This window comes from Cygnus olor, chromosome 20 (assembly GCF_009769625.2).
Source record: "Cygnus olor isolate bCygOlo1 chromosome 20, bCygOlo1.pri.v2, whole genome shotgun sequence".
NCBI classification, from domain to species: Eukaryota; Metazoa; Chordata; class Aves; order Anseriformes; family Anatidae; genus Cygnus; species Cygnus olor.
Window position 1 is genome coordinate 6,870,389 of NC_049188.1, and position 547,789 is coordinate 7,418,177.

General features: G+C 53.4%; 29 protein-coding genes, 2 long non-coding RNA genes and 2 other non-coding genes across 85 annotated transcripts in view; 14 read left to right on the forward strand and 19 right to left on the reverse strand.

Annotated features, from left to right (window-relative positions):
* Positions 1–933: 933 nt before the first annotated feature.
* Positions 934–8,327, reverse strand: SDF2 (stromal cell derived factor 2). 2 transcript variants are annotated; one of them, XM_040532500.1, is made up of 4 exons: positions 8,203–8,327; positions 2,415–2,814; positions 2,100–2,296; positions 934–1,353 (listed from the first exon to the last, which is right to left on the reverse strand). In XM_040532500.1, the coding sequence occupies exons 1-4, from the start codon at positions 8,227–8,229 to the stop codon at positions 1,066–1,068; spliced, it is 912 nt and encodes a 303-aa protein (XP_040388434.1). In that variant the 5' UTR covers positions 8,230–8,327; the 3' UTR covers positions 934–1,065. The 2 variants fall into 2 exon arrangements, with proteins under 2 accessions (XP_040388434.1, XP_040388433.1); XM_040532499.1 differs by having other exon boundaries at positions 2,403–2,814.
* SUPT6H (SPT6 homolog, histone chaperone and transcription elongation factor) lies at positions 8,203–31,474 on the forward strand. Its single transcript, XM_040532498.1, has 36 exons — positions 8,203–8,336; positions 8,814–8,972; positions 9,158–9,228; positions 9,691–9,886; positions 10,583–10,667; positions 11,045–11,318; positions 12,596–12,697; positions 13,181–13,297; positions 13,842–13,931; positions 14,288–14,430; positions 14,696–14,847; positions 15,370–15,468; positions 15,639–15,768; positions 15,876–16,026; positions 16,429–16,583; positions 17,173–17,368; positions 17,711–17,850; positions 17,929–18,046; positions 18,688–18,764; positions 18,956–19,091; positions 19,479–19,616; positions 19,959–20,126; positions 20,656–20,783; positions 21,878–22,085; positions 22,548–22,695; positions 22,956–23,098; positions 23,873–24,013; positions 25,095–25,290; positions 25,425–25,663; positions 25,917–26,030; positions 26,565–26,689; positions 26,939–27,051; positions 27,450–27,527; positions 27,614–27,780; positions 29,102–29,289; positions 29,477–31,474. Exons 1-36 carry the CDS (start codon positions 8,228–8,230, stop codon positions 29,661–29,663), a joined length of 5,181 nt encoding a protein of 1,726 aa, XP_040388432.1. The 5' UTR covers positions 8,203–8,227; the 3' UTR covers positions 29,664–31,474.
* A 1,229-nt stretch (positions 31,475–32,703) lies between these two features.
* Positions 32,704–34,378, reverse strand: PROCA1 (protein interacting with cyclin A1). The gene is made up of 4 exons (XM_040532530.1): positions 34,180–34,378; positions 33,517–33,649; positions 33,285–33,419; positions 32,704–33,200 (listed from the first exon to the last, which is right to left on the reverse strand). Exons 1-4 carry the CDS (start codon positions 34,361–34,363, stop codon positions 32,774–32,776), a joined length of 879 nt encoding a protein of 292 aa, XP_040388464.1. The 5' UTR covers positions 34,364–34,378; the 3' UTR covers positions 32,704–32,773.
* A 1,271-nt stretch (positions 34,379–35,649) lies between these two features.
* On the forward strand, positions 35,650–36,958 carry LOC121057878 (adenine phosphoribosyltransferase-like). Of its 2 annotated transcripts, none has more exons than XM_040532587.1 (6): positions 35,650–35,742; positions 35,871–36,028; positions 36,144–36,237; positions 36,316–36,462; positions 36,552–36,647; positions 36,722–36,958. In XM_040532587.1, exons 2-6 carry the CDS (start codon positions 35,906–35,908, stop codon positions 36,847–36,849), a joined length of 588 nt encoding a protein of 195 aa, XP_040388521.1. In that variant the 5' UTR covers positions 35,650–35,742; positions 35,871–35,905; the 3' UTR covers positions 36,850–36,958. The 2 variants fall into 2 exon arrangements, with proteins under 2 accessions (XP_040388521.1, XP_040388522.1); XM_040532588.1 differs by having other exon boundaries at positions 35,731–35,742; positions 35,888–36,028.
* A 13-nt stretch (positions 36,959–36,971) lies between these two features.
* Positions 36,972–40,128, reverse strand: RAB34 (RAB34, member RAS oncogene family). 2 transcript variants are annotated; one of them, XM_040532584.1, is made up of 11 exons: positions 39,995–40,128; positions 39,073–39,197; positions 38,891–38,982; positions 38,459–38,524; positions 38,233–38,334; positions 38,062–38,126; positions 37,923–37,974; positions 37,704–37,785; positions 37,521–37,611; positions 37,324–37,431; positions 36,972–37,243 (listed from the first exon to the last, which is right to left on the reverse strand). In XM_040532584.1, exons 2-11 carry the CDS (start codon positions 39,124–39,126, stop codon positions 37,176–37,178), a joined length of 780 nt encoding a protein of 259 aa, XP_040388518.1. In that variant the 5' UTR covers positions 39,127–39,197; positions 39,995–40,128; the 3' UTR covers positions 36,972–37,175. The 2 variants fall into 2 exon arrangements, with proteins under 2 accessions (XP_040388518.1, XP_040388520.1); XM_040532586.1 differs by having other exon boundaries at positions 39,073–39,198; positions 40,003–40,105.
* Positions 40,129–40,275: 147 nt separating this feature from the next.
* On the forward strand, positions 40,276–42,648 carry RPL23A (ribosomal protein L23a). Its single transcript, XM_040532589.1, has 5 exons — positions 40,276–40,434; positions 40,785–40,965; positions 41,256–41,432; positions 41,839–41,908; positions 42,586–42,648. Exons 1-5 carry the CDS (start codon positions 40,410–40,412, stop codon positions 42,598–42,600), a joined length of 468 nt encoding a protein of 155 aa, XP_040388523.1. The 5' UTR covers positions 40,276–40,409; the 3' UTR covers positions 42,601–42,648.
* On the forward strand, positions 41,098–41,172 carry LOC121058115. The gene has a single exon (XR_005814081.1). It is a non-coding gene; the product is annotated as a small nucleolar RNA Z17 (small nucleolar RNA).
* Positions 41,698–41,764, forward strand: LOC121058114. The gene has a single exon (XR_005814080.1). It is a non-coding gene; the product is annotated as a small nucleolar RNA SNORD42 (small nucleolar RNA).
* Positions 42,649–45,977: 3,329 nt separating the features above from the next.
* TLCD1 (TLC domain containing 1) lies at positions 45,978–48,083 on the reverse strand. Its single transcript, XM_040532663.1, has 4 exons — positions 47,844–48,083; positions 47,500–47,582; positions 47,118–47,200; positions 45,978–46,690 (listed from the first exon to the last, which is right to left on the reverse strand). The coding sequence occupies exons 1-4, from the start codon at positions 48,038–48,040 to the stop codon at positions 46,304–46,306; spliced, it is 750 nt and encodes a 249-aa protein (XP_040388597.1). The 5' UTR covers positions 48,041–48,083; the 3' UTR covers positions 45,978–46,303.
* A 1,895-nt stretch (positions 48,084–49,978) lies between these two features.
* On the forward strand, positions 49,979–60,606 carry NEK8 (NIMA related kinase 8). 3 transcript variants are annotated; one of them, XM_040532575.1, is made up of 15 exons: positions 50,010–50,141; positions 50,490–50,695; positions 51,722–51,954; positions 52,681–52,812; positions 53,004–53,212; positions 53,586–53,665; positions 54,124–54,305; positions 54,514–54,664; positions 55,730–55,806; positions 56,989–57,106; positions 57,405–57,555; positions 57,790–57,953; positions 58,170–58,328; positions 58,495–58,653; positions 60,087–60,606. In XM_040532575.1, the coding sequence occupies exons 1-15, from the start codon at positions 50,095–50,097 to the stop codon at positions 60,113–60,115; spliced, it is 2,097 nt and encodes a 698-aa protein (XP_040388509.1). In that variant the 5' UTR covers positions 50,010–50,094; the 3' UTR covers positions 60,116–60,606. The 3 variants fall into 3 exon arrangements, 2 of the variants coding, with proteins under 2 accessions (XP_040388508.1, XP_040388509.1); XM_040532574.1 differs by having other exon boundaries at positions 49,988–50,141; positions 58,170–58,653; XR_005813995.1 differs by lacking the exons at positions 58,495–58,653; positions 60,087–60,606 and having other exon boundaries at positions 49,979–50,141; positions 56,989–57,215; positions 58,170–58,188.
* Positions 60,607–64,777: 4,171 nt separating this feature from the next.
* TRAF4 (TNF receptor associated factor 4) lies at positions 64,778–69,844 on the forward strand. The gene is made up of 7 exons (XM_040532719.1): positions 64,778–64,923; positions 66,971–67,022; positions 67,349–67,453; positions 67,535–67,696; positions 67,912–68,073; positions 68,149–68,304; positions 68,763–69,844. Exons 1-7 carry the CDS (start codon positions 64,781–64,783, stop codon positions 69,393–69,395), a joined length of 1,413 nt encoding a protein of 470 aa, XP_040388653.1. The 5' UTR covers positions 64,778–64,780; the 3' UTR covers positions 69,396–69,844.
* Positions 69,845–72,073: 2,229 nt separating this feature from the next.
* Positions 72,074–110,689, reverse strand: FAM222B (family with sequence similarity 222 member B). 6 transcript variants are annotated; one of them, XR_005813946.1, is made up of 4 exons: positions 85,725–85,880; positions 84,556–84,683; positions 74,764–79,319; positions 72,074–74,036 (listed from the first exon to the last, which is right to left on the reverse strand). XR_005813946.1 is itself a non-coding variant. In XM_040532382.1 (4 exons), exons 3-4 carry the CDS (start codon positions 84,635–84,637, stop codon positions 77,734–77,736), a joined length of 1,668 nt encoding a protein of 555 aa, XP_040388316.1. In that variant the 5' UTR covers positions 84,638–84,683; positions 84,908–84,912; positions 92,254–92,264; the 3' UTR covers positions 72,074–77,733. The 6 variants fall into 6 exon arrangements, 5 of the variants coding, with proteins under 5 accessions (XP_040388316.1, XP_040388317.1, XP_040388319.1 ...); XM_040532382.1 differs by lacking the exon at positions 85,725–85,880 and adding exons at positions 84,908–84,912; positions 92,254–92,264 and having other exon boundaries at positions 72,074–79,319; XM_040532383.1 differs by lacking the exon at positions 85,725–85,880 and adding an exon at positions 110,610–110,689 and having other exon boundaries at positions 72,074–79,319.
* On the forward strand, positions 86,029–98,965 carry LOC121057767. The gene is made up of 2 exons (XR_005813947.1): positions 86,029–94,027; positions 94,122–98,965. It is a non-coding gene; the product is annotated as an uncharacterized LOC121057767 (long non-coding RNA).
* Positions 110,690–110,924: 235 nt separating the features above from the next.
* ERAL1 (Era like 12S mitochondrial rRNA chaperone 1) lies at positions 110,925–117,293 on the reverse strand. 2 transcript variants are annotated; one of them, XM_040532558.1, is made up of 11 exons: positions 117,168–117,293; positions 116,778–116,930; positions 116,570–116,697; positions 116,401–116,478; positions 116,183–116,229; positions 115,766–115,827; positions 115,196–115,308; positions 114,437–114,826; positions 113,805–113,954; positions 113,449–113,529; positions 110,925–111,165 (listed from the first exon to the last, which is right to left on the reverse strand). In XM_040532558.1, the coding sequence occupies exons 1-11, from the start codon at positions 117,244–117,246 to the stop codon at positions 111,085–111,087; spliced, it is 1,362 nt and encodes a 453-aa protein (XP_040388492.1). In that variant the 5' UTR covers positions 117,247–117,293; the 3' UTR covers positions 110,925–111,084. The 2 variants fall into 2 exon arrangements, with proteins under 2 accessions (XP_040388492.1, XP_040388491.1); XM_040532557.1 differs by lacking the exon at positions 110,925–111,165 and adding an exon at positions 112,829–113,144 and having other exon boundaries at positions 117,168–117,292.
* A 3,679-nt stretch (positions 117,294–120,972) lies between these two features.
* On the reverse strand, positions 120,973–140,351 carry FLOT2 (flotillin 2). Of its 5 annotated transcripts, none has more exons than XM_040533103.1 (11): positions 140,234–140,335; positions 133,513–133,594; positions 129,279–129,369; positions 125,263–125,386; positions 124,695–124,813; positions 124,207–124,320; positions 123,993–124,112; positions 123,360–123,574; positions 122,992–123,175; positions 122,712–122,861; positions 120,973–122,553 (listed from the first exon to the last, which is right to left on the reverse strand). In XM_040533103.1, the coding sequence occupies exons 1-11, from the start codon at positions 140,280–140,282 to the stop codon at positions 122,515–122,517; spliced, it is 1,287 nt and encodes a 428-aa protein (XP_040389037.1). In that variant the 5' UTR covers positions 140,283–140,335; the 3' UTR covers positions 120,973–122,514. The 5 variants fall into 5 exon arrangements, with proteins under 5 accessions (XP_040389037.1, XP_040389038.1, XP_040389040.1 ...); XM_040533104.1 differs by lacking the exon at positions 129,279–129,369 and adding an exon at positions 131,117–131,207 and having other exon boundaries at positions 140,234–140,323; XM_040533106.1 differs by lacking the exon at positions 129,279–129,369 and having other exon boundaries at positions 140,234–140,351.
* A 1,022-nt stretch (positions 140,352–141,373) lies between these two features.
* DHRS13 (dehydrogenase/reductase 13) lies at positions 141,374–144,513 on the reverse strand. Its single transcript, XM_040533107.1, has 5 exons — positions 144,313–144,513; positions 144,104–144,222; positions 142,643–142,766; positions 142,243–142,554; positions 141,374–141,687 (listed from the first exon to the last, which is right to left on the reverse strand). The coding sequence occupies exons 1-5, from the start codon at positions 144,437–144,439 to the stop codon at positions 141,425–141,427; spliced, it is 945 nt and encodes a 314-aa protein (XP_040389041.1). The 5' UTR covers positions 144,440–144,513; the 3' UTR covers positions 141,374–141,424.
* Positions 144,514–144,830: 317 nt separating this feature from the next.
* PHF12 (PHD finger protein 12) lies at positions 144,831–176,412 on the reverse strand. Of its 2 annotated transcripts, XM_040533108.1 has the most exons (15): positions 175,904–176,412; positions 175,245–175,426; positions 161,347–161,419; positions 159,425–159,812; positions 158,757–158,877; positions 157,461–157,593; positions 156,600–156,764; positions 155,769–155,930; positions 153,880–154,696; positions 151,783–151,905; positions 150,254–150,397; positions 148,583–148,681; positions 147,990–148,072; positions 146,268–146,406; positions 144,831–145,993 (listed from the first exon to the last, which is right to left on the reverse strand). In XM_040533108.1, the coding sequence occupies exons 1-15, from the start codon at positions 175,967–175,969 to the stop codon at positions 145,659–145,661; spliced, it is 3,030 nt and encodes a 1,009-aa protein (XP_040389042.1). In that variant the 5' UTR covers positions 175,970–176,412; the 3' UTR covers positions 144,831–145,658. The 2 variants fall into 2 exon arrangements, with proteins under 2 accessions (XP_040389042.1, XP_040389043.1); XM_040533109.1 differs by lacking the exon at positions 151,783–151,905.
* Positions 176,413–177,810: 1,398 nt separating this feature from the next.
* Positions 177,811–191,843, reverse strand: SEZ6 (seizure related 6 homolog). 2 transcript variants are annotated; one of them, XM_040533110.1, is made up of 17 exons: positions 184,782–185,086; positions 183,697–184,260; positions 183,493–183,626; positions 182,646–182,838; positions 182,158–182,343; positions 181,920–182,088; positions 181,296–181,462; positions 181,011–181,205; positions 180,561–180,699; positions 180,281–180,477; positions 180,019–180,213; positions 179,740–179,931; positions 179,465–179,662; positions 179,322–179,360; positions 179,072–179,192; positions 178,866–178,968; positions 177,811–177,949 (listed from the first exon to the last, which is right to left on the reverse strand). In XM_040533110.1, the coding sequence occupies exons 1-17, from the start codon at positions 184,933–184,935 to the stop codon at positions 177,920–177,922; spliced, it is 2,976 nt and encodes a 991-aa protein (XP_040389044.1). In that variant the 5' UTR covers positions 184,936–185,086; the 3' UTR covers positions 177,811–177,919. The 2 variants fall into 2 exon arrangements, with proteins under 2 accessions (XP_040389044.1, XP_040389045.1); XM_040533111.1 differs by lacking the exon at positions 184,782–185,086 and adding an exon at positions 191,761–191,843 and having other exon boundaries at positions 177,855–177,965.
* A 3,211-nt stretch (positions 191,844–195,054) lies between these two features.
* Positions 195,055–198,178, forward strand: PIPOX (pipecolic acid and sarcosine oxidase). 2 transcript variants are annotated; one of them, XM_040532919.1, is made up of 8 exons: positions 195,055–195,374; positions 195,796–195,944; positions 196,169–196,370; positions 196,452–196,634; positions 196,699–196,851; positions 196,922–197,080; positions 197,198–197,273; positions 197,354–198,178. In XM_040532919.1, the coding sequence occupies exons 1-8, from the start codon at positions 195,243–195,245 to the stop codon at positions 197,482–197,484; spliced, it is 1,185 nt and encodes a 394-aa protein (XP_040388853.1). In that variant the 5' UTR covers positions 195,055–195,242; the 3' UTR covers positions 197,485–198,178. The 2 variants fall into 2 exon arrangements, with proteins under 2 accessions (XP_040388853.1, XP_040388851.1); XM_040532917.1 differs by having other exon boundaries at positions 196,169–196,634.
* Positions 198,179–199,188: 1,010 nt separating this feature from the next.
* MYO18A (myosin XVIIIA) lies at positions 199,189–231,216 on the reverse strand. The gene is given in 44 exon segments (XM_040532912.1): positions 199,189–199,324; positions 200,248–201,435; positions 202,359–202,481; positions 204,672–204,811; positions 204,911–205,096; positions 205,902–206,039; positions 206,212–206,295; positions 206,369–206,485; positions 206,693–206,806; positions 206,900–207,046; positions 207,126–207,230; positions 207,548–207,658; positions 207,986–208,186; positions 208,264–208,387; positions 209,418–209,572; positions 209,665–209,792; positions 209,888–209,999; positions 210,079–210,198; positions 210,285–210,374; positions 211,260–211,403; positions 211,873–212,001; positions 212,295–212,360; positions 212,442–212,551; positions 213,408–213,582; positions 213,584–213,649; positions 213,787–213,973; positions 214,054–214,213; positions 214,299–214,440; positions 215,247–215,333; positions 215,812–216,004; positions 216,097–216,187; positions 216,268–216,441; positions 216,966–216,977; positions 217,951–217,971; positions 218,326–218,470; positions 218,668–218,731; positions 218,812–218,912; positions 219,420–219,562; positions 219,714–219,924; positions 220,037–220,213; positions 220,289–220,398; positions 220,469–220,556; positions 221,923–221,958; positions 230,133–231,216. Coding segments are annotated over 43 exon segments (7,221 nt in total). The 5' UTR covers positions 231,147–231,216; the 3' UTR covers positions 199,189–199,324; positions 200,248–200,255.
* NUFIP2 (nuclear FMR1 interacting protein 2) lies at positions 231,135–265,569 on the reverse strand. 4 transcript variants are annotated; one of them, XM_040532915.1, is made up of 5 exons: positions 265,170–265,559; positions 260,870–262,576; positions 254,274–254,306; positions 253,623–253,677; positions 231,135–231,224 (listed from the first exon to the last, which is right to left on the reverse strand). In XM_040532915.1, exons 1-4 carry the CDS (start codon positions 265,333–265,335, stop codon positions 253,625–253,627), a joined length of 1,959 nt encoding a protein of 652 aa, XP_040388849.1. In that variant the 5' UTR covers positions 265,336–265,559; the 3' UTR covers positions 231,135–231,224; positions 253,623–253,624. The 4 variants fall into 4 exon arrangements, with proteins under 4 accessions (XP_040388849.1, XP_040388848.1, XP_040388847.1 ...); XM_040532914.1 differs by lacking the exon at positions 231,135–231,224 and adding an exon at positions 244,852–253,033; XM_040532913.1 differs by lacking the exon at positions 231,135–231,224 and having other exon boundaries at positions 244,852–253,677; positions 265,170–265,569.
* Positions 239,412–244,367, forward strand: CRYBA1 (crystallin beta A1). The gene is made up of 6 exons (XM_040532920.1): positions 239,412–239,599; positions 240,242–240,306; positions 241,167–241,285; positions 242,952–243,093; positions 243,727–243,869; positions 244,036–244,367. The coding sequence occupies exons 1-6, from the start codon at positions 239,569–239,571 to the stop codon at positions 244,181–244,183; spliced, it is 648 nt and encodes a 215-aa protein (XP_040388854.1). The 5' UTR covers positions 239,412–239,568; the 3' UTR covers positions 244,184–244,367.
* Positions 265,570–266,984: 1,415 nt separating the features above from the next.
* Positions 266,985–287,453, reverse strand: LOC121058000. Of its 7 annotated transcripts, XR_005814054.1 has the most exons (6): positions 287,380–287,450; positions 286,661–286,752; positions 285,493–285,661; positions 271,432–276,454; positions 268,964–269,077; positions 266,985–267,250 (listed from the first exon to the last, which is right to left on the reverse strand). It is a non-coding gene; the product is annotated as an uncharacterized LOC121058000 (long non-coding RNA). The 7 variants fall into 7 exon arrangements; XR_005814053.1 differs by lacking the exon at positions 271,432–276,454 and having other exon boundaries at positions 267,030–267,250; XR_005814057.1 differs by lacking the exons at positions 268,964–269,077; positions 271,432–276,454 and having other exon boundaries at positions 267,030–267,250.
* Positions 287,454–287,846: 393 nt separating this feature from the next.
* On the forward strand, positions 287,847–357,860 carry TAOK1 (TAO kinase 1). 6 transcript variants are annotated; one of them, XM_040533071.1, is made up of 21 exons: positions 287,847–288,159; positions 288,685–288,721; positions 317,283–317,509; positions 321,634–321,705; positions 324,632–324,733; positions 326,387–326,432; positions 327,329–327,425; positions 328,197–328,310; positions 329,122–329,213; positions 331,757–331,850; positions 333,302–333,383; positions 335,370–335,537; positions 336,426–336,629; positions 337,860–337,994; positions 338,576–338,812; positions 339,584–339,712; positions 341,217–341,420; positions 341,891–342,130; positions 345,772–345,984; positions 347,061–347,243; positions 351,097–357,860. In XM_040533071.1, the coding sequence occupies exons 3-21, from the start codon at positions 317,378–317,380 to the stop codon at positions 351,556–351,558; spliced, it is 3,006 nt and encodes a 1,001-aa protein (XP_040389005.1). In that variant the 5' UTR covers positions 287,847–288,159; positions 288,685–288,721; positions 317,283–317,377; the 3' UTR covers positions 351,559–357,860. The 6 variants fall into 6 exon arrangements, with proteins under 6 accessions (XP_040389005.1, XP_040389003.1, XP_040389008.1 ...); XM_040533074.1 differs by lacking the exons at positions 287,847–288,159; positions 288,685–288,721 and adding exons at positions 295,708–295,834; positions 296,093–296,235; XM_040533069.1 differs by lacking the exon at positions 288,685–288,721.
* A 1,472-nt stretch (positions 357,861–359,332) lies between these two features.
* ABHD15 (abhydrolase domain containing 15) lies at positions 359,333–362,949 on the reverse strand. Its single transcript, XM_040533080.1, has 2 exons — positions 361,939–362,949; positions 359,333–360,871 (listed from the first exon to the last, which is right to left on the reverse strand). Exons 1-2 carry the CDS (start codon positions 362,778–362,780, stop codon positions 360,394–360,396), a joined length of 1,320 nt encoding a protein of 439 aa, XP_040389014.1. The 5' UTR covers positions 362,781–362,949; the 3' UTR covers positions 359,333–360,393.
* Positions 362,950–363,038: 89 nt separating this feature from the next.
* On the reverse strand, positions 363,039–371,643 carry GIT1 (GIT ArfGAP 1). Of its 4 annotated transcripts, XM_040533075.1 has the most exons (21): positions 371,486–371,643; positions 368,546–368,679; positions 368,351–368,463; positions 368,150–368,255; positions 367,969–368,055; positions 367,707–367,837; positions 367,512–367,606; positions 367,376–367,418; positions 367,123–367,149; positions 366,799–366,847; positions 366,632–366,704; positions 365,850–365,947; positions 365,519–365,758; positions 365,278–365,430; positions 364,955–365,182; positions 364,761–364,814; positions 364,411–364,497; positions 364,243–364,316; positions 363,973–364,155; positions 363,832–363,895; positions 363,039–363,759 (listed from the first exon to the last, which is right to left on the reverse strand). In XM_040533075.1, exons 1-21 carry the CDS (start codon positions 371,535–371,537, stop codon positions 363,547–363,549), a joined length of 2,304 nt encoding a protein of 767 aa, XP_040389009.1. In that variant the 5' UTR covers positions 371,538–371,643; the 3' UTR covers positions 363,039–363,546. The 4 variants fall into 4 exon arrangements, with proteins under 4 accessions (XP_040389009.1, XP_040389010.1, XP_040389011.1 ...); XM_040533076.1 differs by lacking the exon at positions 367,123–367,149; XM_040533077.1 differs by lacking the exon at positions 364,761–364,814.
* On the reverse strand, positions 371,540–373,388 carry LOC121058017 (serine/threonine-protein kinase prpf4B-like). Its single transcript, XM_040532935.1, has 3 exons — positions 372,623–373,388; positions 371,848–372,407; positions 371,540–371,570 (listed from the first exon to the last, which is right to left on the reverse strand). Exons 1-3 carry the CDS (start codon positions 372,833–372,835, stop codon positions 371,540–371,542), a joined length of 804 nt encoding a protein of 267 aa, XP_040388869.1. The 5' UTR covers positions 372,836–373,388.
* Positions 373,389–374,578: 1,190 nt separating this feature from the next.
* On the forward strand, positions 374,579–381,954 carry ANKRD13B (ankyrin repeat domain 13B). Of its 5 annotated transcripts, none has more exons than XM_040532591.1 (15): positions 374,579–374,783; positions 378,173–378,308; positions 378,439–378,563; positions 378,650–378,695; positions 378,844–379,029; positions 379,105–379,294; positions 379,525–379,591; positions 379,680–379,761; positions 379,828–379,892; positions 379,983–380,113; positions 380,221–380,378; positions 380,518–380,670; positions 380,761–380,921; positions 381,425–381,505; positions 381,657–381,952. In XM_040532591.1, exons 1-15 carry the CDS (start codon positions 374,673–374,675, stop codon positions 381,882–381,884), a joined length of 1,920 nt encoding a protein of 639 aa, XP_040388525.1. In that variant the 5' UTR covers positions 374,579–374,672; the 3' UTR covers positions 381,885–381,952. The 5 variants fall into 5 exon arrangements, with proteins under 5 accessions (XP_040388525.1, XP_040388526.1, XP_040388527.1 ...); XM_040532592.1 differs by having other exon boundaries at positions 381,425–381,501; positions 381,657–381,951; XM_040532593.1 differs by having other exon boundaries at positions 378,886–379,029; positions 381,657–381,949.
* Positions 381,955–383,286: 1,332 nt separating this feature from the next.
* Positions 383,287–389,324, reverse strand: CORO6 (coronin 6). Of its 4 annotated transcripts, XM_040532599.1 has the most exons (12): positions 389,183–389,324; positions 386,977–387,176; positions 386,260–386,382; positions 385,692–385,821; positions 385,400–385,581; positions 385,124–385,243; positions 384,762–384,881; positions 384,315–384,419; positions 384,079–384,224; positions 383,957–384,014; positions 383,638–383,868; positions 383,287–383,476 (listed from the first exon to the last, which is right to left on the reverse strand). In XM_040532599.1, exons 2-12 carry the CDS (start codon positions 387,172–387,174, stop codon positions 383,354–383,356), a joined length of 1,536 nt encoding a protein of 511 aa, XP_040388533.1. In that variant the 5' UTR covers positions 387,175–387,176; positions 389,183–389,324; the 3' UTR covers positions 383,287–383,353. The 4 variants fall into 4 exon arrangements, with proteins under 4 accessions (XP_040388533.1, XP_040388531.1, XP_040388530.1 ...); XM_040532597.1 differs by lacking the exon at positions 385,124–385,243; XM_040532596.1 differs by lacking the exon at positions 384,762–384,881.
* A 1,284-nt stretch (positions 389,325–390,608) lies between these two features.
* Positions 390,609–483,042, reverse strand: SSH2 (slingshot protein phosphatase 2). Of its 3 annotated transcripts, none has more exons than XM_040533163.1 (15): positions 482,816–483,042; positions 450,534–450,577; positions 424,513–424,616; positions 419,858–419,922; positions 415,602–415,723; positions 413,172–413,240; positions 412,322–412,387; positions 410,942–411,136; positions 409,007–409,100; positions 408,755–408,883; positions 406,183–406,229; positions 404,832–404,978; positions 402,855–403,055; positions 397,725–398,568; positions 390,609–396,471 (listed from the first exon to the last, which is right to left on the reverse strand). In XM_040533163.1, exons 1-15 carry the CDS (start codon positions 482,876–482,878, stop codon positions 394,522–394,524), a joined length of 4,140 nt encoding a protein of 1,379 aa, XP_040389097.1. In that variant the 5' UTR covers positions 482,879–483,042; the 3' UTR covers positions 390,609–394,521. The 3 variants fall into 3 exon arrangements, with proteins under 3 accessions (XP_040389097.1, XP_040389099.1, XP_040389098.1); XM_040533165.1 differs by lacking the exon at positions 482,816–483,042 and adding an exon at positions 470,486–470,512; XM_040533164.1 differs by lacking the exons at positions 450,534–450,577; positions 482,816–483,042 and adding an exon at positions 438,916–439,097.
* A 135-nt stretch (positions 483,043–483,177) lies between these two features.
* EFCAB5 (EF-hand calcium binding domain 5) lies at positions 483,178–522,254 on the forward strand. 7 transcript variants are annotated; one of them, XM_040533167.1, is made up of 25 exons: positions 483,178–483,289; positions 483,656–483,719; positions 487,569–487,644; positions 487,746–487,918; positions 490,960–491,535; positions 494,614–494,770; positions 495,391–495,454; positions 497,298–497,368; positions 500,733–500,888; positions 504,816–504,915; positions 505,564–505,847; positions 506,298–506,436; positions 507,627–507,695; positions 507,837–507,929; positions 508,355–508,569; positions 509,828–509,984; positions 513,291–513,580; positions 514,449–514,621; positions 515,353–515,581; positions 516,337–516,489; positions 517,715–517,818; positions 518,650–518,903; positions 519,719–519,945; positions 520,574–520,670; positions 521,962–522,254. In XM_040533167.1, the coding sequence occupies exons 5-25, from the start codon at positions 490,970–490,972 to the stop codon at positions 522,102–522,104; spliced, it is 3,741 nt and encodes a 1,246-aa protein (XP_040389101.1). In that variant the 5' UTR covers positions 483,178–483,289; positions 483,656–483,719; positions 487,569–487,644; positions 487,746–487,918; positions 490,960–490,969; the 3' UTR covers positions 522,105–522,254. The 7 variants fall into 7 exon arrangements, with proteins under 7 accessions (XP_040389101.1, XP_040389106.1, XP_040389100.1 ...); XM_040533166.1 differs by adding an exon at positions 488,003–488,052 and having other exon boundaries at positions 483,190–483,719; XM_040533168.1 differs by adding an exon at positions 485,181–485,407 and having other exon boundaries at positions 483,192–483,719.
* A 477-nt stretch (positions 522,255–522,731) lies between these two features.
* Positions 522,732–538,876, forward strand: NSRP1 (nuclear speckle splicing regulatory protein 1). Of its 2 annotated transcripts, none has more exons than XM_040532692.1 (7): positions 522,732–523,006; positions 523,829–523,916; positions 531,469–531,525; positions 533,183–533,314; positions 534,275–534,482; positions 535,130–535,238; positions 537,194–538,876. In XM_040532692.1, the coding sequence occupies exons 1-7, from the start codon at positions 522,987–522,989 to the stop codon at positions 538,227–538,229; spliced, it is 1,650 nt and encodes a 549-aa protein (XP_040388626.1). In that variant the 5' UTR covers positions 522,732–522,986; the 3' UTR covers positions 538,230–538,876. The 2 variants fall into 2 exon arrangements, with proteins under 2 accessions (XP_040388626.1, XP_040388627.1); XM_040532693.1 differs by lacking the exon at positions 522,732–523,006 and adding an exon at positions 523,482–523,605.
* A 2,665-nt stretch (positions 538,877–541,541) lies between these two features.
* SLC6A4 (solute carrier family 6 member 4) overlaps positions 541,542–547,789 on the reverse strand; it is a 23,042-nt gene continuing 16,794 nt past the window's right edge. For both annotated transcript variants that reach the window (XM_040532691.1, XM_040532690.1), the window contains exons 11-14: positions 547,724–547,789; positions 547,260–547,360; positions 544,727–544,894; positions 541,542–543,975 (exon numbers count right to left, since the gene is read on the reverse strand). The exon at positions 547,724–547,789 is cut by the window's right edge and continues 34 nt beyond it. In XM_040532691.1, coding sequence (XP_040388625.1) covers positions 543,901–543,975; positions 544,727–544,894; positions 547,260–547,360; positions 547,724–547,789 — 410 coding nt within the window. In that variant the 3' untranslated portion in view covers positions 541,542–543,900. The remainder of the gene's footprint in view (positions 543,976–544,726; positions 544,895–547,259; positions 547,361–547,723) is intronic.

Below are 547,789 nucleotides of genomic sequence, written 5' to 3' on the forward strand. Positions count from 1 at the left end.
CCCCCTTTTCCCCCAGTCCCTCCCCCTTTTCTCCCCTGGTCCCCCCTTTTTTCCCCCGGTTCCTCCCAGTTCCTCCCAGTTCCCCCCCGTCCTCCCCGCGCTCAGGAAGCGGCACGCCGCGGGCACACGGCTCCTTTCTGGCCCCCGGCCCAGCAGCGGGGCACGGGGAGAGGAATCGGGGGGCAGAGGAGGGGGCTCGGCTCCGGTGAGGCCGGGAAGTGGGGGTTATAGGGGCAGGGAGCATGGGATGGCTCTGGACGGATTTGGGGTGCTGGGGTACGGTTTGAGTTGGATTTAGGGTGCTGGGATCCAGTTTGAGTCGGATTTGGGGCACCAGGATCCAATTTGAATTGGATTTGGGGCACCGGAATCCGATTTGGATCTGGTTTGGGGCACCAGGATCCGGTTTGAGTCTGGTTTGGGGCACCAGGATCCGGTTTGAGTCAGATTTAGGGTGCCAGGATCCAGTTTGCATCCAATCTGGACTCCGGGAGCTGATCCGAGTTGGATTTGCGGCACTGGGTTCTGTGTTGTGTCTGGGGCACTGGGATCTGATTTAAGTTGAATTTGGGGCTCTGTGATCTGATTTGAACTGGATGTGGGTTTTTTTGATCTGCTTCAGGTTGGATGTGGGCCACTGGGATCTGCCTCAAGTCAGATTCCAGCCACGGAGCTCCGCTTCCCGGAGCTCCGCTTCATGTATGATGTGGACTTTGGGATCTGGACTTCGTGTCGGAACAACTTCGTGTCAAATTCGTTCAGGACACAGGGATCTGTTTTGTGTTGGATTTGGGACGCTGGGATCAGTTTGGGGCTGGATTTGGGATCTGTTTCACGTTGGGTTCACGCTGCGGGGATCTGCTTTGTATTGAATGCCAGACGCTGAGCCCCGCTTTGTGTTAAACTGGGAGTAACGGACTTATTAACTCTGTGTTAAATTCAGAATAATGGAATTATTGACTCTGCGTTGCATTTGGGACGTCGGGCTCCACCTTTTGGTGCGTGCCAGACCCGGGCGGGGACCGGGGGCCGTCCCCTGGGCCAAACGCGTCAGTTCTGCGTCCGTCACAGCTCGGCGTGGTACTGCTCCGCTTTGAAAACCTCGGCGGGCTGCACGAAGATGCCCTCCGTGACCTTCCAGTAGTTGTGCTGGCTGGAGGCGGCCATGCCGTGCACCTCCTTCTGCCCGTTGATGGGCCGCCCGTACTGCTCGCCCGTCACCGACAGGAAGACGTCGGTGGAGGCGTGCTGGAAGCGCACCTCGCTGTCCCGCGCCCAGTAGGTCCCGCTGCACACCACCGTCCAGTCGTCCAGGTAGTCGCCCTCGCCGTCCTCCCCGAAGGCGCTCACCTCCTGCGGCGGGCGGCAGCGTCACCGCGGGCCCGGTTATGCGGGGAGAGGGTGAAGGGGGGGAAAGGGAGCTCCTTTTGGGGGGGCTCAGGGCTTTGCGGCACGGTGGGGAGGGGCAAATAGGGGTGCTGGAGGGGCAGCACGTGCGGGGATGGCTCTCCAGGGGCGTGAGGGCTTATGGAGCGCAGGTTTTGGGTGCTGGCTCGTTAGCGCCCTCCTCGTTACCCAGAGCAAAAGCTCGGGTGCCCCAGGGCTCGCAGGGGACACGGCAAAGCTCGGGTGCCCCAGGGGATGCAGCTCGCTGTGGTGGGAACGGCCCCGCTGGCTGCTGGGTGGGGGGCTGGTATGAAATGGGGGGGGGGGGGGGGCAGAGAATAGGGTTGGGGCTGAGAATGGGGCTGGGGGGGATAACGGGGCAAGGGAAAAACGGGGCTGGGGGGGACAAGGGGATAACGGGGCGAGGGAAAAACGGGGCTGGGGGGGACAAGGGGATAACGGGGCGAGGGAAAAAACGGGGCTGGGGGGGACAAGGGGATAACGGGGCGAGGGAAAAACGGGGCTGGGGGGGACTGGGGGGCTTGGCAGGGGCTGGGGGACAACGTGGGGCTGGGAAGGATGGGGCAGCAACACCGGGGAGCCGGTGGGGACCCTATAGGGACCCGGTGAGGATCCGGTGGGGTCCGGGGCCGGTCCTAGGGAACAAGAGGGGCCCGGGCAGGGTTAAGATCCACAAGGGCCGTGCCCGGTACCTGGTTCCCGGAGAGCGGGGAGGCGAAGCGGTGGCTGTGGAGGTTGCGGCCGGTGCCCAGGTGGGTGAGGCGGATGGCCTGCCCGCACCGCACCGGCCGGCCCCGCTCGCACACGGCCGCCGTGCGGCCCCGCACCCGCCAGTAGCTGTTGCCGTCGTCCGCCGCCGCCACGCCGGTCACCGACTGCTGCCCGCTGCCTGCGGGAGACAAAAACAAACGAATAAATGAATAGGCGGATGAATAAATAAGTAAATAACGTCCCGCACGGGGGGGGGGGGGGGGGGCGGGGCGCGCGGCCGGTACCGGGGCCGTTACCGGAGCCGTAGCGGACGTCGTGCGAGTGCAGGCGCACGTTGTGCCGCACGTTGAGCAGCTTCACCACCGAGCCGCACGTAACGGGGCCCGGCCCGCCCCCTCCTCCTCCTCCTCCTCCTCCTCCGTTAACCGCCGCGCCCAGCGCCAGCACCAGCGCCACGATCGGGAGCGGGGCCGACACCGGGAGCGGGCCCCTGCCCCCAGCCGCCGCCACCGCCACCTCCACCTCCGGTCCCATCCCGCCGCCGACCGGAAGCGGAAGTGGCGCCGCTCCGCCCGCCCGGAGGTCGCAACTCGTCTGCTCCGCCCCCCGCCGCCGCCGCTGCCGCCGCCGCCGCCGCCGCGGCCTCCATTTTCCCTCAGCGCCCCGGGGGAGGCCGCGCCGGGCCCAGCGGTGCCGGTGGGTGCCAGGAGGGGCCGGGAGGGGCCCGGACGGCTCCGGGGGGGTTGCGGGGGGTGGGCGGCGGGGCTCGGCAGGGCCTAGGGGTCGGTTGGAGGCCTCTACCGGGGCCTCGGCCCGGGCTGGGCGGCCGTGGGGTGCGGGGGGGGGTGAGGCCCGGTGGGTCTGTGAGGGAGGGACGGGGAGGGCCTGAGGGGGGTGGGGAGGCCGCGGGGGCCTCGGGGGCCTCGGGGATCGTGGGCCCGGTTGCGGGGTGAAGGCCGCGGCCGTGGGCTGGGCGCTGGTTTGGGGTGGGGGGGGCGTTCCGGTGGTTCCCCGGTGGTGCTCCCGGTGTGGGGGCAGGGGCTGGGCGGCTCCTCCGTGCTGCTCATCCCCACCCTAGGGTGAAGGCCTCAGGGTGTGGGTGGGGTCTGGGGATGGCGCCCCCCTGTTCCCCTCCCCCCCCCCCCCCCCAGTCCCAGGCACCCCCCCAGCCCAGCTGCTGTGGGGTGGAGGCGGTGGGACCCCCCCCACACACACACACCCCTGGGGGTCCCCACCCGTGGGGACAGCCACCAGCAGGACAGCAAGGCCTCGGGGCTGCCATCTGTCCCGGGGAGGGCACCCTGCCGCCGTCCCCCTCCCCGTCATCGCGACGTCGAAGCCCCCCCCCTCAGCTCCGCGGGGGTGAGTTCGGGTTTGTAAACGGCTGCCGAGGGCCCCCCCCCCGAAAAATCTTGGGGGGGGGGGGGGGCGGCAGCAGCACGGGCAGGCCCTGTTTGGAGTTCCCGGTCGATTTAAAAAGCGGCACGCGAAAGGTGGGAGCGAACGGCTGGTGGTCACAGCGGGGGGAGGTGGCTGTGGAGGTTCGCAGTCGCCTGCGTTCTGCTTCCGTCGGTGCTTGTTTTGTTTTGTTTTGTTTTGTTTTTCTGGGTATGACGATACGGAGAAGGAAAGGAAGCGATGACTTTAGATGCCCAAATGATTTAAGCTGGCTAAACCCGACTGGGGGAGGCCGCGGAGAGCCCGGGTGCTGCTGAGCGCTCGTGTGGTGCGCGAGAGGCGGTGGCCGGGGGTGTAACAGAGGCCCCAAGCGCTGCAGCGGCTGAGTCCGCGTCAACTTTCACTGCTCAGGGAAGAGCTGCTAGAGCCTCAGCGCTAACTTCTTTTAAAGCACTGCTTCGACACCCCGTCGCGGTCCGAAACGGATAGTTTGGAACCGTTTAAAAGCGGAGGACGGAGCAGAAAACATCGCTCCGCTGCTGCGGAAACCAGTGGTGAGCCCGCCGCAGAGGGGGGGAACGCGGAGGAGCGGGCTCCAGGCGAGCCCAGCCCGCGGTGCCTCACCCCGGGGCGGGGGGGGGGGGGGGGGACGCGTGCCGCCGGGAGATCCCACCCAGGTGCCTGACGGCAGGGGCAGGTCAGGGAAAGCGAGGAGGGCAGATCCATTTTCTGGTCCTCACAGGAAATTGCGACGCGGCAGGTCTGAAGTAACGAGGCGGAAGCGCTCGCCCGACGCCGCTAAGCCGTGGCGCTCGCCGCCACAGGATGTTCTGCGGCCCCGTAGCATCGGGGGAGGTGGGAGCGGCGGGACCGGCGGCGGCGGCGTTAGGACTCGGGAAGCGGGTACGGGACTGCCCGAGCTGCCGGGGCTCTCACCGACCTGCCTCCGGCCGGGCTGGGCTGAATGCCGCGGGTCTGTTCCTCGTTTTGCTCCCGTGCTCCGTCGCACGCCTCCCAGGGAGGAAGGGGGGACGGCTCTTTTAGGTCCCGACTTCAAAAGTCGGTAAGCCAGCTGTGAAACCTGAATGCTGCGCGTGTTACTGGTGCCGTGGTGGGGCGGGCGGGCCCGGCGGAGGTCAGCCCTGCAGGAGTCCCTGCCTGCCCCAAGGAGTGGCTCTCAGGGAGAGCGCGCGGCTGATGAGATGCCTGCAAGGGGTCAAATACGGCGTTTTTATTTAAAAAAAAAAAAAAAGAAATTGGATCCTTGTAAGAGCTTGGAGCGGCGACGTTACCTTTGCCCTTGGCTGGGGTTTTTCCTCACGAGCCGTTTGTCACAGTCCTACTCCCGTGGACGTACCCTCACCGCGCTAGCGTTCATTTCACGAGCGTTTCATTGACAAAACGAGTAGATTGGGCTTCCTTAGGCTCCGCATTTGAATCGAGTCAAGTTTCCTGGCCTTCGTGTTGTCACAGAGCTTTCTGAACCTTCTCCAATTTAGCCGTTTTGTCTTTGAAATGAGAGCTGGACAGAACTGTTCGGTGACGGCTTTGGCAGAGGTGCGTCCGTGGACCTGTGTGACCCTCGGGGAGCTGTGAGCTGAACCGGGAAGCGGCAGAGGTTAAAACAATCTCTGTCCAAAAACAAAAAAAAAAAAACAAAAGAAAACCAACAGAATTAGCGTGGTCGCGTAGCTGCTGCCGCGAAGGACAGGGAGCAGTCGGGGTTGTTGCTTCCCTCCCGCACCCCTGCTGTTGCAAAGTGTGCTGCAGCTCCGGCCTGAGCCTCGGGTAGGGAGTTTCTCCTGCTTTCTGCGTTGCCGCTGATATTCTGGGACTGCTCCGAGGGACGGGGTCCAGCAGGATCTGCCGAACGTGTCTCGCGGCGGGACGCTAGAGGGGGAGATGCCTCCGGTTCCCCTCATCCCACAGCCGCTCCCGGTGCCAGCCCTGCCCCCGCCCCGCAGGCGCGCTCCGTGCCGCGGCTCCCGACGCTCCGCAGCTGCTGCTCGCGGCGCGTTTGAATTCCCAAACTTAATGAGTTTGAATTCCCAACCGTAACGAGTTACCTTTGGCTGCCCGGGATACGCCAAGAGCCAGCGCTGCGACCTCGTCGTGCTGAGCCGCCAGCGGATATCTGGGTGCGCGGCCGAGGCCTCGCAGGTAGGCGAGCACCTGGCTCCGTCGGCGTCCCCTCGCCGAAGCAGGGAGGTCCCCGCCGTGCCTGCGGCGCCCAGCCCGACGTGAGCAGGGACCTGTGCCCTGCGTACCGACAGCAGGGAGAGCTGTCTGCTCGGCGTCGCTCCGCTTAAAAGGGGCTCGTGGACTCTGGAAGGTCGCCGTCGTGCCCTCGAGCTGAGCAAAGTGCAGGCAGGCCCCGGCGTGGAGCGGGGCTCGGGTAACCGCACGGCCCCGGGCTGCTCTGGGGTGGAGGCAGCGCTCGAGGCGCTGGGCTCGGCGGGGAGGCGCCTCCACGTCCCCCCCCCCGCTGCCCCCACCGTGCTGCCCGCGTCCTTGGCGGTGTCATTTCAGACAAATGCCCCTGCCAAGGGGGAAGGGGGGTGAGGCGCCGTCGGTACGTGTCTGCCTCGACGCCTCCGTGCTAAAAGCCGCCTTTAATTCCACCCGCCGTGCCGAGTGACCCCGTCCCGGGGGGGGCCGTTTCGCCGGAGCCCGAAGCACCCAGCGCTTGTGGGTGGCTGGCTTTAAGGAACCTGCTCGGCTGGCTCCTTAAACGAGACGGGCTACCCGAGCGATGGGTCGCCGCTCCTCGTGTCTGGACCGATTTCGCTTGACGCGAGCTGAAATCGCCAGGAGACGGCGGAACGAGTGGTAAGGAAGAAAGGTGGAACTGCGAGGGAAACGCCTCGCCGGCAGAGAGCACGCGGTGCTGCGCTGGGGGGGGGCGGGGGGTTCCGTCCTGGATGGTTTGGGTGTCCGTCGCGGGCAGAAGGACGCTCGTTAGGCTGGGAAATGCTGTGGAAGTCGCTCTGGCTCGGCGGTTACGTGTGTAATACGCCCCGGTGGAGAGAGGAGAACGGGTGAGAAGGCGTGGAAGCCACGCGATGCTCGGGCGGAGGCTGGCAAGCAAAGCAGCTCCTGTTCTCTGCGGGCCGTCGCTTCAAAATGCGGGGAAAGGACACGTTTAACCGGCGCCTGCCTCGCCCTCTGACGCCTCGTTTCGGAGAGGGATGCGTTTGGGGACGGGGATCAGCCCGTACCCGCGGCAGGACAGCGATGCGCGGTCTGGGAGCGGGGCGGCAGCCTCGGCCCGCTGCGATTTGTCCCCGTCTGGAGCATGGTAAGGAGGTGCCGGCCGCAGCCCCGGCGTCCTCGGCCAAGGAGTGTGAGCTGCTACCTGCTCCTGTCTGAAAACTCACAGAGGTTTTCCCTTGTCTTTCTCGTGGGTTTCCTTTAATGAGACGGGGCCAACGTATTCCTTTGCAGCTATTAATATTTTAAGACAAAATATTCTCCAAGATCTGCCTTCTTCCGCTCCTTTTTTTGGTTTTTTTTTTTTCCTAAGTGAGAAGCGAGTCCCTGTTTTTCTCGAAGTTGCCGCGTTTGTGCTCCGGCTGTGGGCAGAACAAGAAGCCCTGCACACGAGACGTGGCACGGCAAAGCCTCGGTCGGGTGGGGAGATGGTTATTGCCGCATTTGGAGGCACGGTCAGGTATCGCTCCCCATCATGTAGGGTTGGGTTTTGTTTTTTTTTTGTCGTGTTGCATCAGAAGTTATTTACCGCGAAGGTTGTGGCTTTAGACCTGATACCTCCTCGGAGCTTCGCTTTGTACCAAAGGCTGCTGCTTCTTCCTGGGCTGCCTCTGTCACCTGCACAGCCGCGTGGGGAATCGGTTAGGTTTTTCTTTACAGCCGACTTCGGAAGCTTCTGTTGTTTTGGCCTGTTTAAAAAGGAACCAAAAAAAAAAAAAAATCCTTTGAAAATTAGAGCGGGCTTACAACCACAGGAAGTGCCGGGCTCAAGGAGACAGGGCTGAAGCCGTGTTAGGATGGACAAACACTTTCCTTCGTGCCAGCCCTGGTTTATACTGCTTCCGGAACCCCCCCCCGGGGAAGAACGTCAAACAAAAGGTTCTGGGTACGGAAGTGACCCCGCTGCTGCAGTCTCTCCTTACCTCCCGGTCTCTCCCCCTCGGCACCCGACGTGGGGCGTCCTGGGCCAGCCGTGGCTCCGTCCACACGGTGCTGAGCTGGGCAGCGCCCTCCGGGGTGCCGTTTGCTCTGCGGGGCTCCCCGGCTCTCGGCGGAGCCTCGCTCCGCACTCAGCCAAGGCCACTTTGGGGATCACCCTGGCTTCATTAAGCGAGCGAGGATTAATCACGTCAAGGTCCTAATTGGTCTGACGGTGCGCCTGACCCGGCGCTGCCTCAGGGACGGCGTAGGGTCGCTCTCCTGGCCGTGAGAGGATGGACGGGGTTGAAGGGCTGCGGCTACGTGTGCTGGTCCAGAGCCCGGCTGTGCAGCGAGCGCGGCCGCGACGGTCGTGTCCTGCTCGCTGAGACGCAGCCCGACAGGAGCCGACAGCGCGGGGCTGCTGGCTTCGCTTGGCTGATCTCTGGTGACAGGGACGTTCAGGCACGGGGGGGCTCTGGGCAATTCGGGACCTGGAGAGACGATTTGAAACCCTTTTGCCTGAGTTGACGTGATGGATGTGTCCTCTCTCCCCAGCTCCTGCGCGTGAGACGCCGCAGCCATGTCTGACTTCGTAGAAAGCGAGGCAGAGGAGTCGGAGGAGGAGTACAACCAGGACGGGGAGGTTGTTCCCAGAGTAACCAAGAAATTTGTAGAGGAAGATGAGGACGGTGAGTCTTCCTGTCTGCGCCGAGGAGGCTGAATTGTCTGTGTGCCTCGCAGCTCTGTTTTTACGTCTCCTCGCTCTGTGGATGCGGCAGTAACCGTGCGGCAACAGCGTGGCCGTCTGTAGGCGATATTCTCAGCTGTTTAAGCGCTTCCCTTCCTCAAAGCGCTAAGATGGCTTTTATATTTGGCGATAGGAAGTACATTGCTTCGCCCCCGTGGGATGCGCGGTTTTTTAGTAAACAGTAAAAGCGCGGGAATTCTCCCAGCGTGACCGCTCCGCCTGTTCCCTCTGCAGAGAGGGCGTGAAAGGAGAAATGGGGCTCTGGCGTGAGCACCTGGCCGGGTTCTGTGTCAGTAAAAGCGTTCAGTAAAGGCTCCCTGCGCAGATAGTGCGACGGAAAATGTTTGTACAGAGCCGAGCAAGAGCCTTGGAGATAAGCCTTAGACACTTACGCGGTGGTTATTGTTCTCCACCCTAGATGAGGAAGAGGAGGAGGAAAATCTGGATGATCAGGATGAGCAAGGGAACCTGAAAGGATTCATTAATGATGATGACGATGAGGAGGAGGAAGAGGAGGAAGAAGCCAGTGACTCTGGAGACTCTGAAGACGATGTTGGCCACAAAAAGAGAAAGCGCAGTAAGTTGTGGGGTGGCTGTTAGCGGGCCACGGTGTTAACTCTCGCACTGCCCTGCTGGAGAGCAGAGCTCTCCCTCTGCCCTCGCTGTCGGCGTGGCCTGGGTGAGCTGTACCCTCCTTACTGCCTCGTCCGTTCCCGCAGCAGTAAAGGGAGACTGTAACTCGCCTCTGCTTTCTTCTGTTAGCTTTTGATGACCGCCTGGAGGACGACGATTTCGACCTCATCGAAGAGAACCTGGGCGTTAAAGTCAAACGAGTGAGTTGTTTCCGCGCTGTTGCTAACGGCGTGGTGCGTCCTGGCACAGAGGGCGGGCCCCTGCGTGGAGTGAGCGAGCGGCGCCTCCAGTCTGCTGCTTTCCTTGAAAAGGAAGAGCTGAGCGCTTGAAGGAAGCGCGCACTCTCCTTTGCCAAGGCGGCCGGGCACTGGCTCCTAGGGTTTGCCAAACGCTTTGTGCTTGTTTGTAACGTCTGCTGTGCTCCTCCCCTCCCACCTCTGCAACGCAGGTTCAGAAGAGCCCGTCTTCCGGGGACTTTTTCCTGTGTGGAAAAGTTACCTGCAGCACGGCTCCTCGGGAGCCAGGGAAGCCTGGGCTGGGCTCCATCCTGCTCCCCCTCCAGAGGGAGCAGAGGAAGTGCAGTTCTGGCCGGGCAGAGATGACGCGGAGCGTGAGCGTCTGTGCCAGGAGGCGTGTGCGCTAACAGGACTTCTTGCTTGCAGCAAAAATTCAGGCGCGTGCGGAAAATGTCCGATGATGAGGATGATGAAGAGGAGGACTATGGGAAGGAAGAGCATGAGAAGGAAGCCATTGCTGAGGAAATCTTTCAGGATGGCGAAGGCGAGGAGGGAGGGGAAGCTGTTGAAGCTCCTGTTGCTCCACCAGAAGAAGAGGAGGAGGAGGAGGAAGATGAATCTGGTGAGTATGGATGGCCTGTTGCATCTGAAGTTTGTCGTAGGGCTAAAGCACAGGAACCAAGTTAAGACTTCCACTGATCTACAGTTAACCAAAAGCTGGAGCCCTGTTGTGGTCAAGCTCTCGTTGGTCTGGTTAGTGCTGTCTTTAGAATTAAACGTTTCTGGGTAGCAGATTTAGTTTGTCTGCTTTGTCCAGAAGCATGTTGCATACCCTGAGGTGTTGAATGTCTGCTCTGAGCTCCCTTCAACATGAAAACGCTTCAAACAAAGAAAGTGGAGGCACGGTTTAGCACTTAGTAGCACTGTGCATGCCTGCCCTACTTGTGCTCTCGGGCATTAGTATGGCACCAGCAGTGGTGATGGGCTAAAAGAGTTGCAAAGATTCTTTCTGTCTAGGATCCAAAGCAGGAAGGCTTTTTTTTCTGAGAGCATTTTCTGTGCACTGAGCTGCAGATAGCTACCAGACGGCTTTTCCTGGGTTTAAAAGTTCGTTCTAGCTTGTAATTGTGGTTCAGGCTCCCGGAATTTCTGCGGCTGGTGAAGGAGATGCTGTGGGTAGCTGTGCAGACTGGCAGCAGGCAGCAGCCTAAGCCTGTGGTGGAGGCGCACAGCTGCACTGGCTGAGCTGAGCTTTGCCAGAGGTACTGGCCAAGCGTGCGTGTGTGCGCTGACTGCTAAAATGGTTCTCCGTGTCCAGACATCGATGACTTCATCGTCGATGACGATGGACAACCTCTGAAGAAGCCCAAATGGCGAAAGAAGCTCCCTGGATACACCGATGCGTAAGTATTGATTGGAAATTGGCCCGGAGCCTTAGAAACGGTGCTCAGATTACTTGACTCTTGCAGCTGCAATGTGATTCAGCTTGTGGTTGGATACTGCTGGTCTCCTTCCCCAAAGGAACGTGGTGAATTTAAACACGGGGCTTTTGGGCAGACATTTAAGAAGTCACAGACTTCTTCCTTTCTTCCCTAGATTTCGTTATGGGAATGCCAAAACCAGTCCCTTAAGAGAAGTATTTGCATGTACAGCTCAAATATCTGTGCACCTATCCAGTTTTTTAGCTGAGATGCAAAACCAAAGGTTAAACTTAGGTGCTGTGGCCAGAACGATGTTTTTAACTGCATCGTGGGGCTGAAGGATAGTTTTTGCCTTCCAGTGCCTTGCAGGAAGCCCAGGAAATCTTCGGTGTGGACTTCGACTATGATGAGTTTGAGAAGTACAACGAGTACGATGAAGAGATGGAGGAGGAATATGAATACGAGGATGAAGAGGCTGAAGGGGAGACCCGCGTCCGACCCAAAAAGACCGCCAAGAAGCGCGTCAGTCGCCGTAGCATCTTTGAGATGTACGAGCCCAGTGAGCTGGAGAGCAGTCACCTAACAGACCAGGACAACGAGATACGCGTGACAGACATGCCTGAGAGGTTCCAGGTGAGGGAGGAGGGAACGGGTGTACAACCAGAAAGCGTTTCGGTGCCCGCTGAGTACAGCAGGCCTGGGACCTGCAGGCCAGCTTTCTCACCCGGCTGCTGCCTGGATTTTGGTATCTCCTTTCCCTGTTTGCCTATCCCACCTTAAATGTGCGGGCTGAAGCTCCACATTCCAACATAACAGTGAAACTGAGTTGTTCTGCCTGTGTAAACCCGGAGGGGGTTTAGCGCTGGTCATAGTTTCGCTCTGGCCACTGGGTGCCAGTGTTGCTCTCCTGGGTGCGGTGCAGGGCGTGTGCTCTGCTGAGATGCCCTTTCTGTTTGGTGCTGTTAGTAACCCCGTGAGCTGTACCTCTATAACAAGGGGACGCTGCGGTGCCGGAGGCTTGCTGGGGCTTTCCACCCTACAGCTGTGCCAGCCGACACAACTGTTCCTTGCAAGGCGTTTCTGTAACCCGCTTTAAATAATCTGAGTGACTGCGATTTATACTGCTGTCCGTGTGGAGTCCCGTTTGTGCTGCTAGGAATCGTTCTGTTATCTCATATTTTTCACTTAATTTTGCCTCTTATTCAGGTTTTCCCTGGACAGTCAGTGTCCTTTGATCTCCCTTTAGTGTATGTTAATACAGTTCTGCGCAGAAGCTTGTTACCTGCCTTTGTGAAATGTGATGTCTGAAGCTGCCAATTTTTCAAAGGACCCTTTTTTTCCGTGCCAGCGTGTACAGCACGAGGGAGTGCTGTGTGTAATGTCTTCTGGCCACAAGTGGCTCGTTCAGATGTCTTCTCGTAGTCATAGATGTCGGTGATGGTTAGAGCAGGCTCCACCTGAAAGAGAAGTGGCTGGCCTAAATGCCCAGAGAGGGTTTGGAGCTGTTTTATGTTCTGTTATTCTGTGGCTGCAGCAAGAAAAGTGATAACAAGGTTGGAGCAGGGGCAGACTGGAACAGAGGATGTAACTTCAAGGGACTTGGGAGTCCTGTAGGAAGCACAGGTACCCTGAATCCTTCATCACAGAAGGCTACGCACCTTTGCAGGCTTTTCCACACGTCTTTGACAGACCTGTTGGCTTTTTTACCTACTGGAAGGCTGATGCAGATTTGCTGTTTGCTCAGATGACGGTGTTGAAGAGCTGTCCTTAGCATAGCCCTGTGGGTGTGGCAGCTACTGAGACCCCACGGCAATCTGCAGCTCAAAACAGTTGTTTCCAGGCTTCCTAAAAACGCTGCAGTGAGCCCTGGTGCTGTACGTGCCTCTGCTAATCCTGTTGTCTTTTCACAGTTGCGATCCATCCCAGTAAAGAGTGCTGAAGATGACGAGCTGGAGGAAGAAGCTGACTGGATTTACAGGAATGCATTTGCAACACCCACCATCTCCTTGCAGGTAAAGGGCTATGCCTGGGACTTCTGTCCTAAGATGGCTGGTGACTTGAAGGTGCTATAGATTTCTAGCCTGGAGACGTTCCAAGAGTTTGCTTAGAGAAACATCGTGCCCAGGATACTTTTGTATTTCTCTGGTTTTGAGTGGGTCGCTTAACACACACGTCTTCATTTCCACGTTGATAAAAACAGGACAAAAAGCAGCACAGAGATGTTGCGAGAATAATTGTCATAAAAGACTGAACGATCTCTGAGCCACTGTGCGCTTAGGGGTAAACTAATATTAGCTGCCATCTGCTTTTAACGATGGGTTACATTGGCCAGATGCTGCTTCTGTGTTTTCCTTTAAGCCAGTCATGCTTTTCTGTGGTCTAAAATCGCAGCATGTAGCTAAGCCTGTATTTCCAGCTAACAGAGGGATCACCATTTTCCAGCCTTAGCTTGGACTGCTCTTTTAAGCACCATAATGTGTTGCTTATCCTTTTAGGAAAGTTCTGACTACCTTGATCGTGGACAAGCCGCCAGCAGCTTCAGCCGCAAGGGGCCCAGCACCATCCAGAAGATTAAAGAAGCCCTGAATTTCATGAGAAATCAACACTTTGAGGTACCTCGTAACTCAGCTTCATTTTCGAGGCAAAGCCTGAGTCACCGCCTCCTTATCCAGGCAGGATTAGTCAAGGGGTTGCTGGAGGTATTTAGGGTAACAAAGTAGTCGGGTCTGAGGTGCCATACCTGGTTGCCTGTCCTGTGACAAAACGGTGCTTCTCTGCAAAGTGCAGCTCATCTCGTGTGAGATGGGACAGCAGAGGTTTTAAGGCCTGTTTGATGGGGCTGCTATTGCCCTGTTTGCCTGATCGTGGACAAATTGATAAATGAGGTGGAGGAATTCCAGAGTCTCTTGAACCTTACGTGGTCCGTTCAACCTGTCTTCTCAGGTGTTACCTGATGTCACAGAAGCTCTTTGGTGCATGTGATGCATTCTTTGGTGGAACAGTCTCGAGTTGCGTTGCGACTCGGTACATCTCCCACACTGCTGCCCCATCAGCTTGTTCTCCCCCGTGGGACAGGAGCAATCTCTGGACTCCTGGCTGCCAGGAGCAGCGCACTCTCCTTTTGCTCGGTGTTGACGAGTCCCATTTCTGACCTAGGTCCCATTCATCGCCTTCTACAGAAAGGAGTACGTAGAGCCAGAGCTGCACATCAACGACCTGTGGAGAGTCTGGCAGTGGGATGAGAAGGTGAGGGGTGTTTTCATTACTTATTATCCTTATTATACTTATTATTATTTACTATATCTTCCCACCTAGCTGGAGACCTTCTTTTTTTTTTTTTTAATCACTTTGCATCTCTGCTATCATGTGATATTAAAGGATTATCTGACAAAAGAGGGTGCAAAAAATAGTCCTCTCCCTTCACCAAGATCCTTTTGTGTAGTGACCTTTCCTGCAAGGAGTGCAAGTTCCTTTTCTGCTGTAGAGAAAATATCCTGAGATCCTGGGAGTGCCTCTCTAGGAGCCCCTGTTTGGGAAGGGAGGAGATAAACGTGATGCACAGCTACAGTGCATTTCACTGGAGATTTCTGTTTTCTTGTTAGTGGACCCAGCTGAAGATCCGCAAGCAGAACCTGACACGTCTGTTTGAGAAGATGCAAGCCTACCAGTATGAGCAAATATCTGCTGACCCGGACAAGCCTTTGGCTGATGGAATAAGGGCCCTTGATACTACTGACATGGAGAGGTATGGTGCCGTGACGTTTTTGAATTCGTTCCAACATGACTTAAAATGTGTACCAACCTATCTGTACAACACCGGCCCTCTGGCCATTGCGCTACGTTGATTTTAGCCTCACCACAAAGCCAGCAAAGAGAAATATTTAAAACTCCTTCAGAAGATGAGCCCAAGCACTCCTTCTGCCTGACCTGTCCCAGAGCAGGTTCCGTGAGCGCTCTGCCCACAGCTCTGCTGTGAGCAGGATGTAACATGCTGGCTTTGCGTGTCCTAGGCTGAAGGATGTGCAGTCCATGGACGAGCTGAAGGACGTGTATAATCACTTCCTGCTGTACTATGGGCGAGACATCCCCAAGATGCAGAATGCTGCAAAGGCTGCTCGAAAGAAGCAAAAGCGTATCCGAGAGGATGGTGAAGAGGAAGAAGGTTTGTCCCCAAACTTGATAAGTCTCCTAATCCCGGGCTGGTTCAAAATCCTGGTTCAAAAGAGTAGTCAGAAAGTTTGTTGAAAAGCCTTTGTGTGTGCACAGACCATCTCTGCGGTTCCCTTCCATCTCAGGTTAGTCCCAGGTCTTCCAGACATCTCTAAAAATGCTTAAAATCTGTCATACAGGATGTTATTTTTCCAAGGGACAGAATATCAACCCTCATGATGGGGTAGAAGCAAAGATCCAACTACCCTGACGTGTGTTTTAGCATGCAACCCAGAGATACTGCTGTTAAAATCATGCAAAAGAGAGAAATTGACGAAAAGCTAGCGTTTTTCAGGGTGTTTGTCTGACGCTGAATAATTTTAAGGCTACTGTGACCTTTCAGTTGTGTTCGTAGGATTTAGGGGCTGTGTTGCACAGTGTAGATTGTGTTTGTCCCCTTTGCTGTGCTGCTGACACACTGCAGCTGACAGTATGCCTCTGTAAAGAGGCCTTGCTAAACGTACGCTTCCCGCAGGTGAAGGAGAGGATGCTGAAGATGATGAGCAGAAAGGGCCTGAGCTGAAGCAGGCTTCCCGTCGGGATATGTACACCATCTGTCAAACAGCTGGGCTGGGTAAGGGCTCTGCTCTGTCATGCTGAGCTCGTAGTGTGTTGTGGCCTAGCCTGCATGCTTTTCTGGGCTGTGTGGCTTACTTGGAGGAGGAGGACTGGTAACTTTGCTCAGTATAGTCTCCAGTATCCTTCTCATCATTTTTGTGATTTTTTTTGTTTCCCCCCCCCCAGACAGCCTGGCTAAAAAGTTTGGTCTGACACCCGAGCAGTTCGGAGAGAATCTCCGAGACAGTTACCAGCGGCACGAGACGGAGCAGTTCCCTGCAGAGCCCCTGGAGCTGGCCAAGGACTACGTGTGTAGGTCAGTGTGTGGGGATCCTCGCTGAGGGCCTGCGGGTGAAGCAGGAGAGAGGATCTTGGCACGTTCTCAAGTCTCAATGCTTAATGTTGCTTTTTTTTTCCTTTTAGTCAGTTCCCAAGTCCAGAAGCTGTGCTGGAAGGAGCCCGGTACATGGTGGCTTTGCAGATAGCCAGAGAGCCTTTGGTCAGGCAGGTCCTGAGACAGACTTTCCAAGAAAGAGCTAAAATCAACATTTCACCAACCAAAAAGGGGAAGAAGGTAAGGAAGGAAGCTCTGACTCTGTGGGTCAATTCGGGGAGGGATCTAAATAATACACAAATGTTCGTTTTGCATGTGGAAGCTTCTCCCATGTCAGTGGCAACTCTGAATAAATCTTAGAGCAGTGTGTGAGCTGGGCTGTTGGAGAGGCCAGCTCAGCAGCATGCTGCATTTTTAGTTACAGCATTTCATCAGACCTGATTCTTACCGTTGAGATGTTGCCTTCAGTTGTTGGAACAGTCTGTTTCTCGAGCTGGGAACAGATTCCACTGTGTCGTGCTGGGGAAGGAAACGTAAACTGGCAGGCGTAGGGGCGACGGGGTATTTAATGAAAACCAGTGTACGGTAGGGTCACTCCTTGTGAATGCCCTGCCTGCGTACTGACTCTCTCCTCTCTCCCAGGATATTGATGAAGCCCACTATGCCTATTCCTTTAAATACTTGAAGAACAAGCCTGTGAAGGAGCTGCGAGATGACCAGTTCCTGAAAATGAGCCTGGCGGAGGATGAGGCGCTGCTGACTATAGACATCAGCATTGACATGAAAGGAGTGGAGGGGTGAGTCCTCGCTGGTTGAGCCTTGGCAGAGCTCATTCATCGGGTGCTGCTGTGCTGTTAGAGCTCCTCTGTAACCCAGACTGCTCCTGGAGGTCGTGGTCTGGTGGTTTCCTGTGCCTTAATGATAAGCAGCCTCAGGGGGCTCGCTTTTATCATCGTCTTACTGAAAACTTTAGAAGACATCTGGCTTATTCATTTGAAAGCAAATTCTAAAGCCTTTAGGCTTTTTGTGAAAGGCAGTGCTTGTTTCCAAATCGCCCTTGCTGTGTGGCTCCTTGGTTTCTTCCCTGCACATCTGAGCAGCCGCACTGTGCAATAAGGTAAGGGTGTGCTGCAGTGGCTGTGGGCTCCCCTGTGTCAGTCCTCTCTGTGCTGCCAGCAGAACATTCAGCTGTGATCCGTCTAGCAGCGTGGCTCTTGCAGCTAAAGGAGTCTTGGATGGGAGGATTGGCTCTTTGTACTTACCAGGTAGCTTCCTCAATCAGAGTTGCTACTGCCACGTCCCTGCCTGTGCAAGAATCTGACAGTGGTGGCGTCAATGCAGGTGTTTGGAGCCTGTCTATATCTCCCCCTCTCATTTTTTTTGCAGTTACGGTAGCGACCAGACATACTTTGAGGAAATCAAACAGTTCTACTATCGGGATGAGTTCAGCCACCAGGTGCAGGAGTGGAATCGGCAGCGTACTATGGCCATTGAGCGGTCCCTCAACCAGTTCCTCTACGTGCAGATGGCTAAAGAGTTGAAGAACAAGCTGTTGGTGGAGGCCAAGGAGTATGTCCTCAAGGTGAGGTGGGGGACAGATGAGTTCGAGTCAGAGCTGGGGTTAACAAATGCTAAAAGTCCTGCAGCCTGCTGAGGATGGCTGCTCACAGGCCATATACAGGCACTTGGGAAGGAGGAGGGGACAGTGAGAGGTCTGAGTCAGGTTTTAAAGACAGAGAGTAAAGCAGATGTTTCAGTGGGAGGAAAAATGGGCTTTGTGTTTCTGGATACCTGGTCCTAATCCTGGCAGACTCTTCTGTCCTGCTGCCCTGAGCAATCCCTGACCTTCCCTCTGGAGAAGGGCTATACCAGAGCACCTGCAGTGGATTTTCTCACTCGTGTCTCTCCTTCTCCGTTCTGCTAGGCTTGCAGCCGCAAGCTGTACAACTGGCTAAAAGTAGCTTCGTACCGTCCTGATCAGCAAGTGGAGGAAGATGATGATTTCATGGACGAAAACCAAGGGAAGGGGATTCGGGTGCTAGGCATTGCCTTCTCCTCAGCCAGGTAGGAGGAGAGGAATTGGCTCTGGATCCGTGTTCAGCTTTAGCTGTCCTCTGTCTCTGAGTGATCTTTGTTTTGCAGGGACCACCCCGTGTTCTGCGCCCTTGTTAATGGAGAGGGTGAGGTTACAGACTTCCTCCGATTGCCACATTTCACAAAGAGAAGGAATGCCTGGCGTGAGGAAGAGAGAGAAAAGAAGGTGAGCCTTGGCACAGCTCGTATCTTGAGACTAGTGCCTTCAGGTTGCTTTTGGTACTGGGTGACGCGCTGTGGGCTGGTGAGGAATAACCAGTCTGAAGACAGCACAGGCTTTGTCACTCTTGCATGCAAGAATTCTGCCTTTTTTTTTCCACCCTGTAATTATCCAGCTGGAGAGGCTTTCAGTTAGATTGCAGTTCGCTCCTGCTGCTCCTCCTACAGGGAGTGACAGGACCTTGCCATTCTTGAGTTCTGTCGGTTGGGGTTTGTGAGCTTCTGTGGTTACACAGCTACAGCAGTCTTCTCCCCTTTCCCTGATCACGCTGTAATAGTGAAAGGCTGCAGGACCTACTGGAGCTTGAGACAGGCTTTTAACTTCCATTCCCTGCTTGTACTGCTATCCTGAAACACAGAAGCATGACAGCATCACTCTCTCCTCTGCACAGCTTTCATGTTTGTCCTTGCAGTTGTCTGCAGAGCCTCTGGAGAAGGTATTTATCTAGATCCATGTCGTGGTGACAGATCAAGGTAGCAGTGAGGGAGGATTTTCCCTGTGAAATAGGAACCCAAGACTAGTAGCTGATTCAATGCAGAAACTCTCCAGCTTTTCTACTCTGACCTGTCTCGCCTTTTGCTTTCCAGGCACAGGATATTGAAACCTTGAAAAAATTTCTTTTGAACAAGAAGCCTCACGTGGTGACAATCGCAGGCGAGAACAGGTCAGAGCAAGTGTCTTTGTGTTCCTTCCACTTCCAGGTCTCTTTGCAGTCCTTTCCTTGTGCTCCTTCATGTGTCATTGTTTGTACAGTTAGCAGGAGGAGGAGCAGGCAGCCCCCAAAACAGTTTTTGAGTATGTAGCAAAGTGCAGTCTTGCATTCTCCCCTCAATACCCTCGGCCATCTCTCCCTAGGGATGCTCAGATGCTGATGGAGGATGTAAAGAGAATTGTTCATGAGCTGGATCAGGGGCAGCAGCTGTCCTCTATAGGAGTGGAGCTGGTGGACAATGAACTGGCCATCCTCTACATGAACAGCAAGAAGTCTGAGGTGAGCCTTCTGTTATTCTAGACACCTCTTACTCAGGCTGTCTCGGCCTCTGTTTATTGTGCTGGCCCAGCCTTGTGTCATCCACTGCCTCATGCGATCCATCTAGAAAGTGACATGCTGATCCCTGGGTTAAGGCAAAGCATCTTGTTTAGGTTTCCCTGAAGAAATTGGCACCAGCAGATGTACAAAGTAGATGTCGGTGCATTCTGAAATCAATTTTGTTCAGCTGAGTGGATGGGTTTGTTTCATTCCTAGTTACAGCATCATTCCTGTGGGTCTTTGATCTCAGTTTTCTTTGCCTGAGCACCAAATGCTTCCTGTGTTCCAGTTCTTGTCTGACGACTTGGCATGTTGTGCTACAAAATGTGATTCTCTGGCCTCTTGCAGAATGAGTTCCGGGATTACCCACCTCTGCTGCGTCAAGCAGTCTCCCTTGCTCGTCGCATTCAGGATCCTCTCATAGAGTTTGCCCAGGTCTGCAGCTCTGATGAGGATATTCTCTGCCTGAAACTCCACCCTCTGCAGGTAAGGTTTTCTTGTAGGATTCTTGGCTAGGGGGGATCCATCTCTGGGAGGGGAAAAAAAAAAAGTGGCCTGGGAGACCTGGGACTGTTTTCTGTCAAGGAAAAGTATCCCAAGTTGAACTGGTGCAAGTTCTGCCTGTTCTGTGCCACGTTCAGGCTACACAGCACCTTTTTTTCTGCCTTCTTTAGCTCATCTGCCTCCTGCCTTTAGGCTCTTCCCAGGGGTAACTCTGAGGTGCGGTACAGCACCTGAGAGCCAGTCTACTGCGGTTGGCCCCGCTTGCTTTATGGCAAAGCGTTGCACACACCCCCTTGCGAGGCTAACGCCTCTCCCTTCTGTCAGGAGCACGTGGTGAAGGAGGAACTGCTGAATGCCCTCTACTGCGAATTCATAAACCGTGTGAACGAGGTGGGAGTGGATGTCAATCGGGCAATTGCTCACCCTCACAGCCAGGCTTTGCTGCAGTATGTGTGTGGCCTGGGACCACGCAAAGGCACTCATCTGCTAAAGGTAAGGAGGCTTCTGTCTCTGCCTACAAAAACAAAGCAGCCCGAACAGCGTGCGAGTTGGCCTGATGGCAGTGCTGCGACGAGCTGAGTCAGAGTTCTGCGTGCCAGATGCAGCTGACAGCTCCGTCGACGGGTTTTCAAATGTGTTACCTCACTGCGCCTAACCCCGAAGCTGTTTGGGGACTTGTGTCCGTCACAGACCCACGCAACTCAGCGGATCTGTCAGTACTAGCTAGCTCCTGAACTCACAGGAGCGGATGCACTGTCACAGTATCAGGACGCCTCCATACTGCAGAAAACGCAAGGCAAAAAGCCAACGCTTTTCCTGCGAGCTGGAGCTGTTCCACGGGGAGTCATCTCCCTTCGTGCAGTGTTGAGACACAGGCAGAGGGCAACGGTTAATGATTTGTGATGGTCTCGGTTATGTCAGATGCTTTGAATACCGCGCTGTCCAGTGTGAATCCTCTGCTTTTCCTGGGAAATCCTCGGGTTTGAACAGTAAAACTTAACGCTCTTTCCTCTTTCTCCAGATCTTAAAACAAAACAACACACGCCTGGAGAACAGGACCCAGCTGGTTACGATGTGTCACATGGGACCCAAGGTGTTTATCAACTGTGCTGGCTTCATCAAAATTGACACAGCGTCGCTGGGCGATAGGTGGGTGTTGGGTTGTGTTCAGTGCTGCACAGGCTGTGAAGTTAAATGTGTCACAGGCTGAAACAGTCTCGTTCTGTGGAGTCCATGTCCCTAGGAGTTTCTGTGTGGCCCCTCTGATCTCCGGCCAAGTTCAGGTATTGCTGGTTATTAATCTGATTCTTAAGGGTAGCTAAACGTGTCCAGCAATGTGAGCTGCGGAACATTAATTATATAGCTTGCTATGGTGTGAAAGACCCTTTTGTGGTCAAGAGGAACTAGACTAAAACCAGTTGTTCCTTAACTTTCCGTAGTCCTTGTGCATGTCCGTCAGTGACCCGTATGCACTTCTGTTTGGTTTCTGCCTAGTCCTACCAACAGTATTTTATTTTTCTGAAGTTTGAGAATAGAGGCATAAATCAGCAATTCAGCTTCCTCATAGCAGTACTGGTAAATTTGTAGAGCATTAGGTTACTGGTAATTGAACGAGAGCTGTGTGTTTGGAGGACAGTGATAACCCGTTTTCTAAGTCTTCAGCTGCCAGCTTTGTGCAGAAGAGTCACTTGTTGGGAACGTGTTTTTTCTAGGGCTGCCACAGTATTTTTTTTTTTTTTTTTGCCTTTGAAAAGCAGTCTGAGCAAGGACACCTGGCTGAATCCTTACGCTGAGTGATCCAGCCCTCCTAGGTGCTTGGATCTTGCAGGAAGCAAGTCCCGGAGGTGCAAGGGCAAAGCAAAGACTTCTCCAAACTGGATGCAGGTGGCTGCACCACCAGTTGGCAGTGTTTAACTTGTATAAGGAAGGAAACTTATGGAGCTATGCGCTCGTACCGCGCCTATAGCACACTGAGTCATCGAGCCTACGTAGCATCCCAAAGCCTGGCTATGACCTTGAGGCGCAGGAGCTGCGGTCTGGAATTTGCCTTGGGTCCCACTGATTTATCAAGGAAGAATTCTTTGTGTCCTGTTTAAAGTAGTTTGTTCCTTTGGGGTCAGTGGTGGCAAAGCAGCCACGCAGCCAACAGTGATGGTCAATAACGTGATTCGTGTTAGGCTGAAGGAGCTGACTCTGGAACCCTGCAGAGTCCTTATCTGAACACGTCTCTGGTTGTATTTCAGTACTGATTCCTACATCGAAGTCCTAGATGGTTCCAGAGTCCATCCTGAAACCTACGAATGGGCAAGAAAAATGGCAGTAGATGCCTTAGAATATGATGAGTCAGCTGAGGATGCTAATCCTGCAGGAGCTCTAGAGGAGATCTTAGAAAACCCCGAGCGACTGAAAGACCTGGATCTTGATGCCTTTGCTGAAGAACTGGAAAGACAGGTGTGCTGGGGATTGCTGGTGCTGAGAAACAGGGGAAGCTGTGCTGTCCAGCTCAGTTTCTTAGGTTTTGTAGCTGGTGACCTTCGTCCTTTTTAGGAGATGAGCATTTATCTGTTGCCATTTTAAAATTTATAAACAGCTGTAACAAGTATTTGGTGTCTGACAATGGCGTGTAGTAAATGCTTACAGAAAGTATGCCTGGGGAAGGGAAGATAGAGTAATTGGGCTGGTTTTGTCCCCACTGAACTTATTTTTTTTCTGAATTTAGTAATAATTTTGACCTCCTCAACATACTGTGACTAAGTCCTACAGTTTGATGATACACTGTGCAGTCCTCTTTTTTTTTTTTTTTCTAAATTTGGTGTTTGATAACTTCTGTGAATTATTTCGTAACTTATACTGGATTCCCTTTTCACCTCCTTCCTGCCACTTATGGCTTTATAACCCTTGAATACCACACAGGGCTACGGTGACAAGCATATCACTTTGTATGACATTCGAGCTGAACTGAGCTGCAGGTACAAGGACCTGAGAACACCATACCGTTCTCCAAACACAGAAGAGGTCTTCAACATGCTGACCAAAGAAACTCCAGAGACTTTTTATATAGGTATGTCCATGTTCACTAAGAGGGCTCTGATGATTGTTGCCATCCTAAGTTGATTTAAGATGTGTAGAGGTGGGGCAAAGGGATGTTGCTGAGGGTGACGTCAGGACAATGCTGAGGTTACATGTGTGTGAAGCAGCTTTTCGTGTACCTGGGAAGTCTCCTAACGCCTTCGTACACATCTGCCTTAGATCAAAGTAACTGTCTGGCCCTGCAGTTGGCTTTCAGTTCTCCGTTCTCTCTTTTCTCTCATCACACCACAGGTAAAATGATCATCTGCAACGTGACCGGGATAGCCCACAGGCGACCACAAGGAGAAAGCTATGACCAGGCAATACGGAACGACGAAACTGGCCTATGGCAGTGTCCTTTCTGTCAGCAGGATAACTTTCCAGAGCTCAGTGAGGTAGGGCTGCTTCTCTCGCTGGCCCTGCCTTTGACAGGAGTGCCTCAGCAGACTTGAGCATTTTGTAGGGGTGCAGTAGCCAAGGGCTCTTGAGAAACAAGGTAACAGAGCCAAGATTATGTCTGCGGTGCCCCAGGACCCCAACCTGAATGTGACCTTTGATTGCAAATATAAAATGTTCCAGTTTTGACTAATTGCCTCAGTATGGATTTGACGGGTCCTTTATGGATCTTAGTGAATTGAACTAGGAGTGAAATGGATTTGGGGATAAGCTGGCCAGTTCTTTGCAAATACATAAAGCAGGCTTGTTTGTGGTCTAGGATTGTGTTTTACGCAGAGAAGCTGCCAGTGACATGGAGAACAGAAGTTTGTTCTGCCACCTTCACAATTTTAAGAACTTATCTGGACTCCCTGCTGCTTAATGCAGCTGTACTTTAGGTCTCTCTTCCAAACATTTGAATTCCAGCATTGGTAATCAGTGACTTTAAAGTCCTATAGTGTTCGTTAGAAACCAGCCCTAGCTGCAGGCTTCTGTTCAGGGTCTAAAAATATTCTGGCCTTCCTGGTTGCAAAGCCCCATCAGTTCTGCTCAGTTTAGGTAGGAAGACCGTGTTACTGGGTAGCTTTCATTGAAGTCTTCTGTCCTCTGCCCTTCCACACGTCTGTGCTGGCTGTGCCTGTTTGCTGACACAGCTTTTAGACTTGTGTGAGTGTGAGCTGCCCGGGTTATTGTGTTTCCATGCTGACTGACTTTTTATCTTTGCCTTGCTCCAGGTTTGGAATCACTTTGACAGCGGTTCCTGCCCAGGTCAGGCCATTGGAGTGAAGACACGTCTGGATAACGGCGTTGCTGGCTTCATCCCAACAAAATTTCTTAGTGATAAGGTGGTCAAACGGCCAGAAGAAAGGGTGAAGGTATGAAAGCAGTGAATTTTCACATACGCTGCAAGAACTAGAAGAGCGTGGAGTCAATGGCAATAATTCAGAGTTTGGTTAATGCTGTTCCCTAAATGGTTTCTCAAACCTTACTTTTCATTGAAGGACTTTAAATCAGCAGCAAGTTCAGGTTCTGGTTAGCGTCCCTGTCCCACAGTGCAAATCTCTCTTGGCAGCTGGTAGAAACCATGTTAATCAGTTAACATGTTGTACTGTGGGAGAATTTATTATAGTCTGGGTTTGGGAGACCAGAAGGCATTCTAATGCAGAGCTGCCCTTTGTTTCCGGCTTTCTAAAGAGTTCACAGAACTGCTGTTAGTTAGATATGCGGGGTCTGTTTCCCTCTCTTGTAACTTTTTCTTCTTTCGCAATTCATTTGTGGAGGTCGTCAGAGTTACTGGTCTTGTTCAGGACAGGGACTGGGGTTCTGAAAGAAACAGAATCACGTATTTCTATCACATGATAAAATAGGTTTAACATCTTTGCCATCTTCTTGGACGCCCTGACAGTCCATGCAGGTGATGGATAATCCTGTAAGCACGGAGATCTCTTAGCAGCTTTTTAAAGAGACATTGTTGACTTCAGCACGGTTAACTGGAGTAAGACATTGCAGTTTTTGTGGCGGGATTTTCCGTTTCCCATTTAAGTAGGGTAGTCTTTTGGGTGTCTTCCAGCCTGTTTCTGAACAGACATAACTGCTTTCTTGTGCATCATGAAGTCCGGTTTTGCTGCTCCCATTGTTAAAGATACCTGAAATAGCAAAATTCATTGTCCTCAGCTTCCAGACATGCAGTGTTCAGTGTGACGTGGGGTGTAGATATTAGGTGCTAGAGAACTGCCAGCAAAAAATGTCTTTAATCTCTTTTGATTCTAGTCTTGGGGATCAGGTGTTTTTCAATTCGTATCGAAGGATCACTTTTAAAGGTGGTATCAGTCTGAAATATGCGAGGTGACTTGTACTTCATTGGCAGCACGGCCCCGCACAGACTGCTCTGTAACGCAGGGTGCCTGGCGTATCAGCCACGCCTGCTGACCAGCTGTGCATGACCCTCTCCTGCAGGTGGGAATGACTGTTCACTGCAGGATTATGAAGATCGACATTGAGAAGTTCAGTGCAGATCTGACCTGCAGGACTTCTGACTTGGTGGATAAGAACAACGAGTGGAAACTGCCTAAAGACACCTACTATGACTTTGACTCTGAGGCAGCAGATCACAAACAGGAAGAAGACCTGAAAAGAAAGCAGCAGCGAACAAGTGAGTCTGTCCTTTTTCTCTCCCCTGTGACACCAGCCTTCCCAGGGTGCTTTAGGAGAATAAGCACAATTAGATGTGCGCTTGGAATAAAGCAGTTCCTCTTGGAAGCCTAAATACTCCTCTTTGTCCCCTAGCGTACATCAAGAGAGTAATTGCTCACCCGTCATTCCACAACATTAGCTTCAAGCAAGCTGAGAAGATGATGGAGACCATGGACCAAGGGGACGTGATTATTCGGCCAAGCAGCAAAGGGGAGAACCACCTTACTGTCACCTGGAAGGTGAACGATGGGATTTACCAGCACGTGGATGTCCGAGAAGAGGGCAAGGAGAACGCTTTCAGTCTGGGCTCCACGCTTTGGATTAACACAGAGGTAAGAGCCCTGCAGAGCATGCCTGGGAAGGATTTGGTGTGGCAGAAGTACCTCCTTGGCAGGAACAGGTTGGCACAGCTTTTCTGTCCTTGCAGCTGCGTTCAGACTATTGCAATGGACGTTACTCTCCTTCTTAGACACTTTTCACTCAAAGCATCCAGCCTTGTTGTGCAGGATGACCAATAGCTGTATGCTAGGATCAGAGTTCCTCATCACGCACCCTAAATACCTCTTTAAATGTGTTTGTCCAAAGGAGTTTGAAGACCTGGATGAAATTGTCGCTCGCTATGTCCAGCCTATGGCTTCTTTTGCCAGAGACCTGTTGAATCACAAATACTATCAGGATTGCAACGGTGGAGACAAGAAGGTGAGCCCGTCCCAGGCTGCGGTAGCTTGTGTGGGAGATAAATAGTTTTCTTTGTCCCAGGGCAGATCTTAAACTCTTTGAGTCTAGCGTGAGCTGCTCTGATCTTCCTGAGCTCTGATCTTCCTTGTCGCTTGGGGCTTGGCAGTCACTTTCCAGCTCTAGGTTTCAGGGAGATTGTCTAGGAGCAATGGAGTCAGGATGGGTTCCTGCACTGGGAGTGTGGAGGAGCACCTACAGTGCTGTGCCAGAGCCCAGACAGTAAATGTCACTGGAGAGAGTGCTTCTCTCTGCAGATTTGTGATCAGAACCAGTAATATGCGTTGCCTGGGCTAAGCCTCCCAGGCTGTGGTTTGTCTGCTCACAGAAACCTGCTCAGAAACAGTGCTGTTGGTGGTCCTTGTCGGATTGCTGGCATCAGGGCTGGGGAGAAAACGGACTGAAAACAGCATGGAGGGAGATATCTGCAGGTTCTCTGTGTCGCTAAAAATGTAGGCTCTGCTTGAGCATTTCTTTTTCTCTTCCTTTCTCTATTAGAAGCTGGAAGAGCTGCTGATAAAGACCAAGAAAGAGAAGCCAACATTTATTCCCTACTTTATCAGTGCCTGTAAAGATCTACCTGGCAAATTCCTCTTGGGATATCAGCCTCGAGGCAAACCAAGGTAAATGAGAGGCAAGCCCAGCAGCTGGAGCTGAGTACTGCCAGTACCACACCTGGCCTTACTGCTGCCAGTTTCTCTTCCAGTTCTTTCAGTCTCACTGTAAGTCAGCCTTCACCAGAGTTTGTAGGCCTTCCCTGTCATGCCTGTTCCTATTGTTGCCTGTTAGCACGAGGGTGCTGTATGGAGGCAGGTATCTGAAGCAGCCTGTGATCTCTTGTGCTCTCCTGCATTCACTGCTCCTCCTCACAGGATAGAGTATGTGACGGTCACACCAGAAGGGTTCCGCTACCGGGGCCAGATCTTCCCTACCGTGAACGGACTCTTCCGATGGTTTAAGGATCATTATCAGGACCCTGTTCCAGGTGAGCATCCCAAAACCTGTGTCTCGGCTTTCTGTTTCGTGGGTGTCACGTCGTAGGGGCAATTCTGTGTTCTTTGTCCCTGAAATGTGTTCTAGGATTTTCTATACCTGGAAGGTTTCAAAGCGGTGCTCAAGTTTTTGTATTCCATGGACCTGTTAAGAGCACTCCTAAGAATTAATCTTTTGGCCACGTGGGCCATGCAGCAAAGGAATTGCCCCTTTCCCCTCCTTTAGCCTCTCCCACTATACAATCCTGCACACGCCATGTCCTGGTAAAACTGCACCTTGCCAATACAAGTGTTTCCAACATTATATTTTTTTTTCAAATCACGAGTTCCAGACCAATAGCTGCTCTTCTGGGAGAACTAACCCATCCCCCTTGGCTTCTATTTTACACAGGTATTACCCCCAGCAGTAGCAGTCGGACCAGGACTCCAGCCTCCATTAACGCTACTCCAGCTAACATTAACCTGGCAGGTCAGTGCAGGCTTCTCCTGGTGGAACTGGGGTGCGAGGTCCTCCTCCAGGCTCTGCGCTGTCTAACACGATGGTCCTTCTTGCAGACCTGACCCGTGCAGTGAACGCCCTCCCGCAGAACATGACCTCCCAGATGTTCAGTGCCATCGCTGCCGTGACGGGCCAGGGGCAGAACCCAAATGCCACCCCTGCGCAGTGGGCATCCAGTCAGTATGGCTACGGGGGCAGCGGAGGTGGCAGCAGCGCGTACCATGTAGGTGTCACTTCTAAGCCTTGGGGACGAGGTGCTGCGTGGCTTCTTCCCACCGCTAGAAACCATCCCGTGGGGATTCTGCTGGGCTGAGGGGTTGCTCCTTGCCAGAGATCCTAGCTGCACCCATACTTCTGCAGAGGGGAGCCTGACAGGGTTCTTGGACCAGATCTCTTCCTCCCCTGGCTGAGGAAATGAGGCGTGTAACCCAGTCCTGCTCTGGAGAGAGTTGAAACAAATAGCAAACTGGCCAGGCCCCCAAGGAATGTGGCAGGGTAGAGAGAAGGGATCCAGCGGTGAAGGCACACAACCTTGTGATTGTGCCCCTGAATCGCCAACGTGAGCTGCCAGAGGAAGAGATTAGCTGGGAAACTATGCGCTGAGTTTGCAGGGCTTTTCAGCTCAGCGTGCTAATCTCCAAGCTGCACCGGCAGGCGAACACCTCAGCCTGACCGAATACCCAGGGGCTTTGCAGGGAGTTGAACAGTTTCAGCTCGTGCTGAAGCCTTTCCTCACGCACGCTGGTGCCTGCCTCCCCCCGGCACACACTGCCAGCTCCCTGGCTGACCCTGATGCTAAATCCAGCTGCGGAAGGACTGAGTTGTCTGGGTACAAGAAACACGCCCTGCCATTAGATCTGATGAAGAGGCGCTGCAAGACAAGGCTTGCAGGGAGGAGAGATTCTCTTCTGGACCACCTTGGGAGGCTTTCATGGAGTTTTGCAAAACAAGTGTTGAGCTGGGGATAGGCAGGGACTGTGGATAACCCAATGTGTTAAGCACCAAGACAATCTGAAGGAAAAAGGAGATGAACAGGCAAAAAGACTAAGCAAACAGTGAGCCAGCCAGCTTGGGATCTGGGAGGGAGCCATCTCGGGAGCTGCCTTCTCTGCAACCCACTAGGGCAGAAAAATAAGGGCAAGTTCATCTGTTCTTCATGTCCACCGTAGGATGTTTCTGGATCTCTGGTGCCCATCTCGCTTGTGGTCCTTACCTTTGTTTGCTTTGAACATCTCCCCTTGTACCCTGTGTGGGATGAACAAAGAAGGGTGGCTATTTTATGGCTGGAGGCTCTGGGGGAGGAAGAAGCAGGACCCAGAAATGTCCTGTGCTCAGCAGGGTGCTGCTCCTTCTGCCCTGCCGCCCCCCATTCCCTAGGCTGTGATCTCTGTGAACCTCTTGTTGCTCAGATGAGGGGCTCCAGCAGGCCTGGGAGCGTGCAGCAGCTTCCCTGGCGAGCAGGGCGGTGCAGAGCACGCCAAACCTCTGCCTCGCAGCCTGGCAGGGTTTACCCGCTGTCCTCTAACAGCCTCTGCTTCCTGCAGGTCTTCACGACTCCAGCACAGCAACCAGTGGCCACCCCTCTGATGACCCCCAGTTACTCCTACACTACCCCCAGCCAGCCGATCACGACCCCCCAGTACCAGCTGCAGGCCAACACCACACCCCAGTCCACCCAGTCCCAGACACAGTCGCAGCCATCGTCCAGCTCCAGGCAGAGGCAGCAGCCAAAGTGAGTGGCGCCGGGTGCACGCATCTGCCTGCGTCACCTGCTGGTTGCTTTTGTGGATTTCCATGGAAGCAGCACGGTGGGGTTGTCTCAAATCCTCCCGCGTGGGATCTTTTGGAGAGGGAGGGCAGGGAAAGCTACTCTGGGCTTGCTTTCTGGCACGTCACACCTCCTGATTCTGTCGTTACAGGACCAACAGTCACGCTGCGATCGACTGGGGGAAGATGGCCGAGCAGTGGCTCCAGGAGAAGGAGGCTGAACGGAGGAAACAGAAGCAGAGGTTGACTCCTCGCCCGTCCCCCAGCCCCATGATCGAGAGCACGCCCATGTCCATCGCCGGGGACGCCACGCCGCTGCTCGACGAGATGGACCGATAGGCTGTGCTGGACCTGGTCCGTGACCTCCGCTCCCTTCTCTCGGAAAGGGAAGGGAGAGCGAACAGTTGAAAACAACTTCCCTTCCCTTAGCCACGTAACTCCTGTTTTATACGTCATGAGATGGTGGGAAATGACTCTTGGTGATGTGCACCTGAGCGAACGAATAGACTTGGCAGGGCTGGTCTAAATATATATATACTATATATATATAAATATATCATAGGAAAGGACAACTGCAGTGGCCTCTGCGTTCCAGGTCCCTGGTTCACCACTTGGAAGCTCGGCAGAGCAGTTACAAGGTCAAATGAGTCCATCCTTTTACGCGCACAGCAGTCTGCTTTCACAGCGAAGACCAGGAAGCAAACGTAGCTGAAACTGCAGACCACTGGCCTGGAGTGAGCCTGTTTTCTTTGGATTCTCCCAAACCCTGACTGTCGGCTCTCCTCGTCCAGAGCGCGCGAAGCAAAGTCACTGGGGTTGTGACAAGCTAACCAGGGTTCTCAAAAGGTTTCTGTTGTTTGTTCGCTCCGTGGTTTCACGTGTTAACAGGCTCCGCAGTCTGTGTCAACCCCCAGGCGTGTTCGTAGGGGTCTCGCGCAGCAGCTCTGGGGGTAGGGGTCTTGCCAGAGAGAAACGCAGCTGTTGTACCAAAAGGTTGCTCTCCTCTGGCTTCTTTTGGATCAATATTTATTTAGTTTTTTGGGTTGTTTTGTTTTGTTTTGTTTTTAAATCAGACTGCGAAGCGAAACCCCAGGCACCAGCAGCTTTCCCAAGCATGGGCCAGACACTCGGGCTGAAACGCCGCGAGAGCAGCCGCTCGTATGGCGGAGGGGGACGTAAAGCAGCTGAGCGCATGGCATCCTCCTCCGCGTCAGCTTAACCCTGCCCACTTGTAACCAAAAGGGGTGAATAAATAGTGTTTCTACTGAACGCTACTCGAGAGGTTTTCTGTCTGCACCCCGCGCTGCCTGCCTGCCCTCTCCTCTCAGCCCCGGGTTGGCCGCAGGAGCAGAGTTCAGCGCTGAAAGCCGCTGCTCCTTCCTCCTTTGTTGCTTGGAGTTGCCTTCTGTGTGCCGAAACTTTCACGGAGAAGCTGGTTTCTGTTGAGCTGATTAAAAAAAAAAAAATGATTTGTTTTGATGTATTGTGTAGAGACATCATGCACGCGTACCGGCACCTCGCAAGGCCCGCACGTCTCTCACTGGCTGGGGGAGGTACCGGGGGCCTGGGAGGGGGCAGATGATGCGGATGACTCCTGTTATAACTTCTGTCACGTCAGGAACTGCCAGCGCTGAGAGGCATTTCTGAACTGGAAAGTTTCTGCTGCACACACTTTCCCCTCTCCTCCTTTGTTCGTAGGGATTTTCTATGGAAGCAGGGTCTTTGTTCCTCCGAGTGCTCCTGGTTAGCCGCCTCTTCGCTAAGAAATGAGCAAGAACAGCAGCTCCGGATAAACAAAGGTCTTTTTTGCATGTAAATGCTCCTGAAGAATGGCAGCAACGCAGGAGAACAAAGCAAAGCAGTTTCCAGAGAGAAATGCAGGTCCTGGCTTCCACGCCATCTCCTCTGGGGTGCTGGGGGCTGACACGGCCATGTCCCTCCTGCAGCCGCAGGCCGGGATGGGGCCGTGCCGGGGTGGCTTGCAGGTGTACTAACCTTGTGCTATTTTTTTATTTTATTAAATGCTACGATGGGAGTTTTACCAAGGATGTCTCTGACCCGTACCGGGGGGCTACTTGTGCATTGTCGGCTCCTTTTCAGCTTTGTTTTTAGTTTCCCCATACCGTCAATAAAAATTCTACTTTTGGGAAGCTGCCTGTAAGCTGTCTGTGTTTCAGCACTGGTGCTGCGCTTGCCCCAAGGGCTTGGCACCCGTGAGCGGTGCTGCTCGAGGGCGCGATGACTTGGTGCAGCCTCAGTGTTTCCTCCGTGGGCTCTCGTGCTCCTTTCAGTTCAGGGACGTGGGATCGCATCCGCTCCTCGGGCGCCTCTCCGGGAGCGGCGGGGTTGGTGCGGGGCAGCGCTGCCCTCCTGCTGGACCCGTGTCCTGTCCCCGAGCACTGCCCTCAATTCAGGCACCCCCTTACCAGCAGGGGAACGAGTCGGGCTGCCCGAGCAGCCTGCGATTGCTGGCTGTGCCTCTGCCTTTGTCCCAGGGCTGGAAAAGCTTCTGTTGTCGCACACCCCAGAGCTCCTGCAGTGTGTGAAGTCTCCGGGGAAGGACGGGGACCCCTCTCCTCCCCGAGCAGCCCACCCCGGCTCCAGCTCCCCGTGCGGCGATGCTGCGAGCTGGCCACTGCTTCGCCTCCCCAGTGGGGCGGCAGAGGTGGCATCGTCTGCACTGAGCACGTCTGCCCCTGGTCCCCGTGTTGTGTTTTGGGGTGGGAGAGGGGCTGCTCGGCCCCATGCAGCTGCTTTCAGCCCCACAGCTGGCTGTGGTGCGTGTGACCAGCACCGCCTGTGAGCTGCCCTGCTCCCGGAGGCAGGGGCCAAGCCGGCGGTGCGTGGGGTGAGCTGCTGGTGGGGCTGGAAAAGGAGGTGCTGGTGCTGAGCACCTCGCTCCCAGCCTGGGAAAAGGGGGGTCAGAGCTGGGGCGGTGCCGTTCGGTCATTGCTGCTCCCGGGAAATAACACCCCGGGGAGCTGGAGCTCAACCAGCTGTAGCAGGGCTCCCAAACCCCAGCCCTGCAAAACGGGGGCTGTGCCCTGTGCTGAAATGGGGACAGGAGCTGGTGTCCTCCCTCACCAGGGACGTGACTTCACCATCCTCAGGAACGTGAAATGAGCCTCCACGAGTGCTGGGGAGTACCTCAAGCCCCTTCAGACCTTTTCTTTTTTGCACAACCCTGCAGACCCTCGGGTTTTCCCTTTCTCTGGGGCCCTGTGGGGCCATGCATGGGGACCAGCAAAGTGCCCCCAGGTAGGTCAGGCGGCAAGGCCCCATTCCCACCCTCCCCAGCCCATCAGCGGGCTTAACCCGAGGCTTTCCCCCGTGGCACTGCCCCCGGCGTGCTCCTTCCTCCCTGCTCCACACAGCTCCATCTGCTCGACGCCCTACTTTATTAACACAGCGAGGACCCGCGCGGGGAGCCAGGTCCGCGGCAGCGGGGCTCACGCAGCCTCCGGCTCAGCTTTGCTTTTCAGCCTCTTCTTTCTGTTTCTCTCCTTCCTCCTCCTCCTCTTCCTGCTGCCGCTGGCCGCTTCCCCCCGGTCCGGCAGCGGGTCCTGCGCCCCCGAGCCCGGCTGGGCGCCGGGAGGAGTGTGGGTGGCGGGCGCATCGTGGCTCAGCTCCCCGAGTTCGGCAGGGCTTTTCTTCTTCAGCCCCTTCCCCTTCTTTTTCTTATCCTTCATCCCTTTCCTCTCTTTGGCGGCGGGCAGCAGGCGGGCATGGCGCTGCGCCGGGACCTCTCCTCCTCCCCAAGGGGGGCTCAGGGCATCCCCCCCCAGCCACGCCGCCCTGTCGATGAGCTCCCCGCCGAACTCGTACAGCACCGGCTCCCTGGGCACCGCCACGGCCACCGTGTTGTACGCCTTGCACCTGCGGGGAGCGGGGACGGCGTGGGTCAGGGATGGGGGCAGCAGCAGCGGGGCCGGACCCGGGGTGGGGGGTGGGGACACTCACCAGACGTAGAGGTAGGGCTCCACGCACTCCTCCTTGTAGGCGAACTCGAAGCAGGGCACCCGGATGACGTTGAAGAAAGCCTGGCCCACCACGCGCGAGGCCGTGTCGTTCACCTGCTGCAGGCACTCCTTCAACCTGCGGGACGGAACCGGGTGAGGGGGGGGTGGCCAGGCTGGGACCCCCCCCCCCCCCCCAAATACACACACACCCCTGGGGACCCGGGGGTGTTCACCTGCGGTCGCAGTCGCAGTGGCTGATGGTGTGCCAGCGCAGGTTGCGGTAGCCGTAGCGGGCGGTGAAGGGGTGGATGACGTGCTGGCAGTGGTCATGGTCCCGGCAGCACCGGTCGGTGTCCCGGTGCTCCCCTGCGGGCACGGCACGGGGTGCAGGCAGGGCCGCGGGCAGCGCGGGGGGGTCTGGGTGCAGCTGGGGTGGGGCTGGGTCGGGTTGGGATTGGGGCTGGGGCGAGGATTGGGATGGGAACTGGGAGGGACAGGGCTGGGACTGGGATGGGACTGGGATGGGGATTGGGGCTGGACCAGCACCACAGTGGGGATGAGATTGGGAGCAGGATGGACTGGGTTGGACTGGGACCAGTCTGGGGATCAGGACGGGATGAGCACCAGGATGGGGACCAGAGGAGGGACTGGGTATGGACTGCTTTGGACCAGCACTGGGACGGGGACGGGACCAGCACCTGGGGACCAGAATGGCAGCGGGATGGACCAGGATGGACTGGGACCATTCTGGGGGGGTGGATCAGGCCACTGGGATGGGGACTGGGACGGAGCAGCCCTGGGATGGGGCAAACTGGTGGACCAGCACCAGCCCTGGGATGGGGACGGGCAGGGTGCAGACGAGCTGAGGGACAGGGACGGGCTCCTTCGCTCCTTACCCAGCTGCTCGTAGGCATCCGCGTTGCTCCCAGCTCCGCACCACAGCGTCCCGGGGTAGGTGAGCCCGCGGCGGGCTCGGGGTCGCCCCGGGGGGGCCGCTCCGGGGCTCGGGGCTGCTCCGGGGGCGACCACCAGCAGCAGCAGCAGGAGGAGGAGGCGGAGGAGCGGCCGCGGGGCGCACATGGCACCGCGGGGCCCGCACCGCGGAGGGGCCGCCTTATAGCGGGGCTCGGCACGGCACGGCCCGCCCACCGCGGGGCGGCACGGCTCGGCACGGCACGGCTCGGGTCGGATCGGATCGGCACGGCTCGGCACGGCTTGGCATGGTGCAGCTTGGCTTGGCATTGCTTGGCACAGTTTGGCATGGCATGGCACGGCACGGCGTGGCTCGGCACGGCTTGGATCGGCACAGCTCGGCACGGCTTGGCATGGTGCAGCTTGGCGTGGCATTGCTTGGCACAGTTTGGCATGGCATGGCACGGCACGGCGTGGCTCGGCACAGCTTGGATCGGCACGGCTCGGCACGGTGTGGTATGGCAAGGTGCAGCTCGGCACAGCACTGCTTGGCACAGCTGGGTGTGGCACGGCACGGCACAGCACGGCATGGCATGGCACAGCTCGGCATGGCATGGCATGGTGGAGCTCGATATGGCATTGCTTGGCACAGCGTGGCACAGCGTGGCACAGCATGGCATGGCACGGCATGGCACGGTGCAGCTCAGCATGGCATTGCTTGGCACAGCTCAGCGTGGCACGGCATGGCTCGGCATGGCACGGCATTGCATGTCCCAGTTGGCACGGCACAACTCGGCTCCGCGCGGTGCAGCCTGTGCCAGTACAGCCAGTGGGGTGATGCTCTGGTCCTAACTCACAAGGTGCCAGCGCTCGCAGCCCCAGCCACGCTCCCCCGTGGCCACGACGGACGCGAGGAGCTGCGGCACCCACCGGGGCCGTGCCGTGGGACAGGACACAGATGGGGGCGACGCAGCTCCCAGCTGCCCCACGGAGCTTTCCCTGGGGCCCGTGCTCAGCCAGGGCCGGCAGCTCGCAGCCAGGCTGCCAGGGCTCGTCGCCCCTCGCAGGCTCCCCTTTGCCAAAGCCCATTTGCAGTCAGGACGCGGAGCCTGGCCGGTGGAGCCAGCGCTTGGCGGGGCAGGACGGCGCCCGAGGCCCCAGCGGGGACGTGCGCGGCCTCGAGAAGTCCCCACGCTGGCCGAGACCCCCAAAGGCTGCACCCTGAGCACGGCTCTGCCGTGTCCAAACCTCACACTCACGGGATGCTCTGCACACCCGCACCCATCCCTGGCACCTCTGGGTGCTGGGGACACGCTCGCAGGGGTGTGACACCCCCCCCCCCCCCCCCCCAGTGCTCCCTGCCACCCCCGGTGGGGGCACGTCACCGCCATGGCTCCTGCCTGGCACCAGCCCAGGTCCCCGCTGGCCGAGGGTGCTGGCAGGGGGCCCAGCACCACGGGGCTGCCCCTGCTCAGCTGTCGCTGTCTGTGACTGTACTGGGTCCCCATGACAGTCCCGCTCCGCTCGTCCTCGCCGCCGGCACCCAGGTACGGAGCCCGACGCAGGGCCGTGGGGTGTGCACGGGGAAATTGGGGTGTGCACGGGGAAGTCGGGGTGCCCCGAGCCACGGGGTGCCCTGAGGGGTCTGGGGTCTCACCCCCTTGCACGCCCGCAGCCCCCCCGTGCTCGCAGCGCCTGTGGTCCCCGTGCATGGACCTGAGCCACGTCCCCGCCGCCCGCGAGAAGGGCTGGTACCTGGCGCTGATGGCCCCCAACACCAAAGGTCCCAACTACGCCTGGCTGGACCCGTCCCGGCTCTACTGCCACCCGCAAGTACCCAGCGCCTGGGCAGGGGGCACCCGGGGGGGGGGTTGGCATGCGGGTGGGCTTTGGGTCCAGGGGGTGTGGGCACCCTTAGGGGCACCCAGCACCTCCGCTGCCTCCCCAGGGCTTGCAGGACTGCGTGGCTGACCTGCTGCAGCCCTTCCAGGGGGACCCCATCGACCTGGTGGCCGGCATCGATGCCATGGGCTTCATCCTGGGTGAGGGGCGATGCGGGTGAGCCCGGGGTCCCCAAACCTTGTCCCCACGGGGGCTGACAGCGCCGCGGCCGCCCCCAGGTGCTGCCGTGGCCACCGCGCTACACAAGGGCTTCCTGGCCATCCGTAAAGCCGGGCACCTCTGCGTGGAGACGTTGTCGGAGCCCTACACCGACTACTCAGGCCGAGAGAAGGTGATGGAGGTCCGCACCGACACCGTCTCGCCGGGTGAGCCCACGGGGCGCTCCCGCCACGGCGGGCTGCCGGCGCGGGCACCGTGCACCGCGCGCTCGGACGCAGCCTCTGCCCCTCCCTAGGTCTGCGCGTCCTCCTCGTGGACCAGTGGGTGGAAACCGGGGGCACCATGCGAGCGGCCATCCGGCTGGTGGAGCGGCTGGGGGGGGTCGTGGCAGGTAGGAGGGGGCGCCCCGGGGTGCGCCCGTGGGGGCGGCGGCGGCCGGCGCTGAGCCCCCGCCGTGTCCCGCAGGCGTCGCGGCCGTCTGCATCGAGGACAGCGAGGGCGCGCGGTGGATCCGGGAGCGCTACAAGTGCGCCCACTGCGTGCCCCCCCGCCTGCAGCCACGCTTCGACCGCCACCAGACGGGCTGGGAATGATGCTGGGTCCGGCACCGTGCACCCCGAGTTTGGGGCGTTTTCTGCCCGGTTTGGGTTTTTGGCGTAACAACTCCTCCAGCACCGTGCCGCTGGCTCTGCCTCCTGCCCGCCAGCCCGACGCCTTTTTTAAAAAGCATAAAAAAAAACATTTTATTAAAACAAAGGGAAGGCTGGGGGCGTCTCCCCCTGAGTGGGTTTGCATAGCTAAGGGGGCCGCGGGTGCCCCTGCCCAGCCCCGGCCGCAGGGACGGCTCCTCGGGGCGGCCGGGGCCGCTGCTCTTTGGTACGGAGACACGGGCGTTACGGGGGGGCACGGGGCTGCCCCCTCACTGGCAGCACTTGGGCTTCTTGCGGGGCGCCGACTGGTACAGGTCGCTCTCGTTGCTGCTGATGCCTGGAGGGAAAAAGGGTGGGTGGGGGGTGGGGGGCGGCGGGGGGCACCCGGGGGGGGGGGCGGCAGCCGGGGGTACTCACGCACGGTGTCGCCGATCCTGCGGGCGCTGCCGCGCTCCAGCTCCGCCAGCACGCTGCTCTCGAAGGTCAGCGCCGCCACGCGGAAGAAGAAATCCCGCACGTTCTCCCCTGCCCCACGGGATAAGACCCCTGAGCCCCTTGTCCTGCCGGGGGGGGGGGGGAGGCACCTGAACCCCCACCCCCTGGCCGGGACCCACCGGTGAGCGAGGACACGGCCCAGAACTCCGCCTGCATCTCCTGGGCCACCTTGAGAGCATCCTTCTCCATCAGGCTGTACTGCGCCGGCGTCTGCCAAAAGGGGGGGGTGGGAGGGTGCTGGGGACGGCCCCCGCGCAGCGGGGGGGGGGCCCACGGGGGGGGGGGGGGGGGGACACACTCACGCTCAGGTCCTTCTTGGAGCCCACCAGGAAGAGGATGACGTTGGATGGGTCGTTCTCCTTCAGGGCGTCAGCCAGCCACTGCCTGCGGGGCCGCCGTCACCGGCCGAGCGCTGCCCTCTTGCTCGCGCGCCGGCGGTCGTGACGGCCCCGTGCCCCCCCCCCCCCTCCAGCCCCCCCCCCCCCCCCACGTCCCCGTCCCCTTGGCCGGGTGTCACTTACCGCGTGTGCTCCAGGGACGCCACGTCGTTAACGTCGAAGACGATGACGATGGCTGGGGGGGAGGAGAGGTGAGATGGGGACGGGGACGGCCGGCGGGGACGGGACACGGGGTGGGGGGGTGGGGGGTGGGGGGTCTCACCTTGCGCTCCCCGGTAGTAGGTGGAGGCGATGCACTTGAAGCGCTCCTGGCCGGCTGTGTCCCAGCTGGAGGGGGGGGGGGGCAGGAGGTCAGGGGGGGCAGCGGGAGCCTCGGGGCGGGGGGGGGGGGGGGGGGGGGGGGGGGATGCGCACGGGGCTGGCGCCAACTCACAGCTGCAGGCTGAAGGGCACCCCCAGCACCTCGAAGCGCTCCATCTCGAAATCCACCCCGATGGTCGCCTTGTAGTTCTTGTCGAAGGTGTCCTTGCAGAAGCTTGGGGGGGGGGGCAGGAGACGAGTGTCAGCCCCCGGGGAGGGCGGGGGGGGGGGGGGGGGCTCTTCCCACTGTGCCCCCCCCCCCCCCCAGAAGCGCCTCCTGCGGGGCGGGGGCCCGTTACCGGTTGATCAGGCAGGTCTTCCCCACCGACAGGTCCCCCACCACGATGATCTTGGAGATCTTGAACCTGCGGGGCAGAGGGGAGCACAGCCACTGCGGGGGGGCACCCAGTACCGCCCCCCCCCCCCCCCCCCCTCCTGCCAGCCATTTTGGGAAGCCCCCGAACCCCCCGGCAGCACCGTGCCCCCCGCGCCCCCATCGCCCCCGTTCCCCCCCCGCCCTCATTTCCCACCACCACCAGCAGCCGCAGCCCAGCCCGGACCCCCGCCCGCCCCCCCCCCCCCCCCCGCTGCATTCCTGCGCCGTGACGCAGCCGGGCAGCGCTGGCAGCCACGCGGCGCCTTCCCGCTGTGGGGACACGCCGGAGACCCCCCCCCCAGTTCGGGGGGGACACCCCCGTGCCCCCCTCCCGGGGGCGGGGGGGGGTCCTCACCCCACGGTGCCCGTCTGCTGCTCCTGGCAGGCGCTGGCCACGCTGGGGTGGAAAGCGGGGCGGGCGTGCAGGGCGGCCTCCTTCCGAAAACACTGCCACGGGGGGGGGGGACAAAGGGGACCCCGGTGAGGTTGCGGGGCTCATGGAGGCCACCCCCGGGCCGCCGTCCCCTCCCCGGTCACCTGCGGCAAGTCGGCGATGACCCTGTCCCTGCGGACGGGGGCCAGCACGTTCATGGTCCCCTGGGGCCACCGGGGTGGGTTCGGCGGCCGGACGGAGCGGGGACGGGCTGAGGGCCGCCGAGAGGCCTGGGGAGAGATGGAGCAGGGGGCGGCGCTGCGCCCGTGTCCCCAGACTCTCTTTTCCTCGTGTCCCCAAGTCCCGATTTCCCGGGGTCCCCAAGTCATCCTGTCCCCAAGTCCCCAAGTCCCACCGTCCCTGCGCCCCCAACTCCTGCTGTCCCCATGTCCCCAAGTCCTGTTCTCCCTGGGTCCCCAAGTCATCCTGTCCCCAAGTCCCCAAGTCCTGCCATCATTGCGTCCCCAAGTCCTGCTGTCCCCAGGTCCTCAACTCCTGCTGTCCCCGTGTCCCCAAATCTCACTTGTCCCCCAGTCCCTCATGTCCTCACGTCCCCCATTCCCCCGCCTCATGTCCCCATGTCCCCTGGTCCCCCTGTCCCCGTGTCCCCCGGTCCCAATATCCCCCAGTCCCCAAGTCCCGCTGTCCCCATGTCCCCCCTGTCCCCCGGTCCCCATGTCCCCGTCCCCCGTCCCCGCTGCCCGTGCATCCCTTGGGCATCCTCAGTCCCCGTGTCCCCGTGTCCCCACCCGAAGCACCCCGGCACAGCCCGTCCCCGTGTCCCTTGGTCCCGGTTACCTCCCCCCGTCCCCCCGGTGCCCCCCCCCCCCGCTGTCCCCATGTCCCCGTGTCCCCCCCGGTGCCCCCCCGGTGTCCCCTCACCCCGGGGTGCCACCACCCCCGTCCCCGTGTCCCCGGTGCCTGGCTGTCCCCGTGTCCCCGCCACCCCCACACCCCCGTGTCCTCCCCCCGGTGCCCCCCCCCCCCTTCCCCGGTGTCCCCTCCCGGTGCTCCCCTCCCCGTTACCCCGTTACCGCGCCCCTCCCGCCGCCGCTCGCGGTGCTCGGCGCTGCACCCTCGGCGCCCTGGCCCCTCCCTCGGGCCTTTCGGGGCGGGGAGGGGCCCGCACTCCGGTTCCCGCCGGGCCGGGCCCTGCCGCCGCCGCCCGCACCCCCGGGACCCCCGGGACCCACCCCCCCCAGCGGGGCGCACCCCGGCCCTCCCCACCCGGTGACTACGGGGAGGGGAGCGGGACTACAACCCCCATGATGCCCCGCGGGGCGACGGGGCGATCTGCGCATGCGCTCAAGAGTCGGCCCCCCGAGACTACACTTCCCGGCGAGCCTCGCGGCGAGAGGGGCAGGGAGATCTCGCGCGATTTGGGGCTATAAGCCCGTGCGGCGCGGGGCGGGCGGCCCCTTTCGGCTTCCGGCCGCCCAAGATGGCGCCCAAGGCGAAGAAGGAGGGTGAGGGCGGGCGGCCACGAGGGGCTGGCGGCGTCAAGGCGGCGCGTTCGGCCCCCCGCCGGGTGCGGGGAGTGCCCGGGGCTCGGCCCCAGGGGGCTGAGGGGTTCCGGGGGGCCGCGGTGCGGTGCCGGGCCGCGGGCACGTGGAGGGGGTGGGAGCGGCCTGCAGCGGGAGGCCCGGGCCTGAGGGGAGCTGAGCCCCGTTGGGGGTGTGGGGGAGGCGCTGGGGGCTTGAGGGAGGCCCCTGGAGGAGCTCTGCTGGTGGGGGTGCCCCCCAGGGAGGTCACGCTCCCTCGGGGAGCCTCCTGGGCCCGCAGGCCCTTGTTGGTGCTGACCGAGGTGTTGTCACAGCCGTGCCTCCGAAGACAGAGGCGAAAGCCAAGGCGCTGAAGGCCAAGAAGGCCGTCCTGAAGGGGGTCCACAGCCACAAGAAGAAGAAGATCCGCACGTCGCCCACCTTCCGGAGGCCCAAGACCCTGCGCCTGAGGCGGCAGCCCAAGTATCCGCGGAAGAGTGCCCCACGGAGAAACAAGTACGTGTGGGGTGCGGCTGCCACAGCGGCTGTGGGGCGGGGATGGTCCCTTCTGTGGGAGCCTGGGCCCCACTGGGGTCCGAGGGTGGGACTTGGCCACTGTGCTGCTCTTGGGGCTGAGCCCTGTGTTGGGGTGCAGGTGATGATTTCAAGCGACCAAAGCCTGAGAGTTTGTGATTAAAACTTTTTTTTGGTACCTGATGCACCCCAAACTTGGCGTTTGAAAGCTTCTGAAGTGTAGGTACAGCTCCTGCCATCCTTTTGCTAACCCAAGGGCCTTTCTCCTGCAGGCTTGACCATTACGCCATTATCAAGTTCCCTTTGACAACAGAATCGGCGATGAAGAAGATAGAGGACAACAACACTCTGGTTTTCATCGTCGATGTCAAGGCAAACAAGCACCAGATCAAGCAGGCAGTGAAGAAGCTGTATGACATCGACGTGGCCAAAGTCAACACGTTGATCAGGTAAGAGGGGGAGAACAGGTCACTGGTGGGTGTCTGGTACTTCAGGTGCTCAGTGTGGCTTTCAGCAGAAAGCTTGGACACGTGTGAGTTTCAGCAGTGCTGCGGGGGCTCTCAGGAAGCGTGGAATTAAGTTCGGTCGCGTTTTCAGTGCTAAAACGTCGATAAAAGCCACTTTTGACTGAGCACATCTTGGTGGAAGTGTGAAATGGTGCTAGGCCAGGAAGCTGGCTTCAGCAGGGAGCTCTTCTAATGCTGAGGGAGTTCTGTGCAGATGATGTGAACGTGTTTTACCCCTGAGTGAAGTGATGTTTCCAAAGGAACCACTGATGCACATACCCTAGCGGGAGCGCGGAGTAGGTGCGAGGAGCGGCGTGCCTCTGTGCTGATGTCTCCTTTTCCACTCTAGGCCTGACGGGGAGAAAAAGGCTTATGTCCGACTGGCTCCAGATTACGATGCGCTGGATGTAGCCAACAAGGTGAGAAGTCTTGGAAACTTGTCAAGCTTCTATTTACTCTCTCATATTTTCTACGCCTGGTTGTTCTTCGTGGTGTACACGTGAGATGCTTGCGCTTGAAGCACGCTGGTGCTGCTGCAGCCTCCTTGTAGTTAAGCAGGATCTGAGGGTGTTCGTAAGCAGGAACGCTTACTGGTCATAAAATTCACCGAGTTCTGTGGGGGAGTTACTGAGAGCTGCAGTTCTTGCCCTCCTCCAGGGAGGGGCTCCACGCCACAAGTCCGCAGGAGCTCTGAAGTGTGGGAGGGGACGCAGGAAGCGCGTTGGAAGCGGTGTTTGTCTCGACGGTGTTCTCAGCCAGCAGCGCGGGCAGCTCCCTCAGGGGAAAACGGTGCCAAAGGCACTGCTGGGGCCTGGCTGAAAGGGATTGCACTGTGCAGGTGGCTGTCCTGCTGGAAAGGGCTGGGGGTTTTGTCCTTGATGGGGCTGCGGGGAGCAGGAGGCGGTGGTGGTGGGGAGTAGCACGGGGATCCTGGTGGAGTAGGTGTGTGTAATGGTGATGGGAGGCACTTGGGCGAGTCTGGGAGGAAGAAACCCGTCCTTGGAGAGCAGGAATCCTGGGGAGATGTGTGGTGGCGGTGTCTGGTGGAGGCTCTGCCTCTTTGCCGTCTGTTTTAACCCGTTTTGCTTCTTCGCAGATTGGAATCATCTAAACTGCATCAAGGACTGTACAGACAGGACAATAAACCCCGTAAAACCACTGAGGGACTCCTGTGTTTTGTGACTGCGCAGCCCACGCCAAAGAGCCTGCAGGAAGCTGCCGGGGCTCCGTTTTTAGCAAACGGGGTTCCTGCCTGCCTGCCGTAGCCTGGCAGCAGCCAGCTGCCCTGTGGGAGGCTCTCGGGGGGCGCAGTGCCGTCCCACGTCTGGCACCTCGCTGCTGGGGCGTCCTGCGTGGCTGACCTGGTCTCTCTGCGGGTAAACCCCAGTGAGGTGATGCTCTCCTGATGCAGATACCCGGCTACACGAGCGTGCTGGTTTTGTCGCACTGTTATTAGTAAATGTTTGTGGTGGCTCTTCCCGGTGTCCTACATAACTTCTGTGTGGGGTGTACCACCAGCTAACGAGCACCAGGAGGCCGGTACTAACAGCAGCAAAAACGTCTTCATGGCTCAGGTCGGGTACGAGCTGGGTGCCGTGCCATTTTCCGCCTCTTACAACTATTTGCTTAGGCTGCAGGCTTTGATGAAGCCCTCAAGCTAACGCAATAGCAGGCACTCGTTTTTTTTTCTGGCACGGTCCACGCTCCCCTTGTTGCAGCATGGGAGTTGTAGCCTGGTTTCCCTGACGCCGTTCCTGTTGCCCCCGGTCTGTGATCCTCACCAGGGCTGTTTCCAAACTCCAGCTGCTGCTGCCGTTTGGGCAGTCCCGTTTCCACAACTTTTTTGGACGAAACCAGCTTTTTGGAGTGCTTGGAGAGCCCTGAGAATGCGGAGCACTCGGTGAGCAGGAAATGGAGGTGGAGTACCGATAAGCCCTTAGAGAGAACTGGCGCTAAGTGCGGTGCGCGTTGCTGAGGAAAGTGGTGAAGGCTGTGGCCAAATATTGATCGGAGCAATCGAGCTCAGGCGGTGGGACACCGAGTTCCCTTCGAGCCTCTTGCAGGGGGTGCTGGGGTCCTTGGGCACATGTAAAAAAGGCGGTGAGCGGGGAGGGGGGGCTCCCCCCCAATTGCTGCTGCTGCTTTTGGGCTGTGGGTAAAGATTTTTGTGGTTTGAGCTTCTGTTGGCTCGAGATTCCCTTCACAAGGTGCGAGGCTTCGGACCGCTACGAGCTCCCCTGCTGTGGGATGGCTCCAAGGAATTGGGGGGAGAGCCTGCGGACCAGCTGTGAGCTTCCACCAGCTGCAGGACGCTTCACGAGGGCAGTGTGGAGATCCTGTAGGGTGGTTCAGGGAGGGTGGGAGGCTGAGGCAGCGCTGTGGGAGAGGCTGGAGGCAATCTTTGGGTTGGGGGAGGCGGGTGATGATGCTCCCTGCCCGCAGCACGAGCACCAGGTGTGGGTGAGGAACCTCGAGGGCAGAGCGCTGCTTCCCTGCGTGCCGCTCCCTTCCGCGGGCACTGCGGGGCTGCTCTGCCACCCTTGGTGCAGGCCAGGAACAGCCTCTGACCCCTCAGCCTGCCCAGGTCAGGGGCTCAAAATTGAGCGCAGGGGCTGTTGGCAAGGTGTGAGGAGCCAGGTGAGGCTGAACAGGGATCGGGGCAGCAGCCTTCCCTGTGACATCCACTGCTGGGAGCCTGGTGATGCAGGGACCCAGGACAGGCCTGGGACAAACCTGCTCTCTCCTGCAGCTGCGCCTGATGCTCGTGAGGGCGAGGACACCTCACCAAACCTTCCCTCGGCTCTGGAGCACTCTGGGAAGGGAACAAGCAGCAGCGAGGGCTCTGGGGGTATTCACCAAGCCCTGTGCCCTGTTCTTAACTGAGCTGCGGCCACCCCAAAAACGCTTTGGGGATGGAGGAGCTCCTCTCCTCGCCAAGCCCGCGCCGCTGGGAGAGCCCTGATGCGGAGCGAGGAGCAGGTACGTGCCGCAGCCCTCCCCAGTGACGTGGAGGCTGGGCTGGGAAGGGATTTCACATCAGCATGACTTGCAGTCTGCCCTGACCCTGCCTTCAACTTCTCCCGATGGCTGCTGCAGGCTGGCACTCGGCGTGCACCTTCCCTGTGCCTGCCTCCTGCTCCGGGCTGGCAGCCGGCCCGACCCGCGGCTGCTGGGAGGTGCTGCGGGTGGAAACTGGGGGGCAGCCGGGGGCCCTGCTGGGGTAACTGGGTTGATGCCTGACCCCTCCGTGACGTAGGAGGGTGGTGGGAGCACGGCCTGGTCCCCTGGGGCTGCGTGTGCTCCGTGCTGGGAAAGGAGAGACCAGGGGAGAGGTGATGGGGAGGAGGGAAAATGGAGTTTGGGGACTCATTGTGTGGGGTATTGGCAGGTGGAGGTGGTGCTGAGGCCGTGGGGCTTCAGCTGCAGCTGGGAGGATGCGGTGTAACATCAGGACAGCTCCTGGTGGTAAGGCTGGGGCCTGCTGGGGCAGGAGGAGAGCCGGCGGCTCGGCTTGGGGGCTGCTTACTGCTGCCCTGGCACCGAGCGAGGAGGGGGCGAGGCGGCTGCTGCGGGGCTGGAGGAGATCCCTGCCCACACACGGCCCCCAGTATTGCTTCTCCATTTCAACTTCTGCCAACACGCGGCCCCCCGCACCAGCTGTGGGGTCCGGGAGCCCTGGCAGGATCCAGCACCACAGGCAAGCCGCTTCCCCTCGATCGTCATTTGACCTGCAGCCCCGTGTCTGCCTGAGCTGCTGTTTTAGGACCGATCCTGCCCCGGAGCAGGGGGCTGGGCAGGAATCCCTCTAAGCCCCACTGCTCGTAGCCAGTGCGGGGTGATCCCGGAGCCGTCATGTCAGCAGCGTTTGCCTTCCCACTGCTCCCGTGCCCCACAGGACCGGCTGGGCCAGCTCCGGCCCTGTTTCCCCCCTCCTTGGGGGAGCTGCACCCCGGATCTGAGGGGGGGGCTGCTGGAGGCAGCGGGGCTGGAGCCGCACGGTGCTGGCGGAGGCAGCCCCGGGGGGATTGAGCAGGCAGCGATGTTCCAGGAAGAGCCCGTGGCCTCACTCGGCCTTCCCATGCCAGCTCCGCTTCACGTGGCTGCCGGGTGAGTCACGGCTCCATGCCGCCAGGCCCAGGCGGTTCAGGGACCGCAGCAGGGCTCAGCCCCTCTCCTGCCGCCTTCCCCCCCCATCCCTGCGCAGCCCTTGGGGTGCGGGAGCTCACGCACGGGGGGGGGTCTGTGGAGGGGGGAGAAAGAAAAAAACACGAGTGGAAGGCGAGGGAGAGCTGGAGCCTTGCTCTGTCAGCACCGTGCTGGGACCCGGCGGGCTGGATGCGTCCCCCGGGGGTCCCTGGCACGGCGCGAGCTGCGGGATGGTGCCGGCTCCCTGCCCTCCCCTGGGAGCGGGGGGGCACATCCTTTCCCATGCCCTCATCCCTCCTCCTCCTAACACCACAGAAAAAGCCAGCCCGGGCACGCCGCGGCAGCAGTGAACAGACCGATTTAATGCACAGAGCACCCAGCACCACGGCGGGAGGGCCGCGGCCCTTCCCTCCCAGCCCTCTCTCAGGCCATCAGCTGCGCCACGCAGCCGCCCCTGGCCGCGCTGGCGCCGAAGCCAGCTCGGGCTGCTCCTCCCCAGGCTGTGCCCCCGGCTTCGGCGGCATCCCCACGGCTCGGCGAGGCTGTCGGGCTGGTCCAGCAGGGTAGCAGCGGCTTGCAGGCAGCAGAGCGGGTGAACGCAGGGCCCGTGGCCGGGGGAGCGAGCCCTAAGGCACATCAAGAGCAGGTACGGAGAGAGCCCGGGGTTCTCAGTCTATGAGGAACTTCTCCCCGTCCACGTCCCTCCCCTTGCGCAGGGAAGGGCAGAAGTCGGAGCGCAGGAGGCGGGAGAAGTACATGAGGATCATGGCGTCGAGCAGCAGCAGGTTGGCCGTCAGGAAGGCGCCCTGGCCCTGCACCTCCACGTGGCGTAGGAAGTACCAGGTGAGGTAGGCCTGGGGCGCCAGGCGGAAGGCGAAGTATATCACCAGGTTGACGTACTTGTTGGCCTGGTAGAGCGCCGGCGAAGGCACGTTGCTCATCTTGAGCAGCATGCGGGCGGTGAGGAAGATGTTGCTCACCTCCACCAGCAGCAGCAGCATCGCCGCCACCAGGAAGCGGCCCGTGATGATGAGCGAGATGAAGGCAGAGATGGCCTGGGAGAAGGGGACGGGGGTCAGGTCCCAGCCTGGGCACAGCCCCGCGGGACGCGAGCGCTTCCCCACCAGGCTCTGGGCGTACCCTAGGTGGGAGCACTCAGCACCGCTCCCCTTTAGCAGATCCCCTCCTGGAGACCCCGAAACCCCGCGGGCGCCCGATCCAAGGGGTGGATCTCGGTCCCCAGTGCCAGCTTCCCCAAGACCAAGCCGTGCCCCTCTGCCAGGGAGCAGCAGCCTGTCTGGCTCCCGGCGCCGGGAGCCGCCGCTGGCAGCCGTCCTGCCCCGCCGGGCGCCCTGGCCTCCTGGATGCGCAACCTACCTGGCAGCCAGGGCGAGGCACAGGGAAGGGCTGCGGCTCGCCTCGCCGCACAGCCCCAGGGGCGCGGCAGCCCCCCAAGGTGGTTCATCCCCTCCCCGTGCTCACCATGGCGTGGTGCACCAGGTACTCCCAGGACGAGCGGGACTGGTGGTTGAAGATGATGTCGAGGCTGTCGTGGATGAAGTAGCCTGCGGAACGAGGGAGAGCATGGGGGGGTTCGGCTTGCGTGCCGTCACCCCGCTGCGGGAAAGGAGGTGCTGGAGGGGTTCGGGGTGCCCAGCAGTGGGGACGGGGAGGGCGGCATGCCCGTGCTCTGGGTAGGGAGCCCCGTGGTGGAGCCGTGCCCTGGGGCGCTGGCGCCATGCAGGCGGCTTGCTGCTGACGAAGCGGGAGGTGGGGGGGGTCCCTGAGCTGGGTGGGTGCAGTCCCATGGGACGGCCGTGTCCCGGCCATGTCCCAAACGTGTCCTGGCCATGCGGCCGCTTACCTGAGGAGAAGCAGACGAGCAGGTGCCCTGAGACGCTGTAGCCGTCCTGGATGTCGGAGAGCAGCTCCGGGGACTGCCAGAGGCTGGGGGGGGGGGGGAGCAGAAAAACGGGGAGAAATGGGGTGAGCGCGGCGGGTACGGCCCCGGGACCCCAAACCTGCTGCGATGCCGGGACGAACCGGGGCTTCCCGTGCTCGGGGGGGGGGGGGGTCCGGCTACCGAGGGGAAACCTACTCGAGGGCGGGCGGGCGGGCGGGCGAGAAGACGAGGTTTCCCCACCGCACAGCCGGCCGTGTGTCCCCCCCCCCCCCGGTACCCCCCCCCTCCCCTTCCCATCCCGGTACCTAAACAGGGCCCAGAGCCCGGCCAGCACGGAGTGCGCGAAGGAGACGAGGAGGTTCCCCCAGCGCCAGACCCTGCCGGGGCGGCTCCGCACGGCTGCGGGCCGGGGCAGGGCCAGGGCGGCCCTGCGCAGCCCCCCGAACAGCGCCACGCTGCCGCCCACCAGCGCCGCCGACGGCGCCCGCCACCCGGGGCCCATCGCGCTCCGCTCCCGCGCCGCGGGGCGCGCGCTGGCGCGGGCTGCCGGCCGGGGGCGGGGCCGGGGGGCGGGGCTTTTCCCGAACGGCCACGCCCCTCAGCCCGTCCTGGCGCCAGCTCGTGGCGGGACGTGCGGCTGCGCTGGGAGGGCGGGGGGGGGGGGGGGGGGGGGGTCGGGTGTTGGGCGGGGTGTGTACGGGATGGGCTTTGCACACGTGTGTGTGTGTGTGTGTGCGTGTGTTGGGCGTTGCGTGGCCGTGCTGGGCATCGCACACGTGTGTGCATGCATCAGCCATTGCACATCCATGCTGGGCGTTGCACACGTGTGTGGATGTGTGTTGCACGTCCATGCTGGGCATCGCACATCCATGCTAAGCATTGCACACGTGTGTGTGTGTGTGTGCATGTATTGGGCATTGCATGTCCATGCTGGGATTGCACATCTGTGCTGGACATTGCACACGTGTGTCTGTGCATCGGTTATTGCATGTCCGTGCCAGGCATTGCACGTGTGTGTGCATGCATTGCCCATTGCATGTCTATGTTGGGCATTGCACACGTGTGTCTGTGCATTGGTTATTGCATGTCTGTGCCAAACATTGCACACGTGTGTGCATGCATCGGCCATTGCACATCTATGCTGGGCATTGCACGTGTGTGTGCATACGTTGGCCATTGCATGTTCATGTTGTGCATTGCGTGTATGTGTGCACATCAGCCATTCCATGTCTGTGCTGGGCATTGCACGTGTGTGTGTGTGCATCAGCCATTGCATGTCTCTGCAAGCATTGCACGTCCCTGCTGGGCATTGCATGTATTGCCTGTGTGCATGCATGTATTGGCCATTGCACGTCCATGTTGTGCATTGCACATCTGTGTGTGTGTGCATCAGCCTTTCCATGACCATGCTGGGCATTGCACATTTGTGTACATTGGCCTTTGCAAGCTGGGTATTGCACATCTGTGTGTGTGCATTGGCCTTTCCATGGCCCATATCCATGCTGTGCATTGCACGTGTGTGCATGTATCAGCCATTCTGTGTCCATGCTGGGCATCGCACGTGTGTGTGTGTATGCATCAGCCATTAAATGTCTGATGAAGAGAAGGCTCCAGGGAGGCCTCATTGCAGCCTTTCAATACCTAAAGAGGTCTTATAAAAAAGACGGAGGAGGACTCTCTGCTCAGGTAGATGATGACAGGGCAAGGGAATGGCGTTAAACTCCATGAGAACAGATTCAGACTAGCCATTAGGAGGAAATTCCTCACGGTGAGGGCGGCGAGGCCTGGCGCAGGCTGCCCAGAGGAGCTGTGGCTGCCCCATCCCTGAGGTGCCCAAGGCCAGGCCGGACGGGACCTTGGGCACCCTGACGTGGTGGGGGGCGCCCTGCCCACGGCGGGGGGCTGGGGCTGGGGGGGGGGGCTTTGAGGCCCCTTCCGTGCGCACCAGGCGTCGTCCATCCACAGGGCGTTACACATCTGTCCCAGGCACTGTTTGCGTGTCCCAGAGCCCCCCTCCCCCCCCCCCCCCCCCCCGGTGTCCCAGCGCTGTCACCTCGCCCCCAGCCACCCCTGGCCTCTTCAGGGGGGCTTTGGGGACCCCCCCCCGCCTCCATCTCGCCGTGCTGGGTGTCGCTAGATGGCAGCACGGCCACACGGCATGGCCTGGGGGAGGGGGGGGGCAGTGCCACCGCTGTCCCCGTGCCCCTCTTTGGGGCAGGGGCGCCCCCCCCCCCCGGCTGCAGGGCGAGGACCCCCCCCCGGTGCCAGAGACCCCCCCCCAGGGCCGGCCGAGGGGGGTCCCGGGGGGGAAAAGCTGGCTTGGGGCGGCGGCAGGGAGGGGATGGGGGCACCGGACACCCGGGAGGGGACACCCCGGTGGGGTGGGGGGCGGTGAGGAGCCGCCGGGGGCGTTCCGTGGCCATATAACGGCCCTACAACGAAGTGGGGGGATGGAACGGGCGCGGCCCGGGGAGTTTTGTCCGCCCGCGGCCACCGTAGGGGAACCCGGAAGTGTCTCCATGGAAACGGGAGGGGCCTGGGCCTGCAGGGGGAGCGATGGAGAAATACGAACGGATCCGGGTGGTGGGGAGAGGGGCCTTCGGGTGAGGGGGGACGGCTGGCGGCTGAGGGGGGCTCCGGGCGGAGCGGGGGGCTCCGGGGGTGGGGGTGAGGGGGGGCGGCAGGCCGCTGGCACCGCGGGGTGGCAGGCCGCAGGCCTCGTTACCATGGCAACAAGGCTCCGGGCCCCGTTGCCATGGCAGCGCGGGGTGAGTGTGGCACGGGGGGGGGGGCTGACCCTGGCTGTTGCCATGGTAACGGGAGGGGGGGGGACGTGCCCCCCCCCCCCCGGGATGGGGAAGGGGTTGCCATGCAGTCCCCGTTGCCACGGCAACGCGGCAGAGCAGGCCCCGCGTGTCACCCAAGGGCGCCCCGTCCCTGTGTCCCCGCAGCATCGTCCACCTGTGCCTGCGCAAGGCCGACCAGAAGCTGGTCATCCTGAAGCAGATCCCCGTGGAGCAGATGAGCAAGGACGAGCGGCTGGCGGCGCAGAACGAGTGCCAGGTGCTCAAGCTGCTCAGCCACCCCAACGTCATCGAGTACTACGAGAACTTCCTGGAGGACAAGGCCCTCATGATCGCCATGGAGTACGCCCCAGGTGGGCCCCGCTCGCCCCTTGAGCGGCTCCAGGGGACGCCGAGCATCCAGCTCGCCTTGGGTCCACCTGCCGTGGCCTCACGTTGTCCTCCAGAACCCCCCCAGGACTACAAACGAGGCCTTCTAGAGCAGATACGGCTGTTATATATTTTTCCCGAGAAGCATCTGTGGGTCCTGGTGGGCGCCAAGCTGACCAAGAGCCAAGTGGCTGAGCGCTGGCACAGGTTGCCCAGAGAGGTGCTGGAGTCGCCCTCCCTGGAGATCCTCGGAAGCCATCTGGTCGTGGGCCTGGGCAATCGTCTCTAGCTGGCCCTGCCTGAGCAGGGGGTGGACATGAGGACCTCCGTAGGTCCCTGCCAACCCCCAGCCACTCTGTGTTTCTGTGCTTACACGCCTTATGCCTGCTACTCCTAACAGATACAAAGAGATTTCTGACACCCCTGCCGATGATAAGCGTTCCACCATCTGCCCCGGGTTTGGGTTTCACTTGTGTTTCCCTTTGTCAGCTCTTGGCCACGCTGTTGGTCCCACAGATCTGTGTGGGAAGATGTGATTTCTAACGAGACTTGCCGTGGAGCATAAGATTAACTCAACATTTGCATGAGTTTGTTAAAGGTTTCGCAGGAAACCTGAATCGAGACCTCCCCTTCTTGATAGGGGCCTCTCAGTGCCACGTGGCCTCTTGGACTGCAAGAATTTTCGTCTGCAGAACAGGCTTATCTTGTTCTGCCATCGAGGTTTGTGTCCTGACAGGGCTCCAGGAGCTGTAATTTTCGCGTTCCTTTTTCCTGCTGCCTTTGACAGGATGTCAACAGCGACTTCTCTCCCGCTGTTTCTTCATCCCACCAACTGTGCTGCCATTGTTCTCCGCACGGTCTCGGGAGCACGGAGAGAACGTGCCACATGTCCCACCAGGACGTGTTCTTTCCCATGTGCTTGCCTCGTTAAGATGCTGTGCCTAAATCCCCCGATTTTTAGGCTGGGCTCGTGCTGCCCTGTGCTGACAGCCCTTGGTTGGCCTTTGCAGGGGGCACGCTGGCGGAGTTTATTCACAAGCGCTGCAACTCCTTGCTGGATGAGGACACCATCCTGCACTTCTTCGTGCAGATCCTCCTGGCTCTTCACCACGTGCACACCAAGCAGATCCTGCACCGCGACCTGAAGACGCAGAACATCCTCTTGGACAAGCACCGCATGATTGTCAAGATCGGGGACTTCGGCATCTCCAAAATCCTGAGCAGCAAGAGCAAAGCCTACACGGTGGGTGGCCTGGCCTCGCAGGGGAGCTGCTTACCGCCACGGCGGCAGGCTGGAAACGCTGGGCTTGGCTCGCGACGGTCTTTGGGAAGCTGCTGTAGGAGTAAGGTTGGAGGTAGGATACCTGCAGTAGGTCACACAACTCCTTGGAGTTTGTACAGGCTGATAGCTTTGTGCCCGGATTTGTTGTGGTTCTGTAGGCTGCAGAAAAGTGAGAAAGAGCTGCTTGCCTGAGCCTGGGAGAGGAGAGGATGGGGTGTCTGAGCCCTCTGGTGAGGGTCAGTTGAGCTCCTCCTGTTGCCGCTCGAAGGGATGGTGTTTGCAGGCTCATCAGACACACACCTGGCAACTGAATTCCTGCCAGTGCCCGTCTGTCCTGCCTTGCCTTAATCTCCTCTCTGTGTTTGAGATTTTGGTATCGTTCCCTACCTGGTCAAACCTGGCTGGCCGTTTATATCATGCTCATTGCTCTGGGCTTCGATTCTCTCAAGTGAATAGGAGCAAAATTAGAAGTAATCTCTGTATGTGCAAGGGGGGCCTCCAGGAAGGCAAATCCTCATATTTTTTTACTGAGATTGTCAGCCAGACATTGACACCGGGGAACAAACACCCAGCTCCCCTAAGCTTTGGTGCTCTGGCCAGTCAGTGCCCTGGGCTGTAAACCAAGCTCTTCTCTTTCCGCCTTCCTGCCTTTCACAGCATCGCTGTAGATTTCTCCATCCCTTTCAGGTTGTGGGAACTCCGTGCTACATCTCCCCAGAGCTCTGCGAAGGGAAGCCTTACAACCAGAAGAGCGATATCTGGGCTTTGGGCTGTGTGCTGTACGAACTTGCCAGCCTCAAGAGAGCGTTTGAAGCTGCGGTAAGACAGATAGGGTTCACATGCGGTGCAGGGAGCCGTGGTCACTTACAGAGGTGAAAATGCGTGCTTGGTTCACTCTCCTCACTGCGCCTGGCGGTGGGAAGGCAGAGGGCAGTGCTGAGAGCATCTTACGCCTTGGCCTCGCCTCTGCCTGCCCAGCCACTGTACGTCTCTCTCTCGTTTTCTCTCAGAATCTCCCTGCCTTAGTGTTGAAGATCATGAGCGGGACGTTTGCCCCAATATCGGATAGGTACAGCCCCGACCTGCGCCAGCTCATCCTCAGCATGCTGAACCTGGACCCTTCCAAGCGGCCCCAGCTGAATGAGATCATGGCCCAGGCCATCTGCATCCGCCCCCTCCTCAACCTCTACACCGACGTGGGCAGCGTTAAAATGAGAAGGCAAGTGGTCCTGCCACGTCTGCGTCCCTCGGGAGCGGCAGCCACAGCTCACAACACGTCAGACCAGCTCACTGTCTGTGGTACAAGCTCCACAAAGAGCTGTCCCCATGCCGTTCTGCTGCGGTACCCAACGTGCAGCTGCTGCAGGCCCTGTGGCTTGTGGCCGCAGCAGGTGTGGGCTTGTCATGGCAGTAGCAGAGAGCTGGGAGCTCGGGGGGAAGCGCATTGACACTGACTTCCCTTTCTCAGGTGGCTTAAAGCACCTGCCGAGGCAGTTCTGTGAGCTAGTCAGCTGTGGCTTCTGCTGTAGGTCTGCCCAGAACTTGTGTGGTGGCGCTGAGCTGGCGGTAAGGACTGGCTTTTGGTTTGGCAGGCCTGAAAAGCCCTTGGCTCCGGTTCCAACAGTGACCCACGGCCGGACGGGGGGACGAGTGAGCAGCGCCAGGCCGAGGGGTGAGTCCCGGCATGGGGCTTTCAAAAAAAACCCTCTTACTTGGGTGTCAGGGGGTCAGAGAGGCACTCGAACCTCAGGAGAGAGGACAGTAGGAAACATCACCTCCTCTGAGCCCTGATTCAAGTTTCTGCAGCTTCTGCTGTAAAGGCTGGACCCAGCCGTCGGGGTGCTAAAGGAGGAAGTCCCGACGCAGGGCAGTGCAGCTGGCACTGGCAACAATTAGTGAGAGCTGTCGTGCTGCTGCTTCCCTCGTTTCTGGGATAAAACACAAGGAGCTGTTCCCCTGTGTTTCCTCAGCCCTGGCAGCGAGCTCCTTGCCAGCGTTGGACCAAAGCACTGAGCTGCTCTGGTGCTGCTGGCAGGCAGCTGTGGGGGCACCGAGGCTGGCTGGGGTGCTTCTCCTCCTGTGGGAGGAGAGGAAGGAGCCTTAACTCGATGGTTTCTGTCTGACCCGCAGGCGTTCGAGGTGGCTCAGCCAGGACGGGAATCCCTCCTCCCCTGTCGTCCATCTACACCTGGGGGAGCGGCATCACCACCCCGCTCCGCCTGCCCATGCTCAACACCGAAGTGGTGCAGGTGTCTGCTGGCAGGACGCAGAAGGCCGGGGTCACCAAATCGGGGCGCCTCATCATGTGGGAGGTGAGCCGCGGGGAACCTGGGGCGGGCGGTGGCCACGGAGGGCTCAGAGGTGCGGTTTCTGAGGAGGAGAAACTTCCCCTCACCGCACGGATCCTGGCCCTGCGTCCCCCAGACCACAGTCTAGTGCAGGACGTGGATGTCACTGTGGGAAGGGGCCCGACTTGATTCTCCTACCCATCTCTTGGTGCACGTGGCTTCTCCTCTCCAGGCTCCCCCGATGGGTGCTGCGGGAGGCCCCTCTCTGCCAGGAGCCACCGAGCAGCTGCAGCCTCAGTTTGTGTCCCGTTTTCTGGAGGGCCAGTCTGGCGTGACCATCAAACACGTGTCCTGCGGCGATCTCTTCACTGCCTGTCTCACAGGTGAGCTGCTGCCGTGCGCCTTTGCCTGGACGAGTCCCGGGACTGCCTGGTTTGGTGCCTGGATGAGTCCCAGATGAGTCCCAGCCTGGTTTGGTGCTGGCTTACAAACGCAGGGTGACGGCCTGGGCTACCTGCTCGGAGCAGAACCGGGAGATGCACTGGGCTGGGATGAAATGAAGGGCTCTGTGGCATGCCGTGTAGCATCAGGTGGGGGCAGGCATGAATCGCAGGACCTCACGTGATGTGACGCTAGTCAACCGGGTCCCAAAGGTCCGTCTGGTATGGGGAAGGCAATAAATGCATTCAGTTTGTCGTCCTGCCTGCAGCGGTGTCACCTGAAGCCAGAAATGGCCCGAGCAGTGGGGCCTGGAGCGTGAGGAATGTCTGGGAAGTTCAGCCATTCTCTGTCACGTACTGTGCGAGTGTGACATGGACACAGGCGCTGACTGGCACTGCAACAAGAAGTCAGCACGAAGGGTTCCTGTGAGCTCCTGGGGGACTGATTGCCCTCAGCTGCAGGAAGGCAGGGTCTGACGCCCCGTTAAAGCGGGCCACGAGGCTTTCTGGTTGGGAGGAGAGCATGCGCACCAGCCTGAGGCCATGCCTGGGGAGCAAAGCCCTCCCCGGGGGTCCTTTGGGAGCCCCGTTTGCCCTTCTGCTGGGGGTCAGGGCAGTAGATGACAGATATGCAACTGGCAAACTCCGTGAGCGTGTGTTTGTCCTCCCTCCCCGTGGCGTTTTCCTGCCACCGCTCTGCTGGGCGGCTGCTCGGCGAGCAGCTCTGTGTATTTAACACCTTGACAGGCCGTGGAGCTAGCAGCTCCTGCGTACACAGCTGCAATAACGTTATCTCGGTGCTCCCCTATCATCCGATGTTTGTTTGGCGAGCTGCTGCGGCGCATCGAGGCTGCTGCTGCTCTCTGGAAGCTTGCCGAAGGCCGCGGGGGGCCCCCCAGCACGTTATGAGTCACAGCGGGTCCGAGCAGAGCCAGTCCCCGCGGGCCGCGTGTGCGCCTCGCAGGGCGTCCCGTGTACCTCTCACGCCACTTCTTTCTGCCTTCCCAGACCGGGGGATAATCATGACTTTCGGCAGCGGCAGCAACGGCTGTTTGGGGCACGGAAACTTCACGGACGTCAGCCAGGTTTGTTGCGGAGGTGCCGGGCACGCTGCTCCCCCAGGGCAGGGGACGGATTGCGCTCTCTCCGCCACGTGAGACACGCGGCTCATCCCAGCTCCAGGGGTGTGCATCCCAGGCGTGCTCTGGCATCCGCAACCCTCCCCCTCCTCTCCTCGTCGCTGCGGGTTTTAAAAGGCCCAACCTGCCTCTCTCTTTCTCTCCAGCTCCCCCCCCCCCCCCTACACAATGATCCCTTTGAGCGCGGGGGAAGTCAAGAGCTGCCTTGTGGTTGCTGTTGGCAGGCGCCCAGCTTGGAGCCTGCCTCCAATCACACACCTGCCTGCTTCACTCTTGGCCTGCAGCTGCCAGGGTTCACTGCGAAAAGTTATTTTTCAAAAGAGCCAGTATTTAAAGAAGAGCTGTGTGTTTCCGATTGGCTCCGAGCGCCGGGGCTGAGGGGCTCTTGTTCCCTTCCAGCTTCTTCCTTGCCTGCCCTCGGATGTGGCAGCAGCCGATGGCTTCCAGCCGAGCCCGGGGACTGGTGCCATTTGTCTCTCTGGTCAGCTGGCTCATTTGTGCCTCGCTCCGTCCGGAGCTGAGCTGCTCGGTGTTTTATTGCTGGGGGGAGACCAAGTGGGAGCAGCAGCCAGCTCCCAGCAAATGGTGCTTTTCACTTCAGGCACATAATGAGAACGAGGCTTGCTGCGGCGAGGTGTCAGATCTAACAGCAGGTCACAGCAGGGGCTGGACGAACCGTGGAGATCCCGGTCTCCCCACGCCCTAACGAATACGTGGCGACGGCTCACGGCTCCTCTGCACGAGAGCCTTTCAGCCAACGCATCCTGCACCAAGCCCCTGCCTGCTCAGAGCGTGCGTTAACAGCCCCTGGCACTCCCCGCACGGGCAGGGGGGCGAATCCCAGCCCTTCGGCTGAACCTCTTCCCCCTCCAAACCGTTGTGCTGGCTGCTTTCTTCCGCCCCAGAGATGTTTGCATTATCTTCTGCGCTGCGTGCACGTAGTCTCTTAAAACCCTTTGAAGGCTGTTTGGAACCAAAAAAAGAAAAAATTCTCCGGTGTTTGTGTTGGATGAAAACTGGGATGCTGCCAGCGCTGCGCTGGGGCTGGGGGGGGCAGGGTGGGAGGGATGGGAGCAGCCGGGCGGGCTGGGAGGTCTCGGCTGACGGCTGCTGCTCTTCCCTTGCCAGCCCAAGATCGTGGAGGCCCTGCTGGGCTACGAGATGGTGCAGGTGGCCTGTGGCGCGTCCCACGTCCTGGCAGTTTCCAACGAACGGGAAGTGTTTGCCTGGGGCAGGGGGGATAATGGTAAGAAGAGCTCTGCTGAGCCAAACGGGGCTCGTGCTTTCCGTTGCCTGCTCCCACTCCCCTCGCTGGCCCTGCTCGCCTGCGGTCCGCTCCAGATGTGCCAGGCGAGGTGGGTGTGGACGAGTCGCAGCCGCCTCACTGCGCACCAGGGCCCCCGTGCTCGGGGTTTCACTGCCTTTCGTGGTGATGGGTCCCAGGCTGGGCTCTTGCGGGCAGCCCCGTCGATGCAGTGGCTCGTGGGGGTGTGCTCAGTTTGTGCGTTGCCGTCAGCTGTGTCCTGCTTTGTTCCTCCTGCCAGGTCGGCTTGGGCTGGGCACCCTGGAGTGCCACAACTCCCCCCAGCAGGTAGCAGTCCCACCAGAGCACGAGGCTCAGCGGGTTATCTGTGGCATCGATTCCTCCATGGTCCTCACAGTGAAGAACCAGATTCTTGCTTGCGGGAGCAACAGGTAGGGGAAGTGAGGGTCTGAGAGACCTCAGGGCCTGCCTTACAGCTTCCTCAGGCCCTTGTTGTGTCCGTCATGAAGATGGAGCAAGGGTCTCCAGAAGACATCTCCGTGTGATGCTGCTCCCCAGCGTCTCGCTGCTGGGGGTGCAGTTATGCTATAGGGCAGGATTTGACGCTGGGGTGTCTGTGCCGGGCTGGATCCAGCCAGCTCTGAGCTGCCCTTTCTTCTTCGCAGGTGTAACAAGCTGGGCCTGGACCAGATCAGATCAGTGGAAGAACCTTCCCCAGAGGACCAGGTGGAAGAGGCCACTGTGTTCACGTGTGCCCAGTCAGCCCCCTTGAACCAAGAGCCGATTGTGTGTGCCGACATCGGTACGGCGCACTCCGCTGCGGTCACAGGTGAGGCGTGTGTGCCCAGACCCCGGAGAGGGGGCTGCGTTTCCTCTCTCTTCCTCCTGCCTCCCTTTCTTGTAGGTAGAAGCCTAAAAGAGGCTCAAGAGACACCCTGCTCCCAGTGCTGGAGCTCTGTGGAGTAGGATGCTCAGCGTGGTAGAGAGCAAAGGGGTTCTGTGCATCCTCGGGTGACACCCGTTTGTTTCTCCTGTCTCTTGTCAGCTTCTGGCCAGTGTTACACCTTTGGGAGCAACCAGCACGGGCAGCTGGGCACCAGCTCGTGCCGCAACAGTCGCGTGCCCCACCTGGTCGTGGGGCTCCAGGCCATGAAGATCACCGTGGTGGCTTGTGGGGACGCCTTCACCGTGGCCATCGGAGCAGGTGAGGCTGAAGTCCCCGCGTGCTGGGCTGCAGCAGGCCCTGACTTTCCAGTGCCTGGAGTCCACGTTGCCGGTCGAGGCAGGAGAAAGCTCCGGGTGGACGGGAGGCTGTTCCCTGGTGAAGGCCACCGGGAGCCCTGCGTGCAGCCAGGTCTGTCCCTCTGCAGACGGCGAGGTGTGCACCTGGGGGAAAGGAGCCAGGGGACGCTTGGGCAGGAAGGACGAAGAAACAGGAGCGCCGAGGCCTGTGCAGCTGGAGGAGACGCATCCGTACCTGGTGACCTCCGTAGCCTGCTGCCACGGGAACACGCTGCTGGCCGTAAAGCGTGAGTAGAGGCTTTGCTGCTGAGATTCCTGCCGTGAGGGCCCAGCCAGACACAATGCTTCGTGCCCAGAGCTGTACCGAGCAACCCTGGCACATAGCTATGTATTATTCCTGTCCCTCTAGAGGAACAGAAATAACCTGAAGTGCAGAAATATTCCCCTTCTGCCCCACCACCCTGTGACAGTGCTGCTTCCCCCGGACTGGGGGAGCAGAGGGGTGGCAGAGGCTGTCTCACGCGCTCCCAGACAGGTGGGCTGGCCAGGCTGCAGCTGGTGGGGAGCCGGCGTGCCGGAGGTCCCCCGAGTATCCGAAAAGAGCAGCTCTCTAATTGCTGCTGCTGAAATAAGAAGCTGAGATTTGAGGCGTCGTTTTGGCTGCTGGCTCTCCGTTGTGGTTTGGAAAAGATAGCGATGGTTTTGTGGTTGCTCTCTGCTGAGGCCAAAGGCGGCATCGCTGCGTGGTTAAAACGTGCCCATGGCATCACCCTGCCCTTCCGTTGCCTGGGCGTACGATGGGAGCCTGGCCCAGACTGCTGGAGGGGGCCTTTCTTCCTCCTCTGCCGGGCTGATTATGGCCTCGGCGCTGGGCTGAGGGATCCCAGCCCCAGCCCACTTCAAGGAGGCTAATTACACCCCCGAGGGGAGGAGACCCGCTGGCTGCCCCAGCGCAGCGGAATCGGTCCCGTTCCTGCGATGAGTGCCGAGCTCTCACGTGATGCGTGCTGCCGTGAAGGGGACGGGGCACAGCCAAGTCCCCGGGCTCAGGAACAAGCAGGGAATTTGCCGTGGGAGCAAAATGCTACAAGCTGCACCCCCCTTCCAGTGCTGGAGTCTCTCTGCGCTCCGGGCAGCTGGGTTGTGGGCTCCCACCTGCAGCACTGCAGGGGCTGAGCACGTAGAGGCACAGGCTCAGCTGCAAGATTCAGCACCAGGGCTTAAGTTCTCACTTCGGGCATTCACGCAGCTCAGTCCCTTGGAAACCTCTCCAGAGAGAGCCCGAGCTGGTGACACTTTTGATGTTACAGCCACTTTCAGGTCTGGCCGAGAGCAGGGAGGGGTGCTGGCACTGGCGAGCCGCGCTCCACCTTTGGGGCGGCAGTTGTGCACCGCTCTGCGGTTTCCTCCCATGTGGCCAGCGCTGTTTTTGACTGGCTTGGACTCATGCCCGCTTTATTGTGAGACTGCTGCTGCACCCTTTTCTCAATCCCACTGCAAACACAGACCTGGAATAACTGGGAGAAGCCAGGCGTGCTGGAGAGGAGGAGGAAGGCGCGAGCCTCAAGATATTTCCTCCTGCTCGGGCTCTGCCACTGACACTTCCAGGGGCAGCAGGGCAGGGTTTGCATTGCTCATCTGTTGCTGCAGGACACTGCTTGCTGCAGCTTCATCGAGTGGTGGCTTAGGGCTTATTCATGGTGTTGCTTTTGTGTTTCAGCTGCCGTGGAAGAGTCACCTCCTCAGTGAGCTGGAGGCGAGCGGGGCAGCATCCAGCCTCACCGTGCGGGTGCAGGGGCTCCGTGTAGCGTGCCTGTCCTCTCGCTGGACCCGTGTCCCTGCGCCCAGAAGGGAGCAGCAGCGACAGGGAGCTCCTGACGACGGTTCCCACAGAACCAGAGCTGGTCTCGCATCGCGTCAACGAGGGTCGTTGTGAACCTGAAGTGCCTGAGAGCCGCTGCACTGGACCTGCCGTGGGGCAGACATCCCCAGTGCTGGCGCTGCGTTCGGTGGGTCACACTGGGGCTCTTCTCCACCCTGTTGGAAGTGCCTGTGGAAGCAGAAGGGCTCTCCTCTGCTGCTGGTGAGCACAGAGGTTGTTTTCCCCTGTGGAAACTGTCTCTGGTTACAAAGCCCAGGCTGACAGCTTGGTGTCTGAGAGAACTGTCAGCCTTTGCACAGCAGTGTCTGGAGTTACAGCCCCAGGCGCTACACTGGGTGACTAAGTGCAAACCTCTTTTCTAATTAGAGAAGTCTGGCCTTTCCCATCCCCCCCCGAAAGCGTTTTGCCCGTTGGTTGAGCTGTTCAGCACGCTTTCAAGGGTCCTGGCCTGCATGGCTGGCCGAACCCGGCGCGAGCAGCGTCACGCCTGTGTGGCGCAGCGCGGCCGTTCTCCCGAAGTGCCGCCCGGAGCTCTCCAATTACAGCCTCCCATGGCCCCAGGAGCTCAGCTGAGGATCCTCCAGCTGATGTTTGTCCTCAGGCCCCTAAATCCTGCTGCTGACCAGCTCGCTGGCTCCCAGCTGAGCTAGTGGAAGGCAGCAAAACACAGCGAGTGATTGTCTCTAATTGAAGTTTTTTAACCCAGATCTCTAGAGGGAGATGATGAATTTTCAGCAGGGATCCTTTCTGCAGGCAGGAGGGGGGCACATCACCATGTCACAGACAGGAGTTATGGTTTTTATCTCCAGAAGGGTCCTTTTCCTTTCCTTCCCTTTCCTTCCCTTTCCTTCCCTTTCCTTCCCTTTCCTTCCCTTTCCTTTTCCTTCCCTTTCCTTCCCTTTCCTTCCCTTTCCTTCCCTTTCCTTCCCTTTCCTTCCCTTTCCTTCCCTTTCCTTCCCTTTCCTTCCCTCATTTTTTTTTTCCTTTTCTTTTTTTAACTCATATCTGCCCTGGGCCATTTTTTGATGAGCTTCTGTCTCTGATCTGTCTGACATTGCAAATGCTCTTGCCTTTCACATCCATCTTTGTGCTGTTGCCAATCTGTTGTGTATAAAGTCGGTGCTTTCATAAGCTGGCTGAGATGGAATCTCTCTAATTATTTTTGTGATTCTTTCCCGTCTTCAATGAGGGAAACCTCGCCGGGCTCTGCTAGGAGCCGACTGATCCCTCTGTCATGTGAAAGGTAATGAATTTCTGCAGGTCTCCTGCTCTTCCCTCCTTCGCCTCGCAGGCTCTGGCTGGGGAAGGGAGCAGGTCCTGTCCAGCCGGGAGAGGCGTGTGCAGTCCTGGCTGCAGACGCGGCCTCCCTCTTTGGCTCCTGGCAGGGTGGCTGAATGGGTTTTTCCCCTGCCGTTTTGTTTCTTGTGGAGCTGCCTTTTCAGGCGGTTACACCCTGCTATCCCAGGAAGCTGACTTGTGTTCAAAGGCTCTGCCGGTGCCTTGGCACTCGCCTCGTGCTGCAGGTTACGGGGACAGCTCTGGCAGCCCTGCTGTCGGTGGAGGCGAAGGTGTAGCTGCTCCCAGACCAACCTGAGCACCAGGATAATTGCAGGGCTGGGGAAAATCACCTCGGAGCCCCTCTGGGCTGTTGTCTTCCCTCCCTGCACTGAGCTGTGGGCACCACCAGCTCCTACGGCAAGATTCCTCGTGGCTGTGCAGTGCTCACCCTCCACCCACACAGCCCCTCTCTTGGGGCTCCCCTCAGCCCACACCACATCCAAACACACCCCATAAGGAAGGATTCCTGCTCCAGCCTCACCAGGGCTGCTGGCTGGTGGGGACAGAAGTCTCTGCCACCCTTTGCCTCGCCAACCGTGACACCAAAATGCTTCTGCCCCAGGGCCACGTGCAGCCCTGAGAGCCAGGCTCCTTGTTCCAGCGTGCTCCTGGCAGCCCCCTCTGCCCTGCTGGCGTTAGGTGGGTTGTTTTATGGCTTAGCGAGGGGCTTCACACAGCAGTGCTGGTTCTGGGGGTGTCACCAGCTCGAATATTGGGACTTTTTCCCCCCAGGCAGGGGGGGACCGGTGCCGCCCGGCGGACTTGGTGCTGGGCTGGGGGTTGGCCGCCGAGGTCCGGAGCCCTGGGGATTTCGCAGCCTGCTCGCTCTGTTCAGCTGTGAAGCCCGGCGAGATGATTTGAATAATTTAATACCGGGCTGTGACCAAGCCTGGAGAAAGGGTAAAGGAAACAAAGAGGCCCCCCAGCCCCGAGCAACAATAGCTCTTGAAACGACAAGCCGAGGCACGTCCGTGTGCCGGAGGCAGAGAGCAGCCCCAGCAAATAGGCCAGTTGCATTCCTCACGTCTGCTGCTTTGTTTCCCCACAGAAGCTCCCAGTGAAAACTGCAGGTCTCAGGGCTTCTGCCTCGATCCTTGTTTTGTCCCTGCACCCCGGTGCTGGAAACGGCTGGAAGAGCTCGGCTCGGCCGCCCAGGGGCTGAGCACATCCCGGGGCCGTGAGGAGCGGGCTGGGGAGGCAGCGTGATGGGACGAGGGCTCCCGGTCCCGGGTGGTGCATCCCCGTCAGTGCCAACCTCACCTGGGTGACCGGGACTGTTAATGTACACCGAGGTCTGTTCATTTTCACCGAGGTCTGTTCGTTTGCACCGGGGAAAACCTGCCTGCAGGGAGGGACGGACACGAGGAGCCGCAGGCTCCGAGGGATGCTCGTTCCCATGCCTGCCGAGATTACACGTCCCACTGACCTCGGCCCCTTGCTGTCAGCTGGGAAGGGCCAAAACCCGCCTGCTGCTCCCTGAGCTGCTCTGGGTTGGTTCTGGCACCTGTCCTGGTCACAGCCCTGTTCCCACGAGGCTTCGCAGCCACCGTCTGTCCGTCCAGCACCTCACCTTCTGCGGGCACCGGTCCCCAGGAACAGGGAGCGGGCTCTCCCCACTCCTTCCCCCGGGGCAAAAGGCGCCGCCTTGACTTCTTTAGAAGCCAGAGCGTCGGCTTTCTGTCCCTAAACGCGAGGCAGAGGGAAGGAAGGAGGAGAAGGAAGCCTCCCCGAGCCCAGATGGGTCCGGGGCCTGACCTGCCAGCGGGGCCGGGAACATATCCCCTCTCCAAAGGCGATTGCCCTGCCTGGAGGTTGAGTGTCGCCTTTGTGCGAGACAAATGCCTCGCTGTAATGTGGAGTGCGGGGAGGGCTTTCATTAGGGAGAGGGGGAAAGGAGGGGATCTTTGTTTGCAGGGTCTGACACCTCCGAGCCATCCTGCCGGCACAGCCAGCGCCTTCTGATGGCTTTGTCAGCTCCGGGCTAATTAGCAGAGATGGCTCTTCAGCGAGGTTAGAAACGAAAAATTTGGGAACATCAAAGAGATGGAGTTAATAGTGATAAAACTCTGCCTGCTCCATGCCTGCCGTCGGAGGTGGGGGCTCGCTAGGCTCACGGGGAGCAACTCGGGGGGAGCCCCATGGGATGCTGGCACAGGGGCTGCAGGACCCTCCTGGCCATCACCCGGTCCCACAGGGATGGTTTTGGGATGGGGCCGTGTCTCAGGGAGCTGGGATGGGTGTCGGGCAGCGGCTGTGGTTGTTGTGTGCTTGGCTCCGGGGTGTGCTGTGACTTGGTGGCAGAACCAAAGGGACCCGGGGCTGCTGCTGGGTCCTGCCCCGGGGGCTCCTGGCTCCGAGCAAACCCCACCAGGAGAAGCCAAATTTGAGCAGCCCAAACCCCCGTGACAGCTGGCTGGTGGCACCGCTACCAGCTCCCCGTGCTCACCCGGCTGTCGTCCTATTTTTTTTTTTTTTAATTTAATTTTTACTTTTTGCACGTTGCGTTTCCAGGCTCTGGGCGAGATGGTTCAAGTTTAGCTCACTGCTCCCCACCGGCTCATCGCAGCCCTCGGGGAAGCCCCTGGGGTGGCTGCTGCGCCAGCCTGAGCTGAGTTTTTCGTGCTCAGCACACATCGGGGCAGGACTCGCCCATGGCCGGGTGGCCGAGCTCAAACCCAGCCGTGGGGCGGCCCTGCTCCTGGCCACCCGGGGATGGGGACGGGGGTCATTTTAAGCAGGAGGAAGAAGAGAAGCGTGAGTGACAAGGGACACAGCCTGGCTGGCCCAGCGGGACCCCCAGGCCCCCCCTCCTCTGCTAACTGGGAACCGCTCCCATGGGGGGGCTGGAACCAGTGCCCCTGGCTGCTAGGAACGAAGCCCCCCAGCTGCTGTCCCCATCCCTGGGGCGAGGAACAAGCTCTCCCCGGTGCCCCACAGCCAGCCCTCCATCCCCAACACCCCTTTAACCCCCCCCAAATCCACCCAAACCCCCCCCCCAAACCCCGCCGGGGGGGGGGGGGGGGGGCGGGCAGCGGGGCTGGGGGCGGCGTGGCTCCGCTTTTGTCGCCGCCCCGGGGAGGAGCCGGGTGCTGGGAGCCGGGAGCCGGGGCTCGGGCAGGAGGAGGAGGAGGAGGAGGAGGAAGGCGAGCGGGGCCGGGAGCCGGCTGCGGGGCCGGGGGGGGGTGGGGGGGGCGATGCCGGGCTACGACTACAAGCTGCTGGAGCGGCCGCGGCGCCGGGTGCTGTGCCCGCTGTGCGGGAAGCCCATGCGGGAGCCCGTCCGCGTCTCTACCTGCGGCCACCGCTTCTGCGACACCTGCCTGCAGGAGTTCCTCAGGTGAGGACCCCCCCCCTCCCCAAACCCCCACTTTTAACCCCGCCGGGACATCACGCAGGGTTCCCCCCCCCCCCCCCCTCCACCACCACCACCCAAGGGTGCGGGCGCGCCGGATGGGTGCTGCTGGGGTGCTGCTGGGGTTCGGGGAGGGGGCTGCAGGGCAAGGGGGGTGCGGGGCGCCCCCCACGCGTGACAGCGGGCCGGGGGGGGGTGAGGAGGAAGAGGAAGAGGAGGAAGACGAGGAGGAGGAGGAGGAAGAGGAGGAGGAGGAAGGCCAGGCGAAGCGCCGCGCTCCCAGCACCCTCCGACATCCTGCCCCGGCCGCGCAGGAAGGAAGCAGCACCCACCCCGGCACCCCGGAGCCCCCCCAGACCCCCCGGGTCCCCCCCCCACACCTTTTTCCCCATCCCCCTCCATCCCCGGGGGAGCCCCGGGGGCGTGCGGCAGAGCCCGGCTGCGCCCCCGGCCCCGCGTTCCGCCCGCCGCCGCCCCCGGCTCAGCCTCGCCCCGCTCCGGCGACCTTTGCACGGTCCCCGGGGTGGGGGGGGGGCACCGGGCTGCCCGAGGCCGGTTTCTACGAAACCGGGCGTTCCCGGGGCCGGTGCCAGGCTGCGCCTCCGCTCCCGCACCCACCCGGGGCCGTGGGGCTCAGCTCCGGACACGGGGGGGTCCGTGCGCAACCCCCCTCCCCAAAACCCCTTCTATTTGGGGCTGGGGGGGGGGTCCTGCCCCTTCGCCCCGGCTCGCCACGAAGGTCAGAGGCAAGGACGGTGCCCCCGGTGCTGCCTCAGCACATTCCCCGCCCGGCCGAGCGTGAGGAATGGGGAGGCTTTGTCGGGGATTCGCGCCCCAGACCCCCGCCCCAGTGGGGATTACGGCTCCCGCACCCCGATACCGGGCAGGGCCGGTGCTGCCACCCCGCTGAGCCCCCTCCCAAAGGCCTTGGGGCGATGCCACCTCCCGAAAAGGGGCCTGGGGCTGCTGGTGGTGGTGGTGGTCCCGTGGGAACGCCCGTGCAAACACGGTGGGCACGTGGCAGAGTGGGGCTGGACGTGGCCGTGCCCCGAGGGCTCGCACCCCGCTGCTGTCCCCATTATCCCTTGGTCCCCAGCACCGGGACACAGTGGCCATGGGGGATGTCACTGAGCTGATCCCGGTGACATCCCAGGCCAGCACGCGCTGGTGGCACTGCTGGGATGGCCACAACGTCTCACATCCCCTTGGCAGCCCCGGCCACCCCAGTGCCTGCCAAGGGCACGTGGAGCGATCAGGGGCACGGGGTGACCTTGTCCCCTTCACATCCCGGGGGATGCCAGAGCCTGGGTCCCTGCGTGTCCCTGCTGCTGTCCCCATGGGCAGCGCCCAAAGCTTTCCACCCTGGGCACGGTGCCATGGGGTGACAGTGGCTCCCGGCCAGCCGTGCCCCGTGCCAGGCTCCCCGTCGGGCTCCGTCCCCGTCCTCCACCCTGCGACGCCTGGGGCTGCGCCGTACCCACCAGGGGTGCCCCCAGGGCTGGCTTTTGGCAGGAGCACCCCATCCTGCTGGGGTGCAGCCAGGTGGGGACCCGGTGTGCTGGGGACACCGCTCCGTGCACGCAGCAGCTGCAGGTCCCGTGTCCCCCCACCCCGCTCCCACCTCGCCGGGGTGGCTGGCGGGGCCGTTTCCTGGCGAGGGGCAGCCCCTGGGGCCGCGCATCCGGGCTGCACATCTGGAGCCCAGCTGCTGGCCCCGGCACCCGGGGCTGCCCGCGGCCCCGCCGGCCCCTGCCTCCATCCTTGGGGGGCGCGAGGGGGCTCCAGATGGTGCCAGCCCCCCCCCCCCCCAACAGCAGGGGGGCAGCCCGGGGGGCGTCTGGCGGGGGCATTTCCCAGCTCTGACAGATGGAGCGGCTGCCGCCGGGATTAGGGCTCCCCAAGGGCTGGATTTGGCACGCCGGACGGGCAGCGCGGATGGCCTGGGCTGGGGGCTGGGGGCTTGGGGGGGTCCTGTGGGACGTGTCACGGCTGTGCCCCAGCCCTGCCTGATCCCGACTCCTTTCTCTTGCAGCGAAGGCGTCTTCAAGTGCCCCGAGGACCAGCTGCCCCTGGACTACGCCAAGGTGAGTCTGGAGCTGCAGGCACGGCCGGGCACGCGGCCAGGGCACCCCACTGGCAGGGGAACGTCCCCGTGTCCCCAGCGAGGGTCTCTGTGCCCCTGCCTGGCACAGCCCCGGCGCCTGGCACTGGTGCCCGCGCGGAAGCAAGAGCCCTTTGTGCCGCCGCGCTGGGAAACGGAAACCCGCTGCCGACAAAGGGCGCTTGTTTGTGTGCCGGCGGGGGGATCCGGCCTCGGGCACCGTGCCCACAGCTCCCCGCTGGGCTGGGGGGGGATGGAGGGGGCTGGTGAGGGATGCTGACATCCCGGTGCTGTCCTGTTCCCCGACAGATCTACCCCGACCCCGAGCTGGAGGCGCAAGTGTTGAGCCTGGCCATCCGCTGCATCCACAGCGAGGAGGGCTGCCGCTGGAGCGGGCTCATCAAACACCTCCAGGTAGGAGCTGGTGGACAGGAGAGGAGCAGGGCTGCACCCTGGGGTGCCCCGGACCCCCGCTAACCATCCCTGTGCCCCCAGGCCCACCTTGGCACCTGCGCCTTCAACGTCATCCCTTGCCCCAACCGGTGCAGCGCCAAGCTGAGCCGCCGCGACCTGCCCGAGCACGTGCAGCACGGCTGCCCCAAGCGCCGGGTCAAGTGCGAGTTCTGCGCCAGCGACTTCACCGGGGAGGCCTTCGAGGTGGGCACCGGGGAGGGGGGACAGGCCGTGCCGGGGGGGGGGGGGGACGCAGCTGACAGGGGTGTTGTGGGGGCACGGCCTGGCTGGGGGTGTAGCCAGGACGGGGGGTGCAGGGTGGCCATGGGGCACGTGGATGGGGGACACCGTGGGGACACAGCCTGGCCGTGGGGACAGATCCTGGCCGTGGCTGGTGACGCTGCTGCTGCGGTCCCCAGGGCCACCAGGGCACGTGTCCCCAGGAGAGCGTGTACTGCGAGAACAAGTGCGGGGCCCGCATGATGCGGCGCCTGCTGTCCCAGCACACCCTGGCCGAGTGCCCCAAGCGCACGCAGCCCTGCACCTACTGCGCCAAGGAGTTCGTCTTCGACACCATCCAGGTGAGACGGGGCCCGTGGGGACGGGGCCGCCCCGCCGGCTCTCAGCGCCACCTGACCGCCATCCTCTGTCCCCAGAACCACCAGTACCAGTGTCCTCGGTACCCCGTGCCCTGCCCCAACCAGTGCGGGACGCCCAGCATCGCCCGGGAGGACGTGCCCAGCCACCTGAAGGAGAGCTGCAACACTGCCATGCTGCTGTGCCCCTTCAAGGAGGCTGGCTGCAAGCACCGGGTAAGTGTGGCCCCAGCCCCGTGCCAGCGTCCCCGTCCCCATCCCACCCCGGTGTCCTTATGCCTTCACGTGCCCTGCAGCATCCCCACAGCTCTCCTGCCCTGACATCTGTCCAGTCCCTTGTGGGGCTCCCATTCTGCTCTGCCCCATCCCTGTGGCCACCTGGTGTCCCCATCCTGTCCTGCGTCACTTTGCCACCCTGGTGTCCTCCCCGTGCCATCCCAGCCAGGTGTCCCTGTGCCAATCCACCCTGGTGTCCCTGTACCATCCCACCCTGGTGTCCCCCCTGTGCCAGCCCGGCCAGGTGTCCCCCTGCCACCCCTCTCCCGTCCCACCCCTTTGTCCCCGTGCAGCCCTGCGCCGCCCCGCTCCATCACCCCCATTCCCCAACGCCATCCCCGTGGCCTCCTCCCCCAACCCCATCCCACCCCCTGCTGATGTCCCCGCCGTCCCCGCAGTGCCCCAAGCTGGCCATGGGCCGGCACCTGGAGGAGAGCACCAAGGCTCACCTGGGCATGGTGTGCGCCCTGGTGAGCCGGCAGCGGCAGGAGATCCTGGAGCTGCGGCGCGACGTGGAGGAGCTGTCGGTGAGCAGCGACGGGATCCTCATCTGGAAGATCGCCGACTACGCCCGCAAGCTGCAGGAGGCCAAAGCCCGCAGCAACTACGAGTTCTTCAGCCCCCCCTTCTACACCCACAAGTACGGCTACAAGCTGCAGGTCTCGGCCTTCCTCAACGGCAACGGGAGCGGCGAGAGCAGCCACCTCTCCGTCTACATCCGCGTGCTGCCGGGCGAGTACGACAACCTGCTGGAGTGGCCCTTCTCCTACCGCGTCACCTTCTCCCTGCTGGACCAGAGCGACCCCTCGCTCTCCAAGCCCCAGCACATCACCGAGACCTTCCACCCCGACCCCAACTGGAAAAACTTCCAGAAGCCGGGGGCCTCGCGCGGGTCCCTGGACGAGAGCACCCTGGGCTTCGGCTACCCCAAATTCATCTCCCACGAGGACATCAAGAAGCGCAACTACGTGCGGGACAACGCCATCTTCATCAAGGCCTCGGTGGAGATCCCCCAAAAGATCCTCGCCTGAGACCCAAATTCGGGGAGGGGGGGTGGACGGGGGACAGGGGCCGTGAGCTGTGCACCCAGCCCGGGCTGACCCCGATGGTGCTGAGCCCCCCGCCCCGGGGCTGGGGACCCCGCGGTGGCTGCGCCGGCGGCTCTCAGGGAGGCGGTGGGGGGGCTGCCCCCGTGCCCCCCGCTGGGGCTGGGACCCCGCCGTGCTTGGTGCTCAGACCCTTCTCAGGTGCCCGGGGGTGCCGGGGGGCTGGGCCCCCCCAATTTCCTTGCTGGGGTGCCCGGTAGCCCCCGCCAGCCTTGCTGGGGACCCAGCGGGTCCCCGCTGCCCAGAGCCATATTTTGTAAGCCGGTGGCCCCCGGGAGCACGTTTGTTATTTATTACCCTGGGCCGGGGCCCAATGCCCCCTTCCCTGCCTCTTTTTTTTTGTTTTTTTTTTCAATAAACTCTTCTTGTATTTATTACGGCCGCCTGAAGCTCCTTCCTGTCCACGTTCCCCCCGCCCCCCTCCCCCGGGGCAGGGGACACAGCTGGGCACCATGTCCTGGGACAGCACTGGGGGGGGGCTCCACGTCCCCAGTGCCTGCCCATAGGGGTCCAAGGAAAACGGGGCTGGGGGGGCACGGTGCGGGTAATCCCTGACCCACATCCCTGTGGCAGACGGGTGCAGACAGTTAATTCGGTAATCACCGGTGGCAGGGCGGGTCGCCAGGCCCCAGGGTGCTGATATCTTGCAGCCCCCCCGCCCGAGACCCCCCCCCAGCTCTTTGTCAGGCAATCAGGGCTCCAGGGGAGGCAATAATTCGGGGCAAATGGGGGGCAGTGGGTGGCAGTGGGGGTGTTGGGGTGGTTTGGGGGCTCAGCTGGATCAGGCCCCATGGGACACCACCACCCCCCCCCCCCCCCCCCAGTCACCCCAGTATGATGGGGGGGGCGCTGCCCCCAGGCTGATCCCACAGCTGGGTTAGTGCTGCCCGGCTGGATGCAGCCCCCCCCCCCCCCCCCCCGATCCCAGCTGGGCTGGAGGGGACACGGGGCAGCCCGTCCCACCCCAGCCCCCCAGGACTGTCCCAGTGCCACACTGGTGCCCAGTGCCAACTGTACTGGTGCCCAGTGGCCACTCACACTGGTGCTCAGTGCCAGCTGTACTGGTGCCAAAAGCCAGCACTGTTCTGGTCAATGCCAGCGACGACTGGTGCCCAGCCTCAGCCCGTGTTGGTGCCCAGTGCCATCCCATACTGGTGCCCAGTGGCAGTCTGTACTGGCCTCTGACGTGATCTCACACGTGACTGGTATTTGTCTGTATTGGTGCCCTACCAGTCCCTTACTGGTGCCCAGTAACAACCCATAATTGTGCCTGATGCAGTCCCATACTGGTGCCCAGTATCAGCCCGTACTGGTGCCCCACTGGTCCTGAACTGGTGCCCAGTATCAGCGCGTACCGGTGCCCCCCCCCGGTCCCTCCGGTGCTCGCTGCCGCCGCCGCGCGGTGCCGGGGCTCGGGGCCGGGGCACGGCCGGGACTGGGGCCCCCCCTCCCGGCCGGCCGCGGTCCCTTCCCGACGGGTCCTCCCGGACCAGAGGGCCGAACACAAACCGAGTTTTTCCCTGCAGAGCCCAAACCCGCATTTCTCTTTATTTTTTTGTGGCTCAGCGGCCGGAGCACGCTCAGGGTGCCAGCACCAGCGCAGGGAGCCGGGCTACTCCTCCCCCCCCCCCCCCCCCCCCCCCCCGGCAGCCTTTTGCTGAGCCTTGCACCAAGCAACAACCCACCCGTTTATGAAATACGATTTATGAAACGAACTGAAAGCCGCAGCTCTCACACCAAAAGGCTGGCAGCCACAGACCCGTGCTGCCGTTGTGCGGCGCGATGCCCAAAAACTGGTGGAACCCACCCCGAAAAATGACCACGACCCCGAGCCGCCTCTTCCCCCTATTTTCACCCCCCCCCTTTTTTTTCCCCCCTTTCTCCTTCCAATCTTTGGTGTGAAATTTGCCCCAAGGTGCTGCACGGCTTCACCGCGTACCCCGGCACCGAGCCCGCTCCCCGAGCACCTCTCGCCCTTCAGGTCTCTGCGGGATCCGTTCGGAGACGGGGAGGGCAAATCCCCGGCAAGAACTGGGTTGAGAAGCAGGAGATGCTCTTATTATTCGGGGGGAGAGGGAGATGAATCGGTGCGCTGCTAAATTTAGACTCAAGGAGCGAGTTTAAAAATAAACTTCCTGGAAAGTTGTGGGAAGTCTGTTGCAAAGGCCCCGGATCTGCTGGACACATAGCGAGGCGCCTTGCTCGCTGCTCCAGCCCCGTTTTTGACCCTGGCTGGCTCCCACCAGCACAGAAGGTCTCACAAATAACCCCCCCCCCCCCCCCCCCATCACCAGGCACCCTCCCCCAGCCCCTACAAATAACCCCCATCACCAGGAAGCCCCCAGCCCCACCAGCAGGGGCCAGCCCCTGCCCCAAAGCACACCCACGGCCGAAGACCCCCATTGGGGGGGGGGGGGGGGGGGACCTATCCCTCTCAAACCCCACAAACCCTTTGGGTTGTAGACAGGTGAGGTTTCGAGCCCGACGCCGGCGTTTGCGCCATTCGTGGACGCGCCTTTAGCTAAGGTGTCTGAACCAGGCATTAATACTTCGTAAGGGTTAAAAACAAACAAACAAAAAAAACACCACAAAGACAAAAGTGCTTTTTGCGTCCTTTATTAAAAACCTGCCTGGGCTCCCCCGCCTCCCCCAGAGCTTCCCAGGAACGCATGGTTTGAGCACCAGGGCAGCGAGGGAGAGGGTTTAACGGGGGGGGGGGGAGCAATGAAACCCCGGTGCAATTTCACCTCTTCAATTTTAATACGTCTCCCAGGACAGCAGCCCTCCTGGCTGAATCTACGGCTTGTACCCAATTGCCTCGAAATTAGCTTAAACTAATTAGATAGAATACTCCGGTAATTTTATTACAATTTGGCCTTGTTGAGCACTGGAAGAGTGTCAGAAGCGCCGCGGCTGCGCCACGACCCCACCAGCAGCCCAAGAGCCCGGCCAGGTCTCCGCATGCACCCAGAGCCCGCGCGCTGTGTGGGACTGGATGGTAAATCTGGGGCCGAAAGCAAAGAATTAAACCCGGTTTTGTGGCATTGGCCAGGCTGGAGCGGAGCAGAGGCACCGGGCAGGAACCACCTCCTGCCCTTGCATTGTCCCCAATCCCCCTCCCTTCAGCTGGGGGGAAATTTGGGGACACGGCATGGCATTTTAAGATTATGGGTGAATTTAAGTTCAGTGCTGTCCCGTTCCCAGCCTGGTGTTGGTTTATTCGCTACAGCTTCCCGTGTTCTAATTTTCTACACCTCCCATAGCGCATTGCCTACCTTGGACCCAAATCAATTTTGGCAACGTGAGCACAGCACGGGGGGAAAGCCCAAACACAGCAATTGAAGTGTCGGAAGAAACCCACGCTCAACCTAAAGAGGAAGTTTCCAAGGGTTGAACCTACTCTGCCTTCCACCAGAGGCTGGGTTAGTTGTGCCTGAACGTAACTCCTCGGCGGTGGCAGCAGCTGCTCGTGCTGAGGTCCCCACTGGCCCAATATCCCCACGCCGATAACCAGGGCTAGCTGATGTAAGAGGCTTTGGAAGAGGCTCTGCAGAACGGATTCCTCCTTGTGGAGACTGATGGAGACCGAAGTGGTTCCGGCAACCCCACAAAAGATGTTCGTTTGTCGTCAGAGAAATTTAGACGCCCATGTCTTTCGAGCAAGTGCAGAGGGGTTTGGAAAAAATCAGTAGTTGTTCTGTTGTTCTCTCTTCTTGCAGAGGAAAACACACAGTCAGTCCCGTAAAGGAGCTACATGATCGCTGGGAATGGAGGGAATCCCCTCGGCTCCCGTCTTCTGGAAGAGGTCTATGAATGTTATGATCCCCTTTAAAAATCTTTATTTAGTTCTATGCTAAGAACCCAAACTGGGCATTTATTGCACACGCTGTTGGTGTCAAGGCTTCAGAGGGCATCGCTGGGAGCAGCCCCAAACACCCCGAGCCCTTCTCCCACCCCGGAGGAGCAGCCCCGTACGGGCAGGGCGAGGGACGGACCTGACCTCAGCATTTGTTCCACCTGGGCAGGACGTCAGACTCCTCTCCCACTGACTTTGTGAGCAATTCTTTCAGCACTTCCCTGCCTCTGACATTCTGCATCGCCTCTGTTCCTCCCGACCTCCTCGGTGCTCTTAGGGGAGAAGGGCAGCCGGGTCCTACCCCACGCACTGTGCCCACGCACCCTGAGCCCCCTCCCCAAATTCCCTTTAGGATGTGTCCAACCCCAACCACATCAAGCACCCGCTGGGTATTTCTGTACCCCCCCCACGGGCCAACCTGCCTCACGCACTCGCCCTGCATACAAACAGCACAAGGGGCAGAGGGACCAGGGCTCTCTTTCTCTCTCTCTTTTTTTTTCTGCTTTACTTTTTTATTTTTCCTGCAGACAAAAAAAAAAAAATCTAGTTCATACCCGTAGCACATAAGAAGCAGCGTATATAATCAGTATGTGGTTTAATCAAATACAGCAGCAATTCCCCGTTGTCTCCACCGTGAGCCCCAGCAAACATTTCTGTTTGGTTTCTACGGGAGTGGCCAAGTCCCACGGAGACGTCTTTCACAGCGTAAGCTTAAAGAAAGAAAATTCACAAGTGTCTTTATAAAACATTAACTTTGGGCTGTAACAAACTGGGCTTGAGATTTAACAGCTTCAAAGCTTCTGCTCAAAAGAAAAGACACGGAGTGGAAGCTTCCTCCTGGAAGGTTTTACACCACTTTCCTGTTTATCCCTTCTAGAAGCTATTTCATGCCAACCTTCGGCTGGCAGGGGAGGTGCTAGAAACCACCAGGATAACAAGATTCTGCTAAACCAGCATGGTACTGTACAGGGGACAGGGTTCGGTGCTGACAACACAGCATAAATAGTTCAGAAAAACATCTGCAAGTGCCCTGCTCTTTCCTCAAAGAGCAGAATTGCCACCTGTGGGTACCCAGGCTCCGCGTACGAGCGTGGAACCAGAAATCTGGTGCTCGTACTTCCTATGCTGGAGGTCATGAAGCGACTGAGCCGCAGAGGAAAAAAAAAAAAAAAGGCAAAAAGGAAAGAAGGCGAGCGCTGCGGTGGGAGCAGCGGTGTGAACTCCTGGAAGGCAGCTGCCTGCCTTGGCATCCCCAGGAGCCAAGGGGTGCTGGTCCCTGCGCCGCTGCTGCCACCGCGTTCGGCACCATGAGCGGCACCGGCCTCCGGGCTGTCCTTCAGCGAGGAAAGGCCCAGCACGGAGCGGAGCGTGAAACAAATGGCACAGAAACACCTCCTACCGCACTGCGGTGCCACTGGCCTCGGGCTTAAGCCTCACCCGCTCCTCCCTTTGCCACCTGGCTGGGCAGCGGTGCCAGGCGGGGCCGCCCTGCAGGCTGAGGCTGGGCTCCCTGCGCCTAGGAAGGAGGCAGGTCGGCGGTTGTATTTCTCTGTGCAGATCTGATGGGGAAGGAGGAGAAAGGAGAAGCTATTAGCTGCTGCGCAAAGGCGAACGGTCGCGGTTAAAAAAAAGCCCTCGCTCCTAGAACAAAAAAAAAGGAAGTGTTGTAGTATGTTTTCATAGGAGAGCGATGCCTATTTTTTCAAGCAGGCACCTGGCAACGTCCCACCTGGATGAGGCTTGGGAATATTTTTGCTTCCCAGTCCTGCTGCGCCAGGGCAAAGTCTCAGAGGTCGTGGCTCTCCGCAGAGCAAGTCACGGCGGTTCCCAGCGTACATCCATCGCTAACAGCCACATTTAACACCAGGCATCAAAACCACTTCAGCAAAGACCACGACACGGGGCTCTGCTCAAGGCCCTCTCTTAGGAGAAGAGCAGGAAGGAAAAAAAATAGTTTTAAATAAGAGTCTGGGGTCAGATTTGTAGCAGGCTAACGAAGAGAGGAGATGCCAATATTTTATTTAGTAAAAAGGTACGTATTCAGGTAGCAGAACACCTTACAGTAACTAACTTAGCAGGAAATGTTAAAGTCATAGCACAGCCCTAGATCGATTTGGGGGAGCGGGAGAGGGGAGACGACAGGGAGACTGTAAGGGAAGCAGCTTCAGACTCGAACCTCGGCTTCCAATATAATGTATTCAGAAAAATATTGCATGAAAAGCCTCAGGATTTTAGTTCTTTCATAGATGTATATTTACCAGTTTTCACAAAGACTGCAGGAATACGATTATAAACAATAAATTAGGACTTCATGTTGCTATCATTTGGCATAACACAATCAGGCAATTTTTCCTTTTTAAATATAAGGCAACACAAGCCAACACATAATTTAATCCGTCTTTAGTCAAATTGCTTAACTTTGCTAAAGAGTTATCACTAAAGAACGGCTTATAGTACACTTAAAGGAATTTAAATAATGACATAAGTGTACTAACTTACGCAAGGAGTCAGAAAACGTACTCTGCTAAGCTTTGAAACCTAAATATTTGTTACAGCCCAGGACTACACATCTAAATTAAAAAAATACAAATAAATGTTTTCTAATTTTTCCATTTACGAAAAAACTTTAAGAATCTCTAGCCAACTATGACGTCACTTCAAAACTTGTAAGTTTTTTTTTTTGTGTTTTTTTTTTTTTTAATTTTTGTATGATGTCTTAAGATTTTAAACCATGCTCGTTAAGGAAAGTTCAAGGAGCAAATACTTAAGGCTTTGTTTTTCAAAGGGCTGTGAGGGAGGCCAGTGGATGGCAGAGGCCAGTGGGTTCACCCATACACAATGCTACTCAAACCCACACTACCAGGCGACATTCATACAGAAATATTACACTTAAAAGTTACAGTGTAGAGCAATAGTTTTTTTCTTTTTTTTTAGCCAGTGTACATATAAAGAATCAATGCATTTATTTATTTATTTTTTTTAATTTCCAAACTTGATTGTGATCATTATGTTCAAGTATTAGCCTCGTTGACAGAGATGAGGAATTTTCTACTTACAACAAATTCGGCTCTCAAAAAGGAAAGGTTATGTTTCAAGACACGGAAGAGAACAAGACGCTGAGGTTACCAATAGTTAGTGTCCTACCGGTCACTGACTCGACTAGCTGCTGCGAGTGACTTGGGGAAGGAACAGAAGTAGTTAGGCACCGAGACTCCGGGAAGAAGGTATGTTATTAATAGCTCCGCTAATTCCCAGAGAGGAGAATCGTTCCATTAAATCAGCTGGGGCGTTTTGCTGTAGGATACGGGACTCTAAAGTCCCCCGGTGTCTCGTGGCCGGAGCTTCGCTTCGGATCCACCGCCTCCCGTTCCACCAGAACCGCTGCTGGAATGTGAGAACATTGAGAACGTGGCTCCGCGCCTCCGTTCATCGCACCGGAGACGAGCTGGAGTTACGTCTCCTCGCCCTGAAATTCATTCTAGCTACCGGAGAAAGCGGCTGAACCCTTTTTGGGGTTGTCAGTGGGTCTGGATTCCCCGAGGCGAGCCGCAGCGCAGCCCATCGCCTGGGGACAGCCAGACTCCTAGCAGCGAGGGGTTCAGACGACGTTAGCTGGCGAAAGAGGAGCGGGGAAGGGAAATGTGATGCAGAAAAAGGCAGCTACAGACGGCAGCCAGGCTGCCTGGGCCCTAAAACCGCCAATCCCCCTCCCCACACCCTGTCCACAAAAAAAAAAGTGTCGGAAAAAAAAAAAATCTGTCGGAGACTTTTGACTTTGGATAAAGTCTAAACGATAAATGCCGGCATCTCCGCAAGAAACGGCTGGAAAGCTTCTTCCTATATTAATGCCTAAATACGTACCCCTAGCTAGCTCTTTTCAAACGTAGGCTTCTTTTTCAATTAAATAGGCCTCTAGACAGTGCAAATGGTCAATGTTTAATGCATTAATGAAATGGGCTTTCGAGCTGAAAATAAGCCCTGCTTCCTGACAAATTCTGTTGCTCTTAATCTTCAGAGGAAATTGAGATGGAAATTTAAGCGGCTACACTACCTGGCTCTTCAAGGAGCTGGCGAACAGATGCAACTGTGAAACCCTGCAGCAACTCAACATCAGTCCAGCACGTAGTTACTAAGCAGAAGGCAAAAGCAGCACAAAGGGGATTCTGCGGTGAGGAAACAGCTGTGGCGTGAAGTAGTGTAATGAAATTCTTTGAAACAAAAGGCATGTTAAATATTTGATGCATAAAGGAGAGAGAGATAACATGTAAGCAAAGCTTTTAAATATACAGTATGTCTTCTTCCAACGGTTACTATAATGATCACACAAGTTTGCAAGTTAAAAATGCCTTGCTTATTAATTAAAATTAAGACTAAACCTCTAATTCTGTCTGTGAAAGTGACTGCAGCCTATCTATACCCTGGGTGTTGAATATGAAGATTTCGACTATCGGTTGGTTCAGGTGCTCGGTTCATGGGGGGCCGATGGACTTTTCCCAGCACGGCCATGCTCTGATCTCTGAAGCAAGACTGCTGGAAGTCCCCGCTTAGGTAATCCATGGTCTGCATCACATTATTCTGGCTGGATGGACCAGCTCCAGCTCTGTAATGAGTTCCTCCCGCACAATCTAGCGGCGCTCCTGCCGGCTGTCCCCCGTGGAAAGGCATGGCGAGGTCCTGGGACCCGGAGCTGTCGCTGTTGGGCGTGGGCAGGATGTTGTTCCACATGGGCTGGAAATAGTGCCCGTTGGTGTACGGCAAGGGTCCCTGCAGGCCGTTCACAGGCGGAGAGGGCGTGGGCTTCTCGAGGGGGGGCTTCAAGCTGAACGACTGGCCCATGCACAGTTCTTGAGGGTAGCTGGACGTTTTGCCGGGGAAGCTCTGCCCCGCCATCTCTCTCTGAGGGTGCTTCCCCGCGAGTCCAGCGGGCCCAGCAGCGTCCCCGCACATTTGCTGCAGATGTGCAAGCTGGTGCTGGTTCCACGCGACCGATTTGATTTCGTTCTGGTACGCAGGCGGCACCCTGTTAATATTCACCATGGGCACGTTAACGGAGGCAGAAGGAATAGCAGCAGCAGCATGGTCTACAGGGTTTACTACACAGGAAGGCATGGGCGTAGGGACATTGTGAGTAGATACCCTGGTACTTGCATTGATAAGCAGGTTGCGACTTATGGGGCTGGGGTTGGCGATCTGTCCCTCACAGACTGAGGTAGTGCTAATGCCAGCTCTGGCCTGGCAGAACTGGTTGATCTGGTGCACGATGCTGCTCAGGTCCGGTGGCTGGTTCTGCTGCAGGGTGGCAGCCATAGAGAGGGGAATGGTTGAGGTAGACACGGTCACATTCGGCGGCGCGTCTGCATCCGGCATCTTTCTGCTTCCATGTAAACCCGGCTGCAGCAAAGGGTTCGGGGGGTGCTGCAGAGTCTGGTGTGCCATGGGCTGAGGATGCTGCAAGCCCTGCGGCTGCTGCATATTCTGAGGGTGCGGCAGCGCCTGCGGCTGCGGTATCCCCTGAGGGTGCGGTAAGCTTTGTGGCTGTGGTATACCCTGAGGGTGCTGCAAAGTCTGTGGCTGCGGGATGCTCTGGGGGTGCGGCAAAGTCTGTGCATGCTGGAGAGCCTGCTGGCGAGCAAGCGCCTGGGGGTGGGTTAAAGTGCTAGGTGCAACGTAGGGGGTGGAAGGGGGATTCATCATCGCTTCCGGCAGCAGACGTGTGCGTGTCCCGTCAAAGTCCTTGATAATTCCTTTCGCTGGAGATTTGACTATGGCCAGGAGGCCCGTTTTCGTGGTGGCCTGAGACGGGTAAGGACTGTACCTCTGGCCCGAAGTATCAAGTCCGTTCACAGTACGGCGTATGTGTTTCCTCTGGGGAACCTTGACACTGTTTGGAAAAATCTTTATAGTCAGTGGATTGTTGGCGACCTTCTTAGCATAGGCATCCAATTCTGCTGGGGTAGGATACTGTGCAGATCTCATTTTCTGTGTAGTGTCCCCTGCGGAGAAAGGAAATTCATCAATACTGACTCTGGCAAGCAAGGGACCAACCCCAGGACACGACAACCACGCAGCAAGGGGAGGAAATCTCCAGGGAACCGAGAGGCACCAACTTCATCTTCCCACACCAGCGAATCGTCTACCAGATCCCTCGTTCCCTTTATTAGCTGGAGACCAACAGAACCCCAGTTCGACTTCAGGCAAAAACTGCCTAGAGGAGCAAAACCAAACCAGTGTTTTGATCAGAGTACGTTTACAGCTGGACAAAACCAGGTAACGTGCTTTAAGCATTGGAGCCTGCAGTACTTATTGTGGCTGGTGGTGGTGGGCCAGTCTTTCATCTCTTAATTTAAGGCTGCCTCCCCGTGACCCTTCGAGCCATTCTCAAAATCTTTAGCGTGTAATTCAGAAAGCAGAAAGTTATGAATTAAACATTAAACTCACGGAACGCCGAGGTGGGAGCCTTACAAAGCACTTCGGCTCAAGCCTCCATTTAAATCTGAGCTCTTTCCTAGATGCTGCCATCTGAAAGCACTCTGAGTGTCTTTTTGTCCATTAGGAAGTCCTTGTCAGTCCAAGTTCAGCACATGGAAGGAGGCTATGCGTACGTTATTTTATGGCTGGCAATTATTCCTTCAGCTGAATTTTCAGCCTGGCACCTTGCTAGGGACAGCAGCCCGGTCGGTATCAAACAGCAGAACTGTGTGATTACCTCACAAGATTAAAACCATGCTGCTCCGCAGACACAGACAAAAGACTTCTGGAGACAGAGGTGTGGTTTCACTTGTGCTGATTTACCAGATACCTACCTTGCCTACCAGCTTGAAGTGCTTTTGGAAAGAACTTCAGAAATCTGGGGAAGTGCTTGTGCCTCCCGTTGCAATCTCACTCCAAGCAGAGACTTGGGCCCTTTCCCTACCACAAAACTCCTACTTCAGAAGTCATTTTGTAATCTTCAAATAATGGCTCGCAGCTTTTACAATCCGACTTTGCTTTTGCCTTTTTTTTTTGTCCCCACCCCGCAAACAGGAAAAAACGCCCATCCTTTTTGCTCAACTTTTCAGCATCCCCGTGCCTGAAAGGAGGTGAAACACAGGAGCCAGCTCCTCCAGAGCCCAAGAGCATCCCAGCCCTGCATCTGGCTCTCTGACCCGCGGAAATCGAAGTGCTTGATGCTCTCAGGCAAGCAGCCTTTCCTTTTGAAAATCCATCTCTGATTCTTCTAAGCAAATTGCCTCCAAAAGGCTCCCGAATGCAGCTGAAGCGCGAGGAGCAGCCGGCTCGCACTCGCTGTCTCTGCGTCCTGCGGCTTCCAGCCTTCCCGAGCGAGGAGATCAGTGCTGCTCTAAGAGCACTTACCGTCAGAAAGTAAGGGCCAGAAAACGGAAAATAGGATGAATACCGAAAGGAAGGATAATTATAGAAGTATTAAAAATACCTTTTGTGAAATGAGAAGCCCTGCAAGCGGGCTGCCGTGGGTCCCTAGCACAGCACGCACCGCGCTGCCGTTTATACTCGTCCCTCTGCGTGCTGTCCAAACACTGGCACACAGCACCCTTCTTCTTAATCAAAGCACTCATTTGATATTAACCTGAATATCCTCTCTGTTCATAGCCCCGTATCTTCCGCTGCAGGCAGGCGGTTTCTGTCTGTCCTTTTGAGAGCTGCTGTGTCCCTAACGGGGAGCAGAACCTCTGAATTGCGTTCATCAGAGGCCAAGGCCTCCGTGAGCTTCCCAACCTTTATTTTTAGCAATGTTCCAAACTCACCAAGTTCTGTTTCTTCCCCCTGGGACGACCCCTTGCAACACGCCATGAATCAGAGAAGAGCCACCAACGAGGGACAAAGGAGCCCACACCTTTCTGTATTATGGTTTAAGTTATGGTCGTGTCCATTTTCACACAAAGCTTTCATTTTCAGGTGAAAAATTCAGTGGATACTTCATGACATCTTTCTCATCGAAATTTCCCTGCCTGCTTGAAACTTCTATAGGCACACCAGCAAATTAGGTGGTAAACATTAACGCTGGATGGATACACTAAGTATTCTTTTCCTCAAGCATCTGTCCTTCTGTTACGCAGGAACTGCAAGGGAAGCTTTTAGGAAGGAACTGACTTTGGCCAGGCTGCATCTACCGGTTACAGCGTACCTGCAGTCCTGAATCTGGATGGATTCCTTCCTGCGAAGGGTGAAAATAACCCCTCAGTCAGGCTTAAGCAACGCATGAACGTCACGTTTGGTACCCTACGAAATGGTAAACCATCTTGTAAATCCCTTGGACGGGATCTTCTGGAACCAACCATTTCAAACAGATCTCTTTTTTCATACGGCTAACATTACGATTACTCTTACTGCGAACTACCTCACCCATTCTACTTAGGCCTGACCGAGATGATGGGTCCCAATGTCCTGCTTAAAACGTTGTTTTGCTGGTAGTTCCACAGGCAAGATCCGATGATTGGAATAATTAAGACAACAACAACAAGTATCATGAGAAAGGAGAAACACATTACAGGGTGATCAAGAGTCTGAATATCTGACCAAAATACCCTATAAACCAGTAAAGAACGATTAGGTCTTGTAACTAAGGGAATGGAAAACCAGCTAGAATAGACTGAAAGAAAATGTTGGTAGTAGGAAGAACGCATGCGAGATCCGTGGGCAAGTGCCAGAACTCTGTACCAGGCCACAAAGGTTCCATGAAGAAAGCAACGGGACGGTGAATGCAAGGCAGAATACTTTTTGTTGAAAAGCAATTATTTCATGTTTACTACAGGGTAAAGCCGTGCATACGAGCAATTACCCCCATAAACTGATCGCGCTAACGCTGAGGCAAGCGGCTCATCTGCTTGCATCCTTGCAGGCGTCGCACCACGCCGGAGCTATTTTTGTCAGATGAGATACACTCCTCTGCCTCACCTCAGCACTAATGCAACATCTTTCAAGTGCACTTCACATTAAGCCTTTAAACCCCACAGCTTTTAAAATTGCCTATGGTTAAATTTTCATTAACGTTAAATAAAACACAACCGGGCCTTCAGGATTCCTGCCCTGTTGAGAGCGTCTGCACCGGGACAAGCGAAAAGCAGCCGTGCTCGCCTTCTGCACAGAGGTCTCAGCCGCAGAAGACTTTACAGAAGGAGCCTCAGCTCCCAGATCGGAGGTGATTTTGGCTGAGGATGCTGCCTTCGGCCTCAGCTGCCCGCACCACCTGTCCTGTGATGCTGTCATAGGTTGGGATTCGAAGGAAAATAGGAAATCTGAAGTCCCTTAGTGGTTCAGTTTCAAAAGGAAGAAATACGTGTGATCAATCCACAAAGCACCTACTCCACGGACCATCTTTAAGAAAAATGCCTCTTACTTGAAAGTAAGAAAAAAAAAGATAATTGAGCCAGTGTGGAATTTTAAGCGTGAATAAAAGTCTGATCCAGAAAATGACACTTAAATCGTTAATACAAACACGGTAAGTCTGAATAAAGGTTATCAGGTGGAGTTCTGTGCCTTTTGCTAAAGCAACAGCACCATTATTAAAGCCCTATCCCACCCCCCATCAAAAGTCACGAGTCACTGTTCATTAAAAATACTCATTAACTCAGCTTTCCCTTGGCCAGGGGCTAGACCACTCGTGCATATACAGTATGTAGAGAAATGCACCAATTAATCTTACACACATCTGCAGCAGGGGTGAGCAAGGTCTGTATAAGCAGTTTCCTCCTCCATATAAATCAGAAAACACTGGAAGAGCTGAGCATTACCACCGCCAGCCAGTGCCTGCCAGCTACTTCTGTCCTGAATTTTTTTAAATGCAGTGCCCCGAAGACTTCACTAAGCAGCATGCAGCGACGCTTTCAGCACGGTGATACGTCGTTCTCCGGAACAGCACCGGGTACCATCAGGTTAAGACACTGCCCCCACACCAGCACACTGCCTTGTAAGCTGTGTAATTAGCAAACACCTGAATTATGCACAGCTACGCTCGCACGAACCTAAGCGATTTGCTTTCAGAGCTGAGCTTTCCAACCCGCCAAAGACACTTCTCGTAATGCCAGAGCCGAGGCACGGCCTCACCACGGCAGCCTGCCTTTTGGATAAGCGCATTTTAGTCAGCAAAATTCAGGCTGGAAATGGGAAGGGAGAAGGGGAAAGCCTAGCTTTGCACCTTCTAATGAAGTCCTTTTGTGAGTAGGGATTTTTACAATTGCCACAAGTGTCATTACAGGCACCAAGCCTGTGGAGTCGGCATAAATGCTCCCTAAGAGGTGCTGGGGAGCACACGTGTACGTGAACAATGTCACGCACCACCGGCAGGACTGGTACTTTGAGAATGTCACCCTTAACTGCAAAATTAGCTTACCTATTTTCAGCAGCATCTTAACCATGTTAACAATTTAGCTCTAACCGGAGTGTTAATTACTTGGTTTTAAAGAGCAACGAGTCCACGAGCAGACCGAGGGTACCAAGATCTCCCAGTGCACGTTTCGAATACAAGATACATCCCTGTGAGCCAAGTACACAGCTCTTACGTAGAAACCTTCTGTAATTTCAGCTGAACAATTAGGGTACAAAAATAAAGAGCAGAGCCAGAGCCAGATTTTAAAAACCTCTAGCCAATAACCTTGCATTCCCAAGTGTAAGTTCTCCTGAAAATACCACTTCGACTATCAAAAGGAACACTGAAGTTATCAGGCATGAATTATCACAGTACTCTGCAGACAGATTTTGAGAGGCACCAAAGAGACATCAGAAAGAAGACGGAAACTTTGAACTTTAGTAAGTTGGGCTGGATCACTAATATTTGCGGTATATGCCCCAGGTGTGTAGAACAACAGAGCTGACCTCAAAAGGTTTGCATTAGCCCGATCTAGCTTTTATGGGTGTCTACGAGTAATTAAACGAATCGAAATGAAAGAGTCGGGAAAAAGTTGTGTTAAGAAGCAAGTCAACCGGCACACTTTTAGCACAACATGTTTCCAGCAGAGGCATGAATCTCACAGAAACCTTGCCTGCATTTTGTCTCGTGGTGGTTAAAATTAACCTCTGGAAAGCCCTGCTGCACGCACGTGAACCTCCACAGCGCTTTCTCGCAGCCATTATTGAGGGATGCCTTGAAGGCACAACAAAACGAGGCCTCTAACATTAAACGTTTTTTCCACTGTACCCTAAATGTTTATTTCACAGCTGTACCAGAGCCAGATTTAACAGTTAACCACATCCTGCAGACAAAACGTCACTCACATTTCTGAAGTCCAGTGTTCATCTGCGTGTAAGAAAGAAGCTGAAAGGAGAGGTCACCTGGTCCTGGCAGACAGGCCAGCATGGCAGACAGGCACTAACACAACATGGGGCATTCACTCCTCTGCACACTGCAACAACAGAGAGACAATTCAAAGTTATAATACACGGAGGAACACGGAAAAGAAAGAGGCAGAGAGCCGTCCCTGGGTGAAGGCCTGACCAAGCACAGATGCACGACCACTGGCCCGTACCGAATCTCCTGGCAGCAGTGGAAACGCTTCGAGAAGTGGGTCGGCTACTTGCTTAAACCAAAATACCTCTGCTGTCTGACACGCAGAGGGGGATCCTTAACTCTCTCTTGGATTTCAAAGACGGTTGTTACGGATGGCAAAGAAACCACCCTCGTTCATTTGACTATGTAGTGAGAGGCGCTGGCTACCTACCAGCTACAGCCAAAGCAAGTCCTCTGCAATAATCCTGTCGACGGCTCTTTTACATTGCATATAAAGGCACGGCACGCAGAAATTGAAGGCGAGGTATGCGGCCCTCTGCCTCGTGGCGAGACCAAGCTGCGCGCCACAGCCTGTGATTCCTGCGGGGCGTGAGGCTGGATGAGGAAGGGCTCCAACCTCTTTCACCTCACCCCTCCGGCCGTGTCCCCCGGGAAGCACGGCGGTGCTGCCGTCCTGCTCTGCACAGGCTCCGAGTTTCTGGCCCCAAACCCTCAAACCAAAGCACGAAGCACCAAAGCTGTTTATATGCAAGCTCTGCACAGCCACACTCGAACCCCACCATCGCTCTGTGAATACAAGGTGGGGTCCAGCAACAAAGCCAACTCAGGATTCAAGTCCCCCAACATCACCAGGGCTGGGGAGAGAATTTTTGGTTGGAACAAATTCTCTAGACGCCACCTGGCCAAGCCCCTGCTGCAATCCCCCCTACAACAGCGGGACACACCACCGACAGTCAGCCACGAGCGCTTCACAAAGCTCTGGAAAATGAGGCGGCTGAGCCAAGCTGGAGAAATCCATCCAATTTTCTCCTCGCCCAGATCTCCGCAAGCACCAGCGCTGCTCTGCAAGCGGTAGACCACGCACACTACCAGAAATGGAAGATGTGCAGCTGTAAAACCTTGCAAAACCAACTCCACACCTGGATTTTCTGCTCACGCTCTGCAGCAGGTGGAGTTCTCAGCCTTCCCCGAGGTGTTCTGACACGAACACCCACCACATCCACGACTTAGAGGAACTTTAGCGACTGAGAAGTTGCTTGCTGTCCACAGATGAGATTTCTTCATGACTGTAAGTACGCAATATTCAGGGAAAACTTCACAGACATCCTGTGGGCAGCAATTTCTTGCCTCAAATTACACCCAGCAAGACCAAAAGAAAAAATAAGATTCCAGCTCCTTTGAATCAGGAGACAAAACCACCGCACACTGCCTGAGCTTTACCTGCGTAAGCAACAGAAATGCTCGGAGTCAGCAAGAAAAAAATTGTATTTTTTCTCCTCATTTCATCTAGTTTGTAAGACTGTAAAAAACAAGAGCTATTTCTTAGCGGAAAGCAGGCAACAAAATTAAGAACCTTCACCGCAGTCGGAAAGCCACCAGATCACATCACTATCATATCCACCTAACTTTTGCTCTAGTAAGGTGTGATGCCAATCCAGGATTACTTCTTAACTGCATGGCCAAGAGAGCTCGGTGTCTGAACCATCACTGATGGCAAGTTTGTGTGCAGCCCTGAAAGAGAGAAAAGCCTGCTGCAGCGCAGCACAGCACCCGGACTGAGCGAGCAGCAGTTCCTCCAGCGAGACAGGGGCAGGGTCTGCTCACCATCAGCATCAGCGTCCATGACAGCCCCAGCACCGAGAGGCATGGACTTTAATATTTTAGAGCGGGCTATAAAGGCAAGTTGCTCCTGCAGATAGATAATCACTTCAGGCAATGCCAAAGGTTCATAAAAGATTGGGGTGGCAATAATAATTTTAAAGGAAATATCTGACTTAAAAAAAAAATCATTTTAAGTGGAAGCATATAATCATTCTCTTAGCCTGATTTGCAATAACCAAATTGATGCCATCTAGGTCACTGCTGAGCATTAAAAAAAGGAATTCAGACTTAGACAGAAGTGCTGACCATAACTCCATTACTGAATTCCATATTATAATTAAAATCCTGCTCCATTTTTTGTTCTCTATGAAATTAATATTTTTACAAAACTGGTATCTCGGTACTTGACAACAAACGCATTTGAAATTATCTTCACAAACAGATGCATTATTTTTTTTTTTGTTAGAAATTAACTGACATTTATTCCTTATGAGATTTCTCCTACTGACCTTCGACACGAGCTGGTGCAGACAGGTCGAGCAGACCACGGGGCTGAAATGACCTGAAATCTGCTGCACGTTTGGGTTACGGTGAGCATCCCCGGCTGCCTCGCACCGTCGTTACGCCTCAGGTCAGCAGCTCGGGGTCCTGACGCGGGGGCTGCAGGGCCCATCGCCCTCTCTTGTGCTCGGCTTTATTGCCTCTAATTAGTCCAGAGCAGGAGACAAACTGAACTTGGCACGGCAACAATTCCTAGCAGCAGCCTTGGCTCCATGGCTGCAACTTGTGTGGGCACCAGCACCTGCGAAGCTCCCCACGCTGCCTCGGTCCTGCGAGCACGGGAGCTGTGTTACTGGGGGAACTGGAAGGGACACAGCTGGTCAAAGTGTTTTGAGCTGTGCCAGGCTCGGCGACACCGTCCTCTAAACTGGTCAAACTGGGCAGCAGGCTGACCGGTAGGCTCTGGCAGCCAGCAGCGGAGGGCAGCTGTAAAACCCTTACCTTCAGAGTTTTCCAATCGCATTTTAAAGTGGTTCTGTGCATCACCAAACACAGCTGAGCGAGCTCTGTCTTGAGAACGTATATAAAAAGATAACGTACGGTTCCAGAGAAAAACAATCACTAGATTAAATAAATAAATACCCTTCTTTGAAGTGATTTTAATCTAATCTGGCTGCAGGATATAATCCTAACAGCACACGGACTGCAGTATGCTCTAGGAAATAGTTAGCAGGTTTAGACACATGAATAGATTTTTTTTCTCCTAAGATGCATTAATAATGAAAACTTTTAAAGCTTAACAAGGATTTACCGTGCTTGGGATTTCGGAGTAACTCTAACGTCGCCACAACGACTGTTACAGCCAGCCTTACCTTCGTGTTTTGGTCCAGGCAGCGCAGCGCATCCTGCGGAGGGCAAGCCAGGCTTCAGGGCACGACAGGGAAACTCACCTCTACCCACTGCCAGGGATACCACGCTGCATAGCCAAGGGTCAGCTTCAGTAAAACTTACCAAAATACTGCCTTTCTGGACTGAATACATTGCAAAAAAATATATACATAATTTTCTGGCTGGTATTCAAAGTGTACCATTGCCTCAGCCAGACCCTACGCCAGGGGGAACTTTTACAAGGTGGAGTAAAACCTAGGTGTAAAGCGACTCAGCACCAGTAGGAAATTTCTAATACTCCAACGCAGTTTTATCATTACATAAACAGACCCCACACACGGAGTTATTGCCAGGATTTTACATACGAGTGCCTGAAGCTCTCGAGAGGCCTTCCAGGGTAAGCACACAAAGGAAACACTCCCCGTAAGCCACCCCCGGGCAGTGAAATATGGGAAACCGAGCTGCTTTAGACGAAAGCAAGCTGGTGAAATCTAAAGTTAGGCTCATGAAAGTAAACACGCGTGTTTGAAATTCCAAGATTAACTGCGGGCTCGGGGCGGGAGGAAGCAGGAGCATCTACCCGCACAAAAGAAAAGCTCCAAACTATTCCAAGTTTCCAGCACCCCGGGGTCCCGTAAGCTGTTAGTTAAGCACTCGTGGCTGACCGAGACGCTTCACTTCTCCTCGTTGTTCACAAGGTGGCCGCGTGAAATTCCCTGGCTATCGGCAGGATTTACGGAGAACCCCGAACACGGGCTGCAAGGTCCGAATTCACCATATATATATGCATATATATATATATAAATGCTGCAAATGAAACCAAAAACGAAGGCGGGTTGTGAAGTTTCTTGGGTCCCAACGTTTGCAGGCGCTTGCCAGGGAAGATAATTGAATCGGGGCCAATCTTCCTGCTCCAAGGGAACCTCGGCGTCTCATTTACCCCCAGCAGGCTGCTCGGGACCGAATGAGACTCAGCCCTTTTCCTTCTCCTGAAGTAACCTAAATATAAAGGGGGTTAAAAATTTGTTCCCATTAACTGCACATGGTGAAGCCCCTGCCAACCTCGGTGCTCAGGATGGTTTCTTGCAGCCTGCCGGGTCTCGCTCGGCGGCCCCGGTGGTCCTGTGGCTCCCTGCCTCTCTCCAGCCCTGCACGGCCCTCTCTGCCCGGCCACTTACCGCACCCTCCGCTCGCTCGGGGCTGCTGAAAAGCCAGAGGGAGATCTTACCTTTTCCTGGAGAGAAATTAACAACCGAGCACCGTGCTGGCGGCCAGCTGGTAGCTCATCCCCTTAACGTTTTCTAAATGGAAAAGTGCGAAATAAGGTGCGGAGAGGCTGTCTTTTGAAACGGCGCTAAATCACGACAGCATCAGGAGTGTTTTGGGGTAAATAAACAGGAGGACTGAACAATAGGAAGGCACCTTTTATGACAAGTGGAGTGCTCCGTCAGCGTCTGCCTGTATGGGACCTCTTGGCTTCACGCGCTCGGGTGGACCTTTTGCAGAGCCCTGCAACAGTTTCCATCAAAATCAATTCCTGCTCCTCGCGGTTTAATTACCTATGATTTCGCTTGTAAACTGTTTCACCTTTCAGGCTGACCTCCATTTACAACGTTACTCAGGCGACAAAATTAAACAGTTTGGAGTGGGAAGCAGGGAGAATTTAAATGTACGGGGCGTGCTTTGGGAAAGGGCAGGCACCTGCTGCAGCACAGCTCCGCTCCCTCCCCGAGCCAGGAGGGCAACGCTCGGCGCGGAAGAAAAAGCAGAAGCTTTTGGGTAAGAGCACTTAAATGGGACGCTGCTCGTATCGCACTCCTCGTGCCACGCGTGACATCAGTTCCATCAAATCCCCTCCTCGGCTGAAGCAGCAGCGAGCTCAAGGTTATGCTCTTGGAATTTAAAAAGCTGTTTTTAGGTCGGTCCCAAGAGATTATTTTAAAACACGGTACGAGGCATCTGCTGGAGAGTAGAAGAGTTGGCTTTAATTGTACGAGGGGTTTTTACATAGCTTCTGACCTTTCATCTAATTGAGGCCTAAAGAAGAAAAAAAAAGAGGAAAAGCTACACGTCACTTCGGTTATTAAAATCCATCAGGCTCAGACTTTAGCCCTGGGATAACCGCAGCCAAAAAATTGACTCGCAAGTAATTATCACTGCTATCTGCAATAAAAGTTAATTGGACATAATTGAACTAAAGCCCTAATCTGAATGAAGCTGTTGCTGGCAAGAAGCCTGCTCCTGCCTGCACTTTGCAAATGAAACTGCTAAGCAGGGAAATGGACAAACACGGGGCTGCTCCCACAGCCTGCAAAGCGCCGGGCGAGTCTGCAAGCAGCTCGTTAGCTGCGCCAGGCTAAAGCCATTAGCGGGGCCTGTCCTCACCAGAAGTGCCTTCTGATGATACCCAAGTGCGACAGAGGTAGAGAGCTTCCAAAGCAAGTTTCAGTTTTACGGACCTCAAAATGATATCGACCGAAACCTCGTATTTGTCAAAAAATGCTAGTTTGGTGCATCCCCCGACGCTGTAAATATCGGTACAAATAACGCACTTTTGGAGTGTGCGGAGATGCTAACACCAAAAGGTTTCCAGTGTCGATAATTCACCGCCTTCGTGCAGTTCGAGAGCCCTTCCTGAGCTAGGACGAGCTGCTCTCATCTCCTCTGGGCAGCAGACAATTAGCTGCACAGTGCAGGTGGCCGGGGGCAGGGGGTGTTGAACGAAATTCTCGCTGATTTGCCCATTCTGGTTTGCGTTTTTGTTAACTAACAGACCAGAAAACGGCAGCCGTCTCCCGTACTGCTTTAGAACTTCCTTCCAATTTTAATTATTAACACCCTGCCCTTCACCAAAGCGTATCAAAGCACTTTACAAACATTACCGAACCCGCATAACCACTCCGAGACGGGCAAAAATTGCACACGACTCATTTTACAGAGGCTTAAGGGGTTTTTTGACCAGATTTATATTACAAGACGGGTCTCATGATTATGGAGCTAGCCTATGATAGGAGAGACTGAGGGATGTAGCTGGCTCACCACGGATCCCTGACGTAATTTTGGATGAAGCATTTAATCACCCCATGCCACGGTTGCTCCTTTTTAAAAGGATAGTAGCGGGCGACAGTTTTCCACCACGGGAGAATACTGGGAAGACAAATTAAACTGCAGAGCATCCAATACCCCCTTGACGTATCGCTTACAAGGTCAAAATCCGGGAAGGAACTGGAATCAGACCACACTTCGTACTCCTCAACTCCATTTACTCACCGCTGCTCCTCTTCATTTTCATTTGTCAGGACAGAGGAGAATTTTAGCTCAAGAAAGCTGGAACAGAGAACTAGTGATATAAATTCCCTTTCATGACCTAAATCTGTGGCTTATTTTACTTTACTCAAAGCCTATCACCTCTTTTTAAGCCTATTTTTAGATTTAACTCCACATTTTGCAATGTGGCAGGAGCTGATAGACAACACAGCCCTAAGTAGGTCTTGCCAGGTGTTGCAGGTCTCTTCTAAGGCTAAGGGAAGATGTAAAAAAGACAAGTCAGAACGTTTGCAGGGCCTGGCCACAGCTTCAAAGGAGGATTTCTGGCTGTGCTTGAAACACAGATGCTAGCGGTCAGCTATGAGACAGATGAGATACTGCCCTCGCCATGGGAACTCGAGCAAGAAGTAGGAAAATCAGCCCATATTCAAAAGGGATTTGAATAACTTTGGATCTGCCTCCTCTGAATTTTTCACTAGACTAAAGCACTCTGACCTTTAATTAATTTTCCTTCTCCTTTTAAATGGTAACTTCCAGCTCCGAGGCTTTTAACGCTGTGTTGGCGGGCGACGGGGGTGCGGGAGCAGTCTGGGGTGTACCCGAGCTATGTTGAGCAGCGCATAAATCTGCACGGTCATTTAGGAGAGGGAGCACAGGGTGCTGCAACAGCTGAACTGCAGCAGTTAACATCAGGGGCCAGGTAAATACAGCCTTGTCGTCAACGTCAGGAGTTGCCCAGGATATTAGGCTTCGATTCTTATTTTCAGAAGACAAAAAGCTTAACTTTCACCGAAAATAGCCCTTTTTTCAACGAGGTACTAAGAGGAGCAAAGAAACATTCCTTCCTCAAAAGCATCCATTACCTTCGGGGCAAACTAAAGCCACGTTCCTCCTACGTGCTTGAGCACCATCTCTACTGTAACAGGGAGAACAGACGCAGGAATCCTACACGCCGGTATTTAGGGGTATTTAGGTTAGCCCCGATGACGTGCACACGAAGCATACCCCGAACAGCCAGCCTCCAGGATGCTGCTCACGCACAGCCCAGCGGAGGCACGTTTCACCAACAGACGTTCTCCTTTCTTGTGCACGACTTCCTTCTGCCTTCAAGCGATAAGAAACCCAGCTACAGGCTGACCCTCTTCCCAGAGCAGAGGGCTCGCCGTTATAACCTCAGCAGCAGCACGCGTGTGCCCTGTGCCTGTTACGTGCCCCTTCCCCACACGTTAAGGTGGCCGGGAGAAGCAGGAGGTTGTAATTTTGGGGTTTATTTGACCACGAAGGACATGCACGAGCTGTGTGCTTCCTTGTGCATGCTCAGGCAGCATCCAGAGCGCCTCCCTCGCAATTTCTCCTGCACCAGCGCTGGACCACATGCCTTAGCCTAGCTGAAAAGGAAGCTTTGCTTAAGCACAGCAGACAGCCACCGAAGGGGAAAGGAAACGTGAAATACTTCCCTCTCCAAGTGGCTGCCTTGCACAGTTCACCATTATCTTTAGCTTCTCTCATTCCACACTTTATCCTGTAACAGCCCAGAATTAAAGTCTTAACGGGGACTTACAGAAGTACTTATGGCTGCACAGGACAGAAGAACGACAGTTTGTCCTTTAAAAATATCATCAGAAGTTAGAGATTCTGACAGTTCCCCGAGCAGGAAAGTAGCTCTCCTCCTCCGTTTCGTACAAGCTGATTATTTAATATTTTTTCAGAGCTATCTTTGAACAAATTTCACCTATACGCAACACACAAAGAGCAAGCCAGATGTGTTAGATATTGAAAACTCCGTTTCGAGTCCCGTTTTAAAAATAGACTCACTTGAAAACGAGAAAATATTTGCAAATAAGATGAGGCAGAATGAGTCGCACTTCATGCAAAACCCAAAACGGAACTCGAGCTAAGAACAAAAAAAGTGACTCACTCGCTGAGCAGGTGTCGGGGTGCGGGGTGGACACGGCGGCCAGTCGCACGTGGGCTCCGGGTTCCGCTTTGCGCTGGCCATGCACGTGTGCCTTTCTGCCCTGTGCACTCGCACTGCGAGCCGCTCGGCTTAGGGCTTAGCTGTTTGGCTACCGAGCTAAGGTCCCACCTATGGTGCAATAGCAGCAACCCGTTGACAAAGCAGAGGCGTGTACAGACGATTTTTGAGATAGAGGATTGGAGATGTGCATCTAACCCGTCACGGTGCCGGGGCTTCCTGCCGGACCCCGGCCGAATCAGCTCGTAGATAGATCCACGACCGTTTGCAAGCGCGAGATAAGACCTTCTTCTTTAGCTGGAGATGTCGTGCAGCCCTGCTGTGAAGACGACAAGCGTTCCAAGAACTCGAACAGAAGCCGCCACACAAGCACACAGCACTCACCAGCAGCCAACACAAGCCGCCAGAGGCACACGGAGGGGATGGACAGATGCTGCCGTGTTTTCCTACCGACTTCCAGACAAGGTACCGGTGCCCTGATGGCTCATACTGACACAGACCTGCCGTCCTTACCGACCTGCCACCAAACTCGAAGGCCATCTCCTAACTCAACGGAAAAAAGGACAAGAAATGCGTTCTTTGTGAGGCACCGTACAACAGCCCGTGCTCTGCTCGGTGCCTTTCCAAGAAGGATGAAAAGTGGCCAGCGGCACTGCTGACAGTTCAAAACAGCCACGGGGAAAGCAACATGAGCGTGCAAGGCACTTTCAAAGGCTCCGCCCTGCACAAAAACCAGAGATTTTTGTCTGCAGGCCCCACAGAACAGCTCCTACTTCTTTGAGCAGCCACGAACACATCACCGTGAACAAAAGCTTACGCTCAAAGGGATTTCTTTTCCCACAGCAAAGTTTACTGACTCCAGGTGAGCAGGAGCCTTCTGTTTGCTTGTGTGTCCTTCCCCCTTTGCACTTGCCTTTTTACATATATAAAAAAAGAAAGAGATGGTGATAAAGAAAGTGCACGGACAGGCCACAGATGCAGCTGTAACCGCGACATCCTTTGGCAGGGTAAGCACAACCTGGCTGCAGGGGGGAGAGCCTGGCCGAGCGCGTACCCCGGAAAGTCACCGAGGCAATCCCCCAACGGTTGCTTCATTTCCAGGCAATCTCTCTTCCCTACCATGGAGTAACCAAGCTAGCTGCGGTCAATGAATTCTAAAAGGTAAATTTTTCTACCTTCAATTAACTGCATTAGTACTGTTTATAACTGTGTGATTGATAAACGCTCTGCAGAAGCTGTAATTAATGTATTTTTCGTCTTGGAACACATAGCGAACCCCTTGGCACCCAGACACTAAATGAAAAGCAATTTATCAACCTGCTTTGAATAGCTCAATCCGACTCCTTAATGCAAAGAGAAGCACGCTTTGCTTAAGGCGCTACAGCCCTGTAAAAGCAACGCGTGCCGCAGAATCACAAATGCCATCAGACACAGTTTGGGTTTCGATAGGGATGACGCCGACCAGGACGCTCATCGTGCTGAGGAACGGGGTACGTCAGTAGGACCTGGGGCTTAGCCAGGATCCTCACCCTGGGTACAGCCTAGCAGCAGGTTGGCAGATGTGGTTTTCCAGGACTGAGGTTAGGAGGGTGTTTTTAGGACGCCGGACGAAGCTCTGGATTCTCCTCACGGCCAAGCAGCGCTGACCCGCACGGGGACGCGGCATCTCGGTGTTATTTCAGTCCAAACGTGATCGGCTGCTCACACAGCAGACAAAAATAAAGTGCTTACGGAGCGTTTGAATGCTAATTTCTCAAATTCGGTGTTGCTTTGTACGTTTGACATACGCAAAAAATAAAAACAACTCCAACAAGAACAAAAAAACAGCGTTTATAGAGGGAAAGGCTTGACATCACAGCATTTTATGTCGGTATTAGCTGCTGGGGGGATTAACCAGCCTTCAAAGCCTGAAATCTAAACTCACATTTCTGGAAGCACGGGCTCCACATATTCAGTAGAGAAGTCGGTCTGTCCTCCATATGGCAGCCTGAATGTAAGGATTACATATTTCCATTGCACATGTGAGTCTGCTCCCCGTTCCTGCAGTGTCTTGCCCTCTTCCATTTGTCTTTTGATTCAGATAAAAGCCAGCGCAGATCCTAACTGCTGATACAGAGAAAGGCACAAGACACAGTGTGACTTTGGATGAAGGAAGGAAAAAAAAAGGACTCAGGTCCAGACTGCTAGAGCATGTCAAGAGATTGTCTTTGAAACTACAGAACCAGAAATGAAAGCGCTGCTTTTTTATTTGATTTGATCAAAGCAACTGGGGATGGGGAGGGGGGTGGAAAGAAATCACATCCTACAGATGCAGGCTAAATTTTAACTACTTCACACATAATGCGGGACCAGCTGATCCCATACAGGCATAAATAAAGAGAGAAAACAAAGAGGTAAAGTCACCCTAGCTCTGAATGCGCTCTTTCCACAGATCGCTGCTTCAGGGTCTGCCAAAGAGCAACAGGAACCCATTTCAAAGCAAGAAAGGCACAGGAAGCATGTACCCAGCACTCTCGCCAGGGGCACACACTTTAAGTCTCCAGTGAAGAGCAGAGGAGCAAGCTCCTGACAAATCAGAAAAAATGCTCACAATGCAATGGCTATTTGGATAAATACCCTGCTCCTCCCTCCGCGACTCTGCTCCCCAGATCCGACTGCGAGGTAGCAGCGGTGTGAGACAACCCTCCGGAGGCAGGCTTTGTGCTGCTCGCTGAGAATTACCAGGAGGTAATTCCTTCTCCTCGCCCAGAGCATCCGCTCTGATCCACGCTGGGCACAGGAGAACCAGGCTTCGTGGAGTGCGAATCAGAGCACAGGTTCCTGCAGGCCCCAAACGGCAGCGGAGGAGAACCAGACAGCCACAGCTGCCACCCTCCCTGATAGGAAGGGTTATGAATACCTGCCGGGTCGGCTGTGTGCTTGTGGAAATTACCGGCTGCAGAAGGTGAGCCGTTTCCTCTGGGCTAGCATGATCAAGCTCTTTGCCTTTCGCTAAAAATGAAGCAGAAGTCATTTTAACACGTGAGGCAGACAACAGTCGCGCGCAGGGGATCAAATAGCTCTCCAGATGTTTGTTTTAAATGAAATTCAGAAGCCAGCATAAACCAGATTTTAAACACTGAATAATCCGCACCATAATTTGCATGAGAAAACTAGGAAAAAAGGGAAAAAGGTTCCGTCCTACCGCTCTGAAACTCTCCAGGAACATGCAGGGTCAGAAAGGACGTCCTGATGAGAAGGGCAGGAATCAGTGACCACAAAACTGAGAAGCAGATCTGTTCCTAGGCTCTCCAGCTGACACCTCCAAGTATGAACAGCCCCACACTGAAAACTGATGGCATTTCCCCCTCCTGATGGATGCTCCACGCACACATCCTAGGGCATCTCACGTGAAGAAAGTCTTTGACCTTCCTCACCAAGACTATTCACAATCACGGGCTGAAAAGCGTCTAAAAATCTCAGCCCTACATCTTTAAACTCCTTCCCACCTTGCTCCTTTAGTGAATGCCTCCTGATTGTGCGAAAGCAAGAATATTCAGGCCTCAATCTAGTAGCTTGGGTGTTATGCTGACAATGTCTCTGGAGAGCGGAAGAGAAGCGAGGACAGATTTCCAATAGCTCAGACGCTGCTCTGTAAGAAAAGCTGCTACACAGCAAGAGAGATAAATAAAGAGGGAAAGGAACACGCCGGAGAACTTCTCCCAAGGTCACATCAGGATGCCGAACGCCACCCATCTGCAGGGGGAGGTTTAGACGCCCTGTTTAACTACGTCCATCCATTTGCTTGCTGGCAGCCACAGTCCTCATTAAACCAAACTGGTTCTGAGCATGAAAGGAGGACGTAGGGAAGATGGTGCTAGCTAATAAATGCAAAGGGAAAGGCAACAGAGGCGGTCCCGGACGGGTGCTCTTTGCAGGAAAACGCAGCCGCGCAACGGGCAGAGCCTGTGCGGAGCCAGCGCGAGGCTCAGCGACACGGCGCATCCCCAGCGGAGCCTCCAAGCAAGGCTCGTGGCTCCTGAAGATGAAATTCTGCGCCGTTCAGGCACGAGCAGCACCGGGATGCCAGCAGGAACTGGAGCTTTTACGACTCTGCTGCCGCGCAGGGTCACCCGCCCGTCCCAGTTCCTCACTGCTTCGAAATAAAGGCTGGCGACACGTGGCAGATCACCGAGGACAGAGCGTGCCATGAAGGAAAAGCCCTGCCCCAAATATTATACCAGTTACTGCTGCGTGCCCTCCTAACAAGAGTGCTTCTCGCCCGTCTCAGCGGTCTGAAAGACACGCTGGGCAGAATTTCAAGCTATGACAAAGTGATCTTATCACTTCTGCGCCGCGCTCGCTACACAAGCCCCTGATTCAGCAGCATGTAAAAAAAAAATCTTCATTTGCATGAAAAGCACTCGCTGATCACAAAGTCTTCTGTTCAGCACTCCCCTTCCCATCGGCGGCAGCAAGATGCGAGAGCACTGCTGTCATTCTGCTGGCGACCGAGGTGGAATATTCTGCGTGTGCTCCCCACATTTTAACGCGATCTTTCCCTAAAATTTTAATAGTGTTTCGGAGTAACACAAAAGCTGCACACATCCAGTGCCAAGGCCCTCGTGTGCGATGCTTTCACTGGCACTTTTAATAACCGTGCCGCACAAAGGACGTTTCATATCAACGCGCAGCCACCACAAACACCTCCAAAATGTCTCAGACAAGTCCAGTCTTTTCCAGTCTGCGTTTACAGCGCTGGGTGCCACGACCCAGAGCTTAAAGAGGATGTACTGCAATCGAGAGGGAGGTGTAGTCATGCGGAGAACAACGTTCTGATTGCAGTGAGATTAACCTCTGTCGTGGGAAACCCAATAAAACACGTATTTTGTTATCTTTCATGACAAAGAGGCTGTTAAAGCTTAACGACGTTAGCAAAGTTTTTCCTTTGGACTAACCCATGAGCCTGTAGTACGAAGGTAAAGCACGCCGGCAGATGCAATTACTCGGTTCTCTCCTGATTCGGAGGGAGAAAGTCCACGGTTTCAGCAGCTGAAGACTTCATGCAACAGTCCCGTGCCCTTTCCCGATCACAGGTGGGTCACTGAGGCCAGTCCCAGCCTCCAGGCAGTAAACACCAGCTCTCACCTCCAGCTATTTGCCGGAGTTCGTCGCGTCCCACGCACACACCCCGAAATCACACGGGACCCTGAGCTAATTCAACATAAATACCTTCCACCCAGGCGGCGACGCGGTCCCCGTTTGGAAACATCTCCTTTCACGTCAATCCAGCGCCGACGAGTTCGGATCCGATCCCAAAGAGGTGCCGGGGCTGCCGCTGCTGCCTCCCGTGCGTCGCCGAGCATCTCGGCCGGCGCGTGGCCGCGAAGGGACGGCCCTACGACGGCTGCTGCTTGGAACCGGGCCGCCCGGCATCTCGTGTACGCTGCATTTTTGAGCACGCTGCTCTAAGCTGCTTTGCTAGCAATTTCTGGCCCGCGCGGCGTGCAAGAGCACAGCCCCGGCCTCACAAAGAGCAGACCCGTAAATGACATCTCGAGGATTAAACTGATTGAGATGCAATTTGCCTAGCAACCATTCATTAAGCAGAGTTCACAAACAGGCCAGCAATCTATTCCACCTCCTTATCCGAGCAGTAAACAGATAGCAGTCTCTGCTGTGTCCTCTCTCCGCCGGCTCAGACACATTGTAAACAGATTTTTCAGAAGTTTCGACTCCTACGGTAAACAGCGGAGAACAACCCTGCCCTCCGAGCGCCAGGGATTCGGTTCCAGCCAGCGCCTCGCCAGCCTCAAGCAGCTCCAGAAGGATGACAACGCAAATCAGAAGGCGAATGGTAAAACATCTCCCCGGTATTTTCTCACCTCGAGCACTAAGAGCCTAGCCCAGTCTTTCAAGAAAAACCTTCATCACACGAGCATTTGGCATTGCTATTCCGATCGCTGGAAAAAAAATCAATGAAAATCTTATTCCCCTCCTTCGTCTTCTGAAAAGAGTCGATAGGCACTTCCAAAGTCTTTGATAAAGCTTTCCCCCTTCAGCGAAGGAAATACAAGTCACGTTCTCCCTCCCGTTAAGCGTTTTTCCTCATAAAATAAGCAAGACAACGGAAGTGCCATCGGCAAAACTCAAGCCAGCTATTTCAACTTCAAGAACTTAGCTGAAAAGATTAAGCGAAATCGTGATTCTGCATCATTGTTTCCCCACAAGAACCATCTGATACTAACCCATTCTGCTCCAAAATTAAGCAACAAAGCTGAGCTCGGACACGTTTAAGACTATATACCTATACCTGCATGGTCTTCCTTTTTTCTTCTGGGAAATCACTGCGACATCCAGCACGCTCTTACAATTAAATATGCAAGAACGAAGAATTAAACTGGCTATGAATAATTAATCTCACATAATACCACTTCGTAAGGGAAGTCTGGCTGAATATTCCCACGGAGGAGACGTCCCCAAATACAAGGCACATCACGACCGGTGGCTTTCCTTTTGTGATAGGGTCTGAAGCCCCGAGTAACTTCACGGCTGCTGCTCGGTTCTGGAGAAGGTTCTTGCCGGCCGTGCCTCCCTTCTCCTCCTTCCCTGCCCATCAGGGTTCAGGAAAGCTTGAAGAAACGTGCGAGTGTTGCAAGAGCTGTTGCACTGCTCATCTGCACTTCGGAGCTCGCAGGCTTCCCCAACGCTGCCCATTAAAAAGTAGAAAGCAATTATCTCACTTCCCAGTGGAGGATAAAGCAAGCATGATGCAACAATTACTTACAAGATAGTATCAGGCTAAGGTTGGGAGAAAAAAAAAAACAATTAGAAAGGTTTGCAAGAGCTAAGGAATGCAGCTTGCTCTCCCAGAATCTATCTCGACGAGAACGATACCATCAGCTCGCAGAGCAGACCTTCCTGTTTCGGGTTTACTGTTTTGGAGGCTACGGGACATAAACTGCAGCAAAGTTACAGCCCCAGCCCTCACGCGGCTCTGCCTCACTAGTTTCTAGAGAAAAAAGCAATTAAAAATAGGCTTTTAATAGAAACCCTGAATCGTTTCACCTAATATTTACTGAAGTCCCCATAAAATTGGGATTCGGCCCTCGGCACTGTCCACTAGACACCCGTGGGGTCAGCTCCATGCTAATCATCGCACGATGCACTTGTTCCACACGGAAACCCCCAGCTCCCCTACGTTTATCCGAGCAGCACGGCATACAAACAGCCTCCTGCTGCAGAGCACGACTTTTAGAGACACGTGTTTGAAATCCAGCCGCGCTCGGTGATGGTTAAAGCAGAGCTGGGCGCTGCTGACGGTGACAGCCCTAGGGCTGAAGCCCCCGCCGGAGGATTCGGCGCTCCTCTCCAATGCAAACACGACTCGGGGGTCCTTCTCCATGCAGGCAAAGACACGTTGGAAACGTGCTGGTTGAATATCAATTTTCTACTAGAAATGAAGAAGATTAAATGAAACCTTTGAGCTGGAAGGTGCCATGAGTGTTGCTTCACTGCCGCACTCGCTGCCCGGAGGAGCTGGACGCAGAGGCAGATGGGGACGGGGCACAGCACTGCTGGCACTTCGGTGTCACCCCGCCCGTCCCACGGCACCGGGGCAGCCGCTCCACCACGGAATGGCCCCTTGTTAGTGCTGCTCAGCGCCTGTCCACCCTGCAACAGGCTTTGGGATCCCCCGCAGACTTCGGAAAGGCTTCTTTATTTCAGCATGAGGTGGGGATGGCGGCTACACCCCTGCGCTGCTGGGTTTCAGTGGCACGGTGGGTTTATTGCCTGCCTTCTGCTCTTCTTCTTCCCTCATGCATGCGAGGACAGGGCAGGTCGCTCTCCATCGCATCCGCGGCGAGGGCTGGAGGAGCCTCCTCTGGCTGCCCCGCAGGGAGCCCGGAGGAGCAGAACCCCCTCTCCAGGTGCTTTTGGGGTTGCTGCTACCAGCCAGGAGGAGCTGGATTGAAGGTGGAGCCCGTAAACACATCATCCTGCTGAAAAACCCAGCGCCCTCTCTCCTGAGATCCAGTCTTCTGGGTACCGGCGCCGATCTTCACCCGTCTGCGAGCACGTCCCTTTCTGCCTGCCAGAATTAATCACCTTGCCAGCAAGCATCCTGCAAATACCCGGAGTTTACATAAGGCAAGTTTAACCTTCAGTCCCTATTAATGTTAACAGAATAGAAAAAATTAACCACGGTGCGACAACAAAACAAAAAAGTCTGTATCTGCATTTCTAATTATACAGCAAATCACACCACGTGGCGATGTTTCCAAGCACCTTGCTGGGGATAAAACAGCAAACGGACCACAGCTTCCATTTTGAGGAGCGGATGCAAAGGCAAACGGAGCTGAGGCTGTCTGCAACAAGGAACGAGGGTGGGAGAATTAAAGGGAATAAAGCGTCATACTTAAGTGATGGTAAAAATGTTAACAATTTGAAAAACAGTCACCTTAAACATTTAAAATTTCACCGTCTCTCATACTTTTCGTGGCTTAGCCTACTTTCCCCAACCTAATTTGCATCAGCCAAATAGGCCTCCTGCTGGGAGGCACTAAAATGGCAGCCCCCCATGGAGACGGGCTCCCTTCACCAAGCGAGTCTGAAGGTCTAATAAGTATTCCTAAAACATTTTAAAGCCATTAATGGTGTTTAGTAAACATTTATTTAGAATTAGTGCCACCGTTAGAAGCTGCCTTAATGTGCTCTACTACAGCATCTTAGGAAAAGGTCGGGCAGAGCAGTAGGCACCCCCCGAACGCCTGCCCTGAGCCCAAAATCCGAGGGCTCTCGTGCTCTTGCCCTGCGCCACCCCACTGATTTGCCATCCCCGACCCCAAAAGCCCCTCTCTGGGTATCAACGTATGACTCCCAAGACCTCGTGGCCGGGGTTTGCAGGGGGGAATTCGGGTTCCTCTGACCGCCATGGCTGGAGGTGGGCGCTCGGTGCCACGACTGGTTCCCAGCAGGGAGCTGTGCAGGATCGTCGTGTGTTTTGTGGTGTTTGGGTGGCTGAAGGACAAATTCGCTCCACATTTGGCAATTAATTCCACCAGCTGAAGGAAGAGCCCGGTACAACAGTAGTACCCACCTCGGTGTTACCGATGCATCGGGGATTCGGGCTCTGGTACAAACACACGGTGCTTTACACAAATGGCTGGGCGACGCGTTATCTGTTCGGTGCCATCTGCACAAAACCAGGTAGGGTTTTATCGAAGCTCTGGAAACCAGAATAAATCATTTCCTCCGTATCTGTGATCCTGACAGAGACAGACGCTGCAGATCCGCGAGCCGGCGAGTGCGGGCTTGTCTGGTTAGCAGAAATAAAATTGTATCTGCATCCTATCTGATTTATTTTTAATAAAAAAGATGGCAAACCAGACCTTTAATATTGAAACAGTCTCAGCCAGCACCTCCCCGGCCCACAGGAGACATCATATATAGTGTAAAATGGTGAAAATAAAACCAGGATGGGCAGTGTCATTTCTCCTAGGAAGAACCATCACAGTCGAGACGCATTTTAATTGTCACATGTAATGAAAAGCACCCGATTCCTTCTTCATTTGCTGTCGTTACTGCCAGCAACACAGGGCTGTAAGGCTTCACGGGGCGTTCTCTGACACCACCAGCGTGGCCGTGCCCCATCAGGGGATCAGGAGCGAGCCCGGTGGCCACCACCACGCGATAAATAGCGCAGCCCCTCGCAGCAAGGTCCCTACCAGGTTCCCAGCACCGTTCCCCAAAGCACCTCCGCCTGAACACGCCGTGGAAGTGGGGGATCTCGCAGTCAGCAGCACACTGCCACTGGAAACTCACCGAGGAGGAACGCTGATCCCTTGGGACATCACGGCCACAGCTGGAAAACCGCCTCTCCCCGAAGAGCCCCCGTCTCTATCTCTGAAAGCTACCAGAGGGTAGTAAATAAATTACATTCTCCAAAAGCGCTGCGGACAAGAGAAACTCCTTCACCCTCGCTGAATTCGGTCCTCAGCCAGCAGCCGCGTCTGAGGGTCCACACGGGATCACTGGGATCTGCGTTTTATTTCCTGACATCCCCGGAGTAACTTCTAACATCTGAACTCACCGCCGCCGTGGGTTTTACTGGGTGAGCCGAGCGCTCTAACACGTGGATTATAAAAAAAGAACCACCAAACATTTCAGATCTGACTTTCCTCCACAGACAGAGGTTTCTGCGCTTTCACGGGCAATGCTGCATCAGAATAAAATCAGATTTAATTGGCTCTTAAACGACTGAGCAACCGCTTTAATTTTATTTCAGCGGCAATAATTCATAAATCAAGCGGCTCAACCTCCAGCACGGGATGACAAGCAAACAGGGCAGCAAATAGGACAAGCGAAAACGGACATCACGAAGCTACTTGGAGCCAAAATCTGTCAGCCCTGGGAGGCCACACAGTCCTTCAGCACCAACCGATTAACCAAGACCAGCAAACGATACGATCTTTGCTAAAGAGGAACCACTACAACAGCTGGGATTTCAACCGTAGGTGCAATTTCCCTCGTGCACGCTAGATGGAAGTATGGAAAACCTTAATTCTCTCCTGCCTTGGCTGAATTTTAAGTGGCTGAAATGTATAGCACGCTGTCACATTTGGAGAAGCCTTTCTGTCCTTCATCTGCAACTTGGCTAATTGACACGCTGTAAGCAAGAAGATGCCCGGAACTATTAAGCTAAGCTGTGCTGGAAATGAGTAGTAAATAAGAGAGAATATACATCAGAAATACTAACCATAGTATTCAGACTACTTTTTAAAGCACACATATTCCATTTCCAGAGCATTTAAATAACCAGCACTGACGAGATCCATCACAGGAATTGAATTTAGGTTTTAGAAACGTTTGGCTTATTTTCACAAAGCAATAATTCTATAAATACCAGCTTGTTCATAAAGAGAAAGGAGAGATGGGAAGGTACAAGAGGCTTCAGGAATGTTGTGGGAGCTTTGACTGGGAAACAAACGAACGAAATTCTAGAAGATACTGGGGGAAGTATGGGGAGAAACCGCACCCCGGAGTCTTGCAAAAGGATCTAAACACAGATGAGAGCAGCAGAGCATCGAATCTCCCTGGGATTACATTACCCAGAAATCTCCAGAAAAGTATCTTAAAAGTCACTTGTTCCAAAACCAAGCCATTTCTAAATTTAACCACCGAGAGAAGAACTCAACTCAGACAATGGCGCCACCAGGAAAAAAGGCGCTGGGGAGAGCTGCTCTCCCTTGCCCGCTTTGGCCTTTTCACTTCTTGATTTTCCTCCACGTTCATTCGCAAATGCTCAGCCCAGTTGTGAACAACCTGAAGTCGAGGGACGCACGAATTACCAGCTCTAGGAACACATCGCCCATTCCAGGCAAAAGCTGACGGCTCTCCTGGAAGCGCAGACTAGGCTGGGGAGCGGATAAAGGGCAGGCAGCAAATGCCCACGGTTCCCTTCCGGAACGAAGCCAAAGCATCCTCCGTTATCCCCTAAATGCCTCTTTGCTCCCCAAACCATCAGGCTTCGTCCTCGGGGTCCTCGTTTACCTCCTGAAACTCAAGGAATAGGAATAAACTCGAGGAAAATGGGGCTGGTTACCGCTGCTACAGGCCAGCCCCGCTCGCCTCGCAGAGGGTCCCGGCGTTACCCGCAGGGCCGTGGGGAATGGCACGCCGAGACAAGGCTGCTCCATCTCTGCCCCAAAGCAAAAGCAACGAGAAACGGTGACAGAATGAAAGGAAGAATCGAGACGAATGACTTTGCTGGAGAGTGGAACAATAAACTGGGCGAAGGGCTCCCCTTCCCAGGTGTTTTGTTTTTTTTCCCATTCCATACTAAAAAAAATAGATCAGCAGAGGAAGAAGTTACTCTGGGGAGTGGGGAGTTTCCATTTTTTTGGAAAAGGCTGACACAAGGCCCTTTCCATCCAATGGAATCTAAAATATACATATTTATGGGATTGGCTCGAGACAGCAATCGTAAGGCACTTTTCAAAGCGTTCTGCGCGCAGGAGCTGCCTACGGAGAGGAACAAAACGAGCGGCGAGACAACAGCCACAGGAAAGGGCAGGGCTGCGAGACGCAAGTCCTCTGAAAGGCACGCTGGAAGTTTTTAAGCAAGCTGACAGCAAGAAGAGGGATCGCAGGATACAGCCAAGGATGCGGGGGGGGGGTCAGGAAACGAACAAAACCCACGGCGCTCGGTACTGACTTCTGCAGACAAGAGCAGACAAAACCACGTACCATGTCTTCTTCCGCTGCCCTGCGCTCTCCCTAAAGCCCCAAGTGATTTTTCTCTGCCTCCATCCACCCGAGAGGGCGGAATTAGGGGGGAGGCAGAGCCTGGCTCCCATCCTAGCTGCGGAGCACAGGACGGGGAGACCGCCCGAGTCTGAGAGGCGAAATTGCAGAGAAGAAGTGAATACGAGACGGGCTCCGAGCGGCAAAGCGCGTCACCTCACCTATTTCCACTCGCTCTCACGTGGTTCCCGAATTAGAAACAATCAGAATCCTGCTGGAAACAATATACAGCTCCGTAATTGGGTTGTCTGCGCTACAGACGTCAGCAGCGTATCGCCTGCTGGATCGCTTTTGGAGTGGTTTTGTTTTTTTTTTTTAATACTAAAAATAGCTTCGCTTGCCTGGTTCACCTTCTCTTCATCGCATCACTACAGGCGGCACAAGAAACTCCAAATCCTCACTCACCGCACACCGGCTGCGAGCTGGGGGTGTTCAGGATCCGCTCCCTCCGGAGGCAGGATCCGGCGCCTGGATCCGTTCGACAAAAGCCCCCTGCGAGCCCCGTCTCAGATGCGCTGTGTTTACAGAAATCCCGATTTCTAACACGTTTCCCTGCAGTATGCCCATCAACGCATCTCGTTAGAAGCCTGGAGCAGCTCGGCTATCTCCAGACAAATAAATAAGCCAGCAGCTCGGTTCAGCTGCTCTGTGTATCCACGGTAGGACGCTGCCCTGCGTGATTTGAAAACTTTAAAGCTTCGCCCCACCAAATGACACTCCTGTGAGATTATCCCGGTAACAAAATATCACCGCTTTCTTCACAAAGCCTGGAAACTCGAATCGTCAAGCACAGCAGCATCAACAAGTTACGTGCTGGGAATCCACAAACTGAGCGTCGTTCCCGAGCACTACAGGAGAAAATCCCAACAATACACCACAGAAAAAACCAAGGGGGGAGGCGTGATGGCAGACAGACTGCACTGGAAAGGGGTCTGCAGAGTCTATAAAGCCGGATCAGCCGTGTGCCACCGTCACTGCTTTTATAAAATGCCCAATTTAAATCAAAAGCCTAAAGCACGGAAAGAGGCAGAAAGAACCCGCCAGCCTCTGCCAGTCCCAAACTGAACCAGGCTCAGGTTGACCGAGGCCAAGCTCCTCCTGTTTCGGATAGGAAGTTTAGCTTTTGAAGAACGCGATCCACGGGAAAATGTCTTTGGGCACATTTAGAAACAACCTGCGAGGATCCCAATCCGCAGGTCACCTTTTTAGTACCTCTGTTCCTCGGTAGCTGACTCAGTATTTGGAAAACAATTTCTTTACAGAACGAAAACAGATGAATAGTGTGACAAACTCCTTCGAGCATTCGTATTCAAACTGATGATGTGCAATTAAAAATTGCTCACAAAGCCCATCACGGCTAAGATTTTAACACGAGCCACAAAATACAATGGGGAAATGGCACATCGCACAAGCAACGCGTTGAAAGTCTTCGCTTTCCAGTCGGAAAAAGTTTCAAATGCTGAACGCGGTGGGGCGATGCAGTCCCTTACCGACTTCACAAGACTCTGAAACCTGTCCTCACCTCCAGCAGCATCTCACCCCAAAACCAACCCCGGGGGCTCCAGCGGGCCGAGAGACCGGCAGCCTGTTACTCAGCCGGTGGCTGCAGCGTCTCAGCGAACTGCTACGTGCTCCTAAGGCAGTTATTTAAAAGTTCCAGCCGTCTGCTAGATAAATCAGGCAAGGCGAGCTTTGGCTATGCTCTCGGCGGGGTGGTTAGTAATTCCATAAATCCTGGAATCCTGGAAATTACCAGGCTTTAGAGAAACGCGAAATGGACATGACTTCATCGCCCATCTTCATAAATCAGCGCCTCCCCTCGCTACCAGAGCTCGCGTGCTGCAGATGAGGGTGCTGAGCAGCACGGACGCGGGACGTTCCTGCTAGGGGCTCTGGGGGACAAGAGGCTTTGGGGTGGCAGGAGTGTGCCTCTGCCCTCTCCATCCCCGTGGGCCAGCCAGGAACGAGTCAAGGGCAAAAACGGGGAAGAATAAACGTGAACGGACGAGCCACAGTGGAAGGGAAAAGCAAAGTGTGCTCAGGAGGAAAGTTTCCATCCCACGTCCCGGTGTTTCGGTGCGTGCAGCTGGGAACGCAAGCTAAAGCTTGCATACATCTTAAAGCAGTCTGCATTTCTGGAAAATACAGATACCTCACTCCTTGACAGAATCCTTACTTCTCCTCTTCATCTCCGGTAACAGTTCCCAGAAGCAAACGCAGATAAAGCGGTGTATCTGTCAGAGGACAGCTTGAAACAAATACAAATAAGACCGAAATTACGGCAGATAGCCAAGTTACAAAGAACAAAAGGGGTTTTTAATTTTATGTTTGGAGAGAAAGACGATCCTACGTGGACATTCTCCAACGTACTTTTGATGTTATTAACAGCAAGAGCACCTCAGGCTGTGCTGAAGCAGAAAAAGCGTGAATCTGTTTGCAAAGTGAATTGAAAGGGGGGATCAAAAATACCATCTTATTAAACGGTATTCGTTTGGTGCTAAGTGCATTATTTATTCACTCGAGAAATTCCCCAAATGAGAGCGGGTGCCCTAAGTAAGGTCACTGCTTAACGTCAATTCCAAAGCAGAACTGCGCCCTGTGAGGATTTAAGCACATGCCTGCTCTTTCATCTCGGCACAAAACGAGATCTATTTTTTTTTACACTTCAAAAGCCACGTAAGGCAACAAATAAAACGCACGCCGAGCATGAAGGCCCAGAAAACATGCCAGCACCTTTCAGCAGTCATCTTTCCCGTGTCATCCATTATGTCAGATTTATCTGGTTTTGCTTAATTCTGGTTCCACTGACAGGCATCTTTCCTCTCTAGACCATCGGGCCGGGTAGACTTGAACTCACTGTGGCTTCTTAAAACAGCAGAGAAAAACTACAGCCTATTCATCAACCGATCTCCCAGCTCCAGCTCTGCTTCTGACTCTCCCCGAAGAGGGTCAATCTCTGATTTCCTCGCCTCAGAAATTCTACCCAACCGCACCGTGTAAACAGCGCTTGAAAAAAAGATAAAGCCTTTCTTTTTTGGAAGCTTTTCCCCCTGAAAGCTGTATTTATTCCAGAACAATCCTATATTTATTGTAAATCCCACTCTCCTTTTGTCCTGACTCATACTTGTTTCTGATCCAAAACCTCCTCTACCAAAACCTACCGAACAGTCAATTCTCCCCTGCTCGCTTTCCGTTGCTGCTGCTTTTTTCTCCCCTTTTCAGACCCCCTGGACTTGCTTTGCACTGCTCCAGACCCACCTGCCTGCTGCTTCTGCATCCTTCGCTCCTCGGGCTGCTGCAGGCGGTGAGACCTTGTTCTCTTCATCTCTAATATCCGTAATATGTTTCAACAATGTCTTCCCCGCTGCCTTATAAATCTACTTAAATGAATGCACTTCCTAGCTAAGGCAGCTCCGCTCCTCCTCACGTTTTTAAACCTCTTTCAGCATCAGCCCTTTCCACTTTCATCGAGTCAAGGAGCCTCACGTGAGGATCCAGCCTCTGTGACAGCATGATCCTGTAATCTGTGCCCACAAGAACGGCTTTCACGTGTGTTTTCAGAAGAGGAAAGAATGAAACGTCCACTGAATTTAGTCCATGATGGCTCTTCCCTCTACGGACTGCTTTCTAAGTTTATTTTTGATGAAAAATTGCAAGTGCTCTTCTGCTGCTTCCCATACACGTGAAACGACTAATGCGGGACTCTAACAAGTTCAGATTTAGGCGGAAAAGACCCGCTCAGAAACACGTGCGCTGGGAGGAAAAAGCAACCATCACGACTCCGCTCCCCTCCTGCCAAGGCAGCAGCAGTCACAGGACTGAATCAGACAAAGTTCCTACAGCACATACACAAAACCCACGAAGCCCGGCACAGCCGGGAGGAGTTATTCGAAGTCATCTCCGTTGCTCCAGCACAAACGACGTCGCTCGGGAACCCTGCCTCCTCCGCTGCACGAGGGTGCTGCTCTCTTACAGCTACCCCGAAAACAAAGCACCGCGTCTCTGCAGCAAAGAGGTCAAAGTATTACGGGAAAAAGTTTTCTAAGCGAGCTTACGTTTTCTTGTGACTTCAGTTGCGATAAAAATAAACGATAATGATTAGGACCGTCACAAAAAGTGAGTGTGAAGTGTTACTGAACTAGTCAATGCCGGAACCAGGCTGCACGTGGAATTTATCCTACAACCGGTACCGGGCCACGAGAGGCAATGTCAGCGAGGGCAGCACACCTCCGCCAGCCCACACGGGGCTCACACGCTGCACAGCCAAGAGCTTTTAAGTACTTTGCTCGCTGAGAAGGCTGGAACCAGACCGGTGCACCTCCGCAAGACGTGGTTTTGTGTGTTTTTGCATTATTTTTTTTTTTTTTCCCCCTTCACGCTTCGGCGTTCGGCGCGTTTCCCGTTCAGGTGCTCCAGAAAGGGCTGGCAGGAAATCAGAGGGACCAGGGCGGCGTTAACAATAGCTCTTGCAAAACCGCGCTGGCGAGAAGCCGCTCTCGCTCGCTTGCTTCCCCCCCCGGTGCCTGCCGGCCTCGGGAACGATGGCACAAAGGAATCGCTGCGAGCTCCCCGGGCACCGACGGCGTGGGGAGAACCGGGGAGGGCCCGGGGCTGGGCCCCCCCCCCTTGGAACCGAGCCCCGGGGAGGGGGGGGGGAGCTCCCGGCCTTGGAACCGAGCCTCAGGGCCGTGCCCCCACCTTGGAACCGGGCCTCGGGGCCGTGGCCCCCCCCCGGAACCGGGCCCTGGGGGGTGCCCGCCCCTGGAACCGGGCCCCGGGGGGTGTCCCCCGTTGGAACCGAGCCCCGGGGCCGTGCCCTCCCCCCCCCCCCCCCCCCGGAACCGAGCCCCGGGGCCTCCCGCTGGGGCCGGGCCGCTCCGTGCGGGCCCTTCCCGAGGCGGGTACCGGGCTTAGGGGGGGGCTCAGCCCCGTGGGGCCGGCCCCGCTGAGCCCCCCCCGGGTGGTACCGGCGGGCAGGGCCCCCCCGCTTCGGTTCGCTTCGGTTCGCTTCGGTTCGCTTCGGTTCAGCCAGGCCGCGGCCCTCAGTCCCCGTACACCCCCACCCCCACCCCACTAAACCTCAGGGCTCAGCCCCCTTAACACCTTTTGTCCCGCGCGCGCTGTCGCGACACTCCCCCTGTCGCGACAGGCGGCTGAGGGGCGGCGCCGACCGGCGTGAGGGGGAGGGGACCCCGGGAAGGACAATGAGGAAAAGAGGCGATGGGGGGGGGGGGAGGGGAGGGAGTAAAGGCCCAAGTCGCCGCTTCCCCACCCCCCCCCCCCCCCCCGAGGCCCCGCACTTACTCTCGGTGCCCCTGCCCGGGCCTCATGGCGCCGCCGCCGCTGTGCCCGTGCCGGCCCCGCCGCTCCCCGCCGCCGCCGCCGCCGCCCGCCCCGGCCGTGGTGGCTGCGCCAGCCGCTGCCGCGCATGCGCCCCGCCCGCCAACGGCCCCCGCCGCCCCGCCCCGCCGCCATTACAGCACCACCCCCCCCCCCGCCATGGCCCCGCCGCCATTACAGCGCCACCGCGCGGCCGCCATCAAGGGGGGGGGGCACGGGCTGAGGGGGTTATGCGTTTCGTCACGGGTACGGGATGAGCTAAGGAATAAAATGTGTGAATTGTGACAGAAATGGGTCTCGCTGTTGTTGTTTTTTTTTTTTTTTTTAATAAAAATTAAGGAAATTAGTACAGAAGGCAGGTGGAAGCATTCAGGGAAGGGCGGAGGGGTGAGGACGGGGGAATCCAGGCAGGCAGCGTGTTGGCTCGCTGAGGGCTTCTTCAGGTGGCTGACGGCTGTGGTGGCCTTGGGTGGGTCAGGTGCAGGCTGGTGGCAGTGCTGGTGAAGTAAAGCAGAGCTCCCTGCGGGGCGACGGGGACAGAGGCCTTGTGGTGACAGAGGAGAATCATAGAATCATAAAATCGTTAGGGTTGGACCAGGTGATCTTGGAGGTCCTTTCCAACCATCACCCTACCACCAATGTCACCTCAATGGGTTTGGGATCCAGGCAGGAACCCCCAGAAGACCCTTCCAGATCTCTTCCTTCAGCACAGAGGTGTTGGTTTGTAACAGTACGTGGGATTTCACCCCAATTTCTGGAAAGAAGCTATTCAGCACTTCAAACCTGAGGCTGAACTTGAGTGCACAGACACCAGCCCCACACACAAAGTGGCGCACAGCACCACTGAGCTACCCCAGCACCACTCGCTCAGCCTGCAAAAGCCTTGCCCACACCCTGACCCATGCCAGCTGCTCTCCATCCTCAACAACCTACCAAGCCTGAGCTGCTGCCCCAACTTTGGCCTTTTCTTTAGCTCTGATGGTCTCTAACTTCCAGTCTGCAACCCTGGTGCAGAGTAATGACTCTGTAGTAATGTTCCTGTAATAAACTATTCGAGTCCCTAAGAAAAGGGTTGCCATCTGTTTTTGCATGGCTAACTAGCCCTTCTGAAGTAAGCACCTACGCAATGCTGCTAGAGGCATCTTCAGACCAAATCCCTCAACATTCATTCATTAGCCAAACATCCAAATGGGTGTAAAGCCAGGACACCACTGGGCACCGAAACCAAGATGTGTCGAGGCAGGAAGACACCTATTCCCTGCTCTACATTCCCTTCTTACAAATATGCTCCAGCAAATGCTTGTGCATCCAGCGAGCCCTTCTCTGATCTCTCTGCTCCCTTCACCAGCAGTCAGGGAAGCAGATCGCATACACACCAAGAACAGATCACGGTCCAGGCTCCATTTCTCTGCTTCTTCAATAATCCACTCAGAAGAGGGTGTCACCAGACCCATCCCTCCTGAGTGAGCACCACCTGCCAGGAGCAGTGAACTGCCTAGGAAACTGAAGGGAAGGATGCCAGGGTAAAGAGAAGGAACACGTTTTCACTAACTAAAAAATAGAAAAGGTCAAATTGAAAGACATAGCTGGCAGTCATCTAAGAGGAAGGTGCACACATGCCTGTGGCAAAAGCTCCAACACAGGAGCTGGAAACCACTGGCCTTTATGATCTATAGAGTTTCAGAGCTCTCTGCCACACCCCGTTATTAGAGTGTTTCTGCTAGCCAGCAAACTCTTCCAACTCAAGCTCCCTGGGCAATACTGACTCCCTGCGCAGCTCTACTCACAACCATGAACAGGGTGCAGGGCAAGGAGCACGACAGAAATGAGAACACCACGTGGACTGGGGGTAGCCTCTTCCTCCTGCATTACCACGGGTGGCATCACTCAACCTTCAGAAGAGATGATAAATGTGCGCTAACAATCCTTCACTGCAGCCCTTTGTCTGCTAAAAGACAGGAGATGTTCCCCCACACTTTGAAGAATCACAATAATCACAATATTCACCCTTCCCTTTTTGAGCCAGACTCTTGACTCAAGTCATCCTGAACTTCCAGCCACAAACACTTGGCAGCAAGGATGTGGGACACAACCCACAAGTAGATGACAGCTCTGCAAATGTGGTTCTAGAATGCACCGGGTTCTCTGATGTGCGTCCCATTTCCATATGATAAGGCCTTGTAGAAGATCTGAAGAGTTTATTTCCGTTTGGGCCATTCCCCAAAGAATAATATATTCTACTTCAGCCCGCTATCTTGACTCCATCCTCCTGTTTCTGGATTGAGCAAAGGCGTTAAGATACCTGCAGCAGAAATTGGGACCGGTTTCTCTGCATGACCACAGAGCTCAACGGCTGTCAATGCCTACTCAAAGAGTTCAACTCTTCACCTCCACCTTCAGCTTCAAGCGGATATCACAGAGGAAAACGTTCATCAGGTCCTGGCCAGCCTCCTGAGCGATCCTGCTGATAACCGTACCTCTTTTTCCAATCAACATCATCTGTATTAAAACCCAGAGAGAACACCATCACTCTCATTCTTCCTGTGGGGAGGAGTCACCTAAGAAAACAACAGCACAGGCACAGAAGCGTATAGAATATAGCAGCCAGAGATGTCCTAAGACCAAACCACGGGCAACCGATTGCCTCAGAAAGGTGCAAGTTGCTACTGAACAGCCTGTGACTGTCACAGACCTGGCTCTTCCCAACCCACAGCTGAGGGAGGTGTCCAACACAGCAAGGGCACACACGTGCAGGAGCTAGGCAGCCTCATCTCACGCTCCCCAGCTCTCTCCTCTTACTCACCATATGAGACTTTCTTGGGACCAAGAGGTTCTGCACAATGACGAGCTCTCCGCTTGGCCCTTCCTCCCACAGCTCTGTCACCTGCAACAGCAAGGACAAACCCAGCAGGTCAGCACAGGATCTCAGGAGCCACAAATGCGACTCTTTCACAGACAACAGCTCAGCTCCCTGGCACACGCACAAGTGTGGCCCCACTTAAAACATGCAAAGGGTTTCATTGCCTGACGTGCAAGTCCCAAGCCACTTCACGCGGCCTGTGAAGGGTCTGGCAGATTGCACAACCTCAAAAAGAGGAATTTTCATCACACTGCCAACACAATAGCTTGAAGGCAAGTCCGTTTGCACATGCTTCCCACCTGAGTCACACCATAGGGCACCTCCAGGGGCAGGTACTCCAGTATCTTCTCCCTGATGATATTGTCACAGATCTCTTGAGGTGACTGGCTGGTCAGGACCCCGCTGTGAAACTCCCAAGGGCCTGGCTTGGCTTGCATCAGGAGGTAGCGCTGTCAGCACAAAACACCCATCACACCCGTTAGCTGCCACGTACCATCCTTGCAGTACCTCAAACCTCTGTGCTCTTCTCGGAGTGAGTCACTATGAGGATGCTCCTGCTAGCCAGACACCAGGGCAGTAGTTTAGTATTTTTGGCACGGAATGGAGAAAGGGAAGCTTCTGAAACTCAAACGCTGCCAAAGGTCACACCTCCCCAAGTCATTTGTATGAGCTACAAAAGCCTACAGTACTACTTGCAGCTGAATAATACCGCATCGGGCATCCATCGTTATGAACAGGCTGCTATTTGGGGAGCCTCAAACAAGACAGAAAACTCTGAAGATGTCAAAAGAGAACTCTTCCCCCAGCACGGGCCCGCCCCAGGCCAAGGACAGCAGCTCTGCTGGCTCCTCACAGGAGGAGCAGCTCAGTACGAAGCACTAGGGTACCACGAGGTGTTTCAAAGCCTAACAGCAATTCAGACTGCAGTTACCTTCAGCGTATCCACCTCCTCTCCAGTGAGAGCTGCCAGCATGAAGATCTCCTGGAAGCGTGGCCAACCCTTCCTATCTTTTAGATCTCTGCATTCATGGGGCTTAGGCCCTTGTGCTTCTGTGACAAGACCGGACTCAGAAGCCCTCGTGTCACTGCTGCTATCCAAGCTAGAGCCTTCTTGGGCTTTAACTGTTTCCTGCAGACAAGGAGACTCGTGGGCCCTGTTCTCAGGTGGAGAAGCCTGAGTGATTTTAAGAACAGCTTTTGCTGAAGAACTCAAATTATGTTTAAATGGAGACCTCACTTCCAGCTTCTTTCCATTTACAATTCCCTCCGTTAGCTCAGTTACGAGTTCCAGCAGGATGTACTTCTTCTTTAGCAGATCCACCTGGTATGAGAGAGAGGTATCACAGATTTGTCCTAAATGAGGCTGGCATCTGGGCACTGGCTCTGGAGGAGCTGGAAGAATCCCCCCAGGGCCAGCAGCTGCACCAGGACAAGGCATCTGCAGCCGAACCAGACAGCTGGCCAGCTCCACGGTTGGACCAGCTATTGTCTCCAGGCTGATTTAAACTCTGTCTTGCAGTGCACAGACACAAAAACACGCAAATATTCTGCAGTGGAGAGAAAAACCAGTGTCCTTTGACATACCCCGTCTCACTGACCCAAAAACACACCGTTGCTGATGCCGGGTACTGTCTGAAGACACCGGTGTGACCTACTGCTAGAAGGCAGGACAAACAAGCTCCTCATTTACCTTGTTCAGAACCAGGACGCTGGGGATGTGGGGAAACTGAAAAAGACATTTCAGCACCTCTTGGCTCAGACAATTCCGTGTCCAGTGATCCGACACGTCCACCAAAACCAGAACTGCCAGGAAAGTGAGGAAAATGTAACGAACCTGTATTTTCCAAAACCTTAGTTTAAAGTTTCTTTACAGCCTGTGGTTGAATCGTTTCCCTCCTCCTGCTACTCCTCCCTCTTCTACAGGACAGCAAGCAGACGGAACCAAAAAGGAGTGTTTCAATTGATAAAACACTAAGTCCAATTTATACTTGCTGTCCTAAAGACATCACACATTCTAAAACGCAACATCCACGTCCAAATATTAATTCAAGCTTCAGACCTTGGCATCAGACAATGCTAATCCCCTCCCTTGGTGAAATAATTCAAGTTTTTTCAATGCCCTTCCCTCCTCCCTCCTAGTTCACGCTCCCAGGACTGCCTTTACTGCCCAGTAAGGCACCCAGATACCGCAGTTAGAGGGCTGTAAGTTTCTGTGGCAGATAAAGGGTGTGGCTTGATGCAAAGGAACTCGAGTGCCCACCTAAATCTGCATGTTTCATGCTGTCCCATGGGTCTGTCAGCATGGCCTCTTCTAGTTTATGCCTGAAAGACAAATGCAGATGGGTAAGCCAGACACGAGCTGGACGACAACCATCTCCCTTCCCCCTGGAGGGGAGGAAGCAGCACTTTCCGTCGTCCCAGCTCATGCAGAGCTGCCTTGCTGGCTACAACGGCCCTCACTGCACGCGCACACGGAATCAAACACAACAGGGCTCAAGGGATTCTACAGGCTCTGTGTGCTACCAAAATAGCAACGCTAAAAAAGTGAGAAACCAAAACAAGGCTAAAAAGAGAAGTTCCTGCCCTTTCTGTCTTACAGACTTGCACAGTGGAAATCACTTTCTGCTCTATCAAGCCTCAGCTAGAACCCCACCGCTCCCTGCAGCAGCAGCGATACCTTTTGGCTTTCAAGGGACTAGTGAGGCCAGGCGTGTCCAGAATGACCTAGAAAGAGGAAAAACAGATCCCGTCAGTCTGCCTGCAACCAGCGGCAAAACTAGAACTTTTATCTGTGCGATTAACTGCGTAAGAGATACAAATGAGAAAATCCTTCGCTATCTGGCTAACACTCCCTGCTGCCTCAGGCACATCATTTCGGCAGCGCTGGAAACTCACCAGCTGCGTGTCCTCATACGTGACGACACCCTGGGCTTTGCATCGGGTTGTGTGCACTTTTTTCGAGACAGGGAAAACCTGTAAGCAGGTAAAAGCATTATGCATCCAGAACACGCGAAAGAAGAGATTTAGCAGCGTGAATTTGGTGCTGTAACACAGCGTTCATTACCTTTCTGCCCAAGAGCTGATTAGAGAGCGTGGACTTCCCGGCGTTCGGCGCTCCAATGATGGCAATTCTTAAAACCTTGGGGTTCTGGGGCTGGTCAGGCCGGTCCTTTAACAGCCGTTTTTGCTCCTCTGTGGGGGAAGAAGGAGCCCGAATGTTGCTAAAGCCCCACTGACAGCCCCAGGGACGGCACCGGGCCGGTACCACTCACCTTTGCTGGTGGCCACGGGCGGCGGGTGCTGGCCGAGGGCGCAGGCCGGCTTCTCGGCGGGGATGCCCAGGATGCTGCCGAGCGCGGAGCTGCTCCCGCTGCAGCGGGCACCGAGCAGGGCGGCCCTGAGGGCGCGGCTCTCCGGGAGACGAGCTGAAAAAGCAGCAAAAACTCCAAATCGTACCGAAAACGCCCCAAAACCGAGGAGGACCGTTCCCCCGAAACCCAGCCGGCCCGCGCAGTGCTGCTCCCTCACAGAAGGCCGCTGGGCCGGACACGGAGCACCACCTGCGGCCTGACCCCGCCTCACACACACGGGACCGGCCCCGGTGGCTCCGGCCCCGGTTCCGGCCCCAAGCCCCGGTCCCGGTCCCGGTTCCCGGCCCCCACCTGCCCCCCTCGGACGCGCCCCCGCCGCCGCGGCCCTCAGGGCCCTGCCCGCCGCCGCCATAGCGCCGGGCGCCGCCATCTTGCCCCGCCGCGGGGCAGGGCGGGAGCGCTGCAGCCGCCCGCCCCCATTGGCTGAGAGGGGACGGGGAGCATAGAGACGGGGAGGAGCGGGCCAGAGCGCCGCGCTGCGCCGCCAGGGGTTGTGGGGAGGAAGCGGGAGGCTGGGGGAGGGGGCGGGGCTCTGGGGAGTGGGAGGGGCTTGGGTGTGGGCGGGGCTTAGAGGGAGTGGGCGGGGCGTGTGGTGGAGCGCCCCCTGCCGGCCCCGCCGAGCGTTGCAGGGCGGTACGGCCCGGAGCGCCCAGTGCTCCCAGTGCTCCCAGTGCTCCCAGTGCTCCCAGTGCTCCCAGTGCCCCCAGTGTGCCCAGTGTGCCCAGTGTCCCCTGCCACACAGCCCAGTGCATCCCAGTGTGCTCTGCGTCTTCTACAATGCAGTCCCATGACCTTTGCTGAAACCCCCAGTCCAACCCGGTGCACCCCAGTCCTTCCCAGTGCCCTCTGCTGCACTCCTCAGTCCAGCCCAGTGCACCCCAGTCCAGCCCAGTGCCCCCTGCAGCACTCCCCAGTCCAGCTCAGTGCATCCCAGAATGCCCAGTACCCCCTGCATCACTCCCCAGTCCATCCCAGTACCCCCTGCAGCCCAGCCCATGCCCCTCAGTGCTCCCCAGCGAACCCCACTGCTCCCAATTCCCCCCTGCAATGCACCCCGGTGCCCCACTGCACCCCAGAGTGCACCCTGCAATGCACCCCAATGCTCCCCATGTCTCCCGCAACACACCCCAGTGCCTCCCAGTGCTCCCCAGTGCCCCCTGCGATGCACCCCAGTGCTCCCAGCACCCTGCCCGCACCCTCTGCACCCAAATTCCCCGTAGGGTTCCCTGTCCCACCCCGCACCCTGGAGCCCCACCGGACCCCCAGCACCCTGGGGCGACGCGAGGGGAAGAAGAACCAGAGCCGCGGTGCCGTGAGCGCCTTTATTGCCCCCAAACCCGCTCCCGGGGGGGCTCCATCTGCAGATCCGCGCCGAGCCGTGCCGCGTGCCCGGCCGTCGGCAGAACCATTACCATTACTAAACTCAGTAATGGTAACGGTTTCCCCGCCGGCCGCGGGTCCCTGGCTCCATCCAGTGCTGCCCACACCTCGGGGTGCCCCCGATGTCCCTAAATCCCCCCACCCCAACTCCCCGTCCCCTCCATGCCCCGCGTCGCGGTCCCACGTGGCGGCTCTCGGCGCGGTGGCGGGGTGCAGCCCGGGGGAGTACATCATCTATACTGTAGTGTCTCATAGCGAACTTACAGTATACGATGATATCCAGCCCAGGGCGGCGGGCGGCGAGGGGAGCAGCGCCTGGAGGAGAGGAGAGCACGGTCAGCGTCCCCACCTTGTCACCTTCTCCCCCCCCCCCCACCCCGAGCTCCTGTATGCAGCACAGAGGGTCCCCCCGCTGCTGGCACCCACCCGGCGGGGTGCTGCCGGGCCCCCCACCCCGCTGGCTCTGCGGGGTGCTGGCTCTGCACCCGCTTTATAGGAGCTGCCGGGGCTCATCTGCATATCTCGCATCTGCAGGGCACAGCGGGGGCGGCCCCGTAACCCCTTCGGCCCCGGGGGGGGGGGGGTCAGCCCCCCCCCCCCCCCCCAGCAGCTCCGTGCCAGCCTGGCGAAGCTTTGACAAGCTGGGGACACGAGGACAGGGGGCTCACGGGGGTCACCCTTGTGCTGGAGGCAGGGGGGTTGTCCCCATGAGCCCCCCCCCCCCATCCTCCATCCCTGGCCTGTGCACCCCTAAACTGGGAGCTACTGGCTGCAAACTGGTGCCCAGTGGGTGGGCTCTGGGTGTTGGGGGTGGCAGCCCCAGGGGGACAGGGGTGCTAGGCCACCCCCCAGCCATGCGTGGCCTGCCAAGAGCCGTGTCCCCGTGTCACATATGGTTCCCCAAGGGATGGGTCCCCCGGCCACGTGTCCCCAAGAGGGCTGTGTCACCTCACTGTGCAGGACTGTGGCCGTACGTGTCCCCTGGCCATGCGTGTCCCCAAACCCCACCTGTGCGTGGCTCTGGTCATACGTGTCCCCTGGCCACGCGTGTCCCCACAGGGCCGCATCCTGCAGCCAGCGCCGTGCTGCCGTGCCCGGGTGTTTGTGCCAGCAGGGCAGGGACGCGCTGGCATTCCTGGAAGCCACCTGCGGGGACACGATAAGTCCCCGCCTGCGTGGGCACCCCGATAAGCAGCCGTGGCTGGCTGCTGGGGACCCTGCCCTGGGGCGTGAGGTGTCCCCCAGACCTGCTGTCCCCCCTGTGTGGTGACAGGAACGGGGGCGGCGTCACCTGTGCTGCCCCCAGCATGGCCAGGCCCTGGAAGGAGGTGGCACTGGCCTGTCCCCAGGCAGCACGAGGACACCAGGACTTGGGGACAACAAGGAACCGTCCCCTGCTCTCTTTGCCCCTCGCTGTGACCCAGGGGTCCTGGGGGAGCTGTAGGGCTCCCCAGACCGTAGCACAGGCACCCCAGCACCCAGAGCTTCACCAAAGTGTCCCCAAGTGTCCCCATCCCTGCCAGCCCCACTGCTCGCTCAGCACCTGTGGCACTTGGGGACAGCCCTGCCCCACGTCCCTGCTCCCCGCAGCACCAAGCGGGGCCAAGGGGTCCCGAGCAGCCCCCAGGCCGGCACTGCGGAGCTGATGAGGGGACCCTGGGTGCCACAACCCTCCCCCCCACCCACGCCGCCATGGTGCTCAGGGCAGCGCCTGGCTGCAGATAAGGAGCCACGGAGCCGTCCCCACCCGCCCTATCGGCAGAGCCACCCCGATGGGGGGTGTGGGACGGGGGCCAGCCCGTGCCCCTGCCAAGCCCCTGGGGGGACACAGAGGGGCTGGGGGCATGAGGGGGCTGCGGTTGCCCCACAGGAGGCAGCAGGACAGAGCCCCCGTTGCTGGCTGTCACTGTCCCCATCGGCGTGCTAAAGAGGACAGAGCCACCCTGCTGTCCCCCAGCACAGTGGGTGCCACGGGACAGAGAATCACAGAATATTTTGGGTCAGGAGGGACACTTAAAGGCCACCGGGTCCAAGCCCCGTGCCATGGGCAGGGACAAGGACACCGTTCACTCAGCCATGTTCCCCCAAGACCTGTCTAACCAGGCCTTGAGCACTTCCAGGGATGGGGCACGAACATCTCCGAGGGTCCCGTCCCTGTCCCTCACCACCAAAAATGCCTTCCTTACATCCCATCAAACCCACCCTGCTGCAGTTTAAAACCATTGTCCCTTGTCCCCTCCCCACAGGCCCTGGTGAAAGTTTTCCTCCATTTTCCTCACAAGGCCCCGTGGGCAAGGCCTGGCCAGGGCCCGCGCTGCTCAGGGACACTGGGGACAGCGGTGGTGGGAGCTGCTGGGGACAGAGGGGGCCTTGTGGTGTCCCCACAGCACTCAGCTCCACGGGGTAACAGTGGTGACGTGGATGGAGCGGTGCAGGAGCAGGATGAGGCCCAAGGCCCATCTAGAGCAGCCCTGGGGATGGGACAAGGAGGCCATGGGGAGACGGTGATGGCGGAGAGGCCCCGAGCTCCGCAGGGGCACCGTGAACTGGGACCACGATCCCCGATATCAGCAGGAACACCCTGCCTGAGCAGGGTCCCGCAGCACCCGAGCAGCCCACGCCAGCTGCCAGGAGGGTGAAGCCTCCGGTGCTGCCCCAGGCCCAGGGACGTGGCAGCAGGGGGACGGGGACAGGAGACGCAAGCCGAGAGCCAGGGCACGTGGTGACAAGGCTTTTATTATCGTACAGCAGTGACACGTCGCAGGCATGCACACGCACATGCAGATAGGGCGCCCTGCCCGGCACGCCCGCCGGTGAGCGCCAGATCTGGGCCGGCGGCCCCGCGGCGCCAGCACGAGCCAGGGGCTGATAAGGCTGAGCCCCCCCGCCCCAGGGACAGGGAGGGGACAGGGTGCTGCTGGCCCTGCAGCACCCCCAGCCCCGCAGCAGGTCACCCCCAGCAAAGGGACTGGCCAGTACCTGTGGCACCACTGGGGCAGGGGTCCCCGCACCCCACAGCCACCCTGCCATAAATCGGGGTGTCACCGAGCCGCGGGGGAAGCAGTCTGTGCAGGGACAGATGGGATTTTATGGACACGTTTGTCTGCTACAACCACACCGAGCACAGGCAGCGAGACGGATGGGGAGGGGGCAAGGGGCAGTGGCAGGCCTCAGGGGGCTGGCACTATGGGGACGCACAGGGAACAGCCTTTTTCACACTGTCACCAGGGACAGCAAAGCCACTGGCCTTAAGACACCAGAGGACAGAGCTTTTGGGGACAAGGGGTTTTGCAGGAGCACTGGTCCCCAGGCCAACTGTAGGGGCTGTGGTACCAGAGGGGGAATGTCCTCACTGCAGTGCACGAGATACACGGTGGCACTTGGGGACAGCAGCCTGAGCAGTTCTGCCTCCCTTCCAGGATGGAGCAGCTTTGGCACCATGCTACTTTTTGGGATTCTTGCAGGGCTGGGAGGGGATTCAGACCACCCCCGGCCTGCCTGGCCCTGCAGCACGGCCACCCTGCAGGGGTCCCTGAGCTGGGGAACCTTTGTGTCCCCTGCTGGGGAAGGGGCACGGCAGCTGAGGGAGCTGGCTCAGGGCTGAGCAAGATCCCAGGAGGAAAATCCCTGAGGGAAGGCAGCGGGGGAGCGGGCACCGTCCCCTGGCAGTGCCCCAGTGCCACCCTATCCGGGGTGTGACTGCCACCTCCGGGGAGCCCTGCCCAGGCAGGACATGGCACGCTGGGCCGGGCTGCTGGCACAGCAGAGCCCGCGCGGGCGAAACAAACAAAGCTAGACATAAAAACAGCTCGTGGGCAGCAGCAGGGGTCGGGGCAGTGCCCGGGAGGGTCGCTGTGGGAGGGCAGGGAGCCCAGGGGAGGGCCTGGCTGTTCTCTTCCTACAGCTCCAGACATCCTGCCGAGCCTCTGCTGCGAGCTCGGGGTGGCCACCCGAGGACAGAGAACAGCGAGGCAGCACCGGGACTGCAGCACCAGACGAGCTGCCAGGAGTAACTGCGGGTCGGGGCCAAACGACGGCCAGATACAATACACAGTTAGTTACAAAATAAATCTCCTCCCACCCTTTGTAAGAAAAAAAGAGTGGCTGACTGAGCATGCATCCTTCTGGCCCTACAAAATAAGGCACCAGAGCTTAAAAACGAAACTCCGATTGTCTTTGATATAAAAGGAATTCCCAAGTGTTGAAGGCAGTTGATGTCGAGTGCACAACGGGGAGGGGTCTTCACTAGCTTTGGGTCTCATGCCTGGGCCCCGGTGGCTTTCTGGATCAGGGGAATCTGTAGGAGGGGAAGAGAGAAGGTGTTAGGGCTGGTGGAGAGGAGGCTGCAGCTGAGCAGGACTGGGGCAAGAGGCTCCCCAGAAGCCTAAACAATTTAGGGCGAGTCCCAGCACCCCAAAAGCCGCAGGGTTTGCCAGCTGCTGGTGCCTGGCTCACCTTCGTGAGGTCCACGCCGGTGATGGCACGCACGGAGGCGGGGATCTCGGCAAGCAGGCGGTTCACCTCGGATGTCACGTTGCTGCTCTCCCCGCTGAGAACAACGATCTCGTCCACTTTGGAGAGGGGAGCAGCCACTTTGGCCGCAATCTGGGGAAGGAAGGAGCGTGTGACGAGCACGGAGCCAAGGAGCCACAGGGCGAGGACCCTGTGTGCATGTTCCCAGCCCGGGAACTCGCCGCCTCTCGCCCGGAGCAGGGGAGAGCCGCCCCCTCCTCACCTCAGGCAGCGCGTCCAGCACCAGCGCCAGCTGGGCGGCCTCCCCGTAGCGCTGGAGAGCTTCGGCCTTCAGCTTCATCCTCTCGGCTTCTGCCATCCCGATGGCCTCAATCACAAAGGCCTCCGCTTCTCCCATCTTGCGGATCTTTTCTGCCTCTGCCTGAGCCATAAGGACTTGCCTCACCCTGGAGAGGGAAAGCCAAGCCCTCCAGCAGCCGAGACCCCAAAATCCCACCCAGCTGCCCTCCCTCCGTTAGCGCTGTGCCTCCCCTCCAGAAGCAGCCTCAGCGCTTTGCTCCCACCCCACCCTGACCCAGCACCCAGCCGGGGACAGGATCAGACCCTCCGACCAGGTCGGGGCTCACTCACTTCTCTCCCTCGGCGATCTGCTGGATGCGGTAGGCTTCGGCCTCGGCCGGCCGCTTCACGGTGGCGATCAGCTCCTTCTCCTTCCGGATGATCTCTTTCTCTTCGACATCAATCTGCTTCTTGCGCTGCACCACCTCGATCTCAATTTCCTCCTGGCGGATCTTCTGCTGCTCCCGGGCGCTCTGGAGCTCGTAGGCCAGCTGGGCCTCCGCAGTCTGCAGGCAGGAGAGGGGAGAAAAGGGGTCTTGGCCGTGACCTCCTGGGCGCAGACATAAGGACCCTAGGCAGGCTCTGAAACCAGAGGTGGCTCCTGCTGTGAACCAGGCCTCCACCCAGGGAGGATGTCCCAGTCCCCAGTGCTGCACTCGGGGTCCTTCTCTGTGTGCTATTATTTGAGCACAGCCAGCTCTGGGTTCAGCTTGGGTGACCCTCCCCATCCTTCCATCTCCTCCTAGTCCCACCTAACCATTGCAAACATGGCAGGAGGGGAATCTGCTGCAAGGAGCACACACAGAAACATGTGCTCTCCATCTCTACCTCTGCTAACACACGGGGGAGGAAGCTGGAAAGCCCCAGAGCTACCAAGGCCACCACAAACCAGGGAACAGCAGTGGGCTGTCGGATACCTCTCACCTTAATGTTGACCTCCTCGGTGAAGGCAGCTTTCTGCAATTCAAAAGCACGCCTGGAATCTGCTATTTTGGTATCTGCCATGAACTTGACATCCAGCATTTCCTTCTTGCACTCTGCCTCCTGTGGAGAGCAAACAGAGAGCAGAGCTCAAGAGCGTGCAGCTGGACTGCAACAGGCAGCTCCGGGGAAGCTCAGCACGTCTCTCTGGACTCACCCGAATGCCAGCGTCTCGCTCGGCTTCTGCCACCCCGATGTCCGCATCCCTTCGGACAGCCGCGGTCTGAGTCTTCCCCAGGGAGCTCAGGTAATCCACTTTATCGTAGACATCCTGGAGAGGGGGGAGATAAGCCACGGTCACTTCACATGAGCCGCTCCATCTCGCTCCCTTCCTGCTGGAGCTCACGGCAATCATTTGTTAGGGCAAGGTCGGAAGGGGCCGCGTCAGCCTGCTGTCAGCCAGACGCAGGTGTGACGGGGAGAAGTGGGCTCTCCTGACATCTCTCTGGCTCCTGGGAGGCTCGGCTATCATTAAGCAACCTCCACCAGCCCTGTTTGGGGCTTGCAGGACAGAAGCTGTCACGGAAAGCCCCGGAGGGCTGGGGCAGGCTGTCACATACAGCAGTGGAGCCAGGGCCAGGCTCTGCTCCTGCTTCACAGCACGGCCGGCTGCACCCCAGCCCCGTGCCCCTCACCTGGGCATACCTTGATGGTAAAGCTCAGGATCTCGATACCCATGCGACCCACGTCTGGAGCTGCCACCTCCCGCACCAGCTTGGCAAACTGGTCCCTGTCCTGGTAGATCTGCTCCACCGTCAGGGTTCCTGCAGAGGGAAGGCAGGAAAAACACTTTATTAGGAAAAAAAAAAAAAGCTGCACATAGCAGCATGGGGCTACACTCAGCAACATCCTCACTGCCCAGAACCTCTCCAACACCGAGGTCAGGCCTGGGCACAAGGGTGCGACCCTCTGCCCAGCCCTGGCAGCGCACACCGACATCTCAGAAGTGCAGCCACCACGCACAGGCTACCTGTGACCCCCGGGGACTTGGACATCTCTTACTGCAGGCACTGAAAACTCATTTATCACGACACCCAGCAGCACAGCAGGAGCTGCTGTAAGGGAGGAACCATCTAAGCTGCCACATCTGCAGGCGGCAGAGGAAGCACCCACTGTGGCCTGCCGCGGGGGCAGCGATACTGCTGGCACGGGCCAGCACGGCAGGGGGAAAGCTGCTCGAGGTGCCTTCGAGACTGCGAGAGCCCCTCCGCACCTAGGATGGAGCGCAGATGCCCCTCCAGCGTCTGTAGGACCACGTTCTTCACATCCTGCACGTTCTTCCCCAAGAACTGCTCGCAGGCCACAGCCAGGAGCTCCTTCTCCGTCATTATCTTCACCTGGAGACGGGAGACAAAAACCAAACGGGCTGAATGCGCCTCTCCGCGGCGGGACGCGCACCCAACAGCAGCAGCAGCAGCAGAAGCAGCAGTACCACCACCACCAGGCTGCCAGGCCCCCGTGCCACCGATGCTCCGAGGACCAAGCCGAGCAGTCACCATGTTGAGCCAGGTCACCGGCCCCACGGGTGGGCTCCTGCTCCCTGCTGCTGCGGACAGCCCTGCGGGCACACCTGAGCCCTCCTGAGCCAAGGCTGCAGCGTCAGCGGCCGGGGCAGGCACCTCTCCAAACCCTGACCGTGGCTCAGCATGGAGAGGTGCTCGCTGAGGCCGTCCATCCTGCAGCAGCCACGGCAGGTGGCTCTCCTGGGCCCTACGAGCCCCATCTGAAAACAACCCCACCAAAGAGCCCCAAACTACCAGTTCAGCCCCTGCACCAAAACCAGACCTAGGAGGAGAGCGCTTTCTATCGCTACCCCCGGCCAAAAGCCATTTTATTACCCTTCTCTTCCTCCTCCTTCACTAGAATTACTCTTTGTGACACAGGAAAGGCAGAGAACAAGGAAGAGTGTGGCATGCCCAAGGGACACCTTGGGAACAGGGGCTCCACTTGGTGTTCCCTGCAAGGAGAGGGGACGAGATGGCCGCAGCACACCAGGTATGGCCTGCCCATGCCTGGGAGCTCCCAGCCACATTTCGTGTGACCCCCTTCACGCATGGTGGCCAGCACCCACCTGTCCCTCTCCCTGCAATCTGTTAACGGTCCCCAGAGGTGGGCACAGCCACCTCTGCCGTGCTGTCACCTCCCATTCAGCACCAGCTGCGACAGCATCCCCAGGCTGAGATGAGCCAGGGTCTTCGGAAGGTCCTGCCGGTCCTTTTTAAAAGCAAGCTGGGTTAAAAATCCCTATGGATTTTTGAATCTCCACGCTAGGCAGTGGAGATGCAGCACAAGCCTCCGGCTCACGTTCGGAGCCCTACAGGTGCAAGCCACGGGGAGCTGCAGCCCCGCAGGGTGGCAGCTCCTGGTAGCCAGGCCCTATTGACACCAGGACGTCCGTGTGTCTGGCAGCAGGGCCCTGCCCGGCACGCAGCACCGCGGGGTGCTGAGCGAGTCCCACAGCACCCTCTCATGGAGAGATCTGGGCTGGGCGCTGCCTGCTGGCAGGGAGAAGCTCTGGCCCAGGAGAACCCGGAGGCAGGCTATGTCCTGCCCCACGGACTGCTGCTGCAAGGCATCACCCTGGCCTGGAGACCTCCAAAAGGGACCCTCCGAGGGTCTCACCGCGAGCTCTTGATGGGTTCGCGATCCGCAGACCTCATCCTGCCACCTGCGAGTCCCAACCCCTGGGGTCTCGCAGCCAAAATGCCAAACAGCCTCAGCGAGCGTGGCACTTCTGTCCTGCTCTGTCCCCGAGACCACTGGGCTCCCCCTGGGGCCCCGTCCCTGCACCACTTGGCATTTTCCACGCGAGGGGGAGTTGGGAGAGCTGCTCACCGGCTGCACCCAGGTGCTTGGGCCACGCACAAGGCTCAGCTCTCAGCAAACCTCCTGCTGCTCACACAGGAGTTTATAGACACCGAAACCGATGACACTCAGCAGCAACGGTTATGGTGTGCGTCTGCCAGCAGCCCCACCTCTCCGAACAACCCCACCTTTCGGGAGCGACAGAGGAGACAGAGCGCAGAGCGGGCACAAGGGGAGCAGGGAAGGGTCCCGCCTCTGGAACAAACCCATGCAGCGGGTTTATTTGGGTGCTGCTACACCCTGCTCAGCCCGAAGCAGCCTGGAGTCAGCTCAACGCCACGCAAACCAAAACGGGGCCGAGCAATTCGTGTTCAGCTCATTTCCAGCGTGCTCATTTTCCACCGCAACAGTCGGTACGTCTTCAAACGTCTCCGAATCGGAGAGTTTGGCTGGCATGGCAGCAGCGCCTCTACAAAACAACCCCACCTGCAGGACCAGTACCGCCCTGCCCAGCTCCAACCAGCTGCATTCCCCACAAGGGGTGAGCAGAAACAACCCAATGAGCCCGAGGCTCAGAAAATGGGGCAGAAGACAGAGCTCTGCTGGCCTGAGGCAGTGTCCCCTGCACCCCAAGCTCCCAGCCAACAGGGGAAGGAGGCCACTGGAGTGCTCCTCACTTCTGGCTTTAAAAAAGAGCATCCTTGGGAACATTCAGCACTTCTGTTATTGCAGCAAACATTTAAAAAGGTGTTTATCTGGTAGTAATTTGTTTGCTTTTTTTTTTGCACAAGCCCTTAAAATAAAAATGTTTGTCTCAAAACTTCTCCCCCTGGAATTCTGCAGAATTAAGAAAAATTCTACCCCGTACCTCCCAAACCCAACTGCCTCCAGCATGGTTTCAGCATGGTAATTCCCCACATCTCTCAATCCTAAACCTTGTAAGGTCTTTAAAATGAATGAATTGACAGCAGAAAAAAAATAAGCAAACAGTGGGAAGAAAGAATAACCTAAATGAGATGAATTTGGAGCTGCAGTTTTAATCAAGGCACCTGGTGGTCCGGCCTTCTGCCAGCATGAGCTGCCTACTTTTTGTAGGCAATGGAAGAATGCCCCAAAACTAAGCTAAAAAGGGAATGCTGCCTTCACAGAAATACCTTGCATGAACGGTGTCACCAAATACAGGACAGAAAGGACTGCAGGGTTATGAAATGTGGGTGATGGAGCCATGGGTACGTGCATTTTGCCAAGCATGCGAAGACCACTGAGGTTAGGATGACACATTCATACCTAAATGGATAGAAAGAGCTGCAAAAATGAAAACAAGGATGCTGGTTCACGCTGGCCACCAGCGAGGAAATGCCCTCAGCCCCTGGAATTATCCGAGCTGTGCTGCTCCTGTCTCAGAGGCTCCAGCAAGAGCCACCCTTGGAGCCAGGAGGAGCCCAAAGAGCTCCCGTGCTGGGGCTCCTGGCCACGGCCACATTCCCAACAGCAGCACAGCGATGGAAAGCTGATGAGCCACAGACCTTCTGCCTTGTGCAAGAATCCAAAATCTACTCCTGGCTGAGTTTACATCCTCAGCTATGCACCCAGGCAACACACAATTACTCCGCAGCGTCAGCTCAGAGCAAACCGACGAGCCTCGGGAGGACTCTGGTGCCCTACAAAGCGCTGGGTGAATTCTTTCCGATGCTCCCAAGGGCTGCAGCAGCCACAGCGCTCTTCCCGGGGGAGCCTCTTGACGCGCGTGCGATTTTGGGTACGTCACTGCAACATTCTCCTGCCAGCATCCTGCCCCAGGCACAGGGACAAGCTGTGTCGGGGCAGCACACCCCAAAGTCTGGGAAATGCAGGTGTTTAAATCACCAGCAGCATGAGCTGGATTTCACGTGTGGAGAAGGCTTGAAAGAACCAAAATTCATTTCAAGCCGGAAATTTTATATACAAATTTTATCGCCCAGAGGGACCGAGTTCTTTCTTTAAGCTTTAACTCACCGTGAAGAATTACAAGATCCGCGTGCTAATGACAGTAATAACAACCCAAAAGCAACACAACGCTCGACGCCATCTCAGGAGGGAATGGCTCGGTCCCGCGGTGTCACACAGAGCTCTGAGGGCCCCGTGGCGCACCAGCATTTCACAAAGAGATCAGTCACCACCACACACCTCGTTTGCCACGTGGACAAACGAGACGCCAGAAAAAGAGGGATGATTCTGGGGAGAGGAGAGGTCACAACCCCTTTACAACACGGGCATGCGGTGGTGTGCTGGAACCAACGAGGACAGCGTGGTGGTTTTTTTACAAACATTTCTTTCAAAGCAGTTGGCTTCTGTTCCTGGACAACAGCAACCTTTTAAGGGGGAAAAACCAGACGTAAGTTAGAGACATGCAATTCCTGAAAGGATGGTTTGGAGTTACTGTACCTGTGCCACACCTGTGACAGTTAAAGCTACCCCCTCCGCCGTCTCTACGTCCTCACACCTGGGCTGTAACGTCATTATCTCTAGGGAAATCCTGCCAAAAAACGTAAAATATTTGCACGTTTCCAGGTAACACACGCTCAGCTCTCCCCTCGCGTCTCCTGCCCCAGGCCACCTGCAGCACTCGTCGCAGGTAATGTCAGACAGGCACGGGAGGCAGCGAGGGGCCGCGTCTGTCCCTGGAGGCAGACGAGACGCTTTGGCCAATAAAAGATTTCCAAATAACGCTTACGGGTGATTTAGCAGCAGGGAAAGGCAGGGAGCCAGGCTGGCGATGGGACCGTGACCCCACAGAAATGTGGCCAGGAGCTCGCAGCTCCGGGACCCCGAAGGGCCGCCCGTGGGAGGCTGCTGTCACAGGTTTAAGAGCACAGCACGGACCCCGGGTGCGCCCACCCAGCACCACCACCCCCAGGGTAACCTTGTGCACACCCTGCTTGGCAAAACCCGCTGCTGCAAGAAGCCTCTGCCCCTGCTGGGTTGGTATTAACACAGACCTGCTTCCTCAGCCACCTCACCCTCCCTATTTTTCCTGTCCCGTTACCCAAAGACGGACGGGAGAAGCGAGTCTCCAGCTCCTTGGGGCTGTGCCTGCACAGCATCGGGCACCCCGAAGCTCATGTTGCAGCTCCAGAGCTTGCTCAGCCCCTCGAGGCGGCCCTCTGGCCGAGCCAGGCAATCTGGGGGTCACAATGTGGTAGAGCAGGAGCTGTGCCTGGCCGCAGCGGGTTCTGTTTTGGGAAGCTCAGCCCATCCATCGGGGCTGACACGCCAGCTGCAACCAGCCAGGAGCGCAGGTGGGGAGCCCCGGGGCACAGCACCCGTGTCAGTGAGCGTTAGGTCAGGCACCCGAACCACAAATCAGAGCTGGGAGGCACCAAACCCAAATCAGAGCTGGGTGCTGGGTGCACGCCGCGGAGCCGCTCGGCTGCGGGTGCTCACCCAAACCCCTGCAGGTCCGAGCCTGCCCTGGCCACGGTCCTAATTAAACTGGAACACGAGCTGGGAGCTGATCAAACACATCCCACCATCCAGGCATTTTCTGCCAGATGCTTCAATCAGCTAGTAGAGGATCTGAGCCTTCCGAAGGCCTAACCCATACCTTGATTTAATTTAAATGCTGTGCAAGTCCCAGGGAGGTCTGGTATCAGCGTTACACTGGTTTGTAGCTGCTCGGTGCTGAGCAAACACTCGTCCTCTGTGTTGCAACTCACCCAAGGTCTCCGTGCTGTACTGTTAAACGTGACAACATCCACAGCGGGCTCTGCCTCCACGTGGGGGAAGAAGGGCTCAGTTGAAACCCACAACCAAAACTAGAGAGCCGGCTACAGCTGCCGTTTCCCCACGGGTGCACGGATTTCCTTTTGAAGCGGCACAAACCCTGGCTTCCCACCTTCCCCAGAGGCTGCGCAGAGCCCAGCCTGGCCCGGCCGTGGCTCCGTGGACAAGCAGATGCCCTTCTGCCCTCCACCAGGCACAAGATGTGATCAGTGCTGCCCAGGGGAGGGTTACAGCCGGAGCAAACCTCTGCAGCGCTGTCAGAAGGAGCTGAATTTGGAATTTGCCAAGTGTGCGTCTGTCTGCATTACCCACAGACCGAGGAGCGCGCCCCGGAGCAAGTGCCGGAGAAGGGGAAGGAGAGGAGGGTACTGAGATTTGCGCTCTCCCGTTAGAAAACCATTCGTCTAGGTTATCCTGCTGCTGCTGCTGCTGCTGTTGCTGCTGCTCAAACCAGAGGCAGAAGGGTTAGACGCGATGTTAGGAAGCTGGTGGGTTATTACCTGTGCGACCCCCGTTACGTACAGTGGGACGCCCTCCGACGTCTCAATGTTCTCGCAGCGACAGAGGATGGTCATAACCTCCAAAGACAGTCTGAGCAGCGAGGAACAAGGGCAGGACAGCAAATACACAAAGCGGTTACCAGACAGTCAGACACTCATTGCAAAGGACAGGCGGGACTTTCGGGTTTCAGCTTTTCCCTGGTCCGTTTGCATTTCTCCCACTGCCCGCTCCCAGGACTGTGCAATGCTGGCCCAGACCAGCCTCCCTCACGCTGCAGGCAGCTTAAAAAGCACAGCTAGATGCTGTAACGAGGCTGGACGGGGTCTCATCGCCCCCCAAATCCCAGGTGAAGCTGAGCCATGGATCCCACCCACACTGCCACCCTGAAGTCAGCTGGAATTTTCTCTCACAGTGCTTTTCACAGACAGAAAATTCCTTTTTGTAATAGTTTAGATGCTTCTATGCCAACACGTAAGGTATGCTAGAAAAATAAAAGCACCAGGGATCTGGCTACACGTCCCTGGCTAAGGCGTCGATGAGAGAAGGTGCTTCCAAGTCCTGTCCTGAGACGCTGAATAATACCACTTGGTTCCCTGAGAGGCACGCCAGCAGGCACTGCCTCTCGGGCTTTTATTGCTGACCCCTAAACAGGGACAGGATTTTTTTTATTTTTTTCCCAATCCTCAAGGTTGCAGCAGGGTAAGAGCCCAGCTCCCTGCCAGCTCTAACCGTTCCTTTTGTTCCCAGGTCAGTGCTACCTGGCGGGATGCCGCTGACGGCGACACAACCGCCGCTGTCTCCTTGCTTGCAGCACCGGCAGCTCCAGAAAAGCTGTCCTAATTTTGGAGGAGGAAATCAGGCTCAGCTCTTCACGTTAATGCGGCAGGCTCCGTTTGTGGAGCACAGCTTATGGTATTTGGGAAAGACTCTGGTTTCCAAAGGAGAATTAAGCCCCACATCCCATGGCATGACCTGGGGGTAAAGATTTTAAAGTAAAAGATCTGTTTGGACGCTGGCAGTGCTCTCCGAGCCCCATTTGCTGGGCGATGCACGGACCTCCAGCACACGGCAGCTCGCTCCTGGCAGGCAGTTCTTTGCCCTGGACTCACCCCTTGCTGAACTTAGTAAGTCAGCCTCCTGAATACGTCTGCACCTTCTGCAAACGGCAGGTCAGGGTCCTGCACTGCTCTCTGGGCTTCTCTCACCACGAGACGAGCAGGAACAGAAACCAAAATTTGAGGATGAAGCTAGATCGAATGCACTCCTCGAGCACTGTGCCAGAGTGCCGGGCCTTTCCTTCCCCTCCCACCTTACACAAGCATCGCTAGAGACCCCGGGCCGAAGCAGGGGGTGTTAGCTGGGGTCTCTTCATGCAGCCAGCGAGCTGTCATAGCCCTCGCAGCAATCCCTCGTAGCAATCCCACGTAGCAGCCACCCGGGAGAGGACCTAGAGGCGTCGTGAGCCCGTCGCCAGCAGCAGCCAGGGCTCCCTGGAACAACGCAAGCTGGGTGACCCCGGGTGAACAGCGCCTGCGGGAGGCCATCGTCTGCAGAGCAAGGGCAGCAGCATGCTAGCTTTGTCTGCTGGTAGTGACACGGGAACAGGGAGAAGAGACGGCAAGGGCAGGCGGTAAAGGTGAACTGCAGCCGCTGGCCTTCGCTTAGTGCAGAACCCCAAAAGTCATGTCTTTAGGTTTTTCCCTATTTATTTTTTTTACATAGACAGACAAAACCTGCATCATGGAGCGAGGGAGGTGTTAGGACAGAGGCACACTTAGGGACATTCCCACAGGTCCTAAGGCCGAGGAGCTATGCCAGCAGGACAGCAGCAATAACAGCACGTTAATTCAGAGCGGTAACAAGCGGCAAGCAAAATCCACGAATGAGGAAAGGGAGAGAAAGGAAATCCCGTGGTTTTAAACAGGAACGTGGTCCGCTCTTGTGGCAACAGCAGTCAGCACACCTTTAGAAAACCAGGCTAGGGCAGCAGGAGGGGGGCAAGGGCCCGTTTGCTGTGGGCCGAGGGTTGGGGCCAGCCTGGGCAGAGCGCGGCAAATCCTCACGGTGCTCAGGGACGCACAGCACCTCTGCCCTGGGCAAGCTCAGCGCTCACAGCAGAGGAGGGCCAGAAGCTGCGTGGCTGTGGGCGACCCTCTGTTCACCACGGGCATGAGACAGGGCCCACGCTGCGCCTGCCACGGCTGTACACGGGGGAGCCTTCCTCTGAAGGGCCCGGAGGTGGTTGCAGCCGAAGGCAGAGGGCTGGGCTGATGTTCAGCCGTGGTTTCTCAGGTACTGGCCGGTCCTGTGCTCCTAAAGATCCTGCTGACAGCCCTGCTGGAATGGCTCTGCCTAGCCTGTACCCCAAACCCTCGAATAACTGAGGTCTGCTTACCTCTGGGTGTCGGTGATGCACCACCATGCCCAGGCCCAGCCTCCGTACACGTACTGCTTCACATCAGAGCCACAGCAGCCGCCTGCAGCACAAAGCACAGAGATTGAGGGATTATATACACGTGCCAAGGAAAAACCCGCACCCTAACAGTGAGGTGCAAGCTGAACAACCTCATAGCACCGAGAAAAGGGTCACCAGCTGTCCCAGCCCCTCGGAGCAGGGAGAGTACCTTGGATCGGCTGCCCTACAGCAGTGGGTGCTGCGAGGCCACCCTCCACATCCTCCTGGTGAATCCCAGCACGCTTGTGGCGTCTGATAAATAATGAACACAGAAAACTCTTCCCAGGGCCCGCAGGGAAGGGATGAGACTGTCTTGGCATGGCCCCTGTAGGCAGCCCTGGAGCTGGAGCTCCCTTGTGGCGGACACGGGGAGCCCCGCGCTCTCCTCCCCTCCGCAGCCCTTCCTTCACACAGCAATTTCCCAAAGGCAACCTTTTTGTAACTGGCTTACAAATCCAGAAAACAGTATTTGCAATAAATGAGAATGACAAACCGCAACACACAGAAAGCTGCTGGATTTCACACCAGGCTTTATTTCAGTTTTGTAAGGCAGTGTTAGCAAACAGAGCCACCGTAAGCTGTGACGCACCAGCTCTGGCATGGAAGGCCACGTAAGAAATCCATCTCCTTTCCCTCACCAGTCACCTATGCTGCAAACCGACCACCCTAAAACCTCCCAAAAAGCCAGCAGGTCAGTTGGAGGCAGGGAGAACCCTCAAGCTACCCTGCAAACACCTCCTGGTTCTGGCTCGCCCAAGTACTGCGGTGCACGAGGCTTTGACGGTCCGTCACGGAGCTGACCGTGCACAGAGCCTGGGCAGCCCCCGGATCTCCTACAAGAGGCATTTCCCACCCTGCAGGGCTCCGAGCAGGTAAGACAGAGCCAGCGTGGGGGTCTCTTGTGCTCCGCAGCACCGAGAAATATTCCCCCGTCATCTCTCGCAAGCTTCTTCTGTAGCTGGAGGGCTATGTCAGACGGGCAGGGTTACAGGAGCTGGTGCCACAGCCCCGCGAGGCAGTAACTGCAGTGCCTTCTAACGTTTCTTGGCGGACGTGAGCCCGGCCAGCTCGGCCGCCCAGCCAGGCCCTTGTTTTCCAGGAACAGGAAGGGAGGTGTTGCTGCAGCTCCGCGTGGAAAGGCGTTTGGGTCTGCGGGATCGACGTGGTCCGCTGCTACACCGCTGGGAATTGTTTCATAATAACGTCCCGAGAAAACTCCGCGCCCTCAAGCCACCGCTGTTACAAGGAAGGAACATGCCTCTGCAGACAGGTTTTTTTTTCCTTCTTCTGCAGGCAGCGCAAGGAAATGCCTCGTTTAGGATCACACCCAAAGCCAGCCCCACGCTTGCTTCCCAGGAGTGCGTAATGTCGCTACAAAGCTCTGCTTACTGAGCTACCCTGTGTGTCAAGAAGTGTTCAAGGCATAAGAAAAATGGGGAAACCTAACACATTAACCAGGGAAGGGACGCCAGCTGGTGGCTTTCACGCAGGCTGGGCGGCTGAGCTGAGCAGAGCTCGGTCCTGGTAACGCAAATCAGAGGAGCCGATCGCTGATCCCCCATTGCAGCTCTGCAGCCTCGCTTCCCAAGTCTCAGAGATCAAGTGAAGAAAAGGAACAAACAAAGTGAAACCCTTGCAAGGCTGAAGAACAAACCCTCTTGCACAATGAGATCTGGCAGGGGAGTTGCCTTTTCCAGCTATAATACGCCCACTGTTCGAGCAGCCTGGGTCCCCCAGCTACTTGGCCATCGCTTCCACGAGCAGCCACCGCGCCTCTTCTGGGGGCAGCGTGCTACAAACGGAGGATTCACGGCCTCTGCCCAGATGAAAGGGTCCCGTGTTCACGCAAGAATCCCCAGAGCCAAGAGAAAGCACATTGTCTGCTTTTTTTATGAAATCAGATTAACCATTTGAGATAAACGGAGTTCTCTGGCAAATGCAGGAAACCTGCCCTAATGGACAGCACGCAAGGGAGAAGACAAGCCCCGAGGGTTAAGGGAACACAGGGCTCAAAGCATCGAGGCCAGCCTTGCAGGACAATTTAAACTCTTGAACAATCTCTGTGTCCTTTGATCTCCCGAGGTAACCTGAGGCTTGTAACGTGGCAGGAAGCGGTGAGCGTTCAGGAAAGCAAACCGTCACAGCAGGCTGCTCGGGTGGCTGTGCTCCTTCACAGGGGCTGCCAAATGCCTAACACAGGATCAGAGAGCGATGCCGCTGCCTTCACGTGCACGAGAGCTTCCTTCTCACATCCCAGTTCAGGGCAACCTGGCACTGGAATCACCTCCTGGAGGTGGAAACAAACTGTTTGACCAAGTCGGACGGACGACGCCAGGTCGGCCGGAGCATTGGGCTTGTGCTGGGAAATGTCACGGGGTGCTAACAGCCAGGTGCAGAAAGACAAGGCCCAAATTGGTAATTGGAAACAGTTGCTGAAAAAAGGCATAAAGGAGAGGAGAGAAAAAGGCAAAGGCATATGTAAGGCATCTCATGTAATAAAGCAGTGTCTAGACCGAAATCAGCGTCTGGTTCCTAAGTCCTACCGTGAATATAAATTAGGCTTTGTCCCATTGCAGAAGTGGTGCAAGGTTAACAAGAATTTATTTAAACAGATGCAGCATTCTGAGCTGATCCATTCAATCCTTTGAGGGTCACTACAGCAGGTGAAAGCAGGTTGTGCTGGTTAGCTTGTTTTGGAGATAAACTGAATCAAAATCACTCTTTTAAACTACGAGCATCAATGTTACAGAGTGGGCTTAAAAACCTTTAGTTTCACTGATCTTCTAAACAGAAACCCAGAAGACTGAAACCACAATGGGGTCACACGACAAAACCACTGAGATGCTACCCCAGAATTCCTCCTGGAAACAAAAAGGAAAGTCCGGAGGCTATTCTGTCTGCCTCTTTTCCTGCCATCCTCTCTGAAAAGCCTCGAGGATTTAGCAAGCATCTGACAAGGGAAAGCTGGAGCTCCAGCACCTGCAAGAAGCTGAAGAATTAGCTCCTGAGAAGGAAGTCGGTGTCTCCTCGGGGGCTACAGAAACCTCTGTAGGGTTTTTGTGCTTGTGCAATCGATTGTCCTCACCTAAGCGCCGCTCTTTCACTTTGCCAAACCGCATCGTGTTTCTTTTGGGCCATTTGGGCAATCTGTTGAGTTCATTTTGAGCCTAATCCTGCTCTCCAAAGCTCTCAAATCCATTCCCAGCTCGCTGCCATCTGCAAACTCAATAAGCGCATTCTCAATTCCAGTATCCGAGCCAAAACAAGGAACTTGATAAATCCTTTCAGCTGAACAGTGAGCCACTGTTATGTTCCCTGGCAATGGTTTTCCAGTCACTCTCATATCAATTTTGTAAGATCTGAGAGCTCAGTTCCTCCTCATGCTGCAGGCCTCCTGCAGAACAGGAAGGGTTTGCAGAACTTCCAGAAGCCTTTATTTCAGGCTTTCAAAACTCATAAAAGCGCCTGTTCTCTTTTTATGGTACACTGGCTCAAAATCATGACCTCTTGCAGAAATAAGAGGGATGTGAGTGCTCAGAAAGGGTTAATTATCCCTGAGTGCTGGGGCCTGGCATGAAATGTTTACACAAACTAGAAATAAAATGCCAGCTCTTCTTTGACTTTGAAAGAGATCAAAGAGCCCCAGAGGGACTTAACTTAAAAGTTTGAGAAACTGAGCTGGATGCTATTTCTCGAGCTGACTTCTGAGAAATCACAAGCCAGCGTAAGAAGCCTCAGTAAAGGCAAGGTGTGCCACAGCTGCTGCTCTTCCTGAGACTTACCTCACCTGAGGGGGAAGGCAGATGAGCTGTACGTGGTTTATATTCATCAAATATGTGTTGGGTGTTTTCTTTCAAGCATTTCCGAGCAATATTTGTTTTGGTGTTCTCCTAGGAAATAAAGCTAGACTGACTGGGCTGTCACTTCCTGGCTTTTTTTTTTTCCTCCTCCTTTCACATCACGAACTTCAGCTGAAGCAGCCGTCTGTCCAGCCCCAAAAATGCCGTGGTCTGCACTGACTGCTCCCATAACACGTCTGCAGGTGTCCAGCTCGAAGGTGCCACCCTGCAGCCCTCGCCAGCCAGGATGGAAAATGGCCAAGATGCAGAGATGTGGGCAACGCTGCCTGCCCACGGGAGCTGCAAGACGAGCACAGCCATTAAATATTGCATCTCCTCATTATGAGGCTGTGCAGAAACGTTAGTGTCGTCTTTCAAAATGAGCAGATTGATCGTGAGCCACAAAAGCTGCTTTCACCCAGGCTGTAACCCAAAACCAGTGTCACGGATTGGAGAGAATCTATTTATCTAGTGGGAAGAGCCTGACGTCAGGATGAGCAGATATTTGCTGCTTCCCCGAACTCTCGGCTGGCTCCAGCCGTGCTCAGAGCAGTCAGGAAGGGGCCGGGCGCCCAGCAAAGACTCCCCAGGGCTTGCACCGAGCCTCACCGGCAGCTGCCAGCACCACTGCTCTTTGGCAATGCCAGAGCCACGTCCCAGAGAGACCATAATCACCTACATATGGCTCCATGGAGCATCCCTGCCACGCCTGGCCTCTGCATTTCACAAACGGATTGCCTGAGTGCAGTTTCTTAGAAGGAGAGGAGCGTTGCTCAAGAGGGGCAGGACGTGAGAGCCAGCAGGCAGCGCTGGCCCATGCCTGGGAGGCAGCTTCCCAAATAATGCCGCGAGGCTCCTGCATGCACACAGTTCCCAAGGCACAGCCAATTGCTCCTGCGGTCCTGGAGGAGCTGAGATGTGCCACAAGGAAGTGAAAAGAAAGAACACCACTCCTCAGGAACAAAAAAAAATACATGCCAGAGGAGGCACGTGACAAAACTTCCTTCAGCAGGCCCAGCTAAGTTTACAAGAAGGAAAACTTTCCACTTTGCTTCATGATTTCGAGGTGCCTTCCTGCAAAGTGAAGCTTTGCAGATAACAATCGTACGATAATTCAACACCGCAAGCCAAAAGCCTCCTGTTAACATTATTTGCTGTTGGGTTATTCTTCCCTTCCCTCCTCCCACCCCAAACCTGACCTAACGCAATCCAAATAAGTGCTGGGCCAAGAGGTCCTCTGTGTTTTTCCCCAGGGACCGCCTGAATTCCTGGAACCAGAGCTGCCCGGGGCTGCACCCTCCTGCCCCTGCCCTGGCACTCACTCTGCACGTGGGTGCTGAGGAGCCATGGGGCGGCTGCAGGGCTCTGCCACCTCCGGGCCGGTGCTCTCAGCGGACAGCAAGTGCTCACAGGCCACAGCGGAGGGCAGCCAGGTCTGGTGGAAGCACCAAACCCAGCTCTGACTCCCAGGGCCTGCCATGATTTGTGTTTTCTTCCCAGAACGTGGCTGTGTGTTGAGGAGCATCCTCGGCTCGCCGGCCACAGGAGAATGCAAGCAGATGCCACAAATTCCTGCCGGCCCATCCTGCAAGCTGTGCTTTGTAAACTTCAGAAAGGAACAGGGGTTAAACCAAGATGTTAAAACTGAATGCCATCCTGGCACGGCCCCTCAGTTCCTCCCGCTGGATGTGGCATTTCACCAAGCTGCACTGGTTTTGAAGGAGGGGTCTCTTCGGAGGGAGGCAGAGCATCAGGTCTAGATGCATGATCCCAGCTGGAAGCACAAAATTTCTTCAAGGTTTTCATGTTTTTTCCCAGCTTTGGGACTACAGACGTGCAGCAGCTGCTCACAGACCAGGAAAGCTGCAGGAAACGCCGCTGCTCCAGCCAGCTGGCGGGTGCGGTTTGTGACCCCTCAGAAGCGGTGGTCAGAGGGCACATTTGTTTCCAAAACTGCAGCCTGCTCCTGCCATCTCTTCAGAAATTCCCATAATTATCTGAGAGACAAACTGACAACAGACCAGCCGGGCTGCGGCCTGCTGGGTTTTTTGGTCCAAAAGCATGACGATGTGGTTTCACCGCAGAGCTGCGACCACAGCACCCTCTCAGCTGTCACCCACATCTCTAGGTGAGTTTAGGTTTGAGTATCACAGCTCCTGCCTCAAAGCCAGCCCAGCGGTGACAAAAAGGACGTAACGTGACCGAGGGCACACGAAGTGACACCAGCCCGGACCTAACCCCATTATTTCCTTGCACGTGGCCCCACAACAGCGGGGTACGTAGCCCTCACAGCAAGCCCTAACATCACCTTACAAGTCCTGCCTGCAGCCTGTCCCACGCCAAAGCACGGACATGCGGGATTTTATGGCTGGTTTAATTAATACCAGCCTAATTAACCGGCTCACCTGGTGGGCTTACAGCCTCAGCACCCCTGAGCAGCGCTGACACCCAGGGTGCCGGTGGCTCCTTGGCCACCCAAACCGAAGGCTGCCAGCCCCAGTTGCCATGCTGTGTCCCCACCCGCTGTCACCCACGGCGGGGGACACTGCTGCAGCCCCTGTGACAGTGCCCCCCGTCACGTCCTCCCTCGTGGGGCACCCCAACGCACCTCGTCCTCCCCTTGCACAGCCTCCCACCCTCTCAGGGACCCCCCAACCCCCCCAGGACAGGACCACCCCCCCCACACCACCTCCCCGCTGCTCCGCCACAGCCCCCCGTGGCAGGGTCCCCCCTCAAAGCCCCCTCAGGACGGGACCCCCGCAGCCACACAGACTCCCCCAAAACCCCCTCCCCGGCTCCCCCAGGACCCCCCCAGCCCGTACCTGACACCACCAGCGCCTCGTTGGGCCCCACCGTGTGGCAGTTGCCCATGGTGCCGCCGCCGGCCCCGCCGCCCGCTCCCGCAGCGCCCCGCGCCACCCCGCCCCGCCCCGCCTCGCGGCCGCCATCTTGGGAAGGTCGGGGCCCGGCGGGGGGGGCGGGGCCGGGAGCGCGGACCCGCCGCCATCTTGGGGGCAGCGGGCGTGGGGTGGGCACGGGGGGGGGGGCGTTAGTGAGAGGTGTGCAAGGCTGGGTGTGCAAGCTGCAGTATGTGTGTGCACGGCAGGGCAGGCGTTATTGTGGGGTGTGCAAGGCGGGGTGTGCAAGGCAGGCATTATATGGGGTGTGCAGGGCTGGGTGTGCAAGGCAGGCGTTATTGTGGAGTGTGCAAGGTGGGTTGTGCAAAGCAGGCGTTATTTTATGGTGTTCAAAGCTGGCTGTGCAATGCTGGGTGTGCACGGTAGGGCAGGCTTTATTGCAGGGTGTGCAAGGCAGGGTGTGCACACAAGTATTTGTACGTGTGTGCACGGCAGGGCATGCTTTATTGCACGGTACGCATGGCAGGGCAGGCTTTATTGCAGGGTGTGTTTTATTGCAGGGTGTGCACACTGCAGTATTTGTAGGCGTGTACACAGCAGGGCATGTTTTATTGCAGGGTGTGCACAGCAGGGTATGCTTTATTGCAGGGTGTGCAAGGCAGGGCATGCACACTGCAGCATTTGCATGCATGTGCAAGATGGTGTGTGCGCTGCAGAATGTGCATGTGCAAGCAAAGCAGGGCATGCACAGTGCATTGTGAGGTGCAGCACATGGATGTCTGTGCACGTACGTGCAAGGCAGAGTGTTCGGTATTGCAGCACATGCCCATCTTTGCAAGGCTAGATGTGCTGTTTAACTGCAAGTGCAAGGCGGTGTGATCTGTGTTAGTGTGCACAGATGTGCTGCACTGTATGGCGTGCATGCTGCACTGCAGCTGCCGGAGAGCAGCTCAGGGCGCTGCAGCCCGTGGTGCCCAGCCACGCTGCTGGAGCAGGAAACCAGCCTGCACTGCACACACGGCCACCACCTCCCCAAACCGAGGGCACCTCCTCCCTCCTCCACGTTGCAATATCCCAACCCCACTCGCAGGTGACGCCGTTTTAGGACGCTCACTTTTATTGCACCGGGGATACGGGGGGACAGCAGGGAGGGGGTCACGGCGCCAGCCCCACCAGCCTCTCGCTGGCCTCCCACAGCTCCCGGGCCATGGCGTCGTCGCGGGCCTGCGGCCACGGCTCCTGCAGGCGGCAGTCGGCGAAGTAGCGGCCGCTGAAGCGCTCGAGGCCCTCCTGCGTGGCGCAGAACAGCGAGGTCTCGGCGCCCTCGGCGGCGTCGCGGAAGAAGAGCCAGGCCAAGGGCACGAAGAGCGGCTTCAGCCAGAGCGGGAGGTGGCGGAACAGCTCCGTGTTGACGAAGCCTGGGGCGAGGGGAAGGGGTGGCGTTGCAGCCGGAGCCCGGTGGGGAAGGGACCCCCCCAGGGTGCTGTTTGCCTGGGGTGCTGCCCGCGCCTGAGCCTGGCTCGGCCTTGCAGCACGACTAGCAGTGCATGGCTCTGCAGTGCACGGTGCTCTGTGCGAAAAGGATGCTCTGTGCAAGGAGAGCACCGTGCAAAGGGATGCACTGTGCAAAAGGTGAGCTGTGCAGAGGCATGCTCCATGCAAAAGGATGGTCCACACAAAAGGATGCAAAAGGACACACCATGCAAGGGGCTGTGCCGTGCAAAGCATGCACTGCACTAAGGGATGTTCCATGCAAAGGGTGCGCCGTGCAAAAAAAAAAAACACATCGTGCAAAGGGTGCAACGTGCAAAGGGATGCTCTGTGCAAAGGGGCACTGTGCAAAGGACTGCTCTGTGCAAAGACTGCACCAGGCACAAAGCGAAAAGGCCGCGCTCTGCATAGGTGCAACGCACGCACCGCACAAAGGAAGCACTGCACCCATCCCCACCCCGCTGCGCCCAGCGGGGCCCTACCTGGGTGCACGGCGTAGGAGGTCACCTGGGTGCCCTGCAGGCGCGTGGCCAGCTCGCGGGCGTGCAGCACGTTGGCCAGCTTGCTGTCGCAGTAGCCCTGGAAGGTGGGCAGGGGGCCGGGGGGCGTGCGGCCCAGCGCGGCGGGGCGCAGGCGGCCGGCGCGGTGCGCGGAGGAGGCGACGATGACCACGCGGCTGGGCGCGCTGCTCTGCAGCCGCTCCAGGAGCAGCTGGGTGAGCAGAAAGTGGCCCAGGTGGTTCACCTGGAAGGTGAGGCTGAAGCCGTCCTCCGTCGTCCCCCCGGCGCTCACCCCTGCGGAGGCAGCGGGCGGTGGGGATGGTGCTGGCGGGGGGGGAAATTTGGGGATGGGGAGGGGGTTCGCGTGCACCCCGGGGCTCACCGGCGTTGTTGACCAGGAGGTGCAGGTGGGGCTCCTGGCGCAGGAAGGCGCTGGCGAAGGCGCGCACCGAGCGCAGGCTGGCCAGGTCCAGGGGCATGAAGAGCACCTCCGGGTTCCCCGTCTCCTGTGGGAGCAGCAGGGGGGGAGTGCCGGGGGTGGTTGTGCTTGGGGGTGTCCCACGGGGGTGTTTGGGGGGGTACTGGGGTGTATGGGGGATACTGGGGGTACTTGGGAGGGTACTGGGGGTGTATGGGGGGGTACTGGGGTGTATGGGGGATACTGGGGGTACTTGGGAGGGTACTGGGGGTGTATGGGGGGGTACTGGGGTGTATGGGGTATACCGGGGGTACTTGGGAGGGTACTGGGGGTGTATGGGGGGGTACTGGGGTGTATGGGGGATACCGGGGGTACTTGGGAGGGTACTGGGGGTGTATGGGGGGGTACTGGGGTGTATGGGGGATACTGGGGGTACTTGGGGGGATACTGGGGGTGTATGGGGGGGTACTGGGAGTGTATGGGGTATACCGGGGGTACTTGGGAGGGTACTGGGGGTGTATGGGGGGGTACTGGGAGTGTATGGGGTATACCGGGGGTACTTGGGAGGGTACTGGGGGTGTATGGGGGGGTACTGGGGTGTATGGGGGATACCGGGGGTACTTGGGAGGGTACTGGGGGTGTATGGGGGGTACTGGGGTGTATGGGGGATACTGGGGGTACTTGGAGGGATACTGGGGGTGTATGGGGGGGTACTGGGAGTGTATGGGGTATACCGGGGGTACTTGGGAGGGTACTGGGGTGTATGGGGGGGGGTACTGGCATGTATGGGGGGTACTGGAGGTGCTTGGGGGGATACTGGGGGTATATGGGGGGTACTGGGAGTACTTGAGGGTTACTGGGGATGTATAGGGAGGGGTACTGGGGGTGCCTGGGGGGGCACGCTGGGGATGTGCTGTCAGGGTCTCTAGGGAATGTCCTAGGGGTGACCAGGGATTTCCCATGGGGGTGTCCTAGGGGTGCCGGGGGGGGGTACACTGGGGGTGTTGGGGGGCGGTACGCTGGGGATGTCCCGAGGGGGTGCACCAGGAAGGCCTGGGGGGTGCACTGCAGGTATCCAGGGGGTGCTGGGGTGGGGGGTACCGCAGGCTGTCCCAGGGGGTGTATCGGGGCGTCCAGGGGGTGCCCTCGGGGTGCAACTGGAGTGTATGGAGGGCGCTGGGGGGGTGCACTGGGGTTGTATTAGGGGCACTGGGGGGGGGGTGCACTGGAGGCGTATGAGGGGTACCGGGAGGGTGCGCTGGGGGTGTGTGTGTGGGGGGGCATAGCGGGGAGAGGGTGCCCGGGGGACATCCATGGGGGCGCGGAGGGGTGCCTGGGGACGTCCCCCCCCCACCGTGTGTGTGTGTGTGTGGGGGTATTGATGGGGTTTAGGGGGGCGTGTGTGCGGGGGGGGGGTGCTCTCACCGTGCGGATGCGGCGCGCCGCCGCCTCCCCGCGCCGCGCACAGCGCGCCGCCAGCACCACGCGCGCCCCGCAGCGCGCCAGGCCCCGCGCCGTGGCCTCGCCGATGCCGCCGCTTCCCCCTGCGAAGCACGGGGGGGGTGGGGGGGGGTGAGCCTTTGTTGGGGTGGGCCGTACCGGGCCGTACACCCGGTCCGTACCGCGCCGCTCACCCGTGACGATGGCCGTGCGGCCCCGCAGATCGGGACGGGAGCGGTAGGGCGCGGGGGCGCGCAGGCGGTGGCGCAGGAGCGCGCCCAGCGCCAGCAGCAGCCCCGCGCCCAGCAGCGCCCACCCCATGCCCGGCCCCGGTTCCTCCGTTCCCGGCCCTGCGCCGCCTGCAGGAGCAGCCCCGGAGCCTCCCGGCCCGGCCCCGGCCTCCCGGCAGCCCCGGCGGGAGGAGGAGGAGGAGGAGGAGAGGAAGAGGAGGGCACGGGGGGGGGGTGGGGGGTGCTGCGCTGCTCGCCCCCGCAGCCGGAGCTCGCCCCCCGGAGCGATGCAAGCTGCAGGGGAGCTTTCGGTGGTTGCAGCAGGATGGGTGGAAAAGAGGGTAAAAGGGTTAAAAAAAAAAAAAAGCAGGGCTGGAGGCGTGCAGCCCCCCGCGCTTGAGATGGGGCAAACGAGATTCCCTCCCCCCCCCCCCTCCCCGGGTGGTGGGCACAGAGTGAAGACAGACAGGCAGAGAAGGGGATGTGAAGTATTTGTTTTATATACAGAATACAGGAAAGTTTCTGTAAAGTCTAAAACGTTACAATTACTATGTACAGTGGAGCTAGCTGTTCTGCGGGGGGGGGGGGGGGGTGGCGGCTTATAAACAAAAGAGACAGACAGGTTACGACAAACGAGCTGCTACAATAGACAATTTGAGGAACGTCATACCACATGTAGCACTGTACACAGCTTTAAAACATTGAAAATGCCATCACTGATGTATTTACACAGAATCCAACACTTTTCCTTATTCGAAATAAAAAATAGGATGGACACCAGGAAAAGAACTCATTTCTCACTGCCCATAATACACAGTAGCTACTTGTAGTGCAACCATAGCAGGGAGGGATGGGAAAAATAACTGTGGGAAGAAGAGCGCTTCTTTACATTAAATAAAACAATGATATTGTATAGATTTGCTGTATGAAAACTGTATTTCTCTTTTAATATAAAACTATTGTCACTGGCACAAAATAGAACAAGTTTCTGATTATTTTACAACTGCATGGGAACTATCTGTCAGAGAGAGTCCTCGAGTCAGACAGCGGTCGCCCCTCGCTCTGACGCGTCCTGCTCTCGCTGCAGTTTTCCTTTTAAAATGAAATGTATAGTACAAATATATGTGCAAATGCCCCTAAAACTTGAGCAAAAAAGAAAAATTAAAAAAAGTTAAACGTTCTTCATTTCATGCAAACGGCGTGTGAACAGTCTCTGGGCCGACATAGAAAATCCCACCTCGGTTTGTACATTTTTGCATTGCAAGAGTCTGAGGGCGTTTCCTTGCTCCAAAGCTCTCTTCCTACAATTCCTAGGGAACAGAGTTGGACCGCAGCACGGGCACCTGGTGGGGTTTCAGAGAAAGCTTCTCCTCCAAGTCCATGTCTTGTACTAAGGCAGTGTCCCCCTTGGGCTGTTTGGTCGCAAATTCGGTAATGCTGAACACAAACTGCAGGCAGCCCAGCTTGATGTAACTGCCGTGGTGGAGCAGGGCCGTGCCCTCCCAGCCGGCCCCGCTGCCCCCTATCAAGCTGGAGCTGCTGGCTTTGCAGTTGCAGGGTTTCCGATGCTGCCCTTGCGCCTGCGAATTCATCACAGTGGCTTCTTCATGCGGCTCCTCTTCCTGCTTCCTGCTTTTATGTCGCTCTGGAAAAAGACAAACCGACGTCAGGTTCGGGCTGGACAGAGCCAGGGGTTTGTTTTAATCAACGGGGGCTGCTGCTGGGGTGCCTCGGGAGCCAAAACCCTGCAGCCGTGAGGCATTTGAGGCATTTCAGGAGCAAGAGGCTGACCCCAGGGCTGCAGAGGAAAGGAGAGACCCCCGAGAGGTGCAGCAGCCCCGAGGAGGAGCGACGTGCACCCGCTCCTGTCCCCCTCCAGCAGCTCCCCCACGTGGGGCTGGCCCCGTCTCAACACTCACTTATCACGCTCTGCACTTTGGCAACAATACTGCTGGGAGGAGTGGGCGCCATCTTCTCCGAGAAGTCACACGAATAGAGAACGTTGTCCACGGTCGTCCCATGCTCACTGTAGTTCAACAGCTCGTAATGTTTCGTATTCTGAAATGGGGAAGAGGAGGAATCGAGACATCAGGTCGGAAAGGCTTCTGCCCACGTACCCACTGGGAGCGCTGAAACACGAACCCCTCCCTCCCTACAGCTGTTGATGGTAAAATAAGAGCACTTAAATTATGTTCTGACTTCAGAGAGCAGCAACCCCAAGCCGGTACACGGCTCACGCTCACAGCACAGCTGGCTTTCCAGCGAGGGCTGCTGCCCACGATGCTTCCCAGCAGGCAAATAGGGCCGGGCAGCTTTGAAGAGGAGGGGCTTTTACCTGCTGCACTTGCACCAACAGATCTTTTGGAAATGGATTCAAGCTGATTTGTGCACAGCAAGCACACTGTTTTAACAGGCTAAGTTTGTGCCTCGTGTGGCTTAGTCCTGTGCCTGGCAGGAAAGAGGTGTGCTTTGGAAAGCAGGCACAAGATGACGAGAGAGGTACCGGTGTGCAGCAGCAGCAGCCACAGGGTAGAGTGGCCTGGATTTACAGGGCTTCCACGAATACTGAAATGCCAGGAGACGTTACCGTGACATACAGCACGACACAAGCAGTGTTACACCCAACTGAACTCTGCAGAGGATGTCAACAGCGTAGAAGAAATTCCAGGTTAGCTCACAGGAATCATCTAACAGCAAGAGCTTGTCCTCACAGGGCTACAGAACTTCAATCAAGTTACAAAAACTTGCCACACGAGGGAAGTTTTCAAGTAACCTGCTAGACTGCAAACACCAAGGCCAGAAGCAGAAACTGTAGACAGAGCTAAGCAGGGGAGCTCCGCCTCTTTTTAGAGCAACCACAACCATGGGAAGCTTTCCAGAGTACAGAACAAGTTCAGTGATTCCTTCGGATCAACCGCTGTGAGGAGATGCTTCGGCTCAGATTTAAGATCTGGATCCCATGACCACACGTGCTCTGTAGCTTGTAGTGCACCGGAGGAGCAGCTAAAGCAGTTTGTGGGTTAATCCTGGATCCTGCACAGCAGCTGGTTGGCAAATCGTGACAGAAAAGACTACCTTGCTTCAAAAACTGTTGCCATGCTAAGAGACATCTCTGGTGGCACTTTTATTGGCAGACCAGTCTGTTCGCTTCAAGAACAAACTCATCTCTGGCCTGTAGTTAAGAGGCAACCGTAGACCTCTGTTTACACTGACAGCTTAACTAAAATGTTAGTTAAATAAGAGGCATGAAGCAGCTCCCTGTTTTGTTCCCGTCGAGGTTCTATGTAGGCAAGTAAATCTTAGCTTTTATTAGCACAGCTGCATCAAAAGTATCGAACCATTTCCATGATTTTTTTTTCTTCCCCTAGATGCCAGCAGTGACAGTGCTTACTTGTGGTCCGTCTTTGTCCACGAGCAGTTAGCTCAGAGAAATCATGCTGGCAGGGCTCTGTGCTTCAGAAAAGGGTTTGACAGAAAACGCTGACGCAGCCTTCACTGGAGTGAAACCATTCACAGCTCTGGCTCTTACTTTGTAGCCCACAAAGGAGCACCACACAAAGACAACCTGCTGCCTGCATCTCCAGCTCCCACTGCCATGCATGCCAAATTAAAAAAAATAAAATAAAGACTCAGGCTCTCACCTCATCGTAGAATATGCAGGCATGTTTGCCGGACACGTAGTTACAGTGACCATAGCTTGTAAGGCACACATCCATATCAGCTCCTGTCAATGGGGAGAACAAAAACGCTGGGTTTATTTCAGGGAAAAAACCAAACCTGTCAGGCAGCAGAGAACAACAGACAGAATTAAGCTTCAATTAGCAAAACAACAGGGGAGCAACTGCCTTTGTCCGCACTCCCAGGACCACATGAATAATGCTGCGATAAGCCACGAACAAAGTTTCAGTGGGGGAAGGGAGGGTTAGCTGCTACATGAGGCAGGAAGGCTGCAGAGTATTCTGGTGTTGCTGGGCCATTCTGGAGTGCCAAAAGAATCTAAGCAGAGAAATAAAACCCACAAGCAAACCTTAACTCTCCTCTCCATCAGCCGGTTAACCTCTAGGGGCCATCCTGCTGTTACAAAGGTGGAAGATTCAAGTGGATGGGGAATTTCCACCATTCTGGTCAGCAAAACGGGTCCGTTTTCTTCAACGCCCGCTTGGCAAACAAACAGGGAGGGCCGGGGAGAGCCACCCTGAATCTTAAAGGTCACGCTGGGGAAAAAGCTACTCACCTGTCCCGATGTAGAGGGTTCGATAGCACATATTGACTGCACCCCCCAAGCCCATCAGAGGATAGAACACAGCCCGGGCTTGCACTTCCTTTCTTTGCGCTGCAAGATAAAGAGAAAGGACTTGAACAATCTTATCAGCTACACAGGCTGCTGGACGCCAGGCTCTCCAGAAAGCACAGATCCTAAGAGGGACGCAGGCAGCTTTGGCCTAAAGGTTTCCCAACCCTCTAGGAATGCGTGTGGATTAAACATCTTTGTCATCACGGAAAATTGTTCTTCCCAGTAACCCACACAAGCCATGCAATTGTGGAGCGAGCACAACGGAGCTGTGCTGGGGAGAACACAAGCTTCCTACCACTAGCTTCTTTCTTAATCTCCCCCACTTTGGGTAATCAAAGACCTGCCTCTTGCTGTAAAAGCACCACTTTAAAAAAAAATACTGGTGCCGGTGAACGTCACCAACTGAACAGCTGAGATTTCCCTTCCAGTGAAGCTGCAGGAAAACCACACGGGTTGAGCAGGGTCCAGGACCGAGTCTCCAGAGCAGCTCCCTGGCAGCAAAGTTCAAATCACACCTTCTTCCACGCCCCTGTTAACTGGGCAGAAAATCGTCTCCTATGGAAAAGAGATCACACTCCAGACCCCACAGGCCTGCCAGGATTTCGGCAGCTGCCTTTCGGAGATAAGCCCCTTACGCACGCAGAGCCTCTTCTGATAGCACATCTGGGTGGTAGTTTTGCAGCAAGAGCGCGGTATCAAAAACCAGAACATGAGGATTACAAGAGATTGTTCGCAGAGTCACCTACATCAAGAACAGCGGTGCTGGACGTGCAGAGCTTAATACAGCTGAAACACGCAGCCTCCCATCTCTGCACGGCTACCCTGCACGAGTCCTTTCAGCTGCCCGGCTCTGCTGACTCAACGGGGCTCACTAGAGGTTTTCGATCAAATTTTTATTTCGACAGCAATGCCAAACAGTCAGCTGGATGCATCATCCTGTCCGGAAAGGGCCAGGGGTTAAGACAGCACCAAGCTGCCTTTTGGGAGGCAGGCTGCAAGAATTTCCAGGGCAGCACAGGAAAGCAGCTCAAATCACAGCCTGGTGCTGCGTCCTACTGCAGCGTTCAAAAAGACTGACAAAGCGTTTAGAGAACGCTGTGATGCTACAGCAGGCAAGCACAGACTTTCAGAAGAAGGTTACTGATACTAGCAGGCTTCCCAAGACCTTATCTTGGATATTTAGCCCCAGGCCCATAGCAAAGGGGGAGCAGGCAACTGCTCCTGCACCAAGGCTGTCTGGTTAGTGCTTGAGAGCAGATTAAACTGACTGCATGCAGAGGAACAGGGAGACACGATCCCTGTCCAGATTTAGGTGTTAATAATGCCCATATTGTAAACCAAGTGACCATAAACAAAGCTAATGCCAAACTCAGGCCCCTGGAGATTGTTTTTATTGCTATAATTTGTAAAAAAGAAAAAAAAAAAATTATGCAGAGGGACCTGTAGGAACTTCTGGCCAGTAGTAGCCAGAGCAGGAAACGCAAGGAAAGAAGCTTGAGAGGTGGCACCAGCCAGATACCAAAAGAAGAGCGAAGATCTTCAACGAACAGGCAAGGGAGTGCCAGAAAGCTACGGCTCAACCCAAACCGACTGTTCTAGGGCTGCTCTTACCTTCAATGTGGTTTGCCGCAGGAGATTGCTGATGGGCACTGACACTGCTTGCTAGAGACTGAGCTTTGGAAGGGAAAAGCTGATGTATTCTCTGCAAGGCCAGAAACTTGATCAGCTGCTCATCCAGCATATTTATCTCAATCTCTGTTAATAAACAGAAAGCAATTAGTCAAGTTATTCACAGACAGGGTGCCATCTGAGCCGCGGTGGATTTAACCATCCCGTTTCCAAGCTTGCCATTTGCTTCACCAGCAAAGACTGCCAAATCCTGCAATACAAGAACGTTACATACAGGCGGTCTGTGCCTTCATACCAGCATCTCACGTGAGCAGCACGTGAGGAGAGCGTCAGCTCCGGCTAGAAAGCTGCAATTCAGGCAGCAAGCACAAGTTCAGGGCAACGAGGACTGATAAACTGAAAATCTGCTGTTTCAGCTCAGAATCAACGGGTCTGCAGAGGTGGACATTGCCCCTTTTGGCAGCAGCTTGGGTCCTTCTCGGGAAGCTTCATTTCCTAGCCAAAAAGGCTGACTCTGTGCTGCAGAGGAAAGCAGTAACCACTTCGAAGCAGCTACACGCTCCTTCTTGAGTCACGCACTTTCAGAGCGGGGTCAATTAACCAAAACAAGGTAATTCAGTCAAGACTTTTAACCAGCTTTAAGGCAGATCTGCTGCCGATAGCTGCGAAGCGTTCCTGTTTGTGAAGCCCCACGGAGAGCTGCCTTCTGGTAGCAAAAGCAGGCTGGCCGACCTCTTCTTCACGTCAGCACCAGTTCAAACAGCAGGCAGAAGAAGCAGAGCCACAACGGCCTTTCCCGAGAGCAGAGAGGCAGCCTGGCCGAGGGGAGCAGTCGGGGTTCACCCAAGAAAAGAGGGTGACCACGCCAGAAAGGCTCTTGTTCAGAAGCAGGCGCTGGCGACAGCCTGCCGCATTGTGCTGGGTACCAATCTCCTCCTCCTCGAGTCGCTCCGCTAAGACTTGGCATTTCTCGCCAAGTGCAATAAAAGGAAAATAAAAAAAAACATTATGCCAGTCTAGGAGAAGACTGACAGAAGCAGAAATCAATCGGAAAATTAACGGAGCCAGTAAAGCCTCACGACCCGGGCGACTGCTCGACTGCAAGATGGGGAGCTGTGGGCTTCCTGCGCATAGGGGGTTGGACCCGATGATCTTTCGAGGTCCCTTCCAACCCCTACAATTCTGTGATTCTGTGATCAGGAACCCCTGTGGGGTGCAGGCAGCACCACGGCACGGCAGGGCTGCAGGTTTCTGCATGCGGATCCCACCTGGAAAGCAGCCCGTGGTGATTGTTCCCCAGAAAAGCTTCAGGCAGAAACACTTCATTGGCCTCGCTGCCTTGGCAACACTACGAGCAGGGAAGCGTGTGGTATTTAAGGAAAGGTATATCCAGCCCCTCCCTCACCTAACTGCAACCCTTTCATCTCGGAGCTTCTCCTGAAGCAGAGCCTGGACGCTCGGGAAGCAAACAGGCAGGGCTAGCAGAGACTGAGAACGAACTAAATACTCACCGCCGTCCACAAACGCTTTCAGGGAACTGGTGAGGTCCAGCATAGCTGCGGAGTTTGAAGTGAGTGATGAGGGCAGAGTTAAAGCGCTTCCTATGGATAAGGTGCTGGGACTGACCTTACCATCTACAGAGAAAGATGGTGCAGAGAAGACATGTCACTGTGACGTTCGCGAGACATGCACCCAGCCCTAGGGCTGCTCGCAGCTTCCAAGCTGCTCAGAATGACTAATTCTGCTCAGAGGCACGCTTTGAAAGAGGCCCGAGTTACAGGCCGTGTGCTTTCGTCCCCTCGCAGAAGGATTAGCGCGTGCCTCAAACGCAGGATCAGCTCTCGGGCTCTGCACCTAAATATTTAAGGCTCCGCTCCCCCGTTTGAAGGAGCAGCGATGAGAGGCTGCAAGCGATGTCATGCTACAGAGACCGGGAAGATGAGCGCCGAGCCCCCAGCAGCTCCAAGAGCTGGCTAAACCTTTGCCAAGTAGCTGGTCTAGGCCTGAACATGCAGAAAAAAAAGCACATTTGCGGCATCCTTTTGGTTTCTGGACGATTATCGACTGTGGGATGCAGTGCGCTGTCTGGTAGGAGTGTGACAATCGTTTGAAGAATTTATTATCCACCAAATAAAATCCCGCTGCCTTGGCAGTGACTGCGCAGCTGAAAGAGGCGATGGCAAATGCCAGGAAGCAAAATCCCCTCAATGCATGGTCGATACCAGTTCTTCTCAAGTTGGTCTGCTTAGAGCTATGGTAAGCCTGAAGCTTATGAAAAAAGAGGGGTTATGAATCACTGGGATTTCTGTAAATTTGCACCCACTCTGCAAGACCACCATTTAAGGTGCTTGTAAGTACACATGCGTCGCGTTAGGTGTAGTCTATCTGAACACATTTACGTCTTTCCCAAGAGAAACTGCATCGAAATGATGATTTACTGGGCGTTTTGTAGAACCCAAACTTCACGCTACAAGAAATTTACCATCTTTAGTAGCTGCAAAATGATGGAGGGTTTGGTTCGCCGTGCTTTTCAAGCCACCAGCAAGAAGCTTCCTACAGCACAGCCCCTCTTCCTCCACCTAAAGGCCCCCCCAGCCTCGCACGTCTAAGCAGGGCACAAATTAGCAGCCCTAGGGTAACACGGTTTGTTCGGCAACAAGCAAGGAGGCCAAGTGCTCCGGGAACTGCTTCCAAACAGGAGATAAAACCCAGGAGCTGCCCGTAAGAAATTTTTAAAAGAACAATAAAAAGATGCTGCCTGCGTTGCCTGGATCGCTCCACCCAAGCCTGCCACTGAGCAAGGAGGACTGCAGAAGTGACAGACAGCTCTGGCGCGTGCTTTCCAGCCACTGCTTCCAACCCAGCCTGCACAAGTGGGCTAACAGCTTGAGGCTAGAGCTGCTGGGGCGAAGGGAGGAGGAGAAGGCTTTAAGTGAAAGCTTATTCCAGCAAAACTTATGAATTATGGGCAGTTACCCCCGCCCTCACCTATCAACGTCTTTGGCTTGATGGCTTTATACTGATGAATGGGTGCACGCACGTCAGCAGCAAGGTTTTGGGGTGTAACCCAGGACAGAAGCAGTACATCCAGCCCGTAACTGCCCCACGTGAGCAGACTGGCAGGCACTGAACACACCACAACGTCCAAGCCCACATTTGTCAAACGTCGAGGCTGCGCAGCTGAAGACTTCTAACACCTCTGTACGAGAGGACGCAACCATCACCAGAACAGAGATCAGAGGTGCAAGACAGCCGCTCCGTGAAGGCCTGCCTTGCAATCAGCCAGTCCTTTAGAGCGAACGGGTGGCTTCAGAGCAGCATCAGAGCAGCCAGCTGTTGAGATGGTGAGACAGCAGGATTTACACCCACTGCTGCTTTCCAGAACCAATTGGATCTATCGCCTTGCTTCCCAGGACGGAGTTCCCCGCTCAGATACGTGCATCCCATGGCTCCCATGAAGGGACCTAGGATGGAGGAGACCTAAACTTCCCCCTGCTCTCCACAGAAAGCCATATTCCCCATTAAGCAAGGACATGCTGCTAGAGCCTCGAGGTTAGCTCGAACGCCTTCTCAGCCCTGGGGGCCAGGATCAGCCCTTGGGCCCTTACCTGAAGGTGGTGCTGGTGAACAGAATCTGTTTGTGGACCCAACAGCTGAGATCCCATCTCCTGCAGCCTGGGGAGGGGTGAGAGCCCTGGTGGCAGTCAGAGGGGAGCCCACGGATCGCAGGTCTGCTGTCAGCGGCGGTCCTATCTGCGTCTGCACATTCTTTCTTTGCAAAGTGCTGGTGGTGTCCAGGCTGGCACAGGAGCTCGATATGGAAGTAGGTATACTCGTGACCGGCACAGAACCCCTTTGTGCACAAGAAACGGGTCCTGCGACGTTCTCCGTTTTGACAACGGTTCCAATCGTGTGATTCAGAAGTCCACACGTCGCTGGGGGCGTGAGGGGCCTAGGCCACGTTTGCCGGTGAGACAAAACAGGTATTGTGTTACCAGATCCGATCAGCCTCGGGGAGTCAGTCAACTGTGCCGCAGGTTCGGACGAAACGCCGTAGAAATGAGGACCGTTGACTTTCACGTCAGAGGCTGTCGGCCCGTTAGAAGTCCCGCAAGAAGACACCTTCTTGGATTTGTCTATACAAGAGCTGCAGTTGACATCTTCCTGTGACAAAGTCTGCTGGGGTTGCGAGGAGCTCAAGGAATTTTGAGTGGTAATCCCTGAGGTGCAGGATGACATGGAATAGAGGGAAGGTGTGGGTGCCTTGTCAGCTGCCTGGTAAGGGTTGGCGAGTGCGCCGTCTGCCACGATAACAGGCTTAATATCAGCCTTCTCTGTTTGTTCAGAGTCCCAAAGCGAAGTCATCTGCTTAGCAGATAAATGTTTCAATATGCTGCACTGGAGCGCAACAACACTACAGAGCCACTGGGAGGAGGAAGAAAAAAAAAAAAAGCACGTTAGCTTCACAGGCAGACGGTGCTCCAAGCCTCAGCCACCCCATCACCCACCCAGCCCGCAGAAATTCAGCTGCCTGACTGCTGCAGACCGCTCAGCATCTGTTCTGGTGCTCATCTAGCACCAGGAGAAGACTTGGTTCAGACGTGCACGAGTACATCCAAAATTAAGTGGTGTTTATCTCCGTGCTGGGGACAGTACACCGAGGAGCTGAGATTACAGGAGAGGGAAGGCAGCAGACAACTGCTCCCTCCCAGACATTCCCCTCTCTTCACATTTAAAGCGTTGCAAACTTTTCAGCTAGTTACGTACGTATTTTCCACTGACACGGGCTTCTCTCCAAACAAAACCCTCTAGCTTACTGTTTCACGCTGGAAAGAAACGCTGATCTACCTCACACTACTGAGAGCCACCTGCCAAAGCAGGGGTGGAGAGCACCTTTCCTTTTACACCAGGTAGAGGACAACCAAAATACTTAAAGTTTTAAGCTTCACAGTGAATGTGCCCACACCATATATAAGAACCCTGCCCGAGCTAACAGGAATCAGACCGCAGCACTGATTGCAAAGCAACGTGCCTTCACATTGCTGAATCCAGCAAGAAATTTCATGCAAGACTTGAACACTCACTTGACCTTGATTTGAAAATCTAAGGCTATCGGCAATAAAAAGCAGCCCAGAAATGTGACGTTAACATACAAAAGTGTCAGAGAGCAGCCTTACATAATCGAAGAGGAAAGTATTTCCCCTCAGCCAGGAAATAAAACTGACATCTAGACAGAAAGCCCTCAGCTCCACCGTTCAGACCAGAAGACCACCTCACCACTTTCCTGAAGTGTCAAACGAGGAGCTTTACATTTCAGCTGCAAAGCCAAAATGAAGTTTTAATGGGCAAAAGTGTCAGAACCAAGACAAGCTATCACCTTCAGACATACGATTTTGAGACCGGTTTCCTAGACAACTGCTCTGATCACAACTGAAATGGAAGAGGACCGTTGTACCGAAGCGACTACAGACAGTCCAAGCATTTTGACTTCATTTACCTCCTGTTGTTCTGTCTGGCTGGCTAAGTGCTCAGTGTTCAAAAGGTGCTTCTGCAAGGGTTCCTCGGGGATCCCGTTACAGATCAGCTCGCCGTCTCTAATTGCTGCAGGCGCAAGTAACGGGGGCGGAAGCCGGTATTGGGACTTTATAGCATCAGGAACCTACATTGTAGAGAAAGAAGATGACACATGAGAACAATTACTCAAGAATGACTAGTTAAATGAAGTGCCTAACCAGCACTGTGCTTCGTGTTTGCAGCTTTGTGACCCAAAGGAACCCTGCAGACAATACATTAGAAGTTTCAAGTGCCGAGTACTTTAATTTAATGTAACTATGCTGAAATTAATAGGTTTCATTCCCTTAGGTCAGGCATGACTTCAGCACAACGTGGTGGCTCCAGCATAAAGGAAGTCATGCAAAGAAAAGGCGAGGTAAGAAGGGAAACGTTTAAAATACCTATATGGCATTTTTCAGGCATTCTGGCAGAAAATGCTTTTTGTGGTTTAACAGGGAACATGCGGCAGCCCAGATTCTGACTCTAGTGCCACCTTCAACAGGTTTGTGTCGTACTTCTCGTGCCTGTGTTAGATTTACAGGCTTGCTTCAAAGAGCTGCGCGTTACGGTTGCTGGAAAAAGAGCTTCTTAAATCCTACACGTAGTGAAAACTGCTCTGACTGCTGACTTCCAGACCTCTCGCCGCACATTTATTCAGACCCCACCTTCTTCCTCCTGCCCCAACAAGGCGATCCCTATGGGGCACGCTGGATTCCCTTCCAGACTAAAACACGCGCGTGGGGAATTCTGCCAGTACCTACTTGTTTACACTCACCTTCAAACCCTTTCTCTTCACTGACTGAAGAACTCTGCGATTCGGAGGATGTTTCTTATGGATTCGGTTTAAGAAATCCACTTTGACAACATGCTGAGATATGGTATCCTGGAACCGGTCAAATACTCGGCACCGATTACTCAGGGTCAAGTTCTTCTGGTTCAGCTGGGTGATCAGATAATGCCACAGAAGTTAGGGATCTGCAGGTCACTAAGGCACCCTAAGACTCTCATAACGCCTTGTAGCACTGGCAGTACAGCATCAGCTCAGCTTTAGACTATTTGCTTCCTGCGGCACTAACCCTTTCTGTTAAAGGGCACATTGCTGGAGGTGAATACAAAAGCACTTAGAGGCCTCCAAAGTAGCATCAATGCTCTCAGAAGCAGTTTCTCTGGGCACAAGCCCTTTGTTCCAGCCCCCTGTTTCCTGAGTATTTAGTCTCAAGCACAATGCTCTTCCACAAATGAAAGCTCCCGCTTGGAATGAACGCTTTTTGGGTTAAGCATGCAAAGAATTACTTCCCCTATTTGTAGCACTGTGCTGCTTTGTATCACAGTTCTGGAAGCTCATCTAGATCTTAAGGAGTCCAGTCTGAAAACTAGACAAGCTGCCAGTGAGTCACAATCTGAGCTGTCAGCTTCAGTTACAGGAAGGAGTTCCCCCATCTTTATATTTTATTGCAGCGAGCAGCATCATATTCCTTTGGAGAGCGTGTTGCTTGCAGCAGGAGCTTTACAAGCGTTACAGGGAGCAATAAGAGCTCAGAAGCTGTTTTACATTTGTTGTATTTTGTCCTTTAATGGACCTGCCAGGTTCCACTCCAGCATCCGGTTACCATACTGCAATCATAGTCCTGCTTACCACCACGTGCTCTATGTGATTTGGGCACATCCATCTACCCAGAGGCATGGCAGTAAGAGGTGGCTCCAGACAATCCATGTGGAACAGGAGTGGGCAATAATCACACTGAATGAGAGGTGCCACTCTGCAACTCCTGCAAAGAGAGCCATATCTTATTTCCCACGCAGAAAGCAGAGTATTAACTGAACGTGCAGGCAAGCTCGGCTGACCACTTCAGCTTATCTTTCCCCACCAACTCCCCTACGCCGTGTTACTTGCATCTAAAATTAGGCTTCAGACTGGTAACTCGATCGATATGGACCTTCTGCAAGACCCACTCAAGGCAAAAGGACCTGCCCATACACGAGGGTTTCTTGGTTCAAAAGAAGTCCTCTGGCAGGAAGAGATCCCATTGCTGGAAAGCTGCAAGAACCCGTCCGAGTCACATAAGCAACTTCTCAAGCTGACCTTGTGCGTTAGTTCTGAATGGCTTCATTTAGAGCAAAATTCAGAGATCCAAAGGAAATCTCAGATTATCACAATTTTCCTCAGACAAATCTTGTGTGAAGCTGGGACATTTACTTCAATAAGCCTGAGACGTTCTCAGAACAAACCTCAAACTCCAGGAAGCTACTACACCCACTGCTCTGGATTCTAAGAATTCTCTATAGAGAAGAGACTTCTCTCTAAGAAGTCGCTCTATGACAAAGCCATCAGCTGTTCCCCACAAAAGCCCACCTGAGTCTCCAGCTTAATTCCAGAAACTCACCCTGACTGGGTTCCTGAAATAAAGTTTTTTGGTTCTGCTGACATTTTGAGTTAGGATTTATCGGCGCATTTATTTCTGCAGTTATAAAAGAGCACAGCAGTATTTTATACTAGTTTTAAGATTTACTATTTCAGCACGATACTCCTGTTTGCCTTGGGCTTGTATCTCTCTGTAGATTTCTATTTCCTAAAGGTCACCTCCTCACATATCTCTCCTCCATGAACCATAAACAAACATCTCAGTTGTCTAAACAACCATCACTAGAATTCTTCCTTGTAGAAAAATACTGAAGGCAAGACGGCTCGCTCTTTTCAGGCTACACTTCAAAACCTTTACAGCCATGCAGGACTGCAGAAGCCACACCTATACTTGTCACTAAGTATTTGTTATTTAGCAAAGACAATTATTCCCTCATTTGTTTAGAGGACTGTAAGCAAGTACTGAAGAGGAATGGAAAAGGTAACAAGTAGTTTGCTTTTTTCAGCAGGAACTTTGTTCCCATGAAGGGTGCAGCTACACCACGGAGCTTCCCTGGAAGAGTTACGTACCTGTTGCATGTGAAGCAGACTTTGACCGGCAAGGGAACCAAACCATTGTGGTCTAACTCGTGTTGTGCTTTCTTGACATTCTTTCCTGTGGTTTCTTCCTTTCTCCTCCTCTTGCTAGTACCTGAAAGTAAATTTTAAAAGGCTTTGGGTTACCCACATAGCAGAGATTCGCTTCCTGGCAGATACATATAATCTTCTCAGGCAGAGGCAAACAGAAAAGGCAGGAAAGAGCTGCTTAAGGAGCCCTTATCAACCACTAAATCTAGAGTCAAGTGACAGAAATGGGCTTTAAAGGTAGACATACTTTAAGCTTAACGTACATGATGTCACTGAAACAATTACGTTGTGACTTGACTAAGCTATTGTACCAAGAATCAAAATCGAGTATTTGGACAACTGGAAACTTTTTCTTCAGACTGATGATCTAGACTAGGCTGAATACAGAAAGCATCTATTTCAAGGAGGTGGAGCTCCCAGCAGCGTCCCCACGGCTTACGTCCTGGGGAAGCCACGGGGCCACCTGCTGTTGTACGAGGACCAGGGGCACTTCGGCACTCTCTGCTTTCACCAGAGAGCATCACTAAAACCACAACTACCAAGGAACAGAGAGGGGGGAAAAGGCAAGTTGGCAGCAGGATGCAACTGCAGACGCCTTCATCAATGCTCACCTGGAAGTGCTGTGGTGCAGGTCAGTTCATTCGGCAACTGGAACTGCGTTGGGTTCCTTTCCATGGCAGCAGCAATAAGAAGCTCAAAGGGTCGCTTCAGCTGGGGCTGCCCACAGTCCATTTCTGCAATGGCAGAGTCATCATCCACGTCAATTATGTCCTCATCGACATCATTCTGTTCCGAGTTGGGGGTCTCGGTGCTGGCATTGGATGTGGGAGTGCCAGGCCGGCTCGCTCTCCTTTCCAAGATCCTGGCATGCGCATTAGCCCTGATGCTGCTGCTAGACCTGTCCAAGAGGTCTGCGTCACTGGTTGGGGAGGTGGTCCTTTTCCCAGATTTGTCCACCAATCCATTTACCTGCCCCAGCTCTTTCTTCTGTTCTCGCTTCTGCACGACATGAATAGGCAGGCTTATCATGGAGGCCACAAACAAAGCACATCAACCTCGACAAATAAGCGATCGAAGACAAACAGCATCTGAAAAGGCTTCAGCCACTTACTACGACTTCCCCCGTGAAGTCACCATAAAGCCTTGACCTAGCAAAAACAATTTGCTTGCAGCTAACACACAGATGACAAACCAGCTGAAGGGAACCAAGCATAGGGAAGAAAATTAGCACGTCTCTCCTTTCAGGACAGCCGTATGAGTCCACATCAGGACAATGTTTCACAGCCTCTAGTCCTAAACACTTGACAGATCAGACAACTCTGTTTACTTTGCTAGCCAACACTGAGAAACTCCATGGTAGACCATTCATTGTCGACGCAGTCTATTAACCCTGGCAGTGCATCCGAACCCATTACAGAACAAGGTCAGCTTGAGAACACAAGCACAACGTAAAACCAACACACTCTCTCTTGACGCCAGGACTCTTGAACAAGGTGGGCAGAGAGGACTGCAGCAGAGGAAAACAATACATTGCAATCACTAAGAGATCCATTTTGCAAGAGAAAGGGGCAGCTGCATGGCCTGGTACGGGCAGCTGAACTGCTCCAGTGGCAGCATCACCAATCTACAAGATCACTATGAAATGGTCTGTAAAAGGAGAGAAGTGTTATCAGAATTTTAATACAGAAAACTCTTTTCGTTGGTGCTGTTGTTTATTTGTTTTTAAATTTGTGACCTTCCTCTTTGCTGTTAGCAGATGACTGAACAGTACCCTGGAAACAGAACAAGGAAATAGCTTCGGGAACAAAAGACTTAGTTCAGAGTTTTCTTCAAATCTGTTTTGGGTGTCACTTCAAGGGAACAGTTGCTAGTTGGTTGGTACAGTTTCTAAACCCTCTGTTACACAGTCTTATGTACTCACAGCAATAAGATGTTTACATTGTGCAAGACAGCTTCCTGGAGAAAGAGTATCAAGAAAAAAAAGACAAGCCACAATCTTGCCCAGTCATCTCCTCCCCATCCTGTTCAACAGCCCAGGAAATCACAACTCACTGTGATTTCACCCTCTGCTGATGCGCAACTGCTGTGAAGTCACACTTCTGAAAAACACACATTAACCAGAATCACAGCCCTGATGCCAAAGCTACATTATCAGGCCACCTGTTTGACTTGAACACAGCTCACCTCCTCCAGCTTGAGAGCCCTTCCTTCTGTGCCTCAGTTCTCCCTCCCTTCCAGGATGGGAGAAAAGGAAAGCAGGTTAAAAGGCACAGCTTGACACAAACAGAGCAAGCACTTCGGTTTTGTGGTTCTTCGTAGCAATGTCAAAAATACCTGGACAGTCTCATCAAGACACCTTGGCTTTCTTGCAGCCTGTTCCTAAGAAAGCCCCCTTTACAACTCTAACCACAAAGAGCAACTCTGGTGGTGTGTATGTTCACATTAAGGGGAGAGGAAATTATAAAATAAAGGGTTCACATTTCAGATGGACAGTCGGAAGGGCAGGGAGCACGGTTGTTACAAGAGACCTTACCTTTCGGCGCACAGTGCAGCGGTGACACATCCACTCCCCTGGAGGCAGCATTTCCTCACTGAGCGGAGGGTTGCTAGAAGAGAAATAAAAAGCAAAGCTTTACTGTTATTTCTGGAACATCTCATTTACACGTAGCCCGAGTCAGGGCAGCTCTGTCACCAGTGACGTTAGTCTTCCATGACACCCGTCTCATCTCCACGATGCAACATGCTCCATGTTTTTAGAGGACAGTCTTAGAATTGAACAGCAAAGATACACGGACAATTCATTTGTGTGTCATGCAAACACCTCCCCCTAACACTAAATCCACCTTAAATAACTTGATTACTTGATGTAGCACTACATAAATTCCTGTGCAGCAAGCACAGTCATATAGTGAGGCATTTCTAACCCTTGAAATGCCCTTCAGTTGCGAGTGCAACTGAACAAGCTGCCATGAAGCCTACCCATAAAGCCTACCCGCTGCTTCTCATGTACTCCATCCCTGGGCACACTAACTTCATGGTGGAAACCACCTTCTATCTTAAGACAACCCAAATACTCTTAAAAGTGTCACCATATACAGCTTGCATTGGCTACGAAGCACAAGATGCATCCTACTCATATGGATTTGCACTTACTATAAAGGCTGTATCACATCAAAATGACATTCTCATTTTGATTCTAGAAATAAACCAGAGTAAATTAGACGAAGGAGCAAAGAAGACTATTTTGAGAAACATTTTTTCCTCGGTTAAAGGCAGAGCAGCATATGTTAGATGATACACTTCCCTTACAAATCCTACTACTAGCTCGAGTACTTTCCAACACCCCTTTATCATTAAGTTTTGTTATTTCAGCAAACTGCTGACTCTCGCAGGAAAAACATCCACGCTGTCAGATAAACAGCTAGTTACCACGCGGCATGGCTTTAAGATGTGCTTGAAAGAGTCCTGCCTATTGATGCTAGAGATAATTGCACAGGAACTCCGCAAAGCAAGTCCTGTGCTGTGTGCTCAGCGGATGCACCATCACCAGAAGGACATGGAAGCTCCTTTACCCACGCCAGCAGCATCACCTCGGCTATGGCAGGCCTGACAGGGTTACAAGATGACCGCTGCATGGCCACACCAGCAAGGAGCTCGCAAGGCCTGCCCAGGAAGCCGTGTGGGCAGCCAGACTGCAGCCTGCTCCAGGAGACTTGTTCCTAGCACATGGAAATCGCACAGGGTCCCCGGCCGGGCTCCCACGCTTGAGCTATAAAAACAAACACGTTTCCTTTGTTTAGGCACAGCCCCGGCAAGCCTTGCCCCGGGCACGCTGTTGGTCTGACAAAGCCACCTCAGGTGCCACAGCCGCTGAGGGCTGTGCTCAACCTTGAGCCACTTTGCCTGGAGGACCGAGGGAAGAACAGAGCGAGAACCAAACCGGTATCAGCCGCGGCGTTTCTGGTGTCAGGCCCCGGGGAATTCAGTAGAGCCAACACATCTGGCAGCCATTTTGAGGAGCAGCGCAGGGTTTCGGAGGCCTCAGTGTTCCAGGCGGCTCCAGAAACGCCGCGCTCTGCCCGTGCACAGAAACGTACCTGCAGCTTCTGTTTCTCATTTCCCGGAGGGCTTGGATGAACAAGAGATCAGGCTCTAGACAACAGCACCAAAGCCTCAACCACCGCCTGCTTTACACGAAGCCTCAGGTGTTTGGCTGAAACAGCAACTCCCTGCCCCGGTCCACACTAATCTCCTGCTAACAGAAGTGTGGAAAGGGGGTGGAAGGAGCGGAGAGGAACGAATGATCCCCGTGTGCTTGCTGCAGTGGGAATCCAGGCTTGGCCCCAAAGTTTGGCCCTGAAACAGCTCAGTTTTAACCCTGCTGGCAGCAGGGCTCGTAGGCCTGCAGCCACAGTCAGTACGCATCGCCTGGCCCACCTCCGCCTCCCCTCCCAGCACCCGGGGGAGGAAAAAACCCACAGCCTTTTGACTTGTTCGCGGTGGATCTCAGCCCTCTGAAGCTGCTGCCGAGCGTGCCTCAACTCCTGGAAACACGTCTGCCCCATTCCAACGCACGCGCGGCCTGCCAGCCGTCCACGCGCTGCCAGGTGCCTCCGGGCATCTGTTTTACCTGCTACCTTCATTTGACGCGTCTTACAATGAAACAATTAATACCGCAAGGAATCCTGAGAGGTGCCTAGAAGAGTCAGAACAGGTTTCTTGTTAAATGCGTGCATTATCGTCCTGTTTTGTTTAATGTTTGAACTATCTGCTCGACAGCCACGGGACCCTGTGTACGCAGTACCCTTACGGGACGGCTCACCCAGAAGGATTTACAGGAATGCTTCTTCCCAAAAGGCCTGGGAAGGAGGGGAAAAGACGAGCCTCAGAGCAGCAGTGAGGTTTTGGCTCTCAGACTAGCCTCCTGAGTTGTTTTTTTTTGTTGTTGTTTTTTTTTTTTGCTCGCTGTCAAGGCCTAACTGCTCCAGCAAGTGTATTAAAAGACTGATTCTGCTTCTCCTGGTTAATGAACTGTTCATCAAGGCAGCTCGCTGCACTAACAAAGACTGATGAATGCTGTTCCTGGACTGCTGGCCTCTCCGCACGGAAAGAGCATTTCCTGGGTCTTAACATAAAGCCAAGGAAGTGCTAAAGAATGCTATTTTAATTGACTAGTTATGACCGCATTCTTCAACCTTTTACTGTAAGCATAAGAGAAGCTCATTTTTAAATCCGACCAAGACGCTTGATCTTCATAACCAAGGTAAGAATTAGCACTTTGGCAGGAACACCACGGCCGCTTTCTCCCTATCTTTCATACATTCATTAGCATGCAGATCTCCAGCCGTCAGTGTTTGCTGCCAACATGACCTGTAGCTGCACAGCACCAACTTTATCCTCACTTCCAGCACATCTCCTTTGAGCCACACACCACACTGTTGTGCTGCTCTGCAAAATTTTGGCAAACCTTTGCTTCAGAAAGGTCCCCCCCCTTTCGTCATCACAGGAAGAAGCAACGACCGGGGCTATTTTATCTGCAGGGTTTGGTCTGACCTGAATCAAATCTGCTCAGAGGACAAACACATTTCTGAATTTAAGACAAAGACAGGTCCAAAAAACAGAGTCTGACTTTCAAAGTTAATATCCACGCAAACACCTGGAAGAACAACTCATACGTAGCCTCTGAAAATTACAGGAGATGTTCATCACTGCCTATTCAAAAGCCACTACACTGATACCAAATCACTTTACATAATACTAGTCTAATAGCTTTATTTTTTTTTTTTTTTTGAAAAAAGCTAAGTAGCATCTCTTGAAATTCACACCAGATTTATGTTTTCAAGACTTGCTTTTTCAAACTTTTGGACTAGCTCCCATGATCTCGGTATTATGCAGAGCCCCACTTAAATAAAATTTAAATAGCTATGATGAAATCAAAAATCTTCAAGAGTCATCTGTGTGTTAGGAGTTTTTAATCAAGCAAACAATAGCATGAAGCCACTCAGCTTTTCAATTTCACACTCTGGAGCTCTCATACATCAGATGCCTGATGTTCGTCTAAATCCCGTAATTACTCTTCACTTTGCTGACCTCAATAAATAAGTAAACACGCTCAAAGAACGGCACCTTTCTCAATGCTAGCCGGGCCACAGCTCTCAGAGGGAGCATTACAGGCAGACCCGCGGTTATTTACACACGGCGTGCCTGGTGGCCATCTTGCGTCAGAGGCATGTTGACGCCACGGAGAGCGCGCCCCGGACCCACCGGGCTGCAGGCGTCTGCTTTCAGGCTTGGGTAACGGTGGCAGGAAAACAACCTGGTGTCCGGAGGAGCTTTCTGCAACAACTTGCCTTTGATTTCAGCTGTTTTCAGCAATTGGGCTTAGTATTTTTGTTGTGCAGTGGGAAACAGTAACCCTGTGAAAAAATCTAGGTAAGATTTCTAGGTTTTCTGTCCTCAGAAAACTTCCAATTACCTTAGCAAGGCTCAATGACAGGCTCGTGATGAAGGATGCCGGTTACGGCTGCCAGTAAGGCAGAGGAAGAAGCGTTCGGCTCTTCTATCGGGCTCCTATTTATCCTAATGATGGATAGAGGTACAGCTGTTCTACCGGCTTCATAAAGAACAAGGCTCCCTGGCTTCCTACGGCTGGGCCTCAATGGCAGCCCGAGCTAAAACAAACCAGGAAACCAACCACGCTGTCTGCGCATTACAAGCGCCCCATTGAGAAACAGCGAAGGTTGCATCACTGACACATTCAGTCCTCTGAAGCAGTTTTACTGAGCCCAAGTTACACGCTTCTGCTCACAGCTGCTCCCAAACCCTGCAGGAGGACACCTGGGATGCAGCGCTTGCAGCCTCTGCCGAACCCATAAAACCCCACAAAAGGAGGCAGCAGCTGCAGCTTGGTGTACGTTCTTCCCTGCTGCAGCTCCCTTACCTTCCTACTGCAAAAGCCTTGGAGCAAGGAGGAGTTTAATATTTTCTGTGAAGAAAGAAGTGAGGCTTCATTACCTTAAGATAATTATTGGGAATACTGTCAGCTCTCCTCTCTATTCCAGCAGTGGAGGTCTACAAGAAGTTCTTCAAACTCCATCTGCTCGGTAAGATGAATAAAGTCCTGACGCTCAGGAGTACAAGAAAATCCTCCTGATGAACACGCGGATTTCTCAAGCACCAAAGCAGAGACCACCAGACTTCAGACAAGCTCAGCACAATTTCTGTTCTTCGCAGACCTCTAAGCATGACCCAATCACGTTAAAACCAACAGAGTTTTAGGAACTTTCTGATCTTGAATAGGCTCGCATATTGTATACATTATACCTACTTAAGGCCAGCAGTGCCATTCACATTAACTGCAGAGCATCAGCTGCTATACTTCTGTATCTGTTGTACAGATTCCCTTCCCCTGAGGGAACGAGTGGAAAAAAAGCTTAATAGCAGCCAGCCTACGTTTGTTTACATTGAGGTGAAAGTACTGAGCATGTATATAAAAAGCAAGGAGAGGTGTGTACATCAGCAAGGAGACCTGGGCATCACTGGACAGGTCAGTAAGTGATTATTTTGGCTGCCACTAAGCAAGGAAGGGAACAGAAGTGACCATTTCACATGACACCAATTACACCGTTACAGGGCCACACGTAGGGAAACGATACATGCAAGGAAAGATGAAGGTACCCTAACAATCTGTCCACGTGCCAGGACAAAAACAGAGCAAGACTTGAACCCTTAGAGCTTAGGACATAAATACTGCTAGGGATGCTATGTCCCAAAGAGTCATTCACTGCGTGCTTCTAGCATCCTTCCTTACACCACTCCTGCCAACCTGGTGCTGGCAAGAGAGCACCAAGTACCACCTCGTGGAAGCCTGTGTTAGCTGCCTTACTTCGCCTCCCCTCCTCTTCATCAGCAGTGCTCCAGCCCCTCCACGTGCACGTGGGCACCCCTTAGGCTCACAGAGAATCAGTAAAGTTCTCTCCAACACGACGACGTATAACTTTTTTGTCTTGGCCCTGACCATCGGGAGCATCCAACAAAGCCGTTAGGCTGCATGTAAAAATGTGACCGCCTGATGCCGTGGGTTACTTCTATTCATAGAAAGAACCTGGCCTAGAGACCATTCCCCAGACAACCCATTAGTTATTATCCTCATTAACAGCTGACAAAAAGAAACACACTTCTTCCTTTAATTTAAGGTGTTGGATTTCCATATATAAAATAAGCACGTATCTGTATGATATGAATGAAAAAATATGTATACTATCACATGTACCTCTAAGTACTTTTTTGTTTTTTAAATTAGTTTGGCTGGTTTTGAACTCTGATATTTGGGGCATACTTGCCAGCGAACTGTCTGGCTTTGTATTTATAACCAGGAATCAGAGAAGTCGAGAGGAAGACTTGTTGACTTTGGAAAATTTGGGTCATACCCTGAAATTCAGACATTTTGCACATCCCATTTCTTTCCTGTGCATCACTCCTTACGCCTGTACCACAGACAATAGTAACAATAGCCCGGATTCAATGGCCAGATTCATTATTAAGTGTTCGGATCTTTACAGCACCATCTTCTTAACAGATTAGAAGTCATCTTCTCAAAGCAGGATGACACACAGGGCAGCAACAGGGAGAAGAAAGAGGGCTGAGGAACAACACAGCTCTCGTGAGAATCAGTTCACCCGATTGTGTCTCTAAAGAACAATAAATGAAGAGAAAGCTCCGGGGGGGGGGAAAAAAAAATCAAAACAGGTTGGAGAGGTTTCTGAAAGGTGAACGCATTCAGCCCTCGCGATACTGATTGTGTTCAAAGGAGACGGGGCTGAAAGGACGGAAGCAATAAGGTGCCAAAGGGAGACCAAAAGAAGGGAAAGCAGAACATCAGAAGAGGCTGAAACGCAGACCCATAAAAGCGAGAATATGAATTTGCTTTCACACGGCCAAGTGCAGCATAATTCTGACACCTACACGGGGGCTAGGTTTTCCCGAGAACACTGGGGAGGAGAGGGAAATGAAGAGCAATAAAGAGAGTCCCCCAACCCCAACAAAAAGAACACAAACCAAAAAGCAACCTTACGCCGGGGCATAAATCCTTTTCTGCCTTTTCCCGATCACCTTCGTATCCTGCTCCTGTTGCTATTCTAGACTGAGATCACCGGGAGGTTCACATGACGCCCTGCCCCAAGTCAGAGGCTGTACAGGCAGGTGTTTCACACCAATCACTGCCGCTTGCCAGAAATTCAGCACGGGGTTTTCAGCCTGCCAAATTGCATCCTCAGGCCACTGCTTTCTGCGGGGTTCAAAGTCAGTAATCTCCAGCTCCATCTAGTTTACTTCAAGTGATTCGTGCAGAGCAGACGTCAGCAGAAACGGGTTAGAGTTGGGTTCAGGCGCTAGATTTCCCCCAGCTGGCTCAGATGCTTTTTGTACTCGAGATCTGATGCACCAACTGGAAGAACAATTTACAGGGTTTTTCCTTCCTCATTTCTGACTACGGGAAGAGTTTACTCCATACCCTAAACGAAAACGTAATCGCATTACTACCGATGCTTCATTAAAGAGAAGGTGCAGCACTATTGTTATGCAGCTTACAGACACCAGACCCCGTAGCACTCCTCTGAGAAGCTGGGCAGACATCTAGCGTGCTGTGGAGCTGCAGGCAGCGTAAGAAAAAGCCGGCTCCGACAATCTGACTGCGTCGTAAAATCCCAAGTTTAGCCAGTAACTCGACGTGGCAAGATGCTTTTTGCTTACACTCACTTCTTTCGAATCCAGCACTTCGCACTCCTAGAACAAAGCCATATTATGTTCTGAGATACGTTAGCATTTTCAGAACTCCGAGCTTACTTCCTGACTGGTTAAAAAAAACAGGTAGCCAAGCCATTCTCACATGTGATTTATATTGCAACAGGCAGCATTCCCTAAACGTTCAGGCTTTGCAACGCTTGCTTTCAGGAAGATACACACCTCTTTCCTGCTCTGCAAGGAGCTGCTTGCTTTCTTTACAGCAGATTCCTGCCGCTTGCTACTCACAGGGCCTCCAGAGCACAGGACAAGCTCAGGAACCTCACAAACCACTGAGTCAGACCAGAAACAAAAACAGTTTAACATCCATGTGCACTCCACACGGGTGTTCTTCACACCACCGCAACAACGGGTACAAACCAAGTCATACAGGTCACTTTCACGGGGCAAAACGCATTATTTGGCCCTTCCTCTTCCTACAAATATACAGTTTGTGGTTAAAAATCTATAGCTGACAACAGCATGGGAGCACTCCCCACGCACCAGCCCTACCAGAAGTACAGCAGGAGGTTAGACATGCTCCCCATTTACTATCCCCACCTAAAGCAACTTTGGGAAATGGAGAGAGGGGAGAATTATCAGAGCGTTACACCATTTGGTGCACTCACACAGTGGTCCGTACCCCATTCCCAGCTTTAAGATCTGCAGGCAGCTGCATTACCTTACCAGCACCGAGCTCGCACGCAATAAACAGGCACAAGGCAAGCTAAATTAAGGTGAATATATTTACAAGATAGCGCTAAGATCTCCATAACAAACAGTCATTAGCAGATTAGTATTATGAATCTAATCCAATTAAGAATTTCCTTTGCAAATGCCTGGAGGGGATGGAATTCCTCCGGGAAGCCCTTTCCACGTTTTGAAATGCTCCCCTGAGTCACGCCTCCAGGTCCCACGTACCAGGAAAGACCAGCTCCGGAGCAGCTAACGAAGCCACGCGCGCCACTTCATCCAAGAGAACTTCGTCAGGCTCAGAAATCAGCTCGACGACGGCACAAAACGCATTCTCAGCTCCACGAGTCTCAGTCGAGGTAAAGCTGGCACCTTCCCAAGCAAAGGGACGAAACAGCCGAGAACCTTCCTTATTAACAGCCTCACGCCGTGCCCTTTTACGGGATCACTGTGGATGTTTGACACAGTGCTGGTCTATGCACGAGATGCCCGAAGACAAAGCCTAAGTTAAGCAGTTAAACATCCCCCTTGTTGATTTCGACGGGATCCCAAGGGCTTGCAAGTCTCGCCGCTTCGCGCCGCCGGTGGCGATTCACAGCTCGCTCCCAACACGCCAGGCTCGGGCCAGCTCTTGCCCACGCTGCGGAATCTGCTCACGCTCAGCTGAACGCGAGCACGCACACGCTGCTGAGAGCTGGGATTTGCCAGTCCCCAAATTAGATCAGTTCGTGAGGCTCTCCTTATCGGCGGTTTTCTGGTGCCCTCGGCTTAAGGTCACAGATTCAGGTTGACCTTATCTGGTTTTGCACCGAGAGATTTAGGACGAAAATAAGGGGAGAGAAAAGATTTCATTGGTACGAGTGCTTCAGAGAACTGCCAGGACCGATCGTGTTACCACATCTGCAGACACATGCGCAGTGACCCTGCGCTGGGAAACCAGGCCAGTGCAACTGCTTCCTTCTGGTTTGGGAGCTAAGACCACGCTGGCCCCGACGGCACCGGAATACCAGAACCGGAGATGCACGGAAAGAAAAGCTGCCTGCCTCTTTTTGCCCTTCTCTTTCCTAAAGGTACGCTGTTCTACCAAACTTCATCAGTTAAGACTGATAGAGTTCAATTAATGTTTTGAACAGAACTGCCTGGTCTTCAAAATGCACTCGTACAGATGCTAGAGCAGGCTTTTGCCAGGCATTTAATGTAAAAACCAAACCAAACCAGAAAACCTCAAAATAAAAACCTTTGCCGAGTTAAACTACAAGCTTTCTGAAACTGTCGGAAGCACCGACGCATACGAATCGCCCCCGACGTTTAATTAATTCAGCGTACAGAAGCTGCGTTCCCCTCCTCAGGTCAGTTAGGGCTGAGATAAGCTTCCCGGACACCCCGCCACTCCTGGCAGGGGCAGACGCTTTGTGCTTTGGGTCCTTTCAAAGTTTCACCTGAAAGCCAGGAGGCAGCCGAGGAGGCACCTTCAGGGCAGGATCAGCAAAGACAATAGCCGGGCTGATGCTCCCCTCCCCTCACCCCCTCCTAAGAATGGGGATTTATGCAAAATCGAAGCTAGACCGAGATAAGGCAGGCCATTTTAGACCTGAATGAGGCACGGAAAGAGTTACTGATGTCCTACCAGTTAAACCCAGCTTTTTTTTTTTTTTTTTTCCATTCTATGAGCAAAGCATTTAACCGATGTGACTCAGAGAACATACGCAAAGCTCAGCTCCCCTCTACTTCTCTTTGCAGCTCCGTTACTCCAGTTCTTCGACAACAGCGCTTGGGAGAAGGCTGCCAAATCGGAGAGGAAACGGAGCCAAACGCTCCAAATATAAACACGGCGAGAGGCAAGCGCTGCAAAAAGTCTGATGGAACTCGCGGGCCCCGCTCGGGATTTGGCGTGCTTCTCCCAGCACGGCTGCGGGGGGATGCAGCCCACAGGGGAAGCCGTTTTGCCGGGCATCAGCACCGTCTGCTTACGGTTAAGGGGCAGCCAGCGGGATTTAGGCAGCTCGGGTCGCTCTGCCACGCTAGCAGCAAAGCTCCCAAGGCAGCAGCAGGCGGTTTTAAGAAGGACTCGAACGGCAGCGCCCGGCGAGGTGAGCGATTTTGAAGAGGGCTCCTCCAAGCAGGAACTCGCAGCGAGACTTGAAAAGAAACACAAAACCGGGCTGTGTTAGCTCTCCCTCCGTCGGCGCTCCCCTCCCCCAGCTCGCTAACGAAACTTTTCCTCTCTCGCAGGGATCTCTCTAATCCTCCGCTGACGCTGTAACGAATTTGCAACACCGCTCGCTTTGCGAACCAGCTTCAATGCGAACTCTTGTTTACCGACAGCTTAAGAAAATACAGGGAGTTCTAGCAATCACACACCGGGAGGGGGATATAAACGGGAAGAACAGCAGAAGTGCTGGGAAATGAAATTGTTTTTCAATTGCATGAAGGCAGGGCGCGCACACGCCACTGCAAGGGGCCTGAGTTAGGACAGAACATCAGGACAAAATGCTTCCTGCACCGCGGCCCGAGCCCAGGTTACAAAGAGCACGAGCTTGGGAGCTAGGAGCCATATGCTCTGCTTCCAAGAAGTCCCAAGGTGAGAAAAAAGCCCCTCTGGAAGTTCAAACCTGAAGACGGCCACCTCACTGCGATATTAATCCAAGCGTGTCAAAATTAAGCATCTGGAAGGGATTGTACACTTCCCTGCGTGCCTCCAACCAAGGCAGGTTACCTGCGACCTCCTCGCAGCAGCACCTGGGAGTCTCACACCCAGCGAGTGATTCGGAGCTGGCGCTGTGAGAAGAGCCGAAACCCCAGCAGACGAACCGGGGAGGCGCTTCCACCCCCAGAAACCCAGCCGTTCCCACGCTGCACCGCCAGAACTTGGTATTTACCCGCAGAGACGCGCAACGCCGCCAGACGCGGCAAGTTCTCAGCGCTTTGGCCGAGCACGTTCTGGTTTCCGCAGAAGACGACGGGTTCGGGGACCAAGTGGCTTGTTCTCATTTACGCTTACTCTCATTTCCAACCAGCGCTCAGTGGAACAACTGCAAAGCGTGCCAGGACCACGCGTGGTGCCCGCCGAACCCCAGCACGGCGGCACCCGACGACCCGTGCAGCTCCTTTTTCAAGGGGAGGCAAGCTCGTGACCCACAAACTTCTTAGCTAAAGAACCGACGTGCTCACTGCAGGTGTGTACGACACGACGCCGAGGAGCCTTTCCTACACAGAAAGGAATGATTCTGGTTTATGGGCCAGGCTTGTCTCCAGCCCACTGCGTTAACCCGGGCTGATCACACCTCGCCGTTCATTTTCCACCATGGTTTGGCCTCTCCTGTACGGGACCGATCACAATTCCTTGGCCTATTAAGAGCTTTTTGTTTCCTATATTGATAATAAATGCAACCTGGTGCTAAAGCTTACAATAAATATTTAAAGAACAGTTAAGCTGTTGACACAATTCAGCTACCATGCTACAGCAGCATATTTAAACCGCTGTTCCAATTACTTAAAGCAAGCATTGCGTTACAGCTGCTGTTCTTTAAATAAAAAAAAAAAGAAAGGAGGCAGAAAGGAAGCTGCAAGTGCAGCCTTTATGCCTAAGTCCATATCCAGAACGGAAGTTTACTTTAAGCAAGATGTAGGAGGTAAGGGGAAGAAAACATGGAAATGAAACCCCAGCATCCCTCTGACACAACCTGGTCTGCTCGGAGGCCTCAGCGGCGCGGCACAGAGAGGCTGAGGAGCAGGAAGGCAGGACGGGGCCCGAGGCCCTCAGGAGAAGCACGCAGCAGGCTCTGGGCTTCTGCTGGTCATCCGAACGCTCACCCGGGAGATATCCCAAGGAAGGTGAGAAAAGCGGGAATGAACAATCAGAACCGTACCTTCTGATCCTGTCCTGAAGGGCGACTAGTTAGCCAAAGGATTTTCGTGATTGTAACGCAAACCAACTCAGCCCGGGCACAGCCAAAGCTCCCCAGCTGCCCGGTTTACGCGGCCATTTCCCGCTGACCAGCTGCAAGAAACTTGCCAGATTAAGTCATGAAATTTAGCCAGATGTGGCCCTGCAGGGAGCGGACTCGTTTAAGGCTGAGGTTAACTAGGACTCAGAGCCAAGCAAGAAACTTCGCAGCATTAGCGACCGGTCTCCCATCTCAAAATCTGACGTCCTAGCCACCGCTCCAGCCTCAGCGAGAGAAAGCTCAGGACGTGCTCGAGAGCACCCGCAAGCAAACGCCGCGTTTTAACCAAACGCGCCCAAAACGAAGAGGAAAAACCTTAAATTAGAGCCCACCGAGAAGGCTGGCCGAGAAAACACCGGTGTCATTCTGGTAAGCGTGGAGGATGTGCGCTACCACCAGCAGCACTTCCCCGGGGCAGGAGGGATGATGTCATGGCTGCACGCTACAGCATTGTTGGGTTAGCCCGGCCGCGCGCTGCTAACGGGACACTCCCTGCACAACTGCGACCGCACGCTCAGCCTTCCTGGTATCAGCCATCAGCTTAATAAGTGCTCAGAGACCTGCAATTAGCGTGTAAACACGGCGTAACCACCGGGCAAAAGGAAAAAATTTAAAAAAAAAAAAGGAAAAAAAAAAAAAGGAGGAGACAGCTGTAACAGGGCAGCAAACAAAGCTCCAAAGCATGAAAGAGAGAAAGGAACGCGGTTAAAAAATCTCCCCTAAGGAAGAATACTCCGTGCGCCCGAGCTCCAGCTGTTTGACTCGCCCCGCTCCCTCCTCCACCCCGTTCCCCGCTCTGCCTGCGCTCATTTCACACCAGCCCGTGTCAACTGTTGAGCGAGCGACACGGGCGGCAGGGCTGCCTCCGCCGCACCTGGGCTCTCCCCGCGCGGGAGAGGAGGAAACTTTGGGGCTGGGAAAAGTTCAGGTGCTTTTCCTTCGCCCGGCGGCTTTTGTGCCGTGCTGCGAGCTGGGGAAGCGCCGAGGAGGCGAGGACCCAGAGCCCTCCTCCCCGCCGCAGCCTCGCAAACCGCCTCCGCACGCGCACCTCCGCGCCACGGCCCCGAGATTTGCATGCAAAGAAGAAGAGGAGAAAAAAAAAAAAAAAAAAGCTCTGCCTTTTTATCAACAAAGCCGCGCCAACGCCGGGCAAAGAGAGGAGCCGGCCGCCCCGAAAATTCACAGCGCAGGGATGAGATAAGCAGGTCTCCGGAGTCAGGAGGAAGGAAAAAAAGGAGGGAAAGGAATAAGCCGGGCCAATTTTAAACTCCGGAGGCCCGGATTTCCACGGGGGAAGGCATTTGCACGACCGAGATACTCGGGGAGGGCCGCGAGGGTTTGGGAGTCATATAGGCAGCCAAAATGGCGCTGAGAATAAAAATATAATTTAAAGGAAGGTCGCCATATTGTAAACAGTGAGGCAGGGAGACACAGAGACAGCAACCTCCATTATTCCCAGCAGCTGCAGCAGCACGGAAGCGCCGGGAACGTCAGGCCCTACGCGGTGGGGGGGGGACGCGGCCGCGGCTTCCCCCCGGGCTGGAGACCCCCAGGAGACCCCCCCCGGGGGGCGTCCCCTCGCCAAGGGGCGAGGAGGCGAAGCCGAAGGCCCCGGGGGGGGGGGGGGGAGGCGGCAGCAGGCCTGCTGCGGGCAGGAGCAGCGAAGCGGCCAGGCCGCGGCCTCGCCTCTCCTCGGGGCCTCTCGGCACAAAAAGAAAGGAGGCTGAAGGCGCCCGGGGGGGGGAGGAGGGGGGGGGGGGGTCGCGGTGCGCGTCCCCAAAACGGTGGGGTGCCGCCTTCGCGCCGCGGCAGGCCTCGCGGAGGGGTTCGCGCCTCCTTTATTTTTTAATTTTGGCCTCCCGGCCCCGTTTGGCCCTCCTGGATCTAACGGGGAGCGGGAGCTGCCGGAGGAGGAGGAGGAGGACGGAGAGGGAAGGAATCGAACCGGACCCGGAGGGAGACAGGGGCTGGGAGAGCCCGAGGAAGCCAGAAACGACGCCGGGAGCCTTACCAGCACTGGAGGTGGAAGGCGGCGGGGCAGTGGTCGCAGCAGAGCAGGTCCCCTCCTTCCTTGCAGCTATCGCAGCTGTCGTGGTTGGTGGCCCTGCCGCTCCGCCGGGGCTCCTTCTCGGGCCTCCTGCTCTTCTTCTCCCCATCCTCGCTCTTGGGGGGAGCCAGCAGGGCCTGGATTTGCTGCGGCACGCACACGCACACACACACACACACACACGCCCGGCGGGGCTCTGAGGGGCTGCTCCGGAGCCCAACCCCACGACCCCCGGAGCCCTTCTCCCCCCCCCCCCCCCCCCCCCCCGGACCGGCCCCGGGGTTGGGGGGGGGGGGGGGGTGGGGGGGGGGTGATGGCGGCGGCCGGGCCCGCCCCGCGCCCTGCAGGGGCCTCTCCCGGGGATTGGGCGAGCCGCCGCCTTCCCTCCACACTTCCTTCTATGGCCACGGGGCTTTTTTTTTTTTTTTTTTTTTTGTGTGGGGGGGTGGGGGGGTGGGTGGGGGGGGGGGGGGGGGGGGGGACCAGAGAAAAGAGGGGGGAGGTCCCCGTGTGTGCGCCCCCCCCCCCCCCCCCCCCCCCTCCTCCCCCACCGGTGGCTGGAACCGGGCCCCGGTGTCTGTGCCCAACCCCCCCCGCCCCCACCTCCCGCGGCCGGGCCTCACCTCCATCAGCCCCCCGGAGGTGTCCAGGTCGTAGACGATCGTCTTGGTCTCCATCTTCTCCCACATTCATCCAGCCCCGGGAGCGGCCCCGGGAGCCCCCCCCCCCCCCACACACACACACAGACACACGGCGGGCGGCGGGGAGGGAGCGAGCGAGAGCTGGGCGGCGGAGGAGGAGGAGGAGGAGGAGGAGGAGGAGGAGGGGGACGGGACGAGCTACCGGAGGGGTCCGGGGCTGCACCGGGAGGGCACCGGGGAGCCCCCCGCCCCCCCTCCCGCTCCTGGCCGAGCGGCTCAGGCCCTAACCCACGGGCCGCTGCGCTTTGCCCTCCGCCGCCGTTCTCCTCCTCCTCGCCGTCCAGCCGGGCCCGGGGGCGGCTGCGGGGGGCCCGACGCCCGCTGCCATCACCGTGTTACCGGAGAGGTGGGGGAGGAGCGGCCCCCGCCCCGCACCGCCCCGCTCCGCTCCGCACCCGCCCGGGCCCCGCCGCCGCCGCCGCCGCCGCCGCCGCCGCCCCCCGCGCACGCGCAGCCCGCGCCCCGCCGCCCCCCCTCACTGCGCATGCGCGGCCCGCGCCGCCGCCGCCGCCGCCGCCGCCCCTCCCCCGCCTCCCGCTCTCTCGGCGGAGGGGAGGGGAGGGGGAGCCCGCGAGGGGGCGTGGAGTGCGCATGCGCGGCGCTGGCACCGCCTCCCGCCCACCCGGCTCGCCCCGCCCCCTTTCCCGCGCAGGCGCGGCGCAGGCGCGGAGGAGGAGGGCGTGCGCGCAGGCGCGTGGCCGCCGTCACGTTCCGGGGACGGGGACGGGGGGGGTGGGGTTAGAGCAGCGCGGTGACGTCACGGCGCGGGGCGCTGGTTTTGGCGCGCCGGCAGAGGGCGCGCGGAGAGCGCGCCTGACGTCACCGCGGCGGGGGCCACGCCTCTTAAAGGTGCAGTGCACCCGGAAAACGGGGGGGGGGATTGCGGGGGGCACCCAGAGGGTGGGTGCTGGGGGGGGGCAGCGTGGGGAGCACCCAGGGGTGCTGCAGGGAGCACCCTTGGGTGGGGGGCGCGGTGCCCAGCCCGGGGAGGGGGGGGGTTACAGGGCGGTATGGGGGGGTTACAGGGCAGTGAGTGCCCCCACCCCAGGGACCCCCCCGTTACCCCAAGGACCCTCCCCATTACCCCAGGGACCCCCCCCACGACCCACCGGGCGCCCCCCCCCCCCCCGCTCAGCACCACGCCGGGATTTCTTCTAAAACACCGCCTTTTTATTAATGAACCGACCAAAAGATGAGGGGGGGAGGGGGCTCCTCTGAAAAGGGAGGGGGGGGGGGCACACACACCCTGTGTGACACCCCCAGCCCCAGCCGGGGGTGAGGGGGGACACAGGGACACAGCCATGCCCGGTGCCCCCCTGCCCACCCTGGCACCCCGGGGCTGGGGGGGCCCCCGTAAGGTGCCAGGACGTGCGGTTTTTTTTTTTTTTTTGGGGGGGGGGGGGATGGGGACACCCCTATGGGTGCCCCCCAACCCCCCGGAGGGTGAAGCAAGTGGGGGGGGGACGCTGGGGGGGGCAGCATGCTGGGGGCACTGGGGTCAGGAGGGGGATGGGGGTGGGATGGGGGCACCCCGAGCCCCCCCTCGTGTGTCCCCCCCGCAAGGACACCCCATTACCTTGCTGGCTGCCCCCCCAACACCCCCCCCCGGCACCTTCAGGCTGCCCCCCAGGGAGCCCTGCCCTTCCCTGGGGGCTCCCCGCAGCCTCGTGCCCCCCCCCCCCCACCCCATTTGGGGGGCGTCCTCCATCGCTGGGGCTGGGGGGGGGGGGGGGGCTCAGCACCCCCTGCCCACCCGGAGCAGGGGGGTCAGGGGGGGGCTGGGGGACACCCCACGGGGGTCTTGGGGGGGTTGGGGTGGCAGGGAGGGGGGGGGTTCCCGCTGGGGGCTCCTTGCGAGAGGTGTGCCTGGCCCCCTGGGGGGGGCGGGGGGGGGCAGCAGGCGCGGGGGGGCTCAGGAGGGGGCAGCGGCACCCTCCCCTAGATGGACACCTCGTATTCCCTCGTCTCCTGCAAAGGAAACAGACTGCGAGGGGTTGGACACCCCCTGGTGCTGCGGGGTGCCCGGGGTGGGGGTGAGCCATCTCCCACCCCCTGTGGTTTCGGGTGGGGGGGGAGAGAAGGGGGGGGGGGGGGGCACGTCCCATCCCACGCGTGGTCCCCGGGTGGGCGCCTCGTCCTACAGATCCCAGTCCCTGGGATGGTGCCGCATCCCGTGTAGGGGGGGCGTTGGAGGGCTGTCCCACCCCGTGACAGCGCCGGGATGGGTGTCCCACCCCGTACAGGGTCCCCGAGGTGGATGTCCCATTTAATAGGCGGCCCTGGGGATGCACGTCCCATCCCATACGTGATCCCCGAGGTGTATGTCCCATCCAGTAGGTGGCCCCATGGCTGGATGTCCCATCCCGTACACGGACCCCGAGGTGTATGTCCCATCCAATAGATGGCCCCAGGGATAAAAATCCCATCCCATACGCGGTCCCATCCAATAGATGGCCCCGGGGATGCACGTCCCATCCCATACACAGTCCCCAAGATGAACGCCCCATGTAATAGATAGCCCCAGGGATGGATATTCCATCGCATACGCGGTCCCCAAGACGTATGTCCCAGCCACTGGATGGCCCCAAGGATGCGCGTCCCACCCCATACGGGGTCCCTGAGACCTATATCCCATCCTATAGATGGCCCAGGGGATGCACATCCCGTCCCATACACACTCCCCAAGACCCATATCCCATCCCGCTCATTCCCCAGGGGGTGCACGGGCTCCTGGCCGCACAACCCCAACACGCAACCCCCGGGGGCACACGGCCCAGGTCCCCGGGGAGCACAATCCCCCCCTATCCGTGGTCCCGGGGGGGGGTCCACACCCCCGGCTGTGGGGGCGGGGGTGGGGGGGGGTGTGGGGGGGGCCGGTGCTTACTCCGGTCTCGTAGGTGGGGTTGTCGAACGCCGACTCCACGGTGATGTGGTCGTAGGGGTGCGAGCCGGCGAGGGGCAGCTGCAGGGCCGGCTTCCCCTGGAGCCTGCGGGGAGACGGAGCCGGGGGGGGGCAGTGGTGGGGGTCGGGGCTGGGGGTGGGGGGGGGCCCGGATGGGTGCAGGGGACCCCCCCTCAGCGGGCACTCACTTGGAGAAGTAGAGGTAAACGCCTCCGATGAGCAGGGCCACCACCAGCACGGGCAGGAAGACGGCGATGGCCACGTTGGTGCCCTCCAGCGCCGGCCCCGAGGGCACAGCCTTGGCCACGGCTGCCCCGGGGGGAGCGGGGGGGGGGGGGGGCTCAACGGGGGGCACCCAGCAGCGGCTGCACCCCCAGGTGCCCACCGTGCCCTAGCACCCAAGGGTGCCCCAGCAAGCCCTCAACCGATTTCCCTTACCGTCCAGGTTGCGATTGCTGTAAAACTCATCGTAGGAGGCTGGGGTGGGGGGGGTGGGGAATAGAAAGGAGCCGGCATCAGCAGGGAGCAGCGGGGGGGTGTCCGCAGGGGTGCCGGGGCAGGGGGGGTGGGCGTCCGCTCACCCGCCTTGCAGATGGGAGGAGAGCCGCTCCAGCGCGAGGGGTGCCCGGGCAGGCAGCGCAGGCTGCCCTCGCCCAGCAGCGCCCGGCCGGCGGCGCAGGAGAAGCGCAGCGTGGCCCCCGCCGGGTACAGCCGCCGCTCGGGGCTCTGCCGCCCGCCCGCGGGCACGCCGGGGTTGTGGCAGGGCTCGTACGCCTCCGCTGCGGGCAAGGGCACGGCCTTGTCAGCACCGCGCTCGTCCCCAGGGTGCCACCAGCCCCCGGGGCGCACGACTCACGAATGCACTTGGGCAGGCGGTCGCTCCACTTGGGTCCCCCCGACGCGCGGTCGTGGCAGGTGAGGAGCCCGGCGCCCGCCAGGACGTAGCCCTTGTCGCAGACGAAGCGCACGGTGGCCCCCACCGGGAATTTGGGGCTGGAGACCACCCTGCGGCTGTGCTCGGCGTCCCCGGGGTCCCGGCAGGTGGTGACTGCGGGCAGGAGGGACAGGGCGGTGAAGGCGGCCGCGGGACGGGGTGGCAGGAGGGGACGGGGGGGGGGCACGTGTCCCCGCTCACCCCGCTCGCAGGAGGGCAGGTCGCCGCTCCACGTCAGGTCCCAGTGGCACATGAGCAGGTCGGTGCCGGCCAGCTCGAAGCCGGGGTAGCAGTGGAAGGTGACGACGGTGCCGTGCAGCAGCTCGGGCTGCGAGGCCGTCTTCCAGCCGTTGGCGATGTCGGGCAGCTCGGGGCACGTGTCGTTGCGGGGCACCTCTGCGGGGACAGCGGGGTGAGAAGGGGACGCGGGGACGCCAACACCCGTCCCCGCCGCGGGGCTCACCGGAGAAGTGGATGACGAAGCCCTGCCGGTAGGCGAAGACGCCGGCGCCGGGGTCGGACTGGAACTGGATGGTGACATCGGCGCTGGAGGCGAAGAGCTTGAAGCGGCCGCGGGCGCCCGTGTACTGGCCCAGGATGCGCGCCGTCAGGTCGTCCCCGTCGTAGAAGGTGAGCACGTCCCCGGCGCCCAGCCGCAGCCTGGGGCACACAGGGCATGAGGGCAGGGGACGCGTGGGTGTCCCCCCACCCCATCCCTGTGCCGCAGACCCCCCCGCACTCACACGCGGACATCCAGCATGACGCGCTTGTCCTCCTCCACGTGCAGCCCCCAGATGCAGTCCTGGCCCTTGCCGTACGCCTCCGGCCAGTTGGGCGACAGCACCACGCCGGCCGCGTCCGTCAGCTCCCCGCTGCACACCGCTGCGGGCGCACGCCGGGCTCGGCACCACCGTGGGGGCACTCGCCACAGCACCCACCATGGGTGCCCACCACGGCATCCCGGTTCCAGCACCCGCCATGCCCCCCCCCAGCTCCAGCACCCGCTTTGGCACCCCAAATCTAGCACCCAGCATCATGCCACTTACCTCCAGCACGTGCCATGCCATGGTGGCTCCACCATCCCTGGTGACCCATCCCCATCTCCAGCACCCACCAGCTCCAGCACCCACTGCACCCCCAGATCCATCCCCCCCAGGTCCAGCACCCACAGCCCCCCCGTCTCCGGTGCCCACCGCGGCACGCCGGCTCCGTCTCGTTCCACTGCGGGTCGCTGGGGTCGACGCACTCGATGATGGTGGAGCCTTGCTCCAGCGTGTAGCCAGGGTCACAGCTGAACTCCACCGTGGTGCCCACGGGGTACCGGGGGTCACTGGCCGTGAAGTTCCCGTACTTGACGAAGGGCTCGTAGCAGTGCCCCTGCTCGAAGGCTGTGGGCCCACGTGCAGAGGTCTGTGGGGTCCTGGGGGGGGGGCGTGGGGATGCCCCAGTGCCTCCCCCCCTGTGACCCGACCCCGTACCCTCGTAGCGCAGCGCCATGCCTGCAGCGGCCCCGCTGCTGTCGGTGGTGAGCTCCACGAAGAAGTGGCGCCCGGTGCTGAGCAGCCCCTCGATGGGCAGGTACTCCACCTCGTAGGAGTCGTACACCGGAGGTGCCTCCACGTTGTTCCCGTTGCGGATGATGAGCCTGCCGAGGCGCCGCAGGGTCAGGGTGCTGCACCAGCCCTGGCCAACAGCACCCATCCTTGGGCATGGCCAACAGCACCCATCTCTGATCATGGCCAATGACACCCATCCTTGGATATGGCCAAGGGCACCGACCCTAGGACATGGCCAACGGTGCCCATCCCTGATTATGGCCAACGGCACCCAGCCTTGAGTGTGCCCAGTGGTCTCCATGCCCTGGTATGGCCAACGGTACCTTTGAATATGGCCAACAGCACCTATCATTGAACATGGCCAACGGCACCCATCCTTGGATATGGCCAACAGCACCCATCTTTGAACACGGCCACTGCCTGTCCTTGAGCACGGCCAACATCACCCCTCCTTCAGCATGGCTGACACCTTCCATCCCCTCGCATGGCGTGGGGCTGTCCCGAGGTGCCCCCTCTCCCCCACTCCCACCCCGTGCGGACCCAAACCTGTCATCATCCTCGGCCAGCGAGACCTTCTCGAAGTGGAGGTGCAGGCGGTGGCCGGCGGGCGCCTCCAGCAGCCAGTGGCAGGTCAGGTTGTTGCTGTAGTTCCCGGGGAAGCCGGGGGAGACGACGCGTCCCACCGTGGCGTTACGGACCGCCCCGCCGCACGCCGCTGCGGGACGGGCAGGGATGGTCAACGGGTGCTTGGGTGGCACCGGCCGCGTCCCCGCGGGGGGCTCACCCATGCACTGGGGCTCGCGGGCGCTCCAGAAGGGCCGGGTGGCGTTGCGGCAGGTGAGCAGGCGGGCGCCCTGCAGCTGGTAGCCCGCGGCGCAGTGGAACCGGGCGTCCCCGCCGGGGTGCAGGCTGCTGACCGAGACGTCGCCGAAGGCGGGCCGTGATGGGAAGGGGCAGCTCAGCAGGTAGGCTGGGGGCAGGTGGCGGTGTCACGGGGCAGGACAGACCCCTCCGGACCACAGGATGGGGGTCCCGCACCCGGCCCGCATCCCCAGCCCCCTGCGTATCGGTGATATTGCTGATGGTGCTCACTGAGAGCGTAATTTCTCGTGCTAATTATCTCTCCATTAGCGTACCTCACCGGTCGGTGCCTGCTTAACCCGGCGGCGGCACGGATCGCCGTGCTGCGAATTGGTGCCACACCAACGGGGGCACCCCCCAGGGACAGGTAGCACCCCGCGGGGTGTCAGCCGTGCCGGCAGCGCCCCGTACCTTGGTAGTGGAAGCGGTAGGAGCCGGGGCTGGTGGGCTGGGGGCTCTGGAAGCGCAGGGTGAGCAGGTTGGCGGGGCTGCGGATGACCTGGCCCCGCAGCAGGAAGGACTCGTTGGCCAGCACCGCGGGCTCCAGACCCGCCGTGCTCTCCACCGTCAGCGTCTCGCCCTCGGCCAGGCTGATGTTGTGCACCTGGGGGGGGAGACGGGGGGGGCTGTCACCGCGTTCCCCGGCAGCGGGATCTCCCGCGGTCGATAGCGCGCCGGAGCTTGTCCACGCGGGGCAGCGCCTTTCAAACACGGTTAGCACCGCCATAAATCTCCCCATGGCACATGGAGCAGCAAGAGCCCAGCCGCCGGCTGTGCCGGAGCCCTGCGGCACGGCCGGGCCCTCGGCAGCCAGGCGTGTGCTCCAGCACTCCGGAGCAATTTGCTGTTAATGATGTTAATTAAGCAGCGCTGCGCGGTGATGAACGGCGGCACCAGCGAGCGCTGCTCTGCGAGCTGGGGCTGAGCGCGGAGCAGCAACCCCATGCTGCTGCCTGCTGCTTGCCGGCGGCTTTTGGCGATGCCAGATTGGGTCAGTGCCGTCATTAATTAAATCCTATATTGCTTCTTCATCAACAGGTGCCAGCCGTGGCAGCCGACAGCCACGGGGCATCGCACCAGCCCCGAGCACCCAAGTCTCTGCTCTGGAGCCCGAGGGTGGGAGATGCCCTGAGCTGTTTCTCCTGGGACAGTGGCACAGGGATGGGGACAAGGACAGGGACGGGGCTGTCTGCTCTCTGCGCCCTGCAGGGCCACGCGTGGAGTCGGGGATACGTGCCCCGTGCCACCCGCAGCTCACCTTGATCTCCACGCCATAGCCAGGGTAGACAGAGATGGTGTAGGTGCAGTCCAGGCTGCTGTCATACGGGGCACCGGCCGGCTCTGGGGACACCAGCCAGCCCTCGGGGCCCGCCAGCGTCCGGTTGCACGGGGCTGGTGACAAGGAGACCCCCGCGTCAGCCCCGTGTCTTTCTGGCCCCCCCATCTCCCTCCCGGCGCTCACCTGGCCCCTGCAGCGTGGTGACGGTGGTGGTGGTGATGGTGGAGGTGGTGGTGGTCCCCTCCTCGTCCCCAGAGACCCCGGTGCCCCCCGGGGACGTGCCGGGGGTGGTGGGCACCCGGCTGGGGGCTGCGGGGCTCGATCCTGACCCCGCAGCGGGTGACGGCGAGGGGTCTGCGCCCGGCGTGATCCCCCACGGCTCCCCCCACGGCCCCGGGCGCTCGGCCGGCGTGGTCAGGGGGGCGGTGGGGAAGGCAGCACGGGGCAAGGCGGGGGCACGAGGAGGGGACCGGGGGGCCGGGGGGCCGGGGGCCGGCCGCAGGGCATCAGCAGGCAGTATGGGGCCGGGAAGGGCGGGCGGGAAGGGTGCCTGGGCCAGGTAATCCTTCTTCAGGAAGGCCTCGTGCAGCAGGTCCTCCAGCAGCGGGTGGTGGTTGAGCAGCTTCAGGGTGGGCGCCGTGCTGACGAAGCGCGCCTCGGCCTCCCGCTCGGCCGGCGTGGGCAGCGCCGTGGGGTCCCCCTCGGCCTCCGAGCTCTCCCCGGCCTTCCCCTGCAGCCCATTGAAGCCTGGGGGAGGAGAGAGCGTGGGGTGGTGGGGACATGTGCTGCACCACGGGCTGGTGCTGCACCACGGGTTGATGATACACCGTGGACCGATGATACACCGTGGATTGATGGTGCGCCACGGGCTGATACTACACCATGGACCAATGCTGCACCATAGGCTGACGATACACCATGGGTTGATGCTGCACCACAGGTTGATGCTGCACCACGGACCGATGATACACCATGGATTGATGCTACACCATGGACCAAAACTGCACCACGGGCTGATGATGCACCATGGACCAATGCTGCACCACGGACCGATGCTGCCCCACAAACTGATGCGGCACCACAGAACAATGCTGCACTATGGATTAATGCTGCACCACGGACCAATGCTGCCCCACAAACTGGTGCTACACCGTGGACCAATGCTGCACCACGGACTGGTGCTGCCCCAAGGACCAGCACTTCACTGCAGACTGACGCCACACGCAGGGCTGATGCCACACGCAGTGACGCTACGGTGCCACCCGGACCTTTCGGCCATGCTCCCAGCACAGCGGTGCTGTGCTGTGCCACGGGGAGGAAAGCGGAGGCAGGGGGACCGAGGGCTGTCAATAAAGCTGATCGCTTTCTCCAGACGCGTTCCCGGGTAAGCAGGGCCTGAGCCAGGGCAGCAAGCAAGCGCATCACCCGCACACAGCAGGGCTCTGCCGCACCTCGCCCCAGTGTGCTCTTCACCAGGGCAGTGTGGGCAATTAAGGCTTGGCTAATTAACACACAGCTGTGTCATGCTGCACGTTAAGGGGTGCCCTTCTGTCCCCTGAAATCAGCCCTGCTGGGGGCAGCCCTGGCCTCAGCTTGTCCTCTCCACGGCAGGGAGCCCTCAGGACCCCCATCCCCATGGCGCAGACGTGCAGGTGGCTGCCACGGGGCCGTCACCGGAGGGTCCCAACGCTGGGACCGTGCCCCACCACCACCCCAAAAGATGACAAACTGAGCCCACTCTCTGCTGCCACCCACAGCCCTGGGGACCCCCCTGTGCCACCTCCCAGCCCCCTGTGCATCAACGCCCGGCTCTGCAAACACCCCAATTAACCCAAACGAGAACAGGATTTCATCAGCCCTAACGAGCCACTGAGCCACTGTGGGGTCTGGGGGGGGGGCTCAGCCCCCAGCCTGGCCGTGCTGTGGTGCCGGGGGGGTGACGGTGACGCTCAGCACCCCGACGTGGCACGGAGCAGGGCGCATGGCCACATCTCGCCGCGCGGCGCCGCGCACTGGCGCTGATGACACGATACTGCCAATTACCGGGTAATTATACTGAGCTGTAGCAGGGCAGGGCCCCGCAAAGATTAATTACTCTGCGACTGCCACTTTTAAGGGACTATTAAGAGACATTAGATTCGGAGAACAGCATGGGGGGAGCTTCTGGGTGCTGCAGCTGTCCCCGCCGTCCTGTCACCCTGTCCCCACGTGTCCCCCCCGCCGCTGCTACCCCTCCAGTAGTCCCCCCGCTGCCCAGGGGGTGAGCACCCAGCCACAACGCCTCCGCGAGGTTAACCTGTCCCCCGGCACCGCCAGAATTATTTTCTAATAGGATCCATTTATTAGAACATAAAAGTTAATGAGTTTATATTGAAGGGCGCCAAAAAGCTCTTTTAGGCTTTTATAGCAGATCGGTGCTCCGGGCCCGGTCCTGCGCCGCTCGCGAGCTGTCCCACGCAGCAAACGGGGGTGCTGGGGCAGAGACGTCCCCCCCCAGCCCCTCACACCCCCTGCCCACAGCATCTCGCCTGCTCAGGGTGTTGGGGGCACGGCGGCACGCATCCGAGCTGTGTGGATGGGGCAGGGCTCCTAGAGCATCCTTAGGTTGGACACCACAGTGCCCTGGGTGCCACGGGAGGCTCGTGGTGCCACGAGGATGTTTTGTGTGCCACAAGGATGCTCCAGGTACATGGGGATGCTCTGGGTACCAGGGGATGATTTTGGGTACCAGGGGATGCTCCTGACCCTCGGGGGACACGGGGTGCTGGGGGCACTGCAGAAAACCAGAGCGTGCCCAGATGCCACCACCATGCCCCTCAAGCACCGCAGGGATTACAACCTCCACCTCCACAGACGTCTCTAAGCAGCTTATCTCCAGTGACCGTGCCATGGCTGTGCCCCTCCTGGGTCCCTAAGGTGGGTGGGGGCTGGTGACAGAGGACCCCTGCTACCCTGGGGCCTGGTGCTCTCAGGGGGGGCAGAGACCCTTCCAAAGGGGCTGTTCTGTCCCCTTAGGTGCCCCCTTGGCATGCGGGGCACGTGGCTGCGGCCGGGCCGGGGTCCTAATCCGTCACATCGGCTTTGCCGAGCGGGAGTCTATTAACGGCAGCTGCGAGCCGGAGAGATGCTGGAGACTAATCCGTCTGCGGCGGGCGGCCGCCCCCCCGGCAGAAATCAATCGCGGCTGGTGTCGCAAATAAATAAATAAGCAGGCACGCAGCCGCCCGGGGAGCGCCGATCAATACGGCCGGCAAATAAAGCAATAACACAGCGCCCGGCAAAGCAGCCGGGACGGGGCGAGACGCTCGGCTGCCCCAGGCACCGGCCCTGCGCCGTGCCTCAGTTTCCCCATCCTGGGGGTGGTGGCACGCAGCCGGGGTGCAGGATCGGTGCAGGGAGCTGGGTCCCCTGCCTGGAGCAAGGGCAGGGGCCGTGGACATGCAGGAGCCGAGGTTTATTTTCCAATTTAAAACCAATCTGGCTTTGCCCCCGTGGCCAGGGCTGGCAGCTGTGATGAATGAGCTGTCAGGCAGCCGGCGCCACGCTCAGCACCCCGCGGTCCCCAGCCACCATCCCCCAGACACCCTCCCGTGGTCCCCAGCCACCACGGGCACGTGCGGTGCCACCAGACTGAGCATCTCGAGCCGCGGGGACGTGCCTGAATGATGGCAGCTCCCCATCTCTGCCACCTGCCTCGGTGTCCCCAGGGATGGGGACGTGGCGCGGGGACTGGGACACCCTCCTGGGTGCCCAGGAGCAGGCAGGGAGCGTGGGTGGGAGCGGGCAGGGACGGGCACCCGTGGGTGGGCACAGGCGGCGTGTGCAGGCAGCACCAGGATGCAGGTGGGTGGCGCACGAGCACGGATAGGGGTGGGTGGGCACATGCAGACTGCACGTGGGTGCAGGTGGGCACCACCCTGGTGCCTCCACGGCCAAACCGGGGCTGCTGTCCCCTCTTCGGGGAGGTGACAAGCAGGGACAGGACCCAGTCCAGCAGCAGGGGACACCCGAGGGGCTGCCCCGGGGGACACCGTGGGCGAGCGCAGCTTCCAGCCCTGGCAGCTCGCGGCACAGCCCGGCTTTAATATTCATGGTGGCGCTCGCAGGGAAGCGTTTGACCTTGTATGTTTTGCGATTCTCCTTGAATTGAACAGTCATTTACCCGCTGACACATGTCACATGTCGCCGCAGTCGGTTCCCCAGAGCATCGCGGCTGAGCCGCCAGCTGACATCCAACTGCGCCGCCGGCACGCGCCGCAACGCACCGGCACCGAGCCCCCTGGCACCCAGCACCGCCGGCACCGAGCAGGGAGCCTGGGGGCTCTGGGAGGGGGCCAGCCTGACCCCTTTCTCCTTTGGTGACCCCCAGATTGGGGCCACCGATGGGTTGGGGCCCCGGGGAGCCTGGTGCCCCCGGGTCGTGGTGCCCCCATCCCCTCCGTGCCGCCCTCGCTTCCCACGCCCCCGGGCCCCGCGCCCCCAGCGGCGCTAATGCATTTGTACGGCGATTTCCATGAGCAGCGGCGATGACAAATTGCATGTCTGATGCTATTTCGGACCTGATCGCTGTCGCCACGCACGCCGGCGGAGCCAGCCAGCCTCGCGGCGGCGTTTCCCCCCTCCCCACGCACACAGCGCCCGGAGCAGCCCCCCCAGTCCCCGCAGCCGTGTGCCAAAATCCCCCACAACAGCCCCCCCCCGCCCCGTGCCACCCTGGGGTGCCAGCCCCATCCCCTGGCTGCCAGGCTGAGCTCGGGGCTGCGCGGAGCAGCCTCAGTGCTGTGCACGGGCGACGTTTTTTGCCCCAGTTTTTGTGTTCCTCCCCCCCCACCCCAGCTCCCCGTCCCTGCTCCTGCTGCCAGTGACCAGAACCGAAAGGCGGCGGCGCTCAGCGCATGAAATCCGCTCGTCGGGCTCCGCGTCCGGCTGCTCGGCCCCGACAGCCTCCCCGCAGGCAAAACCCAGCCCCAGCAGGCACCGAGCTGCACGGGGACGCTTCTGGGGGTGCCAAACCGCTCCCCTATTCCCCCCACCAACCCCTCAGGATCATCACCCCCCCCCCCCCCCCCCAGCATAAAGCCCCACACCCTTCCCAGCACCCCATCACCGCTCTGTTTGCGTAGGGCCTACACTAACAGCAGAGCCACCCAGCTCGGGCTGGAAGCCACTGAGGGCGGACGCTACGGCCACCCCCAGGGGACCACGGCGGCTGAGGACAGCCAGACCCCCCCCCCCCCGCCCGGGGACAGCCCCCGCGCAGTGCCGGCTGATCTGGCATTTCAAGCACCTCTCTCCATTTTTCACAGGGTCACAGCGGCGCTCGCGCGGCTGATTAATATTTGATCCCTTCAGAGCAGCTCGTTACTGCATTTAAATTATATCCGTAATAACCCCCAGCGGCACGGCGAGCGGGCTGAGGGCTGGACGTGTCCCCAGCACCAGGACGCTGTGCCACGGTCACCGCCACCGCGGGGAGCACGGGGCCGGGTCCCAGCAGGGGCCAGGGCCAGCAGGGAGCTGGGGACACCCCCGGCCCCTCCAGGAGCCCTTTGGGGAGCAGAACCCCGGCACGAGGAAGGGCTGCTGCCGCTCCCGAGCCGCCGCCGCCTGTTACTGGAGAGAATCCATTACCTCCCTGGTTATAGGCAGCTTTCAGAGGCAATCTTTCAATTGTGCGCATTTAAAGAATTGATTGGAAGCTAAATTATCCTCTCCTGCCGGATCCACCGGAGACACAACTTCATCCACCTCCCCGGGGCGGCCGCCTGCGCCCCCAAAGCCCCCAGCCCACCCCGGGCACCGCGCAGCACCCGACGGCCCCGGCGAGCCCCGTGCCAGCCCGGGGGTCCCCAAAACAGCCCGGGAGGGTGGTCCCCATGCCCCACAGCTGGCCCCGCTGCCCTTGCCGTGCCCTTCGCAGCGCACAGCCTCCTGGCACCCCACGGCAGCAGCACCATGCCCGGTGCGGTGCCCAGCGCCGGATCCATCCCTGGCAAGTTTCCCAAACAAGGGGTTGCCACTGGCCCAGCCGCGCTCGCCGTCCCCGCGGGGCACCCCTGCCCTGCTTAAGAGCATTATCCAGATAATCCCGGCCTGGCAGCTCGGCGGCGTGGCGGCAACGCACTCCTCCAAGGCACGCGGGGGACGAGCGCGCGCTCGGTTAATTACCGAAGCAGATGCTCGCTCGCTTCCTTCCCCAGCCGCCTCCTTGCACGCAGAGCCCCTCGGGGGGGCACAAAGGCCCCCAGCCAGCACGCACACAGACCTTAGACCGCCAAAACACATCGCTGCCATGGGCATGGTGCGCCTCGCTGAGGATGGATGGAACAGCAGAGCTGGGGGGGCGCTGCCAGGCCCTGCGCCCCCCAGCCTCGATCCACGCTGCCTGCCTTCGCTCCTAGGACCCCTCATCACAAGCCAGACCCTTCAGCGTGGCAAAGACCCTCCAAAATCCAGGCTGCCGGGGTTTCAGAGCTCAGGTGCCGTGGGGAAGGCGGGATGGAGCCGTGCCCTGGTACCGCAGCCGCTCGCTGCGGCAGCGCCACGGAGCTGCCCCGGTGGGCACCGGGGAGTGGGGAGTCAGAGCTGCCCCCAGGTGGGGACAGCCCCCAGGGCACAGCACGGGGGGGCTGGCAGGAGAGGGACAGGGTCAGGCCCTTCCTTACCACCACCTGAGGACATTTCCAATCCCCTGGCCTGGCTGAGGGCTCCGAGTCCCCGTCCCCATGCCACATCCCCACCACGCACCGGCCCCGATGCCGAGCCAAGGCCACGCCGAGCATGGCAGTGCCACAAAAGTCCGTGCCAGGCTGGGACCCCCACCTTACGGGGAGGTGGGGGGGGCTGACCCCACAGGCAGCCCCAGGCCCTGACACCACATCGGGGGGGGCACAGGGCGGACGGGACCGCACCGCTCCCAGCACCTGGAAGAGCTCAGCACCTCCCAGGGCATCCCTACCTCTACCGCTTCGGGAAATACACATGTGGAGTTTAATTAACTTTATTGATATTCAGAAATTAGGGGACTGACTAGAGGTAATTGCTCATTAGAAATCATTAAACTGACACGGCAAGCACCAGCCTCCCTCCGGGGAATCCTGCCCTGCCCAGGTCCCCTCTCCCAGGACAGAACCACCAAAACCAGAGCCAGAGACGCGACCCACCCTGCATCCCCACCGCCCCCCCAGCGGAACAGGGCTCACCGCAGCCTCACCCCAAATTTTCACCCCAAGGGGGGGGGGGGGGGGGGGGGGGTCCCCATACATCCCCCCGAGGAATAGGGCCAGGCCAGCAGCCCCGGGGTGGTGGGGCGAGCCGGGAATAGCAGCGGGCACGGGGCCACGGCGTCCTTCCCGGCTGGGCTCGGCGGCCAGATGGGAGTTTATGTAACTCCCCGCACGGCTGCTCCCTGCGGCTGGCTCCGCCGCGCAGCCTGCGCCCCACGGGGACGGACCCCCCCCCACGGGGACGGACCCCCATCGCTTGCGCCATGGCGGATCAGGGCACCCCAAACCTTGCCAGGTCCCCTGATTTTTATTTTTTTGGGGTGGGGGGCGGCTGAGCCGCACGGCGGTGATGGTGCCCGTACCCATGGGTGGTTTTAGGGCTGGCGAGGCGGGGGGGGGGGGGGATGCGGGCGGTGGTCCTCCCCCTGGGAAAAGCCACCCCCCTGCCCTTCCCCATGCCTCCCCACCACCCTCCCCGCACCTCGGGGTCACCCCAAGAGACGCAGCGGCCAAAAAGCCCCCCCCCACCAACGCCTCCCCCACCATCCTCCCCCAGCCCCACAGCGGGGTCTGCACGGAAGGAGCGGACCCCAATGGGGCGTAGCCTGCCCGGGGGGGGGGGAGGGCTGCGAGGGGCTGGGGGAAGCGGGTCCCCCCGGGCGGTGCCGAGCTGTGCTCCGTGTACCCCCCCCGTAACCCCCCCCCCACGTTTCACATCCCGGTAAAGGGGGCTCTCCCCGGAGCCCACCGGGGGCAGCGTTGCAGGCTGCAAAGCCCCACCGGGGGATATTTTTTTTGGGGGGGGGGGCGCCAAGATTACCGCTTGGTTGGGGGGGGGGGGGGGGTGGCAAGGAGGGGGGTGACCCCACCGCACCAGGAGGCTGGAGAGGAGGTGGGGTGGGGGGGGGGGGCGGCTCAAGTTGGCAAAGTTTGGAGCGGGGCCACCGGCACGGGGGGGTGTCGGATGGGTACGGGGGGGTTGTAAAATATGGGGGGGGCGGGGGGGGGGGGGGTCTCTTACCGTGCGCGGGGGCGCGGAGCAGCGCGGCGAGCAGCGGCGGCAGCAGCAGCAGCAGCGCGCCCATGGCCGGCGGCGGCAGCACCGCGGACAGCTCCGCGCTGCGGGCGGGGGGGGGGGACAACGGGAACCTCCCCCCCCCCCCCGCCCCCCCCAACACCACCACCCATCCCCTCCCCTCCCAACGCCCCGAGTGCGGCGCCCGCCAATCCTGCGGGCTGCAAAGGGGGGGGCTCCTCCCTGCGCCCCCCCCCCCCCCCCCACCTCCTCCGCCTCCACCGCCGCCGCCTCCTCCCCGCCCAGCGCCGTAACGCCGAGATGCTGGGAGAGGGAGGCTGGGGGAGGGGGCCACCCCCCCCCCCAAAAAATATATAATAATAAAGCCCAGTGACCCCCCCCCCCACGTTGGTGGGGGGGGGGGGGGGGGGGCTGGGGTGGAGCTATTGAGGGCTGTGGATGGGGAAAGGCAAAGCTGCACATCGCATCCTGTGTTTTTTCTCCCCCCCCCCCCCCCCCCCCAGGACCCCCATCCCATCCCAACCTTGCAGACCACCCCCTCCCCATCCTCCCCCATCCCTAAATAGCCCCAATTAGGGCCGGGCTCATCACGCCCAAGCAGCGAAACCTGGGGCAATGGCAGCTCGCAGAGCTGGGCATCACCCCCCACCCACCCCATCCCTCCCACCCCCGTTTCATTCCCCCCCCCCCAAGACCAGGGGCCGAATCCTGTCCCCCCCCCAGCACCCCTCCCTCGGGCTGCAGCCCCCCCCCCCGGCAGCACGGCCCCGGGGGGCTCGGCGGCGGGGGAAGCCATCCTTGCAGCAGGCAGATGGCGTTGGCACCAGCGCAGAGCTGCTCCGCGCTGGCTGCTGGACGGCTCCTGCGTGTGTTAAAAATAATAATAATAAAAAAAAAAAAGAGAGAAAAAAAAAAAAAAAGGGCTCTTTGTTTAATAAACCGCCCCCCCGCCCCCCACGTCTCCGTGAAAGCCCAGATGGCTTCGCCTCGCCGCGCTGACGCCACGCCGCGCAGAGCCCCCGCAGCCCAAAAGGATGGGGCTGGGGGCAAACGCGGCCCTCGTGGCATCCTGGGGGGGTTCAATCCCACCCACGGCACTGGGGGGGATTCTGTGCCCACCGTGGGGACCCGCAGCCAGGCTCGGTGTGGGGGGGGTCCATCAGCCGGCGCACCTGCGACGCACCGAACCCGAGCGTTTGATCCGCCGGCGGCTCCATCAATGTTTCATGCGCCGAACCCCGTCAGGGCTGGGAAGACGTGCGTTTTGAGGCCAAACTGAAGTTTCTAACGTTCCGATATTCAAATAATTTTAATCTGCCCGACGCTTCCCCAGGCACGTACCTGGACTGCTAATGAGGGGCTGCCTTAAACGGCTGTTGATTTTGAGACAAAGCAAACAAGCGACGCGCAGATGCCTTCAGAGCCTTCAGAGCCTCGCGGGTGGTGTGGGACGGGGAGGCAAAGGAGGGCGAGTGCAGCCCAAGCCCTGTATGCCTCAGCTCCTGGAGCTCCTCGGGGAGCTTCCCTGGGGCTTTTGTAAGGGCTGGCTGGGTGCTGAGGGCGGCACAGCCCAGCAGGGAGCGTTGCATGGGTGATCGTGGCCCTCGGGAAACTCCAGCGTGCAGTGGGTGTGCCGGGTGCAATGGGCGCAATGGGTGCAGTGGGTGCAGTGCATGCAGCGGGTGCAGTGCATGCAGTGCATTCAGTGGATGCAGCAAGCCAGTGCTGAGCCGCACCAGGCCCTGGCTGCAGCTCCTCATTCCCAGTCCCTCCAGCCCCGATCCAGGCAGTTTCTGCAGCCCGGCAGGGAATATTTCATTTTTACCCTGCGGCCTGACACCGATCTCCTGACCTGCGCTGGCTCCTTTAGGGAGCTGATTTCTTGCTGCTGCGAGCATTGCCTGCGGTTAAGTTAAACCCAGGTCAAGAGGACGGCGGTGGGGCACGGAAAGGCAAAGGCAAGCTCTGCTCTCTCCAGCCACATTTTGCTGCTGCCGAGCCGGCACCGGCGCAGGGCTGAGGCTGGAGGTGCAGGGGGGTCCCCAGAAGCATGGGAAGCTGTGGCTGTTTTGGGGTACAGACATCCCCTGAAGACCTGGTTGTGCTCGGCCATGCAAGGAAAGCAACGGCTGGAGCCTGCCCCACTGCGGGTCCCACCTGGAGGGGACAGCCGTGCCCTGGTGGGTGTCCCCGGCTGTCCCCACGGCCGTGGTAGCCTCCCCGGGCTTTTCCAGCGCACTCCATTAACGCGCCATTAGTGGGAGAGGAGTTCATTTTTGCCATTTAACATTTCATGGATAATTAATTATTCTTCATGTTCGCAGCGTAAAGCAGAAGCAGGTATGGGCTGTTCAAAGGCTGGGTGCCGGCGGAAAAGCGAGCTGAAACCCTGAGAAATTGGTGAATTTATTCGCAGCATCAAAGGCGAGGGCGGCGGCGCCACCGTAATGGGGCCCCGCGCTGCGTGCAGCCCCGGGCACCCGCGTGGTGCTGAGCCCACCATGGTGCTGAGCCCGCCGTGTGCTCACCAGTGGTGAGCGGGCGGGCAGCAAAATAGATAACGGCATTTAACATTTCCTAATAATGACAGCTAGCTGGTAAATAATGCCTTTTATACCATGAGAGATGGAGTAAATTAATTCCCTGAGTTAGCAGGCAGGCAGCACAAGCTGGGGGGGCACAGCACAGCCCCTGCCCGCGTTATCCCACCCCCATGATGCCCCCCGTGTGTCCCCACAGCCCAAATCGCACCCCAAATCTGCACGCTTGCAAAATCCACCGCGGCCAGCGGGGCGATGCGGGTTCCTGGCCGCGTACCCACCGCCCGGCGGGCCCTAAATCACTGCTATCTGCTGGCAGAGGGGGAGAAAAAAAACACCACGGAGATGGCAACCCAGTAGTTTATGGATACAATAAATTGCGCCGGAGGAAAAAAATGTTTCCCCTGGAACAAACGACGCGGTCTGCAATCTGCACACAAACGGCCCTTCGGCGCGCGGGAGGGCTACGGCCAGCCCCTCGTCCCGAGAGCAGGCACGAACCAGTGAGGAGGGAGCGGGGGGTTTATGGGAAACAATTTTCCATCGCGTTTATGCCGCCCACTCGCTCCAATCTCACCTGGCTGCTGCCGGGGCACCCCGCAGCACCCTTGGGTGCAGGTCTGGCAGGGGGTGACGGGTGCCTGCGGTGTCACCGGGTGGCAGCAGGGTGGCAGCGGTGTAGGGGGTGGCATGGGGAGCAGGGGGCTGCGCTGGTGTCGGTGGGGAATCGGGGGGCTCTGAGGATGGGGAGAGGCAGGATCTGGCCCCAGTGTGTCCCCACATGCTCCCGCTGCAGGCACGGGGGCTGGAGGGTGGCCAAGGCTCCGCCGCCAGCTCCACCCGGCCGGACTCTGCCCCGTCCCTCCCCTTGGCTCAGCTCCTGGCGGCGCGAGGGGAACGGGGACAGGGACAGGGACGGGGACGAGGATGGACATGGCTGCCCTGAGCCAGCCCCACCAGGCATCCTATGACGCCATCGTCATCGGGGCTGGCATCCAGGGATCCTTCGCCGCCTACCACCTGGCGCAGCGTCACAGGGACACACTCCTGCTGGAGCAGGTACCGGCATCCCCAGCCCCACCGCGTCCCCAGCCCCGCTGTGTCCCCAGCTCCTCTGCATGGGGACAGGGACCTGGCTGCACTGTGCCCAGCCCCGTGCCATGCGCATGGCACAGAGCCCGGGCGTGCTGGTGGCAGGACCCCTGTGTCCCCAGTACCAGGACCCCCATATCCCCAGTGCCAGAACCCCTGTTTCCCCAGTAACAGGCCCCCAAGTGTCCCCAGTAACAGGTCCCCAGTGTCCCCAGTGCCAGGACCCCCATATACCCAGTGCCAGGCCCCCCGTGTCCCCAGTGCTGCCCCCTCAGCCCCACTGTTTCCCAGAGCAGTGTCCGTCAGGGTGGGCTGTGTACCCAGCTACCCGGTGGGACTCGGGGACACCCTTCAGCCGTGGTCACCCCGATGTCCCCGTGCCCCACAGTTCGTCCTGCCCCACTCGCGGGGCAGCTCGCACGGGCAGAGCCGCATCACCCGCAGCGCCTACCCGCAGGCGCACTACGCCCGCATGATGCCCGACAGCTTCCACCTCTGGCAGAGGCTGGAGGCCGAGGCCGGCACCAGCCTCTACAGGTGACGGGGACGAGGACTGAGCCCCCGCGCCGGGCACTGTCCCCTCCCTGGGGAACCGGGCTGGGGGTGGTGAGGGGCTGCAGCGCTGGGTGGGGAGGCAGCCTGCGGCTCCGGCTAATTTATGGGGCTCCCTAAAGGAGGAGCCATTAAGGAAATAAGCAGCTAACGGTGCCGTCCATTGTCCCCAATGTCACCCCAATGTCACCGTGGTGGTGTGGATGCAGGCAGACGGGGCTGGTGGTGCTGGGGCCAGCGGGCGACCCGGAGCTGGAGGGCTGCCGGCGCGGCGCGGGGCCCGGTGACACCCTCGACGCCACGGCGCTGGCACAGCGCTTCCCCGGCCTCCGGCCCCGTGCCGGGGATGTGGCCCTGTGGGACGGCAGCGGCGGGGTGCTCCGGGCGGACCGGGCGCTGCGGGCAGTGCAGGTGGGTGCCACCGTGGGGACGGGGACAGGGTGGGTGCCCCCATCTCCATCCCCGCAGCCACCTCCCGCTGTCCGCACCCAGGACGTGTTTCGCCGGCACGGGGGCACCCTGCGTGATGGGGAGAAGGTGCTGCGCATCCAGCCTGGTGCTGTGCTCACCGTCACCACCACCGCCGGGGTGTACCGAGCCCCCCGGCTCATCATCGCGGCCGGAGCCTGGACCAGTGCCGTGCTGGCACCGCTGGGCCTCCGCCTGCCGCTGCAGGTGAGGGTTGGTGGCACCACGGGGCGGCGTGGCCGTGGGCACGGCTGACCCTGTGCCCCCCCAGCCCCTGCGCATCGACGTGTGCTACTGGAGGGAGAAGGAGCCTGGCAGCCACGGCGCGGGCACAGCCACCCCCTGCTTCATGATGCTGGGGCTGCCCGAGGCTCCCCATGGCATCTACGGGCTGCCTGCCCTCGAGTACCCCGGGCTGGTCAAGGTGAGCGGGGCACAGTGGTGGGGGCACCGCGTTTTCCCCCCGGCTGGCCCCACTGAGCGGCTGTCCCCAGGTGTGCTACCACCACGGCAGCCCCGTTGACCCCGAGGAGAGGGACCGGGCTCCCCCGGGCACCCCCCGCCCCAACATTGCCCTCCTGAGCAGCTTCATCAGCAGCTACCTGCCTGGGCTGGAGCCGCAGCCGGCCGTGCTGGAGACCTGCCTGTACACGGTGAGACCTCGCCGCCCCCTCTGTCCCCAGCCACGGGGCCAGGAGAGGCCCCCCCATGTCCCGGCTGTGTGTGGGGTGCAGCCCCCAGCCCCGCTCGCTCACCCCGTGACCACACAGAACACCCCAGATGGAGACTTCATCCTGGACCGGCACCCCAAGCACAGCAACATCGTCATCGGGGCCGGCTTCTCGGGTAGGTGAGGGCACCCGGCGCCCCCCCACCCCGTGGCGCCCTGGGCACGGCCGTGTCCCCCCAACTTCTCCTCCCCGCAGGCCACGGGTTCAAGCTGGCACCGGTGGTGGGGAAGCTGCTGTGCGAGCTGAGCCTGGGCGAGGAGCCGTCCCACAGCACGGCCCCCTTCGCCATCGGCCGCTTCCCCGGCGTGCTCCGGGCTGCGCTGTAGGTGCTTACACCCCGGTGTGTCTATCCCTGCATCCCAAAGTGCCGACACCTCTGGCTCCCTGCATCCTGGCATCCCCACAGCCTGGTATCCCGATACCCTGCATCCCCACATCCCCACACCCCACCGCCCAGCACCTGGCACCCCTCCATCCCAGCAGCCCCATACCCCAGCTTTCTGGTCCTCTGCACCCCAGTGACCCTACATCCTGGTCCCCTGCATCCCAGCATCACTATATACTGTTCCCTGCCTCCCAGTGTCCCTATATCCTGGTCTCCTGCACCCCAGTGTCCCTGTATCCTAGTCCCTGCCTCCCAGTGTCCCTATATCTTGGTCCCCTGCATCCTAGAATCCCTATATCCTGGTTTCTGCCTCCCAGTGTCCCTATATCCTGGTCCCTGCCTCCCCGCACCCCCCATGCCACGCGTGCCAGCCCAGCTCTGCCAAGCACCCGTTCCCCGGAAGCTTTGTCAGCCTCACGGAGCTGGAAGAGCGCGGCGAGACACACTCACTTAGGAGTCAAGTTAAATGTTTTAATGTTAAATGTGCCATTTTATTATCATTAGATCGCTCCCACTTAATGAAAGCGCATTAGCGCAGCGTGGCTGTAACAGCAGTGAGCGCCGAGCTCGGCCCATTTGTTTTGAAGAGATGCTGGGGGGGATCGGAACGGGATAGTTGGTGGGGGTCCCGGGGGTGCCAGGGGTCCCCGGGGGTGCGAGGGGTCCCCAGGGGTCCCCAGGGTGCAGGGAGCTCCTGGGGTGGGGGGCTCGAGGGGGGCAGCACCCGGTGGGTGCCTGAGCCGAAGCCCAGCACGGGCGGCCAGCGGCGCACATCGTCGACTCCTCCGCGTTAAATAATTAACGGCAGCAGGCGGAGGGCTCCCATCTCCGCCGCTCATCTGCATATTTATGAAGATTGATAAACGATTCGGCGCCCGGCACCCTGCGGGGGCCGTCTCCCACCTCCCCTTCCCCAGCACCCGTGGGTGCGGTGGGCTCGGGGAAGGCGCTGGGCTCATCCCTGCCGTGCACCCCGTATCCTCAGCAGGCAGGAGGTGTCCCGCTGCACCCCACAAACCCATCCTCACCACCCCCAAAAAAAAAAGGGGTGACCCTCCTGGCACGCAGAGCAGGCAGCAGCCGGCGTCACCAGCCAGAAATGACGTTTATTTTCATACAGAAAGGAAGGGGATGAGAAGGGACGCACAGCTGGGCTAGTGCAAACCAAGAGGTGGAGTGGGGGGGCCGGTGAGGGGGGGGACACACAGCCCGGGGGGGGCGCACGGGACCCCGTCCCCACGTCCCCTTCCCGGCTGCGGGGCAGCTGCTCCCGGGAGCCCGGCCGGAGACGTCTTTGGCTCAACTAAACGGGGATGGGGAGCACGGGGAGTGCCCGGGGGGGGGCTGCTGGAGGTGTTTTGGGGGGGGGTATTTTAAGTTACAAAATAAGGAGACAGCAGGCACTGAGGAAGAGACCGAGGGGCGCAGAGCCGCCGGGGACAGACGGGGTGGGAGGCTGGGGGGGGTGCGGGGGCTGCAGCCAGCGAGCCGGCCGGGCTGCTCCCCCCGTGGCGAGAGCCAGGACGCCCCCTGCGTCCTCCCCCCTCACCGTGCAAAAAAAGAAATACCGGCTGCCCGGGGGGGCCCCGAGGAGCCCGTGGGGCCCAGTATTTCGGGGCCGTAAGGGGAAGGGCAGCGGGGGCTACGCGGGGGTCTCGGCGGCCCGGCTCTCCGTCTCGCCATCACTGGTGGGGCTGCGGGACGAACGCTCAGCACCTTCCGTGGCGTCCAGGTCCTCGTCCCATCGGTCGTAGGTGAAGGATCTCCGGCAGCCCGTGGGGCTGGGGGGGAGAAACAGGGGGTTAGGGGGGGGGCCAGGGCAGCTGCCAGACCACCGCCCCCCTGCAACGGGGCTGCTTTGGTCTCTTTTTTGTTATTTCTTAGAGATCTGGGCACTGCCATCGCCTACTCGCCGGGCTGAGCCGTGTGCTCTGCATGCCCGGCTGCTGCGACCCCACGTGCACAATCCCATGTCCTGAAAACACCGGGTTTGGGCTCAAACGGGTGCTTGGCTGCACCCGCCGACTACTGGAGCTGTGCCCCCAGCCCCTGGGGACAGCCCCAGGCAGTGTGACAGCCTGGACAGCGATCCAGGAACTTTCTAAAGGCTTTCTGTCCTCCTCCCCCAGCCCTTCTCCTGTCCGAGCCGTAGGAAAGGATTTAACCCACTCAAAACTTGACGCTGGGCTGGACGGTGAGCCCCCAGCACTGCACACACGCACCCTTACCTCCGGGGTGCAGCACCCCAGGGTGCCACCAAAGTGGCTCAGCGTCCCAGGGTGAGGCCAATTGCACCTCCCTGCTCCGGGGCGGACAGGGTGCAGGATACAGCCCCGGAGGGACCAAACACACCCAAGGCGCAGCCGCCCACGCCGGCTATTCACCCGCGTCCCCCCCACATCCACACACTGCAGCGGGTGCGTGTTAGTACCCGGGTATCGTGGGGGGGCTGCGACCCCCACCTGCCCTCCCCGAATTTCCTGGAGAACTCCCCGCGGCCGCATCCCGAGCGGTCGGCAGGGAGCCGGCAGGGGATTTAGGGCTTCCCAGCGTAATCCCGGTGCGTCGGCTGAACACGAGGCGGGTCCCAGCAGGGATGCTGCTTCGGGGGCCCCCAGGGCCATCCAGGGCCGGGCGAGGGTTAGGGACGAGCGGTTAGTGGCACACGGGAAGGTTCATGCTGCACTGCACACACCGCTCCCACCTCCTGCCTCAGTCGCTCTCGGGGCGATACAGGTACTTCATCATCAGGCTGTCCACCTGCTTCTTGCGCTGCTTCTCCTCCTTCTTGCCCCGGCTGGGGCGCGCCGGCTCCTCGCCCCCTGCTGCCCGCGGGCCCTTCTTGACACTGGATGTGCTCCGGTAGGAGCCGGAGGAGGAATCGGAGGAGGAATCGGAGGAGGAGCCCGATTCGGAGGACGACTTCTTCTTCTTCTTCTTGGATTTCTTCTTGGACTTCTTGGCGCGCTTCTTGGAGCTCTTCTTCTTCCGCTCCTCCTCTTCCTCCGAGGAGGAGGACTCCGAGGAAGAGCTGCTCCGGTGCCGGCTGCTGTGCCGGGACGACCGGGAGACTTCGAGGGCGGAGGCAGAGCGGCGGAGGCTGCCGGGGTTTCGGTCGGCGGCGCCCAGGGGGGCCGCGCTTTTCACGCTGCGCACACTGCGGCCGTCATCCCCTGAGTCGGCCTCGGGGCTGGAATAGCCCCTGGCCCGCGGCGAGCGGTAGCTCAGCACCTCCTGGATGGCGGCCTCCAGGTCGGGGTCGAGGTAGGAGCGGTGCCCCACCGGGCGGGCGTCCCCGGGGGACCCATCCTCGGAGGCGGCGCTGCGGGGCCGGGGGGGCACGGAGAAGCTGCGCCCCAGCGGGGGCTGCCCCCGGCACACCTCGTCCGCCTCGTCCAGGCGGCTGCGTGCGAGGGAAAGCCGCGACTCGGGGCGTCCCTCCACCCCCCCGCGGCGGCTCCGCAGGCTGCCGGGGCTGGAGAGGGCGAAGCTCAGCACCGAGCATCCCTCGTCCCCCTCGTCCCCGTCCTCCGGCCCGCGCCAGGAGGCCGAGGAGGCCCGGCTCACCGGGGCGGAGGCGACAGAGGCTTTCTCGCCCTCGGTGTTGGCCGAGAGGGACCAACGCTTGCCCAGCCCTTGCCGAGCCCGGCCGCTGGCATCGGCAAAGGCGCGGGCGATGACGGCCGCCCGGTCCTCGTGCTCCGTGCCGCGGGCCGCCCTGCGGGCGGCGCGCTCGGGGGACTCGGGCCGCTCGCTCAGCGCGCTGAAAAGGGTCTGCTCGTCCCCGCGGCCGCCTATGGAGTCCTTGAGGCTGGGCCGCTTCCTATAGCTGAGGCAGCTCGCCACCGACACCGGCCGCTCCTCACCCTCCGGGCCGTCCGCGGGGGCCGACCTGGGCAGGGGGGCACCGGGGCGTGCGCCGGGGAGGCAAGAGAGAGAGGAGGTGAGCTGGGGGGGGGGGGGAGGCAGCACGCCGCGAGGCAGGCTAAATAATTTGCATCAGCGGAAAACAGCTTCATGGAAAATGCCATGCAAATTAGGGTATTGTTCTAGCCCGTCACTTTGATTCCCCTTTAAAGTGTTTCGTTCAATTTATTTCATTGTCAGCTACCTGGAGCCGCCGCGTTTGATTCCCGACTTCAGAAAAGGTGGAATTATCTCCAATAACAAAATGTTTTACATCTGCACCGCTGAATAAATTAAACCAATTAAGAAAAACTGGCTCAGATCTTTCCCCCCTGCTCGGCAGAAGGAGGGGGGGAGCCCCCCGGGACTCCCGAAGCCCTGCCAGGAAATTGGGTTTGGATGAAAGCAATCTGCACTCATCAGGCGAGCGCGCTCCCCGGGGATCGGCCCTGACCGCCGCAGCCGGCGGACATGAGCGGGGCTACGTGTCCCCCCTTGGGGACATTTGGGGGGCGTGAGGCTGGCTGACGTGCCGGGGAGGGGTGCGTGATGGAGGGACGTGGTGGAGCTGCGAACAAGGGGAGGATGGGGAGGGGATGCGGGGGCAGGAGCCCACCACGGGTACTTGCATGGGGAGGCAGGGGAGGGGGCTGCAGCTGCCCATGCAGGTGGGATGCTGGGGGACCAGGGAGGTCCCCAAGGGTGTGGGGAGCTGGGGAGGTGCCAGCACCTGGGCACGTGTGTCCCCAACGGAGACCGAGCCTCTCACCAGCGCTTGCCTTTCCCCAGAAAACCACACAAGCATCATGCAGCACCGCAGCACACATGGGTGATGTCCGTCCCTCGCTCTGGCCCCTCGTTGGACATCCCCGTCCTCTCCCAGATGCTGACACCCTGACCTGCACCCACCTGCTGCTCTTCAGGCTGCCGTCATCCGAGAGCGCTTTGGAGGAGCCTTTGTTCTTGGAGAGCCACGACTTGACCCCATCCACACGATCCTCCAGCTCCGAGTCCACGTCTGAGTCGCCGTCGCTGGCAGAGGGAGAAACCCAGCGATGAGCGGCAGGGTAACCGGGCGCCGCGGAGGTGCCACCGTGCCACCGCACACCCAGCGTGGCCACCTCCCAGCGCCCATCCCTCCATCCTGCTCTGTCTCGGGGGCACAAACCTGCATGCTCCGGGCTCCCCGAGCCACAGCCATGCCACGACCCCCCCACACACACCCCCAACAAGCCCCCCCCAAGAGGATGCGAGGCCACCAGGCAGGAGGGGGCTCAGCACAAGCGTGCCGGCTGCCCCGGGCACACGGCGCATCTCGCTGCGGCGGCAGGAGAGCCCTGGATGTGCACAGCAACGTGGCTGGAAAAATACCAACGAGGCGCAGGGGGAGCGAGAGGAACCACGCGGGGCACGGCTCCAGAAACGTGTGTGGGGGGGGGGATTTTGAGCTCGCCGAGAGCACGGGGCCGGGGAGGAAATAAGTGGGTTCGTTTTATAGGCCGCCGTCAAGTGCAGAATTACAGTGGGGAAGAGCCATGTTGATGTCTCTGGGTAAACAGGAGTTTAGCAGGCAGAGCTGAAATGACTCCGGCAAGGCGGGCGCACGAGCGCGGCGGGCAGATTTATGGCCCCGCCGTGACAGAGAACCCCTGATTTACACCCAGGCATAAAAAAAGCCCTATCTGGCTTAAAACATCTAATTTATAATGGCCGTTCATAACCATATTGATTGCCTTTAGAAAGAAGGTGCCGTGTGCGTTGCAAAAATCCATTGCTCCGCGTTAAAAGCATCCCTGCATAAATCTCCGCTAATACCTAACTGCTTACTGCTTTCATTAGGGTTATCGCGGTGCCCGTAAGGAAATCGAAGCCTCGTGTCCCCCCCCGACCCCGCCGGGCTCCCTGCTGCCGGCCGGCACGGGGCGAGGGATGGATAATTTCATCCTAAATGGACGCTTTATCCACATGGCCTTGGGCTCAGTCCCTGCCCAGGGACCGGCACGGGGGGGACAGGCTATTATAGACCCTGCGTATGAATCCTCCTCGTTACATTCAAAGCAACGAGCTGCACTTCATCACACGCCGCTCCCTCCCCTGCAATATATCCAGGCAACGCTCGGCTTTAAAAAAAAAAAAAAAAAAAGAAGAAGAAGAAAAAAAAAAAAACCAACAAGCCCCATAAACAAACTCAGGGGGCAGCCGAGGTTTTAAATCGGCAGAATTAAACTCCCCGTCAAACGCAATTTATGTCCGGATGAGAGTGCCATTAGTTAACCGGGACCCGCGTCGTGGGGGAGCGCGCGAGGCAGCCCGGGCGGCGCGGGACATTAATTGCGGGTGACAGCGGGGCTCCGGCGGCCTCTGGAGCTGCTCCGCGACCTCCCGGTGCCCGGCGGCGTGGCAGGATCTGGCCCCGGCCCCGCGGAGGCGGTTAGGGGCAGCGGTGCGGCCGCGGGTGCTGTTAGCTGCATGCGGAGCTGGGCCAGTGGCATGCGGGGGCCCCGGCCCCGGGGGGGTGAGCGGGGGTTAGGGGATGGGGGGGGGGGTGGAGAAGGAAAGAGGAGGTCCTCACAGTTTACTCTTTCTTTTCTGATACTTTGCCACCATGTCCTGCAAACTGGGAGGGGGTGGGGAGGGAGAAACATAACAGAATGAAATCAAATGAAATTTAAAATAATAATAAAAAAAAGAAACCAAGTGGAGGGGGGATGAATAGGGGAGCGAATCAAAGGGTGGGGATGGGATTGGGGCGGGGGGGGGGGGGGGCGAAGTTTGGCTGCTCTGACCCCTTCTGTGGGGCTGGGCTGGGCTGGATCCCAGCGCCCTGAGCCTCCTGTGCCCTGGGAGTCCCGGGGCTGTCCCCAGAAGTTGTGGCCGGGGGTGCTCCATAACGCCCACGGCTGCGCTTCGGGCACCTCCACAAGCTGCAGGGGGGCTGGGGGTGGAGGGGGGTATGGCCGGGTGCACGGGTGCGTGGGGGGATGCATGGGTGCTCGGATGGATGGATGGATGGATGGATGGATGCACGGGTGGCCAGATGCACGCGTGCAGCGATGCACGGATGGATGGATGGACAGATGGATGGACAGATGGACGGACAGCACCCTGCCAGGGCCGGGCAGAGCCGAGGGCCCCCCCCTGTGGCGTTTCAGAAGTGGCGAGGAGAAGCGGTGAGCCCGGGTGAGGTGCCCCATGCGGGAGCCAGGCCCGGGGCGCGCTCACCTGTTGATGAGGTCCTCGTTGCTGTCGCTCTCCATCTCGTCCTCGATGGCAGCCTGCAGGTCCCCGATGCGCTTGAAGGCCAGCTTCAGGTCCGACTGCAGGCTCTGGTTGGCGGCTTCCAGGCTCTCCAGGTCCATCTCCTGCGGGGACGGTGTGGGGTGAGCATCGGGGGCGTGGGGCGCAGGGACCCCACTGGGCTCGCAGCCCCTTCGGGGGGTGCTCCGGAGCGATGCCCTCACCAGCTCGTGCTTCTTGCGGCTGGCCTCCGCCTCCTTCTTGGCCAGCTCGCCCATCTCCTCCTTGACGTCGCGGAGCTGCCGCTGCAGCCGCTTGTTCTGCTCCTTCTCCCGGTTCTCGGCGGCCGCCCGCTGGTCCCGCTCCTCCGTCAGCTTCTCCATGTTCTCCTTGAGCCGCGTGGCCAGGCTCTGCGGGGCATCCGTGCGGGTTCGGGGGCAGCTGCAGCATCCTCCCTTGCACCCCGATGCCCTGGCCCCCCCGGGTACCCCCAAATTGCAGCAATACCCACCCACCAGCTGCGGTTACGGTGGCTCAGCACGGGTGCTGTGCCACCCTCCCCAAGGGCTCGCACGAGGACGGATGCCGTCCCCATGAATTTACATGAGGGGATGGGAAGGAGGCGGGAGGAAGAGCGGCATCTCCGGGAGAAACCCCCCCCCCGGGCCAGGGAAGGGGTAGAACAACTGCAAGGGCTTTGGTGAATTGGAAAAATAGATTTAACTTTGTGTGAAGTAATTACAGCATGTAACGTAGGGAAAAAATAGCTTCCATTCTCCACCAGCCGCTGAGCCAGCCGCTGCATATTTATGGCCCCGGCAGAGAGAGCGGGAAGGGAAATAACAGCTAGGAAAATATTAAGAGGAGAGCTAAGCTGCTCAGCTCCCTCGGCAGAGAGCTGCAGAGGCAGAATATAAAGCAGGCTGCGTTTAGCAGGGCCGGGAGAGTCTATAATTTCACTTAGTCGATGCAGGGAAACAGCAGCACTTTGCCAGGCCGGGTGGCGGATTACGGTTATCAGCGCCCGCGGGAGCTTCCCTGGTGGGGTTGGCAGCACTGCGGCCGCATGGGGGGTCCGGGGATGGGGACACTGGGGATGTCCCCAGGGGACCCCTGGGTTTCTTCGTGCCTTGGTTGCATTGCCGTGGCAGCTCCGTGGGGACTGGGGATGTGTCGGACCCAGCCTGTGTCTGTTAAGGAGGTGCCTGTGCCTACCTCCAGGCGCTTGACTTGCGTCCGCTCGAACTCCAGCCTGGTCTCCAGCTCGCGGATCTTGGCCTCCTGCCGGCTCACCAGCGACTTGTCCACCATGGACTGCTCGAGGAACTCCAGCTGGCTCTGCAGTGCTTGCAGCTGCGGGCAGGCAGCCTCAGTGCCAGCTCCCTGCCTCCCCCTGTGCCTTCCCCCCCTGCCATCCCCGCGGAGAGCTCCGGGGACCCCCTGGGAAAGCCCCTGGGATGCTGGGGGAACCCATACAGCAAGCAGAGGGTTTCTGGATCCCCCCACCCCCAGCTTTGCTCCACACCTTCTCCTGCAGCTCCTGCTTCTCCTTGTTGACCTCCTCCAGCTGTGCCTGGAGGTCGTTCATCTGCGCCAGGTCCCGGGATGCCTGCGGGATGAGCCAGGCCATTAGTGGGGCCGGCAGGGGACCGGCGTTACGGGGTGCAGGGGTTCCCCTTCACCTGGGCCACCGCCGCCTTGTGCTTCTTCATCAGCTCGTTCATGTCCTCCTGGTCCTCCTCCAGGCGACTCTGCACCTCGTTCTTCTCCCGCTGCAGCCGGCTCAGCTGCTCTTCCAGCTGGGGGGAAAAACAGCGTCTCCCGCTGTGCCTCCTGCCCTCCTACACCTGGCCGAGCCCCTGGGGAGGGGGCACCCACCCTGGCGTCCAGCAGGGACTCCCCAAAAAAAGCCCCAGAGGGTGCAGGCTCATCCCGCTGGCGTGGGGAAGGGGTCTCCCCCCGGGGCACGTCCCCAGCACGGCACGGCGCACCCCGAAATCACTTACGGCTGCCTTGGCTTTGGAGAGGTCATCGATCTGAAGGTGGAGGTCTTCAATCTCCACCTCCATGGACTTGCGGGCCTTGACGGCGGCCGCGCAGGTGAACTCGGACTCCTCGAGCTGCAGGGACAAGGCTCAGCACCCGGCCAGGGGCACGGGGACATCCCCAGCCCCTCAGGGGCCGCGCCGTGGGGGCGGCCAGCCTGGACGCACCTGGTTCTTGAGCTGGGCGATCTCCCTCTTGCTGGGCGCGTTGTTCTTCAGGTGGTCCAGCATGATCTGCGCGTCGGCCAGCAGCGCCTTCGTCCTCTTCAGGTCGCGGCGCAGGCGCTTCTCCGTCTCGAAGTCCCTCTGGTTGGCCTGCACGGGAGGGAAAGCCGTGCCAGGCACCGCGCTGCGGCGACCCCCCCCGCGACACCTCGGTGTCCCCATGCCCTACCTGGTCACTGACAGCAGATAATTTGCTCTCCAGCTCCCGCTTCTCTCTCAGCACCTTCTGCTTGTCCTCGTACTCCTCCTCCAGCTGCACCTCCATCTGCTTCAGCTGCGGAGAGCCCGGGGAGCCCGGTCAGGGGGGATGAGGACGGGGACACCCCCCCGCAACGTGTGCCACGTGCCCTGGGGACACGGGGTGACCCCTTGGGCTGGACACGGCGAGCACCCGTTTGCGCAATGGGCGGCGTGATGCCCAGCGTGCGAGCGGGACCGGTCGGACCTGCCAAGCCTGCCGGAGCCGGGCAGCGGGCGCGTGGGAGCCGGGCGTTGTGTGATGGTGTCCCCAGCGCCTCCCCAGCACCCAGATGGGGCACGGGACGCATCCCGGCTTCCCCCTTGGGCAGCAGGGCCGTGGCCAAGCCCTACCTTCTTCTGGCACGACTGCCGAATCTCCTCCACCTCCTCGTCGCGGCTCTCCACCTCCTTGGCGTGGGTCTGCCGCAGCCGCTCCATCTCCATCTCGAGCCGCAGCTTGGCCTGGAAAAAAGGGGGGAGAGGGGGGGCGGTAAGAGCCAAGGGGACACGGGGACGCCCCCACGCCGCTGCCCTGCTCACCCAGTAAGCCCCCTGCTCCTCGGCTGACCGCGCCGCCCGCCCCGTGGTGACCTGCCGTGCCATGGTGGCGGCGCCAAGGGCCGGGAGCTGCGTCCGCAGCCGTAGCCTGGCCTGACGCCGGGGTGAGGGCGGTCGCCTCCGCTCACCGGGCAAGCCCGGCCCAGGTAATGACAGCCCTGCACGAAACCACCCCGCCCAGAAACCCACGCGCACGCGGGGCGGCCGAGCCCTCGCCCCTCCCCGCCGTACCTGCTCCAGCATCTGGATGGTGCCAGCCTGCTCATCCAGTTCCTCCTCCTGGTCCTTCGCCTTGGCCTCCAGGTCCCGCAGCTGCTTCTTCACCTTGGCGAGGGACGCCTCGTCCTTCGACTCCTGGCAGGAGATGTCCTGCAGCTCGGCCTCCAGCGCCTCCGCCCGCTGCGTCAGCCCGGCGATGTCCGAGTCCTTATCCTGCGGGGACGGGGAGCGGCGGTGAGCCGGGGGGGGTGCCCGGCGCGGCGAGCGGCGAGGTGCCGGGCGCCTCTCACCTCCAGCAGCTGCTTGAGGCCGAAGACCTCGGCCACCAGCACGTCCTTCTCGCGGCTCAGCTTCTCCCGCTGCAGCCTCTCCCGCTGCGCCTCCTCGTGCGCCTGCGAGAGCTCGCCGTCGAATCTGTGCGATGAGAGCGCGGCGTGCTCAGCACCCCATGCCCCTGCCGGCCCCGCTCCACCCGGCATCGCTGCCAGCAGTGCTGGTTACGAGCCCTTTCGTTTCCAGCACGCACAGAGCGGGGAGATGCTCGGAGCAAATCCTCCCAGCACCTTCACCCAACAGCTCATCGGGAGCGCGGTGCTTGCGGTGCGCACCCGAGCAGCCTCAGCAGCCTCCCCATGGGGCTGGCGCGTGCCAGTGGGACCGTGGCTGCTGGTGGTGGGGGCTTGGCTACACAGGGACGGCTGCTTGAAGCAGGACGCAGAGGGGCTATAATGCACAGGGGTCTCCAGCAGAGAGGGGCTCTTGCAATGTCTTGGCTCCCTGGTCCCATCCCCGGGGAGCCGCAGGGACGTGAGCCCCTGGCATGGCAGCGCTCAGCCCCTCCCAACGCCCCCAAAAGAGGATCAGAGGGGTTTGCTCTGAAATCGCTGCCTCTGGGGCTTGGAAAATAACCCTGCACTTGGGTTTGTGACCTGTGTTACACACCCCGGCAGCTAATCCCCATTTTTCTTCGCGCTGGGTAATAAACAGCTGCATTAACACAGACTCCAATCCGCGGAAATTGAAATTAATTAGATTGGATTCTCTCGCTGTATTTGTGTGTGTGATCATTACCATAATGAGATGAAAGCGTCCCTGCTGCTTAATAACGTTAGCAAACTTTGGGGCTGGGAGAGGAGATGGGAAGAGAGCGGGTGCCGAGCAGAGCCACAGGGCACAGCCCCACTCGGGGGCTAGCTCAGCCCCGGACCCCCGGGGGGCAGCAGGGTCCCCCACATGGGGAAGGGGCTCCCCAACCCTGAGCATCCCCCACACCGCATCCCAGGGAAAAGGGAGCCTCATCTTCCCCGTGCAAAGCGCCTCGCCCAAGCAGGAGCTGGTGAAGTGCCCAAATCCCTGCTAAAATGGTAAAACCGCGCTGCGAGAGGCTCCGAGAGCCGCCCGGCGGGGGTGCCACCACCCCGTCCCCGTCCCCACACCACCCCACCTCCGCTGCTTCTTCTCCAGGTCGTGGTTGCGTCCCTGCTGGCCCTCGAGGTGCAGCTTGGTGTCCTGCAGCTCGGACGCCAGGCGCTGGCACTTCTTCTTCAGCTGCTGCAGCGCCCGCTGGCCCTCCTCGCTGTCCGCCTGCAGGTCCGCCAGCTGCGGGCAGGGGCAGGCAGGGTGCTCAGGGCCATGGGGTGGGCAGGGGGGGTGGAAATTGGGGGGGGGTCCCGGGGCAGAGCTCCACTCACCCTCCTCTCCAGCTGCCTCTTGCCCTGCTGCTCCACCTCCAGCTTGTCCTCCAGCTCCTGCTGCAGCCGCTTCTTGGTGAAGTCGATCTCCCGCACCGCCCGCTCGTATTTCAGCCGCCACTCGCCTCCTGTGCGGGGGTCACCGGGGGGCTGCGGCGGGCGACGCTCCGCGGGGCACCCCGGGGTGCACCCGCGGCTTTGGGTGCCCGCGGTGCGACGGTACCTGAGTCGTCGTCGTCCAGCTCCCCGTTGAGCTCGGCTGCCCGGATGAGCCGAGCTTCCATCACCTCCATCTCCATGGACTCCATCTGCTTCTTCAGGGCATCGTACTTGGCCTGCCAGGGGACACGGCTCCGGTGAGCCCCGCGGGGACCGGGAGGCGCCGCGGGGCCGGGCAGAGGCGTGGTTGGTTACCTGCAGGTCCTTCATCTCCTTCTCGGCCCGGAGCCTCTCGGCCGTCTCGGCGTCCAGCAGCTGGGAGGCCGACTCGCCCGTGTTTCGCTCGTCCGTCAGCTCCGACGTCAGCTCCGTGATCTGGGGGCAGCGGGGACGTGGCGGGGGGGGGCAGGCAGCGGGGCTTGGGGACGCTCTGCGCCCACCCGGGGTCGGCTGGGACCTACCCTGCTCTCCAGGCGGTCGCTGTTGAGCCGCAGCTCGTTGCGCTCCTTCTCCACCTTCTCGAGCTTGCTCTTGAGCTGCTGGATCTCTTCCTGCAACACAGCGGCGGGCGGTGAGGGAGGGGGCAGGCGCCACGGGAAGGGGCTGGCAGGCACGATGCTCTGCACCCCCAGCCCCACCCCGGCACGGGGAGGGCTGGGTGGGGGCTCCCCAGGGCTGGGAGGCGCTGGCGGTGCGGGGGCTCTCCCCTGCCAAGGGCTGGGCAGGGACTTTCCCCAGCCTGCGCTGGCTCCGCCGGCCAACTCCAACCCCATAAATGGTGCCGAAACACCCGGAGGCCACGCAAAGCCGGCCTCCGGCAGAGAGGGGGGTCCCCGCACCCCCCGGGAAAAGGGGTGGGAGCAAACAAAGCCGCTCTCCTCCTCCCCCAGCACCCAAAGGGTTTGGGGCACCCAGCCCAGGCGAGGAGGGAGGGGATCCTGGGGGGATGCCCAACCAGCACGGGGCTCCGTGCCCGTGCCGCCTGCCAGCTGCGAGCGCATCGCTCACTCCCGTCCCCTGGTGCCAGCAGGCAGGCTGGGGGGACAGGAGGGGACCTCAGAGCCCCCACCCCGGGCACCCGGCCTCGGCAGGTCGAGGTGAAAGCTGAGCCGGCAGCGGCTCCGTGCCAGGCGGGGGGGCACGGTGTCTGGTTGCCCGCACCGCGCGGAGGCCCCCGCACACGGTGCCCGGTTTCGTTTCCATTCTCCACGCCTTGTAACCGGGCTCTCCAACAGCCGCCTCTGGGGATGCTAATGACACGCTGCTTCGCAAATTAGGGGGCAATTCATGCTGGGGGGCACGGGGCAGCGGTGGCCCTGCAGCCCACCCTCCGTGGGGTCCTGCAGCCCACCCCGCTGTGGGTCCCTGCCCGTCTCCAAGGCGCACCCAGACCCATCCTGCCCCATCCCCGCCCCCCCCGGCGCAGCGGTACCCACGTCTTTGCCACGGATCTGGTCCTCGGTGAGCTGCACCTCGATGAGGGGCCGCACGGTGGTGAAGAGCTTCCACCAGGGCCAGTCTTTCACCCCCTTGTTCTTCTTGATGTTCTTCTGCACGCAGCGGATGGCCAAATCCTGGATCTGCGCGGGGGCACACGGCGTCGGCACGGCTGCTGTGGGGCGCCACCGGCCAAGCAGGACGCGCGGGTGCTCAGCACCCCCGCCGCCACCCCGGCGCACTCCCCTTCGTTAGCATGTGGGCTAATTGCTCCTGGCTTATCTGCTGTCCGATTACCTCCGGCACCCACACGAGCTAACCTCGCCGCGGGCGAGGCGCCGCCGCGGTGCCTATTTTACGCGCTCTTTAACAATAAAAAGCAGGAGCTGGCACGGCCGCTTCATCCCGGCACGGCACGGCAGCCCGGCGGGGCAGGACGGAGCCGACGGCCCCGGGGCTGGCCCCACGGCTCCCCACGGCTCCCCACGGCTCCCGGGCAGGGGGGGAGAGGCGGGAGGAGGAGGCGCTGGGCCAGGCGGCGGCAGAAAAGCTGCGCTGCCCATTTTAGGCGAAATTGTGCAGCGGAGCGGGGAGGGGAGAGGCGCCACGAACCTTCCTCTTCTTGAAGAGCTGCCGTGCCAGGAAGCCCCTGCACGCCGCCTGGAACAGGGTGATGTTCCTGCTCGTCTGCGCGTCCCGCTGCTCCTCCAGCCTGGCCAGCGAGCCCGCCCGGAAAAACACCTGCGGGGGGGAAAAAAAAAAAAGGGGGGGGAGAGATGCGGTGCCACCGTCCTGCTGCGCCGGCCGGTGGGGATGTGCCACTTGTGTCCCCTCATCCCCGCCACGTCCTCGCCCTTCCCCAGCCCCGCGGCCCCGTCCTGTGTGGGGTTTTTATTCGGGGTTTTTATTCCCAAGGCGCGAGGAATGGCGTGGGTGGGAGCGCACACTGCTGCCCTTGTGCCGCTGCGCCCACCCTGCCCTCAGCCAGACCCCAAAGCCTGCAGCGGGCAGGGACGTCCCCGGCGGGGTCCTACCCGGCTCAAGCCCATGTGGTAGCTGCTCTTCTCCAGGTCCAGCGACTCCAGGAGCTCCTCCACCGCCTGCGGGGAGGAAGGGGGAGGTCAGGAACAGGGTGCAAGACCCCAGGGCACGGGACCGCAAGGGGAGCCTGGCACGCGTACCCGCTTCTCGTCCACCACGATGTAGTTGCGCCCATGCTTCTTGGTCAGGTGCGGGGCCAGGACGTCGAAGCGCCGCCTGAACTCGGCGAACACCATGTGGTCGGGGTAGCCTAGGGGGGGAGCACAGTAGAGGGGGGCCGTGGGGCAGCCGGGATGCCGGGGGGATGGCCGGGAACAGCCCCGTGCCCCCGCACGCACGCTGCCCCCTCCCCTGTCCTTTGGGAGAACCGATGGGGCCACCCTGCGTGGAGCGAGACCTCCCCAGGACGGCTGCTGGAGGTTTTCCTTGGCCTTGTTGTTTAGTAATTTCGGCCAAGATGTGGGGTGAAAGCGGCCAGATTCCTGCCCCAGGGGAGAGCAGGGACACGTGTGTCACCCGTGCAAGCAGACGGGCCCCGCTACGGGTCCGGCCTGAGCCGCAGTTAGCTGCTGAGCCTGCACATCTTAATTAATGAGGGGGGTGCTGATGAAGAGGTTGACCCTGCCACAACCGGGGGGGTGTCACGGACATTGCTGCAGGGAGGTGTGCGCCCAGCATCGATTTCCAATGGCTGCAGGAAGGGTCCGGCCCCAAGGCACTAAACCCGGGCTCGGCGGCCGCACCCCCACCACTTGGCTGAGCGCGACCCGGCGCCCCCCTCCCCGTCGGGACCGGGGCCGGCTGCCAGCGGGATCGCTGCCAGCAGCCGGGCAGCACCGACACAGACACCCAAGTAAGGCCATGCCTGTCCCCGGCACCGAGCCCCGATGTGACAACAGCCCCGCGGGGGGAGTGGGGCCAGCCCCGCCGGGACGGGAAAAAGCTGGCAGCAGCCGGGCTCTGCGCGAGGACGCGTGCCAAAGGGGTTCCCCGCGGGGCCCCGCGCTGCAGACAGGGGATTTGCTCCCCCCCTGCCACGCTCTCCGCAGCCGGGATGCCTGTGGGTGGCAGGATTGGACCCGAATTGAGGACGGGGGGGGGCTCACCTTGGCGGTACATGCGGAGGGCGTCCAGCAGGCGGGAGCCGCGGAGCTGGGCGCGCAGGAGGGGCACGTCGAGCTGCATCAGCCCCGCGGCCTCGCAGTGCTCGGCCGGCAGCTCCAGCTCGCTGCCGCTCACCCGTCGGCACGGCAGCCCCCGGGGGTCCCCGCCGCCCCCCCGCCGCCTTGGGCAGGAAGCAGTGCACAAAGTGCAGCTTGGACTTCTTGATGCTGTCGATGAGGGCATCCTGCGGGGATGGGAGAGGGGTGACACGGGACAGTGCCCCAGCCGGACCCGGGGACCCACACCTGTGCCATCGAGCCGCTGCTGGTGGCCAAAGCAGGGTGCTGGGACCCCCCCACATCCCGAGGGCCCCCCACTCACCACTTGCAGCTTGATCTGGATGCACAGCGACTTCTTTTTGACGGCAGCCACGCCGGTGGTGAAGGTCTTGCGCATGCTGGTGGCCCGGCGCAGGGCCAGCTGCGAGCCCCCCTCCAGCCCCGCCACCGAGCCCGACAGCACCAGCGCCGACCCGCCCCGGCCCGCGAACAGGCTGCTGATGACCTTCCTGCGGGGCACGGAGGGGACGTCACCCCCAAAATCACCCCTTCCCCTGCTCCGTCCCCAGGCCCGGGGGACCCCACTCACTTCTGCGACTCCTGCAGCAGGACGGAGGCGTTTTGGGTGGCCGGGTTGTGCTTGACGTGGTTGAGCCAGCCCGTGGCATCGTACTCCACCCAGTTGGTCCCCGAGCTGTGGCCCAGGAAGAAGTGCCGGGGCTTGTCGCTGCGGAGCAGCGGGTCGTGCCCTGCGGGGAGACACGGCACCGCTGGGCACGGGCACTGCAGCCAGCTCAGCCGTGCAGCCACGCGGTGCCAGTCACCCCCCCAGACCTTTCTTGCCCCCCTCCTGGGGACCGTAGTAGGCAAAGAGCCGCTCCAGCAAGGTGTCCTCGCTGCCGCCCGGCTGCAGCGCCTCCTCCTCCAGCAGCCACAGCAGCCCCCGCGCCTCATCGGTGCGGGCCAGCGAGCGGACCTGAGGGTGACACCGCGTTGGTACCGGGACCGGAGGTGGGCAGGGACGGGGGGGGACCGGGGGAGACGCGGGGAGCATGCAACCTCCTCTGCTGTGAGCAGCGAGGCAAAGTGGCGCCACGTGAAACAGCCCCTGCTTAACGGGTACCTGGCAGGGAAAGAGTCAAACGTAACGCGCCAAGCTCGGTGGCGAGCAAAACGCTGCGCTCTGGCACCCCTGGGATCAAACCCAGTACGGGGCCAACGCCAGCAGCCTCTGCAGCCTCATCCAGCAGGGAACGGAGCACCCCAGGGACCAGGGCACCCCAAGGATGGGTGCACCCTGCAGAGCGGAGCACCCCAGGGATCAAAGCACCCCAGGGATCAAAGCACCCTGGGGACCGGAGCATGCCAGGGATTGCCCCAGGGCCATCCTGCCTGCATCCTCCCCTCCTGGGAGTGCCGGGGAGCACGGTGCCGGGGATGCACCAGGGATGCCCGCTGCTCACACGCTCAGTCACGCTCTCATTGCCAAGCACTTAGGAAATCACCTTTCCTTCCCATAATTACCGCTAAAAGGACAGCAAAGCAGCACGGCCGATGCTATCGCCGCGCCTAATGCTCAATAACCCGCCGTAATGGATGGCGGCGCGCACGGGGCCGCCAGCAGCCGCTCCGTTACAAAGAGGAGCAGCAGCAGCTGCCTCCAGCCCCGCTGTCCCGGCCCTCGTCCGTGCTGCGGGAGCGGGTTTTGGGGACGGAGGTGGCCGCAGAGAAGCTGGGTCACGGCCGGGACGGAGGCCGCGGGGAAGCGCCGTGGGTGCTTACCAGTGCCTGGTGTGAGGGCTGGTCTACAGTGGCTACAGAGCCCCAGGTAGCGGGCTCTGTGTCAGCCAGTGCAAGCTCTATGTTTTCCTGGAGAGGACGGACAGAGGAGCGATTAGTGCCTGTGTGACTGGAGATCAGCGTTAGGGCCCCCACGGGCCGGTCAGTACGTTAGTCTCAATCGGATCTAGACAGGAGACAGGGGTTTCCCGGGCGTCCCACCGCCCGGCTACTCCAGCACAGCACGGGAGAGGTACTGGGGGGAGCCAGGACACCAAAAAGGGTCCCTGTGGGCACCCAGGTGGTGCTGAGATGGAGCCACGGCCACCATCGCCCTCCCACCACCCACAGCAGCCCCCCCAGGGCACGTTTGCCGGCACCATTGGCGGTGGGAACCCCCCTGGAGACCCCTGAAGCAGAGAGCACGGTGTCAGAGCTGATTCGGTTGGACCTGGTCCCGAGCGACCACTGGTTAAGAAATTTGGGGAGCAGGGGGGGTGTCACAGGAGATGCTGGAGCAGAAAGGAGAGAGGAGAGGGTCACGGCACCCCCGGGGCGTCCCCGCTACCTCCTTGTAGCGCTCCAGCTCCTGAGCGAAGGTGCGCTGGTGGAAGAGGAGCTGCAGGCGCTCCTGGGCGTAGTTGTGGCACAGCTCCTCGAAGGTGGCCCCGCGGCTCTGCCCTACCACCTCGGGGTTCTGGGCCCCGGGGGTGTCCACCACCGTCACCGAGCACACCGAGTGCTGGCTCGACTTGAGCGCCCTGCGGGGGACAGGGGGGGACACGAGCGGGGTGGGTGGGTGGGTGCTGCCGGGCCTCCCCCGACACCCCCCACCCCAAATCCCGTCATGTACCTGTTGAGGAGGGAGATGAGGAGGGTGAAGAGCTCCGAGTACAAGCCCGCAGCCATGCCCTCCAGGCACTCCAGCGCCGTCAGCTTGGGACCTGGCAGAGGGGACGGCTGCGCCCTGAGTGTCCCCAGCCACGCGTCCCCCGGGGGCCACCAACACCTCCCCGTGCCCTACCTGTGCCGTCGCCCAGGCCCTGTTCCTCAGGGCCCTGTCGGAAGGAGGTGGAGCGCTGCAGCGTGCCCTTGGGCTGGTGCTTGAAGATGGAGGAGGAGAGCTCCTCCAGGCTGCAGCCCAGCAGGTAGGCGGCTTTCTGAGCCCACTCGTGCCGTGCAAACTGCTTCCTCCCGGCTGAGGGGGGGAAAAAGGAGGCTCAGCACCGGCTGCCCCATGTGCGAGGCTCTCCTGGTGCACCCCAGATGGTCACAGGATCCCCCACGGTGGGATGGGGACAGGGGTGGCACACAAAAGCCAACCCCGAGGCGGGGATGCTGTGCACGGCCGGCGCAGTGGGAGCTCGGGGCTTGCACGTGGCCAGCACCAAGAGGAAAATTTTGGGGCTCAATTCGAGGAGATGGGGAGTAAGTGGCTTTGCCCCTCTGGAAGGCAAAGCCGTGCTGGGGAGATGGGGACACCCCTCTCCATCACTGCCACCCGCAAGGCCCTGCGGTGACATGGGGCTCTGAGCCACCCTGGTGCGGGGACACGTCCCTGCTCGGCCACCACGGCGCAGTGGGACAGACCGCGGCTGCCAGACACAGACACACGGACACGGGGTGGGGAAGGGAGGTGGAAGCGGGTTAATGGGGACACGGGGGGACACGACGGTGGGATGGGGCAGGGAAGCCAGAGACGCGCGGAGAACAGGACTTTACCTTCGTCGGCGTCTGCATTGCAAAAGGGCAGCATGCACCATGCGAACAGAGACAGGGGTTAGCAACAACGGCACGCAGCAGCGCGGGCACGCGACGCGGGGACACCCTCCTGCCAAAACCTGCATGCACCGAGCCTGGTTCCTTCCCCCCGCCTCCCCGAGCACCGCCACGGTGAGATGCTGCAACCCGGTGCGGGGCCTGCCCCTGCACCACAGCAAGCCCCAACTGCACCGCAGGCACCCACTGCCCAGATCCGGCCCAAGGAAAAGGGGGCTGGTGCAGCTGAGCTGGTGCTGAGCGTCCCCAGGGCCCACAAGATGCAGGGAAGGCACCGGGAGCAGGAGTTGGGCTGGGATGCTTCCTGTGACCAGGATTTGGGGATGCTCCCCGTGACCCGGACCTGGGGATGCTCCCCCTGACCAGGATTTGGGGATGCCCCCAGCCACTCGCCGAGGCTCCCGCACCACCCGTGTCCCTGCAGCGGTGCTGCAGCGGGGCCCTGCTGCCCTCTAGTGCCTTGAAGCGCCCCTGGGACAACGCTGTGCCTGCTGAGCACCCAAAACCCTCTCCAAAACGCGGCACAAATGGGGCTCTCCGCCCATTCCCATCTCAATTCCGCCCCCCAAGCTGCTAAACCCCTCGATCCAAGCCCTCCTGCGAGCATGCAGACGAGCCCAGGGCAGGCAGCAAAGGGGGCTTCCAGCACCTCGGGGGTAACACAAGACCCCAGCGGGGAGAAGAGCAGCTGCAGAGGCACCCCGAGCCCCCCAAGCCAAATTCACCCACCCCCAGCAATGGAGAGGTGAACTGGTGCCGTCAGGGCAAGCCCACGGTGCACTCCCGTGCTGGGGTGCCAAGAGGTAACCCCAGGGCTACCAGACCCCAGCCCGGGGCTGCTCCCAGCACACCAGCAGCACCCCAAGCCCCTTTTTAGCCCCAAAACCACCACCAAGCCCGGAGCAGAGCCCCGCATGGCTCTGATTACCGGCTCCGTCTGCCAGTGGTTCTGTGGGGAGGACAGGGGAGGGAGCGGTGTTAGGTGGGGGGGGGGACACGCGTGCACCCTCCATGCTCCCTCGTCCCCAGCCCGACTCCCCGATGTGATGGGGCCAGGCCAGGGATTCGCTCTGGTGGTGCCCGGGGTGTTTGATCCCTGCTTGCTGGGAACTACCCCGCTCACCCCAACTGAGGGGACAAATCCAGGTGTCATGGAGCACCCAGAGCACTGCCCGTCAGCTTGCGCAACCCCAAAACACCCCCCGGAGCCTGTCTGCAAGGTGCAGAGGTGCCAGCATCAATCTGGACCCCGACCAGCCGGCAGACCTGAGCTCAGCTCATTAACGCGTCCCAGCCCCGTTACCTTTGGTGGCTCCGGCGGCCCCCAGGTGACAAATGGCCCCCAGGACGAGCCAGAAGGCTTTCTGCTCATCGCCGGAGATGCCCATCACCTTCATGGCAGCCTGCAGCTTGTTGAACTGCTGGGCTGCCTTCTGCTTCTCCTCGGGCTGCAGAGAGCGACGGGAGCCATCGGCACAGGGTGACAGTTCCCAGTGCCGCTGGCCAGGCCACGAGCACCCAGAGGGGCTGGGGACCAGCAGATGTCCCCCTGCCCGCGGGGACAGGGCCACCCTGTCTCTCCCATCTCCTTCCCCATGCCCCCACCCCGCTGCAGCCCCCTGCCCAGCCCCACAGCAGGCAGGACCTTGGCGAGGGGCACGATGCCGAAGACGTTGTTCTCCGCCAGGTGGTTGAAGTGGAGCTCGGTGCTGTTGGGAGAAACACCACCCAGGTTGGTCTCCGCGGTGCCAGGAGACCCCAGAGACCCCCGTGCCGGGGCCACGCTCACCGCAGGGCGCTGTCGGGGCAGGCCAGCAGGTAGTAGAAGACGTTGAAGGTGGCCTCGTTGGCCGGGCGCCGGGCGACACGGAGCTTCTCCAGCAGCAGCGTCTGGGAGAGGTCAGGAGGGTTGGGAACCGTCCCCAAGGGCCATGCTCCCACCAAGACCCCCGGTCCCAGCCTTGTCTTTGCTACCAGCCCAGGATCCCCTTTTTTTCTGAGTTCCCAAGGAGACGTGGAGGTCTCCTGGCCCTGCTGCAGGACGTTGCAGTAACGCAAACCCTGAGCATCTCCCCGGGGGTGCTGGGCTCGATCAGCAGGTGCACTGGAGCATGAAGTGGCTCTGTTGCAAGATAAAGGCTGTCATTATCACCCCTGGAGAAAGGCACTGTGCGAGCAGGGCTCATTCAGCAAGGAGAGGGAGCTGATCTCATCTGCGCTCCGCTCCCCGACTGGCTGCAAACAAAGCCACGAGCTCGACGCTTGGCTGCGAACACGGCCGGGCTGTCAGGAGCGGGGCTGCGGCAGAGCTCGCGTGTTAGAAAGGAGAGCTCGCAGGAGAAAACGCCCGCGGGACGGACCGGCTCCTGCGCCGAGGGGGCCGCCCCGGCCCCTCACCTGTACGGAGGCGGACGCCACCTGCCCAGCCTGGTCGAAGTCCAGGGAGATGATCTGGGAGAAGCGCGTGGCGTTGCCGTTCATGCTGGTGCTACTATTGCCAAAAGCCTCCAGGACGGTGTAGAGAGCCTGCCACTTCTCCGCTGCGAGGAAACAAGCGGGGCGGTGGGGTGCGCGTGGCCGGCGGCGTGCACGCGGCGAGGGCGCCGGCGGTGAGACAAGTGAGAGAGCAGCACCGTGACCGCGAAGCGAAGGCGTGCGGAGGTGGCGGGGGGCCCCGCGGCGCGCACTCACCGGAGAAGACCTTGCCGGTGCTGCCGGCGATGGTGGCGAGGTACTGGACGAGGTGCTGGCAGTTGGTGGTCTTGCCGCTGCCGCTGGCGCCCAGCAGCACGACCGCCTGGTCCTGGCGGCTCATCAGCATGCTGCGGTAGGCAGCCTGGGCCACGGCGTAGATGTGCGGGGACGTGTCCTCCCTGCGGCACCCCTTGAACATGTGCATGACCTGGGGGGAGAAGCGGGGGACGCTCGGCACCCTGCGGCCCTGCAGGAGCACCTCTGAAGGGTGACGCAGCTCCAGCGCCACCGGCACACGCCACCGGCCCCCCTGGCGTCACCTTCTCGGAGTACATGGAGGGGGAGCTCAGCGGGTTGATGACGACCATGGTGGGGCCGGCGTAGGTGTGGATGAGGTTGCCGCCGTAGCGCTGCCGCAGCGTGTGCAGGACGCTGGACTCGTTGAGGTAGAGGAGGCTGGCCAGGTCCTCCACGCGGTCGCAGGACGGGGGATTCGCCTGGGAGCGAGGCCGGGGGTCAGGCGGGGAACGGGGGTCCCCACCGCCCCGTGGCCCCCCATCCCGCAGCCCTACCTTCTCCACGTCGTCCTCCTCCACCTCCAGGACGGCTCCGTCGTGGTCCAGCTTCACCTTCACCTTGCCCTCGGGCAGGGCGCTGGGCTCCTCCGGCCGCAGCTGGCTGCCTGCGAGGGCACGCGGGGCTCAGCGGGGCCGTGCCGGGCACCCCTGCACCCTGGCCTCACCCCAACTCACCCAAGGAGAAGCCATCCTTGTGCACCAGCCACACCTTGTCGGTCTCATACCAAGCCTCCTCGGCAGCGATCTGCTCCTCCGTCTTGGCCTGCGAGACAGGGGGACGTGGGGCTGGAGGGAGCGTGGTGCCGTGCCACCTTCCATGAGCCCCGAGCCCTCCCGACACGTGTCCCCGGCTTGTCCGCTGCCCCGGGGACCCCAGTGGGCTTGGGGCTGCTGAGACCCCCTGTCCCTGCCACAGCTGGGGGTAGACACAAAGCCACAATGACCCTGGGATGCAGTCATCACAGACAACCCTGGTAAGCCTGGAGGGGCTGCGCTCCCAAACTGCAGCCCCGGCACCCACGACAGCCCTGTGCCACTCACACGGCATGCTGTGGGGACGCAGGACATGCTGCAGGGACACGGGGCAGGGACACAGGACATGCTGCGGGGACATGACGCAGGGACACAGGGCACAGCACAGTGGTGGCACAGTCCCATGGGGGTAGGTAAGGTCGGGCTGGCACAGCTGGCACGTGGGGGATGTCCCCGCTACCCGCGAGCAGGGCGAGCCCCAAAGCCAAACCTGAGCTGCAGCAGGGACGGGGCCAAAGGGGGCTGCCAGGACATCGTCCGCTTGTCCCTATCGAGGCCGAGAGACGGGGCGTGAGGGCGAGAAGGGTCACGCTCTGCCCCGCAGTGAGCACGGGAAGCAGCGGGGGGAAGCGAGCGGAGGCGTGCGGCGAAGTGCAGCCACCCCAGAGCCCCCGGCCACGCGGGTGCTGCTGGAGCCACAGCTGGGACAACTGCAGAGCAGCAGGTCCAGCACGGTGCTGGACATGCACGGAGCTGGGAAGGTGGCCACGAGGCTGGGTGGCCAAAGCCAGCACCCAGCGCAGGCTGGGGGTGAGTGCACAGCACCCGGGGCTGGAGGCGGCCCCGCTGCGCCGCATGCCCAGGATGCTCTGGTGCATGCCCAGCGAGGGCCGGCACAGGGACACGCGGGGAACCAGTGCGCTGCCTCCACTCCTGCACCTCTCACAGGCCCTTCTGCCTGGCTCTGCCCCTTCCCTCCCCGCTGTAAGCCCCTGCCCTCCCCGGCCAGGCTGAGAGACACCGTCACCCCGCTGCCTCCACCGACAGCACCCTCCCGGCGAGCCTGGGGTGCCTGGCTCTCTGCCATGTGCCCCGGCACGGCCACGGGGAGCCCGGAGCTGCAACCACCCTGCAACAAGTGAGCCCGGGGAGAGGCACCCAGCCCCGGCCGTGCCCTGCCGGCTCGGCTTGCTGCGGCCGAGGGAGCGCGATGGAGACACGGGGCCACCCTGGCCACTCACTGCAGCAGCCCTAGGTGGGGAAAGCCTTACGCTCCAGCACGAGGCGCGGGCGCAGACGCCAGCCCAGCGGCAGACAGAGGACAGCGGGAGGTTGCCAGCGGAGGCAGAGAGCTCCTGAGGACAGGGGTACGGTACCTGGCTGGGTGCCGGGGCGGAGGCCGCGGGGTCCAGCTGATGGCAGCGAAGGAGGAGGAGAGAAAGAAAAGAGGGGTGAGAGGCAGAGAGCAGCAACGGCACCGCGACGCCCCACGGGGCCCCGGCATGGCCAAGACCCCCAAGACATCACCCCAGCCGGGGCAGCTGTGCCCAGGGTGCAGTGGAGACACCGACACAGGGACACGGCACGGCGCTGCTGGGCGCTGCAGCTCCCCACGGCCACGCACGTTGCTTGGGGCAGCAATCGCCAAACCCACCAGCCGGCAGCACCCAGAGCGGGGCCACGGGGCTGGCGGCCACAACCGGCGGTGCAAACACCAAGGGAGAGCACGCGGTACGGACGGGGCAGCGTCCCCATCCAACACCAGGCACCGGGCCACGCACAATCACCGAACTCCCCCCCCGAATTACAGAAGCCATGAAGATCCTCTCCAGCCGGCGCTGCGCCTCCTCCGACGGGCTCAGCTGGGGAGCGGGGCCAGGGGCAGCCTGGAGGCAGAGCACTGTTAGCAGCGGGCTGGCACCGGCACATTGCCGGCACGGGGGACATCACGGGTGCTTTTTTTGGCCCTGAAGCCCACTGACACCACACAGGGAAGCTACCTTGCGCAGACCTACAGCGCCCTGCCCACCTGCAGCCATGCTGGGGCACCCACAGGCACCTAGCACTGCCCTGGACAATCCCTGGCAGGCGCCTGGCACCCCAAATCCCGGGTCCCTGCTCCCACGCACCTGCTGGGTGGGTCCCGGGGCGGTTTTCGCGGGGTTCTGTCGCTTCTCGCTGGGCTGCTGCTTCTTCTCCACACGAGCAGGGTGGGGAGACAAGGGGCAGCGTGATGTGGTGGCCGCAGCCTACCCAGCCGCACCAAAAGTGACCCCCCGCCCAGCACCGCACACCCCCGCACGCCCCCAAACCACTGCAAACCATGCTGGTGAGCTCACACCATGCTCCGCCGCCCGGGACGAGGCGTCCCTGCGGGTCGTGCCGCACACCCACGCCGGGTTAGAGCCGTGCACACACCGGTACCTTGTGCCTCTCCAGGGCGGTGGGTTTCGGGGCGGATGCCTTTGGCGGCTCCGCTTTCCCTCCCGAAGGCTGCGCCAGAGGCTCTGGCTTGGCTTTGGCACCCGGGGACACGGATGGCTTTGTGTCCCCCGCAGCAGGCGGGGAGCCCGGCGTGGCGGCTCCTTTGCCCCCGGAGGGCTCGGGGGACTTCTCCTCTCGCCTGTCTCCCGGCCGGAGCCGCGGGCGGTGCTCTTTGGTTTTGCCCTTGGCCATGAGGGTTTTGAGCCCCGCTGAGATCTCATCTTTGGGCTCTGGCTTGGCGGGGGCGGCCGGCACAGCAGGGGGCGGTGGTGGGGGTGCGGGGGGGGCCGGGTCCTCTTTTCTGGGGGGCGGCACGGGCTCGGGAGACTTGACGTCTCGTGCCGGCTCCCTGGCACCGCTGGCGTCCTCCCCCGGCAGGACTTTGCGCACCACCTTGCGCACCACCCGCACCACCCTGCGGCGGGACAGGCCCTGCCCGTCGTCCCCCTGCGCCTCGGTGCCCGCCGTGGGACCCTCGGGCCCGTTGGCGGCCCCGTTCAGCACCGGCTCCGGGCTCTTCCCTCTCCCCGGGGGCGGCTCGGGGCTCTTCGGGGGCTCGGGTTTTGGGGGTGCGGGTGCCGCGTCCTTCGCGGCGCTCGGGCTCTCTGGCTGCAGCCACAAAGATAGGTGTGGGTTAGAGGAGGTCTGATGGTGCCGTGCCCGCCGCTGTGAACCCCTGTGCCACGGGATGTGGCTGTGCTGGGCAGCTTGGGCTGGTGCTGGGGGTCCCAGAACAGCTCCTGGCCGGATTTCAGGCACCACAGGACGTGTGTCTGAGACATCCAGCCCCCTCCCTGAACCATCCTACAGCTCCCCACCAGGCCCAGGGAAAGGGGCGATGCCGACCTCCCCGGCCACGTGCCCAGGAGCCCGTCAACCCTCAGGCCACGGGAACGGGGGGGAATTCAGAGCACTCAGCCCACTTGGGGTGCTGGCAGACTGGCTGCAAGGCACGGGGCAATCTGCAAGATTTCCCCCTCCGACAGCTTCAGCAGGCAGCGCGGGAAGTGCCGCTGCTGCAGTAACTCAGAGCAAGCACCGAGCCTCCGTCCTGCCGGGCTCTGCAGGACAGGGACGAGCCCTGGTGAGCCAGAGGGGCAAAAATTGCTGTGACCTACAGCCGGGCACCCCTGTGGCCAGGTGCCAGCTCCCACCACCACCAAAACCACCCGCACCCCGCACGCTGCCCTATGTCAGCTGCAGGAGGGGGACGCTGAGCCCACGACCCCCCTAGGAGGTGCCACCGTGCCCCAGCCAAGGGCGAGCCCCATCCCGGCACGAAGCCCCCCTCCCCGTACCCTGCAGCACTTACAGCCCCGTCCTCCTTCCCGGGTCTTTTCACAGCTAAAGATTTGTCCTCGTCCTTAACCTGAGGGTCAGACAAACAAGAGGGGCGCGTTTCAGCCGCCACGGGGGGACGCGGCGACCCGGTGGGCTTGGTGCCGGCCGCCCGCTCCGGCAGCACCATGGGGAAAGGCACGCGGCCCGTCGCTCTCCGTGCTTTGGGGGGAGGAAGCCTTTGTGTGAGCAGGTGAAACAGCCCAAATTTGCAGCCTGCTGCTGAGCACGAGGCATCGGTCCGGCCCGAGGAAAGCACCACGGGTCCAGCCGAGCTGAGAAAAGGGGGCGAAGCTCCGAGGCGCGCCCTGCAAACCCCAAAGCGTGGCGCAGCCCCGCTCCCCGCTGCAGGAGGGGCTGCGTTGGCAACTGGTGAGCGGGCTGGTAAATAAAGCCCCTTCGCTCCTCCCCGCGCGGGCTTCTGGCTTTTCGCACGTTGCTCAACTTAGCTCTGACAGCTGAGCTAAACACAGCGCTGAGCAAGAGGCAAGGTGCGTGGGGGGAAAGCGATCCCGCCCGCCGCCAGCCCGGCGGCACAGCGCATGGAGGTGGCACCAGCTCGGCTCTGCGGGCTCAGCCTTGCCACTTCGGGGCGTCCCGGGTGGCGATGTCGAGCCCGGGGGGGTTCACACCGTGTTAGGGGAGGCACCGGCCACGCACGAAGCGGTGGTTAGTGTGTTAGTGGGTGCATTTGTGGCCGCAGCCGTGCAGTGGTGGGGTGCGGGGCGGCTGCCTGTTTGCTCAGAGTGGCACGAGGGCAGCTCGAGGGCCACTTGCTGAGCCTCCGTGCCGGGGGGAATTTTGGCCCTGGGAGCGCTGCTCTGGATGCGGCACAAGTGCTGGGCAAACGGGGGGAGCTGGTGGGCACCGTGGGGTGCGAGCAAACACGAGCAAGACTTCCCTTTTGCTCCCAGAACGCAAAGCGGGATGAGAAGGCCATGGCGATGTCTCATGGAGCCGCAGCCCTGGCTGGGGGAGAGAGGGAGAGGTGAGCGGGAGGGCTCTGGGGCCTCAGGACCCTGAGCTGACCCAGCCCCGCGCAGCGTCCGAGCAGACGGAGCCCATAGGAACCGCTCGGGGACAGGCACAGAACTCATTGTGCAAAAAAAGCCCCTTTGCTCATACGGCAGCACCGTGCCCATTTTCCCCCCGTGCCGGGCCAGCCCACTGCAGTAAGCAGCTGCGGGGTGAGGGAAGGGATATTTTCTGCCCTGGGCACGCACTCGGCACGCCGGGGGGCTATTCTGAGCCTGACCCCGCGCCAGCAGCCGGGCAGCCCAAGCAGGGACCCAGCGGGGTCTCCGAAACCCAGCGGGGCTGATCCGGGGCTGCCCATGGGGGATCCACAAAGCACCACCCCTGCCAGCACAGGGCACAGAGGGGCACCCAAACCACCCGTTTGGGGTCACAGCACCCTGTTCCCCCCATCCCCAGCTCCTAGGCCCCCTCCCACCCACCCAGGCACAGGGGTCTGGGTACAAACCTGCCCACAGAGCCCCCAAATCCTCTGCCCCCAGTGCCCTCCCCTCCATGCCGCACGGCACCAGCAACAGGGTCCCCTCCAGAAGCAGCCCTCGGCCACCACGGCGGCCCCCGTCCCACCGAGGGAGTGGCCCCCACGCGTCCCCCTCGGGGTCCCCCCAGCCGTGCCGGGGTCCCCACCTTACCGCGGGGCCGGCAGCAGGGTTCCCGGTGGGACGAGCACGGCACAGGGTGGTGGGAGAGGCGTGCGGCAGCGCGGGGACAGCTGGGCTGATAGGGCCACCCTAAAAATAGCCGAGGAATGCGAGGGCCCCGGCGGCGCGCGCAGCAGGCGGAGGGCGCACGGGGGGGAAGCTCGGGCAGCGGGGGCCTCTTCGCCGCCGGAGGAAGTGATGTGGGCCCGCGGCAGGCTGGCGCCGCGGGGGGAAGCGTCCGGCCCCCCCTGTCCCGCTGCCCGCCCCTGTGGAGCAGGAGCCGGGGAGGGACCCATGTGCCGAGGAGCGGGGTCGGGTGCTCCCACACCCGCCGTGGCCCCGCTGCTGCTTGCTGGAGGGGAGCGGCGTGTCGCTTTGCTTTGCCAAGAGCGTGGCAGCCCCCCGAAATGCTACCGGGGGTGGAAAGCCCTGTGCCCCATGGGGGGTGGCACAGGGGGGCTGTCCCCGTGCCGGTGGGACAGGGATGAGGGTCGGCACCGCAGTTATACCACGCCAGTCCAGCCGCCCCCAGCACGGCTCCCGGTACGGCCGCATCCACAGCAAAGCTCCCTCCGATCACCGAGGTCTCCCCGGAGGCACGGGACCGGCACCGAGGGCGAGTGAGGCCGGGGCCTCCCCACGCGGTGCGTGCCGGGAAGGGGCCGGCAGCAGGGAGCGAAGCGCAGCGGCAGCGCCACAGAAACTGCCCCAAACCACGAGGAGACGCGCGGCGGGGGCAGCGAGCACGGAGCAAGGGCACGGCGGGGATCCCGGGCGGTATTTGAGCAGGTCCCTGCTCGCCCTGGGGACACACACACATATCCCTGCCTGAGGCCACATCCCTTCTGGCCCCGCACGGCGGCCCCAAACCCTCGCCACTCGCCTCACCCAGGGCACGCACCGGGGACAGGTGACAGGAACGCCCTTGGCAGGGCTGCCGTGACGTGGCGGAGGGTGCCGGCGGTGACACCGGTGTCCCCAGGGAGCGCCGGCGGCAGCCACGGCGTTAGTCGCAAAGGGGTCACGGTCACAGCCGTGACAGCAGGAATCACCCCGACCGGAGGCACGTGGCTTCGCCTGGAAGTCGGCGCACGTGGGCTCCAAGGGGCACGGACTCCTCCCCGGCGAGCCCAGCACACACGGACCCCTGTGATGAGACCCGAGGGGTCCCGAGCATCCCGGCCACAGAGCTGGGAAGGGCCCGGTGCCCGTGGGCTGCCTCCACAGGGACGCACAGCCTGGGTGTGAGGGGATGATGCACCAGCCCCATGGCCAAGCCCACTGGGCACCGCAGCCCCTTGGGGCTCCCTGTGCTGGGGCCGCCCTGCCAGCACTGTCCCCATGGCAGAAGAAAGGACAGATTGAGAGCTTTCCACGGAGAACACACGTAAAGAAGGAGGAAGCACATCGGGGGCACTGCAAATCCCACAGCCCCCACCCCGCAGCCCCCAGAGCCTCCCCAACACCCCGGTTCGGGGACCACACGTGTCCCACCACCACGTGCACCCATGTCCCAGCACCCCGGCGGGACACTGGGCGCAGCAAGGAGCTGGCAGCCAGCCGTGCCACGGCACGTCGGCCGTGCGCCCCGGGTGCCGGCGGGCGAGCGAAGGCCGGCGCGGGCAGCCAGGGCACGCGGGGCGCGCCGGCACGGCCGCCGGATGCCTGTGGTCTGGCTGAAGTGCTGGAGCGGTCGGGCGCGTTTCTGGAATATTTCTGCCCCACCAGAGCCGGACGGCGCATGCCTAGGCCCTGCCCGAGGAATTTCGACGGTAAATAAATAAATAGGAGCGTGGAGCCCAGCCAGACCGGCTGCCCAGCGCCGGGAGCGCAGCTGGGACACGGTGGGGCTTTCCTCCGGTCCCCACCAGCCGTGCCGTGCCACCAGCCAGACCCCATGAACCCCACAGCGTGGTTGGGGCTGCCCAGAGCACCCCAAGCATCGCACCCTCTGCCTCCTGGCCCTGCCTGGCTCCAGCACGTGTCCCCACCTTGGGGACAGGCAGAGGGACAAGGGCAGCTCGGTGGGGCCCCTCCGTAGAGGGGTTAAACCCCGGCACCTTCCCTGCTCCAGCCGGGGAGGGGCTCCCAGAGCAACAGCCCAAAATATGTCTATAATTTCCTGTTTCAAAAAGGATCATTTTTATTTAAATTAGGACCAGAAACATTCCAGGGAGCTTAGCTGGGCCTGGGGGAGAGCCGGGCCTCCCTGCGCGCGCCGGCACCTTGCACGGCCCCCGGCTGCGCCCGCTGCCCGCCCCAGCTCCCCGGCACGGCCGGTGGCACCAGCTCCACCTGCAAAGCCACAGCATGTCCCTCCGTGTCCCTGCTGAGGGTCAAGGGTCCCCAGCAAAGACGCGGGACGAGCTCACACGGAGAGGTGCCCCTGCCCCGAGCCGGAGGAAACGGCCGGGGAAGACGGGGAATGACCGCGAGCCCACAGGGCTGGGGACGGCGGTGGGGAGCTGGCTGCAGCCCAGGCGCCCGCCCCGTTACGCTGCGTATCCTGAAGATAAGCAGCGGTCTGTGGTCAGCGCACGGGACGGCTCCTTTCCAGGAACTGTTCCTGCCATGATTTATGATTTATGCTTTAACCCCCTGCAGGCGCTGACCCCGCAGCACTGAGCTTGGCTTCGTCGCAGCACAAAGGGAACGGCACCGCTGTTACCGAGCACAATGCGCCCACCGCAAAGCCCTGACAGCCTCCCCTCGGCTTTCCGGTGGCTTTTTGGAAAAGTAAAAGCCGGAGAGGCATGGGGGAGGCAGAGGGAGGGCAGGCAGAGAGCTCTCCTTGTGCTCTCCATGCACGGTGGGAGCAGATAGCTGCTGCCCGCACATGCTGGCCGTGCCAGCACCTGCTACGAGGCCGTATGCTGCGGCTTCTCCCCCGCAGCCCCGGCTGCTCCAAGGGCACCGGCTTTTCCTCCTTCCCCTCCCCAGCCCCAGCACTGTGCTTTTGGTGGCACAAGCACCTCGCCAGCCCCTATGTGCTTACGTCAAACGTGCACCTGCACCCACAGCAGCACGCTGCGGCAAGAGTGGCAGCCACAGGCAGGCAGCCGTGCCCCTCAGCCCTCAGTCCCTCGGGGCTGTCCCCTCAGCAGTGCCCTGAGCAGCTCTCCAGGGCCGGCCACACCGTGGGGCTCCAAGGAGGAGCTGATGGAAAGCCAGCACCCAGATTCGGTGCAGGCTCCACCCTGCGGCGCTGGCACCTGCTCGGGGAGCGCAAGGAGCCCCACGGCAGCCTCCCCACACCACGCTCACCAGCGACACGGCGGGGACAGGCCCAGCTCTGCAGGGTCTCAGCATCCAGGGAAATAGCTGGAAGCCGGCCGTGGTGACGGTTAGCCCGCGGCAGGGTCAGCGGAGCCAGCGGCACACGCGGAAGATGTGGGTCACGCAGCCATTAGGTTTCTATTTATACAGCACCAGCAACACACGTTGGGCTCTGCAAATTTTCCGCGGCTCCCCATCGCACAGCACACCGCGCCGCCCCCACGGTGCCCAGGGGGCCGCAGCCAGGAGGGGCTCTCGGCACTCCCCTCCTGCAAAGCTTCACACGTTTCCCCCCGAGCTCCCTTCCCTGCCAGACCTCACTTCTCCCTGGGAGGAGAGGCAGGGGGAGGTGGGCACGGGGGGCTCCAGTGCTCCAGCCGTTGGGGCTGGTAGGCATCGTGCTGCATCCCAGCGCTGGCACGGATGCTTTGCCTTCGCTGCCTACACCCGGGTCAATGCACAGGCTTTCCAAAGGTGATTCAGAGCTCAGCTCTCCCAGAGCCCTAGCAGCAGGAGAAAGACCAAAACCAGCCTCACGCCGAGCATTTTGGGGCCAAAATCCACCAGTACCAGCTCACGAGCCAGCTGCAGACTCCTTCCTCTGCAGCGTCCTGCCTCCCGGAGCGCGGCAGGCATCGCCCCCGCATCCCCGCCGCGGCCGCCCGCTCCTCCCTGTGCTTGCTACAGCCGGGAGCAGCTGCAACGCCCGATGCTTCCCACGTCCTGTGCCAACCCAAACACCCGCTGCGAGGACGGTGGCGGCCGGCAGAAACCCGGGGCACCAGCCCGGTGGCAGGGACGCCGTTACTCACATCCCAGGTGGCGCGGCGCGTCCCCTCGCCGCCCCGCAGCCAGCAGCGGCTCAGCTCGCTCAGCTCCAGGATGGGCTGCACCTTCAGCTGCACCGTCTCCCCCGACTGCCGGATCATCTCCACGATCTCATCCCGGGATTTGCTCTCCACGTTTCGCCCGTTGATCTCCACCAGCCGATCGCCCGGCACCAGCCCCAGCGCCAAGTCCTTGGTGCCGGCGCCGGGTTCGGCGAAGTGCACGACGCGCCGGTACACCTGCCCGTCGGGCGCGCGGTCCAGCATGGTGGTGCGGCGCAGGGAGAAGCCGAAATCGCCGGTGTTGCGCCTCTGCAGCTCCAGCTGCCGCGGCACGGGGGGCTGCGGGGGCACCAGGGCGGGCAGCCGCAGGTCCGCGGGGAACCGCTTGCCCACCAGCTCCGGCACCCTGGCTCGAAAGGAGGCGGCAGGGGGGGTATGAGGGTGTCCCGGGGGCGTCCCGTGCTTGGCGAGCTGAGCCTCCAGGGCGCGCACCTCCACCTGCGGGGAGGGGGCTGCCGAGTGCTCGGACGGGGTGGAGGTCTCCGAGGCGCTCTCGTCCCGGCTCTTCTGCGAGAAGGAGAAGCGCTTGACGATCATCTGCGAGTTCTGCTTGGCCAGTGAGCCGAACTTGGCCGCCCGCTGCAGCACCGAGCCCTTGAAGTTGGCGTCGTCCACCTTGAGGTCGTCGCTGGAGCTGGCCGTGCTCAGGTGGCCCGAGTCCAAGATGACGCTGCCCCGGTTGCTGTCGGAGTCGATGTCGGTGAGGTGCAGGTCGGAGCCGCTGGCCACCTTGATGGGGATGGGGTTGGAGATCTCTAGGCGCGCCTTGGAGTCCCGCTTGGAGGCACGGTTGAGGTTGAAGAAGCCCCTGCGCATGCTCATCTCCTCCAGGCTCTTGAGCTCGGCCGCCGACATCCTCTCCTTCTTCTCCTTCTTTTCCTTCTTCTCCTTCCGGGCCCCATCCTTCTCTTTGTCCTTCTTCATCAGGTTGAACATGGTGGAGGGGGGCTCAGGGCGCGCTCGCCCCCGCGGCAGGGTGCTGGTGGGGGCGCTGCTCACGGCACGGCCGCCTGCCTGCAGAACGACACACGGACACGGTCAGACCATGGCCAACACCGACCCCGTGTCCCTCCCAGGGTCACCTGCACTGCCACCCCCAGCCTGGGCCACGTCTGGGATGCCCCAAAATGAGACCGGAGCCCGGGCAAGACCCCCATGGACCCCTCGGGCATGGGGCAGTTTGGGAGCCGCGCGGACAGGCAGGGGAGGGAGGTTTCCCGAGGATCCATTATGTTTGCAGCGGTTTCTGCTGGTGTGGATGTTTCCCCAGGCAGTAAAGCCTGTGGCACTGCAGACACCTCGCCTGCTGGCTCAAAAGCCCCTTGTTGAAGACACAGAAGCCTCTCTGGGGCTGGCCCCAGCCTCGGCCACTGCAAAGCCAGCAGGGACACGGGGAACAGCAGCACAGTGTCCCCACCCAGGGGGGACAGGGGGGAGGGAGCCCCCAAAACACAGCCCTGGCCGAGTACCCCCCTAACAAACAGGAACCTGTAAAATCGCATCCCTCCGAAACGCTGATAAATGCCTAATTTTAGCCGGGACGACGCAGAACTTGTGACGCTGCTGCGACCTCCAGGAACAGTCGCTCTTTCATTAGGGCATCCCGCGCAGGGGGAGGGCCCCAGCCTGCAGCAAAGCCATGGCACGGCCGGCCCCGGGCCCCCCCGCACAGCCTGCCCCCCCCCCCCCCCCCCCGAATGCCCCCCACGGCCCCGGGGCACCCCCAGCCTCGGCCCTGGGGCGAGCGCTGCCTCCCTGCGCGGCCGCCAGCCACCCACCGACCTCCATTGTGCGCCTGGGCTGCGGATAAACAACTCAAAAATCAAACAGCTGGGTGGAAAAGCAGCGAGGGATGGACTGACAGCTATATATAAACAGAGCAGGAAGCCGCGCCGCGCAGGAACTGAACCTCGGCACAAAGGACAACAGGAAAAGTCCCCACGTTCCAAGCATCTGCGCTGGAGCTCTCCGGCGGGGAAAGGTTTGTGCGACCCATGGGGACGGGCACGCTCCCCACGCCAGCAGTATGGGCTCCGTGGGCACCCAGCATGACCGTGTGCCACGCCGTGCCACGCCGTGCCATACCATGCCGTGCCATGCCCACGGAGCCTTGCTTCAGCTCCAGCACAGCATCCCCACCACCTGGGCCACCTCCCTGCAGGGCCACGTGCCCCCAGACGCACCCAGCAGGACACAGGGTGCAAAGGGCCCCGCGTCCGAGCTCTCCCCATGCTGGGGGCGAGGGCAGTGCCGCCACGGCCTCGGTGCCGGCAATGGCAGTGAGGGAACCACCTGCACCCCTCCCGGTGACACGTTGCATCGGTGACCCCACCTGCTTGGGCATCCCCAGAGCAGCACGGTTTGGCCAGGGCAGTGCCAGGCCCCCCCAGCTCACCATGGGGCACCGAGGGGGCTGGGGGCTGCCAGGACCCTTCCCAGGTACTGGGAGGAGCCCCGCGGGCAGAGCGGCCGGCACAGCGCGCCAGGCAGGTGCTGCTGGGGGACGAGGCGCTTCAGAGCCCGGCAGCCAGCACCGCTCTTTGTCCTCAGCAGCTCCTCTCCCCCGCACACATGCTCCCTCCGGGCCTTTGTATGCTCGACAAAAAGGGGGAACGAGCGTTACGAGCTGCATCGCTAATGAGCCAGCAGCGCCAACCAGCCAGCAGCGCCAGCCCGCAGCACCGCCACGCGCACCCCACGCAAGGCCACTGTGCACGGGGGGCACGAGCTTTGGAAACCACAAGGCCCCCCAGCACGGCCAAGCGCAGGCCCCCGGCCTCCCCCCAGTTCCTGTGGGTTCGCCGCCTGTCCCCGAGGAAGCCCCGCGCTCCTTGAGGACGCCAGTGGGACGCAGGCGCCGAGAAGCTGGGCGCAGGCGGGTGCTGCGAGCAGGGGGTGGCCGCTGAGCGTTGCCCTGCTCCTGAATCACCCCACGCACCCTCCCCGGCTCAGCCTGGGCTCGCTCCGGGATTATCCAGCTCCAGGTGTGTTCGGGTGGCAGCGTGCATGAGCCATCACACGGGTGGGAGAGGCGGCCGCGGGCGCCGGCTTCGCCCGCGCGTTGCACGCAAGGTGCTTGCTGCGACACGCAGGCTGTCAGGGCAGGGAGGACATCACCCGCAAGGTCACAGCCATAGGGGAACCGACCACAAAGCCCCCCCACCCCACCCTGAGACCCCCAAAGGGCTTCCCCGCTGCGGTGCTGAGCCCCGTGGCCCCGCAGCTTCCCGGCAGGGAGGAAGGCGTTCACGGAAACTCGGGGCCACTCCTTCCCTCCCCACGACGCAATCTCATCCGACGCGCTCCCGACACGGGGACCTGAAGCGCAAGTTTGCCGGCCGCCTGCCTGCCCCGCGGTGCCGGCGGTGGGAGACGGGGGCTGGAACCCACCCCCTTGGGGACCTCTGCGCCCCGGCTGTGCCCCTGGGTTTGGGGACGACCCTGGGGACCAGGACGCTGCCGGCAGCGATGTCCAGAGATTCCCACGCTGACCTGTGCCACAGCTCCTCGCCTCCTCACCGGACGCCGGCACAAGATTTCCGCAGAAGATTTAGGGGGTTTCCAAAGCTCTCCACGCTGCCTGCCCTTACGGACAACGCCGGGATGCGTCAGGAGGAGAACAACCCCTTCCAGCACCACCAGGCTCTGCCCAAAGCTGGATTTCGGGTCCTCCCGTGCAGGAACCCGGCAGCAGAGGACGCGGCTGGCTGGCAAACGCGTCCCTGTGCCGGGAGAGCTTCAACGCGTCACCCTGGGCCGTAGGGTGTGTGTGCCCGGCGCGCCCCAGCGCCCGCCTCGCCCCAAGCCGGGGCAATAAAACCGCCCGAGCGTTACAAAACACCCGCTGCAGAGCACTGACCCCGCTGGGCTCCGCGCCGGGAACGGGGGCGATTCAGCAACCAGCCGGGGGGAAAGAGAAGTCCCCCGCTGCAGGACACCCCCCGCAAGGGGGCTTCACCCTGCTGCCCGCATGAGGGGTCACCGGCAGCCACCCGCCTGCCCTGCCATGCGTTTTGGGCCCCCGGTTTGCAGCGTGACCCCCAGCAGGGCCCAGCCCACGGCAACGGGCTGAGCCACAGCTCGTCAGCGGGCAAAGTCCAGGGCCGGCGCAGGCGCTGCGGGGATGCTTGGCTCTGCCCAGGGCTGGGTGCAAGGGTGGGGGTCCCCCGGCTCCAAGGGACCCCCCGAGGCGAGGGAACGGTGGCTGCCGCTCGCCCGGCGTGCCGTGGGCCCACGCTTTTCAGCATCTGCCCTAAGTTTAGCTCCAACGCTCGTTGACCAAGCGATTTGCATCTCAGAGGCCGGCTGGAAACCACACTATTTCTGGACACGCGTCCCAGCCCTCGCCGCTCTGTATATTGCTCCCCGGGCAAATTAACGCACGGGCAGGCGCCGCAGCACCCAGGGGCTTTGCCAGCCCCCCCACCTTTGCTGTAAGGCCACCCCTTTGGGCACCCCACGGCACCCCCAGCAAGGTGACCCAGGTGCCAAGGGACCACCGGTTAGGGGCGAGTGGCTTCGGGTGCGACCCCCTGGCAGCACGGGGCGGGGGGGGGGGGTCCCAGACCAGCATTTTCACCCTGCTGACACCCCTGCATGCAGGATCAGGCTGACTGCCCCAAAAGAACCCCCCCCCCAAAAAAAAAAAGGGACACGGCATCCTCCCCCAGCACCCCCCCGCCCCCAAGTGCTCTCCCATGGGGGGCGCGCACAGCTCCTGGCAGGGGGTGGGGGCACCCCGGGGGTGCTGCGGCACGGCACGGCTCGGCACGGGGCGGGGGGGGGCACCCCCGGGGCGCAGCGCACAGCGAGGTGTGGGGTGGGGGGGGGGGGGGGGGGGTCAGGAAAGAAGAAGGGGGGGGGAGGATGCACAAACACGGGCACCGCAAGACAAGGGCGGCCCGTGCGCGTGCACGCCGGCGGGGGGGGGGTGTGCGCGCGCGCGCGCGCGCGCACGCACACCGGCGCGGCCCGTACCGGGGGAGGGAAGGGAAGGGAAGGGAAGGGAAGGGGGGGGCGCTGCAGGAGCCGCAGCCCCGTCCCGGTGCCGGTGCCGGGCGCTCGCTCACTCACCCGGCGGCGCGGCGGGGCCCGGCGCTGGAGGCGGCGGCGGCGGCGGCGGCGGCGGCGGGGCCGGGCCCCGGTGGCGGCGGCGGCGGCGCGGGGCGGGGCGGGGCGGGGCGGGGGGGGGGCGGCTCCGTACCGGGGCGGGCACTGCCGGCTCTGCGCGCGCCGCCCCCCCCCCCCGCCGGGCGCGGCCCGGGACGGGACGGAGAGGGCAGGAGGGGGCGAGGGGCGGCGGGGGGGGGCGGTGCTGCGGCCCCCTTCCCCCCCCCCCCCCCGGGAGGGTGCGAGGGATGCGGTGCTGCCCCCGGTGCGCGCGCACGCGGCCCGTGTGTGCGCAGCCCCGGTGCGCGTGCACCCCGTGCACGCACACACGAGGTGCGCGCACACAGCCGGTGCACGCAAGCACAGAGGTTGCACGCGCCTGCAGTGCACGCACAGCGCACGCACGCCCTGGTGTTTGCACCCCCCCCCCCCCCAGTGCACACACACACACACCCTTGTGGATACACACACCCCCGGTGCACACACACCCAGTGTACACACAGCCACAAATTGCGCACACCCCCAGTGCAGGCACGCCCCCAGTGCACACACACACAGTGCACACACACACCCCCTAGTGCATGCACACCCCCACTGCACACACACACACACACAGACACACACACACCCCAGTGCACTTACAGCCCGTTGCACCCTGCAACACACCCACCTGGCCATAAGCTGGGTTGCACCCCCACCCCCCCCAACACCCACAGCACACTGAGGGATGCACGCACACTTTTGCACAGCCTGGTGCACACTACCGCGTGCACACGGAGTATGCTCGCACCCCCTGGAAGTGCAGCACAACACAACCCTATGGCACATCCCTGCAACACCCCAGCGCACGCAGTCCCCACCCCGTGGCACACCGCACCCCGCGATGCACGCTGGAAAGCACTCGCGTGTTGTAAGGAATCCGAGCAGCTTCTGGGGACAGCCTGCACGGTGCCCGCAGCTGGCAAAGGGTGCTGCTTTGGGGGTGCGGGACCAATGAGGCCGTTTGTGCTCCTGGGGTCCCCCTTTTTTGGAAGGATCCAACCGAGGGCAGTCCTCCTGGCAAGGGGAGGGTTTCAGGCTGATCCCCGCACGCACTGGTGTGGGCTGAGCTGTAGAACGCAAGGCAGGAGGTGGAGGAGCCCCTGCGAAATCATTTCACGGCCAGTGCTTTTCCCCACGCTGCCTGTCCCCAGGAGGGCTGGGTGCAAGAAGCTGATCGCTCTGGAGAATGCCCGCTGCCTCGGACGGGAGGCAGCATGTGGTCAGCAACCAGCACCGAGAGCCGCAGTGCCTTTGTTACGCCTCTTCCACTCGTGTCCAGCTCCAGGCAGTGTGTCTGGGAGGTTAGGCACAGCCCAAGCCCAGAAATGCTGCAGACCCCCTGTGGGCCACCCCGGCATGCACGGTAAGGGCTGGCAGCCTGGGGAAGCTGGAGAAAGCTTAGGGAATGGGGACCCCATAGTCAGGCAGCCACAAGCTCTTCCCAAAATCACTATTCAGAGTGTTCATCTCTGCCCCAAAACCCTGGATGGACAGAGGGACCCATGGCACTGGGATCTGCCCCCAGTTCCTCCCTGCTGTCTCCCTCAGCTCCCCAGGCCCGGAGCCCAGCGGCGGATGAGGCACAGCCCTTGCAGCGATGGAGGACAGCAGCCGTGAGCGCAGCTGCCTGCTGCTTTTGTGGTGCTTTCCTTTTGTCCTGGGCACGTGGCGCTGAGCGCAGGGAGCTGCGGCCAGCTGGAGAGTGGCAAGGGGGACGGGCGAGACGGAGGGTCGGTGGCTGCGGTGGCTTATCCTGCTACGAGGGGATGCATCCTGCAACTGTACCTTGGTGCCCTGCCTCCCGGCACAGGCGGGCAAGCAGCCCGGCCGACAGTTAGAGCCTGCGGCAGCTCCTGCTCCCTTATCGCAGTGGGCAGGCGGCAGCGGGGCTGACGTCGGTTGGGGCCGCCGTCGGTTGGGGCCGCCGAGCCGCGGGGCAGCACCGAGGGGCTCATGGAGCCTCGTGCACCTCCCCGGGGATGAACACCTCCGTGCACATGGCAAAATGCCCAGCACACGTCTGCGGGATCCTGTCCGACCCCACCAGCCCTGCCCTGAGCAGCTCTCCCTCGGCACGGAACTGTGCGGGGCTTTACCAGCCCTCAGCAAAACCCGCACCCAACAAACTCCCTGCGCTGTGCACAGCTTTATGGGGGGCAGCGGGTGCTGGCAGCGTTTTGGAGTGCCCACGTCAGGCGCAGACGTCTGGCCACAGCAGCGAGGGCCCCGAGTTGGGCTGGGAGGGGAGGCATCTGTTTCGCAGCGCCACGGGGTTTGCTAAATAGGTCACTGCTTTTTTATAGTCTCCAGGATCTAGAAAAACCAGTTGTTCCTGACAGCCCGCGGACCCGACAGCACTGTGGCAGCAGCGGTGGCTCCCCAGGCTCTCCCTCCCGTCCTCTCATGTCCTCGGCGGGGGGATCTGCCCCCAGGAGGGGCTCGGTGCGAGCTGCAGGGGGACCTGCGGCACCCCTGGGTGCTACGCTCTGGCCATGCCCGACATGAGGTGCACAAGGGGGGGTTCTCCCCCACCCTGCTTGTGGCCGGTGCTGGCTGCCAGCTCCAGGCTTTGCCCAAGGACCATTTGCAGCGTTTTCTGTTCGCAGAGGGCACCAAGGCCGGCTGCGTGTGGGTGTAGGGGGTGCGTGGTGCCGTACACCCCCTGCACACTGCTGCACGCCCGCATGCGCCAGCTGCAGCGCTGCCTGACCGGGGTGAGCTCTCCCTCTAGCGGCACCAAGCTCCTGGCAAAGCCTCCATGCCCACAGGGCAGCAGGAGCCATGCCCAGGGCATGTCCAGGGGGCTGGGGGGCATTGGGGATGTGCTCCAGCCCACATGCCCCTCTGGCAGTGTCCCCAGAAGGCAGGCTGGAGGATGTGTGAGCAGAGCAGGGTGCGCACGCTGCTGGGGTGGGTGCCCCAATTCATCTGGGGACACTTTGAAGGCTGTTTCAATGGCTGGGAAGAGGGCAGCTGCCCCCCACCCTGAATTTGCTGGGATGTAGCAACAAAATGAGCCATTGTGTCAGTGTCAGACCTCAGCAGCACTCTGCTTCCCCCCACTTCACCACCCCGACCCCCATAATTCAGGGGGTCCCCATCCCCATCCCCAAGGACGACCCCAAAGCAGGGGTGCCCCATCTCCCCGCACACACCATCCCGGCCATGCAGCCCTGCTGGGGTCCCCGCAGGCCACGCGCCAGGCTGGGCTGCAGGCCGCGCTGACGGGGCGCTTTGTTTTGTGCTGCGAGGACAAAAGGGGCAGTCAGACGCGGGCGGCGCTTTGTGCCGGCAGCCATGCGCTGAGGCAGCAGCCCGCGCCGCCACGCTCGCCTCCTGACCCCCGGCGGCTCGGCCTACGCCCGCCATGGCACCCACAGCTTGCATCCACCATGGCACTGCAGCCTGTATCCCCCATGGCACCCTCACCCTGCGCCACCCGCCCCGCCGTGGCCCTAAGGGAGCCCTGCGGGGAAGGGGGAGCAGGACCTGGTTGCCATGGTTACTGTGAGGCTTAAGGCCTAGGTGCACCAGGTTGCCATGGCTACCGCGAGGCCTATAACGCCGCCCAGGCCTATGGCGGCCCTGCCATCCCCACGGGCTCAGCACCAAGGCCATGGCGGCGCTGTGTGAGCTCAGGGAGCAAGCACCGCACCGAGGGCCTGGTGTGGCTCTGGGGCTGTGTGGGCAGGGGGCCCCGCAGCTCCCACCATGTTGGAAGGAGCAGCCTCACGGCCCCCTTGCTGCCCTGGGGCTTGTGGCTGCCCCACAGCCCCTGCACCGCCCCACGGCACATGGAATGGAGGCAGGGACCCACTGTGGCCGGTGGAGCGAGGCTCGCCCAGACAGTGCCACGCTGTCCCCCTGTGCTCACCTGCACCCGGGCCAGGCCGGCCCCGTGATGGCGCAGTGCATTGCTCCTGGAAAATGCCAGAAGAGTCAAAATGTTGAGTCATTCATGCCCAAGATTATCTGTGCAAACAGCCACCCCAATTATTTTTGTTATGATCAAATTTTTTTTTTTCCTCTTTTTTTTTTTTTCCCCAAGAATGTGGCCGGGACCATGGGGATGAGCTGCTGAAATCTCTGGGGATCAGCAGAACAATGCCAGCGAGAGCATTGTGCTGACGGCTCCGCAAATGCTGGCAGCAGCTCCTGGCCAGCAGCGCCCTATAAAAGCCGAGCCGCTGAAGTAGGCAGGCATGACATGGGCGAAGCAGCAGTACCGCCTGAGCTAGGTGAGTCCTGGGGCCGGCCCGCTCCACCCCAGCCCCTCTCGCCCTGCTGCCGCTGTGCGGATGCTCCTCTCCGGTGGCAGGAGAGGAGCGAGAGGTATCTGGAGGGCCCACACGTCCCTGCTGGCAGCTCGGGCACAGTGGGTGGCAGAGAGCCCCCGTGGTGTGAGGTATCTCCGTGCCCGGCACCTGCCTGGCTGGGGCACAGCACCCCGGTTGGCACCTCAGGCTGTTAGCCATGGCTATCCCGATATGAGGAAGGAGTGCCCAAGGGAGGCATAATAAGGGTAGGGATGGGAGCAGAGGGTCTCTTGGACCTCTCCAGTAATAGGGCAGAGTGTGCTCCCCAAAATGGCTCAGGGGGTTTCGTCGCCATGGCTGGGGGAAGAAGTGGACCGAGAACTGCATCCTGGTGTGACACGGGTGCACGGGCTCCGTGCCGTGGCCGGGAGGAGGGAAGGGGCCCCCTGGTGGTGGTGGGCAGGCTGTGGGCAGGAGGGGGACCCCACTTTGTGTTTCTGAGCCACCTGCTGTGCCCCCCACACCGTCTGCAGCTGGCGAGGATCTCATTGAGAGACCCGTGAGTGGGCAGGGGGATGCGTGGCAGTGCTCTGCAACACCGACTGGTTTTCCTTCCTTCTCCAGATACCTTTCCAGCAGCAAAGATGGCTCAGACAAACCCTCTGCCTGTCCCCATGGGCCCCTGGAAGGTATGTCCTTGCACCTGCTGCCTCTCAGGTGTGGAGGTGGGAGACAGGGAGGGGGCAAAGCCAGTCCTCCCCAGCCAGAAAAGCTGCACCGCAGGGAGCGAGGCCGAGGGAGCCAAGAAAAAAAGTCACAGGAGCATGCCTCCCGCCTTCTCCAACACCCCCGGGGGGTTTCATAAGCCTGTTTGCAGCACCCTGGCCTGGCTGTGCCCTGCTGTGACAAATTGTGCTGTGCCAGGCACCTACCGCAGTCCCCCAAAGCCACACTCTCTTATTTGCCCTCCCCTGTGGGTGAAGGCAGGCTGGCAGGGTGGGCAGGGGACAGCAGGGCACAGGGGCTGTAAAGGGGGCAGTGGGCATGGCAGGGCGAGGTGGAGAGCAGCCCTGAGGGCACCAGGGATGGTGACAGCACTGAGGACAAAGCCAGTTCGCAGAGGGGACCGAGAGGGAAAGGAGAAGCACGTGTGCAAGCAGGGCAAAATCCTGCCGAAGCATGGAGAGGACAGCGTCAGCCGCAGCCCCCAGGGAGTTCCCCCTCACCCTTTCCCCGTTAATCCTCTTTGCCCTGGAGTGTTCAGAGCAGAGGCTGGGAGAAATGCCAGCCACAGCTCTGCCGCCCGCCCGTCCCAGAATGGCTCTGGACGGCACTGCTGCCCTGGGGACTGATCTCCGCAGGGGTGAGCAGGAGAGCGGAGCAGGGGCTGGCGTGCAGCTCCCCCAGCACCAGGCAGGGCACTGCAGGGCCAGGGATGCCAGCCGGTTCTTCCCCAAATGGAGCATGACCCTCTGTCTTGAAAAGGTGCTGGTTCTCTCGGGGCCACTGCTGGGCTGTTTGCAACTTGGCAGCTCGTTCTCTGTTCCAGATCACCGTATACGATCAAGAAAATTTCCAGGGCAAGAGGATGGAGTTCACCTCGGCCTGTCCAAACATCATGGAGTGTGGTTTCGATAACATCCGCTCCCTAAAGGTGGAGTGTGGCGCGTGAGTACCTGGCTGCCCGTGGCGTGGATGCTTTCCCAGGTGGGGGGCTGGCGGGGCAAGGGGTGCCTGAGCACGTGCAGGGCCGGCGAGTCTCACCCCTCTGAGCTGGAGCCAAGCACTGCAGCCAGGGGAAGCCAGGTACGGGGATCCCACCCTGCCAGGGTAGAGCAGCGAGCTCTGGGCAGCACCAGCATGGACACTAGACACACAGGGCCAGGGGACAGCAGCAACACCTTTGGCCTCATCTAAAACTGCCTCTTGCATCTGGGAGCAGCGAGGTTGGAGCTCTCCAGTGCTCAGCATGAATGATGCCTGAGGATGCAGCAAAGATCAGTGCTCAGTGAGGGGCTCTTGGCTCACGAGCTCAGCCTGGTCCCCATTCACCCGTGTAACCCCATGAAGCACCATGCCTAAGAACCCTATTTCTCATCCCAGGGCCCAGCCCTGCTCCACAGTGCCAGACCAGAGCCTTCGTGCAGCCTGCACTGAGCTGCCCCAGTCACTGTTAGGGTATGGAGCAGAGCCAGGGTTCTCCCTGCACATGGGAACCTTCCTGTAACAGGCGAGACAGCTCTCGAGCTGCTCTGAGACGCTGTGCGTAAGGAGCAGTCCCCATGGCAAACATCCCGCTGGGGCCGGGGAAGCAGACAAGATAGATTTGCACTGCTATATTTAGGATTTGTAATGCTAATGGGATTACCGCAGCATGCGTGCTCGCGCCGTAATCAGCTCACTGCTCCACTTGATGTGTTCCCAGCCAGGCTGTTCACCTTGCTTACTAGGAGGCTGACTGCAGGGCATGGGACCAGGGCTGAGTTTTGGTCAGTGGCAAGACCTAAAATCCCTGCACTCAGCGTGCCCCTCAGCATCCCCTGTACCCCATAAGCAGGACCACGGGCCGTACAGCGGTGTGCCTCCCTCCTTCCAGCCCCCAGCCCAGTCTCTGCCTCCCCACTTCCCTCAGCTGTGGATGTCCCATCCCCGGTCCCTGTACGGGGACGTGCCCAGGAGGGGTCTGCACCCTGTGGGGTGCCCGGGCTGGGGGCAGGTGATGGGCAGGCTCTCGTGGGTGTGCAAACTGCGTCCCGTGGGGTGGAGGCGTCCCTCTCACCTCCTTGTTGTTTTCAGCAGAGAGGGACCCAAAAAGGGAACAGGCAACAGCTCCCAGGCCTGCCCAGAGCCAGGTTGGTTCTGCCTAGTTTGGGCATGAGGAATTCAGGTCTTTCCGGCTGTGCCAGGCTGTAATTAGGAAACAAGTCAGAAATGAGGTGTTTGGGAGAGGACACCCTGCTGGAGATGTCCTTTGGCACCCTAACATGATGCCAATCCATGCAGATAGCCACCGAGCTCTGCTGGGGAAGAGAACCACCGCCAAGGTTTGCAGGTTGGGCCCCTTGAGGGTGGGATCCCACCCTCACTGCAGCCAGGGGATGCTGGTGTTGCCATGCTGAACGCCTCTCAGGCACTAGCCAGGCTGTTACACCCTCTCCGGGTGCTCTGCCCACATCCAGCACCGTTTCCTTTCCTCCCAAGCACCCAGGCTTGCGGGCGGAGGCCAAACCTCAACCTCCTCCTTGCACCTACATCCACGTACCGGTGCCAGCCCCGAGCAGGATGCCCAGAGCTGCTGCAGGAAGCCCTGGCAGCCCTTGCTCTGTTTTTGCAGCTGGGTCGGTTATGAGCACACCGGCTTCTGCGGGCAGCAGTTCATCCTGGAGAGGGGAGAGTACCCGCGCTGGGACGCCTGGAGCGGCAGCAACGCCTACCACATCGAGCGCCTGATGTCCTTCCGCCCCGTCTGCTCTGCTGTGAGTGCCCCCACTCCTGGGCTGGCTGCAGCCTCTTGTCCCAGCAGCAGAAGCACAGGCAGGGCAGGAATTGCCCCGGGCAGGGCAGGAGCTGCCCCCAGGTGTCTGCGCTGCAGCATCCTCTGTTGCCCCAGCACAGAGCCAGGCAGGGGGCTGGAGGCAGCACCGGGCTGCACAGCAGCTCCCAGCTCACACGTCTCTGAGCGCAGGCAGAGCAAAGGCTCCCAGGCAGCACCCTCAGACCAAGGGAGTGGGGCTAGGAAGGGTAAAACTGCTATGCCAGGGGCTTTGCAGGTAGCAGAGGCTCTTAGAGTGGGCTCAGCTCTTCCCCTGGCACCCAGCAGGATTTGCTGTAGCTTTCCTGCTTTCTAAAACTTAAAAGGGAATTTCTGCGTCTGCTGTACACGAGCAGAGCTGTTGCTGACACCTCCCAGGACAAGCCCTGACCCTGCCCCAGCACCTTCACACCAGCCCTGGGGGCTCTGAATGCCTCCGTCCCTTGGGCTGCACACACAGCCCGCAGGAAACCCTCCAAACCGGGCTGCACGGAGGGGCAGCCTTTGTGCCACTGCCCCAGCCCGTGTCTGGGGAGGGAGCACTGCCTCCCCCTCACCCGCTGCTCTTCCGCCCCAGAATCACAAGGAATCCAAGATCACCGTCTTCGAGAAAGACAACTTCATCGGCCGCCAGTGGGAGATAAGCGACGACTACCCCTCGCTGCAGGCCATGGGCTGGGCCAACAACGAAGTGGGCTCCATGAAGATCCCCTGTGGCGCGTAAGTGACGGGCAAAGGGCCACAAAGCACGAATGTGCCTGGGCTTAGCAGCAGGGACAAACCACGGCCATCACTATGCTGCCACAGCCGGAGGGGGGACGCCCCGTAACTCCCTTGCTTACCTCTCGTTCCCCTTACGGCCGCCTGACGACTCCGTTTCTTCCAGCTGGGTTTGCTACCAGTATCCCGGGTACCGCGGCTACCAGTACGTCCTGGAGGCCGACCACCACGGGGGAGACTACAAGCACTGGAGAGAGTGGGGATCACACGCCCAGACCTCCCAGATCCAGTCCATCAGGCGCATCCAGCAGTAGCTGCCCGACGCCCGGCCCCCACTCTCGAGCACATCTTTGCAAGGTTTCTAAAGCTCACCGGCTCCCTTTTGGTGCTAATACTCCCCTCCTGAAATAACAACCCCTTCTTGTACTGCAACTGCTTATGGAACAACACTCCTAAACGGTACCAGCTGCCACAACTGCCAATAAATGTGACTGAAAGAAAAAGATAAAACCAGCTTGGTGGGTGTTTGCTGTTGTGCGCTTGGAATCAAAGTCACACGTCCCCATCCCAGAATGCGGCCCCTAAAGGGCTCCCTTCCTCCTCCCAGCCCTCCCTTTGCCCGTGAAGGCACGGGACACCTCGCTCCAACCCCCACGAGGCCAAGCCATGCCCAGCACCGGTCACTCACAAAGGCACAGCCCCAACCATGCGTGTGCTCCGCGGCCAGCGCTGCCCGGCCAGCAGCCACGCAGCATCCCCAGGGCCAGGGGGATGCTCTGTAAGAGCGCAAAAAAAAAGTCACACCGACGCCCACAAACTTTAAAATTTTTATTCAACAATTTACATCACTTATTGTCTGTCTTAACGTATTCGATCTACACAAATTTCTTTTTTTTTTTCCTGATAAAATAATAAAATTTGGATAAATTTTGAAGACCTGTTGGTGCAGAATAAACAAAATTCAGGTAACTTTTTTTTTTTCTTAAACATTTAGTGTGAAGTATGACATCATTGGTAAAGATACATCATGCCATTACAGCTCATGGACATTACCTATCCTTACAGTCCGTGACATCACCCATACCAGCGCAGCGGGCTGCGCCAGACACAGCTACAGCAGGTATTACACTAACTCTTCTAGCCACCCTCTCACGATCGGGAAAACGCCTACTTTTTCAGCTGGGCACACAGAGTGCATTAACCTATTCAGAAATACCAGGAAGGGGAGAAGAAAACAAAACCGACCTTTCCTGTTTCGTGTGGTTGCACACTACAACATCGACGACAAAGAGGGGCTGCCCCTCTCCGCAGGTCAGAGGTAATTCAGCTCCTGAGCAGGTAGAGCACAACCCCTCGCGGCGATTTTAATACACACCAGGGAACTGAAGGAAATGAGAACTATCGGCAGGGCAGGAGTAGAGGGTTCCTGCCCAGGAGAGCCGTGCCCTGCTCCTGCGGGTGTGCCTGGAGAGAGCTCTCCAGCCCAGTGCGGAGTTGAAGCGTGCGGTGGTGTTTCGCACCGCTATTAACACTGAAGTATTCGGGGAGGGGGAGAGAGGGGCATCCATCCCCCGAGTAAACAAGTCGAGGACCTTCAGAGGCTTGCGAGCCACTGAAGGTGTGTAAGTACACGTGTGATGGTAGATAGAAAAGCAGCCCTGTTCTGTATGAAAAAAAAAGCTGTCAAGTTAGTACAAATTTCTGCCATGGTGAAGGGAACACGGGGAGAAAGCTGTCGGGGTCCTTCTCCCGTCACAAAATCCAGACGCCTCTGCACAAAGGCTCTGGGCTATGCAACAAGTTTTCAAAGGGGGCACCTGCAACCCAACGCACATAACTCATGAAAACAAAGCCAAAATAAAGCTCTCACCCCGCAGACCGGAGGGAGCCCCTGCTCCGCTCCAGCTGCTACAAACCGCACGCACCCCGCGCACACACACCCACAGCGGGACAGCGAGGAAGCCTGTCCCTCTCGCTCACAGTGGGAATACAAAACGGTAGAGTTTCTCTTCGGTTATTTTGCTGTTAGAAGCCTCAAGTTTGCCCGTGCCACCAGCCTGCCCAGCGGCGAACGTGGCGGGCAGATCTCCATCCCCTCCGCCAAGCTGCTTCGCGTGGCACGAGAGCACGGCCGGCGCAGGTACGGCCACCGCGCTCCCGACCAGAGAAAAAAGGGCACTCGTTCATCCAACAGCACAAAGTGTATCCGAAACAAGCCAGCTCACCCCTCTCCCTCCAATTACTAAAGTAGGCTCTTTAAAATAAAAAAATAATATATATATTTATATAGATATACAGAGAGAGAGAGAGAGAGAGAGAGACAGAGAAAGCAAAGGAGAGAGAGGCTACTAAAAAATCAAGAAGCGCCAGTTTTCTGCTACAGCTGTCAGCAAAGAACTGTCACCTTACATCATACCCTCCGAGATGGTGAAGATAATGTAGGCAATGACAGCACAGGAATGCAAAAGAGGGCAGATAAGTCACTTCTGGTAATGAGACACAAATTAAACTTTCAAAACATGTGCATAGCTTTATTCATCTGCTTCAAACTAACCTTTTCACGGAGCTTCAGCGAAACCCGAGTGTGCAAAATGCATTTCTAAAAAATAATGCAAGCAAGCTTTCACATTTACAGTGGCAGAAGTACGGAAAGACTAACAGAAATCACACGGACGGGTGAGGAGAGAGAGAGAGATGAAGAAACAAGAATTGCACAGCTTCATATTCTGAGTCACTGACTGCAAACATAAGCATTTCTACTTTGTTAACTGTAAGCAAGGCATGTTTACTTTTCCTTTACAAAAAAAAAAAAAAAAAAAAACTTAAAAAACCCACAGTAACAAGAACCACAGCCTGGAAGGGAATAAATCCCCTGGGCAATGGGAATCCCGGCTGTTGCAGAGAACCCCCAGTTCCAGAGTGGCGCTGGCTCTGGACCTTCACCTGGTTTTGCTCTGCAGGCAAAGCACTGCAACGCTTATTTCTGTCTGCAGGAGAACAGCAAAGCAGATTCTTTCTCTCACCCCCACTCCCCTCAAAAGTCGCAGAAAACAGGTCATGTTAGGAAAGGAAAGGTGCCATCCCATAGGACATTTTCCCCAAACTGTAAGACAGCCACTATCCAGACTGGCTTCAAAGCCTCGTTTCGACCGCAGACCCGATGGGCCACAGGGACAACGACCGCTCCCCGACTGGAGATGGGGCTTGGTTATGGGAGATGGGGTTTGGTTAGGGGAGATGGGGCACAATTAGGGGACTTGCGAGCGAGCAGCCCGGCTCTCCGACGCAGCGCCCTGCGGTAGCTCACGAGCCACTGCAAGGTCTGTTTAGACAGACCGAGCACACACGCAAGGCACGTTCAGGATATGGACACACACGCATGTGTGTAAAAGAGCAAACGCTGGCCAAAAGATGATGCTGGATAAACTAATTAAGCAGGCGGGGAATTGTGGTCTACGGCATTTATACACTATTTTCCAGGCAGTTGTAATCCCAAAGCATTTTTCCTACACAACTTTAGACCTTCCCTCACTTTACTGAGATTTTTTTTTAAAGGATCTTCTATAGATAGTCAATTCTATCTTCTCCAGCAAACTCTTTCTCCGCGGTGTGCAAACCTCCCTGCCACCCCTGGCGGCCTGGGTATCACCTATGGGGAAGAAGAGGTCCTGGAGCCACCTACGCCCCGTGGCAGCGCCCCAGGGCCCTTCCTCTCGTGCCACATGCCTTCAGGCTGCAGCAGGGGAGGACATGGGACACGGCGCCAGCCTCGGGGAGGCAGCCAGGCAGGAAGGAGGCCGTGCGATTTTTAATACTGCTGGTTAACTTCACATTGAGATAAAGTATTAATTTTTTTTCTTTTTTTTTTTTTTTTCCAGAGATGAGCAATTTCCTTCCAAAGATCTATTCAAATAGAAAAAATATTCAAAGCGGAGACGAGACAATAGCTCATTGAGATTTTTGACCTCACAAATACTCAGGCATCTTTCCCGCACCGCCAGCCATCGAGGAAGGAGAAGGTGGAAACCTCGGGGATTTGCACTGCCCTTCCAATAGCAGCTTGAGAAAAGGAAGGAGAGAAAAAAAAAATGCACAGTGTTCTTTCAAGTTAAGAGTTCTCCTTTTGCTTGCGTTTGCATAGAAATTCCCGTAGGTCAGCACCAGGATCAGGTACAGCCCTCTCCGACACCCCAGCTCCCAGCTCCCCGCAGTTAGTGGCTGTGTTACAGGAGGGTTCAACTATCCTCAGAGGAACTACATGGTCATGTAAAAAAGTGCATCACACATTCTTGATTTTCAGGGTTACTTATAGCAGCAGCAGCATTAATCCAAGACATGAACAGTTGTAGATTCATTCTTAAATGCAGCAACACTCAATGAAATGTCTTCGAGGAAGGTCACAAGAGGGTCCTTCTCAAAAGGATAAAATGAAAATTAGACTATTTAATATAGACAAAAAGGAGATAAAACAAAAAAATTAAAGACGCATAATCTTATTTACATTAAAAAAAACATTCTTGTTAAAATATCTTTACAACACCTAAGCAAAAAAATATGTATTTTAAGAATAAAGCAGAAACTCCTAAAGCAGTATCCATTTTTGGAACCCTTATTTAGCACCTGAGGAAAGACTGTATGGAAAGCAGACAGTTTTTTTGTTGTTTTTTTTTTGTTTGTTTGTTTTTTAAGAAAACTGTAAGTTTTATTTTTGCTAAACGTTCATATGTTCGCAGTACACGAGTTTCATACCACAGAAAGAAATGAACTAGTTTTTTTTTTTTTCTTTTTCTTTTAAAGATACTCTACTCATTAATAAGGCTGTAGAAAAGGGATACTGCTATCTTACAAAATGGCTTTAGAGCTCTGGACATGCCGTAATGAAGCTTTCTGATTAACAGTCAAGATAAATACAGGTCAGCATCCCCTGGTGAAAGCACGGGTAACGACTTTTGTTCCTGGAGCAGACCGAGGGGCGGCCGCGCGCAGCGCTCCCGCATCTCCTGGCACCGCGCTGCCAAGCGATGCTACTCACGAGGACCTCCAGCAGGATACAAGGAAGCCAGCCTTACCCTGTGGTGTGATACGTATTGTGCAAATTTCTAAAGCTCTGTAAGCTCTGGAAGGCAGCGCAGCCGGCAGAGGAGACCGAGATCTTCCGCTCCTGCGCGCCGAGTCCAGACTCGCGGCTCTCGGCTGCCTGCGCTGGGGCTTTTTCACAAGGAAAGGCAGGAACACACCTCGTCCTCGTGGTGGCCGAAGCCAGAATTACCCTCGCTCCTTCCTCACGCCAGCAGTCTCCCAGCCTCAGACCTCCTCCGCCTTCTGCACCCGGGCGAAATTTTGTAGCAGCTTTAAATTACGGCTGGCCTCGTTCTCTCCCCTCTTGACCTTAATCATCTCCCTTGTAAACAGCCTCTGCATGGAAAACAAATCACTACACACATACATACAGAAAGATCTTCTAGGGACAAGACTCCTGAAAGCTCCGGACACCTTGGCAATTCACTGAAAATGCTGAATCAAGAGCAAAAACTGGATGCAGGGGAAAGCTACCGGCTGCGTATGAGCAGTCCCGAAATCAGCCCGAGGTGCTCCCGCAGTCACCCGCCAGCCTCTTCTGGAAAGGACGCTGTCGTGCTGAGGTGATGCTCTCTTTTAAGGTGAAAAGCACTAAGTACACACACAGCTCAGATGACAAATTCCATCTCTAAATTTTGTTCCAAGCAGGAAGTGATTTCCCTTCTGATTCAGCTAGCCGGCTCTCCCTGTTACCGACCCCTGGCCGTCAAATAGCTGGCGTGCTCACAACCCAGAGAGAATTTTCTTTTAAAAGAAAATTCACATTTAAAAGAAGTTCACAGCAGCGAGGGAAGGCAAACAGCGGGGCTGGCGGTTCAGAAAGGGCAATGGGTTGAAGCGGGTGAGCACCAGAAAGCACACGCTGGAGCTACACGTTACCGGAGAGATTTCTGAAATCGGAGATTTCCGAAATGGGTTTTGCAGATGGGTTTAGAACAAAACCAAACGCAACCAGACCTCGAAAGCTGAAGACCTGGCAAACAGGCCCAGAAGAGGGGACTGAGGGGCTTGGAGGACCTTCCTCTGCACCACCTCTGCTGGGGGAGGAGAGCACAGAGCAGCTTCTGGAAGCAGACCAAGCGCTCCCCGACCCGCCAAGAAAGCACGTGCCCGAGCCTCGGGTACACGAGACCCCAAAAGACACCCTACAGGACCTGCCGGGGAGGCAGGAGAGGTGAGGAAAGACCAAGCCTCTGTCCAGAGGAGAAAGCAGCGCCGCAGGGACGCCCACGCATCCGCACGTCCCCTGTCTCGGGCAGGAATCACTACTCAAATAAATAAGAAGCCAAAAAAAGGGGGAACCGGGCGGAAAGGGACGCGTAGCGCCTCCAACGAGAACAGAAAGGTGAAAGAAGCCTTAACCTGAATTAGTTCGTAGCCATTACAAAAATAGGTCGTGATTTCACCCTTAGAGCCACTTCCCAGCGCTACACACATTCAAGGGGTTTTGTTTTGAACTTCCTCAGCTCAGCGTAACGAAAGCAATGGCACCATAAACACACGCTCCTTCTCCTCGCGCCGCGGACGCCGCCGCGCCCAGCCCCGCGGAGGGGGCTGCGCACCCCCTGCGGGCTGTTTTTGGTTTATGCTACAGTACTAATACTCTGAGTCCAACAAACAAACCACGAGACCGATCAGGTACACCTTAGCATTAATTCAATGCGCTAAAATTAGTCACAGCTCAATTTTAACTTTTTTTTTTTTTATAAGTTTACACAAAAATAATCAGAAAACGGATTAAATCTTAAGATATTTTTAATAAGTGCTCAGTAAGGAATTGTGTGAGGACTTGGGGAGGACTGCAGACGGACAGGGCGAGTTACACAAAGCACAGAGAAAGCTTCTTCCACGGTCCTGCCTGGCTCCGGGCACTACCTAACCAAACCTGCCCTGCCTTCGGCGGCGGGCTGCAACCGCGAGAGCTCGGAAAGAGGATTTCCTAACCACGTAGTGCTGAGCACGTGCCGAGGAGCTCGTGCAGACAGACAGACAGACGGGTGTTTGAAGAGGGGATGTTCAGAGACACAGTGGAGGAGGCGTCTCTACATGGGTACGGCCGGCACGGGGCCACGCGGCCGCGAGACAGAGCAGCGGGGACGGACGTCGGGGACCAGCGAACCCACCCATCGTGTGCACCGTGCTTCCTTCAGAGCTCCTAGCCGGGGCAGGGTACCAGGACAGCTCAGACCCCCGGGGGAGCAAAATAGGTCTTGGTTTTGTCTTTTTTTTTTTTTTTTTTTTTGTAATGGAACCCAGCCCTTAAGGCGACAAGTGACTACACAAGGCAAATAAATACACAGCAGAGCCTTAAAGCCAGTAAAACAAACTGGAAACTTTGCTATCAGCCTTCAACACTTTTTTTCATTCTGAAAATACTAATAATAAAAAAAGATTTCTTCTCCCTTACCCCTCCCACCAGCCCCGTTGTCCAGTTTGTTCAACACCTTAAAGCTCAGGAACGCCCCAGCTCTTTCGCAGGGGAGCGGGAGGCGATTCCGACTTTTGGCAAGCAGTTGGGAGACTCGACAGAAGTAAAAATAGGAACGCAGGAGGACTAGATGTAGGGCACATCTGTAAACATGTTGTACATCTGCAAGTTACACACACCTGCAAGGGTGATACAGTTTATAGGTGAAACAGAACTATCAGCGACTGGCCAACCACAAATTTCTGAGCTTGGACTGATACAATACATCGCTACTATATAGTATCATACGAGGGTATTATACTATATAGCACTTAATACATAAAATGGAGTAGGCAATCCATAGTCAAACTTTTAAAACTAAGCATTGCAGAAAGCTAGCAATCTTACAAAAGGTACAGAATTAAGTTTCGTTGTCCCACCGTGAACCTAAGCGCTTCATCCAGGAACAATCTCATTAAAAGGACAAAAACAATTAAAAATGCATGCTACATACTCGTCGTTAACAAAAAAAAAAAAAAAGGAAAGTGGATAAACCTAAGCACGAGGGGTAGGCAAAAGGTTTGGGCTTCTCTGCTTCCTGTAATGCCCCAGAGGATCCAGCCTCATCGGAGGATTCAGCACCTCTGCTGAGCTGGGTGCCCAGGCACACGCGAGCTGGCGCTGAGCTCAGAGGGGCCAGAAACCCCTCGGGGTTGCTTTCAGGATTATTCTCTGCTGGCTCTTGCGTTGGACCCTGCGATCCTCCCACCGGGAGCCCCCCCACGAGAACCACACAGCCCCCAGACGGTTTGGACGTGCCACACACAAGCTGCAACGGGACAGAGCGGGTTACACAGCTGGAGCCTGCAGGCTGAGCAGCCTTCTCTACCACTGCTAGAAAGCTCTCCTTTCTTTCGGATTTTTTTTTTTTTAAATTATTATTATTTTCATTCCTAAGCCCTCCGTTTTTGTAATAAAATATATTTTTATTAAGAGATAATTAGAAGCAGAGCCCGGAAATACACAGACTGCGTTAAAATATAAAAGAGCGTTTCCAACGGGCAGGTGCGGGGAGCCCAGCCATCGGTGATCTACAGACAAATCGAAAAGGATTCAAGTTCCCATTTTTCTTTTTCTTTTTTTTTTTTTCTTTTTAAAATTTTTGTGTTTTTTTTTCCTCCTTTTTTTTTTTCAATTTTTTAAGAGAAAAAATAATTAAAGAAGGGTGAGCGTTAGCAGAACTCAATTCCACTTTAGTTTTTCAATGAAAATGGGAAAAAAAATCCAGCACACGTAGTGTTAGGAGACAGAGCAAGTACGAAGCACCTACGTTGAAAGCAAGAGATTTTTTTTTGTTTTTGCTCCCAGTAATACAATGGCATTAACCTGTGGGAACAGTGGTGTTTGTTGTTTTTTTTTTTTTGTTTTGTATTTTTTTTAAACCATATTAAATGCCTAAACCAATTATTTAGTTTTCCATGTTGTCTTTTAAAATGAAACAACTCTTCAGTTGCAATAGTCCAACGTGTAACCGGAGCCAGGTCAACTGTGTGACTTCACCATGCATCCTAGGACTGCAGTATTACCATCTTTCCCCCAGAAGAGCGATGCTTTAAGACAATTTTCCCAAAATAGGACTGGCTGCTTTACTCCTGGCAAAAACCTGTGTTATAATTCTCTGGAAAAAAAAAAAAAAAAACTCTGCAAACTTCAAGGTGTTTCTCCAGCATTCAATGGAAAACAAAACAGGAAAAAAAAGGGGGGGAGGTGGAAGGGAAAGGGGAGATGAAGGATGGTGAATCATCCTGATTTCCCTGTGATTAGTGTGTCACTACAGTCACAGAACAAGAAACAGAAACCTTGTCAAGTGGAAATGCCTCTCCAGTGGGTTGCTGTTGCCCATGTAGACGACAGCAGGAACTTTAGAACTGGGCTTGTAAATCGAGTCTGTGTTTGTTAATCACTTGCATTCACTCTTTAAACAAAAACAAAACAAAAAAAAGAAAAAAAATCTATTCAGTACCGGAGATTAAATAATCACGTGTGTAGTCTCGTTGAAATAAATTTTCAGATTCCTTATGAAGTCTAATTACTTTCAGTCGCCATTTTTAAATAACTATATTATATATTTGTATATATTATCCTGTGATTCTAGTTATGGTTCCTCTGCTGCACTGAAGATTTAGAAGGAGCATAAAAGCCTTTTGTCCCCCACGAACAGCACGAGTGCTGCAGAAAGGTTATAACAGGCAGTCTTGTCTTGCTACCTTCATTGATCCGGGTGATCCATGGCTTCATCGTAGGTGATTATCCTTTTGGGATCTGGAAAGAAAGCAAAATCCTAAGTTTTCAGCAAGCTACTTTCAGAACCCGTGGCTTCCCAACAGACCTGCAAGATCCTCAGCTGTTACCAAAAGCCTCCCCCCCCAAAAAGAGGCACAATTAAAGGCAGGTCACCAGCTCCGCGCAGATCTGCACTTGCTCCCCTCGTTGCATCACCGTGCAGCAACACCATGGGAAGCACAAGGCCCCCTGTAATGCTCTCCCCACACTGTGGTCACAGATGAAATGGGGGGGAGGTACCCAAATCTAAAGCTTAATCTTGGGTGTGACGCCCAGCACCAGACAAATAAAACGATTATGACATGCACATGTGCAAGACTCATGAAATCTAGACTGGCCCTGTTTTTCTTTCTTTCAGGTGCTCTGCTTCACTCGGAGCCTCCCACAGCCACGGTACAGCTTGCTGTCCTGGCTTTCAGAGATCCCAGCACAGATAAACCCAAGGAGATGCAAACAGCAAACGCCAAAAATCTCGAGCATCTCCAGACACCGGCACGGCCAGCTCTCAAGACCCATCCCAGAGGTCAGAGCAGGACAGAGCGACCGGGTTTGCTTGTTATTCCCAACATCCTTACCTTGCTTCTGCAAATTCCAAATCAATTCCATTTCTGTGAAGACAAAATGAGAAGACCATTGTTACTAGGTGCATCTAGGTGGTACCTAGAGACAACCCCAAACAGGCTTTAATTTCTGGAGTGTGGTGCGACACCACCACCGCCGCGCTGGGGCTGTTGGTCAAAACCCACCCAGCACAGCCCAGCCCCAGCAGGACTGCAGGGATCTGGCGATGAAAGGCATCGAGACAGCTGTACCACGGCTGTAGGTATCAGGCGACCAAACCCTGAGTTAGAGATGTCAGCACCAGCCCCTATTCCTACAGATCGCAGTCTAACTCCAGGATTTACAGCTCTGCCTCCAGCGCTGCTTTACGCCTTGCAGCCTCAACGAGGAGCCTGCAGAGATGGTTTTCACGAGCCGACACGTTACATGCGTGATACAAGAAGTGCCGGACAAAGCAAGTTCTTCGTGGCTCACAGCATGCTCCTGTCAAAGCCCTCGGTGCCGAAACTGCTCCACGGCCACTGCCATACAGCACCGGCACAGACCGCGGAGCGATGCTCCAGGGGCGCGTGGCTCTTTCCTCAGTTTACCTCCATGGCACATGTGGCACAAAAACCAACCCAACCATCCCAGACCTCACTGGAAGAGCACGTGCCTTCCTTTGTTTACCTAAGGAATAACAGGAAAGTTAAACGTTCTCCTCGTTCACATTAAGAAACGACAGAAGGCTGCTCCGTTTAAATTAAGCCCCTAAAAAATTAAGTCACAGCAGGTCTTCAGAGACCTATTCAAAATAACTATAGCTAGCCGCTCTCAGGTTGCATTTATGAGCTAGAATATTTATGAAGACGCTAACTGTACCCTGCACCCAAGATTAAGAGGCATCATTATGGAAAAGAGCAACAAGGAGGAGCACACGCTGCAGGAGCGATCTTTAACGTCTCCCTTCTGCCAGAGGGGAGCACGGCTGCAACAGGTGGGAGCAGAGATGGCAACAGGTTATTGAACAACACAACGCGTTGTGTGGCTGCAACACAAGCAACAGGTAAACCACACAAGGGAAAGAAGCTGAGAAAAGCCTACAAAACCCCTGGCCCCAGCACGACGTGTGCCCAGCGTCGACTTGCGTCCCTTCGGCTTTTGTTCCCTACAACCTCGAGCTCCCCAGGGCAGGAAATTGCATGCAAATAAATATGACCTGTCCTCTCTGCACTATTAAGCCTTTTGTAAGGAAAGCCCCGACTGACCGAACGTTACAAGGTCTGTTATTTTTGCCTCACAATAGCAGCAGTGCTTTACTTTCACCGAGGAACCCGAAGCGCTTTGGGGAAAGCAACAGCCCCTAACGGGGACACGAGCTCCCACACCCCGAGGGGTGAGTCCCCAGAAATAAAGCAAACCAGCTACTAAAATCCCCTCCAGCAGAATCGGTTTTCCATTCAGCATGAAGTTAGATGCATCACTTCCTAACTGCCGAAGACCATCAATTTTTTGAAGACCAAAAAAATAAAAGTAACCCTTTTCAGACTCCAAACAACCTTCCTTTACTTCTTTGGAAGGAGCAGTAGGGGAGAAGGTGGTGCGAAGCACCCTGTGCATCCTAAACACGTGGATGCAGCTGCTGCCAGGTGCTCAGCCTGACCCACCTACCAAGCCAAGCACCCCCAGCAAGCTGTCCACGATATCCACTGCTCCCGACGCTCCTGATACCTCCTGCCGTCAGACGAGGCCAGCAGCACGAGCTGGAGGTAAATAACTGCCATCCACAAACCCTTGCACAACCTGGCTTCAAAGCCGGCCCTGCTCCAAGCCAGGGGCCGAACGAGGTCACCTCCAAAGCCGTGTCCAACCTCTCCTTCTCTAGGGCTTTCACAATCCGGGAGGCTCCACCATGGCCTGGCCTCTCCAGCCCAGAGCCAGCAGGCGCAGAACAGCCCCTGGGCATCCACGTAAGGAGCTGCGGGTAAAGGAGCCACTCGTGGGCACTGCCACTGGAGCAAAGGGGCTGCGGGGAAGGCTTTGATGTCAGGACCGGACCAAGGCACTCTGGTGAATTGCACTGAGATTCCTCATGGGCCAATAAACTTTATAGCAGGATCGGCACGTAACCTTGGAGGGGAAAGAAGTCTTTATGTGGTATCTCGTTAAGACGGGCACTTTTATATACGTTTTCCTTGCTAGAGAGAATGCCCCTGCAAACAAACGTCTCTGCACTGTGCAATGTTCTTTGCTCTTATAAACCTAACACAAACTGACAATCGTCCCTAAATTGAACAGCTAAAAAAGAAAATAACACAGAAGGACCATCCGTGTTTGACTTCTCCGCAGGACACAATGATTATGTTAAGGGATTGTCCAGGAAATAAAGCAAAAATTAAAAACTTGATGCTGCAGAGACTCATCATTATACCACTGGGCAGCAGTTCCTGCCAAGTGGAAAAAGCAGAGATTTGAAGAATTAAATCAGCTTCTGCCCAACAGCCCATAGGCAACTGACTGAGCCCTAGCCCCCTCCCACCGAGGGAGAGGGAGAACCACGGCTTTTCTCCCTCCTCCTGATGCAAAGGAGGGGAACTGCTGAATTCACAGCTCTGCTGTTTCTTCTGACCCAGTTCACCATCCCGGCGAACGCCACTCCTTGCTGGCCCACGCTGCCTCGCTCTATTTTCCACGCCGCTCTTCTGCTTCTTCATGCGAGCAGAGACGTGGCGCAGCCGAGACGCCGCGAAGGAACAAAGCGGCAGCGCAGGCAGGAACTCAGGGGCAAGGCAGCAGAGGAAAACTGCTGCAGATTCCTCTCTCCTCCACCTACGTGGTCTTTGCTACCATGAGACCTCGCTTACCCTCTCCTCAGCTCGCAAGGAGGATGCTAGCGAGCATCCCAGCACAAGGGCTGCCGTACAGAGCCCGCTCCGAGCCACGGGCACCCTCAGCCTGGAAGATCGCAGCTGCCCCAAGAGAGTGAAATTCTGCAAAGCCTTGGCAAGAATTGTGGAATGAAACGTTTCATCCAGCTGTCTTTAAAAGGAGGAGTAAAGCAAGGGGAAGATGTTGATTTCAGTGGAAATAAAGCTGAGATACTCCCAGGCTCCTCTTCTCAAGGAGAGGACCAAACCACCTGCGAGGAGCAGTCCCAGCCTCAAAGAGACGAGAGTTTTGGCAATGCCACACCAGGATGAAGGTTCGGTTCTGACCCAGGGGGGAGTAAAGCCCCTGAGTGAGAGCACCCCTCCTTCCTGGTCCTCGCAGCCTCCCCCACAAAGCTCACGTCCCCGGCTCCAACCAGACAGCGTAACCCACCAGCGCGTAACTAACTCAGCTCTACCTTGCTACATCAGACACGGCAGCAGCGGGCACTGCCACGAACGCCGAGCAGCAGGCGCTGCCAACCGAGGAAGCCACGCTGGGGACCGTGTCTTACACTCAAGCAGGTCGGAAGACCAGGGGAGCCTCTCTGCCCGTACAAAAAAAAAAAAAAAAAGGGAAGCACGGCACGGAGTGGGAGCGTACAGGAAGCAACATGAAAAGCATCCAAGAACAGGAGCATGCACCAGCAGCCCTGCCAGAACATTCCCAGCACCCTGACCTGCGGGGAAAAGGCAACCCGGGTGCATGAAGGAGCTCAACTTCCTCGGCCAGGACCTCGCTCCGCAGCCTCGCTGCCGGCACATACTTCTGGCAGTCAGGCAGGAGGGTCACTGTACTCGCTGGCCAAACCGTGCACAGGAAGGCTGGTTTGCTGGAGGTCAGCTCGAGGCCTTCCCGTAGCCGATGTCCAGCCCGAGGTGAGGATCCGCACGACCCGATCGCAGCCGCTGCCACCAGCGGCACCAAGGGCACAAGCTTACGGCGGGCAGACGGAGGCACTGCAGCTGCTCGTGCTAAAGCCGAGCCCTCGCTGCTATCTCCCTGCCTCACCCTTTCTCCACGTGCTGCCTGCGCTGGATTTACCGCTCGTGGAGCTCAGGGCAGGGAACGCACCAGGGCAGGTGCTCCGAGCTCGTCCCCGTCCTTGTCCCGCAATCGCGTCTCTGTGGCCATAACCCCGGAGGCAGGGCAGATCCGGAGATCAATGGAGACTTTGCTCAAAGACAAACAGATTGATCCGAAGAGGGAGGAGTTCACCGGCCTCTCTACCTCCAAACCAAACATGCCGAGGACCCAGCTACCCACGACACCCTAACGCCTGCCCGGGCGTGGAGCTGCTCCTTTCCTCCCACAGAGGGACTGGCTGGTCCCGGCTGGGACCCCAGGAAAATAACCCAGAATAAATGGAGAACCACGTGGGAATTAACCACTGCTGCCCCACAAACTGCTCCCCGGCAGCTCAATTTACCAAATACTTTCCGATCTGGTGTGACAGAGGAGGGCACGCACACAGTCTCACCGCAGGACTGTGGCACCAGGGTTTTCCATCGTGCACAGGGCAGGGAAAACACTGTTCCTCCAATACCACTTACACTAAACTCACCACAACAGCCTCCAGCAAACACCAAAACACAACGTCCAGCATCACCGTAGAAAACGTACTAAAACCTAGACTGATCTCTGCCTGGTACACCCACGATAGCACCGGGAGACGAAGGAGAAACACGAGCTCAGGCTGCTCGGAGCACCCTGCCACTGCATTAATGGCACACCCGTGATCCTGTACCCCTAAATAACACCCTGAAGCCGGCACAGACACAGCCTGCAAAATAATTAGGCACAGAGGAGTGGCAGGGCAGGAGCCCCATCTTCCCACGGCATCCAAGCACCAGGGGTGCTCATTCTGGCTGCCCAGAGCTCGGCCCACATGGGGATGCCTGCAGGAGGAGAGGAAGGAGCAGAAAGCAGAGCTTTAAGAAGCTATTTAGGTGTCTGTTCTTGCCACTGAATGTAATTAACCTCAGCGGTCAGAAGGACTGAACTCAGCCAGACTTTGAAGTTAACACCTCCTTAAGAGGACATGGGAAGGGAGTGGTCTTTATTTTCCTGTTGGTACTATTGTTTTACTGGGGTCTGTCTTTCACGCAGCTGGTGAGAAAGGGAGAGCCGATGAGCCTTGCTGAGGCTGTACGATGTTGCTTTTGTACAAGAAAGTCCAGGCTGACAAAGGGAGACAAATTTAAGCGTTAGAAACATTTGCAACCTTAAGAGGATTTGCCCAGGACCTCCCTTCTACACCACGCTAGGCTTGTGGTACCCCATTTCTGATGAGAAACTGAAATTTAGGCTGCGGGCAGACAAGAAACGAGTACAGAAAGCTTGCACTAAAGCTGGAATAGACTGAGCAGAGGGTAGAGGAATAAGACTCAGACAAAAATCAATCGAATGCTACTAGAGCTTAAAATGTTAACACTGTGAGAGTATGATGCCCTGGAAAAAATATAATTGTTGTTTTTAAATGTCTGGGCTTACTATTACTAAAGGAAGCTATCTAAGATTCTGTGTCTTAGGCAAGGAGTTTATAAAGAGGTAACCTCACAACTTTGTGGTGGGTCAAAACACAACAAGTTTGCCAAAGCCACCCAAACATTAACCCCTCTGCAGAGGGGCTGAGACACTACCCACGTACACACGTGGAAGTGCCCCCACAAAATGGGTGATTGCCTTCTTCACCCTCGGGGCAGGGGGATTCAGGGAGAGGCACAGTGGAGGAGTACAGAAAAGGAAAGGTCCCTGCGTTTTCCAGAGGGGGACAAGTAACACCATGCCGAAAGGGAACCTCAGCTCCTGCTAACACCAAGCCAGGCCCAGCAGAGACCTCTGAGCTTTTGGGGCCGAGACCAGAGGTAAAGCAGAGAGCAAGCTGTCCTACAGGCTTTGCTCTGTTCACTCCCAGTTCTGTGCACCCGTATCGCGCTTCAGTCATTTCAGGGTTTAATAAAAAAGAGCCAGACTACAAAGGACTCCATGAAAGCAATAAAATCATCTGAAAGATTTGGCCTACAAAGAGAACAGGAAAATTCAATCTGCAGCTTGCAGAAGAGATGATACGGAGAGATTTGTCTTGCTGTTGCCATAATACTTAAGAAGGATAGAGAAAAGTGTAGGGGGGTTGCTGAAAAATACAAGTTAAAAAAAATAAAATAAAAAAATCACACCATGAAAAGCCAGAGATGCACAGGAATCATTTTCCTCCCTTTAAAGCCACGATTTCATGGCCGGATCTGCCCAAGGGAGAAGCTGCAACACTTTGGTGGAAAAGGTGCGAGCACAGACCATGAAGTCCTCTCGGTAACAGAAAAGCTGGTAAAGCTGAAAAAGGGGAGGCGAACCTACACATTGAACTCCTTCCAGTGCCAAGAAGGACAGGAAGACCTGCTTGTTCCACATGGATTAAAATGCAAAACATGCTAATAGCTAGCCATCATCCTTAGCAACATCACTTACGCTTGTCCATTGGAATAGAGGAACGAACACCTCGTAACAGAAGCTAAATAGCTTTTAAAGGAATTTTCCCAAACCGTTATTGCCATTAGACATATGCAAGCAAAAAGCCCATTTCTTAAACAATCAGAACTGCTGTAAGAAATACATCACGTTATAATATTGCATTTCACTTCAAAGGAAGAAAAAAGGAAAAAAAGAACAGAGAATGCCCTTAGGCAGCGAGTTAAGCCATTACCTTTAGTGTGATATTTAACAGCAGCACTCAGGTCAAAAGAACCCCAGCTATCTTTCCTTTCTAGGCCTCTCTGGTACCCCTGTTCTTTGGCGGAGGCTAACAAATTGTTCGTGGGAGAGGCCAGAGGATTCTCTACTTCATAGTCTTTTGAAAGAAACACTAAAGCACCTTGGCTACCGGTGTCTGCCTTTTGCAGGTCACCGGCGTGATGCGACTCCAAAGCTACACCACCCTCGACAGCAGTCCCAGGCTTAAGAATAGCGCTAAGAATTGGAGGGCTAGTCCGTTTATCCAGCTCGTAAGCCTTAGGAAACACAGGTTGTTCAGTTCCTGAGGGAATGATTTCAGCACACTGTGAAACCAAAGTGGCAGGATATTCCCCTTGAAATGTCACTTCCATTAACTGATTATCCGCAGATTTCCCCACAACAGTTTCAGGGCCAGCGCTTGGCTCGTTTATGAACGACAAGCCCCACTGGTTCTGGAAGATATCTCCCAGGTTCTGCTGATTTGTCTGCGATGGGAAGTCGACTTGCGCTGTACCCAGAAGCACAGTTTGCATATTTGAAGGGTAGATAAAAAGGCTAGATTTCTTTTGTTCGAGAGCTGTCGAAACTGTACTTATGTCCTGGGGTACTGACTCAGAAGAGGTTGATGTTACAGTACTAGCAGCAGTTGTGAGCAGTGGCTGGGTCCCTGGAGAATATACATTTCCATCAGTCCCTGCTAAAATTGGCCCATTTGAAAAGCTAGCAGAAGTCACAGATTTCATAGCAGACATGGGGACTTGGGACAGTCGACTTGATGTTTGGGCCTGAGTTTCCCCGGCAGATGACGAAGACGACGACGATGACGTGGATGGGGTTTGAGCTGCTTTGTTGAGGTTTTCTTTAACTTTACTTGCATAACTTATTTTGGGAACAATTTTAGCACTGCTATTGTCCACTGGAAAAACTGGGGGTGGCTTAAATAAGGTCCATGAGTCCTCTTTAGACGTAGCTGATGAAGCATGCTTCCCTTTGGGCCGGTCATCAAACTTCTTGCTGCTAATCCCAGGTTTGGCATCAGAGTTTTTTCGCTGTACATCCCCAAGCCCAGGCTTTCCTCGGCCTGCTCCACCAGCCCCAGCCTCGTATTTCCAAACGGGCTTAGTATTTTCAATTCGGTTCCCCTTTTGTTCACTATAATCAGGCTTGAAACTCTCCAGTTCCTGTTTTAAGGTTGGTGTACTGACCTCCTGTTGCATTATTTTGTCCTGTACTAGATTCAAGTTCTCACAACCCTTGGCACTGTTGCGCCTGCCTTTCCGTTTCTTAGGCGTAGTATATCCACTCTCAGAGCCGCTACCATCGTTATCTGCCCCTTTGCCTACGTAGCCATTAGTGATGTAGCTAGAGTTACTGGTTACCACGCCGTTTGGGACAGACACTCCCTCCGGCTTGTCTGAGGACTGACTTTCTCTAAGCTTGTTTTCGTAGGACTTCTCATTCTTTTTGTCCATGCTATTTTTCTGAATGAAGTTCTTGGTTTTGATTCCGGCTTTCCCCAAAGCACCGGCCTTAACGGTCTGCTTTGGGGTCACATTAGTGTCTACGAGTTGCTGGCTGCCATTGGGTACCCTGGATCCTGGGTTGGTGGTTTCATCAGAGCACAGGCCCTTCAGCGACACTTCTCGTTCCCCTGCGTTACCATTTAGCTCTCCATAGCCTAGAAGAAAGACAAAGACAACAAAAAGCAAGAATTAGAGTGGGAAACGTTAAACTTCTGATTGCAAAAAGCTGTAATCAGCCCCAAACATATACAGTTTCACCAAGCAGATGTTTTAAAATGGGAAAACTTTGTCTGCTCTCCGATACATGAAAACACATCCTTATTTGCTGGAAGCCAAGGAAGGGTTCAGCAGAAAGCACCAGCAGCTATCGGCTCTCATGCAACAGCAGCGCGGTGTTTAACACGGGTAACAAAATAAAGCAGAGAGACACCTGAACGCTACGTAAGGAAAATACACCGTACTGAAACCCCTTGCAACCTGGTGAGCTATTTCATCAGCTACCATTTCCAGGTCGCACAGAGGAAATTCCCAGGATGCTTCAAGAGAGAGGGAACTGCTGCCTTTGCTCCAGGATTCCTTGAAATTCAGCATCTACTTTGTGAGCCAGGGCCAACTCCATTGCCTCCGTCCTCTCACAGGCCTGTGACACCAGCAACCCCCCCTCCCACCTTCCTCCAAGCACCACCTCTAGAACAGAAAACAAGACGCTTTCCGAAGGACACAGGCGAGTCCAGCTGGAAGTCGAAGGGAAGACAAGGTGGCAGCATTTCCTCGTGTCATTTCCAACCGGCACCTCCCTACATGTGCTCTGAGCAGGCGAGGGAACCGGGAAGCACCACATCCCCCGAGCACCGCCGCCGGCCTCCTGCCCACCGAGACCCATCCCAGGGAAGCACTCGTGAGGGCTCCAGCCCACAAAAGCAGGGCACCGTGCTGCTATCTCAGCTCGCCTTTTTGCCTCTGGAGTTCATTTTTGGGCCCAATGGCTCTCAAGTTCTTGAGATCATGATTTAAGTGGAGCAGAAAGCCCAGACTGAACCACCTCGTCTTCCTCGAGCCAGTGCAGCACACCACGCATCCCCCAGGCCCAAGAGCGGGCAGGACTCCAGCTTGGAAAAGAATGTTTTTGTTGTCGCCGATGCTGCTGAATTAAGCTGCTATACTAAAAAATCATTGTTATCCTCACATCCTGGAGCCTCAGATGCGCGGCAGATGTAACTGCTCAAGTTCTGCGCGACTCGGGAACACAAGAATTCTTGTAGGGATCTTTACAGAAATTCCACAGCCCCGTTTGCCGAGAGGGATCAAAAAGGGTTTTACTACACTCGAGTATCTCTAACCACCACAACTTCCACTGCAACTTCCAAACGCGCTGCTTGGAATACGACCCATAAATACTTCATCCCAGGGAAAACGAGCAGGGCAGGACTCTCAGCTGAGTCGACAGCTAAAAATTAAATATTCCCGAGCACCGCGTGGAGGAAGCCTGCTCAGGAGTAACGTGTTGCAGCTGACCTTGCGCGACTCAGGACTCCTGACATCACCAGCTAACGAAACAAAACAATACGAGCGGTCATAAGACCACTGCGGATGAGGAGCGAAAGAATAAAATAAAGAACAAAATCCATTTCAGTAAGTCAGCGTGTCAGCAGTTTCAAGTTCCAATTTTCGAGCCTTCCCAGCTCGGCTGAGTTTTCCCCAAATCAACGTTTGGGGCAGCTGGCTCCGGCCTGGAGCCGGGGACGGGGGGGGCAGCAGCCCAAATTCAGGGGGGTGAGGAGGATGTGGGAAGGAGGTGAGAAGCGTGGGGCAGACCTGGGTGGAAGGGGTGTGGGGGGCAGCATGTGGGGAGCCCCCTGATATCCATGGGGCTCCTGGGCAGGAGGGAGCTGCCCAGGGCCTCCACGCGGCCTCCGGGCTCCCCGCTGACGGAAGTGAAGATTTCAAGGAGCATGTGTATGTGTGTGTGGGGGGGACATAAAAAAAAAAAAACAAAAAAACCCCACAAAAAAAAAAAAAAAAAAAAAAAAAGAAAAACCAAACCAGAAATCCCCACGCACATGGCACCGCAAGTCCCCTTCCCACCCCGCGCTGGCTCCCGACCCACCACAGCCCAGTCGGTTTTATTTTTATTTATTTATTTGTGGATCGGGCGGTGTATGTGTGTGTGGGGGGGGGGTCGTGTTTTAACGGGAGGAGGCCTCCCCCCGGGGGGGTGGGGGGGGTTCCCCCAACATCGCGGCGGGGCCTCGGGCTCCTCACGGGGCTGCGGCTGGAGGAGGCCGGGGAAGGAGGCTGAGGAGGGAGGCCGAGGAAGGAGGGAGGGAGGGAGGCCGCCGCCCTGCGCTTTCCGTGACTCATTGATTTGCACGCTCAACACTTTTCCACACGGGGCGGCCTCCCCCTTCCCCTTCCCCTTCTTCCCCTCCCAACCCACCGCCTCGCTCCCCCCTTTTCCTCCCTTCCCCTCCCCACACAGCCCCGGGGCCGGCCCCACACGTGCCCGGCGGTGCCGGCGGCCCCGCGGCTCCCCCAGCCGCGCCGGCTCCAACATGGCGGACAGGAAGCGGCCCCAGCGCGGCGGAGAAGCTTCCAGCCGGGCCGGGGGAGGAGGAGGAGGAGGAGAAGGGGGAGGAGGAGGAAGGCCCCGCCGCCACCCCGCGAAGGTCACCGGCCCCGTCCCGCTCCCCCCCCCCCACCCTCACGGCCACCCCAGCCCCAGCCCCAGCCCCAGCCCCAGCCCCGGACCTGTTCTCCGCTTCGGCGCCTCCTGGTGCTGCGGGTGCTTGTGGAGCGGCGGCTTGGGCTGGGCTCGGCCGTCGGGCGGCGGCAGGTAGGGGCTCTGCGGGCGGTGGTGGCTGTAGTAGTAGTAATGGTGGTGGTGGTGGTGGTGGGGAGGGGGCTGCTCCTCCATGGGGAGGGGGGTGGCTCAGCTCGCTGCTGGCGCTGCTTGGGGTCCGGGCCGGGCCGGGCCGGGCCGTGCCGTTCCGGGGCTTTTTTTCTCGCTGTGCTTTTTTTTTTTTTTTTTTTTTTTTTTCCTCGAGGCCGTGCGGGCTCCGGCGGCTGGGACGCGGCTGGCGCGGGGGAGGCGGCGGAGGACTGGCAGCGCCCGCCCTGCGCTCGGCCGGCCGCGACCGCCCCCCGCCCCGCCCCGCCCCGACCGGCGGAAAGGGAAGAGCCGGGGGGAGCCCGGCCCCGCGGGCACGCTGCTAGGGGCGGCCCGGAGCGGCTCGGATCGGCCCTGCCCTGCCTCCCCCGGGGCCGCCGGGCCGCTCGGTGCCTGCGCTTCCGAGGGGGAGCGTGTGTGAAGCGAGGAGGAGGAGGAGGAAGAGGAAGGCGCCCAGAGGCCCAGCTCGCAGCCCGGCTGTCCCCGGGCCGGTCCCGGCCCCTCCGCCTCAGCGCGGCTGCTCCAGGGCTCCGCCCGCCGCCGGCCGAGCACAGGCGCGGTGCCGGGTCCCGACTGGGCGGGGATCAGGGATCGGAGATCCGGGATCAGGGATCTGGGATCGGGTGGGGATCGGCCTCAAGGGCCCGGGATCGAGCGGGGCGAGGAAGGAGGGGAAATGGGCTCCCCCACGGGTGTGCCTGCTGCCTTCCGAGGGCTGCGCTGAGGAGCTTGAGGGGGAGAAGGGGGAGGCGGCCTGGAGCTTGTCAGCGTTTGCCGGGGGTTTCCCGGGGGTTCCAAGCTCGCAGGTCCCGCTGGAGCGTCCTCGGTGCGGGGCAGGCCCGCAGGGCTCGGTTCTGCTTCAGCAGCGTATGAACGGAGCCCCCCGGATGGCAGAGGGGGTATCGGGCTGCAGGGCGGCGAGGGACCGAGGCAGGGGTTCCCTAAGGGGTACGGAGAGGGATGGGGAACAACACTGAAATGTATCGGTCGGGGTCAGAGCCCCGTGTGGGGCTGCTCAGGGTGATTAAATACCTCCAGCTACTGGTGGTGTGCCCTACAGCAAGCGGGGGGAGAGTGACAAAAAACAATCGTACAGTTAAAGACTCAAAATAGCCACAAAATGAATAAACAGGCTGCATATCCTATCCTTAAAATAGGATTGCGTAGCTTCTCAGGGCTTGTACTTGTAGCCTTAATACCTATGTATTATTTTAATAAATTAAAAAAAAATTAATAAAGCTTCCGTGTCCAGAAAGCCCTATCAGGCTTTATCTCTGTTCTGCAGGGCATCACACAAAACAGAGCTTTACAGAGCTTTTACCTTTACAGTTTTATTTCAGCAGAATACCGTTGAAAGTTTATGCCTCCAGCACAGCTTCCCCCTCCCCATTCTTTAATATGTACAAAGTAAAACTGTTCCTAGCACAAATCCAACTTGTACATTAACACCAAGGGTTCTTTTTCAAGGTCTGAGGTGCCTGAAATAGGAGTTTTGTGCCCAACCGGCCCTACAGTTTGCATTTCTTCCAGCACACTGCAAAGTAATTTAAGACGCTTAAGATGCAGTGAAAGCATTTAAACAATGACTGTGAACTGGAGGCTCTGCCCGTGCTCCCAGGAGTAACGGTCCTGGCAGCCGCTGACTCAGAGCGACCTCACGGCGCTTAGGAGACAACTCTCGAACCGAGGAGTCAGGCTTTAATCACAGTTGACATTTTATTGGTGGCTTGGAAGAATTTATTTTTAATATAAGGAACTGGCTTGAAGACAAGCTTCAAAAGACTCCGAAGAAAGCAAACAATTACGGGCAAATCAGCTCCACACACACAGACACCAGAAATCTAAATACAAAGGGCAGCGGGTTGTACGTACATGAAAGATGAAGCAACTCTTCTGTTTCTTAGAAGCGTCACGTTGTCAGTTTTACATTAACCATCTAAAGCTGGAAAAAAAAAATAAATAAAAAACCACAAGATAATGTAGCCTGGGGCCCACCAAACCCCGGAACACACCTGGCAAAGGAAGCACAGGCACCCCGCACACCCTGCTTAGTGCTGAGATGCCTTTCCATACACTACAAGTTCCAGCATGCAGCGCTGCTCCGTGCCCTGACGTCTGCGTGCCCTGCTGGGACACGTAGTCCTTAGACACTGTGCTTTCTATTAAGGGCAGACACAAATTTCTCATTGTTGGGCTATTTCATGCTCTCTTTTCAAGCCGACTTTGTTCTGAGTGACACCAAGCACCCTTGCTAGCGCAGTGTTGCACCAGCTATATAACGCATGCTGACATTCAGCAGTTGGGTGGGATGCATTCTCTGGAGCTGTGGAAAAGAGGAGACTTCCACGCTTCCTCATCTGCAGCGGTTTTCCTCCTTGCCTCTCACTGAGTTTGGCAAGTCAGCAGGGTCTCTTGCAAAGGAAAGAGGTAATTTTCCTTGGAATTCCACACCCATTGCCAAGCATTCCCACATCCAGGCACAACGCTGGGCAGAGCCAGCATAATTTCTAGCTCTAACTCAGAAGACTATTTTATAAAGCTTTGAAGTGTATGGCTTTTCAGAGAGCCTGCCATTTAAAGCTGCAAAATGAAGGCAGCAAGGAATGAATCAACTGCTACAGAGCTCATGAGAAAGTTTTCCTGGAGAGACCTGAGGTGATTTTTGAATTCATAGGAAGACGCAGTTAAGCTTAAAAGCTACTCCAATGATTTCCTAAGAATAAATGATTTCCTCTCAGAGGCAACCCTCTTTAAGAGCCTACATTTAATTTCCATTAAATGTTTAGGGTAAGTTGAAACCTTGAAACTATAAAATTCATCCACGAAAAAGAAAACGCTGGCGTTGTAACAGCTGTAATCAGTCTGTCTCCTGTTTAAAACTCAAAACTGGGAAACATCAAAATTACTGCATGTATAGATACTGGGGAGGGCTCTTATACAAAGCATGTTCAGCTTTTTTTTTTGCCATAATGTTTTCATTTCTAGCAAGGATCCAAACTTGCCAAGAGTCCTGTATTCTAGTACACCCCACCTAGTAAAGCAAAGGAGCAGATGCTTCATTCCAGGTATGTTTATAATGATACCATTCAAATCAGTACAGTGTGGTCACAAATCACCAGTTGATAATTAAATGCTGAAGGAAGACTCAGACCTAGAAATAGAGGTTATTTAGGATGGATCGTGGGGGTAAGTGCTCCTTGCAGCTTCTGCTTGGCCAGCGGTACAGCTGTCCTCACCGAGCTCAGAACACTGTCATTGACAATTGCATCCAGGTAGGGGGGGCCTTTCCTTGACTCCATTTTTGTACTTTGCTGTGTACATTATTTATATACAAAGAAGGTCTCTTTAAAGACTTCACCCTCTAGAGACAGTTTGACAGTAGGCTTTGGCTTTGAGGTCTTAAAAGGCAACCAAAAAAAAAGCATTTAGCCCTTAGCAGAATTGTAAGAATGGACACTGTGGACATTTATCTTTCCTATCCCTAATAATATACACATTTCTACATAACACATGCTGAAGTAGATTTAAAATAACAACAACAAAAAAAACAACTTAAACACCATAAGCACGCACTGTTAATCTTTCGCTCTCAAGAAAATTAAGGCAGCCCAGCACCCAAAATATCCATAGAGCATAGTTTTGTGAGACAGCAAACCTGACGTAATGGCTAGCTGCTCCCAGAAGGGAAGGCCATCCCTCTCTCTGCCTGCCTGCCTCTGCCCTGCCCTCACAGCAGCACTGGAGCTTCTCTGATCCTGGGTGAGGCCATCTGACAAATTAAACAAACCGAATTCCTTAGATGAAAAAGCGTACATTTTTCTTCTGGTTAAACTTCCTGGCCTGTTTCACTGAGGAGCCAGACAAACATTAATGCCCTTAAGAGCGGGCTGCAGTTCCAGCAACTTAGGAGTTGCCTTGCACAGCCAGCCCTGCAGCAGGGATGACCCCTTCTGGGAATTGGGCAGTGGGGACACAGCTGGGGTTGCAGCCACTTCAGCCAGCTAATTTTATTTTGCTCATATTTGTGAGTCAATCGCCTCGAGCGCCCGAAGAGGGATGGTGTGACCACCCTTCAAAGTGTTTGGAGCAAGCTGTAACAGAAGGACTTTAACCAGTGGGACTTCATTCTGGTGGCTACATCCATTGTTTAATAGGACTGGATCTGAGGAATGTCCCCTGTTGTAAACACATTGAAGCGTTCACACAGGCATGAGTAACATCTGCTGCCCATATCTGCATGAAAAATTGTTTACTAGAGTGCAATCGTATAAACTGGAGGCTGCTTCCTGGACACGTATAAAAGGAGCACAAGAGGCAGGCTAGCAAGTCGGCCTCAGCCAAGCCTCGCATCATTACTTGTCCTGGATTTCAAAGAATCCTGGTTCTGGGGTTTCAGACAGTTCTGGATCTCCTCCTACTCCCTAGGATCATCGCAGGGACCACAGAAATCAGCACAAGCTTTCCAAGGTGCTCCTGCAAAAACTGCCCTGCTGTCAGCAGGTTGCTCTTCTAGGACCTGAGCGCACAGGCAGCCCTACCTGACTTCGGCTGGGGATTGATTGTGTCAGTCACTGCTTGCGGTAGACTTTGAACTCTGGAAGACAAATGGAAAAAGCTCAATCCACAAATTCCAAGCGCTTTTTATCTTGTTATACAACACAACAGTCACAAGGGCACTAGTCATTCATATTTCATTCTCATTGCATTTGGATACCAAGCACTTATTTCGAAACAGGGACTTTTTTTTTTTTAATATGCATGGGGTATATAAGCATCTGGCACCCAGAGACCTGTGTTTGGACTCGAGGTCTCCAACCTAAAAACGCCTGGCACTGGCAGAACACTGAATCTGGATGGGTTATTATATGAGTTATTATTGCAATTGCTGTTTCATCATGTGATACAGGGCAACAATGGTTGACTACAAGATTAGGGATTGAGAAGAGTCCTTGTCAGAAGGAAAATTAAAAAGACCAGGACCATTCACCTCTAAGGAAGTGAATCAAAAAGTCCACAGTGAAGGTATTACAGAAGATGTAGCCTAGAGATAGCAGTTTGAGAACTTTTGTTCACCCTATCTCAAATTATTGGAACACGGGAACATGAAGGGTGAAAAAAACAGCAAATTAAAAGATAAGCAGCCACCTTTTAAAGGCTTGCATAAAATATAGAGAGAATTCACCGACATGCAACATTGTGAAGAGCAAGGCATTATTAGTATTCTCAAAGGATGGGCATAATTCAGCTAAAAGTAAATATTAACATCTAAAATTGAGCTTTTAGAAGGATTATTATCTATTACTCTCTCAGGCACAAGTGAGAGTCTACCCCTTATGATTTAAGAGGAGATTTCTGCCAGGTATCTAGCACCTGGAGAGCTCAAAAGAAGCGGGGGGCAGTATTTACTCATTATAAAACCATCTACTCAGAAGACCTGATGAACTGAACACGAACAAGACAGCTGGTAGCTCTACCTAGACAGGGAGGAAAACAGGAGGCAGCAGAGAAGAGTAATGACTTGCAAGCCAAGCAATGGTCACTGCACAGCAGATGCCTGTTAGTATTTTCCACAGAGAAAGTATTTTCTTGCATGCTCTACTTAATGGATCTATGTTCCAATTTACACAAGACAGGTATTTTGGTTAGTGTGACAACACTGCACAAAGACATAGTTAAAGGCTACTCTCACTTCATCATCTTTTGCCCTAGTTCCTTATCTTGGAATCTGGTCCGCAGCGCCACACTTGTTCTCTGAGACAATTTCCTTTACTTCACTCCTTACCTACTTGTGAGGACTGAATTACAGGACAAGGCTACTGTACACAGCAAAGGGTTTGTAGAACAGTTTTTCTGGCACAGCTCCCCAGGTGGAGATGTGGTTCATATAGGCAAAAGTACTCCCTCAACTATCTCCTTAAAAGGCAAACTATACCATCAGAATAAATCATCTCTACTTCTTTGCTTTTTGCATGCCATCATTGCTGCAGGGTTGAGTCTGGTACATTCCAGCCTGTGTAAGTATTCCTGCAAAACTAGTAGTTCTTTGACCAGGAAGACAAGATGCACCAGGAAGCGAAGAGCTTGTATTGTTTTCTTAAGAAATGGCTTCTTTTTGGTACTTACTAAGAGAGGAGAATGAATGAGCCATGAGTACTGACTCCGTTAACAACGGGATGGGGAACTGCATCCAGAAGTCACCTCTGGGGTGGCAAATGGCAGCTGAACAAAACAACACTGCGAGAGTTCATTTATTATATCCATGAAAAAAGATCATTATGTCCTAATGAAGCTACGGTGAGCCCTAAGTAAAATCTGAAGACATAACAGAACTTACACATCTGGAGTTGAACCAGAATCCTAGATGTAAGACCCCCACTCTACTGGAAAGTAGCCTAGGACTTCATACACAAAGTCCAATTAGTAATATTCTTCATTATCATCTTTAGACTGCAATAGACCTCATGTCTGCCCCAGGAAAGGATGTGAGTCAATCCTTGACTAACTGACTCTGATTCACTAAGGAACCAACATACATAAAGTCACCCTAAAGATAAAAAATGCTAAGGTTTGCTTCACTGATAATGTATCTAATGGCTGCTGAGATTGGAGTAATAGAAGAGAGATGAGAGAGAACAGCACTACATTGCTATGGAAACTAGAATTTTCAAAATAAATACCTTTGCAGAACTGAGGTTGCAGATCTAAAATAATCTATACTGTTTTTGACATTTCCTCCCTTTACCATGAGATTCAGCCAGGCTGACCGGCCAGGCATGGGCGGCAAGCTCGCATGCACAGACATCAGCCTGCAGTGACACAAGATCCCCCATGGTTCACATTCCTTATTCCAGGGCAGGTCTGGGCCCTGAAGAGAAACATCAGGGTTTGGTTTGTTACCTGTACAATTTTGGGGGCCTTCCTTCCAGACTAGACAAGCCAGTGTAAAATGAGTCTATAACCACTTGAGGGGGAAAGTGCTATTTTTATCCCAGTAAACTGGGATATAATCTTTTTCTTTTTTTTTTTTTTTCTGCCAGTCTTTTTCTTAAGTGAACTGCGACAACACAATATATTAAGCAAACCTTCTTTATGAGGTTCTGATTCCCTTACTCACTCGGAAACTCCTTACCGTACAGATGACTCCTCTGCAATTACCATTCAGGGTACCTACCCAGTACGTGCTTCCCGTTAGTCCCATTTCAGAAATACAACCGGTAACTTCCTTGATTGCATTTGGGCAAAAGGTTGCTCATTTTAGACACACACGTACCTCCACACCTCACATACCTGGTACCATCCCACCGACTGCTGCTATAAACACGTCCAAGCTCTAGAAATGCTGACTCACAGGGCTAGGACTATGGAAAAAAATTTAGACTTGCTAACGTGGAGCCTGGCAGGTTTCCTGCCCCTCCTTATCTGCGAGCCCCTTTCCACGACAGGCTGTAACGAAGGACCTTGTTTTCTGAGAGGAGGCAAGGAGTAGGTACTTGTTTCCTACAGATAGCCCAGATTCCTTTCGACTCTCAGCTGCTAGCTAGTAATTGCAGACAGGAGAAAAAAAAACCCCAGCGCTTACATCTGAGGAGAAATTAATGGCTTCAGGGTAGGCTCTCTTGCTTAACGCAGCATTGCCCACTTCAGTGCATTCCTGGGACGTAGTCAAATTTCTTGAAAATGCCCTGCTACATACTACAGAACATACCCTTCACCCATAGTCTTCGCTGGCCGGGGTTAGTTCAATTCCTGCCTTCAGCAGAGCTGAGTCAGTGCAGGCAGGCAAAAATCACTATTTGCTTTGGGAGGGTATGCCACACATCGAGACGCAGGTGAGCAGCGCTGGGTGCAAATTGTGGTTTGCTGCAGGCATGCCAGCACAGGCGAGGACAGGGACCCAAGCTCACGCTGCACTGCGGGGACAGCGGAGAGGAGAGCAGCGTGGGGAGGTCCGTGCTATCTAGATGGGAGCCAGGCTGGGTGCGTTCTGCCTGCGTTAGCACGCCGCTGTGCCCAAGCTAATCAGCTCTGGATTTGATCCAAGCGACAAGCTGACTGCCCACCACATCAACAGCTTGTCTTCCCCCCTGGGAAATGACCTCCTGTTTGCAAAAGGCTGAGCATTTAGGGAAACAACAAAGTTTTATGCCCACACTGTTCACGTGGCAAACTACTTCAGAAAACCTAAGCAGCGAGGAGCCTTTAGGACTGGATGGGATGGGCAGGCTGCTGAGCTGCCTCCTCCTCCCAGTACCTACGCAACTCATTTGCGAAGAAGCAGAGGCTGACAAGCCACATTTGCAAGCTGGGCAGGGCAAGCCAGGGAGCAACTCTGGCTGAATGTAAGGAGCGGCAGGCTGCGGTGAGAGGTGTATTGCAGCGAGCGCTCGGAAATGACTGTGCTAAAGGTCTGGATAATGACCGGGTAGATGAGGTGCTTCAGCTCCCACAACGACCCAGAAACAACCTGGCAACGCAAGTTCTCTCTCCACTGCTCTCTCGTCTTCCTAGGCATGTGAAAATAAATCTTCACGGTGGAGCCCAATGCCAGCTCCTGAGGAGCTCTGTCTAGAAGGGTGAGTAAGAGTTAGGGTGAAGGCCTCCGAATATCCCCTCAGCTCTTTTCTATCACCTGGAACCTGATTTCGAGAAGTTCCTTGGCTGAGTTCATGCCCTTAGATTACACTAAAAAAGCCAAAGTCCTTTCTGCACCTTGGGGACACCTAGTGCTGGAGTAGAAGAATGTAGAGTGCAACGCACAGTCACTGTAGAGCTGGGTGTGCTGAAAGTGACGCTGGAAATGTCCTGATGAGCCCAGATATTGGGGCAGCAAGACAAAGGGTGATATATTTCAGTATCTGTTAGGCATGAAGCAAGACATCACATGCTATACCAAGCGTCCACAACCTCAACTTGCAATTCAAACTGGTTTTGATATAAAATACCACTTACCAAACCAGTGTCCCCTAACAGGTTCATCATACTGGGCATTACTGTATGCCTTACCCCGGCCTCCCTAACTCAGAGGAGAGATTCCAAGCTGGGCAGAGGCAGCAGACCCAGCTGTGTCACTTGGCCACTGTGTGACCAAAAGCACAGCTTTTGTGCCTCTCTCCCTATCACAAATGTATTTTGTAATGTAGGGAGGGCAAAGAGCTACCATAAAAACAAGGCAGCTGAAATCAGGAGCAGCCTGTTTGGCTTGCAAACGGCACCTGCTAGGAGGTGACGGCTGCACAGAGGCTTCAGAAGGAGTGAGAAGGTCCCCCCAGGACAGGTGAACTAAGAGGTTATGGAACTATTAGGTCATGCCACACACATATCAAGTAGCTTATCATCATGAGGAAGCAGTCTTTGTTTTTAAATTAATCACTTAGAGGACTCTGGCTTCCATCTTGTGCTCCCTTTTTATTAGCTTGTTTCATTTTAAAAAGCTATAAACCTTCAAAGCCGATGCAGAGGTGGGAACACAGCTATAGAAAACTGCAACCAGACCACCACTTCTGCAGATCCACAGGGCATAAATTGAGGCCACAGCCCAAAACACCACTGCAAAAAAAAAAAAAAAAAAGCCAGCACAGCCTCCCACTACCTTTGTGTGCGCATGCTGTACCTGTATTCGATATATTAGCTCCGTGCTGCAAAGCCTGGGAGAAGCCCATCAGAACTGTGACGTGCCAGACCAGGCTGCCAAGCAAAGCACTCACGTGTCAGTGAAAAACATTTTACCCCTGGAGGCATGGGGACTTCTTTAATACCCAGATGGGCGGTGAATGCAGGGCACCGTGTAGCGCACTGCAAATTACAGCCACAGCAATCCTGTAGCAGGTTTTTCTGCTGTTTCTGGCTAGCTAGCAGCAGATGAGAGGGACTCTGTAAGTATCCCTCACCAGGCCCACACTAAACACACTGTACAGGCAAAACAGTACTGTTGTAATACAATCACAAAAAACGTGGAAAAAAAATACAGGAGGGGCTTTTTTTCTTGCTGCTTTGGCTCACTTCAGACACCAAGAACAAACCTACCCAACATCCATCTCTTATCAGACGTTGTCCTGTTGCTGCAGTGGAGCCCTCTCCAGTGGGAGGCGTACACTCCCAGCTGAGCGGTGCTAATTCCCTGAGCTCAGAAAAGCTGCCAGCGGGCCGCTGGGGCCGCTGTGCTGAGCAGCTGCAGACAACCACTACACCTCCAGGCTGGACGGGCCTCCAGAGCAGCCAGGCAGTGCTGCTGCGATGGTTCAGATGGCTCCAGCAACTCCGTAGCAAATACCTGCTTTCAAGAATGGTTAGAATAGAGCATAAAAATATCCTCTAGCATAAAATATGGATTGCTTGCTCCGATTTCACAGGCCTATGTGAAATTTCAAATAGATTAATGAGAAACAGTCTTGAACTGGTTAGATGAGCTTAAAAAAAAAGTTGGGACTTCTTTCTCCAGGCCTTCTGCTTGACATTAATTAACTGGTTAGCATTCAGGATCAGTTATATTTGTGGAAGCATCTGTACACTGCTGGTGCCAAGGTGAACTGGCTAGACACAAGTCATGAGTTGTACTGAATTGATTTTACCCGTAACCTGTTCTAAGCACAGTCTGCAATCAACATGGCCTGTAGCTTCAAAATGCACTAGAAGCACACACCTTGGGATGCAGAACTGCCTTTTTTACTGGCAGCTTACTTTCTCTCTCTCACTAGTCTGAGAGCAGTAACTATCATGCTTTTGCCCTGTTTATAAAGCTTACTCAAAGCAAATCCGAGGACCTGTCCTCCATCTCACATAGCTGCTGTTGCAATGACAGCGGCTCAGTGTGAAGACAGCCCTGTATGAAGGCAAGATCAGATCATAAATGCAGAACAGCTGCTTAAGCAGAACGTAAGAAAAAGCAGCAAGGATGTTGCTGGGCAGAGAAAAGCATTGCAAGAGCTTACAGATAGCCTCCTTTCTCCAGAGGCACATGCGCACAGCTACCGTTCAGTCGCATTTCTCTCGAGCTTCCTGGTAGCAGCATCAGCAGGCGCGTCCCGTCACATCTGACTGGCTACAGGACTCTGTCCTCGTCTGGCAGGAATGACCCGGCCTTGATTTTTCACCGTTTTGTCACCTTCTTCCTCCCTTTCGGCACTGTAAAAATCACCAGGCATGAAACCTGCAGCACAAAGGAAATTCTAGCCCAGCCTGCTGCAGCACGCTTCCCTCCGCAGCGCAGACTGCAGGCGCGGCGAGCCTCCCGTAACCTACATTAGGTTCCTGTAACAGGTCAGATCAGGCACCTAACTTCCAAAACCTGAGACTTCTCTCCGCGGCCAGACTTAGCACACACAGCAGAGATCAAACCTCTGAGAAAACGGCGAGCAGCTCTGCTCCTTCAGTAAAATGGAGTGCTTTACAAAAGCAAGTAGCTCAGCCCCACAAAACAGCCTTTTTTGGCCCCAGAACAAATACTGAAGTCCCTCTAGAGCTAAGGGCCATCCAGCTTTCCCCACACACAAATTGCACTGCGAGAGACAGCAACTCTGACTGAACAGCTACAGCAAAGCATGCTTGATGCTGCCGTGGCCATGGGCTCTGATCTGCCGCTGGCCAGGGGTGATGCCATGGGCTGATGTGTTCGCAGTCTGAAAATGAGGCAAGGAACACGCTGCTGTTGGCCAGCTTGCCAGTCCAGTGACACATCCTGACACGGGCACTGAGACAGAAACGGGCAGCCTGCTGCCTCTTAAACATCAAGGAAATAAAACCCAAGGGAGAAGTTGGTGCATTAGCACGCTATCTTGGCCAGTGCCACAGGGTGTGCCCAAGCCTTTGATCCTCTTGTCCTTCTCTTGCTGCACTCCTGGGCCCTCTCCCACTGCTCAGCACCTCTCTTTCCTCAAGGCTGCTTAGCTAATTAACTGCTGCTCTTCCCCTTGGTTTACCCAGCTCTACCTGCACGGAACGGCAGCGAGAGCTACTCCTATGTCATCACTACCTTTAAGAAAGGAGCTGACCCGCAAGCTATTTTTAGTGGCATTGTAAGGTTGTGGAGCTATTTTGGTCACATCCCCGTGCCGTAAGCTGCAGGACGCTGACAGGCTCTGTGCCTGCCTAGGGCAACGGGGCTCTGACTGTGAACAAGAACGGCGCGTGACTCCACACTACGGCCTCCCTGCCCTTCCCGTGCTGTAAGACTCTCTACACCAAGGTTTTATTTCTAATCATTTTAAGGAACGAGCAACACATCTTCCTGAATGCTGCGGGGATAGCAGAGGCTCTGCGGGGCCTTCGTGGTGGTGTCCTCCAGCCTGCGCTGCCTGTAGGTCTGCAGAAGGTGCTCTTCATTCTGCGGGCTCCCTCGCTCCCATTTGCTTTACTCACCAGGAGGCGAAAGGTGCAATTAGGAGCCCGCAAAGGCACCCGACGAGATTTTATCCATCTTTTGCATCAGACCTCTGCAAGAGATCAATAAACATTAGGCTGGTATCTGCTGAGAAGTTGGGTGCACGTAATTCTGTGGGGGCAGAAGGGAGACCAGAGAGGAACCACTCACCACGCAGCAACACACTGTTCTGACTGCAAATAGTGCCGGCGAGCTCGGGGTACATCCAGGACACCAGGCAGGAGGTGCCTGGTCTAGACAGTTGTTTTCTCTACAGTGCCTAAGGCTTGCTTGCCAAGTTTGCTGGGGCTGTGGCAGGTGCAAAGCACAGGCAAGAACACAGGCCAAAGCAACTGGATTTAACAGAATTAAATCCCTAGATACAAAAGGAAGCTTGAAGGATGGGAAATGTGAGGTAAACGAAGGGAGATAAAAGAGAATACTGAACTGGTGTGTTCAGACAGGGATGGGTGAGTCAGATGTGTAAAGGAGGAGCAAGTGAGTAAACGTATATACAAATTATTAAATGGCTGTCAGCTGTCCCTCCCTAGAAAACCCCTCTTAGGACTGCGGCTGTCTTCAGCTATGGTGCGTGTCTTCCCAAGACACTCCAGATAGATGCACGACTGTTAATACCACTGTCCCGTTTGGCACGAGCCCGCCACGTAGTAAAGAGGAACCAGAATGCCCTCAACTCAGACTTCAAAGTCCACCTTGCATTCCCCTCTCCCTGTCTTCTAGATTCTCCTCAAGAGTTCTGTTCTCTCACTAAAACCCACAGCCTGCTCCTAAGGCGAGCCACTCCTCACCCTAACCGAGGCAAGGAGCACCTGCTTTCACGAGTCAGCACAGCCCACATCTCTCCTCCGCTGCAGGATCACCCCCGCTAACATGGCGGGCCGTCCCAGGCAGAGTGTTGCAAACAAAGACCTGATTTATTTCACTGGCCGTTTTGGCTTGCTGGAGGAGGAGCTCCTTTAACTCACCCGTTCCCAGGGAAGCATTAAGCTGTTATGTATGCTACAGCCTTCAGGCCAGTGAAATCAGCTGACCATTAACTAATAAAATTTTACCGCATGTAAATTAAAACTAGTTCAGCAAGGAATTGACTTTTTGGTCAATACGTGGAAAAGGTGCAGACAGAATAATAAAGTTTAATATATTGTGGTTTTTTTCAGTACACAACTGAGCTGCAGCTCAGTTCAGACACAGATGTGTCCAGCAACAATATGTCAAGGCCTGTTGGATCAGAGGGCTCAGTGAAGTGTTCCCTGTTTCAGCTTCCCCCAGAGCTATGCACAAGACCAGCAGTAAGCATTACATAGTGAAAACACTTGTGTGAGATGGAATAACACAGTTACACGTTGCATTCTTTCCCTGCTGAGCTTCAGCAGCCTTGCTTTGGGACGCTACACAAGCAGGATAACAAACGTAGCATGACACAGAACCAATAACCTGCACGGTGTGCCCACATTGCTGCTAGCAGAGCTGTGCCAGGGTAGGGAGTTACCAGTTTGCCTTTCATCACCTGTCTGTGTCCTTAATACTTCATCCATTTGCACGCAATTTAATCTTACTTTTAGAGCATTACTAGAATCATCACCTGTCTCCAACAGTTATTTAATGAGGACATCATATTGCCATCTTCACAACGCAGATATTTGGCTGGTAAATATAATGAAAACACATTTAAAATATTGCTACACCTGTTCCATTTTCTGGCATGGAAACACCAGACGTACAGTAACAAATCACAGGCGGCTCACCCCATAGACGTAGTCAGAGGTTGTCCACCAATTGTGCGACTCAGGCAAGAGCACCCAATTCGCTTTAGCTGACAACTGCAATTGTTCCAAGTCTCCTCTAGGGAGTGCAGTCGTAAAGGAAGAAATGAAACTGCAGCACAGATGCCAGCTGGTAATCTGTGACTCAGGACATTCAGGCAGTCACAAATGGTGCCTGCCCATTTCCAACTGCACACGGGGAGCAGCAACGAGGTTTGAGCTTGAGGGAAGAACAGGAGGCTCCTGGAACCCTGTGTATGCTTTAATACGTGAAAGAAATGTCTCCCAAGAAAACAAAAAAAGTAATCAATAACTGAATCAAGCAATAGAACTTCAAATACTGAACCAATCAGTTAAACCAACATGCCCATGGGTGAATGCAGCATGGACAACATTGCTATGGGCTCTCCATCTCCTGCCCACAAGTAAATCATGGGCATATCCATCAGATCATCCACGGAAGGAATACTCAGCCTCAAAACATCATTCAGTCCTTGACCTCTGTGCAAAGAACAGCAAATAGATTCATTTCTAGAGCTAGCTGTGTTTTGTAGTGCACGCACATCTTGGTACTAGAAAGCGGACAGAGACATCAAGTTATTTCACTCTAGAACCACAAAGCAGCTGGGCAGGCAGCTGTAGTACCTGGCTGATCCTGGTGGTAAGGAATCACGGGTCCAAAGGCATAAGGTTGCCTATTTCTCCCCTATAAATTCCATGCATGCATCAAGTCTTAAGTTCTTCTATGCCTTCCTTAAAGAAGTACCAGAACATGAACCATCCTCTCAGGACACAATCTTTGCCAAGAGAATCCATGTTCCCAGTGTCAAGAAAGAAATTTAAGGAATGCAGAAATAATACTACCACCCACCTGACGCAAAGGGTAAGAGAACAAACGTACTGGTAAAAATCTGGATGGAAAGATCTGTGGAACTACATTCAGACAAGTGCCAGCGTCTATCCCACAGCACAGCAAACGACACGGTGTTTTCTGACGTTATTCACCAGTTTGTGACAAAGCAGCTCCATGGCACTTCTGAAGTGGAAGATCCCTTAGTGTTGCCAGGACAGCACAGCTTTAGAAGCAGAGCATCTTTCTGACCTGCCATACCACAGACAGTACTTTACTTTCCTAAGTAAATGCTACATAAGAAGCACTGCCATCACAATAATTAGGGGGTTACACGGTGACCCACTGAAACACAGGTCTTTCTGCAAGATTCTTGCTCTCTCACAGGGTGCCAGGCTCTGGGTTCCTTGTCGGATCCTGTGGGGAGCAGCAGCATTGAGGACAGTGGGATTGGGAGGCCAAGAGGCAACAACTCTTGCCACATATGGATAAAGAACCCAGCTAGCACGGAGAACTTTGCCACAAACAGAAACCATCCACAGCAAAACAGGAACTCACACGCACGAAGGACAACAACTGGACCAGGGACTTCACTTTCAGCCAGATGCTCAGGTGGCAGCAGAGCTGTGGGACAATGTCAGCCTTGTGCTTTTAGAGACCGAAAGTCCCCTTTGCAGCAGGCGAGAGGATGGTAGCTTCTGCTGTGTCTGTTACTAGATGTGGGTTCTGCAATCCAAATGCCAGCAGCTGGCTCCATGTAGACTGAGGAGCATTGCTAGTATCTGCTAGTGTGTAACAGCCCCTGGGAAGGAGGCAGAGGCACTGAGCACAAGCTCCGTGTTTACTCAGCAAGCACCAGCTGAAGAGAACCATCTGATTTCTAAACTTCTGCTGCCTCCCGCTTTTTGTCTCACCGCTGCACTACCTATCTAAGCTACAAGCATAGGGTGCCATAAGCTAATTCACTCACATTCTCCCTTTAGCCCTCTCCTCCTAATAGCCCTCTTGCTATTTTTTCACCTGTCTCCTCAACCAGCCTGCTGGAAACCCTGTGTACTGACACAGAAAAAAAATAAGGAGTCAGAAGAAGCCACAGCAAATAAAAAGGAACCATCAGCTCGCCCTTGCAAATAAAGGAGCATCTCCTCCCTGTCCCATCTACCCCTACATTTCCCCATCAGGGCTAGTTTCTACTGCTGCCTTGAATAGTTACAGGTGCTTTTTAATAGAGGCAAAGGAAAGGCAGCCTTTGCATTTAAAGATCCTCACGAATATGCAAGGTTTTTAATGGCAATTTCTGGTGAGGGCACATCTGATTTCTAAGGAGAATGTTCATGATGTATGCATTGCCACAGTCTCTCCACCTATTTAGGATTCCCACACTGGATTACAACCTACCTTCACATATAAGATGTTGAAGCTTTCAATGAGGTCACACCAGACACTGACAAGCACTGATGGGTGAGTCATGCTGCAGTAGCCAGAGATACTAGCAACAGATTTGTTAATCTGTATGCAGTCTAACCCTTTTTCTGGTCTAGAATCTTATTCAAGAGTGAAACACGGTATCTCAGAGATGAGTGAATGCAGAATTGTTGAGGTACAGGGCCATATTTTTGCAACTGTTTTACAGATGATGAGGAGAGGAGAATCAGTTCCTAGGAGTACCTTTACAGCAACACCTAATGTGTTGTTTTACTTGTAAAATAGAAGATCAAGGTCCAGATCGGGTCAATGGGGGAGCCATTCATTGCAGTTCACTGGAAAAACAGGCATGCTAATTAGGAATGTAAGGGTTCTCCTGGGAAAGCTCCACACACACTTGCTCCAGCAGTTTAAATCATCACCTCCAGCAAGCTGCTCTTCTGGAGGATACTGCCCTGTACCAGGGTCAGCAGGTGTAACGGCATGCCTGTACGCCAGCCACTCCAGCACAAAGCCCAGCGTAGGATTTGGATAGGATTTGCCCTAACATAAAGGGCAAAGTAAATCTAGAAGACGTAGAGAGGGAGAAAGAAAGAATGTGGTGCTATGGTCTCATTGCTATGATGCTAACTTAAAATTTCCCTCCTAAAGGAAATAGTTGTTAAACACTTCTCTTCAGAGGACAGTGTGAGCAGCAGCTGCCAGTGGGACAACTAACACAAGACGTCTTCTTACAGGGAAAGACAACCACTTGTAGATTGCGTAACTATAATGAGTTTCTTCCTAGTTTCACATTATTAGTCACCTTTCACCCTTCTCTGCCAAAGGCCTCTTCATATCCATCCAAACCAGAAACAGGACAGAATCTCTTCCTGTGCTGCTGCTTTCAATCACTCTTCAAGGTCAAGGCCTCCATAGCAGTGAGGCTCATGGCCCATCCCAGCCATCTTGAAATAACTCCAGAGTAACACCCCCTCCAGCCTTACTGTTGGGAAAAGGACCTGAACAGACTCTTCGTATGCCTTTTTTTTTTTTTCTAAGACCATAAAAAAAGTCTTAAAAGCAAAATCAAAATGTTTTGGTCCAAAAAGTGAGACAGGAATATTATTACCTTCAACTGTGTTTAAGACATACCCCAAAACCCTACTTATCTTTAAGCATCTGATCAGATTTATCCAAGTGCAACACATCTCGTGGGCTCTGTCAATCACAGTAAAGCTGTACTGGTATTCTGAAAGTACCTCCTAGCGTGAGTGTTTCAAAACAGGGCAATTATAGATGCCTACCAACACAGCACACAGGTGCATGATACAGAGAAGCACAAGCATATCAGTGCTTCTCAGATGAAGCTGCAAGGCCTCACCCTGTACCTGCTAAAAAGATGCGGACACAACCAACAATGCTGGAACATCAGCTGGCTACAGAAAATGAATGTGTGCCTTTAAATCGGGACAATTCTCACTTCTTACTGTGGGGGCACTGTGTGGAACAGGCTGAAATGACCAAACTTGATGTTATTTGGGCAAATCAAATCCTCTTGCTACTCAATCAACTTCCAGAAAAGCTGTCTCCCAGTTTTAGCCCAGAGAACGAGTCCTGATCACATTTTTTCAAGTCCTGAAACTAAACCATTGCAAAGATCCATCAAGAACCCTTCTCCAACAGAAGACATGCCTACCTAGAGTTTCTTGGTAACCTGACACAGGTACAAATGACATACTGGCAATTATTTGTAGTTGCCCGGCTTGCCAATTGCTGAGGAAGGAAGAGCTGCTGAGTCACACTGCAAGCCACTTTTCCACTTTTGCCTGGTTGCCCAGAGGGCAGAGTGGGACAGTCAGAAGGCTGAGATTCTGTTTATGCCTCTGACATCGATTTCCCATGTGACAGTAGTAAGTACTTGTGCCTCTGTTTCCCCACTTCTTAATGGACACCTCAACTCCCTCGACCCATGGGACAGGGATAAGTGCACAGCAAAGAACACTTCTGTTCGTCTAACAGAAAGCAGGAGAAGAGTGAAGTAGTATTGTTTTCATGTAATACAAACGTGGTTATGTAATAGTGTCAGCATTGCTTCATTTTTGTCATTATGGCATAACAAACTGTCAGAAGGATACTGCTTGGCACGGTATCTTCATCCCGGTGAATGTACTGGGCTATTTAACCTGGTGATACAAAACCGGATCGTAACAATCTCAAGACTACCTCGTTTATTTTGACCAACCTTACTCCAGAACATGTTTTTCCTGTATAACCTCGTAACCCATAATAATGGCCTAAACTACACTATAGGAATGATGTCATGTTTCATGAGCTAGTAAAAGCAAAACAATTCCTCACTTGTGCATTTCATAACGAGTAACACACTAAAACACACAACCGCTTATCTTTACAAGCAGAGAACAAGGTGAAAGTTGGTTTCTAAATCAGTGTATAATAGATTTGTAATAGCTTTATGAAAGAATCTAAAAAAAAATTGGCTCAATTACATTCACTTATTTGACAAGTTTCCTAGAACAGAAGCAGTGACAAATGCAGTTCATAACCACAATTATAATAACTAAATTGAATTAATTCAGGTTCCATGATTTATTCTGAAAATTATATTTGTTTGCTTAAAAAAAGGTCAGACTAAAGCAGTGTGTGGACTGAAGACTAAGGAAGGTATGCCTGTGATTACAGCGGCTGAAACTGCCCTAATCACACTCTTATCGTTCCTTATCTACTGATAGTATTTATATAGCAATGATTACTGAAGTAGGCCCCATCACTCCACTGAGTTACTTCTGCACCAGCACCTTCGTGTTGTAAGAAGTTTATACTGCTAGAGGTGTTGTCATTGTGCTGAGACAGAAAGCCAAGCTTCTCATCACTTAAAGTCATTAAAAAAATAAACTATGACACTTCTGAAGAAGTAGGGGTGTTAACCCCAATGTCCTGGCCAAATTCCCAGCTTGAATAATTACAATGTGCCTTGAATAAATTCTTGCCACAGCTTCCGTTGGACATAGCATTGTTCTCTACTTCCTCTCCTACGGTATTATGTAGTGCTGATGCATGCTCTTAAAGGTCCTGTCTACAGGGGAACGTCGTAAGGGTCTACCCCCAGCCCAGCTCTGCAGCAGAACATTGGGAACACCACACTGAAACCAGTTCTGCCTGTCAGCTGAACCGTTAGGCAATTTGTAATTTTTATTTATTGATATTCTGGCATCTCCTTCAGATGGAATTAACTTTGTGTATTGCCATCTGATAGATGAACTGGTGCAAATCCCAGATGCAGACATATATGAAATTGTTTAGTTTTTCTTTAAATGAGCTAGATTTGCATTAATACGCTAGCAAGCTAAGCTAAAGCAATTTAAGCTTTCTAGAAGCCTACTATGGTCAGCAGGAATGGCAACAAAATCATACCTAATACAACAGGCCTAGAAAACCATGTTAAATATGTCTAGTTGAGCTAGCAACAATAAACATTGTAATTTTTATGGTGCCTGTTCCTTAACAATTTCAGTCGACTTTTTCTAAATGGGTGGTCCACAGCTGATACTGTTTACTTTTGAAGCAGTCACCGAAGACTTATCAAATGTATATCTAGCATTTTAAATAAACTACTTGACAATTAATAGTGAAGCATTACTCATGTTTTTCAGCAGCCACCATTAGACTCTACAGCTTTTTACCTAGAGATATTATCTTTTTATGTGTGTAATACAAAGAACTGAGGCCTAGACTCTCTGCTGGTGTTTTGCTGGGTTAGCTCTACGTACCTCACTAACTGAAGCTTTTATTCTCACATAATTCATAAGCTTTAAGGGCAACTTGTCTGCAGGAAGAAGTACAAGACCAAGATCTGGAAGAACCTGATCCTTAATTCCACCTTATGACCCCAGGGGCAGGCAGATCGCTCCCTCTTACTACTCCATTTACTTCTCCCATCTGCAAAAAGTAAGCGATACCCACTAATGTGACAAATCAAGTCCAAGAAAAAATATATTTATAGGCCATGCTGAACACATTTGTGTTAAATACTATTGTTCCAACATTTGCAAATACAAATATTTACCTTTCCTCGTAGGCCCTTAATTTCCCCAGAAGCATGCATCCAAAACCATATTATTTTTAAAAGACAGAAACTGTAGTTTCAGAAAGTGGATGGTTTTATTTTTGTGCCATTACGAAAATGCCTTTTAACTTGTCAAACGATACGCTACAAATATCTTTGGCAGATGAATGAAACCAAGTTTCCTGTCATAGCTGCCAACTTCAAGGTTGAGATAATCAGATAAACCTTTAGTTTGCCTTTCCCAATACTTACAACAACATATGTTTGAAGTGATCCACATTTGTCTTACTTTTCCTACTGGGATTTGAAAAGGCAAAGTATCAGACCACTATGTGACACATTTGCAAAACACTAGATGAGGTCCACAACTATTACAGTCAACCTCTGTTCTCAACATTCCTTAGGTTTCCTCTACCCCCGGTTAAATAATCCCCAGTAGTTCTGTCTCCTTGTTTAGAAGTAAATGTGAAGTTTAGATAAATAGTCTCCAGTACCATCTTCAACATCTGCTGGATACAAAGCCTTCTTACGGTACAAAATATCTCTTTATTTATAGGAAAACAGGAACGAACTTTGCTTGATTTTAGTGGTATCAGTAACATAGGGGCTTACAGAATTGTATTATTTTATACTGGGGACACCTCAGAACTCCTAGTGTTTGCAGGGCACCTTATAACCTGAGAACATTTACTTCATATATAATCCTGAATTTAAGGGTGAAAGCAACACCTGCAAGAACACCTCTTCCAAGCTTTGTCCCTTATGTAATTATCAATTTATTATCAGGACATCAGTATAAATTGTTATTTTGATGATTCCTTGCCCCCATACTTCCGAAAGGGAAAGCAACTATAAACACAAGGGCGACTGACCTCAGTGATTTCCTCTGTTCAGACAGGAGCACAATGCACTTAAACACCATGACAAGGAGACTTGAATTGTTTAGAATTCCTCCAGCTGTAATCTATGGTAAAAACAAATAAACAAATATGTGACTACAAGACACGATAATTAATCCCTGCACGAAGCCAACTGTTATCTCTAGCTCGTAGACGGAGATACCACAGCACACAGAGGTTCAAGAACCTACCAAGTTCAAAACCCACCGCTGAGAGCCAAGACTACCGCTCAGGAGGCCATGTGCTCGTTCTGTGAGATACTTTTTTCCCCTCTTCTGGCCCTAAGCCAGAGACAGTTGGGGCAGGCGGCCTGAAACACGCCAGTGTGGTCAGGCCAGGGGCACTGCAGACCCCTGTACCAGCAGACCCTCAGGGTTACTGCTCGTGGCTGAACCGCTCCAGGGCAGCCCTGTTGGGTCTCGCACTTCTTCATCCCCTCACCTGCTCTTAGTCCCCACCTTCCCCATCCCCAAGCCCTCATTTTCTCCACACCTCCCCAGGGCCCCCATGGGTGCTTCCTCAAACCCTTCCAGTTTCCCCTTCACTCCTGCAGCCCCACAATGCTGTTACACCCTCAGCTCCCCTAACCTAAAGCAGAACCCTCTCATCCTCCCCTCAACCCCCCCCCCCCCATTTCCCTCCCACCCCTCAAGCCCCCCCCAGACCCCTTCGCCCACCCTCCCACCCCTCACCTCCCTCCTCTTCCTCAGCCACCCCCTCACCACCAGCGCCCCTCGCGGCCTCTCCTCACACACCCGCCCCCCCCGGGCCCCATCTCCCCCCGTCACAAACCGCCCCCCTCACCCCGTCACAACTGCCCCCGGCCCCGCCTCGCCTCCCTCCTCGCCCCCTTCCTTCCCTCCCTCCCTCCCACAGAAGGGGGGGACGAAGGAGGAGGAGGAGGAGGGCGGCGAAGTCTCGCGAGAGGGGCGGGCGGGGGCCGCTGGCTGCGGGCAGCGCGGAGCAGCAGCGGCGGCGAAGGAGCAGCCGGAGCCCGGGCGGCGCTGAGGGGAGGCGGCAGGCGGGGCGGGCGGCCATCGCGGCCCGGCCCGGCCGAGGGAACCCCGCTCCGCCGCGGGCGGGCAGGCACGGCCGGAGCCGCCCGCCCGCCCTCCCACACGCCGTGAGGCCTGGCCGCGGCTCGGCGAGCGGGGCCCTGGTGGTGGTGGCGGTGGAGAAGGAGGAGGAGGAGGCGGTGGTGCTGCTGCTGCTGCTGCCGGTGGTGGTGGTGGCGGCTCGGCGCCCCGCCGCGCCCGCCCTGCCATCTTAGGTGCCGTGCCCCGCCGCCTTTGTGCCCGCCGCGCCCGGGCACCCGGGGGGGGCCGGGCCCGACGCCCCTCCGGGGGCGCCTCCCCCCGCGGGGCCGCCGCCCCTTGCCCCGCTCCTCCTCCTTCTCCTTCTTCTCCTCCTCCTCCTCCTCCTCCTCCTCCGCGGGGGGCCGACCGGCGCTCCCAGCCCGGCTGCGGCGGAGGGTAAGGCGGGCATCGCCGCGGGGGGCTCGGCCGGGGCGGCTCGGGGGGCACCCGGGGAGGAGGAGGAGGAGGAAGAGGAAGGAGATGGCGGAGGGGGGTGGGGGTGCGAATAGAGATGGAGGGGAGAGGCGAGGCGGAGGGGGGGGGGGGGGGGAAGGCGGTGGGGCCGGCGCCTCCCCCGCCGCGCTCTGCGGCACTGCCGCAGGACCCGGGGCCGCTTCCCCGGCCTCCGGGCTCCGGGGCTCGGGGCGGCGGTGGCGGCGGGGAGGGAGCGGTAATGGCGCTGCCCGCCGAGGGGCGGCCGCCGCCGGGGTGTTCCCCGCGCCCCGCCGCTGTCACGGCCGGCTGAGGCCTAAGGGCTGCGGCCCGGCCCCCCCGGGGAGGGGAAGGGAACGAAGCGGGGGGGGAGGTCCCGATGGGCCCCGCTCGGTACGCGATACCCCCCCCCCCCCCCCGTGTTCCCGCAGATATTACCGTGGATCCTTTCTATTTTTTTTTATTATTATTATTTTTTAATTTTTCCAGAGCTCTTTTTCCCTACCCCCTCGCTCCTCCCCGAGCGGTGAGTTTTCGGTGTAAATACCATTTTGTGCGGCGCTGGGGTGGGATTGGGAGGAAAGTGACCTATTTTGAAGGCCTTTTATTGCTTCCCCTCCGACAGGCATGTGTCGGCTGATTCCGTTAGCCAAATAGCGTTTCCCAACCATTTTAATTTGCCAGATTAAAATATCTCGCCGAGGCTAGGCTCCTGCAACTCGCGTGTGGGTATGCCTTTAGAAATCTCGCTCAGTCGCCTTTGCTGCAAGCATCTCGGGAGCCTCGGAGTTCACCTTTGTCACTGTGGGAGCAAAAAAAAATAAATATAAAAGAGAGAGATGCCCGGCTGCCTGTAACGTGCAGTTGTACCATTGTGCTGGGCGCGGTAGGAGAAACGAGGGGGGGTGGGGGGAAGGAAAAAAAAAACGAGGATTAAAATGGTTGTTGTCAAACGTAAGATCTTTACGTGTCTCGGGAAGAAAACGACAGAACGGCGTTAGCCTTGAGGACTTTCGTTTATTTTCTGAGAAAAACGCTCGGTGTTGATCGTGCTCGCCTCTCCTGCTTGTCATGGTGTGGAGTGTTTCGCTGGGTAGCTTTCTGGTGGCTGAGGCGGTTAAATAGCAGTTGCATTAACTAGTTGAACAAATCGTGTCCTTCACCTTTGCCTATCGCGTTTGGAGAGCCCTTACGGCAGTGTGTCCATGCATGGCGAGGACAGATTAATAAGATGGTACCTAAAGGTTTGGCTGCTATTGATTCCTTACTATTAATGCTATTTATAGAGCGTGTGACATGGCTCTTGTTTTATGTATTTGGATAGAGGTTATCGGCTTGGAATGCTTCAAATGAGATGTTCCCAAAATATCACCCCTAATGCTTCGTATATTGTTAGATGGTATAGCTCAGATCCCCAGAGTCTGAAAAATAGCTTTGGTGGACAGCACGTCATAATAGTGCAAATATTGTGGGAAACCGTGATATATTTTGACACTGGTGAAGGCTTGTTTTCACTTTTCAGGATTACAGAACACCAACTTTTGTTGCAATAAATGCAATTTTAGATACGTGATCCTTGAAACGACTCCGAGTCCACATTTTTGTTTCTGTTGCCCCTGCTCCTAGTGAGCGTGTCGTAGTTTTTGCTACTTGTGTCCAAGGACAAACCTAATCAACGACTGGTTCGAGCCTTCATGTTAGGTTCTCCACAACATTGGCCTAGTTCTGGCTGGTGCCTTTGCCATTTTTAGGACTCCTCTTCCTTTTATCTGTTGACTCAAATACATTGATAAACTTGAACCTCCATTTATCCTTTGAACTTGAGAGAATGTTTTTCTCCTCTGTTAAGAATGTCTCACTGAAGAGAAAGGGATTCTGGCAGAACAGCTTAAATTAAATTTAATCTTGTTAAAAACTGTCTGAAGTAAAAACTCCTTGGGTAGTTTGATTTTTTTTTTTTCTTTAACTAGGCTGAAATTAAGTGCTGCATGTAGAGGAGCAGATGTTGGAGTCAAAATTATGTACAGATAAGGTGACTTAGGCCTCAAGTTAGACTACTGGAAAAAGTTATCTGTCATGTCCTTCCATTGAATTCTGCTGTAAGCTAAGTTGGAGAATTTTAAATCTTTACTTCCATCTAAATAACATTTCCATTTGTGCAGCTTTCATTTGTGCCTTATCCATTATAATTCATCAGGTTTTGTCACTAGAGTAACGTATTTTTAATGTGTTGTAAGATAGCCGCAGTTTTTACGCTTGGTGAAATGTATCAGAAGAGAAGCAAATATCACACCAATAATTACATCTTCAGATGTATCCTAGTAGTGAATTTCCTGTAATGGGGATGTTTTGTGGAGAACAATAGGTATGGCAAAGGATTCAGAGATTTGTTTTAAAGATGTCGTAGGTAGCTGACTCTGCAGCAGAGTTCCCCCTGGACGCAACCTGTGCGTTCCCACCCGTTACCCCAGGTGGTTCCCAGGTACTTCGTCTTCGTGCTAGTTCTCTTTTCCAGCAAAGAAAGACTGGATGTGCTGCTTCTGTTTGCTCTGTCTCCTGTCTCTTTTGCAAGGATATGCTTCTCTAACTTTGTAGAGATTACAGAATATTTGCAAAATATTCCTCATATACGTTTATTGGACAGTATATGTGTTTGTCAAATAAGAAAATATTTAGGGTTGATCTGGGCATCTGTGATCCAGAAGCGGTAAAGAAGCTGTGATAAATATCTCTTCTCCTATTCCACTCTCAATGTATTTTGGAGAACGCTTGCATAATTAATAAGATCCTATTTTAGAAGAATTTTCTCTTCATATTAAAATCCCTTTAACTATGTAATACTACGTTGAAGTGCACACCAGAAACTCTGAGGACCTCTGGCTGCTGGTGTTACCAGTGGTGACCCCGGCTCATGTCTTCTGAATCACGATGGTGGTGGCCATTGTGTGTTCCCTGCCCAAGTACACTATGGAGTCTGAAGGTTTTTTGGTTGTATTTCCTTACACAAACCTGGACAAAGGGGAGAGCTTTAGCTCTGGACCAGAGTCATGCCTGCCTTAGTGTCCTGCGCCTGGCAGCAGGGTCGAGCTGTGGATAACGTAGGTGCCTTCCCTCAGTCAACCAGGTCTGAGACATTTGTTGTAGTGATATGGAGAGGAATATTTCATGCCCTTTGAGATGCCATCCTCCCTTTTATAACTCATGAGCGTGTCCTACTCCTCTCCACAAAATGCTCGTTCTTGGCTGAATGGTGCAGAACGAATCCCCGGTCTGTGCCGTCCTGTGCTCTCCGGTGAGTTCCTGAAACGCTAAAAGCCGGTTTAGTTGTGTGGTGCCATCTTCCACCTGCTTTTCCGCGAGCGTCACGCCAGTGACTCTGCTCTTTGTCTGATCCTGAGCTGAGCCCCTTCAGCCACACCAGCAGAAGGCTGACCTTGGGAGAAATCTGAGTGGTTTGGTGCTGGCTTGGTGAGCTGGGCCGGCTCAGCGCGCTGCCGGTGAGTGCAGGGACAACTGCGGGCACTGGGCTGCACGAGAGCCAGCAGCTGGATGGAGCTTGTGCTGCCTGCCACCGCGGCAGGACCCAGGAGGAGCACTCAGACATTAGGTGCTTGGTGGCACCTTCTCCAAAATATGTAGTAGCTAGGTTTGGGGATTCTTTGTTTTTATTGTTCTGTGATGGGCAGACGAGATGATCATCCTACATTGATTTCTGCGTGGAGAAGAGACTGGAAAAAAATCCACTGGATAAAGGGTCAGAAAACCACTAATCCCCTCGTGTGAAGCTCCAGAGGGAGCTCAGCTGTGCAGAGCTGCAACGTAAAGACTGAAAACAGAACCTAAAATGTAAAAACGTGAAATGAGAGGTGAAGTGCAAAGTATCTGACGGGGAAAAGTGTGCACAATACAGGAGGGAAGGATGGGGAGCTGTTTGAAGCACGGGTGGCTTTTAACACCATATTCCTCCCTCCTTATGTAAGTGCTCATTTACAGCAAAAAACATGGAGGCAGAAAGACTTTCTGAAGGTCCTTAGACGTTAGACAGCGTAATGGGTGCTCCAAACATGGTTTCTTAAAGCATTTTTTTAAAATATTTGATGATCGCTGGAATGTCAGTCTTTTTTATTATTATTTTTTGAAATTACCAAAGGGAAGCCATCGAAAAGTTTTAATACTTTGTTAGAAATAATTACACTGGACACTCTTGACAACTTTTTTTTTTTGACATCCTGCTAAATCTTCCTGGTTTCTTTGGCAGAAGAAAAGGCGAAGTAGCCACTGTAAACATACCACAAAATTGCCAAAGCAGCAAGAAGTTTTCTCAAAACAGAGAAGTTTCACCAATTTAATCAGTGTGCTGAGCCCAGATACGCAGATTTGGTTAGGCACCTACCTGCTAGCTTGGAGATAGGGTTTCTTTCCCTTCTCTTAGGGGTACGGTGAGGACAGCCCAACAGGCTTTGTTAATACGAGGTGACGGCTTCTTAATAGGAGTGGCCAGGAGGTGATCGCAGAGATGTCGTATCACTTGGCTGGAAACCCTTTTGATTTTTCTCTAGGGGTCAGGATGGGGTGACAGCACAAGGTTTGCATTATTAGGTTTTGTCCTTAGAGTGGAAGAGGCTAAAAGTGTTTTGTTTTGGGGGAAAGCTTAGATCTTGGGGGAAAAAAGCAAAAATCACAGAACTTTAAAGCTTGGCTCTGCTGTTTTCTGTGCCTTTGGTCTTCTGCTGACCCTTAGTGCAGTCCTGGCTACAGCCATGCAAATGTTTTATCAGGGTGAGATGTAATTCTATAAGAACAGTTTTTTCCTGTGCTTGTCAAGAGTAGGGTGCTTCCAGGGCAGCCTGCTGTCAGAGTGTGGGTGAGCGGTGTCTGAATTTGGTTAGAAGCCTTTGCTGTGTGTCGGGGATGCCAAGCCATATTTAAAAAGTAAATTGGGATGTTTAATGTTAATCGCAGAGATTTTTGCTGGTAGCTTTTGGACTGAAAGCCAACGTGTGTTTTACTTGATTTCTTAAAATGCAAATAAAGCTGGTTTCCGTCTTCCTCCTAGTTCAGCTAAACCTAGAACCCCTTTTTCTTCCCTTTAGTCCGCTGCTGTTCACCGGGTCTCCGAGTGGCAGCATCCTCCAGGATGAGCACCTCTCCTTGTGCTGCTGGTTCAGCTTCAGCTCGTTCTGCCCTGGGCTGACTTCTAACCCGAGGAAAGCCTTGGGGTCCAGGACCTTGGGAAAGGGGAATATGCGGATGCACGTATATTGAAAGGATAGGGAGCAATTCTTATAACAGTTTTGGGCTTGTTCCCCATCCATGTGTTCAGCCTGTTGTCCAAGCATCCACAAATCCTTCCTTTTCCCTGCCGTGCCACTGCTCAAAGGCCGTAACAGACCCACGAGCCTGTTCCCAGGGAGCTGTTGCACTGGGATTTCTTGGAAAGACTCGCATGTGGCACTGCACATGTTAGCTATTTTGGTTTCCCTCCCCCTTCTTAATATGCAATTGTTCCTTCCCGCCTCGGTCCCCTTTTAATCGTTGCCTGTTCCTCCCTGCCCCAGCCAAGGAGACGAGAGGAGAGGAGAGGTTATTTTTGCCAACGCTGTTTCTCAAATAGGCCACGAGCGTGCAGTAAGTAGCGCGGTGACTTTCTCCGTGGGAAACCGTCGGTGACTGGGATTTCTCAAGCCGTGTCCCCCTGGCAGCGCGAGATGTTTCCTCAGTTGCAGCCTGCAGTTGTCACTGCGCTGCCCGAGCTCCTCCCAGTCCCCACTTCCTTGTAACCCAATCTGCAGAGAGATCATGGGATTTGAATGCGCCTCGCTTTTCCCCTGCTCCGAGTGTTTGGGTTGTCCCTGCGCTCCTCGCAGAGCGAACTCTGTGCCGCGATCTCCATTTCTCTGGCTTTGCCTGTTCCAAAAAGCAGTTGACAGTTGTTAAAATCGGTTCTGGGCCAGCCACGATTTGATGCAATTAAACTGTGTTAAATGCGTTCCAGAACTGTTTCTTGGCCTAGATAGCAAACTAGTTAAACCCTGGGTTTGAAATCTATTTCTGTAGGATTTGACCCTGTACCCTGGGTAAGCTCGCTCTCTACCTTTGTAGATCTCAAATACAGCACAGGGTCTTTTGCCTTCCCGTGTCTCCTGGGGCCTTTTTGTTACTCTTTGCTTATCCAAGCCTTGCCTTGAGAATTACACGCTGGTCTAACCCTAATAATCTCACCCCACCACCCATAAAGACTAAATGTGTCGCAGCGATGGGATTTTCCCCGGCACCAGCTGAACTGATACAAACCCCACTTCATACCTGCTCGGTACACCCTTGTATGGAGGCAGGCTCAGCGATGGAGGTTTTTGTGAACATTTGCCATTTTAATTAAAAAAGAAGGTAACCTAGGCCTCGGCAGAACCTCCTGCTGGCTTCTAGAAGTGCGTATCAAAGTTGGGAAGGAAATAATGACACGTTTCAGAGGCAGTGCCTTACTGAGAATGCCAAGCTCCATTTTTCTTATAGGTTAATTGCCATATAGGCAAACCCTGAACTCTTACCTGGGTTTTTGGCTTGATTTTCCTTCTTCCCTTTCCACGCAAAACCCCTCTAACTCCTGCTTTGAAGTATTTAGAACTGGGTTAGTCTCTGGCTGGAGGTGTGTGGTAGAACCTCGTGTTAATTCTTGCCGGGACCTGCCCGTTTTGCAGCAAGAATGCAGGCAAACCCATCTGAATGCTGATCATCTGTCCTTTGAGGAGAACGGGAGATTATTTTTCCTTGAGTGAACACACTATGCGGGCAGACAAACCCTAGAGCATCGCCATTCCGCAAGCCTCGGGTCCTCGAGTCGTGCCCTTGGAGATGGGGAAAGGCTTTGTCAGGATGCTCGGGGCTGAGCTCCATCGACCTGGGGATGGTCACCGCAGTTATTTCCCTGCCCCAGGACCAGAAGGTGCTGCTGGAAGCTGCTAGCTGAGGAAAATGGCCTAGGCTTAAGAAGAGGTCTCTATGTGAGCTTTGTGTTCCAAGCAAAATACCTTGTGGAAGAAGCAAGTCCTCACCCAGGCTGTTACTTTGGTTTGCGTTGCACTACACGTTTTAAATTGATTTGCAAAACCAAGACTGGACAAAAGATTTATTCCTGACTTGACAGTAACAAGCAGAGAGCTTTGGATACTAGAATAACATGACAATTGTTTACTTAGAAAGGACATGATTTATATTCACTAGCTTGTAATTAGTCAGGAAAGCTTAAAAAATAATTCAAGAATGATTTGTAGTTTATTAAAGAAATGTTTTGACAGTCAGTTTTTGATGTATATATCAGTGGTTCTTTTTTTTCCCCCCATATTTTGGAAAAGCCCCTACATTTTTCAAATTGTTTTATTTAGATGGCAGGTGTTTTTTCTTAAATAGCCCCTATCTCCTAAAATAAAGTGTGAATTAATAGAATTAATATTTTCAACTGCCTTGTATTTCCCCCTGTTGCAGGACTCGATGGCTGTGGGCCATCACAGCCAGGCTGGTCCAGCACCAGCGTGCGTGTCCTCCTTCCCGTAGTCTTTCACAGTCTTCCCATTGCTCTCTCTGGTATCGAAGGCTAATAACTGTAGTGGCTATAAACTGGCATAATCACTGCGTTTTGCAGGTATCGCAAATATTTTTATGTTTAACTAGAAATAGATATCGTTAATATTAATATGGGGAGAAATGAAATATTAATACACAAATAGAAATTTAAGTAACCTGTAATACAGAAAGATTGTCTTAAATATGTGATGCTTTTATACTTTGCTCTGAGCTGGCAGGGTGATAATGGTAATCCCCCGTTCTTAATTTCATCCCTAAATCTCAAGGTGTATGAAATGAGCGATGAATACATATTTGTTTCACGTTTATACGGCAGGGATAGGGAGGTACAGGTGGAGCAATGAGTGATTTGCCCAGCATTGCTGGTGACAGAGGAAGAAGGATTTGTCCCTTGGCTCCCGGTTAACATCTGACCAGCCGGACCTGCAGGACCTCTAGGCTGTAAAGCAGAAGTCCAAGGTTAGGAGATGCTGGGGTGCTGGCGTGGTCTCTGCTCCGTGGGGTGTGGTGGAACAGCTCAAGCCTCAGGTTCACACCGGTGTCCCAGATCTTCCTCAAGTGCCTGACCTACTCGAAGCGCAGCCTGCAAGGGGATTTTTGTTTCTACACGTATTCACTATAGATTTTTCTCATCACAGTGGTCATTTAATGTTGCTCATGAATGAGCTGGATAAATGTTGAAATTTGTGATATGGTACATTACTATGATGGGACTCGTTGCCTGATTTGTGTCTTTTTTTGTACAAGTGTGAAAAGGGCCTTAAATATGCCATCGGTCAGTCCTTAAACTTGATGAACAGCAAACTCGATCTTTTTGTTCAGGGAGCCAGTCACACCCAGGGATAACTGGGGACGGCTCACCTAAGTAAAAATATTCCTGTGTGTGTACAGTTGCAAGAAGTGGAGGTTGTCTGGACATCTTTGTGGAGGTTGTCTGGACATCTTTATGGAGATCTGTGGGGGCAGAGTGTATCCTTTTATCGTCTCTGTGCAGTCCCTACCACAGCTGTATCTCAAATCTCCCTAAGGGTCTAGATGTTGTGCAGTGCAATTACATGCTGATGTTTTTGGTAAAAGAGCCGAAAGCATTCTCACCTGATGTGCTAGGAAGAAAGAGGAGCTTCGAGCCCCTGTGCCTGCCAGGAGTCTGTAAGCGTTGAGCTCAGTTCTTCGCAAGAAACTTTTCATCTGTTCTGGATTCTGCTTTAGCTGTCTCCGCAGAGAAGTTTACAGCATTGATATTCATTTAAAACATATCTGCGCAGTAAAATTGCTGTGGCTTATTTGGAAATAATCAAGCTAAGGATTGTATTGCTTCAGTTCTATTATTTTTAAACTCGAGTAACCAAAGCAGCATAAAGGCCTTGAAATTTGAGCCCGTGTGTGGAAGTGCTCAGTGTGCAGGACCTTGGTTTTCTGAGGGAATTCTACTTGGTGTTGCCACAGCCATGGAGTATACAATTTAGTGAGTTCTTTTTTGTGAAGATCTGCTTTTAGCTTTGGAACTAATACCACCTGTGCTGGTTTGAAATTGTTCACACCTATTTAGCGTGTGCATTGCAAAATCTACCTACCTATTTACATAGGTGCTGGAGAAACAAGGGTGATAGGGCCCCGCATGAGTGGAAGGGGAGTATCGTGTGAGTTGTGATTCTACTTGTCTGCTTATGGTCTGGTTTGGAGGCATCGAGCACCTGCTGATTTAGGGGTTTTCTATATGTGATTTCACGCCTGTGATTAGCATTTCTAAGGACATGACACATAGGGCCTCACCACTAAAGTATGTTCTGTAAATACATAAACAGAATTACAGCGATGGTCATTGTCAGTCTGTCCTGACTGGTTTCCAGAGGTAACCCAACAGGACACGGCATGCTTCGTTGGGTCCGTGTGATATAACAGGTCTCAGGCTTGAAACTTCTGAGTAAAATTCCTTCCCTTGAATGGAGTTCCCACCTCCTTTCGATGCTTCCTCAATGGCAGTTGTTTGTCTTTTGTTTTTAATGATTAGGGCAGGATATTGCAGTATTTAGATAGCGTATTCCAGTGTCTTACCATTTTATTGTTCAGAGACTTAAAGTCAAACTCCGCAGAACACTTCAGCTGCTTCACAGAAATCTGTGGTTGCATTTATCTGAAACCAACCATTTGCTTTGCCGGGATTTCTCAAGGTAGAAGATGACTGGTAATAATAGGACTTGTAAGTTCTGGGAGGTGTGAGAGGTGTGGTATGATGGCATCTTTAAACAGCTTTTTCTGGACAACATCTCAGAGCAGTCCCTGGTTAGCTGATGTTATCATTGCAGCGTTGTCCCTAAGTTAACAGCAAGGCCGTGTTTGTTTTGCTGTTTGGAGAAACTATTAGTATTCTGCCTGAATTGAGCAGGCTGCTAATAATACTGATTAGCTTCTGCATAAGGTGGAGACGGCAATCTCATTAATTTCGTATTTAATTACCAAAAAATCAAAGCAAAGAGCTCTGGAATGATTTGTAACCATTGTGCTGTTGTTCGGTAGCTGTCAGTGGAGCCATGTGACCACCACGTATTCAATATTTTATTCTATAGTTTTCCTGTTTCTTTTTGCTTTGCTGGATTTTTTTTCTTCCTTTTTGTGTGTATTTTTGTTTAAAATTAAGTCATAAATTGTTAAGAGCAAGGAAAATGGTTGTGTAGCATCTGGTTTGGTGCCTTGAATCTCCACGAAGCATCTTGAAGATTTTCTTCAAAGATTTTGAAGATATTTCTCACTTCAAGCCTGTTATTTCTGAGCCTGCCAGCCATGTCGGTCTGTTGAGCTCAGGTTTGACTTGAAGGATGAATCTGCTGGTGACGTGGGGCAGTCAGCTCACGGGTTTCTAGCACGGACCTCTCCTGAGCTTTAATAAACACGGACAAGGTATGAATGTCTCTTCTCGGCAGGAAACATGGCTTTCCTGCTGCAGATGCTGCTTTCTGCATGCATGCACATCTCGACATTCCTCCGTCTCTGGTGTAGTGTATTGTACTTGCTCTGCAAGAGAGCTGCTTCTTAGAACGCTTACCTCATGTGGAAGAAATAATTTTATAAAGCTTTGAAGTAAGAGCAGTTTTAAATTTACAGCGACTTAGACGTGCTGCGCTCTGCTTTGTTCCATTGTGGTAGAAGCCACTTGCCTGTGTAACTTGAAAACAATAACAAAACAGGCATAAACAAACATAAAACAAGGTAGCATTCGAGGTATCTTTATAGCGAGCAGTAACTAAACACCTTTCACTTTATTCTGCCTGGCCTGGAAAGCATCAGGGTTGTCGTCATCCGCTTTGGAATGGCTGCTCTCACGGGCAGGAGCTCCGAAGGGGAAATTCTTCTGCACGGACATGTGGAGTTGCGAGTTGTCCAAACGTTAACAACTGCAGGCAGCCCGAAAGTTTAAGCTTTTATTTGCCAGAGAGCTCCTTCGCTCTTGTTTGGGTTTTGCTTTTTTTTTTTTTGGACGTGTGATGTCATCATTCTGCGAGGTCCGCGCTCCGGCGTCCTCCAGGAAAACAAAACAGGAGACGAGACCGGAATTTCAAATGCAAGAAAACAAGCAGATCTGATTCTTCCTCTCCTCCCGCCCCCTTTTTCTTTGAAAGGAGCTTTCAAGCTGACTTTTTACAGCAGGAATTAGTTTAATAGAAAAAAGAGCGTTAGGAAGCACGGCTATTTCTCTTCAGTTCTTACTATCAAGTTCTCCAAAATAAACTTTCCTTCCTGCCTTGTGTGCTGTAGGTAGTGAAGGATGTGATGCCTCTTGTGCGCCAGATGCAAGTGGATGGCTATTTTATAAATAGCCAAGGCCTTTAAATATCCATGTCCTTGCCTCAGGAATCTTTTTGTCTTTTACTATAACTTTTCTTTGTTTTTCGCTATTTGGGAGACGTTCAAGCAAGCACGGTGTAGTGGCTTGTTGCCACGCTTCCGTTAGTTCCTCCCAGAGAACTATCCCATAAAGTTTTTAGGAAATCATGGTACTGCCAGCAGCCTTCCACCGAGGTTACTGCCAGCCCTGGCCAGGGTCAGGGGAGCAGCCAAACCCGGTGGTGTGACTGCTGCAACCAGGCTGGAGTTGGAGGTGTCCCGCAGTTCTTCTTGCTTTCTGGGAGCCCTTCAGTGGCCGGGCAGCCACCGCCTTCCACGTACTGAGCCATGCAGCCCACGTAAGCACCAACACGTCGTTCTTTTCCAGGCTAGGGCTCAGTCATAATGACTTTGCAAAATAATCTGCAGAGAGGTGTTTTTCGGTATTTGGAGGATGTAAACTCTGAGTATTGGTCTTCAGAGGTAGGTTGGGGTCTCCAAAAAGCTGTCCAGATGCAGTAAGAACTTTGGGCAGCAAGCAAGGCTGGAGCTGATGCTCTTTGCCCTGGTGTGTTCAGGAACCTTAATTAGTTCTTGGTTGCTCTTCATAGCTCGTGTCCCAAAAATAAATACTGTCTCCTGGCATGGCGTGTTGGGTTCTCGGTAACTCCCTGTGCAGCTGGGCTGCAGGGGTGATCTGCATGCGGTGTGAGCGAGCAGCTCTCGCGTTTTGCTGGCCGGTTGTGAGGACGGTATCTGTCAGAGGTATCGGGGCTTGTCCTACTTCCCCTGCTCAAAATACAAGATCCTTAGCATGTGTAAAATGGACACCTGACTTCCCCTTGGTTTATTAGCCAACAGGAGCAGTCAGCAAATAGATCTTCCTTTTAATATTGAAACCTGGCTGTTTTTTTTTTTCCCTAATTTGTCTGTTCCTCCTGACAAACAAAAAGCATAATCCATCATTCCAAACTGCTGAAAAAGAGGCCTCAAATTGCCAGGTATGAAATTATGCTGCTTTTTCACTTACCAGTAGGAAATGGCGTGCCAGATGTTTTAGAACCTACAAAGAAGAAAGTTCTTTGTACGTGTGATGTTAGTATTCACAAAAGGTGTCAGATTGACAGCCTTGGAGATTGTGGAGATTGGAATGTTATTTATCCCTAGAATAGGTGCAGTGCAGACTGCAACAGTGCAAAAATTTCTTACCTTATTCTGCTGTTACACCCTACTAGTGCCCTTCAGAGGCAGCCTCCAGGGGTAAGGAACACTTGCTCTGTGCCCATTTAGGTAGTTGGCTGCTTTGATGAAACTGCCAAAAGGATATGAAGGTGGTGGTGTTGTTTATTTTTGTGATGTGGGTGCTTGTCTCTTGAAATCCAAATAATGAGAAAGGAATTCACTAACATCTGCCTCTAAACAGCTCCTGCAGCAGAGGCAACCTTCAGCCACCATGTCCTCTGGTCATATACAGGCTGCCGGGCTCAGGTCAGAAGATGCTAGCCATCCTAATTCTGTCGTTCAGTGAGTTATCCATTCTTCTGCAAAGCTGTAGCACAGAATCAGGTAAATAATGCTGTTCCTTGTTTTAATAAGCTGGGCACTGGATGAAACTTGGAAAAAAAGCAAACAAAACAACCCAGACCTTGTTCATTTAACAGTTGGCATAAGGAACTGGACATCAGGCCTTTCTGTTTTTGCTGTGACCTTGTGTGATCATAGGTCACCTCTTATTCACATAGTTTACATCTTGTTTGTAAGCTAAGAATGTTTATTGCAACTCTACTAAGCACCCGGCAAATATCAGGTGCTTTTTAAGTGTCTGTAATGAAAGTCTTATTCTGATGTTCCATTGCAGTTTTGCCAATTGAATAATACCTCCTTAGGATAGAGTGCTGAAAAGTAAAAGAACAGGAGAATGAGCACAGGAGAACAGGAGAAGGAGTTTGTCACCAGAGGTCTGACCTTGCCACACTTCTCCGGACCCAGTGTAAGAGAATAAATGCCAAAGACCTGCGAATGGAGATACCGTAGGTGTGGTCTTTCCCATCCTGCTGCACTGACACGGTTGGTTGATGTTAGTCATGCAAAGCCATCTTCCTCATTCTGCAGGCTGCGAAACAATAGATCTGGGTTGTGATCTGCTTGCTTCAAGCTGTGGTGATGATATGTTTGAATACCATCGGCTAATAACGTTTCAGCTTCGGAATGAATCGTCTTTATTTCAGAGATATGGCTTTATTTTACTTTGAACCAACAATTAAAAAACCGTCAACCGCAGTGCAAACTATCACTTCCATCCCAAAAGGCAAACCTCTTTGTTAAAGCTTTCAGTGTTCAGCAGGACGAAATTTCTAATAATGTTTCTCAGTATAAAATATCTGTGTTATGATAAAATTTAAATATGGATAGCTATCATTAATTAAGCTGGACTTTAGGTAACAGCTGGTCTTCTCTAGCAAAATTCCATTAATTCCATCACAGCATTTTTCACTTACTTTTTAAGAAAATTAGATTTTTCTGCCTCAGAATAAGGACTAGTTCACTGCAGCCATAGCTGACTGTAAGGCAGATCCTTTGGTACTCTAGGAGTTAGGAGCATCTTAAGGAACCTGGACAGAAACGGTGACAGTATTGAACTCTAGCGCAACCAACTTTTCTTGTTTTGTAGAAGTGTTCGCCAAACTCTCCAGGAAAATAGGGTCTCTGGGAGGAGTCGTGAGAAAAGCGTGGTGTTTTGTGTGAATTTGGGCCCATCCGCTAAAACAAAAGCGGAGAAAGAATGCAAAGACCAGGTTCTAGGAAAAAAAAAAAACACAAAACTAAACCACAGCAGGTGATGTCTTTTCGAAAACTTCTAACATCCCCCAGCAAGGTCTGTCCCACTGTTCTCCTGGGGCTGTTCCCAGGCTGCCCTTGTCCCCTGGTGGTTTACTTCTTCCATATCTTGCCAGACCCAGACCCTTACGTGGCGTATCGGTGGACAGTCACAAGGAAGCCCTTCCGACCACACAGCTTATTCACACTCCAGCTGCACGGAGCGGTTACAGCTCTGGGCAGTGGCTCCTTTGTCATCTTCAGCCTCGGTACTTCACACGATGGTGTGATTGTGTCTCTGAGTTGCACGGTTCAGCTTTGGCCGAGCCACTGCCTCAAGATCAAAGACTCTTCGCAAGAGCCACGACTGCCAGCCAGCAAAGTGCAGGCTTCGAGCTCAGTCCTGCCAGTACCGAGTGCTTAAGGAGGGGTATGAGATTATTTTAATTGGCTTTTCCTTTGCAGTGCTGTTTCTTTACTGCATCTCTCAAAGGTCAGCCTCGGAAGAGTCACCTGTTGGCAGCTTCCTGCTCGTGCAAAAGCTGAGGCCGGAGTCCTTGAAGCAGGCAGGACAACCTTGTTCCAGAGAGCCAACGTGAGAGCAGGGTCCACCATATCTCAATTAACCTTTTATTTAAAGGCACAGAAAATAGCCTTCTCCATCGACTGAAGCAATCAAATTTTGTTCACCTCAACTAAAGGGGAGGAGTGGAAGAGGTCGCCGATTTTTTTTTCATTCATTTGCTTTTGTGAATGGTTGCTGAGAACAGCTGGAGTAAGCAGCTTTGTGTGCGAGTGCACGAAGAACCTATGAAACATAAAAGTGTTTGGATCTGTGCTGCTGGAATAGACCGATTTCTGATTACAGCTTTCTGTCAAATTTAGGATGGATGTGTTCCTACTGTAGCTGAAATTGCCTTTTCAGCCTTAAAATACTTTAATGCTTACTAGGTACATTCAAGGAACTTAAGCGCTTTCTTTCTCACTTCAGTCCAGAAGAAAATGCAGCGTTTCTTGCTTGGGAGCAGAAGAGTTGCTGTACAGGAGGAACGTTTTTGGAAGTATTTCCAGTCAGAGCCAACCTGCGTGGAATAGACCTTGGCCATTAAAACCTGCTCTGTGGACCTCGTTTCCGAGTTGTTCCAAGTATTTCCTTCAGGTGCAAATGTTCCCCTACCCCTTTCGTGCCTTATATTCAGGGCAGTTAGTAACACTGCCAAAACAAGGAAAGAGCCAGCTAGCTTTTTTAAAGCAGGCTTTTGGAGAAAAGATGTACTCGTTTACCTTTAGCGTGTGCGCAGTGACGACTGAACCTGTCTTTCTGGTGGAGAGGCAGTTAAGCAACAGGGTGCCTAAGTCCATGGGTTGATGGATGTTTTAGTAAACCCTCTGTGAGGCGAGTTCTTGTGGATTTCAAGGGCATATTTTGCTGGAAGTCATTCCTCTCCTCAGTTTTACAGAGCCTGCGGGTACTGGGATTGAACAGACCCATAGCACTTCAGCACTCCATGGATGTATCTCCTTCCTGGTGGCACACAGAGATCAGTGATACAGACTGGTAAAACAGCTTAATTTTTATATAAGCTCATCAGCACAGAGACTCCTTGCATTTGCAAACCAGCTGCTGCTTAGTGGGGCCCACGGGGCGCTCCCGGAGCACGCGGTGCGGTGGCAGCAGCGGTGCAAAGCAGCACCGGGCGCTGCGTGGGCAGTTTGGAGCTGCTGGTGCTGGCCAGGCCCAGGGCTGCAGGGCTCAGGAGGACTTCTCCCTGCTGTAGAGGCTCTCGTTTCCATTTCCTAGACTGTCGGGAATCTCTGTCCTGCGCGCGGTGAATCATTCCTGGATAGCACCCAGGCAGCGTGGAGGAGGAAGGTGCCTGGTGTGAATGCAGGGAGGTATAAAAGTCAGATGAGAGAGGGGAAATAAGAAGAGTAGTGAGATGGGGACTGCAGAGGGATCGGAGACGGAGGAACTACGGCTGATGGAGAAATGGAGCCGGAGGTTTGCAGAAGAGGTGACTGGGGAGGTGGGGAGGGAGGCAGCGAGCGGAGGTCGGTTGGCAAGGGGGGTGGCAGGCTCAGTTCTGACACCTTCTAATTCTGGAGCACTTGCCTTTGTAACCTTAATCATTTTGTTCTAATACACTAGATAGAAAAATTACATTATATGTTCTGAGGAATTTGGTTACTATGGTAATGGGTATATAAGTACATAAGAGATAAGATGTCAGCAATCAGAACAGCTGTAATTTAGCACACAAACCCGTGACTGCCTGAATTTGGGGAAGCAGGCCGGTACAAACTTCTCCTGCTTCGATCTCTTGTTTGACTGCCGGCACGTCTGTTCCCGTGTGAAAGTGACGTCAGAGCTTCTACAGTAAATCTTTCAGTTTTATGGAATTTCGGCAGACGTGCCCGAAATTTCTGGGTAAACAAACCACATACCTCCCTCTGTGCCAGGGGAGCGAGGTCTCTGTATTCCCACCCGGCCTCTGCACGTGCAGACCCGGGGACAAGTTAAAAGGGGTGGCTGTCCCCATGTGTGGAAACATAAATGGGACTGTACAAAGTGCATGGTCATGCAGTAACAAGAAACGTCCTATATAAAACTGGTTTATCAGTTAGAAATGGAAAGGTGTGAAAGACTTGAGTATATCCATTGATAACATGGTGATTGTAAAACTGAATGGTGTGTGGCCAGGAAATATGCAGATGTGGAGAATTTTTATGTTAAAAAAAATGCTTAGTTCGGGGCAGATGTGTGGAAGGGCTGCTGGGATGGTCTGGGAAGTGAATGTGTTGTAAAGGGAGGCAGAACTGGCCTGCTTTTTTGAGCTAAGGAGACACAGTACATGTCTGTACTTGCCCTTATCCCTCAATATTGATAAGGGAAGAGAACTGTTTAAGCTTTAAAGACAGTGCAGGAAAAAGAGTAAATCAGTGTAAACTGGCACATAATAAATACAAACTGTAAATCACTCTTAATCAGTTATTAAATCGATTCCTAATCAAATAGGAATGGGGTTCTGGAGCAGCCTTGTAGTCAGGGTCGTGGCTTTAAGAAGTCCTTAGGGAGCTGGCCATTAGTTGATAACTGGATTCTGTTGTATAGTCGCTTAAAATAGCAGGTACAGGACTTGACAGACCTTCAGTCCTATGATCCTAACTATCCAATGGAGTCATATTCTGTGTCTGAGCCACTGGCACCCAAATCGTTGTATGTATTAGTTAAGAAAAACATTTTCTCCCATGAAACCAAATAAAACTCATCAAATTAAAAGGGTATGCTTGTTGTCTTAATAGGCACTGAAAGCTACTTTTTTGTTAGTGGAAGAGAAGTAATCTAGGCCTTGTAGAACTTGTAGGAGAAGCATTGCCTCAACTAGGTAAAATCTTGAAAAAGATGTTCTTTGTTGGTGTTTTATTTCGGTTTTAGGTTGTTTAACTAATCCTCTTGCTGTGTGCTATTTAAAAAGTTTTCCTGCTCAGTCATGTGAGGACAGGAAGAATAAGTACTCAGCTTGAGCTGGAGAAAAACGGGACCGGTTGCCATTACCCTGGGGGATTCCAGCAGGAACGGAGGTGTTGGGCTTCGGGTGCGTGCTGCTCAGCGAAGGTTCTCCACTGGGTGCAGAGGATGTGGCAGAACAAATTGCATGGCTGCAGGAGGTTTCAAACTGTTCTGATGCTGAAATACGTTCTACCTTTTTGAACCTGCTTTAAGTTGCAAAGTGGAGTAAGAAGCTTAGATATGCATATATATGTTATATATGCATATGTGTGTTCCTTATACATATATCCTTGCTGAACTCCTAATGCCCTGTAAGTGTGCTCTGTTAGATTGCTCACTCCTTCATAAAGAGCAGAATGGCCTTTCACTGGTAATCTGTTTTTTAAACAGCTTTGCAGCATTTATTAAGTAATGAAGATCCATCGTGTCCATGCGTGTTACTAGAACCTGGTGAGATACTTCCTCATTATTTGTGTGCGGCCTTTCGATAAACCTCTTCTCTGGATGTGATGGTAGTAGTATGTTTTATAACCTCCTGTGTTAAACAAAATTGACCTTTTTCATAACAAAGTGTGTTGATGAAATGTTTGTGTCTCGTCCTGCCTTCTGTCTCTGGCAGTGGGTAACGATTAGGTGCATCAGCAGAGCCAGGAGCATTCAGAAATACCTTACCTGACCTGTCTGTGGATGCTCTTACACGTGTAAATGTCCAGTTTAAAAACCAGTGTTTATATCTCTTGGACTCAGTACCTTTGCAGTATTTTCTGCTGGTTAATTTTAGTCTTTATAGCTTGGTTGGTTGAATTCCTTCACCGTTATAAATATGCTGCTCTTACATTTTATGGACTGTCCCCTTGCTCTTGAAGTGAGAGCGCTTTACGTGACTTTCTTATGTGTTGTTTTTAACTCTTACACCTTTTCTTCATGGAGTTTAGTTTGTCTTCTTGGACATTTATGATTTTGTACTTATGAAGCCTTTTTGTACTGTACTTTGATTTTATTGCTAGTAGATTTGAGTGGGGAATAATAGCCAGGATCAGACCATGGCAGAGATTTTCTTAATGTTTTTTTCAGAAATTCTATATTATTTTCCTAATTGATTCTTCTTCTTTTTCTTTTTCCTTTCTTTCTTTTATTTTTTTTTTAATTTGACATTGTCTTCATGTAATTGTGCAATTATTTTCAATGAGTTGTCTGCCCAAGGCTCATTTCTTGTGAGTTATGTTTAGTTTGGGAGTAGGGGTGTGTTTGATCACTCATTACTTTGGGAACTTTCATCTCTTGTTTTGTTGCTCATTCGCGTTATTTTTTATGGTTCTTGTATCATTTTTGGTGCTGTCAACTGCCCTAAATATAACTTATGTTCTTTTCCCTCTCTGATTTGAGATCTTACCTGCAAATATTTTGCAGGTTCTGCACTGTACCTGTGGTCTCTCAGGGGCTGCAAGGCCCTTTTCCCTTGAAGCGTTTCATCATCTATCTGATCTCTTGCTTTTTTCAGAGCTTTGCATCAGTATTTCAGCTCTCAGTCCAGAGGTGGTTTGGTTTCTACCTACGACAAACCAATACTCAGAATAATTTTGTGTACCAGACCTTGCTCAGTACTTCTTGAAGATCCTTCTCTGTTCTGTTATTTTAATGACAAATAGTCTAGCGCCTAACTGCTTGGCTTGTTAGTTCTCGGGGTCACCAAGTGGTTAGGATGTTATTTCCCCCAAATATTAGCTCAGTCAGTTCTGTTCACTTTGGTGTGTGCTCCCCTGGAGCAGGAGCTGTTGCAAGGAGTCGACGTCGTTCTGGAGTTACTTCAAGCTTCTGGGACAGTTGTTCATCTTCGTAGCTCAATAGTGTTTAATTTACAGATTTATTGAAGGACCAGCTTTCTTGATGCATGGTCTGTGATACCTGCTCTTCTCACAGAGCCAAGTCACCACGTTTGTGCGAGTAATTTGTCTTCCTTGCTCTCCCCTCGCCCTCCAGCCCAGCAGCAGAGCAGATGGGCGGCTGCCCAAGGCCCCTGGCTGCCGCGGGTTTGGTTGTGTTGTTCTGTTCGCTGCATCGCTTTCTTTTTTTACAAGACTGTTCCCACAAAATCTTCCAGTTCTCTCTTGGATTTCTCAGTTGGATTTAATTTCTATCCCAGATCCCTGCTGCTGGCTTCGGTGTCCCCACGTTTGCTTGCTCAGGGAGAACCTGGAGCTGTGTCCCATGTGTCGCACCGAATTCGATTGCATGCACCATTTAAATGTTTTCCTGTTCTTACTGGTCAGAAAGACTTTGAATTGCTTCCTTTCAGGCCTCCTTTCTGAAACTGGGTATGATACTGCTACTTTTTAATTACTTCTTTTCTTGAGGGTAACTGACTATATTGTGGTCTTTAGTGGCTTAGTTCTGAATCTGAGTCCAAAACAGCTAATTTGCTTGTTTACTATACTTGTTGTTCTGGGGCAGAATTGGTTAGGGGTCAAGAAAAGGTTTCTTTAAACTCTAGTCCCGTTAGAACACCTAGCTGTAGTTTTTTTTATGGGCAGCTGGAGTTTCCCAGTATTTTTGCCTCTGGAATCGATGGACTCCCATCAGCTGGCTGCTCACCAACCTTCTCCTGGCCGGTGAGCGGCCAGCAGCATCTCCTGCACTGCAGCAATCAAACCTCACACTCCTCAGTCATTGCAATGCCAGCTGAGAGACGTGGGCACGAGCTGTCTGCAGGTGATTCAGTGCAGAACACGTTTTGGTGTGATGCTTCACTGAGTAAAGGTAAGTAGCTGGCAACTACCGAGAACTTAATGAACTGCTAAAGAAGGCGGCAGAAAATTTCGTTTTTTCCAGTTGTCTTCCTCATAGCTTTGCTAGCCTAAGGAATTGCTAAATTTAGAGCTGACCTTCGTAATAAATATACCAGAACTATCACAAGCAAAGGGATTCAGGAGATGTTAGTGCTGGCTATGCCAGGGTATGGTTAGCGCTTCCTGGCCTTTCCTGACATTGGTCCTTGAGACACAAACACTGGCCATTCTTCGGCTATTGTGTAGGCCTAACTTTTGATCCAGTGGGATGTTTTTGCTTTAATAAGGAGAAAAAATACAGGATGCTTTTTGGTATTAATGTTTCTTTCAACTGCATCAATAAGGCGTTTTATTTGTGTTGTTTAAGCAGTAAGATCAGTGACAGATTCTGTGTTCTCAGGTGAGTGACGCTGCAGAAATTGCCAGTTAACAAAAGTGATATTTCCAAGATCGCCGATAGTGTTAGGTGTACTCGTGTTTGTTTATAACTGGTATGTGTAACTGTTGTGAAAATAGATTAAGTTTCTTCAGAGTATCTGTCTTTAGCACGGGAACAGGCTTACCTAGATAGTTATCTTTTCTGACTATTTTAAGTAGTAGAAATACAGAACACAAAACAAAATGGAAAGCACAGGGTAATTAATTGTTGCTTTGGTAATCACTGCTGGCTTACTGCCGGTGCAGATCATCCTAATAAACACTTACACCCAAAGCAGAAGCACGGATCCTGGGCTCGTCAGCTGAGCTATGGGAAACTTAACTTTCTGACTTTTGCTAGTGACATTCCTGGAAAGTAAACATCCAAGCGGAACAGCTCAACTGGATCAGAAAGTGTGCTGGGGTAAGTAATTTAGGGAGTTATGATGGACATTTTAGTGTCAGAATCTTGAGAGGAAATCAAAGTAAGCCGCACAGTGTACAAGTACATGTATAAGGGAAATGCAAGCAGTACTCTAAGATAAAGGTATCTTCCTGAGGCTATTCTGTGAAGAAGTATAATACAAGAAAAAAATACAGGTAGCAAAGCAGAGAAAGAAAGGAAAAAAAAATCTGCAAAGAGGTTTTTCCAGGAGAGAACCATTCCTCAAAAATCTTTTCTTAAAGTAGAAAAAGGATTCTTACAGGAGCGATAGGCTTGCTTTGTCAGAAGAAGAAAAATTTATCGTGTTGGGGAAGAAAAGGCTGTTTGAATGTAGCTGCTCACACAGACAAAAAGCTGCCAGAATTCACCACAATACCCAGCTACAAATTCTTCTTACCCTTATAATCTTTTCCTTCTACAAATACATACAGACGGGAATGAGAAAGGTATAAAGGGGACAGCATTTTATGACAGTTCTTTGCTGTAAACTTCTGCTGCAAAGGAGGACCTCGGATCATTCGCAGTAAGCAGCACTTGTCTTACCCAGGTACATGGGGGGTTGTAGAGCTTTGTGAAGGCTGTGAGACCTCACCTGCTTTGGCCCTTGGCAGACACAGGCTCTCTTTTCTTTCCCCTTCTTCAGTATGTATTCTCAAGTACAAGCTTGAGACTGACATGCAAATGTAGAGGAGAATAATGTTCCAGTGGGGCTTTCCATGGTCCACAGTTACCGTCTGCATTCCCGTTTTCTCAACCCATTCCCAGGTGTCTTTGTTTTGCCTGTGGTTGGCACAATTTTCAGGGTGGTTCCTTTTTCAGTCGGTTTAGTGACAGCATTTTGGATGTTTTTTTCCCTGAATGTTGAACACCTTCCTAACAGTCTCTGGTACAGCGCCGTCCATCTGCACCTCCATTTTCCTTAATGGCAGGTGGTCCTGGTGGAGAACAAGCATTCCAAAAACAATTGATTTTAGGATCATGGATGAGAAGGGCAAGTTCATGACATTGTCAGCATTTTTTCTTCTCAGCAGCAGCTCACTACTGAACAGCAGAAGGCAGGCAGCAGGATCCCAAGGAAGATGTTCCTCAGTGCCTCTTGCCCCTCTTCCAGGGGACAGGAGGAGCAAATGCCACTTGCTGCATCTCCAGGTTTTTCTTGTTTCATTTCTGGGATTTTTTTTTCCCCTTAATTACCACTCTAGGAAGACTTCCAAATTGCAGAACTAGAAGGAGAAGCATGTTGTTAGCTTGATGGGAAAGGCTTACCCAAGTACGCAAGCAGTCTGCGGTGTGTGGTTTCACATGAATCGAGTGCTAAAATCAGTCCGTTTTGTGAGGCTTGCAGATGCTGATAGGCTTTCCGCTGTGAGAGTCACCTAGAATGCACCTGTTTTGATACCATCTGCCACAGTGTAATTGAGCATGGACAGGAAGCTGATTTTTAGCTGCTCAAGGAAACGGTCTTTTTCTGCTGTGAGCAGAGGACAACTTGTTTTCCATGCGTGCAGTACACGTTGAGCCACTGGAGAGGTTCTCTGCTTTTATCAAAACGGGAAAAAAGAGTAGACTGGGTGGGCCAGAGCCTGTGTTGAGAGATGTTTTAAGGAACATCTACAGCACTTGGTGGGTTGGCAGGACTTTTCTATTTTTAGTCAGGTAACAGGTATATATGTATAGTTTGGGCAAGCTTGCTGGAAGGAGGAATTGGGCACAGTGATCAAGAATGTACTTTCAGAGTGGTAAACCCAATGGATGAATGTCCCTGTGTGTGCTGAGACCTGCAGAAGGATGAATAAACGCTTTGCATTTCCAGTTGAAGGAACTCCGTTCATGGAATTCATCAGGCTAAAGTTTTAAAGGCTGATACCCAGGGAAGAGCTTATATAAAGGTCACAAAATAAGTCCTAGGTAGCAGCATCATTCCAAAAGTCGCATATCTCAGCACTGTCTGGTGTGAGGAGGGCACGATGTGTTCATTTCTTCTGATGATGGACCTTCAGCTTATTTTCTGGAAGGCCCCCAAGCTGCGTTGCCCTTCCACTTCTGCTACCAGGCTGGACTCAAATCGCCACACTTACGTCCCCGTGTCTTGGAGAGGGGTAGGTGTAGCAACGTAGTGCTTTTGCCCAAAGAGAGTGCATTTCAAAGCAGCACAAACCATTTTTATCTCTTGACTCAGATGCTACATATGCCATTCGTCGCGCTGCCTTCTCTTTGCATGCACTGTGGCCTCGTTTTGCAGTGCTGTAGATGGGTATTTTGCTCTCGGCCTTCTGACAGCTCAAGCTCAGCCTCCTGGGCTCGGTAGTGGAGTCTTGCTGAAGTGATGGAGCGCCTGGCCTACGTAGTTGTGAGCTGGGAGAGCCTCTTTGGCAGCTCAAATGGGAGTCAGAGAAGAAACTTCCTCTACCTGCTGGGCAACTTCTTTCTGCAAAGTCCAGCCGGGGTTTGCCCTGCGCGGTGTGTGAGCAGACAGCTCCCACGTGCTGTGTATCTGGTTGGGATGCTGTGGGGTTCTTATTTAGGAAGTTGTCTGAAAATGCAAAAATAGTGACAGCTTCACGTTTTGTGTACAATCAGCGTCTTGCTTTCTATAATGTAGCTTATTTTTTTTTACCTTATGTGTTTCTATTCAGACTGTATTTAAAAATGTTTTGTCTGCTACTTTAAAAAATATACAGGGATTGTAAGTCAAGCCTTCAGTGCTGTACTGAAAACGAACAGAAATTTCTGAGTCGGTATTTTAAGCATTCTTACCGTCTAACTCTTGTTTTAGGATAAATTGTAAGTAAAATAAAAAAAAATCAAAGTCAGTTCTTTCAATAGTTCCAGTTTACCATATTTATGAAAGTGGTGGAAATTTTTAGTGTCAGCTGGAAGCCATTCAGGAAAATTTTAATAGTGTGTTGAGAGGATAATTTAATCTCAGCTTCATACACTCCCTGGATCTGACCCATATGCAAGTGAGAGAAAATCCTTTTTCCCTCTTTTGACAGTGGCATGATGCACTCGTTGCCCATCTATTTGACGCTTTTGCATTAGGTCCTAGCAGAGGAAATGACTCCAAAATTTAGCAAGTGTTTGCACTGCATGCAATGGAGATGCTTAAAGAAATGAAAACTAAATACCAGTTTCCAAATGATGATGGTGGTGGGTTTTGTTGTGGCTTGTTACCCCAGTGCCACAGCTTTAGTTAAGGAGGATGTCAAAGACTGGAGTGTTCCTGTGCTGGATATTCTCTGTATTGCCTCTGCCAGCAGAGTGCAGCCCTAAAAATCAGAGGTGCTGTAAGTGGCTTCCTGAGCAGCTCTTTAAGCCTGATACACGTATTATCAGGGAGACATATCTAGTGTACCTACATTTGATATTAAGGATAAGTTTTTATTAGTTTTGCTGTACTAAGTGTATCGCGTGGCAGATGACTATAACATGAAGCAAGATTTACATCTCAAACGGCAAATAATTGCTTGTTTATAGGTCAGTAATGGAGGAAAGCGTTCCTCTTGTCCTCGTTAGCCATCGCCGGAGCCCTTGCAGTGTGCCCCTTGGTACCCAGCAAAATGGAGAGGCAGGGTGGTGGGCTGCTTTGCCGTGCATAAATCTGCTCGCTGCTTCCATTTCGAGCTCCCGTGATGTTTCTTTAACTCCAGTTATAATATTCCTACTTACAGAAGCTGAAGGATGTTGAATATGTTGGTTCTTTGAAAATTCATTTGTATGGACAGCGTGCGCTGCTTTTTAATGCTAATAACCTACAAGCCAGCCTATGCATTAGCTGTCACGTTTGGGTTTCTACGAACTTTTGAACCATCTTAAGGAACTGGAAGTGCTTTGAGGCACTTGTGCTTCGTGTAGCCTGATGCCTGTAGTCATCATCATGGCTGGGTTTGGATGTGAGACTGAGGAATAATACGGCAGGTGGAAGTCGTGGTGAGTAGGCTTGCTTCTCGTTTGCAGCACAGACCCAGCACCTTGCTTTATTAATGGGAAGAGCTCCTGTGTTGCTGGCAGTTAGGTGTTTGGATGCAGTGTGGACAGGGGGAGCCTGACCAGCCTTGCTAAACATGCACCCAGCATTATTTCTCTTAATTTCTCTAGAGTTTCTGTAGTGTAAGGCTTCAATAGGCACATAAATACAGCAGAGCTGTGCTCGTGCTCTGCAGGATCCCGGGGGAACTTAGTCACAGGGCTGGGTCCGGCTCGAGCAGGGGATGGCCCGGCAGGCAGGAGGCAGAGCTCCCAAGGGAACAGGTCTTACCCCTTCCGCACCTTCCAGCTTCCTTAGGGCCGCGGGTCAAGGTGTGCGCGTGTGCTTTTAGCATGGCCACGATTACAGGGAACGCGACGTCTTACTTATTCATGGACTTCTGTGGATGCGTGCACACAGTTTCTGCTAATTGGCAGTTGTTCAGATGAAAGTAATTTGATAAAAGTATTTTGGCCTGTAATCAGTGCCGTTTACACTAGTAATGGTAGCCACCTAGTAAATCTAGTTCGGCCCAATATGTGAAAATAGAGTTGGTCCGGAGTTGTGCTTTGCTCAAGCCCTGGTTTATTTTGAATCCTTTTTGCCTCGGCTGGTTACGAGTGGAACTGATCGAAGTAGGGATCGTTGTGTTGCACACCATGAGATGTTTTTTCTGTTCCTTTGTTTGGGTACGAGAACCAACTGGGCAGAGCAGTGGCCTTCACTTCGCTGCAGCGTGCGCACCAAATGCCCCCAGCCGGCAGGGAGCGGTGCCGGCACCCAGGGGACCCGTCTGTCGGCCTCAGCGCGAGGCCGGCCTCCAGACCTCTGCCACTAACGTGAGGCGACCGGTCCCATCCGCTGGAAGCAACTGTGGGTAACGGGAGGGCTGTGCCAACCCCGGAGCTGCAGCAAAGAGACAGCCCGGGTGGAAGAATGTGAAATATGTAATTGCGACTTGACTGTCATTTAGCAAACCAGCTGCTTGCTGGTCTATAATTTAATTTTCGGTGCAGTTTAGTTGCAGTTTCATTGTTTTTTTTTTCTTAAGGCTCATGTGTATTTTTAATACATTTACAATAATGTGATAGCCACATCGCATGGTCCTTGTCCTAATTTCCATTCCCCAAAGTGTTCGGGCGTCGTTTCTGCACGAGGGGGCCGAGCGTGTCGGCTGCTGGACTGGCCGGGCTTTGGCAAGCCGGGAATGTTGTCTGGGCAAAATGACCGAGGGGATTTGGTGTTCTCGCATCCTTAAAAAATGGGAGTGCTTCACTAAGTGAAACAGCGGGCAGCTTTCTTAAGGATGGACTTTACGCTGATGCATTTTACCGGTCTGTGTGAGCAGGTAGAATGACGAGCATAGCGCCGCATACCCGTCTGGGCCTACTCTCTTAAAGTTTTTAATACCTGGTGGTTTTACCCTCGCACATCTCGAAACAGCAGTTATTTCCAAGAACAACGATAACAACATCTGCCTTGACGCTCACAGGACTTGGAGGCGCACCTCAGCGAGCCCAGCGGCCTGGGAGGCATTAGCAGTGGGGAGGCCTGGCCTGGCCTGCCCCGTGGGTGCTGTCTCGGAGGCAGGCCGAGCAGAGGCCGGAGGCTGGCTGGGCGTGAGGGAGGCCGATGGGGGGGAGGAGGGAGGCCGTGCTGGGTCTGGGCTGTGTGTGTGCAGGGCTTTCTCCTCCGCTGGCTCGCTCGCACGCGCGCGCTCGAGGGGCCATGTGACTGCTGGCCATATTAGCAGGTTTATCCAAGCCTAGCCCCTCTGACTAACAGATGTAGGGAAAAGGGCATTCTGGGATCGCAGCAGTTGCTTTTGAACAACAATGTCCTTTTTGTAAGAATCTGATGCTTCTTAAAAGATGGAACATGACATCATTACCGTCGATCCAAGAAGCATTCCTTCAATAACACTGAGTGTGCTCTGGTTATCAGCTCCCTTCCCCCAGCCCCTTTCTCTCCCTCCTCTGACTGATGCTTTTTGTCTATTGTTTCGTCCGGGGCTGTAAATGCGAAACAGTTGTCTTTCAGTGTTATGTGCTTGTTAGGACTGGAATCAAGTGGAATATTGTTGGCTTCTTTGAAAGAAAGGACGAAAAACGACAACAAAAACCAACTTTCCTTGCGGTCTCCAGAAACGTAGCGTGCTTCAGGTAGGGGCTGAGTCGCAGCTAACGATTTCCCTTCCCACACCGCGTGAGTTACTGCCTTATGTAAGGGAAGGTGGGGAGATGGCAGCCCTGTTCCCGTGCACCCAGCCCCGCTCCATCGGCAGTCGGATGTGTCCTGTGCTAATGGTCTGAAGGCTCCTGCAACGATGCTGGTATCGATACGCAATGCGCCTGTGCACGCTCGTCAGAGGGGTACGGCAGAGCTGTGAACAGCTGCGTGGCTTCTGCATGGATTTTGTACTTGCTCTACCACTGGGATTTCAATCCCGTTTTTTTCCTCAGCCCCTGAGAGTGGGCTATTGTGGAAACATGTCCGGGGTTACGTTATAAATCTTGTTGAATCTGCTTGGAGGAAAGCTATGAAAATGCTGGATTTTGCTTCCCTGCTCTGCCTTCTCTTTCCCACGCATGTCTTCATGAGAAAAACTGGAGAACCTTGCAGACTTTACAACTAGGTATGTCTTGGCTGTCACTCACACGACCGTGCTCTCCTTGTAGCGGTGCTGGCAGTTGTTTGAACTAACAAGGAGCAGGCAGTCTTTGGCACTTCCACATGCTGCAACTGTCTAGAGGAGAGTACCACTGAGCATAAACATGCAGGAGTATGTCTTTTTCCATCCTTGTCGGAATTGCTCCGCAGGGAGGGGAGAACAAATGATTCATTGATGGTCTGGAGGCTTGGAGAAAGGTGGAGCTCTTACTGTCCTGGAAAGGAGGAAAAACGGACCGCGATAGGTAGGGCCTTCCAATAGATTGATTAAACTCAGACTTCGTGCCTTTTTTCCATCATAAAGATGTAAAACTTAAAGGGCAGATTTGAGATGTAAAATACGAATCAAAAGAAGTGCAAGTCTTGACCAGATAAGGGTTGTGTGAGGAAAGTGAGCTGTGTGAGTAGCTGTTTGACGGTGACACGGAATTTGTTTTGTTGGTGACAATTTGTGGGGAACCCAGGGGAAATCCCAGTACTTAGGCTCTTCCCTTAGCATGAAAAAACATGCATTTTACTCGTGATGGCTGTGTGGCTTTTACCTGAAGATTTTTCACAGGAAGATTTGAGCACAACCTTATGATGTATTATGAAATGGACGGCCTCCAAGACGCGTTTTCATTAAATGAAAGCAAATGCATGGTGTAAACGGGAGAGGTCCCATGCATCCCTAACAGGGTCTGAATGTGCAGTTGTGGTCCACTTCAAGAAGTGCAGCCAGTAATTTAATGGCATGTGTAACTCTTCAGGGAGGGGATATTGGAGTAATACGGGCTCGCTGGTGACAAACTGGTTATCACCGTGATTCTGCTGACCCCTGTGCAGGGGACTGAGCAGGTGCTGGAGCAGGAATGTGCCTCATTTTGTGCTTTGATTTCGAATTGTGTTCTGTAGAAATAAATACCTGACTGGTGCCTCAGTGGGACTTCGACATCCCGGCAGATAGGTTGCGCTGCTTTGTGTAAGAGGGTGGCTTGCTCTGGAAGAAGTGGAGGCTGCTCCTCCGCTGCTTTGTTTCCGTGTCTTTGAGCAGAGAATAACCAGTGAAGGCTTGCAATCTTTTTCTTGCAGTGATCCATGCTGAAGAGGCTCCATTCATACAGATGAGCCAAGGGTTGAGGCAGCACTTTAAACCCAGATAGTCGGTCGGCTAACTGCCCAGCAGGATGCCATCAACCAGCCGAGCGGGCAGCCTGAAGGACCCTGAAATTGCAGAGCTCTTCTTCAAAGAAGATCCAGAAAAGCTCTTCACAGATCTCCGAGAGATTGGCCATGGAAGCTTCGGAGCAGTTTATTTTGTAAGTAGCCTCGTGGCTTGTGAATTGTAGCTGTGTTTCCTTTTGTCTTCAAACTGTGGACACAGACTTTTTTGAATTTGTTGAGGAAAAGAAACTATGTGAACCTTTGTATGATGCTTGGGGAAGAAGTATTTTCTTTTATATCTGCATGGTCTGCCTGTTCACAGACTGACGGTATCTTTAAGGGGTTTGCATTCAAACGGAAAGAAAAAACGGGAAATGTGGCCCTTGTCCAGTGCTTTTAGGTTATGTTGCAAGTAGGGATTTTTCTGCAAATTAAAAAACATACTTTGGCTCCATCATTTCTGATTGGCAATGCACTTCTTTTGATTTGATTGTCTCCTTATCATCTCCAGTCCCTTGAGAGAAACAGAGTTCTCTCCCTTCGTGCATACCTCACAGGCTCCCTTAAAGACATTCTTTGTATTTGACACCTGAATGTTGGTGCTTTTGTTATCCTTGGGCCTGTCACATCCTCCTTCCCTACTGCAGGCAAGAATCCCAGTGTTCATCTGTATAAAACTTACTCGACGTGAGCGTCTGGACAGCAGTTTTTCCCAGGCTGCTTGTAGAGCTCGACTGGAGGTGGGATATTTCGTGGTAACCTCATTTGCAGGTTGCCGTATGTTAACCCAAGTGCACACTGTGAGACCTTCATTAAAAAACCATTTTCCTCAGAAAACCTTTTCACATTTATAATTATAGGAGGTGTGGCCAAACCTGCCAATGTTCCTTCAGAAAGCCATTTGTGTCAGTATTTTATGAGGTGCCTATTCATTGTTAATAATTGCAGCAGACCATGTTGGGAACCTTCCAGCACAAATTTAATGCAGCACAGATGAACTAATTAGGAAAAGCTTCTTAATTTTGTTCCCTGCTTAAAACTAGGAACTGCCAGTGTCTGGGAACAGATCTGGAGGAGGAAGTGTTTTCGAATGAAGCAGTACTCACCTGTGGCCTTTATTTCACTCATTTGCTTAAAGCGTGGATATGAAAGGAAGGAACAGAAAATCTGTCTTCCTGCTAAGTGGAAATATTATTGAAGTTTTTCAGAAATACTGTAACTTGTAAGGGAATGCATGCACCACATGAGTATGCAAAGCCAGCGTTCAGCTGGAGATAACCTGCAAACACTGTGCTAATGGCGTTCCCAAATGCCAACAGGATGCTGCCATCGGGGCATCTGCAGAGTGACCTTTGTAGCAGTGGTAAGGGATGTTTGCCCATTACCAGCTCCTTTTACAAGGAGATAGCAAGCAAGAGGTCATTAATGTACAGGCCTATCTTTTTCTTTCTTTTTCCCCCACTATTTTAGACTAACAGTTCATTATAGAATGGTATTTATTCACTAAAGAGTGGGATTACTTTATGCCATTCAGGTTGTACTTCAACAGAAATTAAGTCTAATTTGGCACTTGCAAAAAGGTGACGTAAGCATTCCATCAACACTACTCCAGTCTGTTGGGGGGACTCTGCATTTTTGCTAAATAAGGGAGTGTTTCCAGCAAAGAAGGTAAACTGTTGTTATTTGTGTGCTACAAAGTTTTAACCTATACCAATATTGTATTATGATATTTTTGTTTGTTGCCAGTAGTTCTCAGATCTGGAATCTGAAGCTGTTCCATATGATGATACTTGGTATCTCAAGCAGAAACCCAAAAGGTGGTGGGATGGGCTGCATGGGGGGAGAAATTCAGTTTAGGTGAAATAGGCGTAAAGAAAAGAGGTAGGGGGTATATGTTTTGTGTCCTTTATTCTGTATAGCTGGGGAAAAATAAAAAATCAAGTTTCTTCAGCAGTATTTTGATTCTGCTAATGTAAACTATTAAACTTTATCTAATCAGTGTGATATTGGATTACGGTTAATAACTGCTTAAAAACATATTACCAAAGTTGATGACATGCTCCACCTTTTGTTTACTCATGCCTGGCTTGTGTCGCTGCTGAAGTTACTCAGGGCACCAGATTTTGAACCTTTGTATGGAGTTTTCAGAGGATATATGCCCCAAAATATCTGTCATAAAGCAAGCCTGGTTTGGTTGAAGTCAGCTGGCTTTCTAACGACTTTATGGCTTTTGTCTAGGAACCACCTTTTTTCCAGTTTTTCAAGATCACAAGGAAACTTAAAAAAAGCAAGCAAAACTATGATTATAACATTCACTGGGGTGTCAGCTGTGGGGTTGTCGCTTTTCAGGCCCCCTATAGCAAAGAGGGGCTCCAGGTGTTATGCAAACACAGCCAGTGGTGGCTTGCTTGGGTTTTCTAATGTTTAGCACCCTGCCACCAGTCTGCTTTCATTGCATACAGCCTGGGCCCAAAATGTTGATGATAAATAGATGTGGGAGTAATTAACAAGTAGAAAAATCCAGATAATCCTGAAATCCTCCCCACCTTTTTTTTAAATGCAGTTTAGTCTTCAGTTTTTTACCTACCTGTCTTTCCTTTTAGTAGTGGTCCCCAGAAGGGGGTGATATGTTTATCTTACATGATAATTGGCTAAGTTAATACATAAGATAAACTGCTCTTTTTTTCTTCTTTGTTTCTGTCACATTAAACATCCTGCAATAGTGCAACGACAACAACAAAAGTTTATTTTATAATTAACATGAATTTTGCTGGTTCACCTCGTGGTTTTAGTTTCTTAGAAACTGCAAGTCTGGCACCTCTGAATCATTTTGGTATTGTCCTCACCCTACTCCATGTTCTGCAATGTAATAATAGCTTTCATTTGACACAGGAAACCTACTACACGGGAACACTGCAGATGGAGCAGAAGAATAACCCACTCTCTTTTGTTAGCGCTGTGCTCCTTCTGCTCCACTGTAGTATTTTGCTTGCCTGCTTTATTGCAGCTCTTCACTGGCTTGAATGTCCCAGAGATTGCCTATAATTAGCAAGGGTCTAGGAGTTAAAATTTTATTCTTCTTTGCTTAAAAAAAAACAAACACAAAAACAGACACCCCCCGCCCCCAAACCTTAAAATATTGCAATATCAGCAGGGCTGGAGGGAGTGTCCTCTCAGACAGAAAGAAAACTAAAAATAGTATTGGTTCCAGCATCTCAGAGCTGGCTGAAATCAAGACTGACAGGGAATTCTGGGAGCCGTTTTTTAATGAATGACAGAATTAAAATATGACTGAAAACCCTTTTTACAAAAGGCAGAGTCCTCATACTTCATTAACCCCTGTCCTGATAGGCTGTGCTTGGTAGGACCGATATATTAAAAATCAGCGTTTTCATCAGTCATCAGCGAGTTCGGCGATGCACATCAGTTTGATTTATATCATTTGGCTTCGTATCCAAGCTGATTTTGCTTATCAGAGATGCTCAGTTTCCCCCCAGTGCTGTGCCACCCAAACCCTTCAGGAGTACAGGCCGGGGTCAGGGTTGGCACCAACATCCCTGCAAGGTGAAGCGGTGCTGGGCCCTTCCCTGTAAGGGCGCCTGGGCCACCGCTTTGGAGCTGAATTAAACAAAAGTTGTATTATCTTGGATTGTTGATGTGTGAAAAACCACATGCATTTATTCTGCAGTATAAACACTAACGTTATTAGACTAAGAAAATGAAAGTCAGAGCTGGAACCTGAAGATGGGTCCTAAGTGCTGCCATCCTTGTAGGATCTTTCTTCCCTCAAGATGTGATAGCTTATTTGTGAGCACTGGGAAGAAAGTTGCTGCTGGCTAGAGCAGGTATCTCCTGTGCATCCTGTGACATCTTTGCTTATGTTTGAGATGGAATAAGGGGGCTGAGCCTCACTTCTGTTTTGTCTGGAATCTACCTGGGATGGGAGAGAAGCTGTTTTAGAGAGGATCCATTCTACTGGAATCGCAGCTGCTTTTGTAAGCTCTGATTTTTAGTTTAGGAGTGATAGCATTCAGCTCCTGCAGAGACTTGCTGAATGCTGAACACAGAAAATTGTTGCACCTTGTCTCACAGATTTCTAATAGATGCAGCAGTCACACCCCTTGGAAGACATTTTCATTTTTACTCCCTATAAAAGTTAAAAAACAGATAAAGATTTTTCTTTGCTTCTGCCAGAGTTAACTCCCTGTGTGTGTTTGTTTTACATCCTATGGGAAATGATGACCTGAAGAAACTGATGCCTCGTGTTTTTGTGTTACAGGCACGTGATGTGCGCACCAATGAAGTGGTGGCCATCAAGAAAATGTCATATAGTGGGAAGCAGTCCAATGAGGTACGTAGAATATCCTACGTATTAAATCTTGACCTCTGCAAATGCTTATTATGTGGGATGATTTTAATTAGCTTCAGCTACAGCAAGAGAGATCTTCCCTGTAACTGTAAAGGTGAATGAGGATACCGTGTAAACAAAACAAATTTGTTTACTGTTCACAGTGTATATCTGTCTAATCTGCTCCTGGGAAACGTCAGTAGGGCTCACTGCTTCCAGACACGAAGTGCACATTTGCAGGGCCACATAGTATGTTTATGTTCGTATTCAATCTTCAAAAAAGGAGTTGTCGTTTTGCCCTTAGACCTTCAATTCTGAATTCCGTCTTTCCTTACTATTACCATTTTACTTACTGTACAAAAATTTATTAGGAATTAGAGCAATGGATGCAGCAGTGAAAGATTTAGAGAGAATTTTGCATTATACAAAGTAGTAAGGCAGAATGCACCCTTCCCTGAAATGACTCTTGAGGAGGAGCTAAAACAAAAGCAAAAAAAAACCAACAGTGAATGAATGAGTGTGAAAATCTGAACAGCAGCACAATCAGGGAAGAACTGTCAGAGCTCGGGATTAAGGTAGCCTTTGCAGAGTGATCTCTAAAAGTAGGCCTCTGAGATTTAAATGTTAAATGTTTTCTTGGCCACCCTGGATGTGTGTTTTTTCTTAAGACGCTTAACAGAGATAATTGATTTTATACTTGAAACGTTTAAGTGCTAATACAGATTCTTGAAAAGCCCAACAAGACGTGAACAGCTGATTTGGTATTATTTCTGGTAATGACATCTATTAAGTAAGGGTGCCATTTTTTCAGCAGAAGTATTTATTGCAAGCATATTGTTCGAGGCATTTATAGTTTCCTCCCTCCATTCTCTCTATCCCAGTCTTAGAAGCAGTCTAACTGATGAGTTTGACTAACAACTCGTTGCTTTCTGTGCTGCCTTTTGTGTATTGATCATCTGCGCTACAAGGAGCTGAAGTATTGCCTCCTTTCTGTGTGTGTCTGTATGTATATGTAGGAGGTAGAGGTGGCAGTGTCTCCAGCACTCCTAAATTCTAGCTTCACAGTTAATTTTGCTATGCATGTTTCTATTTTGTCACTGCAGTGACTTGTTTAACTGTGTACTGATGAAAGAATAATTTGTACTTACTACTTGTCCTACTGTTTTAATTACTGTGAGCTATAAATACTCTATTCACATGAATGAAACAAACTGTGCATGCTTCAGAAATAGCTTTTGTTTGTCTTCAATGCGTATGTTTCTTTATTTTGAAGAAAGTAATAAGACCAGGATTAAAACACTTTATATTTTACTTCTATATTTATTTGTTGTATTCAGAAGTTTGCGAAAGTTATGGTCTAGTCTGTGTAAAGAGAATTCATTAAGGGCATTCTGGTATCGTTTATATTTACTTGGTTTTCTTAATAAGATTTTATAATTGGTGGGATAAATCACTCCTTAAAATAAGCACATTTCGTTTTTAAAACAAGTTTAAAACCTTTGAAATATGTAGCACTGCGCTCTTAATGTGATCTCAGAGCTTTTTTTGCTCAGGAAATCATGAATAAGTCTTGACTAATATATCGCCTCTCTCATCCCAATATAGAAGAAGTTCGAGTGGCGCTTCCTCGGTTTGGCTTTTAGTGCTTAGTACCTCAAAGGCAACCAGGTCATCCTTATGCCGGAATGAGAGCGGCAGTGAGAAAGTTTATATTAGTGTAGCTGCACGAATGTCCTTCTCATAAAACTTCTGGTACTGAGACTCACTTAGTCAGTGAGTTGCCTCCAGTATGGCTACCCTGCTCCCTCATTTCATTTGTGCCTCTAACCTCAACATTTGTATTGAGGAAGACTAGGGGCTTGTACATGTTTTCCAAAGCATTTGAGTCTCTGTCCATCGATGACTGCAAGCCACACACACACGAGGAATCGAGATTAACAGGGCCTGGAAGACAACTTTTGACCCTTTTGGTTATTGGGTGAGGTTTCTCTGCTTCTGATTAACTTCAGAACTGATATTCTTTCTCAAAAACATTTTCAGTGTCAACACTGTCATGTTGACATCTGCATACTTAAGTGGTTTCAGCTACTGCATTTGTTTTTGAACATCTTTTCCAGTAGTTCTTGTTTTTACCATTGCACTTTCCAGCTTTTGCTTTTCTTGCCTGAGGATGGGTGGATGTGCTGCAAATGGAAGGACTTGTTGATTTTCTCCAAGGGAGCAATGAAAGTGTCTAAGCACATATTGGAAAATGACATTTTGGCCTCTTCCGTACTTTTAAGTTGTACTGGCAAAGTTCCCCTTATCATACACCTGAATTTTGTTTTATCTGTTTATTCTTTTACTCCTGCAAAACTGTTCCCTTATTGAAAGGTAACTCATGTTAAATTGTTCCTTGTAAGGACTAAACTAGTAATGGAGGAGTGTTACCAAAAACGTAGACATTTGGCAGCTGATAAATGGAGCATCATCCAGTGCAGTGTACTTACTGGTAGGGATAAGTCTTTATATTTATAAGAGTTAAATGAGAGACAGCTGATCCTGCCAAAGGACACTTATCCACACCTTTTTCAGGTTGGGATGTATGTTTGATTTGACAGCAGAAATGGTATCCCTTAAAAAAGGATTGCTTCTTTTTCAGGACTTCCTCAGGTATCATGTGTTTACCAGTATATCCTACGCATACCTATAAACACAAAACATTACATCGAAGAGAGATCCTTCCCCTACATTTTAATTGATCAACTTCTTATTTTGTAGGTCAGTTGAGGAGTTAAGTACTGAGCATCATGGTGTTGATATAAACTTTTTTGATTTGGAATTTAAGGATGATTTCTGCCTTTTAAAATAAATAAATGACATACTAACATGACCAAAAAAAATAAGCCAACGGTTTCATGAAGTCTTTCTGTTCCTTTTTTTCCTACAGAAATGGCAGGATATTATTAAGGAAGTCAAGTTCCTCCAAAGAATAAAACACCCCAACAGTATAGAATACAAAGGCTGCTATTTGCGGGAACATACAGCATGGGTAAGCATCTGCTGCACTCTGCACTTCTTTTGCCTTGGTTAAGGGTGCTTTAAAATATCTCCAGCTGGCTCTCAAGAGGCACCTGAACATTTACATTGCACAGATGCAGATAAGGGTGGGCAAGGACCTTGGGGATGCTCAGCAAAACTGAATGTAGTTTTTGGAAACAAGATTTAGAAAGTTTTCCCTTTAATTTGCAGAGTCAGGTGACTGTGCTGTTATTCTAATGTGTTTAGCTTGGTGGACTGAGTATTTAAAATATAAATAAAAACTGGAGAAAAAATATCTCCATCACTTTTCTCACTTTAAGGAAAAGTGAGAATTTCACTGGTACTGCCTGGGAGACGAGTATGTCAACTTTACTGGATATTTGAGATCACTGAACAAAACATTTGGTATGCCCCTGAGAGTGTTAGCGGTTCAGTACTTTACAGGTTGACTGAATGTATTCCAGAAGTTAGTGTTCAATTGTATTTTAATGGAATAGGCTTGAATCTCTACTGATAATTGTAAACAAAGTATGTTTTGAGTTGTTAGTATTTCTGCTATCTAACTAAATGCTTCTGTTGTATATTGTTTACTTCTGCTGTTTTGTTGTTGGTGGTGGTTTTTTTCTGCATGTGTTTTAGTGACAAAACCAACTAGCTGTTTTTATCTCTGGCAGTCATCTCCTAACCAATTTCAGGCATTTGATTTAAACAAACAGAAAAACAAACCCTCAAACTAAATGTGGTTTATTGGAATTCGTTTGCATAAAACTGTGTGTAGGAATAGATGCATTTGGTTATGCAGAGGAAGCATCTTGTCAAACTAAATGTGATTTAGCACCTTTTATTGACAAGGTCTTTCTACTATTATGTACTAAAGAAATCAAATCACTGAAGCAATGATTTAAATTATAAGTAGTGTTCATGTATCAGCTTCAATAGATCTGTAGGACAAAGTTTTAGTTTCTTTTTTTTTTTTTGAAATCTGACTGGAGCAAAATCTGAAGTAAATCTCTAAATAGCCCCTTAATACTCTGACAAGCTTAAGTGCAATTTAACATTAGTTTTAGGTACATGCATATAGAATAAGGTATGTAATGCAATACATAACTGGCTCTGAAAATGTTCTTGCCTTCCTTAAAAGTGTTGTTGCTTGGTGTCTTACACAAGAAGGCAGTGCTAATTCCAGTGAGAGCTGCTCTTGTGTGAGGGGTCAGTGCTAGTGTGGGGCTTATGTTATAAGCAATACTTGCATTGTTGTAGCTGAGCACTGTTGATTCCCAGCTAAGTTTAGCATACAATCTGTGCGAGGATTTTTGCTGGTCACTCTAAATGGCATTTTATTGTTGTTTATTATAGGTTTGTTTTGCAGTACAGTAATTTGCTGCTTCTCATGGATACAATATATTCTGGAATATTTTTTCACCCGCCTTTCTTTCTTACATAAAAGCTATGGAGTTGTAAGCATATGGAGTTTATTAAAGGGCAGTCTGTTTTTATAAAATGTCAAGCTCCTTCTCCTCCTTGCTGGACATGGGGCAGACCAACAGTCTAGGCTGCATTTTATGCACCAGCAATTTTTTCTAGATTTCTGTGGGAAAATTTAGAAAATATGCGTTTGCTATCAGAGATTTTCTAACAACTATTTTGATTTCTTCCCATACAGCTTGTTATGGAATATTGTTTAGGATCAGCATCAGACTTACTAGAAGGTATGTCACACGTGCTTACTTGACAGAAAATCAGTAGTACAGAGGTAGGATGTTATAGAATCATGGAATGGTCCCTGCGTATATAGTTTTATCTGGGAGAAGAGTATATGTAGACAGTTTGGGAAATTCTTATGTGAATGTGGTGCTTTTCTGTAGAATATCAATTTTCCTGGATAAGCCCAGTTTTTCTTTAGTTCATATTATTTTTAAGTAAGTTGTCAGTCATCTCCTTATTTTCTTTTGAGTTTGAGATTCTCATGTCACGGCAGTTCAAGATTCATTTCTGAAAACCCTTGCTGTTGATCCTAATGCTTACTAACAACTGTAGGCCTATTGACCAAAATAGCACTGCAGCAGTATTAGGGTTTTACTTGATGAGATCTTTTGTTAAACGGTCGCTTTTCTGTCAGGCTTCTTGAAGTGAACTTTCTTGGAAGAAATATGTGTGTTCAGTAAGTTGCTCATCTCCTACCCTTGCCAGAAGCATTTCAGGACAAAAGGCTGAGCTGTCTGGGAGTCACCTTTATTGCTGCAGTTTGTTTATTTGTGTCTGAATTGTCATAAAGTTCTAGGGTTTGGGAACTTAGATGGAAAATTGAGTTTCAAACATATCTGGGAGAATTGTCACCGAACTGACAAGAATGTAGTTTTCAGTTGCAAAGTAGTCTCTTGATAGTAAATAGCTGCTGTTTTACAGTGAAAGATTACATCTGATTATAAAATATATTTTATGCTGTGAACTACTTTTAAATTGCACATTTGCTTCTCATGCTGGACCTAGTAAAATTAAGTTTTAGTATTTTCTCTGTGTTTACATTGTTAACAGTACTCACTTGCATGCTGCAAACTACATTGTTTTCTTTAATATTGAATTTCAAATAAATTCTTTCCTGAAGTTCATAAAAAGCCATTGCAAGAAGTGGAAATAGCAGCAATTACCCATGGTGCTCTCCAGGGATTAGCATACTTGCATTCTCACAATATGATCCATAGGTAAGTGGTTATACTTTTGCTGTCTCATGCACTTATAGATAATTTACCTTGTTGATTGTATCCTCTTCATCCCAAATTTAATATTCGTAAGCAGATATTTTCTTTTTGCAGTGACCATATGCTCCCAAACTAGTAATTCATAATAAAAAAAATCCTAGCAAGCTATGTATTTCTGTATGCGCTATCTCTGGCGTTCATAATTTCTGCACAAGGGCAGAATTTGCTAAGCTTTTCAGTGCTTGGTATGGTGCTGATTGTTCCCTGAAGTAGTGAATAACAAGGTAGACTGAGTTCACCTAAACAGCTTGCAGCAGCTTCAGTAGAGACATTGTTGGGAAGAGGAGAATGCTAATATTAAAAAAAAAAAAAAAAAAGTGTTGAGAAATACACAGCAAGGATAGGATGCAAATGGCTCTTTTATTTAAAGTACCAGCTACATTTTAGTAGGACGAGTGATTAGAATAATTGCACTGTTAGGACTTTCTGAAAAACATTTATAAATGTTGGTTAAGAAGTTATTGCTGAACTGTGTATGAAGCTTATCTAGGTGTGCCATTAGAAGTAGCTGAAATTTTAAGTTGATTTTTAAGACAAGCTAGATTCAAAGATCAAGGGTAACGTTAAGCTATTAGCGCAAAGATTAAAGGTTTTGTCTTTGGAGGAAATGCGGGTATTTTGCAGGTTGAACATGTGAATGAATACTTGTCGTGTCCTATAGAAGGTTTTCTTTTTTGGAGAGGAATAATACTGACATTTGTATTCTATAACCAGGGATATCAAGGCAGGAAACATCCTGCTGACAGAGCCAGGACAGGTGAAACTTGCTGACTTTGGATCTGCTTCCATAGCATCTCCTGCCAACTCATTTGTGGGGACGCCATATTGGTAAGCCAAGTGTTTTAAGCCTTTCTGGCTATGTGAAGTGAAAGGATCATTTACTGGGTATTTAATGTATTTGGACTTCACTGGAGCTAGCTTTGTAATCCTGTAGTTGTGGTAGTGATAAAATGTACTTTGCAAGAGAGATTAAACCGTAATTAGGTTCTGACTCCAAGAAATTGTGACTCCTTGTACTTGTAGTTCACAAAAAGTAATAAAAGTATTTTGTTGTTCTATTTAACCTGACTTTAAGTGGTGGGGGTGGGATTTAATAATCTGTAGTATATTTTAATCCCTCCCCCCAGTGGCTTTAACAATTCGTATGTTCTTACCGCATCTGGCTGTTGAAATAACCGAAGTGTTTTTTCTTTCATAGGAAAGGCCAGGTTCATTGAACAAAACCCTTTGCAGATCCCTTGTATGCTTTTGATCTCTTACACCGAATCTGTGGTGTTTACACAACTGCATGCTATAATTATTTCACCAGAGTTGGCCAGCCAGCTAAACTATTGGAAATGTGGGAGGGCGAGATGGTGGCGATACTCATAAATGGAGAGCTGGGCAAAGCACAAGAAAACATTATGCAGCCTCCTTAGGGGGTTGTACTAGCATGGGTGCCCAGCTGAGTAGCATTCTAAGCTCCATCCACATATGAACTGATCCTTGTTTCCAGTATCCCATGTTCATGCCTGGTATCTTGGGGAATTATGTGTTCGTGGTAGCTGAAATCAGTGAAACAGTCTGTTTCATTGAAACACCGGTGATGATAATGTGTTCTGTTGCACAGAATTTTATGAGCACTGATTTACTATTTTAGGATGGCCCCAGAAGTGATTTTAGCCATGGATGAAGGGCAGTATGATGGCAAAGTAGATGTTTGGTCTCTTGGAATTACCTGTATTGAGTTAGGTAAGTTATTTTCTTTGCAAAAGTTATAAGACAGAACTGTTTAATACATAGAACTTTTCAGCTGAATTACAGTGCTGGAGACACGTTTGCATCCTTGCCCTGCTTTTCTCAGGGGCTTGAGTTTTAGAGAAAAGAACTAAATGTGCTCTACAGAATTAAAGACCAAGTCTCCAACTTGATGTTAATTGAGCTGGTGTTTTCAGTACCCAAAGAAAGAGTTACATAAACAAAGCAAATAGCTAAGCTATATCACTAAAGGTGTTCACATTCTGTGAGAGAGGCAATTAACTTTTGAACTGAAAAACAGTCTACTTGCTGAACAGGTTTATAAACGAGCCATTGAAAATACCGATGTTAAAATATATTTAGTGGTATAAATTGGTGGTGTTTGCCTGGAACTTTAGGATATATGAATGAGTCCTGCAATGGTGGGAAGTTTGGGATAAGTGAACAGTTTCAAAGCTATATTCAGTGTACATTGTCATTCGTGAATAGATTTGGCTAGAAAATCTCTTTTACCAGAAGAAAAAAAAAAAAGGAATAATCCAATTTGAAGTGTTAACCTATAAATCAAAACCAGAAGAAATTATGCTTCTGCCATTTGAACAGACTTCCTAAAGCTGAACATCAATTGAAAAGGACTACGTTAGTATGGCATTCTATTTAAATGTACTGCGTGATATTTTCTAGGAACAAAAATACACTCATGGAAGCACAACACAGCACTACTTAGATGTTAGTCAGGACCCAGCTCTTTAGGAGCAAGTAGCTGTAAGTTCCAAGGATGGTGAGGTTTATCCCTGCTCGTTGTACCTGAGGCTGTCCTGCCATCCTTGTCAGATCTCATCGCTTGTGCTCCAAAGCGACCACGCAGGAGGAGCAGCCTGGTGGGGCAGCAGGAGCTCTCAGGAAAACGCTAATCCATGTGAACTGCACAGTTGAGCTAAAAATGCTGTCTGGCATTCCAAACTGTCAACTTCATTTTCTTCCAGGACGTGAAATAGATTCTTTCTTCAGAGCAGAGATTTTTTGTTGCCAATATAAAGCAAGTTCAAGGGGTGTGACTGCCATGACAGAATCGTGCTCTGAGTGGACCGAGGAGATTTGGCTGGCTGCAGTGCTCCAGGAATGCAGTTAGCTCATGGCCACCACACCCCCGGGTGCCTTACTGCACGCTGCATTTTTGCAATACAAAGCGTTAGGCTTTGTGTATGGCTTCTAACTTGGTGGGAGGTGAGGCCAGGTCAAGACGGTAGAGTATTATAGGCTGGATCGGTGTGGTTATCTCGTGTGTTGGTTTGAATAAGCACGGGAAGGAGGCAAGAAAATGAGACATCTCACAGTCTTCTCAAACTATTGCTTAGCCTTAGAAATGGCCCTCACTGAGGTGTGTTTCACTGTTTCCTGAAGATTTGTACTTTATCCAGGTGAGTTAGGAGAAAAAAGATAGGGAGAACAGCCAGTTAAAATAGTTTAATGGATCATCAGTCTGATCCTGAGTAGAGACAACTGGTTATCTGACAGCTTAGAGAAGGTAAATTGCTGCATCTGAGGCTTAATTCCTCAATTTACCAGTTGTCAGGAATTCATAGGGCTTAGTCTGTTCCCTGACAGCAACGAATAGCTGTGATCTCTGATACATAGGTCACTGCTACTATTCGAGTTAAAGAGCAGAATAAAAAACTATTTTTAATCCTTTTTTTTTTTTTTTTTTTTTTCCCAGGAAGGAAAGCTTTCTGTTGCATTTTCACTGGTGCAGGAATGTCCTCATGGCCTGACCAGCTTCTCTGGAATGTTTATAGTGAGGCTGAGCTTTATAGGTTTACCCTATAAACATTCTGATGAAGCTTCAATTTTGTTGTTACAGTGAGATCATCTCCTTCCTCATTAAGTTTTCATGCTGTGTCAGTCTATAAGAGTAACACAAGCTTGAAAGAGAGAAGAGCCAAAGAGAATGCAACTCTCAAAATAGTATGAAGAGTTAGCCTGTTACTGACTTCCTGCCCGGGTGCTTAGTCAGTTCAGTGTGATTCGATGGCTGTTGTAACCAGCTTTTTCTACATCACTGCCGTGATATCCTGATAAAATTAAAAATTTATTAGCTTTTTAGCAACTCTAGTGTTGTGCTGTTTTGTTTGAAAACAAAACAAACAAACAAAAGCAGAAGGGTGACACCAAACCAAGGATGTTAGTGGCTAAACACTGAGTATAGATCTTACTGTTAACTTACTCCTATTTTAGTACATTTAAATGAGTCAGAGAACTCAACTATGATAAACCACGTAATTTAGAAACTTGAGAGGACGAGGCATTTGATCTTCAAAGTGCTTTCATCTTCTGCAGTGGAGAAACTGATGGTATAGGACATATGCCAACATATCTGTCTGATTGCAGGGTAGGGTTGGTTTGGGGTTCCGTGTTCAGGCAACAGTGATTCTGCTGATGTGGTTTTCTTGTTAAAGGGATGTAAACTAAAAAATATAAAAGAGCAAAAAAACCTGAGACTATCTCCCTATATAAAAATTATTTTCTTTTGTGTGTAGCGGAAAGGAAGCCTCCTTTGTTTAATATGAACGCAATGAGTGCCTTATATCACATAGCGCAGAATGAATCCCCTACACTACAGTCTAATGAATGGTGAGTATTACTGAGGGAGGAATGTTGTAGGGAATTGCTCTAAATGGAGTGCTTTGTCATGCTGAGTTCTTGAAATGGCTGGATTCCTGTTGGGAAGATGTGAGCTGGAAGGTTCTTATTAGGTTTGCTGTACACTATACACAAAATTGACCAATTACTAAATATGCATTTTAGGGTCTAGAATGTAGTAGAAACAGGACGCGCTGCTGGAAGAATGCAAGATCCCGTAATAAATAAAATACATGGGTCAGTAAACTTTTGAAGCTCAGAGGCTAGCCAAAAATGTGGGGTTTAGTGTTTTTCATTCTTTTCTTCTTCTTTCTTTTTTTTTTTTTAAATCTTTCTTTTTTTTTTTTTTTTAAAAATCACAAACCACACTGTCAATTCCTAAACCTTGTTTTGTTGAAGTATTGCTCTGGAAGATGAAGACACTGCTTGTATGTGGCAAGTGTCTGTTGCATAAACTTCAGAAGAATAAATCACAGTAGCAACATTTTGTGCCTCCCAGCCTCAAATGACTGTCTTTTTTGAAACAGTAAACTGATTTCAAAAGTTAAAAACTTCCTAATTATGTTTTTCTGAGCTGTAGTCCTAGGCCCCTAACATAATACATTGTACCTTATTTTTAGATTTTTTTTTTCTACTTCAGAGATTTTCTGGTTAGGCTATTTCACACCCTGGTGCTTGACAAAACATTCAACTCATTTTCTGCATTTTTCTGACCAAAAGATGCAAGAACTTAATTTACTGAAAAATTGCGGTAGCAAAACCCGACATTACGTGATGGGGGGGCGGGGTGGGATGGAAAAAGAAAGAAAACCTGTACAGCCGATGTACCGCTATTGTCAGTATTTAATCGTGCTCTTCTGGAAACCTGTGTTCAGGGGAAAAAAAGACGAAATAGGGAATTTTAGCTTATGGGGGAAGAGGTGGTGTTACTGAACAAATCGTGGCCTTAAGCCTTGCTTGTGACAGATTGCACAACAGGGTGGAAGTCGGGTCTGAAGGCATTTCAGGAATGGTGTGTTGATACAGTCTGAGGATGAAACACACCTGCACACGGGGGGCAGAGCAGGCCAGAAGCTCTGCTTAGGCCTTGAAGAGTTTGTGCAACATAGAATTTGGCAAGTTAGATGCTCACATGGAAATAAGTGGGTGTCTACTTTTATACAAAACTTCTGTTGCTCTTGAATTGCCACATGTTTTTAAGTTCTTGAGCTGAAACGTTCTCTGGAAGCTGAGGTTACAGGAATCTGCCCACTGGTAGCTGTGAGCTTTGGCTTGGTTAGGGATGTCAGAGGCTGTGGTAGGAGGTGGTGGGTCTGTTTGATTTCTCCCCACTCTTCTTACTAGCAGCACCCAGATGTGAATGACTTGATGCCTTAATGAGCTTTCAAAATTAACTGGGTAGTTAATTCAGATGGATTTTTTTCCCCCTTTCCTTGCCACAGGTCTGATTATTTTCGAAACTTCGTAGATTCTTGCCTTCAGAAGATTCCTCAAGACAGGCCCACATCAGAGGAGCTTCTGAAGGTTGGCTTGCTTGTCCTTTTTGTTTTCCATGTGGTAATAAGAACGTCATTCTCTGTCTCACCTACAGTACTAGGTTACAGTTAATGATGCTCTGCCCGCTAGCCTTCACGTCTGTGAGCTACGGGGTCTGGGTAGTGTAATCAGCTGGCATTCCTAGCTGTACTGACCCTTTGCAGCATCTTGGGCAGTTCCCCAGGTGATTCTCCATGCCAGCCTTGTTCTCACGATGAGAATACGCAAGTGACACTGGTTGACCGTCAACATGTCGAGGGTTTCGGTTGCTTAAGCTCAGTTTATCCTTCCAGTGATTATAATTAATCCTGACAGAGCTGCCATGCATTAGTTAACAAATGCCTTTCTTTACTTCCCTCTTTATTCTATGCTATATATACCCCTAAAGGCTTTTTATCCTCTCCCATCACCTATGTGCTTTACACGTAGGACTGAAATCTGCTGTTCTAGTGGTATCTCTGGGGGGAAGGGGGCAGAGAAAGGCAGATTTTCTTCCCCATACTTTACCTGGACAATGAATATGCCTCAACCATCTGCAGATTATCTCCTGCTTTATTTCTTAGGGTTTTGGTTTTTTGTTTGTTTTTCCTTCATTTTTCCTCTGGTATGCTGCAGATACTGGATACCAACGTGGTAGATGGTTGCAAAAAGCTGACGTGTTCCCTGAGTGAACACAACTCGCACAGAACCTAGGTGTTACAGCTGCTTTATTATAAGTGTGACTTTGATGGATTTCCTCTGTGGCATCAGGTGGCATTCAGAATTTTGCTAGCTTGTCATTCTCTTTGCAGTGCTCATGACATTGTTTTGGGGGATTTTTTATCCCTGCCATGTTTCTGCTAAACAGCCATTTTTCCAAAATATTGCATTAACTGAAAATGGATGCTATTTATGAAGGTTTTATCATCACCTTCTTGCATGTTTTTACTTAGATGGTTCTGAGGACTTTTGCCTCTTTAAAAATGGTGCATTCAGAAAGTAAAATGCAATTACCCAGTAAAGGTTTTGGTGTGGGTGTGTAGTCCTGCCATTTCAGAATTCTGCAGATTGGTTTTATTTTGAGCAATGCACTGCAATTAAAGAGAACATTGATGGAAATTAGACGTTTGTGAATGTATTCCTTCCATATCTATAGTCTGAAACAGCTGCATGCCACTTTAGAGGGACAGGTAGGGAATGTGACATGTTGGAAATGGCAATACAGCCCTCCAAAGGAACAAAATGAAACTAGTGGTGATGTTAATAATGACTCATGCTTGCACAGCACATTTCATTTAGAGACTGGAAAAACTGCTTCTGACATACATAGGGAAGACTTGTTTTACCTATTAGCAAAATGTAGCTACCTTTGCAGTGAAATGCAGTGAATATCTCTCAAAAAGAAAAAAAAAAAAGCATAAAAAAAGCTTTTAGGACTGAGCATGCAGTTCACAGCCTATTTTATGACTGAGCTATATGCTTGAATATTTGATTCTCAAGCTTTATTAAACTGAGAAAATGGTTTTATAGTAAGAGTTAGCTGATATGTTATTCAACATTTGGTTAGCGATGTTAACCAGTGTAAGACTTTTAGCACATATTTATTTATTATTTAATTTATTATTTATTAGTTATTTGCTGCTCTTCCCCCACTGAGACACAGCTAGATAATGTCTCCAAATACCCAACACCCAAAGAAGTCTAATTTTAAACTGAGCCTGTTTTCATACTACATGCAATACCGCTTCTGTTTTTTTTCCCTGTTTTGTTTCACATCGTTATTTTTCGGTGGTTGTCTCCCATCAGAAAACAATCATTCAGAAATCTGTCTGGATCATGAAATCTAAACATAGTGGCAATGTAAGCTGTCAAGGTATTCTCCTCCTGTGTAGAAAAGAGGTCTAACAAAACCAACAAGATTTCCTAACTGTTACATCCTCAAAGTATGTGCACTGGAGGCATGAGAGGTCCCTCACCTATTTGTGTGTTCTGCAGCACATGTTTGTTCTTCGGGAGCGGCCTGAAACAGTGTTAATAGACTTGATTCAGAGAACAAAGGATGCAGTGAGAGAACTGGACAACCTGCAGTATCGTAAAATGAAGAAGCTCCTCTTCCAGGAGGCACACAATGGCCCTGCAGTTGAAACACAGGAGGAGGAGGAGGTGAGAGAAACTTTGGATGTCATCACTGAACCAGAGAAAGATGATGTCATTTAAATAACCGTAGCTCAGATATTGCTAAAATGAATGGAGGCTGTTTACACACTTGGCTATAAACTCTGTCTTCCTGTCTGTATTTGGAATAAAGCCTACCTCAAGGCACATACAAGGACAAACAAGGTAGATGGCTAATATTGGCAAGAAGCTGTGCCATTTGTCCATGCCTGAACAGTTAACTTCCAGTTATGCAAATCTTACCTTCTTTTGCCCATTTATAGAGCTTTATTAGGACTTTTTCATAACTGTAGCTAGTACCTATTTTGACTGTGTGTAACAGGCTCTTGGTAGTCTTCTGGGTGCACTCAGAGAATGTTCTTCTGAGGCTTAAGACAGAAATTTGTACTTGATTTAAAAAAAAAAAAAAGGCACAGGAAATCATTTGTCTTTTTTTGGGTTGCCTGTTGCAGTCACCACATGGAAATTCAGACTCCCTGAATTGCAGAGAGTCCAGTGCTCTCATCTACAGAAAGGAACTGTGCGAGGTGCGGGGTCCCAGCTGAACACGTACTTAGATGATGCTGGTGTCAGAACAGTTTCTGGTGACACGTTGGTGCTGATTCAAGATAGAGTTCAGCTTGTTAACAGGCTCGCTGTTGAAAAGAATCTGACATCAGCCAGTTAATCTTGACAAGGTTGCTTCTTTCTCTCCCCAGCATCCCACAAGAGAAATGTTTCACGACAATGCCTGGAGGGTGGGAACTGCCATGACATGGCAGGTAGATACCTATATAAAGGAAGGGAATGAACATATAATTTGGTAATGTCCATAGATAGAGCTGTAATGGATGTAAGTTTTCTTGTTTTGTTTTTCTAATAATTCCTTTCTCCTAGGAACAAGATCATGGTGTCGGCAGGACAGGAACAGTGAACAGCGTCGGAAGTAATCAGTCCATTCCTAGTATGTCTATCAGTGCCAGTAGCCAAAGCAGTAGTGTTAACAGTCTTCCAGATGCCTCAGATGATAAGAGTGAGCTGGATATGATGGAAGGGGACCACACGGTGATGTCAAATAGCTCTGTCATTCATTTAAAGCCGGTAAGCATTGAATTTTTGGCTGGATAACTTTGAAAATATAAAATGGGAGTGGGTTTGTATTGATACAATGATAAAAAGCCATTGAGTGCTTCCTATTCTAAATCACTATTGGCAGTTCGTAATGTTGTGTCCCAAATACATTAATGTGCATTGGGAACTTTGGAAGGTAGCTGTAAAAATCATTTCTATTAATTCAGTAACAATTATTTTAGTAATGGAATTGTTTCAAAATTGTTTGCTTGATCATGAGGAGTTGGAATGGCAGGTTGTGAATACATCCATTTGGTGAATGCCCTTACCTTGCAGAGCACTGCTTCATGGCACAAAAGGACGCGAGAGCTCCCCTGTTTTTCCTCCTAGTTAATGAATTCTTAAATTTAAGACCCACACTAGTGGTTTAAATCTGTTCCTGGTGCCCCCAACTTCCCAGCACTTGATTTGAATATTTGGTTAATGAGCAAAGAGGCACAGAAAAAGAAATGCGGCACTGTGGCCATGGCAAGCTGTGAAATCCCTTTGAGTGCCTTACCCCTCTGCATGATGAAGGATAACTGCAGTGTCACTCTGAACCGTGCTGCTCTTGCTACGGAGGGGTTATCATACATTTTCTCAAACCAGTAACGTTTCCCTAGCTAATGATAGGTGTGGTTAGAATGTTTTGTTCTTTGCCCAGATATGCAACAAAGACACAGGTATTTCCTCAGGGAGTTAATTAGTATATCATATCTAACTACTAATCGCTCTGTGATGAATGACAAACTCAAAATAAGAATGTGGAATACACCATGACAAATTTTAAATTTTGCTTTGAGGTATTCCTGTAGTGGGTGTAATGAAAATCATCCTCTGTCTTTCAGGGTTACAAAGATGTTGTTTTTGTCTCTCTGACTTGATATAATCTACTTTATAGCTTTTATGCTTTGCTGAAGTAAACTGTTTAACTCAGTTTTCAGTTTTCCATTTATTTTTCTCATTTACAGCAGTAATTAGTAATTTTCCTCCTAGTAATAAAATTGCACAATGAAATTTCCAAATTAAACATCCTAGATCACAGCTCCCATTGCAATATATTCCTTTGTCCAACCTATTGGCAGGAGGATCCCTCAGAGCTGGTCAATGTAAAAAGGGTTTGCTTTCTTTTCTTTTATATGTTTTTTGTATCAAACCAAAATAAAAATATTTAGTAACGGTGATTCTTTTTATTCTCTCGTGTTAATATTTGCTGATAAGGAGGAAGAAAACTACAGAGAGGAATCAGATCCTCGAACAAGGGCATCAGAACCCCAGTCTCCTCCCCAAGTATCTCGCCACAAGTCTCATTATCGCAATCGAGAGCACTTTGCTACTATACGCACAGCATCGCTGGTACGTTAAGCTTTTTATTTTGATGAAGTTGTAGAGGAAGGGATGCCTTTGAACACGGCACTATTAGACTACTTAGAGCTTTTAGGATTTCATGAGAATATGAGCTATCTTCATTGACTGAGATATTATCACTGAAATAGCTTAATGTGAGTTAATAAAAGCTTAAATGAGACACCTGGACAAACTTAATTTGTGTATATTAGATATTTATAAAACCAATAGGCTTAGTAGAATGCAGGAAACAGCTTATAATAATAAGCTGGCTTTTATTTTCATATGTATATTATGTACATTTGTGTATGCATGTACATATGCACACTCATATTACATCGGGCTAAAGAGACATTATTTAGCACCAGCTTTATAACAATTGTACAGTTTTTCTGCTGGATCCCATGCGAGCTTATCATCTACAGCAGAATTCAGTTTTCAGTCTGCTCTACTGCCATGAGGAAGAGTGCTTTTCTTTACAACAAAATTACATTTCTTTACTGAATAGTTTTCTTTTGTGGTCTGAAGACTGCTGAAAAGCAGATGAAGCAGCATTAACTTACTCTGCCCCGATGTGGTTGTCTTCCTAGGTGACAAGGCAAATGCAGGAACATGAACAAGACTCTGAACTCCGAGAGCAGATGTCTGGCTATAAACGTATGAGACGGCAACACCAGAAACAACTGATGGCATTAGAGAATAAACTGAAGGCAGAGATGGACGAGCATCGCCTCAGGTTGGACAAAGATCTTGAAACACAGCGTAACAATTTTGCTGCAGAAATGGAAAAGCTAATTAAAAAGCACCAAGCAGCCATGGAGAAGGAGGTAGGAGATTACAGTTTAACGGACTAGTCTGTATTTGTTAATTACATTGAATTGTCCACTTCCCCTCACTGATGAACAGATGACATTGTAGTCTCTTACATGTCTGTTTTCAGGAGCCAAGCAAATTGCTAATTAGAAAAAGGCTAATACAGCACCTCCTTACACTAAGGGGTTTATGTAACTAGAGGAAAGGTATGTCCTTCATCACAGTGCGTTATACTAAATGTTAGTATGCTGACCCCAGAAAAACTACTGTAAGGGTTTTCCTTCCTTTTGCCTTGTATATGCTGTCAATAACTGACTGCCATTGAGTGTTATGGAGGCAGATGAGCCTGCAGAGAAATGTGCCAGCTGTGCTTAAAGGCTCACTGTCTAGTTGCTTGTGGATATGGGGGTTTTTATGCTTTTAAATAATTTATAATGAAGTGGTGCCACCTGCAGAGATGATTATTGATTATTTGTTCATCTTAGATCTCTTGGTGGAGGGCTAAGGATATAGCTGGTCGTAAAGTGTTGACTTTGTTAGGAAAGAATAGCTGAACAGTAGGATTGAGAAAATGAAGCACTGAAAAAGGACTCCTGCTGGTGCATTGTTGGGGTGGGGGGTAATAAGAAGAGGTTGAGGGCAAACTCCTCAGGCTTGTGCTTTTTCAGAGTCATGGTGAGTATTGTTGTTGTTGTACCATGAGTTCCAGGTCTTGGGGCTAAAATGGAACATAAGCTATAATTGATTAGGCCTCAGAAACTGATCTGCTTCTGGATTTGCTGTAGGCTAAAGTGATGGCCAACGAAGAAAAAAAGTTTCAACAGCATATTCAGGCCCAACAGAAAAAAGAATTGAACAGTTTCCTGGAGTCCCAGAAGAGAGAATACAAACTCCGTAAGGAGCAGCTGAAAGAGGTAACCCATCTGTAATGAGGAATGTGAACCAATAGTACAGTGTATGATACAGCGTGAGAGTGGTGAATGGTTGGAAATAAGAGTGCCAATGTGAGCAAGAAATCTTTTGCTGGACTGCAGCAAAAGATTTGTTCTGCATTTCGTGAACAAAGTCTTGTATGTACTGTATTTGTCTCGTGTCTTTGACCTTAGAGTAAGAGGGCTGAGAAAACAAAGTTTAAGGAGGGTTATGAGCATTTTTCCTCATACCTGGTTGCTGCAGATATTGAATGTGCACTGCAGCAGTTAGTGAAGTTTCTCATCACTAAAATGATATTTCTGCAGCATGAAGAAAACAGAGCAGTAAAGGTGACCTGCAGATTATGTTTAAAGGCAAATATCTGTGAAAACACTTAATTTTAATGGAGAAAGCAGTCTAATAGTTCAGTAATCACTGTATTGTCGTGAAAACCATGACCTTTGTGAAATGCAGCGAAACTGTAGAATCAAACTTCCTGATTCTTTTTATGGAGTGGCTGAAAGTGTAAGCACTATAAATAATTTTTTTGAAAGAACCATTTAGAGCTCAACCATCAACTTGTGTGACGCAGCCTTGGAACTTTCCCCAAAGGAGAATATTCCCAAACATAGACATTTCCTGGGAGAAAAAGGCCAAAGAGCAGTAAAGCCATGAAAGATTTAACAAAACTATAGTAGCATGGGCTTTTTATAAAAACACGGAATCTTTTCCTGGGCAGGCAGTAGATCACAGTGTAGCAAAACCCACTGATATACAGAGGAATTCTGTCTCATGCTTAAGGTGAAATGTATCACAAGACTAGTTACTGTATGGTACCTCTAGCATGCAGTTCAAGCAAGCAGATTCTTTTGTGACAGATGCCTCATGCTGTGTATTTATTACAAATGTGGAAACTGTGGCCTTAAGTTTCACCTGTGCACTTCTTTTTATTGTTTTCGTAAGTTATGGAATCTTAGTGAGTGGTCCTGCCATAATGAGTTCCTTACAAAATGTGTATGTGTCTTGACCAAGGAAGGTGCAAGAATTTTCTGTTGTGCTTCGTGTGACTGGAGATTGGTGTGAGCAGTGTTTGTAAATGAGATAGGGTGACAACAGTTTCTTCTCATCTCATTCCTTTGGGACCGTATAGAAATATGTCAAGCATCAGGCACAATGGCAGGACCTCCAAGTGCCTTTATTTTCCATGGCAAACCATCATTTTTATGTTTTGAGGTAATATATACGTCTGGGAACTGTGGACATGAACCCGATTTTGACTTATTAAAAGGGCCAATGCAAAAACAAGACAAAAGGCAGCTATGAATTGTCTCCTGGTGTTCCTTTGGATATGCGATATGATGTGTTTTGCAGAGGCTTAGGTCATAATGAACGTGAGAAGACCATGTGGAATGGCTTTGTCTGCAGCATAGTTTATTAGGCAGGTCCACCCAGCTGTTCAAGGCCGAAGAGCTACTATTCCACAATTAATTACCTTACTCTTATCAGGAGCTGAATGAAAACCAGAGCACTCCAAAGAAGGAGAAGCAGGAGTGGCTCTCCAAGCAGAAGGAAAACATCCAGCATTTCCAGGCAGAGGAAGAAGCCAACTTACTGAGGCGTCAGAGACAGTACTTGGAGCTGGAGTGTCGCCGTTTTAAGAGACGGATGCTCCTCGGCCGCCATAATCTGGAGCAGGACCTGGTTCGGGAGGTAAGGGAATAGGCAGAGATGGGGCTCTGGAACCATCTGTATGAAATGTATCTCTCAGAGCACCTGCCATCCAACTCCAGTCTCACCAAAGTATTAATTTACCAATCTAAAATATTTTAGTAAAATAATGGTTTGGTATTTTTTGCAATCGTTAAGAGTCAAATGTTCAGATTAGTCTCCTATTTCGAGAGAATTGTTAGGTCCAAAAAGTCGCAGATGCAACAATTAAGGTCTTTTCTAGAAAGTGCTTACTGTGAATCCTGTTTTGCATCTAGAACAGGAAGAAGAAAAGTGAAATGAGGAAGGAAAAATTACCGGTAGTGTACTTCTGATAAGATGTAGAAACACTGCTTTGTCCTCAAATGTCTTGGAAGGAGAGAAATGCCCTTGTGAACAGCGTGAAATGTCATGTTGTACTTTGAGATTTGCATTCCCAAAGAAGCTAATAATTCCCTTTGTTGTCCTGGTAGGAGTTAAACAAAAGGCAGACCCAGAAGGACCTGGAGCACGCCATGCTTCTGCGTCAGCACGAGTCCATGCAGGAGCTGGAGTTCCGCCATCTCAGCACCATCCAGAAGATGCGCTGTGAGCTGATCCGACTCCAGCACCAGACCGAGCTCACCAACCAGCTGGAGTACAACAAGCGCCGGGAGCGGGAGCTGAGGCGTAAGCACGTCATGGAGGTCCGGCAGCAGCCCAAGAGCCTGAAGGTACGACGCGGTGTAGGGCTGCTGGGCATCAGCTGCGGGAATGGGCTGGTGGTGGTGGTGGTGGAGAAGTGGTACGTTGCAGCTCGCTTCTCGTTTGCAGTGTATGTGAGCCCAGGGTATTTTGAAGCTTGTTAATTTGAAGAGGTGTCTAATTTGACAGTGAATATCTTGTTATAAAAGTACCTTGTTTGTCAAGTTGTGTGACCGCACCAGGTGTCTACAAGCACCATACGTACGAACCATAGCAGTGGTGACCAGGGTTGCAGTGCGTTGTAGGCAGGCTGTAACAGCATTGTTCCCTCATTTTGTTTGAAAAGCTGTTATTCCCAGCAAAGTGTCTTCCTTTTTGTGGTAGTTTAAAATCTATTTAATCTTTTCAGTGCCATTTCCCCCCCCCCTTCTTCCTACGCTGTGTTCTGATCCTCTTCTCCTTGCATACACAAGAAGAGAATCTACTTTTCTGTAATGAAGCTGTGTCATTTTAAAAAAAAAAAAAAAAAGTGAAATGCACTATCAGTCTTGGCTTGCACACCTTGTTGATGTTTTTTATATTGAAGCTGGTATGTTAGCAAGTGTGGGGAAGAGAGAAAGATACCAGCCAACTGCAGTGTCCTCAGAAAGCTCCCAGCACTGACCTTTGCCATGATGTGCTCTCATGGGTTTCTTGTAACTGCAGGGGCTGACCAGAACTATAGGGCCTCTGTAATTGAGGCTCTTGTTTTCATTGCAAACCCTCACTTCATCCAAAGAAGTCCAGTGGTTTATTCTGAAGTGTCTAAGAATGGAGTGTAAGGCTTCCACATAGCTGCCTGGTACATTTCCTTTGAGGAGGCAGACTGCTCTCCACCCGGTGTTCAGCTGTGCCAGTAACAAAATGAGTGATGGCATACTGAACATGAGATCTTTGTTGTCCTGGGTCTTCCTGCTTTGTGATATTTCACATCTGACTTAGTTTGCACCAACTGCAAGTCATCTTCTTGCAGAGAAGAAAACAAAACAGCTTGAAATGAGAACTTCAGCAAGAAAAAGAATGTTATTTGTCAATATTAGAATAATATTTAATAGTGAAAACCTAGCTTGTGAGTACAAGGGACCATCTGATCACTGTTGAGAATCTCCAAGGATATAAAGTATAAATAGCTGATGACTTCACAGGGAAGCTGCGCCGCACTCTGAGCTGAATAAAACTGAAGCAGCTGCATTAGGTTGATCCTTCGGAGATTAGCATGAATGAGTTCTGGCTCCCCAAGGTGATGCGGCGCAAACACGAGTGGGCAGCACGTCCCTTTGCGCTCCTTGCTGGCAGTGGGGACAGCAGAATCGGAGGTCTGTAGAGGCTTAGCTGCCCTCTCACCTCTGCAGACCACCCAACCCCGTCCCTTCTGCAGTGAGGACAGGGCTGGAGCGTTTTGGCAGCGGGCACGGAAAGCTTGCGCTGTGCCTTGCATGGCTGTTCTGCGATTAGTGAAGGATTTCAGGCTTGAGCTGTCAATCCAGCACCTTTGCATGCACACAGCGCTAATAACGCAGCCTGCTGGACAATTGTTCGGTTTGTAGTACAATCCCCCATTTATTGAGGCTGTTTCCTAGAATTAACTCATTCTCTTGCTTCTAATGCAGGCGAGTATTCTTATTTGCCTAGATAATTTGACTGTTTGTTCAGTTTCTCTCTCCAGCCATGTTTTCCCTGGAGGTCACATCTCAGGCTTTCCCTTTGTTATTTCGTGAAGGCTTTTGTCCTGAAAACAGTTTTTTTAACGGTCAGTGTCTGTCACTGCTGTTACGGCACCAGAAGGACTGGTAACTAGAATTCAGTAGAAACTGCTCTGTTATTATTTTGAGCGTTTTAATTGTGATGCAAATAGCCTCTTGCTGGTGTTTCACAATACTAGCTCAAAATGATCTTGTCAGAAGTCTGACTGGAAACCTTACCCCTCCCTTCTGTTTCCTGTTGTTGAAGACCTTGGGTTGGAAGGCAGTAAACAGGCTGGTGTCCAAGTGAAACTTCGCAGAAAGTGAGGACAAAATAGATTGCTGATGGTCTGCTGGGACCAGGTCCTTGATGGGAACGTGTAACCTGCAGACATTTCTCCTAGGGGCAGGGAGAAACCACCTTACGAGGTTTCCTGTTGGGAAATAACGTACTGTGAATTTAGAATTGGTAAAAGTGATGTCTTCCTCTCCGTGATCGATTTGTTTGAATAAAAGCCATCTCTGTCCTGTTTTCTGCATCAGGTTGGCAAGGTGGAGTTGTTGGTTTATGCAACAAAACTTGTTGATGGCTAAATTGGGCTGGGTGCATTGTCTGATCCCACTGGGTCTTTGTAGGTAGCTCCAAGTGCTGTGCTCATCGCCTGCCTTGCTGAGCCTGGAGCTAGTGCCAGGAGCAGTCAGTGGAGGAGCTGACGGGAGACGTGCACATCTATCTGCATTGCTGGTTCAGGTCCCAGGGCTCTCCCAACTTATTCCAGGGACAGAAATCCGCTCCTATGCTCTATTCCTGCCCCAAGTGCATCAGGATGTGACCATGGTGGCTGACGGTGTGAATGGACCAGACTGTATTGACTGTGCTGGTGTGGTTTGTTCTGTTTCATTGTTTGGTTTTGTGTGTTGTTGGGTGTTTTTTCTTACCATGGAGAACTTGACTGTCTGTCAGTTAACCGCCGTCACTCATCACTTCTGGATTTGATTGGGTTTTGTTATAAGTATCCCAGCCAGTCCTCCCGTAGAAAGATTCCACAACACCTTCCTTTTCAGGGCCTTAAAACTTTTAGCAGGTGTTATCCCTTACAAGCTGCTCTGGAGGCAGGTAAGGGAGGTGAAAGAAAGAAATAATTTATCCAAGGTCGTACAGCAAAGTCGGACACAGATACCTTTTCCGAGATTGATGGCCCTGTGTGCAATACCAAAGTTATGTCTCTGCACAGTACTGAGATGCAGCAAGTGCAAAAGGAAATCTCGATCTCCAGTAAGCCTCTGTTGGGACTGGGGAATTGTTTTGTTTGCTAGACTGGCACCATACCAGTGTTGCTTGTGGTATTCATCTTCAAGTGTCAAACCTTTCCCAGCCATTTTTGCTTATCTTTATGAAAACCAGACTCTTAAAGTTAAGAGTTAAACATATCTTACCTTCATCAAACCCTCAACGGAAAAAGTGTTGCTCTTTTTCCCTGTCCCTTCCCATGCACCAGATCTGCTTCTTCTCATAACATTAAGTGCTGTTCATATATATGTGCCATACAAACACGGTCATGTGCAAGTATGGCTTTTGGTGCTAATTAATATTAGTCCTGTCCCTCAAGAACTCTTCTTGAAAAGCAACACCCAGCACTGGATCCAGTCCAGTGACAAATGTGAGGCTCTTTGTGTGGAGACAGCTGTATTTAGGCTGGAGCTTTGTTATAAAAGTGTCTCTATTGTAATTGTTTTGCACAGTGGCAGTGTCAAAGCAGCTGCAGCAGTAGTCATTGCCTCTTGTATATTTTGCTTCCCTCCTTGCACTGTAGATGTTAATATACATTTGTGTATTCTTGAACTCATATCCTTAATGTAATCCTAAATATCCATTTGAATGGATATTTCTCCCATTTGAAACACGCTGTTTTTTTTTTCTTTTGTTTGTGTCCCCTCCATCTTTCCAGTCAAAAGAACTACAGATAAAGAAGCAGTTTCAGGATACATGCAAGATCCAAACCAGACAGTACAAAGCACTGAGAAACCATCTGCTGGAGACCACGCCAAAGAGTGAACATAAAGCTGTCCTCAAACGGCTCAAGGAGGAGCAGACCCGGAAGCTGGCTATCCTGGCTGAGCAGTATGATCACAGCATTAATGAAATGCTCTCTACACAAGCTGTGAGTCGCCTCTGAGGGACCCACGGTTCCTCAGCCAAAGAGGGATGTTTGCATTTTAACCGATCTGTATCCTGACAGCAGGCTATCTGCTTCCTTGCTACACATGCCATACGCTGCGCAGTCGTTCCTCTGTATTTAAAAAGCTGAATTCAAATACAGAGGAAAGAGGTATTACTGCCATCAGACAGGTTGGAGCTGAAGCTGCTCTTGCAGAGATGCAAAGTGATGCATCCGTGTGGCTAAAGGTCTGCTTTTGCATGAAGTCTGACAGCGTGAATGTCTCTGTTAGACCATCATTAAGTCATATGCAACTTGCTGTCATAAGTCGCTTAGGTTTTGATTTGTCGGTGATACCAGCCAAAGCATGTCCCACTGGTGGAAGATGCTCAGTGAGTCATGGAGGAGTTCAGAGGTTTGACTTTAAACCTGAAAAAAAGTGTTAAAAGTGTTTAAGAAGGGTTTACAGAACCTTCACAAGAATGACCACCTGAGCAACTCTTTGAGTCCTTGCTACAACTGAATGTGCAGTTTTCTTTGCACTTCTTGCATATTGCATCCTGCTTATCACTCTGCACAAATTTGACACCGTGAGGCAGGGTAGCTGGCCTAATTTATGTATCAGAAGTGAAAAGTTCAGTATTGTATTGCTTTTAGGTTTGTGTCATTTTATTCTTTTGCCCTAAGTCATGAATTGGCAGGGATATGAACTTAAGTCTCCTGCTCACAGGAAATTGGTTAATCCAGTTGAACAGAGCAGGAGACCTTTTCTTTACCTCTAGCAAAAAGGACAGCTGTGGATATTAGCACCTCCAGCAGTCTGCTCTCTGCAGCATGGATCGTGGTTCCTGAGGCGCCACTGCTCATCAGCGTCACTTGCATCAGCACTGTGGGCTCACAGTCACCAGTCTTTGTCACTATAGGTTCTCTGTTCAGTGAAACTAAGTACAATAAAGACCAATTGTATTGCTAAGAAAACAAAGTCCCATCCCATTCTCTCCCTCTCCCCGCAGTCCTCCCCGAGAGTGTCATGAGTGGTTACCCCATAGTGAAACATCTCTATTGTCTGCCTTTCCCAGCTGCGTTTGGATGAAGCACAGGAAGCAGAGTGCCAGGTTTTGAAGATGCAGCTGCAGCAAGAATTGGAGCTGCTGAATGCATATCAGAGTAAAATCAAGATGCAGGCAGAAGCCCAGCATGATCGGGAGCTGCGTGATCTTGAACAGAGGGTATCCCTCCGTCGGGCCCTCCTTGAGCAGAAGGTAAAATGGGCATGCGAGTATCATTAGCACACTCTATATTTCAGATCTTAAATTGCACTGTACCTACCAATATAGAGAGAAATTGCTTTTACCTTGCTGTATACAGTAACATAGATCATTTGGATATTCGCCTTTCTGGGGTGGTAGCTCAGTGACACGCAGGCTAAACTTTGCCAGCTCAGCCATCCTATGTAAGCAGCTTCTGGCTGGGATAGAACTGCTTGAAGCATGCCAGAGCCGGAGGCAGTCATGCCTCTCTGCACAGAAAGGAAAGCAAACTCTTCATTCTGTCTCTGAGCTGCAAATTTATGTCCCCAATTCATAAGAGAACAGATATAACAACCTAACACGAAGTTTTTTGGTTTTGCCTTGAAGTTTGCATGGTACAAGCAATTTAGGGGGGCAGAAAGGTGGCAGGGGGACGGGTTAAAATGTATTAGATGGACTTGGGATTTGAGACTCTGTGGTTTATGGTAATATGTTTGTTTATTTTGCTGTAGCTCTGCTCCATTTGTCAGTGTGTGGAGACCCAGCTGCAGTTCCCTATGAAATGACACTTGTTACAGAAATACTGCTGTCAGCAGTGTTGCCCTTAGCAAACTGCAGTAGCCAGAGCCACAAGCATGGGCAAACTGCTGCTCCCTAGGTTTCAACTTGAATTGGCTGTTATATGTGTTAAGGGAGTCCTTGTTGAAGCATGCTTTTCTGTGCAGTGCCAGAAACATGGTGTTTATAGAAATGTGTGCGAGGGGCCTATGCAAACCAGAAGAAGGGTAGTTAGTGCACCAGTCAGTGAAAGGAAATGCACAGCCTTCCTCCTGCAGTTTTTTTCCGTTTTCAATTTGCTCTGTGGGTGCCAGCTGTCACCATTCACACAGCAGTTCCAAACTTTGCTGCTGCTCGGCGATTATTAAATTACAGCAATTACTCTGTGGCCTCGAGGTTCTTCACACTTCTCCCAGAGGCTAACAGATGGATGCTTGGCTGGTAGAGCGCCCTCGTTGGAATAAAACTGCTCCACCTCATGGCCAGCAGAGGAAGTATCTCCAAGAGCACAGCATGGGCCTGCTGTGCTTTGGTCTCCTGCAAGTTGTTGAATCCCTGGAAGTAACTGAATTTGTGAAAGCAGAGTTCCTGTGTGGCACCCACGCGTGGAATAGCTGTCTTTAAATTCTATCGCTAGTCGTACTGCTCCCATCCAGCTCCTGTCACAGCCCTGCACTTAAGTGTGTAACCAGGCTGGGTGTGCATTGCCCTCTGGCGGTGTGACCTGACAAGAGCTCTGGGAAGAAGTGTGACATAGCAAGCCTGCTGCTGGTCATCGCTCTTTGTGTGGGGGATCAGCAGATATTGCACTGTGCATAATGTTACGCCAAAAGCTGAACGGAGGCCAGTGACTTATGGAAACGCACAGCAACCAATACTGATGTTGTACAAGCCTTTCAGTGTGGATGAGGATCAAAGTCTGTGCATAGAAGGCCCATGCAAATCATTTGGCATTGGTAATGGGGATAGGAAGCTTAGTAATGTTATAGTATAGAGGAGAAAATGAAACAATAGCAATAAATTCTAAGATAATTTTTCCTTTTTTATGTGCCCTGTATGTCCCTGTGTGACTACTACCTTAAAATAGCAAAAAAATGAAAATAAAAAATAAAATAAAATAAGATGGTCCATCAACTTCCATAGGAGGGAGCCTTTATTTAGCAATATATGCAATGACAGTGCATTGCTGTACACGAAGTTGTGGACTGATGGTGAGACTTTCTTGCTGGGATTACAATTACTTGGTGGCAGCTCAAGGAAAAACACCTGGGTGCAAACGTAGATGCACCCTCCTTTTGCAGGAATATTCCTTACACTGAGGGGTGGTCTGACTTTGTAGGAGTTGTGAGTGTTCTGGTGTGGGTTGCTCAGCAGTGTCACCTGGGATTTGTGTGCATGTGCTAACTGAGGCTGTCTGGCAGCCAGGGAGAGGGCAGGTATGTGCACAAGTCAAATGTCTGAATTCACATGCACAATTACATACCTACCCTGTGGCAAAGTCAGTCCCTGATGTTCAACAGTAAACCAGGTTCCAGAAGTTGGCATGTGCATAGGATTCTGCTTCCTTCTCAGCGCAGTGCTCTCTGGTTTTGGTGGTGCCCATCACCACAGTAACTCAACAGAGCGTAAATGTCTGACTCAGGCTAAGGGGAAGGTAGCCAGCCCCATCCATGCGCAGTCTGTAAGTGCCAGTGACTGAGGTGTGATGTTGTTTGTATTGCACCGGGAACAAGCGTGTCCCAAGACTGTCTTTAAAAGACTTTAGATTTACTCATTTCCTTCACATGTGCCTCAAACACCTCATCTTCAGTCCTGAGGTCGTCTCTAAGTGATGTCATTTTAATGCAGTGCGTTGGGCACGCAAAGTTTGATTGCACGAAGTCCTGTGTGTTTTTTTTTATTTGCTGTCACAAAAAATGTGCAGCTAGACATGCCAAGGATGCTGTAGTTCTGAAAAAAAGGGGATTCTGTTTAGATAGTGGCACTGGAAGAAATAAGTACAGCATTTTGAAGAGCTATCATCAGAAGGCGCCTTCTTCCTCTTGCCGTTTGCAAGCCAGCTGACCGCTGCACAGCTCTCAGCAAGAGTAAGGAAGGCTGCTCCGTGGAGTCAGTGTCACTCACCTAGCACTAAGAAACAGGCAAGTGGATAAGGCTGTTTCTGAGAGCCCAGAATGGCTCAGGAGATGACTCACATGGGAGCAGATTGTTTCCTAAATTCCAGATGAAGTCACTTTGAGTATTCCCTGACTAAGGCAAGAGAATGCTTACAGTGCTCTGCCTGGTACCTTCAGCACAGACCAAGATAACTCCTCTTGACCACATTGCTGCTGATGCTAGTGAGCTCTGCTTAAAAGCCTTGGCTACTGCTTTTTACCCTTTTGGCCTTTTTCACTGAGGCCGAAAGTAGCTTTTTCAGTGCTGCCAAGAAGATTCTTTGGTGCTCCACCTGACTGCAAAGATTTCAATGAGAAAGGCTTTCATCCCTCTCTGATTGGTGTCAGGAGGCCGTAGCCCCGTGTTATCTGCACTGAAGAGAGCTGATCCCAGCGCCCCTACCAAAGTACAACTGGAAACTGGTTTGGAACAGTGTTACAGGGAAGACATTGGAGTTGCCAGCTTGCATATCATCTAGCTAATAATCTGCCACATGGTGCAAACATCACTGCCTACTTTCTTAAGTCGCACACACTGGAGGAAGTATCAGGGTAACACAACCAATTTAGGAAATGGATAGATAAGAGGTGATAAACATGAGCTAAGAAAAGCTGGCTGATGAAAATTGGAGAGGAAATTGAATGTGGGCTAGTACATTGAATCCTGGAGAAAAGAGCAGCTGTCATCATCGGATTCAGCTATGAACAGTGGAGGTCACATTAAGCTGTGTTGGCATGTATTTGGCTGTATAGGTACTGTGCCTGGCTCTGTCTAAAGGTGCTTTTCCAGTAGGTTACTATAGCAGCTGTAGGCTTTGCTGCATCTTAAAAGATTTATCTGTGTCAAATTGTTAGTATCATTGCAGACTTGGGATTCACATCCCTGAAAGGCTCTGTATTCATGACGGAGCAGGCACCGAGACACTCCAGCTAGTACTTGCTGAGCTTTGCCATGCACAGGACTGAGGCTTATCTTTTTGTATTCAGAAGAGACTGTGTGTTGGGGACATCAGAGCTAGATCCAGTCTCCTGTAGAAGTACGAGGAGAAGGTTTTGCATTAGTTTGTTGTTTCAGGTCCTTCAGAGGCTTGAGGCCGTGCCCGTGAAGGAGCCCTGCTGCTACAGACTCTCTCTTCTTTTTTTCTTCCCAGATTGAGGAGGAGATGCTGGCATTACAGAATGAGCGTACCGAACGGATACGAAGCCTGCTGGAGCGTCAAGCTCGCGAGATCGAAGCCTTTGACTCAGAAAGCATGAGGCTAGGTTTTAGTAATATGGTTCTTTCTAATCTCTCCCCCGAGGCGTTCAGCCACAGCTACCCGGGAGCTTCTGGCTGGTCCCACAATCCTACTGGGGGTGCAGGACCTCACTGGGGTCATCCCATGGGTGGCCCACCACAAGCTTGGGGCCATCCAATGCAAGGTGGACCCCAGCCATGGGGTCACCCCTCGGGGCCCATGCAAGGGGTACCTCGAGGTAGTGCTATAGGGGTCCGCAACAGCCCCCAGGCTCTGAGGCGGACAGCTTCTGGGGGACGGACGGAACAGGGCATGAGCAGGAGCACAAGTGTTACTTCACAAATATCCAATGGTTCACACATGTCTTATACATAACTTAAACAATAACTGAGGGTGGCAATTCCACTGGAGCTGTCTGCCAACAGAAACTGCCTACAGACACCAGCCCAGCAGCCTCCTCAGTGCGGTGCTGACGTGTGGAAGCTGGGTGCACATGGAATATTGTATTCATTTTGTAAAGCATTACGTTTTGTGTTTACTAACTGGGATGTCATAGTATTTGGCTGCAGGGTTTGGGGGGGTGGTTTTTTGTTGTGTTTTTTGTTGTTTTTTTTACTTTTTGGAGGGGTCTTGGGAGGGCGTCTGAGAAATATATGCAATTAGTCAGAAGAGTTGGCTGGTGGTCATCACACTGACAGGACGGAAGGGCCTCAGACTGCCCTCATCACACCATCCGTAGTAAGTCTGAGGGAGAATGGAGACCTCCTCCCATGTCCATAAATTTCGAACTGCCACCCTGCAAAAACCAGGCAAGCTGCCTTTTAAACCAACATCCAGGGGAGGAACAGCTGGATCTTCTGTTCCGTTTTTATTTGTCATTAAAGTGGAAACATTTCTAGGGTATTGCCTCTTCTAGGCATTTTCAAAGACTCGTAGGTGAGGAAGAAGGGTCAGAAGAGAGGCCAGGAGACACCAGGGCTCAGCAGGGCCCTTCTACCCAAGTGCCCGCTCCATGTTGTGTAAGAAGTGAAGTTCTCTCAGATGGCACTGGTCAGCTTCCCGAGAACTGTGTAGGTAAACCTGTTTGGAGGGAACAGGCTAGAAATGTTAAAAAAAATATATAAAAATAAAAAAATTGTATTCCTGCTTTAGCACTCCCTGACTGTGCTGCTGGTAGCTCAGACGAGGTTGGGCAGAGGAGCGTAAGTAATGCACTTGTACAGCTAATACTGTGACATCTCATTTTAGCTAAGCATCAGAATAATTCTTGGAGCCCAGCGTAGTCCTTTTTGCTCCGTTCAGAAATGTTAGATTTTTCAGCCAATCAGTCTCAAATGCCAGAGGTATTTTGAAGGATGCCATAGTCACAAAATGCCATTGATCGGGTTTTTCATTATTACACTACATCCACCAATTTATTACCTTTTTGGCTTGTTGCAATTTCCTGTTTACATGTAGAGTGTAGCCAACTGTTTAAATGTTTAGTTGCCACAGTGTACCAGGAGGAGCTGAGCCAATGACTCTTCCCAGTTGATGACTAACCCACATCACCACTGTAGATCTTGCTGCATGTGAGGCTCCTTTTTATTATTTTTGTTGCTGCAATACTTTACAACCTTTACAGTCCCTTGAGATGCTGTGATTGTTTGGCAGCATATCACACCACGCAAGAAGGCACTACTTCCAGAGGCTCCTCGGAGCTGCTGTACTACTGAAAGGAAGCAAAGGAGGTTGTGAAATCAATACAGTGATAAAAGGGCAGGGAGTCGAATTAACCGAGGGACTTTGTGGCATAGTGTCATCCCTTAGTGCTGGGAACTGGAGATGCCGCCATGCTCTCGTGTCAGTGCCCGAGCGGTCTGGGTCAGCCAGCGCTGTGGGGTTAGGAGAGGTGCAGGTAGACGGAGTTTGGCTTGAGGCAAAGATTTCTGTCTTGGGGACTGACCAGCCAGGGTTCTTTGTAAATGTTTTTCCTTGCACACTAATCATCTTGAAGAAAACACTAGCTGCTAACTCTAGGATTTGCCTTTAATATGTTTATAGGGCTCAAAAGCAAGGTTTTCCGAATGTGTTTGTCCACGTGACATATTTATAGTGTGAATACTCTAGTGTCTCGCTGCTGTTCGGAACTCTCAACAGGGCGACGTTCTTTCGTTAGCTAAATTAACATCCACTCCCAATCCTTAACACTCTGCCAGTGTCCAGTGAATCCAACTGGGAATTTTAGCATCTTGACGTAGCATATCACTCTAAGGAAATACGGAAACTACCAAAATATGTTTGAGCAGCCCCTTAGTAAAGAGCTTTGTAGTGCTAACAAGTCACGGAAGCTTGGGACGAGGCAGTGGTCCCAAGGAAGTGACTGGTTGCCCCCTGCGGACAGTGGTGACTATGAATTGTCCTGTCCCTTCCTCTGCTTTGTTTTTATGTGGATGTTTTGGGGTCACTCCTTTGCATCGCAATATTGTTAAAATGCAGTGAAACTGATTTAGGAAAGGTACCTGTATTTTCCTGGGTTTGGAAAAGAAAGACAAAAGAAATGAATTGAAAGGCCGAAACTCCCCAAACTGTATTGGCATTTACCATGTGAGTGTGGAGTGTGTGTCCAGAGCATGGTGCTAACACGAGGTTTTGAAGTTCAGCTCCTCTATCGCGAGCAGCAGCAGCGACAGTGGGGACAGGCTGTACCTGCGAGTTCAGCGGGTTCATTCTTTTGCTTCTGTTATGGTTTGAATTTGGTCAAAGTCTCTGGCTTAAATTGAGCTACTTCAACAGAATTCTCTCAACCCGTCTCTTTGTGTAATGTCAAGCATGACTGAATGCTGAATCCAAATGATGGCTATCCCATATTGGCTTTTTTTGTATTCAAAAAGAATTGTGTAGTAACCATTTTTACATGTATATCATGTGCAGACCTGGACTATTCCAACAAGTTAATATTTTAATTAAAATAGTTTGCAAAAACTGATTCAGATCAACTGGTCTAAATGTGTGTGTCCCTGTGTGTGCCTGGGGGAAGGAGAGCTGTCCTAAACAAGCCTGATCTCGAGAGGAAACACCCCATTACACAGGTGTAGCCCGAGGGACGCAGTCAGGTTGTGCATTGGAGGTCTATGAGGAGGTCGTTGGTGTTGAGAATTTGATTGCATCTCGGATGTATTTCTGAGATACCTGAACAACTCTAAATTACGCTAGAGCGATGCAAACGCTTTCTGAATCAGTTTGCAAACTCTGTTTTTAAAAGCAAGACCAATTGCTCCCTATTGTACTTGTTGCAGTCATGCCCTAACCTTGGCTTTTAAAATACTGTAATCTCTAAATTGTAGAAACTGCTCCAGTACCTCAGCAAAGATGTTTTTACATCTTTTATGCTTGTATTTAACACTGGGGAAACTCTGCTGTGTGGACTACTTTGCAAATTTTATTGCAGTATTCTCAAATCACCAGCTTGACACCTAAAATCTGTTTTTCTGTGGTTATTTTCTTTTCCCCTGTGCAAAGACCTGAAGTTCTGATGTAGTTTAGCTCAGAGATGGAAAAAACAGTGGAGCCAGCATTTTCACCTCGTTATCTGATTTCAATTTCTTTTGATTTTATTTAAGTAAAATCAGTGAAAGGGACCACATTTTTCTTGTTCTCCATGGTCGCAGGGAGTCAGCAGCCACGTCTCCCATCCATGTTGAGCGTTTCGTGCTTTCTTCCTGGGATGCAGTGCTGAAATGGAGGCCGGCTCTATTTTACCTGCATTCAGTCCGAGCCTGTGAGCTTCAAAGGGGTTGAAGAAATCAATGTGGTACGATACGAAGCTTCCCACAGAAAATTCCCTGCAGCCATTCCTCGCCTGGCTTGGGGACAGGCTGGCATTGCTCTGCATCCCGTTCGGCCCTCATGCTTCAGAAGAAATGTGCACTGCACATGAGCTGTAACCTGCACAGAGTGCACCGTGGTAGATCCTGGAATAATGCTGTTTATTAACCCCCCAGGGAAAAGGGCCCGTTGCACTTCCAGCTGCCCTGCCCCGCTCACCCTGTCCATGTGCCATTTCTTGAGAGGCAATAAATCGTATTGTACCACTGTCTACCATTACTCTGTTGAATACGCACATCTCTCTGGATATATATATGGTCTCTCGTGTATATATTTATATACTCTGTGGAAGTGTGTGTGGGTATGCGTGCACACACGAGTCATGCTGTGCATTTCTGTCAGGGCACTTCAGTTCTGCTGTTCTTTAGCACTCCCTCCGTTCGTGAGCTAGCGCAGCCCATGCAGCGGGGCTCTCTTAGGACAAGGGCACGTACATCTGAACAAACTGTGCTGGGGCTGAACGTCGTCAACAGCCCTTGCTTAAACGCTGCCCTGTTAATTGTAGCTTTCTTTTTCTGGGGAGCAGGAGGGTAGGGTAGCTGCTGGTGGTGTGCTATAAAGCAGAGACGAGAGCTCCCAGAGGGTACCAGAAAGTCAGAAGACTGCAGAGAAGAAAACAAGATGGCATAGCGATAGGAAAGCGGTTCAGGCAATGCACTGAGCTGCTGGAGGGGCGCTGAGTGGGCAGGTGAAGTGCTCAGCAGGCTGAGCTCAGAGTCCCCAGCTGTGCCTCACCACGGAAGATCACGAGCCCAGCGTGGTCCTGGCACGCCGCACAGGCACCAACTTTTGGCATTCCCCAGTTTAAGCTGCCACTGACTCCGAACACGATGTCTGCCTTTGTTCGTGGCTAATAGCTAGAGCAGGTTACGTGGAGGATGAAAAGAGAAGTTAAATGGGAAAATTTCTTGTGTGTGTGTGTGTGTATACATGTACGTATATACATACACTTCTGGTGCGTTCTTTATTCCGCTAGGCACGTGTGCTTTGTTACTCAAGTCCTGTGAACAGAGGACAGCCTTGTTCTTCCCCTGGGTGCCTGCTGTGGGTTTCTGGTGAATCTGGCTGTGGTCTTGTCTCGTAGCAGAGGGGCGAGAGCCAGGCTGGCCAAATGGCTGCCCTCAAACACGAGCTCCTCAAGCTGTGAACACCCTTTCTTCTAACCTCCTCCTTTGTCCTCTAAAGACCCCAACATCTTAGTGAGACGTTTGGCACGTTGGGGGATAAAAATGGTTCTTTTGTGCGTCAGGTCGTTCATCCAGCCTCGATCTTTACGCCATGGGGCAGAGCAGCCCTGAAGCCCAGCCAGCTCAGCAGCACGCCAAACACGGGCTCTCTTCTTCGTGCTACCAGAGAATTCAGAGTCAATTTTCTTTCCCCCCCCTTTCGAAAGGTCTCCTGCAAGCTTTTTAGGAGAGGCTTGGGTTTGGTTGTGGCATCCAGGAGCTGAGCTCCTGCCCCTGGGACCATCCTGTGCCAGGGACGAGGAGCGTTGGGTGCCCGGGCAGGGATGCTGCTGCGTGTCCCTCTGCTGTGGTTCTTTCAGTTTGCACTTTTAAGAGTCGATTGAGCCGGAGTCTGTTGAGAAATGTACGTGAGGCACTTCAGAGGGTTGTGGGTAGCTGTTTATAGCCAAAAGAAAAGAAAAAAAAAGCTGATAGATCTGGTGGTTGTAGTAAACATCACCCCACCGGGGAAAGATGGCAGCAGATAACCCCGATTCCTGTTGTGCAACGCAGCTCAGCCAGCTGCGCCTGTGCCGTCGCCTCGCCGCATCCCTCCCCTGCCCGGCCCCGCTCTGCTGGGGAAGGAAAGGCCTTTGTCAGTGAGAGAGAGGGACTTAGTGAATGAGATCTGCCGGCAAACAAGCACCTTAACCACTGAGCCGTGGGTCTCTGAATACTTGCACTTCATCCGCAGGCTCCTCGGGGGGTGGAGGAAGGCAGTTTGGCACAGGACCGTTTGCTTTGCACCTACCCGGTGGCCTCGAAACATCCCGAAGCCATGTCCTAGAACAACCTGGCACCGGTTCCCTCTCTGCTTGCTTTCTCCGAGTGCACACACCGAGTCCGGACACCCGGGGTAACCCGGCCAGGAGCGGCGGGCGCTGCCACCGCTGACGTGAATGAAGCCGGGGTGCCCGCCACCCCGCCTCACCCCTCTGCTCCCCTGCTCCCCACCCCTGAGTACGGGTACCTCAGAACATGCACAGTTTGAATTTTTCACTGACAATTAGTTTAATTATTGTGAGTGAAAACAATTGTAATTATCTGTAAATATGTAGTTAACAAATTGACCTAGTTTCTGTATTTTTTAAGTTTTTGTACTAAAATTTATAGATACAGTATGTGCCAGCTAGCAGAAAGCTACTGTAATTGCCAGTCGTAGTTCAGCATGCGTCTAATCCCTGAGACTTGTCGAAGTGACACTGTAAGGATTTGTGCTTAAATATTGCGAGCTGGGGAGGCGGGAGCTGCGGCCGCAGCCGCCGAGCGGGCCGAAGGACTTCTTCCGAAGCTCAGCCGCGCCTGGCAGCTTCACGAGGTCAGTGGGGTTCCCCGCTCTTACTGCTCGTCTCCTCCTTCCCCTCCGTGTTCTGTGCAGGTGCTGTAATGTAGGCAGTCCGAGGGACGGCAGCGGTGGCTTGGAGCTTTTTCTGGGGCTGAACTCCATGGGAACTGAGTTCAGTTTCTTTGCTGCGGTTTTAATATCGTCTTCTTACTATATTTTTCAGCCTCTGTAGAAATGATACGTTTTTTTCCCCCATTCTAAATGCTTTTGTCTTAAGCCCGAGCTCATCTAAACTGGAGGAAAAAAAAAAAAAAAGAAAAAAAAAAGAATTTTGCTTATGATCATTGCCTGCTTTTAGCGCCAGGATCGCGCATTTCTATGGCAACTCTGAGCTCGGCAGAGCTCAGGCACCAGCGCAGTTGTCGAGGAGCTGAAGGACGCGGCTGCTGCTTCTGCATGGCTCGGCCGCAGCCGCGATGGGCGAGCGTCTCGGCGAGACACGGGCGCCTGCGTGGGGCTCGTGGCCGCCGGCGTCCCTCGGCAGCACGCGGTCGTCGAGCCCTGGTCGTCCCCAAAGACCTGTCGCCAAGTGAGGGGTGGGTTCCCCCCGCCGCGCTGCCTCAGGGTGCCTCTGCGACCCGTCCCGCCTCCGCTCCTCGCCTCGTGGCAGAGGCAAGTCTGCAAGTGGAGACTGGCTTTGCCGCGTGTCCTGGGAAGCTACGAGCAGAGGAGGGCGGAGCGCGGGCGAGGCCGTGCTCTCGAGGGCTGGTTTTCCAGTCGCCCCCATCGGTCCTTGGGGACGGGAGCTTTTTAAGGACTCAAGCGGCATCAGAGAAGGAGAGGCATCCTCGTGCATACGGGTTTGGCTTCTGGCAAGCAAACCACCTGCTTCCTTTCTTCAGCTTTCCTTTCCTCCTAACCCCTCGCAGCTCTTCCCCTTGCTTGCTTGGAACAGGAACATTTTTACCTGCCTAGGAACAGCTAACCGTGGGGGCAGACCCGATGTAAATACTTAACCGTTACAAAGTGAAGTGTGTATAACATAAAAGGCTACAGCCATTTTGGTGACTTGTGAATGCTTGAGAAGGTCGTGTTAACGCGTGGGTTGCTCGGTCCTGCTTGTGGTGCCGCAGACACCATTGAGCCATCGACACCGCGAGGCGAACAGTTCGGGCGAGGATGGACTACCTTGCGTAAGTTAGCCGTGAGACCCCCTTGGTTTAGTGTACGAGAGGGTAGCGTAACGTGTGTAATAAGGGTAGGAGAAGCTGTGTGAGGTGTGTATAGTGTATATTTTTTAAAAAATAGCTTGCTTGTATTGTGAAGATTTTAAAGACAAACTTGAGAATTCTAGCCTAACTATTAACACAAGTTTAACATCAGTTACCCCACTGGGTTCAGAGCCTCTTGAATGTATATTCCTTTTTGTAACCTAAATGACCTATTCTTCTACCAGTCAGCCAGACATCCTATTTATATTTTTAATTTTATATATTACTTTCCATTTGTTTTCATTATTTCCAGCATGTTCCTGGTTTTGGTTTTTGTTTGTTTGGGGTTTTGTTTTGTTTCTTTTTGCACAAGCATTGTGTGAAGTCAACGAAATGTTAACTCGAACCTGGTATTTTCCAACCTGTTTCCCCACCCCCTTCCTCTTCTCCACCCCTGTTTTTTTCCTCCACCATCCATTTGGGTTTTTCTGGGATGGGATGCAGCGGGTGGGAGGAGTGGATGGCTATTTTCCATTTGCAGCTTCTGTGCAAATGCCAGATCTTTTGCCAGTCAACTAAAAGCGCTTCACTTGCTGGTTGCTTTAAAGAAAAAAATAAAAAATAAAAATGTAACCTTATCAGTGGAAGTAGACCATGGCGGGAGGAGGGGAAGTGCACACCTGTAGCGACACCAGTCTAGCTTTGGCTGCGAAACAAAAGCAAACCCTTTCTGGCGAGGCCTCAAGGCTGCTTCCGGCGCCTCGGGCATCCCGTGCCCCGCGGGGGCCAAGGTTTTGCCGGGCTGGGACGGGGCCGGCGGAGCGATGTGCCCTGGGCTTGCTCCTACCCTCCGGTGCCTGCGTGTTGGAGTGCACAGAGCCCAGAGCTGCCTATTGACGGCAGCGAGGCCGTGGCTGCTTTCCCCATCCTCCTCCTCCTCTTCTTCCTCCTCTCCCCCATCAGGACGTCCAGCTCCCCACCAAGAGCTCGCCCAGCGCCGCGGGGTTTCATCCAGGTACAGCAACGCAGCTTCGGCAAAGCCAGGCTGCCGCGGGGGGTCTGGGAAAGGCACCCGCCGTCGTGGTTCTGTGCTGCAGAGCATCAGGTAGAAAAACACACACATATCTGCTGTTTTACTATGAACACTGGTCTGAGGGTTCCAGGCCCAGCGCCGACGGTGGTGGGCCGCGAAGGATTTAAATAGGGGAATTGAACGCCTTCCTGCTTCCATGTCTGGTAGCACCAGCTGGTATGAGTGAATCTACAGGTGTGCGTTTTCCTTCTGGTAGAAAATGCCACGAGCACTAACTGGTAAGGCTTAATGTACAGTATATTGTCAGTATTCTGGTATTCTTCTGGTTCAACATACATTATAGCTCATATATAACCTGTATTAATTGTATAGATTGTGCATTTAAAGCTGTTACCAAGTTGTCAGAAAATAAGAGAAGAGAAAAAAAAAAAAAATAAGGTCATATGTAATATTTTGTTTGTAAGTATCCTTTGTATCATAGCAAAGGAAATGTTAAAAAAAAAAAAAAATCAACTGTAATAAAGTAATTTTAGTACACGGAGTGTCTGCCTGCGTTCCTGAGCTGGTGATGGGGTGGGGGGGAGGGGGCTACCTGGTGTAGGACCGCTGCCAGGTGAAGGCGGGGGGCTCGGGGAGGGGAACCCCCCATCGACGGGGCTGCAGCACCCCGGTCCTCCGCTCCTCCGCCCGCAGGAACTCGCCGATGGCCCTGAAGTACTCCAGCACGGCCTCGTGGCCCCAGCATCGCCCGGGGCCACGCTGGGGGAAGCCGCAGTGGCCCCCGCGTGGGGTGAGCAGCAGGAAGAAGTAGGGGCTGCTGCGGAACAGCTCCACGGGCAGCGTGCGGGCAGGGGGCCCGCGGACGGGGTCGTCGGCGCTGCAGACGCACAGCACGGGCACGGCCACCTCGTCGGCATCGCGCAGGGGCTCGTTGCGCTCCCAGTAGGCTTCCCAGCTGGCGGGGCTGCTCTCGGTCCCGCAGAAGAGGGCTTCCTCCAGCTCCCGCAGCGAGCGGCTGCCCAGCAGCTTGGCCACGTCCACCGCCTCGGCCAGGGCGCCCGCGTACCTGCGGGTACGGCACGGGCTGGGGGCACTGGGGACGGTGCCGTGTATGGGGCTGTGCGCCCCGGCGGCCCTAACGCAGGGTTGGGGTTCCCCTCCCCGTGTGCTGCTATGGGGTGGGGTGGGGGTGTCCCTGCAGCATCCTGGCGCCACCCCAGGAGCCATGGCAACGGGAGGCAGCCGGCACTGTTGCCATGACAGCACCGATTGCAAGGGGTAGGGGGGAGATGGTGGGGGGGGGGGGGGCAGACCCCCCCCCCCCCCCCACTGCCTCCAGGCCAGCCGTAGGGTCCCCATTTCAAACACCTCCCCCCCCCCCCCAAATCCCCAGCCCGCATTATACACAGCCTCATGGCACCCACCCAGGCTCTGCAGAGGCTTAGGGCTGCCGTGTTTTGTTTCTTTTCCCCTCCCCAATCAGTTTCGGGGTTGATTATTATTTTTTTTTAATTATTATTTGTTTATATTGACCCTCATTCCCTCCCCTTATTAAGCCCCTTTTTCCCCCAAAGCTCTCAGCACCACCCCTGGAGGTGACGCTTGCTCAAGGCCCCCGTCACCCAGCCCAGCCCATGCTGGCACTCGGGTGACACCGGGTAACAGGGACACGGCACACTGTGGGACAGGGTGGGGGGGGGCTGCAGCCACAGGTGGGTGGTCAGGGCACCCCCCCCACCCCATAGGGGAGCCCCCCCCAGGGTGCTGGGGGCAAGCAGTGCTGCGGCTGGCCCCGCTCAGCATCCCATGCTCTAGTGCTGGGGGGGGGGGGGGGGGGGGGGGGGGGGGGGGGGGGGGGGGGAGAGAGGCTCAATAATGCACCCAGTGCAGCTGTGGGGGGCAAGGGGGGGGGGGGGGGGGGGATGTTTTCCTACGGGGAGAACCCCAAATGGCTGCCACAACCCCGCGGCGTGTTGCTGATGAGCCCAACCCCGCAGCCGCTGCCAGCTGCCGGGGCTGGTGTTCATTAACCAGCGCGTTTTGCTGCCCTCAGCACCTCCGCTGACACTGGGACTCCCGGCACAGGGACACCCCCCCCCCCCATCCCCGTCCCCGTCCCCGGTCCCCACTGACCTGCTGAGTCCCCGCTTGAGGTGCAGCAGCAGCGGCCACTCGTAGAGCCGGGGCAGCGGGGCCTCGAACCAGTCCCGGGCGCGGAAGACGGGCGAGAGGCAGGCGGCGGCGGCCAGGCGGCTGGAGGAGCCGCTCTCGCCCAGGTAGGCCAGCAGCAGCCCCGAGCCCGAGCCCTCGCTGACGGCCAGCAGCGGGGCGGCGGGGTGCCGGCAGCACACGTAGGCCACGGCCTCACGCAGGTCCCCGGGGTCCCCGAAGGGCTGGAGCCGGGGGGTGGCCAGGGGGCAGCCGTTGTGTCCCCGCCGGTTGAAGACGACGGGGACGTAGCCGAGCTCCAGCGCCCGGCAGCCCAGCTGCAGGAGCCCCCCCGGCACCTTGCCGGCGGCGTTGGGGATGAGCAGCAGCACCGGGCTGGGGGGGCCCCCGCTGCCCCGCCGCCGGCCCCCGGCCCCCCGCGGCCCCACCAGCCAGTCCAGGGCCACCAGGCCGCCGTCGGGGACCTGCAGATGCTCCCGGACCACCGCCGGTGCCGGCTGGGGGGGCGGCAGGAGCTGCTGCAGCAGACGGAGACGAGGCCAGCGAGGCCACGGCCAGGGCCCCCCCCTCAATGCTGCTGAGCGCCCCAAGCTCCGCTCCAGGTGCTGGGCCAGCGCCGAGGGCTTGCACAGCAGCCGGCAGCACACCACGCCGTCCTCAGTGAGGATGGGGGTCCCCTCCTCTTCCTCCTCCTCATCCTCCAGACCTCTGGGCACCTCCAGCCTCCCACACAGAAGGTGCCATGCCAGGTAGCCCAGGCAAGTGACCACGGCGGCCACGGCCACCAAACCCTCAGGGGACAGCATGAGGGCCCCGGCCGGCAGCCCCGGTGCTCGGAGGGTGCGCAGAGAGGCGGCGGGGCTCTGCCGGGAAGGCCCAGCCCCGGGGCTGGGCGAGCAGCAGGGGCCGTGCCGGGGACGGCGTGACCGGCCGCCAGCCGGGGCCAAGGGGACTGGGTGAAACGTGAGCGTGGTGCCAGGCTCCCTGCAGCCCTCGCTATGGTGGGGACAGGATAGGGTCACCCCTGCGTTGCCCCAAAGCCCCCCAGCTGTAGGAGCCGGGGGTCCGTGCAATGCTCACATCTTTATTGATACAAATGTACAAGAACACATCTTACAGTAGGGAGCGCGGCCCCGGCGTGGGGCAGGACGCCTGGGGAGAGGGGGGGGGGCCGCGGGCATCCCGGTCCAGTGTAACGCTGCCGGCGGCCCCAGGGGTACCGGCCGCCCGGCGAGGAATGAGGAGGGGTAGGGGGGACATCACCGCCGCCAGCACGGGCAGCTGCACACGCTATGTACAGGATAAGTTAGGCGCATGCCCCGGGGGTGGGCTGCGCGGGGCGGGCAGGGGTCTGTACAGGGGGACGCAGGCACCTACCCCACAGCTGAGCACCAGCTCCACGGCGGCGCCGGGGGGGGGGGGGGATGCGGGGGCTCGCCCCGCGCCCTGGCCCCGCAAGGGCTAAGGCCACTTGCACCCCCGCGTGCCAAACGCCGCCAGAAAGGAGGGAGGAGGAGATGGGGGGAGAGGAGAGGAGAGGCCGGGGAGGTGCAGGAGGGCGCGGGCCGGCGCTCACTGCTTCTTCTCGCGGGTGGTGATGGTGACCAGCTGCTTGGCGGCCTTGGCGATGTCGTAGGCACACTGGATGACCTGCTGCGTCAGGAGCTGGTAGTCCACGGCGGCGCCCGGCTCGGGGGGCACGGTCTTGCGGCACTCGCTCTGCAGCCGGTAGGCGCTGGCGTTGAGCAGCCGCAGCGAGCTCCGCACCGTCTCCAGCGCCGGCTTCTGCGGGGGGATAGCGTCAGGGCATGGGCCGGGGACGATGTGGGGAGATTGGGGCCACCCCAACCCTCCTACCTTGGGGAAGAGCGATGCCATCTCCGTCACGGCCAAGTGGATCTTCTCCGAGCAGGGCACAAAGCTGGGGGATAGGAGAGGGGTTAGGGGTGGGGGGGACACGACGGCTCCTGGACCCCCAGGGCCGCGGCACAGCCCTACCTGTCGTGCTTGGACTCCTGGGCAGCCCGCAGCAGCTCCTGGATGTTCTTGGTGACCTGCTCGGTTTTGAGGATGACGTCCTCCGTGCTGGGCAGCCCGGGATCCAGCTCCCCGTCCAGCGGGTCCAGCTCGTGGGGGAAGTCCTCGTCCTTGCTCAGCTCCACGAAACGCTTCCCCTCCATGCTGCGGGGACCAAAACACCTGCAGGTCAGCGCCAGCCCCACGTCCCCAAAGCAGGGTGGCAGCGCAGTCCCCAGCCCCGTTACTCACCCAAGCAGGATCTCGCCCGCCTGGGTGTTGTCGTAGTCGCTGTCGGTGCCGCTGCCGTGCCGGTCCAGTTTGCTCTGTAGGGCAGAGGAGCGGCGTCAAAGCCCTGCCCAGCCCCAATCCTGCACGGGGACAGGGTCCCCCCACCCCAAATCCACCCCAGTACGTCACCATGTGCCGGGCACCATCAGGCGGGCAGGAGAGCAGCGGGGAGGATGGGGGAAAGGGCATGGAGGAGGCCGACGGACCTTTCCGCATCTGGAGGGGGAAGACAGGAGGGAAGACGGCGCTGAACGGGGTGCGCAGGACCCCGCGGAACCGACCCCGGGCACGCGCAGGGGAGGACGAGCAGAGGGCACACGGCCGCCCTGCATGCGGGAACCTCCCGGGGGGGGGGGGGGGGGTCCCGGCCATGCAGGGGAGGTGGGGACACGTCCCAGGAAGACATGGAGGGCTGGCACTCGGGAGGACGATGGCCACCACGTCCCATGCAGGAGCCGCCCCCGCCGCGGCCCCCTTACCCGGTACACGCTGGCCGGGATGTGCATGGAGTACAGAGCCTCGTCCTCCGCCTCCTGGCGACACACGAAAGGGTAAGGCCCCGCCGCCCCCGGCCCCCCAGGGAAGGAACCCAGCTCTGCATCACCACCAACCCCTTGGGGTGCCCTCAGCTCCCCCCCCAAACCCCCCCGTCCCCCTCCTCTGGAGCACTCACGCTGCTGCCGAAGGGCTGCAGCCTGGTCACCAGCTCCTCCACCGGCTGCCCGAAAGGTTTCAGCGCCGAGCCGGGCTCGTACATGGAGAAGGCCTGGCGGTCCCGGCGGTGCGGGGGGGCCGTGCCGGGGGGGTGCCCGTGCTCCGGGCGCTCGCTGGGGGCCGGGGCCGGGTGCGGGGGCCCCGTCTGCTGCCGGATCTGCGTGTTTTCCGACTGCAGCTTGTGGATCTGCAGCAAGGTGAAGGAAAAATTAGGAGGGGGGGGGGGGGGATAGGCAGGGATAGCGGGGTGTACGATGGGAGTCCCGGCGGCCCCGCACCCACCTCGCGCTGCAGCCGGCGCAGCTCATCGCTCAGGCTGTTGTTCACCTTCATCAGCTGCTGCACCTTGGCCTCCGAGGCGGCCAGGGCCTTCTTCACCTCCAGGTACTCCTGCAGCGTGATGGGGCCATCCGACAGGTCCGAGGAGTCCATGCTCTGCGGGGAGAGGGGCTCAGCGCCAGGATCCGACCCCGGCAGGGGGGCGCTGAGCGGTGGGGAGGAGATGGGGGCGCGCGGGGCTCACCCGGGCACGGTTGTTGCGGGAGGCGTTGCGCAGCAGCTCCTGGTCCGTGTCCTCGTCGGAGGCGACGCTGTCGTAGTCGTGCTGGTCGTCCAGGTCGCTCTGGCTCCGCAGGGAGAAGTCGAGGTCGCCCGTGGGGCTCAGCAGGCTCTTCCCTTGCTGCCGGCGCTTGGCCTCCCCGAGGATGTCGATGAGCAGCGTGGCGAACTCCCTGGCGTTGAACCTAGCCAACTTCTGCCGGCCCTGGGAGGTGAAGCGGGGGGGGAAGAAAAGGGGTGAGGGGGGGCTCTGGGTGTAAGGCTGGGGGGGGCACGAGGGGCCCGGCGGGGCTCACCTGGTTGCGGGTGGCCGAGTACTCGGGGTTGACGGGGAGGAAGGGGACGGCGCTGCGCTCCGTCACCAGAGTGCTGTGGTTCTGCGTCGTCAGCCACACTGCGGGCAGGGACCCGGCGTCAGGGGGGGCTCCGACCCCACACCGGGGGGCAGCCGAGACGGGGGGGGGGGGGCCAGGGGTGCTGTCCCCACCCCGGGCAGGCCGCGGGGCCGGCAGGACGCAGGCGCGGGCTCAGGGCCAGCGTGCTGGGGCTGGGAGCGGAGCCCAGCTGTGCTGACGGGAATCGCCTCCCCCAGCCACCCCATCTTCCCCGGGGGGGGGGGGGCTCCCCACACCCGGGACCCCCAGATCCCTTTGGGGCACAGCCCCGTGGCCCCCCCAGCCAAGGGTGGAGCAATTTTGGCATGCACATCGCTGCCTGCCTTTCCCTGGAAAAGGATCCCCCCCCCCGCACCCTTCCCTGAGGACCCGGGGCACCCCACAAAAGCAGACCAGGGCTTGTCCCCCCAGCCCCGGGGCTCGGGGGGGGGCCCAGCACCCACCTCCAGCACCCCCACGTCCCGTCGCGTGGCAGCAGCCCCTTGCGTGGAGGAAACGGCCCCCGGCCCCGGCCGGAGGAATGAGGAAGGAGGGGCCTGCGGTGCCGGATCGCTCCCCCCCCCCCCCCCCCCCCCCCCCCGCTGCCTGCTCCTGCTCCTCCCCGAGCCGGGATGCCCGCCAGCACCGAGCGGGGGGGGGACACCCTGCAGCCACCCCCGGCTGCTCCCCATGGCCCAGCTCACCCGCGTCGTTCTCCCGGCGATCCACCTCGTCGTACACGTCCATGGCCAGCTCCTCGAAGAGGCGGTTGCTGAGCTGCAGCAGGACGGGGGGGGGGGACACAAATGTCAGGCCAGGGGGTGGCAGGCGCTGAGCCCCCCCCCCCGGCCCGGCCCCGCTCCCCACTCACCGCCTGCAGCTTCTTCTTCGCCGCCTTGGCCAGCTCAGAGAGGTCCAGGCTGTGGGGTGCATGGGGGGGGGGGGACACAAATTGGGGGTTATTCCTGTTTTTTCCCCACCAAAACGCTCCCCAGACGCACCCCAGATGCCCCCAGGCTTGGGGGGGGGCTTCGCTGAGCAGGGAGAGGGGCTGGCGGGCAGGCACGGGGCCGGGGGGCGAGGTGGCACGGGACAAGCTGGACCCCCCCACCCGGGTGCCCCCCGCCGGGCTGCACTGAGCGCCGGGGGGCTGCAGCGGGGGGGCCCCCGGTGCCGAGAGCCGAGCGGACAATACCTCTGTGCCATGCACTTTGGGCGCACCCTGCGCTCCGGAGAAGGCAGCGGAGGGAAGAACAGGATAAAGGAGGACGTTAAACGCGCACGCACGGCCCTCCAACCACGCTACACGGGCCCCCCCACCCCATCCCACCCCCCCCCCAAAGACGCTCCAACGCCGGTCACGGGCAGGCGGCCGTGGTCCCCCCCTCGGCCCAGCGGGGACGCCGGGGGGGACGGGGGTGTCGGTGGCGTGGCCGCGGGGCGCTCACCTGTCTGCCATCTGCGGGATGATGTAGTGCCCGTTCTTGTGGTCTGCGCAAAGACAGGGGTGGTGAGAGCGGCCCCCCCTTTTTGCCCCCCCCACCCCACCAAGGGCTGAGCCCCAGCGCCGAGCCTGGCACTCACCCGGCTTCCTGCCGCAGAGGTAGAAGGCCAGCCGGTCGGTCAGCTCGTACTGGCACTCCACCAGCCGCTCCGCCAGCTCGTGCTGGGCCGCCTGCCTGTGGGGGCACGGGCAGGGGTGATGCCGACCCCGGGGTGCTGGTGAACAACCCCCCCCCCCCCCCCCCGCCCCGTTTTTCTCCCCCGCCTTCTACTCACCTGGCGTAGTCGATGGGGGTCCGGCCGTTCACGTCGGGCGCCCCGGGGTCGGCGCCGTAGACCACCAGCAGCTCTGCCTGCAGGATCTGCCCGGCCTTGGCCGCCACGTGCAGCGGCGTGGTGCCCTTCTCCTGCGGGCACGGCGAGCATCAGCCTCCGGGACCGGGCAGAAGCACACCCCGGGGGGCTCCGAGACCCCCAGGGCCCCACAGCTGGCCCCATAGCTGACCCCACAGCCAGCCCCACGGCACGGGGTGCTCACCGGGTGGAAGAAGTTGGCCTGAGCCCCCAGCGAGAGCAGGCGCAGGCAGGTCTCCAGGTTGCCCGTCCGCACGCTGGAGTGCAATTGCTGTGGGAGGAGAGGCGGCGGGGGTAAGTGCCGGGTTTGTCCCCCCACCACCACCGGGGGGGGGGGGGGGGGGGGGCTTTCCCCGCGCCCCCACCTTGCTGAGGTCCTTGGCGGTGACGCCGTCGTCGTCCCGGCAGGGCAGCTTGTGGACGAAGGCCAGCATCTGGTACTTGGCGCGGATGAACTCCGACTTGGTGGGGCTGGTGGGGAGGCGGGAGAGGGGGGGGCGGGGGGGCAGGCGGTGAGGGGGGGGGCACCCGGCCATCGCAGCCCCCTCCCCGCGGCCCACACTTACTGCACTTTGTCCTGCGGGTTGGCCTTGCGGCGCCCGCTCTGCACCTGGGCCGGATCCAGCAGCGAGTGCTCCCAGATGGAGTTGGCCCCGTTGCTGGCTAAGGTGTGCACCATCTGCGGGGCAGAGGCACGGCGGTGGGCGCCGGGACCCCCCCACGCCCCCCCACGGCCCCCTCCCCAAGGCCGGGGCACCCACCTGGAGCAGGGTGGCGGGCCAGGGGCTGTGGCGCAGGTGCTTGACGATGGAGATGTGGCGGCCCAGGCTGCGGTGCACGCTGCAGCACTCGTCGCAGATGAGGACGCCGCGGTTGATGGAGGCCCAGCCGGGGTCTGCGGGGGGCACGGGGCGTTACGGGGGGGTCCCCCCCTTCCATCCAACGCCCGAATTTTGGAGGGGGGGGGGCAGTGTTGCCGCGGCAACGCGGTGGTTTCCCAGGCGACGGCGAGGGGCTCATCCCACCGCCGGGGGAAACCCAAAGGTTTCCATTGGCAACCAGGCACCGGCTGGGGGGGGGGGAGGCAGGATTCGGCCTCCCCCAGCGCGAGGGCGGCCGGCAGCGGGGGCGACGCCAGCCCCACGCAGTGAGCGGGGGCACCCCGACCTGGGGGGGCCGTGCACCCCCTGAGCTCCGGGCTGGGCATGGGGAAGGGAAGGGGGGGGTCTCCGGCTGGGTGCAGCGCACCCCCCAAAAGGGTGGGCACCCACGCATGCAGCCGTCGCTGGCTTTGCAGCCCCCCAGATTTGGGGAGCTGATGCTGTGCCCCCTCCCCAGCACCGTGCCCCCTCCCCAGCCCCAGTTGCTGCCCCCCCTCCCAGCCCGGCCGGACTGGAGCCCTTTGTGTCCCCATGAGAACAAAGGGACGTTTGAGCGGCCGCGCCGCTGGCACCGGCCCCGCTCCAGCCACGGCACCCACGGGGGCCCCGCTGCTGGCCCGGGGGGGCCAGCTCCCCCCAACCAGCACCCCAAACAGGTCCTGGCCCCCACCCTGCACAGGTGGAAAGGGCAGGGGACAGATGGGGCAGGGGGTGCCACCCTCCTGCACACAGGTTGTCCCCGATGGCCCCTCTGCTGTGACAGAGCCGTGCCAGCCTCTGCCCAGCCCCAGAGCCGGCGCTTCCACCCTTGTTTCTGTAGGGCCTACACAAACACCCCGCAGTGCCATGGGAGGAAGGGACGCACACAGGGGCGCACAGCCCGGCGGGGTGGCAGCCCTCGCTGCCCACCCTGTCCCCAAATGGTGCCTTGTCCCCGCGACCCCGCAGAGGAAGGCAGGCGAGCAGCCAGGCTCCGGCGCTTCCTTCCTGCCTGCGGGGTCCCGGCCCCCTCCCCAAGACCCCACTGGTGGTCCCACAGTGTGACGGGCAGCCCTGAGGACCCCATTTTGGGGGTGCACCCAGCACCGGCCCCACAGCCCCCCCCCCCCAGCCTGGCAGCGCTGCCCGGGCAGATGGCAGCGCCTTGGCAGCCGGCGCGGCTGCATCTGCGCCTCCGCGCCCGCGGCCCACGGGGCGCTGCCGGGAACAGGACGCTGCGTGCAGGGCCGGGGTGGTGGTGGTGGGGGGGGGGACACCATGACACCAGCCAGGCTTCTGCAGCCCCAGCACCCTATAGATTTGGGGTCCCACGGTGTGTCACCCCTTCTGCACCAGCAGGACCCGGAGGGATGCGTGGGGGCATCGGGGTGGCTTGGAGAGCCTTGGCACGGAGGGACCCCGCACCCCGAGGGTGCGCCTTCCCCGCGCTGGGATGTGTGTAACGGGGGGGCTGATGCAGAAGCCCCCCCCAGCCCCAGCGAGGGGAGGGTTGGGGCCAGCTGGCACCCCCACCTGGGGACAGTAGGGCGGGTTTGGGGCTGAGCAGGGCAGGCAGCGAGGCCGGGGCACGCCGGGCACCCCTTGGGGCACCCACGTGGGGCCGCGCATCCCCGGCACGGGCACTCCCAGCGCGGTAGGAAGCGGCCTCTGGACTTTATAACTCATTTCCTCACATGGCCGCCGGGCGATAAGAGATTGGAAGAAACTGGTTTCCATTTCCCCCCCCTGGGCTGGGAGCCTCGGCACCGCCAGGCTCGCGGCGCCCCGCGGAGAGCCCCGGGTACCCCCCGCTGCCCGCCGCGGCCCCCGCTCGCCCACCGCCGGCCGGGGCAGCCCCGCGCCCACGCGTGCCGCCGGCTCTCCTGGCAGGATCCGTCCCTTGGCACGCGGCCGGAATAATTTCGGCACAGCCTTCGCCCGCGGGCAGCTTTCCGGGGCCGGCTGCGAGGCCAGCCTCGATGCTCGGGCCCCGTTCATTCATCGCCTCGGCGCCGCGGGGCCGGCCGCCGGCACGGGTTTTGGGGAGCGGCCCCCGGCACGACGCCCGCGGGCTGGCACCCGGCGCTGGGGCTGCGGGCACCGGCACCGCCGCGGATGGGAACCGTCATGCCCAGGCTCAGGCTGCGGCTTGCAGCCCCGCTCTGCCCGCCCCGGAGCCAGCCGGCGTGGGCGCTGGGGGGGCCATGGGGAGGGTCCCCCCCCAAACCCTGCCCTCAGCCGGGTCCCCGGGTGGCACCGGGAGCGCCCGCGCCGAGGGGCGCAGAGGCTGTGGTGGTGCGCTGGGGTCACATTTGGGGTGCTCCAGGAGATTCCTTGGGCTCGGGGGGGTAAAAGGAGGGGGTGCTCGGTGGGGGGGGGGGGTATTTGGGGCTCATCGCAGGGTTGCTGGGGGGATGCAAGCATCCCAAGGGGTGCGGTGCGGGGTGCGAAGGGGGCTCGCTGTGGGGTGCGGATGCAGCCCTTGGCACTGCTGTTAGCGGGGGGGGGGCACTCAGAGGGGGGGTGCAGGGTTTGTGGGGGGGGGGAATGGGGGTGCTGCGGGCGTAACGGGGGGGCACAGCGCCTGGTGCACCGAGGGAGGGCTCACCGGGAGGGCTACGAGCTGGCTCCTGGGGGGCTACGGGGGTCCGAATGCAACCGGGGGGGGCACAGACAGGCGCGGGGGGGGGGGCACCGGCAAGGTGCAACCGGAGCCGCAACCGGAGCCCACCGGAGGTTGGGGGGGAGGGGGGCAACGGAGACTCCGGGGGCTGCAGCCCCTGGACGGGGAAGGGGGGGCCCGGGGGGGGCGGGGGCTGGGAGGGGGGGGTCAGCCCTTACCTGGGGCGCTGCAATCGGCGCACACCTCGGCCCGCTGCGCCTTCCGGGACATCCTCAGCGGCGAGGCGGGCCCGGGCCCGGGCCTCTGCGCCAGCGTGGGGGGGGCGGCGGCGGCGCGGTCCGGGCCCGCCGGGGGCACCGGGCCGGGCGGGGGGGGGGGGAGGAGGAGGAGGAGGAGGAGGAGGAGGAAGAGGAGGAGGAGGAGGAGGAGGAGGAGGAGGAAGGGGAAGGGGGGGGGACAGACGGCGAGGGGCCCCCCGGCCGGGGCTGCCGGCTGCTCCCAGCGCCCGGCGGCTCCGCAGGAAGCGGCGCAGGCCCGGCCCCGGCGGAGGAGGGGCCCCGCCGCCGCCCCCGCCCCGCGCCCCGGCCGCCGCCGCACCGGTACCGGCACCGCCCGCACCGCCCGCACCGGTACCGGCACCTCCTGCACCGCACAGCCCTGGTACCGGCACTGCACCGCCCCGATACCGGCACCGCCCCGATACCGGCACCGCCCCGATACCGACACCGGCACAGCCCGGTTCCGGAACCGCACCGCCCCGGTACCGGCACACCCAGCCCGTGGGCACCCGCTGCGGGGCGGGAGGCACCGGTGATGGAGCAGCCCCCATCTGCAGCCCGGTCCTGGTTCTGGGCATCCCCGGGTTCTGGTCCTGAGCTTAGTCATGATCATGGTCCTGGTACAACGCATCTCCTGGTCCTGGTCCTGGTCCTGATCCTGATCTTGGTCCTGGGCATCCTCTGGTCCTGGTCCTAGTCCTAGTCCAGGGCATCTCCTGGTCCTGGCCATCCCCTGGTCCTGGTCCCGGTCCCAGTCCCGGTCCCGGTCCTGGTCCCGGTCCTGGTCCTGGTCCTGGTCCTGGTCCTGGTCCTGGACCAGGGCATCTCCTGGTCCTGGGCATCTCCTGGTCCTGGTCCTGGTACAATGCGTCTCCTGGACCCGGTCATCTCCTGGTCCTGGTCCTGGTCCTGGTCCTAGTCCTGGTCCTGGTCCTAGTCATGGACCAGGGCATCTCCTGGTCCTGGGCATCTCCTTGTCCTGATCCTGGTCCTGGTACAACGTGTCTCCCGGACCTGGTCACCTCCTGATCCTGGTCCTGATCTTGCTCCTAGTCTGGTCTTGGTCCTAGTCCTAGTCCTGCTCCTAGTCCTGGTCTTGGTCCAGTGCATCTCGTGGTCCTGGGCATCCCCTGGTGCTGGTCCTGGTCCTGGCCCTGGGCATCTCCTGGTCCTGATCCTGATCCTGGTCCTAGTCCTGGTCCTGGTCCTGGACCAGGGCATCTCCCGGTCCTGGGCATCTCCTGGTCCTGATCCTGGTCCTGGTACAATGCGTCTCCCGGACCTGGTCATCTCCCGGTCCTGGTCCTGGTCCTGGTCCTGATTCTAGTCCTAGTCCTGGTCCTGGTCCTAGTCCAGGTCCTGGTCCTGGTCCTGGACCAGGGCATCTCGTGGTCCTGGTCCTGGTCCTGATCCTAGTCCTAGTCCTAGTCCTGGTCCTGGTCCTAGTCGTGGACCAGGGCATCTCCTGGTCCTGGGCATCTCCTGGTCCTGATCCTGGTCCTGGTACAACGCGTCTCCCAGACCCTGTCATCTCCTGGTCCTGGTCCTGGTCCTGGTCCCGGTCCTGGTCATCTCCTGATCCTGGTCCTGATCTTGCTCCTAGTCCTCGTCTTGGTCCAGTGCATCTCGTGGTCCTGGGCATCCCCTGGTGCTGGTCCTGGTCCTGGCCCTGGGCATCTCCTGGTCCTGATCCTGATCCTGATCCTGATCCTGGTCCTGGTCCTGACCCTAGTCCCGGTCCTGGTCCAGGGCATCTCCTGTTCCTGGGCATCCCCTGGTCCTGGTCCTTGTCCTGATCCTGATCCTGATCCTGGTCTTGGTCCTGGTCCTGCTCCTGCTCCTGATCCTGCCGCAGCCCCCCCCAGCCCAGGGCACTGCTCCGCTCTGCCCCCAGCCCTGCACCTCTGCGCCCCCAGCCCTGCGCCCCCACTGCCCCAGTCCCAGCTGCAGCGTGGGGTCACTGCGGGCAGCCTGGGCCGGGCAGGGGGGGCACAGGGGTCACTTCCAACCCCCCCAGGGGCAGTCAGGGGGTCCCCACCTATGGGCCCCCCAGGATGGATGAACCCCCCCACCACGTAGGAGAGGTGCAGAGGGGGGGGCAAGACCAAGGGGGATTGGGGTGAGGACGGTTTAGGGTCCCTCTGGGGGCGGGTCCCACTGGGGACCCCTCGGTGTCACCATCGGGACCCCAGGCCGCCAAAGGGGGGGGGTCCGGATCCTGCCCCCCCCCCCCCGCGGGCCTGGCAGCCCTGTGACCTCACCGCTGGTTGCCATGGGGATGGCCTATGACGTCATAGGGCAGCGGGGCTGGCGGGGAGATGGGGGGGTCCTGGGGGGGGTCCTGGGGGAGGGGGGGCTTGGGGAAGGGGGGGGTCCCGGCCACCGGCTGCCTCCGGCGCAGCGGGGCGGGGAAAGGCAGCGCTGGGGGGGTGGGGGCACCCCGCGGCACCGGGGGGCTGGGGGGGTACGGGGGGGTCTTGGGGGGGTCCGGGGAGGGGGGGGGGCAGCGGGAGCGTGGCGCCGGCGGGGAGGCCGGGCCGGGCAGCGGAGGCCCAGCCTCGCATTGTTCTCGGGAGGCCGCCGGAAAAGGCAGAAACGCAGGAGGAAAAGGGAAATGGGGGGGGGAAGCTGCTGCTGATGGGGGGGGGTCGGGACACCACGGCCCTCCCCCCCCCCCCCCGGCGGTGTCCTGCTGTGTGCCTGGGGGGGAGAATCATCCACCTTGGGGGGGCAAATCGGGCTGGGGGGGGGGTGTGAATATGGGGGGGGGGGGAATTTGGGGAAGCGAATATGGGGGGGGGGGGGACAGGGGTGTCCCTTGTCAGCCCCCCCCTCCCTCCCCATGCACACACACGGCGGGGGGGGGGGGTGGCTGGGGGTGCGGGGCGGAGGAGGAGGATGAGGAGGAGGAAGGGGGCGATGCCCGGTGACTACAAGTCCCATGAGGCCGGGCGGTGCGGAGGGGGGGGGGGGGGCCGCGGGGGAGGGGGCTCGTGGAGGAAGGGGGGGGGGGGGGGGGGGGGCAGCCCCGGCCGGGAGGTGCCCGCCCCGCTCCGCTCCGCTCCGCTCCGCGCCCCGCGCCCCGCTCCGCCCCGCTCCGCGCCCGCCGCTCCAGCATGCACGGAGGATGCTCGCGTCTTGCTCGGGCAGGAAGGGGCCGGAGGGCAGGTACCCGCTGCACTACCTCGTCTGGCACAACCGAGCCCGGGACCTGGACCGGGAGCTCAGCGCCAAGCAGGTGGGGAGGCGGGGGGGGGGTGGGGGGGGTGAGGGGGTGGGGTGGGGGGGGGCATCCCCGGCACGGCTCGGCACGGAACGGCTCGGAACGGCACGGCCCGGGCTGATGCAATGCCGCCTGCACGGGCTGGGGCTGGGGCTGATGAGGATGATGATGGTGAGGATGACGGTGGTGAGGGTGGCGATGAGGATGCGGATGGAGACAGGGATGGGGATGGGGATGAGGATGGAGGTGGGGTTGGGGTCCCCCCCTCCACAACGCCAGCAGGGCTCAGGGTCCCCCCCCCCGTGCCCCCCCCCCCCCCCGGGCACAGCAGGGCTGTGACAGCCGCCACCAGCTCTGGCACACAGCAGTGCCCCCCCCCCCCCCACGTGCCCCCAGCTCCCTCTTAGGCCTCTGTGCCCCCCCCCCCCCTCCCCCAGACACAGGGTGCTGAGGGCCCAGCGGGGGGTGCGCCCCCAGCTCCCCACCCTTTAGGGGAGGGCGAGGCAGGGCCCCCACCCCCAGGAGGCCAAGCACCCTCCTTGTGCCCCCCCCACCCCGGGCCTAGTGACCCCCCCCCCCCCCAGCTCTTCGATGACCGCGGGCGCGTTCCCAGCCTCCATCTCCCCGCTGGCGTTGCAATCCAGGTAATTAAAACCCAACCCTGAAGACGCAGGAAAACCGCAGGCGCTGGCGGAGGCCGGCGGCCAGGCTGTGCCTCCCCCCCCCAGCCTTGGCTGCAGCTGCTCAACCCCCCCCCCCGAGCACCCTCCCAGCACCCTAGGGTGCTGCGTGGCCCGAGCCCTGTGCCGGATGGGTGCGGGCAGGGGGTCCCCGCCGTGCCGTGATGCTCCCGCCACACCCGCCTCCATTGTGGGGGCCAGCTGGGGGGGGGCTGCGTGCCGGCATCGCCCCCCCCCCCCCCCCCCATTCCCATCACTGCTGGGTTTATTTCCACTGTATTTTGGGGTCGTGTTTTTTTTTTTTTTTTTTTTTTTTTTTTTCCCCCAGGAGCGGCAGAGATCAAAGCAGGGCGTGGGGAGATGCGGGGGCTGCGAGCGGGGTTTTCTAAGCGAGCCCCCCCCGCCCTAGTCCTAATGTGGGGGGAGCTCCTCCTGGGGCCCCCACCGTGCCCCCGTGGCTGGGTGGGAGAGCAAAGCCAGCCCTGTGTGCACCCAGGGGTGCACTGGGAGGGGGGGGTATGGGTGCTGCAGGCCAGACCGCAGGGCAGGAGGGGTTTGGGGAGAAGAGGGGGGGGCAGCCTGGCCTGAGCCCCCCTGTCCCCACCCAGGGCATCTGGGGACACGGCTCGGCCCTCTGCAGCCCCGAGCAGCCCCGAGCTGAGCGGGCCCGTGGGGCTGCTGCGGGTGGTGCTGGGGGCTGCCTGTCCCCTGCCTGGGCACCCTGCTCTATTGCCACCCTGGGGACCCCCACGGGGGCAGTGTCACCCCATGGGACCCCCCCCTCCGCATGCAGGTGCATGGGGCTGGGAGCGCTGGGGCAGCTCGTGGTGCTGCTCCTCCCCGTGCCTCTCGCAGGGCCACATGTGGGTCACCCCTGAATGTCACCGCCGGTCCCCAGGCTGTGCTTGTCCCCGCCTGGGGACCACGACCTGGCGGGTCCCCATGGCAGGGACAGGGTGAGGACGCGGCAGGCAGTGACACAGCCCCGCAGTGCCAGGACACCCCGTGCCACCGCCTGCCCCATCTCGCACAGCAGTAATTGGGGTCACCCCGCCGTCCCCTGGGGCTGCGCAGGGACAGCAGCGCCCAGCACCACCACCCTGCGCTGGTCCCTGTCCCCCCCCCGCCACCCGGGCACAGGCGCTGGGGTCCATGCCCACGCTGAGGCCCCCCCCACCCTGGGGACAACCCACAGGGTTTGGGGCGAGGAGCGGCCGTGCTGCGGTCTCACGTGGCACCGCCACCGCCCCAAACACGTCCTCGTCCCCAGCAGGTGTCTCAGCCCCAGGACAGGCAGCTGTGCCCCCCCCGGCCCGGAGCTGTCCCACGATCTGCACGGTGGAAACTGGGTCACGCCGTGTCCCCCGGGGCTGGCTCGGGCGCCGTGTCCCCAAATCGGTGGCCCTGAACCCCCCCCCCCCCCCCGTGGCGCTGGGGCACGGCTGCGGCTGGGGAGCCCCGCGGAGCCTGCAGCACCCGTCCCCCAGCTGGGGGGCGATTGCTTTAATTAGAGTCATTTCATTAGCGCAATTAAAAAGCAGCAGTCGCCTGGAGAGCGTTGGAGCAGTGCGCGGGCTCCTGGGGAGATGGGGGGGGGGGGTCTGTTTGGTTTGGGCAGTGGGAGAAGCCTGGGGGGTCCCCCTGCCTGGTGAGCCCCCAGGGATGTGGACATGGGGGCACTCATGGCCCTGGGGACATCCCCAGGCCATCGCTGCGATGAGCAGGGGGACACAAGTGATGAGTGGGGGGACTTGCTGGGGGGGGGGGGGTGAGAGCCCTGTCCCCAGCAGCACAAGCCCCCACCCCACCCCTGCCTGTCCCCAAACCCCGCTGGGGTGCCAGGTCCCCGCTGGCACCTTTGGGTGGCACCTTTGGGTCCTGCAGCTGCCGCCTCCTGCCCCGGCATCATCCGATTGCCCCCCTCTGGGTACCACCTGGCTGCTGGAGTGTGGGGAGGATGCTGTGGCTGGGGGGCTTCCACACAGCTCCCCCCCCCCCCCCCCCCCCCCCCCCCGGCAGGACCGCTGCACAGGGTGCTGGGTGCGCCACCGCCGCTGCTGCCATCGGGGAGAGCCGGAGCTGGGGGGGATTCCTCGGGGCTGGCTCGGCGCCAGCCTCCAGGCTTGGCACAAACAATCGCAGCCCCGGCGCGGCTCCCCGGGGCCGGGGATGCTCGGAGCAGCCGCTCGCTCCGCTCACGCAGCGCCGCCCGCCCCCGGCTCCGGCGGGGAACACGTGCGCCCGCCGCAGCACCAAGCGTCGCCCGCCGTGCCGCGGAGGGGGCTGCCGGCAGCTGCTGCCTGGCAACTGGGCAGAACCCCCCCCCCCCCCCCCTCAAAAAAACCTCCCCGGATCCTCAGAGGTGGGGGCTTTTCACGGCTTTTCACAGCTTGAAGCTGCATTGGGTGGCGTGGAGCCCCGTGCGCCGGGCTGGGTGGTGACCCTGCTCCATGCCCATGTCATGGGTGCAGCCCTGCTTGGCCGTGCCGAGCCGTGCTGGGTGCTGGCAGTGACTCCGTGGGGCTGGGGGGAGCAGGAAAACCTTTGGGACAGCATTTCGGGGCGCGGTGCACATGCACCTGCTCAGGGGGATGGGAATGCTCATGGAGATAGCGGCAAACATCTGCTGCTTTCCCTGGCCACGAGCCTCATGTCTGTGGGAGGGCACGGGCAGGGGGTCCCGGCAATCCTGGTGCCCCTTGAGCCCTGCCGCCCCCCCGGCAGGCCGACATCGAGCAGCTGGACCCCCGAGGACGCACCCCGCTGCACCTGGCCACCACGCTGGGCCACCTCGAGTGCGCCAGGGTGCTGCTGAAGCATGGAGCTGACGTGGGCAAGGAGAACCGCAGCGGCTGGACGGGTGAGCAGGGGGCTCGGTCACGGGCACGGGTGTGCTCACCCTAGTGCCCCAGCTCCCCAGGGGGCTGCTTGCACGGTGCTACGTGCGTGTGGCACCGTGCCATGCCACGCTGCCCCTCTCGGCCCCGCAGTGCTGCAGGAGGCCGTGAGCACCCGCGACCTGGAGCTGGTGCAGCTGGTCCTGCGCTACCGCGACTACCAGCGAGCCATCAAGCGCCTGGCCGGGATCCCCATCCTGCTGGAGAAGCTGCGCAAGGTACCTGCCCCAGATGGGGCTGTGGGGCTAGGGGTGGGGGGCACCACGGCCGGGCTCCTGCCCACCCTGTGTGCTCCCACTGGCAGGCCCAGGACTTCTACGTGGAGATGAAGTGGGAGTTCACCAGCTGGGGTAAGCTTGGGCAGAGTGGGAGCTTCCCAACGCGTCCTCCCCCACCCCCTGCCCCGTGCCCCCCAGGCTTGCCCCTACCCCCCCATCGGAGGCGCTGGGTGCGTTCCCCCGCCCCGCTCAGCGCTCGCAGCCCACCCGGGGGACGCAGGGTGGCCCCGTCCCCGGCTGGGCTATCGCCGTCTCCCCCCAGTGCCGCTGGTGTCCAAGATCTGCCCCAGCGACACGTACAAGGTGTGGAAGAGCGGCCAGAACCTGCGGGTGGACACCACGCTGCTGGGCTTCGACCATATGACCTGGCAGCGGGGCAACCGCAGCTTCGTCTTCCGCGGGCAGGGTGAGATGGGGGCCGGGGGGGGGGCACAGGGAGGGTGGGGGGGCTGTCCCCGCGCTGACCGCCCGCTCCCCGCAGACACCAGCGCCGTGGTGATGGAGATCGACCACGACCGGCGGGTGGTCTACTCGGAGACGCTGGCCCTGGCCAGCCACGACCAGGAGGTGCTGCTGGCTGCTGTGCAGCCCACGGAGGAGCAGGTGATGGGGCGGCTCACGGCCCCCGTCGTCACCACCCAGCTCGACACCAAGAACATCGCCTTCGAGAGGTGGGCACGGGCGGTGCTGACCCCCCGGGTGTCCGCGTCCTGTCCATCCAAGAGCGATGTCCCATCCCATCCCATCCTTCCCGTCCCGTCCCGTCCCATCCCATCCCATCCCATCTCATCCCATCCCATCCTTTCCCATCTTTCCCTTCCCATCCCATCCAATCCCATCCCTTCCCATCCCATCCCATCCCACCCCACCCATCGCTGACAGCGCCCCGCATCACCCCCAGGAACAAGTCCGGGATCCTGGGCTGGCGGAGCGAGAAGACGGAGATGGTGAACGGGTACGAGGCCAAGGTGAGGGGCAGCGGGCTGAGCCGTGGCAGGGGTACGGCCGGTTTTTGGGGAACACCTACCACCTCTGGCACTCCCCTCCCTCGGACAGGTCTACGGGGCGTCCAACGTGGAGCTGATCACGCGGACGCGGACCGAGCACCTCTCGGACCAGCACAAGGGCAAGAGCAAAGGTAGGGCGAGGGGCTGCGGTGGGCAGGGGGCTTCACCGGCCCCCATCCTCACACCACGTCCCGCAGGCAGTAAGACCCCGCTGCAGTCGTTCCTGGGCATCGCCGAGCAGCACGTGGGGCCCAACAACGGGGTGAGTGTGCGGGGCCCGGGGAGGGGGGGGGGGGGGTCCCCGTGGCCACGCTGTCCCCACGCGGTGCCACCATCGGGGCCGTCCCCGCAGACGCTGATCACGCAGACGCTGAGCCACGCCAACCCCACCGCCATCACCCCGGAGGAGTACTTCAACCCCAACTTCGAGCTGGGCAACCGGGACATGGGGCGGCCCATGGAGCTCACCACCAAGACGCAGAAGTGAGGGGGCGAGCGGGGAGGAGGGGACCCCCGCCGTCCCCCCCCTGCCATCGCGGGGCCCCCGGGGTCCCCAGCCCGGCGCCTGTGTCCCCCCCGCGCCCCCGCAGGTTCAAGGCGAAGCTGTGGCTGTGCGAGGACCACCCGCTGTCCCTCTGCGAGCAGGTCGCCCCCATCATCGACCTGATGGCGATCAGCAACGCGCTCTTCGCCAAGCTGCGGGACTTCATCACCCTGCGCCTCCCGCCCGGCTTCCCCGTCAAAATCGGTACCCGGGGGGGGGTGGGGCGCACCCAAGCACCCATGGGTGCAGGGAGGGGGCCCTTTGCGGCCAGCACAGCCCATGCAGCCAGCTTCCCTCCCTGCCCTTTTTAATTTATTTTTATTTTTTTTATTACTTGCGGCAGAAATCCCCATCTTCCACATCCTCAACGCCCGCATCACCTTCGGCAACCTCAACGGGTGCGACGAGCCCGTCAGCTCCCTGCGGCACAGCCCCAGCAGCGAGGCGCCCTCGCCCAGCAGCGACTCCTCCAGCGTCAGCAGCTCCAGCTCGCTCAGTAGGTGGCGGGGGGCCTGGGGGGGGGGGGTCCCGGCGGAGGTCCCGGGCAGCGGGGTGCCCAGCCACGCCGGCACCTGTCTCCCCGCAGCGTCGTGCCGGGTGTGCGAGATGGACCCGGCGCTCTTCGAGGTGCCCCGGGGGTACAGCGTGGTGGGCACCCACCAGGACACCCTGCGGGAGGACGAGGACGACCTGCTGCAGTTCGCCATCCAGCAGAGCCTGCTGGAGGCGGGCAGCGAGTACGACCAGGTGGGCTCCGCGGGGAGGCGCCTTCCTCGGCCTCATCCAACATCCTCAGACTTGTCCTCCTCATCCAGCATCCCCGGCCTCATCCAACATTTTTCTCATCCACCATGCTGGTCCTCCTCATCCAACATCCTCCTCCTCATCATCATCCTCATCCAAAATCCTCCTTCTCCTCATCCTTATCCTCATCCAACATTCTCCTCCTCCTCCACAGCCTCATCCAACTTCCTCAGCCTCCTCATTCAACATTTTTCTCATCCACCATCCGCCTCATCCTCTTTATCCTCATCCAACCTCCTTCTTCATCCTCACCCACTATGCTCGTCCTCCTCATCCACCACCTTCCTCATCCTCACCCACCACCCTCCTCACCCTCCCCTGGGCCCAGGGACCCCATGGGGGCCACCCACCCCGCTCCCCCCACCTCTCCCCATCCCCACATGCCTCGGCGGGGCTGAATTTCCCCTCCGAGCCCCCCCCCCCCCAAGCCCCCTCTCCACCCGCAGGTCACCATCTGGGAGGCGCTGACCAACAGCAAGCCGGGCACCCACCCCATGTCCCACGAGGGCCGCCGGGGAGACAGGTTGGTAAGGTCCGGCCAGCGTCCCCCCCCCCCCCCCCCCGGGGGTGGGGGGGGGGGTGAGGAGAGGGTCAGGGGGCAATCACCAGCAGGCACCGGCCCCCAGCTTGTCGTGGGGGTCCCCGGGGGTCCCGGCTGAGGCCGTGCCGCCCCCCCAGGACTCCCCAGCACACGGCAGCCCCCCGTCCCCCGGGCAGCCCGTCCCCGGGGGGGGGCGGGGGTCCCGGGGCGCTGCTCCCCAGCTACGCGGAGCAGCTGCGGCTGGCCATGGCGCTGTCGGCGCGGGAGCAGGAGGAGGCCGAGCGGCGGACGCGGCAGGAGGAAGAGGAGCTGCAGCGCATCCTGCAGCTCTCGCTGACCGAGAAGTGACCCCGCGCCCCCGCTGAGCCCCCCCCGGCCCGGGGACGGGGAGAACGCGCGGATGGGGCACAGATGGGGGGGGGGTGGGGGGAGTGGGGGGGTGTTTTGTGTGTGCGTGTGTGTGTGTGAGTGAGTGTGTGAGTGTGTAAGGGGGGGGGCATGCAGAGGACAAATGGGGGGGCACGATGGTCCCCATAGCTGGGGGGGTGAGTGCCTGGGGGGGGGTGTTGGGGAGGGGTTGGGGCAGGGAGCAGGGGGTGTCCCACAGCCCTATCCCCCCCCCCCCCCCGGCCACCCCCCTGGGGTGCTGCCCGGCCCCTCGCCCTGGGGAGGTGGGGGGGGCACCCCAGATGGGGTGTGTGTGGGGGGGCTGTCCCGGGGCACCCCCAGAGCCGTGGGGCTCCAGGCACCCCCTGCTGCCCCCCCCCCCCCTTGGCCCCACTGCCCAGGCGCTACCAAGTGCACTTACCCGGGAGCTGCTCTGCCTGCCAACGGGGCGGGGGGGGGGTGCTCAGCCCCACTGCACCCCCAGCCCACATGGGGCAGCCAAGGGGGTGCCCACAAAGGGATGCCCGGTCTCAGTGCCCCCCCTTTTCACCCCCTGCTCACACCCCCTCATTTCCCTGCTCGGCTGCCCCCCACCCCACCCCCCCCAGCCCCCCCCATCCTGGCAGCGCTGCACCCCCCCCATCCCGGGCACTGCCCCCCCAGCCCCAAGAGAAACCTTACATCAAATGGTGCTAACCCCCGGGCCCCCACCTCCCCGCCCCGGGCTGCTCCTTCTTTGCACACGGGGGGGCTGCGGGGGCCCCCGGCCTCGCTCCCGCGGGACTTTTCGTAGCGGCCCCCCCCACCACGCACCCCACAAGCGACGTCTGGGGCCAGGGCCGGGGGAGCCCCGAGCAGCTCCGACCGCGGCCGACACCAATAAATGCTCTTGAACGGGCGCCTCTCGGCCTCTCTCTGCCCCCGCCGGGGCCGTGCGGGCAGGGGGGGTGCAGGGCAGGGCCCCCCCATAGGGCCCCCGATCCCTGCCCCACAGCCACGGGAGGCCGAGCCCTTTATTGGAGGGGACCCCAGGAGCACCCGTAAATAGGAGCTGTGGGGTCGGGGGGGGGGGGGGTAGCACCGTAACCCAGCGTGTGGCTGGCTGGGAGGGGGGGGGCACGACCCTCGCCCCCCAGTCCTGGGAGGATGCTGGCTCCTGGCTCGCAGGTCCCCAGGGAGGGATGCTCCGGGCACCGAGGTGGGACCCCCGTCCCCTGGGTGCCGACGTCCCCGGACGCCTTTTGGCACCCGGGGAGCAGGGTGGGAGCGATGCCCCTGGGGAGAGGGGTGCAGGGTGGGGGTGTGGGGGGGCAAAGTTTGGCCCCCTTCCCTGCGGCCTCGGCTCCTGGGGAAAGAACATGGCTCTGGCCTCCTGCCCGCTGCGGGGACTCGGCTTTAATGCCTGCCTCGGGCGGGCGCAGTCCTCGCCCTGCCCGCGGCCGCGGCGCTAGTCCGTGCCGTTGGTGAACTGGCAGAGTTTGTGCTCCAGGTCGGAGATGCGCTTCTCCTGCACCTGCACCATCTCCTTCAGGGCACGGATCTCCTCCAGCACCTCTTCCAGGGTGGGCGACTGCGGGGGGACACACACACACACACACACACACATGGGGTCACCCCCTGCCTCCATCCCAACCCGCAGCCCCCAGGAGAAGGGGACAGCCCCGGTGCCACGTCCCCGAGGGGTGGCGCGGCCCCTGGGGTGCCCAGGAAAAGGAAGGGGGGGACACTCACGGAGATGTCGGCGTTGGAGGTGGAGTGGCTGCGGCGGGGGCCCGGGGGGGGCCTGTTGTCCAGGATGTTCTTCTTGACCACCTTCAGCTCCCGGTTCTTGACGGGGACGTAGCCGTCCCGCAGCGAGATGAGGATGGGCTCCGCGTCCTTCCCCGACAGCCACTCGTCCGCCTCCAGGGCCGGCTCGGGGCCCGGGGTGTCGGGGTACAGGTCGTCCTGGAAGAGGTCTGACTGCGGGGACGAGGGGGTGGCAGTGAGATGAGGTGTCCCCCACCCCCAAAAAAAAATCCCATCCCCATCAGGGTGCCCAGGGGCTCACCTTGCGCGGCACCGTCATGACGATGGGCTCGCACTTGCGCTCGTGCAGCTTGAAGAACCTGCGTGGGGTGGGGATGGTCAGGGTCTGGCTGCCCCCCCCCCCCAGCCCTTCTGGGCCCCCACCTGGCGATCTCGCACTTGCTGACGTCCAGCCCGCGCTTGGGCATGAAGCCCATGCCCCGCTGCGGCTCCTTGCTGCTGTAGGTGTTCAGGTAGTGCACGTAGGGCGCCTCGTCCGTGATCTCGAAGTACCGGATGCTGCTGTCCCCCTACGGGGACGGGGGGGGGATGACATCAGCCACCCGTGTCCCCAGGGGTGGGGGGACAGCGAGGGGGGGGGGGGGGCAGCCTGGGGTTACCTTTCCGCACAGGTAGACGATGCTGGAGTCGGCGTCGTAGAAGGGCAGCAGGACCCCGTTGCTGGTGTCCATCTCCTGCAGGGCGATGGGCTCCTCGAAGTTACTCTGCGGGGTCGCAGCGAGGGGGGGGTGAGCAGCAGCCCCGCTCCCCGCCCCGCTCAGTCACAACACGCCTTGGCCACAGCACGCTGCGGGGACGGGGACGTCCCCCCCAGGACCCACTGCTCGGCATGCCCCTGCCCCACGCCTGCTTACCTGCACCGGCCCCATTCCTCTTCTGGGGGAGCCCCCCAGCCCCCCCCAGACACTCCCCACACCCAGGCACAGCACAGCACACACGGGAACTTGGCATGGTTATTTTTTTTTTTGGGGGGGTGGGATTCGGGATTGGGGTGGGGACCAGGGGAGCCACGTTCCCGGGAGCATCACTCCATGCGGCCTCGTTACCGGGTCCCACAAGCCCAGCTCCCGCTGGCTCATCCTGGTGAAGCCCGTGGTAAAGATGTGTCCTTCCCGCGTGAAGATGGCCCGCACGGGCCTCAGCCCTTCGTGGGGGGCAAACCTCTCCTGGGGGGGCGGAGGGGGGGGCACAGAGTCAGCAGAGGGCAAGGGGAGGGGGGCGAGGGGAGTCCGGATCCATCCCTTAAACAGCCGCTGGGTCCTGGTCGTGGTGGGCACGTGGTGGGCACGCGGGGGTCCTGGGGGGCGCACGAGGTCCCGGGGGGGGGGGCCCCACTCGGCACGGCACGGCACGGCTCGGCACGGCGGGGTCCCCAGCACGGCGCTGGCCGAGCGCCGCCGTCTCGTACCAGGTCCCAGAGGCCCAGCTGCCGCTCGCTCATCTTGCTGAAGCCGGTGGTGAAGATCTTGCCATCGGCCATGAAGATGGCGCGGATGGGGCGGGCGCCGTCGTGCGGTTTGTCTTTCTCCTGCGCCGGCCGTTAGCGGGTTAAAGGCAAACACAGAGACGCGCGGGGGCGCGGGCGGTTAGTAGGGTCGGGCCGTTAGCGGGGCCGCGGGGAGGTGGGTGGCCAGGCGGGGGGGGGGGGACACGGACACGGCCGGGGTGGGGGGGGGACACTCACCGCCACGATCTGCTGCTTGCGGGGGTCGATGACGCGGACCTTCTTGTCCTTGCAGGTGGTGACCAGGAGGCTGCCGTTGCGGTTCCAGCCCACGTTGTAGATGAGGTCGGTGTGCATGTCCTCCAGCGCCAGCAGCATCTCCCCCGTGCCCACGTTCCAGAGGATCACCAGGTTGTCGCAGCCTGACGAGGACACACGGACGGGTGGATGGACGGACGGACAGACAGACGGACGCCGTCACCCCGTGGCCGCATCCAGCCGCCCCCGGGGAGCGCGGGGCCGGTGCCCTTACCTGCGCTCAGCAGGACGTTGCGCGCCGTGGGGTGCCACGAGATGATGCCCACCCGCTTGGAGTGCCCCTCCAGCGTCACCACCGGCTCCGTGATGCTGCGCACGGGCACGTAGTCGGGGATCTGCCACACCTGGGGGGGCACGGAGAGCACAGCGCGGGGTGGCGGCGTCCCCCCGGTGAGCGCTAAGGGCGCCGGAGCCAATTAACATCATCATTAATTGCAGCTCAAGCCACGGGGACGGCAGCGGCGCCTCCATCCCTGGCACCGGCTGCAGAGCACCGGGTGCTCCTGTGCCCGGGGGGGGACACAAGACCCCATCCTGCCCGGTGCAGTGCACAGCCCCTGGCCCCCCCCCGGCTATTCCTGGGTGCTGAGTCGCCGGGGCGGGTATATTTAGCACAAAGTGCTGCATCATGGAGAGAGCAGCCACCGCCAGCGCGAACGCATGGCACCGGGGCTAAAAATAGGCTGGTGACACTTCGCAGGCTGCGAAGCACAGGAGGGGGGGGGTCAGGGCCCCCGTTAGCCCCCCCTGCCCCCCCCACCCCGGGGGGCCGGGCCCCTCACCATGACGGTGGTGTCCTCAGAGGCGCTGGCGATGACGTTGTCGTTGTGGGGGCACCAGTCGATGTCCAGCACGGGCGCCGTGTGCCCCGTCACCAGCGGGTGGTTCTTGTCCACGCGCCCCGTCTGCAAGGCCCAGGGCTCGGCGTCAGTCCCCAGGGGATGGGGAGGGAGAGAAAGGGGGTGGGCACGCCGGGACCACCCCCCCCAGACCCCAGCACGGCTGCGCTGTAGGGGCTGTGGCACAGAGGGGGGGACACGCAGGGGATGCTGACCATGGGCAGAGCTTTGCACCTGCCTGGGGGAAACTGAGGCACGAGGCCCTGCAGGGAGGTGGAGGGGAGCGACGTGCCTTGGACCAGGCTGCTTTGTGTCCCCTCTGATGGTGGGGGGGTGTGCTAAAAGGGGGGGTCCTCAGCCCCTCTGCTGGGGTGGGCAGGGCAGACCCCACCCCACTGCGGTGCCCCCTGGGTGTCGCACGCAGAGGGGGAATTTGGGCAGGGGAAAAAGCAGCCAGGGGGGTCCCTCATCACCTCGGTTGCCCCCAGGCCACCAGCCATCATGGGTGCCAACGTCACCCCAGGGTGCCTCTGCCCAGAGCCCCCACATGGGGACGGGGATGTTGGGGCAAAGCTGAGCAGAGCAGAGCCCATCACCATGCCCTGCATCCCCCCTGCATCCCGGGGTGGGGGGGCCGTGTCCCAGCGCCCCCCCACTCACCTTGGCGAGGGGCAGGACGATGAAGGCCCCCCCGCCGCCGGACTCCACGATGATGGCCAAGAACTTGGGGTTGACGGCGCAGAAGGAGCTGTCCCACGTCACCTTGGAGACGCGGATGTCCTCGTACATCTGGTCGGCCTTCACCGGCTGCCCGAAGACGTGCCGGAACTTGCTCTGGCGCACCACGCGGCGGCTCATGGCTGGGGGGCGCGGGGTCAGGCCGTGGCCCCCCCCCCCCCCCAAAATGGCACGGGGGTGTTTTGGCCCTCCCCAGACCCGGCTCTCCAAGGGACCCCCCCATGACCCGGGTACAGGAGGAAGCCCAGGGACATGGCGATGGTGGGGACGGGGGCGTGGAGGGGGGCACGGGATGGAGCCTGATGTGTCCCTGGCCCTGTAACAGGGACCTGGGGCAGCCCTGGTGCATTTGGGTGGGTGCTGCAGGGTGCTGGGCATGGGCATCCTGGGGCATGATGCTGTCTGCCCGCTCCATGCCCCATGGCCATGTCATGCCCCATGGCTGCGCCGTGCCCCCTGGCCATGCTGTACCCCGTGGCCATGGCCGGGGTTGGCACAGGAGCAGCTGCAGTGGAGGAGTGGGGCTGAAAGGAGAAGCCCCAAGGGGACACGGAGGTGCCACGCACCAGCTCACAGCTTGTCCCCTCATGTCCCATCCCGCAGCGGTGGCCTGAGGTCACCTGGCTTGGTTGTGCCTCCGGCGGTGCCTCCAGCGTCGCCCCCACCCAGGGCTCCCCGCGACCCCCCGCTCTGCGCCCCCCGCCTGCCCAGCACTGCAGGACCCCGGGCGAGGGCTGGATCCAGCACAGGGTCTGCTGCCGGCACAGCCACACGGCCCCACGTGCACACGGGGCGCAGAGAGGAGCCCCCGGTGCTCAGCACAGCCCTGGGGGGCTCCAGCCCCAGTCACGGCCATGCACGCGGTGCCCCCAACACCCCGTCCCCTCCTGAGCCTGCGCTGCTCCCGACACCTGCCTGGGGGCATCGAGCCCTCCGGGCACCCCAAAACTCCCCAAGCTGGGGCTCTGCAGCACCCATGAGCTGCTGACCCCTCCTGGGGGCACCCCCACATCCTTCTGGGGGCGCAGCCACTGCCGGGGCCGTGTCCGGCTTCCGAAGTATGGCCTGTGGGGCCGGTACAGGCAGAGGCAGGAGCACCTCAGCTCTCGGCGTCCCGGCCGGGTGGCTTTTGGCCAGGCCACGTGCAGCACTGAGCTGAGCCGCCTCTGGCGGCTCCCCTTAGGTCCCCAAGGGTCCGTGGCCCTTCAGCATCGCCCCAGTGAGCACGAGAGCCAGGGGTGGGGGTCCCGGAGCTGGCACTGCTGGTGCCCCCCACCCCACTGCCCCAGGACAGGGTCCCCAGCGCAGGGGGACAGCGAGGGGGCTCCGTGGGGGACACCCTGCGGGTGCCGCGCAGAACCCAGTGGGAGCGTGGCTTGGGGTGCAGATGGGGACAGGGAGGGGGGGATGGCCTGGCTGGTGGGGCAGGGTGCAGGTGGGGTGCGTGCGGGGTGTAGGTGGGGCGTGCATGGGGTGTGCGCGGGGTGTGTGCAGGAGGGGTGCAGGCAGGCAGACGGGGTGCGGATGGGTGTGGGCCGGGTGCAGGCGGGTGCAGGCAGGGTACCGGTGGGTGCACGTTGGGTGCAGGAGGGTGCAGGTGGGGTGCCGGTGGGTGCAGGCAGGGAGCAGGCGGGTGCAGGCGGGGTACAGGCTGGGTGCTGGTGGGTGCGGGCTGGGTGCAGGCGGGGTGCCATCGGGGTGCCAGCAGGTGCAGGTTGGGTACAGGCTGGGTGCAGGCAGGGTGCCGGCGGGTACAGACAGGGTACAGGCGGGTGCGGGCAGGGTGCAGGAGGGTGCCGGCAGGGTGCGGGTGGGTACAGGCGGGGTGCAGACGGGGTGCCGGCGGGGCGCAGGTTGGGTGCCGGCGGGGTGCGGCGGGCCAGCCCCCCTCCCGGCCGTGCCATTACGTTGCCACAATTGAATCCGCAGCGGCTGCCCGGCCGCCCGGAGGTCACTTTCCATTTATAGCCATCTCCCGCCGGGCGCGGGCGGGCGGGCGAGGGGCCGGGGGCCCGGCACCCCGCACCCTGCTCCGGCCGCCCTCTCCCCTGGGCTCCCCGGCTCCCTCCCCTCGCCCCCCGCAGCCCGGCTCGGCCCGGCCCGGCCCGGCCCGGCCCCCGTTTCCCACCTGCGCTCCGCGGCTCCTGCGCGCTGCGCCCCGCTCGGCTCCGCCCGGGCTCGGCCCCGCTCCCGTAGCCCCGGCCCCGGCCCCGGCCCCGGCCCCGGCCCCGGCCCCGGCCCCGCTCCGCCCGGCTCGGCTCGGCTCGGCTCGGCGCGGCTGGGCTGGGCGCGCAGTGCCGCTGCCGCAGGGAACAGCTGAGCCGAGCCGGGAGCCGGGGCCGGCACGGCCCCCCCGCGGCGGGCACCGGGAGGAGGCGGAGGGGTAGCGGGGAGGGGGGGCGAGGGGGGGGGGCCCGGCCCCGCCTGCCCCGCTCCGGCCCCTGCCCGCCCCCACCCCTCTCTCGAGCCCTGCCCCACGAGCCCCAAATCGGGATGGGGATGGGGAGGGGGAGGGGGTGCCCGAAGCCCCCCGCACGCTGGGAGGGAGCTGGGGAGGGGGGGTGCAGGGAGAAGCGCCCCCCCTTTGTCCCCTTCCCACTCCGCAGCATCCTCCCCGCAGCGCAGAGCCCCTCCCGGTCCCCCCCCTCCTCCGCAAGGTGCTCGGCCCCAGCACAGCCCGGAGACCCCAACCCCAAAGCCCCTCGGGGATCACGGCCGTGGGATGGCTCCGGGGGGGGTCCGGCACCCCCGCACCCCCCCCTCAGGGGGCTGCAGCCCGGGGGGTGAGCCCCCACGCCAGGCTTTGGGATGCTTGCGGGGACACTCGCAGGCTGCCTTTAGGATTTAGCAGAGCCCGGCCCCGCAGGGATGCCCTGGCCCAAGGGGATTAAGGGATTGTAGGGCTGGGGGAGCTGGGGGGGGGGCAGCCCTGGTTCCTGGAAAGGCAGCGAGCGCTGGACCCTACAAGGGCACCGAGCAGAGCCGGGCCCAGCATTGGCTGAGGCGGGCAGGAGGGGGCAGCTGGCGAAAAGGCAGGGAGAGGTGACAGCCTGGGCCTGCCTGCCAAAGGGGTGGCGGGGAGGGAGGGGGCTGCAGGGGCACCCCCACACACCTCGTCCCACCACGGTCCCAGCTCGCTCCGTGCTTGGGGCTGGGGCACGGAGTGAGCCCCGCATCCCGTGTTCCTAGCACCTCATCCCTGGCAAGTTGGGAGAGGCCCCAGGAAGCCTTTTCCCAATGGGTGCTGGGGGAGCGGGGTGGGATGGGGCACCCCAAACACCCCCAAACCCCACAGTGATGGCCCCACACCCCAGCCCCTTGTCTTGGGCCTGGATTCGGCTCCCACCACAGCCCCGTGGCACAGGGAGCCCGCAGGAGAGCAGCTGGGGCTGGGCTCCTGGGTCCCCATGCAGGTCCCTTGTGGCAGGGGAGGACATTTACCCCTCCGGCGGGGGCCACAAGCAAACCCCAGAGCCCCCCTCCTGTCCCCACTCCGCCAGCAGCAGGAATCACCCCCCCGTACCCAGTCCCAAGCGGGAGGCAGCACGCGGACGTCGTCGTCAAAATAAAACTTTATTCATTCGGTAACAAGAACATTGAATCTGCACATCAGTGCACAAGTTCACATTTAAAAACAGCTGAGCACATCGGTCGTAGGTCTATAGGGGAAGGGGACGATCCCAGCCACCACGGAAGGTCTGGGAGGGGCCGACAGAAGTGCTCCGCTCCCCTCCCCGGTTTGCAGCCCCGGGGGGCTCGTGCTGCCCCACGGCCGGCCCGACAAACCCCCGCACGGACATCGCATCTCCAGGAAGGAAAAGAAAAGGCACCGGCACTCGCATTCGTGCCAACGGAGATGTCTGCAGCGCGGCCGGGCTGGGGGCACCGCTCGTGGCACTGCCAGAAGGTGGCCGAGCCCCTGCCCAGCCCGACCCCGGCTCCCACCTCTGCCCACACCAGCAGGGGCTCGGGGCTCCGGCCCCTCTGCGCTGAGCCAGGACGGGATTAAGGCAGGAGGCACCGTGCTGGGAGCAGGGACCCGCTGCAGGTGTGGCTTCCTTGTCCCAGTAGGGCTGCGGGGCTCCCGGGGCAAGGGCGAGCGGCACCGCGGTGCCCACACCGAGTCCGAGCGGTGCCGGGTGCCACTGGGCTCCCTTCCACGGGGCCCTTCCCAGCAGGGGGACACGACCCAAAATCCTCGCCCGGCTTCGAGCCCAAAGGAGCCTGAAGCGGCGTCACCTCTTGCCACCCGCTGGGACCGTGCCCCCCCGAGAGGGCCGAAGGGGAGAGATCTGTACAGGTGGCGACTTCTCAGCAGACCGGACGCACGCACACGCACACACACACACCATCGAGTGCAACAGAACGCAGTGTAAAAACCAGTTTCACGCACACACTATCCGTTTGTGCAAGGCTCACACGTTACAGTACAGCCGGAGATCAGGCGGGCAAGGGGGGAGGCAATGGCTGAGATATTGTACAGGAGTCAATGTAAACAACAAAGCGTCCTCCGAGAGGGCTTCGCGAGAGACCAGAACAGCTGCTTTGTACAAAAATGCCCTTAAAACAACGCGTTCCTCCTAACCCCCCTCTGCCAGCGAGGCTCGTCAGCTGCCGAGCGCTCTGGAGATGCTGCTCCTTCCCTCGGGGAAGGTGCTGCTCCTCGCGAGGCTCAGCAGGGCGCAGGAAGCACTGGGGTGGCCGCGGGGACCAGGGGCGAGCCAGCGGCACGGAGAGGGGACAACTGTCCCCGGGCAGGGACCTCTGAGCCCAGGCACTCGCCTAGGACCTGGGAGCTGCGTGCGCTGCGCCCCTCCAGCCCGCTCCCCTTCTGCCATCGAGTTCAGAGCCTCCAGCCCCCAAGGCCTTCATCACTCTGCAGGAGAGGGACCTGCCCCGGCTGTCCCCAGAGCCGCGGACAAGGGGACAGCACGGCACGGCTCCCCCGGGCTGGAGCACCCGGAGAGGAGCGGAGTACTGGGAGGAAGCAGCGCTGCTGGTCTGCAAAAAGCAGGTGTCAGATCAAGTCGGGCAGAAAGAAAACCCCAAACCGTCACCTTCCTGATCCTCACTCTGAAGGGACAAATTACACCCGGGGCTTTCCCTCCCCAGCAGATTCTCACCCTCGGGGGCACCCTGTCCTTCTGCCCCTGTGGGCAGCGGGGTCTACGGAGGGTGGTGGGGGAGGCGAGGGCTGAAATTGCCCTTGGCCAGGTGACACGAGGCCCTTGGCCTTTCCTCACTGCCCGCCCGCCTCCAAAGCCAGCTGGAGCTGGCTGGGAGAAGCCAAACATCTCCCGCTGTCCCAGAGGAGGAGTTGGCCTCCCAGCTCAGGGCCTTGGGTGACTCGCAGCGAGCTGGCCCAGGACAACGTGCTACCTGACCCCCGCAGGGCCCTGCTGGGCCACCTCGGGCTGCGCTCCAGCCCAGGCTGTGTGCACAGTCCAGGCAAGGAAGCAGATGGTCCCTCGGATCTAGAGGAGGGCAGGGAGGTGGGATCCTGCCCCAGGCTCACTTCACCTTGCACACTGCTAGGATCTGCCCTGACACGGGACACTGGCGAGCTGCAGGGCTCCAGCTGCCCCTCTCCCAGGGGGGACGGGTGCTGCTTCCCACTACTCTGCCACGCTCCGGGGCCATGCGCTCCTCTGCGGTTGGAGCTGAGCTTGTCTCAGCAGAGCCTGCAAGGCTCTGCAGCATCGGTGCTGCTTTCCAGGCACGGCCTTGTCCGCTGCTCCTCCCACCCCATGTCCTCTCCGTGCCGGGCTTTCAGCAGCCGGAGCCATTCTGCATCTTCTCGCTGCTGCGCTCCTCCTGGGAGCAGGCCTGGGCCGACGCCAAGCACCAGCTCAGACACGCCGTGCGTGCCCTGCCGTAGCCCTGCCACGGGACTGCAGACAGGACCCAGAGCTCCCCTGCAGCCCTCAAGTGCCTTTTTCTCTGCTCCCGACAGCAGCCGGATAATTTGTGGATATGCACGGCTGGAAAGGAGGAGTTTGGATTTAGCCAAACTGCTGGGGAACCGTAAATAACGAGCTGAAATTTGGAGCAGGCGCTGCGTGCGCACAGGGGCACGGCTCTCGGGGGAGGCAAGAACCTGCAGAATGGCTCGGAGCGGGCGTGGGGATGGCTGTCCACGTCCCGCTGGCACTTCTGAAACCCAGCTTCAGGCAGGAGGGAGATGGGCAGAGGCGCAGTCCCTCTCCTGCAGCAGGGTGACAGGGGTGAACGCAGGACTGGAGGGGAGGGGACACATTTGGCAAAAGCCAGCATCGAGGCTCACTTGTGGAACGGGAAGACGGCTTAGAAAGTAAAATCCACTCCGTTTCCGTGCAGATTACAACGAACAGCACTGAGTGTGAGTTAGGTGGTTTTGTTTTCCAGTTTACAGAATGCAGTCTTGCCCTTTAAAAAAAATAGAAACAACAACAAAAATCTATATAAATACCGTATGTACAACAATTCAGGCAAAAAAAAAAAAGAAAAAGACTTCCAGAAAAGATCTTCCCTCCGGGTTGAGTGGTAGGAGTGACAGCAGAGAGGACGAAGCTTTGCATTCAGGAGGGGAATACATCGTGTAACAATTTTAACAGCCTCTAGGTCGGGAAGCGAACAGAAGTGCCTGTGAGCATGGCGGGGGGAGAGGAAAACTCAGGCAGCACGAGACCAGACCAGGGTTCGGGTGGAGGGGAGGCAGCAGGAGGGCAGAGGACAGATGATATGGCCATGAACTTGGAAGGCCCACAGCAGTATTCAAGTAATGGAAGGGTTCACACCCTAACGAGGCGTTTGTTTTAGAAGAACACCCTGGTTTTGCGGGCTCTGGCTGGGGTAACAGAGGATGGGGCAGCTGGCGGAGGAGCTGTGCCCCCACAAAAGGGGGGCTGAGAGGTGCCGGGGGGCTCGGAGCCCACCCCGCGCACTCCTCGCCAGCAGAACCGAGCCTGGGGGCTGGTCCTGGAGCAGCTCCATACGAGACCTGCCAGCACCGTGCAGTTCCAGTTTGCAGAAAGAAAAGAAAGGCCGAACAAAGGGGTCTTGGCACAGCCTTCACAGTTACGTGGGCTCTCGAACCCAGCTGCCCAGCACCATTTCGTGGCACGGGGAAAATTCAAGTCAGAGACTAGGACCTGGTTCTAAGCAACATTCCACCTTGCCGAAGCGAGCCGATAGCAGGTTTTGCTGGATAAGGGTGTTCTTTTAAAACAAACTAACAAAAAAAAGAACATTTGAGGTTATCTGAGTTAATAAAAATTAAAAAAAAAACAAAACGAAAAACCAAACAGTCCTGCAGTCAGAGTCACACACAGAAGAACCAACCCACACCTACATGCGCCAGGAACAGTCAAATGACAATATATATATAAAATTAACCCATAAAGTGCATGATCCTTATATTACACCTGCCCCTTGAGTGAACACAACCACACGGGTTCTCTGTACGAAATGGCAGCCGAGGGCTCGGGATCACATAGTATTATAGAGGGGATTGGTTGTCCGCTTTTTATCATTGGTCTTTTTGAGTCTCCTCAAGGGGTGAGTTCTACCATGCTGCTGCCGGGGGGCGACAGCCAGGCCCCGCGCTGCCGACAAGGAGTCCAGGAGCAGCGGAGGACCCTCCGAGGAGGTAGTCCACGTTGGAGCCGTGCCGGGAGCCAAGCTCTGCTGGCTGGAGCCACAGTCTTTGGCGTACTGAGCCAGCGGTCGCTCCACCGGCTTGCTCTGGGCAATGCACTCGGCTGTTCTGAGCTGCTCTACGAAATGCTGAGCAGGTTGGGGATCCTGGAGGGCGGGCGGGGAGGAGAGGCGGTGCTTCCCCCACGGGCTCTCCAAGCCCTCCTCCAGCCTCCCCCCGCGGAAGCCTCGACCCAGGGCGACGCAGGTGAGAAGCACAGGGTTGGCGTTGGAGGAGGCCGACTCCCTCTGGGATAAGTCGTCCTTGGAGAGGTCCAGGCAGTCCAGTTTGGCCAAGGATGCGGAGCGTTTCATGTGGGAAGGCGTGGTGAGCCCCGCGTGCCGGATCCGTGCTTCTATTTCCTTTGCCCGCTGCTTGACCAGTCCGGGGCTGTTGCTGCGCTCCTCGACGCTGTGGCTGCTGGAGCTGTGGGGGAGGCCGTAGCACAGGAAGGAGATGTCCAGCAGGTTCATGTTTTCAGTGTGGTGGCTGGATAAGTCCTCGCCGCTCAGCTGCCTCGAGGAGCCAGCACTGCCCCGGCACGGAGGCTGGCTGCTGTCCCTGAACGGGAGATTTGCATCTCCCTCAGCACCACACGGCGCCACTGGCTCGTTGTCTGTACTCGTGCTCTGCTCGGTGACGCCTTCCAGGTGAACCACACACGGGTACGACGAGCGATCGGGGCTGGCCGAAGGCGTACTGGCCACCTGGGCAGAGGGGGAAGCAGCACCGAGGTGAAGAGAGAGCACACCACCTTCCTCGCTGGGGCTGCCCCGGGCGGAGGTGGCTTGCTTTTGTACCGCGTGCTCTTGCAGTGACAGATTTACCAGCGTCGGAGCTCCGGGACAGGTCGGTGCCTTCTCAGAGCACAACGAAGGGTTCAAGTTTTCATCTAGCGGAGGGATGGCCGCGGCCAGCTCGCCGCCCACGTCAGCAGCCCTGACCGTGGGAGTGTACTCGATGATTTCGATTCTTTTGGGGAGGAGCGAAGGCAGTGCTGGCTCTTCCGTGCCATCAAACGAGACCACCGTCCTGCGCTCTTGCACCGGCACCTCCTGCCCCGGGCTGGGCTCTGCGGGCAGCGGGTCCCGCGCAGGGTTGGCACGGGGCACGGGCGGGTGCCTGCCTGCAGGCTGCTCTGCCCCCGGGGGCAGCAGCTCCTCGCTCTGTGCCCTGTCCTCTGGAGCCAGCTCCAGGGGCGGCTCCTCCGTCTTCCCCCGCGGCAGGAGCTCGGCAGCAGCGGAGTCGTTCCTGGAATTCTTGCGGGTCGGTAAGATGCAGACGGGAGGCACGTGCTGGTGCTCCTGCTCCTGCCTCAAGCGCTCCTCGAACTCCAAGGTGGCTCGCCGGACGGAGCCAGGGCACCACTTGGGCTCCGTGTTGGCGCTCTGCTGCTCCCCCGCAGGGCTGCTCTCCTCCAGGTCAGACTTACAGGAAGAGGGCTGCGGCGAGGGGGCAGCGTCTCGCTCAGCTTGCGGAGGGTCCCTCTCCTTCTCCTGGTGTCCAGCGCAGGCTCCCTCGCTCTGTTCCACCTTTTCCGACGCCCAAACCGCCTCCACCGGCAGGTCGTGCACCGTGTTCCTTTTTGGTGTCTGGGTGGCGTTGGCTGAAGCCTCCTTCTGCTGGGCAGGTGCTGCTCCCTGGTTGATGGACTCGATCTCTGTGATGATTTCCTTCACAGAAATCGCGTTTTCTGAGTGGGACTGCGTGAGATGGCCTGCGCCAGGCAGCTCGGGGACCTCCTGCAAGGCACAAACAGGGGAATTACAAACGGGTCGGCTGTGCTGACACACAGCAAACTGCCTAAAGGCAATGCGGGAGCACCCCCCAAAAGGAACAGAAAGCACAAGTGCTAATGTGCAAGTGCACAGAGGTTACCAACACAGAAGCAATATTATCTCTGGGACTGCGCTTAACATATTCCGGGCTGGATTTCCACCTGGGCTGAGATTTAGAAATTGTTATTTCATTGCCATGAATTCCAAAGGATTTTTTTTTCCTACATAAAGTTCAGTTAACCAAAAAAAAAAAATCCAGATGCTGCTAAAAGTACAGTTTTGAACTGAAAACGTGAAAGATTCTGCTCACGCAGGGGAGTGAACAAAAAAAGAATGGCCAAGCACTGAAACACTCCCCGAGGAAAATGGCCAGAGAGGCTCCCCCAGCAGCACAGACGCTCCCTTCTGCCAAATCGCAGGAGAGCGCGTCGGCCTCTTGTGTTTGGAAGAGCCTTATTGCCTCACATGGAGATGGAAAAGATTCAAGCAATGCAGGGTGGAATTTAAATAAGAGAGGCTCCCAGGAAAGGATGGCCCTGGACACCATCAATCCCTGTGAGAGCCCTGCAGGGTGGAAAGCGATTAGGAGAGAAAGGTACCTAAATTCAGAGGTTGCTAAATTCTGTCAAATCTCTCTCTGTCCCAGGAGAGAAGCCAACCACAATGTGCCCGACTCCATCACCCTGGGCCCAAACAGACTCATTTTATTCCATCAGTGGAAGCTCTACATCTGCCCCAATTTATTGTCTCAGTGCTGGTGCTTTCCAACCAGGGAAAAATGCCAGCTTTGTCCTGTTATTTGGTGGATTCCTCAAGTCAGATGAATAGCCACGCAGGTTCAGGATGCTGGCTGGCCTCGACTGTTCAGGGTTCAGCTGCATTAATGGGTCAAGTCCCACCTATCCGCTCTCCTGATGTGAAACTCAAAAATAAGTTTCTCATGAGAACAGCAGACCAGGTCAGGGCAGGGTTGACTCAGCCAGTGCCCTGCCACGGCCAGTAAACAGATGTTTAAGGAAAAAAAATGCAGAAAATGGCAAGTATCTAAACACAAAAGAAAAGGGTAAGTTATCTAGCAACCCCACCCCCGAGGGCTGCCCTGTTCACTGATGGCTAGACCTAGAAAATCCCCTGCCCGCAGCAAGCTCCCAGCAGGAGAACTACCTACAGACACGTTTGAGAAGTACTTCCTAAAAAAACAAGCGAGTTGTTTTAACCTTTTGTTGCTCTTCATCTGTGGAAGAGTCATCGGATGCCTGAGGGGAATTTCCAGAGCTGTTCCTCCGAGCATCTGCACCCACGTCTGCAGTTGGGGGAACTTCCAGCGCGGGCACCCTGGAGACCCCGTTCCTTCCACTCCCTTGCTCCTCTGTCCTGGAGTGGGAGCAGGTGCGTGACCTGCTCTCCTGAGAAAGCTCCACGAATTTCTCTAAAGCGCTGAAGAAATCAATCCTGTCTGTGCTGAGGTCTGTCACTTCGGGCTGGGCGTTCTGCTGGGAACTCAGGGAATTCTGGTTTGGGGACTGGGGGAACTCTTTTAAGCACGAAGTGAATTCTTCCATGGGAACCAAGTGCACGTTCATATCAGGTTTAAGGGCATCTTTTTCTAGGTCGTCCACCGTCAAATCCGGAAACTCTGTTATCTCCAAGGGGCGCTGGAGCTGCATTAAGGCCTCGGAAGCATGGCAGTTATCAGTGGGGACAGAATCTACACAGCACCCTGCCGTACAGCCGTTGATGTTGTTCAGGTTCAGCTTGTCCTCCATCTGCTCAGCGTGGAAGTCTCTACACGTGAACTCCAGGTGGATCCTCCTCTCCTTCACGCACGTCTCCTCGATCATGTTTGCATCCTCAGGGAGCTGCTGCTCCCTGTCCAGCTCAGCCGAGTAGATGGGAGACATCGGCTGCTGGTTGTCGTTGGTCTTGGCCTCCGAGATCTGGTCGGCCGAGCTGGTGATCTCCTTTTTGTTCAGCTCCAGCCCGGACTTGCAGATGGGCTCATGATGGTCTGAGAGGTCGCTGTCCGAGTGTGAGCGCCACAGTTTGTTATGCCGCTGTTTGCTGTGGGAAAGAGGAGCAGAGGAAACACTGAGCTGTGTTTTCACATACCAGGGCCAGACCCACCTTGTTCTAAGAGGATGCAGCCTACATGAAAAGCCGTGACAAATACCAGAGTCATCGACCACAACTGCAGCTTAACCTAAACATTTCAGGGCCAAACCTGCTGCTGGAGAGGTTGATCCAACACCAAGCCACTTTCCAGCCCCTAAATTCCACTGCACTGTTCTGGCTCCACACACACACGTACTCCCCAGCAGTATTTTATCACTCTACTCGATCAATTGCAGCATTTAATTGACTACAGAATCTGGTTCTTTCTCACCCAAACAACACTTTTCCACTTGCTAGCACGTAAGCACTGGCCAGAAGGGACAAGGTCCCTGGTCCTGGATGGTGGCACTGAAGTCCCATTCCTTGTGGCTCTCTCTTTGAATAACTTCAGTGGTCAATACCCAGGTCCCGGTAACCAAAAAGGGCTCTGTGCGTGTGTACGTGTGTGAGCGAGACGGGAAAACACAAGACATCCTCTACAGTCAACAAGCAGCCCCAAACACCACCTGCTTTTCCACAGGAAGGAAGGTCAAAAGTTCTCCAGCTCTTGGAAAGCCCCTTTAGAAAGGTCTGAGCAGTCACAAAGCTAAGCAGTGCCAGCAGCACTGCACCACTTTCATTATTTCCACCTGCCAAAAAAAAACCAGCCCATGTTCTGGGCTTACAGAGAGCAAAGGAGGCAACTTCTCGCCGTGAAACCACACCAGCTGGCCACATCTGCCAGGGCTTTGCGGAGTGACCACAGCCACAGGGCTGTGCTTCCACCGCTTGCCCCTAGGAGGAGAGCAGATACCACAAAAAGTCCTCGAATCTGCAGGAGACTTGGCCAAAGCTCCCTAGTCCCCTGCTAAGCGTGAGCAGGCGCTCCCAGACACATCCACTGGCTGCAGTAAGTTAATTAACAGATGCTATTGAACTAATTATAATGCAGCAATTTAGTTGTGGGTGCCCAACAGCTAAGGAAAATAATCCATTGTGGATTTAGCTTCCTAGCCCCATAAACCAGCTGTAGCCTTCACGTGTGGCACAGGGCAGACCCGGGTCCTTTCAGAGGAGAGGAAGAGGAAGGTCAAGACTGGATGCTGCAAGGCACTGCTGCGGGGTGCACGAGCTCCATCCCTAACGGGGTTTGGAGCAAAGCAGGACACCGGCACCAGAACCGGGCCTGTCCGTGAGGGAGGCTCCTGCTGAGGCTCCGTACAGGATGTCAGGGATTGCCCATGTCTCTGCTTGGGTGACCTGGGGAGAATTGCTGATGTTTTCTGAGTGTCAGTGGTGCTTCAAGCCTTTCCTAACACCCTCCTCAAACTGTCCACTAGAGCTACACCAGCTCCCCACACGGGTCCAGTCCTGCCCTTGGCTCAGCACCTCTTGCTGGGGCACTTCCAGCCCTGCTGCTTCAGTGCTGTGCTGGGCCTGCGATCTGAAAGTCAAAATTGCCTCTGTGCACGGACAAACCAAACGTGCTTAGCACAGCCTTGACCTGTGAATCAAAACAGATGTCAGCCACTCCGTGGAGGTGCATCGCATCCGGTTAGCTTGTCATCTCACGCTTCCTCCAGCCTTACAACCTGCGAGAGGTGCTAAAAACTGGTCTAAGAACAGGAGCCCGTGGCCCTTCCTGGAGCCCACAGGCACCTCTTGACCTTCTCGGGATGGGGAGAACAGCTCATGGCCATGCTAGCACTGGACCTGGAGCCCCTCATGGCACCCCCAAGCTGCAGCCAGGTCTCCATGCTCCCGTGTAAAACTACAGCTGCTGGGTCACAAACTGCACAAGGACAGGCGATGCCAAGCACTCTTTTGCTGCAACTTATCCATAACTAATAGAAGAAACAGAGCTAGCTCAGCCTGTCTGTCACTATCACCGGAGGGAGGGGATGGTTTAACCAGCCCCAGGAAGTACAGCTGTTCCAAAGCCCAGCACACGTGTTGTTGTGCAGGCAGGGGGTTTTCGTTTTACAGCTGGAAAACATATCCCAGTTGCTGTAAGCCCAGCACAGAACTGTAACTAGATAGTGCGAGCACATGGCTGCCCTCCCAGACCTTCCCTCTGAAATCTGAGCAGTCACATGAGCGTGAATCCGATGGTTTCTTGTTTTTTGTTTTTACCTGGCCTGGAATACCACGGGAATAAACAAGGCAGCCAGAGGGCAACGCTAAATAACAGCCAAGAAAGGGGAGAAAAAGCAGTTAGAGCTCAGAAAGGAACCACATAAAGGAGGGCTGTTTCTGCAGCACAGAGGCTATTCCTTGCTTCAGTGAAGCTTCCGTTACTGCAGGCTTTTTAGCCCTCCACGCACAGATGTAATGCACTGTTCTTGCATTTTTTAAAGCCTCACGAGTAATTGCGTTTGTATGGGGACTTGCAGAGTAGGTCAGGAGCTGTGGTGTGCTCAAGCGCGAGGGGAGCCACACACCATGCAAATGTTGGCAGCAAGAAAAATTTACCTCCTGAGGAAAAAAATACTGAAAGAGACGGGGGAAAAAAAAACATCCTTAACCAGAATGTTTGTACAGGGTGGCTTTGTACGCCTGCCACCAGCCAGCAGGCTGACAGATTACCTGAAGCGATTGCAGTGCTGAGGGCTGGAAGATGTGCTACACCGGCTGCTACCAGCCTAGGGCTCTTCGCAGGTGTTCAGCAACCTGTGAAGGTTGCACAGGATGTTGGTGTGCTTTTCCCATCTGAAAAGCTTCTTTTTTGTCCATCCAGTTCACCCCAGAGAGATCTGATTTCCTAGCCTGCCAGCGCTATGTAGCGCACCACAGCGGTCAGGGTCACCTCTAGCTCAGAGTTAAGCACTGACCTTTATTTGCTGGTACCAGCAGTGGCATCACATGAGGCAGCCAAGGCAGGTGTGGCATCTGTCTCAAATGGTTTTCTCAGTGCAGGAGAGCACAATTTCTTAAAATATCTATTTGACTATGACCTATCCTGATAATCCTGCTTTTTCAGGTAGGAAGAGTCACTGTGGCAGCCAACGTTTGGGGGACAGGTAAGAGGAAGGCTGCAACGGGAAGAGGTGGAGGACAAAGATCCTGTGGGTGCACCTGAACAGGGAATAAATGAGCTGGGAAGAACCCTCAGGTTGCTCGTCTGTGCTGACAGAGAAAGAGGAAGCATACTTCAGTGATAGGAGGAACTCACACCAGGGGTTTGGTATAAAAAACAGGAATCCAGACCTGGCCCAGCAGCAGAGATGGCAACGAGTGCTGGAAGCAGGTGGACAGAGAAATCCTGAGCACAGAAAGGGAAGGGAGGTCTTTGCAAATGGATAGGAAAGACCAAAGGGACGAAATAAGATGAGGACAGAGACGAGAGATAGAGCCCTGGGTGCCGTCAAGATAGCACACGAGTACCTGAGCTGTTGTGAAGAACAGCAAAAGGCAGGCACGTTTCAACCGCACTAAGAAGCTGTGAAATACTTGGGTCAAAACATGCTAAGAGCCACCTCCCGTGGCAAGAGGGGCACAGCTTGGGTAAGTTCTGCTTGAAATTGCTCCCCTGCAAGGCACACCAGGATCCCAGACAAAATACCGTAATCTGGTGAAACACGGAGTATCACTACCTCCTTCCAGCTGATCACGTGGAGGCATTGCTTAACAGAGCTTACAAGCAGATTTCTCAGAAACTTGCAATATTTATGTCTTTTCGCTAATCAGGTGATAGGTTTGGGGTTACAACACGCTTGCCCATACCCAGGCCCAGCTCCAGACCAGCCTCAGGACTCCATGCAGGAATAAACACTGCTGTTGCAATGCACAGAACATCCTGTCCCCTCCCCTAACACCAACACTCACCAAAGGGATCTAAATAAAACCGCACCAGCTGCTGAGGAGGGGCATGTTCAACAGGGAACTGCAAGGCTGAGATGGAGACAAAGCGACTTCCCTGCCAAGTGATGTTACGAGCAATGGGGACATCATTTATCTCTGCTGGAGCCTGCACCGGTCTGAATGCTGCACTCAGATAGCAGTTCACGGGATGCTACTCTCCAAAAATAAAAACAAACCAACCAACAACCCTAGAAGCCAAACAGGCTCCTAAAAGTTCTTTACACCCATTTTCCCAAGCTCAGCTGAGATAACCCAGGCAAACAGAGCACTATCTTTCCCCAGATAATCATGACCTTACATAATGCAGCGATGGAAGTTCTAATTAAAATAACAGAGTCAATCATTTAAGTGTTATGACTTAAAATGGGTAAATCCAGGTCACTCCTTCCACTCACCTGGCCAGCAGGATCCCTTGGTATTCCTCCAGCTGCCGCATGAAGCTGGGGTTGGGCTTGGTGACGGTGCGCCGCTCCTTCACGTAGTCATAGGCCCTGTCCAGGTTCCAGCCGTACTCCTTCATGGCGTAGGCGATGACCGTGGATGCTGAGCGGCTCACTCCCATCTTGCAGTGCACCAGGCACTTCGAACCATTTTTCCTGAGGCAGGAGAAAGGCAAAGGGAGTCATGAAGCAGAAAACACAGCCTCTGAGAAGCTTAAGAAAATAGCAACTTATCTCCCTGAGCATTATCAAACACGTTTTCAACACTGTGGCCTCGCTTGTTGTCTCTTGGATGCGATCTGGTAATCCAATTTACAAACTGAAGCAAGACACACAAAGAAAGTGAAGAACAAGATCTTAATATTCTGAACAGGCTTTGTTACAAGAGCTCTTCCAAAGCTTTTATCACAAAGTGGACAAACATCAGCTGTTACGAAGACTGCTGAAGACTAATATGGCATCCTTGCACTACTGACAACATACTGGGTTTGGCCACTGGCTAGACAAAACCAACACCGCCTTGGTCTGGTGTTAGAAACCCTGCCTAGCCCCCTCCCAGACCTCTCTCCCTATTGAGAGGGATTTTTCTCATTGAAAGGAAAGCAAACACAGCCTCTGAACACGATGATCAGCCGCTCTGCCTGGGGGAGGCTGGTCTAGGCAGCGCCCAAAAGGGCAGCCAGCACTCGGCTCCAAGGAATTCAGAAGTGTTTCTCGGCCATGAAATAGGAGGAGGGAGGCAAGCGGGCCCTTATCTGTCTGCTCCGTGCACTGGGCAGCACTGGCACAGAGCAGGATGAGAAGATTTTGATTTGGCACCTACAATTTTCTCCTGTAAGTGCCAGGTTTCTCGACTGCCAGCCACGTGAAGTTCCCACAGGACAACCTGTGAGACCACGCTCCTGGTGACCAACAAAAACCCCCAGACCTCTGACTAACAAGCAAACAGTGCAAAGAAAGGGGTACAGTAATTGGTCCAACCTGGAAGATTAACAACTTCCATCACCTCACACATAGAGCTGAGGCCCAATCATTCAAGCCCCAGTGGAAAATATTCTGGGCAGAAGAATACTTGTGAGGATGACAACACTTCAAAGTCAATACTGAAGGGAAAACAGTGATGTCTTTTGAAGACACCATCTTAAATAAAATAAATCTCTGTAACTTGCTCAAGAGAGCCATACTCAAACGAGTCAGCTTTTAAAGTCTATGAGAGATTGCCAGCACCAGCTGTGGTTAAGAGAAGACAGACTGCTCTAATGGAAATAATACTTTAAAGGCAACATATGCCAATCTGCTTTCTGACCAGTTTTCCCTGAAGGAGGCTGCTGAATTAGCTGGAGGCAGCTCGTATAACTGGGATGCAGTTCTTTGCAGCAAAAAAGGACTACTTCCAACATCCACTATCAGATTACTCAGTGTAACTGACAGCTTGGAGACCTATCCAGGCATTTATCCTGTAAAAGGGACGAGTTTGCTCTACATCACACAAGAACCCGCTTCCAGACTGTGGGCTCCACAGTACAAGCTAACAAAGCAGGGAACAGCTTATGTTTGTGTTCGGTTTATAAGATTTTACTTCTTCCTTTTGATAAACCCTACTCGATTTGTTATTGCCTTTCCCTCCCACCAGCACACCACAGATCCACTGCGCTCCTTAAGCAGCAGGTAAACTGTTAGATCTCTGCTACAGATCTCCTCCACGATTTGCCTGGACTGCAACTGGGCAGAAACCACTCATTAGTCCTGCTTGTTCCTTTTACAAGCACCTGTAAGAATGACAATGTGTGGAAGGCAACTCTAAACACTTAGAAAGACTACAAAATGAATGTGCAAGCAAGGAAGAAAAGCATTTGAGAAAATCAGTAGGAAAATAGTAAATGGTTAGTAATACATCTTCTAAATGGTTTGTTCTGTTCTGAAAAGACTTACTTTGCCTTGGAGATGAATTTGTAGGTGTCATTCCAGTAAGCCAAAAGATCTGTTGCTTCTTCATCATACACCCGAATATTATGGTACTCAAATAGGCCCGGGAAGAAGTTATCTATTTCTCGAGTCACATTCAAAATATACCGCACCCTGCACGGAAACAGACAGCAGATAAGAATGCAGAGCGTGCAGAGCACACTGAGTTCAGAGACACATCACGGCTGCTAGATAACAGCTTCGCCTTGCTTTGTGATTGGCAAAACTCAAAGCCTTAGAAGCTGCAGTCTTGAACATACCTCCTTGGAAATGAGGACTTAGTGCAAGGAAGCATTGGCTAACACAGGCAAAAGGTTTTTCTGAGCAATTCAGAGCTTAGCCCCTGATTTAGAGCTTAGCCTCTTCCTGCACAGTCCATCAGGTTGTTCTACTTGCCCCCTCCACCACTCTGTGTGTTAGCACCACCTGTGCCACAAGAGCTCCTGCCCAGACTGTTCAGTTGGTGTTTGGATGCTTTCTTGAAGCCCCTTTGTGAATCTTTGCTCCTGCTGCAGCAGTAACACAGAAGAGCACTGTGAGGGAGTGACATCCCTTTTCCCTAGCAGGTATGAGATCGTTAGCAGTCAAATGGGACCTGCTTGACCAAAGGAACTGCGGCAAACCCTTAGCTGAGTAAGGGGGACCAGCTTTGAAACACTGATTCTCCGTGGAGCAGAAGTAATTAATGCAGTTCAGCAGAGTGATTATTTTTTTCCCCTCACTGGATTGGCATAAATAAGCCAAACCTGTCAATAATGGTTTAATTGTGCAATCCTGGTGCTCAGACCCAGCTGGTCTAGAGACAGGACACTAACCTCAGGTCTGAAAGAGAGGAAAGGCAGAAAGCAGAGGAGCCCACCTAAGCCCAGGAGCAACAGGACTTTGTTTCCTCCGGGCCCCACTCGAAGGAACAAACGCTCTGACACGTTTTCCTTCCTGCCACAGCCCGGAGGTCCAGACTCCAGAATGCCTCCGTAATCGCGAGGCCTCAGTCCAGAGCACCAGGCTGGAGCAAAGGGCACGGGGCCAGCTACGCAGCATCCAGCTAAGTAACTGCAGCTTTCTGCTGCTTACAGCTGCGAGGTCGCTGGCTTCCTTCGTTTGCCAAGGGGATGTCAGTCAAGGTCAGGGAACAGGATTCTTTTATTTTAGGGTGCCTGCTTGTGGGACAGATTTTGGAGGAAGCGCGAGCTTGTTCAGATCTGCAAACCCTTTAATGAGACTCAGGTTACACAGCAGGTAAAGGATAGAGTTTGTTGCACAGGCAAGTGTTGAGGCCAAGCTCTCGCTTTTAAGCTGATGGCCTGGAGCTACCTACCCTCTGTTCTGCAAGTCTTCCAAGTTGGAGGCGTTCCATTCAGAGCCCTGCAGGGAAAACACACACATGGACACATCAGCCAGCAGGAAGGCATGGCCAGACAACTGATGGAGGGAAGGACTGTTACCAGTGAACTCGAGGAAGCTTGCAAGCCAAGCATTGGGGAGTAGGTGTCTTTTGAGTAGAGGAACACACAGAAGGGTGGTAGCCTGGCTGATGTTCAGCCCCTTATCTCACCCCATCAACCAGAACCATCCCAAAGCAGCGGGCAGCTCTGCAAAGCAGGAGCCCAGCACCATACCCTGGCACTTCTTGCAAACCGCTGAGAAATCGACCTCAAAGATGAGACCGCTCCACCCTTTCCCTGGAGGCTGCTGACAGCTCTGCCCCACAGAAGAGAGGCTGCTGGTGTTTCAAGCCATCCAGGTGCTCTTTATACATGAAACACCCATCTCGCACATCAAAGGCAGCAACACTGTAAGCTCGCTCGATATACACATCGCCTCCCCATACTCAAAGCCTGTGTGAGCAGAGGAACAAGCAGGCTTTACCCTGGTGAGCTAATTCTCTTCCCTGCAGCACACTCAGAGCCTCCAAGCCGCTTGCTTCCTGCCTGAACACAGAGCTCAGCTAAGGACAAGGCCACTCAGACAACAGCTTCCTTCAAAAATTACGGTGTGCAGGCTATCTGCTTCAGAGGCATGCTCCTGCATCCGTTACAGAGCTCGCAGAGAAGCCCTGAGCACAGGCAGCCCGCATTTAGAGGTAGGCACACACCCAGGGAGGGCCGTGTTACTGTTCTGGTAGCAACCGAGGACAAGCCTGTTGTCTTATCCTGACACAATAAACAACGTGTCTTATCCTGACACAACAAACAAAATGCGGCTGGTTCTTCCCGAGCTGAACTACTTCCCAAGAGAAATCTTCATAATGAGGGCATCGCTCACGGGTTCAGCACAGATGGGACTCTGAATTTCAAGCAAGACAAAGGCGCAAACATTTCATGCCTTGATGGCCCAGATTTCAGCAGAATCTGCCTGTGGCCACAGATCAGGTCAATCCCAAAGTCCAGAGCTGTGCACAACCTGAAGGAGGACCACGGGGCTCTGTGGTTTGCTATTGAGAACCTGCCAACAGATGTATTGTGGTCCTTGGTGTACCACTCTAGCCCCCAGACTTGGTTTCATGTTGTCTCTTTCTGGCCAGGAAGGGTCATTTAATTCAGACCCGGGAAGCACCGGTTTCCACAGGTATGGAGAACAATGCTGCGGTGGGTAAAGCCTTTTCTCCTGTCCTTTGATCCACAACCAACATCATCAGGTCTCCCATTTCCTGCTGTGTTATTTTAGCACTCCCTCAGTAGGATCCCACAGGGCTCTCGCCTCCACCCGGTAGGAAGCAGCTCTGTGCCTCCCAAAGACCTCACTGCACAGCTCTGCCCTGCAGTACACATGCTGCTGAATTAAGCTGCTGCCCAGCCCCAGCTCCTCACTGCAGGGCCTGCTTGCAAACATTTCTATCCCACACGTTAGCCACAGCCCTCCTCCTTGGTGTTGCCTGCAAACCTTTTTTTAATGGTCTTGTTCCCATTAAACGTACTCAGAGCCAAGACTCCGAGCTCTGCTTTGGACTGAGCTGTCTGTGTTGCCTTTGACTAGCACTGTAATCCTGTAACAAGTCTCTCCTGGGAACACCTAGTCCACAAAAACACATTACATTGTAGGTACTTGAAGTTTCCTGGCTCCACCCCACCGCAATTTCTTGGGCGCACTCACATTAACATACCCCATCCCTTCTGAGCCACGGCATTAAGCTTCAGGAGGCTGGGAGAGGCCGTCTCCGTTTGGCCAGACCAGCTGGTCCAAGAGGAACGGCTTTGTTTAAAGCTGAGCCAAGCTCGCAGGCTAGGCAGCCCAACCAAACCTGCGTCCGTTCCTCCAGGGCTGGGAAATCCAGCGGAGCGCTGACTCACCAGAAGGAGGTGCAGTCATTAGACAGGCCCCAGCAGCAATGAAAGGCAACTAAGCAAGCAAAACATTAAAAGGCGAAACATTTATGTTTCCTTAAGCGACTGATCTCCAGGATTCTTGGTTAAACTCCTCCGCTCCCCCTGGATCGCATGAACTCAGAACTTTCCATGCTGTAAAAGTGTCGTTCCACCTGAATTTTACACAGCCTGTGCCAACTGCTCCCCTCCCTCTTTGCTGTAGCTCTGTCCTTCCCAAGAATTTGACGTGTGGGTACCCTGGCCAGTTGAAGCTACAAAATTAGTCTTACGTCAGTGGAAACAGCGCTGAGAAGAAATTAAAACCGAAGAATTTTTTTTCCATTTCACCCTCTAGTGACAGGGACTACAGATTGGCTGGTATTTGGTAAAACTTAGCACAGCCAAGCAGTGTTCAACAGCCCTAGTGTTTTGTGTCTTGCTCAACAGTACGTGACCTCAGGACCAGCCAACCTCTCCTTCAGAGATCCCTTAAGTTCCTCCAAAGCCCCGTTTCAACCACGACACAGTGAGAAGGGTTAGGTGTGTTCACAGCTGGAACTCTGTGGAACTTGCTGTTAGACTTACCAAAAAGACATGATCAAATATCTGAGTGGGGCTGTCCATCTGCCCGAGGATCACTATCATTTCATTGTCTATGAACTCTTTGAACTCCCGCAGGTTGCACACCATCTGCATCTCCAGCTCAGTGCGTATCTGGGTGGAGAGGAAGAACACAAGGAAACCACGTGAAATTTTCTCTTTTGGTCTTTCCTCATGGCCCAAAGAGCTCTCTGCTTTGTGCAACAGTGCCTCCAGTGCTGCTCCCTCACCACTCACCTCTTTTGATGTGATGTTCTCCAGATCTTTCTGCATCATGATCTCCCTTAACTTGGTCTTTATTAGCCGTTCCGTGCGTTCCCGCTCAGTTGGGCTATCACAAGAAAGCAAAAGAGTCACTGGGAGGGGAAATAAACCGGACTTATGGCACTTTTTAAACTTGTGTTGTTCAGCCTGGATACCCCGCAGGGTCTCAGATACTCCTGCTGCTTTCCCCAAGCACATCCTCAGCTGAAAGGAATTCAGGTGACTGTAAAGCCCGGTTTACATTCCCAGTTGTATATGAAAGAGACCAACTGAATGCTCCTAATCCATTGTAGTCATCCAGAGAACCTCTGGTATTTGGTAAAATTTAAATTGGGAAGGCTGCATTATACTCTCTGGAGCAATATCTGAGTCTCTCCCTACCTTTCTTGGAAAGGTAACAGCTCCAAAGTTCCTTACATGGAGAGAAGAGGGCAGCTAAGCCTCTGTGCATTCCTCCAGCCTCTGCTGCCAGGGGCCTTATCACCAGCTGCAAAAATAGCCTGACTAACACCAGGGGAAGTTGCAACAGAGCAGCAGCACAGAGCTGCCTGACCCACCACCATCTCAGAAGGGGCCCAGCAGTAACATCTCCCACCACCTTTCTGTTCCTCTGGAAGGCTGCCAGGATGGCGACTGCACAGACACTTCTGCTTTACAAGTGCCCAACTGGTGGGTCACAAACAAAAAACATCGAAGTTCCCAGTCCCTTTAACCTCAAGCATTATGCCAGGAGTCGATTAAGAGAATGCTGTCCAGGTGTCCCCAGGAGATGATTCAATTGCTGCCACCAGGGAAAGGGTGGGCTACCTAAAATTTATATATATATGAAAAGCTACAAGAGAGTATTAATCTGACACCCTGCCAAAACTTTCCAGCCGCCCTCCTCATACATTAAAAAACAATCAAGTGTGAAGACCTGTTCACAGCTGAATAACTGCGTTAGCATTATTATTCACTCACTGAACTCCAACAAAATGAAATCTCTGAGAGCATAAATCAGCCAATGGCACCGTTACACTGGGAAAGCAGCTGGGGCTTGTGAAGTCATTTCTTCTTCTACAAACCAGGCAACTAAGCTCTCATGCTTGGCAATACATCTGGACACACAGTACTTTGAGGTTAAATGGTACCAGTACCATCAGCAATTACTAATTACAGAGGTTGTAACCCTTGAATATTGACAGCCTATGAATTCTGCCTTTCCAAACTGACTACGCATCTACGTCAGCCACTGTTTTAGACCATACATCACCAGACACCCAAGCATTTAGCTGGAGACAGCTTGGGACCTACAGACAGCCCTGTTCTGCACTTACAGAGCTCCTCAGAGCCAAGAGAACTGGCATTACCTTGTCCTCATTCTCTAGTGTGTCAGATGGATGCCTAAGAGGATGCTCCCGAGCTCACAGACTCACAAGTCCTTACCTAAAGACTTCACACCAGAATGAACTGCATAAGGAAAAAAGACCATGTTGTTCCAAACATGTGCTGAGGCATGCTCAGTGTAAGAGCAAAGTCCAGAGAAACCTGTTCCTTCCAGACAGCACCGGGCCTGGAAACCAGAGGACAAAACTAGCAAACAGGAAGGCCCAGGCAGCAGATTGCACCACACCTATCTCTCACTACAGTAACACAGCACTTACCTTGCAAAGATATGAGAGCCTAAAGCCCAAGGTAAACAAACAAAATAAAAACAGAGACTGGAGGAGATGCAAGGGAGCCCCAAGAGGGCAAAGCTTCCAGCACCGGTGTTTACCTAACCAGGGGTCCGTTTATTACCTCGAACAGGAAATCTCCCCTCATTAGTACCTAATTAAGAGCAAAGTCTGTGGAACCAGGCCTCCTCTTCAGGAGCCTGCACTGCTCAAAGGCCAAACACCTCCGCTCAGCAGAGCGGGACTGACTTACACATCTGTGAAGAGGGCGGGTGAGTCGGGCCGGTGGGACTGCACATCTTGCATAGCATTCCACTCGTTGACCGATGACTGGTCCGAGTTGATGTGGCTCTCATAGTAACTGACCCACGTGAGGAAGAGGCTCCCCGGGTAGTAATTGTTGCTTCGCGCCACTTCGCAAGCCTTATGTAAACTCTGCAGAGCAGACCTAGGAAAGGGAAAAATACTTGCGGGATTATCATCTCTTCCTCAGGCTGGTACTGAGCACAAAGCAGCTGCCAAATCCAGGGTGCTGCTCGTGACCCAGTGGGTACAAAGTCCGGTGCTACACACAGCAACCCCCGGTTCTACCTGGGCAGGGGCTGTCCTGCAAGGGTGTGGATCATCACACTGCAAGAGCCTGCTGTCTTAACTGAAATACGCCGAGACACGCTCCTCTTGCCCGGAGTGCAGCAAAGATGCCCAAAATTCAGAGGGCAGAGGCACCTGTGTCAGTGGCTCCAAAACCTGCTACAACTGTGTAAGCTGTGAGTATGATGCACAGCATTTGTGTCCCGTGTGGGTGCTTTGACAGATCCTGCTGAGCCATCACCTCTCCACCTGCAGGGCAGGGACATCCAGGAATGAGACACGGAGAGCTGCACACCCGAGGGTTTAGGGCTTGACTTTACTGAGGTGTTTAGGTGTCTGCCCTCCCTCACTGCATGAGGGATGTTACAAGTTTCTTCAGCTGCTGCTGGGAAACAAATCCCTCTCCTATTTTTAGCTTGTTTTAAATCTTTGACTGTGATCAGAAGAATCCAGGTCAAAATCACTGGGGTGACACAGTAGCATGACACCCTGACAGGGGATGTATTTCTGCAATGCAAAGAAGCTGGAGCCAGAAATACTTTAATGGCCACTACATTCTTACATGAACCACCCTAAAAGGAAAGAAAAATGCAGGCAGCTTCTCTTTCCTTCTTGCTATCACAATGTACATGTCTCACTGAAAACAGAGACTCCTAAAGTATGTACAGCGTGTATTTCCTTATTTATGACGAATAAACTATTTCAAATGCATGCTCATATTAATAGCAAAGTCCGCTTTGGAGAGATTCAAAGTGGCAGCCCTTTGCAAAGAAAATTGCCCTATTCCCTCCTGCCCCCAGCTGCGACGAAGGCGCGGCTCCAGCAATGTTATAAGCTCGCTGCTGCCTACCAGCACTTGCAGGCTTTTTTTTTTTCCCCCCTTTGGCATCAAACTTCCTTCCCTGTCTCTGAAGGAGGCTGCTGGTTGTTGAGTAGGTCTCAGGATACCCGTAACGCAAAGCAGCACCTGCTTTTTAAGAGCCCAAGAAGCCAAAACACCTTAGAAAAAGGATCACTGGGACAGATTACAGTAAGCGCTTACCACATCGCCTGTACAGACACTGGCTTGAATATGTGAACCCTGTTATCTGTTGATACGCTGAACCCACTGGAGAGAAGAAAAAAGGCACAGTAAAAATATGTTCCAAAAGCTGGTTTTCAGTTAACAACGGAGTTTGTAGCACGCTAGAACAGCAAAGGACTAGCCCTATGCGCACACTGCTGAGTTCAGCTAGCAAACAGATCAAAATAGCAAGCTAAAAGCTCTAAGGTGACTTTTTTTTTTTTTTTTTAACTGGCTGCTGTTCGGGAACAAAACTAAGACAAGGGCACAGTGCTGGGCTGTGCTGATTACCTTGGCAACACAAATTCAGTGCCACAGCTGGGAGCAACAGAGTGCAGCTAAAGTGATCCTGGGGCAGCTACCAAGGAAAGAAAAGTCATTCCAAGCGCTGCGCCGGACAGCCTTTGTGACTGGCACAAACAGGAGTCTGCAAGTCAGGCGTCTGCTTGGCAGAGACACATCATTCTTACTTCATGTTCAGCAGAGCGCTGCCTGCTGCAAGCGCGATGGAGGAACACATAATAGGATCCCTTTAAGAAGCTTTCACTACACACCCACTCACCAGCAAAAGCTCCTTTACTCCAGCTTAAACACACACACGAGCCACTGTCTCGGTGCGTGTTTATTCACAGAGAAGTCAGTTATGGGTGTTCCCTGTGACAGCTGCTGTGATTTAGGGCCTTTAAGTCTACCAACCTGGGACAGGTCAGCAGCGGGAGGCCTGCTGGACCTGCTCGGGCCCCAACATCATTTGAGGCCTCCTCCCTACCCCATACTGCATGCACTAAGACCCTCTGCTATCGAGCTGGAAGGTACAAAGGACACTCACCCATCCCCATCCAGGTGGATCAAGGTGTCACTCCACAGCGGCAGCACCAAACCCATTGTACAAGTGCTACTGCAATAAGAGAGACAAAGAAGGTCAGGGCACCTATGACAGCACCATGCAATTATCCGAACCTCACAGCAACGGTTGCAGACGTTTGTATTCATTAGGAAAAAACAGATCCCACTGTTGCTTCAGGAACAGAGTCAGTGTTGTTTTCTAAAGGTGTCTGGCAGGGATTGTCAACCAGATACAAGGTACAGCAGTACTTTTTCAACCAAGCTTAAGGGGTTAACATAAACCCAGGGGAAAAGCAAACAGGATTCAGAAGCAGCAAGCTCCACACAGGTCAGAGGGGGCTCTGAGTCGTGGGCCAGCTGAAGGCTTTCTTTACAGATTAATTCAGCTCAGGCTCAAGTGGTTTGGTTCTAGCTCTGATTTTGCAATCCCCAGCTTTGTTTTCTTGTTTGTCCCTCGGCCACAGGTCCTGGGAACTGGGACCAGTGTAATGCAGTAGTAGGGTGACTCCCTCCCACACCTACAGGCTGAACACAGCCACCACTCGGCGATCACACTCCTCTCTCGGCTGCTTTGACCTCTTTGCCCTCATGGTCACCTGCTTTCTGCAAGGCTGAGCAAGAGGCCAATTTCAAAGCAGAAGTCGAGCGATGGAAAAAGGCATGGGCAGAGGAACCCCAACGCAACCTGAAGCAGGTCGTCAAACAAAAAAGCTCAGTCTCCTAAAGCTGTAAAATTGGTCCATAATCGAGGCAGCATCTTGAAGAAGAGTCAGAGCCACTCGCCTCCTGTTCTCATGCTTTGCTCCAGCCGCTCTCAGATTTCCACCAGCCCTAACAGCCCCCATCGGCCCCTGCAGCTCACGAAAAGTAGGGGAAGAGGGCAAGACGTGAGGCTTCGGAGGGTCAGCAGGCACGAAGCCCTGTAAACGCGCACGCCTCGGAGCGACCGGTGCCCAGCACAAGGAGACACTGCGGCACGCAGCTATTTCTGTTGACAACATGAGATGAGCTCATGGAAAGATGTGTTTTTAAAAGGCTTCCCAAGGTGGCCGGGGTATTTTTAGTGATACTGTTCAGCAACCGCTTATCAGAGACCATAGCAACAAGTCTATATTGAGTTATAAATACCGAGTGGGCTAGGGGAGGGAGGATCAGACTGACCATCCACAACCTAAGTAACTCTAGGAGAAAGCTGAAACAACCCCGCTATGTTATTAAAGCCTGAATGCCAGTGAGCTCTCAGCTATCAAAGGTGGCTGTGCTGGTGTATCACAGCCAACAGCAGGTTCCAAGCTCACGGCAACCTGTGCAAGGACAAGTTATTCTTACACTACCACGAGAGCATCTCTGAGCTGCAGCTGTGCACACACGCACAGGCAGGGACCCAGGAGCCAGCGGCAGCATCAGGCTGTTCCCCCTTTTCAGCGGGCATCCCTTGAGCTGAGCATCCCAATCAAGCCACTCGAAATTAAGCATGGTGGCTATCATGTTCAGCAGGCTGCTTGGAAGGTCATTTCATGGCCAAATAGTTCCAAAAGGTTTTCTAGTGACCCTGCTAACTGCCTGAAAGTAATTTCTACTACTGAGGTCATTGGCAAGATTCACTTCCATGTCTAAAATCAGAGCTAGAAAAAAGCACTTGTACAAAAACTTCCAAAACAGTTTGAATAGCTTTTTTTTTTTTTCTTTTCTTATGTAGACCAAGATTTACTTAAAATTTTTTAAAAGATCCGTGTTCCCCCGTGCTCTCTCCAAAGAGTCCCCCTCTAAACTTGAAGCTGCCGGGGATGCTGCCTCGTGGTTTGCAGTCACTCCTGCAGCAAAAGCTGCTCCCAGCCACGTTCTCCAGCCCTTGGAGAGGTGAGCAGCAATTAAAATCGATGAAGCTTTTGCTACAGCGATGACACACTAATGGCTAGAGAGAATACACATTGTGTGAGATGTGCCATCAGCAACCCTGACATTCCCATTGGGCCCTTTGTGCCTTGACCTTGGCAAAGCGCTGCCTGGCAGTCGATTTCTTAAGTGCTCTCCTGAACCCTGATGTCCAGCTTCTCAAATCGCAGCACTGCTTCTTTGCATCCAAGTCCTCCCCCTGTCTCGCATGCAGATACAAGGCTTAGGGACCTCGCCTTTCAGAGACCACTTAGGGCTCTTAATGTACTCACACAGGGCCGAGACTTGGAGGAAATCCTGACCCATGCTGTTTCCCTCCCATTTTTTTTAAAATTTTTTTATTTATATTTATTTATTTAACTCCTTACAAAAAAGGAAAGGGGAATTCTGGTTCTGAAGAAAGGCGTTAGGCTGGAAAACCTGAAGTCTCCAGAAAGTGGATACCAGACAGGGGTTTCTGCACTTGACTCAACATGTGGTGAACACAAGGACTTGCCCACCCGGACAGCACACGTACCTGTCATTAGAAGAGAAATCCATCCCTAGGACGATGCTCTCCTCTGTGTCTTGCCTGCCGTTGGTAGACACTACCACCATGTATCGTGTGCGGTTCTGGTACGTGCTTTCCAGTCTTACAGCCTAAGGAAACGAAGGAGAGACGTGAGCAGTGCAGGCAGCAGGACACACAGCACTACCTTCACAAGCCACCTTTTCATGCTGAGTGGCAGGCGCAGAAGCGGTGACACAGCTTGCACGGGTGCGATGGCCCGTACAGGGAACCAACAGAGCAGGGAGAAGTGACTTGTTCTTACACACAAAGCTCTCCTCGACAGCTGGGGTGCTCCCAGGGCCTCCTGCACACCTTGCTGTGGGCCTGCTGCATCCCACCAAGGCTGTGTTGGAGCAGCAGCCTACACGGCCCCGCTCTAGGTATCCTCACGGAGCATTACACCTTCAGCAAGGCTGTTGAATATGCTCTTCACCCTCACAGGACTTTGTTCACAGAGCTAGGGCTTGCCTTTACCGTGTGCTACAGCAGACTCCTTCCCCCAGCTTCCCAGACAGCTGGGCAGGCAGCTAGGACCTAACTGGTATGTGGTTTGCTGCTGGCCCTCAGAATTTTGCTAGCAGCTTCCCCAGCACAAGGCGGCCCTACCGCCGCACACCTGGCAGGAAGAGGTTCCTGTAGCACTACGCCGTACTCATGGCTGGGCGCAGATTGCTCAGAGGGTGAAGGTCACGGTGCCTCACTGCTCCTGTCACAACCACATGCACCCCGTGGACGAAGAGGTCTAGCAGGACTGGAGAACGCCTGGATGTTCCCCCAGACCAAGTAGCACTAACAGCGTTCAGAAAGCAGCCGTGCAGCTAAGTCGTGAGCATCAGAGCAACAAGGAAGTTCCTGAAAGCCTGCACCAAAGCATAACGCTCCTCCAGGAGCAAAAAGGAAGCAAGAACCCAGGTGACTCAACCAAATCCTACAGACGGACTGCTGTTTTGCAAGGAGCCCAGGGAACGGAGCTCATCTTTGTGAGCTTTGCCTATCCCTATCTGCAGCAGGCAACTTTTTACTTGCAACACTTTTTGGACTCCTCACCCCTCGCCTATCCACCAGCCAGTAGTTCTCAGCCACGAGATATGGCCAAACCTACAACAAAGGTTAAAACAGCACATGGCAGTCAAATCAGAGCTCACCGTTTCTCTATGGAAGGAGACAATGCTGAGAGCAGCAGGAAAAGCTTCCCAGTGTTGCGGGGAGCAGCAGCTCTGGTGCTGGGGGTGGAAGAGCAAGTGCAGGCAGGAGAAGTGTTCACTGCGCTTTCTAGACTCGTCCTATTAGACTGAGACTAACAGAAAGTACCAAAGGCTGATGCCAGCGGACAGATGTGCTCTGTATAGCAAGACTGTGCCCCACCCCGTCTCTTTAGGATAAGTCATGCTAAAACCAGCCTTATTTTCCTCCTTGCGCCTCGAGTCACTGGGGTTCCTTTGGGAAGACGGCGAACCAAAGCGGCCAGGCCTTCGAGGTGCGAGTTCTGCCAAAGGAGGCTGTTTCTACAACTAACCACTTGCAGCAAAACAGAAAGGGCGCTCTTCAACCTAGAAGAGCAAGCAGTCACCGAGGCCTCGGTGGTTAGAGTCAGCATCGACATTAGGATCCAAACCTCAAAGAGCAACGAAGATTTGCCTAAAACAGGCGTAGGCAGCCAAGAGCTGCCGTGTCCTGGGCATCCACACACGAGTGCTGTTTGCTGCTCGAGGACAGCGAAGCAGCAAGAGGATTACCATAATCTAACTTTGCTAAACCAATTTAGCTAGCAGTAATTAGAAGTGTGGTTTTAATGCGAGACCCTTTAGCAGGGGACTGGCCGAACAGCGACCAAAGGTCACGCAGCTCCAAGTCACTGGGGGAGGATTTTCGGAGGACCAATTAAGAGAAACAGGGCACAGCTTGTTGTGGCTCTCCAGATCCAACACTTCCATCCTTCCCTCAAAGCAAAGAACCATCAATGGAGCAGATAATGCATTCTGCTAAATTTGCCGGAATAATATAACAGTGAGCTTCACGTTCTAAACCAGCCAAGCTCAAAAGTTACTATTAGAGGTTCAACATGCCCAGCAAATTGATGTCTAATCTCTTCATTAAGCACTACGTCCGTACGCTTACCCAACAGTAGGAGTGCACCAAGTAACTAAATGGTCTGCTGCCTTTTAAATTAAGATACTTGAAATCCCAGCCAATCTATGGAGGATGGCCTAGCTTCAGAGACTGTGATGACATGGGAAGGTTTCTCTACAGCTCATCTGCACAGAGATGGCTTTCTCCTCGGTTTGACATTATTTGTAGTCTGTTCATGAACAAGAAATCCTCTGCATCCTTCCATGACCAGCGATATTTTTCTTAGTTTTAGGCTCACCTAAACACAAGCCAACTTTAGCTTCTGTTGCATTCCTGTTTCATCAGAAGTGTTGAGTATTTTATCAGCCCTCACGAACAGCACCTTCCAAAATGTAAGTTCATACTGACCTTTCATCTTTTTGATGCTACAGGATAGCAGGGGTTTCATACAGGATCACAGTTCTCACTGGGACATTTGATTTGAAGGCAAAAAGCAGTGCTCGAGTCTTCTGAAGTCTTCTTTTATTATTAAATGCATGTAAGTGAACAACTCCCCGCTCCGCTGATCTCCAGGAATACTTTACATCAGTTTGTACACTTTCAACTCCTTTTCCTCCTTCCTACTGATCTTACACTCACACCATTCCTCTGATTCTGGTCATTTAGAGCTAAAAGCTCTGCCTGTAGTTCCAACAGAAACAAGAGTTGTTCCAGAATTTAAGTGTACGTTTACAGAGGATTAGATTCCTCCGCTGCCCTCTGAGCTGTGAGGCCTGCCCTCTGAGTGACAGCAGCCAACACAGGAAGACAAGAATGCATTTCTCTCGGTACTGTTTATATTTCAAATCTCATTTGTATCTACTATTTTATGAGAGAGTCTATTGCAGCTCTGCACACCCTTCGTTCGTCAAGAATCAATTAAATTCAAGTAGACTATCGAACTTAACCTCATGCAAGATTTCAGCGTTCCAAATGTAGCTCTGAACAAAAGGGTTTATGTCTCAGCCCACAAAGTCCTCATTCAGCTGTTAAGGCTAATTTGTCCCAAATCACACAATGTAGCCAGTGATATCTCCGAACAATGCCTTGTTCAATAGCTTCCAATGTTCTAACCCCAGCTCAGATTTTGAAAAACACTGAGAACCCCCCAGTCCCATCACTTTCGCTGAAATATTCATGACAGCAAGGTGTGCCTGACGAATTCTGGGAGTAAGTCCTTCAGTTTGCTTACAAAGATTGCTTAAGACAAATTATTTTGTGGTCATTTTTAGAGTTAAAGCACTCTGTAGTAACTTCGTCTGTTTTATAACTATACTCCTAAGATCAGTCCAGCTCCAGCACAGCTCAGGAGGATTCAACAAAGTAGAGGTGCCAGAATAGCACTTCTGAGGCTGGCAATCCTGCTTTGGGCACATGTTGCTAAGATGCACCAAGACAACACGGGAAAGGAACTTCAGGCTATGAAGTGATGAGAGATGCAGAGACACTGCAGTCATGCCTGACCTTGTAGAGCACTTCAACATGTCCTAGACAAATTCCTCACTGCTCTTCTTCAGCTTCTGGAGGTCTCTAATACAGCCTATCAACGCTATAAACGGCAGCACTTAGTTTTCATCCTGTTATTATAGGATGCAACAACCCAAAAAAGCAGAAAGACAGCAATCAACATGGGTACGTAGCTACAAGGGGATCTTGTACACTCCTTCCTGATAAACCTCAGTCTTCTGGGATGCAACCAGTTAGGAGAGCAGAGCGAGGAATACAGCTGAACTAACAGGGAAAGGCAGGTCTTCGTGCTGGTCAGACCTAAGTCACCTACACTTGATATTTTAATAGGACACCAAGCTAATTTACCCAGCTTCTCTGGCAACCGTTACAGTCCTTTCTGAGCACATAACTACTCAGTACTTGGTTCAGACAAAGGCAGTCTGCTAGCCATACAGCTTGTCTCCCTGAACAAGCAGGCGTTTTATAATTTAGCTGCTTTTTTCTCCTTGTGGTTGCAGAGGACTCCCCACACCTAACGATGAAACCACTGGTGCACACACACACACACACACACACCACTGCTTTCACGAGTTACGCAGGTGTATTTGTCAAGTGGAACTTAACCTTTATATTCCTAGCAGCAGATAAGCAAAAAGCCAGCCTACCAGTCTGATGTTGTCTTCTGGGCGGAGCAGTATGAACATGGCCTGCAGGTGTTGCTGGAGATCCCCTGGAAGAAAGAGGGAAAGGTGAACACTCAAAAATAGCTTTAAATCACATGCAAGCTCCTGGCTGTCCAGCCAGAGCAAATGTCCACCAGGAAACCTGACACGTCACAGTGAGTGTCGCCACTTCCACCCACCCCAAGATGACAAAACTCCAGCTCTTAATCAGCTGCTCTTTGCTCCGTGTGCTCACCTGTTCCCGTCTCACCGCGCTCTCTCCTGCTAAATCCTGTTATCTTTTCAACAGAAGTAAAAAAAAAAAAAAAAAAAAGAAGTTTCAGTACTCTTTGTTCCTTTAAAAGGCAAAGCAAGCCAAGCAGAAATGGACCCTACCTCGTGGTTCAACATCTCATCTACCGCGTGGCTCACATCAGGAGTCTGCCATTTCTTTTCCACCAACTTATTGCTCAGAGCAAAACTCTCACCTAGACAAAAGAGTCCCCTTCGAGGTGATGTATGGTCCCATCTTAGAGCACCATGTGCCCCCACACACTTATGTCCCAACCTCATCTAGGAGTATCTAAGAATTACCACCTGAAAACTGAACAACCATAATTTTTCCTAGAAAATGCTTGCTACTCCTTTACTGGTGAGGCTGAGAAAAGCTGAAAGAAAAAAACAGCAGTCACACAGTAACTGTGAAGTCTTCTTAAACGGCCAGAGTGGCACAGGATCCTAAAGCAGCAGACATCCGACAGACACGGGAGGTGCTTTCCATCACTACTCCTGCGCCAACTTCTCTGCTCCACTCCCTGGCCCGCAGGGAGCCAAGAGCTTTCCGCTCAGCGCATCGCCCGCCGGGCATCAGCAAGCAACAGCACCCCCAGCAACGAGCTGCTTTTTTGATCATTACCTGGAAATTTCACCTGCGTTCCCAGAAAGGAGAGGGCCAGGCTGCCAGGTGGCACACATCGTCGAGAGGAGCCTTTCCTCTTCTGCCCTCTGCCACCCCTACGCAGCGGGGAAGCTAAGTTGAGGCAACGCTGCTGGGAAGAGCACGAGTGCTGGAGCATTCGGCACAAAGTTTCAGGGACTTGCAGAAATAAGGAAAGCTCGGGCATGGGGCAGCACCCAGAAGTGGCACATAGGAGTAGGGAAAGAAAGCAAACGCAAGGAGAGCATTGTAATCACTTTTATCCGCTGCTGCAGCCCCTCTCCTGGTGGGAGGAAGATAAGCTCGTGTGGAGCGGGCTACACAGGACACAGCATGCGCTGCTCTCCCCTTCCTTCCTCCTTTAGACACGTTTCAGCATATGGAGAATGAGTCAATGAGAGCATTTTAACTGGGGGGTGGGAAATCGAGGCAAGCAGCCGTGCTAGAAAAGTCCCACACAAAGCAGCAGAGGTGACAGGCACCCGAAGCCGCTTCCTGCCCCAGGACATTGTTCTCGGCGCTGGAGCTGCTGGCACACACTTCCCTAAACAGCGATTATTTAGGGAGACAGTTAACGTAGGAAAGGCCAGCTCATCCATCGGATGCTTCTCCTCCCAGGGGTGCAGTGGGAGACAGGATTTCCCCGTGTCAACACCAGTGCAAGAGCCCTGCTCGGTTCCACCAAGCCCCAGCTGCAGCAGGGACCAGGAGACCAGCGGGCTCGGCAGGCAGCGCTCCCTCTGCTGCAGGTGCCAGCAAGCGCCCGGCTTGGGGTATCCACGTGTCTGAAGCAATGTGAAACAAAAGATGCTTCATTTTAGGTTTTGGGGAGGGAAAAACCAACAGTTCCCACCTACTGCTGCCGCTAACTCAACATCAGGAACCAGTTTAGGAGCTGAAGTTCCCAGAGATTAATAATACTTTAGGAAGAAACGAAGTTTCTAAGAAAACCTTTTCTGCAAGGCTCGGGCAAGGAGCTCCGTTAACCCTCATCCTCAGAAAGTTTGTTCCCTGCTGACCACCAGCCTGCCCCGCCAGCCTTGGAAGCCGCAGAGCTGGAGACCAAAGCATCGCTTCCTCGGCCAGCTTCGACGTGCAGCACTTTCAGCCCCAAACACACAAGGCATTCTGTAAGCTTGCTGGATGAAGAAAAGGCTAAGGGAAGGTTTTAGCATGCCAGAATCAGCACAAAGATACCACATCCTGCCCTGTGAAGAGCTGCCGGCTTTGCTGGCATTCATGGCACGACTGCTGCTTCCTATCACATTGTCCAGCAGCAAGCAGATGCTTTTGTTTCCCCCGAGCTGGCAGGCTAGGTGCAAAGCATTACAGCTCCGATGGGATCTTAAAACCGATTTACAGTATCCCAGAGATGGCAAAAGCCCCAGGGAATTTGCAACCTTTTCTGGCCTCCTCCAGCACCATCAGAGCATGAAAGCAAGCCCCCAGCCCCCAGGATCCGGGTGGCATGGCACGCAGGACCACCCGGGGAGAGGGGAGGACAGCTGGTACCTTATCTAGTCCGTCTGCCAGCGAGAGATTTCCATTTCTGAAGGTGATACAATTAAAGAAATGGGCGTGAGCATTAATTATTTCCTGTTACGCATTTACTCTTCACGCTGGATTCTAGCGCCCCGATGAATTACGGAGGGAGGTCTGGGGGGTCAAGGAGCCTTCCCAGAACACGCTCCCGTGGCCACTTGAAGCACGACTGCATCCAAAGGCACGATGTCGTACGGGGAAGTTACGTCCGCTCCCCAGCCCCCTTCTGACTTTGCGTGCCAGAGATAAGCCACGACACAGGCGGGCTGGAAGCAGAGCACGGATTATCAGAGGCCGAGGAAGGAGGCTGCTTCCTGTGCTGCACACCGAGCTCACCGCCTGCGGCCGGTTCCCCTCTCTGAACCACCCTCTCTATGCCGCTGGTTTAATTCTGGCGGCACAGATGTTTTGCTCAGGAAGGAGACACCCGGATCCCTCGGTGCCTTGGTGTGCTGGCACATACTGCACGTCAGGAAGGTCCATAGAAGAGATGAATGGGGCGCGCTCATTCAAAGGACACTTTGCAGTGAAACTCCAAGTGCCTTATAAAAATGCCACAGCATTAACATCACTTGACAAGCTGGGAAGCTGAGGAAAGGACAAGTACTGACGCCCTGGAACACTCACCCCCTAAGTGAAGTCTTCTAAGAACAGAAATTCCACCCCTTAGGCAAGCCAGCCTCTTAAATACAGAGCACCTTGCTGTAAGCAGTTACAACACACCGGATTTGCTTTCTTGGCAGCCCGGCTTCCAAAATCTCCGTGCTGATTAGCCAAGCACCACTATTTTCCACCAAGCTCTCCAGACCTCATGCAGATCAGCTGTACAAAGTAGAACGTGAGCAGCAAGAGAGACCCAAAGCTGTCTGTGATGCCTCGCACGGGCTCCCAAGGAAACCCGTCCAACTTTCAGCTGGGCTCCTCTGTAAAGCCAAGCCGAGGCAGCAACAGTCAGGAGGAGACCTGGGCTTCAGCTACGCAGAGGACTTAGAGAGAAAAAAACCAACACGATGGGTCAAGATAAACTTTAAACAGCTGCTGACTCTACCTGCACACTGAAGACCATTTCATTTCACTTCAGCTCCAACCAGAAGGGCCAGTTTTAATTAACGTTAGAACAATTTATTTTCCTTTGAAAATTGGCAATTAATGCATCTCGATCAAAGCAATTTGGGTACTGCTTATGCTGAGTATAATGGAGTAGATGTGTGTAATTAATTGCCTTTTGACTTTTAACCCTTTCTATAAAGATGTTTGTGAACTAATTTTGAGGTGGACCAGACATCGGCCGGGTAACTGCCGGATGGAGAGCTGGGTGACATTCTGATGGTATCAGAGCACAAAGAAACCTGCACCTGGAACCAAACCAAGTCACTTCTGGGGGTCACTTTTTGGCAAAGACAGCCGGCTCCAGCCTCTCTGCTTCTGCCTTGCCCCATAGGCAAAAGCCCGAAGGTCTGCACGTTGTTTCTTTTCTGCTGATTGTTTAATGGCAGGGAAAAACCCCACACTATCTGATCCCTGTAACACACCGTCAGTGAATAAGCACCGCGCACACAACCAAAAACAACCTACCCCGAAATGTTTGAGTTTCATTATTCAGACTGACTTTCCAAACAAAGAGTCAAAGCAAAAAAACAAATCTAACGTTCAGGTGATAAAGGGGGCGGAATTCTGCCTGCCTCCACATTATTCACGCTGCTGATACGTCTGCGAAGTCACACCGACATTGCTCAGAAGTTTCCTCACCACCACGCAGAGGTAAGTAGCTTCCCCTTCCTCCATCATAAGTTACTTTCAGATCAGGAAGGGCAATTACTCATCTCTTATCTAACCTCAAGTTTTCCAGAACAACACAGGAGACTTTGAGTACGACCCTCCTTCACACAGAAGGTACAGCAGGATCTTTTCTGGGGGATGGCAGTTCTTAACCCCCCACGATGCCATGATTGCTGCCCCAGAGTCACTCATCTGTTTGATTTTGCTGGATTAGCAAGAGTACTGAAACTTTTTTTCCTACCAGCATAAGATCTCACAGTCCCGAGGCTGGAAGGTCTAGCTTTAAGGCACACCTGGTGCAAAACAGAAATGTGTGCCATCTGCTGAGAACGAACTTGAGAAAGGTGGACTGGGAAACAGGAGAGCAGAGGAGCCTCAGTCGCTTGCTGCACCCTGGTACCTGCATGCTTGTTGCGCCTGTGGCTGATCCTGGGAGTGGAGGAGCCGTTCCCTCGGGGCAGGAAGAGCGCCGCTCCTTTCACCGTGAGGAAGCTTTCGCTGATGCTGCGAGGGAAGAGACAGAAACAGTGAGCAAGGGAATCATTTTATTTTCTCTAGAAGGAGAAAAGCAACAAAACAAGAGAGGCTGGATTCATGGAACGAATGCTCCGTTCTTTTGCATGAAATGGATTTAGTTCAAATTATTTTGTTGGTGGAGAACTTCCCCCCCATGAGTACTTCAAACATCACAAACGGAGAAACCTCGAAAAGCAGAACATGTGTCTGGTGCTGTTCTGCCCACAGAGGTGGAACCTGAGCAGGCAGAGGGGATTAACCTATGGCTATATTTTCGACTTGAAAGCCAAGATGAGAGATCCACATTTCTAAATGGTGATTAATACGGCAAGCCCACGCATCGCTGCAATTATGGATCCTGTTAACCCCGTGCTTTGTGGTTTGGGCACAGCTGATGCCCTGTAGAAACAAACGCCTTCCTTCGGCAATTAGCCAAAAGAAAATTAGTGTATGCAACAGATTAAGAAGCCATGAAAATACTATGAGTTGTGTGATATTTTACTCAAAGACCGATAAATTAAAAGCAAAAGTGTAATGCTGTTCAATTCAGACATCACTTGCTGGCCTGATTTCGCCCTTTAAGGAGTCAAATGAGGACAGAGGTTTGTGGGAAGGGGCAATATCAGGAGTCCTCAAGCTCCGTGGTACAGCTGAGAGTTTAAGCACATCTTCCAGTAGCTTTCTCTAAGATGCTGCGGCACACGGAAAAACCAGAGCTCTCTACAGATGTTGCAATTACGCCATCCTGTTGCACAGTTCAGGGTTCCTGCGTTTCTCAGAATTGATGAGATAGTCGTACACGCTTTGAAGAAAGCCAAAAACAATCCTACAGTCAACAGGATGGTTGATGAGTATGATAAGACAGGATGGGAGAGTCCCTGGCATCATGCACCGCAGCAGCTCCATGCCCTCAAAAAGAAGTCGGTGTGTCCTTGTCAACTACAGAAGAGACTAGGAACTTCTCAGTTCCTTTCTCCACTTAAGCAAATAACAGAAATGATTATTTATTCCCTTCCCTTAAGAGCCAAGGGCCAGGAAATAACAATAGGGCAAAAAGCCCCGCCATATATTTGAAGAACCTCTGCGTACGGACAGCGGGCGAGCGCTGCACTGCGCCAGGTCACCGCCTGCACGGCCGCGTCCCCGCTGCTGCTGCCTCAGGGACACTTTTTGGTGGCTCCTCGGGGCAGGCCGGTGCCTAAGCACGACCGAAGACAACAGCATCACAGAGAAATCACGCGTGACCGAGATCCAGGAGCCGGCGTGGCACGAGCCGGCTTCCCGCTTTGAGGCTGACCGCTGTAACCCCAGGCTTCGCCTGCCGGGTTCTTGTACCGGGGAGTTACAAACCCCGCGTTGCAGTTGGATTTCCCCGTAACCTCAGGCGCACGTCCGGGCACCTCTCCATTTTCCTGGTGGGGATATCAAACAATCAAATTCCCAGAGCCCCAGCAAGGCAGATGCACACACGGGAAGCCCCTTTCTGAAGCCGCAGCACACCCTGCGGTGCAGGCTGCACCTCGGCACCCTCCTTGCCGACAAGGTTTCTCCCAGGGCTATTTTCTAGAATTATAGCAGACGTCAAAACATGCACTGGATGTTTCAGCAAGACAGAATTTTAAAAAGGAAAAAAAAAATCACTCTTCGCAAATTAAAATTGATCAGAGATCCTTATCTGTGCCAAAGAAATACAAATAATTGGGCACACAGTGCACAGCCGTTTCCCCAGACCCTTCTCAGATCAGGAATTTTGACTGAGCCTTCCTTGCTCCTGCTGACACATAGTTCCTCTGAAAGCCCTCAAGCTGCAGTTTCTTAAAGCCTGCGTACTAGAGAAACAAGGAGCGATCCTAAAGCCGCTTGCTTCACAGAGAAATCTCTCCCTCCCTTAGCTCTAACATGCTTCGGATTCAGCAGCGCCCCGATGTCCTTTCCAACGAGCACCCACAGGCAAGAGCGGGGTGAGAGGGTGCACGGCGCTGCGCAGAGCCTCTTCAGGACACGAGACCAGGACGCAGACTCAGAAGACTTCTCACCTTTTCTTCCTCCCTTTACAACCTCACCACAGAGGCAAATGCATGTCAGGGAGGAGAGGGAATCCGGCAATCACAGCCCGTTCTCACGTAGTTTTTATCAGCCAAGCCAAGGAGCAGCGGTAGCAGCCCTTCAGCCTGTGCCTGAGGTTTCGCCCTAAGGCGGAATTAACCACGATTTTTAGTGGGTAGCAGCGTGTAGGTAGGGAGCTGCGGGTTAGGACTCTTCTCATTCCCATCACACGTGCCAGCTAACCCCGGGGCTGACTGAGGGGCAGCAGCCCGAGCTGGGAACGGGACACGTAGTGGCGAGGTCCGTGCTGAAGCAGGCGGGAGCTGGCTCTTCCCTTCCTCCACACTAAGGCAGGGGGCACGGCATCGCCTGCTGTGTGCCCACTCGCCCACGAGGGACGAAGCCCCAGCTCCCCGAGCAGCAGACCCAGCCCAGGGCGGTCAGCACAGCCGGGATCCGAGGGCCCTTCTCCACCAAAGCACTGGGCGAGAGCATCACCAGCTCCGGCATCCCCGCACAGAGCGGCGCCCAACTCCTTCGGCTCACCCGTGCGTCGGTTTTCATCCTCCCTCTCTCCCTTGCCTGTTTTTTAAAGCACTTGGTTTTAATTATTGCCTAGGACAACTGTGTTTGTGACTTATATAGAGGAGGGCGATGCTCGGCGTCCAGTTTAAGCCCCGCTGAGCGATGGAGCCTGGTGAAATGACGAACGGTTTAAGTCCGGTGAGCAGCGACGGCAGCCGGTTATCCTCACGCACAGGCCAGATCTCAGGACTGGGAAAAGCAAAGCAGCACCAATCACTAACAAAAAAACCCACAACAACAAGCGGGAGATGGAAAAGGCAAGAAAAAACCTCAGGAGCGCTCTGCACTGCCGTTTGTATTACCAGGGTCAGCTGGCAGCACGCACGGCCACGGCTGGGCCTCTCTCACATTCAAAACAGAAACGAGCCCAGCGCAGAGCAAAACAAGGGCCACGACTTCCCGAAAAGGGCTCTGCGGTGCTGTCAACAGAGGTGACAGCGCTGAGGGCAAGGAGAGAAAGGGGAAGTGGTTCTCCAGCCAGGCAGCCTCTTGCCACTCAGCACTTCTGCAACTTCAGAACCGGCCCAAGGAGGAAAACAAACAGAGCGTGGGAACCCGCTCCATCTCCAGCGCCTGACGCACGCTGAGTTTTTAGCGACATCTGCATTTGTGACTTTTTTTTTCCCCCTTAAAGGGCCGTCTGCAGGCATTTCCTCTGCTCCAATGTGGGGCTCCCTGGAGAGAGAGCTCGGCTGCGATTGCACAGACACACGGAACCACAGAGAGGTCTGCAATGCCAGCGGGAACTCGTCTGTGCTGACCTACCTACCGAGCCCTTCTCACCTTAGCCAAGCCATCCTCCCCCTTGCTTTGGTCTCCAAGATGGGCAAACGCTGGGGCTGAGCTGAGAGCCAGCACAAGTTACTGTTTGCCAGAAGATACCCAAAGGTGGGGCGATGGACGTGAGCCTGAACTGTAAAGGCATCGCAAATCTAATGGCATCCCTCTGCTTGCTCCAAGCGAGGAGACTTTATGGCACACGCAGAGCAGGTACAAGCCTTGCAGAAGGGAGCACTGATGAGCCTGGCTCTGCTTGCAAGCGAAGCGCAGCCACCTGAGCTGCACAAACCAAGCAGCTCACAGGCAGTATCAGAGAGGGGATCTCAGCAGCCCCGGGTCACCCAACGCAGCTGCAGGGAGCTTTGACACCCACTCAGCACCCCGCCGAGCTAACAGCCTGCAAGTCAAGGCCACTGCTGGAAAAAAAACATTGTGCTCACGTGTCATCGGTGCTCCTTTGCCACCAGGTGCATTTGAATTGAACCCCAGAAACCCTTCTGCAGCCTCCAGAGTGGGGGCAGCCGGGGCAGCCTGGGCACGCCGGCAGAGCCCCCACCTCCAGCAGGGCACCACGTTCACCTCTCCTGCTTCAGGCCATCACAGCAGCCAGAGCTCGAGTCCTTGGGGGAAAGCAGGCGTCCTCCTGGTTCTCTTGCTCTGACCAAGCCGCAGGGCATCCCCCTTTGAAACCCCACGCGTTATGTGGGACAGAAACACCGAGCGGCAGCATCCCTTGGAGATGGCACCAAAGACAGGGGCTCTGGGCTGAGAAACTCACCCCGGCCAGCCAGGGCGGCAGTGACAGCGGCTGTTTGCAGCTGAAGCGTTTGGCCCCTGCGGCTGCAGGGGGTCCTCTGCACCGTGGCACCGCCAACCACAGCCACCTGCAGCATCCCTCTGGCCCCAGCAGCCAGCCAGCCCCTGGACACCGACAGATGTGCTCCCTCGCGGGCAGGGGGACTGCCCTGTTTGCAGCAGGGAAGCAGGCCGGGTTGTAAGGCAGACTCTAGAAGAAGTTCCCAGAGTTGTTTTATCATTCATCAGCTGCTGCAGATGTCAAAGCCCGCGTGAGTTCCCCGGTAGCCTCAAGTCCTCAGCTGTGGGGCTGCTGCCCGGCCCCAGGGGATCCACCCAGAGGGCAAGAAAAGTCCCCCAAAGCAAGCGAACATCGAGTTGTGCAAGCAGGGCTCTGACGTGCTCTGGAATGCAGGGCAGCAGAGGAGCACAAATCAGTTTTCCTCCAGCAACGCAGAGCTCACGCACCAGAAACAGGCGGCTAGCACAACCAGGATGCTTACTGCGAAATCCGGGCACCCGGTGGTCACAGCAGAAATCCCATCCCGTGCACTGGGCTTTAAGCAAGGGACTGGGGCCGGAAGCGAGGCTGCGAAAGGAATTTGCTTCACACGATAGGCCCCGAGGGCTTCCACCAGGTCTCCGAGTCAAGGCATTCCCAGATGGAGCCCCACACGCTGCCCGAGCGCCCACGGACTTGACGTGCACCGGGCAGGGCACTGCCTTGTGCCCCGTGCTGCCGCCCTGCCAGCTCCCCCTGCCCACAGCACCCACCGAACGCCTTCAGAAATACATTCTTTAAAAAACACTTTAATAGGCATGAGAAAACCTCGTAAGGAGACCCTACTACGTCAAGGATCAAAGGAAAAAATAGTGTTTTGATGAGTTATCTCCAGAAAAGCACCCTCTGGTTGACACGTGCTGATCTTTTCTCCCCCCCCTAGAATTATCTCAGTGCTTGCCGATCACCCTCACACCACGCCGCCTCTGCCACCGGAGGCTGGAAGCGGTGCTTTCACTCGCAGCACCTTTCTTTTCCAACCACGACGGCAGCCGGCACACCGCCGGCAGCTGGCTAACACCCAGGGCGCACACAAGCTCTCCCACCACATCTATCCGCATTTAGCTCCGAAACTTTTCCCCGGACCTCTCCGCACGCGTGGTGGCACCACTCCCAGCTGCCACGGACCCGCCCATGAGCCCACCACCCCCAGGAGGACCCCGCTGCTTTAAATACTGCCGTGACCCAAGGCAGACGAGACACGCTAAGGTCACCGCGCCGTCCCGCACTGCCCAGGGCCGGGGGCAGCTATATTTAGGCCAAGCATGCTCAGCACTTCGGGGATGGAGAGCCTGACTTGCCGCCACCCCGGGAAGGGGACGGCCCGAGGAGCAAGCAGCAGATCAAGCAGTGCAGCACCCTGTGCACCCAAACTGCATCCCTGATGTCCGCATCCCCAGCTGGCCATGAGCAGCCCCAGTTCAGGCCCGAGGAGGAAGACGTGGCTCCAAGGGGTTGCTGCTGCCCTGGCCGGCTTTGGGGAGGGTCCAGCCCCACGAGCACTGGTCCTAGGGGCTCCTGGAGGAGCTTGGCTCCGTGACCACCCAGAATGGAGGAGTTGTGCTGGGGGATCGACCCAGCTCCGGTCACAGCCTCGCTGCCCGCACGTTAATGGACCCCTGCAAGCAGAGCGCCAAAACAAGGATGGCTCTGTCTGCATGCACAGAAATCAATGCCTAATAATAAGCCTTTCCTCTGTGCTAAAAAGAAGCAGATGCTTGATTACCCAAAAGCATCACAAATCTTCAAGAGGCTGTTGGACTTCGCTCGTATAATACAAGGAAGTTATTTGTTCGGTATTTTAGCTTCTGCAGCACTCAGCACTTGCAATTTTCTCCCGTTCTCCTTGCATCCTCCCCATACTTGATCCCTAAATGACAGCTTCCAGCAGGAAGAACAAAACCAGCTCGGAGCTGGCTGCCCCTTTCGGCTGGCACAGAGGGCAGTGAGTGGTGAGCAGCTCCAGAGGGACGGGAACCTGGCGGGTGGCTGTTCAAGGGGTGCTGATGGGAACTGGAAGGCGCTCGGAGCTCTACCTGCTGCGCTGAGGCGGCCCATAGCCAGGCCGTCGATCTGCTCACCCACCTAGGTGGTGGACAGATTTCCAAATACATCAGTGACTTCGTGTTAGGGAATGGTACAGCCACAACTGAGGGGGAACGAAGTTTAACAGGGCTGTAAACATCAGCCTGAAGTTTGGGTTAGTTAGCAGTGAGTAAACATCATAGCCAGACTCAGAAACAATTCAAAGTTTAAATAGTTTCACGCATTCTGTGCCTTTTCTTCAAGGCAATTCTAAGCGGAAGGAGAATCCTTAACACAAGCAAGGCCAACACAAACTTCAGATTCACTTTAAAGCTGCAAACCGAAGAGGAAACGCAGCAGCACTTTGGGCTCCCTGACCCCGCAGCGCTGCGGAGCGGGGCAGCCCGGCCTTTGGAGAACGCACCCCAGCAGAAGGGAAGGCAACCAGTGCAGAAGAGCACTCCACCGTTCTGCTGGCGTAAGTGACAATCCGGAGACAGCAGGAAAAGCTCTCCGAATTAGACCCCGAGATAGAATTATGACGCATTTCAACATGCGGACTCAGCACTGCTTTCCAGTCCAACTCTTCCCCCCGCGGATGCGGCGAGTTCTTCCTGGAGACGATGCCCCTTGTGACTCTGCTTTTCTTTTGGCTCTCTCAATAGGGATCGGCTTACCAGGAGGCCTTTATTCCTGAAATAATTTCCATTAATCACTCACCATACACCACTTTAAACAGAAGCTGACAGACCGGGGGATGTCCAACAGCACCGCTGCATCTCCGAGCCTAAAGAAAGGCTGAAACGAAGGGCGGGACGAGAAGCGAAAGGACCTGGAACATTTCTACATAGCAGACAAGTGAACTGCTTCAAACCATCCAACGGCACTGCAAGGTGTTTATACAGATTCTTGCAAATTTGAAATAACAGCAGGGAAGCAGCAGCACTTGAACCATGCCCACTTTGTGCTATCTGCCCACAGACCAGGAAAGTAAAGGCAACACACCGGCACGCATCGCTCTGAAGCACGGCCCTGCAGCAGTTTTGCTTTTGAGATTCCTCAGCGCAGCTGCGAATTAACTTACTCTTTTAATATCTTCCTGTGACTTCCAGCTAAAGGAGATGTCAGCACTCCTCTTTTCAACGTGTTTTAAGGCGTTTTTAACTCAACACGAGAACCCTGCGAAGTTTAGCTGACTACGTCTCAGGCTGGAAACCCATTAAATAGTTTTATTTTACAAGAGCTTGAACTCAAAGAGCAGAGATTCCAGATGTGTTTATCCCTGCGAAATCAGGTGCTAAATTTCACCAGAATTAGCACTTTCAGCAGTTTGGCAGCCAATTTTCAGTAGTTCTTAACGCAGGTCCTCGGATTTCCTAAAAGCACAAGAACCCATTTAAAAACCACACGTGGAAGCAGCGAGATCAATGCAACGCCAAGTGCGGACCCGGAGAAGGCTCTAAGAACAGAGCGTACTTTAGGGAAAAGGCTCTTAAACAGCTTTTAAAAGCCTCTAAGATAGATATTCGCTTAATTTCGAGTGTGAACAACTACCACAAAGCATTTCATGGTGTGCTTAAAGGAACCGAGGACAAAGCAGGACCATTGCTGTTGTGTTGGGGTTTTGCACCGCGCTGAGCGCCCCGGTGAGAGCCCGCCCCATCTCCCGACCTGCCCTGCTTTTTGACAGAGGGACCTGCTTTCGAAAACACCCACCTCTGGGCCCGTCCAACAGCCCTGACATTTGGAGGCAGGGCTCAGCAACCCACAGCTCCCTGCACACGCCGAACATGTCATGGCCCGGCTCGCAGCTGGATGTTTCTCCTGCACTCAGCAGCCCGCCTGCTAACGAGGCACGTCCATGTGCCTCAGTTTGCTTTCCTGCAACTTTCTCGCCGCGGTAAAGCAACGGGGGGGCTAGGGATGGCGCTGACAAATTCTTTGTTTTTATTTAGACTAACTGGCTTTCCGTCCTTGCGACACACGGAGGAATGCAGCTGTGCCGCTTTCCGTTTGGGTTTGGATTTCTCCTCCTCTTTTTCAAAGCAAACAATGGGAAAACCACCAATAAACTACCATCATCATCATCCCGGCCAGTGACGAACTCTTCGCACGCTGCCACACAATGAGCTTTAAAAAAATAAAATAAGAGGGTGTGGGCACAACTCTGAGCTCATTTTAATCCAGCATCGAGTTAAAGAAAGCAAGACACCAACAGACCAAGTTTTAGAGGACAAAGGTGAAACCGATGATAGCTTCTCTTATCTGTAGCTGTGTGCAACCGAAGGTTCCCCCTAAATTATGACTTGACAGAGTCGGTTATCGTTGGGTAATCAGAATAACACCGCTGCAGTCCCACCTGCCACTGGGAGCCTCTCACCAGCCCCGGGACATCAGCAACACGCCCCAGGACATCAGGAAAGCCGGCCGGCGTCTCGGTGAGCTGAACGTGCCCAAGTGAAGATACCGCTGGCCACGAAGCGACGGGCTAGGCGGCCCGAGGGCTGAGGCTGCGGGGCAACCAGAGGCTTGGATGAGCAAATTCATTCTCTTCATGCTGGAGAGCGAGGTGCAAGGAGATAGGAGACACCCCGGAGCTCATCAGACATGGCAAGGTGGCGATTTCTAAATGTGGAGCAGATGACAGCTCCTACCTAAGCCACCTGCACATTGGTGTCAGGGTGCTTCATTCCACGCTCAGCTCGCCCAAATTAATTCCAAGCTCACCCAAGTTTATTCAAACTCAGCTCGCCCCAGCAGTCCTCTGTAGGGCCGTGTCCCTGCCCACCCACAGAGCCAGGGCGCTTCGAGGCAGCGCTGGACAGAAGGACGAATGTACCCCAGTTCACCTCTGGGACTGCACAGAGCCAGAATCCAGCTGTGACAAACCTGCACCTCTCCAGGGAGAAGCCTGGAGTTTCCCCGTGTAAACCCAACGCTGGAGTCACGCAGACCCCAGGCCCAAGGAAGCACACGCTGGGGGACGACACGGACCTCATTAAGCCATTGCGGGAAGTGTGCGAGCAAACTAAGGGCTTCACTACCAAGTGACAAAGATCGTTTGTTTACAGAGAGGGCTAAATCATTTCTGGTTCGGCAGCCTGTGGGTTTAGCCTACTTGTAACAAAGGTGTTTTGAGAAAAAGCACACTTCTTAAATGGCTTATTACAAATACACCGAGAGACTCCAAAGGGCTGAGCACAATGCTGAGGAGGGCCAGATAAGTACGGGATAAACAAAAAAAAACGCTCTGAACGAGGAGCCTGTGGCCTTAATATCCCCAAAAATGCCCAAACGTGAAAAGCTGCCAAACTCCAAGAGGGGCCAACCCTACCCTCACAGGCTGGACTGCTCCAGTACCCTCAGCCCCAGCCGACACCGGGGTATGGACGAGGTTTGTATTCATCCCTACGGGCTTGTCTCCTCCCCAGCTGTGACTGCTTGGTGTCCTTGAACCAGAAGGCTTCTCCCTGTCCCAAAGCACTTGGATAATCCCCCACAGCAGTCACAAGTGGCTGCAGAGCCACCACTCCCGGTCCCCTGTTACTTCCAAGCTGCTAAATTAAAGCCACGGCCCGCGCGAGTAGGCAAAGCAGAGGGCTGACTGCTGAACACGTCACCAAAAGCACAACCGTGCAGGTTTCAGGACAGCGGGGAATTTCTCCCCCTGCATTTGGGGAATTAGGAGCCTTCAGCTAGCTGCTCCGCGGCTGGAAACTCAAGCTGCAGAGTTGCTCTGGACACATTACATCCATTACACTGGAGAAAAAATATTTGCTGAACTAGTTTTAGGCCCATAAGGGCTGATAATTTAGATGCTGTTTGCCAGACCGATGCGAAGGAGACGGCAGCTCTCCGCAGCCTGTGACGGAGCGGGATACAGGGTTTTAAACTCTCTCTGACCCTGCAAACACTGGTCGGGAGCAACGTTTCAAGAAAGTTTGCCTGAAGTTGTTTAAAAAACAATGAAGCAATATTTTAGCCAGGGGCTCTCTGATAAAGGTACAAGGAAGTAGAGTCCTGTGGAAAAATCCCAGCCAGCCTATTAACCAGCCCCAAAAGGTCCTTTTCTGCTGATAATCTCGCCCCGGGTCCTTCTGCTTCGTAATCCTTCAAAAAATCCCAAGCATTTCCAGAGACAAGGAGCATCTGCAGAAGTTCCAGGACGATGGGGAGTCCATCTCAGAGGCAACCTCTGCCCCTCGCAGCCTGTTTGGCAGGAGCTGGGCAGCCCTGCGTGGGCTTCCCCAATAAAACATCCCACTTCAGAGCTGCTGGGCGGTGTGGGGAACCCTCATTTGCTGCTCAAGTTTTGCTTTTACATCCCATAACCTCTCCCATCCCTCAACCTCATCCCATAACCTCATCCCATCCCTCTCCCTGCCCCCCACCAGGAAGGCTCAGCGAGACAAATGCCCGTAGCTTCCAGGGGAATAAAAGGAAAAGCCAAACAGGAAAAGTAGTTATGAACAATAGGGCCCTGGCTGGGTTAATGATCAGCCCGGAGCAGGCAGCGCACTACTTTTACCCAATTACTGCAGCTTATTTGCATGGCTTTTAGCAATCAGCGCGTAGCAAGGGACCTTTTACACGTCATATTTGTTATCGAGGTGAGAATAAGGAAGATGGGAGAAGGCTGGCAGCCCTGCGGGGCAGCGGGAAGCCCAGCACGACGTGCTGTGCCTGGGGGCAAGGGGCCAGGTCGGACCCCCCGCACGCTGCCCCGTGTCCCTGCTGGGCTTGGGGCCGTCCTCTGGAGCTGCACAAACCGGCTTTCCGAGCATCATCTCTTCAAACCTGAAATATCGCCGATTCTCAGCACAATGCTAAAGTACTTCGGAAGGTACAGGGGCGATTAAAGATTTCCAATAGCACGCTGCTCCGAGGACAGTGGTCTAATTGCTGAGCGATCAGGGGTTTTGGCAGCAGGAACGTCGCGAGCAGAGAAAAAGTAAGGCTTCCCGTGCAGCAATAAATAAATAAAGAGCTCTCCAAATAGCAGCACCAGCGAGGATCCTGACGGGGCACGTGGCACAGCTTCAAGCAAGGCGCCCTCAGGACTTCACAGCACCGAGGCCCCGGCCGCAGGGCTTTGAAGACGAAGGTGAACGGCAGGGTGGAGAAGGACGAGGGCCCGGGCACAAGGACACGGTGCGGTGAGGTGGCGGCAATACAACAGGTCCGCATCACCCGGTGATACAGCCCGCAATCACCTGCAGCTTCCTCTTACGGCGTCATGCCGTTTCTTCACGCCCCAGCGGAGGGCTGCCGCTTACGGGAAGAGTGATTCTGGGGGACACCAAGCCCGCAGGAACATTTTGTGCCTACCTTTAACCCTCTGCTGAAAAGTATTCTGATTAACTTCTGGGTTTTACTTCTCTTTTTTTTTTTTTTTTAAGAGCTCCAAGCCATACCCGTGAGACTGTGAATAAATTACCCATGCTGCTTCGATTTGTTCCCCAAGGTTTAAAATACTCGTTGTAAAAACTATCAGTCAACATCTTATAATAGGAAACAGGCTGGGATGAAGCAAGCAGGAGAAGCATGGAAAGCAGCAAGCGTGTTCACGTTTTCAGATCCATCTGGCTCCAGGAGTGCCGGGGGATGAAGTAGTAAACACTATCGGAGCGCTCCAACACGTGCTCGGCGTGGGCCTGGGGAGGGCTCCCAGCGCTGCTTCAAGGCGCAGGACTCACCCCAAAATGCACGGAAATACCAGGGGATAGGGGCACTACAGCTACGTGGTGGGGTTTAAAAGCAAAGGCAGGCACCCACCGACATCCTCAGGCATTGCTCGCAGGCTGATGGCTGTCCTGGTGAGACCCGGCCGTGGCTGGACTGGGAGCGAGAGCCCAAATCCCCGGCGAGCGCCCTGCGCACCGGGTAACCCTTCCCTGCCGCCACGATAGAGGAAAACCGAGCGGCAGAGGAATCTGGCAGCGAAGAGCAGCACTATCACACGGCCACGGAAAAAACACTTCAGGGGCACCAGCGGCGAGTTAGATACCTAAAACTTGGCACGAGAAAAAGGAAGCGATTGCAGACAGGAAGAAGTGATCTGCGGCAATCTCTCCAGGCTTCTTCTGCTAAAAATTCTTTGGTATTTGCAGGATGTCTGAAGTTTTGCTTTTTTTCCTTCTATCTCTCCATCAGCTGCTTTAGGGTTTCATTAGACCAAAGCGAATTTTGAATCCCACACAAAAATAAAGCCAGGAAATCGGCAGAAGTCCCACTAGGTTCACTGAGAGTAGCAAGGCTTTCTGGAACAAGTTACAACCATAAATCCTGATCGTTTGGAGAAACCCAAGTCCCTCGGACACGGATTTGAATGCTTGTGAACCTGAAATGAATCAGACCCAGAGCAGCTGACCACGTTAGTGGCTAAAAGCGTCAACACAGGAGCAATTTCTGCTGATCTCTGAAAGCCAGAGCTGATCAGCCGAATACATCTACTAAAGAGTACACTGAAACACAAGTTCCCGATAACATTTGGGTCACCGATGTCCTCCTCATTCCGCAGAGAGTAAGTTTCAAAATGAACAAAATCTGGATTTTTAGGTCTTGCCCACAAGGAAATAAGGACATCTGATATTAGCCAGCCTTTATCAACCTGTAATTAGAGCAGTGTAAATTTAAAAACAGGTCCTTCTTGTGCCAGCCCCGGACACTGTCCTGATTGAGACCGCTATCAAAATATTAATCCAGCGCTCAGCCTTGTGCAGACGCCTATGCGTGGGCTAAAAGCTCCGTCACTCTCTTGCTTTTTAATCTTTCCTTCCAGGAGGCAAAGGATGGCGCGAGCCCCCCGATAACCCAGTTATCTCCCGAGCCAGAAGAGGGACGGGTGCGCCCTGCGCCCAGGTGGGAGCTGGGACTGCCCCGGGGCTGCCAGCGCCCCGTTTCCCCTCTCCTTCCGTCCCTTTCCGGACGGCCTCAAACCCTGCGTTAAGTGTTTGAGCAGCGTGTAGAGCAAACATCTTAAAAGCACTGAAATTGTTACCTAGCTACTTGACAGAGCTTGGTAAACCCCACTGACGTGTAAAGCAGCGCTTCAGCCTATAGCGGGTTCGCTGGGTTTTTGGGTTTTCTCCCCACAATCGCAGAAGTATTTTGATTTCCCAAAGCCCAGGGCACATCCAATTTGCATTCCTGGTTCTACAGAGCAGCTCAGGTAAATCACTGTTAAACCTTCATTATCAGCAACCGCGGGGAAAGCCGTAACATTTACAGGCACCGCCGCGAGCGGGGAAAAAAAAAAAAAAAAAAGACCACTTATAAGCATTTTGGGTCAGGTATGAACGGCTCAGAGAGACTTCGCTGATTCCCAAACGCAGCAGTGATTGCTTGCGCTCCGAAAAGAGGCCACGGAGTCCTGGGACGTGTTTCCACGCCGGGTACAAGCAGGGGTCCCTACCGGCGAGCTGGGCAGCGCCGTGCAGCTCAGGTCCTCGCCGGGGCTGCTGGATAGAGGCACGCAGCCCCCGGTGGGACCCCCGCTGCTTCGTCCCGCTACCTTTAAACCTTTCGTGCTGCCTCCAGGGAACAAACCAGCGGTCGGCTGCTACCGAAACATCAGGCAGGACCCGACCGTGCCGTCTCCCTCCCTAAAGCGCCCCCCTAACCCTGTACCGAGCCAAACTGCCCGGACCACGGGAGCAAAGGAGGCGATTTGGGGCCGGGCACGAAGGGGCTGTCCCAGCCAGCGGACACCGGGGACAGGCTGCTGCTCAGCACCCCGGGGCTCAGCACCCCCGGGGCTCGGCACCCCCGGAACGAGCCCCTGCCTGCGGGCACCGAGCGGGGGCGGTGGGAAAGCCCCGGGACGAGCCGCGGCTGCCGGAAAGGGAAAAGTTGGCTCGGAGGGACGGGGGGCGGCGGGGACGGGCAGGGGGGGGCAGAGAGGGGACAAAGGGGGGACAGGAGAAGGGAACGGGCACCGGGGGGCACCGGGGGGCACCGGGGGGCACCGGGGACCCCCCCCCCGGCGCTACTCACAGCTGGGCGATGGCTCCCTGCGAGATGACGGCGTTGTCCGAGAAGTAGGGGATCATCGCGGCGCCACAAGCGGGCCGGCGGCGGCCGCCCTGCGCTGCTCTGCCCGGCCCCGCGGCATGGGGGGGGGGGTAACGGGGGAGGGGGGGGAGCCGCTGCCGCCGCCGCCGCCGCCCCCGCTCCGCGCCGCGCCGCTCCCCGCCGCACTGCGCAGGGGCGGCCACGCCCCCCCCGCCTGGCCACGCCCCTAACTCCGCCCCCGTCCCGGGCGACCACGCCCCCGAGCGGTTCCTCTTGGATAAACCACGCTCCTCGCCCCGCCCCCTGCTGGCGGCCACGCCCCCGCCCGCACGTGGCGGGAGGGGCAGCGGGGGGCAGCGCTTTTAGGGGGGGTTGGGGTTTTTTCCCCCCCCCCCCCCTTCGGCCAGGTTGAGGCCGGAACACCCTCGTTTGAGGTTGTGGGGGTCCCTCCCTGGGGTGCCCAAGGCCAGGCTGGGTGGGCAATGTGGGCCGGTGGGGGGTGTCACTGCGGGGCTGGGGCTGGGGCTGGGGCTGGGGGGGGGCTTTAGGGTGCCCTGCAGCCCCCCTTACATCACCCAATGGGGTCTGCAGAGGGCGGGCGGTGGATCGGCCTCAATTCCTCGCCCGCAGGAGGCAGGGCAAGGCGGTGGTGGCTGCGACCATCGCGCTCGCGGACCTGCCAGCCAAGAAGACCCGCAGCCACCTCCCGGCGCTATTTAACGCCCAGCTCCATCCCCCCGCGGGAGGAAAGGCAGAAAGGAGGCTCCTGCCCACGGACCTCAGCCATTGCCCGGGATTTTTCCACCAGCTCCATGCAGTTTTCCACCAGGAGCCCCACGCAGCCCCGCACACACCAGCCCAAAAGCAGACGCTGCCCGGCCCTGCTGCGTCCTGCACCCCCCCGCCTGTGGAGCGGAGGAAAACAACGGAGAAGGGCTGGAGGCTCGCTCGGCCTTCCCTTTCCCATGGGAACGCAGGCTGTCCCAGCCCAAGGGGACACGCGCCCAAGATGCTATTCTTGGGTGGCGCACATGCTCAGGGCTGGTAACGAGGCACCAGCGGGGCTGGCATTACAAGGAGCGAGTTTAAACGCGGTGAAGATGGAAGGCAGCTGGGTTTGGGGCACAGTGCTAGTCCTAAGACCTACCCAACGGGAAAAAAAACACACGGTATTATTGCCAGGGCATCACTGCAGAGCTGCCCGCACGGCCAGAGAGCAGAACTGGAGGCCAAAAGACAGCTTCAGCTAGGGATTGTTTCCAACTAAAACTTCCAAAGGGCAGAGGAGCTCTAAAAGTGACACATGCGGTGGCAACTGCCTCAGGTCCCACTGGAGCTTACAGGAACGAGGCAAACACTGAAAGGTCCCCACCAGCCCCGCTCCCAGCAGTCCCGGGGGAAGACGAAGCGGCAGAATTCGTGATTCTGCAACTTTTGCTAGGATATGGTTGGGCTGCATTAATTTAAGCAACGTCATCTCGTATCGCCAAGAGCACATCTCTGGTAACGGTTCCCCGCAGCTGTAAGGAAAACGCCGTGCCAGCTCGCTGCGGTGCCAAAAAAAGTCGTTTCGTTAGACAGAAATGAAGCGAGCTGCAAGAAGCGATGGAAAAATCAGAGCATTAGAGAAATGGAGGGTAACTCAATCCTTCCAGAGGTCAAGAGACTGGCAGGATCCTCCCATCGGTAGTAACGCATACCACACGTTCATAGACTGAAAAATAAGCCCAGAACTTCTCCTCCGTTCTAATTAACAACTGAAGGGCTCTATTCAAGCATTGTGGAAAAACAACTGAGTTTAAATAGAGTCCAGAGAGATGTCAGGCTTGTTACCTGCAACTACCATCACAAAGGCAAGCCCTCAAAACTGCAAAAAACAAGCTGGTGATTAACTCTACCTCTTCTCATGTGGAAGTACTCCTAGCTCAGCTAACACCCGGATAATAGATCTGCAAATGAACGAGCCCGGGATTAACACAGACACAAGCGCTGCGTCTCCATATGCTAGGAGACCAGATGAAGACAGGAATATCCCAGCTCTGTTCTTTTAGGGACTTCAGAAAGCAGGAGTGGGAAACGCTCAGAAAGTCCACATATTGAAATCCACCCCAATAAAAGGGATTTCAGTCTGCTTTTGTTGCCACAAAGACTGGAGCACTAGCCTGAGACTGGCCCTGCCGTCAGGCAGCGTTACTCAGATCGGTGCCTTGGTTCCCGGTGCCCATTTACGCGTTATTTTCACGTTCTGCTTTTTACATCAGACATCAGGAACAACCCCGTTTCGCTACGGCTGTCGCATCCTGCGCTTAGCGAAGAGCTCGAGCGTCAGCCCACTGGCCTGCGGGAGGAGCAGGGGCAGGCAGAGCGAAGGGGCTTCGAGGGGACGGGCGACGAGATGGAGCCGAGGGGAGCAGGGCACGAGAGCTGAGGAACCGCTCGGTGCTGTAAGCGGCTGCACTCTGCTGGGGTGAATGCGTGCGGAGCCTGAAGCGCACGAAATCGCAGTGATGACAGGTAAGAGTCTCAATCACGGCCGTGCCGCAGCAGGGCATGTGAGCCCAGCCATTAATCACGGCGTGACAAGATGTAAATAAGTCCGTCTGGGGTCTCAGGCGCTTCCCAGCCCGCTGCATGAAATTACATTTTGCTGCGGGGGGAAAGGGCACCGCGTGGCCGAGTTGTGGGTCGGCATTTACGCTCCCCGGGAGGCCATGGGATCAGCGCCGCCACGCCTGCCGCAGGGACGGGCAGTAAACAACCCCCGGCCTGCGATTTCAGCCCCGCACCGCGCTCGCCGGGCAGCAAGGATTCCGTTTAACCTTTGAACACCAGGCAGACTCATCAGCTCCAGCTAGACGCACGGTGCGAGGCACACACCATAAAAGGACCCATCCGCGGACCTTTGGAAAGCCAACAACCGGCTGTGCGGGCAGCCAGAGCCAGGTACGGAGCGCCACGATAAAAAATGAGGATGCTCAGGATGCCAGGACGGCCAGGCACTTCGGAAGGAGGGACCGGAGAACTGCCTCTAGAGAGATGTTCAAGGAGCTGGAGGAAGAAAACCTACATTTAAGTCTCGTGTCCTGGCTGTTAGTGCTCTGTTCAGCAGACAGCAGGGCTGAAAATATGCAGTTTATTCATAAAACCATCATTATCCCCAGCGTCTGTACCGTAGAGCCACAGTCACAGCAGCGTACACCAACCTGCCTTACCTTCCTCGTGCATTTTCACCTGCTTTGATCTTGCAGTGATCTAACAGAGTACTTCCATCTCCCACACAGGGCTGGCAGCTTGCAAATGGGATCCTCCTCGGACAGCTGAGGCCTGGCTACACGAGTGAACAGTAAAACTGCACGAAGCTCTCTGGTCAGGCTCTGCATTAGCATGCGCAGATTTGACAGTTGCAGAAGCAAGCTGCAGGACACGGTGTCCTCAGCGCAGTGTCCACATGCAAAGAGGGCGTTAATGGAGCTGATGGTGCCATCCAAGATCAACAGTTTAAGGCTGAATTGCTGCTTCTGGTCAGACCACCCAGAGGTGTGGGTGTCACCATAGCCCACCCACCTATCTCACAGGGGTTTGCTGGGCGTCTGCTCGCATGAGGATGATTGAAGTGGGAGCAGGGATTGTCTTATCAGGCGTGTTTGGTTCGCAACGCAGTCCCACACTGGGGCCCAGCCACCTCTCTGCATTTCAGTTTGTGTGCCAGCAAGACTCTGCTGCTCTCAGTTCCCTCATTCAGAAAAAAAACCTGATGGACTTAATGATGAACTGAATTCTCATCATGTCTCTAGAAACTTACTTCAGTGGCTAAGAGGGGTTAGGCATTATTCTAAGTCTGCTTGTCCTGATCCAGGTACTCTGCAAAGGCAAGGAACGTTCTTCTCTTCCTCCAGCACAGCAGGGTGAGCCTATGGAAGGGGCTGCAGCTGTAAGGTTAGCTTGTTCAAGGTAAAAGGGACAGCGGGATGTTGTCAGGCATGGAATTTAGACCTACATCTGGCAACGCAGAGCCTGGACCCACATTTTCAGGTTATGGAAAAAACTCTGAGGCTGCTGTGTTAGACAAACCCCCCCCATCACATCCTCCCTCCTCTGGGAAATGCCCGGCTGCAGTGCCCGCGCGGCCACCTTCACTGCACGTATGGAAAGTTTGCTCCGTCCTGCCGGGCAGCTGTTTCCGCTGTCGTTGTGAGAAGTCGGAGTTTCAAAACAACACGTCACTGCCCGCAGATGAGCACGAGAGCCCTGCACAGGCACAGCCGCAGAGATCAGAGGTAGCGAGTTCATTTCCGTGTGCGCAGGCGGGGCGCAGCGCTTTGTTTTCTCACCGGCAGCTATACTCGATCTTTCCCCACACAGGCAGCTGTCTCAGCATCAGGCCTGGTGGGGAAAGGAGGGTCTGAAGAGGCAGATTTTAAGAACGGGGTGCTAGACTCCGGCTGTTCAGGAGTCAAAGGCTGTGATGTCCCTTCTCTCCCGGCGAGAGGTCAGCTAACTCATCCTATGGCTCGGAGGACGCGGAGCTCCTGGCAGTGAGCAGTCCGAGATGAGACTGCGTGGATTAGGAGCACAAACAGATGACTTATCTGGGGAGAGCCTTAAATCACTGCAGCCAGCCTGTAAGCAGGCAGAGACTGAACCTCTGATAGCAGCATCTCCTGCGCGGGTCTCCTACCGCTGCCCCGGTGTGCTGCTTCGGAGGGAGGAGTGCATCAGTGAGAAGTCATCTTGTAGCACAAGAGCCAGAGACAACTGTGTTATCTCGTCTCATTTATCAGCAGAACACGAAGCCATTTCGGTAGCAGTGGTCATAAACAAGCCAACGCACGCAGGGCAGAAGGAGATACTGTGTAAAGAAACAAAACTTTCCCAGCGCTAAGAGGCATGCCACCCACCAAGGCAACACTTGCACGTTAGGCACAGTAAGGGAAATATAGCAAATTAGAAAGGAGCCTGTATCTGGTTTGGAGAAAAAAAAAAAAAAGGAGGGGGGAGGCAGGAACCGGGAAAGCATGCAAAACTATACCTGAATCCTGAAGAACCAGTCAGAACAGGAAGCCACACTCTAAATTTGGTTATTTAAGCTGTCAAAGAGTATTTCTGTTTTCAGTTCTTGTGCAAAGAATCAGACAGGAGCAGAGGTAGGGCGATAAGCATCACAGACAGAACAAAACCACGCTTTTAGAGCCCGTTTGGTCAGCTGCCCATCACGATCAATGATTAGGCTTCTCAGCTGAGAATTCAACACCTATTTTGCAATATTATCACTTCATTAAACCCTTTCCTCACAAAACCCACACCCAATCTTTGTACAGTTTACTTATCATTAAATCTTAGAGGGTCTGACACAAAGAGGTCAAGGCTCAATTACACCCGTTTTACAGCTGCAGAAGCACAGGGAGCTGCAGGGACCGGAGCGCAGGGGGCAGCGCAAGGGACACGAGCAGCCACAGCTGAAGGTCTGGTACTGAGGCTGATGTTGGACACTGCAAGGTGCGGAGAGACTTTTGCTGAAGTGTCTTTCCTCACAGCCGCCTTCTCCTGCTCCCAGCAATGATGTTTAACATGGTGAGCTTCCTGGAGAGCTGCTTTCCACGTGCACTCAAGCGATTTCCAGAGCAGCCTTGAAGAAAAGTAGCTCTTTGGATACGAAACTGCAGAGCATCCTGTTTATGCAGCAAGCCGCCCTCCGTGCAAACATCTATGCTGCTTCTGAAAAGCTAATCCAGACCCTTGCAAACCACTACAGCACTACAAGTCCAGCAAAGAAGAAATGCCAAACTGACATGGCTGAGATGATGAAACAAGTAATGTGCTATTTCAGTGACCTACAGAAAAGAAACAGGTAAATCCGCTCAGGTGTCAAGCACAACCTGATTTTTAAACTAATTTTAGAAAGGAATGTGTTTGATGCAAAGATACCAAAGCACTGAATGGCAGTAAGTCCAGAAACCCTTGCCGGATTCTCACAATCCATTTGAGTGCCTGAAATCCACGCAGAGCTGAAAACAAAGGATTGCTGTGTAACTTTCAAGCCTTGCCAAGGTACCCAACCAGGAAAGGGACCAGAGCTGCTATTTTGGAGTCTCCCTTTCTATTTACAACTGGAATCTTTCATCAGCTTAGACTCCTCTGGCCCAGAGAACCTGGTTCATGCTCAGCAGGAGACACAAGAACGTCTGGAATCCCCGTCAGCCCCTCCTTTGCTAACCTCTGAAGGAGGAGCACAAGTGCATGGGGGCAGCTGCTCCGGGCTTGCTGAGCGCTGAGCAGACCCTCGTGGTAGCTGAAGGATCTGACCCACCTTCATTCCTCTTACTTCCAAGTTTGTCCTTGCCTTGTTCCTCATTCTCTTCTGTTCACACACTTAGAACGACAAATTAACAGCCTTTTCGTAAGCCTTCATTTTCTGAGCAAGCTCCCTGCCATATCATCACCTGTTTACCTAGTAATTTGGTAATGCAACAACTCATAGGGACTTGCTTGATCCGTCAGCTACGAGGATCGAGTCTCAAGCCTTCTTCTTGCTTATTGTGAACCACGGGTATGTAATCGGACTGGACTGAACACACTGCAACCACAGAAAACCTGCAGTAAACTAGCCCTGCAGGTATCTGTTACCAATCTAATAAACCTGATTTTACTACAATTGCTATACCTTTGCTCACAGTTTGGTGATGAAACACCTGGCACTCAAAACGAAGGCTCTCAGGAATCGTGCTGCGTGGCCCGCAGAACTTTTCCCAGTGGTCAGCAGAGCTGGCAGATTAACAGAGCAGTTCTTTATCTTGGTATTAAATTCTCCACAAGCAGCTGTAGTAAGTGCTACGGAGAGACTAAGCTACGGAGAGACTAAGCTGTCACCGAAAGGAAGGACAGAAAGATGGATTCAGGAAATGCATTCTAAAGATAAGGTTTGTGCTACAGGAGCTTAGTAATCTCCGGCATGGATAAACACAAGCTCTTCTGCACACCACACACGCAATTCCCTCTTACTCAAGATGTGGAGTTAACAAAGTGCCTTGCAGACCCACCAGAAGATCCAGCTACAGCTCAAGTACTGACAGAATGATAGTTTGGCAGCTGCGGCAGCAAGCAAAGAAGCACAAGGAAGGCTGAGTTGCCAGAACGGGCAGCGCATGGTTTTCGAAGTCGCTTGTAACGTGAGAGATGTGCTCTAAGGATAACCAGAGGTGTCAGGAGCCTGCCACCAAATGGCAGTGATACCCATCTCCCGAAGTCACAACAGACACAGGATGGCGAAGAGTCACGCATCTCGAGGTGGATGGTGAGAGCCCTTTGAAGTGCAGTCAGTGCGGAATGACCCCGTCCCTCCTCTCCTCCCAGGGACCAGCACACATCTGCTGTGACCCTCGGGTAGTGAGGAGCCCGCAGGGAGTCCCAGCTCAAAAATCAAAGAAGCTGGCTTACAATCCAGCGAGCTGTCACCTCGCACAAGGAAACCCATGCACCAGTTCCACTTAGTATCAAGGTAGTTGAAAACAACTTTTGTGCGGTAATTAACCGTAAGCTTCTGCATTAAATTGTCATCTTCCACTCCTAAAACAAAAGGTGTTTACTCACAGCTTGAAACCTTGAGGCACCTTGGCACATCCAACTGTTATCATAGCAATAATCTGATTTGTTTTCCTTCCCAGTTCACTCCTGGAAGGAACTATTTTGACTAAAGAAAAAAAACCAAAGCAGAAGGTAAGCACACGTGGGCTGCAAAAGTAACGCAGCGCGCCTCCCCCCTGAGGTGGGGCAGGCAAGCACTTTTGGGGAACATTTTTGGGTAGCAAGCCCCAAATTCAGAGCAGGACCCGATCACTTTCTGTGGCACTCCCAGGGAACATCAGGCTCCGTGGCTTTACCCACGCAAACGGACTTTAGCCTGACCCAGCAGCAGGCCATAAAAGTTCAAAGATTTCCTCGGAAGTCCCGGCAGCCTGGCCGGGGAGCACTGCACGCTCAGTTTTATTCGCAGCAGCTACCGTGCGGCCTCAAAGGCTGCATTTCGGCAGCGAGTCCTGCTCCAAGGCGTGCCAAGAGGTGAGCGCACAGCTCGCGGGGAAGCGGAGGCACCGTTTCAAACAAACTGCAACCGAGCGGTTCTGGCAGTGAAGCCAGCACAGACTGCAGCCCGCTGCTGCCCCAGGCCCCGGGGATGTCGTTTGTCAGCAAAACAAAGATGCTGAATCCCTGCAACCCTGGCACGGGGCACACAAAAAGTGGACGTTAGTAAGCCGGTTGGGGTAAGCACAACTCAAAGCTCCACGCTCTTGCGTTTTAGGTTAGGTTGAACGACGCTGGGATGACGCAGAGCTTGTTAACGCGGGGACTTCGTTAAGTCAGTTCCGTGTGGCAGCAACAAGACCGGGGCAGGAGAGAGGAGCAGGGCAGCTCACTGTACAGCTTCCAGATAGCTAATAAAAACGTCTAGAAGGTAGTTATGAGGGCCATAAACGTAATAAATAGGTTGTTCGGTACACCTGCTTGTGCAGTAGCTCTGTCTTAGTCTCATTAGCCAAGAATTAGGTGACGAGGACTGGCTCAGTCAGGGGCTCCAGAGCAAGAACATGGACTCCTGCTAAGGATTTGGGGGTTTCACCCATAAATGACAAGAGTGATGTCAGCCACGGCAGGGTGCAGTGACCCTCCTGGGCTTCCCTTGGAGCAGGGCTAAGGGGTTCTGGAAAAATCCTGAAATTTTTGAAGAGCAGGGAAGCCAAACTGGTTTTCACCTACTGTTCTAGTGTCAGGTATTTGCAGTAATACTTTGCTGCAATTTTCAGTAACAGAGTGAAGCCTCTGTAAAAATTAGGTGAAATAAAAACTATCCCCTAGCATTTCCCTCAAGTACGAAAAGAAACCACTTCTTTTTGCATCAGTACAAAATAGTTTGCCAGAGAGTACAGAAGTTTGCCAGTGGCAGAGCACACACAAACTCTTTCTAATATTTAACGTCTCTCAGGGACAAGCTTTAAGCAGATTCTAACTCAGAGCAGAAAACTCCTCACCCTGTCTGTGATGGTGCTTTTAAGAGCATCCTAAAGGAAGGAGCAGAGCTCCCGGGCGAGCGGACGTCGAGGGCAGGCGCCGCTAGGGAAGAGGACGGGCTGAGCTGTGTGCTGATGCTCCCTTCGTGCCGGCAAACCCCAACGAAGAGGCAAGTGCAGACTTGACACGTCATCTGACTGCTCCCTGGAGCAGGTTTAAGCTCAAACAACGTTTTCACACACTTCCTTTCCCTTCTGTCAGGCTCGAGTCCGCGCAATCACAGCCTCTGTGGTGTGAGACCTCAAAGAGCACAAACGGGTCGGCACCTGGATAAATTAATTGCTGCAGGTTTTCTTGATGGACCTACCTGCAAGTTTAAGCTCATGTTTGAAACACACTTCTCTGCTGCCTTGGAGGATATTTTAGATCGGTTGCTGGATTTTTAACAGCTACTACTTGCTACCTTCCCTTGAAAACTGGGGATTCGATAAATTGACTCAAGAGCTGTTTACAGACATCTGTTGCTCCTCCACAGCAGGACTTCAGGTTGATGACTTACCATGTTTGACCCTTATTTTTATCCCACTGTAATCAAACACATTTCACCCCCATCCACATGTTTTCCTTGTGAAGGATCTCGGCTTTGGTTAGCCTTCTGACCCCAGCCACAGAGTCACAGGGTTCAGATCATCCCATAACAGCAGGTTCTCATTTCCTACCCTAGGAAGTCACTTCAAGTATTTACAAAAAGAAACGTTTGTTTCAAACCTAACCTACCATTGTTGCTAAGTGCCCACAACAATGAAACACCTCCCATCCCCTCCAATACATTATGTATACTGAGATCAGGTCATGAGTTGATCTTGTGACTGCTGGAAGGCTAAGAGAGAAATTAAAATTAAGAGATTAGCTGAGTTCAGTTCGAGCCTTTGGGAATTGTGTTCTCCAGCTTTCCTAACAGTCATGAAAGCTGTAAAATGAAGAAACAGCGATTCTTAAATCATCATTTAAGGGTAGAAGCCTGGAGGGAACAGAACAGTCACCTTCCCCGAGCCAAGCAATTGCAGGACTACGGTGAAGTCATGGGAATGTGCAACCACGACCGCTTTTTCTTTTGCAGATTCATCCAAGTTGGTCCCAAAACCAAAGCCCACATCTTGTTGAAGCCTTTTAAATACTAAAAATGACAGCTTCCGTAGTTACCTACCCACACAAACGGCATTAAGCAAAGAACTGTAACAGCCAAAGAGCTCACGAAGGGAGAACTACTTCACCTTCACTTCTCCTTTACTCCCCCTGGAGGGAATCTCACTCCTTTCACAAAATTTGGCTGCAACATTTTAAGCTACGAAAGTGCTCCCGCTGCTGGACAAGTTACCTAGTTATATACTGAGTTTGCTTATTTTAAGTTTAGATGAAATAATTATTTTGATGGCTTAAAGGGTAGGAGAAAATGCTTTTAAGTTTTCACGAGGTCTACCGTTGAGACTACGACTACATTAGAAAAACACCACTGATACCTGTCACCATTAATACTCGTCACCATGCAATCAGATGACTTCCAGTATTTGTTTGGGTTTCAGATACAAGCATTAAATCAAACCAAGTTCTTCCTGAAGCAACTGAAACTGGCACATACAAGAATGAACATCTCCATACAAAACAATCCCAATTAAAATGAAAACAGTAGCAATTTCTGTCAATTGCAGTGCTCTCCTATCTGTGCAGAACACAAGTATCTGATGCTTGACCGCCTCCATCTGCAGCAAATACCTACACACCTACTGAATATGCTATTTTAGGCAGCAGGAGCCCTTATGACACGGAGTCACCCCGTACTTTAACTTTCAGAAATGCAGCTTTTCACAGATCCCAAAGACATAAGCAGGGGCATAACCAGGAGGTGAAGAAACACAGCTGGGGATGCCTCGTTGCTGCAGTGCCTCCCGCGATACTCCTGCTAACTCACGGAACCCAGCTCAGCTCTTGAGGGCTACAGGGACTTTTTAAAACCAGAGAACATAGTGTTTATGAATGCGGTCATCCCTCTCAGAATATTCTGATGATGGGCCAACCCCTAAGATACAACACACAATGTCAGCGGGAGATAAGGAGAACACAACCAGGATTTGGTCCCAAAAGACGAGTAAGGTCTCCACATACACCAAGTGCAGCATCACCGTCTTATTCAGAACTTGGCTATAGGCAACACATCATCCCTTGGATGCAAACAGCCATTTGGAGAATATACTCGCTGGTATCTTTGTGAACTGTTCCCAGTGTGTATTTTTTAGTATATAACCAGATTTTTTTCCCCATTTCCTGCTGCAATAACCCCTTTACTGAGGGCATCATTTAGGTCATAGTTAAATGTAAATATATATATATATATTTTGTAGTAAGGTAGTAAGGTACCCATGAGACAGTTACACAAGATTAGCAATAGACAGAAAGTTATGGATGTTTAGGTGGGTAAAAAACAAAAATTCCGGAATAAAACAAGCAGAACAAAACAAAATTAAACTAAAACACTGGGGAACACTTCATGAAGAACAGCATCCTCGAAGACTCCCACAAGCCCCAAGTGAGAATCCTACCTTCTGGGCTGGGACCGGCATTCTTCTTCCCCACTGTCTGCCTCCTGCATACATAGGAGAGGAAAGAAAAAAAAAAAAAAAGGTTAATATGCTTTAACGTATGCGGACTCCAAAGACTTGCATTTCGCTGGTTTGACTGTAGAAGGCAAAGGAAATCCGCACTGCTTCTGCATGTAGCTGTCACTACCCAGGAACGCATTTTCCGCTCGGTTGTCACTTGATGTTCACTCACAACCCTTTTCAAAGTCAACCTACAAGAATTTTTGCAACTGAAGGATTTAGCAGGCTTTCACATTTCCTTCCAATGAACCCTGCCAAACACGGCAGGCCAAGGGCCAAACACATGGCTTAATTCTGGACAAAAACATTATGTTTTTTAATTATCTTTACATATATCGTATTAATTCGTATTCCAGTGTCAGCAATCAAGTTTAAGAGCCCACAAAACCAGAAAGTAATAAACCTGCCAACTAGGAGCTGGGGAGCACAGATAGGCTAGGAAGTGGCAATATGAAATACGACGCTGCTTTAGATGCAAAATTAATACACACAATCTCCAGCGCACTGGGGAATTTTACTAGGCATACCTACTAAAGCCCAAAGCAATACCCCAGTAGAGAGATCTCAGCAATTAATTCCTCGTCACAGGACATTTAAGTATCTATTGCCAGGCACCGGCTAAAGATGCAGTACAGGATCTGCTTTAAATCAGTGAAAACTTACTGTGTTTATGTGGGCCTGTGGAAAGGAACATATTTTAAAGCATTCCAAGCATTCGGTCGTGCAGGGGCATCCCAAGAAAACCAGAGCTCGGCACAGGGTGCCAAAGGAAGCAAAATGATGATTTTGTGTCTGGCTAGACACAAGCAGATGGGTGCAAGAGCCCTCAGCCATTCTGACAACAGGGGTGCTAACCAGGCCAGCCCTGCTCTCCCATCGACAAGCCAGGAGGGACCGCACAGTCCCCTCCAAGGGGAAGCAGCATTTTCTTCCCCTTCAGCTTTCTTTGGGACAGCAATGCTGAAGATGCGCATCCTGCTTTCTGTTTTACAGACCACAGCACGCGGATGGAGACAGAGAGAAGGCACGTAAGGGATCTGGGCTAGGGGAAGCGTCCGCTTTCCACGGAGTCAGCGGAGAAGAGGACGAGGAGCTGCACATCCCAGGCCTCTCGCTCAGCCCCACCAGCGTGGGCATGCAGCTGCCTGCTGCCGGGGCAGGAGAGCCGGTGAAACAACAGGAGAGGGAGCGACTCCAGAACACACCTTACCAAAACACACAGGAACTAACAGGTTTAAGCATCAGGCTCAGAAAAGGGGGGGAGTGGACTAAGTAAAGTTTCTGTAAGAGAACTGTACGAACAGATGCTTTTTCCCGAAAATCTTTTCAGCTACATTCTTGTGCTTACTGCATGCAAAGCTTGAATTGAGTTCCTCTGTTCTTCTATTGTTTGCAAAGCTTGTGTTGAGTCCTATTCTTCTATTTCGAAGAACAGAACTAGAACAAGACCATGAAGGAGTTCACTGGGAACCACCTGCAACCACAAACTCAAGCTAAAACCCGCAGACCATCTACAACAAGCAGGAGCTGGCACAAATACCTTTTACTCATCATACCTTAGAATTAGCTCAGCATTTCAGCAACTTGATAAGGAAGCTGGCATGCCCGTCTCCTTTAAAAACGAGAACCCAAATGCATTCCACAGTCAACACAAAACAAGCCATAGCATCATTCAGAAAGGTGCAAAAGCACGGGTGAAGAGCAGCCACCCAGGGAGCAGCAGCAGAGTTGCACTGCGGGGAGCCAAGCCCTCCTTTCTGCGATGGGGTGTCAGCATCCATCCAGCTGCATTCAGGGGCTGGCAGGACACTCCTGGATGCTCTCTGGGCTACAGACCCGAGGCTGGCCTTGCGAAAGAAGAAATCCAACGGCATAAAGTCACTTTCCATTATTCAAGCTTTTGCAATAACCACACTGGCTCAGGACCTATCTGCCTGACTGTTGTCCACGGCTCCAGACACTGGACAGCTGTCCTGGCAATCCGCGCTCCCAGGGCGGCCAAAGCCTCTGTGCACTTCAGCTGCGTTGCTTAACACCTTAGAGGCAGTGGTTATCCCATGGACCATGCTACTCACTCTGCGCTTTGGTGTATTTTGTCTTGACAGGTGGTAACAGCAGCATGTTAAGTTTGCAGAAGCAAGGTATTGAGTACTTCTAAGAAGTTGGCTAGTGCGTAACTAGCAGGAAAGCAGCAAGTATTTGCATTTCTAGAGCAAGCAAAGGAAGTCCCAGTCCTAAATACTTCACATACCTCCTTTCCTTGCCCTCTTCCCCTAAATTTGTTATCCTAACCACCAGCACTTCCCAGGAGAGTGCATATTATTTTATTTCTCACCCCAGCACCGGAAAGTGCAGGCGCTTCCCAGTGGTTTGGAGCGGAAAATCCGATGGTGAAAAGGGCAGCTCTGATGGCTGAGACCGCGTGCTCGGTCAGGCAGCCAGCATTGTCACAGAAGCCACAGAGGCCACCTCCTCGGTGCCACACACCAGTTATGGCAAACTGGAACGATATGCAGAGCTAAACTCACCTCGGGCTGTGCCGGAGCAGACAACTATCTGTATGCTGATATCCGGGTTTGAAAACAAAGGTCCCTCCAGATTACCTTGAGCAGACTCTGCACTAGCTTCTGGAGACCTGCCTGCAGAAACAGGGATGTGGAGTGTCCTCTACACTCCTCGTTGCTGAGTCTTGCAAGAACTTACGCAGCTTGTGAGGCTCTGTTGAGAAGGCCACTTATCAGAAGTTCTTGCAGAAGTTTAAAAAACAAAACAAAACCAAAAGATGCACACAAGATTTGCAGGATAAGGATTCGCATTTTCAGAGGACCAGTCGCCCAAGTACCAGCAGCAGCAGAGCCCCATGAGCTGACAAAGACAGCAGCACCACAGTTGTCTTCACAGGCTTTGACCAGCTCCAGGAGTTGGACTCAACGATCCTCGTGGGTCCCTTTCAACTTGTGATATTCTATGGTTCTATTCACCAAACCCCAGCCCCACGCCATTATTTGGGAGGCATGACTTGATGCAACGACCTCACAGCACTAGGATGGCGATATCAGATGTGGATGACAAACTCGAGCGTAAGGAAGACACTGGAACCACACGCCTTGCATCCAGGAGGCCGCATCACCTTGGGGCCTTGGCGTGCCAAGTGTCCCAGACAAGATCAGCAAGACAAGAAACTGGGAGCCGGTGCCAGCTGTACCGTTAAATTCCTTTGAACAAATCTATTATCTATCTCACATCCTTCCGAAAGCACCACGAGCTGTTGTGGGTGTGTGTTACTGCTGGAACTTCTCAGATCCTGCCAGAGCATAGACTGATGAATTCCCCGTGGGCTGGTGAAAAAGTTGATGAGGGGTACGGAGGGGACATGGAGAGACAGACAAGGGGAAGAGGTCAGAGGGAGGGGAAGAGGTTTCATACATGCAGGATAGCTGAAGACTTTTTTTTATTTTTTATTTTTTGAGTAAGCCAAAACAGCTCAAGAACATGTATTTGTCTAGAGAACAAAAACAATTGAAAGAGCACTTGCAATCTCTACTGTGCTGTTCAGGAACCCCAGCTATGCAAACATTTTCAGTATGATAATGATAACGAATGGCCATTTCCACATGCCAAAAAAAAATAATCAGGTCACAGCAACTGGCAAGCCTGGTAAGCCATAACCAGAAGTCCCACAAATGACAGGAGAAGATCCTGAAATATGCAGATCGTTAACATGGCTCCACTCAAAATTCAGCCCTCAAGAGCTCGATGTGGAGGAGGCTAGACACAGCCCAGTCAACCACCATCTGTCTCTGCCAAAGCTCTTACAAGATCTCTTTAATATTAGACATAAATGTAGCAGATTTGTGTCAGAAGCACATCTATACAGAATACAGATGACTGTCTATGGAAAAAAGAACTGTAGACAAGTGTGATTTGAGCAAGAGATCCATCGCCTGGGATGCTATCTGGAGCAGAACTAACCTTCACTTTGAGGATGTCACGAGGCGCTTCTGCCCTCCTCCTCAGCAACAACAGCCATCCCGGTCTGCAAAACGCTCCTTCCCTGCATCCCCCTTGTGTCCCGATATTTACAGGGTGCTGAGATTTGGGTAGCTGAATGCTAACAGATCCCTGTAACCACCTCACCCCACTGACCGCCTCCTTTGCAAATGTACTCGGAACACCTCATGGCCAGAAGGCTTTGGGGATGCAAGAAGATACCTCCAGTGCTCCCGTACCGCACATACCTAACTGCTGCTGTTTCTCCTCTCCCACACCAGCACCCCATTATGCCGCAGCTGGGCCCTGCTCACCCTGCAGTTCTGCGACTGCAAGAGACACAAAGCCCAAACTGTCCGGCGAGGTGGAGCTGCAGCGACGAGCCGCCCCACTAGAGGGGGAGGCAGGACAGAGCAGGCGATGCCAACCCGTGGCCGAGCGCAGCCTTTACTGGAGGAAGCGACTCCGACTGACATGTCTGCTAAAACAAGCACGCTCACAGGCACTTGCCCGTGTCAGAAGGCCACGTTGCTGCCAGTGCCCTGCTGCAGCGGGGCATGGATCATGGCCTGCGGTGGATCACGGCCTGCGGTGGATCACGGCCTGCGGGCGCCCCTTTCTGGGGACAGCTCTGAGGAGCAGCTTGCTCGTTGTGGGGAGCTGGGGTCGGCCTCTTCTCACACATAACTAGCGATAGGACTAGAGGGAACGGCCTCAAGTTGTGCCAGGGGAGGTTCAGGTTGGAAATGAGGAGGCATTTCTTCTCAGAAAGAGCAGTCAGGCGTTGGGACGGGTTGCCCAGGGAGGTGGTGGCGTCACTGTCCCTGGGGGTGTTCAAGGAGAGGTTGGACGTGGTGCCCGGGGACATGGTTCAGTGGGTGATACTGGGGATGGTTGGACCAGATGATCTTGGAGCTCTCTTCCAACCTTATTGATTAGAGAATCATTATGATCCTATGCTTGGGCAGCAACCTCAGACCCTGCAGTGAGCCAGCTGGAGGTGTGACCTGTGGCAGCGCCCCGCTTCACTTCTGTAGCCACCATCCCACATGCGGTGGTGGCGGCGAGAGCCTCAGCTCCTCTCCCAGCCTGGGCTGCCCACACCCTGCGGCACCCACGTCGTAACCAGAGCGAAGGGTGCAGGAGATTGTGGCATCCACACAGGCAATGTGGAGCTCCCCGATGTGGGACTGCTCCAGCCCCGCAGCAGCCTCCAGCCCCGGCCTGCACGGAGAAGGAAGCTGAGCAGCACTGAAGGGCTCCAGAGGGAGTCGTGCCCTGCTTTCCTTGACCAGAAACACAGGCCTCGGGGGAAACGGAAGGAATGAGTCGCATAGCTCTAAACTAGGCCACATATTAAATGCACTTTTAAGTGGAAGATGAAAAAAATCCATCTCTGCTCCTTTCAGGCCATGTAGGACAGAATATGCAAAACATTAATCCTGTTTGTACTTTGATCTGCTGCCAACTATCTGTCATCAAAAGGGTAAGGGAGAAGAGAGAAATTTTTGAGCATTATTCTGTTCTATACAATGGGAGTCACTCCATGTCACGCAAACAGTTCTGCTCTTAGAAATCTCCTTTCTGCAGACTGATGCAACGATAAACGAGATTCAGTCTGTGTTATGGACCGGGACTGGAGCTGTCTGCCTGTATTTAACACCGGGAACATCAGAGCAGCTTCTTTTGTTGTAAGAGATAGGATTATTAGCATAAGGCATGCATCTAACATTCACAACACTTTTAGTAACCGGGGAACATTTCACACAGACTACTCTTCACACAGACTACACCCTGAAAACACATCTTGCAAACCTTGAAAGTGATTCCAATGTAATAACTGCTTGCTGCACATGCTTTTATGCCAACATACCTGACTGCATAGACAATGCCTGGGAAGTGTTTTTATCAGGAGCATGAGCACGCCACAGCCATCCATATCAAGAAAGCACTGACACCCCAGGCTGGACAAGGATTACAGTTTCTGTCACCCCACAAGCCTCAACATTTTGCTAATAGTTGTAAAGTGCACACTTTAGACATTGCAGAACTTCTCTCCCCGTCTCCATTTTCTAAATCTTGGCTAGGTGTTGCTTTTTGCGTGAGCAACTTCATTATTTTCCATCGTTTGGTATGCTTTTATAGAAAACCTCTGCACAGCAACAAACACCAGCAGTGAGTGATCCCAAATTCCCTACAGGAAGGCAGACCAAGAACTGGATGTCAAGCTATTCTCATTTCTTGAAGCTGCTGAATTTCAAAGTCAATAGTATTCTTTTTAAAAATGATCCTTACTAAATCAGCTGAGGTCTTGTGCAAGAGTAAGAGTACAGAAGCTAATTTAAAATGCTGTGAGACAGCCAATTTGAAGCTTTTTCACCTCTCTTAGCGAAGGGCAACTGGCAGTTTCTTATTTATACAACAGAAACTGAGTTAACATGGATCCCCCAAACCCGCAGCAAGATGTAGCCATGCCATCAGAGAGGCTTTTCACTGATCACTGTCAGGCCACCGTCATGTGAACAGCTCTGGACTCAGTCTCAAAGGAGGTAGAAAAGATTTATAATTAAAAAGCAACCTCCTAGTTCCCTGCCTACCCTTCCCTTGGCTAGGTCCCATCCAGTTGTTCAAACACACACGAACTGCCTCTGAGCTGAACGTGACTTTTGCTGGGAAGAAGGCAGCTGCTTGAGTCAAATCGGAGGTTGCCAGGCGGGCACCAATCCAGTCGTTAAACCATGCAAATACACCTCTGCACAGCACCCACCGACCTCCCCGGGCATCTCTGTGCTACGCTGCACCGGGCCTTGGAAACTCCTCCATACAGGAGCTCTTCTTGGGTGTCCGCAAGTATTAAGCAAGCCAGTCCAAAAAAAAAAAAATCATCCTCTGTCCTCAAGTATTACCCAACGCACGGCTAAATAACCCAGTCTGGTTGAGTATTGCAGAGAGCGTGCCATTACTGCAGCCACAGCCTTTCTCCTAATGCAATACAAGTCACCAGAGATGTGAGCATCCACTGCACGTTTGGATTCCTTAGGGCTCAATTCAGCTGCTGACACAGACACAGTGACATTACAGCTACCCTGGGGTACCTGAGGTCTGCACAGTTCTGGCATGAGATGCCCAAAGAAGCGACTGAACAGAGGCTGAACAAGGGGACCACGATCCATGGACATCACGCAGAAACAAAGCTCAACACCTTCCGAGATGAAATAAAGATGTCTATTTAGCAGCGTGCCCTGTGTAAGGCTGGTCCTATCAATAATCTCAAATCATCTGCTGGAAGAAAACAGGACAAATGGTTGAGTCAGACTGCCAAATATCTATTACATATTTCTGTAGCAGAGACTTCCACAGAGTTGTATCAACCTCTTAAATAAACTGTGTTAGCATAAAGCCCACACATGCTGCATTTGCAGCAAGGCTGAAGTGCCAGCAACAACACTCTGGCTGGTAAAAAAGAAACAAGGGCTGACTTGAAACGCTGGGTCGAGGAGAGGTTCCCTTTTTCTCTAAAAAGCTGAAGAATGCCCCCAAATTCACCAGCGAGAGCTTCCGGGGCAGGAGGGGGAAGCCAGCTGAACTACAACGGTTTCTGTTTCCAGCCTGACTTCATCTAGGAGCAGTCATTCGGTGCTAAACAGGGAGATTTGACCACAAGAAATAAATGGACAGAGTTCACAAGTTCCCCAGCTGCGCAGCGAGAACAAAGACAAGCAGAACCCGCAGCGGTCTGTGCGAAGTGACTCAAAGAGAGCAGATCACGGAGAGCATTGCCCCGGCAGCAGCGTGCGAGCACTCACGGGCACGGGACAGGTCTCAAGGCTGGATTTAAAACCAGTTCACTTCAGAATCCCTCAGTCTCTGGAGAAGGTTAACCTCAGCCATTATTAAAAATTATGAAGCTAATTAATAAAGTCCCTGAGTATGCTCTAGAGAACTAGCTCATGGCCACCTTTGGAAATACTTACATTTGCCATCAAACACTTCTAAAAAATAGAAGCTGCTACCAGGAAGCCTTCAAGTTTGACGTAAAAGTTCTTCAGAAAGCTAAGCGGAGCAAACGAGGCCCCAGACGGGAAGGGGAGAACTACGTACGCGGTGCTTTGCATAGTGTTTTTACCTCTCCAAAGCCGCAGCGCCAGGGGTAACCAAGCAGCTTTCCCCAGCAGTTTCTCCCTCACCCATCACTATTTGCACGAAATAGTTTGAATGAACACCTTTTCCTCCTCCCATTTCTTCTGTGCATTAGGTTCTACGTAAGCAGCACCTTTCTGCAGCCAAGCTTTCATTCAGAGGTTGACATTCCTTCCAGACTGTTTTCTGCATCACTTTGCTGTGTCAGTAACCAGTATATTTAGGTCAAAGACATTGTGCTCTTGCTCTAGAAGAAAAATAAAAAGTTCCTTATCAAAGCTTTCATCTTTCCACTGCAGCTAAGGGATTTATGCAAACTTTGTTTAGATTGGACCTCACTGAAAACTGCAGAAATAAAACTCAAAACATTTGAGCACAAGAATTAGAAGCCTCCAACTGGAACAACAAGAGGCAGGATGAGAAATCCACTGTGACACAGCCTGCTACGCTGCCCTACAAGAGCAGATTAAAAAGGAGATTACGGTCAATTTCTGCAGCGAAATAAGCTCGCCCGATGGGGAGTACAACAGCTTCTGCTTTAATCAGAGAGGCGCACCCAAGGGAAAAAAACAACCCAAACGCTATATATCCACATTAAAAACCCCTACACAGAAGCAACGTTACACGACTTCTCTCTAAAAACTGCAGTGGCGTATCAGTCGGCACCATCTAGAGAGTTACAGACACTAAGAAACAAAATCTGTCGTCTCCCCGAACAGACCTTTCCTCTAACTTTAGGTGGCCTTTCAACACAGTGCAAGTATGACAGTACAGACTGATATTTAACATAATTATGATTCTCTGCTAAATGCAATGCTTCCCAGAACCTGGAAGGTATCTGCTTACTCTCCTTTTAGGCAAAGATAATGAAATCGTCCATTGGAAATCTTTAAATCTTCAGGCATTCATTTCCCCACAGCAGTAACAACTGCTTACGGTGATGGGACGAGCGTGAGAAAACTCATTTGCTGTATAAACACGGGCACTATAACTCCAGTTTTCATACCAGGAATTGTTGCTGATGTCAGAGGTGTAGTTTGGTTAAGACCAAGCCAAAAATATGCACACATACACTGGTGGATCCCAGGCGGGACTTCTAGACATCCCTGACATCTCCGAGGTCTTGGCCTCAGGGCCCCTTTCCTGCTGGGAGAGGCAAAGACAGCGAGAACTCAACAGGGCTGAGGAAGCCGGGGAAGCAAACCCGCCAGTAAAGAGCCGTACGAGGAGAAGCTGGAGACCTGGGACTGCAGCCGAAAATCTTTTATAATTCATAAGCAATACTCTCACATGTTACAAGGGATAAGGATGTGGAGCAGACGTAGCTGATGCACACCACCAGCTTCTGGTTTAAGTCACCAAAGTTAGGTTTCCCATTGAAAGGGACAAACAAGAAATGTGCTTTCATAAAAAGGGAAATATTTGGGTTTTGCTCCTAAATCCGAAGGGCTATTTTAAGAGGAGGAGGAGGGTGGAAGGAAGGGAGGTACACTGCAAAGGGAAGGGTCTTTGTCTTGCAATCAGCCATCTTCCTGTTAGCATCAAGTTTACGAATAAAAATAAGTTTGGGTTGTTTTCTTTTTTTTTTTTTCCTCTTTTTGCACACAGGTGCACGCTCACGACTGCCTCATCTGTATCCCCACTGCAGTTACCTACACTAAAAACCAGGGAGCTATTCCAGGGCTCTGGGCAGGCACAGGTCAGCTCCAGAGCTTTAACTCTTCCCATAGTCATAGGGTCACCAAAGCACTGCTGATCCACCTGCATCATACGAAATACTGCGTTATTCCCGTACGGGGACAGGAGGGGAGCTCTCTGGATACCGCTCCCGTTTGTGCCCTGTGCCCACCCTGTGCAGCTGCACCAGCACAGCTCCGACTCCTGGGCAGCAGCATAACCAGGTAGAGGCTTTTCATTTCCACTGCTTGCCACACGGACAGAAGCACACGCGGCCATCTCTGAAACAGGTTTAAGTTGAATCTTCACCCCATAAAATCTCAGGAGTACAGTCCTAAACCCGAGCGGTGGCTGTAACACGTGCACATCTCTCTCCCTGCCAGCAGGCAGAGAGCCTCTCACCCACTCGGCTCCTGCGAGATCCAATCCCTCCCAGCAGCGGCCAAATCCCCCCTTGACGTAAGGAACATAGGACGCACGGGATGAATTGGGAGCAGCGCAGATATCTTCATGACCTACCCGAACTACGAGGCCCTGGGCCTACTGCATCAAGCATTAGAAGATGATTTTCTGGATGAAAAAAAATCTCCAAGTGGGAAGTTATTTAAGACGTAAGAAGGTGAAATAAAGGCTCAGAAAAGGAAGCAGAGCAACACCCAATCTTTTTAATTCTATGATGCTCGACCTCTAAAAAGCAATACGGACGGGGGGGGGTCAGGAGATCATCACTGTTTGAAACTGTCAGCTCTTAGCAGTGCTTGATCTGAAACTGCGCTCAGCGGTGCGATTACAAGCTGTAGATTGTTACCTAGCATTCGTGAGAAGCAAAAAAAACAAAGCAAAAAAGGGGGTATCCAAGCAAGAACATCGCACGGCGTGCCTGGATGCAGCAGCATCTGCGCTGCCTCTCGCAGACGGCCGCGGCGTACCGTGGGATTCGAGCAGAGCACAGCGGGGGCTCTGCTCTGCTGCAGCGATGGAGCGGGAGCAGGAGGCTGGCAGCGGTTTCCCAGCAGGAGGTTAGGCTCCGTACCAGAGGAGGAATCGGCAGGAAAGTCTCTTCACCCCTAGACTCGGCTTGGGTAAGGAAAAAAAGCAGGTCTTTCAGGCAAAACTTTGAAAGGAATCGCAGGGACGGCTTTCTGTATGTGTAGGACTCAAAGCAGAGCCTTTGGAGGGCAGGCAAGGGCTGCAGATCCCCCCCTGGCACAACGCTGCGGAGGCACGGGGGACAAAGCACACCCCTCGCTCACATCCTTCAGCCCCCGGGAGCAGAACAGCCCCCAGCTGCCCACTCCTACGAGACCACCGCTGCTAAAAGCGGCACACAGCAGTTACAAAATACCCAGAATCGGTTATTTAAAAAGAAAAAAGAAAAAAAAAACCACACGCCCAGGTATTAGTGTCATGCTGTTGGAACCCGAGCCAACATGCCGAGCCATTTTATTGCCTGACAGAAGCTGGTTTGTGCACTCTCGCGGGGCATTTCCCCACAGCACGGCTCTGCCTACGCTCGGCCAGCCCCATGTGCCTTCCCGACTAGTGGGGGGACCAAAACCAAGGCAGAAAATACAACAGCACCTCCTCCAGCAGGGGTGGAAGGAAAAAGAGAATGGAAAATGAAGCTGAGGAGTGAGAGAAGGTTTTCTGGAGTAGTCAGATACGAGCAGAGCTGAGTTGCATAACGACGGCCCCTTGACTTTTGTTATTTCTCCCAGCCAGCTCCTCCAAAAATCTATTTGTTATTGTTTATTTGGGTACCAGTCCAAATTGCTGTGGGAGGAAAGAGATTTTTAAAAAAAAGGAAATGCTGTCCAGCCATTAATTCTAGCACTGCAGCCATCTAGTACCCTTCGTCTGTTAACGAATCAGTGCCCTGTTTGTTGCAACACTCGTCCGCAGAGCCTGGAAGTTAAACACGAGCAAAACAGATCCTAATGAGACTCTAGCAGAGCAGCTCTGGCTGTGTTTCTCCTCGGGCAGGATGAATGTGCCTCTGCTGATTTACCCACGGCTCAGTCCAGACCCGCAGTTTTGCCCCACATCTCCCCCCAGGGAGCAGGCGGCAGCACGCAGCCGGCAGCAGCGCTCCTGAAACGTAAGCCTCTGCGAAACGTTACATTGCCATAAAGGCCGGGCTGTGTCAAAAGCTGGGAGCAGCCATCCGTCCTCCCAGCCTCCCAGGATGGAAAAGAAGTCACGTTCCTCCGTGTGCACACTGGTAACAGGAGAAAGCCCTTTCTGACCCGGATAGCAGCGCTCTGTTCGGTTATTTTCCCCTCCCGGGCCGTAAATGTCACTGCCAGCGGGTACAGTCTGGCCTTTGTGGGTACAGTCCGACCTTTTTGCCAGGTTCTTGCTTTCACACGGTCATACCTCCCTGTCCCCGGAGCACGAAGGGCTCAGCAAGAGGCCAGAAGACTGTGCCAAAGGCAAAGAAGCCCGTTAGCCTTGGCACACACCCGGCTTTGCCCGACCCCTGAAGTTCACAGCCCTATCAGCCGTGTTGCCCTGCGGTGCCCGTCTGCGTAATCCCAGCTCCTTCGTACCATCTGTTCCCCCCTCGGCAGCCCGGCCATCAGAGACGATGCTACAGCTCGTGTCTCCCTAGTAACAGGGTTTTGTCGCTCCTTCCCCGTCTTCCTACCAATCCTGCCATCTACCACGATTTTCCCTGCAGGGGATGCAGAACAGCACTGGTGGAAAAAATACAGGGGACGACAAACAGTTCAGGACAGGCATAGAGGGTGTAAGAGTAGTGCATGGGGTTCGGAGGGCTAAACGCCTCCTGAAACCAGATGCTCTTGTTATATTAGAGTAAGCCACCAACACATCTTCTGTGAGCCAGGTCCGGGATCCCACCTGAGCACTCAGTGCTTCCACGGTTCCTCTTACAAAGGTGCCAACTGTGAATAGCCTTGAATCGATACACGAGTCTTAAGAAAAACACATCCCCTGCATCCCTAAGACCACCTTCTCTAACACCTCCAAGGCTAAAAACGCCACCACGCACACCATGCAGGTGAGGAAGGGCTGTATCTCCAGTCTAGGGACTGGCTCTCTCACTGCAGGTTTTCGGTCGGTGACTGCTGGCTGCCTTTGGTTCCTTAATCCTTAAATCCCCACACTCTCTTCTTGAGGTTAATCCAGTTAAAGCTGTCCCCTCCCTTTGGCCGGGGCTCTGCAGAAATGACCACCTGAAGGGCAGAGCTGCCGAAGCCAACGCTCAGGGTACGGCACCTCCCAGAACTTGGTTCAGCTGCAGGAGACAGCGCAGGATAAGTGCTTATTGCTGGTGCCAGACAAAGAAACGAAGATCAGGTAGGTGAGGGCAAAAGGCACTCCTCAGGGATCGGTTAAGTCAGCAGGAGTCAATCATCCAGCCCGACCCAAATCCCCCAGCCGCTTTCTGCCTTAAGATAACTAGAAACAGGTTTATGCTGTGCTAGGATAACGCAGCCTTAAACCAGCGTAAGCCCCTGTGAAAATCCCTGGTTTGGGGAGTAGAACTTGCCTTTGAGGTCGTCTCTAAATAAGACGGTTACATGGCATTGCTGTATCTGGAAAAGCAACCACAATCAGCAACAGCAAATCATTTCTTCAGGCAGGCCACGCGGATCCTGCCCCAGTGCCCACGCTGTGCATCTTCTTCTCTTTGTGAAGCTGGCCCAGAGGCCGTGGAGCAGTGTGTGTAGCTGAGGAGCTGTCGGAGAAAACCACTGCACATGGGCTCCCCGGTGCTTGCCAAGCTCTTCAGGCTATGCACTAGAGCCAGGACTGGGACCATAAGCTCTTTGTGTCCCTGGTCATTCACAACCCAGAGAAACACAAGCCTGGTTTCGAGGACTGTTTATCAGCCTCGTCCTTCCCAGATCCTCGGTCTCGGGGCGGTGGGGATGAGCAAGCCCTGCAGCGCGGCTGCCTGCCGGGGAGCCAGCAGGAGCTGTGTTCTGCTCCCCGGAGGGGAAGCAGCTACCCGGAGACAGGCAGGTGCAGGGAAAGGGGACGAAGCGAGGGGCAAGCCTCCCGTGCGGCTCAGATCCGTAGCACATTGCCAACTCCACTCACCCAGATACGGAGAGCCGCTGCTCGGTCTCTGGTGCATATTTAAACGCTCCTTCTGAATGGCCGATTAGTCAGAAGTGGAATGTTTCTGCATTCATGGAAGAGCTATTTTAGGATTACATTATGCGCTCTGCTTCCATTAATAGGTACACTTAGAAAAAAAAATCCGAGGCGCTACACCCAGCAATGCGCTCGCCTCAGCAGCCTCGAGTGCTGCAAGCACAAACACCCAGAGCAAGCAGAGGAGAGCCGGGTCCTGCTACTGACAGACCACATTTTTCTTCACGCTTCCACAGATCACCTGCTCATTAGGCGTGCCAAATCCTCGTGGAACAAGCCAAACCGCAGTGTTCGCCAGCCTCCCCCTTTACAGACCTGTCAGCCTGCATCCTGCAGAGATGTCACGCCGCCGTAGCGCCTCCAGCTGGAGGAAGTTAACCAGACCAGGGCAGCATCTCACGTGTCCCAGGGCTCTGCTGGTGGCTGATCCAAACGCTCTTGTTCCAGGCTCCAGTTGCCCTGCCAGTGTAACCCACGCTCGCCAGCACTGCTGGGGCTCACCTGTACCCCGCCGGGCGCCCTTCCTCGAGTCCCATGGTGATTTGTCAAGCTGAAACTCACTGCAAGTTGTTTTGGAGCGAGTCAAGAACTCTCAGGTTTCTTCAGCTAGCAAAGCTCAAATTATTGATTGCTGCCAAGGGTTTATGAAAGCCAAAGCCTGGCGATTTTCAGGAAAATACACACTTGTGTTTGGCCAAGAAGAGCTGTGCGATGCAGAACGATCAGATCGAAACAGTTCGGTCAAAAACCAACCAACCAACCACAACAACAAAACAAACCCAACCCCCCAAACAACCACACCCTTTGTTTCTTAAAAAAGCTTAAAAACGTGTAGGTGTATATATGGTGTTGGTCAACAGACGTAGAGACCAACAGAGCTGCAACTTCTCTTCCAATGCTCACAGCCACATCTGTACCACACGTGCGAGTTTGGATCTAAGGCAAAAAGATTCAGCAACCTGCTGCTAACACACTCTACCCATACGCATATATGCTAACAGCCCTTCAAACCCCCCAGTATTCTCTCCTACATGTACTGGGATTGCAGCCGTAACTATAAACTCGCACGCAATGACCTGTCAGCTGTGACGCCCGGATTTCTTCCATCCTCTCACACGTGAGCTGCAAGATCAGGGTTAGATCCAGGTGGGAACTGGGGAGGAGCTAAGGAAGGAAGCACGAATGCAAGCACTTGGCAAACCACAGACAAGTTGCATGCCAATGGCACAAAATGATGTTATTCTAATTAAAAAAAAAAATAAAAATCAATAATCTCAACACGGGGCAGGTTCAGGATGAAGATCAGCCTTCTGCTAGTCTTGCTTCTGCTGGCAGATTTATACGGAGGGGTTTGAAGACCAAAGGCAGTAGAATCCAAAAGGTGCACGTATAATAAATCTCATTAAAGCCAGAACAGGTTAGCCCTCTGATGAACTTAAGCTGTAGATCCTTCTAATGCGCTTGAAGAAAGCTTGGCTGACCGGCCAAATGAGGAGGATTCCCTCAGCTCACACGTCCACGTCCTCTGAGCCAAGTGGAAATACTGTGAGCTGTGCAGAACGAACGGAGTTCTGGTGGCTTTTTTTTTTTCAATGTAAGCGTGAAGAACAAACAAAAATCCTGAAGTGTGATGCAACAGGTACCAGAGGCAGAGCTGAAAATAAGATCCAACCCAGAGGAAAAAAGGTGACACAGAACCCACTGCATTAAATCCAATGTCACTCTGGTGCTGAATTCAGATCTAAAGAAGCGCATTAGCCCACGCAGACATAAAAATACATAAAAGGCAAATAGTCCGGGAACTCAGAGCACAGACTGTCTGCTGAAAAATGCACCCCGTACAGACGGTCAGCCTTACTGCCGAGATCTGGGACACCGAAGACTTGAGGAGGCATTCATCTCCTCTGTAAAGCCTCGACTCCAGGAGTTAGGGGCAGCCATCTGCATCCAGCAGCAGCTGCACCACCAAGGGTGGGGGCAACACGCCGAACCCGACAGCAGCCGCAGCACATACAGAATCACAGCATCACAGAACAAAGTAGACCATTCGCAGCTTTCTCACTTAAAGCATGCTCCCCAAAATTTAGGAGCTCTCTGAGCGAGATGTCAAGACACTTCTTTTTACCAAAGCATGCTTTTTTTTTTTTTTTTTTTTAAATAAAGAGGATGGGGGGAGGGAAGCAACACAACTTCCAACGCACATAAATTTCTGTGAAAATACAGAAGAGTTAGGTTAATGTAATCCAGGATTCTCTAGTGAACAAAGTCACAAATGAAGCAGTCTGAGAATTTCTAGTAGCTTGGCCATGACACAGCCATCCCCTCCTTCACTACTTAGCTCGAAATGCAGGAGCAACAAGAACACATGATGCAGCCTGCGCTGGTACGGGCAAATACATGGCTGGAGTCACAGGAGCACATTCTTTGGGGCTCATGAACCATCACATGACGGGTATCACAAGAAGCCAATTTACTAAATACAATTTAAACTTGTGGAAGTTACAAATAATAATAAAAGCCATTATGGAATTCCCTTGGGAAGGGGGGAGCTGCACTTGAAAAGAAAGCAGCAAACAGCAAAATAACAGTCGGTTCTCATGCTATCAGAAACTTTTGATTTACAATGCTAAACACGTAAGCTAATACTGGTTAAAAGACCCTAATACATACTTCTAGTTACACAACTTACAGCCAGTAAAAAGCCTACCAGCCGTCACTGAAGACCTTAGCAATGAGCCTCCCAAGCACGTACAAACATTTGTATTAAGTTGTAGAGTCCTGAGCCCGAACGTTTGTGACTGTGTGTGTCTGAAAGCCAGCAGACTGTTCGTTTGCTATAAAGCTGAGTGACTTTTTTAATAACGAAAACCAAGAGGACGTGCAACGCACAGTCCTTCAACTGCCAAGACGCGCTGACAACTATTCAGAAGAAAATATACTCACTGCTTCTAACTCCAGCCACATAAATGAAAATAAAAGCAGAACTGCGTCTCAAGAAGAAGACACTATACAAATCGATTTTCACACTTGCACTATTTGTATTGATTTCTGTACCAGGACAAAGGAACCTGCTTTTTATTTCGTAAGAGCCACCTCCCTATGAAAACTTAAAGCTCTGTTAACATTTCATCTTGCCGTTTTTATTAAGGATTGGCCCAATCCCAGAGCAGCGCTCCACATTCAGGGATCCCAAAGGCTCCTGACTGTATAAAAGGTTCCGATGATCCACAGGGCCACTATCAAACAGATCACTCCAGACTCATCCTTGGGATTAAGTCATCTCTATTTATGAGCCCTGATGCGATGATCTGTCTATTACAGAGCCTAAGTGCTGCATGAAAGCCTCTTCAAGGCCTTCGCCATCTGTGAATTACATTATTAACAATGGCACGGACTTCCTAAGAGCATCTGGTTCTGTCCCCACCCCCCCCCAAACCGCTGGAAAATTGCCCTTCAGCATCCAAACAGGCTCGGGCTCCGATCACGGAGGGAGGATGGGGCTCAGCTTCCCGCTCCCACGCCCTCAGCGTACTCCGAACGACTCCTGCTGTTGTTAAGTTAAAGAGAAACTAAAACAACCCAGACACGCATGCCACAGGCACTTGATTGGGCAATGCCCGGGTTTATTTCGTCATTTCGCAGAGTCCTAAGGGTGATCCTGGCCGCTGCAGAAGGCAGCCCCGCGGCTCGGGGCGCTATCAGCAACTGGCAGCAGCCAGCACGCCACCCTGAACGGCCACTGCTGGAGGTAACTTGCGAGACGTGAATAAGCGTGTTGTCATCCCAAACCTCTGCCCCACCAAGGATGTTTCAGAAGCTGGTTCTGAAAACACGGCAGCTTCTCGTAAACAAGGGAGGAAGAGACCGTACCGCCCAGGGCACTGGGGCACGCTCTCTGCGGAGCTTTGCAGAGTCCCCGTCCCATCGCCAGCATCCTTGGCTCCTCGGCAGCACCACTTACCCTCACAGGACCAGAGGTCTTCCCACCCCGTTTGCCACTGCTTACTCTTCAAACCTAGCTTCTTTTCCTGCTCTGTACCTAAGGTTTTTAAGAGCTTCACCTCAACTTTCTATATACAACACCTGCAGCTTTTCCAGCCCTTCCTCGTGGTATAATTCTTCACTTGCGTTACAGATCACAGCGCAGGCAGCCTTGTTAGAGCCCTGTGAGATACAGTATCTTCCTCTGTCTCAACTTCACAGCAGTATTTCTTGCAAGAGCCCAGCAACGTTATGGGCAGCTCAATAAAGACTTCTATTCAGCAGGGAACAGCATCCAGAACAAGCAGTCCTGTAACATCCAATAACAGGCAGAAAACACTGGGTGGGGGGAGAAAAGATGACAATGTTTTGGGACAAATTCATGAGAACCCTTCTGCTGACACACTGGCTCTCCGATTCCCATCCTTATAAAATAAATAAAAATGAAACCGGGTGTGCATTGAGCTGCTCAGGCACTAGCGACTGAAGCATACTCGTGCTATGACTACAGGTGAGCACTTAATTTGTTCAAGTGTCCAAAATAATGGAGAAGTATGTTTATCCGGGGTCACCATCATTACACCGTGCTGCCTGAGCTCACGCTCTGTGCAGGTCGTAAGAGGAAGTGTGCAATTACTGGTGACCTCAAGCTAGAGATGAGGAAGCTGGAAGCACACAGCAGCTAGCCTCCAGGATGGTCTTGCCAGGGTTTAATTTCGTTTCGGCCAAGACTAGTCCCTGCAGTTTGGATGGCAGGTTGGAACCACGACCCAGGCTCCCGGGAAGGGACATTCCTGTGTTTTTATTCAGCCAGTTAAACAAGAGAGCCAAAAGAAAAGTAAGCAAGTTTTATGACTGCCTTCCGAAGGCCTGCCTAATAACAGAGTCACAAACTCTCATTTCCATGCAACTTATTGGGAGGGGTGCGGGGAGAAGAAAAGTAAAGGAACGTGGCAAGTCCTGCAGCACGTCCGTGGCTATCAGGGATGGGCTCCGCCAAGCCCAGCTCCCGACACAGCAGGAGTAGGGCATCCTGTCCCCAGCGCCTGAGGGTTACGACACTAGTACTCCAACAGCAGCAACTAGAATTGGAATGAAGTCCCATCCCTCAAACAGTAAGTGCAGGTGATCATGTAATCAAATTAGCTAACATTATGCTAAATCAGTGCATTGAATATCACCCAGTGAGCTCACTTCTGGAGGCAGTTCAACGCCTCACTTCTAGGACTGATGTCAGTGTCACATGCCTGGAGAGGATCAGTCTGCAGCTGGATGTTTTAAAGCCTTCTATTAGGAGCGCAGAAAAGTCAGCGGATTTCAACAGCATCAACTAATGAATTTGTGTTTTATCATAACAGTTTAGTCACCAGACCCAGCTGGCAATAGCTGAGAGAGTGTCAGGCCATTGCAGAGGTTCCCCTTGCCTCCCCGTTAAGCCACTAGACAGAAACTGAGGAGTGGGGCAACACACTTGTTTCAGCAGAGAAAGTTGTATTTCAACAGAAAAGGAAATCAACAGGAAGACAAGGAAACAGGAAACTCTTGCTGATTCTGAATGATTAACCGCTGAGAAACTACGCTCAGTACTTGTAAATAAATCACAGCAGAGCCAAAGGTGCTGAGCATGGGGAGCACAAACGCTTCACACTGCAACATTCAACCCTGCATTCAAACCCCGTTCAACTCACAGATGAACCGTGAAGCCGTATTTCATTGTGACATAACAGAGGGATGCCTGAAGTTCAGTGGCAAGTGTTCATGCAGTATCTGTGAAGTCTCCCGCACCCTGACACTCGCTGCTTGCACTCCCCCAGCGGCTAGGAATAGATCTGCGTTACACAAATAAGCAGTGTCTTCATTGTGCAACTGCATGCGACTTTTTTGGGGAAAAACAATGCTCGAATACAAGGAGTGTTGTGTGCACCAGGCTGCAGAGTGGGTGGTAGTGGTGTTGTCAGAAAGCACTCAGCGCTGCTTACCTCCACGCCCATTGACTTCAGTGGAAGAAGGCTATTTAGGAAAAGTCTCTGAAGATGAAGCTGAAGTGTTCCCTAACCCATGGTGCTGTCCATATGCTACACTCAAGAAAGAGACAAAAAAAAAAAAAAAGAAAACCACAGAGGTGAAGAAGCATGAAATCGCAGGGCCCCCATCTCTTCTTTCCTCGAAGGCTCTTGCAGTCCCCATTCCAGCTCAGAAACCAGGCTGCACGCCCATCAGCTCCGAGCAAGCCCTTCGCCGCGCTCCCCGAGCCTTTTACATCTCCAGAGCGTAGGATGAGGAGAACTACGCTAATCATTTACTGCATGCTCACATCGCTCCCAGAAGACCTTAGATGAAGATGCCTTAAAGCTTCATATTCTGCTTCAACTATTCAATTGTTCAGCGAGACTATCTAGCTCAGTCAGGGGCTGCACGAAAACACCCTGCCCTCGCGGAGTACAGCGCAGGGACCATTTGGAAAGCTTCCCGGGAGCTTCTCTCAAAGAAGCTCGCAAGCCCTGAATCTGTTTCAAGGGCGATTCAGTTCGCCCTCATCCCTGTTACAAGTTTCACTTGTAATAGCTTTAGGAGGAGAGCCAGAGGCAAGGAGCACCGCGCTGCCACGAGCGCGAAGCCCCACGCACGGGGCTACCGGAGCAGCCAGGAGCTCGGTGCCGCCGGAGGAGCTGGCGGAAAGACCGGGCACTCGGATGTTGGGGTGTGTGACAGGCACTCTGCTCACCCCGTGTGAACCTACGGGTGAATAAATGCGTGTGCAGACCGCAGCTGGGGTCAGGGAGGGTTACTGCACAGCTACCTCTCTAGTAGCACCACTAGTAACTCCCTGAGGCTTACCACTCGTTTTCAGCCTGCACTTTTCATCCTGGGTATTCAGTCAAAGGAAGAAGAGACTAAAGGAAACAACGAGATCCTTACATGTACAAATTCCTATTTTGCTGCTTGCGGTTCAGTAAGACATGCCCCTCATTTCAAGACGAGGTTTGTAAGTTCAATGTACCTCCAAGGTTTTATTAAAGTGAGCAGAACGCAGCCTTAACTCCAAACTATCCCATTTTCAGCCCAATTCCTCCATACAGAGTTCCATTTTTTCAAAGGTTTGAAGCTATTTGGCAGTTGTATGCAGCCCAGACCAGCTTGTACTTTTTTTTTTTTTTTTTAATTTTAGACTTAATGTAGCATGTACTCTCAGAAAGGTTTACAATGCAGCCTTTTGTAGTTAACTTGCTCCAAGCTGGGCCACTGCCAGGTTGTTATCAATGACATTTTAAAGCAGATGAATGAAGTTCTTATGTACAGTGACAAGCAGAATTGTGATATGGCACATGCATACCCTGAAAGAAGAGAGCTTGCTATTAGTTTGTCAGGTTAATAAATAAATAGTGATTTCAGGAATAAAAGCCCTTTATTAGGAAACAAAAGAACAAAATTAATATTTATAAAGCTTCAGTGGTTAAGAGCACTCTTTAAAACAAGATTATTCCATTTCAGTCGGAGCCACCATCGCGGACCGGAGATCCTCGACCGTGGCTTCCACTCCCAACACCCCGCTGGTGCTGTGCCGGGCAGGGGACGAGGCTCAGCTCCCTGCTCCTTCATGGCCTGGCTGCTCCCAGTGCACCCGGCACCTCTGGAAGCCCACGACACTGCCACGGCTTTGGGGCTGCGGCTGCTAGAGGGGCTGCCTGCAGGTTTGGGACCTCAGCAGGGAGCCTGGGTGCTTGCTGAGAGCAAACCCAACCGGGATCGGTGAGGCTGCGCCTCGGCAAGGCTGCCTGCAAGCAGGAGGCAGCTGGCGAGTGGCTTCCCCTCCTCTCCGCTCACAGCCTGTTGATACAGCTCGACTGCTTTGGGGTTTCTCAGTGTTCCCCACAGCACATGCAAACCTGCCTTGGCATCAAAGCAAGGTTGAAGAAGAGTCAAACGTGTCCAGGATGTCCTATTTCACAGTGACCAAGTGATATCCTGACAAGAGCAGGCTGCTTCTCCCCCCACGCTGCCTTCACACTAACCCCCCCCTCAGCTCAAGAGGATCTGTGCCCAGCTGTCCTAAAACCAAACCTGTAACCTTAAACTTAACAATAAAATCTTCGCTTGTTTTACTATTTTTTAGATGAGGTGCATCTCAAGTTTAGATTCAAGACACGAGCACTTACTCAAGCTTAATTTATTTTGCGTCAAGCCACCTTCAGCCCAAATTCCAACAGACATCAGGCTTCCCTCCTTCTCTAGAGAAAATCAAGTTGGACTTCCTCCCGGCATAAGAAAACGAGGCAGAAACCGCCCCAAAATAACCGTCCCAGCCATCCACACTCACATTAACAGCTCTCAGTTAAACAGAGCTTCCTCCAGACTACAGCAGTTTCTGGTGTACGGGTAAGAGCAGAATTCCACTTCAAAGCCCCGAAGTGTGGGCTGCAGAAGGCTGTGGCACAGTTGATGTCTTTGCAAGCACAAGTTGAGATCAGGGATCTGCAGAGCATGCGACAAACACTCCTTTCACCCACTGAGACTGTGCAAATTCGACTCCAGCCGTACTATAAGCGTTAACTGATAACGTCTCCCTTGCCTGCCAGTTTATATAACTGTGCCCAACTTTGGGGAAGGCGTCTGAAAATACGCTATGTTCGTGTGGCTTTGCCCCGACAGCTGCTTATTCAAGCCTTGGGAGCGGAGCAGAAGGCGCCCAGATGAGGGTAAAGGATTTCCAGCGCAGAGCAGGCACCCGCAGCACGTGCCGAGGCAGCAGCAGCAGGCGGACAGGAGCTGCGAGACAGCCTGAACGTTTCCTTTCCACGTGTGATTGTGCTGAGAAGGTTCTGCAATATCAGACCTGACCCTCGCTACGGGGGAAGCAGCCGTCCGGAGATCCGCTGTAGAGCTGAAGTCTGGGCTTCCACGTTCTAATAACTGCTGTGAGATCAGAATATCACCGAGAAATGTCAAAAAAACAACAAAAAAAAGCAGGTTGTCCTGTTTCACTTCACTTTTTGAAGTCACAAGCTCGCTACCCCACCTAAGCACAACTCAGCTGAAACCAAAAACAGAGGAAACTCCCACTAACAAAGCTCACGAGATGTTACATAAGAAAAACACTTGTTCAATACACGAATTAAGTCTTTGTTAACCGTGCTGCAATTTAAAAAGGTAAAGGAGAACTCTGCCATTTCAAGGGTTACGCTGCACCCGGGAAGACAAGAATATGGCAGCTAGTTAACTGCTTAACGCCACCTTTTGAAGCGCTATGTTTAAGTGTGAAGCATCAGCTGAAGAACATGCTCAGATCTGCATCCTTTGGCTATTTTACACCACGCAGGAGGACTGTAGAGAGGAAAACAAACAAAAAAGAACTGAAATGAACACAACAGCAAAAAGAATCAATCTGTATTCCAGAAACGCCGTTACCTTGTCCCCTAGCATTTCCTCCTGCAATGAGGTTTAGCTCCTGCCTGCGGGTCAGAGAGCCGAGCCGCTTCCCTGCCCCATGCTGCCCTGCGCCGAGCTCCCAGCGTGGCCCCTGGTCCCTACCAGGGTGCTCCCCAACTCAGCACTGTTGCAGACAAAAAGCAGACTCAAAAGGATGCCCGCTGCTGAACAAGTCGTGAGCCACCTCCCAGAGAGCTGCTCACCCTCTGCTCCTAAGCATCAACAGCCACATCCAGAAGGAGCCCTGGTTTTTAATTCCTGGCCGAGCAACATTTACTCCAAGTAAAGGTCCGGGGCTTTTGGATTTGGATGCCTGGACGATGGCACTCAGCACTCCTAGTAGTATTCAGCAGCTTCAGAAATTTGCAGCAAACTCCAGCTGCAGATGGGTTAACACAAAGGGCTGGTCCTGCCTCGCGCAGAGATTCAGACTACCTCTGAGTACCAAAGCCCTCCTTTGGAAAGCAAAGCGTTTTACACATGCATGGCATATGCCTTATCCCTCCCTCTCATCATCACACCAAAAGGTACAGAGATGAAAAGCCTAAAGTGGTTTTTTTTTTTCCTTGAGGATCCTAATATACGCGTTTGTCAGATGTTGGCTACTGAAGCTAAACCAAGCCAGCTGAACAAGTCTTAAAAGTTTTCACATTAATAGTAAACGTGATAATTCTGTACATCAAAACAGAAGGGACGTGGTAGCAGCCAGCTGGAGTAACTGGACAACTGCATTCCTTGTGACAGGGCCAGCTTTCCACACTAAGGATCCACCTTTCAGATATTTAATCCAGTTACAGGCAGAAGACGAAGGGGCTCAGCTCAGCAGCTTCTGCATTTTTGCTAAGGAGGCCTTGAAATCTAAGAAGTAAAAGCAGCGTCCCTCAGCAAGAGCCTTCCGGTGCCATTCTTCCCTATTTCTTTTGTTTCTTACTGAGAGAGGAAAAAAAGGTAAACTCTTGTGTCTGGAACCTGCCCTGACCTGCCTTCGGGGTATCCCTACTCGTACGAGCTAGATGCAGGCCAACAAGCAGAAAACATCACGTACCGGCTGATGCTGCAGGCTGGCCCAAGCCGACTGGGGAGAGAAAACGCGACTCGATGGGACAGAGGAGCCAGGTCAGGGTCTTCTGCCTTTCAGATCCTGCTTTATCTCACCTCAGACTGGTTTCTGGCTCACCTCGCCAGGGTGTGGGCCCTACAGCAAGCAGCTGGCATCACAATGCTGAGACGACGCCTTGGAACCTACTCCCTGTGCCACTGCTGAGCAGAGGGAAGCACGGGCACCAAGGTGTCCCCTGAGCTCTGGTATGAGCGCAGCGCAGGGACAGGGTGATCTGGGATCAGTAAGTTTGAAATAGGCCAGAAGAAACGTCCCGTGTTGGAGTAATCGCAGAATATTTAAGTCGTGGCCTTGAGCGCCCCGCTAACTTCACCCTGAAGCAGCCCACGCCGACGCTGTACCGTCGCTGTTTCATTGAAGCCCGAGCTGAGGGGCCCCTTGGGAGAAGGAGGGCTGGCCCAGCCACACGCAGGGAGCAGCCGCAAGCAAAATGCATTTCAGCAAGTGCCACGGGCACTTCATTTACCAAGGCCATAAGAAGTTCACGTCACAGGGCATTTGCCAGGAGTTTCGTGCTTGCTGGCATACACACGAAGGGCGCGTCTCACCATGGAAGCAGCGAGCTGCTGAGCCGGGTGACTCATCCGACGGCAACGCTTTCTGCCTTCCGACAGGAGAGCAGCCTGCAGCGAGCAACGCTGATAAGACGCATACTCAGAGCAATTCTATTTGGGCAAAAAGCTACTGACACAGCCGAAGCTGCAGGCAGAGGAGCCTGCCCAAATGCTAACCGAAACACGCACGGACACCGCAGCATTACACTACTGCACTAAGGCATTTTGCAGGGGGTTCCCAGTGACCCGGTCAACCCATACGGCCCAATTCAGAAATGCAGAGGTGGTTTGACCCTTCGTACCTCTTTTATCCCTTTAAACAGAGCCCTCCAGAGGACCAGCGTCCAGCCAGAATACGAGAAATTGTGTCTCCCTTGTCTAAATCACTCACTACCTCCAGCAGGTATCACCCATTTCTTCCTTTGCTTCCAAAATACCTTCATACAAGACATGAGCTTCTCTGCTGCTGTCCAATAAACCAATTCAAAGCATGCTCTAACGAATCAATGAAACGGAGAGGAGACTTCTTAATTCACAGGCTGAACCCAACAGTTCAGAGCAGGCAGCTGACGAGCATGCTGCTTTCACGGTGCCAGGCCAGTGCACGCAGAGCAAGCAGCAGTCACAGAAGCCTCAAGCTTTAGCACGTACTTCCTGCTAACGGCATCAGTAAGACTCTGATGTGAAGACAGTAAAAGCTTCGAGTCAGTTGAACTCCAGGAATCCAAGAGCATTTCTGAAGTCTGCTGTCCAGGGCGTCCTTGCAAGGACAGCAGGAGCTTCCAGCACACGGGTCCTGAGAATTGGGCTGCAAAAACTGCCCTCCCACATCAGCAGAGGGGAGCTGCGCTGCCATACCAGGAGGATGTGGTTTGTTGTGGCTGCAGAACGAAACCTTGAGCTGCAGGCTGTGAGCAGGGAGCAGCTACCCAGAGCTAAGCTGCCCAAAGGCTAGTCTCTTTTTTTTTTCTTTTTTTAATTTCCCAAGACAGAAGAGTTGCAGCTATGGATCTTTCAGGATTTTATTCCAAGTGAGTTGAAATCCTCCAGCATCGCCCCTGCGTGAAGGCAGTCCTCTCAGGTTAAACTTCTTCCAGCAGACTGGTTTTTGAATGGCAGCCTTCATTCAGAAAGCACTCTTCTCTTAAGTAAACGTTTCATTGACTCGGAATAACTGGAGATAGCACGCAGCACCCCGACCCTTTCACCCTTCTTTCACTGCTTTAGCAGCAAGGATCAATAGCGGTCAGATGAGGACTCAGCATTGCAGCCCGTCTGCATTTTCAAGTGACAAATTCCTTGTCAAACAAGAATTTAAGTACAGCTGCAACTCAGGAGGCAACAACTTCAGTGTACTTCCACTCCCTCTGTTTCCACGTAACTTCATATTTTGGAAGATGCAACTGAGCTGTGTAGCAGTTTTATACAAAGTGCCACAAATGGCACCACGTTCAGTACATTAAGGAAAGGCAAAAGGGGTGCAAGGACAAAACTTCCCTCAACCTAAAAAATGGTCATTTGGGGTCAACACTGAAGAACATTGACAAAGTGCTACAAGAAGCCTGACTTTTCTGTGAAAAGCAGGTTCAGCTTCTAGGCAAGCTACCATAGCTTCTGGCTGGACTTCACTGGTCATGCCAAAAATACTCCAAAGCTGACAACTTGTAAAGCGATGTTCCAGTAAATAAAAACATGGAGAATAGAGGAGAAGGGGCTGCCAACTTTGCAAAAATGGTCCTATGATCCTCACTGAGATTCCAGTTCAGCTTTCCTCATCCTCCTCAACTCCAAATACTGTTCTCAAGCTAAAAGAGGACCTTGCATTTCATGCAGACCTCCAGGAGAGCCTGCTGTGTGTGCACGCGCTAGGCAACAAACCTTCAGGAGAAGGACGGGCCTGTTGACACCGTAAGTTTGTCTAAACCAGAAGTCTGTCTAAAGCAGGCAGCAGCACATCCTCCACAGCTGCTGCCTTTGAGAACTTCAGGTACTGGCACAGCTCGTTGCAAAGACTGAAAAACATCAGCTGACGAAAAACAGCAAATAAGAGATGACAGCAGCTTTATATACAAGGCATTTCTAGGTCTATTAAATGGTTCATAAGAAACTACTGTTCTCCTAGCTACACGGGAGTCCCCTCCAAAACGCAGCTCTCCACAACCTTATACAGGCAGAAGCTATCAAGATCTTAACTGAAAAAAAAAACTTCTCCAAGATAGAGACTCGACCTGTCAATGATCAAGTGAGCTCACAATTATCACGTTGCTTAACAGTAACCGCAGGACCAGAGGTAAAGAAGCGTTATATTTAGCTTCCCCATAAATAAGTGGGAAAATATTTCCTGCGTGTTCCTCCAGCACGGAGCTCTCAGGCAAAACAAGACAGAGACTCCCAACCACATTTGCAGGACTCTGCTTCCTGCTCAAGCTGTTCCCCTGGGATTAAGGAGGGGAAGTCGAACGGTTTATATTTTCATCTGCTTTAAAAACTTTTTTTTTAAACCGTGCATTTTAGAACAATATATGCAGCGTAGCCTCTCTTTCTGGGTCAGTCGCTCCCTTCCATAAAAGCATATTGTGTCCCTGAGGGTAGGGAAGACAAGTGAACTGCGAGAGGCAGGCTGCCTGCCCAGCTTCTTCACTTCCAGAAAGATAAGTATTAGGCAGAGGAAAGACAGCACTTAAAAGGAATTACAGCTTTTGTTCTGTGCATAAAATTAATTTATAAAGGCAAGTTTCAATCTATTATTTCCCGTTCCACATAATTATCAGAGGTCTTTTGGAAAGCTACAAAGAGCTCAAGAGCCGTTTTTCACTGCTTGCATCACCACGATGACACAGATTTGCTGCTAGCCTGGTGACTGACGTTACCCAACAACATCCAGGGCCTTAGATAACAAGGCTCACAAAGGATTTTGAGGCAGGCATCTTTTACCAGTAATTCTCTGCTTTAGCCAGGCTGCTTTCATGCTGCTCGTCCTTAGAGCTGACGACGTGACTGCTGTGCCCACCCTCAGCTACGCAGTGAGCAATAGAGATACCCGGGGTTTGTCAGGGTGAGACTCCTGCAGTTTAACAGCAAGGTATGTTCAGAGACGGTTCACTGCTTAGAGATACAAACAGCCAAATTAACTTAAAACTGACACGTAAACAAGTATCAACAGCTGCCTTGCACAACAACGCACGCACACCACCAGCCCCAGCAAAACAGCCTATTCCCTTTTAAAAGGTTACATTTTGTTTAACAATGGTGAGCAATTTTTTTCCGGTTTAAATTTCCAAGCAAAGGTTATACCAAGTTAGACCCATTGCGACTTGACTTCTTTTTGTCCACTATCGTACGAGTTGCCAAGAGAGCACCCAGACAAAATACGTTTCCATACGTTGCCACTGAAATGAGAATGCTAGAAGGGACGAACGGGAAAACCCCACCACTTGCACGGCAGGAAATACGGCACAGACACTGGGAGCAGAGTCAGAGAATCTCAGGCGTGGGGAGGACACAAAGAGGCCAGTTTCTTCAGATCACCCTAGCAGAGCTCTGACTGCAAGCCTGAGGGGCACTTGTGAACGAGGTGTTTTTTTATTCCCCTGCTTTTGTTGATAAGGAGACCACCGTGCCCATCTGCTGTAACCCAGCTGCGCGCTCCCAGGGCCCTTCTTCTCTCGGACACAAGTCCTCCTTCTCGCAGACAGACGGGAGATCTCCCCTCCCACCTAAAACCAAAACCAGGCAAACAAAAAACACACTACACAAAGAGGAGGAAAAAAAAAAAAAGAAGAAATCTTTTTTTGCAGTACAGGATAAACAAAGGGTGCTGACCTGCACCAAGTGGCCTCTCTCTGGCCCCTGGTGCCTGCACTTTCTGGAGCGCAGCAGCCCTGTCTTCCACCCCCTTCTGCCCCCACGGTGCTTTGAAGGACAACTGCTCTGCTCTAGAGAGGAAGGTGAAGGCTGCTGTCTTGTGTCTCCAAAGTGGCTGCATAACCAACGGCCAAAACAAACAGCTAACAGACAGCTGGACTGACAATTAAGGGAATTTCATAAGTCATCAAGTGACCAGAGAGCTGTAAATCTACAGACAGCACCGCATGAACTGTATCTGCCCTGAAATGAATGCCCACGAGATGCTCTATGGCAATGAGAACAGGATAAAGACCTATAAATAAAAGCCATCCAATTTCAGAGCGATTCAGATCAGCTATTCCCCTGAATCCATAAAAGCCAATTATAACTGTTTATAGGGCACGCTTAATGCAAAAATTCAGTTTGAGGACATCAATTTCATCCTTCTTGTCTGAGAAGTTCATCTCTAAAGAACAAAAAATAAAATCCAAGCAATTTAAACGAGAATCCATTTCTGTCTTCAACATTCTTAGCAACCTGGAAACTGACTTAGACAGAGCCATATGCTTGCACACTTACATACGTCTTGCTTGCCCACAAGCCAGAACAGCAAGCTTCCCGCAGCCACCAGACAATCTTTCTCCACAAGGTTTCAGGCAGCAAGCTACAGCCTCATACTGCTCATCGAAATTATTTAGCAAGATGAACTTCCTTTCAAAGAGATAACTTGGAGATAAGAGTTATCAGCCCGTATAGAAGGAAGCCATCATCAACGGCTTACAAGAAACTGGTTGAAATAATTTAATATTGAAAGAATCCAGCTCCCATCAACGCGCTCGTCAACAGTGATCCATAAGAACGACAAGCATGGCAAGCTTGCAGGACCAAAGCCTTCACAAGGATTAAAAAGGCAACTGCCCTGTTCACAAGCCCTTCGCTGTCTAGGAAGGACTATCATCTTAAATGTTACTGCCATTAAGAATCAACTCAGTGAGAGGAAGATTACACGGAACAGAAGGATGGAGAAACAGCCAGCCCCAGCTATCTAACAAGAGTCTAAAAGGGCAGTCAAACCCCTAACGTGTGGTTAGGAAGTTGTGACAGGAAATGCAGAAGCTGAGAAGTATGCTCAATAGCTGTTGAGGGCAGAATATGATGAATTGCATTTCCACCTTAGACTGCAAAAAAAGAGTCTGAGAAAGAAGAAGTAATTTTGAGAAGCAAAACCAGGCCATGGAAACAGTCACACACACTTTTGCATTGGGCACTAAGGACTTGGGAAGACCAGTGGCAGAGATTATATCTTAGCACTCTGAGACTGAGGGAGAGAATATAGATAAATGCACTGAAACCTGCATTCGCTGGAGTTGTCAGGAGGGAGTTGTTTGTATGTTTAAGAACTACGTAGAACTCAAAAATTGGGACAGATTATTAAAAAGGAAGAAAAAATGTTTTCCTATTATACTGAGTGATTGTAATCAAAAGAAGCATGCGTGGTATCCTGGTCAGGAAATAGATTGGCAGTTCCAGATGGGAAATCCTTACAGAATGCTGCTAATTGCTCCCGTATATCAAATATCTAACACAGAAAAGGGTTATGCATCCAAGTGGAAGAATGAAGGACACCAAGAGAGACCTATTCTCACAACAAGACGTCTTAAATGCAAGAAGTTCATCGAAAAGGAAGAGCAGAGAAGGTAAAGAAGTCAAAAGGAGGAAGCAACTTCTGAAGTAATGTAGCACATTAGTCTACAGCAGAGAAATGCAAGTGGAAATTAATGTGTTGCTAAATAAACATATCTAAGGAGAGACATGGGAGTGAAATAGAAAAAAAAAAAGAAAGTGTTCTGACAGCTAAAATGCTGTTGGGGCAGGCAGGACCTGTCAAGTAGTTGATCTAGTTTCAGCAGAGATTACCTAACACAACAAGAAATATTTTCAGAGTAGTTGGCTTTTTTCATCCCCACATGATGGAAGCAACTGGGATTTCACACCCTGTGCCCCCCCCAGCACTTCCAAACCTGACATAACATCAGTGGGATAATGTATGAGGTTTTTTAAGGAGAAAAGGCAACAGAGAATTAAGCATACAGAAAGTGAAAGCGAGCTTACTATTTTCATTCCCATCCTCAGTTATAATATCAGAAACAAGCTGTGCAGTCAGTAGGCAGCAGCCCAAGGGGTTAACATGCCGGACTGTACAACACACAGGCACTAAAACAACAGCCTGTCCCAAATTCAAAGAGTATGTAAAGCAAGGAGCCCTCGGAGTCGCCTGCCTCGCTTCCTGATTCAGGGCACTGCTGGGAACATCTCCTGCATGTTTCACCCAGAGATGTAAAATCTGGTGTTCTGTGCCAGCCTCGGGCTTCACCCAGCCTCTTGAAAATTATATGCAAGATGAAAAAAAAAAAATAGAAAGAAAGGAAAAAAAAGAGATATAGAAGTCGCCAAGGGAAGGGCCGCATACTGGAGATACCCAGAGGGTGCTGTCAGATTGAATCACCTCACAGCACCTGTGCCCGACGGTGCCAGCTCGCTGCCCCTCACATAGACACACAAAACCGGAATTCAGCCAGGCTGCTTTATTCAGCCAGGCAGAAGCGGGGACAGCACCAACCCAGGGTCCCACCACTCAGGGGGACAGCACCCACCCTCCCTGGGGACAGCTTGTCCAGACTGAGGGGGGGGGGGGACACAGGGGTGACCCAGGCCTCTCCCCTTGCTTGTCACCAGGCCGCAGCGACCCAAAGGAGGGGAGATCTGAGGAGGATGACAGGGGCCTGAGGGGGCTGATGGGGGGCTTGAGGGGGTGACAGGAGGCCTGAGGAGGGTGACAGGGGGCTGAGGGGGATGATGAGGGAGCCTGAGGGGAGTGACAGGGGGCTTGAGTGGGACGATGAGGGACCCTGAGGGGAGTGACAGGGGGCTTGAGGGGGTGACTGAGGAGGGCGACTGAGGAGGGCGACTGAGGAGGGCGACAGGGGGCTGAGGGGGATGATGAGGGACCCTGAGGGGAGCGACAGGGGGCTTGAGGGGGGCGACTGAGGAGGGTAAAGGGGCCTGAGGGGGGCGACGAGGGCCTGAGAAGGGTGACAGGGGGCTGAGGAGGGTGAGAGAGGGCTGATGGAGACGACGGGGCGCTGAGGGGGGGCGACTGAGGAGGGTGACGGGGGGCTGAGGGGGTCCGGGGGCGCAGCCCCCGCGGAGCTGTCAGGGCCGGGGGAGGCGGGGGGGGGAGCGCTGAGGTGAGGGGAGGGGGGGGGAGCGCGATCAGTCCGTGCGCATGCGCACCGCCGCCGGCCCCTAACGGCCACCAACGGCCGCGCCGCCCTCAGCGCCCGGCGGGCGGTCGGACTCACCGAGGCGCAGGGGCTGGAGGTGGCGCTGGGGGTTGGCGAGCGCTGCACCGTGACCAGAGCCATCGAGGCGCGGCGGGGCTCCCCGTCCGGCCGGCGGGGACCTTACTCCATGGCGAGGCGGAGGGAGGGAGGGAGGGAGGGAGGGAAGGCGGGGAGGGGAAGGGAAAGGAGCGGAGGTGGCCGCAGGGGGCAGCAGCTCCGCACCCGCCGACGGCCCGCGGCCGACTGAGGCGCTCCGGGGCTGGGCCGGCCGGGCACAATGCGGCGGCACGGCGCATGCGCCACCTGTCAGCGCGGCGCCGCCCCCGGGCCGCGGCGGAGGTTTAACCCGTGCCGTGCCGGCGCGTGAGGGCGGCCTGTCACGGCCCCGGGCAGCTGAGGGGAGCCGCAGCTCCGCCTGGCGGCTGCCTCGGCTGGGTTGGGGGAGCCGTGGGAGCTCTGTCAGGGACGGAAGGAGCCTAGAGTTCGTTTTTTGTACGTCAGTGGACAACCGCAAGTACCGCAAAGCTAGTCCGATAAGCGTACGTGAGGTTTTAAGCGTGAAAATGTCCCCAGAATGAGGCGGTGCCTGGCGGTTTGGGCCCTGAGACAAAGGGCCGAATGCTATCAATGTCATCGATTTAGTTTCGGTCTGGTGCTACCAAATTTGTGGGGAGCTTGGCACGGAGGATCGCGATTGCGATCAAGAATTTCCATGGGCATCTAACAGAAACACTACCTACGACAAACAGAAGCCATTCTGAATATAAAACAGCACAAATTCTTTGTCAGAAATGTGTATTAGCCCATTATTAGCCCATTTGAAGCACTCGGTTCATATCATTCTCATTTGCTCCTCAGGTTGACAGGACTGTAGGGGACTCAGACTCATTACCCCAGTATATCTACACACCACAAGACCCACGTAAGTAGCTCTTTAGGCTCTTCCCCCAGTGCCCTGCAGTCAGAATAATTAGCTGGGAGGCTCTGTGCACCCTGGAAGCTGGGCTTTTGCCACAATGAAAAAGTCAGGCTGGCTAATGAGGCATTTTGCCTCCTAGTGGACAAGAGAGGATGGAGGGCAGGCTCAGTAAGCGGGACTAAAATTGAGCATAGAGAGTGAATTGCACAGCAAGCCAGAATCCTGGATGTGAAAGAGTCCAAAAGGACCCCCAGTAGGATTCCAGCACATGGGGAGAATAAGCAAAAAGCATAGGTAAACAAAGAGTCATTGTCCTGCCTCGTACAACCATCATGTTTTTATTTTGAAACACAATATTTATGGAAAGTGTGCTAGCAGTGAACTCTGATTTATGGCACAAAGGTCAAGAAAATGCCTTCCGGATCCCTTTTAAGTTAATATCCCCCATGTTCTAAATATTCCACAACCTCCCAATAAAGCAAGATCTTTTTCTAAGCAGCCTTGTTTGGTCCCTCCCTCCCATTTATTTATTAAACACCTTATCTTTTCTGTGGGGAAATGTGCCAGGCAGATGTGTCTTTGGTGTGTCTATACAGCAGAAATGGATTGGCAAAGGCTATTCCAAAGACGGACATCCTTTTGTGTTTGTAGATAAAGGATCTCTGTAAGTTTTGGGAGCAAAAGGACCGCTCTGAGAGTTGCACATACATGATGAAAGTGTGTATGATTTTTTTCACATTTTCAAATAATATAGCTAGACCAGTAAGACATACACTCACATACAATCATGGTTCTCCTAGTTATGTTCTTCTGTCTGATTTATTTTCTCTGAAACTGAAAAAGTGCTTTGTCCCCTGGCACAGCACTTCTTCCTTTCAGTTAAAAAAGATCCTGCATCACTTTGTAGGCCCTTTGCAGAAGGTTTGGGGAACATACGAGGTACAAGATTTTTCTTCTCAATCATATGACAAGAATCTTAATGCTATTCACCTTTCTCTAAAGGATGAGATCTACTTTATTGCTTTGTTCCCAGCAAATGGATTCCTGCAAATACAGGGCTGCTTCAAGGCACGTAGCTCGTGTTCTGTTCGGATATGTCTGCGTTGGTACACAGTATAGGTGGAGGACTACAAGTTGCCAGAGTATTCATGCAAATCCCTCACCTGGGACTGGCATTTCATTCTGGATTTTGAGGAATAGTAATGTAGGGATTACTATCAAGAAATGATTATTTAAACCAGCTTCCAAAATAGACTCTAGTGTAATATTCAGATATCCTGTAGCTTTTCCAGGTATTTGAACAGTGAACACTTCTAAAATATATTTACCACAAGTAAATAATGGAGTTACTATCTACAGTTAGCTAAAGGTCAAACATATCAGTTAGTAACTACAATAATCACAGATCGCAATGGTTCTTTGAGCTATTAGAAAGGTATAATTTGTACGTGCAATGTTTTGTAGCAGCAGAATTTAAATGTGAAGGAGGCGGCTGGCTACAAGCAGATGCATTCTGATTGACAAGAGCGATTAGAGGGCAGCCTGTGGTCACAGCATCATGGCTGGTACATAAAGGAAACTGGAAGCCTGTGGCCAAATTCTCCCCTGTGCTGAAAGCACTGTGGTCAGCACCTGGACCTCTAGCCCAGTGTATCATCTGAAGGATGTGAAGCTACACACTGTCTGTTTCTGTATGCATTTCTGGAACTGTCTATTTTCTTTCTTTAATGTACTGCAAACATTTCTCTGGCTAACGCAACTTATTATTACTACGTGTCAGGGCTTTTATTGCATAATCTTGGCATCAGCTGCAACAGGCAACAGAATGCTTCCAAAATGTATCTTAAACAGAAAAACAAAAAAAAAGATAGAAGAGGCAATTCCAGCAAAACATCTGTGATGACATATTCAGTCCATTATTTTGTCAACAGTGCAAGCATTTGATGGCATAATAAAAGGATACACTTTGCTTAGCAAAAACATTAAGAGATAGCAGCCAAGTTAAATAGGGTGCGATTAAAGGTTTGCTTAACCCACAGGATTCCATTTCCAGAAAAATAAAAACAGAACCACTCAGATCCCTCTTTGCAAATTCTATTTGCATTCTCCTGTCTGGAGGTTAGAAAAAGTCACTGTAGAAAAGGGAGAGTATTTTTTAATAGATGCTCCATACCTTCCCCCCCAGAAAAAGAGAGACGTGTAAGTTGATCATAATAGCAACAAAATTCTGAACTGCAAAGGGGGAAAGTCAAGCCCACCTAAGAGAAGAGATAACAGGACTTAATCACATGCAACCTGAAAAAAAAATAGAAAAAAAATGCACAGTTTTTTTAGAAAAAAAAAAGTGCACAGTTCAATTTAAAGCTTCATTTTAAATTATTCCTGTGCATCAATTTTCTGCTTCATTTTATTGACATAATCGATGCTATATTTGAATGCACCTTGGAAATACACTGCAATAAGCATATTTCCTTCTTTTGTTCAAATCTTAATAGCAAAAGAATTATATTACAGTATTTTCCACACTAAATTTGATTTTTTTTTTGTGCTTTGTTTCCTCTCTGCAAGCAAATACTGAATTCAAAAATCAAGTCAGTGTTGTACTGTCCGCAGTTGCAGGCTTGGCAGTCCAGTGATATTTGAGAGTGTCCAGAAGAAACATTTTTTCAGTGAGACGCTTAGCACAGATGGCCAAAGGTGTCTATAGAAGTTACAGCCGTACAAATGTTTCTGAAATACGCACAGGTGGATAAAGGAAAATAAATGTTGCTGAGTACAAACACCAGGAATTTCTATAATGGAAAAGAAAGTATAAAAAGAAAATAAAAATTGAGGCTTTTGACTGTTCTCTAAAGTACAATTGTTATTGTCATTTCTGAGCAAATTCCCTCCTGTGTAAAGAGTCTGTACACAGCATGTGTACTTTCTAACTTCCATGGCAGGTTTTAGGAACAAAACTAAGTATATTTCTTTTTAAGTGCAGCTTAGATATTTTACTAAGTTCATGTTGGGACGCTGGGTGCATGTCACTTACAGCTATTTCCAATTCCAGAGGGTTTTACAAATTAAATAATATTTACTTTAGTATTGTGGGTTCTGTATCAAGTAACGAGTGACTTGATGAAAATAAAAGAGAGAATGACATTTTGGATTCTGAAATTAAAACTCTAGTTCCCAAACTGGAGAAGAAATGTGACTCTGACAGTAACTGCATCAGATTGTGAGAAAAAAAAATCTGTTATTTATATTAAAGCTCCTCGTTATGTTTTGTAACATGTTCAGCTGCCCCATAAAATGGAGACTAATACTCTTACTAGAGGGTAGGGGCCAGTGCAGCTGTTCCAATGACGATACCATGAAGTCACAGTTCAGAGTTTTCATGCTGGTAGATAATCCAAAGATCAAGCTTCTTCCAATGTAAAATACAGCAAAAGAAATAGCATTAGATAAACCTCATTTCCTGGCAGAAATTGCCATAAATTTCTCTGTTAGAAATCCTGCATAACACCAATGAAATCACTGAACAGACACCTGATTACGTGGGTATATACAAACGAGTGCAGAATGGCTGTTCCTAGATGTTATTTTCTCTTCCTTTCTCCTTCCCCTGTGTTGCATATTCTTCATGAATATAAAAGAAATTATTAAAGGTGATTCATTAAATCCCTTTAGATTCTGGTTTAAAGGTGGTCTAACAAAATGGCATTATAAACTTCCCCCTTTTTAGTGCTGTACATGACTTTCCCACTAGGCTGCTTCAAAGTGGTACAGTTCTTTACAAAAGGAGAACCTGAAATTGTCTGTTTAAATTGAGTTTGTAATTCATGTGTGTCTTGTTTTTTTTTCTCTTAGATTCTCCCGTCTGGTTAATACCGTCCTCAGTTTAGCTCTTAAGGGACTTTCAACAGTTTTGGACTTGAACCTGGAGGTAAACCTTCTATCACTGGGCACCTGTGGATTCCCTCTGACTATTGGTGCCCTTAATATTGCCTGTTGCTATTCTTAGTCTTTATTTTATTTTATTTTCAGTCATGTGACACAATGAGCTAAGTTCAGTACAGAAGAGTGTGTTGGCCTGCCAAAGCCAAAAGACAACCTACGGCAATTCCAAGTCGTGGATGAGACATAGCAACGTTTGGGATTATTGCTTAGCAACTGCAAACACAGAGAGGAGTAAAACTCACAGCCCGGCTCCGCAGCAGGTCTGAGAAATCCCTAATTCACTTTAAGATTTTTAATGCCTGAGAACAGATGGGCATATATTAAATTCCTATTCATTTGCAAAGCCACTCTGAAAGGAGGAGGAATAAGATCTATTTTGATACCTGCTCCAAAGGTAAGAAAACCAGTTCTTTAGAGCGTCAGAAAGCAAAAGAGAAAGTCTTTGTTTAATTTTAATTTTAATTGAAAAGAAAATCAGATGTGGAAAGGGTATCGGGCTCCTTGTGATTGGTGAGATAAACATGCTCTACGAAGAACTTTAGGGAAAGGCAAGACTATTCCTGAGCAATAGGGGGTCAAAGAGTTTGGAGTCTGTTTTTGAAAGGACTTTGGAACTCCAACATCTCCAAAATATTTTCCTAGACAAATTTTAGTCTTACCTGGCCCTATCCCACCCATCAAAATGCTCTAACAGAATAACAATGAAACCATAAAAAACTTATTTATGAGCAGATTTGGTTTTTTGTACAGAAGACGGAGAGATAATCGTTTTGTACCTGCAGGGTTTACAGCAAGAATATTTCTCTCATAGAAAAGGAGCCAGGAAAGTGGCATCCTACTAAATAATGAAAAGCTCATCTTGCCTTCAGCTTGAACAAAGACTTACAGGAAACTTAATATCACATTTCAAATTTCCTGGGTGTTCCTAAAGCTTGTGTCTCTGCACTGTGCTTACTTTTATTTGGATGCTCGAGCCTCCACTTGGGAACGTCACAGAACTTGAGAGCTCTATATATTATGGGCCAAATTCTCAACAGATGTAAATCAGCATTGAAATTTATGAGCCGAAGTTGTCTTACACAAACTGGAGGTTTGTCCCTGCTATCATTGATAAATTCCAAGTTTTAGGGCCTGATTCTAGCACCCCTTTGTTGCTTATTTTAACAGTTACGTGCTGTGTGTATGCTCTTCCACACCCTCGTAGCCTGATTTATCTGCTCTACATGAAAGTAGTCGTCATAGTTCTGTGTGCCCTGCTTCCACTCTTGGAGATATGCCAATCCCGTGGAATTAAGATAAAGCAGTAGCATTTAGGTTTTTCTGTTGTTGTTCAGAGACAGAGGCTCTTCATAAACATATGCTAATCCTCAAAATCTTCCTAACAAATAGTTCAGAGCAGTGTAGAAAATATGTTCATCATCGTTCAGAATAAGCCACCTCCTAAAGCAGAGTGCAATTGTCACTTTAACGTTGCACAGAAACTGCAGAAAGGTTTCATAAAGGATGTTCAAAAATAACATGAGTATTTGAATCTGCAAGAATAGTTTATTTTGGCACAAAAAAAAAAAAAAAAAGGTTGCTTTGGAATGTGACCAGAACGTTTGTTTAACAGCTTGCTTTGAACCAGAAAGAGTCTGGTTTTAAAGCTTATTGAAAGAAAGTCACCTAAGCAAGGAACAATTTGACAGGGTTGACAGGTTTCCTTTTCTACCATTATCAATCTAAACTGTACAGTTCATGTCCTTCAGTGGCAAAACCAGCCACCATTCTTCCAACACTGTTTGAGTCACGCAGGCAGCTTGATCCATAAATCTATCTCACTTCCCAACAGGTAATGCTTATTACAAACAAATTACCAGAAGATGCCAACAATCCCATCTAGAAAACAGACAGAGAAATTTAGTGCGGTAAAGCACCCTACATATCCGAGCAACATTTGGATTCAAACAATGGTTATGAACCAGAAGGTCATCGTATTAGCAATTACATTTGTGTTCCTGGAGGGCTTTAGTTCACATTTACGCAGTCTCTAGAAGGCTAAGCTCTCTTCAGAACAGCTACAAATGCTTAAATATGAATAGCAGAACATAGCAAAAGCAATGTTATTTCTATGGATACCGGGAGGCCTTAGTGAAAAGCACTTTTAAATAAGAGCTGGAAAAGAATAGTGTGGCAGCAAGTTCAGAGCAGAGTTTCGTCTTTGATTTGGAAGGGCCTTAGTCAGGCTCTCTATTAATGTCACCGTTCCCTTGCTGTTGTTTAGCACTGAGCTGTTTTTTTTTCACGGCATGCTGGTGATTTTTCATGCAGTAAATCAAGCGGGTTCTGCTCACATTCTGCTCCATTACATCTGTGTAAGTTCCATTGTAGATGCAGACAGTCATGTATGGAGACGTATAGCAAGAGTTTTTAAATTGTGCCTTGTGAGCAATTCCATTTCTGCCTGGTATTTCAGAGTATTAACATTTTGAGAAGAAGACAGTGTAGTCTGGGAAACTAAAGGGAGATCTCAGCAACTCTCAGTAGGTCTTTTACAGAATGATCTACAAATTATGTGTTTGTGAACAGTTTAGTTTCAGAGTTCGTAGTGTAGTTTCCCTTTCTGTAGAAACTCTGCTGACCCATATATTTGTGTCCAGGTACATTAACAAAATGTCCAGAAGAAAAGCAGTTGCAAAAGTTGAAACTGAGTAGCCTATGGTACAGGCTTCCTCAGGATTTTTCACAGCTGCAGAAACCATGAAGAGTAAGTGGTAACTGAGGAGAGCAGAAGGTGGTGTGGAGATAGAGAAATCTTGCTCCTAGGTATCTGTTTTCCATGGCTTGCTTCCTCTGTCTCATATCCACTGGATCTCCTCGCAGCATGTAAAGGGCCCTAAACAGAAATAATGACATTAGGGGTAAGAGGAATCCGCTGGTGTGAACTGGGGGACAAGACGTCTGAGCACTGTTCACCACTTGGTTTCTGACTCTCTAAGTGACCTGGAATTAATCACTTCTCTACCGTGTCTCTGTTTGTTTTTTTTTTTCTCCCATAAAAGAGGATCACAGTTATGTAGTTGCTCTGTCTCCAAGGAGTGTTGTGATACATAATTAATCTTTATAAATCATTTACTAATCTTTGAAGTAAAGGGGCTGTACTTGTTTAAGAGTACAAAGCAGCAGTAAGAGAATAAAATAGGCACATAGAAAAAGAATATTGGTTAATTCCTAGCTATAAACTTTCTTCCTGTGTCATCTGCTAGGCCACTGCTGCATCTTTCGGCATTATATAACATACTTCTTTTGTTCTTTGTCACAGTCATTGACAAATGGCTGCTCAGCCGGAAGAAGCAGCCCAAACTGCAGGTCTAAAACATCCCAGACTTGTAAGTAAGAATATGACTGCCACAGAAATGAAGAGAAATCAAGGGAGTGATGAGCTGCCATGTCTTAGTAATTGTGCTCTGTGGAAAGAGTGCTTTTATGAAAAGGTACAGCAGAGGTCTCTGAATCTGCAGGAGAAAAAGGTGAAGATGATTCAGGCACAAAAGGCAAAAGAAGAAAAGGTAAAAAGGAGAGAACCCTGTGACTGGCTGTGCAAAGAGTGGTTCAGTGATGAGAAGGAGTCACTGGATACTCGCACCTATTTGCTTGACAAACTCCTACCTACATTAATCCCAGGAGTGGAAAAGCTGTTAATGCAAGTGGAAAGAAAGAATGTGCTTGTACCAGACAAAGAACCGACCAAATTTGACCCCATTACTTTTCTTGGAGAATATCTGATGAGACATAACCCTCAGTATGATATTTCTACAAAGCCAGGCCCCTACCTGAGAGGAATGAAGATGGTCACAGAGGAGCTGAAAATTGAAGTGGCAGACACAGCACCAGAGAGGTGAGAGAGTTGAAAGTGTGGCTGGTCACAAGATTAGAGCTGGGTCCTGGTCTCTGTTTTACAAAAGGCATGGCATGGCTGCAGTCTGGTTGGCAAAGTGTCAAACGAAATGAACTTTGTGCAGTGCAGTGCCAGAGATGGTAACTGCCTCCTTCGTAAAGCTTGAGAAGCAGGGCAATCACCAGAATGCCACACACAATGAAGCAGTAGTCATTCTTGTTTAAGGCTATATTCTGCCCTTCATGAGTGTGTAATTCCAATTCAGACCCTATCTTAATGACATATGTGAAATGCAAACTACTTGCAAACCAGTCTGGGTTAGCAACAGGAGCTCTTTAGGTGTGGTGTTGGTATCAAAGGTCTAAGGACTCTTCACACTGTTTCCTCCATGTTCTTCCAAACTTAAAAAAGGTGACCTCTTTTTCTCCTTCAAGATGATTTTGCTCAGCCAAACCAAGAGCAATATTGTCACATGGCATGGGAGCTGGCACATGATAGAAACTCTTTTCTCATAAGGTTTTTACTTTAGGTTTTCATTTCAGATCCTTTTTTCCCTTTAAAGTAGAAAGTGTTTTGTATTTTATTACGTTGCTTACTTGTGGGGTGTAGTCTAGGCTGCTTGGTTTAGTACAATATTAATGGATATTGAAAGAGGGTTGTATGGCATCTTACAATATGCTCACGTCAAAATGTGAGTGCATCAGGTGAACAATAATGCTGTCATTTTAATTGCTTTATTCAGAAAAATATAGAAGTGAACATTTGTATTTGTAGATGACCCAGAGATGATTGCAAATGATATCAAAGTCACTCATTACTACATCACTCTCTAGCTGTGTCTGTACTGTAATGACTGTAATGACTCCTATACAAATGGCTGTCTCATCTATTTGCATGAATGCTACATACAGCTTGAAAATTGGTTTCAGGGTTTCAGTGTGAGGAATTAGGGAAGTAAAATGTTGACGTGACTTATTCATGGACTCTAAATGAAGATAATTGATGTTCCCAGTATTATAATGAATCACAGAATCGTTCAGGTTGGAAAAGGCCTCCGAGATCATCTGGTCCAACCTTTAACCTAGTACTGACAAGTCCACCACTAAGCCATGCTACTAAGTTCTACATCTGCACGTTTCTTGAGGGATCTGCGTGCTTCTCCAGGGATGGTGACTCAACCACTTTCCTAGGCAGCCTATTCCAATGCCTCACAACCCTTTCAGTAAAGAAATTTCTCCTAATATCCAACCTAAACCTCCCCTGGAGCAACCTGAGGCCATTTCCCCTCATCTTATCCCATAGGTTATAAAAGAATATGTTAAATATCTCTCTCTACCTCTGAGTTTGTCTCCCTACGTTTCTAGTCCACATCAATTATAGCTCTTAGGAATATGTCCTGTATGAATTCAACTAAAGCAGTATAGTAAGTGAATTTTGTGCAGTCACTTACCCCCTTTTTCCCCACAGATAGAAATAAATATAACTGACTGATCATGGTCAGTGTGAGATAGCCCAGCTTTTTGTCTTTTCTTCATAAACAGACATACAACAGCATAACCAGAGCTGGTAAAAGATTTTCAAAAGTTTTTTTGGTTTGTTTGTTTGTTTTTCATTGTGAATCAGAGCTTATTTCTGGAGAGGTTAGATTTTCCTGTAGAATAAAAAGTGTTGGCTACCCATGACATGTCTTGGCTTATCTTGTTAGGTTCGTGTTGGCATTTGGAGACAGGTTCTCTGTAGCTATGGAAGCTCCAGAACTGCTGCACAGGAAGTGTCTTTCAAGGGTTGTAGAAATCAGTCTCTTCGCAGGCAGTGCTGCCAAGGGGGTTTATGTAGCCGTAGCTGTAGCAGGGTTGGCATATCGGCTGGTAGTAGCATCGTGGGATTTGCATTCTCAGTAGCTCAGGATTTACATGTTTGTGATGGCTGTGTTGTGGAATTTGCATGGGATTTTCAAACGACAGCAGCACAGAGGATTTTACGGACTCCATGTAGCACTGAAACTCCTAACGAGAGTCACTGGCTTTCCAAGCAGAAAGAAAACGTTAAAAGAGAAATGCCAGTCTGGGCTCAAAATCTCTCACATAAGCACCAGAAAAATGAAGAGGGAAATTCTGTCCCCAGTGAAACTCCTGGAAGCCTTGGCATTACCTTCAGCAAAGGCAGGATTTCACCACAGATTCGTATTTAAAGCTTACCAATCCTTTCTCAGGCTTCCTCCAGCCTCTCCTTAACTACAACCTGAGTGGGAGACAAGGAATGAGGGAGAACAGATGGGAGAAACTCCTGATCTAAATAGATTGATACCTGAAGCAGAGACTTTATTTTGTCCAGGGCTGGTAGTCCTTCAGTCTGAGTCACCCGTCCTTGTGTGGGAGGTAGGCGGCTGTCTTCCTGAAGGAACATGTTTCGTTCTGCGGTGAGAAGTTACCCTCGCTGCAGAAATTTCATTGAACATTGTTCTCTGCCAGTGAAGTGCTTGTGTGAAACAGTACTTAGGCACTGAGACAAACGCATGCTGATGCAATTTTGTTGGTAAATGAAGTGAGGCAAAATTAGGCACCTCTGTTCCTGCTAAAATTGAAAGAAAATTGAAAGACATCTATACAATATATGATTAATGCCGTTATAAATGTCTGCAAGCACTGATGGTAAAATTTATCACTGTTGAAACTACATAAACTAGAAGAGCTGTACAGATCATTTTCCCCTAAATGTCAACTGTGTACTCTACGAGGGGCTTTTTCTACAAGCATGTATCTGATACTCAGAAGTTATTTCTTCAGATTCATAGTTACACTAGATTTCAGGAGATTATATATGTCAGGATATAAATATTTTCATCTCAGAGCTGCCCTCTGAAAACACAGATCACTAGCCTCTAGTTCAATAACAACACTAGTAATTTTGTGCCCCAAATATCAAGTACAGCTTTGGAGAAAAGTCTGCTTTTGCTAGAAGGACAAGAGTTTCAGTAAGTTATTTCCTTTCTTTTTGTTCTTCAGGAGAGGCTTGATCTAGCTTACTAAAGCTGGTTAATGTCGGTATTGTTCTAAGTCATATGCCTATGTCCTACAGGCTGGCCAGGATGAAGGCTGAGGCAAAGACCAAACGTAAGGAAAGGGAACAGGTGGAAAATATGAAGTCTGAGCAGAAAGAGATGAGGAAGGAGGCGCTGGCAATTCAGTTCAAAGAGTGGACAGTGGATATCAGTGGCAGAATACCAGTTGCACTGGTAACTAGGGTTGATCCTTGTTAACACTGCTGTGGTTGTTCCAGACAGGAGGAGAAGGAAATCTGGGCAGTCTGCCCTGGAATGGCAGCAGTGGAGCAGAAGGGTGGGTAACGGCTCTGACATCCCCTAAGATCAGGGTGTAGGTCAGTGTCTACCACAGCTTCACCAAGCTGATTGCTCCTGAGCATGTGGAAGGCTTGCAATGTGTTCTCCACAGAGGTCCTGGGAAGCTAAATGGATGGTGAGGTACTCGGACACTCCTGAGGTTGCTGGATACATACTTTATCTCTGGATGTCCCTCTGTGCAGCTGGTTATCCTTCAGAATCCCCTTAAAAGATCTGGTGCAGCCAGTTTTGCTCACCTGTGGCCCCAATTAAATCTTCTTTCTAGCCCCAAGACTCACAGAAATTGACAGTGCATCTTTCTTAAAAGTCACACAAGTCCCCTAGGAAATTGTCTTATGGTTACATAGAGCATGACATAGACAAAGTCTACATTTAACAGGACCTATTGTTTGTGGTAAGAAGCGTCATTGTCCCACATGACTGGTTATTCAGCACGATTTACTTTAGTATTTGTCTGCATGAAACAGGCCTTTGACTATTACCTTGATTTGTAGATTCAGAGTGCACTGAGGTCTTTCCTGGATGTCGTTGCTTCTGCTCCCATGGATGTGAGAGAAGGTAAATTTTTGATGTGTCTTTCTTTAGTTTTATTTCTGTGGCCTGAATTCTAATGCAAACTGAGCAAACAATGAATGAATTTGATAATTGACAAAGAGTGTGTAAGGGTAGTTACACCAGGTAGTATATTAATCAAAAATCTTGAGACAGATTGGAAAGAGACTGACCCACCATGTGGTTCATTAATGTGGTCTTGAAAAGTACAAGAGAAGTTAAAAAAAAATCGAAAGAGATGGAAAGATCACCTATAGGCCCTTTCCACTTACATCCTGCATTAGCCAGACGTTGCCATGTGCTTATCACTATTTTTGAGAATCAGTGTAACAACCTCCTTCAGCTGCCCTATCCCATGGTGTACCCTGACTCATGGGAGGTCTTGGAAATCCGATGGACAGCTTGGCATACCGGGAGGTCAGGAGGAAAGGTAAGATCAAAAAAATCAGTCTGACAGAGTTGTTACCTTGTATGGTTAAAAGGAAACAGATGAAATTTGCCTAGCATTCCACTAAACAGCACAGCTTGTCTAGCCATTCCCTTTGCCAGTCCCAGGCATGCCAGTCACAACACAAGGGCCTCTATATCAAAGCGCTCAGCACAGAAGGGATTTCCATAATTCCTGTCCACTTTATAGCTCACACTTGACCTCTTTGAATAATGATAATTGGATGGATAGAGGCAGGAACAGTGAAGTGGCAACATTCAACCTGCTGCCAGCCCTTTACATAGATAGCATGTAATGATCATCAATAATAACAAATCTGCCTTTGCTGGGAGATGGGATAATAATCAGGGCACATCCAGAGGGTATTTCTGCTTGCTGCTGAAGTAACCTCTGTGTAGAGCTTGCCCTTGCTCAGACCTCTCTGTATTACAGGTTTGTCCCTCCGAGTAATCATCCTGTGTTGGTAGCACATCGTGTGAATGCCAAACACAGCCTCTACACTCCTGGTGTGGTGGCTGTGGTTCTGGAGTTCTTGAGTATGAACAGTTCCTGGGATGTGAAACTCGTATGGAAGTTTCTGTCTGAGTGCTTGCTCCACAGATTCTGGACATGCTTCATGTCAGATTTCACTAATATGCTGCTCCATTTCTCAGTGAATTTAATTTAGTAGCATTCAATATATATTAATGGAACATTAAGCTTTGTTTTATAGTTTAGTAGAGATATTGTACAGTTTAGGAATGTCTTAAGCAACGAGATAAGTGCATTCTATGGGGAATGTTCTCATTATTCCTGAGGTATTGCAGAATAAAGAACAGAAAAATGATCCCAACAGAAATAGCATGTTTGTGCTCAAAGACCTCATTAAGAAATCTGTGCAGACATTTGGTGTATCTTTACAGTGGTCAAGAAGCTGACCAACAGGTAGCTTTGAATAGCATAATGAGTAAAATGTTTCCTACAGAGTTTCTTGGAAAAATTACTGTGATTTTCAGATTCCACTCTTGCGAGGCAGAATTGATGTCCCCAGAATTTTCAGGCAGTTTTATCTGTTAAATCAAAAATAATTTCTTCCCTCACATAATTAGTGGTAACTGCTGTTAAAATCATTGCTATTTTCACCAGTATATATCAAGAATAAATATGACCATACAGTTCTGAATAGGTAAGTGCGGATTCTCAACAAGAGAAATATTCTCAGTAAGAATCAGATTTAGATAGCCTTTATACAGCCAGGTGCTTGAGATCCTTGTAATTTTCAGCTATTGTGTAGGATAGCCTCAAATAAACGTAATCCAACATGAAAAGAAAGTAAATGTAACATAAAACATGCAAAAAAATGTATGCAATATGCTAAACCATGGCTGCTTGCCTTCTAAACCAATATCAATTTTTTACTAGCCATCTATGACAGGAAGCTGGAAATCGTAGACACATTGGAAAAAAAAGTAAACATTGATGAATTCACAGAGGTGAGAAATGAAATAAGAGTATCTGATTCAGAAGGTGATACTTATCACAAAGTAGTACCATTTCCCTGTGGACAGCCAAGATGAGTAAGTGAAGGGCTTCTGTTTTCTCCAGCACCCCAGGTAACTGGTCGTATTAGGACATTTCATATTCCGTATCCATTCTCCACTGTCACAATGCTTTCATTTTTGCCCTGAACTGTTACTGGCATGAACCATAACCAGACAGTAAGAAATGTCAAAAATGTATGTAAAGAGCAACCAGGATGAAAAATACGCAGTTTTAAAATCAAAAGCTGTCAATGAGAAACATCAGAAGTGTGTTTCTAACCCACCAAAATCAAGAAAAGCAATTGGAAGTTTCACCTCATTACTCTTCAGCAATTTGAAAACAACCGTATCAGTTCAAACTAAATTACTGGAAAGCTCTCCAGGCCAGGACTTTGCCATCCATTTCTACCTATGACAGAGCTAAATTTTATGGCCAGGTTATTAAACCTGTGAAAAGGGATGTTTGGAATAGAAGTAATGACAGACCCTCAACTGCAGCGATATAGTGGGTGCAGTTACAATAATTAAAAACAGAGAATAAAGCAGCCGTGCGGAGACTTAATTTCAAGCAGCCGTGTGTGATTTTTGTGCCTTCTTCACTCTCAGGAGACTCACACGTTCAGTATTTTGCACAAAGATGCATTTTTATAATAACTTGTTGAAGGCTTTTTTAAGCATGAAATGAGTTTTTTTTTAATTTTAACCTCAGAATAACGGCATTTAATTAAGGAAATTGTTGTGGATAATGGGAGCCCAGAGAATTGCTGTAGTCACTGAAATGAAGCATCAATCCATAACTCTATGGTACATGTATAAGCACGGAATGAATTCATAATACATTAACATTAGAAAAAATGTTTTGAAATATATTTTGTGCACTCTTTATTTTAACTCAAAAAAAAAATGTGAGAACAGAGATCAGAAATATGAAAGACATGGACTGTCATGCTGTCTGATTTACCAGCCAGTGCAACATTGTTCTCAGAATATATTCTCTGATGCTTTTTCCAGCCTGGTTTTAATTGAATCGAATGATGAGGCTTTCATCACTTCCCTTGGGAAACGCTTCCATAATCACAGACCTCATTCTGAGGACAGTGTTGTTTCTAATCCTCAGCTGTAATTTACCTTTGGTCATCAGTTTGCATCATCCACCAAAACCAGAAAAAGAGATGATCTTTCTCCACACTGGTCTAGGCCTTTTCACATGTAGAAAGCATTGTTTTTTAATGTACCTTAAAATTAAATGGCTTTTTTTTTTCCTTCCTTGAATTCAATGCGGCTTTTGGTTACTTAAAGGCTGTTAGAATCTCAGTAGAGAGACCTCACACTGGTGCACACCTGTGGCTTTTTTGTTTGTTTTGCTTTGTTTTGTTTTGTTTTGTTTTTCTGGACATGCTCAGTGGCTGCTCCTTGTATTTTTGCCTCCTTGCTGATGAGCTGGTCAGGTCTTTTATATTAAAAAACATTTAGATCTCAGAGACCAGTCCTTAATGGTTTATTTCACAGGTTTTGTACTATAACGTGGAACTTCCAGCAGTCTGACACAAAGCTTTTGATACCAAGGGAAATACTTACATTTGTAGGGTCCAAATCAGGCTTTACAGGTGAGGTGGTTTTCCATGAGTGCATGTGGCTTACTCAATTTCTAGTGAGATCAGTAGGAACAAAAAGCAAAGACTAGCTGATCCTTTGTTATTGCTGATTATGTGTTTCCAAGCTACCTTGAGGTCTCACACTGGATAGCATTAAGGAGGTGTCCCAGCTTTCTTCTGATAGGTGTCAAAATCTCTTGGTTAAGATAAATAAATGTATGTTTATTGTGTGTACAGCACTTTACACTCTAGAGTGCTTTACACACATCAGCTAAGAAAAGCTTATAACTCTACGATAGTTCCTCCTGCCCACATAGCTGAACATACGCTTCTAAAAAATGTTCTGTGGAGCTGTTAGACAGCAGTATTAATATACAAGCCTTTATATGTGTCATCAAGATGACATAGAAAGTAGCAAGCTGCTTGTCCAACCTGCCTCCTCCCAGCTGCTGTCATCTTCGAGGTTCATCTGTCACAGGGCTCCAGGCTGCAATAGCTCTGAAAAGCTAGTAGATTCATGTAGCCCCAGATCTGCCACCTTCTCTCCAACCCACCTACATCCTTTCTTTTTATGCTGAAATGCAGAAAAAACACACTTTGCATTAGGAGTTGTTCTTTCCCACCAGCCACTCTTCAGGCCGTTGGCTGCTGCTTTTCTGCTCTTCCTCTCATCTCCACTTGTCCCGTATATTTGGAAATTATGCAGTACAGACTTGAATAATAACAAGTATATTAATATTTCAGTTTGTTAATGCCTGTGTGGCATTTCAACAAGTTCAAGATGCTCTAGCACTTATGTCAGGTATCCATACTCTAAAAATGGGATAATGGGGAACATTCTCTGTTTTGCAAATTCTTCCTTTTAACTGTATAGGCTCCCTATTACTGTGGCTGGCTCCAGAAACCTGCTATAATAATTCAGCACAGGCTTTGGGATTGTGGTTTGTTCTGATGGCCATTATTATTTATGTCATGCACACCACATTTTTAGAACCATATTGCTTGTGCTCATAAAAACCACATGGCTATAAATCCAAAGTGTTAAAAGTGTCTCCAAGGCTAGAACTTAAAATAAATCTCAAGTCAGTAGTATTCCCAGTGTCAGAGGCCTTAGGTGACAGCAGGCTCACATTTTAAAAGTTCTTTCCTTTTTTTATTGTATCCAGAGTGGTTCTCTAAACACTGAAATTGTGGGCAGTGGTCATTTTGTGGCATTAGAGAGTTGAGTGTCAGTTCTGCAAAAACTAATGTCTCAAAAGGCCTCCTTGGGAGTAAAGTCAGGAATACTAAACGTTGCAGAAAACCATGGAGAACTTGTATCCTGCCTGAGATAACCTGCCTTAGGCATTGTTGGAGAGATTCTGATCCAGCATCTCTGGTCCACTGAAAGTGGGAAGTGGTCTCTGGGCCAGGAAGGGAACTGTTTAATATGCATTTGTGCAGTGCCTAGTGCAGCAGCAGCATCCCAGGCTTGTCTGGAGAATATTGCTGCTTCTGAAGGAAATAACGAAGTAAGCAGTGTCGCACCCATGCACCAAGTTTGTATCACATTAGCAGACTGATCCACAAAACAATCTCCTTTATATTTCATTACATGGTAGATTTGATCCACAAAACAATTTCCTTTATATTTCATTACGTGATAGATTTTTAAGAGTTCAAATCGCAGTGAAAATACTCAAAGAAAGCTAATGATTTACACTACTGCTTTCTCTCCATAGTATGTCCTTTCCTACACTGAAAATTTTTCAAATGACATGTTCCAAGAAATCCTGAAGCATCTCCGTCAGTGTGCTCTTGACTTCCAAAAAGCCATAAGGTGTGATACGTGGAGGCAAATGTTTACTGATCTCTTCCTAGATTGTGATTATGGAAAGGTAAGCAAAGCAGTTCTCAGCCTAATTTCAATATGATGATGCTTCTACTTTGGTATTTCTCAGGGTCACTGCCTTCTTTTTATTCTTTATGACTCCAGATACTCTTTGCACTTACTTAGCATTATTTCAGAGGGCAATAGCTGTTGTGTTGTCTTCAAATTCATAGTTCTTAGACACAGAAATACCGATAGCCTATAAGCTGATGGCCAACTAGAGACAAAATGACCTTACATGATAACTGCCTGGTGTTTGATGATTCCAGAGAAGAAATTAACCGCAGACTTTAGTACTGGTCGTTACCTGTTCCTATAGCACTTTTAGAATGTTTTGGTGCTAATTTGTCTATTCAGCTATATTTCAGCAAAGATAACCCGATATAGATTGACCTTAACAAATGTGTACATTACTACAGTAGTTGCATATATTGTATTGCATTAATTGTGGTGCATTAATTTATACATCTTTAGGCCTTCTATCAAAAAAATCTCATGAAAGTATAAAGTTAAAATGCAAAATAATCTATCCATACCGCCTTTCTGAGGTAAGTAGTACGAACTTCAGCTGCAGTTTATAGACAGGAAATTAAAATACAATGAGTCAGTTACAGAACTGGAAATGGAATTCAAAAGCCATAATTTGGTTTTCAACAGCTCTTATCTCTGTCTGTCATCCCCTGAATACACCTGCACCCCCATTTTTAAAAAGCTAGACTTACTAGAAAACTAGCAAATAGTAGAAGCTGAAGAATCAATGGCATAAGCTATTGCTAAAAACTTGGGCTTCGTGCAAAAAGTATGGTACTTAATTTGAGTAGCCTCAGTTAGCCAGCTGCTGGCTACTACACAGTAAACAGTTGCCATGATCTTGCAGGTTTCTCCTCTACATATATTATATATTCCATTCAGCACTCCTCCAGTGGTCTTTACATCATGCCTACTCAGAATGAATGAACTGTGCTCTACAATGTCATGCTAATAATGTCATTAGCTCTAAGAGAATGGAATTACAGAGCACATTTCAACACCAATGACATGTTTTAGAGGATGGTGGCGAGCTGCTATTTCAGGGATGAGGAAAGAAATGTGTCTACTTCTCAGTCAGAAGACATTTCATTTTCCTATTGCTCTGTCAAGCAAGAAGAGCTATGGTGGATTCTCCCGGGCAGAGTAGTATATAAAGCTGCATCCTATTTTTGCTATGCATTTTGAAAGGTTCCCTTCTTTCCCTTTCATGTTTTAATGTGACTTTCTTCCTACTATTTTGGTGGCAGTAATCACTATCTCCATGCAACTAGTCCCAGTGGAATCTCAGCTGCAAAGAGCCAGAAATGCTAGTACAAGATAACAAGACTGAGCAGCTCTCAGCACAGACTCCATCGCTGCACAGAAAAAATTGATCACAGCACAAACTTGGTTGCTCTTTCTAGCCTCTGAGGTAGACTTGCTCTCCAAATTGAGTGTGCTAAACTGTAGCGTGGGCCATGCAGTTCTTTTAAACCTGACCTGGTTTCTTTTGTATAGCGCTAATAAGTCCTGCTGTACTGTACCCACAGGCGAGATAAAAAATGCAAACTAACCCAAGGACTTCTACCATTTTGAATGTGATCCATTACCTGTAGTACTCATTCTGCAAAGCACAGCAGAGCAGTTGTTTCAGTTCCTAATTTACATTTGTTTGGCAGCAGGCAGTTATTCCAGTCTGCATGGTGAGTGTGGCTGGCTGTCTCAGTGAGTTGCAATTAGGGCCAGGGAGCTGAGAAAGCAGTGTTTAAATTACAGTCAAATTAGAAGGTATCCACATGATCATTATTATGATTTCAAATGCATGCATCCAGAAGGATGGCAGCTCAGCCAGAACAGCCTGGACTGTGTAGTGAAGCAGTAACTTTCCAACGCAGTTGAATCACTGCTCCGATGCCCAAAAAGGAAATGGCTCTTTGAATTTTAAGCTTATGGTGTTTCTGTGCTCACATGTGTCAAGTATAATTTCTCTCGACGTTATAACAGAATCTGTATTAATTTTCAGGGACATTTTAAGCCCAAGACCTTTAAATGTAACTGATTCTAATCAGAGATTAGTTTTCAAACTAATGCAGTTTGAGACACTTCTGATTACCTTCCTCGCAGTACAACAACAGTCTGCTTTCTCATGACCTTTCATGAGTGTCTATTCCCATCTTACTCACTAACAAGCATATTGTGGTGGTGAAGATACGCATATTATGTTTCCAGAAGAACAATCAAGCAGTTAAATACTGACCTATGATTGATTAAATGGCAAGTCTGGTTTAGTCTGTGTTGATAAAGGAATTGCTCATAGATCACAGAGCATTGCTGAAAACAACTGTGGATCATCACCTGCCAACATTTAGGTGACAAGGAAATTAGGTCAACATGTTTCAACTCTCCAGCCTCTGCAGTTGGCACTAGTTAAAAGTGGAGGCAAATTTTGGGCAGTTGTACAAACACAGATGGCCTACTGTTATTTATAGTGGATGCTGTACCTATCCTACTGATAAACAAGAGTTAGTACAAACGGCTGATACGCAGGAATCTTTAATCAGCTTCCCCAGTCATACATGAAGTGCAAAGAAATGTGACCTTTTTCTAATAAATTTAGGAAGCCAGGGAGATGAAAGTATGAAGTATGAAAGACTAAAACTAGACTGAATGGCTGATTACATTTCTGGTTTGTTCCTTTCCTCAGAATTTGCAAAAATCTTTCAATTCGCTTTGGAGGAAAGGTGTCACGGTAATAGAAAATGTGATGTATTTACTTACTTTTCAGAATTAGCCTACTTGGGAGGCACTTCACCAGTATATTCTGGGTATCTCCATTGTTTTCAAATGCTCTGATCCTTATATTGATGCCACTACTTATAGTTTTGGATTATAAACATCGCAGTCATCTTGACCTCATTTCCAGAAAAGAGCAGCAAACTTCTTTTATTTCTTCAAGTTGAGGACAGAAAAAGTTTCCACATCATTAAAAGAGTGGTGAATTTTACATTTTACAGTTTTTACTCTAAGAGAAAAAGAAAAAAGGAAATCAATAATACAAAAGAAAAGCTACTTGCCACAAATAAACTTAAGTAAATCTGTTCTCTAATTAACTACCTTATTCCATTAATGGGAGGGAGATTACAAAGAAAATGGGACTGAAATAATGACAACAAGAATTCATTGTAAAATGGAAAACTTGCAATCGTTTAGATTTGCTTTACTTTTTAAGCTCACAATTTCCTGATTGGAAATGACCCATTTCATTGTCTTTTCCTGGTTTTATTGTCTGTACACACTCACACTGAGCAACAAGAATTTAATAAACTCTCTGCTTGCCTCTGCACTGGAACTGCTGATGCCTCTCTCACCTCTGTGGTCATCTGTGTATGAATTTTTAAAGGAAATCAGGGAAGTTGTAATAATAGCTTAGATTTTTGGACTAATTATTTTCCCATACATAATGCTTCAACGAAAATGATGGGGCACAAAACCAAACCCCAATGTGCAGCTACTATCATAACACAGCACAGCCCACAATAAATGAAAATCTTCCATAGTACTGTCGGGCAATCAATGCTTATTTTGAAAGTATGAAATGTTGGTTCTTTGATCTTTATATGCAGAACTCATTTGGCAGAAGTAGTCACAACCATCTAACTGCAATTTCTCTAGAATATGCAAGAGAATGTGCTCGCAAATTAATATGTGTGAGGAGTCCTAGCTAAGCCCAGAGAAGAAAATTTTGTCCTTATAAAATAAATGGACTTCTTTGAAATTTGTTCTGATGTTCTGCTAATGGATAATTTTTAGTCCCATGTAATTCTTAGCTAATATGTGGTGCCTTTGTAGTGCTACAAAGGTTGATTCAAGTCCCAAGAACTAGAGAAAAAAATCCAGAACCAGTAATTGTAATCTTTTTGTCTAGGTTGGTCTCTTAGACAGACAAAAAATACTTGCCCTGCTGGAAGAATTCTATGACAGAAGCCCCGTGAGTGCTAAGAAGAGATTTTGTAACCCGAGACAGTGTAAGTATATGGGATGGTTCAGTTGTAGTTGAAACATTAGGTCACATGAATTTGTCTAGCTAAGATATGTCTTATGGACAAAACGGACCTAAATGGATGCTGTGACCTATGCACCATAATTTGCAAATGCTTTGCGAACTGTGATGCAACGATCAGAAATACTTCAGCATCCCGAACCTTTCCTTCCTACGAGATTCTGTCGTACTTTCCTGAAAGAATTCTTTCTTACTGTGCATTATTAGAAGTTAATTTCCTGTTTACACTAAAATTTCTCTGGAACTTGGAATAATAAAGAAAAAGCACAGAGAATCATCTACATGAAAGTGAAGTATTTTTAAGATATCGGTTATTAATTAATTGCTGGGATCAAATGTAAAGCAAATTACAGCTTTCCGTTTTAGTATGGAGAATTATGAAAACCATTTCAAAAGAAACACGGTGTGATAGACAATAAAGAACAGTTCTCTGCAGGCAAAGATACTATTCTGAAGTTTTGTTTTTCTGGGATGCATGTTTGCAGCAGGTACTTTCTTGTAATTTCTGTTTGCTGGGGAATACCTTTTCTATTTATTTTTTTTAATTTCTTTTGCAATAATAGAGGACAAAACACAAGCAAACTATGAACTTACCTGTTTTTTTCTACATTAGGGCCAATAATTGAGCTGCAAGAGATTGAGCTTGCAGATTTATGGGGAGACCTTCATGACGACGAAGTTTGTGAGGAACTCAATGAAAATTTAGTCTTGTCTCAAGCAGAGATTTCCGAGAGAGAGATTTTACCATGTGAACCTGTAGGTGATAATAGCCAAGGCAGTTACGAAATGAGCACTAGTGTCAGTGAAGGTCTTCTTGAGCAAATGGACATGAGTGAAGCTGAGACTGGAGGAATTTCTAAGGAAGAAAAACAAGCAGCAGAATCAAATGATGCTGAGGTGAGAAAGGAAGGTGAAGAAACTGTATCAGTGGTGAAAAGCACTGATTTTGAGTGTAGTGATTTGAATGGAGATATAATACATAGTGAGAACACCAGTTTCCATGAAGACACCAAAACTGAGAGGCAAACTGAGTCTGCAAGTGCAGACGGGAGGAACCCTTGCTACGATCAGCCTCTGCTGATTATAATCTCAGTAGAGATGAACCTGGATCTGAAAAACAGACAGAGGAAGAATTTAGCCTGGGTAGCGAGCCTGCTACAGAAATAAATAGGGAAAAAAATATCATCTATCGAGCAGAGAACCTGTCTTAGAAGGGAAGTTAGTGGGGAGGGGGACAAATGGATTGCAGAGGCAACCAACATGCTTTCAGGACCAACACCTGAAGCTATGAATGTGACATCTGAAGACAGAGCTGTGGCAGACATGGATGTCATTGCTTCAAAACAGGATGCTCCAGTTGCAGAGGCTGTGAAAGAAACTGCTGCAAGGAAAGAGAGTTTTCTTAGTGAGCACAGCGGCCAATTTGGGCAGCAGACAAGCTCAGAGACAAGACTGCAAGACAAGGACCTGCAAGACCAGAGTATAGGTAAAGAGTTCTCCTTTATTGTGGCAGACCTTAGTCTTTTTAAACATACGCCTTTTGATTGGTTTAACTGTAGGTGTGTTTTTAATCCATCTCAAAACCAGTGCAATCATGTGAGTGATTTCTGCATAGACAAGACTAAAAGCTTTGGTAGTTTCAAGACTAAAAGCTTTGGTATCTTTTCAGTACGGTGTTTTCTGTCGGGGTTTCAGTGTTCCTCCCACAGGACAGCAGGTGAGGTACTGTGCTGGTGATCTGTATTCAAGGCACTGAGCAGACACTTTAATTCAAGTAGGGACTTTCTGAAGCATCAGCATTTTTGTAATAAGGAGAAATTACATTCTCTTTCACTCTGTAATACTACCATAACAAGACAAGAGCCTAAGAATATTAAATATGAAATGATTTTAATAATATTTAGAATGTGATTGCCCATAGGGAGATACATTATCGGATCATGCAGCAGGAACCTTTTATTTTAACCTCTCACTGTGTCTCCAAAGGAATACCATACTTCTCAAGTGTATACAAAGGCCTGTTCTAGGAAGGCTGTTGTTGGGCAACTGTGGATTTCATAATAGGTGCTTTCTTAAACATACTTCAAGGACCAACTTCCTTGCTAGTGCTGTGTTAATACGCTCTTGCATCTCACAGTTTAAAACTGCAAGAACTGAGTCTACGTTGCCAGAGCAGCCTAATTACAGACTTCTTACATAAGGGACTGTCAAGCTGATAGCACAGCCCACTAGAACCTACAGCTTTCCGTGGTTAACTTCCAGTGCACAGCACTGGCCTGTCATTCAGCCAGTCCCTGGATGCACACATCCTGCACTGTTTGGGGCAGGCAGTACTTCCATCTTAAGAGCAGATACCCACTCTGTTCTCACAGAAATGATGGGGTGATGGTAGGATGCTCTTTGAGAGAAAGATAGAAATAAGAAGTCTGAATATCATTTTGCATCTGCATTGGAAAAGAAGCTATCTAATTGCTCTTGTTAAGATAGATATTTGTAGCTGGGCTTAAGAAGTGTAATAGTCACCAGGTGAATTTCAGAACAGTGTTTCCAGGCAGTAAATAGCTACTGATAACAAGGGTAGCTCCAGAGACGCAGTGGTATATTTTACATATTAGTCAGCAGGCTGGTCAGATTATTAAGCTCTGGTTCACAGAAGATTCCTCTTTAAAACTGCAGGTCCAGCTTATTCAGACCGACAGGATTCTCAGGCTGAAGCTGGCCAGGAGTTTGAACTGCCATGGTCAGGTGAGTACTCATGTCAGATCTTTTCACCTGCTTTAGAAACTATAGTTTGTGTGTATGTATTTAACAGCTTTTAGAAAATCTGTATCTTATGCTTTTTTAAAAAAAGCTTATGTCATTACATGCTCTATTTTGTCTCATCAGGTGACCTTCTCACCTTTGACCTAAGCTTCAAGTATAGCAGCTATGGAGAGAGAATTCCAAAGGAGTGGATCTGTGAGAACATCAGATTTGCAGGTATTTGGTTACAAAATTGTATTTTCACTTGGCACATAGAGATTGGCAGGGTCTGTAGACATGCTGTGAGCTGAGTTTTGTCCAGAATACAAACACTGATTCCTGAGGCTGACTTCTAGATAAGAGAGCAGTGTAGTCATAGTCTCAACAGCCTACTTTCTCCATAACAATAATTTCGGCTCACCTGTATTCAGTGATTTGACCTCACTGCATGATTGTATCCATGCTAGACTGGAACAAAAATCTGAAGAGAGCACATTAAAAAGTACAGACAGATTAAGGCCTTTAGTCAGCATGGAATCAGTCTGTATTCAGCCATACATTTGCTGGCTAGGAAGCACAGGATTCAGGACTGCCACTGTCACATGGCTGGCTTGAGGGCAGCATTTGGCTTCCTGCGACACACTGTGCTTTCTGCCTTTCAGACTTATGTCCCATCATGGCAGACATTCAGAACCGTTGTACTTCTCGTGTTAGGAGTGCCTTTGATGAAAACTGCCTCAACCTGCCACAATTTGTTCAACTCATGGAGACATTTGTTGGTCAAGACATTTCTCTGCCTACTGTGAAGAATCTTATTGAATTTATCAAAGAAGAATACAAACAGACAGAAGAATCAAAAATCGAACAACTAGAAAAAGTAAATATTGATTTGCTGATCCCAAGTCCAAACTAAATAAAAAACCAAACAAGCAAACAACTAGGAACAATTACAAACTCAGCTTTTAATCTGATGCTGGCAGAGCTTTTTACTTGCAGCCTTGCATTCTGTATTTCTTCCAGAGATGTTCTGCCCCTTTGTTTTCGTATGGATTCACCATCCTTAGCCCTTAGCTCTAGCAGTGATGACAGACTCATCCTGTAGGAGGTTGTCTGTCTGTTCTATGTCTGGATCCAGTGAGACAGCAGGTTGATAGTTAGCCGTGAAAGAACTCAAAACATTCTGTTCTGCTTATTCACCTGTATAATAGCCAAGAACCTGATGTCTGACCTACTATGCTGGCATGTACATATGAGGTTGTGGATGTTTTGGGGGAGGACTTTAAAACAACCCTTCAACGTGCTGCTTTTGCATATGTGCACGGGTATATGCGAATGTGCACATTTCTTTGAGTTTAAGGAACAAGGTGTTCTTGCTATGTGTTTGGAAAAAATATATTCCCCTTCAGCAACAGTCTCATGCACAGCACCAGGCTGCCCCGTATCACTTCAGAATATATGTGTATATATATGTTTCATGGGGGGTCTGTCCATAGTAGCCTCTCTAGCTGCATTTTCCTCAGACCTCTTTCTAGTTTCCCTCTGCGCTGCTGACCTAATTTGGATGAGATATTGGATCTGACGGCTCTACTGTCCTCATGCTCAACACAGCACACTGCCGGTATTTTGGCCTTTGAGACAATTCCACTCCTAGCCATTTATCACTGTATGCTGTGCAGGGACTGGTTTTAAAGGACAACTTGCACATGTGTTTCCTCGGAGCCCACACACTTCAGGGCAGCGCCAGCAAAAGTGATGTATGGAAATAAAAACTGTGAAATCTTTGGGTATTACTAACAAGCCTCTGGTTAGTTCTTGCTGTGAAGACATTTGTATTCTGGGAAACTTCCGCTTACCTGAGTTGATCTCGCCTCAGATCCATCACGGGTTTCATTCATTTACTGGGAAATGCCCTCTGCAGCGCTGATTCTGCCTGATAAAATTGTCAGCGGTGTTTAGTGTTTTTAAATATCTCCCAGGTTTACTGATTCATCTCCAGGTCTGAGCTATGTTTTTACATAGACTTGGCCTGGCCCACAGGGGCTGTAATCAGCCTGCTACTGCAGTCTCCATATTTGTGTACACATTGAGCCTCAATGTCCAGGAGTTCTCAAAGACCAGCTCTTTCTCTGTTGTAGGTTCGCCGCACCTCTCGCTTGGCCCAGCGAAAACTGCTTTTGGAAGCACTTTTTGAAAAGTGGGACAAGAACGCATCTGGGTTTCTGGACCTGAAAGAGGTGGATGCTGTTCTAAGCACGTTCAAGGAAGGAATGGAAAAAGAGGCCTTGAGGAAGGGTAAGGAAACAGCTCTGCTCTGAGAGAAGTACAATGTTAACACAGTAGGCCTTAAACCATTCAAGGACAGTGCTAATGAAGTTGTTGGCGAGCACCAGTATTTTTTTGTTTTTGCAAGCAGTCATAAGCATACAAGGCATGATGTACAAAATGAAAAGGAACAGTTATCCTGACCTACTTGTTAATACAGAGCTCCACCCCCTCCTCCACTGCAAGACGCTCCAGAGAGAGCAATTCCTAGGCAGAGAGAAGCCCAGTGCTTTCATGACATAGTGATGTGTTGAAAAATTGTTTCAACTGTAACATGCAATATCCACTTGTGATATGGCAGAGAAAAAAAAAAGCTAAAGCCTGAGGACAGGTTTCACACTTTTAATCTAGCCTGTGTTATCCAGCTACATTTTACTACAGAGTGTATCTCATAGCAAAGAACACCAGCTTTCTTTATTGGGCTCAGATGACCTTTAGTAATCCCACACTGTTGCACAGCTCTCATGAATTAGATAGCAGCTTTGAGTCTCTCTTCACTATTGGTTCATTTCTCTGAATAAACTTAGCAATTTTGGTCCTTGACAGAATAGGCTTGGGTCAGACAGAGGTGCAGCAGGTTCACCTGGACCTGTCTGGCAGCCTCATAACATATTAACACGTGGGCATCAGGTGCTCTGAAATACTGTATTAGCAATTAAGAACATGTCTGTATGTGTGCTTGGGTGGAGAGGACAGGTTTATTCATCTGCATGAACATCTGCATGTGGCTCGCTCTGCCAGGCATTACCGAAAATGGCTCATTTTGGCAACCAACAAATTCTATTCTTTAGCTTATTTGAGGGAGCTGATGGGATGGGGAGTGCACCAGCATGCTGCAGTTAGTTGTCCCCAGGCTGCACAGCCACAGAAGAAACTGTCAGTTTATAGCTCTGCTGTATTCAAAGTGTGCCAGAACATACTACAGAAATATGGAAGGACATAGTCTCTTCTTTGAAAGGCTTATAAACTAAAGGACAAATAAATAGAAAGATAGTACAGCAAAATCAATACCACCTACAAGCAACATAAAACTATTTCTAACAGCTTCAACAAAATCTCAACATCATGGAACAAGCCAGATTGGAGGAGAGGCTCACAGACATTGCACTTTCCCGGATGAAAGCACAGACTGAAAAGTGGGTAGAATTATTTGATTTTCCTTGTAAGTGGAAAGTTTAATGTTATAGATATAATGGGAAAAATAATTCATTATGCCGTGGCTCACTAAAGAAAAAACTGATCATGTCATGCTCAGCTTCATGTGTCTTTCTTCATCTCTTTCTTCAAAGAGAGCAGGTTAAAATCCAAACATTTTTGTACCATCAAAAAATTCTTCATCCTAGTTTTGTCAGAAAGCAAAAATTACATGAAAAAATACTGAATACTCTTTAGATGATGGGCAGGATACGACAGCATTAACATTCAGCTCCACCATGATTGAGGCCTGTTAGTATTTGCTACTGCTATAGGTAAAACTAGTGATAAAATGCCCACTGGCTTCTGCAGGGGAAGGAGGAGGCTCTCAGCCCCCATAAACATCAGTGTGGTCAGTGCGCTGAGAGGCAGCCAGGGTAGCTTCCTGCCTGTTCTTGTGCATCGTTAATCAAAGCATTTTCTGCTGCTCTGGTCTTTATAGACCATTGTATGTACTGATCGCAAAATACTCCCTGCCTAACAGCACAGTTCATGCTTCTTCTACCTGTGTACCTTCGCTTGGTTAGTTTGCTAATAGGGTGTGGCGTGATGAATAGCTATCTGTCGTTTTCTTTACTTCTTCGGGTCCAACAGGATTTGAAATCAGGATGCAGAACAAATGATGAAAGCGTTAGTCACTGCAGTGCTGAGGAGAGGCACTGCCCGGAGCGTGAGCAGACAAGCACGGCTCTGGGCAGAGCACCCGGTGAACCCCAGGTTTCCGAGGCAAGGAACCACCCTGCAGCTCTGAAAGGTTGTGCAAGAGCACCCCCGTGAGTCTGGAGCTGTAGCACGAGGAGGAGCAGCACTGGGTTTTGGAACAGTTGGGACAGGGGTTGAACGCTTCAGAAAATCTCATTTTAGACTGGCTGCCGATTTAACTAACACTTAAATAGAAACTGATGTGGTGAATTTACACTTTCGTGCTCAGTCTGTTAGGACTGGGGGAGACCCATTTGTCTTAGGACCTCTGAGCAAACTGGAAATTTGTGAACTGGACTAAGTTGGTAGAGGAAAGCGATTCTTTAGAATTTGACCCTTATTGCAGTCCTCCTCCTCCAAGCAAAAACTCTGCCAGACATCTACTGCAGATTGTCGGCCTGTATTTGGGCCAGCTCAGCTGCAATCTCTGGGACATGAGAAAGGGGACAGGGTAAGGCTACACTCCTCAGCCTTGAACAAGATAGGAAAAAGCAGCCTCCACACGGTGATCTTTATTCCTTCAGTCCCTGGCAGCTAATAGGCAGCAGCTCTTCTCTGTTCGGGCGTTTTTCCTGCTAATTTAGTCTTCTAAACCCAGGAAGATTGCTCTTGTTCTTTTGCACTACACCTACATCTGCTGGTGCAGTGCAGGTGATTCCAGAGCACTGTTGTCCCATCCTCTGCATGACTTCAATGAGGTTTTAATTTTCTTTGATCTTCATTTATAAGTTTTAGCACAATACAAATGTTATTTCAATAATTCATCAAAGGCACCTAAGGAAGGGTAATTAAGAATGACTGATAGTTACTTTGGAAGGCCTCGAAAGAAAAATATAATGACTGAAAGCATGGTATGTAATAGAAAATCCGGGTATATGAGTGATCTGTGAAATCATCTGAAAAACCTGCCCTTCACATTTTTAATGGGAGAGGTGAGTAATTTTCCTGTAAGGTCTCAACTCCTATTACTGTTTGCAGCAAGCCTACCTGCACCCCAGTCCCACCAGAACCCCACGTGTCCATGAAATTTGGTTCTGATGCGCAGATACCTCTGATTGTTCCTATTTTTCATTGACCTTCATTGCTTAGGTATCTTGTAGAGGTGCAAAAGGAGCAAAGGTGCAATGTTGTGTGGGTTTCTTAGTAGGCGAGACTGCAGGCATCTAAAAGAAAAGGTACAGCCAGTCCTGAAGCTGGAGATTACCTCTCATGATGACAACCTACTTGTAGGCGATAACTGGAAGAAACCCAGAATGATGGGCTAGGCAGAAGCACTTCACCCAAAACCAGTTTAAGGCTTGATTCATAGTTTGCACAGGAAATGCAAAACATATTATTCACACAGATTGTCCCTGTCTTATTTTCTGTTTCTTCTATTAGCAAAAGGCCACTTCAGCTCACGTTACCCACAGTCTAGCAGAGCGGAGAAGCTATCCCCAAAGGCATTCCAGACTTTCCTTGAGCTAGTGGCTTCTGAGTTCACTGGGGATGAAGATGAAGTTATTGATAACATTGTGGAATTTTTGACTACAAGCGTGGAACGAAGCTGGATGGAATGCCTTCACAGCTTGACCAGGAGGAAATGGCTGCACAACATCCAGCAAGCAGCTGAGACAAGCGGAGCAAGCATGGAACCAGTTTACAAAGCGGTGTTTAAGGCCCTCTCCCAGGTGTGCATCCCAGGGAGTGTGAGAGTCTTTTGTGTAAGGATTGTGCCACTGACTTCAAACCCTGGTGCTTCGAGTGGAACTCACAGGTAGCATGAGAAGCTGGCCTACAGCTCTTTTCCTTGTGCTTTCTGCTCTTATCTGATGTCCAGGAGAGCCAATGGTTATGCACAGAAAGAGTCGCAGGTCAGATCTGTGATACGAGAATTCTTGTTCATGCTCTGCCAACACAGAATGCCTTTCATGGATAATTACATCTCAAATTTTGAAGAGCTGACTAGGATCAAATTTGGAAATCCATCCACAGTTCTGGAGTTTCTGGAATTAAACACACCAGACTCAGTTTGGGATGCAGATAGTTAATTTGTAGTGGAAATGGTTTCGTTTTTAACTTGCAGATGCAAGTTTGGATGTTTGTCCTGAACATTAAAGTCTTCCCCACAGAAACACTTCCTTCATAGTGGCTCAAATGTTGTTACAAAGTCGTCTAGATTTGTAAATGTAGTAACTCTGGCACTTGTTTGATTGTTCCAAAGGAATCTCATGTTGGAGATGAAATTCACAGCAGTTCTGCTTAGGCCCAGCTTATAATTAGCTTTTAGTTTAAGATAAACTGCTTCCTGTTAGCAGCAGGAAAAAAAGAAATCCCTTCTCTCTAACAATCCAAATACAAAGTGGTTTTGCTTGTAACAGAGCATACCAGTCAGACACAATCACAGCATGCACATGTATAAGTCACACAGTTGGTGCCTGACATACAAAATCAGTGACCCAGAAGAGCACGTCAGCATAAGCGAGACGAGTGATAAGTACATGAAATAAGCGTAATGGCCAGTGATACATAATGTAATGGGAACCATTTGGTTGCTAGGATGCAGAAGCCCACGGGGATAACAAGCAGATCAGTGCATATATTGCCCTTTTGGAAGAGAACCAGCTCTCACCAGAGCGGGGACAGATTCTCTTACACTATGTGGCGTGTACCGCAGATGATGCTCCATATGTTCTCAACCAGATGCTGTACAAAGACATGAAAGGAGTAAGGTAAGAAAAGCTACAAATAACTGTTCCTTCTTCTCAGAAGTATCTGGAATGCAGGGGTACCTGGAAGTGCTTTGGGGTGCACTGAAAACAGAGGTTGGTAGTACGCCAGAGAGGAACTTCCCTCAGGGACCATTGTGGATGTTGCGTTATCATACAGATATCCTTATACTTTGCATGCTCTACTTAGAACTGCTCTGTTTGGGATTTTGCTCCTTTCCTTGGGGAGATTAGCTCACAGTCTAATAAATCTCATCCCTTAGCAAATGTCTTGTATTGGGCCTACATTTTCTTCTTTTAAAATTAATGTCCTTACAGCAGTTACATCCACTGGATATTTTTTGAGAACAATGCCTTCCCCTCCTTAATGTTTACAGTAAAAACAGCCTTCATGCCTCTTTACTTCTTATTTCCGTAAGATAAACATATTTCTTTAAATATTGCTTCTTCTGACCTATAAAATGTAACAGCTGCTCCCTTCTGAATTCCTTTTCATTACATTCATTAGTTGGTGTTTTTACAATGTCTTAAGGATAAAAAGTGCCTTATTTATTGCCACTGTCCTTGGGATGCAAGTGGTAAATGTGGTATTTCTAGGTGTGGTTGGAATAAGGAGCTAAAACCTTCCTTCTCTGATGCCTAAAAGCAGGGAGAGTACAAAGCTGCAATATTTATTGTTTTGCTAATGGTTTTCTGCTACTCATAACAAACCTGCTCATACGTTTATTTTTCAGCTTTGCAGCTGTTGAAGAGGGAAAACCAATCCATGTTCCAAGAGTTCAGCTCCATGGAAACATCCACTTCTGGAACTATGACCGTCCAGTTGAGGAGAGAAGAGGTTCACTCCTGGTACTGCCATTACAAGATGCTCACTGGAGAGTCTTTGGCATTCTAGGACTTGATACTCTTCGGGACCAGAGTGAGAAAACCATCTTTCTGACCCATGAGATCAGTTTCTGCCAGGTGGGCACTACCAGAAAGCAGTGTGTTAGCCTGCACTTCAAAAAACTGGGTAGGGACCATTTGAATTTTTTAGGTTTGCTCTGCATAGATGTAAGATGTACAACCCAGAAAAGAACTGATGTGATTTTACTGTATATGGTAAAACTGGTGTGAGCAGAGCAGCTTGTCAGTATCTTACTGATTAGCATCTTATTTGTAATTGATTATCAGGTATCACCTCATCAGTATTTTATTTAAACTCCTCCTGCAGACCTGACTAGTAAATCATTTGCAGATTCGTGCAAAGCCCAAAGATAGTAGCTTTTAGTTACTGAAGCTCTAAACCTCATATTTGTTTTTGTTTCTATAAAGTGGTGTGAAACCTCACTTTGTACATGGTGGGTTAATTGTAAGCAACAGCAGTCCATATTTCTTTGAGATGCTGGTATGCAGTGCTCTTTAGAATCAGCTTCATTGTGTATGCATCAGCTGGGCAGCAGGGAGCGCAGCCAGCCAACATTATCAGTGTATTTGACTATCAATCACCACTAAAACCAATTTTGACGTGTAGTACTCAGCTGTGACTTGGGTGCTCTGGAGTCTTAAGGCCTTATTTGATAAGGGAGATATCACAGTCACTTTTCACCTTTACAAGTTGCAATTAAAGTAACTTACTACAACCATTTTGCTTCATTTTGCCACATGACTGTTTCCCCAGCTTTTTCCCCAAATCATATACAATGGTCTGGCTCATTTGGAGCGTTCTGTTTTCACAGGGAGTTTCCCTTGCATTCAGCAAAGCCTACCATCATGTGTGCACACTAGAAAACGTTCTGCAAATGACCCTCACTGCGCTGGACTGGTTGTATCCCAGAGTGCCCAGCATCCACACTGTTATTACATACCTGTTGGAGCCTGGCAAAGATCAGGTACGTAGCTTAGTGATTATGCAGCTTATGCTAATTGCAGGTATGCAGGGCTGACAGGACTGCTTTAGTGGGGGGACATGCTATTTCTAGCTGTGTATGATTTCCCAGTGCTTGTATTGTCAAAACTGAAGGCTGCCTGAGATTCTTGTGCCTGCCTGTGCACCAAAGGTTCCCCCTGTAAAGAAGGCCACTCTTTGTTCTTTTCAGCCTTTCATGTAAAACAATTCAACAGCACTGCTAGCATATCTCCTTTCTCCACCAGACAAGGAAATATTCTCCTACTTCAGTGCTCACAGGTGCATAGCAACCAATAGAGCAAACCCCCACACCCACCCATCCATCCATCCATCCATCCATCCAGGTGTAGATTAGCCTGCAACCCCTGCTAAAGCTCAGCTATTTGAAACCTCCACAAAGGGAGCTGCTCTTATGTGGTGATACTATGCATGTTAAAATTGTGGTGTGGAAAAAAAGAACGCCCTAGCTCATGTATTAGCTCTTCATTCTGAACTAATGTCAGGAGCCAAGACTTACATTTGACTCACGAAATGGCTGCTCCCAGTTAACTAGTCTGCAAAGGCAGCCCACGTCCCTGCAGATCATAGTCCAGTTGTTCAGCAGGCACTCGAACCCTGGGAACCTTGTCAGTCCACAAGCCTACAAGTGAGTTAAGGAGAAGGAAAGTGTGTGCAATATTAAGAACTGATCCTATGCCACCACAAAGTCTGTATGACATCAGCTGAAGCCATAATTCTTCTGTTTCCTCTGATAAGTATAGTTTATGCTGGCAGCCTTCTGTTGTCATTCCAGGCTCTGCACTGTCCCCTTGTTAACTGCCTGATAGCCAGGTCGTTTGCTCCCCTCTGTGCTTTTCATGTTTCAGGGCATGCTGACACAAACATGGCATAAGAAAGGGGGCTGTAATAGGACATGAAAAAGAAGGGAAACCTCTTCATTGGCCTCTGGGTGTTCCTCAGTGTAGAGCCTGGGGATGGATTAAACAGTCAGTCTGAGGGAGGTCCAGGGCACATTCTTCATGCATCTTGAGCAACACACTTTGGGAATAAAACCAGACATTGTTGGGAGATGTCTTTAAACCATCCCGTTTCACTTGAATGTACATGGGAGTTTTTATTTGAGAAATAAACACTTTTCTCCCTCTCCAAGCTTCAAAATGGCTGTTCTTTTCCTGGATGCAGCTAAATGTCCCTTTTCTCTCTAACAGACATGTGACTATGCTCTACGTAAAATGATTACTACAGATAATACAGGACAAAAAGAAATTCATACTTCTGCTGTTCTTTTACTCAGAAAAGAAAACCTTTTAAGGTAGGCTCTGGAACCTGCAACCTAGCCAGTTACCTCTGGTCCTAGATTCTAGTCTGCATGATATACATTGTGTAAAGCCCATTGTAATGCAGCCCTACAACACTGTCTGTAGTTGTCTCACTGTTGAGGCTTCTGTTGTAGATGCATGTGATACTGAATTATGAAGGGGTAAGGTGAATTTTCTCTTTAATTTTAGGCCTGCGAAAACTTAACTTCCAACTTAATGCCTACCAGATGAGCTGCCAAGCAAGCTCTGCATCTGTTGTGAAGGGTTTGCAGGATCAGAGCCTGTAGTGAAGCGTTTCGCTCTTTACAGTAATCTTTTTTTTTTCTTTTTTTTTCCTGGCTACGTGTCTCATTTCCTTCAACTATCTGTTTCCTTCAACTGCCAAGATCCTCACAGACTTGTCTTTTAAGTATATCATCCTTGTCGTCAAAGTTGGTTGAACAGTAATTTGCTGTTCCAGCACATTTTTTTTCTTTTTATAAAACTCTATAGAACAAATGTCAACATGGTTATAATGGGAATCTGTTTTTAAAGCAAGAATACAAACTAGTGTGGGTCTGTTAAATTCTTATGATTTTCAGCAGTTGCCTTGGGTAAGCAATATTGTGTTCCAAAACACTATTTTCTCCTTTCTGTATGTGGTTTGAATGATACTGAAATATGTTCGTATTTCAGTTCAAGGAATAAACGATGATTGTAATATAATACCTTTGTTTTAACAACACGGGATGAATGGTCTTTAACTAAAATATGCTAAATAAAGTACCAAAAGAGACTGGAATGGTAAAGCTTAGGACATTTTCCTCTCTTTACTCTCATTTCAGAGATTACCTGTTTAAGTGCATAGACACTTCAGAAGTCGTTCGCACTTCTGTCTGTGGAGAATACCACATTGCAGTACCTCTCCGTGACCTGTCGAGACAAGCTCTTGGGTTATTTGATATCAGCATCGGACACCACCAGAAATTACCTCCTCATGAACGTAAAGACCTGCAGAAAATGTTGAAGATGGCCCAAGCTGCCTGCTGTGAGATACTGAAGATACCTTCAGAGGAAACAAAACCAACCTATGTACTAGGTATTGTGCACACCAGGATACATTTTTAGGAGTAGAAATAGGAATGTCAGTGAAACCACATCTGAAGTATCATTCATACAAGTATAGAAAGACAAATACAAAGCTTTGGTACACATGAACTGCTCATGAGCAAGTCTACGTGCTGAGCAGAGTACAATTAAACAGAATGTTCCTATTTTGGCTCTGGTTCACAGGATACTTTTGTGCCCAAGTCCCACTAAAATCCAAGGTGCTTTGTTGCCTTCAGGGATCTATCATGTTCTACTCAGAACTGCCCCAGCTAAGATTAAGAGAGTTTTAGTGTCAAAGTTCCAGAATTAAGTGCGTGTCCAGACCCTTCACCTGGACCCTAACCAAGGCAAGCACAGTGCCAAACCTGCTTGTAAGTCAGGGTGCCCATGTCAGGTCTCCAGGCCAGGGTGCAATCTTGATACCATTTGTGTTTTCTGTTTGTCTGGACTCTGGAACCAGAATGAGCCACTATCTCTCCCAGAGGAGGTTGTGTTAATTACTCCCTCAGTGGCTCCTGTTCCCCCAGGAGCATAGTAACATTTATGGCATCTATCTAATCCCCTTAGGATGTTCAGCAGTCTCAACATACCACACTTACATTACAGCAAGTTTTGTCTCCTTCTCAAGCAGAAATCCATTTTAAAATGTTTCATAGGATACTTGGGCTGTATACAAATTAATCACTTAGTCAAGGAGAAAAAAAAGCTAATCATATAGAGTGCAGAGCCTTTCAGTCAATAAAATAAGTCTTGAGTAGCATTATGTTTCTGATAACTTCTTGAAAGGTTGGTTTTTGATTCCAGAGGCAGAACACATGAATTTGAGGCATGCAGGAATTCTTTTCCACCGGTTCATGCTGCAGGACCTACGTGAGTGTGTCCAGAAACTCAATGCTGAGAGCTTTGCTGAAATAAAGAGCTATGAAGAACCACCAGCTCTAGTACATAACATAGTTAAGGCTGTGCTGTTGCTTTTCAACCCAAAGTGGAAGGGCTCAGAGAAGATTGAGAGCTGGAGTCAGTGTGTACTGGTGAGCCATTTTTTTTCCGTTATTCTTCCACTAAGAAGATACAGTGGAATTTATCAAGGGTGAATTGGTAGTGAAATAATTCCATGCGCATTACATGAAAGGGGCTGCCCAGTTTAATAAACCAGATTTGTTTTTAAGAGAACAGGAAACAGATAAGTGGGCACTGGAGATATGTTTATGTAAAAGCAATGACCAGACAGAACTATTTAAAAATCGCTTTGTAAACACAGTTGCAGATGTGGAAATGTAACAGAATTGGATGGTTGAATTTGGAGTGATTACAGTCATTAAGACAGTGACAGGGAGATGTTATATGCAGTAAATGTCTACATACTGACTAAATGCAAAATGAAGAGTATGACTTGTAATTATTTTTAAAACATTGGAAGGATATCCTCCAAATTAAGAATATCTGAAAGACTGCGTGCTCCTTTGTTTCTCAGGTACTCACTCACCTTCCTGTATTTTTACTTTTCAGTTTCTCCATCTTTGCAGACATCTTCCTTTCAATCTCCACTTTTTTACATACCATTTCTAGATTTCCTATATACTTGAGTTACCCTTCTTTAGTCCTGTAACCCTCTCTTACATTTTTCACTGCCATCTGACTCTGTTCTCTGCATTGCAGAATCTTGATGACAATTTGATTCAGGAGATTTATTGCTTTGATCCAACTGCTTCATCTGTGCAAGTTCAAGGAGAGCTGCTGCTGGACTGTATTGGTGGTAAATACCATAAAGTAATTGTGAGATTACCAGACACAGCTCAGTAATGAAACTCTGTCAGTTGCGACATTCAGCTGCATGCTTTTAAAGTCTTTATTTCTGAAACTAACTTCTATTTCCCAGTGTATTAAACAGCAGATAAGGGGTCCTAAATATCTGCAGTCTTTTTTGGTCAATAAAAGTCAACCTGTTCAATTTATTATCAGAATTCACCGCCTTAAGGAAAGGGGAGCAAATCAGCTTTGAAATCTACCAGAACAGGTGATCTCATTGTGAACCTGCAGGTAACATGCTAAGAATGACGACTTTTTTGGCAAGTAACCTGTTCTGTGTACTAGAGCAGTCAAGAGGATGTTACTATTTGTAATATCTCTGCACAAGAAATGACTGCTGTTCTTGTTGATGTCTTTCACTTGATTTAATGCCAGACTGAGGCCTGTTAAAATCAAGTATGGAGGAGACTTACTAATTTAGCTGGGGATACTTATCGACAGTGTCCAGCCTATTGATGAACAGTGAACACCTAATGCAGTCTGAGTTTGTGGGGTATTTTTTTTGTTTGTTTTCCTCATATATATTAAACTAATACCAGGGAGAATGAAACAGGCCTAGAGCATCCAGTCCTCCTTCACTAAGAACCTAGATTTAACTAGAAAGGGCACAGCTTTGACAAACTACTGTTGTGTGCTACAAAAGGCTCGTTTCCCAGGATGGAACTTACTGTGAGACAGTGGTGTGAGATTAGCGGTGTGAATACCAGTATGATTCACAATTACACGAATTCCTTTTAAATGAATATCAGTGTTCACACATGGTGTATGTTGGACAATACCCATATGTTCTATATACGGGCCCTGTAATATGTAACAAAGCACTAATAACCTGTGCTCTACTCACAGAGCAACCTTTGGAGGTGACTGTATGGTGACCTCTAACAGCATATAATAAAAGCGTTTCAGTGGATAATTACTCTTAAATCAAATCTGAGCTTGGAAAAAAGCACTTTTCTCACTACATTTTTAATTATCAAATGTTTAGCATTAAATAGAGCACTTTATACAACAGGGGACCTACCACAATGCAAAATAAATTATAATAAAAATGAAGCATTCATGTGCTTGACCATTCACTATCATAATACACCATTTCAAAGCATCACAGTTTTCCAGGGTGGAATTATTGGACTTGGGGAAAACTCTGCTGATGGGATGACCTTCTCTATGCAGTCCTATACAACACTGGCCACAGTTTTGACTTGGCCTGTTGCAGTTACAGCTCTTCTTTGTTTCAGGTGTACCTAGAGCAGAGGTGTGGAAGCAGGGCTCAGTTCCAGCCGAGTACCTGTACAACTGGGTGCACACCTGCTTGTCACTGATGGAGATGACGAAGAGCCTACAGAATAAAAAAGCTCCAGCTTTCACCAGCAAAGTCTAGTGTACCTTCAAGTGAAGCACTAATTCCTTATCTAACCCTAGAGGTTCTGGTATTTGACATCTTTTATTTAATAAACTGGTGCTTTATATTTTGGTCTGTTATAATGGTCTGTTGTGTGTTATTAAGAAAAATAAAAACATTAAAGGAGACAATTTTGTTGTTATATCTAGTAAATTTAAAAGCTTATTTAACCTTTTTTTTTTTTTAAATTAATTCCAATGAGAAAGAAAGAAGCAGGGAAGAGTTTACGTCTACCAAGCTACAGCATTCATAAATGATACAGAAAAAATTTTCAAGACTCACTGTCCTTAAAGTAATTTTAAGAAATAATTTTAACTAAAGGTTGTTAATCAGCATTTTTTTAAAGTTCTTCTAAATGTTACGGAAAAGCACAACAATTTTAATATAGAAAGAGAAAAAGCTCTCTTATTGGGACAAAGCCTGAGATTACAGCAAACTTGACTGTCTGCAGCAAGATTTCATCTTTGCAGTAACGTTTCTTACGGCAGAACTGCTTCTTTAATAAAATTTGATAAAATTTGGGGAAATTAAACTCCTCTTTACTCGGCCACAGGCGACGCCACCAGGGGACCGGCGGGGACAGGCCCGGTGCCCCCCACTCAGCCCGCCGGTGAGGGCGCCTCAGGGCGGCGCGGGCCGGCCGCCTCCCCGCTCGGCACTTTCGCCACTCGCCAAAAAGGCCTTAAAAAAACCTCTCCAGCCGCCTCCGTCCCCTCCCGGCCCGCTCCCCGCTTCTCCACAGGAGCGGGGCAGGGTGGCGGCAGGGCGGTGAGGCGCCGGGGTGTGGGTCGGGGGCTCTGAGCCGCGAGGAATCTGCGGCCGCCGAACGGCGGCGGCGACTGTGACGGAGCGCGGCCCAAGATGGCGGCGGCCGGCAGGCAGTGAGTGTGGGCGGGCTGCGGGGGGCGCGGGGGGCCGCGGGGCCCTGCCTCGGGCCGGGGCGAGCCCCGCACAGCCCCGGGGGGGCTCCCTCGTCCCGGCCGCGGGGCAGCTCCCGCAGCCCTGCTGTGCTGGCCTGAGCCGAAGCACGGGCGGCAGGGCGCTCCGTGAGGCGATGTTTGTGGCGCCGCGCTATGTGGAGAGCCCTTTGCTCTGTGGGGGGGGCCCAGGGGAAGGCTGAGCGGAGAGGCAGGCCTGGGTTAGCGGGCGCACGCCTTTGACACGACTGCAGGGAGTGTTTCTGAGCGCAGAAACGGGCCGTGTCCGCACCAGGGCCCCTTCTGTGCAGTTAAACGGTGTCTGGGCGGTGTGAGCGGGCTGCAGGCCGCGTCCCCTGCTGCTGCCTCAGGGGGCCCGAGCTGCAGGTTGGTGGCACGCGGGGTGGGTTCACGGCACCTGCAAACGCAGCTACAGAACGGTGGGTGAGGGGTTAAAGCTGCAGGTTGGGCAACTGGAATTCCTTACTGCTCTGGGGAGGGGAAAAACAAAACATCACATGGAGAACTCGGGGCAAGAGGGGTCTGTGGCCTGATTTAGGCAGGTAATTTTAGTCAGGAATATGGGAAAAGACAACAATAGCCATAGGAGAAGCTGGCAAGTTGTGGCGATGCTGAGTGCGCTGCTGGAAATGCTGCTCAGATCTGTACTCAAAACATTACACTGATGCTGATCTTTGTAAAGTTGTAAGGAGTAGGTTTCTGATTTCGAACCTACGTGTTGCGCTGCAAATAATGTTAAAGGTAACTTTTTATATTTTTCCCTAGATATGGGCTTATTATGCCCAAGAAAATGCAGCAGAAGAATCTCGTTTCCAGCAAACTCTCGGTGTTCGCAGATGACTCTGATGAAGAGGTCAGTTCAACAGTTTTCTTTTGAAATACGCCCCATTTTCTGCAAACAATTTGTTTACAACCATAATGCCTGCATCAGCTTATAGCAGCATTGTTAAGATGTTTATTATCACTTTGAATTTGGGTGTGAAATATGATCTGTGTTTTCTTTAGTTCAATTTCAGTGGAAGTAATCATTAATTTCTGTCATCTCTTCCAAAAGCTCATCAAGTTTATGTTTGCAAGAGTTAACAGCATCTAGCTCATAGATTTGTTGGTTACCAAGGTGACTGTGTCTACAAACAGAACAGCCAGTAGTAATCAACGGTTGTTTCTCAAATATTAACTGTATAGTTGTTAAGTGTATTGTATCCTTTAGATTATTCCACGCAGTTTCAGTATAACTGATTTATTGTTGGTACTCACCTTAAACAAAAGCAGAGCTGTACAAACTAAAAGTTTTAAAGAAAAAAAAGGCAAGTAATAGGAATTGTAATTATCAAAGTATGCACAATCCCTGCAATAATATATCAAAAAATATACAGCTTTTCAGTGACCGCAGAGTTTATTGATAATCTGTGATGTATGGCTATATTGCAGGATGTTGATAGTATTCTTTTATATAGTTGTCTTAATTTTTTTAAGTATTACCTTAAGAATATTAGCTTTCTACGTGATCCAGTAGATGGTGCTGCCCACTATAAAAATTACACTTCTGGATGTACTGCTCTACACATGGGGCACATCCAAGAACTGGCTCGGTGTGTACGCTGGTTTGAACGCTTACAGATACTCAGCTTCTTAAGCAGAATTTTTGAAGACTTTAGAGCCAGTAGTTTCATAGCTTACAGGAAAAGGATAGAATTGTGGAGATGAACTCCCTACACAGATGAGAGATAAGGTTAACATTTCTTTCTCTGTTTCTGGAGATAAAGTTACAATTTGCTGGGTATTATCAAGCAGCAATTACCTGTGATGATTTAATCATAAGGTATCGTGTAATCATAATACGTGAATATTAATTTTTTTTTCCCCCAAACCCAGAAAATGCTCTTTCTATTGTGTAGTTGAAAAAACAATGCTAATAAAGCATCAAGTAACCTTTGTTGGTCTCTGACTCCTAGTATCAAAACACTTTTTAATAAACTAGCAGTTGATTTTTTTTGTCATGTTTCTATGACAAGTTGAGCAATTCCCATCCTATGTGAGAGGTCAAATCCAGAGTGCCGCTGCTGAAGATGTCTGAATTCCCTCTACACAGTGCATGAGAGGACTGAGGAGATTCTTAGTAATATCCACTCAACCCCAAACATGAAACTGCAGCTTACAGGAAGCACAGAGGACAGGAACATGTCTGAAATCCCATCCCTTTCCTCACTTGACTGCTTTCCTCAGCACTATGGGGAGGTGTGTCCCTCCGACTGAGCTCACAGCTGGTACCAGGGCTCTAAAGAGAGGCTTTCCTTCAAACACAGCTGATGGACGTGACGGGGATCCACTGTCCTCAGTGGCAGGAGCCCTTTCCCTTTCTGTGGCAGTATGGGATTTGGTATCCTTCTCTGCACCAAGGGACTGACCCCACATTTTCCAGATCCCAAGAATTGAATTAATCTGTTGTCATTAAACATTAAATGGTAGGACTGGGAACCCTCAGTGGGTGAGGGGTGACTTGCATTTTTTCTATTTCTGCATTTTCTCTTTTTAATATCTCAACATGAAAGTAAAATAATGCTAATAATAATACTAATAATAATAACAACGTGTGTGGATGTCAACTAACTTGTAGCTTAACAGATCAAGTATCATTCCTTTCAGAAGAGCTGACATTCACTACCAGGCTGCTCTAAAGACTATTTAAAGTTGTCATGCACATCGGTATGGTACATACCCAGCAAAAAGTAATAATCTCATAACTGCTTTTATCAAAAAGGATCATTTTTTTAAAAAGCAAAATTACTTTATTAGTTCAATAATAATTCCAGAGCTTTTCAAGATAAGGAGCAGCATTTGGGAGGGGTTTCATTTCCTGTCTGCTGCCTTATCAGTCAGAACTACATCTCAAATGTCTGGAGATTATGTATTTTTAACTGAACTCTAATATAAAGTTTGTGCTGGGAAATCTGCACCCCTGACTTGGTCTGTGATTATATATTAGATACCAAACTTTCGGTCCTTTTTTTTTTTTTTTTTTAAATGCTACTATGCATATTTCATTAAGATTTTGTCTGTACCCTTGCTGAAGGAATTCAAAATGTGATCATTTTTACTGTGACTAAGTACATTAATGGATGTTAGTCGCTGATGAAGATGTTCTTTAGGTTAGTTCACAACAAGCAGAACATCTTGGATAGAAATTTTCTTAGAATAAATTTTCCCAGTGTTGAGTGGCATAAAGTAAATCAGGTGGTTACAGTTGTTTCTAGTGAACATAGTCTTGAATTACTTGCCTTCAAAATGAGGAATTGTTACTGTTTTTAAAAACTGGGGGGAAGGTTGTTATCCCTAGGAAAGCCTGTTGTAGAAAACAGATGTTACATCAGCAAACTATGGGACGTCAGAAGTAAAATTCCATTCTGGCGTACTGTTACTTGTTGTATATCCATTTTCTCCCAAAATATTATCCCTTTATTCATGCATTGTGATTTCAGAGGTGGCTTGTCAGTATTCCTAGTGGACTGTTCTGTTTTGTATTTGGAATTTAGTTGAAAGTATCTCTCTGTAAATTGAGACTCATTTTGCAGCATGTAAAATTTCTGTGTTAGTGTATCAGAATTATCCAGCATACATTTTCATGTCTTACCAAGCAACTTTTCAAAGCTGATTTTTTTCTTCGGGATGTCAAGTGTAGGTAAAATATAACCTGTGCGTAGACCACAATAGGTGCTAAATTCACGAGGGAGATCATGGAGTCAGTGTGGATAGTTCTGCCAGTGTATCAGCCCGGTAAGGTCTTTTTTTGTTTGTTTTTGTTTTTTAAGTGACCATCCAAAAGAAAAGTAAAAGGAGTATTTTAAGCAAGCACAAAGAAAGTGGTTTTTTTTGCTTGAAAATGAGCAGAAAACTATGTCACATGTAGACTCAAATTTTTATTTTTGCTTTAAGTTCCTTTCAAAACGGACACCGTGACTGATAAAAGAGCGGAGAAGTAATGATAACGACTGGAGTTTATGCAACAGTTTGCACGCAGAATAAGACTAAATAGACTGAGGGGCTCTTAGATCACTGACAGAAAGGAAGGGGAGAGGAATAACTCCCCAGGAAACATGTAAAATCAAATATGATTCAGAGAAAGTAAAGTGATTTTGCTGTTTCTCATAACATGAGCAGTAGGGGATCTTAAGGAATGACCAAGTAGCTGGTTTCATCTAAACACGAGGAAGTTGTTTTTCTCCACACAATGTCTAATTAAGTTGTGGAACTCACTGCCACAGGATATTGTGGCATGGCCAAAGCTATAAATGGGTTCAGGAATGGATTCGTCAAATCAGGGGATGCCGCTGGTGTCAAACAATGGTCCAGGTGCATCCTCCACTTCAGGAAGTCCCCAGACTTCTAGTTGCTGGAAGCTGGGAGGGTATGTCAAGGAAAGCTAATTCTGTACGGGAGTTGTTTTACACGTTCTTTCTCTTCTCCTTGTACCAGTCACCACGGCTTGTGCAGTGTGTGAGCTGAGGTGAATCTGTTGTGAGTTCTTTTTTTTTCATAGAGGCCTGAGTCTGTTGTACACGTAGTGATTGTGTCCCTGCGCAGGATCTAGGTAGGTCATATAGGTCTCTATGAGAGCAAGACCTAATGATGGCCTCTCTGGTGAGACCAGAGCTCTCTAACTGCAGGACCAAGACCCCATTAATGCCCTGATGCGGGGAAAGACAAGAAGGTCCCAACCCTCCTCCATTCCCTTTGGTTGGCCTGGGGCCTGAGGGCTGCCTCGCCAAGGTGAGAGGGGAGGAAGCAGAAAATACAGAGAGGAAGCGAAGAGCTGCAGATGAGACCCGAGATGTGGGAAGACGGGGATGTTGTGGCAGGAAGGTAGAGAAAACATGTGGAATCCCACTTTTTAGGTGTTGGATTTTTTGAAGTTTGAATTGTGCTTTTTGTATAAGGCTGTAAATAGTTTGCAGTGCTCTGTTAGAATTGGAACACACCTGAGATGAGCTAAAAACATTGGTCAGTAGTTTCAATGTCTAACAGTAAAAATTCTTAATTTGCACGGGTTCTATGTGACTTCAAAGGATAGGGTTAAACCATCTTTTCCTTCTAGAAAATATTAAACTACAAGCTTTGTGCTTCTGAAGAATAGCTTGACTTCAGGGAAAGAGAAAGTATGAGACAGATTGCTGAGCTTCTGGGGCCTTTAATAAATGGGCAGTTGATAAGTAAAAACAATACAAAAGAACAGGAAGTTCTCATCTATCAGAGCTCATAGCACAACAGGAAATTGTCAACCATAAACCATTAGGGAAGGTGTTTGTTTTCTATAAACTTGCCGCCGTTCTAGGCAAACATATCACAGGTGGACTTCTTTACAATTACATGTACAATAATGAGGATTATATATTACTTTTGTGTTTGTGTAATCTTTGTAGATCAACACATTCATTTCATGTAGGCAGACAAGGAAAACATTCTGAGCAGCGTCTGAAATATTCCAGTGGAATAAAGCTCACTCTGTAAATAGGGCCGCAGGGTCTGTTCTGTCTGTTAGTGAGCCTTTGCTTTCTGCCATAATGCGGAGGAGACTCCTCGGTGTTCAGGCACCTTTCAGGAAAGCCAGTGTAAGAGTGTCTGACGGAGGAATCCTTCAGTGGTGACTCTTAATATGTCAAGCAGAGGGACATCATCTTCCCCGAGAGCCAGGAGGAAATCTGGAAATCCAGGTCTTACATTAAATGTTTGTATGTGTTCCACTGCCAAGTTAAAATAGTCATCCATGTGAAGAAGATCACACTGTTCGTATATAGCATTTTTAGAAGAAAGCACGACATAAAAACTACGTACAATACTGTAAATATTTCTCAACAAGTTCTGCAATCCTGAAAGCTAGAGGGAAATACTGATGGCTGAAGACAGGATTCTCGTAGGGTGTTATAACCTAATAATCCACTATCCAGAATTCAGCGGATGCTGTCAGGTGGTACCGTACGTACATCTCCCGGTACTGACAGCGTTGCCTTAGCACCCTTTTTTCCTCTTGCTGAGCTTGGAATTGCTTGGTACTGCTCTGACAAAGCACCTTTCTGGATAGTTTGTTAGACGTGGCTACACAGAAGCTTGCAAGTCTTGCTATTATTTGTGGTTTGCCTAGCAGAAAAAAGCCGTGTAGAGGTGATCCCTTTGTGTACCCGTTAGTTAGTCCCCCCGCTAACAATCCTAACTATGCTACGTAGCTGGCAGAGGTCCAAAAACACTCTCTTCCTGTTTTTTTTGTGAAATTTGGCATCTGAGTAAAGGACAGACAGCTGAGAATTTGTGATTCTAATTTTTCTCTGCCTGAAGAAAGAATAGTTGAGGGACTGCTCAGCACAGGGGTAGCTGTGGATCACAGAGTGTTGCCCCCTTGACAAATCAGGCAGGTAGGGTGTTTGAGGGGATGATAATGGGAATAAAGAGACAGAGGGCACAAAGTCACGTAAAATGAAAGTCCGTTAATTCTGCTGCTTATGGCACAACTTGTTCTGTTTCTGAAATTAACCAGTGACAAAGATTTCAACTGTTTACAGTCTGTCATGTAGAAAATTGTGGAAAAGCACTTAGGTGTCTTTCCTTGTTGACCCATCTGTTGAAACTTCAATAGCATAAGAAAAAGAGGTCATGACACATCGGTACTTGTAAGCATCAGGTGAAATTCAGAGCCCTCTTGTTCAGGGAATCTGTTTGATTTTGCGTTGTGCTAGTTTTGTTTGATTTCAGAAGATCCTAGTTGCTGTTTCAGGCTCCCTGCTAGTTGGTTTTCTGCTTAATTTTATTAGAGCTGATTACACAATCTCTTCTCTTTTTAGAAAGAGAGAGAGAGCGTGTACTCCGAGGTGGTGGGGCACTGGAACAGGCTGCCCGGAGAAGCTGTGGATGCCCCAGCCCTGGGGCAGGTTGGATGGGGCTTTGGGCAACCTGGTGTAGTGGGAGGTGGCAGGGGCTTGGGACTGGGTGGGCTTTAAGGTCTCTTTCGCCCCAAACTGTTCCGTGTTTCTGTGAATCTATGTACTAGTCAAAGCCGCAAAGCTTGGGAAGCTGCCAAAACGCAAGAGGATTTTTTCCTTCCTATTTCTGCTTTTTAAGATGAAGCGATATCTAATTACATAAACAAGGATAGGAGTCCTGACATTTATAGTGCGTCTGTTTAATAAACAGTGTTATCTCTTGGTTCAGAAAAGATAGAAATGCAGTCTAGTTCAACACTAATTAAAAGACAAAACTAAATAAAACTCAGTCGTGTTTTTTGTTTGTTCGTTTGTGTTACTTGTTTTTAGAAAGTATGAAGATTAGGAAATGTTTTCAGTAGTGGATACGCTTTTTTCTTGGGGAAGATTAGTATTGCTGCTTTCTAGCTTACTTATCTTGGAATATTAACCATTAATGCCTGAAGTACATGCTGTGCAAATCAGCAACATTCTTGTTTTTAAAAATACAGAACTAATGATACCGATCAAACCTGAAATATTGCCAAATCTTTTTGGATATTTCTATGAATGCAGTTCTCCCATGGGGTTGTCAGTAAGAATGTCTGCTCGGCACTGTCACTTCTCTGTTGAAATTTACACATGGGAAGCAATATGTATATTCTGAACAGCACCTATTTCACAGAGTATTAGAAATATAATTCAAAAATCATTGAGAATGTTTATCCTTCTGTATTCTTAAGTACACAGTTTGCAAGAACATTCAGATGGTTTTGATACATAAATTGATAGGAGGATATCATTCCAATTTCTGATGATTTGGGGTGGTCTGTGTTTTCCTTTTTTTTTTTTTTTTTTTTTCCTAGCAACAACTGAAAGAAGTTTAGTGGTTGTAAGAGTGCACAGGTGTATCACAGGCATTATCTCTTAGGAATATGTTTCGGTTTTCACCTTAGATACCCTTTGCTAGGTGTTTTGACTGCTGATGTGCTAGCTTCGTGTACCAACAGACTGACCCTTGCTGCAGTGGAGGGATATGGCTTTTCTACGAGTTTTTTGGCAGCAGTTGGAAAAAGGCATTGGGACAAAACAATTTCCACAGACCTCCTCATGTCTCTGAGTGTTTCTTGAGCAGAGACTGCTTGGTTTGTGAAATAGCAGGAAATTGTAGCTTTTGAGGTACAGTCTGTAAAATTGTGTTCTTAAACTCATCGCCGTTTTTATAAAAGACATACATATGTTGAGGTAGGGCAGTATTCTGCTCACAGAAAAGGCTGATTCGTTGTATGCTTATGAATGAACTTTTAGTTTTTCTTGCTTATGGAAAAATGCTGTTGAAATGAGAGACTGCCTAATGCAAGGAGGCTGTTTAGATAACTGTTCATTAGAATGGCAGAAAAATAATATGAGCTGTGTCAATGTAATTAATTTTATTTCTGCAATGTTTTTTTCTTACAGCCATCTGTTGGTGAAAGTCTTCAGAAAGAAGCGTTGAAAAAACAAGTGATGAAACAGGTAAGGTGCAGTGGAGACTCTTCATGCCCGTGACAAATTTGGAAATGACTGCATTTACTATCCACAGAGATATGGGAGTTTTAATGTGTATTTGGTTGTTTGTCTTCAGGCAAGCAGCCAGTTCAGCACAGCTGCAGTTACACACGTTTTATTTGCTGGCAAAGGTGCCAGAAATTCCAGATAAGAATAAGAAATTCTTGCTCCTGTCCTTTTACTCTTGCACCTTTGTGTTGGAATAGTGGCTTATGAACCTGTGCTGCTACTGAGACCTGTGAAATAAGCAGCCTGACAGTGCAGACCTAAAAGCAGGGCTGTGGACAGAGGCGTAAATGGGACACAGGGAAGACAAAAAAACCTCGATGGAGTGAGTGAAGCTGAGGAGCTTTCTAATCTGGCTTTGCCAGTGACATCAGTGTATATGGATGTGCATTTTTATCTGGTTTCTGCTGTATTGATAAAATGTATTCCCTTCATAAACTTCCTCCATAAACTGTTTGCCAGTGTGTTCGTTTTTTTTTCAGTTCTTTATGTGATAATGTATCCCAAAATGCATTGCCGTGTATCCTGCTGATTCTGCACATCCTGCAGGCAGTGTGCTTCCCAATTTTTCTGAAGTATACTTGAAAAGACAAAGGAAGTGAGAAAGTCCTTTACTAGTTTTTGGCCTCCTGTCTTGACTGAATGAAAATATAACTCAAATTATATGGTTTGTATTTAAGTGTGATCAAAATCACGGAATCAAATAGAATGTGATTCTATTTTTTACTGCAGTTACAGAATGAAATTTACTATTCCTAATTCTAGGCTTCCACACAGATGTCTTTCAAAGATAAGGCTTGTTGTAATCAAGATGGTCTTTTTGTTACTCTGGTCAACAGATTAAGGATGTTATAAAATGCATGGGTTTTTTTAAACTTTACCAGTAGGCAAATGCTCATGATTATTTTCCAGAAGCATTATAATTGGATTCTAAAGTATTCTAAATATGGAAAGATAAAATTGTAACCAATTACATTTCCCATTTTATTAAATAATTGCAGAAACATAATTGTGTATTTTCAGAGTTAGAGTTACCCTTTTAAAAATTCCTCATGGTTCTATAATTTTGTACATTTCTCTTCGCAGCATAAAATTTCTTTAAACATGAAATTCTCAAAGCATTTCCTCTAGCAAAGATTTTCTTTCACTTTTGTGGGCACAATTGTTTTTTTTGGGGGTTCTTCTTGCTATAACCAGAGTAGCTGTAGAACTGCCTAATGAAAGGTCTGTGACTGAGGTTTAACACAAAACCGGTCATAACTTAACACAGTAAAAATTTAACTTCAATCAATACAAATCAAAGCTTGTATTGTGGTGTAAAATGCATTGATGTTTTTAGTTTCTCAAACTGTTTTTGTTTGTAGAATGTAATGTTACAAAGTATTGTTGTTGTGTTTTTTTTTTTTAAATATTTAAACATATGCCAACAGTGGGCCTGTGACTGTTATTGAAGAGTAAGTTCTACAGAAGAAACATGAGTTTTACTTTTAAAAAAAGCTCCAGACCTATTGAAGACATAGTAAGAAGGAAAAAGATATTTATGCGCCATTCATTTAACATATTTGTGCTTCATTCCTTTATCTTTTCTTCCCCACACTTCTGTTTTGTTTTGGTTTAGACTAAATTGGAAATTCAGAAGGCTTTGTCGGAAGATGCTACAGTGTATGAGTATGACAGTATTTATGATGAAATGCAGCAGAAGAAGAAAGAAAATAATGCCAGAATTTTATCAGGAAACGATGAGAAAAAGGTCGATACTTGAAAATGTATGCTGTCTGTCTTATCTCTGTACGCTTGGAATAACTGCAATCGCTTAACTTCTAAGCTTTGCCAAATGTGTTCTCTAATGGGGCATGCAAGTTTGTGCTCAAATTCTGTTACCTAAGGTAGTAATTTGCAAAAATTTTGGTAGAACTACAAGTTCATCAGATACTTCAGAGTCCTGATCCAGTGGTACTCAGGAGTGCAGCAGACTGCAAGTTTCCCACCCAACTTAGGATGTCTAGCACATCTTTCTCTATTTGTTAAGAGACTTTTATAGTGGGATAATGGGGTTAGAGGCAATGGGCCCTGCAGCAATATGAGTTCTGATAATAAAGGACAATGAACATAAATTGTCCCTTCTCACTCACTGGTGTGCTCACAGGAAACCTGTCAACAGACTAAAGTAATTACCTTTCATTGGTGAAATGTGAGCCAGTTTTCACAGCCCAATGCCTGATTTCAAAACATTGCAGGATTATCCTGACAAGTGATATTTTTGTTTTTACTTATTCTATTTCATTTGATCGCGCTTGTCAGGTTATGTGGATATAAAAGAAAGCTTTCTTTTCCCTTACATCAATAGAAAGGCAAGACTTTACAAGACAGAAGACAGGGTTGAGAAGTAAAAAAAAAAAAAACAGATTTAGTTTCACTCAGAGAAGAAGTCATCCTAGTCAAAGTTGGGCTGAATGTTTTCATTGAATACAGCAACCTGTGTTGTTATTGGGAAGCATGCCACAATAGTGACCTAAAAGGGGATGATAGTTTAAAATTGCTGTTGGTGTGAGAATGTGTTAAATTAGCTTGTCATTTTTTTTTCTATTACTTCTATTCTATTTTTCTATTATTTCTATTCTGTCAACATTTCTAGCAGTCCCAGTTTGTGTTTTCTTAGCCACCTTAATTATCTCTCATCATTAAACTTTTTTTTTCCCTCCTATTTTAGCCTAGATACATCCACAATATCCTCAAAGCAGCTGAGATTAGAAAGAAGGAACAAGAAAAAAGAATGGAAAGAAAAATTCAGAAAGAGCGTGAAATGGAAGGAGGAGAGTTTGATCACAAAGAGGCTTTTGTGACTTCTGCCTATAAGAAGAAGCTGCAAGAGAGGGCTGAGGAGGAGGAAAGAGAAAGAAGACAGGCAGCTCTGGAGGGTGAGATTAACACTGAACCAGCATAATACCTCTTAAAAAGAAGTACGGCCTTGTACATGATGTACAGCATTGTCATCCGGGCTTTCTGTAAGGCTTGATATAGTTTAAATATCAAAAAGGAGCAGATAACAGACACTGAATCAGATCCCGCTTTCCATCTGTTATTTTCCCTTGTACAGGTTACTGAAGGAACAGAGGAAGCTCCTCCATTTGTGTGTCAGTACTATTTTGGGCTTTAATTTTTGAGGAAGTGTCAGTTACTGAAGGAAGACTTCTAAGCCTGGAGTACAATTATGCTTGCGCTCCCTAACCAGATATTCTGTAGTGTCACAGAAATAGGCATAAAAATTGGAACTATAAATAGATGTTAGTATAACAAACAAGGTATATTGGACAGACATGTAATCTCCTGCATTTTTAGCATCTTGAATAAGGTAATTCTGGTCTAGTGGACCTCTGTCTGTTTCAGCCTTCTTCTTAAAGCATGGCCTGCTATGAGGTTGGATTGGCTTGCTCAGAGCTTTTTGCACTCCAGGCTTGAAAACCTCCAGGGTGGAGATTGAACTCTTGGTGTCTTTACCAATTGTGAATTGTGTCTGATGAGTATTTATGACACACTAAATCCAACCTTGCTTTTGTTTCCTTAGCATACTTGGATGTGACCAAACAGAAGGATCTCAGTGGATTTTACAGACATCTTTTAAACCAGAGGGTAGGGGAAGAAGAGATGCCGAAATGCAGCTTCCGTGAAGCCAGGTACGATGCAATTCCAGAAAGCTTTCACATATAAAAACAGCTGCTGGTTGATTGTGGTTCCAGATTTAATGGAATGCCACAAGAAATAGGGAATAGTATATCACACAGGTAGGGGTAACCGGATTACTTCAGAATCACAGAATACTTTATACATACCTCTAGTTAACAAAATTATTTGGAAAATGTCCAGTGATCATCAATGGTATAGACTATAAGACGGCAACAAGGAGGACAGGGATATGGTTAAAAAGTGTCAGAGAACAGTCATACTTGTAACAGTACTTTATATTATTCTACCTATATTTACTTTGGTTTGCATAGTATTTTGCAATCTGCATTAAGTTAAATATTTTGAACCACGAAGGAGGCAAAAAGTAAAATAAAATAATGGGCATATAGAGGTAAGTCATAGGAAATGTTGATACCAATTTCTTGAAAAAAAATGTCGAACTCTAACATCGTGCTTATTGTACTAGGTTATGTGTTTGGTATAAAGATAAACCTGTTGGAGTTAATAGGAAAAGGTAGTGTAAAAGAAATAGGAAGTAAGGAATACAACTGGAAGAAAAGCAGAACAGCTTCCTGAATTTAAGCAAAAAATGTGAAATTTGCGGCCACAGTTTCATCATTTGAGACTTAAAGTATTAGTATACCTACACGTTTGGAAAAACATCCTGTCCCTGGCTTCCACCAGAGAGAAAGACCTGCATGATTTCAGTGGCTTACAAAGATTGCTACTGAGGTGTTTAAATGAATTTTGCTTTTTATGGTTTGTTTTTTATTGATGAAATCTTTGTTATTCTCTTGAATCTGTATAAAACAGTAGCAATAGTGTTTGTAGTGTAAGTAAGCAGCCCACACAGTTTCCTATTTGCTTTAATAGGTCTTTCAAAGCCTCCTCAGTAAAATGTGGTTTTCTACTGTGTAGAGATCATCTGAAATGGTGGTTTCTTAATCTTGCATATTAAGGAAGTGTTTCTTTTGCGAGTTGTATATAAAGTTAATTTGTGGGAAGGCAAATAGTACTTTAGATGGTGCTCCCAGAAAACCTTTCGTGTGAGCTCCAGCTTATATTTTAATATTTCTTAGGGTGGTACTGTAGAATACAGAGAGAACACAACTTGACTTTCAGATCTCAGAATTTGCATTACATTCATTTTAGTTAATTGGGTTAATAAAGTAGATTATTGGATTTTCCAACTTATTTTTTTAGTCATTGTTGAAAGACTTTAAAGCATGCATCAAACACTCAATCTAAGTGGATGGTGTGCTGATTCATAAGAATTTACCGCAGCCTGTAACTGCAGCTGTATGATTAGGAAGAGGAGACATATGGCTTGTGTGTGATTAAACATGCATTTCCATCAGTCAGAAAAGAATGACGAAGCATAACTTCTTCTGCCCAGTTCCCAAATTTGTCCTTCATGGATCGTCTTTTTTGTTTAAGAGTCTATGAGCTGTTAAAAAGTTTTATTTAGTCACAAGAATGAGAACTTCAGAAATACTGGAGTAAAAATCTACTACTTCTAATGGAAGCTATGCTCCTACTTCTATGAACAAAAACATACAACGTGCTTCTTCTTTGGACAATTACTGGATATGAATAGAAGAATGAACACATAGGAAAAAACATGTAGCTTGCCAGAAAGCTTACACAAGAACACAAATCTCTGTTCTGTTCTTTAGAAGGAGACTGCAGATACTTAACCATACTCATTCTTTTAGATAGATTCATCAGCTTTCATTCACCAGTGAACCATATGCAGATTTTTAATAGAAATCATTTATGCTGGATTCCTGGAACCTGAGCTACAGATAGATTTGCTTTCTTAGACTTCTCAGCAGCATCTTTTGTTTACAGTCTTGCTTAAGACCTGACCAGAAGTCAGTGTGTAGAAAAGTCTGAGATTTCAGGCCGTGTAATGTTTTTTTTCTTTTTTAACATAAAAATGTAGGATAAAGGAAGAAAAACCTAACACTAGTTATGATGAATCCGACCAAAGGAACAAAGGCCCACACGAAAGGCAAAGACTCAAGCCCCCTGCTAAGGAAGAGGATAATCCAGATGCCGATACCGACATAGGAAGTGATAGTAACGATGATGATAAGAGAAACAAGAATAGTAAAGTAAATTTGAAAAAGAAGAAAAGGACAGACAGCTTTGTGAGCAGTGAAGAGGAGGCTAAACATCACAAGCACCAGAGACATTCCAGGTCACCAAGTTCATCCAGTGTGGAGGAAGAGCTGCGCACAAAAGCCCAGACAAATCATCAGACAAAGAGGGGAGAGAGCAGATCAGACAGAAGGGGAAATGATGAACAATACAGGGAAAAAGATTACGAGAGAAGTAGGACCCATGACAAGGATCACCATAGGGAAAAGGAAGAGCGACATAGACATGGGGATCATGCTACTAAAGATAATTACAGAAGGAGAGAAGAACAAGATGATAAACAAAGGGGGAAGGAAAGAAAAGAGAGGGAGGGACATGGAAGAGAATGGAGGAAGGCAAAAGGAGAGAGGAGAGGTTCAGAAAAGGAACGAGAAAAAGAAAGAATAAGAAGTGGTAAAGATAGGTCCAGTGATAGAGAGAAGGAGAGAGGAGAGAAATGCAGAGAAAAGGAAGATCGTGTAAAGGATAGGAGAGAAAAATATGGTAGTGATGAAAAACACAGAGACGGGAGGGAAAACAGTCCCGCATCTTTAGAAAAAGATGGAGAGACTGATTTGGAAATGGAGAGGAAGGGAAAAGAGAGAGAGGTGGATGAGAAGAGGAGCTCCAGCTCTAGAAATTTGTCTGAGCAGAAACGTAAAGCTGGAGAAGAAGGGGAGAAAGAAGAGAGAGAACAAACACACAAAGCGTCTGAGAGCATGAGCAAATTTGCCAAACGGAGCAATGAAGAGACAGTCATGTCAGCAAGGGACCGCTATTTGGCAAGGCAAATGGCACGTGTCAGTGCCAAACCTTACATTGAGAAAGAAGAAGATTAACGCTGCTGTGGTGGACAAAAAACACTTGGTCTCTCAACCAAGAGGAAAATCCAGTGCTGCATGGACTCTTGTACAGAAGTAAAAGTGTACCTTAGCTATTTATTCTTGGCTTTCATTTAAAAAAAATCTGTGCTCTGTAACAGAAGAACATCTTTTGAAATGGATTAATGGATCAGTTGATACACACCCTTAGTCAGTTGATACAGTCAAAGTATTAAATTTGTCGGAATCAATCCACCCTTGCCTGCAGTATCCTATCCCTGTTGTGTTTTATTTTTCATCTGAAGATTCTGGGAAGTTCTAGGAATGTTAAACAGCCTAAAGTGAAAATTCCAGCCCCAGGCAGCCCCTACTCCTCTCACCAGCTGAAGCAGAATGAGCTCTTTAAACTCATAATGCTTTAAGGCTCTCAGGCCTTACCAAGAGTTATCAGTCCCCAGAGATGCTCCCAAAATAAGAAACATACGTGTAAAAGAGGAAGAAATGCCAGCAAAACAGCCTGAACAACAGTCCAGGAGATGTCTGTATGTAGTATGATGTTCGGGAAGTTAAATGCATATTGACATATGGATTTTGTATATATGTGTGGGCTTTGGTTTTAGGGACCTGATGTACAGAAATACTTAAATAAAGTGTAAGATAAGTACTACATGTAATGTGTGGGTCTTTTTGAATGCTTGAGTTATTTTACTGGAAATAGCTTCATCTTTTTTTGTATGTGAAATAAGATAAATGCATCCTTTTTCATGTATTGCAGTCATATTTGCTTGTTCTGTTGGAGGTACTACTTTAGATTTGTCAGTCTGTCTGTTCAGGGGTTCATAAGCAAGAAATAAAGTTCTCTCCAAACTATAACTTGGTAAGTAGGGTATCTGGCAATGGTCACAGATTTTAGAATACGTTTTCAACAGTTTTCACAATGGTTTCTTTCACTTATTTTTCCAGTAAATCTATCACTTTTGTCTCATAATAACATGAACTAAAAATAATAATTTTTTTTAAGTGCCACAAAGATGATTTTGAACACTTAGATAATCAAAGTCATTTTAAAGCAGCCCTAGTTTCAGAACAAAACCTATGACAATCAAATGTTTGTATGGGAAATAATAACCCTTGTTCCTGGCCAAGATTTTAAAATGTTGGACTGATATCTTTTTCTTTCCAGATTCCTTTAAATTACTTATTTTCAAAAAAAACAACTTTTGATTTTCTAATTCTTTTACTTCTAAAAACTTCTGTGGTGCTTTCTCAAATATGACTTTCATAGCCCAGGTCTTGTGAGCTGATCATTTGCTGCTAAGACTGGGGAAACTGAAATGTGTCATTTTAAGAAACTCATCAGGAAGGGCACCCTATATGATTCACTTAACTGCAGTAGTTTGTAGTAGGAAGAACAGCTGAGTCATTTGTGTTTTTGTGTCCCAGTTTTAGTAAATGCTGCCAAAACCTTTGGGCTCCTTTTTGACATGTTATAAAATAACATATCTCAGAATAGAACCAATTGGAGTTTTGTTTGATCTGTATTTTCCCTTTTCCTTATGATATGCTTATGTTTTCTTTGGTGGGGAAATATGTTAGGCTTATAAATAGGAAACACAGAAATATTTGTGTTTGACTAATCCTCTTTACAATTTTTTATTTAACTTTTCCCAGATGAAGCTCAAAAAAAATTTTTTTGTTTTTACCTTGTCTTCTTACTTAAATCAATTGAGTAGCTAAGCATTTATTCCAAGTGTGGATCAGTTTGGTTTTGATGTTCTGTCTAAACAAATGTCATGCACATTGTTTTTTTCTGTTGGAATAGAATGAAAGTGGAGTATTTAGCAGTGGAAAAGGTTCAGACAGCAAACAAAATACTCCTGCTTTTTGTCAAAGAGGCCTTATTGGTGTAGTAAGCTGGACTGCTTTTTCTTGGAATTGTTTTATCTTTGCTTTAAAAAACTGGAATCTGTTGTAGGCCAGCTTGAAACTCCCCATGAGAGAGAGGCACAAGAGATATCTACAGTTGGATTATGAATGTTAAATTTATTACAATAACAGTTTACAGTACAAGGCACATACTGATGACTTACAGTCAGCTTGCAACACTTGTAACTAAACAGCTGCATGAATTAATACAGATGCATCCATGTACAAGGTGGAGGGAATGCCTAGTTCTGTGCAGCTAAAACTCCAGCCTAATTCTCTGCTTGAAAGGCAAATGCATTCCTAATTTACCAGTTTCAGTAACTCCTTTTTCACTGTTCAGTATAGAGGGTGGGATATACTGGTGTGGTTGATAAGCAGAAGGTGAGTTGAAGAATTTGTTTGCCTCAAACAATCTGAATTGCAGTGCAGCCCATTTAGTATCAAATAACTATGTTTTGGACAAAAAGAATGTTTTATGTATGGCTACTTGTTGGGCTACCTGATAAATATTGGTTACTGCAAATGGTTTCAGGTGGATATGTAAAAGGAAGAAAAATCAATGATAAATATAAATGAAATCAAAATTGAGGGAAACTGAAGTACCTTGCAAAATCATTTTTTTTTAGAATGAAAACATACATGTTTTTTATCTTTCTATTATTCAGGAAAAGAAAGGCCTTTTAAATCTACTTCTTGAGGGTTTCCTTACCCACCGTTGGTTTATCCAGGTGAAAAGAGAATAAAAATGTAACATCACTAGTGATCTTCTGGACTGCCTACTTCTGAAAATATTTTTTCCTGTGACTTTACACGTCTGCTTTGCTTTTTGTATCTCTCTTCAAATATTTTTAAAAGCTTTCATCTCTCACGGTACAGCTGTAGTCACAGTGCATTATTCTGATTTTTTCAGCTGAGAAATTCAAGCTGAGAGAACTCGCCCAGTTTTACACTGTGACTGTAACAGGAATCTATATTAAGATCGGGGCTTTTTGGCTGAGTTCTAATCCACTAGAAAAAACTGGCATTTCTTGGGATGTTGCTCAGCATTCTGTGCTAAATCCAGCCAGAAATTCAGTGGCTGTTGTATGTTAGTGTCTTAATATGAACTAAAGATACATCTTTTGCCATTTCAAATGCTGTTATAAAGGAATAACATGTCAGTAGTATTGGACATTAAATAGCAGTGATTTCTGCAGTTACTATCCTGCAAATTATTCCATAATGTTCCCAATTTCATTTCGTTTGCAAGGGCTGAAAGAGAAACTTTGTCTTTCATGCAAATAATGCTTGTATTTAACTCAACCATTTCTGCTATACCATCACCTTTCTTAATAAAAGGTAGCAGAATGCCTGTTAAAAGAGACTTTTGCAAGTGGGCATACAAAAATGACTAAAAATTGGAACTGTAAGAGTTTAAAATATGTATTTATTTATGAGCCTAGCATGGAACAGAGTATCAGTTCTGGCAAGAAATACATCTGTAAGATATATCTATTGAAAATTCCCATTTAGGAGGTAAGATACCTAGCATTAGTTGAACACCAGTCTAAAGAATGGAGAAGCTGGGTGGGGTTTTCTCCTTTATTTCCCACACTTGATACATATGAGTACATCGTTCATTTTACGTTGACATTTCATATGTATTTTTCAATGAATGAACTCAAAACAGAAATGTTTATTAAAAAAAACAGTAATTTTCTGATTGGCAACTTGAAATCCAAATGCATTTTTATTATTAAACAGATTCTCAACTGTTTGTCTTTTCCTCACAATGAAGTCGGCTTTGGAAGTAGTTTTCAAATATTCTTGAGGAGTACGCTTCAGAACTAGCCTGTGTGAGTAACCATCCAGTAAGACAGATTTATTATGTTTTTTTCTGGTGGCAATGCAAGAACCTACTCCCTTTTTTAAAATAGTGCAGGAGACTTATGTTTGTAGTTTGGAAAGAACCGTCATTGTCACTTTATTTCCTTATTGGAAGTTGGGCTCGAGACCTAAAGGTAAGTGAAGTTAGTAGCTGAGGTGTAGGAGGCATTCCTCCACGAGGTGTCTGCACACCTAAGCAGAAAAACACAACAGAAGCAAGAAAAATGGTTTCAAAAGGCAATTGCACCCTTGCTGCTTTCCTCTGGCCAGGTAAGTTCTTTGTACTGATGTGAACTCTCCAGTGGGTTTCTTAATGCCTGCTGCTCTGAATGTGTACATAACATTGTTCCTTATAGCAGTATGTTGCCTAAGTAGACCATGAATTACAAAAGAGACTTTTACGCTCTATTTTATTTTACTTTTCATAGATTGTTATAATCTATGCGGTAGAGTAAAAATACAATGTCTTTACATAAATGATAACTACTTAGGTTTATCTAAATTTCCACATAACTGCAGCAAAACCGTTGTCCTCCAGCTGACTGCAGTCAGTCTAAAGGGCAGTTCCTGTTGGAAGGCGTATGTACATATCTAATAGGAAGAGATTGGTATGTGCATGGAAGTTAATTTGTGTATCAGTGCCTCAAAATTTAATACAAATAGTTCTGATCAGAACCTATCCTGCTGAACGTCTTGCTAAAAAAATGATCTCCTCTTCTTCTTCGGGGTGAAAGCTAAATGTAATTCACATAAGAACAGGAGCTAGTAAATCCTCAGAGTAGGCTTGTGTAGTTTGTTAAATGTGCTTTTGTCAGCCAGCCAAAAGGGTTGTTCTAAACTTTAGTTCTTTACTAGGAAACAATAGAAAAAGCTGCAGGCTCCAGCCAATTTTAGCTGTGGAGTTGACTTAAAAAAAATAAAGAAAAGCAGATATTTGAGAGCCCACTTTTTGGCATCTGAACCCCAAATAATTCACTGTTGGTATGTAGTTTCCTTGGGAATAAACATTAGGTCTGTCAGTGCAATGATTTTTGCGAATATCTAGCTTATTTATGAAAACATTAGAGTAAGTGCTGGCAACTTAAATACTGGCGAGGTAACCTGTGATATATTTTGCTTGATTGTGTCTCAAGGAAAGTGAAGCCTACATTGCAAAAATGGATTTTGTAGAATGTATTAAGCAAGAAACAATTACTAGAAACTGTTAAAATCTACGAAATGTGGGAAATGAAAAGGAGGATAACGTTACCAAATGTGTGTGCTAACTCGTGCGGAGTGCTATATAGTGCTGCTCGGGATTGTTTCCTCTTCATCTCACGACTCCCCTACAAACCTAGGGTTTGCAGAATTTACTAATATATTTTAGTTTATAAAACCCTGTGTTACTTGAGTAATATATGGCTATCGGAAATACTTTTGTATTTTTCACTGTAGTTTAAGCAATTAGAACCTTAGAAGCGAATACAACATTGCCCAGTACGAACGATCACATTGAGGAAAATACAGGGGTACTGCCACACACTTGCGATTCTAAGCCTAATCCCACCCGCTGACACTCGTCCCACAGAGGCTTTGGCAATCACCCAGGCTTTCAACCAGCCCCAGTGCCCACGCGTGGAGCAGTGGTATTCTCATGCACACAGACGTCCTTGCGTTTCCAGAATGAATTGGTCCCAGTCGGTTCAGTCTGGTTAGAAGTGCTCAGCAGATTTCATCGGATTGCTTGGATAAATGTGCTGGAGGCATCACGTTTCCAAATGCCCATTGTCAGTGACAGAGCCTCCACTGAAAGCTCCTCCAGTTGTTATCTCAGCTGGAAACGTAATTCTTTGGGTGGGGAAGAGTATGGGGAAAGTTAGGTTTTCTGCTCCACCTCTCCCCCAGAACACAGGTTAGCTTAAACTGCATTCATGCGGATGTCTCCAATAGGAATTTCTGTAGCTGTTTCTGGAGTGATGCTTTTCAGAATACGCTGTTGCAAAGAAATCAGTATTAGAAGTTTTTTTCATTTTATAGGTAATAAATAACACTAGCACCATTTGAAAAGGGATTTGTAATAAAAATTTGACTCTGGTTTGAGTTATGCCTCATCAGTTGCAAGAAAAGGATGTTTCAGGGTTATGTTATCCTAGCACTATAAAACCATAAGGGGCTATAGAAATGCACAGTATTATTTATTAATTATTTGTAACAGATACAATTAAGTCAGTTTGATAGCTGTCACGTTAATGCTTTAGGACTTCGATGTTTACGTGGGTACCGTGAGCTAGTTGAACATACTCTCTCTGAACTGGTATTTACATGAACTTATGAGAAATCCCCAAAATGTCATCACAGACTGTCATGGATTTATGGCAAAGAAATCTTACTAAGTGTGGGAGAGAAAAAGAAACTTGTTCTTGTAAGCACACCCAGGGGAACTGGTCTTCCACTGGCTCATGCACACATACGATGCTGTGTCATGTGTGATTTCTAGGGAAAGCCTCCAGTTCACCAGAGCTTAAAAAAAATTTAATAAATTGATATGAATACGTATCTTAACCCCCTCAGTGAGACTGGGGAGACTTGTAAATCACTCAGAATGGGCAAAAGACAATTAGCTGTCAGCAGCCTAGGAACAAAACAGCCCAGGGCATCAAATCCTAGAAAAATTAACGTATAATACTTATAGACATCACCTCCTTCCTAACGGTCAAATAGAAACAACAGAGCCTACTGGATACCTCCTTCAGTGTTCCTGGAGTGACGATCAGCCGATAAACCATGTAGATCGGAATGCAGATGATAGAAGAGGTTCCTATGCAATAACCCACCACTGTGGTCCAGTAGGGGTAATTATAATCAAAAAGTCGTAGCTCAGGAGGGTTGGACAGAAAGCTGCAAGTGACAAACTGAAAAAGAAACAGGAAACCACAAAAGAAACCACGCTTGTATACTTAAAGGGAAAAAAAAAGAGATAGATTGATACCAGTTTGTAGAATTTCATCCAGTTATCCTTGTATTGAGCCCTACAGCTTGGTTCCTGCTAAAAGATCCCTTCCAGAAAGGCATCACCTGGATGTTAAGGCACCAGAAATGAAAACTGTGCTGTTTCCTTTAGCTACTTGCCTCGTATTTAACCATTATCAGTGTCAGTTCTGGTTTGCCTGAATTTAACCTGCAGCCCCTGTATTGTTTTCCTTATGCCGTTCTTTGCTGGGTTTGAGACCCTGCTCATGCTCTCTCAAATACCGTTAAAGTACTTATATATGGTAATCACAGCAGCCTCCCATTTCCTCTGTGATAGGCTATTTTTTTCCCCATTTTTTTCTGTTACTTACTTTCTACAAACTTAGCATATTTTTTGTGATATTCATCCGTACAATTTTTGTTCTTCAGTAGCTTTTGCAAATGCTAATACTGGTTTGGATACGGTATTCTGCTGTCACCTGTACAAATACTGTTAGATGGCTTTCCTGTGTGTAGTTTATGAATCCAAAGATCACAGCAGCCCTGACATGTACAGATAGCCTGGAATTGAGGTCTGAAATTTCAGCTCTGAACATGGTTTTTATTTGCTCATTCAGTTGAATTCTACAATTATTGCAAGTGTCTACTCTGAAACAAGTGGCATGAGAAGTAATCCCTACTGTAGCAATTCAACAACTACGTGGGAACAGGAAAAAAAAAGTTAGGACTCATTTTAATTATTCCAACTTTGTTGTTCCTGTTGCTCTGCCCTCTTCCCTGCTTAAGACAGTTTAAGAATGATGCATTAAGATATGCTTCCCAACAGTTCATAACTCTTTCATATCCTCTGTGGTCATTTCCTTATTCTATAATCTGAGTGTGCTTTTTATTTTTATGTATAATCAAAATAAATGAGTGGATTTTTAAAGTTAAACAAACACTACAACTTCCGCAGATAGTGGTGTGCCTACACCCATTTTATTTTTGTCATTTTCATCAGCGAGCAACTTTCTTATGGGTTTAGGTCCCTAAGGAGGAATTTAGGGAGTAAATCACTGTTGTGTGATTCTGGGATTGCCTGTCTTGAGCGAGGTTGTACTGCTTCAGGCTTCCTACAAAACGTGCCTGTTTTTTGGTGCTGCACATAGGTCTTCCTCATCCCGTGTGTTCCCAGGCGGTAAAAAATAGATAGCTAAGTCTTACTCAGAATTTGATTCATCGTCTTCACTCTGCACATCCTTCATGACAGAGAATGTTCTTGTGAAACAACAAATACTTTGTAGCTGAACACTACATGAATAATATTTGGGACTGCCCTTGGAAGGATCTCTGACTCGGTTTTTCCAGATTATTATTAGAAGATAAGGATTCTGTCCTTAAAATTTCCATTAAAATTTCCATAGAGAAATAACATGCTGCCTTCTGGGCTTTCCTTAGTTTGGTTTAGTTTCCGCAGCGAGGACAAATAGCTCTGCCTAGTTACCACATCACCAAAGCTGCTTGCTTCTGTTTATTTTACTGTTTTAGGATCACAAAGAGGACAGTAGTATAAAAATTATTTGTGGTGTAACGCTTTTATTTATAGTCTTTTTTTCGCTTCTTTTTCTATGGGTAATAAAATGAAAATCTGTTAAACATGCATTGATCATTACAACAGTGTTTTGAATTTGTTCTGTAGGTCTTAAATCTACGTTCGGTGCTCATAAACTCCATCTTGACCCGCTCTGCTCCCACTAAGGCTAGTGACAATAAAAGATAGCACGAACTAATTTTGGATCAGGAAATGAACACTTGATGTTAAAATGTTATCAATAATCCTGCCAGGTCAAACATAGGGACAGTATTTCCAATTCTGAAATGTAGATTTAGAAAGGCTGCAATTAACTGCTGTAAATGTTATGTGGAGTACTCAAAGTGTCAGTCAGCAGTTACTGGGACACTGTATTTACCTACCTTGGTTTTGCTCCCCAGACAGTATGTTTCCTCATCATTTTTATTTGCTGAGGCAAATATAAAGCAACAAAACAAAGTAATGTTTGTTCATGAGGGGGAAAGAAGAATTATTTATAACCTAGTCTTGTTTACCCAGCTCATCTACAAAAATCCTTAAAATTGTGGTTTAATAGCAAGACCTTGCAGCATTGTATTAGGTTCTTCACTAATTGGGCATTTTGGGCTTAACAAAAATTGTTAATAAAGAACTTCACAGGCAAATTGTGTAAACTTTTAGAAGTCTAAGGAACTGCATTGTTCAATGATAATTTTCTTGTGCTGGATCCAAAAAGAAAAGCTATAAAGAAAACTCACCAAAAGGAAGATGGGGCTAATTGCTACCCAGCAAACTCGCCAGTACCAGCCTGGGGCAAAGCCGAGCATTTCCTTCACATCGTTGCAAAACTGGGTGATGCCTGTGGACACAAGCAGCAGGAGTCATGACAGCAGAAACATGTTTTTCCAAGTAGATGCATGTACAGCAAATCAATTCAGAACCCATCTTGAAATACTGTTTTGTTCCTGTAAGTCTTAACTACATTAAATCCTTAATTATTCTGAATGGTATCTCTTACTGTTTTTAGATGTCAGTATACATCTGTCAGAGACCAATCTGTAACAATTCTCACAGATTTGGTAACTAGAGGGTTTGTGGGAGGTAAAAAGGCAAACTTTTCCCTGAGATGACAGCGATCTTGCCTGCAGACACAGGAAACGCCGCTCCGCAGGAGCTCAGGAGTGCTCGTTAGCATTGTTTTGCCCCGTGGCAGCGGACGTACCGTAGAACCAGGCCACAGCAACTGCTTCCAGGAACACCACTGTCAGGACAGCTGGGCCGGTGGCGT

Bases quoted from the DNA above. Each gene is read 5' to 3' on its own strand.
- SUPT6H (XM_040532498.1), top strand. From the start codon at position 8,228: ATGTCTGACTTCGTAGAAAGCGAGGCAGAGGAGTCGGAGGAGGAGTAC. The intron at 15,469-15,638 runs GTAAGGGCTCTG...CCCCCCCCCCAG, and splicing joins CTGTCAAACAGCTGGGCTGG to ACAGCCTGGCTAAAAAGTTT. The intron at 24,014-25,094 runs GTATGAAAGCAG...CCTCTCCTGCAG, and splicing joins GGCCAGAAGAAAGGGTGAAG to GTGGGAATGACTGTTCACTG.
- SDF2 (XM_040532499.1), bottom strand. From the start codon at position 8,229: ATGGCTGCGGCGTCTCACGCGCAGGAG. The intron at 2,815-8,202 runs CTGGGGAGAGAG...CCTGGCACCCAC, and splicing joins CGGCGTCTCACGCGCAGGAG to CGGCACCGCTGGGCCCGGCG. The intron at 2,297-2,402 runs GTACCGGCCGCG...TGTCTCCCGCAG, and splicing joins CGGCTCCGGTAACGGCCCCG to GCAGCGGGCAGCAGTCGGTG.
- PROCA1 (XM_040532530.1), bottom strand. From the start codon at position 34,363: ATGTGCGCCCCGCGGCCGCTCCTCCGCCTCCTCCTCCTGCTGCTGCTG. The intron at 33,650-34,179 runs GTAAGGAGCGAA...CCGTGCCCGCAG, and splicing joins GGATGCCTACGAGCAGCTGG to GGGAGCACCGGGACACCGAC. The intron at 33,201-33,284 runs GTGAGTGTCCCC...CGCTCCCCGCAG, and splicing joins GAGCCCTACCTCTACGTCTG to GTGCAAGGCGTACAACACGG.
- LOC121057878 (XM_040532587.1), top strand. From the start codon at position 35,906: ATGGACCTGAGCCACGTCCCCGCCGCCCGCGAGAAGGGCTGGTACCTG. The intron at 36,029-36,143 runs GTACCCAGCGCC...CTGCCTCCCCAG, and splicing joins GGCTCTACTGCCACCCGCAA to GGCTTGCAGGACTGCGTGGC. The intron at 36,463-36,551 runs GTGAGCCCACGG...GCCCCTCCCTAG, and splicing joins CACCGACACCGTCTCGCCGG to GTCTGCGCGTCCTCCTCGTG.
- RAB34 (XM_040532584.1), bottom strand. From the start codon at position 39,126: ATGAACGTGCTGGCCCCCGTCCGCAGGGACAGGGTCATCGCCGACTTG. The intron at 38,983-39,072 runs GTGACCGGGGAG...CCCCCGTGGCAG, and splicing joins TCATCGCCGACTTGCCGCAG to TGTTTTCGGAAGGAGGCCGC. The intron at 38,335-38,458 runs GTAACGGGCCCC...CCCCCCCCCAAG, and splicing joins AAGACCTGCCTGATCAACCG to CTTCTGCAAGGACACCTTCG.
- RPL23A (XM_040532589.1), top strand. From the start codon at position 40,410: ATGGCGCCCAAGGCGAAGAAGGAGG. The intron at 40,435-40,784 runs GTGAGGGCGGGC...GTGTTGTCACAG, and splicing joins GCCCAAGGCGAAGAAGGAGG to CCGTGCCTCCGAAGACAGAG. The intron at 40,966-41,255 runs GTACGTGTGGGG...TTTCTCCTGCAG, and splicing joins AGTGCCCCACGGAGAAACAA to GCTTGACCATTACGCCATTA.
- TLCD1 (XM_040532663.1), bottom strand. From the start codon at position 48,040: ATGGGCCCCGGGTGGCGGGCGCCGTCGGCGGCGCTGGTGGGCGGCAGC. The intron at 47,201-47,499 runs GTAAGCGGCCGC...CTCGTTCCGCAG, and splicing joins GCTCGTCTGCTTCTCCTCAG to GCTACTTCATCCACGACAGC. The intron at 46,691-47,117 runs GTGAGCACGGGG...CCCTTCTCCCAG, and splicing joins ACCTGGTGCACCACGCCATG to GCCATCTCTGCCTTCATCTC.
- NEK8 (XM_040532574.1), top strand. From the start codon at position 50,095: ATGGAGAAATACGAACGGATCCGGGTGGTGGGGAGAGGGGCCTTCGG. The intron at 50,142-50,489 runs GTGAGGGGGGAC...GTGTCCCCGCAG, and splicing joins GTGGGGAGAGGGGCCTTCGG to CATCGTCCACCTGTGCCTGC. The intron at 51,955-52,680 runs GTGGGTGGCCTG...CATCCCTTTCAG, and splicing joins GCAAGAGCAAAGCCTACACG to GTTGTGGGAACTCCGTGCTA.
- TRAF4 (XM_040532719.1), top strand. From the start codon at position 64,781: ATGCCGGGCTACGACTACAAGCTGCTGGAGCGGCCGCGGCGCCGGGTG. The intron at 64,924-66,970 runs GTGAGGACCCCC...TTTCTCTTGCAG, and splicing joins TGCCTGCAGGAGTTCCTCAG to CGAAGGCGTCTTCAAGTGCC. The intron at 67,454-67,534 runs GTAGGAGCTGGT...CTGTGCCCCCAG, and splicing joins GGCTCATCAAACACCTCCAG to GCCCACCTTGGCACCTGCGC.
- FAM222B (XM_040532383.1), bottom strand. From the start codon at position 84,637: ATGCTGGCCTGTCTGCCAGGACCAGGTGACCTCTCCTTTCAGCTTCTT. The intron at 79,320-84,555 runs GTGAGTGACGTT...CTTTCTCCGCAG, and splicing joins GAACACTGGACTTCAGAAAT to GGGACACTACACAGAAAATG.
- ERAL1 (XM_040532557.1), bottom strand. From the start codon at position 117,246: ATGGCGGCGCCCGGCGCTATGGCGGCGGCGGGCAGGGCCCTGAGGGCC. The intron at 116,479-116,569 runs GTAATGAACGCT...ACCTGCTTACAG, and splicing joins ATCAGCTCTTGGGCAGAAAG to GTTTTCCCTGTCTCGAAAAA. The intron at 114,827-115,195 runs GTAAATGAGGAG...CTCTCATACCAG, and splicing joins GCGTCCTGGTTCTGAACAAG to GTGGATCTGCTAAAGAAGAA.
- FLOT2 (XM_040533102.1), bottom strand. From the start codon at position 140,282: ATGGGCAACTGCCACACGGTGGGGCCCAACGAGGCGCTGGTGGTGTCA. The intron at 129,370-133,512 runs GTAAGCAGACCT...GTTTTTTGGCAG, and splicing joins TGCATCACCGACACCCAGAG to GATTTCCCTAGAGATAATGA. The intron at 123,575-123,992 runs GTGAGAGGTATC...TCCTGCCTGCAG, and splicing joins CCGAGGAGGTCAACATTAAG to ACTGCGGAGGCCCAGCTGGC.
- DHRS13 (XM_040533107.1), bottom strand. From the start codon at position 144,439: ATGGGGTGGGCGCTGCTGGGCGCGGGGCTGCTGCTGGCGCTGGGCGCG. The intron at 142,767-144,103 runs GTGAGAGCACCC...CTGCTCCCACAG, and splicing joins CGGCGCGCCGCATCCGCACG to GAGACGGGGAACCCGGAGGT. The intron at 142,555-142,642 runs GTGAGCCCCGGG...CTGCCTCCGCAG, and splicing joins CCTCCTGGTCAACAACGCCG to GGGTGAGCGCCGGGGGGACG.
- PHF12 (XM_040533108.1), bottom strand. From the start codon at position 175,969: ATGTGGGAGAAGATGGAGACCAAGACGATCGTCTACGACCTGGACACC. The intron at 155,931-156,599 runs GTGAGTGTAAAC...TCTACAATGTAG, and splicing joins TGAAGAGAAAGGGTTTGAAG to GTTCCTGATGCTATAAAGTC. The intron at 148,073-148,582 runs GTGAGTAGCTTT...CCCCATTGACAG, and splicing joins AACCCTCTACATCGGGACAG to GAGCTGATATGGATGTGTGC.
- SEZ6 (XM_040533110.1), bottom strand. From the start codon at position 184,935: ATGCGCTTGCTTGCTGCCCTGGCTCAGGCCCTGCTTACCCGGGAACGC. The intron at 179,663-179,739 runs GTGAGTCGTGCG...CCTTGCCCGCAG, and splicing joins CCGCCTGCCCAAGTGCATTC to CGGAGGCGTACGAGCCCTGC. The intron at 177,950-178,865 runs GTAAGCACCGGC...TTTCCTTTGCAG, and splicing joins ACCCCACCTACGAGACCGGA to GAGACGAGGGAATACGAGGT.
- PIPOX (XM_040532917.1), top strand. From the start codon at position 195,243: ATGGACATGGCTGCCCTGAGCCAGCCCCACCAGGCATCCTATGACGCC. The intron at 195,945-196,168 runs GTGACGGGGACG...GTGTGGATGCAG, and splicing joins GCCGGCACCAGCCTCTACAG to GCAGACGGGGCTGGTGGTGC. The intron at 197,081-197,197 runs GTGAGACCTCGC...GTGACCACACAG, and splicing joins TGGAGACCTGCCTGTACACG to AACACCCCAGATGGAGACTT.
- CRYBA1 (XM_040532920.1), top strand. From the start codon at position 239,569: ATGGGCGAAGCAGCAGTACCGCCTGAGCTAG. The intron at 239,600-240,241 runs GTGAGTCCTGGG...TTCCTTCTCCAG, and splicing joins AGCAGTACCGCCTGAGCTAG to ATACCTTTCCAGCAGCAAAG. The intron at 243,870-244,035 runs GTAAGTGACGGG...CGTTTCTTCCAG, and splicing joins ATGAAGATCCCCTGTGGCGC to CTGGGTTTGCTACCAGTATC.
- NUFIP2 (XM_040532915.1), bottom strand. From the start codon at position 265,335: ATGGAGGAGCAGCCCCCTCCCCACCACCACCACCACCACCATTACTAC. The intron at 254,307-260,869 runs GTAATGGCTTAA...TTGTCTTCACAG, and splicing joins TGTTAAATATCACACTAAAG to AAATGGAATTGATTTGGAAT. The intron at 253,678-254,273 runs GTAAGGATGTTG...CTTTCTTTCCAG, and splicing joins TTGGAATTTGCAGAAGCAAG to ATCCCAAAAGGATAATCACC.
- TAOK1 (XM_040533071.1), top strand. From the start codon at position 317,378: ATGCCATCAACCAGCCGAGCGGGCAGCCTGAAGGACCCTGAAATTGCA. The intron at 327,426-328,196 runs GTAAGTGGTTAT...TTCTATAACCAG, and splicing joins TCTCACAATATGATCCATAG to GGATATCAAGGCAGGAAACA. The intron at 331,851-333,301 runs GTGAGTATTACT...TCCTTGCCACAG, and splicing joins ACACTACAGTCTAATGAATG to GTCTGATTATTTTCGAAACT.
- ABHD15 (XM_040533080.1), bottom strand. From the start codon at position 362,780: ATGCTGTCCCCTGAGGGTTTGGTGGCCGTGGCCGCCGTGGTCACTTGC. The intron at 360,872-361,938 runs GTCAGTGGGGAC...CCGTACCCGCAG, and splicing joins CTCAAGCGGGGACTCAGCAG to GTACGCGGGCGCCCTGGCCG.
- GIT1 (XM_040533075.1), bottom strand. From the start codon at position 371,537: ATGTCCCGGAAGGCGCAGCGGGCCGAGGTGTGCGCCGATTGCAGCGCC. The intron at 368,056-368,149 runs GTGGGGGCGCGG...CTCCTCCCACAG, and splicing joins CCGCCAAGGACCTCAGCAAG to CAATTGCACTCCAGCGTGCG. The intron at 364,156-364,242 runs GTGAGTAACGGG...TGGTCCCCGCAG, and splicing joins GCGGGCGAGATCCTGCTTGG to CATGGAGGGGAAGCGTTTCG.
- LOC121058017 (XM_040532935.1), bottom strand. From the start codon at position 372,835: ATGACCAGGTCCGGGAGACGCATTGTACCAGGACCAGGATCAGGACCA. The intron at 372,408-372,622 runs ACTAGGACTAGG...GAGACGCATTGT, and splicing joins AGACCAGGACTAGGAGCAGG to ACCAGGACCAGGACCAGGAG. The intron at 371,571-371,847 runs GCGCGGGGCGGG...ACGCTGGCGCAG, and splicing joins CCGGTGCGGCGGCGGCCGGG to AGGCCCGGGCCCGGGCCCGC.
- ANKRD13B (XM_040532590.1), top strand. From the start codon at position 374,673: ATGCTCGCGTCTTGCTCGGGCAGGAAGGGGCCGGAGGGCAGGTACCCG. The intron at 380,379-380,517 runs GTACCCGGGGGG...TACTTGCGGCAG, and splicing joins CGGCTTCCCCGTCAAAATCG to AAATCCCCATCTTCCACATC. The intron at 381,506-381,656 runs GTAAGGTCCGGC...CCGCCCCCCCAG, and splicing joins GCCGCCGGGGAGACAGGTTG to GACTCCCCAGCACACGGCAG.
- CORO6 (XM_040532599.1), bottom strand. From the start codon at position 387,174: ATGAGCCGCCGCGTGGTGCGCCAGAGCAAGTTCCGGCACGTCTTCGGG. The intron at 384,882-385,123 runs GTACGAGACGGC...CCGCCCCCCCAG, and splicing joins AGCTGGGCCTCTGGGACCTG to GAGAGGTTTGCCCCCCACGA. The intron at 384,420-384,761 runs GTAACGAGGCCG...GCGACCCCGCAG, and splicing joins AGCTGGGCTTGTGGGACCCG to AGTAACTTCGAGGAGCCCAT.
- SSH2 (XM_040533163.1), bottom strand. From the start codon at position 482,878: ATGGCTCTGGTCACGGTGCAGCGCTCGCCAACCCCCAGCGCCACCTCC. The intron at 450,578-482,815 runs GTGAGTCCGACC...CTATGTATGCAG, and splicing joins CCTCCAGCCCCTGCGCCTCG to GAGGCAGACAGTGGGGAAGA. The intron at 409,101-410,941 runs GTAAGTCAGTCC...TTCTTGTGATAG, and splicing joins CCCGCCCTCTTCACAGATGT to CCCAACTGAGCGGGAACGCA.
- EFCAB5 (XM_040533167.1), top strand. From the start codon at position 490,970: ATGGCTGCTCAGCCGGAAGAAGCAGCCCAAACTGCAGGTCTAAAACAT. The intron at 518,904-519,718 runs GTATTGTGCACA...TTTTGATTCCAG, and splicing joins AAAACCAACCTATGTACTAG to AGGCAGAACACATGAATTTG. The intron at 519,946-520,573 runs GTGAGCCATTTT...TCTGCATTGCAG, and splicing joins GCTGGAGTCAGTGTGTACTG to AATCTTGATGACAATTTGAT.
- NSRP1 (XM_040532692.1), top strand. From the start codon at position 522,987: ATGGCGGCGGCCGGCAGGCA. The intron at 531,526-533,182 runs GTAAGGTGCAGT...GTTTTGGTTTAG, and splicing joins AAAAACAAGTGATGAAACAG to ACTAAATTGGAAATTCAGAA. The intron at 533,315-534,274 runs GTCGATACTTGA...CTCCTATTTTAG, and splicing joins CAGGAAACGATGAGAAAAAG to CCTAGATACATCCACAATAT.